The sequence below is a fragment of the Culex quinquefasciatus genome, chromosome 2 (assembly GCF_015732765.1).
Source record: "Culex quinquefasciatus strain JHB chromosome 2, VPISU_Cqui_1.0_pri_paternal, whole genome shotgun sequence".
NCBI classification, from domain to species: Eukaryota; Metazoa; Arthropoda; class Insecta; order Diptera; family Culicidae; genus Culex; species Culex quinquefasciatus.
In genome coordinates, this window is record NC_051862.1 from 42326688 (window position 1) to 42903403 (window position 576716).

A 576716-nucleotide genomic window follows, 5' to 3' on the forward strand; every position below is an offset into this window, starting at 1 on the left:
AAACTTTGTCCTAAGGGGTAACTTTTGTCCCTGATCACGAATCCGATGTCCGTTTTTTGATATCTCGTGACGGAGGGGCGGTACGACCCCTTCCATTTTTGAACATGCGAAAAAAGAGGTGTTTTTCAATAATTTGCAGCCTGAAACGGTGATGAGATAGAAATTTGGTGTTAAAGGGAATTTTATGTAAAATTAGACGCTCGATTTGATGGTGTACTCAAAATTCTGAAAAAACGTATTTTTCATCGAAAAAAACACTAAACAAGTTTTAAAAATTCTCCCATTTTCCGTTACACGACTTTAAAAAATTTTGGAACATGTCATTTTATGGGAAATTTAATGTTTAATTTATCTACATTGACCCAGAAAGGTAATTTTCTCGTTTAGAACAAAATGTTTCATTTTAAAATTTCGTATTTTTTCTAACTTTGCAGGGTTATTTTTTAGAGTGTAACAATGTTCTACAAAGTTGTAGAGCACTGCCGCTCCAATCTAGTCCGTCCCATATGTAAAAAGTGAGTGCTGAGATATTGCCGTGAGAAGCCCAAAAAATGTTTCACCTTTTTTTACATTTCTAATCACAAATTTTTACATACTTTTTCAACAACTATTTCAATATTGGTTCAAAAAGCACCCCTTTCCTAAAATTGATTAAAAAATTTTGAAATTTTAAGGTAAATTTGGTAAATTTTCGTGCTGGGACTGACCTGACTTTATTTATCCATCAATAAAGGCAAGTCTGTCTGTTTATCAAGGTAGGCTTGAACATTCACAACAGAAATTTGCCTGTCATTTGTTGGTTTGTTTTGGTAGTTTTCCAAGTTATTTTTATCAAAGATTTAAAAGTTTGATTGTTTCAAGTTAATTTAATTCGGCAGATGATTTTAGAAAATTTCCTGGCTACAAAAATGTAACCAGCAACGTTGTATTATTTCTTTACCTTTTGTAGCAGAACAAATGAATATTTTATTGCATGTATCAACATCTGGATCCTTGAATTGAGTAACCCAGAATCGTTGAACGGAAGGGGAACCTAATCCAGAACCAGACCATGGATATTCATTCAAGAAGGAATAGTACTGATTTTTCTGAAAATTAGCTCAATGGTATGTCGTTTTTTTTATTACTGTGGTTATCCCAAGCATGAGGAAAAAAATGCAGTTTTCGATAATCGACAAAATTCAAAATATATCGTAAACATGACAACTTTATGTGTTTTGAAGTTCTGCTAGTACTTAAGTACATAGTCTGTATAAAAATAATAATTACACAATTTTTTCTATTGATTTGTGAGACATTTCCATACAAGGAACTGACTTGCCTTTATTTTGCATATGGGACAGCACCAAAGTGATTTTTGTTTTGGAATTTTTAGAACAAACATAACTTTTTTATTAAATAGGCTTAAAGTAGATGTTAAAACAAGACAATTCTTAGGTTTATCTCAAAATCGACAAAAATACATATTGAACGGACTTGCTTCGAGCGGCAGAGCAGACAATAACAAAAATTTTGATTTATAGACATAAGGGGTTCGCTTGTAAACATCACGAGTTATCGCAATTTTACGAAAAAAAGTTTTGAAAAAGTTACTTTTTGCGTTTCTCTTTGTTTCGTCGTCCGTGTTTGTCGCGGGTGACCATTAGGGACATAGGGAAATGAAATGTTCTGGGAGAAATTTCAAACACCCAAAGTCATTCAAAGATAAGGTTGAAAAACTTGTAGTTTTTCTTTGGTGCTGGCACTTTTCTTGTACCGAACTAGCACAAACATAACAAAAACTACCAGATTATTATCAACGACAGTTTTACAATACTTATGATTGTTATAAGTCTCGTTTTTTGCCAAAATTATTTGAAATTAATTCCAACCTTGTTCTTGCATAATCTTGTTGCTCGATTGGAACCCCGATTTGACAGTTCGATTGGAACCCTGAAATGACATTTCGCCTCTCCATATAGGCTCTCTAGTGACCATGAACGGCCATGATCGATGACGACCAACTTTTTCAAAACTTTTTTTTTTTGTAAAATCGCGATAACTCGTGATGTTTATAAGCAAACCCCTTATGTCTATATATCATTTTTTTTGTAATTGTCTGCTCTACAACTTTGTAGAACATTGTTGCACTCTAAAAAATAACCCTGCAAAATTAGAAAAAAACACGAAATTTTAAAATGTTTTTTTTTCTAAATGAAAAAATGACCCTTCTGGGTCAATGTAGATTCGAAAAGTACATTAAATTTCCCATAAAATGACATGTTCCATAATTTTTTACAGTCCAGTAACGGAAAATGGGAGAATTTTTAAAACGTTTTTAGTGTTTTTTCGATGAAAAATACGTTTTTTTCGGAATTCTGAGTACGCCATCAAATCGGGCGTCTAATTTTACATAAAAGTCCCGTTTCAGGCAGCAAATTATTGAAAAACACCTCTTTTTCGCATGTTCAAAAATGGAAGGGGTCGTACCGCCCCTCCGTCACGAGATATCAAAAAACGGACCTCGGATTCGTGATCAGGGATAAAAGTTCCACGCAAATCGAAGAGGGGTCGGGGCAACTGCTGTGTGAGTTGGCGGAGAATTACCCATTTTTATGATGTTTCAATAAATTGCAGTATAATAAATAATAGTTTTCTGTTATTTGTGGCAAAATATATATTTATATTTGTTAATTTTCAAAGAATCAAGTTAAATAAAAAACAGAGATAATAAAACAGAAAGAATGAAACAAAACATTTTCATTCAGCGTGCATTCATTCCGCATGATCCTACCTGGTGCCGGCCTTTCCACCTTTCTACAGGTGAGCAGCACAAACATAAGAAAAAACAACCTGTTGCGTTTGTATGTTTTTTTTTTCTATGCTCGCCTTTATGCTTCCACCAGTAAACCTGTCAGTGCGCGGCTTGTTGTCGTTTGTCATTAAAAACCAAAGCATTTGCGCGACGTCTACCTAGTGGCTTCCATGGCAACCCGTTTCTTAGGAAAGCGGTAAACAGAAATTTTTCACTCTGGCTTCCAGAATTGAATTGAAAGACGGGCGATTTTTTCAACCAAATTTTTGAAGCTGCTGAAAATGGCCGATTCCGAGTAGCTTGACGTAACGGAACCGCTGTGGTGCAGCGTTGGCGCGTGTGGAACAATGAGCGGCGATAAGGTAATTACAGGTTTCCGTTATATTATCCGGTTGAATCGAGGGTTTCTTTTTCGTTTCAGGTTCTCTATCGGAACGAGGAACCGCACGGACAGGGAGATGCGTACTTTCTGTGGCAAACGGGCGGTTCGGCCCAGCTTATGGCCACGACCGGAAGCGATGGAACGGTGGCGATCTCCAATCGGCAGGGACAGCTCATCGAGCGGATTGTGCTTCAAGGGTAAGGCTGGCGGTATCGATCGGTTTTCTTGGCCTTGGGATGGGTAAAGGTTTAGAAGTTGGTGTGAGTCATGGCTTGGAATTGCTTTGGTACTTCTCGGACATGATAGACGTCAGAACAAAATATGGACTAGCTGTATAGCTCTAACGAAACGCGTAAGTTCTACAAGAAGCTCAACAAAATTTATTGTTACAGCCTCTGCGCCGGATTTGCTTGGGATCGAGACGGAGATCTACTTGCTATCATCACCCAAAACTCACCTCAGTTGATTCTATGGGATGCTAACTCCCAGAAGAAGCAAACTGTGGATATTGGTTTGAGGGATCCACCCAGCTGTATCGTTTGGTCCAAACGTGGCATGCTACTTGCTGTGGCCACAGCTAGAGGGAACCTGTCGATCTACAACCACCTGACCACCAAACGTATCCCAATTCTGGGCAAACACACCAAACGCATAACATGCGGAGCCTGGTCAACGGAAAACGTGCTAGCTTTGGGAAGCGAAGACAAGTTCCTCTCGCTGAGCAACGAAGAAGGCGACACGCTGAGGTCGGTCCAGCTGCGGGACAATCCTAGCGATATGCACTTTGCCGAAATGAAAACCGACGAACGAGTTCCGGGCGAGAACACCATCTCGATGATTCTGGGCAAACGGACGCTGTTCCTGTACCACCTGCCCGAGCCGGACTCACCGACGGAGTTGGGCTTTCAACAGCGGTACGGATCGCTGCTGCAGCACAAGTGGTTCGGCGATGGGTACGTACTGCTTGGGTTCAGCCAGGGTCACGTAGTTGCTATTTCGACCCATCCGAAGGAAGTCGGCCAGGAGCTGTGGCAGGTGAAGAATCATCGGGACTCGCTGAACAGTATCGCGGTGTGTAAGGAGCTGGAGCTGATTGCGTCCTGTGGGGATAACAAGTTAGTGTAGTCTTTAAAAATCTACCTTAGTTGTCTAATTGTAACTGTTTTTAGCGTCAAAATTCACTCCATGTCGAATCTGCAAGAAACGGTCAAGATCCTCACATTACACGATCAAGCCGCGATGAAGAACATCGAGTGGAGCTCCGACGGCCAACTACTGGGCGTCACCACTTCGCAAGGCGCTGTCTGCGTGTTCGTTACCAAACTTCACTCCCTGTACGCCGTTTCGCCTCCACGGATCGCTCTGCTCTCGAGCCTTGCCGAAGTGGCCATCCATCACTACGCGCCGGATAAGGTCAAATCAGCGCCGACGATGATCACGCTGGAGATCGAGCCTTCCTTTCTAGCGATCGGACCGTACCATCTGGCTTGCGGCATGAACAACCACGTGTGGTTCTACGATCTGGGACGATCGCTGAACGATAGTCCGCTGCTGCTGGGTGATCGCGAGTACATGTCCGAGATAAAGGAGGTTTCGCTAAGTTCTGAGTACTGTGCGGTTCTGTGTGGCGGTCAGATCATGCTGCATCCGGTAGGTTGATCGGAAGTGGTGATCTTGAACTTGATCTTACGAATTGAACTTTCAGATTGAGTCTTCAAACGAGACTACCCTGAATCGAGAGCCGAAAATTTTCCCAGATGAGATACGTGGCATGGCGGAGTCGGTGATCACGTGTTTGGCGTTGACGAACGACTTTCTTTGCTTCGCTACGGATGTGAGTTCCTAATACAATCAAAGCTATAGCTAACTTACGAAACCCTTTCTCAACAGCTCGGCAACATTGTGCACTTTTCGCTGGAGCGTTGGTCAACGGTAGTTCAGTTTCGGCACCAGGTCGGTATCAAAGCCCTTCACACCGACCTGGATGGCACACGGCTGGTGTTTATCGACGATCACAATCACGGGTACGTGTACATCTCCGCAACGGAGGAAACCATACGGATTCCTGAGTTTCCCAAGCACACGATCGGCGTGCTGTGGGATTACTCGCACCCGACGGTGTTCATCGCGTTCGATCGGACCAGCTGTGTGACGTACACGTTCGTGCGGGCTTCGGTCGAGGGTAAGAAGGTCGACAAGGTCGGCACTACCGTGCTGATCAGCGATCAGATCCCGTTGATGCTGTACGACGGGGATCTTTGTCTGCACGGAAGTGGAGGTCGGTTGACCACGGTCGTGCTGGACACGCACGCGAACAAACCCGGCCGCGATGCGAAGGAACAGCTGGCGGCGGTCGTGCGGATGCGGAAGCACAACGAAGCCTGGGAGCTGTGCAACCTGATCAACGACGAGGAAGAGTGGAAACAGCTGGGACGGTCGGCGATAGCGGATCTGAACATTGGGTTTGGTTGGTAGCAAGTCGCGATAGTTGGTAGATCGAAGCTTAAACCGGTCTTCTTTTCAGCTCTCAAAGTGTTTCGCAACATTGGGGACGTTGCGATGGTTTATGCGCTGGAAGACTTAGTACAAATAGAGGATCTCAACACGCTGGCAGGCTTTTGTGCCCTGCTGCTGAACAAAATCGACGAAGCAAAGACGCTGTTCGCCAAAAGTGGAAGTCCGTTGGAAGCGCTGGAGCTGTGTAGAGATTTGCTACAGTGGGAACAGGCGATGGCGCTGGCAGGTTCACTAGCTCCTGATCAGCTTCCCTTCTTGGCGAGGGAGTATGCTCAGCAGCTGGAGTTTACGTGAGTTTAGCTTCCTTGTCTGCCGTTCTACGCATAATTGTCCCATGTTCAAAAAAGTGCAACTGAGAAAAACGCGATTGAAATTTTTCGACCGATTTCTGTGTTTCTACGCATAATTGTCCCGTGGGTTCCTATTCGCCCTATGTGTCCCTAATCACCCCAGTTAGCAGTTTATCACCCTTATTTGCGATTCTCTTGCTATACAACTGGTAAACAAGACATAATGCTTAGTAAAACTGATGATTCCGTGTAAGAAAATACTTGGTGGGACAATTATGCGTAGAAGTTCAACGATGGGACAAACAGACTTGGTGTTGTTTTTGATGAGTTTCCGAACAAAGTACCAGATTTTATGTGTTTTTCTTAAAGTACACATCAGACTGAACTTAAAAATGGCATAAAGTCAAAATCGTCCAAAACTGACATGGGACAATTATGCGTAGAACGGCAGTGTCTAGCTTGAAGTTTTTTAACGTTTCTGATTTTAGCGGGAATCACGCGGAAGCTCTGATGAACTTCGAACGTGGTCTCAAGAGTGACATTCTGCCGAAATCTGCAGACGGAGTGATCCAGCAGGAACTGCTGACACAACACGTTGTGCTGTGCAAGGCGGGAATCGCTCGGACAAGCGTCAAGTGCGGAGACTATCGGCGAGGTGTTCAGCTTGCGCTGGAGCTGGATGACAAGCAGTTGTTCAACGATTGCGGTGAAGCGCTGATGGCTTCCGGTCATATCAACGAAGCTGCGATACTGCTGGAGAGGGGTGAAAACTGGGACAAGTGCTGCGAGCTGTTCATCCAGCTGAAGCAGTGGAAGAAGGTAGATAACATCTTGCCGAACGTGACTAGTCTGAAGCTGCACGCGGCCTATGCCAAAGCAAAAGAGGCGGAAGGGCACTTTGCGGATGCCATCAACAGTTACCATCTAGCGGGTGATTTGGACAGTGTCGTGCGGATATACCTGGAGTATCTGTCCGATCCGCACAGTGCTTCGGAGATTCTGCTCGAGACACGATCCGTTGAAGGATCCAAAATGCTGTCGAGGTACTTTGAGCAGCACGGTGACTTTGAGTCCGCAATACAATACCTGGTGTTGTGCGGGTCAATCAGTGATGCATTCGCAATTGCTCAAAAGCAGAACAAAATCCGGTATTACGGTGAAGTCCTGGAGCAGAGCTCCAGTGCAAAGCCGAGTGATTATCTGGTGTTGGCAACACACTTTGAAAGCGAAAAGTACACACTTCTTGCAGGGAAATACTACTTCCTTGGGAAAGAATACTCAAAAGCGTTGAAGCATCTTCTGAAAGCATCATCCTTCAGCAACGAAGAAAACATGGCTCTATCGCTGGCGATCGACTGCGTTGCTTCGGCGAACGATGAAAAGCTGTCGAATCAGTTGATCGAATATCTGCTCGGTGAAACCGATGGCGTTCCCAAAGATCCCAAGCTGTTGTTCCGGCTGTACATGGCAAAGCGACAGTTCAAGGAAGCCGCCAAAGCGGCTATGATCATCGCCAACCAGGAACAGATCGCTGGAAACTACCGCAGCGCGCACGATCTGCTGTTCTCGATGTACCAGGAGCTGAAGCGTAACAACCTGACGATAGCGTCGGACATGAAGGCGTCGCTGACGCTGCTGCACCGGTACACGCTGGTAAGAACGCACGTGAAGCGTGGAAATCATCTAGTTGCAGCGAAGCTGCTTCTGGAGGTCGCCAAGAATATCTCCCAGTTTCCGTCACGTGAGTAACTTTTTCAATATTCTAAAAAAAAATCAGCTACAAATCAAGGCACCTTCCAGACGTCGTCCCGATCCTCACCTCAACGGTAATCGAGTGCCACCGGACGGGGCTGCGCAAGTCGGCGTTCGAGTACGCGGTGATGCTGATGCGGTCCGAGTTCCGGAACCAGATCGACGCCAAGTACGCCAAGAAGATCGAGTCGATCGTGCGGAAGGCGCCCCGCGGCGGACTCGAGGACGAGGGCGCGTACGAGACCAGTCCGTGCCCGGTGTGCGAGGCGAACCTGCCCTGTATGGACTTTATCTGCGGCCAGTGCAAGACGACGCTGCCGATCTGTATCGCTACGGTGAGATGGGATGATGTGGACTTTTTGCAGTGTAGAATGATCTTATTTGGTTTGTTTCAGGGTCAACACATCGTGCGAGAGGACGTGGCAGCCTGTCCGGAGTGTGATTTCCCAGCTTTAAAAGTCGAATTTATGAAGTAAGTGTCGGGCTCTCAGCTCAAACAGGTTTGTAGAAATGATGAACTTTCCCTGCAGGATTCTGGAGACCACAGAAAATCAGTGTACCATGTGCGGCGAGGAGATTGAAGCGATGCGGCTGGTGGAGATTGACAACATTCTACCTTACATCGGTACGGGGACGTAAGCGTTTTGGGGAGCGGTCGGCAGAACGTGAGGGCATTCGCTAGCGTACCTTAACTCAAAACCATTCACAAAGTGCTTTAACGTGAGTATCTCATTTTTTTAATAAGTGGATTTATTACAGCGCAGTGTACAGTCGTAATGATGTAGGGATTTGCTTATTTTTGGAAAGATATCACAGCCCTTTTCAAATCAAGCTGCAAGCTTCCGGCAAAGGTCAGCTATCCGGTGAACTCTTCAAATATGGCGGAAAGCAGTTGGCTAGGGCGATCCACTTGGTGATTTCTAAGATCTGGAAGAAGGAAAAACTATCGGATAAGTTGAAGGATGGTGTCGTATGTCCCACTTTCATCATACGGTGGCATTCAACTACCGTGGCATCACGCAAACGGCTGAAACCCTACGCAAGGAGATTCGTGAGCCCCTACCAAGCGAGATTTTTTGGGGAAATTTTTTGGATCAGGCAGCTCCTCGAAAAATGTCGCCCACACCATCTGCCCACACATCACATCTTCATAGACTTCAATACAGCTTACGATACAGTCGACCGCGGACAGCTATGGCAGATTATGCACGAGAACGGATCTCCGGACAAACTGACTCGGTTGAGCATGGCTACCTTGGATCGTGTGATGAGTTTTGTGACAGGCGAATTGGCGGCACCCTTCCCATCGCATCAAGGGTTACAGTAGCGACAACCTGACTACTCTAACCAACACCCACCAAACGCAGAGTTGACGGTTTATCCAATGTGCTATTTAACATCGGCTTTGTCAGAGTTGTACGAAGGACGGGTATTGATACGAGAGGTACGATATGCAACAAGTCAGCTCAACTACTTGCTTATGCCGACGTTCAGAGCCCTAGAGAGTCCGTGAACCTGGAATTGCTGGTGACAGCTGACAACAATACCAGCAATATGACCAGACTCGTATCCACAAAAAACTTGACATTTGACCAAGTGCAACGTCTAATGAAGCTGATTTTGTACAAGACGCTGATTATACCGGTTGTCCTCTATGGTCACTAGACCTGGACGCTGCGGCAAGAGGTCGGACGAGTCCTTGAAGTTTTCGAACGACAGGTGGTAAGAATGATCTTGATTATTAGTTCAACTTGATTAAGACGAAAACAGTTCAAACGCTTCGTGCCGTCACTGTACAAACCAACACACCTCTAGCATTGTTTACGATTTTTAAGCCCGGCTGTAACGACTACAAGCACGCACCGAACGTAAACAACGTGTGATATCGCCAGAGAAGAGAACGCAAGAGAAAGAACCGCACAGGTAAAATCAGCGAGAGAGCGAGCGTGTGGCATTTGTTGCAGCTGTTCCGAACTTGTCGCCGCACTTCCCGTACAGCGTTACTCCTGCTCAATCTCTCGCGAAGCGGCAACGCGACAACACCGTGTACATTATTCCCTCGGAAGCATCAGGCGGAGAAAGAGAGTGCTCAACACTCAGTGCGGTGTAGATCCGACCAGAAGACCATCATTGGAAAAATTTGCACCGAGTCTGACAGGCGGTCGGTCGGAAGGGATAGTTGGAACTGTTTCAACCAAATCGTACAGCTAATAGAGAGGGTCGTTCTGATGGATGTGCAGCAGCAGCAGCAGTAGCAGATGTACGGGCCGGATGTGGAGTTTTGACGGCGCGATACGACAAAGTGCAAGCAATTTTCATAAAGCAAAAGAATAGTGCGTGGGTGGACAAAGAGGAAAAAAGGAGTGGATGGTAGAGTGAAAATTTTCTTCATTGTCGTCGGAAGTAAGTTCTCGGTAGAATAGGTGTGTAGTGAAAGGCGTAGACTACAAAAGCAAGCAGGTTCATAATTATCCAAATATCGATCCTGGCACTTAATCAATATTTAAGCGCCACAACACTGCGAGCATATCCTTGAAGTTGTTGTGCTTTTACGCTTCCTATCTACGCGTTGCGAAAACACTTTAAATGTCATCATCGATAACTGATGTGGAACTAACTCGAGCAAGGATTTACATAATTCCGAATGAAGAAGCAAGCAAGTAGAAGAATAAATTATTGAAGTGCCCGGCTGCAAGGAATCCAACAGCGTAGCTTATCTTATCTTGCCTTCTATTTACTGCAGCTCAACAGTTTCGTCGCGCCATCACTAATAGTGAAATGTGTGTATAGTCATCAGGCTTAGCGTGTGATTCTCCGCCAGAAGATCAATCGATGAACTTCTAATGTGAAAGCTTCGCATCAAATCATCCACAAACGACGTCACCGTAGGCTATAAATAGCTCTAAATTTGCACTCTACTACTTACTAGTGACGGCGACTGCAGCAGTAGTATCAATTATTCATGTGAAAATCCACTGAAGAAAAGATCAACGTACTCGCGCAAAATTTGTGCTGACCTGTGAAGCAATTCCTGCAGCAAATACAGCAGCTGAATCCCTTACCATTTTTTTCGCCAACTTAAGGCCTCAGGTCATTGGCTGGAGTTGTGGTGGGCAAGTAGCTTGCGCACATTTATTTTTCGCGAGTTGGCGAAATTTAATCGAGCGTAAACCAACAACAAATTTGAAGTCGGTATGGCGGCGGTCAGCGGAACGCAGTTTCAGCAGCACATGGAAGACGACGAGGACGATGTAAGTGTACGAAAGTTATCGCTTTATTTCGGGGGTCTGGTTTACGGCGCTCAAATTGCTTATTGAATTACAATTTTGGGCCACAGTGATGCAATGCCGCTTTCGTACGAGAAGCACGTGCACCCCCCGACGATGATGACGACGGGGGTGGATGGCTCGTAAACCAAAACTCCGGACAAAACAAAATCACCTCAAATCGATAGTATGCAAAGAAGGACATGTGTCGACACATGTGGACACACGGGTTTCGGGACGATAACATCGTGCCGGCTATAGGGACGTGGCGTTACATCGTGCTGCCATCTGGGTTTTTTAAGCGCAAGAGTGGAAAAGTGCTGAGTCATCGTCTAAAAATAGACGGCGTCCTATCTCGCCCAGCAAAATGAAGTCGATAAAGTAGTCGGTTTCGATGAGAAAAAGTGGAAAACGTGGTCTAAAAATAGCGACGCCATCCCCCTATTGTCTATGCCTGTCGAGCGAGCTTAAAGCGTTCAAGACAATGATGGACGTGTTTTTGGAGGAGGGCGTAAACTACCCGCCTTCCGTTTTAAGTCGATTTGTGGTGGTGAACACAATTGAAACGTAAGCTTTTTTTGGCGGGGGTCGAATGACCAAAGTTCGTGTACGGTGCGAGGCCGTTTTAACGGTGGGTAATTAAATTTGCTGTACTACAACTGTCTTTTAAGTTGAGTTGTGGGAACGGTGAATACATACTTAATGTGAAAGTTTGTGTGGTTTGGATTCCTTATGGTTTGATGAACAGCCATTTTTTCACTCAGTAAAATTGATTTTTGCATGAACACAACTTGAAAATTTATCTTACTTTTTTCCGCACATATCATTTTAGAAATTTAAGGTTCCGACATGAAATTCAATAAACACGTGGATGTTCCGGGAACGAATTAGCGGGTCTAAATCAGGATCCCAGCAAGCGAAGAATAAGTACAGGGTGACGAGTATCGATAGTTACATTTTTCGGGAACTTTGTACACATAGAGGCAAAAATAAATTGAAAAATAAGAATAAACTGAACATACAGGCCATGGTTTCAACATTTGATGGAATAGGTATATTTGCATGGGGTTATTCTCCTGTCCATGAATCCGAGATTGCTACACTCTAGAAAAACGTGCACAGTTAGAAAAAAAAACACGAATTTTTAAAATGAATAATTTTGTTCTAAATGAAAAAAATATCCTGCTGGGTTATTGCAGATTCGAAAAGTACATTAAATTTCTCATAAAATGACACTATTCATATTTCTTCGATGAAAAATACCTAATTTTGGAATTCAACAACTCTATCAAATCGGGCGTCCAATTTTAAAAGAGCAATTCTCATCGAAATCAGCCGATTTCGACCATTTTTATTTTTTGTATTTTTTTATTTGAATCAAACTTTGTGGGAGCCTTCCCTATGACCAAAGAAGCTATTTTGTGTCATTGGTTCACCCATAGAAGTCTCCATACAATTTTGGCTGCTGTCCATACAAAAATGGTACGTAAATATCCAAACAGCTGTAAATTTTGAGTGAATTTTTTGATCAGCCGAAGACACCAAGGCAAAGTTGTAGGTATTCAAATTATTCGCTCTACAGCATTGCCTTGGCGTTCTCGATTCCTACTCGAAACTAGGTGTCCGAAGGTTTGATTGTTGAGGCAATTGCAAATCTCTTTTTACGCCTAAGCTTCCATCCATCCGGGATTCGAACTGACGACCTTTGGATTGTGAGTCCAACTGCCTACCAGCGACTCCACCGAGGCAGGACCCAGGGAGACGACTCCTACACCTGGACTGAGCTAACGACCCAACCTTTTTCAGGTTAGTCCGGGGCCAATATTTACTTCCCGTCCGACGGAAGGCGTGAAACAAACAGTTTCGTTATTGATCGACGAAACTTTTAGTACGCAAAAAAAATAAAGGTCTTCGCATACATTTTAAAGTTATCGCAGTTTTTTTTTCCGGTGGCGCGTCGAAAAAACACAGAACTTATGTATCCGATAAAAATATTTTCACACATAGGCTCTTTTGTTCCGAGGCCTCCAAAACCGCATTTCAATTTTTCATACGACCTGTTCATATATAAGGCTAGATTTTTCAAACTCCAAACTATTTTTCTCTAAAAGCACAATCGATTAGGGGAAAGTGGGGCAAGTGTAACAAGCTAAGGAAATGCTCGTTATAACCCATTAACAAGTTAAAAAATCTGTCGGATTTAATTATAATGATAATATAATTCATAATATCACTATATTTTGTATGGACATTTTTTTTAACAATTGTTTATCAGTTTTTAAGTACTTTCATGTATTTATTTCCCAATAAAGTATGTTGTTGCAGCAATTCGTATTTTTTTTCCATACTAAAAATCCATATGGTACACTTGCCCCACCTGAACATGATTTTTTAAAAGCTCTCAACAAAAATAACCAAAAGTTAAATCATACTTTATAATAGGTGCAAGTCATTGGTAGGGACACTACTGATCTCGAAAAAATAGTATTTTGATAAAATGAGCCTTAAAAAGAACCCTAAGCCTTATTTTGTACTTTCCAAATATTATAAGAAAACAAAGGTTTTGAAAAATACTTCATTAAATCTTATGCCCCGTGGCGTTATGGTCGTTTTGGCGGTTATGTGGTAGTAGAATCAGCTAATTACATTGCTAGCAACAATTCCTCATACTGGAAATAATGAAAATTGTAAAAATTACGGCCGCACGAGCGATAGTTCCTCTTGCCCCATATGGTCGTCTTGCCCCACCTTCCCCTACCTTTCATTTGCGTCTTAGACAACTAAAATATTGAAAAATGTATTTTTTTGCAAAAATCTAAGAAAATTGCAATTTTTTGGACCACCTTAACACGACGTAGAAATAAGGAGCGTTCTTTTATTACGTAACGCAGTTGGTGGGGGAGGGGCTGTCGGTGTCTGTTACAAAATGTTACAAAAGTTGGGAGAGGGGGGGGGGTGGTAGTGCTGAAAAGAAACGAAAAAAAAAATCATTTATGAATTCAAAAAAATGGGGGGGGGGGGGGGCATTACGTAATGAATGAACGCTCCCATACAAGTCTAATTAGCTCGGCAGAAAAATTTAAGCCCGATTGGAGAACATTTTTTCGAATCATGCTATTTTCGTGGGGAACTGCTGTATACAAGATTTTCTGATCGATTTGGTTTCTTCGGCTAAGTTGTAGGTATTGCTTAGGACGTCTTAGATAAAAAAAATACACTCTTAAAATATGTCCCCATTTTTAATTCGACTTTTCACATAATATTGCTCAATCAAAATAACCATTTGTTATAAACTTTTCGGAAGTCGCGTGTTTTGGTGTTTCTTAAAAGTGCCATTAAAGAAATTTTAAGTTGAAGTATCACAATGTGGAAGAGCAGATGGATGGTTTTCCTATTTGGTTAGCATAAGAGAGCACAGAAACATTGAAGTATTTAAAAAATTAGGAAACATTAACATTGAGTATGACATCTGACCCACGTTCTAAAATTCCGGTTAGTGTTCCCGACAACTATCCGGGTATGATTGATCTCATTCTCGGATATACGTACACATCAGATCACATCTAAACCTATAGGCGAAGGTCGCCTAACCGGTTTAACGTGCTTCAAGTTATTAGAACATTCATCAATGCCCTCTATCCTACAGTACCCGTCTTTGCTGACCCAACCGACGACAAAACTGGGGTGGCGTTTGATTTTGAAGTTGAACGAGAGCCCGAACGAGTTGTAGTTTTTTTTTATTAGCATATCCGTATTCAATAAAAATGAATTCGCTTGACACGAGCATGTGTACAGAGCTGATAAAGTCCACCTCTTACGTAATGCGCGACGTGGAAACATTTGCTGATAAGCTATCCACCATCCACAATCAATGTCTTCCGCTCGTTTTGAATTGTAAAGCAATGGCAGCCATCGCCGCTGCCAACAAAACACAATTAGTATGTTATTTTTATTTTATGACTTATTGATTGTTTTTTATTTTGCATGATCATCGTCCTATCGACAAAGTTCGAACTCATCGCTGGGTGATCTGTTTAATGTTAAATGAGGAAGCAGTTTCAACGCCAGAGTTGCACTTTTGTTGTTGAAAAGGGCGAGGTGTATGACGGGTTAAGTTTAGTGCACGTTGTAGACAAGGTTTATTGTGAACTCCACCCTGTTATTAGTTCGCGGAAATTGTCTGAGAAATTTGCATCCAGCTGGGCAATCTCAACCAAGATTGATTTTTGCAGTCACACGCAGAAAAAAAACAGATCGTCATTTGAGTAATTAGCGTTCAAGGGATGTAATCTACCAACCGCGTAAAACAAACCAAGACAATTGGGGTTAGCCAGCGAGGTTAGATCGATTCTCAATGATTGGCGTCACCAGGCGCGTCGCGACGCTCGTTGCAGCGGAAGATGCGTCCGACGCGTCGGCGCTGTTACGGTTGATGATCTCTGTCCGTGATGGCGTTAAATGCGTTAACCTTTAGCGGTTAACGGTTAAACCTCTACAACCCAAAAAGCGTTGAATGAAGGACTTAAAATTTTAAGTCAATTTTCAATTTGGATGTCTTAGGTATTTGTTTAATGTGACTTTGTCAATGTCTTGAAAAAAGCTATATTTGAGCCTTATATGATCGGAAAAAATATGCTTTTCGGTAAATAATATACTGAAAAACTAAAAGAAGAAATATATAAAACTAAAGCCGTAAAGCTTCTTCTTGACAAAAAAAAAATATAAAAAGATATTTTCATTTCAGGATTAATTCAAACCGTTTTGCGTGTGCCGCACATGATGTACGATGTCCAAAAATTGCTTGCCTGATTTCGGCTGGAGATCAGATGGGGATTTCCAAGCTTTTTGCGTGCGTCAGCGGGAGAGGAGATGACAAACGAGCTGAACTTTCCATTTTGCGCGTTTTTGTTTGTACATTTGAGTCCGACAATGGAACACGGGTCACGTGCTCACTTGTGCATCAAATCTTTATTGACTTGAACCTGTTGCCGCTTGTTTCGATGCCAGACGGTTGACCGGAAATAACATAATAATTTGGTAGAGTTTAGATTGCATTGAATTTCTGAAAATTCACTCAATATTTATTCAAACATAATAATTTATGTCTAAAACCATCAAATTTAATCAAATGTTTAATATTGTGTTCATCAATCTCTAAATCATTGTCTTGCGATACACTCTAGGATCTAGTATTGCTGTTAGGGAAACTCACGTTGAAGATTAATGATTTCAAGTGAGCTATGTCATTGCTAGTTGTATGATACAGGCACGTACCAACCCCCGTTCGGCTAAAACAGTTTGTAGTTTCGATTGATGGCTACTACTTACTTGCTGGCTTGTTTGTCCCACATCGAGTGGTGACATGCTGACGATAGTGTCCCTCACTTGATGGTTTCGCGATATGCTTTCGTTTGTCAACACAATGTGTTTATTGTTTACAAAGTTAAATTGTATGGTGAAGAGTTGTTGAAAGCGTAGTGGATTTCGGTTGAAGTACATTAAACAAAAGTAACTGTTATCTTAAAACTAAAAACGCAATAGATTGTAATTTGTTGAAACAGAATAAAAAAAATGAATTATATTTAATTAATTTCTAATAATAAGATTAATACACACTAGCAAATCTGTAAATTTTAATGTGGTAGTATTTTTTATCTGTTGAAACCATAACACAAATTTGGTGACATTTGTTCAAAAACTAACTGGGACCATTTGACAACCCAAGTAACATTTTTAAACCAACTAGCCACCACCAAGTTTTATTAAAGGTTTATTGTAGCATCTTGATTGCCTAATAGTTTTATTTGGGCATTCACCGCAACCAACAAGCAAGAGCTAATTAATAGGTTCTAACAGGGTTTTATGCCTCGGACATAAAACCGGGTGGAAATAAAAGCCGACTGGCTTTCAATAAGGTTTTATGAAAGTTTTAATAGAGGCTTGAAAACCAGATGGCAATGCCATGCCAAACGGTTTTATCGCATGCTTTGTTAAAACTTAGGGTGTTGTAGCTGTCAAGTGCCAGTAGGCATGTAAAAGCTCACTTAAAACCATAAGCTCCTTAAAGAGCATTTATCGCGGCCAAAAAGCAGTGCATAAATATGGCACTAAACGCGTGCTCTGATTGAATATGATTGACCGCCATCTTGATTGAAAAATAGAAAACTGAAAAATTTGATTTAAATTTGATGGAAACACACATTTATGCTGAATTTCTGGTATGATTTATATAGCGATAGATGTTTGAAAATATTTTGAACATTTTTTCAAAGAATTGCAATAAAATATTTTTAACATTAAACACTGTGATTACAAAATATTGATTTTTGATGAAGCGAGTTGTATTTTTTGGCTTTATCTCCCCTACATTTATCAATAAAATTTCAACCGCAGCTGAATTTGAGCCATCAATTGTGAGAAATAAGCTTTCAAATTATTTGGATTACCTCTAATATCTATTATTTATCATCGCCATTTTTGACAACCATCTCCATAATTTCATTTGGCAAGACGAAGACTTATTTTTGCCAAAATAAAACCTATTTGGCATAAGACGTTTGAAGACGTATGAAATGTCATTTTTCCATAACTCCTGACTAGGTTTTAACAAAGGTTTTATCAAGGCTTTGAGGATGTTGTTAGGATTCAGTTGTAAAGCCTTGAACTCCTATGTAGGTTTTATAAATAGGCCGTAACAACCTTTTGCGGAGGTCCTTTTGGGTTTTAAGTGGGGTTTATCAAGGTTCTGGGGAGTTTGTTACGACTAAGGGGTTTTAATGTTGGTTTTGGCTGATAGGTTTTATAGCGGTTGTGACAGCTTTGATATAGCCTAAAATGTTACTTGGGAATTTCGGATTCAATAAACGGATGCCACGATATCCCATAACTGCGTTGACCAAATCGGCCTAAATTTTGAATTCTTGTAGAAAATTCAGTTCCCTACAACTTTTTGGAGAGTGTCGGAAGATCTGAGATCCAAAAAATTCAAAAAGCACTAGTAACGAAAAAAACATCTTTCAATATTTTTTGTTTTGAATTGTGAATTTCTTATTTTCTTTTCTTGACATAAAATTCCCTTCTCCGTAAACCTCGTTGGATGAATGTAGGACTCGTGCTGAAAAAATCTTCTTTTTGCAACTTGTTCCTAAAACAACTATTTAACACTTTCAGGCCTGATGGGTCATATATGACCCAAAAATTAAAATTTTCAAAACTGGCCTATAATTTTCGTATATTATTTTACATTCGTAAAATTTTCCGATCTTTTCGAAAAAAATATTTTCAAAAATTTAAAATCAAGACTAACATTTCAATCGGGCCAAACATTCAATATTACGCCCATTTGAAATGTTAGTCTTGATTTAATTTTTTTGAAAATATTTTTTTCGAAACGACCGGAAAATTTCACGAATGTTTCATGTTTTAACATTGTAGATCGGACCTATAGTTGCTGAGATATCGACATTAGAAAATGGTGGGTTGTTTGGGTGAGACTTAGAAAACATCAATTTTCCTGTGTTTTAACCTTTGCATGGCAATATCTCAGCAACTAAGGGTCGTATCAACAAAGTCCGAATAAGCAAAATATAGAGAATTTTCTCAGCTTTTCAAAAATATTTTTTTCAATGGTGCGACTATTTTCAAAAAAGTTACCTAAAAATGGTTATAACTTGGAAACGGTGCACTTTATCAAAAATTTACTGAAGTACTTTTTGATTGCAAATTCGATTTTACATCGAAAAATGAAGTTGAAAAATTTTTGCGACCAATATTTTGATTTTTTGAAAAAATCAGTATTGATTCAAAAAATCATAACTCGGTCAAAGATTTTTTGCTCATTCTGAAAATTTCTGAAAAGTTGGCATTTGATGTCCTCTAAAACATATCAAAAAATAAAAAAATTAAAAATGGTGTTTTTTTGCAAATCAAGTTTTAGTGACAAAACGTTAAATTAAAAATCACCAAATTTTTTTTACCGTGTATCATTTTTTTTTCAGTGTAGTCCATGTCCATACCTACAACTTTGCCAAAGACACCAAATCGATCAAAAAATTCCTTCAAAAGATACAGATTTTTCAATTTTCATGCATCATTTTTGTATGGACAGCTGCCAAATTTGTATGGATAATTATATGGACAAACTAATGATGCAAAATGGCTTCTTTGGGCATACCAAAGGCACCAAAAAAGTTTCAGCCGGATTAAAAAATACAAAAAATAAAATTGAAGAAAAAAGACCGATTCCGTAGAGAACTGCTCAAGATGAGTGATTCACTCACAGATTACGACATTTATGGAGATTGAAGCGGCGGGCGAAGCAGCAATGAATGGCCTGCTTCCGGAAACCCGAAGGCGCTTCTTTTGAAGGCAACATGGCCTGAGCAGTACATTGGGCACTTTTTCCGACGTACTCTTGCTTCGTTACTTGCAGATTTAACTATACAAACAACTTTTATTTTTATTTTTTTGAGATTATTGCTTGCTTGTTTCCTCTAATACTGATTTCCACGAACGAAATGGCCTTCTTTTAACTACCAAAAATTGATTTGAAAATCAATACTTTTTAATACCAGTGCTGAAAAGTCTTACTTTTCAGCACTGAAATGGTTGCTGAAAAGTTGAACTTTTCAACACTTTTATCGAAAAGTAACTTTTTTCAACAATGTTTTGTTTTGAACGGTGAATTTACTTAACACATGAAAATTTAACATAAAATTCTATTCAAAAAGCGTTTTTCGGAATTGCAAAAAATTGCAAATAGTAGTTTATGCAACAAGTTGCAAAAAGAGGATTTTTTCAGCACGAGTCGTACATTTATCCAACGAGGTTCACCGAGTTGGATAAATACGAAGAGTGCTGAAAAAATCAAGTTTTGCAACGAGTTCCATACAATTTTTTTTTGCAATTCCAAATAACACACACTGAGCGAAATTTTATTTTTTTGTATCAAAAAAAAAATGTTGAAAAGTGTTACTTTTCGAAACAAGTGCTGAAAAGTTCAACTTTTCAACACGCATTTGAGTGCTGAAAAGTAGAACTTTTCAGCATTTATTTTGAAAAGTTTCGATTCTGTTATTTTTGGTACAGAAAAGTATGCTATTTCGTCGTTCAAGAATGACAGGAAAAGTAAGTAGTTTCACGACGGAACTGCAAAAACTACTATTTGCAATTCCGTCGTGAAGCTACATACTTTTTCTGCCATTCTCGAGCGACAAAACGGCCTACTTGTCTTTACCAAAAAATAACTAAATTCTCGATTAAATTTTCAAAAGGTCCTATCTGCATAGGAAACCCATGAGGGATAGGTTGTTTTGAAAATTTAATCTAGAATTAATAACTTTTTATACCAGTGCTGAAAAGTTTTTTTGCAATTCCGCCGTGAAACTACTTACTTTTCCTATCATTCTTGAACGATGAAAAAGCCTACTTTTCTGTACCAAAAATAACAGAATCGAATAGAAAAACTTTTCAAAATAAATGCTGAAAAGTTGTACTTTTCAGCACTGAAATGGATGCTGAAAAGTTGAACTTTTCAGAACTTGTTTCGAAAAGTAATACTTTTCAACATTATTTTGTTTTAAACGGTTAATTGACAAAATACATGAGCATTTGACTTATAATTCCACTCAAAGGGTGTTTTTCGGAATTGCAAAAAATGTTGTATGGAACTCTCTGCAAAAAATGATTTTTTCAGCACTTGTCATATTTATCCAACTCGGTGAACCTCGTTGGATAAATGTATGACTCGTGCTGAAAAATTCTTCTTTTTGCAACTTGTTGCATAAACTACTATTACTTTAGTTTTGAATGGTGAATCTTCTTAAAACATGTTTGACATAAAATTTGACAAATGAAATCAAAATTCAATTGCAAGTGTTCACTGTGGATGATTGTTTAACTTTTTAGCATTTTCTTAATTTTGATACTTGTCAAAACTTTTTTAGAATTTGACACTCATCTTGTGTCACTTATCTTAATTTTAATTCAAAAGGTGTTTACGGAATTTTTAAAGCACTCATCGTACGGTCAGTGGGGGTGACTATGGGTCAAAAAACGATACACTTCTCGTAATTTCTTAATAACAAAAACAATTTAAATAACATTGAAAATCTTTCAACGTAGATTTGTTCTTAGATAGTTTACTAACTTTTTCCCACAATATGGTGGATTTTGATAAACACTACCTCAAATGCCAATAGTTTTAAAATTGACCCAATCTCACCCCTTAGGGGGGGTGACATTGGGTCAAATGAAACTAAAATGATGCTCAAATACAACGATATGGTAAAAACAAGGCATCCAACAGTGTTTCTTGTTCGAGGGAATCGTATTGACATGCTAAAATGTTTGAAGTGGAGATTTTCAAACATTTGGGTAGTTTTCGAGCAATTCCAACAAAAATATTAGAAAAATGAATTTCGAGAGGTCATTTTTGACAGCTGCCAAAACAACAGGATTTGTTCTAGGAACGAGATTTTTTCAGCGAAGTCATCTTAAGATGTCCCCTACACAACCGTTTTTGAGCAGTTCTCTAGGATTTCGGTCATTCGATTTTTTTTGTATTTTTTAATCCGACTGAAACTTTTTTGGTGCCTTCGGTATGCCCAAAGAAGCCATTTTGCATCATTAGTTTGTCCATATAATTTTCCATACAAATTCGGCAGCTGTCCATACAAAAATGATGTATGAAAATTCAAAAATCTGTATCTTTTGAAGGAATTTTTGATCGATTTGGTGTCTTCGGCAAAGTTGTAGGTATGGATACGGACTACACTGGAAAAAATAATACACGGTAAAAAAATTTGGTGATTTTTATTTAACTTTTATCACTAAAACTTGATTTACAAAAAAACACTATTTTTAATTTTTTTTATTTTTTGATATGTTTTAGAAGGCATAAAATGCCAACTTTTCAGAAATTTCCAGGTTGTGCAAAAAATCACTGACCGAGTTATGAATTTTTTAATCAATACTGATTTTTTCAAAAAATCGAAATTTTGGTCGTAAAAATTTTTCAACTTCATTTTTCGATGTAAAATCAAATTTGCAATCAAAAAGTACTTTACTGAAATTTTGATAAAGTGCACCGTTTTCAAGTTAAAGCCATATTTAAGTGACTTTTTTGAAAATAGTCGCAGTTTTTCATTTTTTTAAATTAGTGCACATGTTTGCCCAGTTTTGAAAAAAATATTTTTGAAAAGCTGAGAAAATTCTCTATATTTTGCTTATTTGGACTTTGTTGATACCAGAGTTCGGAAAACCACTCACACTCACAAATCGAGTAGGCTTCCTCACAGCAAACACTCCCGATACTCACCGTGAGTGTGAGGGCTGAGTAAATTTACTCATATTTGAGTAAAATGAGGGCGTGAGTAGGCCGTTTCCAACAGTTTGTTATTTACAAAATCAATGACCACATCAATCCAAAACCAATTGACTCTATCAATCGGTTGTACATTCGAGGTAGCGTCAATGTCTATTAATCCGAAGGTTATGTGATGGTATTAAAGTGGAAGCAATATTTTTTTGTCTGTCTCGTATTTTTTTTTTTTTCATTGTTTCAAAAGAAACCTTGGATTGTCAAAGTCCAGCGGATAGGCAATTATTTTCATAATTTTAAGATTGGTGACCGGTCGAATCCGTTGTGGATTGACCTACCGCAGGATAAATCGGAGGCCACATACGAGGACAGCTTTTGCGGGTGGATATTGGCAGCCATACCAAAAGAAGATGGCCGTGTTGCTGTGGGTAATGGTCACTCCCTTCGACAGCTGTGCAACTGTGGCCACTCTCGGTCGTTGACAGTTCTACCAATATGTCTTGCCTAAGAACCAGGATACGCCAATGTAGCCTCAGCGGCCGCCGGTGACCCTAGCCTAAAGCTGTCCAAAGCACTAGATCGTCCTTTTTTAGTTTTCAGTGAACCTCCAAGCCAAAGCCACCGGTGGCTACTGCAACTTTTCTGGCATGTCCCGATTCTTAACAAAAACACATTTGTACAAATGTCGACGACCGGAAGTGGCCACTTACCTCAGCAACACGGCCACGGCTCTAAACAACCTCCAACCAATCCGTCGTTAGGACAGCTGGAAGCTGACAACAAACTTTGTGATTAAAAAAAATTAAAGTCGATGAAAAAAAAAAACAGATTAACATCAGGATTTGAACCCCTGCGATAAAAAAACTTCTCATTGATAACACTGCGCCTCTACCAACAGGACTACTTTTTCGCTGATGAGTAAACAAGAAAATTACCGATGTAGAGTTTGACATCTCGAAATTTGTTTTCTAAAATAGCCCTCATGAGCGCTCAAAGCCCTCTTTGTGAGTAAATGAGGAAGGCCCTCACACTCACCGAGAGTGATGAGTAATTTACTCGCAGGTAACTTAGTTTTTCCTCATGGTTGAGTAACTTGTGAGTGAGTTTCCGAACTCTGGTTGATACGACCTTTAGTTGCTGAGATATTGCAATGCAAAGGTTTAAAAACAGGAAAATTGATGTTTTCTAAGTTTCACCCAAACAACCCACCATTTTCTATCGTCAATATCTCAGCAACTAATGGTCCGATTTTCAATGTTAATATATGAAACATTTGTGAAATTTTCCGATCTCTTCGAAAAAATATTTTTGGAATTTTCAAATCAAGACTAACATTTCACAAAGGCCAAACATTCAATATTACGCCCTTTTAAAATGTTTGTCTTGATTTGAAAATTCCAAAAATATTTTTTTCGAAAAGATCGGAAAATTTCACAATTGTTTCATATATTAACATTGAAAATCGGACCATTAGTTGCTGAGATATTGACGATAGAAAATGGTGGGTTGTTTGGGTGAAACTTAGAAAACATCAATTTTCCTGTTTTTAAACCTTTGCATTGCAATATCTCAGCAACTAAAGGTCGTATCAACATAGTCCGAATAAGCAAAATATAGAGAATTTTCTCAGCTTTTCAAAAATATTTTTTTCAAAACTGGGCAAACATGTGCACTAATTTAAAAAAATGAAAAACTGCGACTATTTTCAAAAAAGTCACTTAAATATGGCTATAACTTGAAAACGGTGCACTTTATCAAAATTTTAGTAAAGTACTTTTTGATTGCAAATTTGATTTTACATCGAAAAATGAAGTTGAAAAATTTTACGACCAAAATTTCGATTTTTTGAAAAAATCAGTATTGATTAAAAAATTCATAACTCGGTCAGTGATTTTTTGCACAACCTGGAAATTTCTGAAAAGTTGGCATTTTATGTCTTCTAAAACATATCAAAAAATAAAAAAAATTAAAAATAGTGTTTTTTTGTAAATCAAGTTTTAGTGATAAAAAGTTAAATAAAAAAATCACCAAATTTTTTTTACCGTGTATTATTTTTTTCCAGTGTAGTCCGTATCCATACCTACAACTTTGCCGAAGACACCAAATCGATCAAAAAATTCCTTCAAAAGATACAGATTTTTGAATTTTCATACATCATTTTTGTATGGACAGCTGCCGAATTTGTATGGAAAATTATATGGACAAACTAATGATGCAAAATGGCTTCTTTGGGCATACCGAAGGCACCAAAAAAGTTTCAGCCGGATTAAAAAATACAAAAATTAAAATTGAAGAAAAAAGACCGATTTCGTAGAGAATTGCTCTTTTACAGAATTCAGTTTCATTGAGAAGAACCTGAGAAATGGTAAAACCCGTAAAAATCACTTTGACCCAATGTCACCCCCCTGACCCTATGTCACCCCCATTGATGGTATTTATTTATTTATTGTTTCGGAATTTAACAGAATCAAATCGATAAAAAACTCCTTCTCGAAACATAGATTTTTCATTTTTACACGTCAAATACAAAAATTTCTTGCAATTGATTTGTATTAGCTATTCTATTTTTGAACTTGTAATTATATCAGATGTCTTTCAAAATTATGATAATTTTCTCTTCTAACTTTATATTTTCTCATATCTTTCCAGTTTCAAGATGCTTGCGATACAGAAGGGCCAACGTAAGTACCGAATAATTTGGAAATTGATTGGATTTAATTTAGAACAAAGTAATTTGAGGGCATAGTCAATCCAGAAGATATTAACCCTACTTCGTCGCTTTTTCATGATTTTTCTGCACCTCAAACATTAAACTTTTTGGAAGGTTCTCTATCGCGCTTCGACGGCAGACAGTCAATAAATTTTCAGTTTTATTTCCTTTTCTTTATCTATTTGTATATAACTCACCAGATAGCTAAAGGCAGGATTAATGAAGGTCAACAGTCTTATCAAACGTCGAAATAACGTTACTGTCATGCTTTGATGTTCTGAAATAAAAACCAATATTTCTGGAAAAATTCCAAAGAAAACCTTCAAACGCCTTCACGCACGTCACTGCACCAGGCTCTGGTGGTGTGTTTTCACCGTGCAAGCAATTCAATTCCACATACCCAGCGTGGCTATCTATAATTACGTTTTCGACGACGACGACGATACACGGGGAAAAAATAGAAAACGTGTGAAACACATTCCAAGCTCGTGTCACACTCACCTGGTGGGGTGATATCAGCAGGATGGCATTCCATTTCATCCTGTGCACGTGCGCTGCTCCTCCCTTATACCTGATGGACTCTGGTATGCTTCCAATTAAGGTCAACCGACGAATGATTCCGAGTCCGGGTACCCCAAGGATGTTTGTTTATTAACACACCCACCAACCCAACCAGAAGTTTCGTTCCGAATCCAATATCCACCGCCGGCTGATGGTTATGGACAGCGCGTGCACAAACGGATGCGAATTGCCACTGGATTGACACTTCCTGTTTGTGATGGCTGGCGAAGCACTATTAATTGATTTCCGTTTTCAGCCCGTCCTGTTCGATGGATTTGGAGGCGGCCCTCGCCGAGGCCAAACTGGGGGTGAATTTGTTCTTCAACAACAAATTTACGGAAGCGGAAGCGCTGATGAAGCCATGGTTGGTAGATTCAATCAGTTAAGTAGGTACAGTGCAGACCACTAACCCGTCCCGTTTTTTGCAGGGCAACTTCGAGCATGTACCATTCCGTGGGAAACAGCGTGTTTGCCTATCTGGAAGCCATGCTGACGTTCGAGCAGCAGCACATTGCGGCCGCATCGGACGCCCTGAAGCAGTGTCTGACCGTGTGTGGCCGGTTCCGGAAGAAGAACACCCTCACCGAGACGATCGGCAAGACGTTCAAGAAGGTCAACTACGACCAGTACACGGACGTGGAGGCGCACGCCGAGCTGTGTACGGCCGAGGCGATGCTGCTGAAGGCGTGTAACATTTAATTCCGCGAGAAGAAAAACTCCGCCCAGACCCTAGCGAAGACGCAGAACACGCGAGTTCCCAACTGCTCGAATTCGCTTGATCTGGGCGGGTCGCACTGGTTTGCCTCCCGAAGATGAGACGATGATGATTAGGATGAGATATTATTTCATCAGTTCGATGACGCAAAAAGTGATTTCCGCTGATGAGCCCTTCTATCCCTTTGTCCACCCACCTTTCCTCCTAGCTCCCCGAACCTTAAATAGCCATAAGTCGTTCATATACGCAGCAAGCAAGTCGCAAGTTTAGTTTTACCCCCGATCACCGTCGTCGCGAGTAAGGAGTGTACGAGAAAGTACGAAGAGAAGTGTAAAGTGTTCTAAGCGATAGAGGAAAATCTGGACGATTAATAAGCCAAACGTAAGTTTGTACTCGCTAGGTGTTCGCGATCTAATCCGCTTCCCCACCTCAGGCCCCGAATCGTCCCTGGTTCGCCGCGTGCTACGGCACGGTCAAAAGCGTGATTAAGCCAAAACTATCGTAAGTGATTAAGCGCTAAAACAGTTAAATCGTTTTTAAAGTTGAACCAATCAATTAAATAGGTGCGGACGTCACCATCGCACTGAACCAGCAAGTCGCCGTCGGCGACTTCGCCGCTGTTAGGGCATATCCAAGCAGTAAGTTCACTTAAATAGTAGAATTGATTCGAAATTAACAGTAGACACGACATTAAAGGTTTCGTTATTAGACGGTGATCGAAAGTGAGAAAGATTGTAAAGTTCTCCCCAGAAGCCAACTAAGAAGAAGGTAACTTGCGACCAGGTAGAATTGCGGTTAAGTGCTAAGATAACCCTCTCATTCAAAGGTTGACGTGCGGGGCTCAAAGAGCGCGGCGCGCACGAGCACGTGGCAACGCGATAATTTCGCACCCGGGCTGACTAACCTCGCGCACAGCACGTGCCGGCAAGTACGACTCGTGCCATCAGCTTCCAGCAACCTGACCACGTGTAGCGCTACTAACAGCATCGATTAAGCCCCCCGCGAGGTCAAGGCAATAACGCGTCGTTCACGCGTGCAGCGCCGGTTCCCGTAGGAGTCCACATTGCCGACTCTGAGCCAAAGGGCCACGGCGCACGTGAGTTTTGCTCTCCGTAGGAGGCCGAGCCAAACCCTCTGAGCAAAAGGAAACAACGACTCGCACGAACGGCAACAGCGTTACCCTTAACCACCTCGCCAAGCAACGTCAACGCGCACGATCGAAACGGCCAGACAGCCGCCGGTTTCTCTGCCAGCTGTACGTGAAGTACCATTGGGTCCAGCGCGTCGTCACACGTGCCTGGCGTCAGACCTGTAGGAGTCCACGCCACCGGCTCTCAGTAAAAGGGTCTCGACGCAATTGAGCACATCTCTCCGTAGGGGCCCCTGTCAACCGCCCTGAGCAACTGGAATTTGTAGCTCGCACGACGACAACAGCGCTCGACACATTCACTTCACCCTGAGCGCAACCTTCGGTCCAGTGCCACCCTTTCGTTCCCCAAGTGTCCTGCGTTGAATCCCGTAGGAGTGCATCGTCCGCACCTCCGAGCAATTGGGAGCAGCGCGCCAAGATTCTGCCACCTGTAGGGCCCACCCGCAACCGGGCCCGAGTCATTGGGTAGCAGCGATCGACAAGAACGAAGTACGTGGGTATACAACACGATCGACGGTTCGACTAGGCAGCAGCACAAGCAACACCGCGCTCGACGAGCGCGCCAAACCAGCCCGCCACTCAGGCGTGGGCGTATCAACTAAGCCACGAACGATTCCACGAGCAGCAAACCGTCCACGGGACGGCATTCCGGACCTGCCGGCCAAGCCGGCGAAGGCGGCCCTGCAGAGTACGAGGAGCAGAAGCACCGAACAGCAGAGCGAGAATCAACGCGCGAGCAGCAGCGACCGCCGCAGACCAGCCAGGACACCGACGTAACCTAGGTTACCACCACAAGGTCAGATCTTTCCTTTATGTGTACACATAACTAACCATTCATGCGCATTAGTATTAAGGCCCCTTGTATTTAATAAATAAGCCGGAAGAAAAGTAAGCTCCAAGTCAAGGTGTCCAATTTGTAAGCGTGGACCGAGCTGACTTATGACTATTTCCCTCTCCTAATCTCTTATCCTTTCATGGCAATAAATTAGTATGGACTTAACCACTTGTTTTCGTCAGATCTGAGTTAAATTGAGTTGGATCGCTTCCAGTCCGACCCGCCCTGAGCGAGCTAGTCCGGGCAGGCTTCATCTCGCGACTTCGTACGCGTCCCTGCTAGGGTCGTGTTGGCGCTTAAGCCAAGTGCGTTTCATTCTTACAGTTCGATAAGGGTCGCGGTCAAGCCGGCCTTGTAGCATAATTGTTCCATTCAGTTTCGTATCGTTGGTTTCGTTAGTTTTAATTATCTGGGACAAATCTTGTTACAGGCGATGCTCACCTTCATCGAGGACGAAACGTTGACCAGCCTGATCAAGGGCGGGATGAAGATTCGGAACTGCTTTGCGATGTACAAGTAAGTGGTGGGATGCATTTTTTTGATATTTAGGTTGATGGTTTGTATTGTTTGGTTTCCCATCAAATTTGCGTATCTATACCGAGTTAAAATCAATGTTCAAACGTTTACACAAAAAAATGTGTTTGAAGTTTTTTTGAATTTCAATAAACAAGATGAAATATTTCAAAATGTACCTATTCCAATCTAAAGAAAAACTTTAAAGCGATTTTTTGTTAATATTTGCTTAGAAAATTTTAATGTATTTTATCAATAATTATTTAGTAATGCCAAATCTTAGAGAAAAAAGGCAAATATTTTTTTTAATCAAAAAGATATTAATAAATTTTTACTTTTAAAGCGTCTGAAATATTGGTATTTCTAAGATATTTAATATATTTTGAAATAGTTGTTTAGGAATCATTCAAAAATAAAATACCTATCAATACTTTTGAGAATTTTGATTTGAATAAGGCTGGTACAAATATTTTTAAAAGTTTTTGTCAACCCCCCCCCCCCTCCCCCCCCCCTTCACAATTGGCCCGAAAAATCAGGGGGCAAAAAAATATTTTTACAATAAACTTCAAAATTTCAATGAAAATTCAAGTGCAACCAGCTGAAATCAAATTAAAATACATTCTCCTGCGTTTAAAATAATTTTTAGCATGTTTGGGTTTATTAAAAAAATCTCAAGATTTTTTGAAAATTTTCGATGCAAAATCTTTTTTTTCGATTCAATTTTTGTTTTTGTCAGATCTTAGATTTTTTGAAAACTAATGATTGCAAAACAACTGAACTAGTGTAAAATACATTTTTTGCAATTCCGTCGTGAAACTACTTACTTTTCCTGTCATTCTTGAACGACGAAATAGCCTACTTTTCTGTACCAAAAATAACAGAAGCGAATAGCAACACTTTTCAAAATAAATGCTGAAAAGTTCTACTTTTCAGCACTAAAATGGGTGCTAAAAAGTTGAACTTTTCAGCACTTGTTTCGAAAAGTAACACTTTTCAACATTTTTTTATTTAAACGATTTATTGACAAAATACATGGAAATTCGACTTAAAATTTCACTCAATGGGTGTTTTTCGAAATTGCAAAAAGTGTTGTATGGAACTCGTTGCAAAACTTATGTTTTTCAGCACTCGTCGTATTTATCCAACTCGGTGAACCTCGTTGGATAAATGTACGACTCGTGCTGAAAAAATCCTCTTTTTGCAACTTGTTGCATAAACTACTATTAAAACACCTTTTTCATTGAAATGTGAAGAATATGGCTTGTTATTTAAATTTTTATATTTTTTATCATGTTTAAAAGATATTTTTTAAATATGATTGAGCAAAAAAAAAACTTGAAAATTACTAAAAAGATTGTTTGAACAGGTAAACATTTTGGCCATGCGTCGCCTCTGTATTTGTTTATGGTAAATTTTCTGAAAATTAAGATTTTTTTAAAATATTTTTTAGAACTAGAAAGATGACATTTGAAGTGTAATTCAAAACATCCAAAAATGATAAATGTTACAGTTCTGATGATAGAATTAAAAAAAACTGTATTATTTAGACTAACATTTTTTCAGTTTTTTTTTCACCTGTGCCTGATTTTTTGATGAATAAGAAAGTGCCCGCCACATTTCAGCCAATAAAAAAAAATGATTGGGTTTCATAGATGGGGGGCAAACATTGAAGATTATTGGCACAAATGTTGTGAACCACGTTTTTTTCTAGTTTTTCCTCTCCCCATGTTAAAAATTTTGAAGCTCAGCTACGAAAAAGAAAATTCTAAACGTCCTGGTAGCCATTTTATGCCTTTTAGTAATAATTTACATTATTCTAAACCCTCTACAACCCAACCCCGCCTTAAGGCGGGCTTCGATCTGAAAATTCGCAAAAAAAAAACATTTTTCAACCAATTCTTGATCTTTAAAAAGCATTGGAAAGAAGAACTCTTAACATTTTAGAAAATTCTAAGTTTGGAAGTGGAAGTTGTTTTATGTGACTTTGCCAATGTTTTTAAAAATGTATTTTTTCTGAGGTCAACTTTAGGTGGGCTTCTTACTACTTTTTCCTCTGTAATATTTGAAAATAAATATGCAGTAATTTTTGTAGCGTACCAGACTATGCCTTTAAGCAATTCAAATGATAATGGTTTCGTTCTATAGCAGAAAATGTGAAAACAAGCAAAAAATTGAGAAAGCGACTGTAAAAACATGAAGAAACTAGATTGGCAAAAGGCAAACAAAATAAATGCAATTTAAAATACTAAGTAGAGGGTTAAAAAAACTCAGGTCATATTAAAATACAGTCCAGACTCAATTAACTGAAGCCTCGACTATCCGAAGCCTCAATTACATTTCGGGTAAATTCTTTTTTGTCTCAGGAGAAAACTTGGAATTTGAAAATCGAAGTCATGTCGCGTGAGGACAAATTAAGATAATTTATTTTAAAAAATCAATAAAGTTGAAGCTGTTTGATAATTGGAAAAATAATTGTAGTCTAAAGTTTAGACTCTAAACAGTGTAAAATTGATTGTAGTCAAGTACATTTTCCATACGATTTAGTTGTATGAGGAAAATCACTTTTTTCGTTTTTGATTTTTTTTTTGGCTTATGTATTAGTTTATTTTTACAATTCATGCCAATTTCATAGGATTGTTTGTCAACCTCTATAATTTAGTAAATATGGTTTCACCCCTTTCAGGCCCATATTTTCAAAAAAATATTATTATTTTTCTAATGATCCGAAAATTTTAGGTCAGTTTTTAAAATTTCAATGTTTGGGCCAAAATTAGAATTGAGAGGGTTAAAAAACACTGAAGTTTTGAGTTTTAAAAGCTTTGTGTATGCTCTCCATATAGATGCATTGTGAACGTTACAAGCATAATCATCATGGCTAAGAATTTTAGATACTTGAATCGTACTTTCCGAGATGGGGAAAAGGGTCAAAAAGTTTTCTGACACCTATCTTTTGGCTGAGCTGGACTTTTTTTTATCTTCAAAGGGCTGTACCGTTAGAGTGTTACAAAAATGATTTTTTGATGGCATTCAGGTGCTAGTTCCGAAGCATTTCAAATATGAGCTTCTTAAAAGATTGCGATTTTTTTTTCTAAAATCAATGGCGTGTAGGCCAATCTTTACGCGAATTTTGGTATAATCAGAAAAATCAAAGCATTGCAAATTTGGCTAACGGACATGACTCTTTCTTCCCGCAGGGAATGCCACAACATTCTCACCCAACGCCAGTGGGAGTCGGAGAGCTCGCGGGTGCACTTCGAGAGTGGCGTCAAGATGGGGCTGGGTACGTTCAATCTGATGATCTCACTGCTTCCCGGACGGGTTATTAAACTGCTAGAATTTATTGGATTCTCCGGGAACAAGGTTCGTGTGTAGCATTTAGATTTCTTAGCAAAAGGTTTCAATTTGATTCATTTTCTTTTGACTTTTTAGCAATCAGGCATGCAAGACTTGGTCGCCGGAAGTCAGAGTTTGGGCATCCGGCAGGTGCTGTGCGTGATGACCCTGTTGGGGTACAACCTGATCGTGTGCTACGTGCTGAGTCACAAGGAGGGCGATCTGAACTTTTGCGACGATCTGCTGGCGAAGCAGCTGAAGCAGTACCCGGACGGTGTGTGGTTCCTGTTCTTCAAGGGTCGGCTCGAGTTTATGAAGGGTAATCTGGACGAGGCGTTGATGTGGTACAAAAAGTCCTGGAAATCGCAAAACGTTTGGCCTCAGTTCCATCACCTGTGCTTCTGGGAGTTGCTGTGGGTGAACTGGTGAGAAGGAGATTTAGTTTTTCAATTAGATGAGTTGCACGTGACTAACGACGATTCTTTTTTTTTGGGTTTTTAGCTTGCGGTTAGACTGGCGAGAATCGCTGCTATTTGCCACGTATCTGGTCGAGCACAGCAAGTGGTCACGTACGATCTACACATATCAGAAGGCTTCCATCATGTGCATGATGAAGCGGTCGGACCTGACCTCGACGGAGCTTCGCACGCTGGACGGGCTGATGAAGGAGGTGCCAAAGTACAAGCAACGAATCGCAGGTAAATCACTTCCGATGGAAAAGTTTGCCTGCAAGAAGACGGAACGGTTCTTCGCCCAGCAGTCCTTCCTGTACGTGCCGGCGCTGGAGCTGATGTACCTGTGGAATCTGTTTAAAATTCTCGGCAAACACTTCCCGCTGGCGGACGGCGTGTTCCGGATAGTGGAAGAAAATTTGAACGAGCTGGAAGCGCGACAGCAGAAGAAAGCCAGCAGTCCATTGACGCCGTACGACGTGGACAACAAAGCGTTGCTGTTGCTGCTGAAGGGAGCCATTCTGCGTCAAATGAACAGTCCGCTACAGGCACTCAAGTATGGCGATTTGTTATATAGTTGGTCAAAATACTCAAACTTTCTATATTTTTCCAGATGCCTTGAAACGGTAGTCTCCATGTTCAAAGATCTCAAGGAGGACCTGTACCTGGTTCCCTACGCCATTGTGGAAATCGCACTCATTTACGTGGATCAGGGCAAGAAAGAGCAAGCCATATTAGCCCTGGAAGACGCTAAGTAAGTCCCCCAGCTCACGTCCTGAAGCATTTTCCCCTAATCAGCTGCAACTCTTCTTCCAGGAGAAACTACAGCGGCTACTCGTTGGAATCGCGGCTTCATTTCCGCATCCACACCGCGCTGATTGACTTGAAAGGAAAGAGCTACGAAAACATTCCCGCCGGTGCTGATTAGGAAGGGGGGACAGAGTCACCCCGTTTCTACAAGACCAAAACCATAGTTACGAACAGCTTCTAGTCCACGCGCGTGTGTAGTTAACAGATCGTTGAAATCGTTGAGATGCGGCGCGCACGATTTAGGATCGTTGCATTTAAAAATGACAAAAGATTGTACCGAAAATGGCGGTAAGAACACCCACAGACAGACATCAACGAACTCACTCCTAGAATAATCATCATTGCCGATGGTAAGTTTCGAGCCCCTTGACCTTCATCTGCGTTGTTCCGTGCAATGAGAAGCACTTTCTAGGATACTATTCTAGTTTTAGGTTATTCGTTTATTATTTTCTGGAGGGTTAATTCCAATAAAGAGCACCGTAATATTAAAGTTTCCAACCGGAACGATTTGAGCTGGCCGGGTTTTCGAGTGTGAGTCATTGCGAAAGAAATGTCCCTTGTCGTGGGAGGTTGGTCGCAGACTGGAAATGACTCGAGCGGGTCGCGATGACGTAGGTTGTTGAATGGTTGTTTCTCCATATGGGGGCATGCGCACAGAATGCGCGGGGATACACAAAATAGCACAGATCAAGCTGTCATTCAGAGAAGATGTCACGCGGAGAGGGAACACGAAAAATGTTTGAAGATGAACCCGGTTCTAATGTTTTGTAGGAGTCCTCAAAATGTTGTGCAGAAAATTGATCATCGGAAACCCATGGCGCATAAGATTTTTTTGAAAAAGTACTCTAGAGTTTTTATTGTATATTAACTGCATCCTATTTTTAAAAAAAACTCATGGCCAAGGAATTCTTCACGAAAATTACCGATTTTGTGATATTTATTTTTTGTATTTCTTTTTTATTTGACACAAACTTTCTGGAGACTTTCCTATGATGACCAAAGAAGTCCTGATATTTAAAATTTTCTAAATATTTTTTTCAAGGAAATGACATAATTTCACGAAAAAATCATTCAGAATCGGGTCGTTAGTTCCTGTGAAATCGGCACTTGAAAATCGAGTACTGTTTGGGTGGCACTTAAAAAACTTCAAAGTTATTATTGTTTCTTTAGTGGCTTTATATCAGGAACAAATCTTCAATGTTTCTTATACGATTTTTAAAGAAAATTTACAGGCTTGTCTCATGGACACCATTTATCCTCTTTTGCCTTGGAGAACTTTTTCCAATAGAGAACTATTGCGAGATTCCTAGTCGAAACTAGGTGTCCGAAGGTTCGCCAAACATTTTGACTATTTTTCCCATACAAACTTCAAGCTTTTATTTAGCCTAGTAATGGGTCAATCTTTAATTTTAGGGGGTAACTCCGAGTAAGCCCGGATTTGGCCCACTCTAACCTACGACTTTCCCGAAGACACCAAATCGATCAGAAATTGACTCCCAAATAGAAATAGAAATACCATACCATTGTTGTATTGATAGATGCCAAAATTTGATGGAGATTAGGGTGACAATAAAACAATCGACCTCAGGGATACCCCCTGATTCTATTCGGGCTTTGGCGTCTTCGACAAAGTTTGTGGACATTTCTGCCCGACATCTTTGCCCAACAATTAAATTGTCTAATAATATTGAATTGACTATATTGTGGCACCCCCTACAGTGTGGTGCAGACCCGTAATGATGCTATGTTATGCTATTTTCTGCCCGACATCTTTGCCCAAGACGCCAAGGTCTCTTCTGTCAAAAAATAAAAATTCCAAAGCCTGCTGTGTTTATTTTTGAAAAACAAATTTCATCAAAGCCGTTTGACTGGTTCCTTACCAAATGCGTACTCCACTCTACACAAGAGTATAATTTGATAGCACTTTTCCAAAATAGTTCGTCACTATAACCAATTACAATAAACCAAGGAGTATTCGAGATTACAGACTGGATGGAGAGTAAGTTGGACCTAGACGTACCGTTCAAAGTAGTTGAAACAAATCGCCTAGAGTGGGAGTCAGGAGGGCCAACTATTCCTCCAGGATCGATCATATTTTACACCGATGGATCTAAAATGGGAAACAAAACGGGTGCTGGAATAACTGGTCCTGGACTGAATATTTCAATACCTATGGGACAATGGACAACAGTATTTTTAGCGGAAATATACGCTATTGTGGAATGTACAGCAATCTGTTTAAAACGAAATTACAGATTTGCAAAAATATGTATCTTCTCAGACAGTCAAGCTGCCTTGAATGCATTAAAATCGCCAACATGCCAATCCAGGCTTGTTTGGGAATGTATAACACTTTTGAAACAATTAGCATCCAGAAACCGGGTACATCTGTACTGGGTCCCGGGTCACCGAGGAATAGATGGTAATGAAATAGCAGACCTTTTAGCAAGACGAGGTTCGGACGGGCATTTCATAGGCCCAGAACCATTCTGCGGAGTCTCGAAAAGCACACTTAATATGGAATTCACACAATTGGAGAAAAAGTTGATTCAGTTGAACTGGGTGAAAGCACACGATATGCGTCAGTCGAAAATGTTTATCGTCCCCTCCAAACAAAAATTCGCTCAACTCATGAATATGAATAAAAAATATCTCAGAATATACATCGGTCTCATAACAGGACCAAGGGGTTTCCAGCATCAAGGATTACTGACCAGTCTAAATGGAATTACCAGGATTACTGGCAATATGTCATGAATTACTATGATTTCCCAGAATTACTTGGGATTTCCAGAAATCACTTAGAATTGCTCAAATTAATAAAAAATAACTTGGAATTGCTGCCTAGCTTCCAGCATATTGAGAAAAGTCTTTGGAATTGGATCGAATGACAGTTGTCAAACGCACAAAACCACGTGCTTGTCAATAGTGCACAAAGTTCCCGGGATTTTTATAGGTTGTAGGGGAATTCCCGGAATTAAAAAAAATCCTAATTTGGCCTGGAAATAACATTAGTATTACAATTAATATGTTTAAACTTTTCTAAAATTTTACATAAATTGGTACCATTTTATTTGTTGTCATTTTTGTTTTTTATGCATCTTAAACCAATTTTTGTCATATAGAAATAATAAATAAATAAATATTTATAAAATACTTATTTAATTTGAATTAGAAATGTGGTGCATATAAAATTCAAAGCACAACAGAGAACAGCAAAAATTTGTTTAAGCTATCTTAAAACTGCCATCCTTGTTTAGATTGATATTATTAGTATTGAGTTAATTCTATAAATTCAAAGCTTGAAAAACATAACAAATATAAAGAAAACATAGATTTTATGACTTTTTCAAAATCTTCCCGGGAATATATAAATATTTTTCCCGTTTCTAATCTAATCTAATCTAATAAATGAATATTTTTCCCGTTTTCCGGGAAACCCAAAACCTGGGAAAATTGGACGTCCTGCTTGAAAATCATCGAATAATTGGGTAACATCTGTTTGACAACTGATTTTGACGTTTGAGTGCATTTGAAATTCAAAGCACAACAAAGAACAAAAAAATCTTTAAAACTATCTAAAAGTGCTATTCTATTAATAGTATTGAGCTAAAAGTATGATTTTAAAAACATAACAAATATAAAGAAAACATAGATTTTATGACGTTTTCAAAAATTTCCCGGGAATAAATAATATATTTTTTCCGTTTTCCGGGAAACTTGGACGCCCTACTTGGAAATCGTCGAATAATGGGGTTAATATCATCATCAGTTTGACAACTGATTTTGACGTTGGAGTTGTTTTTCATCCGAATACATTTGAATTAGAGAGCATCCAAATTTGCGGACATTCCAAATCCCCTCTGTACTTCTTACAACCATAAAAGGCATCAAGGAAAAGCAAAATGCATTCTGCCGATTTACTTTAATTGGTGGGAAATACACGAATTACTGAGTAACTATGGAATTACTCGAATTACTACGGAATTACTAGGTAATTCCGGAATTACAGGAACTACTGCAGAATTGCGGAGTAATTCTGGAATTACTGAAATACTTACTCAAAATCTGAATGATTCCGTAATAGCTATAACTTTGGATTCTTACATGAAAATTAATAGGCAATAAATAGAATATCGAAATTATCTTTTTAACAGTTATTTTTCAATATTTTATTATTTTCTGAAGTATGTTTTCACAAAACAAGAATCATGGTTTTACCAGGATTACTGGAATTATTAGGAATTACCAGGATTACTCTGAAATTACTCAGTAAATCTTGAATTACAGAATTACTTGCTCAAATTCCAAGTAATTCCGGATTAGTGACCAGTCTGACACGATGCTGGAAACCCCTTGAACAGGACACTGTCCGTCTAGATATCACCTGAAAAAAATTGGGCTCAGTCCAATTGATATCTGTCGGATTTGTAACTGTGAGACTGAAACATCAAAACATTTGATTTGCGAATACAGCGCTGTTTCTGCAAAAAGAAGACGGATCTTCAATAAGGGCATAATAAGTCCAAATGATGTCTGGCTAGAAAACCCCGGCACAGTAGTTGATTTCATCCTAGAAATCTTGCCAAACTGGGGTACATCGCAGTGTCAGCCAATGACCGTAACCCTAAATGGTAACGTGTCATCCTGAAATTTGCGATAACAAAATGGGTATACCGCAATAGATCAACTCAATGGTCGCAGTGGTTCTAAACCCCAAAAAAAAAACCAATTACATCAAGACGTGCTAATTCTGGAACGTAATCCAATTAATTAAACTTTTGACCAAATTCAAAATATCAAATTACACCGGCATCAACGGCGGTTTTCGATGGCAAAATGTCGCGGCGAAAATTCACGACGCGTCGCGTTGCAGGACTTTCGCTGCGTTGCCCCTGGCAACGGACGCCACGCCGCACATTTGACCAGCCCAAGGGGGGTGGACACTGGAGGTGGCGCGGGAAATTCGCTGCCTTTATAGCACGCGTCGTATCCCTTTGCAAGCGCTGCCAAGAACGCCGCTTGGGCTGTCGTAGCAGTTCGCGGCTTGCTTCCAAAGGGGGTGCATCATTCGGTCGGTCGGTCGGTCGAAGTGTGAAGAAGAAAAAAGTTCACCAGAGCGAAAATGGTGCCCGTTGAAAACAGGATTATCCGCGGCTGTTTGGATTGATTTTTCACCGCGAATCGCAAATGTGACGACTTCGACGACGCCAAAAAGTGCAACGCAACCCATTTTTGGGATAAATTCGGCAGGAAAATCCGGTCGGGGTCCGTATCTGTGGAAACTTCAAAGAGGGTAGGGTTCGATTATGGCGTAATTCGGAAAACGGGCTCGATTTGCAACCCCCTGGACGGAATTTGATGTGAAAGCGGTTAAGTGCCCCGTTTCTAAGATATTTGAGCAGATTTCGTCCATGTTCGGTCTATTTGGACAAATTTTCGCGAGAAAATCCGGAAAATTTTGACATTTTGCGAAAAATCGATAATTTTTTCCATCCCCTTCGCGTGTGTTGGGGTGCGAAATTTTATGGCGCGTCGCTGTGTGTGTGAGGAAAATTTTATAGCACAACCCCTCGGATGTGTGCGTGCCGGCCCTGGTGTTGGTGTGAAAAACGTAAACAAACGCACGTGCTTTTGTTTTGAACCGGCCGGTGGGGTTGCAAATTACGCTAGTGTTGGTGAGGCGCGTGCACGTGCTTCGCGTGGTTTTGTTTTGATCCGGATTTTTTGCCTTCGCGTATGATTCAAGCTTATGTTTTTTCCCCTCGTTGCAGCCCCGCAGCAGGGAGAGTGCGCGCGTTGTGGAATTCCTAAATCACATCACACAACATTTCAGCATAAGTTTTTAAGCAAGCAAAATCATACGTACTGAACGCGCGTCCCTTTTTTAAAGCCGTCGTAGCTTTTAAGCAGAAAACAAAAATCAACTACTAAACCAAACATCAAACATCATGGGCAAGGAATTGCTGAACACGAGCTCGTTCTGCCAGCAGCTGGGCGCGACGTTGGTGCGGAATTTCAAGCTGAAAATCCGCGACTCGCGCAAAACCATCGCCGAGGTGTTTCTTCCGCTTTACACGCTGGGGACGCTGATCGTGCTGAAGATTCTGATCCCGAACCCGAACTTTCCCGCCATAACCGAGCCACGTGGGGCGGCGTCCCTGTTCGAGCACTTTCAGCACTACAAAGCGCACACGATCGCGGTGCTGCCGCAGCCGAACGCGTCGCTGATCACGGAGGTAAGAGATCGATCATTTAATTTTTATTTGATACAGTTTTTTAGTTTATACGAACCGTAAACCGGGGCGACAAAAACATGTTCTGGACTAAGTTTGTGTCACACAATGTTTTTTTTTGCAATTCCGTCGTGAAGCTTCTTACTTTTCCTGTAATTCTTGAGCGACGAAACGGCCTACTTTTATCTACCAAAAATAATGGAAAATTAATTCCTTTCAATACCACTGCTGAAAAGTTCTGCTTTTCAGCACAACTTTTCAGCACTAAAATAGGTGTTGAAAAGTTGAAATTTTCAGCACTAATATCGAAAAGTAACACTTTTCAATATTTTTTTGTTTTGAATGGTGAATTTACCTAACACATGGATGTTTAACAAAAAATTCCATTCAAGAAGCGTTTCTCGAAATTGCAAAAAAATGTTGTAAGCAACTGGTTGCAAAACTTGATTTTTTTCAGCATGAGTCGTAGTTTACCGAGTTGCTAAATTTTCTTGTTAGCCCACTGTGCAATGACCAAAAATGAACGTATACATTTTTCATGATTAGATTATTGTGTTATTTTTGAAAGGACTTAATTAAGGATAATTGAATATGAATGGCAGTATTTTTTGGAAAGTATGAAAAATGCACTAAAACTTGCTGCTAAAAACACTACAATGTGATTGGTCCGAAAAGGTTTTAAAGTGTTATAGTGTGATATGGCAAAAGATTTAAACAATAACTTTTAAAAACCTTTCGCTAAAGTAATAATAAAAAGCATTGTTTATTTCTCAAATTTGTATCTAAGCAATATGATGCTTTATTCTCATGACAAATTGTACAAAAAATGGTTTTATTCGGTCGTTATGGTTCTTTCAGCATTGCTTTGCGGTAATTTTAAAGAAAGCCGGAATTTTAGTAAATTTGGTTCGGAAACTTTTTATAGGAGGTCAAGTATTGGTCAAATTTGTAATTCAAATCTCTCAAAGCATATTCATAAGAAATTTGGTGAATATGTACATTAATCCATCGTTTTAAAGCGACTTTATGACAAAAATCCTGCAAAAGTTGTTCTGGACCCTGAGACAAAATGTCATGGTTCACCCCGAAAAATTCAAGGAAAGAGCCATTCTTTTTGAGACTAACCGATTATTTTTTATCTTTATGTTGTTGTTAATTCATTTAGAGCTGCCAACTTTAACCTTTTTGGTTCATTAGCTTTGAGGGCAGATTTTTGTATAAAACAACAATTTGTTCATAATTTAGGCTGTATCATTTTAATCATTTTTTGAAAATATAAATTGGGAATTTTGAAAACAGAAAACTGTGAAAATGGGAATAAATAAAAACAGTTTTGCCTTCCTCACCTCAATGAGGAAAGGCTATAAAATCACTCGAAAATGAACTTCTTTATTCGTCCTCGTAGACCCACCTTCACGTATACCTATCGACTCAGAATCAAATTCTGAACAAATGTCTGTGCGTGTGTCTGGATGTGAGTCCGTGCACCGAAAAATATGCACACGATTATCTCCGGACTTGCTGAACCGATTTGGACCGTTTTGGTCTCATTAGATCCGTCTTGGGGTCTCACAAGACCCTAGTTAATATTATGAAGTTTAGAAAAGTACTTCAAAAGTTATGCTAAAACAACGATTTTAGCTAAACTTCGGAAGATTGTAAAAAGGGTGTTTTTTGTAAAAAAAACCGTCATGCTATATATTGTTAGAAAAGCATTTGAAAGACCTTTCCAACGCGTTCAAAAGATTGAAGATCTGATAAACCCATCAAAAGTTATGAGCACTTAAGTGTTATTTATACACTTTTTGAGGCCGGATCTCAATTATTTTGATAAAAACTAGTCCGGATCTATCACGCAACCCATCGTTAGATAGGTAATCAAAAAACCTTTCCAACGAGCTCAAAAGATTAAAGATCTGACAACCCTATCAAAAGTTATAAGTACTTTAGTGTTTTGGATACACTTTTTTTGATGCCAGATCTCAGATATTTTGATAAAAATAAATGTTTTTGGGGTTGTGTAGTGTAATCACAATATGAATGCATGGAAGGCACCAACCACCTAAAGGTTGATTAATTAACGTTTTTTTAGGATAGCTCCGTTCAAACAAAAAAATTTCTCTGCGTTTTGTATTTAAAAAATAACTCCGACTATGGCAAATTAAATGGAATGAATAAACCTCTCGCGGGTGAACCACCACGAAATTGTGTTCATTTGTTCATTGAAACCGTTCATCCCATTCACAGAAAAAAATCAATTCTCGTTATCGTGAATTAAGTTCACGAATGTGAGAACTACGAAGGAATTTATTCATGAGTATGGTGCATTTGCACAATAAACGTGAATATATTCCTTCGTGAGAACCACGCATTTGTGAATTTAATTCACGATTACGAGAATTGTTTTTTTTTTCGTGTTGAGTGGCTTTTATTTGCAAATGACCATTGCATCGGTATTCGACCTACTTACGAAAAACCAATATCAAAAATGCTTGAGATTGTTCATCTACTCGTCCTTCAAGTGCCCCAAACTAAAGATACATGACATTTTGTTTCATTTTGGAGAAAAACGAAAACTAGTGTCAGAGGTCACGGTGGCTCTTACGGCTTTTTGGAAACTCACCCGAGATCTCATCGTCATCGAACTTTGGTGGCCGATACGGCAAAGGCGCAGTTCGATATGTTAAAGGACTTGGGTTCGAGTCTCGATATCGGCACATTTTTTGGTTGATGAACTGTTTTGAAAATGAACCCATGAGAATAACGCTCTCGTCAATCTCGGGATTTATCCTCTGTGTTCTTTCACAGTACCTTTATACTACCAGATCGTGTTCTGTATTCTCTCATTTTGCGCTGCCCAACTGTGGGTGTATCATGAAGTACAGTCCAGACTCGATTATCGGGAGTTTTGATTATCCGAAGGTTTGTATGGGACTTCGAATAATCGAATCATGCCAGTAAAAAAATCGTGTTTTTTATTTTGTTTAATTTTGACAAACAAGAAAAAGTTTCATAGCATGTCATTTACAGCCCTGCCTCGATCATTCGAATTGCTCGAACATTTTCACTTAGGATAATCGAACCACGAAAAAAAAAAAATGTTTTGGTTTACTTGAGTTGTTGAGCTCAAATTTGATATGGGTAATTCTCCGCCAACTCACACAGCAGTTGCCCCGACCCCTCTTCGATTTGCGTGAAACTTTGTCTTAAGGGGTAACTTTTGTCCCTGATCACGAATCCGAGGTCCATTTTTTGATATCTCGTGACGGAGGGCGGTACGACCCTTCCATTTGCACATGCGAAAAAGAGGTGTTTTCAACAATTTGCAGCCTGAAACGGTGATGAGATAGAAATTTGGTGTCAAAGGGACTTTTATGTAAATTAGACGCCCGATTTGATGGCGTACTCAGAATTCCGAAAACGTATTTTCATCGAAAAACACTAAAAGTGTTAAAATTCTCCCATTTTCCGTTACTCGACTGTAAAATTTTGGAACATGTCATTTTATGGAAATTTAATGTACTTTTCGAATCTACATTGTCCCAGAAGGGTCATTTTTCATTTAGAACAAAATTTTTCATTTTAAAATTTCGTGTTTTTTCTAACTTTGCAGGGTTATTTTTTAGAGTGTAACAGTGTTCTACAAAGTTGTAGAGCAGACAATTACAAAAATTTTGATATATATACATAAGGGGTTTGCTTATAAACAACACAAGTTATCACGATTTTACGAAAAAAAGTTTCAAAAAAGTTGGTCGTCATCGATCATGGCCGTTCATGGTCACCCGCGACAGACACGGACGACGAAACAAAGAGAAACGCAAAAAGTAACTTTTTCAAAACTTTTTTTCGTAAAATCGCGATAACTTGTGATGTTTATAAGCAAACCCCTTATGTCTATATATCAAAATTTTTGTAATTGTCTGTTCTACAACTTTGTAGAACATTGTTACACTCTAAAAATAACCCTGCAAAGTTAGAAAAACACGAAATTTTAAAATGAAAAATTTTGTTCTAAATGAAAAATGACCCTTCTGGGACAATGTAGATTCGAAAAGTACATTAAATTTCCCATAAAATGACATGTTCCAAAATTTTTTACAGTCGAGTAACGGAAAATGGGAGAATTTTTAAAACTTTTTTAGTGTTTTTTTCGATGAAAAATACGTTTTTTCGGAATTCTGAGTACGCCATCAAATCGGGCGTCTAATTTTACATAAAAGTCCCTTTGACACCAAATTTCTATCTCATCACCGTTTCAGGCTGCAAATTATTGAAAAACACCTCTTTTTTCGCATGTTCAAAAATGGAAGGGGTCGTACCGCCCCTCCGTCACGAGATATCAAAAAACGGACCTCGGATTCGTGATCAGGGACAAAAGTTACCCCTTAGGACAAAGTTTCACGCAAATCGAAGAGGGGTCGGGGCAACTTTTCCCGATTTCGTGTGAGTTGGTAGAGAATTACCCATATCAAAAATCTGAAAATTGGTTATCCAATACCGCGCCATTGGATTTGTTTAAATATGTATTTTGTTATGTAACAGGGTACCACTTAAATTTGACCAATGTGGCTTGTTAAAAATAAGGAAATTGAAAAAATGTCATTCCTTCCAGCAATTCCTCGGCGAGGTGAGCAAACTATGGCTCTCGAACCGGCACCACACCGCCGGCAAGTACCCCATCGAGTGGCAGTTTTACGAGTCCCAGGAGGAGCTGCTGGCCGCGTACTGGCGCGATCCGGACAAGATGCCGCTGGCGCTGATCTTTCACAGCGACGATCCCATGTACGGACCGCTCAAGTACGAAATCCGCACCAATCCGTCGTTCTTCGTGACGCCGGCGACGACGGAGCTGTTCTCGTCGCTGGTCACCTGCAGACAATCAGACAGCTACTGGTCGGCGGTCATTCCGATCGAAACCGGTGACTCGTGTCCGGTCAACCAGTACTACTACTCGGGGTTTATCGCGCTGCAGACGCTGCTCGAGTACACCAAGATAAAGGTGAGTTCGTTTTTCTTTTTTAGGAGGGTTTTAAATTTCTAACGACGATTTTTTCCTTGACAGCTGGTGACGCAAAACGACGATCTACAGATACCTCATATAACGCTAGAAATGTTTCCTAAGGAAGCCTACACGGGAAATTGGATGGTGGCCTTCCGGCTGGTCATTCCAATTTACATGGTGATGGCCTTGTCCCAGTTTATCACATATCTGCTGATACTGATAGTCGGCGAGAAGGAGAACCACATCAAGGAAGGGCTGAAAATTATGGGCTTGCGTGACTCCGTGTTTTGGTAATATATTTATTGGTTTTGGCTGTGGCGTGAGCGAGAAATTTAATTACTTCTCTATTTCCGTTTATTATCTATTTGTCTACTCCAAAAGGTGTGGCTGGTTTATCATTTATGCCGTGTTTGTGACGTTCCTGACGTTCGTGTCCGTGATTTTGCTGTTCTCGCTCGGGGTGTTCCAGCACACCAACTATCTACCGGTGTTCATACTGATCCTGCTGTACAGCTTCTCGGTCATCCTGATTGGGTTCATGATTACGCCGTTCTTTGACAACTCTAGGGTAAGTTGTACTTGGTAAATTTTAAAAGATTTTTTAGATATTTAATTTCTGAGGTTTATCTTTGGTCCCCATTGAGAATAGTTGTCTGGGTATGGTGACAGTAAAAAAAATATTTTTTTTAGAAACGTTACTTTTAAACATTCTTCAAACAAGCATTTTGCACATTGATTTGTTCGTACAATTCTTCATACAAATTTGGAGACTACTCAGCCTCTTCATTGTATTTTATGATTTGGATGAAAACCTTGTCCATCAATACCTTAAGTCCAAATAAGCGATTTTGCATCATTGGTTTCTACATACAAATCTTCATACAAAATTTGAAAAAAAGTGACATAAAAACATATCCAAAACTTGTATTTTGAGAAGGGATTTTCTGATACATTTTGTGCAATAATGAAAATAGTAGGTACGGATAAGGATAGATTAGAAATAAAATATCAAAGTGTTACATACATATACATACATTCGCATAAGCGCTCATTTTTCAATCGACGTTATCTTAAACACTATTGATACGATTTTCAATGTCAGACAATAAAACCTTTGTTAAATGATTTAAAAAAATACATTGTGATTATTTCGAAATCACGATTAAAAAGGGCCCAATAAGACTTTCTTAAAATAGAAAAACTCTTTTTGAAATGTTGTGATTTCGAAATGTTGAGAATATTCTGAAGAAAGAATTTCACAAAGGTTTTATTGTTTGACATTGAAAATTGGATAAAAAATTTCCAAGATATCGTCGATTAAAAAATGAGAGCGAAATTGGGTAGCATTTAGAAGTACAGTCCAGACTAGATTATCCGAAGGCCTTGGCAAAATTTCACTTCGGATAATCGAATCACGAGAATTTTTTTTTTTCGTTGCCTCTTTCGATTGTTGAGCTTTAGTATGACATATGAACTGCTCTAAATTGATTTAGAATTTTTGAATCCAAGATGGTGGTGATGAAATATTGAAAGTATGAATTTTTCAATTTAATATGCAATCAACTATTCAAATTTGATTAAAATGGGTTCGCATAACTCGAATTTTATGTTAAAAGTAATAATCTAAAACAACAAAAAAAAACTTTTTTTTTCTTCTTGATTCGATTATGCGAAGTCCTACACGAACCTTCAAATAATCGAAACCTCGGATAATCGAGGCTTCGCATAATCGAGTCTGGACTGTATATTAGGGCGGGTACGTTTTCCAAAAAATTCTCGGATCAAGTTTTAGTATGGTTCCCCTTGTAGGGCATGCCCATAGGAACTTTCATGCCAAATATCAGCTCATTTGGTTGTAAACTGGCTGCGCGCATCAGGGTTAAAGTTTACATGGGAATTACTATGGGAAATTGGAACTTTTTGTTCAAACGCTCCTACAGGTCTGGGAAAATCACGCGCCAACTTCTGGTATGGTCAGGCCTATGGGGAATGGTCTGGAGAACACTTTTCCCGAAGAGAGCATATGGATTCGTTGTCCCTAGACCTGGCGCATCGGCAAACAATCCGATGTCTCCGGAATCAACGGTTTTCCCTCAAAAAGCATCAAATTTTCCTTAGCATGCTATGAAAGCTCGATGAACACCGCGACGCCATACGTCAGGCAGCTACCACGTGGGTGAGAAACGGCTGGAATATTTAATTGCAAACCTTCTTTTAACTAGAAAGTGATCATTTCGAGTAATCCTGATATTATTTAGTCGAATTCAGAATCTTTGCATAGCAAATTTGTATTTTTTTTGCAAATATTTCAACCACGTGGTAGCTGCCGTGGAGAAGCATCGATTGCATTATTATTACAAAATCATGATGTTATGTTATTTAGAATAGTTCAAATTGTTAAAGGAACATCAAAAATTGTAATTTTATTACTATAAAGAATTTTTCTGAGCCAAAACTTGAGTGTATGCTCTGCCACGTGTTCACCGTCTGACATGGGGCGTCGTAATTTTCAGCTAGCCGTCATAGCATACTAAGGACAATGCGTACATTTGAAGGGTGAATCGTTGATTCTGGAGACACCGGACGTCGATCCAATGCGCACCTTGGGGACAGAATAGACAACCCTAATTCCTTCTGGAATTTGTTCATTGGACCATCCCCTACACACCTGTCTTTATTCCGTGTGAATCCATGTTGTCCCCAGACCTGTAGGAACGATTGATCAAAAAGCATAAAAATCCCATAGTAATTTACATGTAAACTTTGAACCGCTGGGGACAGGCCAATTCTCAACCAAATGGGCTGATATTTGGCATGAGAGTCCCTATGGGTATCCTCTACTAGGGGAACCTCGGTTTGCCTGATTCTGAGAACTTTTTTGTTTGGATGAAACACCCTAGTATATATGTTTCCTTTTTTCATTTCTTGGAAGGTTTTATCTCAGCACCCAAAGGTTGGAAATACTTTTGTTAGTCGCGGGGAGCAGTGGAACATGCGAAATAAAACGCGGCGCACTGGATTAAAACTAAAGTGGACTGTATTTTTCTACTCTCGACTAAATCTAATTTTATTTGTAGCGTAAACGTGTTTTGCCGACTGCTCTGGTCGACGGCTGTGCTGAGAGTGTTGTGTGTGTGGTTACTTCCGCTGTGAGCGGGGTTTTTATGTCGATCAAGTTGGCAGCGACGGGCGACGGCGAGTTTGACAGCTGCTCGTGCGGGGGATAGGACGCCGCACCAACACCGTCCGTTGCGCACAGGGTGACTGCGCGCGAACATCCTCCCGGCCCTTGAGGCGGATGCCTCAATCCATCGGAAGCGGGACCAGCTTGTGCACCGGCCGCTGATACTCCTTCTCTCCTCTGCGCACGGTGACGTTGCGAACGACGCCGTACGGGTCCGGATGTGCTGCGACGATCCTTGCGAGCTCCCAGGCCGCAGGTGGCGTGTTCTCGTTCTTGATCAGGACCAGCTGTCCTGGATCCAGATTCTGCTGCACCGTTTGCCACTTGTTCCGCGGTTGGAGGGTGGCCACATACTCGTCACGCCAGCGTGCCCAGATCTCGTCGACGTGGCGCTGAATCCGTTGCCACTTGTCCAGACGGCCTTCTTTGATGTGGCTGATGTCCGGTTCCGGCAGCAGGTTGAGCGGCTGGTTGATGATAAAGTGGCCCGGCGTGAGGGCTTCGTACGAGTCGGGCGACGCAGAGAGCTGGCACAAGGGACGCGAGTTCAAGCACGCCTCGATCTGCGTCAAGACGGTCGAAAGGTCCTCGTACGTCAGCGCCGTGTTCCCAAGCACCACTCGGAGGTGCTTCTTCATACTCTTCACCGCCGCTTCCCAGATTCCTCCCATGTGGGGGGCGGATGGAGTGATGAACGTCCACTTCACCTTAAGGTCCGACAGGTACTGGTTGACAGTTCTGTTGAACTCAGGTGACTGCAGGTGCTCTCGGATGTGTCGGTCCGCGCCCACGAAGTTGGTTCCGTGGTCGGACCAGATCTCGCTGCTTATCCCACGACGGGGAAACATGCGCTTGAGGGCGGCCAAGAACGCGCTCGTGGACAGGTCGGAGACGGCTTCTAGGTGCACTGCTTTGGTCGCGAGGCAAACGAAGACAGCGACGTAGCCTTTCACTGTCTTGGCCGTCCGAAGGTTGGAGGTGCGGACGAGGATTGGACCCGCGAAGTCCACACCACAGTGCACGAAAGGACGAGCCGGGTTCGTCCGCACGGAAGGCAGGCTTCCCATCAGCTGCGTCGCGGTTTTCGCCTTCATTCTGCAGCAGCGCGTGCAGTTCGCAACGTAGCCACGAACCACCGTTTGGCAGCCAACGATCCAATATCTTTGGTTGAGTGTGGCGATCATCAGAGTTGGCCCTGCGTGCAGGTTGCGAAGGTGGACTTCTGACAGCAGCAGGTTCGTGTACCGGTGCTCTTTTGGGATGATCACAGGATGGCGCACGTCGTACGGCTGGTTGGAGTTCTGGAGTCGGCCACCAACCTGCAGAGTGCCATCTGCGTCGACGAACGGAAACAAAGCCTTGAGCTTGCTGTTGCCTGGAAGCGGTGCGTTCTTGACCAGGCAATCGATTTCCGTCTGGAAGCTGTCGTGTTGAGCCGCTCGCGCCAGTTGCAAGCAAGCGTCGTTGATCTCCATCGGCGTCAGCGGTCCTTCCAGCTTGGGCGCGTTGGTGCGACGAGCCAGAGAGTTGAGCCGCAGACGGTTGATCCAGGACAAGATGCGCCGAATGTGAGCCAGATCCGAGTAGCGGTTGAGCAGGAAAGTCAGCGTTTCGTGGTCGCACCAGGGCGGCGGCACGGCGCTCGCGAACAGGCAGGTGATCGTAGTCCGCATCTCCAGCAGCTCATCCTCTTCGACCTCGCCCGGTGGTTCAATGCGCCAGTAATCCTTGATCTCTTTCAGCCAGCTGGGGCCGTAAAACAGGGGGTGCATCAGCAGCTCAAGCGGCGTGATTCCCCGGGACGCGCAGTCGGCCGGGTTGTTCTTGGACGACACGTGGAGCCAGTGCTTGCGCGGCAGAAACTGCAGAATCTTGGACGTGCGGTTGGCCACAAACGTTTTCCACTTCCTTGGCAGCGACGAGAGCCAGTGTAGCACGATCTGCGAGTCGCTCCACGCCACTAGCTCGACCTCCAAGTGCGTGAACGATTCCAGCACCTTCACGATCAGGTCCACCAGCAACTCGGCCGCCAGCAGCTCCAGGCGTGGCAGGGAGATTTGTTGAATGGGTGCGACTCTGGTTTTGGCGACGACGAGGTTGATTTCGACTGTGCCGTCTTCGGCGACCGTGCGGGCGTAGATCACAGCTGCGTACGCAGCCTCGGAGGCGTCGCAGAACCCGTGGAGTTGCAGCTTCCTCCAGAGTGTGGAATCCAGCGCTTGATCCGAATTCGTCTGAGGTGGTGTAGCGATTCCTTTAGCGCAATCCACTCTCCCAGGATGAAGGCTGGGAGTGGATCGTCCCAACTTAGGTCGTAGAGCCACAGGTGTTGGAAAAGGATCTTCATCCGGATGGTCACAGGTGCGATCCAACCGAATGGGTCGAAGAACTTCGACGAGTCGGACAGAAGCTGGCGCTTGGTGTTGGCACTGTCGATGTCGAAGTTGAGGTCGAAGCTGAACGCGTCCTCCTGGGGGGTCCACTTGATTCCCAGGGCCTTGACGGCGTCTTCTTCTTGGGGTAGCTTGAACGGAATGGACTCTTCTTGTTCTGCACCGCACTCCAGCAGCTGCGGTTCGTTCGAGCTCCACTTTCGCAGGACAAAACCACCACTCTCCAGGACGTGGGTGATTTCGTTGCGCAGGTTCTTGGCGTCGTCGATCGAGTCTGCCCCGGAGAGCAGATCGTCGACGTAGAAGTTCAGAGGGATCCGCTCGGCTGCCAGCGGATGCTGCTCCTTGTTGTCCTCAGCGACCTGCCGCAAGGCCGCCATGGCTTGGTACGCCGCACTCGCTGTTCCGTAGGTGACGGTCAGCAAGCGGTAGTGTTCCAGAGGTTGCTCCGGACTTTCACGCCACACGATTCGCTGGTAATCGGCATCTTCTCTGTCGACGAGCACTTGCCGATACATTTTCTCGACGTCAGCGCAAAAGGCAAACTTGTAGGTGCGCCAGCGGGTGAACACGTTGAAGAGTGGCTCGTTCACGTTCGGCCCCACTAGCAGGCGGTCGTTCAGGGACACCCCGGAAGCAGTCTTGCTCGAGGCGTCGAACACGACGCGGAGTTTCGTCGTCTTGCTGTCCACGCCGTGATGCGGGAGGTAGAACGATTTCTCCGGTGCGACTGCCACCTCGCAAGGCGGCACCTTCCCCATATGTCCGAGCGCCAGGTACTCGGTCATGAACTGCTTGTAGTTCTGTTGTAGCTCACTGTCGAGGCTAAACTTTCGTTCCATGGCCTTGAACCGCCGGATGGCAGCGGTAGCCGATTCGCCGAGCTGCGGCTTGGCACTGTCGAAGGGTAGGCGAACCACGTATCGCCCAGCTTCGTTGCGAGAGAGTGCGGAGTGGAAGTGCTCGGCAGCGCGCTGCTCGTCCGGGGTGTACTGCATGGCTTTGGGCACCTCCTCCACTTCCCAGAACTTCCGTAGAGTCTGGTCCAGGTTCATTGTAGTTGTGAGACCCAACACCGCACGGCCCTCGGCGGCATGCGATGTGTCGAACAGGCCACCGACCAGGTAGCCGAAGATGGAGTTCTGTGCGATGGGCGTACCTCGACCGTCGAACAGCTTGCCCGGTTCAAGGATGGAGAAGAAGACCTCGATTCCCAGCAAGAGGTCGATCTTTCCACGCTGGTTGAAGCTCGGGTCTGCGAGCGGCGCCTCGGCCAAGGCATTCGTGTCGACGTTGAACTGCTGACTCGGCTGATCTGGGACCAGGTTGTTCAGGATGAGTGCATCCACCACGATGACGATACGGTCGTCGAATCGCGATGCGATCTGCAGCGTCACTGCTCCGGTTGTCTTGCTGGGCTTCCCGTCGGTGATGCCGCTCACGAGAATGCTGGCGTTGCGCCGTTCCAGGCCAAGACTTTCGAAGGCTTGTTTGCTGATCAGCGAGTTCATGCAGGCAGAGTCGACCATTGCCCGCACTTCGTGGAAGACGTTGTTTCTCCCCATTACTTTGACGACAGCCGTAGGCAGCAAGCTCATGAAGTTCACTGAACGGCTGGTCTGGAGATCCGTGACATAAGATGCCACCGAATCCGATTGCTTCGTGGCGTCCACCTTCGTAGGTGGCTGCTTCTTCTCAGCTGCTGCTTGCTCGCGGGGCTGGCCGGAGTCCGAGGCAGAGCTGACACCACCCGTGCAGAGCAGGGTGTGGTGCTTCTGTTTGCAGTTCCTACACGATCCTGACGTGCAGCTTTTCACTCCGTGGGTCGACTTGAGGCAATGGAAGCAGAGCTTGGCTCGCTCCACCAACTCTCGTCGATCGCTTGCTGGCAGCTCCCTGAAGCTGGCACACTGGTAGATGGTGTGAGCTTCGGAGCACTTTGGGCAGGTTGGCTGGGTGTTCGCGTGGAAACTCTGGATCGCCTTGGTTGACGGAGCGGTCTTTCGTTGATCCACCTTCCGCTCCTGCTCCTTCTTCGTGCTTTCGTGAACGGACGCCAACTGCTTCTGCTCGTCTATGAACGTCGGCAGTGAGAAGGACGGCAGGCGCACCTCGAGCGGAACTAGGGCTCCGGAACTGTGAGAATCTTCGTTAGAACGGGAACGTGCGTTCGTGCCAACTTGGCCAGCCAGTTGCGACATGGTGCTCTGGGTCTGGGCCTGTGCTTCGAGCAGCAGCTTCATGGTGTTCCGCAGTTCGTCCTTTGTCTCCGCGACGGTCCCTTTGCCGCTTCCTTGAGGGGGCTGCTGTTCCTCCAGCATCTGGATGTAGCGCGCTTTTACTGTATAGTACAGTTCCTCGAATTCCAACCGGTAGTTGAAAATTGAGGTTATTTCACTAATCACTTCCGTCAGTTCTTCCAGATTGCTCTGCACTTTGTCAAACTGGTCACTGAGGTCCGTCAGTTTGCGCAGGCGTTCCTGCAGCTCTCCGATCGGAGGCTTTCTTTGTTCCACTGCACTTATGTTCGACTGCTCCCACTTCACTCGCGAAAAGAGCAAGTCGCGACGCTTTCGAAGCGGTTCCATTTCGCGGTTCACTTTTTATCCGGCTGAGAAGGTCCAATGTTAGTCGCGGGGAGCAGTGGAACATGCGAAATAAAACGCGGCGCACTGGATTAAAACTAAAGTGGACTGTATTTTTCTACTCTCGACTAAATCTAATTTTATTTGTAGCGTAAACGTGTTTTGCCGACTGCTCTGGTCGACGGCTGTGCTGAGAGTGTTGTGTGTGTGGTTACTTCCGCTGTGAGCGGGGTTTTTATGTCGATCAAGTTGGCAGCGACGGGCGACGGCGAGTTTGACAGCTGCTCGTGCGGGGGATAGGACGCCGCACCAACACCGTCCGTTGCGCACAGGGTGACTGCGCGCGAACAACTTTTTTTTAAAGAAATATTGTAGATAACTTTCTGAACTATTTAAAAATATCATGGACATTTTCATGGACATTTTTTTGAATATGAAAAAATACCGGAAAAAATTCTTTTTTAGTTGTTTTGCATTTTTTTTCAAAAAATACTGTTAAAAAATTATAATTTGACAGAAATGTAATCGTCCGTCATGCATGCATGCACTATAATCCACTTAACATAACAAGAAATGAAAAATGAAGGGTGTAAACTTATAAGTTTGACAAAATCGAGCTTTTGTTATAAAAGGTCGAGTAAGAAAGTGATTTTTTCCGCGTTCTTAAACTGTGCCCAAGATACCAAATCGATCAGAAAATCACTTTTCAAGATATAGATGTTCTAATGATATCATAGCAATTTTGTATAGACACTCCCAAGTCCCCCCAAGTCCGTATAGAGAAAACAATGATTCAAAAAAGTTTATTATGACGCAAGAAATCGAAGCATCATCAAAGTCAAAAAGTCATCAAAGCAACAAAACATAAAACAAAATTAAAAATCTAATCTAATCCAATCTAATACAAAAAAAAACTAAATTAAAAATCAACATAAAACTGCGAAAAGCTTGAGAATTGCTAATTTTTGTTTTTGTCCCTCGGCTCTGGCCAATGTAGCAAAGACTTAAATATTTGTACATACCAGCATAATCAGCAGTTATTTATATTCCCCAAAAGAGCACTTAGCTAGCACAATCTTAACTTAGATGCAAGGGTCCTGATTGCTCCAAAAAACTTAATCACTCGCGAGCACAAATCTAGCGCGACGAAAAACTGCTCTGATGTGTTCCTACCGTTGGTCACTCCCTCTCTTTGCTCTTCCTCTCACTACAATCGGGTAGTACAGCGAATGGTTTAGAAATACCGATGTGGTTAAGTCGCTCAAAGCTGACTGAAAATATTTTGCGAACGGCTTTGCTTTGATCATGAATGGAATTGCTTAAAATCAATAATAATAATAATATGTTGCAATTTTGTTTTTTACATGCCAAATTCTTATCGACGGCTATGTATCTGTTGTGGTGCAAGTCAATAGAGCGCCGCGCTAGTATCTTTTAGGCTCTCTCTTCTCTGAGCATATTCGTGTGTGACTCGGAATGAGGGAGGGAGTAGGAAAAGAAATTCGCGAAGTATTTGTTTCGGGACCATCCACAAACTACGTGGACACGAAAGCAAAATACCGAACAGAACCATTCTCTAAAAATTAATCAAATTTGTCTTTTCCAGACCGCCGGCATCCTGGGCAACTTTGCCGTCAACATCATGTCGCTGCTGTACTTCCTGCAGGTGTTCATCGACGACACGCACACGTCGGCCGCCCTGTGGACCGTGTCGCTCATCTCGCCCACCGGGTTCGCCCTCGCGATGGACAAAATCCTGGTGCTGGACATTTCCGGGCAGGGCGTAACGCTGAACAATCTGTGGACGGGACCGGGCATCCCGATCGGTGGCTCGATCCTGATGCTGGTGGTGGACATTTTGCTGTACGCGGCGCTGGCTTTTTACTTTGACTGCGTTATTCCGTCGGACCACGGGACGAAGCAGCGGCCGTGTTTCTGTCTGAGTCGGCACTACTGGTGCGCGAAAAAAGTGCCAAAGGTTCCGCTGCTGAACGGGGAGTCGGCGAATTCGTTTAATAATTTGGACGAGCAGCGGGATGTGGAGCCGGTGTCGCGGGAAATGCGCGGGAAGGAGGCGATCAGGATAGTGGACTTGTACAAGACGTTTCACTCGTGCCGGAAGCCGGCGGTCAATGCGGTGAACGGGATTAATTTGACGATTTATGAGGGGCAGATAACGGCGATTTTGGGGCATAATGGGGCGGGGAAGAGCACGCTGTTTAATATTCTGACGGGGCTGACTTCGCCGACGTCGGGGACGGTGTACATCTTTGGGTATGATATTCGGGATCCGAACGATATGACGATGATCCGGCGGATGACGGGGGTTTGTCCGCAGCACGATATTCTGTTTGAAACGCTGACGCCGAAGGAGCATCTGTACTTTTTCGCGGCTGTTCGTGGAATTGCGCCGAGTTTGATTGATAGTGAGGTGAAGAAGACGTTGAGGGATATTGATTTGTTTGACGCGGCGGAAACGAGGGTGAAGTACTTGAGTGGTGGACAGAAGCGGAAGTTGTCGGTGGGGATTGCAATTATTGGTGATCCGAAGATTATAATCTTGGACGAGCCGACGGCGGGGGTGGATCCGTACTCGCGGCGGCACATGTGGTCGATTCTGCAGAATCGGAAGCATGGGAAGGTGATTTTGCTGACGACCCACTTTATGGACGAGGCGGATATTCTGGCTGAGAGGAAGGCGGTTGTGTCGCGGGGACGGCTGCGGTGTTGTGGATCGTCGCTGTTTTTGAAGAATAAGTTCGGCATTGGGTATCATTTGACGCTGGTGCTGGATACGAATTCCTCGGAGGCTTCAATTACCAAGCTGGTGAACGAGCACGTGCAGAAAGCGGAGAAGGCTCGCCGACACGGGAGAGAGTTGAGTTACATTTTGCCACACGATGCGGTGAATTCGTTTGTGTCACTGTTTGATGATATCGAGCGGGAGATTAAGACGAAGCAGTGGCAGTTGGGCATTTGCTCGTATGGGGTGTCGATGACGACGCTGGAGGAGGTGTTTCTTCATTTGGAAACGCAACGGGAGGAAGAGCAGAAGGTAGAGAATGAAGATGAGGAGGAGCAGGACGCTGGTTATGCTGTAGATAGCTTAAGTCGTAAGGTTATGAAAAATAGAGCGTTACCTAGAAGCTTGTCTCTGCAGGAGAAGAGCAACAGCTATCAATCGTTGAAGAACGATACCAAGAATTTGCTCGACGAGCAGAATGTAGAGAATAAGGGTTCGCTGCCGGGCAACGGGTTGGACTTTGATACAATCATTCCGATTAACGGGTTGAGCGGTGAGGGTGAGGCTACGCAGCGGGACAAGAACCTGACGATCACGACGCCGACCATGAAGCAGCTGCGGAAGAAGCAACACCACGGCAAATCCCGCAACGGGGTCAGCAAGAGCAATAAGAGCATCTACGAGGACACCACACATCACTCGTCGTCGGTTGTGAAACTAAACAGTCAGAACAAGACCAACTGGATGGACCTGGACGACATTGAGCTGCGTCCGTCTTGTTTTAACACTATCATAGCGCTACTCAAGCTAAGAATAACAATACTCTTTCGTGACATTCAGCGTTTATATCTGTTAATCATACTACCGCTAGCATTTACGGCGTTAGGTTTATACTTGAACTCCATACAGGTCATCTCGCCGGTGATGCGTTCAATACTCCTAGATAATACAACGTACGGCAGCAATATTACCAAGATAGCAGTACATGATAGTACCAATAGACTGTTTTCATCGCACGCGGCGTACCATCGGCTTCATCAACAGCAGCAACAATCCTCGCCCTCGCCCATGCTTCTCCATCAGAAGCATCATCAGCATCACCAGGCCAACGCGGAGCAGCATCAGGCTGCCAAAGAATCATCATATCTGTACCATCGTTTCATTGCCGAACTGAAGCAATCGTCGAACGTCACCGAGGAGTACAACGGCAGCTTCGCGGCGCTGCTGGACATTGCCCCGCACATGGCGGCGTTCAACATCAACACTATATCATGGTCAAACGTGTCAATAACTACAATGTACAATGATACCACACAACACAGTCTACCAATACTATTAAATCTTATCAGCAACGCTCTGTTGCGCATGTTTGTCGAGCTGGGACCGCCCCACAGGCCACCGCATCAACCCAGAACCATCAACCTGGAAGAAGCCGGAATGCAGGCGGACGACCCGCTGCCCTTCGACTCGACCTCCTCCAGTTCACCCTCCCTCACATCTGCAGGCCCCATCAGTTCCACCGATTCCATCCTGAACATCGAACTCCGCTCGCACCCCTTCCAACAGACGGCTCAACCCCAGGAGTTCAACATCGGCACCTTCTCGTCCGCGCTCTTTGTGGGAATGATCTTCGTCCTGATTCCCGTGTCCCTGGCCGTCGATATGGTGTACGATCGGGAGATGAAGGCCAAAAATCAGCTGCGCGTCAACGGGCTGTCGTCGGCGCTGTACCTGTCCGCTTACTTCATCGTCCTTTCCGGGCTGATGCTGCTGATCTGCGCCGCGCTGCTTGGGCTGGTGTTCCTGTTTGATATTCCTTCCTTCAGACAGGTGAGCTGCACTTTAAGGAGTCGTAATATTTCAACTAACACCACTGTTTTTTCAGCCCCCCGCCCTAATCACGCTCGGTCTGCTCGTGTTCCTGTACTCGCCGGCGGGCATCCTCTGCTCGACGTGCTTCTCCTACTTCTTCGACCGCACCGACTCGGCCCAGTCGATCCTGCCCAACATTTTAACCTTTGTCGGACTGATCCCTTTTATACTGGTAGTGTTTTTAGATATGCTAGGAATTGGTAAGTTTGTAGTTCAGTCTTCATCAACCACCTAAACAAACCTAACCAAAAACTTCCGCAGAAGTAAAAGCAGCAATCGCCTTACACTACGTCTTTTCGCTGCTCAACCCGATGTACATCCCGTACGCGGCCGTCTACTTTGTGGACCGGGTGTACATCGCGTGCCGGCTAAGCTCGGCGTGCGCGGAGCTGTCGATGGCGCACTACATGACGGAGGAGATGATCGTGATGGCGTGCGGCTGCCTGCTGCACATCCCCATCTGGGCGTTCTGTCTGCGCATCTCGGACGTGATGAAGAGTGGTGGGCGGATGCGGGACATGTTCCACAGGAGAACGGTGAGAGGGGTTGGTTTGAAGATGTGGTAGTGCTTAATGTGGGTTTCGAACGGTTTCAGAACGAAGAAGACGTTATGACTGAAGAGCAGTGTATTGGCGAGTACGAAGATGAGGACGTCCGGAACGAGCGGTCCAAGATATTCCGACTGACGACCCAGGAGCAGCCGGGACAGGCTCAGCCGGTGGTTTTGGTGAAGGTAAGTTGAAGCTCAAGTTAGTTGTAAGATCCAAAATTTTACATTCATTCTTTGAGTTACTCAAATTCTTAAAATTAATTGTATTCCTAAAATTTACAAATCAAAAAATCTTCGGAAATTCCTCAAATTCCTAAAATTCTTTAAAAAAACTCTAACTGCTAAAATTACCAACATTGTTCAAATTAATTAAATTTACTTAAATTAATAATATTACCAAGTCTTTTCTTAAATTAGCTGAATTACCAAAAATATCTCTGTACTTTCACAACAAATTGTGTTTTTCTTATTTTATGCATTCTTATTTTTTTTAATTTTTTTTATTCTTATTTTTTAGATGAAATTATTCTTATTTATGAAATTTTAATATTTTTTAAAATTCAACAAATTCTGAAAATTCCTCTAATTCTTAAAATTATTAAATATCTTTAAATTTATTAATTTTCTAAAAAAAAAAATTCTTAAATTTTTCTAAAATTCTCGATTTTTTCTCAAATTCTTGAAATTTATAAAATTCTTAAAATACTTAAAATAAAAAAAAATCTTGAAATTCTTAAAATTCTTAAAATTCTTAAAATTCTTAAAATACTTAAAATTCATAAAAAAAGTTCCTGAAATTCTTAAAAATCCCAAAATTCCTAAAATTGTTAAAACTCTTAAAATTCATAGAATTCTTTAAATTCTTTAAAAAAATCTTAATATTTTTAAAATTTGTTAAACTCTGGGCATTTTTCAAACTCTTGATTTTTGTAAATTCTAAAAATTCTTGAATTTTTTTAATTTTTAAAATTTTTTGGATTTCTTTTAAAAAATAAATTTAAAAAATAATTCTGAAAATTTGTAAAATTTATGAAATTTATAAAATTTGTAAAATTTATGAAATCTATGAAATTTATAAAATTTATAAAATTTATAAAATTTATAAAATTTATAAAATTTATAAAATTTATAAAATTTATAAAATTTATAAAATTTATAAAATTTATAAAATTTGTAAAATTTATAAAATTTATAAAATTTATAAAATTTATAAAATTTAAAAAATTTATAAAATTTATAAAATTTATAAAATTTCATAAAATTCTTAAAACTACTAAATTTTTAAAATTTATAAAATTTATGAAATTTATGAAATTTATGAAATTTATGAAATTTATGAAATTTATGAAATTTATGAAATTTATGACATTAAAAAAACTAAATTCATGAATTCGTTTAATTTCTCAAAATTTTAGAATTTCTTAAAATTCTTGAATTCTTATAATTCTTGAATTCTTAAAATTCCTGATATTTTAGAATTTTATATTTTTTTTTAATTTAATTTTTTTTTTCAAAATTTTTCAAATTAAAAAAAAAACATAATTTTTTTAAAAGGCTTAAAATTTATGAAATTCTTAGAATAAAAGTTTTTAGAATTTTATAATTTTTTTTAAATTTCTTTAAGTTTAAAAAAAAATTTTTTTCAAAATTCTTCAAATTATAAAAACATATTTTTGTTTAAAAGTCTGAATATTTATGAAATTCTTAGAATAAAAGTTTTTTTTACCTTTTATTAAATTTCTAAAAAATTCTTGAATTCTTATAATTCTTGAATTCTTAAAATTCCTGAAATTTTAGAATTTTATGTTTTTTTTTTAATTTCTTAAAGCTTTAAAAAAACATTTTTTTCAAAATTCTTCAAATTAAAAAAAAACATAATTTTTTAAAAGGCTTAAAATTTATGAAATTCTTAGAATAAAAGTTTTTAGAATTTTATAATTTTTTTTTAATTTCTTAAAGTTTAAAAAAAATATTTTTTTCAAAATTCTTCAAATTAAAAAAAAACATATTTTTTTTTAAGTCTGAATATTTATGAAATTCTTAGAATAAAAGTTTTTTTTTTACCTTTTATTAATTTTCTAAAAAATCTTCCAATTCTTAAAATTCTCAAAAATTTTGATTTTTTAAGTTTTTTAAAATTCTTGAATTTTTTTTTGAAATTCTTGAAATGCTTGAAACTCTTGAAAATCCTAGAATTCCTAAAACTGTGAATCAATTCTGTGTTCAATTCCTAAAATTCATAAGTTTCGTAAAGTTTCTTAAATTGTTCAATTCTTAAACTTCCTTTAATTCTTAAAATCTTTAAATAAAATGTATGTTATTAAATATACAACTGCTTTAAAATTTCTACATCACGTAAATGTTTGAACTAAATTTAAATTATTAGTAAATTTACTTTTGCTTCTAAAAACTCTTAAATGTAATCACTGAAACTTTCTTTGTTTTTTTTAAATTAAAAATGTAAATTCCTAGAAATTATAAAAAAAAAATAAAAAGAAATCCTTAAATTCCCCTGAATTCTTAAAAAAAATTAATAACATCAGTAGAGAGACAACCTCCCAGACCTAATGTCACCCCTACGGACGATATTTTTAAAACACCTAAAATTGCAATAATTAGATAGTAATTCTTACTTCGTTTGGCAGAGTTTACGCAAGGAGTTCTCCCAGGAGTCGCTCTGCGGGAACGGTTCCTGCTGTTGCTGTTCGGACGACGAACCACCGCGCAAGAAGGTGTCCGTGCGAAGTCTTTCGTTTGCGGTAGAATCCGGCGAGGTGCTTGGTCTGCTCGGTCACAACGGTGCCGGCAAGACCACCACCATGAAGATCATGACGGGCGAGACGGCGCCCACGAGGGGGACGGTTCGGGTGGCTGGGCACAGTATTACCATCAACCAGGACGATGCGTTCAAGACGCTCGGCTATTGTCCGCAGCACGACGCCCTGTGGAAGAACATTACGGTGCGGGAACATCTGGAGCTGTACGCGTGCATTCGGGGCGTTACGCGGAAGGATCTGAACCGGCTGGTGACGACCTACCTGACGGGGCTGCACATCACCGAGCATGCCAACAAACAGACCCAGCACTGTTCCGGAGGCACGCGCCGCAAGCTGAGCTACGCCATGGCCATGGTTGGCGCGCCCAAAGTTGTCCTGCTTGACGAACCGTCCACCGGTATGGATCCCAAGTCGAAGCGATTCCTGTGGGACACGATACTGGCCAGCTTCCACGGCAAGCGGTGCGCCATGCTGACGACGCACTCGATGGAGGAAGCGGACGCGCTCTGTTCCCGCGTCGGCATTATGGTGAAGGGCGAGTTGAGGTTGGTATCTAAACAGCATTGGACAAGGACCCTTTTAACACTAATGTTTCTCCGTAGGTGCCTTGGTTCGACGCAACACCTGAAGAACCTGTACGGGGCCGGGTACACGCTCGAGATCAAGCTAAAGCACGTGGAGAGCGTGTACAGTGAGACGCCCGTTGGTGAGTGCGCGCCGGAGAGCAGTAGTCAGGAGCAGCTTCAGCTGCAGGATCACCAGCAGATGGACCAACACCACGCGACGGCGGCGGCCACGTCCGCGTCGACGCCCGTCATCGCCAACTGCATCGACAATCGATCGATGGCGCTGCGCAACTTTGTGACTGACCTGTTCCCGAGTGCCACCCTGGAGGAGAGCTTCGCCGACCGGCTGGTGTACTCGGTGCCCCAGCAGGCGGTCAGCTCGCTGGCGGAGTGCTTCTCCCGGCTCGAGAAAGGTGAGTGGAAGAGAATTCTTTACCAAAATGAACAAAACATGTTTGAACTAGGGATGCGGTTTTTATTTTTCTTATATATTTTTTTATAATAAGATGAAACAAAAAGAAAACAACCAAAATCTTTTTTGGTTCAGCTTTTCAATAATATTTCAAATAAAAAAATCCGTCTATCCCTCGATATTTTCAAAACTAATTAATGGAAAGCAACTGTTCGCCTGTAAAATGCATTTTAAAACACTTTTTTCATCCAAATGTTGAAACCTAGGCTTGTAATTTCATTTTTTATATTTTTAATTTTTTTAAATCCCTTTTATTTCAGTTTCTGCAAAAGTCGGGAATTTGAAAATGGGATTTGAGCGGTCACCCTGTATTTTATTGTAATAATATTTTAAAATCATCTTTAAAATATATATATATATATATATATGTATAAGTAAGATTGATTTTAATTAAAAAATAATCATGAAAAATTTAATACATGAGCAGTTCTCTAGGATTTCGGTCATTCGATTTTTTTGTATTTTTTAATCCGACTGAAACTTTTTTGGTGCCTTCGGTAAGCATAAAGAAGCCATTTTGCATCATTTGTTTGTCCATAAAATTTTTATACAAATTTGGCAGCTGTCCATACAAAATTGATGTATGAAAATTCAAAAATCTGTATCTTTTGAAGGAATTTTTTGATTGATTTGGTGTCTTCGGCAAAGTTGTAGGAATGGATACAGACTACACTGAAAAAAATGATACACTGTAAAAAAAATTTGGGCGTAATATTGAATGTTTGGCCCTTTTGAAATGTTAGTCTTGATTTGAAAATTTTGAAAATATTGTTTTCGAAAAGATCGGAAAATTTCACAAATGTTTCATATATCAACATTGAAAATCGGACCATTACTTGCTGAGATATCGACAATAAAAATGGTGGGTTGTTTGGGTGTGACTTAGAAAACATCAATTTTCCTGTTTTTAAACCTTTGCATTGCAATATCTCAGCAACTAAACTGCCCATGATCGCATAAATGTCCCATATGCATTTTCATCGTTTTTGATTTAATAATGCAGTTTGGTTCAAAATCGTGTGCTCTTTCAGAAAAGCCTATAACATCCAGTACTTTGTTATAGAAATCAGGAGGAAATCCAGTTTTTTCACGAAAACTTTACACGTAGCCTTATGTATGGGACAAACTTCAAAAGCGTTTTTCTCAGCTTGCTGTTTTTGCATATGGGACATTTATGCGAACATGGGCAGTAAAGGTCTTATCAACAAAGTCCGAAAAAGCAAAATATAGAGAATTTTCTCAGCTTTTCAAAAATATTTTTTCCAAAAGTGTGCAAACATGTACACTATTTTAAAAAATGAAAAACTGCGACGATTTTCAAAAAAATTACCTAAAAATGGATTTATCTTGAAAACGGTGCACTTTATCAAAATTTCACTAAAGTACTTTTTGATTGCAAATTTGATTTTACATCGAAAAATGAAGTTGAAATTTTTTTGCGACCAATATTTCGATTTTTTGAAAAAATCAGTATTGATTAAAAAATTCATAACTCGGTCAAAGATTTTTTGCACAACCTGGAAATTTCTGAAAAGTTGGCATTTTATGTCCTCTAAAACATATCAAAAAATAAAAAAAATTATAAATAATGTTTTTTTGCAAATCAAGTTTTAGTGATAAAAAGTTAAATAAAAAAATCACCAAAAATTTTTTACAGTGTATCATTTTTTTCAGTGTAGTCTGTATCCATTCCTACAACATTGCCGAAGACACCAAATCGATCAAAAAATTCCTTCAAAAGATACAGATTTTTGAATTTTCATACATCATTTTTGTATGGACAGCTGCCAAATTTGTATGGAAAATTTTATGGACAAACTAATGATGCAAAATGGCTTCTTTAGGCACACCGAAGGCACCAAAAAAGTTTCAGTCGGATTAAAAAATACAAAAACTAAAATTGAAGAAAAAAGACAGATTTCGTAGAGAACTGCTCACATGTAAACATGTAATCAAACTATTTTATATCAACCAATGCCACAGTGGTCCGAAACCGAAATCTAGCGTGACAAAATTGATAGCGGTCAAACGTTAAGATTTAGAGCTTTGGTGTCTTCGGGATAAATGATCAGGGTCAATAGGGGCATCTTTTGGTATGGTGGCCATTAGGGTGGTCCAAATTTTAGGGTGGTTCAGAATTTTTATTTTGGCGGGATGACGAGATAGCGCTTTGGTGTCTTGAAAAAAGTTGTAGGGAACACCATTCTGAGCAACTTTGCTGAAGAGCGCAAAGCTCTATCTTCAAACGGGAAGTTTCTAGAGCCATTTTTGTAATTTAGGTTGAAGTGTTTAAGAAAAAATGAGTTTTTTGAATTTATCAACTCAGGCTTGTGTCATAGCGAGTTGGTGTCTTCTAATTATTTGTTTAACTTATCAAAACACACAGTTATCTTCCAAGAGAGCGAAAATCTGACCATTTAAACAAAAGTTATAGCCAAAATACGACGAAAAAAAAATTAATTTAATTATTTTGTTGATTTCTGAAATATTTCAGCCAAAACTTGTTTCTTCTTTTACAACCACTAGATCATTTTGAACATTTTTGGACTCTTCTAGACAATTGTAGAGCTTGTCAAAATAAACATTTTTATTCTTGAAAAATTAATTTTGGTCAATTCTATCAAAAGTTATGGGCAAAAAACGATTTAAAAATGCTCATTTTCAAATTGAGATTAAATAAGTTAAACAAAAAAGACCTCCGAGATAATTTCAACAAATGTACTCTAGAATGTGTACTTTCAGTACAGACATGCATCGATAAGTTAAACAAATAATTAGAAGACACCAACTCGCTATGGCACAAGCCTGAGTTGATAAATTCAAAAAAACTCATTTTTTCATAAACACTTCAACCTAAATTACAAAAATTGCTCTAGAAACTTCCCGTTTGAAGATAGAGCTTTGTGCTCTTCAGCAAAGTTGCTCAAAATGGTGTTCCCTACAACTTTTTTCAAGACACCAAAGCGCTATCTCGTCATCCCGCCAAAATAAAAATTCTGAACCACCCTAAAATTTGGACCACCCTAATGTTCACCATACCAAAAGATGCCCCAATTGACCCTGATCATTTGTCCCGAAGACACTAAAGCTCTAAATCTTAACGTGTGGCCGCTATCAATTTTGTCACGCTAGATTTCGGTTTCGGACCACTGTGCAATGTCGAAATGAAACAAGAATTGAACAATAATTTTAACAAAATAAAAAAAAATTAACGATGAACAAGCAAGAGGGCCTTAATTAAAATTAAGTAATGAGATATTATGGTTATTTTTTTTTAATTTATTCATACGAAAAAAATATTTAATATTTCACGAAATGCTGTTGAATTCAACATCATGGCTTGATAGTGTCCAAAATCCACTGCATATAGTGCGCAATCCTGACGAACCTCTCCGGCTTACTACAGTACGAAATCCCCGTCTGAATCCCGTGCGCAATGTACCGATTGCTTGTCTTCTCAACCGCCTGCACCACCGTCCCCGGTTGATAGTCGTTGCATCGCGGACTTCGGCTCGGATCCGCCACGTTCCGCACACACACGATCGCTTCCGTCACGTTCTTCTCCTCCACATCGCCGTACGGATATTGGGTCATTTCTTCCTGACACTCCTGCCGGGGAATCAAATCGAGCATCGCTCGCTGCAGAAACTTGGCATCTTTGCCGGACTCCTTCCAACCGGTCAGGATGTAGCTGGGGTAGATGCGATCGCGCTGTTCCGGACTCGTCGGAAGACACGCCGCCTCGATGTGGTTTCGGCGACCGATGTACGCCGGCACGGACAACCTTGCGAGCACTAGTTGGTCGTTTTTGGTGTGTTCCGATACGGGGATGATTTGAGCGGGGTTGAGACAGAAGTGCGGCTCCTGGTCACGCGGTTCACAGTCCCGGGTCAGGTCGGTTCGGTAGTCTCCGAGCGTTACGGAAACATCGTCGCTGAAGGGGGGGTTGGAAGAAATTTGCTTAAATTTTGCTAGATTAGTTGGAGAAGCGTGTAACTTACTCCCAATCAACGCAGTTTGTCGTCAGCACGTAGTTCTTGTTGATCAGCAGTCCATTGCACGGTACGTATTCGGGATTTTGGAACGGATGCCGCAGCTGAACCATCCACGGATATTGCATAATGATGGGTTTCCTGTCCTCGGCATATCCAAACATGTAGTCATTTTTACCACAATTTTCCTGGTTGATCAGCTGGATGTTGGGATGCGTTTCGATTGGATCCAGTGCAGCATCAGCATCATCTCCATTGGCAGCAGAGGTCACACAAGCTAGACCGACTACCGCAAGACAAATTAGTACCTGATAACGGAGCGGCATTGCAAAGGTGATGCAGTGGTCACGATTGGAACTGAACTGGTGAAGTGAATAAGAGTGCTGCGCGCTTTTGCGGTTGAGATTGTTGTGAAACGAGTCTTGCTTGGGATATTTTGAATAATGGGGAAAGCCTAGATCTTAATCAACACTCGCCGGCGCAGAATTAACCTAGCAGAGTTTTGAAACATTCTTATTTAATAGAAAATACAAATTTTCCTCACCATCATCTTTCTATTCCAGCCAAAACCGAACTCGACATCGAGGAGTACTCGTTCAGCCAGACCACGCTGGAGCAAGTTTTTCTAAAGTTCGCCCACTATGACGAGGAGCCGTCCAGCGCGCAGTAGTGTCCGGCGGCCGGGGCCGGTGCCAGGACCGGGGACCTCGTCGTTGCGCTGGACAGCAAAAACGTACCGGTGACGCGATTATTAAGCACGTGAGAGAGCGAGAGCGGACGAACGGACGAACGAGTGAGAGTGCTTTGTTTGTGTTGTAAATTATATAAAAAAGGTAAAGTAAAATAAAGTGAAACAAAAAAAACTAGGCAAAGTAAGACAGAAAATCAAAAAAAAAGACACCCGTAAGCTAATATCTAAACGCGTAACGTAAGATTTAATTGCAAGCAAATGTAAAATTATTTAATAATTAAATTTAAAGCATCTTACAAAAAGAAAGCGAAAGAGAAGCATACAAAGTAAAGTGCGCCATAGAAGAGAAAGAGAAGGAAACCCAACCCAAAGCTAAAGTAATTAATCCTAATAACTTACTATTAATTATAGACATGAGAAAAATGAAAAAGTGAAATTACAATAAGACAAAAAAACAACCATACAAGAATACAGAAGCCACTCAAACAAAAGCAGAACCAGTGACAAAATACCCACTCAAACAAACAGGAACTACGTAAAAACGAAGCCCAAAATTCCAAAGATACGAAATTATAACAAATTTAGCGCAAAAAAGGAACCCATGATTACACCAACAAAAAAACAAGTTTGGCAAAGGATAAAAACAAAAACAAAAAATTATGAAAATTTGATTTACATCTGTGATTTATTACGATCAGCGAATAAAAAAAAAGATTGCTAAAAATGTGGTAATTTAGATACCCAAAAACCGATAGTTAATTCTGAGAATGGGAGGCAGAAAGACCGGGGGGAAAAAACTTGATACAACTTACAAGAAGAAGGTAAAAGAAGGCAAAAATTGTTCAAAATAAAATTGTGAAATAAAAATAAAAAAAACTCGTTTGTTTGGTTTCTGGAACTTGAAAGAAATGTTCAATTCTGAAGTTTTTTTTTCGAAAAGGACCTATGAGATATTGTCTTTCATATGTTTAAAGGACCTTTTAAAAAACTAGAATTGTTGTTCACCCCTGTTGTTCACCTTAAAATTACCTCTCATACACAATGCCACCCCCTGATTATGGTAGCAAATTTATGGCACCATTTACGGTGTATTTTTCCGAGAACATTACGATTAAAAAATGTTTTTTTTTTTTGCAATTCCGTCGTGAAACTACTTACTTTTCCTGTCATTCTTGAGCGACGAAAAAGCCTACTTTTCTGTACCAAAAATAACAGAATCGAATAGCAACACTTTCACAATAAATGCTGAAAAGTTCTACTTTTCAGCACTGAAATGGGTGCTGAAAAGTTGAACTTTTCAGCACTTGCTTTGAAAAGCAACATTTTTTAGATTTAAACGATTTATTGACAAAATACATGAAAATTTTACTTAAAATTTCACTCAATGGGTGTTTTTCGGAATTGCACAAAATGTTGTATGGAACTCGTAGCAAAACTTGATTTTTTCCTCGTTGGATAAATGTACGACTCGTGCTCAAAAAATCCCATTTTGCAACTTGTTGCCTAAACTACTATTTCAAGCCATTTAAAAATATTTTCGATAAAATTACATGGTAGAGAAAAGTTTTCAATAATAGCGGAGATATGCCTAATTTCGAAAAATTAAAAGGGACTCCCTCAAATACCTGGATTTGATTCGTATCCACGTGATGAACATCGCCTACTGAATTTTTTGGTATAATTCTAACATAAAACTGTGTGATTTATTTATGAGGAAGATGGTTTGAACTTCTAACACAAATTAACTGTGTGGATTTTTTTAAATAATTTTTCATTAAAAAGCTTTACAGCCATCCCACATATTCGGAACAACCCGGAACTCGGAACACTTTTGAGAGAATTTATCAAAAGCATGCCAAATGCATCTTTTCTACCGACCCTACATTTTAGGACCTTCATTTGGACGTTCTCTTGCTATTTTACTAGTAAAAGTAGTGAACAACAAAAAAAAGACATTTCAAGAATTTTTTTATCCAGAGCAGAAAAACATTGCCTCCAAATTGCCAAAGTTTGTTTACATTTGTAAGAAAAAAAGTGTTCCGAATTAATGGATTTCAAGGGTAAATTTTTCTCTTCAAAAAATTATATAAAACGTAAAATTCTTCTATCGGTTGATACTTCAATCGAAATATCACAAGATAAGCTTTCACATGAAGGTTATAGCAAATCATCTTGTTTAATTATCGATTTTTTATGATTTTTTGAACATTGGCTGATCTGCAAACTGTTCCGAATACGTGGGATGACTGTAGGTATATGATTTTTTTTTACCAGATTTTTAATATGTTCAAATTATTGAATTTTGTATGGGAAAAAATCTAAGAGGGGAGGGAGAAGCGGGGTGCCAAAAATTTTCCAAAAATGCTACGTCATTTGTGGATGAGGCCTATTTAATACTTTTCCTAATTTTATTTTTCTTTGTCATTTAATACAGTTTCGATTCATTTTTTTTTTCTATAGGCTTATTTTTACTGCACTACATTAAATTCGTTTCAAAAAGTTACGTTTTTAGATCAACAAAAAATGGAACAAAAATTGGAAAACTTTTACTAAACATAAGGCTTTCTAGGCCCAGTGAAAAAAAAAATAATTTAACTCAAAAATGACGAACTCCTCGTCACAGTGTCCTGATGCAAACAATGCACAGTGGTCCAGATCGCAAAATTAAGTGGAAAATGGATTTTCCGAAAAATGGTGACGTTTTGGAGCTTTGGTGTCTTCAGAAGAGTTGTTGCAAATGGAAAGGGGCAACTTTTGGTTTGGTTCAAAATTAGGGTGGTTCACGATTAGGGTGATTTTGAAAATCTAACTTTTCAGGAATATTTTGGGAATTTTTGTCTTCTAGAAAGTTGATGGGCTTGCCAATCCAAGCAACTTTGTCGAAGACACCAAAATTTATCTCGTAATCTACGCCTTCTATGACCAAATTTATAAAAGCATCTGAGCAAACCTTCAAAAATCAGTTTTGAACGTGGCAATTCAGGGTTAACTTTTAGAAACAAACATTTTCATTTTTGACATGTCAATTTGGACTTAAGGGGTTACAGTTAAGGTAAAGATGCAAATTTAAAACTTAAATATCTCAAATGCAAGCCAAATTTTGAGCACTAGTTGCATTTGAAAGAAGAGATCTAGCATTACAAACGCTGAAAAAATCTCAGGGGTGTTTTTCTTTAAACTTGAGATATCTTCATTTGAAAAAGTCTAATTTTCAAGGGAAAACCATATGGGACCACCCTAACGAAATTCGAAAATTGTCCAAATATATGTTTTTCCATGTAATTTTGCCCGCTAAATCTGAATCTGCCCTCAGAATTGAGCCAAAATGTCAACAAATCGATTTTTGGTCATATTTTGGGTTTAAATGATAATTTTACATGGAAACCCAAAATATGACCAAAAATCGATTTGTTGACATTTTGGCTCAATTCTGAGGGCAGATTCAGATTCAGCGGGCAAAATTACATGGAAAAACATATATTTGGACAATTTTCGAATTTCGTTAGGGTGGTCCCATATGGTTTTCCCTTGAAAATTAGACTTTTTCAAATGAAGATATCTCAAGTTTAAAGAAAAACACCCCTGAGATTTTTTCAGCGTTTGTAGTGCTAGATCTCTTCTTTCAAATGCAACCTAGTGCTTAAAATTTGGCTTGCGCCATTTTGAGATATTTAAGTTTTAAATTTGCATCTTTTTTACCTTAAAATGGCTGTAACTTTTGACCCTTAAGTCCAAATTGACATGTCAAAAATGAAAATGTTTGTTTTGTAGAGCTCTAAAGTGCTCCGAATATCACTTTTCTCTAAAAGTTAACCCTGAATTGCCACGTTCAAAAACTGATTTTTGAAGGTTTGCTCAGATGCTTTTATAAATTTGGTCATAGAAGGCGTAGATTACGAGATAAAATTTTGGTGTCTTCGACAAAGTTGCTTGGATTGGCAAGCCCATCAACTTTTAGAAGACAAAAAATTCCCAAAATATTCCTGAAAAGTTAGATTTTCAAAATCACCCTAATCGTGAACCACCCTAATTTTGAACCAAACCAAAAGTTGCCCCTTTCCATTTGCAACAACTCTTCTGAAGACACCAAAGCTCCAAAACGTCACCATTTTTCGGAAAATCCATTTTCCACTTAATTTTGCGATCTGGACCACTGTGCAATGATCGACCTGTAGCTGTCACAGCCCTGCGAAGTATGTTGTCTGACGTATCGGGCAGCCAGTCAAAAAAACCAGCTAGAAGTCGCCTGACAAAAAACTTTTGCTAGAAAGAGATAGGAAACCTGATGCAAACAAACGTCCAGCTGTCATGTAAACATACTTTGAATGTGTTGGTAAATTTGTGACTAGAAAGCCTTTATAAGGTCTATCGAGAAATTAAAAGTGCAACATGGAGTTAAACTTTCTGTCAAGCTGCTGTGAAGTATTCCATGACAGCTGCGAAAATTTCACTCCATGTTACCGGCTCACATCTCTCTTTTTAATTTCTCGATAGAGTTATCTAAGCCCGCTCTCACGCACACTAGCACACCATTTGATTTGCTGGTCGGTACAAAATTTAACCTCACTTTTTTTCGTGTACGTACACGCAATACATGCGCACGTAGATAACTCTATTCCCGTACTGCAGAATTCTGCAATTCTGCACGAAATCGGCACCAAAGCGTTCTCGTACTTTTCTGCAAGCTCTCTCTTCTCTTTCTTGTTGAAAAGTGACTGCAAGTGATGGATGTTGAGTTGGGTGAAATCAAGCATTTTATTATTAGTTGTAATTTTTTTAGGATTTATTATTACTAAATTGAAGTAGTTTTTTTTAAGGGACTTTTGTATATTTTGAATTGATGGTAGTTTTTCTAATGTCTGTTTTTATTGAGAACGTTTTTTTTTCATGTTAACGATTTCAGGCTTAGTTCATTAATGAAAATGATATTGCGATTTTTTTAGTGTTAATATTTTACCCTGAAAAAAAAAGTTAACTAAAGCCAATATTACAGCACGGCTAATACCCTTACCAAAAATTGTATTCTAAAAACAAATTGCTTTTAAAAACTTTTAAAAGACACATTTCTTTTGTGTTTAATAATTTCAAATAAATATTTGTTTAGGAATAATTTTTTATCTTCAATTCTAGCAAAACAATGCAAAAGGACCGAAGCCGAAGTGTAAACAAAGAGTCTATCCTGCTCGTTCCGAATGTAAACATCAACTGACGTGAGCAGGATAGACTCTTTGTTTACACTTCGGCTTCGGTCCTTTTGCATTGTTTTGCTAGAATTGGGTCCTAAAATTAAGCTTGAATTTGTGATATTATTGTCCACAACGGTAAAGCTTATTTTTCTGAGTACAATGACCATTTGAACGACCGCAAGGGATTTAAAATGGATTTTTCATTCTATTTTCAAAAATCAACTTCACGGCCCTTCTTGACAGAAAAGGTCCTACTTGACAGCTCGTTCCGAGGGGACCATAGTTGATCCATCGAAAAAATGTTGTCTTGTCAATATTTTTTTTGCATTAAAATGATAAAAGTGATCAGAAATGGTTTTTAATCGTGTTTTTTTTTATCTTTGTACAAAAAAAATACACAGGGCTTTACTGTCCCTGATCGCATAAATGTCCCATATGCATTTTCGTCGATTTCGAGTTATTGATGCAGTTTAGTCTAGAGTTTAGTTCAAAATTGTGTGTTCTTTCGAAAGAGCCTATAACATCCAGTACTTTGTCCTAGAAATCTGGAGGAAATCCAGTTTTTTCGCGAAAACTTAACACGTAGCCTTATGTATGGGACAAACTACAAATGCGTTTTTCTCAGCTTTCTGTTTTTTGCATATGGGACATTTATGCGAACATGGGCAGTTTAGTACCCAATTGTTTTTGAATAGACTAAATATGTGTGTTGAAATAATAGGTAAATTTAATTGGCAAATAATATATGGGTCATTCCATCTCAACTGTGCACGAAAAAGTGCAAATTTGAAAATTACCCTCTCCGATCCTGCTCAAATTTGGCAGAGCTGTTGATACTATCAAAACATTGAAGAATCCCGAATTTCATCCGAATCGGACCACCCCCTCCATTTTTGTACCTCCCCAAAAAATTGACTTTTTGGCGATTTTTGACCAAACCTCCTAGTTTCAAACGGCGATAGCTCAGGAACCACAAATCTCAGAAGGTCGGTCTTAGACTCAATTTTGAAGGAAATTGGACGTAGAATCCATTTCCGTGATCAAAATTTTGATTAATTTATTTTTTCTACCTGTATTGCGCAATTGAAAACTTTAAACGGCCGTATCTCAAAACACCCCAACTTATTTTTTTGATTTGACCTCACTATCGTGTTCCCCGGCCAATTTTACATAAGAATCACTTATCGACAGAAATGAATATGTTTCGTTCCAGAGATATCGAATTTTAAAGTTTTGTGTTTTCTAGATTACCTACATCAGCTTCATTCGCCGCATCTGCTAGAAGCACACAGGCGAGCTGATCAATAACTGCTACCTGGTGTTCTGGGAGATGATTAATAGTCAGGACCCGGTGCCTGCAGTTCCCGTTACAGTTTATATGGAATTCCAATAAGAATGTAACAGAAAAATTAGGCTCCGGGTCCAGACTGTTAATTTAATTTATATTTTTATAATTTTACGCAAATATTTATTCAAATGGCTAATAGGGGAAATTCTCGTATGTTTGCCAGGTTAAGTCCTCGCTCCTAGTTTCATCCAATTTGCTCATTTTCACTATTTGAACAACAAAATTTGCAAAACTTTTGATAGAAACTTGCTTGTTCACTTCTCATTGAGCTATTTATCACTCGATTTCAGTTGAAAACGCTTTTAATAAGCTATGGCAACATTAGAGGAACGCTGAAATTAGATGCTGTTCCCCTACCTTGATCAATCTATTTTTGTGAAAGGAATATTTATTGGGTTATTTTGAATGCACCGTTTTTTACGTGTTGCTAACCGTTTTAGAGTACCTTCGAGGCCATGACTAGGGCCTTTGTCATGGGCGGTAACAAAATAGTGCCATTCAGCAAAACCCCAAAACCTGCTTTATTATTATTATTATTATTATTATTATTATTATTATAGTTTATTATTGACACTTTGCCATAATTTGGCAAATCTGATTTATGGTTTAAAAGATTGATCATATTAAATCAATTTTTATATTGTGAGCCAGCTCCATTTGATTAAATGATGATTTTGGTCAAGGTACATTTAATAAAAAAAATCCTTATACGTGAGGACAGCAGCCGTATTGTGTTCCAAGAATCTAAGAATTAAAGAAGAAAAAAAACTGTAGTTTGGACGGTGTCAAAATCATCGCAACTAAATTTGGGGAATTAGCCACTTTGCAGCAGATCAAACTTTGTTATTTTCTTAAATTTTTGGTGGAGTATGAAAAGGATTTCTGGAAGGTATCCAGAAATCCTTTTCATACTCCACTAGAGTACAACGTATAAACAATTTTTTTTTTTCATATGTTTTACTCAATAATGTATCGTGCACTTATTGTTCAGTGTTACTAACAAGATTAATTGCATTTTCCTGCTCGCTTCGTCGGAATCCAATTCTGCCCTTTACTGTGTGTCGTTATTACTCTATCCTATGGGTTAGCACAGAAATTCACTTCATTATTTTCTTTGAGCAGATACACATTCGCGATTAAACTCCAGATTCCTACAGTGTTATACAGTTATTTTTTGCCCAATTTGATAAAGATTATTTATGATGAAATATTATTTCAATAAATGACCAGGTAGCAGTTATTGATCAGCTCGCCTGTGTGCTTCTAGCAGATGCGTCGAATGAAGCTGATGTAGGTAATCTCGAAAACACTAAACTTTAAAATTCGATATCTCTGGAATGAAACATATTCATTTCTGTCGATAAGTGATTCTTATGTAAAATTGGCCGGGAAACACGATGGTGAGGTCAAATAAAAAAAATAAGTTGGGGTGTTTTGAGATACGGCCGTTTAAAGTTTTCAATTGCGCAATACAGGTAGAAAAATAAATTAATCAAAATTTTGATCACGGAAATGGATTCTACGTCCAATTTCCTTCAAAATTGAGTCTAAGACCGACCTTCTGAGATTTGTGGTTCCTGAGCTATCGCCGTTTGAAACTAGGAGGTTTGGTCAAAAATCGCCAAAAAGTCAATTTTTTGGGGAGGTACAAAAATGGAGGGGGTAGTCCGATTTGGATGAAATTCGGGATTCTTGCATGCTTTGATAGTATCAACAGCTCTGCCAAATTTGAGCAGGATCGGAGAGGGTAATTTTCAAATGCTGTTCCGCTTCAGATGGAATGACCCATATTGTACCTTTAACGGTGCAACCAATTTGTATTCTTATATGAACCATACAATTTGATGTAATTTTGTCGAATTCATCTATTTTAAGAAATTTAAATTCTATAATTCTAAAATTCGAAAATTCTTAAATGCCGCCATATTGAATCATAAAAAGAGAGATTGGAAATTTTGAAAAGTTCTTCGGAATATAGAGTACGAACTGTTTTTTTTTATTTACAAAGTTTTAAAATTTTACTTATTTTTGATTTTTTTTAGTTTTTCCAATTATTTTTTGGCTGTAGCTTTTGAATTTTTGGTGTTCTGAATGTGGTGTTCTGAGGATGTTCTTTGCGTTCTATTGAAAACTTTGCAACTTTATTTAAAGTGGTAACCTTCATTTTATTTTAGTGAACTCTTTTGCCACACTTATTTCATTTCTTCTCGACGCTGAACAAAACTTTCGCTGGCATTTGCTGTGCCCTGTTGCGTTGAAGAACGAAATGGAGCATCTTGGGCGTTGCTTGTGTGTGCACAAATCGAGCCAAACATTTCAAATCGGTAGAGTCGTCTACAAATACATGGTCACCGACGTCGTCAATCCAGTACAGATGAGTGTCTCTCCATTTTCTCACTTCCGGGAAACGTAGCTCAGATTTTGAAACTATGCTATAACTAGTTAAGTTACGGATGCCGTGATGCTGTAGCATATGTTCACTATTGCCGTTTTCTTGAACCACTGTGAGTTTTATTATCACAGTGTTGTCGTAATCGTTAACATTCATAGGTTCCATCATTTTTATTGCTCGGCTAAACTAAAAGCACTGACGTAGCAAGACGGCGATAGTGTACTGCTTAGTTGGCGTTTAATTTTACTTTTTTTTAATATTTATTCAGTTTTTCTTTTCCATAAACATTGATTCAAACAATATATTTATGTGACCAGTCACAATTCGTGATTTCACTGCTCAATTGTACACGCTATGCTTTACTTTTTTTTATTAATAAAATAATGTAGCTTTCGTAATTCGGTAAGTTCTTGACTGGCGTTGATGCTTCCAGTAAACGTTCTTCACTTTTTCACATGACACTTCCACTATAAATTAAATTTTTTTAACGAATACTTGGAACACAATCAATTGGAGCCTAACATTTCAAAAGGGCACAAAACTTTTGTAAACAATAATGTATCCCTTTCACTCAAATGACAGTTTGCATAAGGTGTGAGAGGGATACACTCTTGTTTACAAAATTTTGTGCCCTAATGAAATGGAAAGCACGAATTACTAACAACAATGTTGCACAAATTACACACAAAGTATCACCCTTAATTCCGCACGAAATTATCTCCACAAGCGCCAAAACTAAACTGAGCTATCTCCCAGGACAGTCAAGCCCGTCCGTCCCCGGTGGCCACTGGAATCGTCAACTGTCGAGACATTGGGTCAAAAGTGCCTACCGGTGCAGTTGATCCGATCGCGATCCATCGTTCCTTTTCCCTCCAACAAGTGAGACATATTTTATTAGGGTGAAATTTTTTGGGGATCTTTTTTGAAAGTTGACTTCATTAACCATTTATTTTCGATTTACGGAACTTAAAACTTTTTTCGCAATAACATTCTAAATATTTGTTTAGAAAAATAACATCCCGTCAAAATAACAAAAAAAATGCATCACCCTAACGCGGATCACTCGGGGACTTCTCCATTTTCACTGACTGGCGACGAACACGGCTGCGGCATGGCTTCCTGCGATTCCGGCAGGGAACTCGAGGGAATGCGATCGCGATTTCAGCGCCCCGAGGACAAATTGTGCTGAATCGATCAAATGTTGCTGGGCTCAGTTGAAAAAAAAAAACAAATACAAAAAGGCGGGAAGATTATTTTTCCTACAACGGTGACGGTCAAGAATTTATGCTTGCAAAAGCATAATAAACATCAATGTTGGTCTGGGTGGTGATAGCGTTTGGTGCTATATGAAAGTGATCCCTGTAGGAATGAAGGTTTTGTATTGTGTGATGATGTAATTCTTGAAATGTGTTTTAAGGTGAAGCCGTTGATCATTTTCGAAGAAAATTAATCATCATTATAAAAAATTGTGTATTAAATTCAATTTAACGAATTTCAGCACCAAAAGGAATCAGCATGTGCCGGTTGTTGCCTTCTTGAAGCCACTGAAGGAATTTTTGATCTAAATCAATTGTGCTTCAAAATTTATATACTTTTGTGGCACAGTCATTGACGTCCTAGTTGGCAATCATTGATTAATGACGATTTCCATAACTTAACAAGGAATGGGATAATCGTTACCAAAAGGAATCAGCATGTGTAGGGCACTATTCTAAACAACTTGTTGAAGAATTTTTGTCAAAATATTGAAAGCGACGCAAAATTTATATCTTTGAAGGAAAAATCATGACAATGATGGAAGTCTTCACGTTAAGGATATTTGTGTTATGGAGGCAGATGATTTCCGTTTTGAGAAATAAGAGGACACTCTGTCTACTTTTGAGTTTGCCAAAAAATATCAATTCCTTATACCATCTGATCCTAATGTATTACGCAATCTTCACTAAACAGCATAATCCGAAAAAAGTTCTCCGATTGGGCTAAACAGTAGACTGAGGGATCTTTGACTGAAATAATAAGACCCGGTTTTTATGTTTGACTCTTGCTGTATTGCATTGGAAAGGTTGAAATTTTACAAGATTTGGAAAAATATTTTCAAGTTTTAACAATCAATCCAAACATTTGAAAAGGTCGTATTAAATTTAATGGGCTGTTTTTGATGTTATTTCTTTAATTCCCCCGGATTCGTTTCAAAAAATGTTACCAATTGGGTACAAAAGCCCTATGTCAATTTTTATGTACAACGGTAAAAAACACGATCAAAAACCGTTTCTGATCACTTTTTTTAATTTTAATGCAAAAAAAAATATTGACAAGACAACATTTTTTCGATGGATCAACTATGGTCCCTTTGGAACGAGCTGTCAAGTAGGAGCTTTTCTGTCAAGAAGGACCGCGAGGATAATTTTTCAAAATTGATTTAAAAATCCATTTCAAACTCTTTGTGGTCGTACAAAGGGTCATTGTACGCAGAAAAATAAGCTTTATCGCTGTAAACAATAATATCAGCAATCAAAGCTTCATTTTAGGACCCAATTTACAGGAAACCGAGAAACGATTTTTTGAAAATAATAAAAGTATTTTCCAACGGAACGCGAGCAAAAATAGGAAAAAAAAACTTCTAAAATTGAATGACTCGAAATTAGTGTCAAATGTGCGTCCAACCATTTTTACACTTACCTTACCGAGCAATTCCAGCTCAAATCAGGAATTTTTCTGGTTCTTTTGTACCCGACCTTCTCCGATTTCAATGAAACTTTTTAGACATGTTATCCTAGGCCTATATAAGCCATTTTTGTGTATACGGAGCCAGTTGCACTCGATAATGACATTTGAGAAGGGCGTAAGTGTTTTAAATATTTTTGTATTTTGTGAATTAAATTTTGCTGTATCTTTAAGCCGTTACATCGTATCAAAAAGTGGTCAAAGACAAACTTGTAGGAAATTAGATGGGCTTTTTGAAAAAAAAATACACTGAAAGAAAAATACACGCCAATTCAACGAGGTTTTTTAATTTTTAAGTTTAAAAGTTAAATTTTAAGGTGATGTCACGATTTTTTTTCGCTCAAAATTTTTGTGAAAATAGCCTAGAATTTGACAAAAAGACTCACAAAAAAGGTGCAGGTGGTTATGTTACACATGACCAGTATGACAAAGAACTTTGCAAGATGATTGTTGAAATTTTCGATAAGAATGTCCGGTCCAAATTTCCCCATGATTCCCTTATAATTACATAAGACAACTCTTTTGTGAATAGTTTTAAGACATAATATCAACGTCCTATCGAACTAAGGGGACGGAAATTGCAAATGGAGCTGCAATAGAAATCAAGGTGAAATCAATCGACTTTCCCTCACCACTCGAAAGTTATCAAGATGCGGAAATGTTTTTGCAAGGCTGTTGCAATCAATTGGGTCCTAAAATGAAGCTTAGATTGCTGATATTATTGTTCACAGCGATAAAGCTTATTTTTCTGAGTACAATGACCCTTTGTACGACCATAAAGAGCTTAAAATGGATTTTTAAATCAATTTTGAAAAATTAACCTCGCGGTCCTTCTTGACAGAAAAGCTCCTACTTGACAGGTCGTTCCAAGGGGACCATAGTTGATCCATCGAAAAAATGTTGTCTTGTAAAAAAACAATTTGCATTAAAATGAAAAAAGTGATCAGAAATGGTTTTTAATCGTGTTTTTTACCGTTGTACATAAAAATTGGCATAGGGCTTTAGTACCCAATTGGCGGCAGCAAAGTAAATTTCAACAGCAAACATTAAAACTGACCTTTCAAGGGCTCTAATTGAATTCGAAATAGTTATTCTTTATTTCCAGAAACAGAATTTCGCCGCGGCACAATAAAAAGGCAATCGCAGTAATCGATTTATTACTTCCTGCGTAAAATAAGCGATTTATTTTAACTGCGTAACTTCAGATAATGGTCAGATGCATGTGCAGTATCAAAAACCATAAAGTTTGATACCCATATTGCCCTAACTCTTATGGTTCGGCAAATGTCCCCTCATCGGAACATCCGCGGGGCCTCCGGCCACTCCGGATTGTGGCCAATGCTTCCGAAATTTCAAATTTCATGTCCAGTATCAAAAACCATAAAGTTTGATACCCATATTGCCCCAACTCTTTTGGTTCGGGAAATGCCCCCGTTCGGAACATCCGCGGGGCCTCCGGCCACTCCGGATTGCGGTCACGACTGCCGAAATGTTAAATTTCATGTCCAGTATCAAAAACCATAAACTTTATCTCAACCTACAACCAACTTGACCCAAAGTTAACTGGTTCTCAATCAACACGGAGACCCCTTCTTGATGCCGTTAACCGGAGCCTTCCGGGATCAGCAGCTTGACCACATCGGTCCCTAACGTTCTTCCTTGATGGCCTGCAGCGACAATCCGTCTCGTTCCTGCGACGGCCCGAGCCATTTCGGCGACCTCTCCACGTCGTTGACCGGGGGAAATTTCTGCTGTCCCTTCTGATTCTGCAACTGCCACTCGATGTTGACTCCTCGGCTGTCAGAAAATTATGAGCTTGAGTGGAGATGATTTTAGATACATCAATCTCACGTCTCTCGGAGAGGATGATCGGGAAAGGTTTGTTCAACCAATCAGTGTGAAGGAAAAGGAGGGAAGTCTGCGAAGAGGGAAATCGCCACGTAACGATTTCGCTTCGCAAAAATTGGGTTCCGATCTTTTATTCATTCTCTTTACACATACTACACACCACCTAGAGCACCAAACAGTGCGTTGCAAGTGTATTTGTAGCAAGAAAGCGCCATCGACTGTGGATTTGCTCGTGTGTGTGTGTGTGTGTGTGTGTGTGTGTGTGTGTGTGTGTGTGTGTGTGTGTGTGTAGTAAACCACACTAAAATTGTGTTCGCGGAACCACACTAATATCGAAAATCGATTTTCCCCAAGATCGATCGGATGAGCAAACTCGTGAAGGGTAGTTGCACGGCAGAAACCAGGCGCACACAAATGAAGCTCCCCAGCCCGCGTTTGTGTGTATGCGTTGATAATTTGGTGCTCTTTCAAGCCCCAAACTTGCCACTCGATTTCCTTCCGCACACACAAACACTCACTACCGTACCCAACCAGATTTTTAAAGAATACTCTTTCGTGTGAATTGGCCCTGAAAAGGGCCATTTTAACGTCCTATGACGATGATAAAACCATGCGATGATGACACTCCAAGTTGCCGGCAAATTTCCCTCCCGCGCCTGCTCTGCCTCTCTTTCCAATTTTTCAATTCTCTCCTTCCTCTCGGCGGCTCTGCTGTGCTGCTGCTGCTTCTCGATCCTCCTCGTGCAAAGCTTCGGACTCGTTTGAGCTTCAACCGGTGGCACGGCGCTCTTTTATAACCTCGCTTGGCTGTGACGGCTCGACGCTTTCGAAGCAGTGGCAGAGAGCAAAATTTGCTAAGTGCTAGATACTTGAATCTGATTAATGTGTTCGGGAAAGGTTGCGCTCAACCAATCAGCGACCGGGATTTTCCCGGTCTGAATTTTTATTTTTCATCTTAACTTTTGAGTACTTTAACAAAGTTTTATCAACTTTGTGAGGTAGTCTACTTGCAATTTAAGACTTCCCCTTTCGTTTGGTGGATAAAGCATGCAGATTACTTAAATTGGGTGGAAGATATAAGCGTTTAAACGATTACACAAATCGTTACACTTTCGCTTCGCGAAATTTTGGATTGACACCCGTAGACAGTGCCCTTAGGACAAAGTTCTTTGTCAAAAATGTAGGATGGTATGTCTCTCCTAAAAAAATACAAAAATAATTTACTAAAACTATTTTTTTAAGTGGTCTAAACGGTAAAATTTTCAAAAACCGATAGCGGGAATCGATTCCCCAGACAATTTTATATAAAATTCTTCATATCGACCATTGTCCTATGTCCAATCCTTGTGAAGATACAGCGGGTTTAAAAATATTAAAAAAATAGGTTTTTTGGTGGTTTTTGGCAATTTCTATACGACAGACAGACTATTTTTATCGGAAAGCTCGTCTAATTTCCCATAAGTTTGTCTTTGACAGCATTTCAATTGAATGTATGGGCTTACAGATATAAGCATAATTACATTGCTCATAACTGAAAATAGAAATTTTTTTCAGTGTGGTAGAAACCTAGATAGTAAATAAGCTTACGTAAATATTTAAACTAGTCAAATTGAAAAGCTGGTAAAGACAAACTTATGGGAATTTGGACGAGCTTTCCGATAAAAATATTCACGAGACTGAAAAATCAAGTCTGTCATATATAAATTGCCAAAAACTAACAAAAAATCTTTTCAACATTTTTATGTTTAAACCCGCTGTATTTTCACAAAGATTGGACATAGAACGATGGTTAATATGGGGACTTTAATATAAAATTTTCTGGGGAATCGATTCCCGCTATCGGGTTTTGAATTTTTTTTCGTTTTTTACCACTTTAAAAAAACAGTTAAAGTAAATGATTTTTGTATTTTTTTTAGGAGAGACATACCATTCTGCATTTTTTGTGAGTCTTTTTGTCACATTTTAGGCTACTTTCACAAAAAATTTGAGCGAAAAAAAATCGTGACATCACCTTAAAATTTAACTTTGAAACTTAAAAATTGAAAAATCTCGTAGAATTGGCGTGTATTTTTCTTTCAGTGTATTTTTTTCCAAAAAGCCCATCTATAATTTCCTACAAGTTTGTCTTTGACCACTTTTTGATACGATGTAACGGCTTAGAGATACAGCAATATTTAATTTACAAAATACAAAATTATTTAAAACCCATACGCCCTTCTCAAATGTCATTATCGAGTGCAACTGGCTCCATATACACAAAAATGTTCAAGTTTCATTGAAATCGGAGAGGGTCAGGTACAAAAGTACCAGAAAAATTCCTGATTTGAGCTGGAATTGCTCTACCTTAAAACCTCATATTCTGAGTTTTAATTCGTGTTAGAGTCAACCTTATGTGTTTACAAAAGCAGAGAAAAAATGACTTCAAACTTTTAGTTTGACAACTTAAGGAACGACTGATTTATGGACTCTTATTAAATTCTATTGTTATAGCAAAACTTAACTTAAAAGTTGGTGATCCAATTCAATATTTGGTGATAATCTATTATTTATGGTAACACAATTTAGTATTTAGTCAAAAAGATTCTTCAGGAATTAAAAAAAAAACTTGTAAAATTTAAAGATTCAAAAGATAACAAAAGTACCCAATATCCAGTACACTCAACCCCCGGTGGTTGGTCACTTTTTACACGGCGCTCACGCACACTATCAAAACAAACGCTCAGCAGTGTGTGTGAACTCCGTGTAAAAGGGGTGTCAAACTAAAAAGTGACCCCGTTCGTTTGACAAGAGTTGGTGTCAAACCATCGGGGTTTGAGTGTATCAGTACTTTGTTATACAAATCTGGAGAAATTCCAGTTTTTTTTTCGCAAATCTGCTTCCTTTTTGCAAATGGGACATTTATGCGAAAATGGGAAGTTAAGCTCTATGCTTATTGTTAAAAATACAAATTTACAATTAGAAGGCCACGTTGTTTATGCACGCAAGCCCGAAAGGCCGTGATCACTAAAAAAATAGTGAGATTTAAGATTTATTTATTGAAATAGAGTTCTTTACGAATAAACGAATCCTCTTTATAACAAAGCATTTAAGATTTTTTTAGAGAAACTCACAAAAAATCACAGTTTCAATTTTCGATGAGGAAGGTTCTTTCAAATAAACAACACACTGTTTTTTGTTTTATTATTATTTTATTTCATTATTATAATTATAGCATTTTACTTTAATATCATATTGATTCATGCTGAAAATGACGCTTGTGGATTCAAAATTGTTGTTTTTACTGTTCTTTCTTTTTTTACGCGTATGTTTTTTTTCTCATTCCCCTTGTAATTTTGTTGTTCTGCCAAAGGGGGGAAGATGTATGTTTGTGGTTCGGTATGTATGCGTTTTTTTCCGTGTATGTGTGATTGTAGTCTGTCTGTTTTTTTTCTTTTTTTATTTCCTGGAGTACGTTATCATGCTTTCTAAACATGTTTTGCAAACTGTAGTTTCGTTTTGTGAGTTTCTGTCTAAAGGCTTCCATTGCGTTGCATTGTGTGGGCGCGTATGTTTTTTTGTTTGTTTTGTTTTAGTACGTGTTCTGTTTTTCTGAGATTTCAAATCGCAATGACTTCCGTGTGGGGGTTGTTATGCTTGCTGCTTAAAATGTTTTGCTAGACTTCTTTTTTTTTCTCTTTGTGTGTGTGCTTGATTTTAGCGCGGACAGATTTGCTTTATTCGTGTTTGTTTTTTTTTTTGTATTGGTGGCGGCATAATTTGCGTTTGCTCTAATATTTCTTATTCACTTTTTTCATTCAATTTCTTCTTGTCAATAGTAAAATTTCGCTTTCGTTACGCGTTTACGTTTAAATGGCCATCGTAATTTGTCGGTACACTTTTGTTTCATTACATATTTTGTTTTTGTTTGTTTGTTTATATACGACGATGAGATATTTTTGTTTTGCTTTTTTTTTGTAATGCGTTTTTACTTGTTTGGGGGGAAACGTGAGGTGCTTAATAAGTTTACTTGTTTTGTTGTTGTCTAAAATGTATTCGCTTCGGTTATTCTCTTCCCTCGCTTTTTTTATAAGGTGCGTAAACGTATAAAAATATATGTTTATAAATGTTGTTTAATTCACGCATTGCTTTATTCGGTAGTTTTTCAAGGGAAGGGGAATCGGTGTCTTTTTGTCTCTGCAATTTTTTTTCGGTTTTCTCTCATAGTGGTGTATGTGTTTTTTGTATAAAGGAATTTAAACACTAAATATTACAAAAGAACGGGTTTGTGTTATGCAAACAAGGGAAGGGGCGCGAAAATAAAATGTACAACAGTGTTTGTGAGTTACAACTAAGTGTAGAGTATACTTAAACATTGACCTTCCTCCAAACATCTCGCTCATCTTCCTCAGACTGCTTGCTGCAGGTTGGGGATTCGCTCATCTCGTCCACTTATCTGTTGACTTGTTAATTAATGTAATTAATTAAAGACAGAAAGTTTGAAGTGATTCTTTATATAATGCACGTGCGCACGTGAGGGTTAAAACTTGTCGCTCAAAAGGTGCTAAATTTATACAGTTTTCCGTGCCGTTTTAAAATCATCGAAAGAAAAGAGCAAAAAAATAAATCTTACAACCAAGTAAAGTTCTGCTAATCCTCTAAACGAAATGTTTAATGAATATATTCTATACACATTTATCCAAACTAAAAAAAGGAAAGGACACTTAATCAAAAACCAAAGAGGCTTGTTGCTATTACTTCTTACCACCGAACAAAATCATCTTAGCAGGCGACGACGCGAGCTGCGCGCGCGCCTATTTTGAAATCGAATTCTCAAATGGTTCATGTGCCTACTTGGATTGCGAACAGCACTTGAAAGGACGTTTTCGGCGCGCGCGCGCTTTTCGTCTACACTGAAAAAATATTACATCTGGAATTCGCCAACTTTCACCGTCGAATGATTTTTTTCTTTCTTTTTTTTTGGCTAAACGATTTGAGCTTGTTTTTTCTTTACACACTTTTGTCAGCTGATGACGAACCGAATTGGATATTGCACGAAAGTGTTTTTTAAATAGTTTCGATTTTCTCTAAACGTTTGATGGAGTTAAGCATTTTTTTTCGAATGAAACAAGCTTCTTTTTTCTAGTTATAGTTGTTCGGTTCCGTAGGCCAGTTTAAAAAGGTTCCTTTACAAGACGAAACGATCGCGCGCTAGTTGCTGCATCCGCTAACCTTATTCAATTCTAACCTTTAAAATGCTTGTTAGACTGAGTGTGTGTGTGTGGTGTGTGTGGTGCTATTAATCGTGTCTATCTAAATGTATAGTTTTTTCTTTTAGTCTATCCGTCGCTTATTGGCTGTTTAGCCGATTGACCTTTGGGACGGCGCCCACGATGCGGACCCGCTTGCAGTTGGGATTGTGTCCGGTGACGTACTGACCAGCCCCCGCTCCCCCGCCCCCACCATGATGCCCATGCCCATGGTGGTGGTGATGATGAACCCCTCCCCCTCCATGCGGCTGCGAACACCCCCCAACCGAATCGCTAAATTCCGCCGGCGGTGGCAGCACCGCTGCCGCCCCTCCATCCCCCTCGTCCGAATCCGCCTCAATAGGCGGCGGCAACGTGGCCAGCGTGACCGCGTGCCGCTGCTGAATGTTCTGCGCGGCAGCCGCCTTCGCCCGCTGGGCCGCAATCGTGGCCGCCTGCTTCCGCGTCAACGAGTTGTGCCGCTGGAAGCCGGTCGCCGGCGGACTCGGACTCTGGTCGCCATCATCTTCATCACTGCGAACCTCCGGCAGCTGGACCGGCACCTTCGCCGGCGTAATCATCACCGCCATCTTTTTCTGCTCCAGCAGGGCCATCGGTTTGGGCACCTCGTTGCACGTGACCGTCACCTCCTGGTCGCTGCTCACGCCCGAAGAGCTGTTGTCGCCGGCGTCGTCCTGGCGGTCGCGGTCGGCGTTTTCCTGTTGTTGTTGCTGCTGCTGCTGGGCGTTTTGCTGTCGCAGGAAGTCGTTGGGGTAGGACTTGGACGACTTGAGCTTGGTGCGGATCTTCTGGATCTCCTCGACAGAGAAGGAGTGCGGGATCGAGCTGGAGCCGGAACTGCTACCGCTGGAAAAGAAGATAAATGGGACGTATTAATTTAGTGAAAATCCATTCAAGATCTCCAATATAAAATTATAATGTGTTGAAAATCTATAAAAAAAATTCTGCCCCATTTAAAACCCATATTGCAAGGTAATAAAAGTATGAGTAGGGTATTTGTCCCTATTTTGGCCTAGTACCTATTTTGGGTCTACCAAACTTAATTCAACGAAATTGAGCATTTCACCAAATCTGGCAGGGATCTGCCACTTGATAATGATTCGCGCTGTCATTATCTTCATTTTGGTGGGCCAGAATAATTCACTTTTTTCTCTTAAATTAGAAATAATGTAATAAATAAATCACTCTTAACATTTTTCTTAGCAAATTTCCACTTGCCCATTAGGTCAAAAATTTTCACTACTTTTGCTTATCGCTTCTTGGCGCTCAGCGTCAAGGTGTTCATCGCTCAGCACACGAATGAGAGCCGTCCCCCGAATCTCCAACCACCGGCAATATGTTTTTTTTTGGTTGCACAATCCCGTTGCAAAAACAATCACTAAACTGCCACCAAATCAAAATAATAACTGATTAAAGTTTCTCGAAGAGAATGTCTCTATTTTCAGTCCATTTGACACTTCTACAAATTGTGACAGTGTGTGTGCGCTTTTTACAAGTTACAGTATTTCTGGCATATTACGGGCTTGTTGTTTGGCTACGCAACAATTGTTTAATTATGTTTAAAACACGTAAAGAATGATATAAATCATGTCCAAGCTAACTATGTACGTCATGCAAGCGAAATAAATCATTCTAATGGTGATTTGTGGCTTAAAACATCACAATGATTTAGCATATTTGTCAATCGAATTTGTGCGGCTGTACTGTACGAGCTGGGGCTGAACCGTACGTCAAAAAAGGTCGCCACGTGCTTCGAGATTTCAACCAATCAGAAAGTAGGCCGAAAATATGCACAAAGAAGGTCGTATGCTAGGAGCAATATCCCCAAAATGGGGACAAAAAGTGTTTTAGTTTTTCGTGCTTTTACAGCGATATAAGGTTTTTTTTATCAAAATGTTGATAATGTACGAGCTTAAGCATTAAAAAACCAACTTATTCGTGTATAACAAACTATGCAGCCTTTGAGAATACATCAAATTATAAATGCGCTCTGCTAAGTAGGCCCAAAATAGGGACAAATACCCAATTTTAAATGAAAAATAGATTTGAATTTTGTAAAAAATTCAAGGCACAAAACCTAGTTTTGTGTTTATTTAATGTTTTGGTGGCTATAAAACGGAGCCCTTTATCAAAAATTCTGTAAAGTATTTTTGGATTGAACATTAAATTTTACATTAAAAAGTTAGGTAATTTTTTTGTATAAAATTTCGATGTTTTCCGAAAATCAGTATTTTTTCAAAAATTCATAATTTGGCCGCAATTTTTTTGACCATACTTCTCTATGGCTCAAAAGTTGCGGGATTTTGTATCCTAAAACATATAAAAAAATCTCGAAAATAAAAAATGCGTATTTTGGGAAATTATGTTTTTGTAAAAAAAAAGTTAATTAAAAAATCGGCATTTTTTTTTCGTGTACTTTTTTTCAATAGTCCTAAACAATACCTAAAACTTTGCCGAAGACACCAAATTGATCAGAGAATTCGCTTAAATGTTACAGCTGTTTGAATATTTTCGTACCATTTTTGTATGGACAGCTGTCAAAATTGTGTGCAGACTTGTATGGGTGAACCAATGACACAAAATAGTTTCTTTGGTGGTAGGGTAGGCCCCCACCAAGTTTGAGCCAAATCAAAAAATACAAAAAAATAAAAATGTTCGAAATCGGCTGATTTTGTAGGAAATTGCTCAATAAGACATCAAAAATGATTCGATTATCCATAGTTTCGATTTAAAAAAAAGACTGTATGTTTTTGCAATTCTATACTTTTTTTTATTTAGTAAAAATCGATTTAAGATTTGGCTTTATTTTGCACCCATTATGAAATTTGTGAAAATTGCAGTATTTTTATTAATATGGTATTTTGTGAAGCTTTGTGTGTTTCAAACCAAAAGATGATATGTTGTGAAAATCTGTTAAAATATTGCCATCGTTTGACTGGCGCATAAGAAAATTTGAGTATGAGGCAAATTGACTTTGAAATATGTTTGCAACAGCCTTTTTTTAAATTGAAAAGAACTTATTAGCTTTTTCCTACTTTTTAACTTTAAAATCCATTAATCCAACACAAATACAAGTCAAGATTTTAAATTAAATAAAAACATGGAATTGAAAAAAAAAAATAAAACCACACTTAAAAAAATCAAAGCTCTGCGCCATTGCAACCGAATTTAGCTCTTCTCTTGGACGCAAATTTTTGTAATTGAAAAACGCAACTTTTGGTGCTTAAAAAATTATCTGTCATCACTTATTTTTCCGTTTTCGTCATTTTCTCGCGCGTCAAAAACCCCAGTTTTTTTTTATTTTTTGGTCCCGAAATCTCCAAAACCGTGTTTCAAATTTTCATACGACCTTTTAAAATATAAGACTAGATTTTTGAAACTCCAAGTTGTTTTTCTCTGAAAGCTTAATCAATTCAATTAGCTTTCATTTGCGTCTAAGATAGTTAAAATTGCCCGAATGATTATGATTATTTTGAAATGTATGATTTTTGCGCAAATCGATTGAAATGGCAATTTTTCGGACCACCCTAATACGGCGTACACCGAAAAAAATTATGGTAATATTCATCAGGGAATGGTGACAGATTTTGTGTTAAAAAAAAAATGTGTGATGTTACACCAGAACCTGGGAATTTTCATCAGTTTTACAAGGTTCACATTTTTACACATTTTTTAGGTAAAATTACTCAAAAAATATGTAATATTCAATCAACTAAATTTTCAACCTTTCAAAATTCAAATTTTTTTCTGAGTAGGTCACCCTAAGAGCCAAACAAAAAAATACGGATCGAATTATTTCGGCCAAGGAACCCTCAGTCCAACTTTTTTCAAATAATGCTGATTTCGTAAGGAATTGCTGAATAAATCTTTTTTTAAATAATTACTTGAAGTAACCAATTGAAAAAAAAAAATAATGTTGATTTGAAAAAAAGCTATATTCTAAAGTTTGTTCATCAATGTTGAGAAAGGATGGTACACATTTTTATTTGACCTTCTTAAGGAGGTATTAGACTATGACAAACCAACAAACTCGCACTTTTTTTTACAGTTTGCCTGCATTTGTTTGCAGAAATGTTTGCGAGTTTCTCACATTGTCAAACAAGAAAAAGTGCGAATTTGTTTATTTGTTTGTCATAGTCTTAAATCTCCTTTATGGCCAAGTTTTTTTTAGAAATGTTTAGTTTTCCCGTGTTTAGGAGAAATAGCCTGGGAGTGGCTAAAACAATTTCTTGTTTGGGTCCTTGCCATAAGGTACCGTTGCGTCTCCAGCAAAATGTACGGGAAATTATTTTCTATGGACAAGCATGGTACTTTTGCATCAATTTTTATACGGGAATCAATTTTTTTTGTTACGAAAAACGTGGAATCTCTGTATTATGAAACAGAATATTTTCTCTATTTCCCAGCCATTTTGCTAACTTTTGGCAGTCGTGTCACTGCAATGATGTTTTATGAATGTTGTGATACTTTCTGCTCCTAAAATCTGAAAATAATTTTTGCCCTGAATTTTTTTATTCATATTTTCGGATTTTCTCGATATAAAAAATTACCAAATTTTAGCAAAACATTGTAATAGGGCCGAAGCCGAAGTGTAAACAAAGAGTTTATCCTGCTCGTTTCTAATATAAACATTAACTGACGTGAGCAGTTTCACTTCGGCTTCGGCCATTTTACATTATTTTGCTTGAATTATTATACAAATTCTACAAAACTATAAAACAATCTCTTTTTCTCACCTTGTGTTGCTGTTTCCGCTCGTCTCAGCCGCCATACCCGGATTAACGGTTGTCCCTTTCCCTCCGCCGCTATTCGTCGTCCCCGTCGCCCCATCCGCCCCGTTGACCTTCTTCAGGTTCGCCCGCACCATCCGCACCGAGTTGTCCTCTTCGGTGTCCGACTCGTCGCTCAAGCTGTAGTCCGGATCCGGAAGGGGTGGCGCCCCGGGTGGATTTTTGTACTGCTGCTGCTGCTGGGGTTGTGCAGCCTGTTGCATGACCGCGGGTCGGCCCGGTTGGGCGTACGGATTGCTGCCGCCGCCTCCGGAATTGTTGTTGGTGGAGTTGGTGATGGTCGCTGTCGCGGCTCCGCCGCCGCCGCCAATCGTGACCGTTGTGACGTTGATGGCGCTGCCACTGGTCGTCGTGCTCGACGCGGTCGATCGGATTGAGGACGATTTGCGGACCTGTTTGAACGGGGGTTTTGGATAAGTGTGGGTTTTCGGAAGGGGGTATTCGGGGCTTACCTCTGTGGTGGTACTGCTGTTTCCGCTGTTGCTGCTGTTTCCACTACTGCTGCTGCTGGTTGCCGAAGTGACGCTTGTCGTCCGGTAGCCCACGTTCCGGATGTCCTGCGGGGACGCGTACAGTTTGGCGTTCGAGGCCGGCTTGAAGCTGGACATGACTTCGGAGTCGAGCATTTTGGACTGCTGCTGTTTGGCCTTGGCCTGGATGTGCTTCTGAAGCGCGGTGAGACATTCGTACTCGGACCCGCGGGAGATTTCCACCTTGACGACCTGGCCGACGGGCGGTGGCGGTGGCGGATGGTTCGGCGGGGGAAGGTTCAGTCTTTGCAGCGACATATGAAGGCTGTACATGTCGTCTTGAGATCGGTGGCCCTTGTGGCCGACGGTGTTGAACCAGCTGGCCGACGGCGTCAACGTTCCGGCGCTGCTGTTGAGCTCCGAGGCCATCGATCCGGTCGAGATCCCCGCGAGATCCGGCGTGCTGTGGAAGATGCGCTTCAGATCGGCTCCGACCTGCGGAATCGGAATGGGTCGGCCCTTGAGCGTGCCAATCTTGGACGACTTTTTGCGCTTCATTTCGGCCACGCTCGCGTACACGATTGGTCCCTTCTGGGGGGAAGTCGGCGGCGTAGCCGCACCACTATCGAACCCACTCTGGAACCGTGAGCTGGACATCAGCATCGAACATCGATTCGCGTCCACGCCCTGCTGCCGCTGGAACAGCTCCTCCAACTCGGCGGCCGTTATTCGACTAGACGTTGGCCGTGACTTGATGCTCGCCGTCCGCGGTTGCACCGGCGTCCCCGGACCGCCCTGCGTCGGAGTGCTGATCGCCGACTGCGACTGTTGCTGCAGCAACAACTGCTGGTGCAGCGATTCCACCGACGTTGACTTGCCATGGCCCGATCCCATCCCCTCATCATCGTCCTTCTCGCCGCCACCCTCCAACCCGGCGACCATCGATTTGGCACGTGCTCGTCCTACGCTAAGGGTTGTCTTTGGATCTCGCCGCGGTGGCATCGGCGCCGGCATCTTGCAGCCCGCCAAACTCGCCGGCCCCCCGTTCATCCGCCGGGGCAGCGTCGAACACTGGCGAGCTGCCGCGGCCGAGCAGGAAACGGGCGTACTCATGCCGGATCCGCTCGAGTGCTGACTGCCGGTGTCCGCCTGCTGGTGAGTGCTGGACATGGCCGTGGCCGCGTCCAGCATCGAGTTGACCAGATTGTGCGGCAGCGTCACCACCGTCATCGACACGAGCGAGCCCGAGTTGCGGATCAGGTCGACCACGTGCTCGTGCGAGGCACACGTGACGTCTTCGTTGTTGATCTGAGGAAATAAAAAAAAAAAACAATTGTTATATTCAAAACATACAAGTAGTTCTCTAGGCTTTTGCAAATTAATTTTTCTTTGAATTTTTTGATTTGGATACTTTGTCCCTGCATTCCGAAGTTTTTATAAAACCACCACTGAAAACATTAACTTTTTCTTCATTCTCTTCTGGCAGCACTTGCTACTACGGCAGAAAAGATTCAGGGAAGGCGTCGCGACGCTCATGCAATCAAGCAAGCTGATGGTTGCCAGAAGTGCTTGAAGATGTTTTCAGCGGCGGTATTATAAATTCGGTAACATTTTTAATATTTGATGAATCTTTTCGCAATCTTCGGCAAAGTTGTTCCCTGGAACACGGACAATGAGCTCGTGAGTTTTTTTTTTGAAAAAGCAAAAATTGTTAAAGGGCTCAAAACTGGCAAAAACCAAAACGCACCGATTTTACGGGTTAAATCCCATTTAATCTTCAAAGTCAAAGCGCCAGATCTTGTCGAAACCAATAAAGCTTTTTTGATTGGTTTTTGATTTAAAAAAGAAATTCTTGAAAAAAAAGCCCGTCAAAAAAAAATTTTTGAAAAGCATACACAATTTCCTACATTTTTTCTCTTGAACTTTGAACATCGGGCAATTAGTTCCTGAGATACAGCCTCACAAAGAATTCGAATTGATGAAAATTATTTTTTTTCATTTGTCACCTAATTTATTTGTAATTTTTGACAGACAGAATCTCGGAAACTATTTTTCCAGATTTTCAATGTAAAAATTGAAACTCTAGCTAATTTTTTAATCTTGAATGAAATAAGGAAAAATATCTGTATTTAGACCTGTTGCAAATGTTAGGCTTGATTTTAAAATTACAATATTTTTCAAAAAACCGCAATAAAAAACGAAATTGTATACTTAAAAGTAGCTATAATTTGAAAACGATACATTTTACCAAAAAAATGAAAGTACTTTACAGTAATAAATTCTGCTCAAACAAAATACAATGGAAAGTACCGTAAACCGGGGTGACTTTGATAGGATTTCAATTTGTTTTTAGAATATTTTCCAACAGGTAAGGTTTTTCTCAAGATTATTATTTTTAAAACATGTACTGGGGTAGACCACACAAAGTCCATGCACTTTTTCGGAAAAAAAGTTTTTTCAATAATGTTTAGAAAAATAGTTACGTTAAAAATTCTTAGTTTTAATTCCGGGGTGACTTTGATAGTCATAGTTTTTCTTGTTAAAATCATATTTAAGATGTTCAAACTTTATTTGTACGCTAAATGTACCATCACTAAGGTAGCTGATATAGTTTTTAAGAAAAAAAAAAACAATGTTTATATTTAGTTTACTAAGTGTATAAGCTTTTTAGCAAAATACATATAAACTTTAGGTAAAATATTTAAATAGTTGGAATTTTGCCTAAAATTTGTTAAAACTAGTTTTGTTTATAAAATTATCGATTTATATTGCATTATTGCATAATGAATTCGAAGCACGAATCACAAGTTTTCACATTTTACATGAAATTTGTTCAACTGAAATTGCCTATAAATTTGGAGATTTTTTTTAATTGTGTTTCAAAAACACATATTATTTATTATTTACAAACTTTTTTAACCTTCTCCTAGTGGAAAATTGTCCAAAGAATCCGAAAATGCATTCCGTTTTCCGATTAAAAATCATGTTCATTGAGAAAATCATGACACTTTGAGAAGTTTAATATAATGACTTTTATCAACATTTTCTTAACTATAGTTAACTAACTTTTTAAACTTGTCAAAATTTTATGAAAAATTCTTCTTGAGGTACTTTGAACACTTCTCTACCATGGTCAGTATGTTTCTAAGCCATTCCTTGCGTATTTTAATTGTACTCTTCATTTTGCAGAAAAATCGCAAACCTATCAAAGTCACCCCGGCTATCAAAGTCACCCCGTTTTACGGTACTTTTGAACTGAAAATATAATTTGGCGTTAAAAAATTATTTTTTATATTTGTTCAGACCAGATTTTAGGTATTTTCAAATGTTTTCTTCTGAATCTTCAGGTAAGGAAGAAACGTGGGGAACCCCATTTTTCTCCGTATACCTATTTTTTCTGAAAAGTCCTAATCATAACCTACAACTTTGCCGAAGACACCCTATCGATCAGAAAATCTCTTTTCAGGATACAATACATTTGCATATTCATATTTTGTTTGTCAAGCCCCCAAAAGATTGCCAAATCGTTAAGAACAGCTCGCATTTTTATTCTCGATATTTTTTTTTATTTGGATGAAACTTTGTCCATGCATTCCCTGTGTCAAGAAAAGCCTTAATTGCATTAGTTTATTAGCATTGCACATTATTATTGTTTCCATACAAGTCCCCATAGGCTTCATCCATAAAGTACGTCACGCTAAAATCAGTCAAAATTTAGCTCAAAAAGGCCATTCAAAGAACACAAAACTGTTAAAAATTTTGCAACTAAAAATTATGTCACGAAGGAAAAGTTTTCATGCAAAATATATTTTCGAAAAGCTGAGAAAATTTCCTATAAAATTCTTTTTAATTGCTCGGCTGGTTCCCGAGATATAGCCTCTTAATGTGTAAATTTTGTGAAAATGATCTGGCTTCGAAATTTTTAAATCTACTCAGCATTTAAAAATTTCGAAACTAAGTTTGCTAAAAGTTATTCTTGTTTCTAAATGAACCAAATTATTTGTATTGAAAAAGAGCTGACAATTTCATTAAGTTTTAATTTTTAATATTGAAAATCGGACCGTTAGTTCCTGAGATATATCCAGATTTTTAAGCGAAGATGGCGTTACGAATGGTGCACGCCCGAATTGTCAAAATCACGCAGTGATACCAACCTGGGTGGTGGATGAATAGTGGTTCGCAAAACGGCCTCAATTTTGAATTGTCAAAGTGGAACCAATTTACTATTCGCCAAAAGAAGAGAGTATTGTTATCGATCATTAAAAATTGTTTTTTTTTATGAAAAATTTGTGGCTTTTAGGACCTGGAGTTGAAGTCAAGAAATCTTAAGAAAGTTGAAGGCGAGATCGTCATTTTTTATAATTTTGAATGGAAGTTGTTTATGGAGTCGATGCCGTTGTATCCACCCAGAAGCTGTCTTTATTGTTTGATTCCGTTTGAAAACCTGGTTTAGTTAAAATTCTCTCTGCTTGTTGGATCAGCTTCGCTAGAAGTAGCGATGTTTTTTTCGCTGGACCAGGAAGAGCTGCAGGATTCCAAAATCAGTCAGGGAATTTATCTTCGACATCGCAGAATGACACTCTCGTCACAGTTCTTCGTCACCCGTAAAAAAAATCTCTTCTAACCGATCGAAACGCGAAAATTTTCTAGCAAAAAATGTCAAAAACTAGACGAAATAAAACACATACTACTGATTATTAAACAGCTGAATAACCAGCAAGAAAAAAGTCATGCTTGTGCTTGAACAGCCTCCTAATTTGTAGATGTAAACAAAGTGGGATCATTCTAAAATCACGTTACGCATTCTCTCTATTCATCACCCAGCTAAAGCCCTATGCCAATTTTAATGTACAACGGTAAAAAACACGATTAAAAACCATTTCTGATCACTTTTTTTCATTTTAATGCAAAACAATTTTTTTGACTAGACAACATTTTTTCGATGGATCAACTATGGTCCCCTTGGAACGAGCTGTCAAGTAGGAGCTTTTCTGTCAAGAAGGACCGCGAGGTTAATTTTTCAAAATTGATTTAAAAATCCATTTTAAACTCTTTGTGGTCGTACAAAGGGTCATTGTACCGTAAACTGGGGTCAATCGGGACTTATGGGGCGAATTGGGACAGCAGTTTTAACCATGTTGGAGCACAATATTTGGATTTTTCTTTTTGGTTTCGGTTAGAACAGACTCAGGTCAACAAAATGTGTACATCCATTTTCAAATTTTAAAGCTTTAAGTGCTCTAAAAACTGCTGTCCCTATTCAGACTGTAGTCCCGATTCACCCCAGATTACGGTACTCAGAAAAATAAGCTTTATCGCTGTAAACAATAATATCAGCAATCTAAGCTTCATTTTAGTACCCAATTCGGGCGTGCACCATTCGTAACGCCATCTTCGCTTAAAAATCTAGATAGGTGGTCAAAAAACTAGGACTAATCGGGCAAAACTGAGAAAAATATAACTTTTCCTTTTTTTTATTTCACTTAAGTTTTTTTTATTGCAAATTTAATTTTAAATTGAAAAAAGTATACAATTTTAATTTTTTCTTGTTTTTTTAAATCACTTTTTGTCTTTTCAGAAATATTATGAAAAAATGATATTTTATGTCCTCCAATTTGAAATAATAATAGTAATTTTTGAAAATTATTTTTTAAGTAACAAAAAATAATTTTAAAAATCAGCAAAGAAAATTCAAGTGTCATTTTTTTTCGATGTAGCCTCATCCTGAAACTTTTCCAAAGACACCAAATCAATCAAAAAATTCCTTTAAATAAAAGATACAGTTTTTTTTTTAAATTTTCACATAACATTTTTGTAAATTCTTTGTATAAAACTGACATGGGCAAAATGGCTTCTTTGGGCATACGCAAAGAACTACAATTTGGTATGAGTTTAAAGTATTTCAAAATTCTTGTTATTCTTAGCTTTTTAAAAAATTGGATATTGCAACAATTTATGAAAATCAGCAATTTAAAAAAGACAATCAAATCAAAATTTTCTACTCACGGCAAGCAAGAAATCGCCCGGCTTCAGCCCGGCCATGTCGGCCACCCCGCCCGGGTCGACATCGTCCAGATACTGCAGCGCCGGACAGCGCGCCGACGGCTTCAGCTGCATCAACGGGGACGACGCCTTGGCCCCGCGCAGGATAAACCCAAAGCCACGCTTGGCCCGGTGCAGCACCACGGTCCGCGGTTCTCCGGTGGTCCTGAAATTACAAGAATTTTAATGTTGCGTTCTTTTCTTGAAGATTTGGGAATATCTTACGCCTTTTTCGTCCGCGGCGCCGTCTGACTGTTGTACTGCCCCTGCTGCTGCTGCTGTCCATGGCCCTGTCCTTGACCCTGTTCCGAGCCCTCTCCGCTGCCGCCGCCACCGCCCATGTTAATCACGTAATGATGGTGCATTGGCGCCGACGTCGACACGTTGACGATGCTCTTCTGCCGGAACTGGACCTCCTGGACGCAGTGCGCCGGGAAGAACCCGGTCTTGTTGGTCCCACGGACAAAGCCCTCCAGCAGGCCGCAATCCGTCGAGCCGACCACCTCGATCACGTCCCCGGGCTGGATCTGGATGTGGCCGGAAAGGCCCGCCTCGTAGCCCTCCATGCAGACGACGGTGGTGCTCGGGTGGCCAATCGAGCAGGCCGCCGAATCCGAGTTGGTTCCGACGCCGGAAGAGTCGCTGATGATGTCGCTCGTGTCGCCGAGACTTTTGTCTGGAATGAGAATACGGAGCGGGGGAAAGATGGTCAGTTGTTGGATGTAACGTTAATTGATTGCGACGACGACGACGCCCACGTGTTAATTTACTTGTTGGAGAGACATCTTTAATTGGTGGCACGTGTTCAGTGTGAATTTACGATTCAATTATTGGTGCATTTTAAGGTTTTGTTTTGAACTTTGTTAATTTTTTTTTATTTGGATAGATACATTTACATTTATTCCTGCCTTTTTCAATTTCCGTAGTTCAGGAATTTGAGCAATTTTTAATGCACTGTAAGTGCATTCAGTCTACATTATTAATCATCGACGACGACAATTTGAATGCTCACGCACAGCGCCTTCTATGATCGTCATTACGGAGCGATCGTCAGTGAACGCACACGAAGTTGAAACGAACGAAAACCGAGCTCAACACTCAAACAGCCGCCCGACCCGAAGCCACATACTCTTTCTCTCTTGTTTGCTCTTCTGGTGCAGCGGGCTGACAGCAAACATTTGAGCCTGCAGTCATGGGGAAGGTGATCGGAATTTCGGTTCTGGTGAGAGTCAACTGACTGTGTGAGTGACTTTGCGAAGCGCTCATTCTTTCGTCTGTGAACGAACGAATAAAAACCTGTCAAAATCAGTTGGTCGGAGTGAAGGCGCACGAAGCGCTCAGTTGCCATCGTTGCCATTCACTGTGAATTTCGAATGATTACACGTCCTGATGGAGTTCTCCATTTTTGGGGCAATAACTGACAATGATGGTTCAGAGTTCTGAACCCAGAAAAAGTAAATTGGAAAATAAAATAATCACTATATGAGCAATTTTAGCTCAAATCAGGAATTTTTCTGGTACTTTTGTACCCGACCCTCTCCGATTTCAATGAAATTTTGTAGATATGCTATCCTAGGCCTATCGAAAAATTAAAAGTGCAATATGGAGTTAAACTTTCTGTCAAGCTTTTGTGAAGTTTTCTATGTCAGCTGGGAAAGTTTTACTCAGGGGGATGCTAACCGGCGGCCATCTAGGAGGCAGAGATTGATTTGACAACGCACACTGTGTTAACACACACACGCGCACATACGCAGACACGTTGCGCTCGAAAACAAAAACAAATCTTCCTTGCTTTTTCGACTCGTTGTTTAGATTGATTGTTCGGTCGTTTTTAGCTACAATGAAGTGCATCGTACCGTTCTGTACCACGGATTTTCACCAAATTCCCGTAGGAATCACGCAACATTGGTTCCTGTTGACGAAATTCGCCAAGCTCAGTGGTTTGAAGCTATCCTCGCGGCCGAAAACTATCATCCAAACGTCCTATCAGCGGTCAACTTTAAGCGTGATCGAATTTGTTCGAAGCTAACTAACTAAGTTCGAATAACTAACTTTAAACAACTTTTCTTCCAGGAGTTGACAAATCACAAACACAACGCTGATATCGAAGAGTTGTACGAAGAAATGGTGTCGCAGTCGACTTTACTAGCTTCGACTTTCGATGATTTATCCGATCATCAGAGTTGCCGGGACCATGCAGTGCTCGTTGTCGTTACCGAATATTTGCACACACGGATCGGCAGCTACGTCCCTGCAATGATCAAATTCAAGCCCAGCAATCGACCCCAACTGACCAAGCTGATCATCTTCGAAGGACTTTAAGTTCTGTTTTATTTTCGTTGTAACTTTGTTATTAAACACCCAGCTATTAAATGCTTAGTTTTCTTATTTTACTGTCATTAATTAACTTAAAAAACGTTGCTTTTCAAGCAACTCCGAATCATGCCGGATGAGATTTTATTAGTTATGCACTTTGGCCGATGCTTGTCGATGCCGATGGTTTGCTGTCGCTGGCGGCGCTTCTCAAAGTTCCCGGTTCGATCCAGGTCGTCTTCGTCCGAAGTGGACGTTTCTTGTACCATCGACGTGGTTAACGCACATTGCCCTAGTGTGTGACTTTGGCCAGCTCAATCCGGCGCACGTGAGATCCCGGTGAAAGTTCCTCCTGTTTGTTGTCCACTTCGTGAGCTTTCCGTTCTTAGTAACTGCGTAGCAACTTTTCCGGGTCGTCTTCAATTTGCAGCTCTAGAAAAAAAAACGAACATTCCGAATAAGACACCAGGAAATAAATGCACCATTTCTATGGTTGCAATAATCAAACACAACGTACATTTTCCATCGCAGCTTACTTCGCCGCCGGTTTTTTTGTGAGACATTGAAAAGTTCAAAGAAAAATCAGTTCAAACTGTTAAAACACTATTTCATTAGCAGAAATAATCACACTTAACCTTCCTCGAGCGAAATCAAATCACGTTTGTTTTGGTTCCCAAATTGGCTTTGTGTTGGTGTCGTTAATGACAGGTCTTTTGTTTCGGTGCCGAAGTTGACGGCTGTGGAGCCGAAATTGATAATTGATGATGGCTGCGCTGCAATTGCCTGTGTTGAGATACAGATGTCGCCCCCCTGGTTTTACTCCATGTTACCGGCTCACATCTTTAACCAGAGCGTCCAATTTCCCGTTCCGGGAATTCCCGGGATTTCACAAAAAAAAATATTTCCCATAATTCAAGCAAAAGTATAATTTTTTTTAACTTTTTGGCACATTTTTTTAATTTTCATAAAAAAATATGAAAGAACTAGATTTTATTTTATTCAATTCAATTTACTGTTGAATTGTTGAACTTATCAGTTCGTCTGAAATTTTCATGTCAAGGATTTTTAAATAAATCTTGTTTATTTTTTGGGCAACAAAAATTACGATTTTTTGGAATGAAAATATACTGTTATTATACTATATACTGATGTTATATCATTTGAAAATATAGTAGCCCTTCCCGCCAAGATCAAAATTGATATTTGTGTACGTTTTTGTTTACAATGACCACATTAGGTGCAAATTGAATAAAATAGTAGGGGATGATCCAACGCATCTTCTGAAACTTGAATTTAACTAAAACAGTTTATTTTTGGCTGTCGATCCGAAAAAAGAATTGAAAATACGGTGAACACATAAACCCATTTTCTCAGAAAATATCCAAATTTTCAATTATGGGCAGTAGAGCTACCAAGGGCGTAAGAGGTTTAAATATGAAACTAATTAACTAATTAACGGAGTCATTTATTAACGGAGTCATTTATTAGGCTGAATCATACAAAAAATCATGAAAAACTACTTCGTATAATAAGGTACCAAAAAAAAGCAAACCTATTTCAAAAACTTGCACAGAATATTTGAAAACTTTGGGTTGTAATTGCATAAAAATGGCATTTCAAGTGAAAAGGTATATTTTTAGTAAGATTTTCACTAAGATTTTTTCAGGAAAGATATTTGTCATGAAAATCATATTTTCTGCATTATTTTTTCATTTAGACTTAACAATCAATATTATTCTTTGTTATATTCTCTCAAACTGGTCACAGAGACAAATTTGGAAGCAATTTTGTGGTTTTGGAGCATGGGTTAATTTTATTTACTGTCCAAACACTGTGATTTAAAAAATAATATTTCCTATAAAAAAATACTTGTTTGATATTTTGTACGATTGGAAAGACAGCATATTAATTTAGAAAATTTATGTATTTTCATGAAGTTATATATTTTTGTTTACAGTCAAGGTATTAATTGATCCTCTCACTTATTTAGACCATTTAAGTTGGAAATTTACAAAAAAGTGCAAAATATCAATCAGAACCAGGTTCAGCATAATTTTCGATTAATTTAAAATTTCCCGGGAATTCCCGGGATTTCCAGGGAAATTTGTTGAAAATTTCCCGTTTCCCGGGAATTTTGTAATCCCGGGAAATTGGACGCTCTAAGTTTAACGCAAGATGTTGCCTTATTTCCTATTAAATAATGCAAGATTTGTAAAATATTCACCGTTAAGTTGAGAATTCGTTCAGTTCCAATATACACTCAACCCCCGGTGATTGGTCACTTTTTGTACCCCGTTGGTTGGTCAAAGTCAAACCAAAAAGTAACGAACTGTCACTTTTTACACGGCGCTCACGCACACTATCAAAACAAACGTTTGGTAGTGTGTGTGAACTCCGTGTAAAAGGGGTGTCAAACTTAAGTGATCCCGTTCGTTCGACAACAGTTGGTTTTATCTGACCTTTTATAAGAGAACAAGTTTACACAAAATGTCTTTATTATCACATTATATATACTCATACTTATATCGTTAAGGATGTTCTTGGCGTTCTATAGAAAACTTTGCAACTTTATTTAAAATTGCAACCTTCATTTTATTTTGTTTATTTCCTTTAACCATCCTTATCTAATTTCTTCTCTTCGCTGAATAAAACTTTCGCTGGTAGTTGCTGTGCCCTGTTGGGTCGAAGAACAAAATGGAGCATCTTGGGTGCTACAAAGCAAGCCAAATATTTCAAATCGGTGCTGTTTTCTAAAAAAAAATGTGTACCTTCATCGTTGACCCAGTAGAGGCACTTTTCACTCCATTTGTACACCTCTGGGAAACATGACACTGCATTTGAAATTATTCTAGACCAAAAAACGTCTCTCAGTGAGTGATGCTGAAGCATATGCTCACAATTGCCATTTTCATGAACCACTGTGAGCTGTAATACCACATGTTTAGAGTAATCGTCATTTTTTAAAGGTTCCATCATTTTTATTGCTCGGCTAAACTAGGAGTGTGTATTTGGAGTTTAATTCATCTGAATTTTAAGCAACCAGAAATGCGCTAAATTTAGTTCTACCTATTTAGAGCTACCTAATATTAAACCAACGGTGAAAACGTGCTGATTTAAAAATCCTTGGTAGAACTATGATTGGTAGACAAAATGTGCTCATTAAATGAATTTTCTAGATTTTTTTAGAGGTCCTATAAATTATTTTGTTTAATCGAGAAATTAAAAAGAGAGATGTGAGCCGGTAACATGGAGTGAAACTTTCGCAGCTGTCATGGTAAACTTCACAGCAGCTTTGACATAAAGTTTAACTCCATGTTGCACTTTAAATTTCTCGATATGTTGAAGGCCATTTAAAAAAAACTCTGGATTTGAAATCCTTGTTGAAAAAATACCCCCACAGCTCAGCTTCAACATTTATGTTATAAACGATAAAAATAAATTTTAAATTGTCGGAAAAATGCAGCTGCATGATTAAGCTCACGGACAGTCGCAAAAATGAATAGTGAGAACACATAAAAAAATAGCCAATACAGTGAAATATTTTCGCACTCTGCTGGGAAATGAAGGGTTGGGAAGGAATTCTATCGAGAAATTAAAAGTGCAACATGGAGTTAAACTTTCTGTCAAGCTTCTGTGAAGTTTACCATGACAGTTGCGAAAGTTTAACTCCATGTTACCGGCTCACATCTCTCATTTTAATTTCTCGATTGAGGCAATCGTTCAAAGATGCAAAGATCTTTAAATTCTCGTCGATGTGTGTAGGGTATTTTTACCATTAGTGGACCCCCTAGTAGAGCCGAAGCACATTTTTCACAAATTTTCAATATTTTAAGCACTTTTTCATAACCCTTTGTACAAAACAATGAAATCTGAAGTCTTTTGAACAATTTTGACTATTTGTTTCATCAGTTATTTGTTTTTGAGCAGAAAAATAGCCAATTGAAAAAAAAAGTTTTTTTGCCTGTTATGGACCCCCTTTACCTATAGTGGACCCGGGTCTATTTGATGTTTTGATTCACGGAGTAGGTCTAATGTATATCTATACTGAATAAAAGATGGATTTTGCTCACTTTTCATCATAAACAAATATGTTTTGTTAACAAATTTGGCTTTAAACAACAAAAAACCTAACAGACATTTAAACACATTTATTTCCGAAAAAGATCAGAGAAAACGTTTCAAAAACCACTGTAAACATAAAAATAATTAAAAAAAGTAATCTTGATGCAAATTTTTCCATATTAATTACATAATTGGTTGACCGAAACTCAACAATAGATTTGTTTACAGTTGCTGATAAAACCACGCATGTTTATTGAAAAAAAAAATGTTTTGTTATTGATTTATTATTATAAAATATCATTTCAAACTGCAATTATGATGCTTCAGTTAAGAACAATTAACTATAGTTTTGATTAATTATACGGCTTCAGCATTTTTGGTACTTTAAACATGAAAACAGCTATATGTATACTCATAATTGAAAAAAAAAAAATACGTTTAGGTTGATAACAACAAGCATTTATTGTATGTATAAGAGAAACTTTTGCTTCAATACACAGTTTTCATCATTTTTGAAGGTTTAATTAACAGGGGTCCACTTTTGGAAAAGTTTGGATTTTCGTTGTCCTATATTGGACCCCCCTAATTTTTGCTCGAAAATTGCAGTTCTTCGCTTTATTTTAGTAAAGTTCATTAAACTTACATTATTTCGACTAGCTGAAGTTAAATAATCAGTCAAAAAATGATTGGATGGTTAATTCAATCATAAAATAAAAATGCAGTTTTGTTGTGAAATTGCTAGTGGCCATGGCTGATTTCAGATGTCGAACTCAAAACACTTATTTTGGTGAAAAGGACAATTCAATGTTAGTCAACATTGTTCTAAATGATGCTGAACATGCCAAATAAAAGATTTGTAGACAACAACACGCTTGAAATTATGATTTTATTGAATTTTTCATCAAAAACCCTTCAGAGGGTCCACTATAGGAAAGGGGTCCACTAATGGATAACGTACCCTACCTTAAGAACTCGTGATCCCTGCAGCGTCATCATTTATTTACCCCGCCCAGTTAAACGCGAGTATGTAATATGATCGACTTAGACGGACCATCAGCAAAACCGCTACCTACTGAAGAGCGAGGCTTTTCTGTAGCTTTTAACTTGCAACATAATCATTCAGTTTCAAACAGCACTTCTGGACGTTCGATAACTCTCTCTGTCACAGTACATTTCAAAAAGTTCAACTTGCTGGTAGCATAATAACTATGTCGAGAAAGAGTTACGTCATAAAGCTCACTGTGGTTCGACAGAACGATCAGCGATTGCACGCAAATGTTACACTATATCCTTTGATCAATGTGATGAAATACCCTAAAGGACACATTATAAATCATTTTCCGCAATTAACAAACGTGAAATCAAGTGTTTTTTTTTCTACTTGGACGAAGATCAAGGAGCAATTCTCTACGAAATCGGGCTTTTTTCTTCCATTTTTATTTTTTGTATTTTTTAATCCGACTGAAACTTTTTTGGTGCCTTCGGTATGCCCAAAGAAGCCATTTTGCATCATTAGTTTGTCCATATAATTTTCCATACAAATTTGGCAGCTGTCCATACAAAAATAATGTATGAAAATTCCAAAATCTGTATCTTTTGAAGGAATTTTTTGATTTTGATGAATTGGTGTCTTCGGCAAAGTTGTAGGTATGGATACGGACTACACTGGAAAAAAATAATACACGGTAAAAAAAAATGGTGATTTTTTTATTTAACTTTTTATCACTAAAACTTGATTTGCAAAAAAAACACTATTTTTATTTTTTTTTAATTTTTTGATATGTTTTAGAGGACATAAAATGCCAACTTTTCTGAAATTTCCAGGTTGTGCAAAAAATCATTGACCGAGTTATGAATTTTTTAATCAATACTGATTTTTTAAAAAAATCGAAATTTTGGTCACAAAAATTTTTCAACTTCAGTTTTCGATGTAAAATCAAATTTGCAATCAAACAGTACTCTAGTGAAATTTTGATAAAGTGCACCGTTTTCAAGTTAAATCCATTTTTAGGTGACTTTTTTGAAAATAGTCGCAGTTTTTCATTTTTTTAAATTAGTGCACATGTTTGCACACTTTTGGAAAAAATATTTTTGAAAAGCTGAGAAAATTCTCTATATTTTGCTTCTTCGGACTTTGTTGATACGATTTTTAGTTGCTGAGATATTGCAATGCAAAGTTTTAAAAACAGGAAAATTGATGTTTTCTAAGTCTCACCCAAACAGCCCACCATTTTTTAATGTCGATATCTCAGCAACGAATAGTCCGATTTTCAATGTTAATGCATGAAACATTTGTGAATTCAATATTACGCCCTTTTAAAATGTTAGTCTTGGTTTACAAAATTACCTACAATGTTCAATTTGTTAAGGTTCAAGAAAGTGTTGTCAAGAAATGAATTATAATTGATGCCAATAAAGGATTTATTTACGACCGGAAAGTTTTCATTCTACACCATCTGATTCACAATTCTCTGAGATTTCAGTCATTCGATTTTTTTTTGTTTTTTTTTTTTTAATCCGGCTGAAACTTTTTTGGTGCCTTCGGTATGCCCAAAGAAGCCATTTTGCATCATTAGTTTGTCCATATAATTTTCCATACAAATTTGGCAGCTGTCCATACCAAAGTGATATTTGAAAATTCAAAAATCTGTACCAAATGATCGATTTGGTTCACTGAAAAAAAATTATACACGGTGAAACATTTTTTGGTGATTTTTAATTTAACTTTTTGTCACTGAAACTTGATTTGCAAAACAACTCCATTTAAAAAAAAATATGTTAGGACATTAAATGCCAACTTTCCAGAATGTACAAATTTCCAGATCGTGCAAAAAATCTTTGACTGAGTTATGAATTTTTTAATCAATACGGTTTTTTCAAAAAATCGAAATATTGGTCGTCAAAATTTTTCAACTTCATTTTTCGATGTAAAATCAAATTTGCAATCAAAAGTACTTTAGTGAAATGTTGATAAAGTGCACCGTTTTCAAGTTAAAGTAATTTTTAGGTAACTTTTTTGAAAATGGTCGCAGTTATTCATTTTTTTAAATTGGTGCCCATGTTTACCTACTTTTGAAAAAAATATTTTTGAAAGGCTGAGAAAATTCTCTATATTTTGCTTTTTTGAACTTTTTTGATACGACCTTCAGTTGCTGAGATATTAACATGTAAAGATTAAAGAACAGGAAAATTGATGTTTTCTAAGTCTCACCCAAACAACCCACCATTTTCTAATGTAGATATCTCAGCAACTAATGGTCCGATTTTTAATGTTAAAATATGAAACATTTGTGAAATTTTCCGATCTTTTCGAAAACAATATTTTCAGTTTTTTTTAAATCAAGACTTACATTTCAAAAGGGCCAAACATTCAATATTAAGCCCTTTTGCAATGTTAGTGTAGACTAAAAAAAAATATTGTTTTCGAAAAGAAATTCTGAAGTGAGCGAACATGGGCACTAATTTTAAAAAAATGAATAACTGCGACTATTTTCCAAATAGTTACCTAAAAACGGCTATAATTTGAAAGCGGTGCACTTTATCAAAATTTCACTAAAGTACTTTTTGATTGCAAATTCGATTTTAAATCGAAAAATGAAGCTTTTGCGACCAATATTTCAATTTTTTTTTAAATCAGTATTGTTTCAAAAATTCATAACTCAGTCAAAGATTTTTTGCACAACCTGGAAATTTCTGAAAAGTTGGCATTTGATGTTCCCTAAAACATATCAGAAAAAATAGTGTTTTTTTGCAAATCAAGTTTAAGTGACATTAAATCACAATTTTTTTTATACCGTGTATCATTTTTTTTCAGTGTAGTCCTTATTCATACTTACAACTTTGCCGAAGACACACCAAATAGATCAAAAAATTCCTTCAAAAGATACAGATTTGTGAATTTTCATACATCTTTTGTATGGACAGCTGCCAAATTTGTATGGAAAATTATATGGACAAACTAATGATGCAAAATGGCTTCTTTGGGCATACCGAAGGCACGAAAAAAGTTTCAGCCGGATTAAAAAAAAAAAAAAAAAAACGAATGACCGAAATCTCAGAGAATTACCTAACTTTACAAGGAAGGGGAAAATGGTTACCAAAAAGTATCAACACGAGTAGCTATTCTTAACAACTTGTGGAATGAATTCTGTAAAAGTAATGTAAATGTTAAATGTTGCTTTATATTGCCGAATAAAATAAACGTGTCCACAGGCTTTAAAAAATTATTGAAGCCTTCACCCTAAAGTATTTGCTGAACGCGCGCGCCCCAACGGTCATTTCAAACAGTGCGCGAGATGTGAGCCGTGAAGTGAGCACCACCGCTGGTAACAAACCACCCGACCACCCGTGTGTGCGTACAGCGGTACAAAACAGTGTCCCCTTGACGTTTCTCTCTGGCTGGCTGTCATTCGTTCCCAAACAGACGTTCAGTTCAGTCGCGTTCGTGTGTTGTATCGTTGCTGCTGCCGTTTTTCCACGTGGTGCCTCACAAATTCAGTTTTGCCAGCATGAAAACGTAAGTTTTTCGCTTAAAATCAATGATTTCGCCGCTAATTTGAGTACGTTTTCCACAGTGCCGGCTCCAAGGTGCGTCACGCGTCCAAGAAAAACAAAGCTTCGTGGCGCAAAAATGTGGACATTTCCGACGTGGAGGGATTTCTGGAGGAGCAGCGCGAGCACGAACGGATCGCCGGGAATGTGGCGGACCGGTCCGACGCGGAACTGTTTGTGGAGGAGAAGAAGCCACAGAAGGGTGGGCAGCGGAGTAGGAGGGAGTTGAGGAAGCAGCAGTTTGAGGGCAAGCCGAAATTTTGTGCTGCGCTGGAGAACACCTCCAAGGTGGCGGATCCGGTCCTGAAGAGGAACGTAATCACGAACAAGGAGAAGCTGCTGGCGATTGGCAAGAGGAAGAGCAAGGCGGAGGCGGTTTCGGTTGGGGTTAGGAAGAAGAAGGTGGTGAAGGATAAGGTGGTCACGAAGGATTTGTGGGCAGATGAAGATTCCGGGAAGAAACCGATTCGCGCCAGGCCAAATGCCGTTTCGAATGTGGAGTTGCCCCCGGCCGGAGCCAGTTACAACCCATCGATTGACGACTACAATGAGCTCAAGCAGGCAGTGGTGGAATCCGAGAAGAAGCACATCAAACGGGCCCAGCACCTGGACCGGGTCGTGACGGCCAAGTTCGGCAAGAAGCTCACGCCGGAACAGCGCGAAAAGCAACTCTTCGAGGAAATGTCCGAGGGACTGTTTGAAAAGCCCAGCAAAAAGTCATCCTCCAAAAAAGAAGCCGAAGAGGACACCGAAGACTACAAAGCCATCAACGCCCCCGTCCAGAACAAAAAGAAGACCCGTGCCCAGCAGAACAAAAAGTTCCGCGAGGTCGCCAAACGGAACGCCGCCGTCGCCCTCAAGGAGGAACTCAAAAAGCTCGCCGACATCAACCGCCTGCCGGAAATGAACTCCAAGCTGGCGAAAACCGAAAAGAACATCGAAGTGAAGCGCGGTCGCCGCGCCGTTCGCGACGAAGAAAAGAAGCAACTGCCGGGCCGGGTGGCCTACATGCAGTACGAGGCGCCCGAGCCGGACTTTGTCGAACCGACGCAGCTCACCGACAAGCTGCGGACGGTGGCGCCGAACAAGAGTCTGGTCGTGGACCGGTTCAAGAGTCTGCAGAAGCGAGGGCTGATTGCGCCGAAGAAGCACCGCGATGGCATTCTGCGGACGAACCGGTCCACGCTGAAGAAGTGGAAGCGGTACACGCTCAACAGTCACAAGGAGGAGGGGGTGTCGGCGTAAGAAGCGAAGGGGATGAAATTTGTGGAACCATTGCGAGTCAGTGGGGGTGTAATTTTAAAATTTATTATAAAGTAATAAAATATACTAAAATAGAGTAAGAAACCCAATTTTTGTTTTTATTGCGAAAGAAAAATCAAACATTTTTAGAAAAAAATCCGTTTAAAACGAAATTTAGTTGAGTTGAGTTAAATTTGACAAGATCTTTAAAAATCAATAGAAAACATACAAAAATAAGCCTTAAAAATATCATTGGTTTACAACAGGACTTCGTTTTATCTGCTGTGTAAACGCTCTCTTAATAATTCGACCTGTAGCAGATTTTTAAATCTAATCGTCCTATGTAAAGCCAACATTTTTCGCAGGGAAATGTTTTACTGTGACAGATGTTTTTTTTTCAGCATGAAACCAGACTTTTTAAGTACATAAACTTTTTTGTGTTTACTTTCTCAAAATTAAGAGCGAGTTTTTCACCAATGTGTAACAGGTCGTATCGAGGTGCTCCGATTTGGATGAAACTTTCAGCATTTGTTTGTCTATACATGAGATAAACTCATGCCAAATATGAGCCCTCTATGACAAAGGGAAGTAGGGTAAAACGGGCATTGAAATTTGAGGTCCAAAAAACATTTAAAATCTTAAAATTGCTCGCATTTCAGTAAAACTTCATCATTTCCAACTGTCTTAGAAGCATTCGAAAGGTCTTTTAAAGCACTTCAAAATGAGCCATAGACATCCAGGATTCATTTAACTTTTTCTCATAGCTTTTGCAAATTAATGTTAAAAATGGATTTTTTTAAAACCTTAATATCTTTTTGCAACAGCCTCCAACACCCATACTCTTATAGGTCAAAAGTTAGGGAATTTCATGGACTATAAACCTACGGTAATAACTTTTTGGCCAATCGCAGTTTTTCTCATAGTTTTTCGATTTTTCTATAACAAATTTTTTAACAACGTTAGTTTTTGCCCTGTAGGCTTCCATAGCGGAACTTTTTGGTCTCAATTTTGTTATATTTGGAATCCTTGGAAAATTTCACGTTAGTTAGAAGTATTGAAGTTGTAAATTTGGTTTAAAAAGTAATTAAATAAAACATTTTTGAAAAAAAGAAATAGATCTTTTTTACTCTGTGGTTAATACGTCAAATGCTGTATCAAGTACACTCAAACCCCGATGGTTTGACACCATCTATTGTCAAACGAACGGGGTCACTTTTTAGTTTGACACCCCTTTTACACGTATTTCACACACACTACTAAACGTTTGTTTTGGTAGTGTGCGTGATCACCGTGTAAAAAGTGACAGTTCGTCACTTTTTAGTTTGACTTTGACCAACCAACGGGGTACAAACTAAAAAAGTGTCAAACGAAAAAGTGACCAACCACCGGGGGTTGAGTGTAGGCGAAAACCTGTTTTACCCCTAATCCAACAAATTGTTAAAAAATATTTTAATTCATTCTAAATGGCATTTTTTCCAATCAAATTTACAACTCCAATACTTCTAACTAACGTGAAATTTTCCGAGGATTCCAAATATGACAAAATTGAGACCAAAAAGTGTCGCTATGAGAGCCTGCAGGGCAAAAACCAACGTTGTAAAAAAAATTTATAGAAAAATCGAAAAACTATGAGAAAAACTGCGATTGGCCAATAAGTTATTACCGTAGGTTTATAGTCCATGAAATTCCCTAACTTTTGACCTATAAGAGTATGGGTGTTGGAGGCTGTTGCAAAAAGATATTAAGGTTTTAAAAAAATCCATTTTTAACAGTAATTTGCAAAAGCTATGAGAAAAAGTTAAATCAATCCTGGATGTCTATGGCTCATTTTGAAGTGCTTCTAAAGACCTTTCGAATGCTTTTAAGACAGTTGGAAATGATGAAGTTTTACTGAAATGCGAGCAATTTTAAGATTTTAAATGTTTTTTGGACCTCAAACTTTAATACCCGTTTTACCCCACTTCCCTTTGTCGTAGAGGGCTCATATTTGGCATGAGTTCATCTCATGTATAGACAAACAAACGCTGAAAGTTTCATCCAAATCGGAGGACCTCGATACGACCTCTAGAACAAACCGAGCAATATTTACAAATACTGCCTCTTAAGCTTGTTAATTTTGAAATGAGTTACCTACTTGATAGTTTTCCATTATCGCAAATAATTTAATTTATTTATTAAATGAATTTTGATTGTTTGGCAAGTTCAAAAATTCACACCCTAATTTCAGATCACTCAGTTTTCGTTAAATCCGAACCTACCCAGAAATGCGTAAATGGGGCATCTGGCAGATGTGAGTAAATCTCACTTATAGCAGGAGAATTTCAAGAGAATTTAACTAAATTTGAGTGAAATTCGCTCAAATCTGGCAGATGCCTCATTTATTTATTTCTGAGTAGGTTCGGTTTTGACGAAAACTTAGTGATTTTGAACGTGGGTCTAAAATTGATTTAAAATGTGAAGTGAGGAAAATTTTCTTTTTGAAGAACAATTTTTATTTCAAAATCTAGAAGCTATTTTTATTGAAAAGATCAGAAAATTAAAAAAAAACAGTTTAATTTTTCAACATTGACAATCGGAGCAATAGTTTCCGAGATATCGTCAGTTTAAAATTGCAGGTTAATTAGGTGACACTTAGAAAAACTCATTTTCATCGATTCGAATTTTTCGTGAGGCTATTAGCAATTTACAAAGTCTTAAGAGCGAGTCCACGAACAGGGCATACCCCTTTGTATGGGACGTCGTTTGGACCTCACCAATCCGCCTGAAATTGTCAGGGGTTGTTTGTCAAAAGTCTTAAAACGGCTAGAACTCTGGCAAAATTCAATTTAATTTCAAAATTCAAAATGCATCTTAAAGGGCTTAAAAAATGCAACAAAATGCAGGAAGAAGCAACCCAATTGGTTTAATCTAAAGGGAGTTATTGGCATTTTAGTGAAAAAATAGCATAATTTTCAAACTCAAATAAAAAAGTGTTCCATCCAGATATCAACTCAGTTCCACCTGCAGCTTGTAGGGGACATTTGAGACTACCATCTGAGACTAAGACCGCTTTGGGTAATGCAGTTTAACATATTAAATAGACAATTTTACTTTAAAACATGTTTATGCATGTTTCTATTGTGAAATTGTCTCAGGAACACGAATATGATAAAATTATAATCGGAAAATTTGATCTAAGGGGTCTCCCGAGCAATAATTTACAACCAAAAAATTCCCTAAAAGTAAAAGTGTCTATTTAATATGTTAAACTGCATTACCCAAAGCGGTCTCAGTCTCAGATGGTAGTCCCAGATGTCCCCTACAAGCTGCAGGTCGAACCGAGTTGATATCTGGATGGAACACTTTTTTATTTGAGTTTGAAAATTATGCTATTTTTTCACTAAAATGCCAATAACTCCCTTTAGATTAAACCAATTGGGTTGCTTCTTCCTGCATTTTGTTGCATTTTTTAAGCCCTTTAAGATGCTTTTTGAGTTTTGAAATTAAATTGAATGTTGCCAGAGTTCTAGCCGTTTTAAGATTATTGACGTTTTTGAACCTTCAAACTTTGTGTCCCGATTTGCCCCACTTCCCGTTGACCTAGAGTGCTCATATTTTGGCCAGATGCTAGTTTTATATGTACAAACAACCCCTGAAAATTTCAGGCAGGTTGCTGAGGTCGATGCGAGATGGGTATGCTTTGCTCGTGGACTCGCTCTTAAAAAAAATCAGGGATTTTGCTCTGCTTTTTATACAGTCCAGACTCGATTATCAGAAGGCCTTGGCAAAATTTCACTTCGGATAATCGAATCATGGAATTTTTTTTCGTTGTCTTATTTTTAATTGTTGAGATTTGAGTTTAATTGTATGACCCTTAAACTACTCTAAAGTAATTTAGAGATTTTAAATCCAAGATGGCGTCCAAAATAGTGATGATGAAATATTGAAAAAAATTTTTTTTTATTTTATTAGGCACCATTCAAATTTGATTAACGTGGGGTCGCAGAAATCGACTTGTTGTTTAAAGTAAGAAAATATTTTTTTTTCGATTTTTTTGTTCGTGAATCGATTATTCGAAGTCTTATACAAACCTTCGGATAATCAATCTAACTTCGGATAATCGAGTCTGGACTGTATTGTTTTCAGGGATGACTTTCCTTCATTAAATATTTTCCGAAAATTATAACATAAAAGTGACTATAACTCCAAAGCGGTGCACATTATCGAAAATTCGGTATATGTAGTGCTCTTTGATTGCGAATTTGATTTAGCTTTTACAAATATTTTTGACCGCATTTTCTAAATTTTTCAAAACAATTTTTTTTCAAGACTTCGTGACTCTGGAACAAAATTATCAACATCATGCACTATGGCTCAAAAGTTATCTTTTGGAGTCTCGTAAAACATATCGCAAAATTGATTGATTTTCAAAAAAAAAAAAGAGATTGAAGTTGTAAAAGTGTTAACTAACCCTGTTTTTCCCGAACCCACAACTTTGCCAAATACATCAATTTTAGCAGAACTCCGTGCTTTTATAAGATTAAAGTATTTGAATTTAGATAGAAAAACACACATTTTGAACCTTTAAATAAGTTAGGCTTGTTTTTGTGAAATTTTCAAACTATTTTAATTCACAAATTTAAATTCACAGTATTCTCAGCATTTTTCCAAAGATTACAAATATAATGCTAAAAAGCGTTTTTACGGTCAATATTTTGGTCAGACGAGAAGAAGGAAGATATTTGAACACTTTTACATTACGTTTAATCATTTCTTCAAATTATCAAAAAATATCGTTAAAAATTAAAATCAAAACAATAAAAAGCTGAATATGAATTTTTACTTCAAAAACTTAACTTGTTAAACCTCGGGTTAAACTGTATCGGAGCTGTCACACTGGTGGAACAACAGCGAACCGAGCAGAACAAAACGTCGTCGGATTCTTCAATAATAAAAAAAAATGAGGGTAAAGTTTGTCAAAATCAGGTTTATGTGATAATAATTTTTGTGTTTGTGTGATGAAAATTTTTGGAGTATATTAAATGGAAAATAATATTTTTCCAAAAACTCTCCTCGATTTTTTTTGACAATGTTCACTCAAATCTGACAGATGACCTCTACTCATTTTTGAGTATGTTCAGTCTTGACGAAAGCTGAGTGATTTTGAATAAGCGTATAGCAACCCTCATCAAACGTCAAACTCATAGATTCCAGTTATATTTGAAGCCATCGAAAAACAAGCAAAGCAGGTCAAAATGATGGTGTCTTCAAAAAACGTTAAAGACGACGAAGATTACATATTCAAAATAACAGTGATTAAAGATTATAAGACCGATAATCAGACTTGCATTCATATGCACTATATTCGAAGTTTCTGGTACATGGATTATTCCGAAATGAAGGAATTAGTTGTATCAATCGTACCAGAAGTGGGAACCTGGGTCGATCTACGCGTCTACTGGACCGATTACGATGGACATGACATTGAGATCAGGAATACGAAACAGCTTAAGGGTTTAGTTCGCTTGCTGTACAAGGATGCCGCAAACGGAAAGGGCCCAGCGAAGCCGCCAGTTATTTGCTTCCGCCGCATCACTGAAACCAGCCAGCCAAAACCAGCGAAAATTTCCCGACAGGGTTAAGCTTGGAGATCTTGAAAGTGCAACACAACATGTAATCAAAGAGAAATTGATTAAATAAAGCGTAAGAACTGCAAAGAGTTATTGTTTTAAAACTTGAAAAGAAAGTTCCCGATCCAAAGTCTGAATGAAGCAGGTAAACAACTGTCAAAATGTTCGAAAACTTTGTCTCAAGGTAGACCAATATCAGGTAACATCAAATCAGCATTTAAAAACCTTGTTGAAAACGTAAAACCTCAACTCAACGTCGACAACTCCAGACTCAACCAGCACAATGGAACTGCTCAAGGTGTCCCAAAAGTACCACCGGAGCCGCCAGGAGGCCAGCAAGCCCTACGTCCACTCATTGAACGTGACCCTCGTACGGCCGAACCGATCCCACTCCCGGAGCATCGTCCTGTATCCCGGTTCCACGACGACCCGTCTGCTGCCGCAGCAGTTCGAGGCCTCGATTCTGGGCGAAATTGCGGAACGCTTTCCGGAAGTTGAGCGTTACCGCGAACTGCAGCTGTTCTGTTTTGAAGAGGACGGAACTCGGCGGAAGTTGCTGCAGAAGGAGGGGGACGTGGTGGAGTATCTGACCGAGATGATACGCCGGAACGACGTCGGTCATCTGTACGTGGAAGGGATCAAGGAGACGGCGCTCCACTGGAGGCACGTGGTGGGGGCGGTTGCGATCATTGGACTTTTTGGCGGAATTAAGAGCTTTTGTCGGTAGAGGTGTTGATGATACTTCATTTTCAATAAAAATGTTTTGAAAAAGATCTTTTTTTATGATATTTCACCTTGTATTTCACTGTTCCTTAAGTCCTAAAATTTAATTTTGACGAAATCTTTGTGATATTGCATGTACGTGTAGATTGTTTTCGGCAACTGTCAAACGTAAATTTACTGCCATTTTGACAATGCGTGTCGAGGGGCTCGACACTTTTGTCATGAATACTTAATTTGAATGTTGTGTGTTTGCATGTTTTTTTTTTAAATTTGTTTCAGAGTTTGCTGCTATAAAAAAAATCTTTGATCAGAAAATCATATTTTTTCCTTCGGCATGCCACTTCACTTCAAAAAGGGAATAAATTTGTGTAGAGGAAGTGTGTCAAAGTATTCAAAATAATAACATGATTTTGTTAGAGACACATTCACAGCTATGCAGCTTTGTTAGTAGACAGAGAAAATTTAACGAAATAACATCTCATGCACTAGGAAAAATAATTAACTATTATTTTTGACACGATCATAATAAATGCAAAATCTTGCTATAAAATTCACCTGTTTTTCTCTATCATGACAACAAAAAACATAAACAAAAACTTGACTTACCTGTCACGATGCTAATGTCATCCTCGTGGCTCCGGTGGCTGGACGAGCCCTCCGACAGGCTGGAGCTGGCCGAGCTGAACGGATGCTCGGACGGGCAGGGCGACGGCGGACCGCCGTAAATGCGGGACAGCGTCGAGCCCCAGCCGAGGCCGGACCGGCGCCGCGGATTGTACCGGGGTGGACCGCGGAACGGAACTAAAGAAGGGGGGGAGGCATTGTTTTTTTTTACATTTGTTTTGCGTGCCATAATGGCGCGGACCTGTCAATTTCATCATCTCTGCTGTATCATCACAATTTTTATGGCAACAACAAAAAAAAAGGTTGCTCTCGTTATGGTGGTGGAGGTGGTTCAAGCTTGTACGTGACTGCTGTCACTAAAGTGACAGCTGGTGATTTGATGACCCCCCTCGGAAGTATTTTGGGGGGTTCGCCGAAGCGTAATGAAATTGCAAAAGCCCTAAAAACTAGTAATTTTATTTACCAACTGTCATTGCGCGGCGTGTGACACAAACTGTAAACTTTTCGCGCGATTGGCAATAAATATGCGAACTCTATCACTTCTGGCCGACTACTAACCGCTCGATAGTGGGTGTCGATGAAATTTGCAGAGCAGGGTGCGTCGTTAAATGTTTGAATTTCTACCAACGAGTGCGATAAGATACGTGTGGGGGTGAGCTGTGCGGGCTACGGATCGTTGTTGACACCCTTTAAATGTAGGAGAAGGTCCAATTTTCTTGAAATCGTTGGATGGAATTACAAGAATCGTGCTACTGTCAATTTGACAGCTTCGCGTGGGTTAACGAGGGGCGTGACACTTTTAATTTAGATAATTTTAAATTTCAATTTGATGACTCCCACAACAAAAAAAGAATCACTGTGACGAATTCAATCACTGCGAATCTCGATAAGAAAAAAATGGCGTCACGTCACGCAAGTGTACCTCGCGCGGCACGTGTCAAAAGTGACCGTCATCAAAGGAGGCGCCGCGCGCAAGTGCTTGATGTGGTCAAATTCTTTGGCGGTGAGTTTGGCCGCGCGTTATCGTGCTTCATAGCCGCAGTGTGTGTTTATTGCGAAAATTGCGAGATTTATAAGGCTCGATTGGTGACACAAATGAGGGCCTGGAATGTCGATGACGGTTGATTTGTTTACAACTGTGACGCGGGCAAGTCTGAAGTTTGTTGACTTTTGCAAACGCATGTTTGACAACGCTGATAAAGTGACGTTTACCATTTCCAATAAATAAAATTCGCAGACCAAACAATTTCAGCCCATATTGCTCATCCATCGTAGTCATAATAAATCCATTGTTTTTTAAAACGTTTGATAGATACGGTTACCTAATCAATCAAGTGATGCGGATTAAGTCAAATGATTCACAGTGGCCTCCCTCAGCATTATCGGATGTTGATCCTATCCATCAAGTGGGTGGTCAACCGATGACCACTTTTACTTTTTGCTTTTGTAAACAAAGTGTACATTTTTAGGGTGATGTCCAATTTTCGTTTAGGCACGAAATTGAATAGATATTTACGATATTTTAAAACAACAAGATAAATTTATATTTTTTGAATGAAATTATTAAGTCAAAGCATAGCTCAATTAACAAATAATTATCAATCCTGAATCACCCTAACCGCGTCTAGCCCAGAACGATGAAGTTTGCTTTGCTGATCTTGCAGACTTTATTTATAAACTGGATTGCATTATTTACAAAGGGATTATCTAGCGGTGATAGCCTACTTAAACTACTGGATAGCTACTGGAATGTCAAGAGCCTACTTCAATTCAAAAGGGGCTCTAACGAACGGAAGTTGTTTTGTTTAGTTTGTAAATAATTTAGCTGGTCACAAAGACAGTTTGACAGAACTGTGCCATAAAACGCGCCACCATTATGGCAGTTCAAATTTCTTCCTGCACTGAACGAAATCGCAACCTTAAATCAATTCTCGTTCGTCAATGAGCTTTTCCCCTCTCGAAACCAACCACACGCAGTTCTTGGCACGTTTCAAGTTGGTTCCTGTGCAATTTCCGATAAGAAAACCCCCTTTCAACAGGAGAGTGCTCATTATATTTCCTCTCCTGGAGGCATTCCCTAATTAAACATGTATACACTCACGCCTCAAGAGGCACTCTTTTTTCAGTGACAAAAAAGTGCTCCCCTTCTTTTGTTTGGCGTGTTTTTTTTTTCACCACGTACTCCTTTTATTCGCGCAAGTATTGTTTCTTGGAGCGTATGGACGTAGAAAAAAAACCTCTGAAAGGAGCACACAAAAAATAATCCATAAATGGGTCCCGAAGTCTTGAATGGGACACATTCACGGTTGATATTGAGGACGGAATTGTCTGGGACGAGACAAAAGGGTTCGCCGAAGCAGGCAACGCTGCCTGCTGTCAAATTTGATTGAATTTTGAAGTTGTAGAAGAGTTCTTTTAAAGCTTTGAATCAATTTGACGTTTGCAGAAAGTTGCAAATTTAATATAACTGACGTGACCAAGATGAAATATTTGTTAAACTGCTAATTTGCTGACTAGATGGCAGCACTGTAAGCTGTCATAGGTGAATGCGTTTTTGAAAGGGTCTATCAGGATTTTCAAAACTCTAGAATAATTACCTTCCAGTCTGCTTTTTTGTTGGTATCACAAAGTTAATTAAACATTTAAAAACCTACTAAACTAATTTTGCTAGAACGACACAGATATAGAGAGAGAGAGAGCGGCTAGACAAGCAGCTAATGCTCAAAGGATTAACAAAGTCAACAAACATCGATCCATCGAATGAGAGTGTTTTTCTTATAGTGCTGAGTTGTTCGAAAGTGCAAAATGTGTTTTGTATGGGCGTATGTGTTTAAAAAATGTGACTAATTAGCTAACTTTTACGAGAGTGTCTTGAAATTTGCAAATCCGACACAAAACCGCGATTCTATTTCGAGAGTGTTGCAGATGAAAGCAAATGTAAACAAAAAACAAAAATTCTAGTTTTGGAAAGTAAATGAGAGATATTTCAAACCTTTTTGTTATTACTCTTAAAGTATTTTTAAGGCTTTTATCAAAAAATTTAATGTTCTATGAATAACACATAGCTAAAACATTTATAACACGCAAGAAAGAATGTGAAGCAGTCATGGATGTGCGATGAATTTAAAAATGTCGAAATCAAAATAAACGAATGACAGATGTTTTTTTTGACAATATTGAGGTGAATATTCAAACGGTAGTGAGTCTGAAATATTATTCTATGAGTATAAAGAAGTAAATAAACAAACATTAAGGTGAAACGTGATGTCACCAAATTGACAACTTATTTCAACTTGATGATTCTAGAGGTATTTTGTAAAGTTCAAAGCAGGCCTGCAAAATGTTTCCAACCCAGCGTACACATGAAGCAAACCAAAATGTCAGTTCACTGCTAGCATCTGACTGTAAGCCTACTGTGTCCGTTCAACCACTGCCGCCTGACTCGTGCCGGTCGGCTGCTGGAGAATGAGAGACGTGAAAAAAATAGCTACACTCACTCAATTCGTGTCGTATGACTGACTCGTAAAATCCTCTCTAAACACTATTTTGACTATTTTTAAACAATTGAATGGTTCTAGACTGTGCAACACACTTAAAACAACCATAACTTATATTCAAAATTACATTTCCACGTATAAATACCAACTTTTTGTGTAAAAACTTGTTTCTTTATGTGTGTGCGTGCAACGTCGAATGAGCGTTGATCGACTACTGCCTCGCATTGCAGCTGCTCAGTGAGCTAGGGCACTCACGACTGAGTCGGGTTTGTTTATGTCACGGTTTTGCGGTTCAATGAATGGATCTGAAAAAATCGTGTATGCGTCGCTGATTTTCGCGTCAGGACCCCTGACATTTTCAGCTCTGGTTCAAAGAACGTCAAGAATCATAACATTTAGGGTACGTTATCCATTAGTGGACCCCTTTCCTATAGTGGACCCTCTGAAGGGTTTTTGATGAAAAATTCAATAAAATCACAATTCCAAGCGTGTTGTTGTCTACAAATCTTTTAATTGGCATGTTCAGCATCATTTAAAACAATGTTGACTGACATTGAATTGTCCTTTTCACCAAAATAAGTGTTTTTAGTTCGACATCTGAAATCAGCCATGGCCACTAGCATTTTCACAACAAAACTGCATTTATATTTTATGATTGAATTAATCATCCAATCATTTTTGACTTATTATTTAACTTCAGCAAGTCGAAATAATGTAAGTTTAAGTAACTTTACTAAAATAAAACGAAGAACTGCTCATTTTCGAGCAAAAATTAGGGGTCCAATATAGGACAACGAAAATCCAAACTTTGCCAAAAGTGGACCCCTGTTAATTTAACTTACAAAAAAGAAAACTGTGTATTTAAGCAAAAGTTTCTCTTAAACATACAAAGAATGCTTGTTGTAATCAACTTAAACGCATATTTTTCAATTATGAGTATAAATATAGCTGTTTTCATGTTAAAAGTACCAAAAATGCTGAAGCCGTAAAAATTTATAATTAATCAAAACTATAGTTGATTGTACTTAACTGAAGCATCATAAATGCAGTTCGAAATGATATTTTATAATAATAAATCAATAACAACACTTTTTTTAAATAAACATGCGTGATTTTATCAGCAACTGTAAACAAATCTATTATTTAGTTTCGGTCAACCATTTATGTAATTAATATGGAAAAATTTTGCATCAAGATTACTTTTTTTAATTATTTTTATGTTTATAGTGGATTTTGAAACGTTTTCTCTGATCTTTTTCGGAAATAAATGTTTTTAAATGTCTGTTAGGTTTTTTGTTGTTTAAAGCCAAATTTGTTAACAAAACATATTTTTTATAATGAAAAGTGAGCAAAATCCATCCTTTATTCATCATATCTATCATTAGACCTACACCATGCATCAAAACATCAAATATCGGTTAAATTTGGTATAAAAATAACAGTTTGCCTATAGTGGACCCGGGTCCACAATCGGATTATGGACCCGGGTCCACTATAGGAAAAGGGGGTCCATAACAAGGCAAAAACTTTTTTCAAATGGCTATTTTTCTGCTCAAAAACAAATAAATGATGAAACAAATAATCAAAATTGTTCAAAAGACTTCAGATTTCATTGTTTTGTACAAAGGGGTATGAAAAAGTGCTTAAAATATTGAAAATTTGTGAAAAATGTGCTTCGGCTCTACTAGGGGGTCCACTAATGGTTAAAATACCCTAATCTTGTTTTTTTTCATACTTTTTTTGTTTGTGCTGATGATGTGATTGAAATGTGTTTAAGAGTGACATTTGCATGACAGATTGAACAAAACAACATATTTTTAGAGAGAGAGAGAGAGAAACGAGCAATAATTAACGGCACATCTAGTTTCTGGCGCAATAAAAAAAACAAAAAAAATTAAAACGCTAAAATTGATTGCAAATGCATGAAAAGTTTAAAAACAAACATACCCGATTTTTGACGTTTGCCGTAAACGTCAGAAAAAGTTTACGGCAAATTTGAGAAATCGAGTTGCGTTTCTGTGACGATGTTTATGGAGAAATTGCTAAAACATAACCAAGATGATGATAATACAAACATATTCTTTTTTTTTGTTGCCTAAAGATTATGATGATGCGAGCAGGAAGATGATGAGATTGAAATTAAACAGCGAGAAAAACGAGAGCGAAAAATTATTTGCTATTCGAAACAAAAAAGAGTTTGAAAATTTGGAATGAAACACACAAAGAAAAAAAACATGAGTGAGAGAGAATTAAATTTAAACAAGAAGACAAAAAAGTATTATTCATTCCAAAACAGACTACTGCGATTACACACATGTGAATGTGTTGGTGTGTTTACTTTTGTGGTGTGAGAAAACATCACAATTATAAATACCAAAAAGAAAATCGAAGGAAGGAAAAACAATTTTCTCAGCAGCTCATTTTTCGCGCCTACTTTGACAGTTTCCTGGTTGACAGCTATGACTGAACCCGCGGAAGGGGTTAAGGCCCACGGTCAGAGCCTACTACTTACCGATATCTTCGCTCTTGTAGTTCTGGATCATCTCGGCTAGTTCCAAATTGCCGGCAATTACGGCGACCTGTTGTGCGCGTACAAAATTGGCCATCCAAGAAGAAGAGAAAGAAAAGAAGAACCCGACAACGCGGTCAATTAGTGGTGTGTACTTTGTCAATGACGGGTGAAAATGAGAAGAGGAGGTGGGACAGGTGGGACAAAAATGAGGCGAAGGTGGATGCGAAGACAGGTCACAATGTGAAAATGAGCCAAGACAAATTATCAGCGACTAAAAACTGTACACACACGCACACACTCGTTTGGACGTAAAAGAGCGCTCTGGCGAACGCGAACAAGCTCATAACTGTCAATGGAGTGATGAGAGCAGTGTCGCGCCGCTCGCGCGTTAATGACTTCCCAAGTAACCAATCAGCAATAAAAGTAGTAATTGTTCAGCACTAACAGCGCTTTACCTGCAATTAATAACAGCTGAATTGTTTTGGAAATTGCTGGAAAAGCGCTTTTACAGCTGATTTGCAGCTGAGTTTGGACTTTATATTTCTGGTTTAGAGCTAGGCCCCTACTGTTCTTGATCCGGCCCTGCAAAACGTCAAAAAAATATGAGATGCAAAAATGTTGTCATCTCTTTCTCTCTCGTCCTCCTACCCCAGTTCTATTTTCGGTTTGTTTACTTCTTTACCGACACAGCTTGATGGGAGGAAATTGGCTGAGAGGGGGGAACAATTTATTTGATGAAAAGCTTGGTGTTGGAGACTTGATGCCAGGCATGGGTTGTTGATGTTTTTCGTTGATCGAATCATGCACGCTTGCCGTCATGCCTAAATAGGCGGTGGGATTCGGGCGCAGTTTTAGTTGTATATGTAAGTTGCATTTCGTACTGGAATGTGCTAACTTTTTCTCGAGACTAATTAATCATAAAAAGGAAGCCAAACGACGGACTTGGACAGATTCATCAACGGTGTGTTTGCAACCCCGGAACAGCATGACCAACTCTCAACGGAGAAACATTTGAAAGCAATTAAAAAAAAAATTGTGGTTCTTACGGTGGAATCCCAAGCAATTGCCGTTTGCATTTGATACCAAACTGGCCCCCAAAAATGCCAACATCCATCCTCTTAGTCTAAGAAATCTGTCCAGCAGAAGTGATGGTTCCCTTTCTATTGTGCTACACCTTGGTAACACCGCAATTCTCGCCGCAATTTCACCTCATTGAACATAAAATAATCGTGCAAAATATCGGAATTGGATAATCTCAGCTGCGACCGACAGCCGTTCCGTTTTTCCTCAGCTGGTTGATTTTCGTGAGGGATGAGCGAGCCAGAGATATATTGTTTTGGTTTTCATCATTCTTTCTCTTTCACATCTCAACTGTGTTGCCAGTTTAATGGGAAAATATTAGGCAGTGTTGCTGGTAGCAGCATTAAATGAGCTGCATTTCAGCATTTGCTAGAGCAGTTGTTTTAGAGCTGATTTGCTCTAAGGCTAGCTGTTTTAATGCAGATTAGCTGTGGAATGCTGGTTTACAGCCTATTAATGATTTCTTTTAGTGCAGGATGGTTACTTGGGTTCTTTCCGCGACGCAGTTTAAGTTTGTGTCGAGGTAGAAATTGGTAGGGAAAGTTAAGAAAAATATATAATACAAACAGTAAAAACGGCACACACATTTTAATTTTTACACGGTTTATTATTTTCGGGGAGATTTTTTTAAGAGAAAAATGTTCAAGTATTTGTACAAACTGTATTTACTCATTTCTCACAGCTATGTAAATCATTGATAAACATACATTAAAATTTGCCTTCAAATTCGTTTTATTTACAATGGTTAAATTTGCTTGAATAATGTCTAACAAAGTTATGATAAAAAATGGTGTAACTTAAAACCATCAACATTGAATTTATCATTGTGAATCTACACATATTTCCCATCAAATTTAGATAAAATACAACAAATAAGAAAAATAACAAACTAAAACAAAACTCCTTCAAAAAAACATCAACGCTACATTATGTACACATATTTTTCAGTCAAAAATTATTATTATGAATCTTTTGTTGATTTGGTTTTAAGTAAAATGTTACAGGGAGCGTTGTTTTATTTCGTAACGCGAAAATTTTATTAAAAAAAATGTGTAAATTTGGATGGTTTAATATTACACCTTTTATGTTGTAATTTTACATCAATTCAGACTGAAAAAGTAACATTACACCAGAAAAGTGGTAAAAATGAGTGGGTCTAAAATTGGATTTTTTGCGTTACGTAATAAAAGAAAGCTCCCTTAAAGTGCAATCAAATACTAAAATTTGACTAAAATGGGATCGCTGAATTTAATGTCAAAAGAAAAAGCAATAAAAAATTCGAAAAAAAAATCTTTTTTGGTCATGATTCGATTTTCCGAAGTCCCATATAAACCTTCAGATAATCGAATTTTGGATTGTGACGTCATCGGGGGTAGATCGGGACAGCTGTTTTAGCATTGTTACCGCACATTGGTTTTGGATAGAACAGACACAGATTAACAAAAATAGTGCATCGATTTCCAAATTTCACGCTTTTAAGTGCTCTCAAACTTGCTGTCCCTATTCAAACTGTAGTCCCAATTCACCCCGGATTGTGATAAATAAAATGATCCATTCGATTTTCAAAAATAAGCAAAACAAATTGCAAATCAAATAATTAAAATTCAACATCCATATTTTGAGTTATTTAAATGAAAAGAAGTTAGGCCATTACATATTTTGATTCAGGCCGTTACAGATATTTTTTTATTATTTTAAAGAAATTCGGAGATCATTTTTGTGATTGAAAACTATCAAAAAAGCATTTTTAACTTGAAATTAAAGTATATTTAAAATCATTTAATGATAATGATTGATTGCGCACACAAGGTGGAACACAGGCATTTTTTACATGCTGCGCATTAGTTTATTAAACAAATACATTAAATGACTAATTGAAGAAAAAATCCCGAACTCGAAAGTAAAATATTCAAATCAAAATTGCCTGAGATTATGCAATTTACTATTTTCTATATTAATTGATAGAAAAAAGTAATAAAATTGCATAAATCATTTGATAATATTGATAATATTTTGTACTCAATTGATAGAAATACCCAAAATCTTACTTTTAACATTTCACAATAATTTTGGGAATTTATCAAAAATTTTGTTGATATTTTTTCAATTTAGTTTTCTGTTTTCTCCCTTCCCTTAATCCTTACGAGGTTTAATAGAGTATGATTGCGTTAAATATTTTTTTCACAGTATTTATTCGCTTTGTACACTTTTCAATTCTAAAAAAACGATTAAAATTTTCAATAGAATGAAAATCATTTAAACAGTGCATTGTTCTTGGAATTGTAAGTGAATTTTGTTTGAATAACGTAGATATATAAAAAGTTATTACAAATTTTTTCAAGTAAAAAAAATATATTCATCAAACTCCTAAATATTTTTGGCAGGATTATAATTTTAGTCATGTTTTAAGTATTTTTTAACCATTGCATTAACAAAAACACATTAAATTGACAAAAAAAATTATCAATTCAAAATATATACCACAACAACATTTTTTTTATTTTTTACAAATTATCAGCAAGAATCAAAGAAAAAAAAATGCCTGCTTTTTAATATTTGTAAGACAGGAAAAACTCCTTCAAATATTTTACAAAGAAAAGGATATATTTGTTTGAAGGAAAGATTCGCTTTCGAAATATTTTTGAGGCCAGACTTTTTTTTCGTAAAGCTATTTTAGGAATAATTGACGATGGAAAAAAAAATAAAAAAAATGGAAAACTCACAAAAGGTATAAAAATGAAACATTTGCCATTTTTCGACCTTTTTGTCCATTTTCAACTTTTTGTTCTTTCAACCTTTTGCATTTTACACCAGTTCAGTTGTTTTGCAATCATTAGTTTTCAAAAAATGTAAAATTTGACGTAAACAAAAATTTTAGCGAAAAAAAAACTTTTTGCGATAATAAACATCGAAATTAAAAAAAAAAAAAATCAAAAGGTTATTAAATCAACCCAAACATGCTAAAAATGATTCTAAACGCAGGGTAATGCGTTTTAAATTGATTTTAACTGACTGCACTTAAATTTTCATTGAAATATTGAAGATCTCTGAAAAAAAAAAATGCCCCCTGATTTTTCAGGCCAACTTTGAAGGAGAGGGGGGACCAAAAACTTTAAATAAAATTGGTTACAAACAATTATTTGACTTTTACAATTGCAGGGTGATTTTTTTTTCTGCCAAAAAAAATTTAATGTTAAAATGAGTGAAAAGGTATTAAAAACCAATACAAATTATATTCTGTTTTTTTGATTGGTTTGGTTTTAAGAAATATCAACTTGTTTCAAACGAAAATAAATAAAAACACATCAATTAATAATTCATTTTATATTTTTTAAACTTTCTCTGGCCAAATATTGTCAATTTAAAATGATTTTCAGGTCTACCTTTTCAAATAATTGGTTAGATAACTGAACTTTCTAATAACGTTTGCACACCTGGCAATACTGCCATGTGTTACTTTGATAATTTTAGGTTAAAAAACAATATTATTGTGAGAAAGGCTGCATGTTTTTTTAAGTCGATAAATATTAATTATGTATTATAAATTTCTTTTACGTATGATTTTTTTAAGTTTATTGATTTTAATCTCAAAATTTATTAAACACATTTTGACCTGTTGTACACGAAAATGGAAATGGGCCATCCACAAACCACGTAGACATTATTTTGGGGTCTAATTCAAATTATGTGTCCCTCCCCAACTCGTAATTCCAATTGGCATTCTTAAGCTAAACGACATGCGACACCTAGTGTTGAGTAGCAGAACAGAGCGAAGAATGTCGGCTGAAATTTTTGGCCTTTGAGGTTATGTATGCGAATTCTGTTTTGTTAAATTCCAGCGTTCAAAACAACTTTTGAGCAAAAATTCGAGCTGATTCTTTGTTAACTTTTGATGCTCTGTCATTTTAAACAATATTATTTTTTCAAAATTATTTTTTTTTTCAAATTTTTTGTTATTGCGTTAATTTATAGAGGGTAAAAAGTTTACACTCGTACTACTTGAATTTTTTCTCAAAAGTTGTTATAAAAGCTGTAAATTCAATTTTAAGTTTGCATTCCTATGTAACCGAACACCGAAAATTTGAATCGTCATTCTTCGATGCTTTGCGCCATCTGTCGGAATTTTTGAGCTTTTAATCGCGAATTTCATGGTTGTGAATTGTCCTAAATTAATGATTTCAGGGATATTTCTGGAAGATTTAGGAATTTTTGTTTAGTTTGGTCAACAATTCTCCCCTAAGTTAGTCTCGACTCCACTTTAGTTGTTAAATGTTGTTAATTGAACTAAGTCATAGTCATTGTAAGATCCCCTTCTGAAGTCCATATTTTCAGTATAGATTAAACTAACTAAAGAAATTGAATATTATGGTCTCTTAAGTAAGTTTGTTAAAGTCTACGAAATTTTCTGGTGTATTTAATTTTAATTCGAAACTTTAGACGGTTTCTCATGCGTTTATTCTTTTTAGTTATAATGTTAAATTCTAGTTTCTATAGACCCTACTCAAGTCGTCCGGAAATAGTCGGTCAAGTGAGACAAAATTGCTTGTTTTTGTTCATATTGCTCATATTAAACTAAACAGAAAATATGTGGGTAATTTTACCCCAAGAAGATGGCAAAAAGTTTGCAAAAAAGTGTGACACATTCGTTGCAAGTGAATGGGAGCGCAAAATTTGCTGAGGCAACCTAACAATTGCATTGTTTTCACGACAAATGAACTGGAAAATGTGTGAAACTTTGGATAAGGGGGAAGAAAAAGTGAGAAATAAAACATTTTTCATTCGTAAATAAAGAGGTTGGTGGTTGGTGATTTAAAACTAATAACATGAAAATAAATAAATAAATAAATAAGAATGAAGGAAAGGAATACTACCTGGTACGGTGTCTGATTGGCATAGTTTAGTGCGCCCCGGTTGGCACCGCGAAAGAGAAGCATTCTAGCGCAAGCCTCCTGATTGTTAACAGCGCAAACATGCAGCGGCGTATTGCCGGAAGCGTTCTGCCCATCCATATCCGCACCGTAGAACAGCAAGTGCTCTAGGTGATGCACTAACCCGTTCCGACAAGCCTACAAAAATGTTGTTGGTTGTTGTTGTTGTTCCGAAGGTGGGGTGGGGTATTGGAGTGTTTGTGTGTGAAATTGTTTGTGTTTTGCATTGTTTTTTTTTTCGGGCGAATGGTTACAATTTAGGTCAGGTTTTGTTCAGGTTTAGTTTTGTGTGTAATGAGTATATAGTGAAGGAATATAGGTTAAAAAATATTTGGAATTTGGAAGGTTTTTTTTTGTTTGAGGATAGTACAAAAGAGAAAAAGAGAAAAAGAGAAGAGAAAAAAGAGAATCATTAGATCATTTATTACATTTGAGAAGAAAAAACATCGTTCAGATTTTGGTTTCACCGGAAATCTCGCGAGCTGCCAACAGTTAACTGAAAATCTCTTTTTTCCTAAAGGAGAAGAAAGAAAGACTAGAGCAAACTACAATAGTTACTACTCGATTAATACTTCTCCCAAAATAAGAAACCAAGGGACCATCCATAAACCACGTGGACACTTTAGGCGGGGGTATGGCGATTGTCCACGATCCATACAAAAAAGATTTTTTTTTGTATGGACAATTGTCCACGAAGGGGGGGGGGGTAAAAGATTCCCAAAAAAGTGTCCACGTGGTTTATGGATGGTCCCCAACTAAAAATTGACAAACACCCTTCAAACTTCTACAAAAAAAAAAACATTCTAAAAAACTGCTCGCAGCAATCCTTGACACCACTAACCACTACTAAGTTGTCAAACCCCTTACCTGGTGCACCTCCTGCCAGCCCTGGCTGTCTTGGATGCCGAGCGTGGCGTGGTCGTGCAGCAGCGCCTCGCAGATCTTGGGCTCGGTTTTGCGCGTCACCGACAGGTAGACCGGCGTCAGGCCCTTCGTGTCCCGGTAGTTGGGAGAGGCGCCCAGCTCCAGGAGGGTGCTGTGAAGGAAAACAAAAGCAAATTTTAGTACATTACAATTAGATTATAACTTTGTATTAGATTTATATGTTTATTATCAAAATCAAAAAGAGGAAAATTACGTTGGTTTAGCTTCTTAAAGAATTTGTCATACTTTCATCGTATTTTGGAATAAAACTCAATAATATTAGAATTTTAAGAAATCAGCATATCGACGCTGTAGTGCTAACTTGTCACACGTCTCTTTTTGACGTTCCAAGATAAACGCATTTCAATGTTTGACCTAGCGCACACAATGTAAACCATAACAAACACGTTTTGTTTGGTTGACCATTCTGTCCATTGTCCTGAAATTTGGTTGCTGGAGTCCCAAATTATAATTACAAATGTTTACAGTTGTCGAGCTCGTGCTTGGGTCAAACGCGTTCTGACCTGAAATCCCTTTGGCCAATTGTCGCACTTACATCAACGTTCAGGGTGTGTCAAGATAGCACACTTTGATATGAAAAGTGACAACAATCCACGGAGTTTTTTTTTAGTTTTTATTGAATATCTCAGGATTGAAATCGAATTTCGGGGATCTGTGAAGGTCAAAAAGTAAGGCATTGAGAGCTGCACAAAATGGTATTCTTAACTAAATTTGGCCCAAAATGACGTGCAACTGGTTAGCACGACAGCGACGATACAGTTTTTTTTAATTAATTAACGTGTTATTTTAAAGTTTTTTTTTAAATAACTTGTTCCAACTGAAGAGATTTCTTTTGGTTTGCAAAATATTTTCACAAATTTATTAATATTAATTTTTCAAATTTTAATTAAGTTTTGGCCGAGGTCGAGGGAGATAATTTCAAGCCTGATTTTGGAACTTTCAAGTAAAAATTATCACAAAATGCATTCAACATTATCAACATTTTAATTTAATATGTGTATTTTTTAACCTGCTGAAACTTTTTGGGTGCCTTCTGTTTGCCCAAAGAAGCCATTTTGTATCACAATTTTGACTATATCATTTTCAATACAAATTTGGCAGTTGCCCATATAAAAATGGCATGTGAAAATTCAAAAATCTGTAACTTTTAAAGAAATTTTTGATCTTTATCATCGGCAAAGTAGCTAACTATGATTTCGAAAAACTTTTTGATATGTTTTAGGGGGCATAAAATGCCATCATTTCGGAAAATTTGCAAAATTGCGAAAAATCTTTCCTAAAATAATATATTTTTGTTGTAAAAATATTGATTTTTCAAAAAAATCTAAAAAGAGCTTATTTTTGTAATGTGAAATATTGTAAATAATGTAAATTATTGTCAAATAAATATATTAAGTGCACCGTTTTCAAGTTATAGCCGGTAACTTTTTTTAAGTGCGCAGTTTTTTATTTAGAAAAGTGCCCATGTTTGCCTCTCTCTGAAAAAAAAAAAAAAATTATATATTTTCAAAAAGCATTTTCTCAGCTCCATTTTTGCTTTTCTAAATTTTGCTGATATGGCCTTTTGTTGCTGAGATGTAGCCATGCAAGTTAAAAACAGGATAAATGAGATTTTCTCAGTGTTTCCCAATTACCCCTCGTTTTTAGAACTAAAGGTTCAATTTTTAATGTTAAAAAATGTAAATTTTGTAAAATTTTCTGCTCATTTCAATATTTTTTTAAATTTCAAAACTAGCACAACATTTTAAAAATTACAAAATAAGGGTTTAAGCCCTTTCAAAAAGTTATTCTTGATGATAAAATTTTGGATCGTAAGGAAATTTATAGGCAAACATGGGCACTATTCATTAAAAAATGAAAAACTGCGTTTATTCTTTTAAAAAAATCCGGAAAATTGCTCTAACTTTAAAACGGTGCAGCTTTATCAACATTTCACTGAAGCACAAAAAAAAATGAAGTAAAACAGTTTGTTTTATCTTTTGAAACATTTTTTTTGAATACATTTTTTTAACATTCTAAGGCCATCGTAATTTTTTTTTTGAAAATTGGATCGAAACATCGGGTGGCACTTTTTTCCGAAAACTACCAAATTTTAATGAAAATAGAAGACTAATCAACTGAAAACTATCTGAAATGAATTTTTTCTACATTGATAATCTTATCTGGCATGTTTAGGCTCGTTGAAAAATATTTTGGTCCAAGCTTTTTTGCCCTTTCTGGAATTTTCTGAAAAGACGGAATTTTATGTTCATATTAAAAAATAACCAAAAATTATTTTTTTTAAATTGAAATCACAAAAAAATGGTTTTAAAAATCAGCAACACTTTTTTTCCATACATGAGGCCTTTCTTAGGAAAGCTTCCTAGTCAGAAATTTACCAACACATTCAAAGTATGCGGGTTTGTTTACATCAGATGTGCTATCTCTTTCCAACAAAAGTTTTTTTGTCATGCGATTTTTAGCTGTTTTTTGACTGACCGCTCGATATTTCAGCCAACATATTTCGCAGGGACTCTGACAGCTCGAGTTCGATCAGCAGGACACTGTGACGGGGAGTTCGTCATTTTTGAGTTAACCCTCTACAGCCCAATTTTTTTTTTTCGAAAATGTTTATTTTTCCCGTGTTCAGGAGGTCATTTTGAGCAACTTTTGTTCTACGAAAAACTTGACTTCTTTTGTTTTATGTTTTTCTTAGTATTTCAATTTGCATTTATCTTGTTCAGTTTATGTTTGTTTTTGGTAGTGTTTGGCCTATTCTACCACCTAATATAATTACATTTTGCCTATCTAATTTTTTCACGTTTTTATAGTTACTTTTTTCAATTTTTGCATGTTTTTCACATTTTCACCATCATCATTTAAATTGCAAAAAAAGCGTAGAGGCATAGTCTGGGGCACTACAAAAATTACTGCATACTTCTTTTTACTGAAAATATAGGAAATGTTAGTAAAAACACAGCCAAAGTTGACCCCTAAAAAAATACAATTTTAATACTTTGGCAAAGTCACCTAAAGCAAGTCAAACTTTCAACCCATAAATTTTCAAAAATTTCAAGAGTTCTTCTTTCCAATGCTTTTTAAAGATCGAAAATCGGTTGGATTTTTTTGGCGATTTTTTGGCGATTTTTTAGATCGAAGCCCGTCTAAAGGCGGGGTTAGGTTGTAGAGGGTTAAATTATATTTTTTTCACTGATTCTAGAAAGCCTTTACCTGCAACTTTGCTGAAGATTGGCAAATGATTCGATTGTCCATTTTTTTGGAGACCTAATAAAAAATTAGGATAACTGAGTCTGATTATCTAAATTTTGGATAACTAAGTCTGAACTGTAGTTTTAAAAAGCTCAAATAAAATTTTGAAAATTATTACATTTTTTTAAAGATATTTTTGAAGTAATTGAATGACGAAAGCAAGATTGAAAAGAAAAAAAGTTTCTATAAAATTGATTTTCTCTACAACATTAGAGTGAAATTGTATTTTATAATGATATTGAAATTACGATCATTTCATCATTTAAACGTGAATTCAAATAATTTTAATGAGGATTCAATTTTAATTGCCTACTCCATCTCTCCTTTGACAACTGGAACCCATATGCCTAGCCTACTTTGATTAGAATTGGTAATCTCCCGCCACGAGACTCGGTGATATCTTACATCACCTTGACGTGGTGATTTTACACCCTCTCTTTGAGCAGCTCTACATGTAGGTACGCAAACTACACTGGAATAATTAATCGACAATTTATTGAAAACTAACGACGTCGGCTCGACGACTGTGGGGTTTGCTGTTTTGTTTTCGATTTCAAAACAACAACAACAACGAGCCATCAAGGGGGTTGTTGTTGTTGATACTCTACGACGGTGTTCCACCGGGCAAAACATGTCTTGTTCACGTTTTAAGCCCTCTAGCGGACAAGATTTTGAATACATTATAGCGCGAGATCGATCGGAGCAATCGATGAATGAAACTACCCACGTGGAGGGGCATTCTCTCACATGTAAATCGCGAAGCCTACTAAGACTGCGATGGCAAAATAGACCCTTGAGACCATGTGGACCATCAAAGAGGGGTTTAAATTGTGGAACCCCTAATGGTATTCGGAGCAATTATTTATCTAACATTCAAAATGTTAATAAATTCAGTTAGAAAATTCGTGCTGAAGTCAATTTAGACACTTTGCTGCGCAAGTGTGCGAGTGAATGTAGTTGAATGGTCATTGGTCAACTTAGCTTTTTTTCTGTCAACCGAAGGATTTGTGTGTTTTGAGACATACATAAACCGTTATAAAAACACGCTGATTTCGCGCTTTTTATGGCAGGTTGTTGTCGTAGAACGAGTAACCTCTGTGGCGGCGCGACGAGTACATATGAATTCTTTGCCCAGAGCGCGTGGACTCTGATCAGGTTTTGTAGGCGATGAATCTTGGTGGAATTACTTCTCAATTGGAGGAAGTGTTTCATTCATAGAATGAAGGACCTTGGAGTTTAAGTCATCATTGCGACATTCATAAATAGAGCTTTTTTTAAATTCAGGTGTCACAACAAGCCATTTTACATCAGTTAATCATACAAAAGTGAGACTGCTTCCAATCTTCAAAGTAGATCGCTTCCTTCCCTGAAACCAGGAAATTTCCCCCCTCCACAAATATGCAATGCACTCATGAATTCTTCCATCGCCACCTACCTGACCGCCTCCAGACTGTCCCGCTCGACGGCCCGATGCAGCGCGGTCGCCCCGTCCCGTGTCCGGTAGTCGAGCAGCGCCCCGCCGTTGACCAGCGCGATCAGCAGCTTGTTCGGCTTCTTCGTCCCGGTGGCGATTGTGAGCGGCGTCTCGCCCGTCTCCTGGCAGTGGAAGTTCGGGTCGAGGCCCTTGGCGCACATCTTGGCCACCTTCTCCACCTGGCCCCCGTTGATGCACTCCAGGAAGCGCCGCAGGTTGGCCCGGGTGTGCAGCGCCTTCAGCTGGCGCTCGTCCAGGTTCAGCATCTTGTACACGCGCCGTTTGTACTTGAGCTGCAAAAGAATAGAGAGAGAGGAAAAAGTTCATTAGATATGTCGGCGATTGAATTAATTGGGGCCGCGCGTGCCTTCGAAGAGTCGCAGAGTCCGCCACCAATTGCCATATATACAAAGTTGGACCTGGTCATGATCAATGGAGTTGAACTGGACTGGCTGGCTGGCCGGCCGGCCGGCGGTATAGATCAATAAGCTCGTGCGAGCCATTGTGTTTCCTAGCTTTAGAGCTAATGATATGAAATGAAATGTAATTTTAATTTATTTGTTGATTAAACTTAACTTTATTTGTTAAAATCTTACGCTAAAATAAGTACTCAAAACCCGATGGTTTGACACCAACTGTTGTCAAACGAACTGAGTCACTTTTTAGTTTGACACCCCTTTAACACGGAGTTCACACACACTACCAAACGTTTGTTTTGATAGTGTGCGTGAGCACCGTGTAAAAAGTGACAGTTCGTCACTTTTTAATTTGACTTTGACCAGACTGGTGGCAAGCTTGTCAAAAAGTGAACCTCACTTTTGACAGTCCATATAGGGTGAATGCTCCATAAACTGGTTGCACAAAATAGGGTATACAGGCCATTTATAAGTAAATTTGAAAATAAGTTTATTTAATATTTAGGTTTGTAATTTGAAATTGTTATTTATTGTCTAGTTAATTTTTTTTGTTAAGACCGAGCCATGCGGTAAGGCTTCCGCCTCGCAAATGGGAGTTCAGAACCCGGTGCGGACCAACATAGCTGGTGATCGTTTTCCTTCTGGATCCGATTTCTATGTAAAGGAAAGGTAGTTTATCGTCACAAGCTGTACATTATCTTCTTGGAATATTGACATTTAACCTCATTTAACACTAAAATATGTTAATAAAGTTAACATAAAAAAATGTGAACGATTGATTCCGTCCTCAAAAGGCTGGATAATATTTTATTTTTTCTAGTTATTTATGTTTCGACAAAACATATTCAAAATTATTCATCAAAAACACAATTTGCAATATTTTTTCACAAAAAAAAAACTTTTTTTCAATTGCACATTTGCTGGCTCTTTTACCTTATATTTAGCGTCAGAGGGGTAAAGCGACCAAATAGCGGGGTCCACGGTCCAACCAATGTGAGTATCGCGGCCCCTACATACAATTTGACAATCTTGCCATCAGGCTGACTTTGACCAATCAACGGGGTACAAACTAAAAAAGTGTCAAACGAAAAAGTGACCAACCACCGTGGGTTGAGTGTAAACAATTGTTTTAAAAAGCATGAATGTAAAATTTTAAAAGGAATGCTCCAGTTGTTATACTGTACAGTAAGTAAGTAGTAGTAAATCTGTCTCAGTTCCTGAAGGGAACACCCTTGAAGAGTATCGGGGCCGGCATTTACAAAGCGGTTTCACTGGCAGTTTCATTCTCAACTTAATGTTAACATGTTAAGGTTAATGTTAAAATTCCATAGGTCGCCTCCCTAAGGTGTCGTGTAGTGTGACGATACACTACCTTCCCTTTACTAAGCAATCGATTCCAGAAGGGAATAGATCACCAGTTGTGTTGGTCCGAGCCGGGATTTGAACCCCGATCTACCGCTTACGAGGTGGAAGCGTTACCACTGGGCTACGTGGCTCGGTCCATTTTTTGAGTCTTGGAAAAAATTCCCGCGAATCACGAAAAAAATCCTCGTCTTATTTTGGATTTTCAAACTCGAATATGACCACTAAACTACTCTAAAGAGATTAAGAATTTTTAAATCCAAGAAGGCAGTATTTAATAAAATATTGAAAAAAAAAATGCGTTTAGTAAGCTTACAGGCAATCATTCACCCAAATTTTATTAAAATGAGTTCACTGAACTCGAATTCAATGTTTAAACCAAGAAAAAAAAAGAAAACAAATCTTTTTTTGTTCGTAATTCGAATATCTGAAGTCTCAAAAAAACCTTTGGATAATCGAGTCTGGACTGTAATAAATTTGCACACGACTTCCATCATTGTCATATTTTTTGGCTTTGTCGTTCTACAGGTCGTTGATACTTTTGAAAGATTTTCCTATTCCTTGTAAAATGTATAATGCAATTTGAATAGGTTGATTTTGGTTCCCAATTTTATGAATGCAGGATTTTGGAAACGGATTTTTTTTTTCAAATAAAAGTATCTATGGTTTGAAGTTCACAATTTATTTTAAACATTTTGTATTATATTCAAACATTTCTTGTTTGACTATGAAGTCTGTTCTTTTTTTTACAATCAAAACCAATGTTTTGACAATGTCTTGATGTTTGTCCTCCCTTTCTCGATTTCGGTCGGAGTAAAGGAACATAAACGTAAAAAAAACTTGAAAGGTTTTAAAATAAGTGAAATATTGTTTTTTTTTACCCTTGTTTTGATTTTAAAACTTGTAATCTGTTAGACAAAAAGATCAGTATGAATATATGACAAAATGTAGAAAGACATAAGGTTGAATGGACAAAAGGTCGAATGGACAAAAGGTCGAATGGACAAAACGTAAATGGTTGATTTTTTTTTAATATTACAAAAAATAACTTTTGACGTGAGCTCATGCTTGAAAAAAATCGCAAAACTCGAAAAAATATTACGGCAATCAAGAATAGGAATAAAACAATGTTTGAGAGAGGCGTTTTAAAAAATCTGCTCATGTTTGAAAGAATGGGGTAACTCACAATATTGTTACAAAACTAATATTTTTTAGGGAATGGGAAACCTTTAAAAAAATGGTTTGCAATTAATTCTGTTTATTAAAAAAAACATTACTTAATGAATGGATAAACGCCCCTTTTGTCCTTATTTGACTTTATGTTTTTCGACCTTTAGTCGCACATCTGTTTATTTCATTGGCTGTATCTAAGGATCGAAAAAAAAAAACAATCTTATGTGATTTTCGAATATTTACCACAAGATTCTTTGGGCAGTGTTGCCAATATTTCTGAGGAACATCTTTATTGTAAAACGTTGAAAAAAGTGATTTTTTCCTCATTCTAGATTAAAACCAAATCTATAGTCGATTTTCATCAAAACTGTGTGTTGTAAATTACCACATTTAATTGATTTTTAGTTTAAAAGTGACCTTTAGAGAACTTTGAGAGAGGAGATATCAGGTTGTAAAATTGAATAATCTAGGTATGCGGTTTTAAGGGACTGAAGAACTCATTACAATCCGTTGAACCGTAGAAGCTATGATCTAACTTGACTGCCCTCAGTCTTTTTTTTTAAATTAAATGAATTTTTTTTATAAATTTTCAATTGAATTTGGCAGACATTGACAATTATACCCATATATACTGAGAAAAAGAAGTAGAAAGAAAAACAAACCTTAATAGATGTGGTCTGGACACTAAATGTTTTAATTTGGTTCTCAGGTCATTTATTTAAATGTACATTTTTTTCAAGTACAGTCCAGACTCGATTATCCGAAGGCCTTGGCAAAATTTCACTTCGGATAATCGAACCACGAAATTTTTTTTTCGCTGTCTTATTTTTGATTGTTGAATGACCTCTAAACTACTCTTAAGTGATTTAGAATTTTTAAATCCAAGATGAAAAAAATGCATTTTTCAATTTAATACACAACCAACCATTAAAATTTGACTAAAATGGAGTCGCAGAACTAGACTTTGATGTTAAAAGCAAAAAAATAAAAAAAAATCCATAAAAAGAAACTTTTTTGTTAGTGATTCGATTGTCCAAAGTCCTATTCAAAAACTTCGGATAATCGAACTTCGGATAATCGAGGCTTCGGATAATCGAGTCTGGACTGTGTTTAAAAAATACATCAAATTTTCAAATGACATTCGCTCGAATGTTTTCCTAATTCTTGCCAGGTTTAGTATCAAGTTTTTCTATCAAGTTAGAACTTTTATGATATTAAATGGTGAAAAAATATGGCATTGTCTATCTAAAAAAAACTTATGATTATCGTTTATATGGCAATGTGACGTAAGCGCCATTAAGAAGATTTATTGGAAACTATTACATATTAAAAAAAAATATTCTCATGTTTATCATCAGAAATTTGATCAAATTTCACCCATAAGGCGAAACAGATCATTGCACAAATCGAACGATATCTAGATCAAAACGAGTCAAATACACTTCAGTCAGGTTAAACCACTTTTCACTAAAGATGATGATAAATTTGCTCTGCGCAGCGAAATTCCGCATAGTCTCTAGTTTCTCTTGGGTACTAGACAAGGCTTTTGAAGTCGTGATTTGCCTTTCATTCGATCTTAATGATTTTGCACTTGAGCACACAACTCGGTCGGGCCCTTATGAACAACCTGGCTAGCCGACACATCATTTGCTTTCATCAGAAGCGGGGTTTTCTATAGTCTGGATAATAATATCACTGAAGCTCCTAGGGCCTTCATCGAATAAGTGAGCGCCACGGTGTACAAAAGGATAAAATCAGCAGCAGCATGAAGGAGGCACACGAGGTTCATTCACTGGATTTTACCGGCCCTAAATGTGCCCTATATGAGCATGTACCGTTCAGTCGGCAGCAGATCCAAAGAGAGGCTGTGAATCGACCACCAAAGACCGTTTAAAGATAAGCGAAGGCGAAACTCAACGGGACTAAAATTTTGCAACAAGAACAACATTATTCATAAATTTTTGAATGTTTTTAATTTTATTTAACTTACCTCCAAATACCCGACGGGTCCGTTGAACGGATAGTCTCCTAACCGCCGTTCCTCGTCCAGGAACTTGCCAGCTTTCCCGTTGGACGGCGGACAAAACAGTCCATAGTTGAAGCTCTCCTTCAATTCCTGTAAGAAAAAGAAAACAAGAATAGGTTAGAAAAAGTTTTATGATATTTTTAAAACAGATTTTCTGGCAACCCTGCTTCCTAAAGTGACAGTTACGAGGGGGTGGACACTCCATCCATTTGTTTCATTCCAAAATCAGGATTAAGATGAAAATAATCGATTAAAAATCAAGTTGTCACCCTCCCGTCGCTGCGCGACACTTCCCGTCGCGTCGCATGACGTTTTTATTACACCATCTTTCAAGGTTTCTTTTTGCGCTTGGAAGTCAGTGTCGCATTTCGCTGAAAGCAACCACCACCACGTCTCAACAGGATCCGGTAAGCCACCACCCCCGTATGTCGATCGGCGTCTTATTGCTTCATTTTAACACCACCGCTTCGTTAAGGCCCCTTCCCAATAAAATGTTGTAAATAAATCACCAACAGTAGGCGAAGATCCTAACCTACACGCGACAACATCGCCGTTTGACAGCTCACCGTCGTCGGGGCTTGCTTCTTGATTGCACGCGGAAATCGAATTTCTCGACTGACTGCACATCGGGCGCCCCCTCGTTTACGTTTAAAATTTATAATTTGTTACCGGGTGTGACGCCCCTTGCACGCCGGGCGAAATTACGCCGAGATGCAATTTAGAGGTTACCGTAAACGTCAATATTGGTGAAGGAAGCGTCAGCAAAGTGGTTGCCATAATGGCGGTGCTATAAAACAAATTTCTGCTTAAGCAGCTGTCAAAAAGTTACGTTTCAGGCAGAATTTCACAAGATCGTAGCAGAAAATTATAGCCGCGGCTGTGACTAAAGGTAAGGTTACACACACGGTTCCCGGTATGTTTCATGAGCAATCGATTGGTTAAAGTAGATAGCGTCATGCCGAGACAAACACGAGCGTAAAGAATTGGCCATAAAATGTGAGCGCGGCACACGGGCCACAAACCTGTTCGCGGATGGACGTGAAAAATGTGACCCCGGCGTAACTGCAAGGTGTCGGAAATGCCACGTTCCGATTGTTTACATGACTTTATAGCATGTGCTATAAATAGTCGCTTGCGTCACCTTGCACTGTTTACGTGTCATTCTTCTAGCTTTTTTTTTGTTAAATCTGCAGTACCTTCACCCTTTAACCAGTTTTGATTGGCTGTCCGCGGAGTCGCCTACTGTGGTAACACTGAAAAAAACCAATTCTCGAAATCGTGAATAAAATTCACGAATGCGAGAACCACGAAGGAATATATTCACGTTTATAGTGCAAATGCACCATAGTCATGAATAAATTCCTTCGTGGTTCTCAAATTCGTGAACTAAATTCACGATTACGAGAATTGATTTTTTTTCTGTGCAGCTCGCGCGCTGCCGAATATTGACAGATGATGAAAGGAGTGACCGTGAAGAATAGCCGCACCTTTTCGGTGGTTTTGGGTCGCTTTCTTTGTTGACATGGAGGGACAATTTATGCGATATTCTCTGACTCGATAATGACAATGACGTCAAACGGATTAGTCCTAGGTGTATCCGGATTAATTTTAGAGAGAACAATTAGAGCGCGACGATTTTCTATATAGCAGCCGCCATTATGGCACGTAGCGGGACATCTGTCAAATGGGCGCAGTGTTGCGCAACTATTTTAATTGAAATCACCGTCGTCGTAGCAATGACCGTAAGACATAACGATTTCCGCTTGATTGGTTTCCAATTTCTTCGAAAATTGCCCAATACAATAGAAGATTCCAGCACACAAAAAGGCGATTGATTAAAAAACACAGCGAAAAAGCAGGCAATGCCAATTAGTTCGAGGAGGGAGTTCTCTAATTACCGCACAAAGACGCGGGAAAATAAATCGATTCAACAACAGTGAGGCTAGAGAAAACCCTATTATTTGACGCAGAGGACAAAAACGAGACACACAATTTCGACTAATTTTCACGCTCTCTTGTGTAATCGAAAATTTGTATCACTTGAGACAAACTCTGCAGGCAACACAGAAGGCTCTGTGTGACATTGTGTTGTTTAAATGTGTGGGAAGCGGAATGACACTATCGCGATGTAGTCGTACAAAAGTTACAAGTGCGATCGCAAGCCATAAAAAATGTCTTCCTTGTGCCTCGTAAAGAACAACAACAACAACACTGCCAGTGCTGGCAACCCGGTTAACCCGAGCAACATAATCATTGTTTTGCTTTGCCTTTATTTTTCAGTTCGTTGGCACGTCGATGGTCAATAAACTAGGAATTTCAGAAACAGGGCCCATCCCATCGGCTGTTGTCTTGGAGATGGCCGCTCCATGGCCTACTGCGATGCCCTGCCAGAGTGAAGTAACACCGTTTTCAAACTGTCACTCTGCGCGCTCGATTTGTCGTGTTTTTGTTTTGCTTTCATTGTTGTCGTTGAGCGCAAAATTTTCCGAACGGAATTCAATCACGCCGTTGCATGAAAAAAAGGTGAAGCGAAACAATACGGTCAGTCTCCGACACGCATGATTTCACCTTAAAACTGGGCGCTCGGTTATTCTATTGATCGAAAATGGCGCGCGCGGCAGCGGCGGTCTCTGGCGCGAAATGTCACATTGACCAAAGGTTGGTGTGTCAATTTGATGCGGGAATTTCATGGCTCACTGGGTTCTTTTTCACGCGGGTTTGAAAGAATAACTGTGAAACAAAATTGATTTTTGTTCTGCAAAAAAACGATCAAACTGGCAACACTAGCCAACAAAATTGCTCGCAACATTGTTGCATCCTCCCTGGGGCTGCTGGTACAAGCTTAAGTTATGCCGGGGCCCCAACAAACGGGAAAGGTCACCCGAAAGGAAATCCAGTGCAAATCCGGCCCGTCGGCCATGATTTATAGCCGGTCCTGTTTTCTGCTTCCAATTTCTTCGTCTGGCGTGAAGTTGTTGTTGGCCGCTTTTGTTCTTCCGAAACGATGCCGCGGTTGCAACTTTAATCAATGAACTTTTGCGCATCTGAGCGGGGGTATTCTCCTGTCGAAAGTTGGGACTTAGTGTGGGCAGAGAAAGATTAAGGAATTTGCATCTCTTGACACGATTAATTTATTCGATTTTTGTTTTTGAAACATTGTAGGCAAGTTGAATGACCTTTTTCAATTCAAGTAAATATATTTTTTTACATATTGTTGTTATTTTTTAAAATGATGCTTTTCTACACCTCAGAATTGAAGAACCTTGGTTCTGGTGTCGTTATGGCTCATTAAGACTATCTTCCCACATAAAAGCAATTGTTGTTCAAACACCTTGAAACAAAGTATAACAAACTGTTCAAACAGCCACAATTTGTAAACAAGCTAAATGTGTTTTTCTAGCGAATGATGCAAAAAAAAAAACGTCACTAGACAATTCCGCCTTTTGTATTTAATCGGTAATTTCAGGTTTAACGTAACTGACTTGCTGGATGCATAACCTGTTTGAATAATTCTTCCAAGAATAATATCATTTTTTTTATATATTGGTTTAGGCCACAATTTTGTGAGTGTCGTAAACCGAGGTGACATTGATAACTAGAAGATTTTTTATGCCAAAAATCCGTTTTTTCAATTATGAATAGTTTTTAAAGTTAGTTAACTGTAATTATGAAAATATTGTTAGGAAAAGGATAATCTTGATTTAGATGTAATAATTTCTCAATGAAAATGATTTTCTACCCCCAAACGCCTGATCGGAATCTATGAACAATTTTACACTTGTCACAAGCTTTAATTCAGACGGTAATAACAAAATTCAAACCATTTCAATAACAAATACTGTTAAAATAACAGAAAGTATTATCTCGAAAAATCCATTTTGCCTTCCTCACTGAGGTAAGGCTATAATCCTGCTCTAAAAATGAACTTTCTATTAAAAGCACCTAGACCAACCTTCATGTATACATATCTACTCAGAATCGAAAACTGAACAAATGTATGTGTGTGTGTATGTGTGTGTGTATGTGTGTGTGTGTGTATGTATGTATGTGACCAAAATTCTCACTGAGTTTTCTCAGCACTGGCTGAACCGATTTTGATCGAATCAGTTGCATTCGACTTGGTTTAGGGTCCCATACATCGCTACTGAATTGTTTGAAGTTTCGATAAGTAGTTCAAAAGTTATGCATAAAAATGTGTTTTCACAAATACCCGGATCTCAATTATATGCATGTAAACGATGTCCGGATCCATCATCCGACCCATCGTTGATTAGGTAATTTAAAGGCCTTTCCAATGAGTCCAAGACATTGAAGATCTGGCAACCCTGTCTCGAGTTATGACCACTTAAGTGATATTTATGTACTTTTTTTTAAGCCGGATCTCACTTAAATGTATGTAAACTATGTCTGGATCCATCATCCGACCCATCGTTGGTTAGGTAATTGAAAGGCCTTTCCAATGAGTCCAAGACATTGAAGATCTGGCAACCCTGTCTCGAGTTATGACCACATAAGTTATACACTGTGTTCTTTTTTTCTGGATCTAAAAAAATGATGAAACCACTCATATACCCATTTTTGGTAAAAAGTGAGGAAGGCATTAACCACATAGGTGGATTAAGTTAGTTTTTGCATAAGGGTTTAAAAGCAGTTTATTTTATCATAACAAAATTTGTTATTGGTCCGATATTGGTTGAAAACCAAAACAACTTTGGAATAACCTGTTTTGCTATGGAAGAATAACTCCAACTGTTATTGGGATGATCGGATTAGTTGTTAAAATAACAAAAAATAATAACGAAGATTTGTTCGAAGAATAACTAAAAATGTTATTAGTCTGTTATTTCAATAACAATCCAATAACAAAAAAATCATAACGACGCATAACAAAACTTGTTATAAAAAACATAAAATGTTGTTTGTCTTGTATTTTTAAATATCAAAATCTGTTATTCCAAAGTTATTTCCGTCTGCTCGGGTAAACACAGAATTCAAATCTTTTTTAGTACTTATAAACAATTTTGATGGGACATTTTTTTTTAAATAAATGTGGATTTTTTTACCATGCCGTAAAACTGGTTTTGGATGAAGCAAAAGTGGATATATGTTTATGAAAAAAAAATCAATTCAAAATAAATTTTGAGCTAACCTGGAATTTTTTATTTCCCTTTATAATTTTGGTGTTTATGAGTTTTGACTGTTATTTGACTGGCTGTTGCAAATATTTTTAAAGTTTATGTCGCCTTCCCCTTCATAATTCTCCCGAAAAATCAGAGGGAAAACCTAAAAAAATGTATGCAAATAGCAGTTGAAAAACAATCCAAAAAGCAGTTTCTGCATTTATAATGAAGAATCACGATTGCTCCAAAAAGACTCATTAACTCGCGATCAGAAATCGAACGCGACGTCACTTCCACACCAATCGCTACTGGATACTCTCTCTCTCTCTTTGCTCTCCCTCTCACTCCAATCGGGTAGTACAGCGAATGGCTCAGTGAGGCTGGTTGTGCTATGTCGCTCAAACTGTCTCGAAATAGTCAGTGATCGGCTTTGTTTTGATCATTCATTAAACTGTCTCAAAACAATGTTATCAAAAATGTTTTGCAATTTTGTTGAATTAAAAAAACATACTTGACAGCAATTTCCAGCATGCCAGCATTTGCTGTACAAAGTGAGCGCCTCGCTGGTATTTGTTAGATTCTCTCCTCTCTGAACTTACTCGTTTGCGACTCGGGTCAACGGACGGAGTAGGGGAAATTCTCGTATGTTTGGCAGGTTGAGTACTCGCTCCTAACTCTATTCAATTTGGTGATTTCACTATTTAAACAACTTTTTTTTTGTAAAAGTGTTGATAGAAACTTGCTTCCTCACTCACTCACGACCTGTTGAGCTATTTATCACTCGGTTTTAGTTGAAAACGCTTTTTATGAGCTGTAATTGAACGTCAAAGTGCTGATATGGCAACATTACACAGAAAAAAAAAGTTGAATTTTGGAATGTTGAAAATGTGGTAAATTGAATTTTACCTCTTTTTTTGAATAATATTACATAAAAAATGTGTAAAAATGTGAACCTGATGAATACTCATCCAAAACTGATGAAAATTCATCATTTTCTGGGGTGAAATTAATCATTTTTTTTCACACAAATTCTGTCACCATTTCCTGATCAATATTACCATCATTTTTTTTTCTGCTGTTCCCCTAGACAAAGAAATTTATGAAGTATCTTTTTCGCTGAGTGAAGCGACTGAACAAGTCGCTGGCAGCTAGCGAGTCCTGTTCACTCACGAATGGCGTTAGAAAAAAAATTGCGCTAGATGTTTTAAAATGCATTTTTTACCTTCTGGACGAGCACTTACGGGAAAACTGACAATTTCAATCAAAATCTCAGGGTTGATTGAATCTTTCTTGAGATATCACGTTTTTATGTTGGAAAGTCCTGTATAGTTTAGCAAATCTGGAGTTTTTTTTGAAAAGGTCCTATAAACCAAATTTTCATTTTTTGCTTTTTGGGTGTTTTTGAAAATCCCTGACTCAAGGCGGTTTTAAAAACACCCAAAAAGCAAAAAATTAAAATTTGGTTTATAGGACCTTTTCAAAAAAACTCCAGAAATGTTCTATATATCAATCCAATATCAAGAATAGATTGCGTAAGAGCACAGAGGCCTTGATTATTTTTTTTCGAAAGTAAGTAAATGAAACACAGTTTTAATTCCAGAAAAATTAGAATTTATTGAACACCCTAATTGTGAACGACCCTAACTTTCAACCGAGCGAAATGTTGCTCCTCTCCATTTGTAACAAGACACCACTTCAAAACATTACAATTTTTGGGAACATCCATTTTCCACATAATTTTGCGATCAGTGTGATCATTTTAGGCTATTTAAAATTTTCAATGAAGATTTTTGTCTTCCAATTTAAACGGGATTTGTTTACATTGTAAAATAAGCAGTTAAATAATAAAACGTGATTTTATAGCTATTGTAGGTATATATGAATAACAAATATGTTAAACTTTCCATAAATGTTTCATATAAATGTGATTTGTTTACCGTTCTAGACTGAATCCCTTTTCTGACAAAAATGAATTAGAACTCCAACAAAAAAAAAATCCCTGAAACTCCCCGAACCCAAATCCAATTTCCATAAATTTTGCTCTAGCCCTAACTTTGTCATCCCTAAACCTCGTATATATCCTCCCACGACGCAGTTACACGACGCAATACTACCGCCCCAGTTAAGGGACCCCGAAAAGCGAAGTTTAATTATGTAAATTTGTACACAAAAAAAAGAACAAACTTCCCCAGACGAGACACAACACAGTCCCGCCGAGAATTCTGGCCCCCCTCCCGAAAGCTTCCTCAATAAGCGATTATTTTGCCTCGAAAAGCTTCCCGAACCATTACCGCAGGCTTCGGATTATGGCGGAGAGCGGGCAAAATGATTAGTTAGTCGTTTGTTTCTGTGAATTTATTTCGCCATACGGCTGCGAGCGAGTATTTTGCTAGGGATAAGCGCCCGAATTGCTGCAAACAGCTGTTGTTTCGTCGCAGGAAGCTGTCGTTTGCTGCGATTTAAACTTGTTTACGGAGTAACGAATGAAGATTTCGTGTAGTTAAATTTTATTTCTAAAACCGATTATTTCTGTACAGCGGACTAAATATAAATTTAAAGAGATTTTTTCGCCTAAACTTATGCACTTCAGTAGCAGGTTTGTATCTGAGGATTTTCTAAAGTTGCTGTAGTAGTTTTTTGGGCGTTGCATATCCAAACACCAAAAAGGTCGATCCACTTTTGGGTGGGGTCCAAAAAATCCACAAAACTTTTGCAGCTTTTTTGCTGGCATCGATTGTAAAGCTGTTGATGGCGCTGATAGTTGGAGTTAAACTTTGGGTGGAAACAGCTGCTGCCAAAATGGGAGAGAGAAAAAAAAAACAAGAAGAAGTTTTACAAAGTTCGACCGTTCAGGACGTTAATATATTCTGCAAGTCTCGTGATAATGAGCACGGAAAACGCAACCTTTCACCAAAAGCGACTTCAAGTCAGCTAGCAGCTTTGAGTTTAAACCTTAAAAGTTGATGATGATGATGCTCTGGGTGTTCAAAGCGATGGAGAAAGGTTCAGGAGTCACGCAATGATGGTGATGGTGATGAGGAAAAATCAACAACAGCAACAACACAAAAAAGATTTATCACACGAACGTCTTACAAATTGACTTGGAAATGTTGTACTCTTTTCGTGTGTAGACACACTCTCCCCACGAATCGACCCGACCCGGGGGAGAGGTTCGCACGGATTAGTGCGAAATGAGCAATTTTAAGGCTTGTTTTTGATGCTAACGGTACCACCTTTCACGTAACATGTGTGAACAAAATGATTGCCGCTGCTGGGTTGGGATTTGTTGCAGTTGTGTTGCAGTGCAAGCAAAAGAAAATGAGCTTTTCCGCACCAAATGCATCAAACGTGTAATGTGATTAAGGGGTAGCATTTGCTATGCAACATTGCTAGAGTGAGAAAACACTTCAACTTTTGTAATGACTGGTTTTGTTAACATCATGTTGAAAATTAGTAATTTTCAGCTCCGTTAGTTTTTCAGTAATATTAAATTTTCGTCTCATTTGAAATAATTACTTTGATTTTAACATTATTTTTTGGAGGGATCGCAAAATTTTACACATGATTCACAATTTGAAATCGGATTTTTACTTTCTGAGACATCGGTAGTTGAATATTGAGAGCTGTTTAGTTGGCACATAAAAAAATCAACATTATTTTGTGTGTATTTATATTTGAGGGGCTGCATCTAGACAACGTATTTTTCGATTATAATTCGATTTTACTTAGAAAAATATGAAAAAATTGCATTGCATGTCATGGATTCGGCCTATTTTATTGGAGAATTGTACGGATGTTAAATGTTGCATTTCCAACTTTTTGAACCCCCTTGAGGCTGCGAGGGTTCCTTGATTTTTCCTTTCCTCTTTTTTGTCTGATTAAATATTTTTATTACAAACAATATTTTAAGAAAATTTATGAAAAACGCTGCAAATTATTATTATATTTTTAGTCGTATGATTTATAAAATTTGGGGAACTATATTGCAAAAACTTATATTTTTTAAATTAATCAACATTTTTTTTTTCTGTAGAATGACCAATTTTCATTTATTGAAAATCGGACGCATATTTGCTATGCAATCGTCACTTTAAAACAAATTTATAGAAATTTTTCTAATCTTTTCGAAAAAAAAAAATCAGGGTTGGTTAAGCTTGGTCAAGTAAAAAAGTCACGTTATGAACGAAAAAAATATTTTTTAGTAGATATACTCGAAAACGGTGAACGATATTGAAATTTATGTTCATTTTTTATAAAAATAGAGTAATTTTTTTTATACTTTTTGACATATTTTTCAAAAATTATGTTTTTTTTTTTAAATTGGTTACACTGAAAAGCGAATATTGACCAACTGGTGTCATAGCTCAAAAGATGACATTTTTTGCCTTCCTCACCTCACTGAGGCAAGGCTATAAATTCACTCGAAAAATGAACTTTTCAAATACGACTCCTAGATATACCTTCACGTATACCTATCGACTTAGAATCAAATTCTGAACAAATGTCTGTGGGGATGTGTGTAGACATGATTTTTTTTTTTCCACACGATTATTTCAGAACTGGCTGAACCGATTTTGGCCGGATCCGCCTTATTATGTTCGTTTTGAGGTCCCCTAAGACCCTATTAATTTTTATTTTGTTTAGTTAAGTATTTAAAAAGTTATGCCAAGAAAAATATTTTTCTAGATACAAAAAAGGGTGATTTTTTGCCTAACCTCAAAAGGCCGGGTCTTTTTGTTAACGTGCGAGAGTCGCGCCAGATGCGAAACGCCCGGTTGCCACATTGCTTCAAATGAGAGTCTGCATGTTTTCTGGAAAAGTCTGTATCAGGTATATATTTTTTTCATAAACTTATTTTCATTATTACTTTGTAAATGTGAGGAAGGCACCACCAACCAAATGGTGGATTAAGAAACGTTTTAGTGGATATAATCGAAAACGGTGCACGATATCAAAATTTATGTAAAATTCTTTACAATTGTAAATTTGATTTTAATAAAAATAAAGTTTCTTTAGATATTTTGTATAATTTTTTTGAATCATTTTTTTTCAAAAATTTACAACACTGAAAAATACACCTTGAAATATGTAGAATACTTTTCAATTGAAAATTAGATTTTACTAAAAATAAAGGTAAAATTTCTTTAGATATTTTGTTCCATTTTTTTGAATCAGATTTTTTTTTCAAAAATTGATAACACTGAAAAACGCATTTTGAGATTTTCCGAAAATTTGTTTTAGCTAAAAATAAAGTTAAATTTTTTTTAGATGTTTTGTTTCTTTTTTTTCAAATCATGTTTTTTTCAAAAAATGAAAACACTGAAAATACATTTTGAGATTTGCGCTGTCCATAATTTTATGTGAAAAGTCGACAAAAATATCACTTAAGTTTTTTTTTATTTTCAATGTAGGGGAGTTTGGGGTAATATGGACAGTAGTGTACTGTCAGGCAAAAAAAAAGTAAAATTCATGGTTGGTTGAGTGGTTTATGGTTTAGATAAATTTAGAGGGATTTAAAATGTCAAAACACTCAAAAAGGAATGTGAGCAATGAGAACTTTTACAAAACCCCTTTTTTAATTTATTCCAATATTCGAATGGATGAAAATCTGATTACTGCACATTTGGCGTTCAACTAGACTCTTATGTTGATTGCTTTTCATTAATTTCTTTGAGATTTCTAATTTCTGTGCTGGTTTACAAGGTCAATAACATTTAAATTTGAAGGGCTACAGAATGTAAAATTAAAAAAAATGATAGTTTCAGGTTAATGAGTTCTATATAAAGATTTATTTATATAAATATAAACGATACCTTAGTCACTAAAAACTATATTTGTGCCTAAGCCACAATAAATGTTTTATTTTTATTTTTTTTATTCTTTATTATAGAGTTTTTCAGCCGGAGGCTAGTTCGACTCTTTTGGATGATTTGACTTCGTGCTTGAAGTCGACCCTGTTACAATGTTGTTTTTATAAATATTGATTATAGATCGTAGTAAATTTTTGAATTTTTCAAGAATAAATGTTTAAATCATTTCAGAATTAATGATTAAATTATGTATACTACACTGAACTATTTGTTATCTTCCTATTCAATTATAGTTTTATCACAAAATCATTATTTAAACCTTTGATGAAATATTGTGAGCAAACACTTCAAAATATAAAGCAATTACATAACCAGGTTGAAGGATAAAAAACATGCTCAAAAAATCAAATGTTAAACTTATTCTTCAACATGTTTCCAAATTACCCCTCAAAAGGTGTTCATATTACCCCACAAGGTATGTCCATTTTACCCCACAAGGCCTGTCCAAATTACCCCACAAGGCATGTCCAAATTACCCCATAGGGGTGTTCATATTACCCATTAAATGTGAGGAAGGCACCCAATAATGGATTAAGAACCTTTTTTAATATTCAATAGATTATGTTTAAACTTAATGTAGCATTTCTCTTTTTAAGTGCTCTAAGATTTGGTTTAAATGTGTGTTTAAATGAGACGCGGGTTCGATTCCCGCCTTATCCACTGAGCTTCTATCGGATGGTGAAGTAAAACGTCGGTCCCGGTTTCTCCTGTCTCGTCAGAGGCGCTGGAGCAGAAATCCCACGTTAGAGGAGGAAGGTCATGCCCCGGGGGGCGTAGTGCCAATAGTTTCGTTTCGTGTGTTTAAATGTTTAAATTCTATCTTAAAAATTCGGCAAAAAAATATCTTCAAAAAGGATTACAATAATACCTTACATTGTTTTCAAGAAATTTAGGCAATTATTCGGCAGTATGTTTCTCCTTTGAAAATAACATTTACTCAATTTTTATTAATTACGTCCCGAAAAGGTGGTTTAGAAGAGACACGATCTCCCACTATCATTCATCCGCACGAAAATTAATCTAACGAAACCTAATACCTTCCTCACTCCTTCAACACCCACAACTCTCATCCGCTGCGTTGGCTCCTCTTCACCGGCTCTTTCCGCAAACCTCCATATAAAGCCGATGTGATTACTTGCTCTGTGTGTGTGTTTATCTTGCCACTCGGAATCGTAAATAAAACCCCGCAGCTTCCGAGAACCAGTTTCGCAAACGCTGCCAAATTAATAAAATGAAATTCACGTTTTCACGCAAAAACACCGCTCTTTGCCGAGGGGGTTATGAGCGTGGAGTTCAAGTTCCCACATTAAAAGCTGACGACTTCCACGTATGATAATATCGCCACGCACGCCAGCCTTCATCGCTTCGTCATCATCCATATTCATTTATGAGATGGACAGAAGTGAATGACGATAATTCTTTGAGTTTCAAATGGTCCACGCGCGGTGATGACGGCGGGTAGCACCAATTGAAACCGACTCATAACGGCTCAAAACGGCTCATCAGCCATAAGTTCACTCATTATCACCCACTTGAGCTGTGAGCTTCCAGCGATATAGTGGGATCAATTATAGCTAGAATGGTTAGTCTACCGTTAGGGTAGTTCGTCAATAACTGGACGAAGAATGCGAAGTCATTTTTTGAATCACAAAAATCCACTGTCAAACTCAATTCTTTCCTTCTAAATCAAAGACTATACACGGAGAAAAATGACTTCCGAAAATCGTGAACAAACGTCCATGAAATCGGAAACCAGGAAATTTGAACACTTTGTTCGTGTTTTCATGAACACTGGTTCACGATTTTCGTAAGTTATTTTCTCCGTCTGTCACAAAAATGGTTCAAATCAATTTAAGCCCAACTTTGTGTCGAAAATGCACTCACATCTAACAACCAGCTAACGGGTTTAAACGCATCCACTTAACTCGAAACCATACACTTTGTGAAAGCCGCCAAGCCGACCAAAACGACGTCGAGCAGTCTATTTATTATATTGAATGAGATGAGTTTTTAATGGGGCCCAGACCGACTGTGTCCATTTGTTCGGACTGCTAAACCATATGGTTAAGAGCATCAGAGGAAGAAATGCTTTATGTCCAGACGCGGTGCCGCCGCGTATTAGTTAATTGGCGTGTAAACATTTAACGCGTTACGCCGGCGCGCTTTAAAACGCACCTTTTAGTACTAGCGTTTAGTACGGCCGGCAAATCGACGGATGTGCGAAACAACAACAAAAAACGTACGCGCGTACAACATAAGCGCGCGTCTTAACGATTTGTACTACATGCGTTTTTTTCGTTGTTATTTTTGTTGTTGAGGGAAATAGTGAAGGTATCGGCATCGATTCGCACCCTGTTCGGACGAGTTATGAACTGTTGTTTAATGAGGTGAGTTGAAATTGGAGGAAGAACAGATTAGATTCGGTTCCGGGAAGGTTTGAACTTGAACTTCTAGACGATTGAAAGTGGAATTTGTTATTACTACTGATCGAAAATTGGCCACATTTTTAAAGACCTGGGTTTAATCCTAGTCGACCCCGGTTAGCGTTTCTTGAGACGAGAAATATTTGGATTTGCCTTCGGTCAGATGGGGAAGTCAAATCACGCGCGGCCTGAGTCTTGTTAGGTTAGGTCATTAGGTCATTCCGAGTGTAGGAGCCGTTTCCCTAGGACCGAAATTTTGCAATAGAGCAGTTCTCTACGAAATCGGTCTTTTTTCTTCAATTTTAATTTTTGTATTTTTTAATCCGTCTGAAACTTTTTTGGTGCCTTCGGTATGCCCAAAGAAGCCATTTTGCATCATTAGTTTGTCCATATAATTTTCCATACAAATTTGGCAGCTGTCCATACAAAAATGATGTATGAAAATTCAAAAATCTGTATCATTTGAAGGAATTTTTGATCGATTTGGTGTCTTCGGCAAAGTTGTAGGTATGAATACGGACTACACTGCACAGTGGTCCGAAACCGGAATCTAGCGTGACAAAATTGATAGCGGCCACACGTTAAGATTTAGAGCTTTGGTGTCTTCGGGACAAATGATCAGGGTCAATAGGGGCATCTTTTGGTATGGTGGACATAAGGGTGGTCCAAATTTTAGGGTGGTTCAGAATTTTTATTTTGGCGGGATGACGAGATAGCGCTTTGATGTCTTCAGAAAAGTTGTAGGGAACACCATTCTGAGCAACTTTGCTGAAGGGCACAAAGCTCTATCTACAAACGGGAAGTTTCTAGAGCCATTTTTGTTATGTAGGTTTGGGTGTTTATGAAAAAATGAGTTTTTTTGAATTTATCAACTCAGGCTTATGTCGTAGCGAGTTGGCGTCTTCTAGACATTTGAAGAGCTTATCAAAACACACATTTATCTTCCAAGAGAGCGAAAATCGGACCTTTTAAACGAAAGTTATAGCCAAAATACGACGAAAAAGACGCCATTTTGAAATGTGAATAACTCAAAAAGGTGGTGGAGTTTGACCTCGCTCTTAGAAGCATCTGAAAGTACACATTCTAGAGTACATTTGCTGAAAATATCTCGGAGGTCTTTTTTGTTTAACTCATTTAATCTTAATTAGAAAATGAGCATTTTTAATTCTTTTTTTGCCCATAACTTTTGATAGAATTGGCCAAAATTCGTTTTTCAAGAACGAAAATGTTCATTTTGACAAGCTCTACAATTGTCTAGAAGGGCTCAAAAATGTGCAAAATGATCTAGTGGTTGTAAAAGAAGAAACAAGTTTTTACTGAAATATTTCAGGAATCTACAAAATAATTAAATTTATTCCTGAAATATTTGAGCATGAGCATGAGAGATCACCCATGGTTGCCCCTCCGTTGCTGAACAGAACCGTAATATCCTTTCAGCACTACTGATTATAGGCTTCGACGATCTAGTGGTGTTTCCCTTATCAACAGCATGTATGAATGCGCTGAAAAGATAAAACACCATGATTGCTAAAGCTAGATCAGTTGCGAATAGGTAACAGTCATTGGCCACCAACGGCGCCCGCCATGTCAGTTTGTAGACCTCGATTTTAAGGGACGGGAATGTTAGTTAGCGCAGGTTGCTACTAGGGCAGCTGATTTACTCTGTGCTTACACCCCACGAGCGCCAGGAACCTGAAAACTTGTTAGTAGGATAGGGTGTTTGGTCAGGATTCATCATAGAAGATGATGATGCGACCCAAAATCATAGTGTTTGTTGAAAGGTGTTATATATTATTCTCAAGGCAAACACTCGGATGCTGCGGATGAGACATTTCCGTTTATCGGTTGTTAAATTTTAAATGAAATGGTTTAGTCTTAGACAGCCGGCTGTGGAAAGATAGAACCAAAATCATTTGTAATTAATAAATGAAGGATTAAAAAGTGTAATTTTTAGCTTGATATGATTTTATGAGTTTTAAATGATTGATGTTTAGTGAGGTACTGATTAACGGTGCGAACGACGAGTTACGATGTTTATCGAGCTGAAATGGTACGACGACGATCACGAAAATTCTAGCGACCCGACGGAGAGGCATCGCAAATCGAACTAACTCAGCTGTCATCAGGCAGCCTTACCTTCAAACACAGACACGCACGCGAAAAAAAATAAACGAAAAACAAACCACGACGGACGCGAAAAATCTTGCGACCCGACGGAAAGGCATCGCAATTCGGACTCACCAATAGCATTTACCGCAAATCATAACAAAAAATATTTTCTATCCCGACCGGCGCGTTACTCAAATTAACTTCTCTTGGCTTTGCGTATTTGTAATGATATTAACGTGTTATAAAAACTCAAAACCTAGACGAACTCAACCGGCGTCGTGCCTTCCGATCCACGATGATAAAGGAAAGACTGATAGCTAGCGAGTAAAAGGACGAAAAAAATCACGAGCAATTGTTCAAAGTGACCGCGAGGCATCACTGGCAGCAAACGACATGATATTTATAATTTACGCTATTATTTACATATTAGAAAATGAACGGAATATAGCAGTACGATTTCATTCACCCTAACGTAAACACACACACACACACACACACACACACACACACACACACACACACACACACACACACACACACAAACTCACTCTTTGAATCAATAGAATAGATTATATTTGTGTTTGCAAAAAACAATTTATGTTTTCCATTTCTAAAATTTATTCCTGAAATATTTCAGTAAAAACTTGTTTCTTCTTTTACAACCACTAGATCATTTTGCACATTTTTGAGCCCTTCTAGACAATTGTAGAGCTTGTCAAAATGAACATTTTCGTTCTTGAAAAACGAATTTTGGAAAATTCTATCAAAAGTTATGGGCAAAAAACGATTTAAAAATGCTCATTTTCTTATTAAGATTAAATGAGTTAAACAAAAAAGACCTCCGAGATATTTTCAGCAAATATACTCTAAAATGTGTACTTTCAGATGCTTCTAAGAGCGAGGTCAAACTCCACCACCTTTTCGAGTTATTCACATTTCAAAATGGCGTCTTTTTTGTCGTATTTTGGCTATAACTTTCGTTTTAAAGGTCCGATTTTCGCTCTCTTGGAAGATAAATGTGTGTTTTGATAAGCACTTTAAATGTCTAGAAGACACCAACTCACTACGACATAAGCCTGAGTTGATAAATTCAAAAAACTCATTTTTTCATAAACACCCAAACCTAAATAACAAAAATGGCTCTAGAAACTTCCCGTTTGAAGATAGAGCTTTGTGCCCTTGAGCAAAGTTGCTCAGAATGGTGTTCCCTACAAATTTTCTGAAGACACCAAAGCGCTATCTCGTCATCCCGCCAAAATAAAAATTCTGAACCACCCTAAAATTTGGACCACCCTAATGTCCACCATACCAAAAGATGTCCCTATTGACCCTGATCATTTGTCCCGAAGACACCAAAGCTCTAAATCTTAACGTGTGGCCGCTATCAATTTTGTCACGCTAGATTTCGGTTTCGGACCACTGTGCACTGGAAAAAACACGGTAAAAAAAATTGGTGATTTTTTTTATTTAACTTTTTATCACTAAAACTTGATTTGCAAAAAAAAACACTATTTTTATTTTTTTTTATTTTTTGAAATGTTTTAGAGGACATAAAATTCAGAAATTTCCAGGTTGGGCAAAAAATTATTGACCGAGTTATGATTTTTTTTAATCAATACTGATTTTTTCAAAAAATCGTAATTTCGGTCGCAAAAATTTTTCAGCTTTATTTTTCGATGTAAAATCTAATTTGCAATCTTTGCCAAAAACACCAAATCGATCAAACAATTCCTTCAAAAGATACAGGTATTTGAATTTTCATACTACATTTCTGTATGGACAGCTGCCAAATTTGTATGGAAAATTATATGGACAAACTAATGATGCAAAATGGCTTCTTTGGGCATACCGAAGGCACCAAAAAAGTTTCAGTCGGATTAAAAAATACAAAAAAAATCGAATGACCGAAATCCTAGAGAACTGCTCTGGAGCATTTCGATGTACAGTGCCGAATAAAGGAGTTTTTTTTTGTAAATGTTATGTTTTGAATTTAAAATGAGATAAAAAAAGCCATTTTCGATAGCAATTTTCATTTTGCTTCTAAAAATGATTACATTCCAGACTCGATTATCCGAAGGCTTCGGAAAAATTTCACGTTGGATTATCGAACCACAATTTTTTTTAGTTGTCTTATTTTTGAATTTTGAGCTTAAGTATGACCCAAAAACTACTTTAAAGTGATTAAGAATGTTTAAATCCGAGATGGTGGCTAAAATGGCGGTGATGAAATTTTTAAAGAATGCATTAAGTAATTTTGAAGGCACTTAGCAATTCAAATTTTAGTAAATGGGGTCGTAGAGTTCAACTTTTATGTTAAAAATTAAAAAAATAAGACGAAAAATTTGATTTTTGTTCGTGATTATCCGAAGTCCCAAACAAACCTTCGGATAATCAAAACTTCGGATAATCGAGGCTTCGGATAATCGAGTGTGGACTGTATTGAAATTGTGACTGTCAATAATTTGGTATTTCCAAAAAAACATTATTAAAAAATATTATACCTTCAGATATATTTTTAAACCAGATTTTGTACCATCCTAAACTTAGGCGCAAAATATGCAATTTTCAGTTTATTAAAACATATCAAAAAATTTAAAAAAATAGCATTCGAAAGTATTTTTCGCAGAGGTGCCTTTTCTTTATGAAGTTTTTTTTAAATTGGAAAAATCATCATTTTTCGACAAAATACCTTAATTGTCTATGACTCGTAAAAGGTCAAGCTTCGATTGCAAATTTTATTTTGCATCTAAATTGTTTCATTTTGAAAAAAAAAAAAAATGCAATAATTTCGTTTATTCCGAAAAATTATCATTAAAAAAAAATCTCCTGTACCAAATTTGGCATCATTTAAAATTTTAGCGCCAAAGAGGCAACTTTACGCCTCACGAAAAAAAAAAACAACAAAAAAACAAAACATACAAAAATTGAAAAAAAAAAATTTTTGGGAACATTTTAGTGATAAAAAGTAAAAAAAAACTGGACTTGTTTTTTTCTTTGTTTCTATTTTTTCATATTCACATGCTCATTTTGTATGATCAGCCCATTAAATTGTATGGGGCCTTGTATGAAAAACTAATGATGCAAAATATCGTCTTTTGACCCATGAACACAGTTTGATTCAAACGAAAAAATGCAATATTAAAAATCTTGAAAATAATTTAAAATTTCAAGAGAATTACTCAATTACTGGCCAGACTCGAGTATGCGAACATCTCGGACAAAAATCACTTCAGATAATCGAATCTTCGAAAATTTAATCACGAAAAATATGACCCCAAATATACTCCAAAGTAATTTGAATATTTAAAAATCCAAGATGGCAACCGAAACGGCCGTAACGCAATGTTGAAATTAGTAATATTTTTACTCTCAGGCCCTAAATCACTCAAATTTGACTACAATGGGGTCACATAAATCGAATTTTATGTTTAACGGGAGTAAATTAGGAATATGTTTTTTTTATCCATCTAGACTTTGGACAATCTAGACTTCGGATGATGTAGACTTCGGAAAATCGAGTCTGAACTGTATATCAAATCAATGTCACCTGATTTTACTGCTGTTTTAATGAAATTTAGCTTAAGCTATAAAATCAAATAAATCTTAATTACCACTTATAAATTGGATTGAATTCAAATTAATTTGTTGGAGAATTTAAATTTGCTTAATTTTTTTAATATATTTCCTCCTAAATATTGCTTCACTAATAAAAAAAAAACCTAATTGTCTCGAGTTTCCAGCTCCGGTCACTCACCTTCTTTCCATGTGAAACTTTTCATCACCACCCTCAACCAAGTGAGGCACATTTTCCGAACCATTGCATCTTTTCCAAACCCCACACGCATGCAAGATCATCACGAACGAGATTATTATAATATCCATGTTGCACGCAAAACTACTTGCAATTCGTCGCCATTGTGCTAACTTGTCGTACGTGCATTTTGGGCCAAATTGAGTTAAGAACGCCATTTTGTGCAGCTCACAATGCCTCACCTTTTGACCTTCACAGATCCCCAAAATTCGATTTCAATCCTGAGATATTCAACAAAAACCGAAAAAACTCCGTGCATTTTTGTCACTTTACATATGAAAGTAGTTTCAATCTTGTCGTGCTATCTTGTCACTCCATGAAAATTGATGTAAGTGCGACAAAAGGCCAAAGGGATTTCAGGCCAGGAAAGTCAGGATGCGTTTGTCGCACGTACAAGCTAGACTACCGTAAACATTTGTAATTATAACTCGGGACTCCAGCAACCAACTTCAACCAAACTTTGGGACAATGCACAGAATGGTGAGCCAAACAAAACGTGTTTGTTATTGTTTACATTGCGTGCTCTCGTTTTTGAATATTCAAGGTCAAACATTAAAACGCGTTTTTCTCAGAACGTCAAAATGGCGGGTGCGACAAGATAGCACGACGACGTCGAATTGCTTGGCGGTGAGCGTGTGCAAATTGGTTACACAACCTGCAAATTTTGCCTACCCAAACACTGAGTCTGAGCTGATGGATTGGCCTGCATTATTTTGTTAAAGTTTGTTTGCTCCGTTTGTTGCTCCTTTTTATGCGTGTGAGAATGTTTGAAATGTTTTCCCAGCCTCCTTAGGTTTTTGATTATAACCATATTTTTTAAATTTCTTAATTTTTTTTTCAAAATAAAAATTTCTCTACATAAAATCTTAATTTCAAATTTAGCTGATTTAATCCCCTTTCAAAACTTCCTCAAGATTCCCATTGACCATGGGTGAAGTGATATGACCACAAAAATGGTGAGAAAAACAAAAGCAGAAAATTGGATTACTCGATCACGATGATCTCCATTCACGTACACTCCAGTCTCGCATCTTGATCCACTGATTTACTTTCCGCAAGTGCGCGCACTTGAAAACGGAAAAACACACACAAACTCGCCGGAGAGTTGTTTCAATCCATTTGGCAACGAGATTAATTAGGCAAGTCGACGTTGGCGGCACCACTAACGTCATGATTCGAAATCCGGACACTTAGTAGCATATCATTTTTGTTATAGCTGGCAAAAAATCATGTAATAAGTTGGAAATGTAGAAATATCATCAGGATGTAGTATAAACAGTCAGTTTCAAGAAAACGCATGCAAAATATGTCTTTTCTAACAATTTTTCATCACAATTTGAAAATTAAAATGACTTGTTGTGCTTCGAATCCCGGACACTGGTAAAAGCTGATTCGAAATCCGGACACTTTTGCTTCGAATTCCGGACACTCGATTTTACTTAAGAATTGCACAAATTTGGACTGAAATGTTAGTGAGAGGCATTCTCTAGCTCTCAAATAAGCTGTTTACATCAAAACAATCGATGGTTTATATAAAAATTTGCTAGAATTTAAGAAATCAAAACCACACATTTCTGCTGTGCCTTCCCGGTGCTTCGAACGCCTATGAAATGTTTCAAGTGAAATGTTTCGCATTTTTGGTAAATTTACAATTTTATTGTATTTAATTGTTTTGACATTAACTATAGCGTTCAAACAAACTTTATATAAAAGTTGATATTGGAATTCATCAAATCACACAGTTTTGACATTCATAATGCGAACTTATATCCAAATAATTGATAAAACAAGATGAAGTGTCCGGGTTTCGAAGCGTCCGGGAATTCGAATCATGACGTTATTGAGAATAGAGCCTCTCAAATCTTCAGCAAACCTAGGTAGGCTGTGTCTATAAAATTGTGGCGAAATTCGGCAAATTCTCGTCTGCAAGCCGCCACTTGATGCAAGCTTGGATTGCTTGGATCTTGATTTTGGGGTTGAGTTTTGATTGCAAACCATAGTTTTCTGAGCTGAAGAGAGAGAAAAAAAAACCTCACAAAGGTCACGTTCCGCGCAGGTTCTTATGCTTTCGTACCCAAAGGTTGCACATATGGTGTGGTATGGATTGTATGCTAATTGCGAGCCTTTCGTTGAACTCCCGGCTCCCTAGCAGCCGCGGCATTGGTAGGGCCTTACGGCGGTTCAGAGGGTCCACACCGTAGGCCAGAAGTGCAAAAAATAAGTGTGATGTGGTGCTTTGAACTTTGGAATGGATTACCATACGGTGTACGGGGAGAAACTGCAGCACAATTTGAAGGTTATGGGCAGCTTTTGTGAAGGTTTTTTTTTCCTCTGAACTAAGGGAAGGTAATGCAGGTGAAAATATTCATTAAAAAAAAAATTGTTCAGCCTAAAAAATTTACTTAATTGTCCGGTAAATTTTCTCAGGGAATAAAAACAAAAAAAAATATTTCAAAATTAAGAATCAGATTTGAAAAATATTTACAAAAAAAAAAGTTTCCCATTCCCGAATTCCTCTTTTTCTGAAAATACAAATAACAAAATAAAAATGATTAGGTATTCAAATATAGGCCTGTTTCTCCTACGCAAACAAAGCTAGGCACGCACTCTCACGCGGGTTCGATTGCTCCTTCTCAACTTCAGCGAGATCCCCAAGAATTCCAACGGTTATAGGTGCAATAATATACGATCCCCTTGCGAAAGATGACACCGTCCAGATATGCCGTTTTGTCACTCTTGCACCAAATTGGCAGAGCATTGCGGATCGACTTCCGTCTTCAGTGCACACACACTTTCCTGTGGGAACACTGGCCAAGTTCCCACTGCCATTCCGGTGACCGCGCAATCAAGTGCATCCAATTAACCAATAAAAGAAAACAACGGACACGACGACGGTTGGCGGTTTCAATTCAAATACCCGTATGGCACACAACCGCAGAATTGAACCTTCCTTCCGCAATCCACCGACGACGCCAACAATAATTGCGGCCGAAGCGCCAATTAAAGATGCTCGCCACGAGATGGCATTGCTCAATGACAAAGCACTTCTGTGACAGCTGCGCGGCGGTCCTAAACGGCGCAACGACACACATAACGCAATTATTGAGAACCCTGACGCGTTGGTTCCCAGCCGGGCTAATTGTGCGGAATTTTGTAATTTAGCATTTAGCAATCAAAACAAATCCGGATGACAGATTGGTAAATAAAAACTAACTTAATCCACCTATGTGGTTTGTGCCTTCCTCACTTTTTATCAACAATGGGTAATATGAGCGGATTGGACACATATTTCAGCTATTTTTTTAGATTTAAGTGAGATCCGGCATCAAAAAGGTACAAATATATCACTTAAGTGGTCATAACTCGAGACAGGGTTGCCAGATCTTCAATGTTGTGGGCTCGTTGGAAAGGTCTTTCAATTACCTAACCAACGATGGGTCGGATGATGGATCCGGACATCGTTTACATACATTTAAGTGAGATCCGACATCAAAAAAGTACAAATATATCACTTAAGTGGTCATAACTTGAGACAGGGTTGCCAGATCTTTAATGTTGTGGACTCGTTGGAAAGGTTTTTCAATTACCTAACCAACGACGGGTCGGGTGATGGATCCGGACATCGTTTACATACATTTAAGTGAGAACCGGCAGAAAAAAGGACAAATATATCACTTAAGTGGTCATAACTTGAGACAGGGTTGCCAGATCTTCAATGTTGTGGACTCGTTGGAAAGGTCTTTCAATTACCTAACCAACGATGGAACGGATGATGGATCCGGACATCGTTTACATACATTTAAGTGAGAACCGGCAACAAAAAAGTACAAATATATCACTTAAGTGGTCATAACTTGAGACAGGGTTGCCAAATCTTCAATGTTGTGGACTCGTTGGAAAGGTCTTTCAATTACCTAACCAACGTTGGGTTGGATGATGGATCCGGACATCGTTTACATACATTTAACCCTCCTAAGGTCTTAGGGTCTATATGACCCAGACGGCTTATAAAATGTGCTGTATCTTTTATTCATTCTAACTTACAGACTTGAAACTTTCTGACTTTTCCTAACTTTGTAAAATAAACATTTTAAAACCGGAAGCAACCTCCAGCGCCACCTAGAAAGGGCGCTACAAAAAAACTTACGTTAAAGGTCTTAAGGGGTCTATATGACCCCGGAATAAATAATGCTGGCAAAAATCCATTTTGCAACCGATTTTCGTTCTATTGGCCGCAAATGAAAGGTATGGATGTCTAGAAAGGCACCTATGCTACGAGGATCCGATGTGGCCACTTTGGTCCCAATCGGTTTCAAAGGAACAAACTTTCCGGCAAACATGTTTTCATGGGTTTTGTTAGATTTAGGTATGGATTAATGCAAAATTAACTATATTTAATCACTAAAAATAAAAGTCATACTCTCCGGAACAGATTTAATGCCATTTAGAACAGATCTTGCCACTCCGGAACCGGTTCCGGATACCCTGGAAGTGGCCAGATTGCTATTTTTGTAAAAGCGTATCGTGCGACATATCAAACTTCATGAAATTGCAAGCCATGCACACTGGAATCAATAAAAGCCAATTGACCATATCTGGCCACTCCGGAACCGGTTCCGGATACCCTGGAAGAGGCCAAGCTGCTATTTTGGTGAAAGCCTTTCGTGCGGCATATCAAACTTCATGGAATTTCAAGCCATGCACTCTGGAACCAGCAAACAACCGATTGGACCATATTTGACCACTCCGGAACCGGTTCCGGATACCCTGGAAGAGGCCAAACTGCTAATTTGGTAATAGCCTATCGTGCGGCATATCAATCTTCATGGAATTTCAAGCCATGCACTCTGGAACCAGTAAAAAACCTATTGGACCATATCTGACCACTCTGGAACCGGTTCCGGATACCCTGGAAGAGGCCAAACTGCTATTTTGGTGAAAGCCTTTCGTGAGGCATATCAAACTTCATGGAATTTCAAGCCATGCACTCTGGAACCAGTAAATAACCGATTGGACCATATCTGACCACTCCGGAACCGGTTCCGGATACCCTGGAAGAGGCCAAACTGCTAATTTGGTGAAAGCCTTTCGTGCGGCATATCAAACTTCATGGAATTTCAAGCCATGCACTCTGGAACCAGCAAACAACCGATTGGACCATATTTGACCACTCCGGAACCGGTTCCGGATACCCTGGAAGAGGCTAAACTGCTAATTTGGTAATAGCCTATCGTGCGGCATATCAATCTTCATGGAATTTCAAGCCATGCACTCTGAAACCAGTAAACAACCGATTGGACCATATTTGACCACTCCGGAACCGGTTCCGGATACCCTGGAAGAGGCCAAACTGCTATTTTGGTAAAAGCCTTTCGTGCGGCATATCAAACTTCATGGAATTTCAAGCCATGCACTCTGGAACCAGTCAAAAGCCAATTGTACCATATCTGACCACTTCGGAACCTGTTTTGGGTACCCTAGAAATGGTCAATTGGCCATTTGTGTAGAAGCCTACCGGCGGCATATTAGTCATCGTTTTCGGATATATTTTCAAAGAATTTTTTGTTTGACAATATTAGTGGATTTATTGAATTCAGTTTCCCACCTCGTATTTGATTAAAAAAAAAATAGATGAGTTCATACCGTGTTAGTTTAGCTTAGTTATGATTTCACTTTGTACCGAGACAAATCAAAAATAAATATGCGTCGACCTATGCTTCGCAATTCGGGCAAATAATCAAGCTGTGCTTTTTGCAGATGTATGATTCGCATTTGCTGCATTTGGTGTTATGCTTGCTGTCCGACTTAGTGCAAAATAGACAACGTCTGCGTTTCCGGCGGATATCTGCAGGAAGTGGACTTGTTTCGGAAGATTCTGGGCAGTCGTTATCCGTTTGAGGACAACTTGTTCCGGATGGTCCTGGTAGCGTGTCGTCAGAGGAATGTTTCGCCGTCTTGACAATTTCGGCAGCAAACATCGATCTTGGAATCTTTTGCCGAGTTGCGATCAGTGGGTTGACCAAGTTAGTTCCAAGGTATTTTTCCAATTTTGCCCAAAATAATATTTACGCAAAATTCGTGATTAGTGCGCTGACCACGGGGACGTGCTGTCCTGTTTTTGCATGCTCATTTTCATTTCTTTTGTGTCGCTGTTTGTGTGCATGGGGTGATTGGTTATTATAATTAAATAATGGCATCATTAGTGCGGAGTGCATAATTGACAAAGGGAGCGCGTGGTCGTAAAAAATGTTCGGAGTGAAAAGTGATTTTTTTGTGATTATCAAAGCCCTTCCTATATCATCGTTGATCGGAAGGCACGGCGTCGGGTGGATTGTGTTTAAATTTTTCGAATGAGGTTTTAGTTTTTTTTGCGGTGAAAAAGCCATTTCTATATAATGATCGAAAGACGCACTGACAATTTGGATCGTCGAGTTAATAGTGGATCAAAATAACTTTGTGTGAGTGATTTTGTGTGTTAACCAGAAAGACCTTCCCATAGCATCGTTGCTCGGAAGGCTCGCCGACGGGTCTGTTATGAAAGTCCTCCCCATAGCGTCGTAGCTCGGAAGGCATCGAAAAGCCAATAACTTATCCTACTAACCAAAAAAAAAATAATAATAATCACGTGATGCTTGAAGGAGATGCTGTGGATTCAACGGTCTCAAGCGGTATCAACAAGTATATAGCGAAAAACTATGTGCTTGATGAGTCTGCAACTTTAACTATCGGACTAACATTCCTCCCTTTCGTTGAACTGCAGGCTTCTTGGGAGGGCGCCGGTATTGACTAATAAAGTAGAGATCTTCAGAGGTTAAACAGTGAACGGATGGTTGGCTCCCACTGATCATTTTTGATTCATTGTTTAACTTCAGCTGATCTGTCAATAACGGAGTAGCAGCTCATTGGCAGTCAACCATGCTCATGCTCATGCTCAAATAATATTTACGCAAAATTCGATGTGTAAAGCGGAGTGGCTAGATATGGTCCAAATGGGTCAATTGAGTGGCCAGATATGGTCCAATGGGATTTTTCAGATTCCCGAAATAAATAAATCAAAAGGCCATTTGGCCGTGTCAAGAGCACTAACAACCGGTTCCGGAGTGGTCAGATATGGTCCAATCGGTTTTATTTACTGGTTCCAGAGTGCATGGCTTGAAATTCCATGAAGATTGATATGCCGCACGATAGGCTATTACCAAATTAGCAGTTTGGCCCCTTCCAGGGTATCCGGAACCGGTTCCGGAGTGATCAAATATGGTCCAATCGGTTTTTTACTGGTTCCAGAGTGCATGGCTTGAAATTCCATGAAGTTTGATATGCCGCACGAAAGGCTTTCACCAAAATAGCAGTTTGGCCTCTTCCAGGGTATCCGGAACCGGTTCCGGAGTGGCCAGATATGGTCCAATTGGCTTTTACTGATTCCAGTGTGCATGGCTTGCAATTTCATGAAGTTTGATATGTCGCACGATACGCTTTTACAAAAATAGCAATCTGACCACTTCCAGGGTATCCGAAACCGGTTCCGGAGTGGCCAGATCTGTTCCAAATGGCATTGAATCTGTTCCGGAGAGTATGACTTTTATTTTTAGAGATTAAATACAGTTTATTTTGCATTAATCCATACCTAAATCTAACAAAACCTATGAAAACAGGTTTGCCGGAAAGTTTGTTCCTTTGAAACCGATTCCCTGGGACCAAAGTGGCCACATCAGATCCTCGTAGCATAGGTGCCTTTCTAGACATCCATACCTTTCATTTGCAGCCAATAGAACGAAAATCGGTTGCAAAATAGATTTTTGCCAGCATTTTCAATTCCGGGGTCATATAGACCCCTTAAGACCTTAAACGTAAGTTTTTCTTAAGATCCCAGGAAGGTTAAGTGAGATCCGGCATCGAAAAAGTACAAATATATCACTTAAGTGGTCATAACTCGAGACAGGGTTGCCAGATCTTCAATGTTGTGGACTCGTTGGAAAGGTCTCTCAATTACCTAACCAACGTTGGGTTGGATGATGGATCCGGACATCGTTTACATACATTTAAGTGAGATCCGGAAATATGTGAAAACACATTTTTATACATAACTTTTGAACTAGTTATCGAAACTCCAAACAATTCAATAGCGATGTATGGGACCCAACACCAAGTCGAATGCAACTGGTTTGGTCAAAATCGGTTCAGCAAGTGCTGAGAAAACTCAGTGAGAATTTTAGTCACATACATACATACACACACATACACACACACATACACACACACATACACACACACAGACATTTGTTCAGTTTTCGATTCTGAGTCGATATGTATACATGAAGGTGGGTCTACGACGTTTTTATACAAAGTTCATTTTTAGAGCAGGATTATAGCCTTACCTCAGTGAGGAAGGCAAAAAACGCTTTATATTTTGGGAAGGTCAAATTTTTACCAACCATTGATGTTATTTTTTGTAATTGCTGCAATTTGTTTTTGTTTGACAATCAGTCAAATAACAATAATTTTAAACAAATTGACTTTCATAATTTCTCCGTGTTTCAATTTCTCCACGGTGTAAACCTTTGTGAAAGTGACCAATTACCCTTAAATCACCTAAAGTGCCAACAGATGTTACCCATCAGTTCAGTCCGGTCGGGGGAACCAGTGTGAATAAATGGACGAGAGGAACCATCCCAATTATCCCGAAATCCCCAATCTGCTGCAGTTCAGCCGAAATCAATTAAGCTCATGAATGCAAAAATAGTGTTCTATCTCGCTTGGCTGGCACCATCGTCATCACATCATCGGCCAAATTGCTTGCGATTATTATTTTTCAATCGATCGGGCATCAATTTTTCGCGCTCCCAAAATTTGACTCGCCGTCGAAGTCGATTATCCCGCACAACTACACCGAGACCGATGAGATATTAATTTAGCGCGATCGGTTATGCAAAAATGATAATCATAATTGTTTGGTGCAGGCCTGCAAAATGTTTCCAACCCAGCGTACACATGAAGCAACCCAAAATGTCAGTTCTCTGTTAGCATCTGACTGTAAGCCTACTGTGTCCGTTCAGCCACTGCCGCCTGATTCGTGCCGGTCGGCTGCTGGAGAATGAGAGACGTGAAAAAATGAGCTACACTCACTCAATTCGTGTCGTATGACTGACTCGTAAAATCCTCTTTAAAAACTATTTTGACTATTTTTAAACAATTGAATGGTTCTAGGCTGTGCAAAACACTTAAAACAACCATAACTTATATTCAAAATTACATTTCCACGCATAAATACCAACTATTTGTGTAAAAACTTGTTTCTTTATGTGTGTGCGTGCAACGTCGAATGAGCGTTGGTCGACTACTGCCTCGCATTGCAGCTGCTCAGTGAGATAGGGCACTCACGACTGCGTTGGGTTTGTTTATGTCACGGTTTTGCGGTTCAGTGAATGGATCTGAAAAAATCGTGTATGCGTCGCCAATTTTCGCGTCAGGACCCCTGACATTTTCAGCTCTGGTTTGGTGTATTATGGAACTGATTAAATTTTGAATTATGGGAGTTTAGCAACATGGTCAACTCATCAGCACTTCAAAGTGCTTGATTGCATCTTAATAATCTGAATAGTTCGCAACAAGTTTTCTTTACGGCGAAATCTACTATCGAAAATTGGCAAAATATTTATGCATTTATGAAAAAAAAATCCTAAAAATTTACCAATTTGTGATCCAATAATTCAAAATTTGTAAATAGATTAAAAAGACTTTACTTCATACTAGATCACATTCTTAATTTTGTAGCCCTTCTAGGAAATAGCTTGTCAAATTTGTTATCTTTTGTTCTTGAAAAAAGAATTTTGGTAAATTTTATCAAAAGTGATGGTCAAAAAACGATTAAATGAAAAAATGAGTCAAACAAAAAAACCTAGGAGTTATTTTCAGAAAATGTATCTTAGAATGTGTACTTTCAGTTGCTTTCTAAAGCGGGGATCAACGCCACCACCTTATCGACATAATAACATTTCAAAATGGCTTCTTTTTCATCGTATTTTTGCTATAACTTTCGTTTTGAAATACCAATTTTCATTCCTTTAAAATAGAAATGTTTGTTACGATGAGCTTAACAAATGCCTAGAAGATATCAACTAGCACGACGTAAGCCGTAACTTCCTAAACCAAAATCACAAAAATTGTTCTAAAAACATCCCATTTGAAGTTAGGGTTTGTGCCTTTCAACAAAGTTACTCTAAGTGCCGTCCCTTACAGCTTTTCTGAAGAAATCAAAGCGCTATCTTGTCATCCCGAAAAATTTAAAATTCCGAATCTTCCTAAAATGTTGACCACCCTAATGTCCATCATGACAAAAGATGCCCCTATTGACTCTGATCATTCGTTAAGATGACATCAAAGCTCTAAATTTTCAATTCTAGCACGCTATCTATAACGCTAATTTATCAATTTTAGCATAGTAGATTGCGGTTTCGGACCACTGTGCTTGGCAAATGCTGACAAAATTGTCAAAAAGGAGTATAGAAATATATAGAATAATATAATTAAAACTATTATTAACAACATTATACAAGCTACCTAGTATTGTTAAAAATATATTGCCTTTTTATTCAATGAAATGTTAGACAAGATATTTTATTTTAAGTAGAGCGTCCAATTTCCTGGGGTTACAAAATTCCCGGGAAACGGGAAATTTTTTACAAATTTCCCGGGAAATCCCGGGAATTCCCGGGAAATTCAAAATTTAACGAAAATTAATCTAATCCTTTTCCTGATTGAACTTTTGCAACGAAATTGTATAGAACAGAAACTTTAATGGTCAAAATGAGTGTGAGGATCAATTAATGGCTTGACTGCTTGTAAAAAATCATGCAACTTTGAGAAAATATATAAACTTTCTAATTTTTAAATCTTTCAAATCGTCCCAAATGAAAGAAAATATTATTAGCATTTTTGTTGAGAAGGATTTTTTTTAAATCAAAGTGTTTGGACAGTGAAAATCTATGTTAAACAACCATAAAATTGCTTTTAAATTTGTCTCAGTGACCATAAAAAAAAAACAAAAAAAGTCAACTTGTGAATAAATAAATAATCATTGAATTCACCTTAAAAACCTAATTTCTAGCGCTTTTTAACTTGAAACACTATTTTTTAACTTGAAAATTTTATACGAAGTTGTTTTTTAATGGTTTTTCATGGTTTTATGATATGATTTTAGTTATATGTTATTCAGCCTAATAAATCAATAAGATTAATTTTTTTTGAGTATTTAAAAGTGGTTGAAATTCAACGTTATTTTTTCATATATAACCCTCTTACGCCCTTGGTAGCTCACGTGCTTCATACATTTATAACTTCAATCTGTAATTTCTCGAATACTTAGAAACAAATTCTTTTCACACAAACCTTTTTTTAAAATTTAATTATATCAGTTCAATTTCCATCCAACATGTTCAAGGTAAAAAAAAAGTTAAACAAATCTCAATTTTGATCTTGGCCGGAAGATGTAAATATCTTATTTTCAAATGATATTACAGAAAAAAAATCTTAAAAAAGGTTGTCAAAAATAAAATAGTTTATATTCATTCCATAACAGCGTAAATTTTGTTGTCCAAAATATAAGCAAACAATATTCCTAGTGGTGAATGCTTCACAAATAAATATTATCTGAATTAAACCTTGACATGAAATTTACAGACAAGCTAATTAGTCAATATGCACAGTAGATGGAAATAAATAAAATCAAATCAGGTTCTCCAATTATTATTTTTTCCATAATTTCAAAACATTGGTGCCAAAAAGGTAAGAAAATGTATACTTCTGCTTGTATTTCGGGAATTCCCGGGAAATTTACAAATTTCCCGGGAAACGGGAAATATTCCCGGGAAATTTTTTCCCGGGACGGGAAATTGGACGCTCTAATTTTAAGAAATGTTTTTTTAAAGTTTATTTAAAATTTTATTTCAAGTTTTTGTCTAACCCCATTCCAAATTATATATTTAATTTTAAAACGTAGTAAAGTCGATTGTAATCTATTTTGAATATATTGTATAACGTTTATTTGCGTATGTTAATCATCTGAAGGTTTTTACTAATTTTGAATTTTTGGACCACAGATACCACAATATAGGCCTGGAATGTGTAGGTCAAAAACTTCAAATATTTTTTTTTACACCCAAATTTGTTTTTTTTTTGTAAAATATATGTTCCCGATATAATTTCTGTTAAATTCTTCTATCGCTAAAACAATTGTATAAAAAAAATTTAACCAAAATTCTGTTATAAAAGAGCAGTTCTCTACGAAATCGGTCTTTTTTAGAATTTTAATTTTTGTATTTTTTAATCCGACTGCCTTCGGTATGCCCAAAGAAGCCATTTTGCATCATTAGTTTGTCCATATAATTTTCCATACAAATTTGGCAGCTGTCCATACAAAAACGATACATGAAAATTCAAAATTCAGTTTCTTTTGAAGGAATTTTCTGATCGACTTGGTGTCTTCGGTAAAGTTGTAGGTATGGATATGGACTACACTGAAAAAAGTGATGCACGGCAAAAAAAATGGGTGATTTTTTATTTAACTTTGTCACTAAAACTTGCTTTGCAAAAAAAAAAACATTTTTTTTTCATTTTTTGATATGTTTTAGAGGACATCAAATGCTAACTTTTCAGAAATTTCCAGAGTGTGCAAAAAATCTTTGACCGAGTTATGAATTTTTTAATCAATACTGATTTTTTCAAAAAATCGAAATATTGGTCGCAACAATTTTTCAACTTCATTTTTCGATGTAAAATCAAACTTGCAATCAAAAAGCACTGCACCGATTGCACCGCACCGATTTCAAGTTAAGGCCATTTTTAGGTAACTTTTTTCAAAATAGTCGAAGTTTTTTATCTTTTAAAATTAGTGCACAGGTTTGCCCAATTTTGAAAAAATATTTTTGAAAGCTGAGAAAATTCTCTATATTTTGCTTTTTTGAACTTTGCTGATACGACCCTTAGTTGCTGAGATATTGCCATGCAAAGGTTTGAAAACATGAAAATTGATGTTTTCTAAGTCTCAACCAAATAACACAACATTTTCTAACGTCGATATCTCAGCAACTAGGTATTAGTTCGATTTACAATGTTAAAAAATGAAACATTCGTTAAATTTTCTGATCTTTTCGAAAACAATATTTTCAAATTGTTTATATCAAGACTTTTATTTCAAAAGGGCAAATCATTCAATACTAGGCCCTTTTAAAATGTTAGTCTTGGTTTAAAAATTTAAAAAAATATTTTTTTTGAAAAGATTGTAAAATTTTACGAATGTTTCATATTTTAACGATGTAAATCGGACCATTATTTGCTGAGATATCGACATTAGAAAATAGTGGGTTGTTTGGGTGAGACTTAGAAACATCAATTTTCCTGTTTTTAAACCTTTGCATGGCAATATCTCAGCAACTATGGGTCGTATCAACAAAATTCAAAAAAGCAAAATATAGAGAATTTTCTCAGCTTTTCAAAAATATGTTTTTCAAAAGTGGGCAAACATGTGCACCAATTTAAAAAAAATAAAAACTGCAACTCTTTTGAAAAAAGTTACCTAAAAATGGCCTTAACTTGAAAACGGTGCACATTATCAAAATTTTACTTAAGTACTTTTTGATTGCAAATTTGATTTTAAATTTGAAAAAATCTGTATTGATTCAAAAATTCGTAACTCGGTCAGAGATTTTTTGCACAACCTGGAAATTTCTGAAAAGTTGGCATTTGATGTCCTCTAAAACATATAAAAAAAATAGTATTTTTTGCAAATCAAGTTTTAGTAACAAAAAATTAAATAAACCAAATCTTTTTTTACCGTGTAACATTTTTTTTCAGTGTAGTCTATATCGCTACCTACAACTTTGCCGAAGACACCAAATCGATCAAAAAATTCCTTCAACAGATACATATTTTTGAATTTCCATGCATCATTTTTGTATGGACAGCTGCCAAATTTGTAGGTATGAAAAATTATATGGACAAACTAATGACGCAAAATGGCTTCGTTGGACATACTGAAGGCACCAAAAAAGTTTCAACCGGATTAAAAAATACAAAAATTAAAATTAAAGAAAAAAGACCGATTTCGTAGAGAATTGCTCAGCATAGCATAGCATAGCATTCTGTACCACGCTGTAGGGGGTGACAAATCTATATTTCTCCAATTATAAATCCGTCTTAACCCTTTTAGCCCTGAATTATTTCAAAAATGTTTTTGATTGGAAAATGATTCTATGACAATACGAAAATTATAGGCTGGTTGAAAGGGTTAAGAAAAAAAAGAGAAAAAACGACTGAGTTATCGTGAGTTAAGTTCTGTATTGAGAGTTAATGTTAAATATTGGACATATTCTGAATGTTTTAAAATCGTTTCCAGCGTTTTATTTGAAAATGTCCTATACAAATCCGATAGCTTATAGGACATTACATTACATTATATTTTGACTGGATACTTCTTACCAAATACGATGGATAACAAACTGATTTCAAAGTGGCACATACCTGCAAAAGAGACAAGAAAGGAAACCAGGTTAATTTATTTACTTCTTCAAATTCAAATGCTTGTTGACATTTCTCGATTATAGTTCTTGATCAAACACGCACATCTTCACCAAACAACTCGAAAACCTTCACACAGCTGCCGATGCTCAATCATCACAATTTCGAAACCTTTACGATAATTTTCCATACCTTACCCAAATCTGTGCTCACAAGGCAGCAGCAGAAGATGATGTGCTCATCTTCTTCTCATCCCCTCTGGCTTGTGAGAAGAAAACGACGACGACGCAGATTGAAGATGATTGCAAGGTGCAAAAACTTGCGCCCGATTAATTTAACTACCTCGTCAGCAGCAGACTCCGACTCTATCATAGGGGCAGCTACCCAACCAACCAACGACGACTCTCGAGAGTGATGCAGCATGGTCAACAAATGACCACCTTGGGCTACCACCGTCTTGTTTGGTGCTAGGATGGCACGAAATATGGCCTCCAGCCTGTCAAAACTTTTGGGTTTTGGCCTTTTTGACGGCGTGATTAGATGCCGTGGGTCTTCCCTCCTCGAGTAAAGAGCAAAAATTATGACCAGATAATTACACCCCGTGACGACTGTCATGACGACGACGTACGCAAAGTGATGTTTTGGTTATTTTTAACAACGAAGAACCTACTTGGATTTGGATTTTTTTCAAAACGGTGCCAACCTTATAAAAAATGTATGATATTAGTGTTATTTCATTTGCGTGCCATCACGATCATCTCCGCGGACGACGAGTGAGTGCGCCGCGGTGAGAAAAATTCCAATCACTCAATTTCTCACCGTGTCCTCGCTCGAGAGGGCTCACGGCCAGGAAATTGAAGGCCTCGCGGTGGCCCCTCGGGGAAGGGGTTGTTGGCCTAGTGAACTGCAGATGGTCCAAGCCTACTGTGGTGTGATTCTGAGAAGTGGTTGCCTTTGGGGCTCTCAATGAAAGTGAAATGGTGCAATTTCAGTAGCAACAACTGTTGGGTAGAAACTAGACAGAAATGGGAGCAGTTTTGCCCGCGGGTTCGACTATTTTTGTTGGGTTTTTCGATTGTTGACGTGAACTACGTCCTCAAGTTCTGGGTAAAAAATACAGTTTAAATTTTAAAGGCATTGAAGACTCTTTCAGCAGGAAATATTTTAATTTAAAAATAAAAAAAAAGTATTGAATAGCTGATGAAAGCTGAAATTGGTAAATGAAAATTATTCCAAGCTGTAAACTGATATTGTCAACCTAATAAAATATGTACTTGATAAAAAAAAAAGAAAACAACATCGAAGATTGACAGTTTCATACAGACTTTAATCGAAGGTCCATCCACGAAAAAAAACAGTCAAGAGTTAAGTATAGCAGCAATAACATCAAATCAAACACCATAATTAACCCTATTACTTATCGACCGAGAGAAAGTATTCCATGTTCCAGATCCCAACAATCGAGTTTCGCTCCAGCACAAGACACTTATGACAATTATCATTCCGTCAACCCTTCACAAATTGTAGCAGCCCCAACGGCGAGTCCACGCTGGCTCGAAAACGCCCAAAGGAGCAATAAATTTTATCTTTTACCTTTGGCTAGGCTAGACACACCCTTCAAATCGATCGACTCCAGCAACGACCGGTCCCGAGAGTAAAAGTCTTTCCCTTCTCTTGGAGTCGGACAAGGTTTTTTTTGTTCGTCTTGTCGATTTGTCTTTCTTTTGGGGTCCATCCCTCAAACGGAAGAGGGGGGGGGGGGAGGGGAACCCTTTTCCTATGATGTGGCATAATTTGATCGAAGTTCCATAATTGAAACAGGGTTGTTAACTAAACTGTAGAAATAAATAAAAAAATAAAAAATAATTGAGTTTGCGTCGAACCTCTAAGCTGAACACACGTCAAAGCTATGAATTCTATCAAATTCAAACGCAAATCTACAAATAAGTAAATTTTCACATCCCTGATCAAGAAAACCCCAAAAATCCCGCAGTGAAGAGGGCGTTGACAACCTGAACCCAGAGTAAATCGAACTCCAACCGTTGTCGTCGACCAAGCGAGGGGGGGTTGCGCAATTGAATTAACACATCCCGCCGAGGGGTCGGCAGAGAACCCTCGGGGCTGTGGGTGACCGACCCACCGGGGGTCGCTCGATGGAGGACTTTGCTACCGTTGATTGGATCGGATTAATTAGCAGTTGGGTGGAAGATTTAGGGGGTCAAATGGTGATATTTTGGAGGGTTGAGAAGCGGATTTTGAAATGCGTTGATTGTTGAGCAAAGCTTCCGAGATTTGAGCAAATCAGTTCTTTCCTATTCCCAACAACCTTGCGGTACTTTTAGCAATAAATCAGATGATTCAGGAAGCCTACTTTGATCTCTTCCCCTTCGAAATAAAAAAGGTAGCTGAGAGGCACAAAAACATAACCTCACAATCAGTACCTAACCCTTCTCGCATGGTTAAAGCTCATATCTTAAAACTTGCTGCTCAAAAGCTCCCCGGTTGCTTGCATCAACCAATCAATCCCTTCCCAGCTTAACCAACCTCTCCGTGGAGTAAAAATTACCGTCCGTTACGATTACGTAATCTCTGTTTAGCGTGGCATATTCGACAGAGAAGGAGGTTACGAGACACACACGTGGTCGCCGACGATTACCCCGAGGGCGACGATCGGTGCAGACCAACCAACTGGGTACTTTCACTCGCGAGGTCCTTCTGACCTCGTCGGTCCCCGTCCCAGCTGGGAGATTTCGCAGAGACATGCAATGTCTCAATTTGCACCGTGATCTCTTTGATCGATTTGAGACGGACTTCAAGAAAATCCAACTACAACTAGATCGGCACCATGGCATGGCCAACCTGGATCAAATCCTAGGTTAAAAACGTGACGATAGGGTTTGCTCGCCTTCCCGGAGAGTTGAGGAAGAAGGACAACAAAAAATCCTAACCTCAAACGGGGGCGTTTAATCGCGGCGAGAGCAAATTATGACCGTTTAAGACTTCGAGCTCGTCGCCTACGGCCGAATTGAGCGGATTTATTGGCGTGACGAATTGGATATAGAGGTAGAGGCTTGGAAAATGAGAGCAAATCTTGCGCGCGGTGATCTGCGGAAACTGCGCGGTTCGAACGATTCGACGCGGTTATGATTTGGTTGTCTTCGGTTATTAGCGAAATAGTTGTAATGACCCCGCTTGAAGTCTGTATTAGAGTGCGGGTTTGAAGGGATTGTGGTATAAGAAATCAAGGTTAGGGCCTACTTTGAAGTAATGATCGATTGTACTCATTAATATTAGCTGAGGTTTTGTTTTTTGAACAGACTTAAAAAGAAGCAAAACTACCAAAGCCTAGTTCTTGATCACAGTATTGACCACTCAGAGTTACTTGAGAAACGAATGTTCGCAATTCTCTTACTCCTCGAACAACGACTATTTTTTGCATTTTTACACAGTCAGCAAATTTCTAGGACAAAAACCTTTTTGCATCATTAGTTCGTCCATACAAATCTCTATACACTTTTGAAAGCTGTCAATACAAAATGCTATCAAAATATAAAAAAAAAACAATATTTTGAGATAGGCTTTTTTTCGACAAGGTTTGTTATTACACTTTGAAAAACATTTTAATTTTTTATTAAATACACACAAAACTAGCATTTCTTATCAAAATAAGTTTCTTTTTAAAATAACCAAAAATGATTTTTTTTAGAGAAATAACACAAACAGTCAAATTTGCAACCAGCTTTTATTTTGTTAGGAAATATTGAAGAATTCTAATGTTTTCTATATTATTTAAACATAAATTTTAATTTTTAATCAAAAAGAACATAGAATTTTTTGATAAAAAGTATCGCAAAAGTAATTCAGGTGAAACGGGACGCCAGTTCTTGAAAAACTTCTGTGCAACTTTAATAAATTCCTGAACTCGACAGAATCCTTGCTATCTTTATATTTACCATTTGCAACCTACAGAACTTTTTTTTTAAAGATGCGGAATTTTCTTTGAAGGTGCCTTCTCGTATCACCTTAACCTTTTCAGACCTGATGGGTCATACATATGACCCAAAAATCGGAGTTTCCAAAACTGGCCTATAATTTTCGTATATTCATAATAATTATTCATCCATCATTTAATTGAAAATAAAATTTCAAAAAGAATTTAAGCAGGAAAGGGTTAAGGCAAGTAAAATTGCCACAAATTTTGTAATTGAGCAATTCCAGCCCAAAACAGTAATTTTAAGGTACTTTTTTCTCAACCCTCTCCGATTTCAATGAAACTTTGTAGACATGTTATCCTAGGCCATATAAGCCATTTTAGTGTATATGTAGCCAGTTTCACTCGATAATGGCATTTTAGAAGGGCGTAAGTGTTTTAAATATTTTTGTATTTCGTAATTTAAATTTTGCTGTATCTCGAAGCCATCGTGTCAAAAAAGGTCAAAGACTAACTTGTAGGAAATTTGACGGGCTTTTCGGAAAGAATACACTGAAAAAAATAGTCCACTTTTATGAATTTTTTGAAATTTAAGTTTAAATGTCAAATTTTAAGTTGAGCCCAAGATTTTTTTTTGTTAATTTTTTTTTGTGGAAATAGCCTAAGGTGTTACAAAAAGGCTAACGAAAAATGCAGGATGGAGCAACTCTCCAAAAAAAAAGATGCAAAAAACATTTACTGAAACTGTTTTTTTCAAAAGTGCTCTAAACATCAAAATATTCAAAAACCGAACACGAGAGTTGATTCTCTAGACAATTTTACGTAAAAGTCTCCATATTGACCATTGTCCTAAATCCGATCCTTGTAAAGTTACAGCGGTTTTAAAAATAAAAATGTTGAAAAAATAGGTTTTTGATGATTTTTGGCAATTTCTATATGACAGACTTGATTTTTCAGTCTCGAAAATATTTTTACCGGAAATCTCGTCCAATTTCCCATAAGATTGTCTTTAACCACTTTTCAAAACATAAAAAAAAATGTATTTTTCGTGAGTCTTTTTGTAACATTAGGCCATTTTCACAAAAAAAAATTAACGAACAAAAATCGTGGGTTAACCTCAAAATTTGACTCTTAAATTAAAAAATCAAAAAATCTCGTAAAAATTGGGTGTTTTTTCAAAAAAAAAATCGGAAAGCCCATCAAATTTCCTACAAGTTTGTTTTTGACCACTTTTTGATACGATGCAACGACTTTGAGATACAGCAATATTTAAATTACGAAATACAAAAATATTTAAAACATTTATAAATGTCATTATCGAGTGAAACTGGCTCCATATACACATAAATGGCTTATATGGCCTAGGATAACATGTCTATAAAGTTTCATTGAAATCGGAGAGGGTCGAGTACAACCGACTCCCTATTTCACATGGAATTGCTCAATTTATTTTTTATTTTTTTTAGATCTTTTTTTTTCCATTTGGCTGAAAATGAAATAAAACACATGTTTTTAAAACGGAAATTTCTAATTATAATATTTTTGCTCTCTGGTTTTTGGCATATTTTTCAATCTAGGCTTTAAAATTTGTTTTTAAATTTGTGACAGAGTTAAAATTAAAAATATCTTAAATTTTAAAACTCAAGTTTCCAAAAACTGAGTTTAACTACTTTTTATGTTCACATTTATGCTACTGCCACAAATTTGGAAATAATCAATGAATTCATAAATGGTTTTTTCCTCATGTTAAACGTCTTTACCAAAATTTGTCCTTGAAATTCAAAATTTGTAAAATCCTATTGACGTAAAAAAGATATCTAAATAAAAATATTTTTTTTTTAAATCTGAAAATGTACTAAATCAATAAGTTTTGTTCATATAAAATGAGTTTAATAAAAGAAAGTTAATAGAAAAAAAACTGAAAATAAAAAAAGTTTTATTGTTATTTTAGAATTGCAAAAAACTGAACATAAAAAAATTAACCTGAAAATGACACGGAAACGGCGAATTTAAGCGAAGAAAGTGAGAAGTAATTTTTGATTATAGATTACGCATTTCATCTCAAACTAAATTTAAAAAATGAAAAAAATGTTGAATAATTTTCTTTTTAGGAATTTAGTGATAATAAGGCTTATTAAACTTTTACTCAAACATTTTGTACTTCAGCTCTGGTCAATGTTAAATTTTTGTTTTAACTTTTTCCTTTGTTTACAAATTTGTAATAAAGTTAAAAAGCCATTATTTCATTTTAAATGCATAAAAAATAATTTCGGTGTATTCTAAATATTTCTAAATAAAAACTGGATTTATTCCCGTAAAACATTTTTTTTCTAAAGAGTCCTCCCCAGTGCTTGTGATCAGTCGACATTTTTGAGACAGTTGAAACGAGGTCTTTTGTATGCTTTCTCAAGATTAAGATATTCGAATATTCAAACGCCAATTTTATAGTTCTTTCTATAGGTGGTGCTTTCCATGCCAAATACCATAACTCAAGTTCAACGCGTCGTTTTTCAACCCTTTGCTGAAAGCCCTAATGAGTGGCTTCGACGTTTGCGCACCAACATCCAAAAATGGCTTCATTCGAAATGTTTTTCCCCAGCTAGCTGAAGCTGCGTTCGATTGAGCAGTAAAATTAGCATACCTTCAACCCCCGGCTATTGATCCGTTTCGATCTCAGTTTTTACACAAAAACGCCACCGCAAAAAACCCTACAATAAACCACTTCACTGCCCTGCGCGCTCTCGTCAAAAATCGATGCATTTAATGCATAATTTCAGCATCAATTGCCCGTGTGTGCGCCATGTACTGTACACGCCAAATGGATTCTACTCTAACTTCGAACGTCTGGCTAGTTGAGTGGTTGTCTGTTAATTTGAGGAATGTTAATTGGAATACTTTTAGGCAGAAAAAAAATGATGAGTGAGACTTCGCTGAGGTTCGCTGACCGTGCTGAAAATGTCAAACTTTTTCGTTGGGTCGACTCTATTTTCATCGAATCTCGGATGAAAAGCTCGCGATGAATATTCATCGCGCTCGCTCGCGCGCGACAAACTCATTGAATTTCAATCACGGGCGAACGCTCAGTAGGCGTCCCTTGCATGTTGCTGCAGCGATGCACAAGGGAGCGCTACAAATGTTGCGCGCGGAAAGGGAGCGCGCGAAAGTGTTTTATTCATGGCCTGCTTACATAACAATTGGTAACCTACAAAGAAAACGGGGGTTCGGGGGTTCGGTGAACTTGGGGAAGAAATTACGGATTCGGGATCGCTGTAAGTCACGCGAACTTCTTGACTTTCGACCCACATGTTTCGCCGCGGATCGATACGCGTCCGACATTGTTTACTTGTGGTCGGTTTTGTATAGTTGCATTTTCTAGGTTAATTGACAGCGCTCCCAGCGACGAAGGGCGGGGCCAACAAGTGGTTGTCAGCACGGGGCGGGGAACGACAACCGAAACGTCGAGCCGTCTGGCTAGTTAACATTTCGACCGTTGTACATAATTAATTCCATTAATATAGTGGCCCCGTTTGGGTCTCTCGAAGTGAGCCCTGACCTTTGACATAATTAGTATGTCTCCGACTGACATCTGTCGGAAACGATACCCGGTAATGGCCGCCATTCTCGTTTGTCATTGCGATGACACTATCAATTAAGCTGTCAGTTTCGGAACGTCGCCATTATGGCGCAACTGACAGCTCGAAGATTTATGGCAAAATCTTGCAATGTAAACAACCGCCGTCGGCAGTAAATCAGGTACATTCTTAATCCAATCGTAGAAATTCGCCATATTTCACGCCAAATTTGTCAATAATGTTACCAAAATATCCCCTTAAATGGATTTGGTTGTCATCCAAGTACGCCACCGCTCGCATTAGAGTCAGCGCTTCTTTCGGCACAGCTGGATCGATCCGGGCACGGAGAAATTTTTGGAACCGTTCCAAAACATCCGTGTGCACTTACATCGTCCAAGAAGACTCACACACGGGAGAACATTTGCCATTTCCCGGCCCAATCAAAATCACGACCGATGAGACTACCGGCATTTCTACCAGTTTGTCTAGGGTGGTTCCAAATCACGAACGGCAACTCTGCATTCGCTTTGATTAACCGAACGATAACAAAGCGAGCTGTCACTTTGCCATAATGGCTGCCAATTTGCCATAAAAACCCGAAAATGGCTTGCAGAACCTCACTAGCGAGCCAATTGCGAAGTGAAATGGATCCAAATGAACCCGGACCGTCGGAACATTGTACGCCGGTGACATCTGCATCGGTTTGGGAGGAGCAAGGCGGGAGGGAGGGGGAATGCATTTAGATGCAAATGACATTTGGATTGGAGCTGGCTTCCTGAAGTGTACGGTAGGTTAGGTATGTTTGCGCTGTCGGCATGAAATTCAAATGTGGTGCATCAGAACCGTCGTGATGCATGCATAAATTTTGAGCGACCTCTTCCGAGTGAAGGGGAAAGGTAGAAGGTCAAGTGTGGTACTATTTTAAGTTGAAGAAATTGTTATTGTGGCGTTGAAGCTAATTTTAGACGATTTATTGGAACTTCAACTTATCATGTGTGAGAAATTTTGTTGTATGATCGAACTAAGGAGTTTTTTGTTAGTATTTTAGGTATTTTAAGTGTTTTTATTATTTTTGGTATCCTAAATTTGTTTTAAGTGTTTCAAGCATTTTGTGTTTCAAACTTTTAGGTTTTTAATTTTTGTATTTTTGTATTTTTGTATTTTTGTATTTTTGTATTTTTGTGTTTTTATATTTTTGTATTTTTGTATTTTGGTATTTTTGTATTTTTGTATTTTTGTCGTTTTGTATTTTTGTATTTTTGAATTTTTGTATTTTAGTATTTTTGTATTGTTGTTTTTTGCAAATTTTTAATTTGGTTTTTTTTTATATTTTTATATTATGTATTTTTGTATTTTAGTTTTTTGGTATATTTTTAATTTTGTATTTTTGTATTTTGAATTATTAATTGAAAATTGAAAATTGAAAATTGAAATTTGAAAATTGAAAATTGAAAATTGAAAATTGAAAATTGAAAATTGAAAATTGAATGTTGAGAATTGAGAATTGTAATTTATTTAATTTAAAACAAACCTGACATTTTCAAGTGTTTCGAAAACAATCAAGACACCCTTTGACTCCAACAACGTAAAATTACATCAAATTAGGTGACAATCCAAGTAGCTCAACTCCGCCGGAAATCGCAAATCAGCAGCATGGTGCGAAACATGCTGTCTCACACAACTCACAGCATGTCGAAATCTAATGGAACGTCAGTGTCTTGCGAACCTTCGTGGTGAACGGACACTAGAGCTGCTGTATTATTTACTACCTAAGCTCAGAGTTATTTCAAAACAAAATTCACAGTCTTTTTAAAGACTACCTGAGTTATTTTCCAAAATTCTAAACAGTCTTTTCAAGACTAACCCCACCTGAAATTTTGTTGTATTTTACAAACGAAGCCATCTTTTTAAGAGAACTTTGCTTGCAAAATGCGTCAAAACAAAGGTAAACGCAAATCTTCTGAAGATTTGGTCGTTACGTCGGTGAAGCGTTTGAACGCTAAACCGGCTAACGGAAACAGAAAAAGAAAACAGCCTCTTCTGAGATCTGATTCTGATTCTGAATGTGAGGTCAATCCTCCAATTCCATTGACAAACAGTTTCGGTGTTTTATCCGAAACTGATGACAAGGAACCTTCTCCTCGTACTGAGCCTTCTGCCGTCGAGAAACGAGTAAAGGCTCCGCCAATTGTAGTGACTTCCGTCTCCGATTTGGCCAGCTTTCGAACGCAACTGAAGAATTGCAAGGAAACTATCAATTTGAAAGTTTCGTTCCAGCTTGGTCGAAGAGGAGAATGTCGCTTGTTGACGGAATCTTTACAAGATCACCAAACTTTTGTTGGTTATTTGAAAAACCACAAACACAATTTCTACACGTATGAGACCAAGAATGCTCGGCCATTCAAGGCGGTCTTGAAAGGTCTCTCCAACGACTTGTCGGTGGATGAGATCAAAAACGAACTTAAGGTGTTGCTTGGCTTTGCCCCATCCCAAGTAATACCAATGAAGAAAAAATCAAACGGGAATATTTCTCGCTTTGGTTTGACTTCACAATTTTATCTGATTCATTTCAACAGAAATGAAATCAACAATTTGAAACTTTTGGACAAAGTTCAGTTTTTGTTCCATGTACGGGTAAAGTGGGAGCATTTTAAGAAACATGGCGGTAATGGCCAGAATCTGACCCAGTGCCGGCGTTGCCAGGCATTCGGTCACGGTACTGATCATTGCGCCATGGTTCCAAAATGCATGGTTTGCGGGGATTCTTCTCACGACAAGGACAATTGTCCCGTGAAAGAAGTCACCCAATTTAAATGTGCAAATTGTGGTGGAAATCACAAATCAAATTTCTGGGATTGCCCCATCAGAAAAAGGTTTTGGATTCTCGTGCTAAGCATCAGCCGAAATCCAAACCGAAATTTTCTCAAAGTCAGGTTGTACCTGCATCTTTAAATCAAACGTTCGTGCTGTCTCACTCGAACAATTCTAGAAATACCCCTACCGTGGAAAAGTTAGGTAACAACAATGGCATTTCTTATGCTAACGTCGTTTCGGGTTCATCCACGAATTTTAAATCCTCTACCAATCTTTCTGAAATTGGGCAGGTACCTCAAATCTCATTTGAAATTTTTCTGCTGGCAACGCTTTGGGATCTTCTGTTCTCGGCGATGTTACGTTTGAAAAATGACTTTTTGCAAAACTCACTGTTTGGTTTGATTCAAACAATGAGTAATGCTACATCCATGATGGAAGCAATCCAGATTGGATTAAAATTTGCGAATGATGTTGTTCTTACCCTGAAGTTTAATCATGGATCTAAGTAATTCCATCAATATTATGAATTTTAATGCTCGCTCTTTAAAAGCGAAAGAAAATGAATTTTTCAACTTTTACGAGTTCATAACGTGCATGTTGCTGTTATAACCGAAACATTTTTAAAAACTGGCACTTATTTGAAAAGTGATCCAGATTATAAAGTTATAACTAATAACCGAATGAATCGAAATGGCGGTGGAGTTGCAATAGTTATCCACCCTAGTATGACTTATAGCACGTTACGTGACTTTAAGTTAAAAGTTATTGAAAGTTTGGGCATTGTACTTGAAACTTCTTTTGGGAAAATTATGATTGCAGCTGCATATTTGCCATTCCAATGCACTGGGGAAAATAAAAATTATTTCAAAGGGGATTTGAATAAACTTACTCGGCATCAGCGATGGAATAATCATCATCAAAAGAAAATCATTGGATGTTCATCAAGAGAAAAAAATCCGAAGGGAGCATGCTCTCCTCTCTCGCTCACGAAAGATCGGTAAAAAGAATCTAAAAAATCATCATCTTGATTATTCAGCGGAAAATCTTTTTCACTACTACACCTGCAAGTGTAACGTTACACGTCGGAAATTGACCTGTCACATTTTGTAGATGAGCAATGTGTGTAAACACAGTGAAATACATACTTCTAAGTGGTGCTGACCAGGAAATTCATAAAAAATCATCAGCAGATTGAATTTCTGGGAGAAGTTCGGGAGCGATTTTCTTTTACGTGATTTGCCTCCTCTCTCTTTCGTGGGTGAAAAAAGTTCGCAAGCGAAATTGATTATTTTGCGATTATTCCATCCCTGCTCGGCATAGATCTCGATTTTTGATCATCGGTGATTTTAATGCCAAACACCAATCTTGGAATAATTCAAAAGTAAATTCCAATGGTAAAATTCTGTTCAGAGATTGCACTTCTGGTCTTTATTCGGTTTTATACCCGAATGGGCCAACTTGCTTTTCTTCTGTTAGAAATCCATCAACAATTGATTTGGTGTTGACAAATCAAAGTCAGTATTGTGGTCCTTTAGTGACTCATGCTGATTTTGATTCTGATCATCTTCCAGTAACTTTTTCACTTTCTCATGAAGCAGTTACCAGACCCAATAGTTCTGTGTTTAATTACCACAAAGCTAATTGGGACAGGTATCAGCATCATATTGAGAATAATTTAAATCATGATTTTGGTTTAGAAACCAAAGCTGATATTGATTCAGCCTTGGAATCTTTAATTAATGCAATTTTGAATGCTAGGAATATTGCTATTCCTAAAGTCCAAGTCAAATTTGATTCTCCCATTATTGATGACGATCTTCAGCTTCTGATTCGTCTGAAAAATGTTCGCCGAAGACAGTATCAACGTTCTCGTGATCCTGCACTGAAGCGAATTCAAAAAGATTTGCAAAAGGTTATTGACCACAGATTCACTCTCCTGCGAAATGAAAAGTTCGCAAGAGATGTCGAACAAATTAAACCTTATTCCAAACCTTTTTGGAAACTTTCAAAGGTTCTTAAGAAACCTCAAAACCCATCCCTTCTTTAAAAGATGGTGATAATATTCTATTAACTAATGGGGAAAAAGCTCAAAAACTTGCTCAGCAGTTTGAGAGTGCTCATAATTTCAACTTGAATGTTTTGAGTCCTATTGAAAATCAAATTTCAATAGAATTTCAGAATATTGTTGAACAAGAATTTTCATCAGATGAAGTTTTTAATACGGATCTGAATGAAATAAAATCTATTATCAAAAAATTTAAAAATATGAAAGCCCCTGGTGAGGATGGCATTTTTTACATTTTAATTAAAAAATTACCAGAAGCAACTTTAAGTTGCTTGGTCAAAATTTGCAACAAATGTTTTGATTTGGCATATTTTCCCAGTAGTTGGAAAAATGCCAAAGTAATTCCGATTTTGAAACCGGATAAAAATCCTGCTGAAGCCTCAAGCTATCGGCCCATTAGTTTGCTTTCATCTATTAGTAAATTATTCGAAAGAATAATTCTTAATAGAATGATGACCCACATTAATGAAAATTCAATTTTCGCTGATGAGCAGTTTGGATTTCGCTTTGGGCATTCAACTACTCATCAGTTGTTGAGAGTTTCAAATTTAATTCGAAGCAACAAATCTGAGGGCTATTCTACTGGCGCTGCTCTTCTAGACATAGAAAAAGCATTTGACAGTGTTTGGCATAAAGGTTTGATTGCGAAATTGAAAAGGTTTAATTTTCCGATTTATATCGTGAAAATTATTCAAAATTATTTGACGGATCGTACTCTGCAGGTATGTTTTCAGAATAGCAAATCTGATCAACTACCTGTACGTGCCGGCGTCCCTCAAGGAAGCATTTTGGGTCCAATTTTATACAATATTTTTACTTCTGACTTGCCTGATTTGCCCCCAGGATGTCAGAAATCACTTTTTGCTGATGACACAAGCATCTCCGCCAAAGGCAGAAGCCTTCGTGTCATCACAAGAAGATTACAAAAAAGCTTGGATATTTTCAATTCTTATTTGAAAGAATGGAAAATTACTCCAAATGCTACAAAAACTCAACTTATTATTTTCCCTCACAAACCAAGGGCTGATTTTCTTAAACCAAAAAGTCATCACATTATAAAGATGAATGATGTAAATTTAAAGTGGGAGGATCAAGTGAAATATCTTGGACTTGGTTTTGACAAAAACCTTACTTACAAGGATCACGTTGAAAGTATCCAGGTTAAATGTAACAAATATATTAAATGTTTGTATCCACTTATAAACAGGAATTCTAGACTTTGTCTCAAGAATAAACTGTTAATTTATAAACAAATTTTCAGACCTGCCATGCTTTATGCTGTGCCGATCTGGACAAGCTGTTGCTTAACCAGGAAGAAAAAACTTCAGAGGATTCAGAACAAAATTCTGAAAATGATTCTGAAACTTCCTCCCTGGTTCAGCACCAGTGAACTTCATCAATTAGCCGAAGTTGACACTTTGGATGTTATGTCCAATAAGATAATTGATGCATTTCGACAAAAATCATTGCAGTCTTCAGCTGCATTGATCCGCTCATTATATAGTTTATAAGTTAGTTTTAAGGTATCCCTTTTCCCTTTGTACATGTAGGACCTCCTACATTTGAAATCACTGAATAGCGAAAGCTACAATATTTCATGAATAAATGAAAGTTGCTAGTATTTAAAATTGAGGTGAAAAGTCATCGTTTGTGATTGGACACTCAATAATATTTTAACTGAATGAATGTACATGGAAAAGAAATTTGAATAAATATAAATTAAAAAAAAAAAAAATCTAATGGAACGTGCAGGAATAAAAAAAACCGTCTCCAAATTGTCTCATTCTGCCCGCCGCAAACACCTTTCCATTTGACAGCTAGCGACGCAATCAAATCATTATGTCACATGCAATTCACCGGTTGACAGCTTGTGGGGACCCTTAGCGACGACTGTGTTGATATTTTAATTAGACAGCCGCACCGTGTTGCCAAGACGACGCAAAACAAGGCATGAATGGGTTATTGTTGGGGGAGGGTTGTTAACCGGTGGTGTCCACCGGCCTTCCCAAGGTTGATCCAAGTGTGCCCGTTGAAGGGGTGCTAAAACCCATTTTGGTCAACTTTAACCAAGCAGGCTTGGGAAAATTTAGTGGATCGGGCGGGCAGTGAATGTCACATTGTTTACTGCTTGGATAAAGTGTTGTTTAAACGGTGATTGAGGCGAAATGAGGGAGCAAAATAGAAAATAATGAAGCGATTTCGAAAGATAAGTGACTTTTCAACGGTGCTAACAGCTGGGATGAATGAAACACACACATGAAATTGCGTAATCATTGCTATTGACTTTTTTAAAGCTGTCAAATAATCTCTTTAATTTGAAATATCTCAAGAACGATTGATATTACTGTGAGGTTTAGATTGATTCTTCTGTAAAGAAGTACAGTCGACTCTCTGGTTGTCAATATCCAAGGGACCGTCGAGGAAGAGAATCATCAATTTACAGAACGATGCAAAATGAAGACTCGATTGAATATATTTTTTTTAGATACCCAGCTATGAGAGAGAATCATGGCAACGTCCAGCAAACAAAAACAAACTAATGTCAAACACCCTTCAAAGCTTCGTTTCGCCAAGAAAAATGTCTATGCAAGCCATGAGAAAGTGAAATTATTGACAACCGGAAGAGATTTTTAAAGCAAACAGAATCCAAGGGACCGTCGAGGAAGAGATCCTTCAAGCAAGGGAAAATATCGAGGAATGAAGATAATTGAAGCATGCAGATTGAAGGGACTGAAGAATTCATCTATAGATCGAGAATTATTGGTATCGAGAAGATTGACAGCCAGAGAGTCGACTGTATAAGGAATCGAATGACGGAACAAAATTTTAATTTGCTCGGACTTTAAAAAATATTTTTTTAGCGGTAAGCCGACAAATAGTCAAAACTGGCAACACTGACATTTCTAATAAACTAATTCTGAAAAAAAAATCCCCCAATTCAAAGGTTCATCGACACTTGATTCCTCCGGGACAACCGCGCACAAACCGTTGACCGACAAGCTAACAAATCACGACATCTCCCCGGGTCCGCGCGCCCACACGAGACCGCGCGCAAGAATTTCCATTCAGCTAATCATCGCATGATTGATTCCAGCTCCAGATTGACACGTCGTCTGTGACCAACTGGTGACCAACAAGAGTTTTGGGCGGCCGAGACAGTCCGGCAGCTGGCACAGTCCCGGTGGACCAATTTGCGTCATAGCGTGGACCTTTGGATTTGGCAGTCGGTACCGAGAAGAGGGCGTTTTAATCCCTACCTGACGGGCGGATTGACCGGTTGGTACTCCGGGTAACCGTTGGCTGTCGGGGTTTTAAGATCGTGATAGCAACTTTTTTGGACACCTCGAGCCAAGGGTTAGCAATTTCACGTCCCGTGCTCTAATCCACCACGGACTGTGGTGACTGTCACTGGCAATAAATTATTATTCCATCCGAGTCGTTTCGTAATCTAGAACACATATATTTCAGAGCTGGTCTCCATCGAGAGTATTCCGGGGCAACTGTGTTCCCGACACGTCTGCCGTGGCGGCTTCTCGTTTATTATAGATGGTTCAGACATTCTGGGAAGTCGCTAGAGCAAACTTGCCCTGAAGGCCGAGCTGCGCGCTAATGGAATGATTATAGGCTATCTTAACTCTAATGTATTTTAAATTTGATACCATTGCGAATAAAAGTTGATCAATCCTTCAAATTCAGGGAATCAACTTTTGTGCCGTTTGATTTTCGTCTGAATGACTTTTTGCGTAAGTAATCTTCTGTTTTAAAATCATTTTGCTTCAAATTTTTGCGCCTATTAATCGTTTCTGCCGATCAATATTTTCTGCCATTTGGTTTTCTATTATTTGGCATTCAACATCGCTACCATTTAATTTTTATACCGTGTAAGCAATTATCTGATTAGCTTTTGTCTGAAGAAGTTTGCTAGACAATCACGATTTCTTGAAGATTCTGCCCTTTATTCTGCCTGTCGATACAACTTTCTGCCTTTCGATCCAAAAAATCAATCTTTTTTGGATATTTAACTTTTTTGTCGTTCAGTTTTCGGCACAATTTCTGTCTTTCAGTTTTCTGCCTTTTTATTTAGCTACTGTGCTTTTAGGCCGAGTTATCGTTTTCAACATTCGAAATTCTTCCGAATAACTTTTACACCCATTCCAAAATCATTCGAATTTTAAGTTTATTCTATGTTGCATAGTTGCTCTTCCGAATAAATAACCTAACTTATTGCTATTCTGCCTTTCAATATAAGGTATTTTGAGCTTTTTTTCAATTGAAAATTTTCTTTTTATTGAAATTACTTGTTTGTCATGTACCATTCTGCCGAATTTCTGCTTTTCAATTTTCTGCCCTTTTATTTAGCTACCGTTTCTTTCTGCCCATTTATCGTTTTTAACTTTTGAATTTGGGCCAAATAACTTTTTCTGCCGTTTGAATTTGTGGTAGTCAGTTTTCTGCCGATTAAAATTTTCTGCCATTCCGATGTTTGTCATTCGGTATTAAGTAGATTGAATTTCTGTTGCAAAGTTTTTCTGTCGAATATTCAACTGCTTTATTACCATTCTGCCTTTCAATTTTCGGTCTGTTGAGGTTAGCTGCCGATTGACTATTGTTTTTTTTCAAATAACTTTTTTGTCATTTTCAATTGTGGCATTTAGCTTTCTGCCAATTGATATTCTGTGCCACTTGATATTCTGCTGTTCGGTATTCTGAAGATTGACCCAACTTTTCATTTAATTTGCTGATCTTTTCTGAAACTCAAAATGCTGTTGAAACACATTTCCTGCACTTTAATTGACTGAAATTTGTTGACATTGAAACATAGATCTATCGTAGTCTATAGATTGTTTCAATTCGAAGGAAACTGCTTCTTCCTAATTTTCTGCCTTTATATCTTTCAGCATCTCTGAAGATCTAGTACTAGTCGAAAAGATTTATTGCCTCAGTTTCTGCTTTTTTAATCCTTTCTTCCGAATGGCATATTAATTCTATCTGCCATTCTGTTTCTGCCTTTATTTCGGTGTGCTGCCGATTGATTCTGCCTTCCAAATCTTTGCCATTATTTATTTTTTCAGATTTCTTTTCTGCCCTGAAGTAGAATAAATGGTCTTCAGATTTTCCTGTCTTCCAGTTGTCTGCCTACAATCAAATGACAGAGCAGTCGGACATTTGATAACTTTTATGTTTCTCTGCCTCACAATCTTCTGCAAATGCCTTTTGCCGAATGATGAAAGCATGCTGAGATCTGCCATTTAATTTCTAGGCAATTCGTTTGAATGTTTAAACTTTAGGTTTATTTTACGTTAGTGTGCCGATTGATCCAACCCCACCGAAATCTACTATACCTAGTAGTTTTCTGCTTTTCAGCATCTCTGCTTTTAAAATTTTCGGCAGTTTAACTACACTGTTAGATTACTTTTCTGCTGACGAGTTTACGACAGAATACATTTTCTGTCTTAAACTTTTATAATTCTTTTTGTCAAATGATATTTCCTGCCTCAGAAACTCTGCCTCGTTATGGAATTTAATTCTTTTCTTTACACTGCCGGAAACTACACTCGGCATCTTAGCAAATCAATTGTTTGACAGTTTCCAGATAAATTTTCTGTAGTTGAGTTTTATTTGAATAAATTTGATGCCTTCAGATTGTTCTGCCTTTCAGTTTTCTGCCTATTAATGTTGACAGATATTTGATCACCTTTAAATTTGTTTGCTTTTTAGTATTTTGCTTGTTAATTCGTTTTGCCGAATGACACTTTCTGCCACAGAAACTATGCCGAATAGCTCATTCTGCTACCTAGTCTCTGCATATTTTTTCGGTATTCTGCCTGTTGATCAAGTCCCGTCAAAACTGCTATATGTAAAGGTTTTTTGCCGTTCAACATTTTGGCAGTTAAACTACTCTGTCAGATAACATTACTGCCGTAAAGTATCAGGCAGAATAGATTTGGTACCTTCCGATTTTTCTGCCTTTCAGTTTCCTGCAGTTTTGCTGAAAGACGGTTTCGCCTTTTGAATTTGTGCCTATTGGAATTCTGCTGATTTACCCACCCTCGTCCCATTTAACTTTTTATTGTGATAATTTTGTCTCCAATTTTCAAAAGGAAAATGACGTAAAGCGTCAATAATAGAACGATTAAGTGTCAAGACAATGGGATCAACAGTGTCAAAGTCAGCGCGACCATATGGCACTCTAGAAGTCAAAATAACCCAGCAACCAATAATTGCCCGCACCATTATTAACACCACCAAACAATTAAGGAGGGGGAGCCCATTTGCGGATTGTCAACAGCGCACTTCAAAAGCGGATCATGTTTGTTGTTTTTTATGACGCGCACCAAAATAATAAAACAAAGCAGCGCCCGATACCGGTTTTGACAGCACCGAGCTGTCATTATCACCGCGCGCAGAACACACACTACAGCCGATCTAGCGGCAGCCATTAGTGTGGCTGCTCTCCTCCCTCTAAGTCAATCGAGCCGCCAACCATAGTTTTTACGATGATGGTTTAATTGTTTTGCGATGGCTTTAATTGCGCGCGCCTTTATTTGATTAATGTCCTGCAATTAAACTTGTTGACGGCTCGACAAAAAAAAATTGCTAATAGATGTTTCAAATCAGGAAGTTGGCGGCGGCGGCGCGCCTACTTTGACGTTTGGCAGTGTTGTCAGGTTTGCCCTTGGGCAAGGGCGAAATGGTTGTTTCACATGTCATCCTTCGATCATGCAACACGTACCTGGAAATAGAACGAGAAAAGAGAGGAAGGCTCCCATTAGAATCGATGTCGATAAAAGTGGATGCGATGTTATTGTAATGTATTGCATAGCAAATGCGTCCCGGAGGGACGAATGTTTTTCTTGCTGGCAACCCTGACGAGGAGAGCTTCTCTGGGTATCAATAAATCATAAAATCGAAAGCATTACTTATGCATGCGAAATGTTGTTTTTTGGTCGGACAGGCAAGCTTTGTCGATAAATTGGGTAACGAAAATGTTGTTTTTTTTTTTCGTTTGACAGATTGAGATTAGATGGGAGCGCGATACGCCCTTTGCGAAAAGTGAACTTTGACAGTTGGGAAGCAGCGTTGCCGGCAGGTTGTAACATTTTTGAGAAAATCTACAAATTCAATCTTGAAAAGTTTTGAATTTATTCAGAATCTAAAAACAGAGTTAGTCACTGTCAATAAACATGGTTCTCCAGCAGTATCTTAGACATGTTATCTCTTTCTCGAGCCTCTGAAACTGATTTATTATTCATGGTATGGAGTGCAATGCTGCTTCCATTACTTTTCGAGAAGTACTTTTGCCTGACGAGCGATCTGTTTGGAGATTTAGGATTTGAATTGATCTGAATAAAATTGAGATTATTTCCAAATTTCAATCCAAACAAAAAAAAAAAACAAAATCATGACATTTAAGAGCAATTTGAAATTTCTAGATCTGCCAGTCATGCAAATCACCTCCGGAAGCGCAATTTCCCTCAGCTCAGCGCCGGCCAGTACCACATGTGGAGTTTGTTTTGTGTTTAATCAAACACGCTTTAAACCGGGGCAATGTAAGTAGATTCCCGCGGATGATACATGCCCGGCGCTGGTTCAGCAGGTAAAAATTAAACCAGGACGGCCATCACCACTTGACTGTGCAAAATTGATTCCCAGCGTGCTCGTCAGCCGCGACTAACCGCAACTGGAGCTAACCCTCAGCTGCCTGAGTTGGATAATTTTTAAGAAATTGACTTTAACTGAATCGATCTGTCTTCAACTGATTTGTACTGACTCGAACTGACTTGAAATTACTTAAACTGTTTTGAACTGACTCAAACTGTTTTGAACTGACTCGAAATGACTTGAACTGACTCGTATTGACATGAATTGAATTTAACTTATCTGACTTGAACTGACCCAACTGACTCAAAATTACTTGAAGTGACTCAAAATGACTTGAAATGAATCCAAATTACTTAAACTGATAAGTTCTGACTCGAATTGACTGATTTGAACTGACTCGAACCGACTCATTCGAACTGACTTGAACTGACCTAAACTGATTTGAACTGACTCCTACTGACTTTATAACTGACTTATTCAAGTCATTGAACTGCCTCGAAGTTACTCAAAATGATTTAAACAGACTTAAGGTGTTATTTTTTTTTCAAATCAAAATTTCAAAACTCGAGGGTTAATGTCAATATCGCCAAACGCATGACTCCCAGGGCGTCGCCAAGCCACAACATGCAACTAACTATGCAACATAATCGATTATTCCGGTTGTGCGGTTTTCCTGGCGTGACACGATCTGCTGGAAAATGTAAACTTCCGACCAGCAGCGGGAAGCAGCCGGAGAGAGAGATGAAATCGATTTAGCTGCTGATGGGTCTGGCCGGGGAAAAGTCAATTTTGTGGTTTTCCTGGATGAGGGAAGTATCGGTAATTGATCTCAATTTAGGAGGGAAAGAGTGTGGAAGCTGAGTTTTTTGAAGCAATTAAACCTGAATTTGGTAAGAGTTGAACTTACTCTGGGTTTTTTTTTTATCTCAGTTGATTTGACTAGAACTGACCTGAGTTGACTAAAACTGATTTGAACTCATTTGATCTCAAACTGACTTTAACTGACTTGTACTGATTTGAACTGACTTTAACTGACTCAAACTAATTTGAACTGACTCGTACTGACTTTAACTGAAATTTTGAAATGAACTCAAACTGTGCTGAACTGAGTTAAACAGACTAGAATTGACTTGTATTGACTCGAACTGACTTCAACTGACTTGAACTAATTGGAACTCGAAATGACTTAAACAGACTTCAACTGACTCGTATTGATTTGAACTAACTCGAAAAAAATTAAATTGATTTTTACCTATTCTAACTGACTTGAATTTATTTGGACTGACTTGAACTGATTGAAACTGACTTCAACTGACTTGAAGTAATTCAAACTCAAACTGACTTGAACTGACCTCACCAGCCTTGAATTGACTCATTGATTTGAACTAATTCGAACTTAATTGAACTTACTCAAACTGATTTGAACTGACTAACTAATTCGGAATGACTTGAACTGATTTGAATAGACTCGTACTGACTTGAAATGACTTGACCTGACTAGAATGATTTGAACTTACATGAAAAGACTCAAATTTACTTGAAATTCTTTTCAAAATCACTTAAATTGACTTAAACTGACTCGTACTGACGTAAAACGACTTCAACTTGAATAAATTGACATTAACCTTAACAAAATTATCATAATATAGATCAAAACTTGACTTTGACTCATTTCAACTTGACTTTTAACAACTTTCACCATGATCTAACTCCCAATCAATAAAATGCGACAAGTTTTCAAAGCGCAACTGGATTACCAAACAGTCGCGCGTCGCGAGACTTCCCACTTAATCCCCGTCGCTAAACTTGAAATTCAAGCTGCTTTTTCGAATCGTTTTGCATCGCATACGAGATCAACTTTCGTTTCATGGTCAATCGCGGCCTTGATTTGTTCGGCTTTTCTCACGAATTACAACAGAGCGGGAAAATAAAACATAAAAAACGCGACAAATGAGTCGCTCGTAGAGCTTTCGGAAGTCAACGACCGGAACTGACATTTTTTTGTTTGTTGAAAAAGCGGTCGTGGAAGAAAAGGGAAACCTGCTGGGGCTGCGCCAAATGACTCAGAGTCCGGATTGGATTACGCGAGTTTATGACCAGCGCCAAAATTTGAAGGTTAGTGGTCGAGTTTGGGACCGGCGGTTGGGATTTGATGTGGATCGGAATTAATAATTAAGTTTTTTATCGTCTATTGTCAGAGAGATGAATGGAAGATTTTTAAGCATTTGCTGAAATGATTGTAAAATTTGCAGTATTGTGCAAAATCTTTGTAGAGTTTCTTTGTATCTTTTGAGATATTAACAACTAAAGTCATACTTTGTGGCAAATGCAATTTGAAAGGATTAAACTATATGAATCGTGAACTTTCTAATAAACCATTCATGGCAATTCCCACCAACAACTGCAGCAATTTATCAAACAAATTCCCTCCCAGCTCAACTCTGAACCCAATCCAGTTCCGCCCAATTCTTATTGCACGCCCCCGCAATTCACCTCGTCAATAATTGCCCAGCTGCTTGCCGGAGTCCAAACTTGCCCCTGGTACCACCCTCCATCTGGTGCTAAAAGGTGCTTTATTGGTTGGCTGCCCCTCCCGTTTGGAAAACACTACAAAGTATCGCACCAAAACCATGCAATTAGAGAGCAATATCATGGGCTGTAAGAGCCCTTTTCCGGCTGGATTAACCCTCTACTGACGCTTGACTTGACTTCAAGTGTATTGAGTTTTCTAAAATCATTCATTCTTTGCCCACATTCGACATTTAGGCCACTTTCGATCGTTTTGTCCACTTTCGTCATTTTGTTCTTTTTGACAAAAGGACAAAAGGTCCACATTCGATCTTTTGTCCACTTTCGATCTTTTATCCACTTTCGATCTTTTGTCCACTTTCAACCTTTTGTCTATTTTCGTCATCTTGTCCTTTTGACCAGGGCTGGGGAGTCGGAGTCGGTGGAGTCGGGTCTTTTTGGGGACCTGGAGTCGGAGTCGGAGTTGGAGTCGTCAAAACTCGAACACTGGAGTCGGAGTCGGAGCCGGAGTCGGCTAAATTTTATGAGCTGGAGTCGGAGTCGGAGTCGGAGCCGAAGATTTCTGATAACCCGGAGTCGTAGTCGGAGCCGGAGTTATCTTAAGTTCAACAAAAAATATGTTATTGTTCAGTATTTCCTATATAACAGCTTAATTTACAAAACAACTTATATCTTTAATTGATTTATCAGATGCCATTTATGTATTTGAAGCTTTTTATTGTGATTGAAAAGCTCTGATTGTGTTATTACACTATAATCACTAAATGATAACCTCTTACCCAAGTATGTAGTATCATAATTCAAAAAATAATAAAAAAAATATTGGTTATGTAGTCAGACTATATTTATGTCCCCATTCAATTCAAATTTGACCAAATTTCATCCATTTATTTCTGAAAAAAGTACACACATAGTCATCTTTTACCCCGATAGCGAATGTCTTAGAGGTTTTAAGTTAAATCATTTTTTAGGAAAAAATTACGAGGTACATAAAAAGATTATAAAAAATAATCACTGTTTTTGCAGATCGAAAAAGAGTAACTGACAGTTCAACTTTTGTAACAAATAACCAACGATAATAACAATCTCTTAGGCGTCATCCATAAAGTATGTCACGCTCTAGGGGGAGGGGGTCTGAGCAAGTGTGACATTGCGTGTTATAAGTATAGGAAAAGCGTGACAAAGGGGGGGAGGGGGGGTAAATTTTGGCTGATTTTAGCGTGACGTACTTTATGGATGAAGCCTTACTTGGAACTCAACATGCGCATTTTGTTTATAACCGAGTACAAGAAAATCAAAGTGTTGCATTTTAAATAATAAATAAACTAACAAAACATGTCAAAAGAAGTTGCAACAAATTTGAAATAATCATTGATTGTTGATGTTGATGTTGATTTTAGGTAAACTATTTTGATATCGTTGCAAAATATCGTTGAACAAATCTCAAGAATTCAGTACAAAAATGAACTAATAATAAAATGTATAGAACAAAATATAGGATTTTAATTTATTTTTCAAATATTGCGCAATTCTCACTAACTTGGTCTTCGCACTAAATTATTGCTATCGATCGCACTATTGCGACTTGTCAAACTGGCTTGGGAAATTTTAATTTTCTCAAAAAATGATCAAAGAGAGCCGATTTTGCTCACCTGTCAATCGCAATTCTAAAGTGCGAATGTCCAGTTTGGTGGAAACTGCGACTGGAAATGTAAATAAACAACTGCTGGTTGCCTAGTTTTCAGAAATTTTGTTGTCAAAAGTGCGAGAGAAAAGTGCGGGTCAAATCCAAGTTACAGTGCAAGGGTCAATATTATAAATAAAAAAAACAGAATCAAAATATTATCAACTGGTACGAATTTTCTCATACTGTATGTCCCACGCCAATATGACGGAAGGTGATAATCATTGCAAATCAATGTACCTTAAAAAAATGAAATATCTGTGACCTAGAAAATATTTTACTTGTGGATATTTGTTTTTTATTATATTTTAAGTTTTTTCATATATTTTGATGAAGGCGCAAGATCATCCATAAAGCTTCGTTTTAGGTGAAGATTCACAAAGTATCGTGCACCAACTTTTTAAAGTATGTAAATTTTAAAATTAAAATAAATTAAAAATTTTCAGGTTAAAATATTTTCCATGTCACAGATATTTGAAAAGGACATCTTAAGCGTCCTTTCCACGAAGAATTTGCTTAGATACATTGATTTGCAATAATAATCTCCTTCAGCCATGGCGTGATGTCCATGTACGTCTTAACAAAATAAAAAAAAAAAAAACAAAAAAAAATGTTTCGTTTAAAATTGTCATTTAAAAAACAAGGTGCCTGTCACTGTGCTTCTTACAAATGTCAGCCTGAAAGTGAGCAAATTGATTTTTAAAGTTATTCATTCAAAAATAACAATTTAATATTTAAATTTATAAGCTTTGAAAAAAATATTTTCAAATTTGAGGTTAAGCAAGTAAATCCAAATTTACTTACAAAACTGTTCTTCTCAAAATGCCTCTAAAACTGAAGATATTTTTTGATTTCTGTTTCCATAACGTAGGTATAAAACTTGTAACCTAGAAACTTTTTTCCGTTTATTTACTTAATTTTACTTTTACTTAACTTATTTTTCTTGAGAAAACCATGACGCTTAGAGAGTATTTAAATAATCCTATTTATCAATGTTTTAAAAATAATTAATTAATAATAGTTAACTAACTTTCGAAACATTTAAAAACATTTGGAGTCGGATTCGGAGCCAACCATTTGTTGAAAGCTGGAGTCGGAGTCGGAGTCGGCTAGAGTTGGTAGGCCGAAGTCGGAGTCGGAGTCGGAGCCAACCATTTGTTCAAAGCTGGAGCCGGAGTCAGCTAATCTGAGAAAGCCGGAGTCGGATTCGGAGTCGGAGTCGTTTGAAATATGACCCGACTCCGCAGCCCTGCTTTTGACCTTATATCCACTTTCAATCTTTTGTCTATTATTATTATTTTGTCCATTTGACCTATTGTCCACTTACGTCTATTTTCAATCTTTAGTCTTTTGACCTTTTATTTACCTTCGACTTCTGTCCACTTTCAACCATTATTCCGCTTTAGAACTTTTGTCCACTTTCAACCATTATATCACTTTCATGTTTTGTCCACTTTCGTCATTTTGTCCACTTCCAACCTTTAGTCCACTTTTGACCATTTGTCCACTTTAAACTTTTTGTTCACTTTGGTCCTTTTGTCCACTTTGGTCCTTTTGTCCACTTTGGTCTATTTGTACACTTTCATCCTTCTGTTGTTCAACCTTTAGGCCACTTTCGATGTTTTGTCCACTTTCGTCATTTTGTCCATTTCCAACCTTTAGTCCACTTTTGACCTTTTGTCCACTTTCAACTTTTTGTTCACTTTGGTCCTTTTGTCCACTTTGGTCCTTTTGTCTAATTTCGACCTTCTGTCTATTGATCTTTTGTCCACTTTAGACTGTTTGTCCACTTTGGACTTTTTGTCCACTATCAACATTTTGTCCACTTTCAATCTTTAGATCACTCAACCTTTTAACCACTTTCAACATTTTGTTCACTTTGGTCTTTTTGTCCACTTTTTGACATTTTGTTCACTTTGGCCTTTTTCCATTTTTGACCTTTTGTTTTATGACCTTTTGACCACTTTTGACTTTTTGTACGCTTTCAACCTTTAGGCCACTTTTTGTTCACTTTGGTCCTTTTGTCCACTTTGGTCCTTTTTGTATCCACTTTCGACCTTCTGTCTTTTGACCTTTTGTCCACTTTAGACTTTTTGTCCACTTTGGAGATTTTTTCCACTTTGGACTTTTTATCCACTTTCAAAATTTTGTCCAATTTCAATCATTCAACCACTTTCAACGTTTTGTTCACTTTGGTCTATTTGTACACTTTCAACCTTCTGTTTTTCAACCTTTAGGCCACTCTCGACTTTTTGTCCACTTTCGTCATTTTGTCCACTTCCAACCTTTAGTCCACTTTTGACCTTTTGTCCACTTTCAACTTTTTGTTCACTTTGGTCCTTTTGTCCGCTTTGGTCCTTTTGTCCACTTTCGACCTTCTGTATTTTGGCCTTTTGTACACTTAAGACTTTTTGTCCACTTTGGACTTTTTGTCCGCTTTCAATCTTTAGTTCACTCAATCTTTTAACCACTTTCAACATTTTGTTCACTTTGTTTTTTACCTTTTGTCCACTTTTGGCTTTTTGTACACATTTAGGCCACTTTTGACTGTTTGGCCACTTTCAACATTTTGTCCACTTTCAATCTTTTAACCACTTTCAACATTTTTTTACTTAGCTCTTTTTGTCCACATTCGACCTTCTGTTTTTATACCTTTTGTCCACTTTTGACCTTTTGTTCACTTTTGACCATTTGTCCACTTTAGACTTTTTCTCCGCTTTCGAGACTTTTGTCCACTTTTGACCTTTTGTCCACTTTCAATCTATAGTCCACTTTTAACCTTTTAAACACTTTCAAAATTTTGTTCACTTTGGTCCTATTGTCCACTTTCGACCTTCTGTTTTTTACCTTTTGTTCGCTTTTGACTTTTGTACACTTTCAACCTTAAGGTCACTTTCGATGTTTTGTCCACTTTCGTCATTTTGTCCACTTTCAACTTTTGGTCCACTTTTGAGCTTTTGTCCACTTTCAACTTTTTGTCAACTTTCAGCCTTTAATCCACTTTCGACCTTTTGTTCATTTTCAACCTTTATTCCACTTTGGACTGTTAGTCAACATTCGACCTTTTTAAAACACAAAAATCTTGGAAAAAATGTGAACAGTTGAGGGTTAACCCAACTGCCGCGAGGCTTTTCCCGCCATTGAGCGTGAAAACTTACGCGCCAAGCTTGGTAACCCCTTAAGGGGCGTCTCCGTCATCGTTGCTGCTAGGCCCCTGGGCTCTAACACCTACTAATTAGCCATAAATCTTGCTCCAATTGAAGTTTCAGGTAAATCACGACTTTGCACAAGAGTTGCGCGGCCAGGAAACTCACTTACTTTGCCTAATTGAGGGGCGCTAGTTTGCAACTCGGTGGAAGGGGGCACAATCTATCTCGAATCTGAACTTCAACTTAAGAAAACGGTACTAGTTTGTCAGAAAAAAAAGATGCCGGCGCAGAGATTCCCAATTAGGAGAAAGATTGCCATCGAAAAGTGGCCTCGAACGACGACAGCGTAGGACTAGATTCCTGATTTGAATACATGCGTTTGGCCCAGAGTAATGAACGTATGCAAATCGTGCGGACTTGCTTGGAGCCAGATCTGGGAGATGTGGCAGACTGTTAGGACGACTACGAGTACATGAAGTCGAGAAATTTATGCAATAAAACTGTCAAATGGCGGTGGAGAAACGGCTGATTACTGAAATGGAACAAACAAGAGGAGAGTAAATTGGCAAATAGAATTCAGGAAATTTAGTTTGCTGAATGCAATTTGGTTGCTTGATGAAGAGATTGAATTTCTCTAGTGTTCCAGAAAGTATAATTCTAGAATTTAGATTTATAAAAATCATGAATAACTGAATTCGCGATTTTCGAACAACTGTTCTAGATTTCATGGAACTTTGAGTTCCAAAATCGTGATAATTGAGAAATTATGATTAACACTTTTCATGTTTTCATGAATGATGTTCATGTTTTAGTGAACAAAATTCAAGAACTCATGAAAATTTTCATGTTTTCATGAACAGTATTCAAGAATTCATGAAAAATATTCATAATTTTTTGCCACAACAAGAAGAAATTATTTGAGAATTCATATACCTTTGACGCTGTTCACGATTTTATATTTTTTGTGTTTTTTGAACGCTCATGAATCTGTTAAAAGTATTCCTGAATTCATGAATTTTGTTCATGTTTAGAACGAATATTCTTACCGGAATTTCCGGAACAATATTTTATGTTTTCGTTTTCATTTTCAACATTTTATTATGATACTTCCAGAAATTATGTAAATTTCTAGGCATCATCATTTTAATTTGAAACGATAAGGTTAAAAGGAAAATAAGCAATTTCAATTAAAAAAAATATTTGAAATAGAAATAAATTAATTTAGTGGTTTTTCCTTGAAGTAGACTCGTTTTCTACACCCTGTTATATTTGCAGTGTACATAATTCTTTTTTCTTAAAATTATTGTTGAGCAACGAAAATCAGGTAAAAATATTTTGGCAACAGTTAAACTGAAACAAAACAAACTTTTGGGTGAATTAATCACTTTTCAAACACAAATTGAACAATTTTGACCCGATTACACTCCCCTGTCAAAAATGGCACTTCATTCCAACGTTTTTCAGAGTGTGCTGTCAAAACAAACAAGAAGCAGCTGTCGGCAGAGCTGGCGGAAAACTCGTTGAAGGCAAAATGACAAATAGTTTGATGGCTGGTTGGACAAGTGGCACTCTTGCTTGTACGTACCAGCTTAAAGCACTGAAAATCGTAAAACATCTCAAAAGTGGCCGATAAAACGGTGAGCGGGAAATGGCTCCGGGCACTTAACAAAATTTGTGGAGAGGAAAATTTGGGAAAATGTTGGGAGATCGCAGTAAGCTATGGTCGCGTCCGGTTTGTTTGATATTTCGCTCCGCGTTTTTTCGTCTTCTAAGGATTTCCGTCAAATTCTTATCGGCTAGTTCTAGACGAACTTGTGAGTGGCAGTGGACAAGGTAGAGATGGTGGAGGTATCCGGGATTCGCGTTGCGTTGCTGCATGTCCGGGAAGACGTCGCTGACCTGGGATAGAGCCTCAATCGCACAGATGACGTGGAAATCTTGGCTGATTTGATGCGGCTGGATTGGCGGCTCTTAAGAACAGCTGTGTCTTTCGAAGATTTTAAGATTTGCTGATTCTTGGTGAGAGCTTTCCATCATTATTTGCTAAATGATTATATTCCCTTATATCATTATACTATAAATTCAATAGCCCTCCTACCCCTTCCTCACTTTCCCATTCCTTAATTCCATTTTGGCCAATTCCACTTCCCCCTAAAAATATAATTATCTGCCAAATTTACACTAACACACCACACTCAACTGATCCGGAGCGTTTGGTACGGTATGTCCACGCATCCTTCCTCCCCTGTAGATTCTGTGGAATGTGATCCGTTCACAGAATCCTCTCTGCGGTAAACACAACGCAGTAGGGCTGGCCACTTTAATTTTTGTATTACATTTTCGGGTGATCTCGGATGTATTGCAATTATTAATATTGACAAGAAAAGTGCTTGGGGCGTAATCTAATCACAAGACTTTCCAGCATGCTTTCATCGGACTGGCTGCGTTTGTGTTAGATTAGATTAGATTAGATTAGATTAGGAAAATTTGGGAAAATGTTGTGATCGTTGCTTCGTTTACAGGCGTTTTAATTTTTCTCTTTGTTTAATGAGTGGGAAAGAAAGGGAACTTTTTGCCAGATGTTTGGGGAAATTTGTTTTGTAGCGACACAAAGTGGATCAACTTAATTTGCTTATGTAGACTGCGACAATTAAATTTTAATATGTCAAATGTTATTTGAATAAAAAGAAAAAAAAACTTATTAAAGCAGATGATTTTTGATTCCAATTAGTGAAAATTTCAAACTAAACTAAAACGCTATTAGAAATTAATGACCGAATAAATTTTCCAAATCCAATTTGCTTTAATGATGTAACTAAACATCGCCAAAACTCAGCTAATGGGTTTTGCATTCCTTAGCAACCAATATATCAAAAATGTTGAGACTGGTTCAGGTTGATGTTGGTTTTTGTTTTTTTTTTTTTCAACACTCGGGAGCGAAATAGCTCCCTAATCATGGACTTGGCTGCACTATGCAGCCAGTTGTCTATAAAATTTGGTATAAGCTGCACTTGGTGGATTAAGCTATGATGACATATCCCTTGGTTTATTTCGAGCAAATTTTGTACAATCTGTAATTTTTTTTAAAGAATCATTCTGAAATATAATTTTAATTCATTGAGTGGTAGATTTATTTATAGAAAAAAAAGTTTGAGTAAAAGAGTTCAGAACGATTTTTTAACTGGTAAAGTCAAATTCTACTGATATAAAGGAAATAAATCAAAAAGTTAAAGTTTTGACCTTTTCATAATTTTGTCAATGATTAGGATGAAATAAAAAAACTAACTTAATCCACCTATGTGGTTGATGCCTTCCTCACTTTTTACCAAAAATGGGTATATGAGTGGTTTCATCATTTTTTTAGATCCAGAAAAAAAGAACACAATGTATAACTTATGTGGTCATAACTCGAGACAGGGTTGCCAAATCTTCAATGTTTTGGACCCTTTGGAAAGGCCTTTCAATTACCTAACCAACGATGGGTCGGATGATGGATCCGGACATAGTTTACATACATTTAAGTGAGATCCGGCTTCAAAAAAGTACATAAATATCACTTAAGTGGTCATAACTCGAGACAGGGTTCCCAGATCTTCAATGTTTTGGACTCATTGGAAAGGCCTTTCAATTACCTAACCAACGATGGGTCGGATGATGGATCCGGACATAGTTTACATACATTTAAGTGAGATCCGGCTTCAAAAAAGTACATAAATATCACTTAAGTGGTCATAACTCGAGACAGGGTTGCCAGATCTTCAATGTTTTGGACTCATTGGAAAGGCCTTTCAATTACCTAACCAACAATGGGTCGGATGATGGATTCGGATATAGTTTACATACATTTAAGTGAGATCCGGCTTCAAAAAAGTACATAAATATCACTTAAGTGGTCATAACTTGAAACAGGGTTGCCAGATCTTCAATGTTTAGGACTCATTGGAAAGGTCTTTCAATTACCTAATCAACGATGGGTCGGATGATGGATCCGGACATCGTTTACATGCATATAATTGAGATCCGGGTATTTGTCAAAACACATTTTTATACATAACTTTTGAACTACTTATCGAAACTTCAAACAATTCAATAGCGATGTATGGGACCCTAAACCAAGTCGAATGCAACTGGTTCGATCAAAATAGGTTCAGCCAGTGCTGAGAAAACTCAGTGAGAATGTTGGTCACATACATACATACACACACACATACACACACACATACACACACATACACACACACACAAACATTTGTTCAGTTTTCGATTCTGAGTAGATATGTATACATGAAGGTGGGTCTAGGAGCTTTTAATAGAAAGTTCAATTTTAGAGCAGGATTATAGCCTTACCTCAGTGAGGAATGCAAAAGATAGTGTAAAACGGGGTGACATTGATAGGATTTCAATTTATTTTTGGAATATTTCCAACTGGTACAGTTCTTGTCAAGATTATTATTTTTAAAACATGTACTGGGGTAGGCAACACAAGGACCGTGCATCATTTTTGGAAAAAAGTTTTTTCAATAGTGTCTAAACAAATAGTTACAATAAAAATACTTAGTTCGAATTCTAGGGTGACTTTGATAGTTATAGTTTTCTTGTTGAAATCAGATATATGCTAATATAAATTTCAAGGCAATAATCAATGTTTATTATTGGTTAACTCAGGTTATAAGCATTTTAACAAAATGCATTTATATTTTAAATAAAATTGTTAAAAAGACAGAATTTTGCATGAAATTCTTTAAAACTAGCTTTGTTTATAGAATTCCCGATTGATATTGCATTTTAAACTGAATTCGAATCACGAATCATAAGTTTTCACATTTTATATGAAATTTGTTCAACTAAAAATGCCTATAAATCAGGAGATTTTTTGAAATTATGTTTCAACCAGTTATTATTTACAACCTTATTTTACTTTCTCGTAGTGGAAAATTGTCCAAAGAATCCGAAAATGCATTCCGTTTTTCGTTTTGAGATCATGTTCGTTGAGAAAACCGTGACACTTTGAGAAGATTAAAAATTAGATTAAAAACTTTTGAAACTCTTCAAAATTTTATGAAAAGTTCTTCTTGAGGAACTTTGGTCACTTCTCAGTATGATTCCATACCATTCCCTACGTATTTAATTTGTCCTCTTCATTTTGCGGAAAAATCTCAAACCTATTAAAGTCACCCCACCCCGGCCATCATAGTCACCCCGTTTTACGATACCTCTGAAATATTTTATCAATTAAAGCATCTGCATTGTACAAAATAAAATGGAGCCAAATTATACACAAAAACTAATGAGCTTTTTGATTATTAAAATTGTCAACATAGTGATCCGTCAAAAACTTACCAATATTTGAACTCTAACAATCAAAAATTCATGATAGTTTTTTATGTGTTCATGAATCAAATTCAAAAATTAAAGAAAAATATTCATGATGTTTTTTTGCTAATAAAAAAATTAAATGCGAGGTAAATTTTATATAAAACTAATGAGTTTTTGATTTTTAAAATACACAGAAAAAAAAATCATGGTAATATTACATCTGGGAAGGGGTACATCTTTTAGGTCAGAAAAAAGGTGTAATTTTACCTCTGGAAATGTGTAATTTTACCACTTTTCTGGTGTAATGTCACTTTTTCAGTCTAAATTGAGGTAAAATAACATCATAAAAAAGGTAATATTCAACCTTCCAAAATTACAGCTTCCAAATTTACATTATTTTTTTCTGTGTAGACAATACTGTGATCCTACCAAAACCCAAAATTCAACCAAATTTGTTAAGTTTTCAGATGATTTTTTTCTTCATACAATAACATTACATTAAAGTCCTTAACTTGTCCACATTTCTTCATATTTTCAAGCTCTTCGAAATTTTGAAACATTATTTATTCAATGTTGTTAACTATAAGTTTATCGAGAATCGATAACAAAGACTATTTTTAATTATTATTACAATAGTTCATGAGAATCCTCAAAATAAACTTATTCATAACTTCCGGATTTTGTAGTAAGTTTAAAAGTATCTGTATTAAAAATCACAAAACATGTACCTTTTTTTAAAAAAAAAATATATATATATATTATCGTGGGCGTCGATAATTAGAGTTCGCGCCCGCTGAAATGACCGCAAAAAATGGCCGCATGACAGCCGCAGAACAATTTTTTGGCTGTTGTCAAAGATAGCCTTGAGTTTTCAGCTAACTTTTTGGAAAATATTCAAAACAAACCAAGTTGACAGGCAAACCAAAGCTGAATTTCAGTTCAACTTGCTGATTTTTACACCGCGATAGTTCGACGGCCATAACCTCCTGTCAGTCGAAGCGAAGTAAAATCGTGATTTTATCTCGCAATAAACAATACATTGTTTACAATTCGCAGTGGGCTGTCAAACGGAGTGAATTTGCCCAAACGCTAGATTTTTTTGAAAATTCCCTTTAAAAAAAATTAAGTTGAATAACTATATGAGAAAAAAACTTCACAAACAACCAAATTTGAATAAATCAAAATATGCAACAATAAATATAAAAATTACTTGTGACCATTTTTAAATGCTCAAACCTTCGTAATTTGCAAAATGACAAAAACATTAAGTCGGGAATTGAATTATTCGTTGGTTTATTTTTTCTGTACAAAATGCAGAAATATTTCAAAATTAAAAATGACATATCCAAGGTTAGTTTGGTTTAGTATTTAATTACTCTAAAATTTATTTTTTTTAATCGTCAATTGGCTTTTTTTTTAATATTTGGAGTTAAGTTGCAACATACGCTTTTTCAAATGTCGCATTTGTGCTAAAAACAGCATACACTGGAATACATGAATATATGAAATCCTGGTCGCTGATCTCGAATTAGAAGTTTATAATACAACAAATAAAACAGAAATAAAAGAAATTTTCAGCGAAAAAAATAACGCATTTTTACATCACTTGCCATTAAGAACTTATTTTGTTCCCACAACAGCAGAATAAAAATAAACAACACAAAAAATTAAATATTTTGGAAACATGTGGTCAAACGATGTAGAAGTTTTTAGATTTTTTAACAATAAAAGATTTGTGCATTAAATGAAAAAATCACAAAATACCATAATTCTGTGAAAAGTTTTTATAATGCTTGATGTGTAAAAAAGCGGTAATATAGATTTTTCCATTTTTTGAAACCTGATATTCGAAAAAAAAAACTAGATAATACACAGTTTCACTTGATTCGTTAGCATACTAAGGGATACTGTTCCCCAGGATCAAATTCGTCTCGCGACGCCAAACCCCCTTCGTGGCCGTGCAAGCGCAAAAATTGAAACAGAAAACTAATAAATCATTAACGTTTGAGCTGTGGGCACCGACGATGACGACCTAGGAGACTCCACCAAGTGAGTGTCGAAGGTTTCTCTCGCGAGCCAACCAGCTGGTTCGCAAAGTGGCCACCGGAATGTGACGACGAGCTGGGCAGCATGCCATGAGCACGGGGCAACGTGTGTAGAATGCTGAAATCTCAGTTGCTGCCAAGTCTGAGCACACACACACAAGAAGACTAATGAACCCTCGCGCCGCCGGTCACCGCCTGCTACGCTACTGATAAAAGACGTTGAAGAAGACGAAGCAGATGACGAAGATCCCCTGGAACGGATTCCCCGAACTCGGCAGAGTTCAAGCAACTCCCCTAGTTGGCGGTGGCAGGACGATGTCCCTCGAGGGAGTTCGGAACAGGGTGATCTATCGTAAACTTGTTGCGAACTTGAAGATGAGTATTTCTCTGTCAAACCGATATTTTTTTTTGTTTTCAAACATCTTTAAAAATGTTATACCCAAAAAATGTTTTTTTCTTAGAATTATTTTTTGAGGTTTTCCAAAGAATCCTCCAACAAAAGGTGACCAAACCGGTCATTGGCGGCGTCTCGACCTTGGGCCGAGAATCGTCTTCTTCGAGGATGTGCGACACCTGCAATTATCCCGGTTGAGGAGACAGCAGAAAAAAAAGTGTGATGTACGACAACTCCCGGGACATGGGTATAATGATTATCACCAGTGCCATTATCGGAGCCCCGTCTCTCGTTATGGCCGTTCGGAGGAGGTCCAGTTACGGGGGGGCTCGACGACGATTTTGGACGCTGCTGGGAATGGAAGGTCTCTATAACAGTGCCCCGACATGGTGTAGGATTTATTGGGCGAACAAGATCATTAAAAGTTTTTTTTTTTGTGGAAGCGAATAAAGGTTGGAACTTTTTGTCTTGCAAAGGTTGCTTCTGAAAACTTAAACGAATTCCTGGATTTAAAGAAGAATGTTTTCAATTACTATTAAAATTGATTCCTTATTTTAGAAAAACTCAGTTTTGCCTTCAACATAAAATTACATTTTGGAAGGTTGAAAATGGTTTAATATTTCCATTTTTTTAAAGAAATTTTACCTAAAATGATGTGTAAAAAGTAAAATTCAACAGTAATTGATGAAAACACTGATGAACAAAAACTTTAAATTAAATTTGTATCAGCCTTATAAGCAAATGCCTAGATTTTTAATTTTTAGTAGCTCAATTTACCTGTCCTCTTTTTATGTCATAATAATTCAAACTTCATGAAATAGCTGAACATAAAATTTTACCTCGAAAAAATGTTTTTTAATTATGCGTTTTGCATGGCTAATTTTTCATTATTTTTTTATGACATTTAACTTTATTTCAATATTTTTAATGAGGGAGATGAAGTCGTTGAAAAATGTGGTTTAATTAAATTAATTTATAATTAAGTTTACTCTTTTTTTAATTTCGTCGTTTTTTAACTAAAACAAATTTTATTTGAAGTTACTGTATCTCAGCCTTGGTTGATGTCAATATAACAAAATTAAGTATTTATTATAATTGTTTACAGTCGAAAATTTGCCAAAAATCCACAATTCATGAAAAAAAAACTTCATTTCTTAAAGTTTTACTTCTTCAGATCAGCGGCAAAAAAAATTGTGCATAATTTGAAAAAAATAACGTTTTGCAATAGTTCATTATCAACTGTTTATGTTTATTTTTGCCATTTATTTTTTATTTTTTGATTGTGAAAGGGATTCAATGGTTTGGAATAAAATATTTTAATAAATGTTTGAAACTTTTTTGAAAATTTAAAATACGTTAGTTCTAATCGAAAGCTTTCTTTAATCTATTACTTGTTCTTCGTCGACAGTTTTCGAAATATTTATTTATTTTTCGATAATCTTGAGCGCTTTCAATTTTAATCTTTATGAATTAAAAAAAAAAATAATGACGCGTTTATTTCAATTTATTTTTCTTATTAATTTTTAGAAATACCTTTAAAAAAGTTTCAAACTTATACAAACATTTAACTGGGTAAATCTTACTTTAAATATCGAATATCTATCATATTCGATTTTTAAAGTAGGATTTACCGAGTAGAATGTTGAATTAAATTCTCAAAAAATGTCATCCAATCAAATTTTTGGAACGCAGGTTGCATTTATCATATTTGTTATAAATTAAATTTGGCTGTTAGTAATAACTATAAGTTGAAAATATTAAATTTTTAAAACAAAAAAAAATTTCAAGATATAACAAGAAAATATAATTGATACAATTCTTAAATCATTGTGAAAATTGTGAAAAAATGAAACATATTTTATCATGGTTATCAAAATTTTCTCTTCTCTTTCAAAATTCAAAGCAAAGCTTCACAAACTTTTGGTCTGGTAAATTCAATTTTATTCCGCTACTTGCAGAACGCATTCAACCTCCACCACGATTTTTGCCCTTCCAACCGTGACCAAATGTGATTTTTCTTACTTTTTTCACCTCTAGGGAGGGGGGACCAAAGGAGTGTCCCTCCTTCCCAAAAGTTAAAAGAACTGCGTTTCTCCGCAACTTCAAAAGGCTTCATTGCTGTTGATTCTGAGACGGTGAAAATGATTCAATTTCGCCCTCAATTTCAAGGTTCAAGTTCGTGCTCAATGATTTCAGAGATCACATTTGAAAAGGGCTTGTTGAAGAAATCATGATCATTTAGATTTATTTTTAATTTATCTTCATTTGAAAAACTTAAAATCATCGAAGATATTAAAAATTAGTATTGAATCATTAGGAACACAATTTGTTATTTACACATCAATACAAGTTATGATTAAAAAAACAAAGCCTGAAATGCGTTTGAAAGTTTTGTTACAAATCATTTTGAAGCTTCCAACAAACCGTTCGCGTGGGCGTAATTCAATCCACTCCAGGAAACTTCCAACACTTCGTGACTTGTATGCAACAGCTTTGATCCCAGCACAGTTCCTGAACCCTCTACCCCTTCAAGTCTTATATTTCGCCAGCTCCGCTGTGTGAAAACCAATAAAACAATAATTTTCTGCCATTTCCCACTTTTTTTTTGTTCTACACTCAATTTCCGTCCATTTTTTTTTTGCATGCCGCAGTGCAGACACTGACCGCAACACCCAGATGTTTGAAGTTTCAGTTGTCAACAATGAGGCCATAATTTTTTGCGCAGAAGAAAAAAAACCGTTTCCCAACCGGTCAAGAATTTGTCGGTCCGCGGTTCTCACGGCGCAATTTCCTCTCCCAGTGCGGTTTGGGAAATAGAATAAAAAAAAAATCGGAGGGGGTGGGACAAAAAAAATTGCAGACATTGATCTAGCTGGCGGGGTTTCTAAATTCTTTGTATTATCTACCTAGAAGTGTGATGAAATTTTTTAACAAATTATGTTCTACATAAAAAATCAAACTTTTTTTTCAGATTTTAAATGATTTGAAAATACATTTCAGAAATAAAATGAAAATTGTCAGAACCAAGCATTTAAGAAACAGTAAAAAATCAAGAAAAAGAAACTAGCTCAAAAAACGTTACGCACGAGCGCGTCACTAAAGTGCTGAAAAGTGACGAATTTAGCGAGACGATTAGAGCGAACGGGGTTTGAGAAGTGAACGCGAAAAATGAAGCCATAAATTACTGTCATTGCACGGTGGTGCCATAAAAAATGTGCAAAACGGTACGCGGCGGCGGCCTCAAAAACCTCTGTGCCGCTATGCCAATTTAATAATTACGGCTGGTCGCGGTAATCTGCAGTGAGGCGTGAGAATGATGTGATAAGGTTTTAAGAGCCGTCGCTGGAGGTCCTGATCGAAAGCGATAAGATAAATTAGAAGAGAAAATTGATTTTCGACTAATTAAGGGAAAAGCGAACAAAGCTTGAAATTAATACAAAAACATAATTTGTAAAAATGATCATCTTTTAACTTGGCCCAAATGTTCCAATAAAAAAAGTTTTCATGATTACTTCCTCTAAAGACATCAACCAAGGAGGGGCACACAAAATCAATAACAAGAAATTGCCGGCCATAACAATTGCAATTTGTGTTCCCTCTACCGGACTTGTTTATGTGTGTGGTGTGTTTTTCTCTAACTTTATTTTGCTCGTTTCTAGTTCAAGTTGGTCTGTGCAGATCGGATGTGTTTGCCTCTTAACCGTCATATTGTTGCCGCTTTTGGCCTACATTTCTCGGCTGGTGGTTTTGCTTCCCCTTTTCCTCTTCCCCCAGTGAGTCGTTTGTTTCAACGGACAAAACGCTGGGGATGTTCCCGAGTAGAAGAGTTGACCTACATTCGATATGTGATATTTTTTTCAACAAAAATAACAAATTAATATAGGGTAGTTCCAAATGAATACAAATCTTCAGGAGTGTAATTTGTTATCAAGAACATGCATTGTTATTTTTGTCAATAAGAACAAAATTTGTTATCAGTTATCAATAACATTGAAAATTGGCAATATTTTGGTTCAACAACACAACTTGTTATTTAATTATCAATTTATGTTATGTGTCCAACTAATTAACAAATTATGTTACCATCTCAAAACACTCTTGAGTTCGGGTTGGCCTGTTGGTTCTCGCAAGACGATCGAAATCGAATCGCTTCGGGACTCTGCGGAGTTGTTCTCTGCGGTTGTTCGGTGCGGCTTTTCATGGTACAGCATAATTTGAGCAACCAGTTTTTCAGTTTTATTGTATTTTTTCTTCTTCAATTTAAACAAAAATCGGACGGGGAGAAGTGTATCCGATGTGTTTTATTTTAGTTGTTATGTTATTTCTTTTCTCCGTAAAAAATCGCTTATTGAAACAAACGACGGCAATGAAAGCTTCGGGAAAATATCTCAATTAATGGAGTGTGGGTTCTGAGCCGTACTCGGGGAGGCCCCCAAAGTCAAAGTCGTTAGTTGGTTCTAGGTGATTTTAGGGCAATTTCGAGCGCTGAAAATCCAACGCAAGAAGTTCGGCGAGATCGCCTACAAATTTGGAGTTGGCGCGCAGCATGGTGGTTTGAGGTTGGAGGTTTAATTTCCTGAACGAAATTAAAGTTACGGTCTTAGGAAGTTTCGCTGGCTTTGCAATTCGAAAACTTATTTTAAGGCAGTGTTGGTGTTCCGTTTGAAATTTTAGTATGTCAATTAGATTCAACCAAAAAACGAATTCGTTTTGTAATCATAAATATGCTTGTTTTAAGAACAAAATTTGGTATCGGAAAATTATTTTACCTTTAATTTAAAAAAATAACATCGAGTTTAAATGTCAATGCATGTTTTGATAAAGTTATGTTTTGAGAATAAAATTTGTTATGAAAAGATAATTTTATTTTCAAATTACACAGAAAACCACTCACATTCTTCTAATGGAATGGAATTTACGATCTTCAAAAACACAATTTGATATGAAATTACCAATGCATGTTATGATACTCTCACGAAAACAAAAATGTTTCTTACTTAACAAATTTTGTCACACAAAATATCACTCACATTCTTTCAATAGAAAGGTTTATAGGTTCTTTAAAAACACAATTTGATATCAAATTATCAATGTATGTTATGATGCACTGAAAACAACAATATTTCTTAAACATTTTGTCACGAGCAAAACATTCTAATTCTTCCAATAGAAAGGAATGAATGTTTTTCAAAAACACATTTTGATACAAAATTATCAATGCTTGTTAGGACACTCACATGAAAACTTTGATGATTCTTACTTCACAAATTTTGTTACCAAATTAGCACACTCTTTTCGTTTCCTAGCCTAATATCGTAAGAAAATGTTAACAAGTTGACCAGGATAAAAAATATGTTTTAAGGTTTTAACATTACGTGTTTTTGATTCACACAATTATTTTAAAGTTTGACCATGAAATATTCCAAGATTAAATTGAAAGTTATTTATTTTGGCATGTGAAGTCGTTAAATTTGTTGGAAATTTCCATTAAAATATCAATCTTTCTTCCAAGCCAAAATCTAAAGAAAATATATGCCTTCTCAAACAAAATCTTGACTCCCTCCTTGGGGGAACGCACGTCCCACTCCGTGGCTCTTCATTATCACATATTGAAACCATAAATTCGCTACACACCTTCATCAATTTATTCCTCTCAATCCCTCGCTGAACTCACTGTCTGCTGGTCCTGGTCCAGCCATCACGATCGCCATCAATCTCTCTCGCTCGACGGACAAAATACTCAAGAAAAAGAGAAGCGTCCTGTAATAAATCCACTTCTCATTACCGATCCCTCCGACGGAACGTTTTCTTTGGTAAAGACCGAGAAAAGTTAGGGTAAGGACAGCTAATTTCGGTAGTTTGGACAAATGTCATACCGTAGCGCCGCCAAGCGGCCAATCCGAGAACTACCTTTCTTTTTTTGTGTCCCGAAAATTGCTTCGCTAACTCTAACATAACCTCCAACAAAAAAGAACGAGGTTCACGAATTGGTTCCGCCGAAACGCCACACACACATCACTTTGTCCGACATGACCATATCCCCATTGAAAAAAGGTTTCGTTCATTGACCACCCAAAGCGGGATCACTTATTGAGCCCGAAAGAAAGCAAAGCAGAAGAAGAGGTCCAACTCTCCCCTCTTCTACCAGCCTTTCATCCTTTCATTAGTGCGCTAAATCAACACCAATGGTCGGCGCTTCTTTTCGCTTTCATTAGCGCCACGGTTCGTTAGGTTCGCGTACTAATCGCATTCCGATCGAAGATGGCGGCGTCGTCGTCATGGACGTTGTTTACAAGAATACACCGTGTTATTGTGTGTACGTGTGGGGCTAATGAAAACAATGTCGGGCGCGTTACACTTTGTGGCGAGCGCAGCTCCATCTGTTTTGTAAACAAAATCGAAAGTTGCGATAGGTGGCGCTAGTGAACGGAATGGAATCTGTCAAGAGTTTGAAGCAATGTAACAAAATGACGCATCGAATGACAAGGCATGCGCCGTTATTGATCGAAACCCTTCAGAAACGCCCTCTAACCTCTAATGACCTTTTCAGCAAGTTCAACAACACTCAAATCGCCTTAGCAAACCAATTTAAGGGTCATTTCCCTTTTCCCCATCTCGTTATGCTTTACTTTGTTTACCGTACCAGCCCGAAAGCTCCGTCTATTATGCTGTCAGTTTACCCCCGCACAAACATATGTTTCCACCCAAGCTGTGTATTGTCTTGGCCCTCAAGAAAGTGTATTGCACCCGCAGTCGACTTATCGTAACTCATCACCATGGGTACCATATAGTCTTCTTCCTGAATTTACATATCGCCAGCCAAAGCTCACTTTGACAGCAGAAGCGCCTGTGATTGATGGATCATTGTTTGCAAACTGAGTTGGTTTTTTTTTCTAGATCGTTTTTGTTTTTGCTTGATTGATATGGGAAGGTAAAGCGGCCGCACTGATCACTTTCCGGCGCCACCCATCGTGAGCGTCATCATCAATACATCGTGAGGAGGAAATTTGTCATGGCTGTCATAGAATGAGCGGAGTCATTGCGTGACATGCAACAGGTTGAGCGAAAAAAAAATAAACAAGAAAAAGTATTTTAAACATTTCTGGGGTTACAAAATTAAAAACAAAAACTTATTTAAATTCATGATTTTAAATTTTCAGTTTAGGAAATTGTCAAACATAACACATGTTTGATAACATATCAGCAAAATCGGTCTGTGAGTATTAGAAAATTTGTATTTTGAGAAGAGATTTTCGGATCGATTTTGAGTATTTGCCAAAGTTGTAGGTTATGGTTACCCGAGCAGACGGATATAACTTGGGAATAACATTTTTTGAAATTTCAAAATACTTGGCCAATAACATATTGAGCAATTCTCTACGAAATCGGTCTTTTTTCTTCAATTTTAATTTTTGTATTTTTTAATCCGACTGAAACTTTTTTGGTGCCTTCGGTATGCCCAAAGAAGCCATTTTGCATCATTAGTTTGTCCATAAAATTTTCCATACAAATTTGGCAGCTGTCCATACAAAAATGATGTATGAAAATTCAAAAATCTGTATCTTTTGAAGGAATTTTTGATCGATTTGGTGTCTTCGGCAAAGTTGTAGGTATGGATACGGACTACACTGAAAAAATGATACACTGTAAAAAAATTTGGTGATTTTTATTTAACTTTTATTACTAAAACTTGATTTGCAAAAAAACACTATTTTTAATTTTTTTATTTTTGATATGTTTTAGAGGACATAAAATGCCAACTTTTCAGAAATTTCAGGTTGTGCAAAAATCTTTGACCGAGTTATGAATTTTTAATCAATACTATTTTTCAAAAATCGAAAAATTGGTCACAAAAAATTTTGAACTTCATTTTTCGATGTAAAATCAAATTTGCAATCAAAAAGTACTTCAGTAAAATTTTGATAAAGTGCACCGTTTTCAAGTTATAGCCATTTTTAGGTAACTTTTTTGAAAATAATCGCAGTTTTTCATTTTTTAAAATAAGTGCACATGTTTGCACACTTTTGGAAAAAATATTTTTGAAAAGCTGAAAAAATTCTCTATATTTTGCTTCTTGGGACTTTGTTGATACGACCTTTAGTTGCTGAGATATTGCAATGCAAAGGTTTAAAAACAGGAAAATTGATGTTTTCTAAGTCTCACCCTAACAACCCACCATTTTTCAATGTCGATATCTCAGCAAGTAATGGTCCGAATTTCAATGTTGAAATATGAAACATTTGTGAAATTTTCCGATCTTTTCGAAAACAATATTTTCAAAATTTTCAAATCAAGACTAACATTTCAAAAGGGCCAAACATTCAATATTACGCCCTTTACAAATGTTAGTCTTGGTTTAAAAATTTTGAAAATATTATTTTCGAAAAGATCGGAAAATTTCACAAATGTTTCATATATTAACATTGAAAATCGGACCATTACTTCCTGAGATATCGATAATAAAAAATGGAGGGTTGTTTGGGTGAGACTTGGAAAACATCAATTTTTCTGTTTTTAAACCTTTGCATTGCAATATCTCAGCAACTAAAGGTCGTATCAACAAAGTCCCAAGAAGCAAAATATAGAGAATTTTCTCAGCTTTTCAAAAATATTTTTTCCAAAAGTGTGCAAACATGTGCACTTATTTAAAAAAATGAAAAACTGCGATTATTTTCAAAAAAGTTACCTAAAAATGGCTATAACTTGAAAACGGTGCACTTTATCAAAATTTTACTGAAGTACTTTTTGATTGCAAATTTGATTTTACATCGAAAAATGAAGTTCAAAATTTTTTGTGACCAATTTTTCGATTTTTTGAAAAAAATAGTATTGATTAAAAAATTCATAACTCGGTCAAAGATTTTTTGCACAACCTGGAAATTTCTGAAAAGTTGGCATTTTATGTCCTCTAAAACATATCAAAAAATAAAAAAATAAAAATAGTGCATTTTGCAAATCAAGTTTTAGTGATAAAAAGTTAAATAAAAAAATCACCAAATTTTTTTTACAGTGTATCATTTTTTTTCAGTGTAGTCTGTATCCATACCTACAACTTTGCCCAAGACACCAAATCGATCAAAAAATTCCTTCAAAAGATACAGATTTTTGAATTTTCACACATCATTTTTGTATGGACAGCTGCCAAATTTGTATGGAAAATTATATGGACAAACTAATGATGCAAAATGGCTTCTTTGGGCATACCGAAGGCACCAAAAAAGTTTCAGTCGGATTAAAAAATACAAAAAAAATCGAATGACCGAAAACCTAGAGAACTGCTCTATTATGTTATTCATAACAAAATTTGTCTCAGAATTGAGCCAAAGTGTCAAAATATTGATTTGTGGTTATATTTTGTGTTTCGATGAGTTCATATGGTTATTTTACATTTACTTTTTGAATTACTGCTATGATTCTTTGATCTGGATAATTCCGAAATGCTAATAATTTACATGGGAAAAATCTACACTTAGTAGTACATTTTTTCTTCTGGAATTATTTTTTCTATTCCTTAAAACTTAATATTTTTCTCTATGTTGATCATTTAGAGCAATTTAGGAACATCGAAAAACATTATCATCATGCTTACAGTTAACAGTTTGTTAAATGACTACATTCAAATAAAAAATGCCAAACCACCAAACCCATAATTTTCTGAAATAAAAATCTGGTTTTACAATCCAGATGGTTTTTGGCGAATTGAAATCCAATTTAATGTGATTTCAACTAATGTCATTTCTTAGTACTAAACGAATAAGTTTGTTGTTTCAGATTTTGTGCCAAAACCGTCTTTGAAGATTTAAAATCTCTTTTCTTCCAACCAAACGTTCACCCAATGCCACCACACTTTCAAGGTTTCCGGCGGCCTAACTTTCCCCGCTTCTGGCGGTGCTGTGCGTGGACTCTCTTCTAGTAGACAATTACAACGGCGGCCAATAATAACTGCCCATTCTTCGACCATTCATCGTCGTCATGAGCCGCTAATAGTAGGTAGCCATGCCATGCCGTATGTGAGAAGTGAGTGAGTGCGCACTCAATTGCGCGCCCGCGTGGCTAAATTTAATATCCAAGAAACCGCTGACTGACTGACTGACTGACCGAGCGAGCAGAACAAACCGCTTGCTACGACTTACTCGAAATGGGGTGCAATAATTGGTTCAATTTGGTTTCGCCTCTTGGACTTGGAGTTCCGTCGCCCTCTCTGTAATCAGCGGTATTGACCGGCAGCTGGTGGACTCTTGGACTTTTGGAGTTCGATGTCGTGACCGTGACTTGTCCAGTTTAACCCGGAGATTAGTGTCATTTGAAGGTTGGCGGTGCATTTCCCGCAGTTTCTAACCTCAGGTTTTAAAATTTGACACTTGACTTTTTAAGACTTCGCTGAGTTCAAGAATTATTTAGTTAAAAACTAAAAAAAAACAAAGATTTTTGATCACAAAAGCCAAGGGTTAGACTCGTCCACCAGAAGTCGTGTAGCGTGTCCAGCGACACAATTGATTTTTCGATTGGAAATTATAGTGGGCGAAGTTGCCCTGGCTGCCAAAGTCACAGAACCAGACAGAATTACTGCCGACGACGACTGTTGTGTGTTGCGGGATTAGTTGAGCAAATGAGTAGTAGTAGCAAAAGCTGCTGCATGACAGGTGTTTCTGTCTGTCATTCAGGCCTTCGGCCAGGTGTGGGAATTTTGATTGAAGGGAGCGAAATCTTTTAATGCGATTTGCTGGATCCCGAGCTGAGTTGGGGCAGGAGGTGTAATTTGCTGAACCTGAACATGAATGATCGCGCGTTTTACCTTGCAGATGTGGAAGTTGTTGGTTTTTGTTTGCGGATACATACCTGGAAAGAAAAGAAATAATTGCAATTAGAAACTTTTTTTTATTATTGTTGGCCAAAATGCAATGAATTAAAACTATACTTTTCAAGCTATTTACATCAAACAGATTAAATATAGGCGTTGATCCCGATTTAACATTATAAGATTGTAGGTTTACAGAAAAGCCGAGGCCCATCTGGTTTTTACTCTATGTTAAGTTGGGACCGGAAAATGCCCAACGACTTCGGAAATTGGCCAGGTTCTCCGTAATTCTAAAATAATTCCTTTAAATCAGCGCTAGAGCTGTCATCAACCGGAAATTTTTGAAAATCTTTATCTTTTGAAGGAATTTTTCTGATCGATTTGGGATCTTCGGCAAAGTTGTAGCTATTGATGAGAACCATTCAAAAAATAAATTGCTGATTTTTTATTATTTTTTTTCACAGAAATTAAATTTTTCAAAAACATTTTTTTATCATTGCAATTTTTTGATTTATTTTACAGAACAAAAAAAAAACCCACAACTTTTGTGCAATAGAAAAGTATGGTCAAAAACTTTGCCACCGAGTTATGATTGTTGGAAAAAGTGTTATTTGGAAAAATATAACAATTTGACTTCAGCTTTTAATGTAAAATCAAATCTGCTTTGCAGATTTTTGATAAAGTGTTGATAAAGTGCACCGTTTTCAAAAAAAGTTAAAGTGTAATTTAAACTGAAAAATTTCAGTCTTTCGATTATTTAAAAAATCATAATTATGATTGTCCATTCCTGAATATATTTAATTTAAAAATTTGAAAAAGTTCCAATTACATTTCTGATTCCAAAATTTTAAAATATTTTTTTCGAAAGGATCTGAAAATTTCAGGACTATTTGTTTCTTTGATTTCGGTAATATAAAATAAAAGGCTATTTGGATGAGGTTTAACTAACTTCAACTCTCTTAGGCAATTTGATTGAAAAATTTTCTCAACTTTCGCAAAACATATTTTCAGGAATATACCATATTGGAAAACATTTAAAAAATCAAAAGATTGGAAAAAGTTGAAATTAACTTTAGGTGGCTACATCTTGAAAACTGTGCATTCTTGAAAATTTGATTTTTCATTAAAACCTGAAGTCAAAAAAAAATCTATTTTCGCGGCAAATTTTTTGTGCATACTTTTTTATGGCTTAAAAATTTGGGGTTTTTATTCCCTAAAACTTATAAAACATTTTTGGCTTTTTTTTTATTAAATAAGGATGAAGGATTGTTTTTTTTTAATTTGGTAACCAGAAAAATATATAGGATCAAATAAAACGGTAACAAAAATTTCTCTCGCAAAACTTATTTTTTTCAAAGAATGATTTTCACTTAATATAAACAAAGATTTTTTTTTAAATTCCAAACAAATCAAAAAAATATTAAAAAAAATAATAATTTTTAAAAAGAAAATAGTAAAACATTACAAAGAGTTGCAATTATACACTAAAATTAAAATTTTTATTTAGTTTCCAACTGAAACAAGTTTCAAATTTTCATCAAATATTTTATGAAGAATGAAATTAATACAATATTAGAACATGATTGAAAGCTATCTGTTGGAAGCTGTTTGTTTAAAAAATTGAATTACTCTGTTGAAAAAAATATATATCGTTTTTCAAAAATGAAAATAAACATTAAAAATATTTAATTTGGATTCACATTCGGCAAAAAAATAAAAAAAATATGAAAATTGAAATGACAAGCCTTTATTTCAACATTTCAATGGAAAAAGTTTTTCAAAATGCATAATACACCTGCCCAAATATTAAGCAATTATTAGTTTCCAAAATATTTAAGTATTAACGAGATTTTTTTTGTCCGTAAAAAAACTTTTCGCGGTACAGTACATCGGAATTTCACAATATTCTAAATACTTTCATTTGATCCCAAACATGCTTAATATGATTTTAAATTCGGTATTTAACCCAGAAAATGCATTTTAAATTGTCTTCAGTCGATTACACCTATATTTTCATTAAAATGTTGAAGTTTTTTGGAAAAAAAATTTTTTTTTGCACCCTGATTTTTCGGGCCGGTTTGAACTCGGTAATTTTTAACAAATAACATACTTTTAAATTAACAAAAAAATAGAGTGTAATAATTTTTTTGATTCAGATTTCTAGTTCAGTTGTCAAAAAAAAAGTAAGACATGGTTATTAAAAAATCAATATATTATTAAATATCAATAAAGGAGAATGGGCAAATTTGGTCCAAGGATGTACACGAACGGGACCAACTTTTTTCGAAAGATCTCGCCGAGACATGAAAAAAAGTCTTCTGGACCAACTCTCTAAACCCCGGGGTTCAAAAGTTACATGCTGTTGAAGTTTGAGCATTTTGGGTTAAAATGTACAAAAAATCGATTTTTTGCTATTTCTAAAATCATTTATAAAATCTCTGTTTCATTATGGATTTTGATTTTCTTAACTTCATTCGACGCGTATCAGCAAAAACTATGAGTTCTGATATGTCTTAGCATGATTGAAACATGATTTCTCTTGTTTTTATCCGTTTGAACCGTTTGTGCAAGATGCATCCCATAGAAACAAGTCGAAACTTCAAGGTTTTGAAACCGGCTCCGACCCACACTGCTTCAGTGAGTATGGAAGGCTTCAGTGCAATGTTGTAACAACTTATTGGGATGGTCTGAGCCATGGTCATGGTATGGTAGACTACTATGCTGATGTGTTGGAGTGTCCTGGGTTCTCCTAGGACTCTCTGGAGTTAAGATCTGTGGGTCTACTACCGTAACAATCCAAATGTCGACCGGTTTTGACAACGGAACATACCCGCATAGCTTCAGTGAGTGTGGTAGACTACTTTGCTAATGTGTTAGGATGTCCTGGGTCATCCAAGGACTCCCTGGAGTTATGATCTGTAGGTCTACGGCTGTTACAAGGACTCCCTGGAATGGTCCAGAACATCCCAACATAACAGCAATACAGTCTGACATACTCACTGAATCTTTGCGGTTATGATGCGCGGTTAAAAATCATCGACCTTTTTCTTATTACAGTGACCCAAATATCTAAACTCCAGGGAGTCCAAGGATGACCAAAGACATCCCAACACATTAACAAAGCAGTCTCCCATACTGTCTGAAGCTATGCGTGTATGTTCCGGGGTCAAAAACCGTCGACCTCTTGATTGTTACGGCTGTAGCTCCACAGATCATAACTCCAGGGAGTCCTTGGATGACCCAAGACATCCTAACACAGTAGCAAAGTAGTCTACCACACTCACTGAAGCTATGCGGGTATGTTCCGTTGTCAAAACCGGTCGACATTTGGATTGTTATGGTAGTAGACCCACAGATCTTAACTCCAGAGAGTCCTAGGAGAACCCAGGACACTCCAACACATCAGCATAGTAGTCTACCATACTCACTGAAGCCATGCGGGTATGATCCGTGGTCAAAAACCGCCGACATCTTGCTTGTTACGGCGGTAGACTCATCGGTCTTAACTCCAAGGAGTTCTCGGATGACTCAGACCATCTCAATAAGTTGTTACAACATTGCACTGAAGCCTTCCATACTCACTGAAGCAGTGTGGGTCGGAGCCGGTTTCAAAACCTTGAAGTTTCGACTTGTTTCTATGGGATGCCTCTTGCACAAACGGTTCAAACGGATAAAAACAAGAGAAATCATGTTTCAATCATGCTAAGACATATCAGAACTCATAGTTTTTGCTGATACGCGTCGAATGAAGTTAAGAAAATCGAAATCCATAATGAAACAGATATTTTATGAATGATTTTAGAAATAGCAAAAATTCGATATTTTGTACATTTTAACCCAAAATGCTCAAACTTCAACAGCATGTAACTTTTGAACCCCGGGGTTTAGAGAGTTGGTCCAGAAGACTTTTTTTCATGTCTCGGTGAGATCTTTCAAAAAAAGTTGGTCCCGTTCGTGCACATCCTTGGACCAGCTCCCATACAAATTTGCCCATTCTCCTTTATAAAAGTATTTTTTCCTTAATTTTAATGTCTTTTTCTGATCTGTGGTCAAATTCTAAATTTGTAAATAGCCTTCAAGTGCTCTGTTTCATTAAAAATAATCAAATAAACTTTATAAAATGTATTCAAAATTGATTTACGAGTTTTGTTTTAAAAATTATTATTTTCCCAAAAAAATATTTTTTTCCACTGATTTTTATGGGAAATTTTGGCGAGGAGGAAACGAAATCAAGAGAACTTTTTAAAAGATTCCACAAAATTAACATGCCATAAGCTAATTTCCACATTTGATCATAATCCGTATCAACGGCAACCGTTCAAGTGACGTTAAGCGCCAATTAAGCACACGTCGTCTTCAAACCCAGTGAAAAACCAGGCCAAAATTCAACTTCATGCCCAAGGCGCGCTCAAACCGTGCAAAACTCATCACCCAATGATAATGGTGATCGGTGGTCATTAGCATGTGAATTGCAGTAGGCTGCGGCAAACGCCAATAGTTTTCCCTCCGGGGCCAGTGATGCCAGATGATCTTTTTTTCCTTTTTCTGCTTTGAGGTTGCAACAAAAGCAGCAGCGGAGATAAAATTGCCCCTGCTTCTGCGATATTACGACCGATAAGTTGTTATTTTTTATTATATTTCTTCTGCACAAAAAAACAAAAACGCGAGCTTATGGAATGCGCTCTAATTAGATCAGAAAACACACAAATTAGCCTCATTTGAATTTAATCGGCCTGTGGGAGCCACCACGAGCGAAAATTACTTGCGATTGGGTCCGATATCCGAGGACGATGACGTCGTTGACGAGGTGATGCCTGCGTAACACGTGGTAATGTCTGGAATTAAGGTGGTCGAGTTCGATCGGCGAAACCAGATTGTGGGGGCATTGTTTCAGACGAGCAGCAGCAGAAGCAATAAGTGGCTGCCTCTCTCGACAGCTCGACGAAACTGATAGTGATCGATGGATTGTGTGCGTACAATGAGCGTGAGATAATTTTGCAAGAATTGCCGACGAAGAGTTGGTTGTAAAATCAAAGCTGTTTTTTTAAATTTTATTTCAGGATTTGAAAAAAAAATATTCAAATTCTGATCAAAATACAGTCATTAAGCAGCTCAAATCTGAATAAAACAGGATCTCCTCCCCACCATTAAACTAGGTCACCCCAGTCAGTTGAAGTCAAACATCAATCTTTTTGATTGCACTCCACACGATCGTGTATTTCCTCTCGGCGAACTCCACATGTGCCACAAATGCTCGTGCACTGATATCATTCCAAACCCCGCTTGCCTAATTAACCCTGCACGCCACATACTACCTCTCCCCGGTCTGGGAACCATGTCGCGCCTCTGTTTGTTGTTACAGAGCAAAAAAAAACTCAATGTGATCGTCGTCATCTAATGACGATAATTACAGCGCCAGCGGCGGATTCACTCCTTGAAATTGTGCCCGTTTTCACGTGTTCACCCCTCCTTCCCCCCAGAACATCACCAGAGCTGCAAACAAACACAATTGCTGAAGGGTGCTAATTTTCACAAATAGTTTTTGTTACCAGTGACTAGTACTCTCGGCAAAAACAGGAACTAACCCCCGCGTCTCTTCCCGTGACTACCCTTAAGTACCTAGGTGGCAACGGGAATGGGAAGCTGAGTGGCAGTGTTGCCAGTTAGAGGGCGTTGATGGATTACATTGGCTTTGCGCGGATTAGGGAGGTAACCTTTAGCTTGTGCTTCAAAATAGTGTTGAATTAATGTTTGACAATTGTATTATTTTTTTGTACCCTGGTATCTAGAGACAGTTTTAAAGAGGATATTGCCTTTGCAAAAACATTTGAAGATACCATTTTAAATAATTGTTCAAATAATATTATTTATTTAAATAAAAGCAGGATAAATAATAACAATAATATGATTTTATATCTGTTTGGACATAAGTTGTACCCCGAGCAGACGGAAATAACTTGGGAATAACATTTTTTGATATTTGAAAATACTAGGTCAATAACATTTTATGTTATTCATAACATGATTTGTTATTCCCCGTTATGATATTTTTTGTTATTGGATCGTTATTGTAATAACCCAAGTAGCACTCATAACTTGTCGACTGTTGAATAATAGTTAGACAATTGTTTTTGATAAACATACGAGAAAAAATCTGAACATAACTTAAATAACAGTTTGTTTCACTGCTTGTATAACTGACTTGTGTAACTATCGTGTTTTGTGCCACAAAAGTGTTAAAACACAGTCAACTTCACTCTTTTCCAACAAAACACAACATAGGAAAAATTCTCACCTATTTGGAGGGTTCCATCCAATTTGCTGATTTACACTGTTTAAACAACTTATTTTGGAACACCTTCGATAGAAACTTGCTTGCTCACTTCCGTTTGAGGTATTTATCACTTGATTTCAGTCGAAAACGCTTTTTATGAGCTGTAATTAAACGTCAAAATCCTGATATGCCATGATGCTGTTCCCTCATCTGCATTGTTTTCCTCGAAAACAGTTTGTTGAATAAGAATAATATTGCACTGTTTGTTTCACTGCTTATCTAACATTTTCATGTGACGGCATCTTCTGAAAAATGGGCGTGGCCAACCATTCTATAAATAACCTTAGGTTTTCTCGCTTTGTTACACAAATGTTATCGGAGAACAGGTTATATAACTGATATTCAACAAACATATTCAACTTGACATTGCGTGTTGTTAGGTGGTGTAAATTTGTACGTGAGGTATTTAGAGTTTCAATAATGTTTATCTATCGAAGATTGCAATAATTTTAATTGTTGACCGATTATTTAAAAAAATATCGCCGGTAAAAGCTACAAAAAATATCAGCTTACGGAATTCATGATAGAGAAAAAAAAAACAAATTAAAATCACACCAATTTTCAATGTTACTCCGTGGTACGGTAATCGAAATGACAGTTAAAACGGTTTGTTATAACAAAGTTACATAATGGAGTTATAACAACTGACTTGAAACAAACTTATATAACTTTATTTCCAATGACAGCCTTTTCTGGAGTTAAGTTGTATAGCTCACTGCAGTATAACAAAGCTGACAGCAGCCTTCTTATTGACGTTTAGGCCAGCTTGTTTACTATGAAGCCTCGTGGAGAGATGTGGAAGCGCGCCTGGACCTGCCGTGGAGATAACAACAAGTCGTCGAAGTCATCGGATCGAATCTTGGGAAAGACGAAGTTCATAAAAAAAATGAAAATCTAAAAGTTCGCCATGAAGAGGGTTTCACATGAATCACAGTTAGAGAGCGCGAAAATATTATTTTATTTTTTTTCATGCAATTTCAATTTTTTTCCAAACAAATCGGCCAGAAACAAGCGTACCAAAATAGTCAGAGATACTATTCATATTGGCTTCGTCGTTGATTGAAATTCTGATAAGAACTGTTTGTTTACATGTAAGTTGGGTAACGGTTAGACAACTGTTTTCAATCTATCTTTCCTTTTCAGTGTGCGCTTTGATTTGACAGCACAGCCGTTAACCACGCCCCCTTTTTTTCGTTGAATCTCTTGTTAGCTAGCACAGTGTTGTCAGATACATTTGTACAACTTACTCTGATAACTTGCATCTTATTCTGGCAAGTTAAACAACAGAAAAAAGTGCGCTTTTTCCAATGCACAGGAGTTGTAGAACAAGTTGTGGTAACGAGGCCGTTCGGTTATACAACCAGTTGGGAAATACGTTTATCTGACAAAGTGTGTTGCTTGGGAACAGACTAATAACATTTTTAGTTATTTTTCGAACAAATTTTTGCTATTATTTTTTGTTATTTTAACAACTAATCCGATCATCCCAATAACAGTTCGAGGTATTCTTTCATAACAAAAAATGTTATTCCAAAGTTGTTTTGGCTTTCCTCCAATGTCAGACCAATAACAAATTTTGTTATGATAACATTAACTGTTATTAAACCCTTATGCAAAAATGGAGTTTTCAAGAAGATTCCATAACACTCTCTGTTATTTAAACAGTATTTGTTATTGAAATGGCATGAATTTTGTTATTACCGTTTGCCCGGGGTGTTAAAATATTTAAACTATAGTAGAGTAAACTTTATTTTTGTATTGAAACTGTTCTTGAATATGTTCTCTAATTTTTTTTTATGATTTTTTAAAAAGCCGAATTGTATTGAAATATGAAGCATACAGCAATTTTTACGACTTTTTTAAATTTAAAGTGCTGTTTTTTAAATCTGACTGAAACTTTTGGCTGTCTTCGGTGTGCTCAAAGATTACAATATGCCTAATTAGTTTGTCCATATTTTTTCCATACAAATTTGCCAGCTGTGTCCGCACAAAAATGGCATGTAAAAATTCAATAATCTGTATTTTTAAAATATTTATTTTCATCAATTTGGTGTCTACAGCAAGTAGATATAGATAAATATGATGCATGGATAAAATGCCAATTTTTTTTAAATTACTTTTTGTCACTAAATATTTATTTGAAAAAAAAAAAACATTTTTTTTTATTTTTGATCTTCAACTTTTTAGAAAATTTCAGAATGGGCCATTAATCTTTGACTATGTTATGAATATTGAATAAAAAAATCAATGCAATCCAAAAAGTACTCCAGTAAAATTTCGATAAAGTGCAGTGTTTGTATTTTTTAAATACACTTTTTGAAGCTGAGACGATTTTCTACATTTTGTTTTTTTGAACATTTTTGATACTACCTGTGGCAGCTGAAATGTGATCATGCATAGACAGAAAGCCGTAAAAATTTAATTTTCTCAGCGTTGCTTAGTTATCCTTCGATTTTTAGCGAAAAATTCTGCATTTTTCAATAAACATAATTTTGAAATTTCAAAAGGGTTGAAACCACTTATTTTGGACATATTCAAATTTATATTCAAAAAAAACTTATAATGGCAATAATTTAAAAACGATGCACTTTAAAAATTAAGTCAAAAAATGAGTAGGTCTTATCTAGTTTGTTTTGGAAATTTCACTATTATTTTTAAAAACTTAGTCAAACATTTTTGTCAATTTTGGAAAAGATGCATAAAGATCAAAACTTAACAATAGTACATAGGGGAATTATATCCATTTTAATCACTCTAAGCCGATCGACCAATTCTCATCCCTTTTGCCGTTTTCCGCTATTAAATCAACATTTTGAGATGTATCAACAATGGAGAGTTGCTTGCTCACTTTTATTTGAACTATTTATTACTTTGGAACAGTCAAAAACACTATATGAAGCCTTTAATTCATGATCAAAGTGCTGATAGGCCGATAATAGAAATAGGCTGAGAAAGGGTATAGTTCCCCTAAGTGAATTTTTTTCCATGGCATTTTTTTTAATCCTTTGTTGTTCTTATTTTTTTGATCGACCTTCAAACAAAAAGGAATAATAAAATTTATTTACTCAAAAAATAAAAAAGACATAAAACGTTATATTATGAGTCAAGAAATGCATTGTCATTTTTAAAGGGGTTATGTCAATCCAGTTTTTGTAAACACTTGTTGTATATATTTTTTTCAACAAATTTGATGGAAAAAAAATTATTATTAAAAAAGTATAGTTATTTATTAAAAAAATTGAAAAGTTGATTTCTAATAATTACAGAACATTTTAAAACCTATTTTTAATTATAATAAAACCAGACACTTCTAAACTTTAAACAACAAAAAATCTGACCACGGATCAGTAAAAGAGGTAAAACCTGAGGACTTTTTTATATTACATAGTACCTGCTTTTTGATTAACAGTTTTGAAAATCTTTTTATTTTTTTTTCTTGATTTTGAAAAAAATAAAAAAAATGTTGTGGCTTCACAAGTGCTTATCGAAAAGCACAATATTGAAGAAAAAAAACACTTCAAAAAGTTCTACATCTTTGTCAAGTTTTTTTTCATCAGAATTTGCATTTTTATGATTTACTATAGTTTATTAGATGTATAGTATAATTTTGATAACCATTCAAGTTTTTTTTTTCAAAATTGTACATGTTACTGTATTTATAATTCACATTTGTTTGACCAAATCTACAGATTTATTTTTCAAATGAATAAAATTAATTACAAATTTATCAGAAAAATGAAAAAGCAACAAATAAATCTCGAAAATCCAGCCCTTTCAGGCAAATTTCAAAATGTAAAATGACCAATTCTTAGCGAAAATTCACATTTTCAATTAATAATTTTTTAAATGGAAGATTTCATTTCTATTATAATTCAATAATTGTAATGTTCTTTTTCTGCGTTTTTTATTACCTCAAACACCTTTCTTTTTACCGTCACGCAAAGAAATGGCTGGCAAACACTCAAATTTCAACAAAATCGTTCAGTTCAAGAAGCAAAAGATTATTTTTTTATTAGTAATTAGAGCAAAAGATTAAAAAACAAAACTGTAGAGATTTTATCAGTGTGCTTTTGAATGTCCAGATTTACGATGTTGTCTCGTCATTGAAGAGTCGTCACGCAACATTTTCATTTCAGGGGAAGCAAAGGTACAATATTGTTAATTCTACATGACATTTCTATGTTGGAAAATCAATTATCTTTCCAAATATCTAAAAACATTGCGGGTTTTTTTCTTTTTATTGCGCCACCATAGCCAAAACGCTGAAAAAAAAACTTGGGAGTTTTTTAAAAGGAGAAATAAAGAAAAATTTAAAACAAAAAGTTTGAAAACCGAGTGAAGTCAATAAGGCCAAATAAAAAAGTGACCTTAAGTATTCAAAATCACATGATTTAAACTATTTCCATAAATCATATGCAATTTAAAACAAGTTAGAAAAATGCTTTTATGTTTTTATTTAGTTAAAGTTTCCATAGGCGCATGCCTGTCCCACCAGTCTTAATTGTCAAAACTGTCTGCAATGGGGCATTTTTAAGATCGAACTATGTGGAATTTCTTAATTTTATTTCTGAATTTTCAGAATAAACCTCTGTTTATTTTTTTATAAAACAAAATAACAAAAGGAGTAACTTTGTTCGAAAAATCCCAGAAATGGTATAATTTAACATTGGCATTACGTAAAGTTGCATATGATAAATCAAACTTGAAGTTGACAGTCTCATTTTTCATGTATTATTTAAAACATAAATTGCCTTACATTTTTACGTTTAGCATCCATGACGTGCTAGTGGCCACCTTAAGTGCTCAGTGTCTTTTTTCCCTCTCCACCATACGAGATCGTGAGTGCACACATTCCCAGGTCAATTAGTGCGCGGCCACCAACCCTATCCACTCGCGGCCTCGAGATGAGATTTTTTCTCCCCCGTCTGGTTGAAGAGTATCCCTCCCCGCCTAACACACTTGAATAGTTTTAGCTCATCCATACTAACTAATTTGTGCCGAGGGGGGAGGGGGGTGGTCACGATGGACTACGGGGTCCAACACTGATTGAATGCATCCGGTGGCCATTCCCGGTGGATTGACCACTCCAAAAACACACTCTATGGGAAAATGGTTCGGTTCAGTGGAATTCCAGTGTGGGGAGCGTCAGAGACAAGTGGAGTGGATACTTGGACTCGAATCTGTAAACAGTAGGGGAACTGTCAAAACAGCAAAACTAGCGCCACTCCGTGGCAAATAGCTTAGTTGAAAAAATAAGCCATAAAAGATTCAGTGCTGGGAATCGTCACATAACCTAGAAACGTCCACTTGTCTATGGAAATGAATGCATGCCGTGGTCGGCGTCATTGATGGTCCGGTCCGGAATGGATGTTTTTATTTCTCCACTCTCTGGGCCGCATAAAATGACGGTAAATCATGCAAAATGGGCTGACATTGTCGTAGCACTATTTATCCGGTCTAGTGAACATGGGCAGAAGGGGGGGCCACTCTATGGGAAAATTTGTAAAACATGTCTTGTACAGCGCGCGACGATACACAATGTCAATGGTACAAGTTCCGAGAATGACAGCAAAAACAAGCAAGACTTCTAGCACGTGCAGCAAGCGGGATTCTCTCAAGAACAGAGAGCGCGCAAAACAAAAAGCTCGGCTTACCCTGAACCAAAAGGCCACCTTTTTTTTTGGTTGGATGGTCGTTGAGGGATGATAATTATCAAAAAAGACACAGAAAAAGAGTCGAAATTTTTAAGGCAGCAGCCATAGAGGTGATCGTCGTAGCAGGCGTTGAAATTTGATATCCAACGAACAGGTCCAGCGAAGAGCGCAAGGCGCGATGACAGCCCGAGAAGGTTGACACGGGAGGGCAAGGTTGTCGTAGTGAAACAGGTGACATTTTGTGCCGCGATGGTGGTGGTGGTGAGCGAGCGAGTGTCGTTTGAAGGTTGTTTTGGTGTATTTTAGTTGTTGTTGTTGTAAGAAGCCGAAGCAAGGAATGGAAATAAAGATAAAAATAAAAAGAAATAGGTTAATTTGGTTTTATAGCTGTGCTTGTGCGTTTTTGTTGTGACACTGTCACACCACACAGTTTGTGGAGCGAGCAGCCTGGAAGCATGTTCTGCCCTGGTTGGTGAAGGTTGATGGGACTCGGAAAAATCGGTATTGTTTAAAGTGACGACAAGGGTAATGGTTTCCTTGTATTTTAGACAGCACGAGATAAGAATAAATGGAGCTGGTTGGCTGTGGGTAGAACATGAGTGGAAGTTGCGTAAAAAGGAGAAAGTTGATGTGATTAGAAATGTTAGGTACATGAACGTGCTTGAGGTAATTAAAATGAGAGCATTCTTTTCAACGAGCCACGTCTGCTTGAAAGGGACTCACTCATATGTAATTTTATAATAGCTTTTAAAAAATTACAATTATTCATAAAAAATCAATTATTATTATCCAAAACAAAACTTAAAACTAAACTTAATTAAATGCTTAAGAACAGGGCTGCATTTTAATGACTTAAATACGTGCTGATGATTTCGTAAGGTTTCAATTTCCGAATTAATTTTCAAAGAAAAGTGATCAAAAATGAACATCATTAATATCTTTTAGGAACGCAAATCTGCAATGTATTTTTTTAACTTCTTTCATGGATTTTTAGTTGAGTTTACCCGAACAGACGGTAATAACTAAATTCATGCCATTTCAATAACAAATACTGTTAAAATAACAGAAAGTGTTATGGATTCTTCTTGAAAAATAACAACAACAATCCAATAACAAAATAATCATAACGGTAAATAACAAATCTTGTTATAAATAACATAAAATGTTATTGGCCTAGTATTTTTCAATATCAATAAATGTTATTCCCGCGTTATTTCCGTCTGCTCGGGTAGTTAATTTGTTTAATTGGCGTTCCAAAATCTGTATCTTAAAAAGTGATTTTCTGATCGATTTGGTATCTTCGGCAATGATTTAGATTATGATTAGGACTATTCAGAATAATAATGAATACACGGATTTTTTTTATTTTAAAACTCCTCTTTTCATTTGTGATAACAAGGACCAACTTTTCAGCTATTGATCGTAATGGAAGTTTTAAATTCAGCCAAGTTATGATTTTTGAGAAAATAAACTATATTTTGAAAAGTGTTATAGAAATTTTCAAAATTGATTTTCTGATCGGTTTTTTATCTTTGGAATAGATATGGCAAAGTTAAGTTATTATTAGGACTTATCAGAAAAAATGAGCACACGGAAAAAATCCTGTACTTCACTTTTTGTCACAAAATTTCGATTTTGACAAACTCAACGCTCAAGATTTTTTTCATTTTTTTTATATTGGACCAATAGTGCCAACTTTTTAGGTATAGAAAATGATGGAAATTTTTAATTCGGTCAAGTTATGATTTGTCGAATAAAAATTTCTTATTTGAAAAGTTTCGAAAAAATCTTCAAAAGAGATTTTCTGATGGATTTGGAATCTTTAACAAAGTCTAAAGCTGTTATTAGGACTTTTCAGAAAAAAAGAACAGTACCTACCTACACGAAATTTATTTTTAATTAGCTTTTTGACACAAAATCACGATTTTGAAAATCTTAACCCTTTAAGATATTTTTTAATTTTTGATGTGTTTATTTGCAAAAAGTTAAGCTACAAAGAAGGGGTCATTTGATTGCAATCAGGTAAATTATTTTTTTTCCTGATTTTCATTTTATTTATAAAAGTTCTCAGTTATCAAGGGTTAGATCGACAATGTAGATAAGAAAATTGTTGAGAATTTTTCACCAGCTTGAAAATTTTGTTTTCAAAAATGGACTTTCAACATTTTAAAAATTACATTTTTTCGATAAAAAAATACCTTAAAAGGCGAACGAAAATGTCACGTTTTTGAATATTTTAAGAGAAGACAATTTTATAACATAAAAATGGTACAATTTGACAAAAAATCACTAATAAAATTAAAAAAAATGTCCGGCATGCACCAATACCTTAAATTTTTCCAATTTTAGGTTACTAAATTATCAATAAATGACTAAAATTTTTGCAATCTTTTTGAAGCATTTTGTTCGTCTTGTTCCAATCTACAAATAGCTTAAAAAAGATTGTAAAAATATTATATAGTTCAAGAGTAATCGAAGAAATACAAAGCGTAACGCCTGCGCACTATGCGATTTGTATTTAATTAAGAACAAAAACAATCAATTCTGTTTGGGGCATATCCGACCAATCGTTCACAAAATATTTAATATTGAAATCTGTTTGTTTGTACCATCAAAACAGGCAAGAATCTCGATTTTCATAAAAAAACGGACTACCTCTCCTTTTTGAACCCCCCCCCCCCTCCCAATTTGAATGAGCACTTTTTTAACGAGAAAAGTTCACTACTGAAGAATGAAATTTTGCGATGATTCCATCGTTGGCCTCAATGAATGATTGAAAAGTCAACAAAAGCGCTCTTTTTCGCAGTGATTCCAAACAACTCTTCAAACAAATCAAAATTGGGCACGCTCAAACACTCCACAAGGGAAATAAATCATCGCCCAGTCAACAATACCATTGCTTTGCGCTCAAACGTAAACAAAACCCGCCATTTTGATCGATATATTCTCGCGGCTGTCAGTGTTGACCTTTAACGCCCCAAATGTTATTCAAAATCACACACACGTTCGCGCGATGATTATTTCATCGCATCGCGGTTCAATACAAAAAAGTTCGATTGGTCACACACTTCACCGCCCGTATCAAGGCCTACCCAGATCTCAACAATAAACGGTTAGAGGCCTGCTGCTGATTTAAGGGGTGTGCGCGCCGCGCAGATTCCATTGTTCCGCGAAGCCTACTCTGTAACCTCACAAAAACTGGAACAAATTTGCCAACATGGCGACGGCGATCGATGCAGTTTTACGAGAAATGCATTTGATCCAGTTTGACGACCAAGCGGGAACCGGTTGGACCGCCGAATTAGGTTAAGTGCGCGCACTGACCGATCCCGAAAGGGCTTCCCCGCGCTAGGAGGACACAACAATGGTTAGAACCCGAAACCGCAAGAGTTTCCTGAAAGCAGCTATTGAGAGGGTACTTAAAATGAAGGTTGAAGCCGACCGCCGACGGGCCAGGAATTTAAAAGACCTTTCCCGAACCTAACCTAACGGGTTTCGGAGCAGAGTGGCAGCGCGCACGCGGTCCAGGCACGAAAATAACCACAGCAGAAACGATTCTAAGGGTAGGTGGCCCTATATTTGGTCCATTAGGACGAAAATAGGTAGAAAACGGAAATTTGTGTTTCAACTGTTAAAACCTCTGAATCATGACCAAAAACTGACCCACCTACCCTACCTTACGGGAGAAAGGCTTCCCGAAAGTGCGCGCCGTGGAGACTTGCGCGAAACGTGGCGGATGGTGGCGACGAACCAGGCTCTCGTCGTGTGCGCGTTCGCGCTCCAAACGACCAAAACCAATCTAATGATGGCATATGTGACTAATGTGTGCAATGGCGCGAAACCGACCCGAGTGGGCTGTCAGAGTGACGTAACCGACATTTATAAATTCTTTTTTTCTATTTTTTTAATATTTTAGGATTTGTTGCTCTTTTTAGGTAACTTTTTGGAAAATAATCAAGCCCTTTTCAAACCCTCCTCCACCATGTTTGCATGCCCTTTTCTCGCGCATTCTCTCTTCCGCACACGTGTGCTGCTGCTGCTGCATGGTTATAACTGTGATTATGTGATTGGTTAAGAAAGAAGAAAGAGAGAGATAGATAGAAAAGGAAAGAAAGGAATGATCGGCCGGCACGATTTCATCCATGTGAGATCACTTCGGAATCGTCGTCGATCTTGTGGCTTGGTTGGGGGCTCTGGTTAAGGGGAAGACGAATGTGGGTCACTCGCCGCCGCGCTTTGGAACCTTAAGTTGGGATTCCAAGCCGAAGCCATGACACGGTGTGTGTGTGTGTGTGTGTGAGAGTGTGTTTGTGTGACGTGGTAGCCGGGGATAAAAGAAATTACGAAGCGAAGAAAACGCTGAGCGGCTCAAGATGAAGAGAAACTAGTTGAATCATTTAAGAAATTTAGTTCAAATGTTTGCAGCTGTGCACTTTTTTGCAGCAAGGTTTTTGCAAATAAACTAATATAATGAAACAAGTTGCAGTATGAACATCAAGTTTTATGTTTGCAAACCTATCATGAAATCTCAAAAATCTAAAAATTTTCAAAGCTAAGAATTATCAAATTTTGAAATCCTTAGTTCCTAAAATAAAAAAATAAAAATAAATCTTCAAAACTTCATAAGAACTCATATTTTGCATTTTTTTTCGAGATTTTAATTTTGTATTTTTATTTTGGAAAAATAAAAAATAAATTAAATTTCATATTTGATCATCAAAGATTTGCATAATGTCAATGAATTTATGAAAATAATGTCATATTTTTTTACGTCTTCAACAGATCTGTGGTCCCAAAATATTTAGTAAAGTCTAAAAAATTTCAAAGCTTGAAATCATCAAACCACAATTCTTGAAAACCTTAGTTGCTAAAATCATAAATTCTTCAAAATCATCAAAAACTTCAAATCATCAAATCCTATAATCTTTTGAACCACAGATCGGAAAAAAATGCAAAATTTTATTTCTTCACAATTTTTTTAGAAAATATAAAAAAACTATGTGGCAGTGCGTGGCCGAATGGTTACGCTGTCCGCTTTGTAAGCGGATGATTCTGGGTTCGATTCCCATTTGCTGCAACCTTCCATCGGATGAGGAAGTAAAATGTCGGTCCCGGCCTTGGTTGTTGTTAGGCCGTTAAGTCATTCCAGGTGTAGGAGTCGTCTCCATAGGGGGATGGCGTCGCTATTTTTAGACCACATTTTCCACTTTTGCTCATCGAAACCGACTACTTTATCGACTTCATTTTGCTGGGCGAGATAGGACGCCGTCTATTTTTAGACGATGACTCAGCACTTTTACACTCTTGCGCTTAAAAAAAACCAGGTGGCAGCACGATGTAACGCCACGTCCCTATGCCATAAGTACAAACAACACACCAAACTAAGCCTACTCCGGTGGAGTCGCTGGCGGCGGTTGGACTCGCAATCCAAAGGTCGTCAGTTCAAACACTGGGGTGGAAGGTTCCTTGGAGTAAAAAGAGGTTTGGGTGCTCTCCCCATTCAAGCCTTCGGACTCCTAGGTTCGAGCAGAAACTTGCAATAGAGACCACAAAAGACCCGGGGGTCGTTAATGTGCATGGTTTGATTTTGAAAAAAACTATTTAGCGTCTTAAAATTTAGTTTTTTTTTTCGAAATGTTCAATGTTGCATGAAAATTTAGGTTCGGAGGACAAAAAAAAAACCCAATTTCAAATTTCAAGATTTCCAATAAAATTACATAATAACAATTAATATAAGCATTAGCATTAGCTTTTTTGGACAAAATATTAAATCATAAATGAAAATAATTTCTTAATCTTTGACATCTTTAGCCGATCTGTGATCCCAAAATTTAAAATTTGTAAAGACCTTCAAAAGTCTTCCTTTGAATGAAAATACATAAATAAGCATTAAACAATGTTTTCTGAATAGTTTACAATGGATTTTACAAGTTTTTTTTAATGAAAATTTTAATTTTAGTAAATTTATTGTCCCCTCATTTTTAGAGACAATATGATTTGCAAAGACCTGATATAAGTTGAATTTGAATTCGCAAAATAAGTTTTTTTTAAAGTGATTTTTTTGGAAAAAAACGAAATATTTACACATTTAAAAATATCAGAAGTAATTTAACACATTTTTAGATCAAGTGCACCGTTTTTAAGAAATTGATGTTTCTTTTTACCTGAAAAGCTAAGAAAATTTCATGCAATTCCACATATTAATTTTGTTAAGTTTGAAATTTGAAATGATAAAAACTATTAAAAGGTTCAACTTTTGTTCAATAGAGTTTCCACTAACAAGTATTTTTCGAACATTCTAAAATTTTCTTCATTTGCAAACTGGGTGTCAATACGAAAAATGTTGTTAAAAATTCAATGCAAAAGAGTTTTTAGCTCAAAATACCTAATTTTCACAAATTTTTACATGGAGTTTTCGTGTAAAATTCTAAAAAAAGTATTTTTTAAAATACTGAAAATTTTAGTACCTTCAAAAAACGTGCATTTTTTTGAAAATTAGGGAATTTTATACTGAAAAATTCTTTACACTATTTAAATTATGAAAATTATGAAATATATTTGAGCAAAAATTTATTTTTTTTAAATTACCTAATTTTCACAAAATTTTATATGGAGTTTTTGTGTAAAATTCTAAATTTTTCACAAAATACTGTATTTTTTGAAATACTAAAAATTTAAATACCTTCAAAAAATGTGTTATTTTTTGAAAATTAGGGCATTTTATACTGAAAAACTCTTAACTCTTTTTAAATTATGAAAATTATGAAATTGAGCTTGAGTAAAAATTTATCTCTTGAAAATTCCAATTGTTACTCGAGTCAATAGACTAAGGTGGAGTCAATACATTAAGGTGGACCTACGAAGTTTTTTTTTAAATGAAAAGTTGTTTTTGGAGCAGGCTTATAGCCGTACTTTAGTTAAAAAGGAAAATTTATCAGATCTGAAAATTTCATTGCTCTTTCTGTTTCCTAGGATCTTATTACCTTAAGCTGAATTTTGTTTTTTTTTGTTTATCCCGAATTTATTTTTCCATTTTTTTGGCCGGAGATTGCAATGATTAATTTCAAACGCTTCTTTTTATCATTTTTTCTAGGTCACTTTTTTTCTGAAATTCCCAAAATACCCCATCAATTATATAATCGAAAAGCTCTCCCTTATCTCACCCAAAAACGTGTTACTACCTCCCACATTCACATCACATCGCCGAATATTTCCGATAGCGCGCTGCTATCAGAGGTTCCCAGCGCCTGTCAGCGATATTTGTGTCCACAAATGACCATCATTATGTCATTCATTTTCGGATTTCAGACGGCACCGATTTTCCGTCCAAAGCCACCAGCCGGCGATAAGACTTATTTGCCTCTTTCCCACCAATGTACGCCAATATTTGAGGAGTTCGGGGGCTGTTTACTGTAATTTCCATTATCAGTTAATTTTCAGCGCGATAATTACCTTGGCGGCGTCGGTGGCCAATTAATCGGCTGCCACGGACCATGTTCCGCTCGTTTGAAGAGGAAGTTGGTGTTGAATAAAAAAAACAAGCAAACAAGAAGAAAACACAATCAATTGCGGGTGGAAAGCCGACAAAAGCTCACACTTTTTGGTGTGTGAACCGCATTTACGCGGTGTGCAATTGTGGGTACACGCACAATTGATAATGACATTGGTGTGCTGATAACGTCATATTATGAATTGAGTAGTGCAGAGTAGCGTATGCGACATATTTCAAAACTTTAAACTTTTCAAACAGATAAAAAAGTTATATTTTGTTCGATAAAAAATGTGATGGTAGAAGATTACCAGTTTGTTTTATGTCAATTTATGAAAAAAAAAACAGTGAAACTACACAAAACAAGATGTTAATTTACACATGTTTTGACAAGTTTACATATCTGACAAAAAAATTGGCTACAATTTAATGGTACCATATTTTTTTAATGAAACGTATTTTTATACAGAAGTCTTTAACTCTAAACGTAGATTTACATCATTGCAATGCGATTTTAAATGCTAAACTTGTATGTAAATTTACACAAGATTCATGTAAAATTTCGACCCTGTAATACGATAATTTTATCCACAGTTTTAGGTGTTCTTTTTTTTCATCATTTTGGCGATTACGTCACTTTGCACAATTCCTGCAGTACACACAGTGTTGGCCTTGACTTGGTGGTCCACGGTCCATGTGGGTGGTCAATTTGAAGGAAAAAAAAATAACAAGGAAGCTTGTGTTCGTGGAATTGCTCATATCAGGCCGTAAACAGCATGATTAGACGAAATCTGGTAGGATAATGATTTGTTTGTTGGTTCGATTGCTTTGCTTTGCTGGATGTTTCAAATTGGATTAATTGTGTTTTGCTTTTAGAATGGTCTTTTGTGAGCCGTTTTTCAATGTTTTAGATAATATAAGAAATTCGGCGAACTTTGAAAAAAATATTTGAAAAAGAGTAGTTCTCTTGATTTTCGCAAATTACTTCACGATTTTTTAATTTGAATTTTTCGGTTTACATGAAAGTTTGTTCATAAATTCCCAATTTCAACAGAAGCAACTTTGCATCATAAATTTTTCCAAACAAGTCTCCATACAATTTTGCGGGCTGATCATGCAAAATGGTTATTTAAAAAAATGAGATGGGATTTTCTGATTGATTTGGTAAAGTTGTAAATGAGCAATTCTCAACGAAATAGGTTAATTTTGATTTTTGTATTTTTTAATCCGGCTGAAACTTTTTTGGTGCCTTTGGAATGCCCAAAGAAGCCATTTTGCATCATTAATTTGTCCATATAATTTTCCATACAAATTTGGCAGCTTTCCATACAAAAATGATATTTGAAAATTCAAAAATCTGTATCTTTTCGAGGATTTTTTTTTATCGATTTGGTGTCTTCGACGAAGTTGTAGGTATGGCTAAGGACTACACTGAAAAAAAATTATACACGGTAAAAAAATCGATGATTTTTAATTTCACTTTCACATTTCACACTTTTCAGAAATTTCCAAAATGTGCAAAAAATCTTTGACCGAAATATAGGTCGCAAATATGTTTCAACTTCAATTTTCTATGTTAAATCGTATTTGCAATAAAAAAGCACTTTAGTGATATTTTGATAAAGAGCACCGTTTTCGAGTTATAGTCATTCTTAGGTATTTATTTTTTCAAATAGTCACAGTGATTATTTTTTTCCGAAAACAATATTTTATTTTTTTTTAATCAAGACTAACATTTCAAAAGGATGTAATATTAAATGTTTGACCCTTTTGAAATGTTAGTATGTTAGTGAAAAAACAGTATTGATTCAAAAATTTACAACTCGGTCAAAGATTTTTTGCACTTTCTGGAAATTTCTGAAAAGTTGGCATTTAATGTCCCCTGAAAAATATATTAAAAAAATAAAAATAGTGTGTTTTGGCAAATCAAGTTAAAGTGATAAAAAATCACCAAAATTTTTTTTACCTTGTATAATTTTTTTTCAGTGTAGTACTTATCCATACCTACAACTTTGCCGAAGACACCAAATCGATCAAAAAGACATCATTTAAACCGTAGTACATGGTGCATAAATTTGATTAAATAACAAGCCATTAACATTTGAATGAAAAAAGTGTTTTCAAATGCATTTTACATCTGCCCAGTATTGAAAAGATTTTTTTTTCGCAAAAAAAAAAACTTTTTGCGGTGCTGTACATTGGAATTCCACAAAAAATTAAAATATTTTTGATTGAGTCCAAACATGCTTAATATGATTGGAAACGCAGGAAAATTCATATTTATAAACCTTTAAAAAATTCAGCGTGATTTTAAAATTTAGATTTTGATTAAAGATAGTTTTATTTGATAACATTGAAAGCTGAATCAACTGTTCTCAGGATGTCGTCAGTTAAAAATTACAGGTTTATTAGGTTACACTTTTGAAAAAAACCATGTTTATCGATTCGAATTATTTGTGAGGCTGTATGTCACAACTGTCCAAATTCAGAGAGGAATGTGTAGGAAATTATGTCAGCTTTCAAACTCTTCTTTCAGGCATGGTTTTCCTAAAAGAAGTTTTTTTACATGAAGGGTGTAAAAATTTCCGAAAAATAAAACCTTAAAGTGATTAAAACTTCAAAACAGTGCCCTTTATCAAAAATTTAGCTGGTATTTCTTTTCATAGCAAATTTGATTGAACTTTTTAAAATATATTTTTTTGCAATTCCGTCGTGAAACTACTTACTTTTCCTGCCATTCTTGAATGACGAAATAGCCTACTTTTCTGTACCAAAAATAACAGAATCAAATAGCAAAACGAAACGAAACTATTGGCACTACGCCCCCCGGGGCATGGCCTTCCTCTAACGTGGGATTTCTGCTCCAGCGCCTCTGACGAGACAGGAGAAACCGGGACCGACGTTTTACTTCACCATCCGATAGAAGCTCAGTGGATAAGGCGGGAATCGAACCCGCGTCTCATAGCATCATCGGGATCGGCAGCCGAAGCCGCTACCCCTGCGCCACGAGACCCAAATCAAATAGCAACACTTTTCAAATTAATGCTGAAAAGTTCTACTTTTCAGCACTCAAATGGGTGCTGAAAAGTTGAACTTTTCAGCACTTGTTTCGAAAAGTAACACTTTTCAACATTTTTTTGATTTAAACGATTTATTGACAAAACACATGAAAATTTGACATGAAATTTCACTCAGTGTGTGTTTTTTGGAATTGCAAAAAATGTTGTATGGAACTCGTTGCAAAACTTGATTTTTTCAGCACTCTTCGTATTTATCCAACTCGGTGAACCTCGTTGGATAAATGTACAACTCGTGCTGAAAAAATCCTCTTTTTGCAACTTGTTGCATAAACTACTATTTCAACATTTTCTCAGCCATTCAAAAATATTTTTTTCAGAGTTGCTTTTCTTTCAAGCAGTATTTTGAAAATTAAAAAAAACGAAAATAAATAGTGGCTATAACTATAAAATCAATGCAATAAAATGTATAAAGTCAATTAGTTTTTTAAATATGATAACAGTCCAGACTCGATTATCCGAAGGTGTTGGAAACAATTCACTTCGGATAATCGAATCTTCGGATAATCGAATCGCGAAAAAAATATTTTTATTTGCTTATTTTTGAAAGTCGAGCTTAAGTATAATCCCTAAACTACTCTAAAGTTGTTAAGAATTTTTAAACCCAAGATGGCGGTCAAAATGGCGGTGATGGAATATTGAAAAAATGTATTTTGAAATTTAATAGGCAATCAAAAAAATCAAATTGTTCGCTCTACAGCATTGCCTTGGCGTTCTCGATTGCGAGATTCCTACTAGAAACTAAGTGTCCGAAGGCTTGATTGTTGAGGCAATTGCAAACCTCTTTTTACACCTTAGCTTCCATCCACCCCGGGATTCGAACTGACGACCTTTGGATTGTGAGTCCAACTGCCTACCAGCGACTCCACCGAGACAGGACCCAAGGAGACGACTCCTACACCTGGACTGAGCTAACGACCTAACCTTTTAAAGTTAGTCCGGGGCCAACATTTACTTCCAGTCCGACGGAAGGCGTGATCAGACAAATCTCGTCTCGAAAAATGCCACCGGAACCGTCTGGGATCGAACCCAGGCCGACTGGGTGAGGGGCAATCACGCTTACCCCTACACCACGGTCCCGCTCAATAGGCAATCAAATATTCAAATTTGACAAAAATGGAGTCGCAGAACTCGAATTTGATGTTAAAAGTAAGACACGTAAAAAAAAACAGGAAAAAAATCGTTGCTGATTCGATTATCCGAAGTCTCATAAAAATATTTGTTGTGTATAACTTTCAAAACATTTACTCAAACTTTATAATTTTCAATAAAGACTGATGAGACTCCAAATTAGAAAGAATGGAACAAATCCGGCATAAATCCGTTCAGCCAGTTCCGAGATATTTAAGTAACCTTTTTTACAGTTTAAATTTTCTACTGACATCATTTTAACCAATCTTACATTGATCTTGATACTGAACGTCGCGGGAACCTCCCCGTGCACGCTATCAGCGATCTCAAATTAATATTCCTTCTAAAATTAAAATTGATCTAATTGACCAATCTCCCTCGCCGTTTTCAAGTCCCAGCCCCATGACGGCACGCCACTACACACGCTACCCGACACACGTCAAACAATCACTTTTCCGCGAAAAAAGCAGAGAGCAACGAAAAAAAAAACACCCTCCACAGGGAAGTCATTACGCCACCAACCTGGAACCTAGATCGACGCGGGTAGATTCTAGGCAGCAGCGACCACCTTCACGAACGACCTCCGAAATGCTAATGGAATTAATATCTTAATCGCGGGCTTCATTTTCAACTGCTCTACTTTGTTCACAGTCACCCATTTTATGACCTGGTTCGGAGTTGTGGAAGGAACCGTCCCCCTCGCTGTCATAATAGATTAGTGGAGTAGGAGGAACGAGTTTAAAACCCCCTGATCGCTTCAGACTTCTTCGGAAAAAATTGTAGCAAGATAAGCCTGGTGGCCTTGAAAGTTCCTTAAATCAAGGTGGCGAACGTCGCGGTGAAGGTGACTTAATTGTTCCAGTTTTGGACCGCCTTCGAAGTCTGCGATGATGATGATCATCCCTACTCAGTCATACCGACTAAGGAAGTGAAAGGAAGGAGAAGGAATCAGCGAGACATCAAGCGATTCAGAAAACTATCAAAATGATCAAGGTTGTACCGTAAGAACTCGTCAAAAGCAAAACAAGATTTTGGAAGTTCATTCCCACCTTTCTTTCATCATCTTGGCTCCCGATGCCTTCTTAGACCTTGTTTTGACAGTTCCGCTGCGAAGCAGCCGCCACAAGTTGATGTTTTTATAATTTTTATTTCCATTAAATGACGCACTTTAGCCGCCGTCTGGGCTACAGTTCTGCAGGTCTCAACCTTACCCCCCAAACAATGGCTACCTTTCGCTTTTTATTGCCACTGTGACGCCGCCGCTTGACAGCCATAGCGACGGTCTACCCACCTCGCGTTAGAACCGCGCTAAATCAGTGTCAAGTGGTCCAGCGCACTCTTCCCGGTGTGTTGTCCAGGGTCACTTCCGTCACCGAACGCGACGCAACGGTGAATTCAATTACCTCGGGGGTATTCTCGGCAATCGCTACACCATCGTAGTAGGCCCCGCGAAGAGCTGCGGCAATGTTTACAATCCGGTAGATAAGGGTCGACTCACTGTGTCAACGTTGCAAGCGGTGCGAGGTGTTGACAGCGGGTAAACACGGTAATCTGGTAAACGTCCCGAAGAAGTCGGTACGCAACTTGCACGCAATCGCAAATCTAAGATAGTGCTTATTTAGGACTTAAACTGCTTTAAATGAAGATATAGTGCCAATTTACTGCTCTTTTTGAACACGGAACAAGTGATGAGCAGTAGGCGTTGACACTGGATTTCATCAACGCGCAAGCAGCCCGATAAAGCGAAGATTTACAGCTTGAAAGCCCTAAATCATCGACTCGCTTAATGCAGTTGCACAAAGTAGCACTCGGATTAACTCTCCTCTCTAGGCTTGCGGATTACATTGTATCGACTGACTAGAGCTGTCAAGGCGGCGTATATCTGACGACACGTGCAACGCTGCACCCGAGGTTGAAGGGTGCTAAAATGCTGGATTAGGGGGGCGCCGTCGGCGCTGTCGGATTGCGTCGCGGATTATTGGATTTAATCGAGCTCGGCTTATCGCGACAGGTCGCGATGAATCAATCATTGTTGGCGGGGATTTCAGGATTTGTGACCCAAATTACCCAAAATCAATTGTTTTCAATGGCATTAAATAGCACTATATCAGCATTTGTTGACACTTTTACAAACTAGGTTCACGCAGACCTTCACCGGAAACAACCAATCTCACAAAAGGTCTACATCGAATTCCGTGCGACCCTAATCGGTCGTTTGACATTCCACGGCCTGCTTCAGACCATCAGATTTTCAAAGAGTGCTCATAAAGGGCCCTAATCTCAGCGAGCGCCCATGACCTCCACACGGGCGATGAGTTCCCATCATCGCAGCAGCAGGCGACGACGACCCATATTAATTCCCCCGGAATTGTCCATTTCATTGCCTTGAGTGTGTGTGACACTAAACCACTTCAGGTGCCGCCATAATCGTCAAAGTGTCAGCCTGAAGAGGTCCGCAAGAGTGGAGGGAAAGAGAGTGAAAGAGCTGGAGCGATTAGCGGTTTCAAGTGTAAGGTTAAGGAGTAATATTTCAAAATGGTTTAAAAAATCATAAATAATTAAAAAAAGAATCTCAAAACAAATAAAATTGATAAATTTAGAATGAAAAATGCACCAGATTAAAATTATTTTTTCAAACAACGATTAAAAGCTCGTCCACAACAAGTCAAGTGACGGAACAAAAACGACATGTGGCAAAAAGGGGTTGAAGTGCCGGCACCTCCGAGGAGCAACTTTCATTCATCGCGGAGGCCCATGCGTAATGTGCACCACTAGAGGACTGGGGACGACTAGCGACTAGTTTCAGCGTTTGAGAAAAACTGTGAACAGGTCTTCAAAGAAAAAAACATGACCCTGAAACGGTGGCTTTCCTTGGTTGGGAAAGTGTTTCAGGAAGTAGTAAATTTGTAGATCTTCATTTCAATGTCAACAACTATAAAAAAGAATGAAAACTGTAAAGATGTTTGAAAACATTAACTTATTGCAATTTCAGTATAGAGCAATTCCATTTCAATGAAACTTTGTAGACATGTTATCCTAGGCATATATAAGCCATTTTTTTTTATATGGAGCCAGTAACACTCGATAATGACATTTGAGAAGGGTGTAAGTGTTTTCAATATTTTTGTATTTCGTAATAGCCGTGGAATCGAATCAAAAAGTGGTACAAGACAAACGTGTAGGAAATTTGACGGGCACACAAATACACTGAGTGAAAAAAACACTTCACTTTTATGAGATTTTTTGATTTTTAAAATTTTTTTGTTGTTTAAAAGTCCAATTTGAAAATGAGACCAAGATTTTTTTCGTTCAAAATTTTTGTGAAAATAGTCTAAGATGTTACAAAAAGACTCACGACACGAGAAAGTTTTTTTTTTACCACTAAAACACTTACGCCCTTCTCAAATGTCATTATCGAGTGTAACTGGCTCCATATACACAAAAATGGCTTATAAATGCCTAGGATAACATGTCTACAAAGTTTCATTAAAATCGGAGAGGATCGAGAAAAATAAACCTATAAAATTCTTGTTTTGGGCTGGAATTGCTCTATATTTAAAAATGTTTGCGTATAGTTCTATAATATCAATCCAATGCCATTTGGAAAGGCGCAAACCATTAATTACCGACTTTATCAAATGTTAAAGAGAATTGGAATTTTTTATATTCACTTAAAAAATCTACGCTATTTTATTTTATGTGTAGAGAAAACTTTTTTATAAATTTGAAGTAAATTTTCTGAAATTTTCGAATAAATAATTCCAGGTAAAAAGTCACGCTATCATCGAAAAAAAATTGTGTTAAGCACTTTTCGAATGCTTTGCTATGATGTAAAACCATCTAAAAATTGGCAACACAGCCAAACGAGGTTTGATCAACTTGTGCCATAGCTCAATAGATGCAATTTTGCTGTCATACAAAAAATATAAAGATTTTTTTTAGTAAAATTACCATTGCACATTCTAACTTTTCGTGTGAAAAAACGGCGGTTTTGAGATATAAACTAAAAAACAGTTTTTAGTTTGAGAAAATTTCAGATTTCTTCGAAAACATATATTACAAATTTGGGAAGCAAGACTAACTTTTCAAAAGGGTTTTTTTTTTTCAAAATTACGCCTTTAACTTTCAAAATATTACATACCCGAAATTTGGTATGCTTTTCTGTTTTATCTGATTTTTTTAAATACTCAAATTTAAAAAAAAATATTGTTTTGAATACTCAAATTTTCATAATTGGCATAGTATGCATAGAAATAGGTGAAATTTAGCATACATTTTCATTTTATTTGTAAAAATTACATTTTTTATAAAGAATCGCGTTTTTTTGAAAATACTTTTTTTTATAATATGCACACTCAGATTTTTTTACCAAATTCGGCAAAGTTTGCCGAACTTTCAAATGCTAAACAGTTCGGTACACTAAAATTGCGGATTCGGTAAAAACTTACGGAAATTCGGTAATAAAGTTCATTATTCTTCATCGTACAACCGAAATTCTGAATTTTTTTTGATCATTTTAAACTACCGGATTCAGTAAAAAAAATTAAAGAGTGTGGGTACCGTACGAAGCAAAATGTTGCACGCATTCTCACTTATTAAGAGATTTTGTTTAGTAAATTACTCAAATATTAACAACATACCGTTTTTTTCAAAAGTTCTCAAATTTTCATAATTTGCAATATGGGTGACAAACGAAGTAAAATTGTGTATGAATTATCACTTTGTTAGAGTTTTGTATGTCAAATATTAAAATTTTTACTTGATAACGTATTTTTTTCTAAAAATACTGAAATTTCAATGAAAACGTAGTTTTTGAAAAATATGGTTTTGATTGAACAAAAAAAAAACTCTAATTTAGTGAAAATACATTCAAAATTTTGCTTCGTTGATACTCATATTGCAATACATGAAAAATCAAGTTAAAAATAGTATTTTACAAAAAAATGTATTTAATGTGAAAATGCATACAAAATTTCGCATTGTTCAAAACTCATATTTCAAATTATAAAAAAATTGGTATTTTCAAAAAATATGTTTTTTTTTATTTGAGTGTATTATAAAAATGTGATAATTTTTGAATATTTTTACTTTGAAACTTACTACATTATAAAACAATACAATCTTATTGAAAGTATTGGATATTTGAAATAATGTGGTTTGATTAAGTCAATTTTAGAAAGATTTAAAATAATGAGTTATAGTCCGTTATCGTCGATGAGATAACGCCAATAGAATGGAGTAACGATAACGATATCGATAACCATTATTGTTTTTGTTAGACGCTATTATCGACAAAAAAATTATCAACCTTGGTTTTCAGAAATGAACACTCATGGACTGTTCTTAAAAATCTAAAAATTGATTTTTTTAAAGTTAAAATCAAACTTTAAGAGGCCAATGGCGTACTATATCAAAATTATTGTTAAGTACTTAACAGGACTTACTAACTTTTCGGTAGTAGATTTGATTTCAAATTAGAAGCTGATGTCAAATAAAATTACATAAAATTGCAGTAAAAAATAATAGTTGCCCGAAGTCTCAGAGAATTGCTCAGCAGCAACTTGTCATATAAATATGGATATCTCATTTCACGGTTGCCAGATTTTTCAAACAGTTATGACTCATGAGGAAGGTCTTCCAAAAAACTATCTTGTAATGTATATGAAGAGCAAAAGACAGTTTGATTCATTATTTACAGCATCCAACTATCAGAACTAAAATTTTATCAGTTACTCAAGTGCTCCTAACTTTATACAGGGTTGCCAGATCCTAAAAATGTGATACTTATGGATTTTATTTTAGATATTGATGGAGATTTTTAGTTATTGATAATGATTTAACATAAATAATTTAAAAAAAACATTACAAAAGGAATTAATTAGAAATTGGCTTGCAATTAGGTGAGTATCAAACCAAAAAAACAACTAAATTGCGTTCCTACCTTCGGCAGCGATGCCAGACACTGCTGCTTGACGTCCCAGACGACCTTATCGGACGGGAACTGCAAGCACTTGTACACGTTCAGCTCGGGCACGTAGATCCGCACCAGGAGCCACCCGTCCCGCGGTTCGGGTGGCGGCTCGTCGTCGAACACCATCGTATCCATCCGGATTACTTTTAACACTGATTCACTTATTTTTTTTCTAATTTTCTAAAACTAACTTTTTGGCAACACACTTTTTCTTCGAAGGGCTATCTCACCGAAACTCCCTTTTTTCCTGAACAAGAACACACTCACACTTTCGCGGGTGGGGACACTATGGTGGTACCGGGTCTTGGTTCGACATTTATGCTGCCGTTAGGGTGGTTCCACGATTGTCACGAATTATTCCATGTTTTTTGCTGTCGGTGGGATCAGTGCTGGCAGTCTCTGCAAATAGAAAAGAGAGAGAAAAAGACAATGTCGAAATTAATGAGCGTGTCGAATAGAACAAATTAACATAAAATTAGACAAAAAAAAACAGCGTTTTAAATTCTCATTTCGGGACGATTCTTTCTAATTTGCGATGCTCGCGAAGTGGTGGAGGCAAAAATGGAGGTGGTGAGCAAAGGTGATCATCCCCCGGAGATAACGTTCCGTTTCTGGATTTGCGTATTTCACACCTTCGATGGTGGAGGAGGTGGTGGAAGAACAAGGTGTGATGCTGGGAAATCAATTAGTGGAATTCATTACGTAAATGAATCTTTTCGTCGTTTTGTTACGGGTGGGAAATTGGAGTGAAGACGATTTGTTCGAGATGATATCTTCATTTACAGTTCGACAAAATGAGGTTCTATTGAATACTGTGTTTAATTAGTGTTTAGAGATAAGCTCAAAATCGCAGGAATTAAAAATGGAATTCAAATCAAATATTTAAATCTTCAGATATATAACTTGCCACCTTTCCGCTCCAATTAACCGAATCGCTTTCTGCAAAAATGAAAACATCGCAAAATCCCGTACCGCGCACCGGTTTCTGTTTGTTCCTGCCTATATAAGGTGTGAACGATACAATTAGCGCAGACACCAACTCCACCACTTGCCAGGGGCCCCTCAAGGCAAATTAAATGCAAAAGTAATAAAGACAATAATGTGAACGACTAATTTACACCCTCTCTCGCACACCAACGCTATCAAGTGACCTACTGGTTAAACTAGCTTCAAGATCTAGAGTTACTTCAAGAGTCAAACTGAATGATCTGGCCCCCTCCGGATCGATCACAGGTCGTTAATAAATGCAGCTTTTAATAAGCTCACGAGCGATACTGATCTTGTTTTGCTCGCAGCCAATCACCGCATATTTCATGGGAATTTATTCCGGCAGCTTGCAAGCTTGAAGTCGCAGTCGTCGGGACGCATCAAACGCATGCAAAATATTCTAGATGATCTGCGCTAACCCTTGGGTGACCTATCGCGAGTTTTTTCTCTACCGCTCACATGTCTTCGAGATTATTTCTTAATTTTAAGTTTATTTAGTTTTAATTTATACTTCAATTATTGCCCAAAAAAAACGGGCAACGAAAATTAGTGATTAATTTTTATTTCGGTATAGTGCAAAACACATGTGTTTAAAAATCTGCTTTCGTTTGTTTACACTCTAACGAATGGAGCGCAACGCAAAGCCATTTGACTCTCACCACCTCTCTGATTCGCGCAGAGCTCGTGCGTTCAAACTCAAATGATTGCTGTCACCAAGCAGCACAGCAGCACAAGCAAGAAAGAGAGGAGAAAGAAAGACAAAGAGAGCCGTCGTGGCGCGCAACTGCTTGGGTGTCGAGCTCGGCATTCGTTCGTTTCAACTTCGTGTGCGTTCACTGCCGGTCTCTTCGTAATGACGATCATGACAGGGGCGCTCAGTCAGCATTTAACTGACTTTCTTTCAAATTTCGAGCAATCAACGTCACTGTGTGTTTCCCTTTTTAGTGTGCAGCCAGCATGCTTTTATTACAATAGTGAATGCAGTGGTGCCAGTTGCAGTATTTTAAGTTTGCCTTTCTCATACATCTACAATATTTTATGGTTTTCATAAATACATATTTTTTACAAAAACTTCAAAATTTCAATAGAAATTTAAGTGCAATCAGCTGAAATCAGTTAAGAATGCATTTCCCTGCGTTTAGAATCATATTTAAGCATGTTTGGGTTGATTTAAAAATCAACTCAAACATGCTTAAAAAATTTGAAAAAATTTCAATGTTAAGTTTCGCAAAAAGTTTTTTTCAGCTAAAATTTTTATTTCCTTCAAATCTTACATTTTTTGAAAACTAATGATTGCAAAACATCTGAACTGGTGTAAAATACATTTTCAAACACGTTTTGCATCCTAATATATTAGACTATTACTTGTTTTTTTTTCAATTTTTTGCCGAGTTTGTCGCCAACAAGTTTGTGAGTTTGGAAAACTGTCAATCACAAAAAAGCGAGTTTGTTTGTTTGCCATAGTCTAATACCTCCTTCAGACGAAATTGATGGCAAAGTCACATGAATTGAGACAAATCACCAATCCTATAATTTGAAATTTTTTAAAATCATTTGTTTTTTTTTATAGACAAATTGAACAACATTTGAAATTTTACAAAAAATGTGTTTTTTTTTCATTGAACTGAATTGAAAATAAGGATAACAATAAATAAAAAAATATTCGAACAATTTTCGACTAAATTAATGTCAAAGAGCAGTTTTCTGTATTCGTTAAGTTTTGGAGTGATTTTATTTTTTTTTTCATCAGATTAAAACTGAACAACATTTCATTTTGTTTTAAAGAAACAAAAGAAGAAATAATTTTAGTTATCCCTTAGGGTGATTCATAAATGCTAACCTAAAAATAATATCAGTAGCAATATTTAAATTTAAGTTAGTTTTGCAATAAACAAATGGACAATTTTAGAATTATAGTAGAGTTGTTTTTTTTTGTTAAATATTAACGTCCAAATTTCAAATTAAATATTTTTTAATCCATGGGACAAATCAATCAATGTTTTATCCAATTTGAAGTAAACCGAAATCATATTCAAATTGTTACAGTTGTGGGCTGGTACTCTGGTCACAATTTTTTATCGAATTGGTGCTCAGATGTAATAACCTGCATTTTGAGAGAAGATTTTTTTTGATTTATTTGGTTCCTTCGTGAATTTTTCGGGGCACTCTAAAAAATGATCATTTTTGTTAATGTTTTGCCTTCCTCACTGAGGTAAGGCTATAATCCTGCTCTAAAAATGAACTATTTATTAAAAGCACTGGTTGAACCGAATTTGACCAAACCAGTTGCAATCGACTTGGTGTTGGGTCCCATACATCGCTATTGAATTGTTTGAAGTTTCGATAACTAGTTCAAAAGTTATGTATAAAAATGTGTTTTTCAATTAAATGTATGCAAACGATGTCCGGATCCATCATCCGACCCATCGTTGGTTAGGTAATTGAGAGACCTTTCCAGCGAGCTTACAACATTGAAGATTTGGCAACCCTGTCTCGAGTTATGACCACTTAAGTTGTATCTGTGTACTTATCTTTCTGGATCTAAAAAAATAGCTAAAATATGTGTCCAAACCACTCATATTACCAATTGTTGGTAAAAAGTGAGGAAGGCAAAAAAAGGTTCAATTTCCAGATTTGTTTTTCCAATTTAAAAATATTTTTAAGGAAGCAAAAAAAAAAATCAAAAATAACTTCTGGTGCAAAATAAAACTTTTTACCCTCTACAACCCAACCTCGCCTCTAGACGGGCTTCGATTAAAAAAATCGCCAAAATTAAATTTTTCAATCAATTTTTGATCTTGGAAAGAAGAACTCTAAAATTTTTAGAAAATTTTAGGGTTGGAAGTTGATTTAAAAAAAAAATTGACTTGTTTTATGTGACTTTGCCAAAGTTTTGAAAAATATATTTTTTTAACTAAAAATGTTTATATTTTAGCAAAATGTAATGATAGGAGGTTGTAGCAAAGGCCATTTTCTTGGTAATATTTGAAACAAACATAAAAGAAACATGATAAATGCAAATGAAAAAAAACTAAAAATGAAATACGAAAAACATAAAACAAGAGAACTAATGTTTTTTCGTAGAATAAAAGTTGCTCAAAATGACCTCCTAAACACGGGAAAATAAAAAAATCCAAAAAAATTGGGCAGTAGGAGGTTAATATAACAAAAGAAAAAAAAATAACCTGACGTTAAATTTTTAAGCAATTTTAAAAGGATCACCAAACTAGGTGAAAATGGAAAAATTTAACACTTTTGGAGCTTTGGCGTAGTCGGAAGAATTGCTGCAAATAGAAAGAGGCAGCTTTTGGTTTGGTTGAAAAATAGGGTGGTTCACGATAAGAATGATTCAGAAAATCTAACTTTTCTAGGATATTTCGTGATTTTCCATTATCTAGAATGTTATTAGGTATGCCAAACCTAGCAACTTTGTCGAAGATACTAATTAAGGATATTCAGAGCACTTTTAGAGCTCTAGAAAAACATACGTCATTAGCAATCGAAAGGGAGATCCTGCACTATAAACGTTGAAAACATTTCAGCGGTATTTTTATTCAAATTCGAGATATTTGTTTTGGAAACGTCTAATTTTCACATAAAAATTGTATGGGTCACCCTAAAGAAATCGAAAATTGTAAAACTAAATGTGTTTCCCTATAATTTGCCATTAAAATTGTTCCAAGGTGTAATATTGTTTTTTTTTCATATTTTGCGTATCTTTGTGCCTATATGATTATTTTACTAAGATACGACCACGATTTGCATCCAAGCCAAAAGTTTCTCATTTCTTTCTGCTCTCAAACCCTAAGACACCGAATCTCTACAACAAAATTTATTTTTCGGAAAATTACTTAATTTTACTATATTAAAACTTTTATATTTAAATTGTTTAAGGTGAAACGGGACACCACTTAATGGACAACTTTTGTTTAAATTAAATTAATTTCGGCACTCGACAGCTGACCTATTTGGCATCTGCAAAAAAAAAAAGAACTTTGTAAATTGCGTCATTTTTTCTTGAAGGTGCTTCCAAAAACGCGAATCGTAGTGTGAACATGGCGTTGTCGTCCCGTTTCACCTTAAATGAAAATATTGTTATTCATTAAGTGAGACGTTCATGTAATTTTTATACTTGAAAAATAATGGTTTTGCAGAATCAAGAAGAAACATCCAAACACGAATAAATGTCTTAAACTAAATTTAAAATAGTTAAGGGTTAAGGAAAATTACAGTGTTGCGAATAAGTTGATAGTTTTGTGCGTGTGTGTGTGTGCGATCGTCAAAAGTGGCAACCTTCGCACATAATTTTGCTGCTCTGCAAGTCCAGTCAACAAGTTCCGTTGGGGGTAAACAACTTTCAAAACAGTGCGAGCCGCGAGCTTTTGATGCTGCTGACGGGATTTGAGACGTGGCGTCGTCGTGATTCTCACGTTAGGACCCAAAGTTCGCGCCTTTGAGCGACAGGTGAAAAACAATTCAAGGGGGATCTGAACGTGGGGATTTGCTAATTTAATTTGGATTGGATCTTAGATCTTAGTTTTAGTCAAAGTGGGTTGATTTGATTTAAATTTAAAATTTTTCATATTTTTGGTCAAATTCATAAAATTATTAGTGACACCATTAAGCCACAAGCTGAGGAATGCTCCAATCCTTTCATGTAACACATCATTCTTCAGACTCCAGCAAAAGTATGCCAACAATGACGTTGATGGCATAACTTCAATTACTCATAACCACATGTAACGAGGCCCTCCTCTTTCTTTCTTTTTTTCCTTGAATAGCTCAAACTGCCCCCAAAAATGCCAATCTATTCTGCCCCAAGATAGCAGCAGCAACAGCAGCGTGGCTCTCCACCTCAAGTTGTTCACCGTATCATTAGGCTGATCATGGGCTTGATTTCCTTGCCGGCTTTCTTACCGCCAACCGGCCGGTCGGTTGAACATCTCCCATTTATTTACCCACAACTCTTGAGTTTGACCGACTGGTGGCTACTGGAATGCTCACATCACAACACAACAATAAAGGAATAAAAAATGCAAAACATATGAGCAGAAAAGAGCGCCTCCCTATCTGATGATCACTTCTTAATGACCAGTTTTGGGTCACTTTCGGCAAAGAAACAAAAGGTTTATAGATGGGCTGAGCTGAGGGGATCATCAAAATTTTTTATGTTTATTTCTTTTTTATTTTATTTTTTTTTTTTTGCGATGCGATGATGAGTGTTGTCCTACTCTGGAGAAGACGAGAGATTCTGCGCATCTTAAAGCACAACATATTTATAAAAAAATGGTGATGCGTGATGGCACAATCGGCGAAGATGATCGTCATTGGTGGTTATTGTAGTGATGTTCGTTGATGATAATGAATGGTGAGGAATTAATGGTTGTTTAACGTTGTCTTAGCGAGGAGGTCGAATTTGGGTTACTGTCACTTTCTTTCTTGCGTTTAAAGGTGGTAATTTTCTTTAATTTCTGGAATTGTTTGATTTTGCTTGAATTTCTAAAATTTTCTATTTTTTTGGATTTCTTGATTTTGCTTGAATTTTTTGATATTTTTTATTTTTTTTTTTTTATTTTTTTTTTAATTTCTTGAGTTTTTTTTGAGGTCCCTCAGTTTCTTGTATTTCGGAATTTTCTTCAATTTCTGGAATTTCTTGATTTTTGAATTTGTTGAATTTGTTAAATTTTTCTGTTTTCTTGAATTTTCTTAATTTTATGTTTTTCTTTATTTTTTTTAGAATTTATTGAATTCCTGGATTTGTTTTTGAATTTCCAGATTTTTTTGAATTTCTTGATTTTTTTTGATTTTTTTTAGTTTCTTAAATTTCTAGAATTTCGTGAATTTCAGGGTTTTACCTAACTTATTGAATTTCTTGAATTACTTAAATTTCGAGATATTCTTGAATTTCGGGATTTTATTCAACTTCTGGAATTTCTTTTTTGAATTACTCGAATTCCTTAAGTTTTCTAAGTTTCTTGAATTTCTAGAATTTCGTGAATTTCGGGGTTTTATTCAAATTTATTGAACTTCTTGATTTTTTTGAATTTCTGGAGTTTCTTGATTTTTAAATGTTTTATTTTGCATTTCTTATATTTTTTTGAATTTTTTGAATTTTTTAATTTTTTTAATTTCCTTAATTTCATGAATTTTTATAAAATAAATTGAATATTTTGAATTGCTTAAATTTCTTGAATTTCTTGAGTTTGAATTGCTTGAATTACTTGATTTTTTGAATTGCGTGAATTTCTTGAATTTCTTAAATCATTTGAATTTCTTGAATTTCTTGATTTTTTTGTTTTTCTTACATTTCTGAAATTTCTTAAATTACGTGAATTTCTTATTTTTTTTGAATTCTTGATTTTATAGTTCCAAAATTTCTTGAATTTATCAATATTCTTACATTTCTAGAATTTCTTAAATTTCGTAAATTTCTTGTTTTTTTTTTAATTTCTTGATTTTTTTTGTTTTTTTGGGAATTTCTTAAATTTCTAAAATTTCTTATTTTTTAATTTTTTTGAATTGCTCGAATTTCTTGATATTCTCAAATTTCTAAAATTTCTTGAATTTCTTGAATCACTTGAATTTTTCAAATTTCTTGAATTTCTTGAATTTCTTAAATTTCTTGAATTTGTTGAATTTGTTGAATTTCTTGAGTTTCTTGAATTTCTTGAATTTCTTGAATTTCTTGAATTTCTTGAATTTCTTGAATTCATTGAATTTCTTTAATTTCTTGAATTTCTTAAATTTCTTGAATTTCTTGAATTTCTGAAATTTCTTGAATTTCTTGAATTTCTTGAATTTCTTGAATTTCTTGAATTTCTTAAATTTTTTAAATTTCTTGAATTTCTTGAATTTCTTGAATTTCTTGAATTTCTTGAATTTCTTGAATTTCTTGAATTTCTTGAATTTCTTGAATTTCTTGAATTTCTTGAATTTCTTAAATTTCTTGAATTTCTGACATTTCTGGAATTTCTTGAATTTCTTGAATTTCTTATGTTGTTGAATTTCATGAACTTCTTGAGTTTCTTGAATTTCTTAAATTTGATGAATTTCTTGATTTTTTTGATTTTTTTGAATTTCTTGTATTTTTTTTTTTCTTGTATTCAAGACATATTTTATAAATTTCATAAAATTAATAAATTTCATGAATTTCTTTAATTTCTTGAATTCTTCGAATTTCATGATTTTTGTGGAATTTCTTTGGTGTCTTTTCTATATTGAATTTCTTAAATTTCATTAATATTTAGAATTTCTTAAATGAGTTGAATTTCTAAAATTTTTAGAATTTTTGAATTCTTGTATTTTCTGAATTTTTTGAATTTCTTGAATTTCATAAATTTTATAAATTTCATAAATTTCATAAATTTCATAAATTTTATAAATTTCATAAATTTCATGAATTTCATAAATTTCATAAATTTCATAAATTTCATAAATTTCATAAATTTCATAAATTTCAGAAATTTTATAAATTTCATAAATTTCATAAATTTCATAACTTTCATAAATTTCATAAATTCAATAAATTCATAAATTTCAATAAATTCATAAATTTCAATAAATTCATAAATTTCAATAAATTCATAAATTTCAATAAATTCATAAATTTCAATAAATTCATAAATTTCAATAAATTCATAAATTTCAATAAATTCATAAATTTCATGAATTTCTTAAATTTCTCACATTTCATGAATTTTGTGAATTTCTTGAACTTTTTGAATTTCTTGAATTTCTTGAATTTCTTGAATTTCATGAATTTTATGTTTTTTTTCTAGATTTTTTGAATTTGTTGAATATTTTGAATACCTTGAAATTCTAAATTTTCTTGAACCCTGAACATTGAGTTTGAAAATTTTTAATTTTTGAAGTTCTAGAATCTTTATTATTCCTAAATATTTCAAAGTCACTTGTATTTTGAACAACAATTATTGTTGAATTTCTTCATTTATTTTAAAGTTTTTTTAAATAGTCTGTTTTATTTTTATTTTCAAAATGTCTTAAAATTCTGGAATTTCTTTAATATCCGGATATCTTAAGTTTGTTTTTAATTGCTAAATATTCTGTATATTTATTTGTATGCTTTTGATTTTTTTAATTGTCTAGAAATTCTTGATTATCATGATTTTGCAGAATTTAGGATTTTTTTTAATTTCTATTTTTTGCCTCTCCCACTGCAAAAACGAAACTATTGGCACTACGCCCCCCGGGCCATGGCCTTCCTCTAACGTGGGATTTCTGCTCAAGCGCCTCTGACGAGACAGGAGAAACCGGGACCGACGTTTTACTTCACCATCCGATAGAAGCTCAGTGGATAAGGCGGGAATCGAACCCGCGTCTCATAGCATCATCGGGATCGGCAGCCGAAGCCGCTACCCCTGCGCCACGAGACCCACTGCGGTAAGGCTTAAAAAAGTTCTTGGATCACTAAAGTGATATTTATTAAGATTCGGTTACAAAAATCTTATAAATAATTACCTCTTGGGAATTTTTTAATTTCAATTTCAGTACCTTGAATGTAAACAAATGTTTATTAATTTACTAAATTTCTTAAAATCACCCACAACATTTGCAGAATACATCTTATTTTTGTGGTATGTTGCATGAATTACTATTTTGAGGTATTTTTAGCATTCGTGTCGGGACCATCCATAAACCACGTGGACACTTTAGGGGGTTGGTTATGGCGATTGTCCACGATCCATACAAAATTTTTTTGTATGGACAATTGTCCACGAAGGGGGTAAAAGATTCCCAAAAAAGTGTCCACGTGGTTTATGGATGGTCCCGTCAATATAAGACACATTTTGTGAAGAATCTCCATTAACTCAATGCTAAAGTTGGCGAAAAAAAAGATTTGAGCATGAGCATGAGCATTGTTGACAAAGATAGCGAAAAAAAATCATGCAAAAATACCTTTTTAAATTAAACTATTAAAATGGTCCCAAATTCCTCCTTCCAACAACCAGCAACTTTGCATGTCATCTTTTGTTGTTTTATTTTTGCCCAATGTTGTTGCCATTCGTCACCATTTTCGGAGGTCAACCAATTTAGTTTCGCGCCAAAAATGAACGAACAGCAGACTTGTGAAAAAAAGAACCTGTAAGCCAACGTGAAACAATACACACGACGATGAGAGAGAAAAAAAAACTTGTTTTTACCAAATCTGTCCAGATGGTCGTGAAAGTGAGTTTTTTTTTCGTTTTGAGATGCCTTCGGGTTCAATTTGTTTATCTGGTTAAGACACGAGATGATGAGAGATGAGCTGGGGGGATTTCTACTTAAAACTGGCATAATGTGCCGAAATGTGGCCATTTTGCCCAAAGGGGGCAACACACATTTAATTCACGTTGCAACAGAGCGATCTTTTAGGGGAAAATTTGACGTAAAATGACGCATTATAACATGTGCAAACACACAAACGTGAGTTGCTGTCAACAATGTCCGCGACGTGTGTGATTATCTGGCGAAGGTTGATGGACAATTTAACCGTTTTTTTGAAGAGTTGCTTTTGGGCGTTGCGAAAAGGTCATCGTCGATGGAGGTCCCTAATGTCACACTTGTTAAGCGGCACACCCCTGCAGGCTAGAATAACTCACGATCCAAAATTCCACAAAAGTGCAACACGATTCGCCTATGAAGATTTTTTTTATTGACAATCGTAACTCGTAACGTTAAATTTAAAGGCCCCAAACCAGCAATGTCTCCGTTGGTGGTTCACGTCATCCGGTGCAAACAAGCACTAAAAAAAGAAACCTAAAACAAAACAAAATATAAAAAAAATCGCCGACTAGTCGCCCCAACAAGTGAAACCAAAACGATCAACAAATTTAAACGCCATTAAAATTAGCCTGCAGCCTCTGCAGGAGGGGGGTTCGCCGGGGTGGGGATGGACACCCCATTGATCCCTCTCGTTTTCTCAAAAGAGATTATTTTCGAAGTTTTTGTGCCGTTTTCACCCTACCGCGATGTCGGATCGGAAATGAGCGGGAAAACAAGTTATTAAAAAAAATGTATAGAAAGAAAGAAAGAAACGGTTTCGGAAAAGTGACCGATTGACTAAATTTGGGCAAGGTTTCGGATTAATTTTAGATCGCTTTCGGGCACGGGGCGTCAAACATCGGTCGTCGAGTCCCATAGAAGCTGTGAAACGAGTTGTTTTTGGACTGGGTGGTGGTTCATTAATTTTGTCAAGGTAAATCGATTAGACAACTTCAAAGGAAAGCGTATTGAATAAATTTGGAGAAGTGGAAATAAACTTGTTAAGAAAACTAATTTTGAAGAAAAACTTTTCCAACATTGACTTTTCAAGTTATTTTTACTGCTTCATCCATTAAAGTCTCCATACAATTTCGACAGCTGTCCATAAAAAAATGGGAAAAGGTTTTCTTAATTATTGTTTTTATTTCAAGGTTGCTTTTATATCATTAAAGCTTAAAGGGATATTAAATCAAATCAAAAATCAAAATCAAATTATTCGCTCTACAGCATTGCCTTGGCGTTCACGATTTCGAGATTCCCACTCGAAACTACGTGTTCGAAGGTTTGATTGTTGAGGCAATTGAAAACCTCTTTTTACCGGGCCTACATTTATTTCCCTGTCCGACGGAAGGCGTGATCAGACAAACTCGTCTCAAAATTAAAGGGATATTAAGGATATCACATAAAAACTTGATTTGATTGATTTTAAAATTACAGAACACCTTGCACACTTTGTCGAAGAAAACAATTTACGACATGCTGTCCATAAAAAATCTTACACACATCGTAAAACTCTCCAAGGACATCTTTTAATGAAGATGACTTTTACTCACAGTTGCACAGAATGAATTTGACCAGCAACTCTTAAACTTTGTAATTTCCTCGATACAGTGTGTTCAAAAACAGTTGCTCCTACCATTCCCACAAAGCTAATCTTGAACCACGTGAGTTGTGCATTAAATAATGCACGCTCAAAGGGAAAAGTGCATAAATTGCATCATCAAGACTTGAAGAGATGCTGCCTCTGATGATGATGAGGATTTCTCGATGTGTTCGCCCTTTACCACAAGAAGAAAAAAAAACCCAGCAAAAAGGTACAATTTTGTACGGAGATGGTGCGTAAGATATGCATTTTTAACCAAGAAGGTCGTTGTCTCCTCTTGGTTCTTGAGCCAGTGTTGCCTTGGGATCTACGTTGCTGGATGATGATGATTACTTGGCAACGAAAGAAGACACACGCTGATGATGGTGGACGTCCAACGGGGTTTATTTTTAGAACCCGTGACTAAAACCGCTGGGGGGCTGTTGTTGTAGCAGATCTTGCGGTTGGGATAGGTTCTGGATTGCGGACTGCGGCACAGCACGGTAAACCAGATATAACGAGGTCTACAATTATAACCGCAGGAAAGTTCGACGAACGTGGAGAGTTGGCGGTGTGTTGGCGTTTTCGAGACGAACCTACCTAGTGCAGTCTCAGCCAGCGGCCAATCGTGGACATTAATCTTCTCCCCTCAAAAGCGGCACTAATCACTCCACTTTGCTGTAAGAGTTGGCAGCTTGGGGACAAGGAGCGTGATGCAGTCATCGAAGGCATCTTTTTTGCGGAGAGATTCTTTGCGAATATTTTTAACAGATTTAAAATTTCATTCTTTATTTTATTTTTTTAAATTTTACCTTATTTTGAGACTCTATCTTGTAAAAAGTTTTTACTGCAAAGCGGAGGCAGACATGGTGCAAAAAATATTTACCAAATTCGAAGAATTTTATAAACTTTTGGCTGTAGTTAATGGAATCAATAATTTCCTAATTATTTTGTTAATCTTTTTGCTTTTGTCAAATTAAAATTCAGATTGAAATTTACCCCCTGCAACCCAACTTCGATTTAAAAGATCGCAAAAAAAAAAAAACAATTATTCAACAATTTTTATAAAATTTATATTTATAAAATTTTAGGGTCAGAATTTTGACTTTACGTTTCATAGATATGATTTTTTGAGAATAAAAACTGAGTTTTTCGACGCGTCACGCGCAAAAACGGGAAAATGACGAAATTGGCAAAAAATCAACTTTTTCCACTAAAACTGCAATAACTTGAAAATTTCAGCGATGACCTATAGATGTTATGGCACCAATAACGAAAATTTTGATACCCAAACATCTATAGGTCATCGCTGAAATTTTCAAGTTATCACAGTTTTAGTGGAAAAAGTTGATTTTTTGCCGATTTCGTCATTTTCCCGTTTTTGCGCGTGACGCGTCGAAAAACTCAGTTTTTATTGTCAAAAAATCATATCTCTGAAACGTACGATTTGACATCGCCAATTTTTTGATATTTTATGTGAAATTTTCCGAGGAATCCAATAAAAATATTTCCAGACATAGGCTCTTTGGTCCAGACACGGTCAAAACGCCATTTCAAGTTTTCATGCGACTTTTTCAAATGGTAAGCTAGATTTTTGAAACTTCTTACTATTTTTCCCAAATAGCCAAACTCATCACCTTTCTTTTGCGTCTAAGACAGCTAAAATCGGATGAAATGGCGCGGAGATATGATTTTTCGAAAAAAGAGGTTTTTGCAAAAATGACGAAAATGGCCATTTTCCAGGCCACCCTAACACGGCGTAGGTCACCCCAATGGCCAAACAAAAAAATACGGGTCTAGTTATTTTGGCCAAGGAACCCTCAGAAAAATTTTGAGCCTGATCGGAGAACTTTTTTTGTCGGTTTAGGCTCTTTTCAAATGGAATTGCTGTATATTTACACTTAAAATTTTTTGCGTCCGCCTCGGGATTCGAACCGGCGACCTCTGGATCGTGAGTCCAGTGCGCGGTCCGATTGATCCACACAGGCAGACACACTTTACAACTTAACAAGATAATAAAAATAAAAATACTAAAAATGAATCAAGAAAAATATAAAACAAGAGAAGTAAAGTTTGTCGTAGAATAAAAGTTAAAAAAAATCGGGCATTACAGGGTTTGTCCTTTTTTTATAGTTGGCTTGGTCCCAGACCGAAGGATCAAAAAAATAAATATAAAATGAGATAGGTAACTCTTCTGGAACAACCAATGAAAAATTTAGTTTTTTTTTGTGATTTTTAAATTGTGTTCAGATGCACAAATTTTCTAAAATAAATAAATATTTTTCAAAGCCATTATTTAAAAAAAATGACATGCATTTATTTTGTTGAATTTTGGATCTCTTTCTCCAAACATTCACAAAAAGGGAATAAAATAATTGAAATTTTAAACTCTATTATTTGATTGCAAAATGTAAATTTTATCAAAAGCTTTTCAAAAAGGATTTCAGGCAATCTTTTAAAATCACACTTCAATTACGCTAATGTTTCGTTATTTTCAAGAAAATTGTGATAAACCTAAGAGTTATTGTTAATGTTTGCAAAATATTTAATTTTGAAGTAACTTCGATATATTATTTTGATATATTATTTTGCTAGCTTACAACCTTGAAATTTAACCTTGAAATTGTCATGTTTTAATATAATTTGCATTGCATTTTAACGTTATTTATTGCTTTAAATTTGATTCAGAATGTTGACTTAATTATTAAACTGAAAAGGTATAATCATCGATGTTGTAGAGAATCTCAGCTAGGCTAAAACGTCTCATTTCATTCCGACTCAACTTGAGCTCTCCAAACTACACTGATCATCTGAGCTACCTGTCGTCAGGTGGGCAGTTTTGTCTCAACAAAAAAAACCTCGCCCTAGCCTCGGTTTCACTTTCCTCAATCAAAAGTAAATTTGTCAACCCTTCTCCGTTGCAGTTTAGATGATTGAAGGTGCTGGTTAACAAGCAAATTTCCTTCATTTCCGGAGAAATGGCTTGAAAAAAAACCTCGGAGATTTCTCTCTTCGAGTCATTTGTCAAATTGGACAAATGGAAGTAGAAAAACTCTCAGGAGGACATTAGGGGCGGGGGCTCGTTTTAACCTAATTTCACCTTAAGTACCTCTCTATTTTTTTTTGCTTGGAGCTGAAGTTTGTCGCAAACAGGAAAAAAAATCACGTGCACTTCCTGTGAACAAATTAGTACATCGATATTACAGAAGTGAGGTGTGTTCTTGGGAATAGTTCAGGAACGGCGACATAACACCGCACAAGCTGACTAACCTTTCGACTTTTCGGTCATCTATTTTTGAAAGAAAGAAAGCAAGCCAGCTCCATTGAGGTGTGTGTTCAAGTTGAGTGCATTCAGCGCAGCAGTGTTCCAGTCGCTTGCCCACGGCAAAGAACAGCAGAAAAAACGCTCAAGTAGAACAACTGAACTGAGGAATGTCTTCTTCGTCGCAGTAGCTGGACACGGCTGTCGTTAAGGGGAAGCACTACAAAGTCCTACACACCTGGAGGGACAGTTCGCTAACCTCTGAACTCGGTCGTGTCACGTGTGTTACACAATCCGAGTTGTACACAGTGCATTCTTTGACTTTGACTGTCGAGTGAACTTTTGCTGAAAGGAATTGTGTTTGTATGATCGTAAAAAGTTTATGTAATTTTTCTGAATTACATTACATTTTGACCAGTGTTTCTAATTTCTAATCTTATTCAACCTGTCCCTGAAACTCATTCCGGCCAATCAACCAACAAAGACCTAACAAAACCCCAGCCCCCAAACTTTCTCCCAACTCCCCCTTCGCCAGTACCACCAATATCTAAGGCCAAATCCAATTCTTTATGCTTATAGAAGCAAAAAAAAACGCCACTAAAAATTCACTTGCCGCAAAACTCAATGCGGAAAATTAGCTTACATTCATTGGAAAGCGTAACGCCCGTGGAAAAGGGGAGGGGTGCTAGAAAGCCCCCCCGAAGAGATGGTTTCTAAGACGACGACCGGAGAAAGGAAAAATGGGCCAAACAATGACCGTCCGATGGTGTCCAACAAAAGGGCCCCTTAAGGCGCGCACTCACTCGAAGGTGCCATGAAAAGTCTGTTGTTGGCCACGTCCGCCCTTCCTCGAATCAATTTCCAAGAGTACGGGCCACCGGCCGCGGATGGAGGGATACTGAAGGTAGCAATCGACTACGGGAGAGCTTAAAGTGGGGATTTCCGCAGCTAAGCTGGCAGTTAGACGCGGGTTTGACTTTTTTTGAGTTTGAGAGTGTATTTTAGAAAATTTTGAAAAAAGATAAGAACTATTGCTGAAAACTTTTCAGAATTTTTAATCCAAATTTTAAAAGTTAACCAACTTTTGCGCTCACAAATATTTTTAACAAAGATAATATAATAAATATAATATAATAAAATTAAAATTTTGTTAAAAAAAAACTCTAGAAATGTACTACTCGAGCAAGATAACAACTTATTTTATAAATACAAATATTTTTTAATTGGACCATGAAACGTCCCTCTAGGTTTCATGTTGTTTGGATTTATGTGCTTGCCTTTTTCTCAGTAAAGAGATTTATTTGTTAAGAGCTTTGTGCATAGTTCATTGTCATATTGGTTATGTCTGTAACATAACAATCTACAATCTATGGGTCATTCCAGGTCAACTGGGTACACTTTTGGACTCGAACTTCACCGATTTGGACCAAACTTGGAGGAAACGTACGATAGTTAACAGAAATCCAAAGTTTGGTGCTGATTGGACCATCCATCTTTTTATGGCACCGCCCTCTTTTTTGACGATTTTCTAAAAAAAATATCTTTTCTTCATAATTTTGCAACTATTTGAGCAAAATACTTTCTACAGGTTTAAATTTATAGAAAATTGTCCAAGGATAAAAATAAAATTTCAACCCTCAAATGCCCCCTTATATTATATTTTAACGTTTTAAGTATTAAAATTCAGTTTTGACCAATTCCTTATATTTTTTTTATTTTATCAGCATCGTGTTACCCGGACAATTTTACATAATAATCAATGTTAACCTCAAACTAAAATGAACTATTGGCAAGATATAGCGATTTCACTGAAAAAAGTTTGATTTTGCGCAGCACTCGGAGGTACATGATGTACTTTTCAACAAAAAGAAATGAATCCCGTATAGTTCGGTTTTTATATGTGAGAAACTTATTTCGGATTCGATTTCATAGGACCATGTACTTTCAAGTGCTGCGCAATATCAAACTTTTTTCAGTGAAATCGCTGTATCTCGCCAATAGTTCATTTTAGTTTGAGGTTTACATTGATTATTACGTAAAATTTTCCGGGGAACACGATGGTGATAAAATAAAGAAAATAAAAATATAAGAAATTGGTCAAAACTGAATTTTACTACTCAAAACGCTAAGATAATCAAATTCCTTGGACAATTTTCTATAAAATGCCTTCTGTAGAAAGTCTTTTGCTCAAATAGTTGCAAAGTTATGATTAAAAGAAAAAAAAAGTTTTTCAGAAAATCTTCCAAAAATAGGGTGGTGCCAAAAATAGAGGAATGGTTCAATCAGCACCAAACTTGGGATTTCTGTTAACTATCGATAGATGAACGTCCCCTCCAAGTTTGGTCCAAATCGGTGAAGGTCGAGTCCAAAAGTGTACCCAGTTGATCTGGAATGACCCCTATACATTTTTTCAAACTTCGAGGGTCATTATTATTGTCACTCAAAATTACAGCTCGATCAGCTCGATATTTTTTAATGTAATATTTTTGTACCAATTGTTTTCAAGATTAAATGTATTAAAATTTCTTTGTTTAAAATCTTTGAAAAAAAATTATTTTAAAATCTTTCTCAACGTTTGAAAATGCCAACAAAGCGTTTTTATTCTATTCAAAAAGTTACTTTTGCTTAAATAATTTCAAAATAATTTTAAATGAAAAGAACAGAAGATTTCACAAATTTGCCTTATTCAAAATTTTAAATCCAAAGATTATTCCCAACATATGTGATGATGATCATAAAACGAGGGCTAATTGGGTAATACTGAAAAAACCTCATTTTTCCATTTTTATTTTTATTTTTGCAATATTCGAAATACAAAATGTAAGGAATTTGGTCAGCATTTTCATTTAATTTTTCAAAATTCAAATAAATTAAATTTCATTTATAAAACGATATTTTATTTTAATTTGCGTTTATCATAATATGTTATTTAAAAAAAAATACTTGAGAAACTGCAAAACACATAAAAATGCACCAAGTTATAAGGGTAATTCTCCGCCAACTCACACAGCAGTTGCCCCGACCCCTCTTCGATTTGCGTGAAACTTTGTTCTAAGGGGTAACTTTTATCCCTGATCACGAATCCGAGGTCCGTTTTTCGATATTTTGTGACGGAGGGGCGGTACGACCCCTTCCATTTTTGAACATGCGAAAAAAGAGGTGTTTTTCAGTAATTTGCAGCCTGAAACGGTGATGAGATAGAAATTTAGTGCCAAAGAAACTTTTATGTAAAATTAGACGCCCGATTTGATGGCGTACTCAGCATTCCGAAAAAAACGTACTTTTCATCAAAAAACACTGAAAAAGTTTTAAAAATTCTCCCATTTTCCATTAATCGACTGTAAAAATGTTTGGAACATGTAATTTTATGGGAAATTTAATGTTCTTTTCGAATCTACATTGACCCAGAAGGGTCATTTTTTCAATTTAGAACAAAATTTTTTATTTTAAAATTCCGTGTATTCTCTGACTTTGCAGGGTTATTTTTAGAGTGTAACAATAATCTACAGAGTTGTAGAGCAGACAATTACAAAAATTTTGATATATAGACATAAGGGGTTTGCTTATAAACATCACGAGTTATCGCGATTTTACGAAAAAAAAGTTTAGAAAAAGTTGGTCGTCATCGATCATGGCCGTTCATGGTCACCCGCGACAGACACGAAACAAAGAGAAACGCAAAAAGTAACTTTTTTAAAACTTTTTTTTCGTAAATTCGCGATAACTCGTGATGTTAGTAAACAAACCCCTTATGTTTATATATCAATTTTTTGTAATTGTTCGTTCTACAACTTTGTTGAACATTGTTACACTCTAAAGAATAACCCTGCAAAGTTAGAAAAAACACGAAATTTTAAAATGAAAAATTTTGTTCTAAATGAAAAATGACCCTTCTGGGTTAATGTAGATTCGAAAAGTACATTAAATTTCCCATAAAATGACATGCTCCAAAAAAATTTACAATCGAGTAACGGTAAATGGGAGAGTTTTTAAAACTTTTTTAGTGTTTTTTTTCAATGAAAAATACGTTTTTTCGGAATTCTGAGTACGCCATCAAATTGGGCGTCTAATTTTACATAAAAGTCCGTTTGACACCAAATTTCTATCTCATCACCGTTTCAGGCTGCAAATTATTGAAAAACACCTCTTTTTTCGTTCATAAATGGAAGGGGTCGTACCGCCCCTCCGTCACGATATATCAAAAAACGGACCTCGGATTCGTGATCAGGGACAAAAGTTACCCCTTAGGACAAAGTTTCACGCAAATCGAAGAGGGGTCGGGGCAACTTTTCCCGATTTCGTGTGAGTGGGTAGAGAATTACCCATAAATGTTTCCTAATTGATTCAAACATTTTTGTTACCATAAGTTAAACCCAATTGAACTTCGATCAACAAGCAATTTACGACTTAAGCTCATTTCTTAGCATTTTTATGCACCCATTAAACAGCCTCATATTTCTTCAAATCAGACTCACATTTAAACTGCGAGCATTAGCAACAGTGGAGTCTACAAATTTTCCGCAGTTTGCACATAATTCTAAACTTTACCCAACAAGCAGCCGCAGTCACTCACACCGAGTCCACCGAGAGGGGTATTCAAATCCAATCCAGCAGCAGCAGACACTTGTTTTATTACCTGTAATATAAGCAGAGAAAAAAAGAAAAGAAAACCAATTTGAGTAACACAGCGCGTGAGTGAGTATAATTTACGACTGTTTTGGGGAGGGCGCCTGGGTCTCAGTTTCAGAGGCAATATTTCAAAAATATCTACTTCTCTCTCTTTATGAGATTTCGCCCCAGAGAGTTCAATTTCAGCACGTAAACAGATATTATTGAGTAGAGGCGCACGTGGTCGAGCATGCACTAAATGCACTTTTTCCCCACCCCCTTAAGCTGTTCCGACCCCATTCGATTAAGAGTAATTAAAAGCGAATTTAATAATCTCTGCCGCGGCAAAGTTACAGCACCGCGTGAGAAAATGAAAGCAAAAGCGGCGAGCGCTTTTTTCGGGGTGTTAAACTTGGTTTCGATTTCGTTGGAGAAGTGTGGGAGGGGTGGGGTCGTAATCATAACCACCTACAAACGAAAATGAGCGGGTTGATGGGTTGGACGATGGCACGGACAGCAACAAAAAAATACTGGCCAGTGACGATGAATGCATTTTGATGGTCATTAATTTCTTCCTCCAATATGAAGTGTCCGCCGCAGCAGCAGCAGCAATGCAGTTGGGGCAGGGTTGCCAGAAAATGTGAGTGAAATTTTTGGAGAAAAGTACAGAGAAGGAAGATTTGCAACGAGTTTGTAACAAAATGTTCTGCAAACATTTCTGAATTTTCTGAAAACATTCCACACAGAAAAAAATGATGGTAATATTCATCAGGAAATGATGACAGATTTTGTGGCAAAAAAAATGATAAATTTTATCTTTAAAAATGATATTTTCATGTTAATGATTTTTGCAAAACCGTCATCTGGGGCGAATCGGGACTGCAGTTTGAAGCACTTTTAACATCAAATCTGAAAATGGATGTATAAACTTAATGAGCATGAGCATGAGAGACCACCCATGGTTGTCCTTCTCCGTTACTGAACAGAACCGTAATATCCTATCAACACAACCGGTCATACGCTTCAACGATCAAAAATTCCCTTATCAACAGCATGCATGAATGCGCTGAAAAGATAAAACATCACGATCATCAAAACTAGAGCCGTTGCTAATAGGAAACAGTCATTGGCCACCAACGGCGCCCGCCATGTCAGTTTGTAGATCTCGAGGGAACGGGACGGGAATGTTAGTTAGCACAGGCTGCTACCAAGGGTGGGTTCTATACGATATCCACACCCCCGCGTGTGCCGGAAAACTACTTCTACTTGGGATTTTGTTAGTGGGAAAGGGTAATGGCCAGGATTCATCATAGAGGATGATGATGTGGCCCAACAATCAATGAATTTCGTTGAGTGATAGGGTGATGTATTATGTATTCTCAAGGCAAACAATCGGATTATGCGGATGAGACCATTCCCGGTTATTTGGTGTTGAGTTTAGCACAAATGATTTAATCTTAGACAGTTGGCCGTGGAAAGATAGAATCAAAATTGTGTGTAATTAAAAGGTGAAATATTATACTCAGCGTAACACATTTACGTAGAGTTGACCTGAGACTATTTATACTTTTAAGTTTTTATAAGATGAGCGACCAATTAATTACTGATGAGTTATGAGTTATCTGAAGGACTTGAACAATCGCGTTGAAACAATTTTTGTCACCGTGCTTTACGAGCTATAATGCTAAAAGGTGATTTCGCGGGAAACGAAAGGTCAAATATAATTTATATTATGCTAACGCAATTAAGAACGAATCTTCCCATGAAACAATCGCGAATCATAGAACAAAGAAACCCGACTGACTAACGAGAAAAACGATCGCGATATTTGAACTTTACAATCTAACTAAGAAGAAAAAAAGCCACGTCAATAGAAAGGAATAGACAAACAAACAGGTAACCACAAAACGGACTGCCTCGACTGTCATCGTGACAACCAGAGCAAGCCGCACATTCACACACACACACACGCGCGCACTCACCCGACAAACTCACCGTCGACCCGACGGACAGGCATCGCAAAACGGACTCATGGATGTATTAAATTAATGTAATGGGTTTACTCTAACCGAAACCATCCGAAAAAATAAGAGTGCCAATTAATATCATTGCTTTCCAAAATAAAGCCATTTTCAAAATATCATAAAATGTCATTTTTGAAAAAAAAATTCAGAAAGAGCAAACAATCTTTGACCATCTGTCCAATTTTGGTACAATTGATTTTAATTCCCTCTTATTAATTTTTAAGTAGCCGGGGCTGGCCAATTATCACACATACCGTAAACCGGGGTGACTTTGATAGGATTTCAATTTGTTTTTAGAATATTTTCCAACAGGTAAGGTTTTTCTTAAGATTATTATTTTTAAAACATGTACTGGGGTAGACCACACAAAGTCCATGCACTATTTCGGAAAAAAAGTTTTTTCAATAATGTTTAGAAAAATAGTTACGTTAAAAATTCTTAGTTTGAATTCCGGGGTGACTTTGGTAGTCATAGTTTTTCTTGTTAAAATCATATTTAAGATGTTCAAACTTCATTTGTACGTTAAATGTACCATCACTAAAGTAGCTGATATAGTACATATTTAAGAAAAAAAATCAATGTTTATATTTAGTTAACTAACTGTATAAGATTTTAATCAAAATACATATAAATTTTAGGTAAAATTGTTAAAAAGTCTGAATTTTGCCTGAAATTTGTTAAAATTAGTTTTGTTTATAAAATTATCGATTTATATTGCATTTTATACTGAATTCGAAGCACGAATCACAAGTTTTCACATTTTACATGAAATTTGTTCAACTGAAATTGCCTACCAATTTATAGAGTTTTTATAATTGTGTTTCAAAAACACATATCTGGAGTTTTTTTTGAAAAGGTCCTATAAACCAAATTTTCATTTTTTGCTTTTTGGGTGTTTTTGAATACCCCTGACTCAAGGCGGTTCTAAAAACACCCAAAAAGCAAAAATTGAAAATTTGGTTTATAGGACCTTTTCAAAAAAAACTCCAGATATTATTTATTTTTTACAAACTTTTTTAACCTTCTCCTAGTGAAAAATTGTCCAAAGAATCCGAAAATTCATTCCGTTTTCCGATTAAAAATCATGTTCATTGAGAAAATCATGACACTTTGAGAAGTTTAAAATAATGACATTCATCAACATTTTCTTAACTATAGTTAACTAACTTTTTAAACTTGTCAAAATTTTATGAAAAGTTCTTCTTGAGGTACTTGGAACACTTCTCTACCACGGTCAGTATGTTTCTAAACCATTCCTTACGTATTTTAATTGTACTCTTCATTTTGCGGAAAAATCGCAAACCTATCAAAGTCACCCCGGCTATCAAAGCCACCCCGTTTTACGGTACATGACGAAGTCCAGTCTGCAACCCGCTAAGATCACCATCTGACCAAGTTCTTATTTTCTATTAAAATGGCAATTTGAAAAAAAAAAACTTTAAAAGTTCAAACTATTTTTTTACGAAATGTTTTATGTGAAATCAAATTTGCAATCAAAAACTTTTTATCATTATTTTGATGAATGACACCGTTCTAAGTTAAAGCCATTTTTGGGTAACTTTAAAAAAAGTCGAAGTTTTTCAATTTTCAGAAATAGTGTTTTCCACTTAGCCCTCGATTTATGATCACCGACACTTCGGAAACTAACGGTCCGATTTGCAATGTTAAAAATTGAAATTAGAAAAAAAATCTGGTATTTTTTTTTTGAAATTTTAAAATCTGGCTAAACATTTGAAAATGCCAATAATGCGTTTTTATCCCTTTCGAAAAGTTACTATATATTATATAATTTCAAAATAGTTATAATTCAAAAGAACAGAAATTTAAACAAATTTGCCTTTTTCAATATTTAAAATCCAGCAATTATTCCCAGGATATCGATGATCATAAAACGCGGGATAATTGGGCAACAATGAGAAAATCAAATTTTTCATGTTTATTTTTATTTTTGCAGTGTTCGAAAAACAAAATGTAAGTAATTTGGTCAGCATTTTTATTTATTTTTTTCAAAAATTGTCAAATATAGGCATTTTTTGTAAAATTGACAAACTGTGTTTTTTAACCCTTTTCAGGCATTGTAAAAAAAATTGGTTAGTGATGGGAAAATTATTTTTTGGACCATACGAAAATTATGGGCTAGTTTTAAAAATGTTGATTTTTAGGTCATTTATGTATGACCCATCAGGCCTGAAAGGTATAAAAGAAAAAATCTAAAAATTGCTATGACTTCAAACGGTGCATTTTATTTAAAATTTTACCTTTTTCAGGTTAAAAAAAATAAGAGGATAAAAGTTATAAATTACCGAAATAAAAAAAACCAAACAAATTTGTTTTGTGATTTTTTCAGTTTGCTCTCTTTGGATATGAGACATTTTTGCAAGCAGGCATTTGAATCTATTTATTTTGAAAATCAGCAAGGCCTCAACTGTTTAAAACTGTTTAAAATTTATTACTTACAAAGAAAAAAATGACAAAAAATTGGGTTCAGATAAATAATTTGGATTTTAATATTGCCTTAAAATTGTTCAAAAAGTAAATTCAAAATTGATAATATTTTAAACTAATAATGCTTAAAAACTGTTGAAACAATATTTTATATGGAACCACAAGTATGCTGAAAACTTCTAAAAAAAATGCATAACTTAAAAAAAAGATCTTCTGGCACCACTTTCCTTGCTTCTCTGTGCGTCATCGTACCCGACAGCGCCGTGTAGGTGGAGTAGTCAAAAGCTCACCCGCGCCGGCTAAAGTTGGTCAAACCGCGTCGCATCGTGTCAGTCCGTCACCGAGTGCTGCGGCTTATGCTGATGACCTAATTTGGGAGCCGTGGCCACACTTGGAAGATTTATGCAAGTGAGTGGTGCCGGCGAGGTGGCCACCATCATCACCATTTTCTTGGTCCTCTCGGTGTGGTGAGATATTTTTTGTTTCTTAGTTTATACATTTTTTCGGAGAGTTGCGGGTACTTGATTCATTGCACTGTTGGCTGGCTGGTTTGAAGAGTTGTTGTGCAATTTTTTGGAGGACGGACCCGGCATTAAAGGGAGGTGCCATTTAAGGCGGGGAGAGAGAATGTGGCCAGACGAAAATGAGCATTTGTCAGTGTCATAATCAATTTGGGCTGGACGCCGGGAACGAAGAGGAATTCTTGCGATGTAATTTGGTAACGATTCGTTTAATTGCACTGAAGTTTCAAAGTGGGTAATTTGGACATGAAAAATGACTTTTACTTAATGAGAGAGTGCGGAATCATCAATCAAATCAGTCCATGTCAAGTAAAACTCAAATCTGAGTCCAGTTGAAGTCGAATTACAGTCAAGTCTCAAGTCTCAAGTCTCAAGTCTCAAGTCTCAAGTCTCAAGTCTCAAGTCTCAAGTCTCAAGTCTCAAGTCTCAAGTCTCAAGTCTCAAGTCTCAAGACTCAAGTCTCAAGTCTCAAGTCTCAAGTCTCAAGAATCAAGTCTCAAGTCTCAAGTCTCAAGTCTCATGTCTCAAGTCTCGAGTTTCTTGTCTAATGTGTCTCTAGTGTCTCAAATGTCTCAAGTGTCTCAATTTTCTTGTCTTAATTGTCTCAAGTGTCTCAATAGTGTCTCATTAGTGTCTCAAGTCTCAAGTCTCAAGTCTCAAGTCTCATGTCTCAAGTCTCAAGTCTCAAGTCTCAAGTCTCAAGTCTCAAGTCTCAAGTCTCAAGTCACAAGTCTCAAGTCTCAAATCTCAAGTCTCAAATCTCAAGTCTCAAGTCTCAAGTCTCAAGTGTCTAAAGTGTCTCAAGTATCTCAAAAGTCTCAAGTATCTCAAGTGTCTCAAGTGTCTTAAGTGTCTTAAGTGAACCCAAAAAACTCACAACAACAAATTGCCCTGCTAAATTGAAATTGTGTAACCGGCCGTGAGAGGCACGTGGGGGCACCCAAAACAAACGCTAATTTCCATAAAACACGGACGGAATTCGTCCAACGTCCAAGTTGTAACAGAGAGCGAGAGATGCAGCCAACCGTGGCCATGTCAAGTTGCTGTAAGCACACGCAATTATGGTGCCTAAATGGTCGTGAAATTGTTTTCGTTTGTTTACATCGGCATGGGGTAAAAGTCAGAGGTGGAGAAAGGGAGAGGGAGGGTTATCTACGGGTTGATGGTCGCGGAATATCGGCCTAATGAGCAACCAATTTTCTCTCCCTCTCGAGTTTAGTGGTAAATGCGTGCTTTTTCCTTAAGTTTATCTAGCTATTTTGCATTATTTTCCGCTTTTTAGATGTTGTAAAAAGCAAAGAGCATGGGTTTTTGGGTGAAAATCATGTTGTGGTTCCGCGATTTGAGATTGGTTTACAGAAAAAGAAGGAAAACAAAACTTAAATTAAGAGAGAAACTAAAACATTAAGGGTAGACGGGTCATCAGTCCAGTTTTCTAAAGATCATCTTAAAACTAGAAATATTAAATAAAAATAATTTTTAAAATCTCTACATTCGTCCAGTCACCAGTTGTTCTAGATCTTTCAACCTGCTTCTCTCAAAACAATCACTCCACAATCTGATCTCAACCTTGACTAACTTTCAAATTTCAAGCTACCACAAACTGTCTGTTGATACACGGTTGGTTCCTCACCCCCGAACTCAAACTCAACATCTTGCACTCAAATCGATGACTCAGAACGCGTCGCCAGAACGTCAACGAAACAATCACCCACCTGTATAAAGAGAACTTTGTCCGCGAAACTTTTGTGACGAGCGCAAACAAGTGGTCCATTTTTTTGCGGGTTGCCGTCTCACGATCCGTAAAATAAACTCCTCAAACTCGACTCAACTCCATCGCTGTGGAGTTCGAGAACACAGCTCAGCAAGATTTTCAAGTTCTAGGTCGATGCCATCAAACCAGCTATGGTGACTTGGCGAATTGAGGAGAGGAACACGGAAAGAAATGAGTTTTGGATGGCGTGAACATTTGTTCACGTCACGCTTGTCGGGATATCGTGAGTTTTGTTTATATAAAGTATGAAGCAAGTTTTGTTTTTATGAAACTGGAATGTTCATGATTGATTTCAACAATCACTTTATTCTTGTGGAGTCAGGAGCATCTTTACTTCTACATTTTTAATGGTTTTGTTTGAGGCGTTACGCTTTGTCAGGAACATTTGTTCACGACTGAAAGATACGTATGGTAATTATTCACGGTTATAAATTTCAAGCGTTCATTTTTTTTTTCATTTGTAAATCTTCACAACATCAGATCGACATTTTTTTCCGTGCGCACAAGAACAAACACCAGATAGAAGGACTCGCCGGCACGAAGAAGACGAGACGTCGTAACACCTTGGACCAAGAGCGAGGCGCGGCGGTCGTGATCGTGATCTTCGCGCGCGCGAAACTACCTCTATGGCCAGAGGCAACAACGGCTCCGGGATCGATTACCTGGAAACTCGGTACGCTTGGGAATGTTGAACTTGATGTTGTTCTCGCTCTCTTTCTCTCGAGGAAGATGTTGTGACAGTTTGTAGAGTTATAGGCGATCGTAAGAGGTCGTCAGGTTCTCGAAATAAATTGTTAAGGTGCAGACACTCTGCATTGGCAGAGGTCGTTAAGGTGCAAGTCACACACAGTCTTCTCATTCTCATTAGGCCAATTTCATCAACACACTCCATCCAGGTTGATGTATGACTCTATTTGCTAGGGCTTTCACGATCTTTGAACCGAGAGCGGTCTGAAAGACAAAGTCATTTGAAGGTTTAATTCATTCGCCCATAAAAGTGCCATTTCTTTTGCTCGACGACGTCCTTGTTAGCAGTCTCAGCATACACGTGTGACGCAATCGATGGATGACACCCTGGGGACCCATTTTGGAAAGGAGCTGAAAGGGAGGCTGCCGCGCCGTAACTCAATTTGTCTTCACTGTGGAACCGTGCAGTTAGGTAACTTTGAACAACTTTATCATTCTTTTATAAAAAATTTACTTGTTCTTCTACTCTTCAAAAATGTGAAAAGGGTGATTCCGAAGTCATTTTCAACTAAATTTACAATATATTAAACATTAAAAAGTGCTATTTAATTCACTTAAAGGCTAAGGGAAGGGCTTGGCAAATTTTTGTAAAATTGAGATTTTTCGAAGACGACAAGCTTTTTTGGGAAACCAGCCTGACAAATGTTAGCTAGCATTCTAACGCATCAACTGTCTCAATATGAGCTAAATTGGTTCAGTCTAACTTAAGTTAATGTCTTTTTGGTAAGAGAAAAAAAAAATCAAAATCCCTCCCCTCCACAGTCTCGATTTCGAAAACCTCCCTCGCTCAAGAGTTCCGCAAATTTTACCATGCAACGAACAATGCTGCGAGTGGCAAAGTAAAAGTATCATTGCGAACCGTGTGCGTATATGTGTGAGAAGGTCGGGGGAGGAAAATGCAGAGGAAAAACTTTTATTTACGTACGATTAATTATGTTTACTTTGAGGATGCCTCTTTTTTTGCGTCGTCGTCGGCACCGTCATCACCGGAGGGGGTGAATCTTTGCCATCTTCCCACCCCCGCACACAAGACGCATCATGATTCGCGCGCGACAGTCAGAGTAAACAGTCTTCGTTTGGAATAACCTTTGGAAATGGTTAAATTTTTATTTTTTTTTAAATTTATAATTTGTTGGTTTATTGGGTACGACAACTTGTTAGTTTACACTGTTAATCAGGTCAAGGAAGACTTTATGTTAAATATTTATAGTTTTGTTTTTAAACGTATTTCAAACGTAATTTAAAAAATGACTGAATTTCGTTATTGTTTATATTTAAAAAAAATCCTTCAAAAATCATATTTTTCGTTCTCGGACTTTTTGAAAAAAAGCTTCCAGAACCTCCACGAAAGCCACCCAGACTCCCACAGAATAGTGTTGGTTGCGGCGTTGGGTAAACTTACGACGGGGCTTGCGTTGTTTGTGTTTCTCACGGATTCCGAAACGCGATTGCTGAGAGGCTGCTGCGTTGTTGCACTAACAGCATAACGACGGCGAAACGAATCTTTCTTATCGCACTAAAGTGGCACTTTTGGCGTTGTCGTCAGAATTTGGTTGCGAGCTGTTTAATAAAGTTATTGGATTGTTTTGGTGAGCTTTAAACTAGATTTTATGACTCTTTTGTGATTTCGAAAAAAAATAATTCATCCATTCAACAAATAAACATTAAGTTGTAAAAATAATCATGATTAAAAATATTAAAATGTGTAATTTTACATCCAAATGTGAGTAATTCTCTTAAATTACGCATTTTTCCAGATTTTATGTTTTTTAATTTGGATAAAACTTTGTCTATGCATTCCCCATATCAAAAAAGTCATTTTGAATCATTAGAAAAGCAGTTATTTGAGAAAGGATATTCTGATCGATTTGGTGTCTTCAGCTAAGTTGTAGGTTTTATTTAGATCTTTTGAGAAAAAATGGGTTCATCCCATCCTATTAAATCACATTTTTTCATTAAATGTAGAATACCCAAAATTCCATTTTTTATGTTTAAATTAAGTTCATATGTTAAAGGGGAAAAAATGATTGTTTTTGCGCTACAGTACCGGAAATGTGATTTGTAGCAAAAAAAATTTTTTGAGATCAAAAATATATTTAAACAAAATTTACAAGGATGTTAATCGATAACAATATCGTCGATAACATAAGCGTCTAGTAATAACGATGATCGTTATTTTTGTAAAATACTCAGATTTTCACTGAATATCGTATTTTTTGATAATCTAAAATTTTAATAATTTAAATTTAAAATAATAAAATTTTCAATAAAAAGCGTTTTTTTTCAGAAATAAACTCAAATTTGCATAGTTTACAATATGGGTTTGATAGGAAGCGAAATTTTAAATGCATTTTCAGTTTATTATAGTTTTTAGTAAAATACAGATTTTTTTTAAACAACTAAAATATTTATAATATGCAATATGGATTTCAAACGAAGCGAAATTGTAAATGCATTTTCAATTGATTTAGTAACATTCTCAAATTTTCACAATTGCAGTTTTTTTTTTGAAAAACACAATTTTCTATGGTTTAAAACATGGAAACCAGACGAAACGGAACTTTTCGTGTATTATTGTTTTTTTGGTAAAATTCTATGATTTTCACAAATTTTCCAAAAATCCGTTATTTTTTCAAATATTGAATATTTTTGAAAAAATACCGCATTTTTTGAAAATGTTGGTATTTTTCAAAATTTAAGTATTTCACAAATAAAACTTGAATGAGGTGAAAACTCATGCAAAATTTCACTTTGTTTGATTTCCAAATTGTAAATTTTCAAATTCAAATATTTTCGAAAAAATACGGTAATTTGCTCTGATAAAGTGAAAATTCGTACAAAATATTGCTTCGTTTATTATCCATATTTCAAATTATACAAATTTGATTCTTTCGAAAAATATTTTGTTAGTTTGAGTATTTACAAAACTTCCAAATAAAATGAAAATGCATACACAATTTTTCGACTAAAATTAAAACTGCAAATTATGAAAATTTTACTAAAAAAATATGTTTTGTTAATTTTAATATTGGAAACTATTAAATTACGTGAAAATGCATATAAATTTCGCAACGAAAATACAGTATTCTTTTTGCCTTCCTCATTGAGGTAAGGCTATAATCCTGCTCTGAAAATGAACTTTTTATTAAAAGCTCCTAGACCCACCTTCATGTATACATATCGACTCAGAATCGAAAACTGAACAAATGTCTGTGTGTGTGTATGTGTGTGTGTATGTATGTATGTGACCAAAATTCTCACTGAGTTTTCTCAGCACTGGCTGAACCGATTTTGATCGAACCAGTTGCATTCGACTTAGTTTAGGGTCCCATACATCGCTATTGAATTGTTTGAAGTTTCGATAAGTAGTTCAAAAGTTATGTATAAAAATGTGTTTTCACAAATATCCGGATCTCATTTATATGCATGTAAACGATGTCCGGATCCATCATCCGACCCATCGTTGGCTAGGTTATTAAAAGGCCTTTCCAATGAGTCCAAAACATTGAAGATCTGGCAACCCTGTCTCGAGTTATGACCACTTAAGTGATATTTATGTACTTTTTTGAAGCCGGATCTCACTTAAATGTATGTAAACTAAGTCCGGATCCACCATCCGACCCATCGTTGGTTAGGTAATTGAAAGGCCTTTCCAATGAGTCCAAAAAATTGCAGATCTGGCAACCCTGTCTCGAGTTAAGACCACTTAAGTGATATTTATGTACTTTTTTGAAGCCGGATCTCACTTAAATGTATGTAAACTATGTTCGGATTCATCATCCGACCAATCGTTGGTTAGGTAATTAAAAGGCCTTTCCAATGAGTCCAAAACATTGAAGATCTGGCAACCCTGTCTCGAGTTATGACCACTTAAGTGATATTTATGTACTTTTTTGAAGCCGGATCTCACTTAAATGTATGTAAACTAAGTCCGGATCCACCATCCGACCCATCGTTGGTTAGGTAATTGAAAGGCCTTTCCAATGAGTCCAAAAAATTGCAGATCTGGCAACCCTGTCTCGAGTTATGACCACTTAAGTGATATTTATGTACTTTTTTGAAGCCGGATCTCACTTAAATGTATGTAAACTAAGTCCGGATCCACCATCCGACCCATCGTTGGTTAGGTAATTGAAAGGCCTTTCCAATGAGTCCAAAAAATTGCAGATCTGGCAACCCTGTCTCGAGTTAAGACCACTTAAGTGATATTTATGTACTTTTTTGAAGCCGGATCTCACCTAAATGTATGTAAACTATGTCCGGATCCATCATCCAACCCATCGTTGGTTAGGCAATTGAAAGGCCTTTCTAAAGTGCCCAAAACATTGAAGATCTAGCAACCCTGTCTCGAGGTATTACCACATAAGTTATATCTGTGTTTTTTTCTGGATCTAAAAAAAAGCTGAAATGTGTGTCAAAACCACTCATATTACCCATTTTTGGTAAAAAGTGAGGAAGGCATCAACCACATAGGTGGATTAGGTTAGTTTTTTTTAAGTATTTTGACATTGAGGTCGCAAAAATGTTTTTCAAAATCGGTCCAAAAGTTCAGGGGGCAATAATTTTTTTCTCAACAAAACTTAAATATTTAATGGAAATAAAAGTCTGATAATTGAAAGCAATTTGATATGCATTTTATACGTTTAAAATACTATTGAGAATGTCTGGGATCGATCAAACATATATTGTTTATTTTTTTATTCCGGTAGAGTTTTTTACGGCAACAGAATAACTCTCCAATACTAAGATATTTTGAAAACAAATTACTGCAAAACATCTGGATATGTATCACCATTTTAAAACACATTTTTCACTTAAATGTGAACACCATGGCTTGTAATTTCTTTTTTTGTAATATCTTAAAAGCATTAGCAATTTAACATGATTTAATTGGATTTATGAATTTTGGAAAAGATTTAAAAAATGAGTCATCGTCCGTTATCGTCGATTGAGTTATCGTAATAACGATAACGATAGATTATCGTTATCGTAATGACGGTAACGAAAGAAGTATCGATATCGTTATCGAACCTCGTTTTTTATTGTTAGCAACCTGGAAAAATTGAAAAATAATTTTTAGATGCAAAATTTAATATATAATCGAAAATGAATTCTAAAATCTGAAATATTACGTTACGTAACAAAAATCACAATTTACAAATAATCATATCTAAGGTAACAGATTTTGCACCAAATCTAGAGCAAAAATTATTTTTTTTAACCCTAAAAACATATAATTTTGTTCGAAAATTAAAAAAAATATACTGGTTTTGGGTAATCAACTTTAAATGATAAAACGTTTAATAAAAAAAGAAATGGTTTTTTATTCAGTGTACTTTATTCCGCATCATAACCTCCAACTTTGCCAAAAAAGACACAAAATCGATTAAAATATTATTTCTCAAAATACAAACTAATTTGCGAATATTTACATACCTTGTTGTAATAATATAAATTTCAAAAATTTAGCAAAATAGTGTTACTTGAATCCGAGATTACTAACTTTAAAGTTGAAAAAACTTAAATTCTTTTTCCAAATTACGTCATTCACCACGCAAGAGTACCGAACGACATTGCGGCAATCAAACGAGAGATAAAAAAAACATCACGAACGAAAGCACTCGTCACTAAGGCACAATCGCGCGTAGATGCATTCACTCTCCCCGATAGCTTAGTGGGGGCTTCACACATACTGTGCAGATCGTTCCGATATGAAACCGGAGAAGTTTGCAAATTGGCGTGGGATGAGAACCCCGAGCGCATTCATTCATGGCGCAAACAAAAAAACAACTTCTCTGAACTCTCCAATGAGTGCACCGTGAAAAAAATGTACAATTTTTCTTCTACAAGTAATAATATCTTTTTTAAAGTGTTCTTTCACTGTGAAAATTAGACAAAAAAGCGCCAAAACACGCGCGCAAACCGATGAAAACTTTTGCAATTTGAAGCTCACTTGTGTGGAGGATTCCTTCGGGAGGATTCATCCAAACAATATTCAGCGCAGCTCTGAGAGCGGATGGAGGTCGATAAATCTACCTCTTCATAGCAGGACCATAGCTCGACCCTGGAGGTCACTTATGACGGAGGTTATGGCGGTGAAAATTTGTACCACTCGCCTTTGAGGTTAGGAAACTGGGAGGAACTTTTTAAAATGGCGTTTTTTTTATTTTTTTTTCGTTTTTTTTTTCTTTTCGGTAGAATTAGCTAAAAATTTGTTCATGACGTCTGGGTTGCAGAGGGTTAAAGTTCTACTCTCAATTTCAACTTTTGAATATTCATACCGGCATGGTCGGGTTGAGTCCGCAACCGTAAAAAGCTTCTGGATCGACTAAGGAGCTCTCAACTCATGTATGTGTGTGGGATGAAGCTACGTGTTTTTGCATGCATTTATTTCAAGTTCAGCAGTTTCACCAGTTCCAGTTGAGCCCTAGAGGTGGAGAATTGAGCAAAAAGAATCGTCAGCAGCAGCAGCTCCAGAATATCTTGTTACGATTCGTTAAGCATTGATTGCGGTTTTTCTGGAGGTTGAACTGCTGCTGGTTTCAAACTGGTTGGTATTTTATTTCAGAAAATTTTGAAAATTTTAAATTTTTCTGTTGAAATAAATCTTCAATTTTAACTCCAGCAAACTTCCTATCACACAGTTTAAAACTCCTCCACGAATCATACCTAGTGCACCCTGACCCGAGACCGGCCACAGCTAGAAATATTAGCATAAACAAACCTTCGCATTGCACCCGTCAAAATTTTAATTAATCACCCGCGCCCGATGATCACTAATGACGTCTGTTGACGCGCGCTCCACACCCCTGCAGACATAACCTCAACGGAACGTTTCAAAATTCCGCCTGATGGACATCCACCCCCCTCACTCTGGCTCCCCTTTCTAGTCCAAGTTATTAATTAATTTCCATTTAGCCGCCTAATAAAGCCCCCGAGAGTGTATTTTTACCACTCTCGTCGTCGTCAGTCGTTGGGACCTTTTTGACGCCTACACGCACTTTTACACGGCTTTTGGTCACGGCGCGGGACAGGGTGTGGTGTGGCCACTACGCCGCCGCGGACATTATGGGCTCGTGTGCCTCACCAGAGTGCAGCTGAATTTGTGTTGCTTTTGAGGGGTTTGAGTTTTATATTTATGATATCGTGAATAGTTGAATGTGTAGTTCCCGTTAAAAATCTGATGGGGTCGTGACATCGTGAATTTTAAATTCATGACGAGTTACTTATTTTATGGTTTACTTGCCAAATTGAGCTCAATGCTAAGCGATTGTACTTTGTAATTGTACCTGAAATGGAAGAAAAGATATTGTTAAAATAAAACAGTTAAGACAGGAGAAAATGTAAAATGTTTTTAAGATATTTAAATTTGAAGAGAAAAAAAATATTTATTTTGCTGTCCAGCAAAAATTATTGCAAATCAATTGAACTGTTTTTTTTTTATCGTTTCAAATTGAACAAATGCATTTTTCAACAACTTTGACAACAAATATCTCATTGTTCCGATGTGTATCCCTTATTTTAAATTCAAAATCGACTACTTTTTGTTTCCAAAGTTTTCAAAATTGTAGGCTATGATTCAATCACTAGCCACAAACCTAATTTTCTTTTTAAAATGTTTTTCTAGCAAAACTTCAGGGTCTACAATGTTTAAGCCTTTAAGCCAAACTGAAAAACCAAGTCTGTCATGTAGAAAATGCCAAAAACCACCAAAAATCCCATTTTTTTCAACATTTTAATTTTTAAAACTGCTGTATCTTCCCAAGGATTGGACATAGGACAATGGTCAATACGGAGACTTTTATGTAAAATTGTCTGGAGAATCGATTCCCACTACCGGTTTTTAAAAATTTTGACGTTTAGACCACTTTTCAAAAAAACAGTTTTAGTAAATGATTTTTGTATTTTTTTAGGAGAGACATACCATCCTGCATTTTTCGTCAGTCTTTTGGTAACATCTTAGGGTGTTTCCTCAAAAATTTTGAGCGAAAAAAAATCGTTACATCACCTTCAAATTTAACTTTTGAACTTAAAAATTGAAAAATGATATAAAAGTGGCGTGTATTTTTGTTTCAGTGTATTTTTATCAGAAAGCCCGTCCAATTTCCTACAAGTTTGTCTTTGACTATTTTTTGATACGACGCAACGACTTCGAGATACAGTAATTTTTAAATTGCAAAATACTAAAATATTTAAATAGCTTACGCCCTTTTCAAATGTTATTCTCGAGTACTATTGGCTCCATATACACAAAAATGACTTATATAGGCCTAAGATAACATGTCTACAAAGTTTCATTGAAATCGGAGAGGGTTGGGTACAAAAGTACCAGAAAAAATCCTGATTTGAGCTGGAATTGCTCTATGGCGAAATGGCGCAGCTTTTGCGGGAACAAGAGAAAATGAAATTCGATTGTACATTTTTTCAATAATTTTACCAAGGTAATTCAGCGAATTCGATTGCGATTTTTATTTTTCATCGTTGCTTGCGAATCAAAACCCGCTGAATTAAAAAAGATCTACAAATTTGCAAATTTATTTCTAGAAATGTTTCCATCGGCGGATTTTGTAAAAGGGTCTTTTTGAACAAAAAGTCTTATTTTGTTTAAATATCTCAAGATATATTAAAATTATCAAATTTTATTGCATTTGTATATTATTAAATGTTTTTTATTTACAAATATAAAAAAATAACATGCCATGCAAAAATCATTAAAAAATAAAATATAATAATAATGGATGTGCGACAAAAGGTCAGATGCCAAAAGGTCGAAAGACATAAGGTCGAAAGGACATAAAGTAGAAAAAGGACAAAAAGTCAAAACGTCGGAAAGCCAAAGGGTCGAATGTAGAATTTGAATTGAATTGAATATTGGATAAAAAAAAGTCAAATTCCAAAAGGTCGAAAGAGGACAAAATATCGAAAAGACAATGTGGAGTAATGAAACAAAAATAATAATGATGACGTTTTTGTGTCTTTTGTACAAAATCGAATGTCAAAAGGTCGAAAAACATAAGGTCGAATGGACTAAAGCTCGATGGACCATCGATCGAATGTGGAATAATTAAACAAAAAATAATAGTAATAATGTTTTTCTGAATTTTTTATTATGAAATAAATCCATTCAATTATGTGCAGAATTAATCAGACTTCTATAAAAATGTTGTACTATTTATTTCCTTACAAACAAATTCAGAGGTTTTTTTTTGAAAAAAAAATGAAATTGTTTATAGGACACATTCAAAAAACAAGATTTTTTTTTTAGATCTGTGATGTTTTCTATGAGTTGAACTATTCTTGAAGTTTGTAATATTTTGGCAAATTTTTCCATTCTTTCAAAAATGAGCAATTTTTTCCAAAGAATTCCAACTTCTTATATTTTTTGATTTGTTTTTTTTTTTTAATTTTAAAAACAACTTTTTTTTTATTTTTGACTGTTGCAACATTTTTGTAAGTTTTTCTTTTCTTTAAAAAAATAGCAGTTTTTTTCAAAAAGTTCAACTTCTACAAAATTTTTATTCTTTCAAACTGGGACAGTTCTGTTGAAAAATACTTCAATTATATTTTAATAATTTTAATTTCATTTTCAAAAAAACAGCTTTTGAATAGTATTTTTTTTGTCAGTTTTCCATTCTTTCAAACATGAGCCTATTCTTTCAATAGAAAGTTAGGGAGTTTTTTTTCTTTTTTTTTCAAACATTAAAGATCATTAAAAAAAAGTTTGACTGGTTAAATGCTTCAATTTTTATTTTATTTTTAAAAACAAAAAATTCTTGCTCTAAGTAATATTTTCGTACTTTTTTCATTCTTTCAAACAAAAGCTCTAAAAAAATAAAAAAAAATAGTTTAGCTTAAGTTTTAAGACTTTATCTAGTCTGTAATCACATAATTAAATATTTGTAGAAACTTAAATGACAAAAATAAACAAAAACAACACTTTATTACTGGTTTCCTATCGATTGATTTTTCTAAATAAAAAAAATAATTGGGGGAAATAATCGTATGTTTGGCAGGTTAAGCACTCGCTTCTAACTCCATCCAATTTGGTGATTGCACTATTTGAACAACTTATGTTGTAAAAACTGATGATAGCAACTTGCTTGCTCATTGTCAAGTAAAGAAATATCATGATGAAAAAAACTATATATATTTTTAAAATAGGTTTCAATTACTAAGTATTTCAGAAAAACATTTTCAAATGAATTTCATCCATTGTTTTGACAAAAAAAAATTTGCTTACCACAATTTTATGTTTTTTTTTTTTAAATAAAAGTCAACAATCTTTGTAGAAGAAGTATAAACAGCCGCCTCAGTTATTACTCATTTGACGCCAATAATAAAATGGACTTTCTTCTTTTGTAATATAAGCAAGATTTTTTTAAAAGTAGAATAGCAATATGGATGTATAAATTCATTTATGTTATGGAAATGTGGATAAATTTTCTGTACGAAAAAATTAGTAAATTTACAACTTTTTATGGGTGATTGCAATTTTTCTTTCAAATTATAGTTAAATTACACAGAAAAATGGGTAATATTTTACCAATAACCCAAATTCGACCAAATGTTGAATTTCACTGTGCCAGACAGGAAGTTCCAGAATTTTGTTTTAAAAGCTCTAAAGTATTCTCTTTTTTCATGATTTTGGTAATAAGGATTAAATTTCTGAATCATTTTGAGTAGAAGTTTTGAGTGTAATTTGAAAATATTAATTACCTTTTTGGCAGGATTCAGTTCAGAGATTCAATTGAAAACTCTTATCACAAAAAAAATAACAAAAAAATAACATCTCTGCAAACTGTATCTGTCACCCTGCTTCCATCACCAAACAACAGCACCCTCGAAACTTTCATTTTCCCACAACCCGATCAATTGACGGCGGCTTCACCACTTCAATCAACAAAGCAAATTCGCGATTAATCTCGCGCGACCAGTTCCGACCACCACCAACTCCAGGCTAGACCACAAGATCGCGAGCGTCTCATCACGTGTGAGCTTCGTTCGAGTTCATCGACTTACCCCGGAGGGCACACCGACGATAAGCCCAAAGAAGAAGAAGAAGAGGTCGCCAAATTTGAGGTTAATTAACGCTCGCACGAAGGCTTTGTGTCCAGAACTTGGCCTTCCGGGGGCGGCTAATTAAAGAGGGTGCTACTTGGAGATGGCGTGATGAGAAGGGGCCCAAGGGTCAGTCTAGACGCGAGAGCCAAATATTGTCGCGGACAGCAGCAACGGGACAGAATTCAATTAAGGCTCGGCGAAATGAAGAAGATTTTTTGGGGGAGCGGCCCCCGGAAGACCTCCCGCGTATTCCGTACCGTTTCTGGGATTTTTATTTTTCTTTGAATTGAAAAGGTTTTAGGTTAGAGAAGTTCGAATTCAAGTCTCAAATGTCAAGTATCTCAAGTCTCAAGTCTCAAATGTCTCAAGTGTTTCAAGTGTCTCAAGTGTCTCAAGTGTCTCGAAAGTCTCAAGCGTCTCAAGTGTCTCAAGTGTCTCAAGTGTCTCAAGCGTCTCAAGTGTCTCAAGTGTCTCAAGCGTCTCAAGTGTCTTAAGCGTCTCAAGTGTCTCAAGAGTCTCAAGTGTCTCAAAAGTCTCAAGGTATCAAGTGTCTCAAGCGTCTCAAGTGTCTCAAGTGTCACAAGTGTCTCAACTGTCCAAGTGTCTTTCCAGTTTCTCAAGTCAAAGTCAATGTTTCAAGTTTCAAGCTCAAATTTGATTGAGATTCGAGTGATCAGACCTCAAGGTATGCAAAGTAGGTGAATTAATCCCATTATTTTTAATGGATTTCGAGTCAAACTGTCACGAAACAGACCCGCGCTAAACTTCTCAAGTGGGAAGACGAGGATAGGCTCTTGATGGATTCCCAGAAGTGCTCGCGCGCAAGACAGGAACCTTAGAACGCGGCTTCATTTAATGGATCATGGGGCTCGCGCGTCAGGGAGGTGGTATCAAACTCGCAGGTAATTGAAAAATCAGCGAGTGTTCTTCACCTTGTGTGTGTCAGACCAGAGAGATCCCTCATGAATATTGAATTTGCTTCTTCACCTCTCTGGCTGGTGGCGGCAGTCCCGGCCTAATGGATTTCGGGGTGGTTTCGCGATTTCGAAGAAGACCGGTACAAATTTAGAACAGAAAAAAACGATCCAGCTAGAAGAACCAGGAAGTGAACGTGAGTTGTAGAAATTAAATTAGTGATGAATTGTTTGGGGCTACCGAAGAAGTGTCTGAGGTTTGGAGGAGGGTTTGCTCAGACAGGGACAAAATAAAAAGGGGTAGCGAAGTAGCAGCAGCAAAAAAGAGATCCTAACCTCAAACGGAATAAGTAAAGAAGGAGGATGGAACCGTTGCGAAGCTATGATTACCCACCGCTGCCGGCTAGGTCGATTCGATACGGACAAACTTCGCTAAATTCAACTAGTAGTTTACAATGCGAATCAACAGGCATTGTGTAAAAGCATATTAAATTAAGCATATTAAAATCGCCAGCTAAATAAACGATATCACAATTATTGTTTGGAAAATTAGTTTTGCTCTATTTTTATTCTTTTTTGGCAGAGCACTGTCTTAAAGTTCTTGTTTGATAGTCGCATTCCTCCACATATGTTTTGTTATTTTTTTAGAATTAAATTTAATTTAAACAAAATTAGCTTTGGGGTTTTTTCGGTATTTATTGTAAATATTTTTTTCCATGTTATTTTATGAAACTTAAAGTTTTTAACAGTTGCATTTAAATATTGTTTTTTTTTTTATTTATGGACAACAAATTTATTGAAGTAAACTACGGTATTGTGAATTTAAATTAAAATTTAATTTAAAAATTGGAAATCCAAGATTGTGATGATGATACCATTAAAATTTGAATAAAGGGCGCAAAGTTGATGTTAAACTAGGTTAAGCATTTTAAAAAGGCTTAAAATAATGCTTTTAGACATTTTTAAGGTTAGGCTTTATTTGAAAAATTCGAATAGAGATATTTAATGGAGCACAAATTCCACAACTTTTTCATAATTTGTCATATTTTAGTTAAGAAATTGTCAAACTTGACGATACTAAGAAAAACCATTTTTTTTCGCAAAATTTAAACTTTAGATGCTTCGTTTAAGCAAGTTTTTTTTCTAAAATATTTTTGAAATAAAAAAAAAACTTTTTTTCATTTTGTAATTTTTAAAGATCAAAATTGTTCTAAAAATGTTGAATTCCGGTTCCAGTTGTTTCACCACCCTGAACTCTAGTGGAATTTTTATGAAGTATTTTAAAAACGCAAAAAAAAAATAAAAAAGTTGGAAACTGAATTTTGAAACATTGTGTGTTCACAATTTTTTCAAAAATTCTGAACTCTGGTTCCAGATTTTGCACCACCATAAATTCTAGCAAATTTTTAATGAAATATTTTTAAAACGTCAAAAAATTGTCAATTTTTGAAAACTTCAATAAGGGACCATCCACAAACCACGTGGACACTTTTTTGGTAATTTTCAACCCCCCCACCCCGTCGTGGACAATTGTCCATAAAAAAAAACTTTTTTGTATGGGGCGTGAACAATCGTCATACAATTTTTAAAGAAACATTTTTAAGGTCGTTGCAAATATTTTTCAAAGTTTATGTCGCCTCCCCCTTGAAAACTGTTCTGAAAAATCAGGGGGCAAAAAAAAACTTTTCCAAAAAACTTCAAAATTTCCATGAAAATATAAGTCTAATCAACGGAAAATAATCTAAAATGAATTTTCTGCATTGATAATCATATATAGCATGTTTGGGCTTGTTTAAAAATGTTTTGAAATTTTACGAAATCCCACTGTACATCACAGCAAAAATTTTATTTTCCGCAAAAAATAAAATTTTCGTCAATACTTAGATATTTTGGAAACTAATGATGGCAAAACAACTGGACAGGTGTATAATGTATTTTAAAACATTTTTTCATTAAAATGTTGAAACCATTGCTCGTAGTTTCATTTTTTATACTTTTTTATTTTTACCCCCCTCCCTCACGACTTTGGTCAGAGTGGAGGGACATGAACTTCAAAAAATATTTGTAACGGCCTAAAACGCAAAAAAAAATATTTCGAAAACATAAAAATAAATTCTGGTGTTCAATGTGTGTTCAGTATTATTTTGAGAAAAAATCTAAATTCCGACTCTATATTTTACACCACCTTAAATACTAGCGGATTTTTATAAAATATTTTTTAAAGCACCAGAAAATTTACATTTTTTGAAAACTTTTAAAATGAATTTTGAAATTTTATGTATTCGATGATTTTCGAAAATCTTCTTTTTAAAAAAAATCTGAACTCCACCCTTAACTCTAGAGAATTTTTGATTTTTTTTTTTTTAAAGCCGAAATTTTTTTTTCGAAAATGGTAAAAATGAATTCAGATTTTGTGTTTTCGGTATTTTTTGCACAAATTCTGAACTTCCAAATTTTGCACCACACTAAACTTTAGCTAAAAAAAACATTTTTCGAAAACTTAACAAATTATTTAAGGAATTTTGTGTAATTTGTAATTTTCAAGGATCATCATTTTGTTTTCAATAATTCTAAACTCCAGTTGTACCACCTTAAACTTAAACTTTAAAAATTAAAATTGAAATTTTTGCTGTTCGGTAATTTTCAAAGAGCTTCTCTTTTTCTGAAATTCTTAACTCAGGTTCCAGATTTTGCACCACCCTAAACTCTTTGATATTTTTTTTTGAAGGCGAAAAGAACATTTTCAAAAAATGTTAAAAATGAATTTAGATTTTTGTGTTTTCGGTATTTTTTTTTCAAAAAATCTGAAATCCGGTTTCAAATTTTGCACCACTCTAAACTCTAGCTGATTTTTGATAAAATACATTTTTCAAAAAGGCAAAAAACAATTCGGAAACATTAAAAATTATTTAAGAAATTTTATTTGTTCGGTAATTTTCAAAGAACATAATTTTGTTTGTAATAATTCTAAACTCCAGTTCCAGATTTTTCACCACCTTAAACTCTTAGTGGAAGGGTAGCCTTTTGAGTCTAATGAAACATGTGAAAAAATAAAGGTCCGGTTGGGTCGATGTAAATATTTTTGAAAGTTTATATCTCTTAACTCTGAGGGGGAAGCCAAAATAAAAATGAAAAATTGAAAAAGTGTTTAACATGCATTTTACTCCAGCAAGCATAATATATCAAAAATCCCAAGCATCAGCGAAAAAAAATCACGTGGTACTATACTTAAGAATTTTACAAGAAATCAAAATATGTTTAAACGAGCCAACACATGCTTGGTAAGATTAACAACTCAAGGACGTTTTAAACTATTCCAAACAAACAAACTTTTTGACAGTTTGGCAGTTTACCTGCATTTGTTTGCAGAACCGTCAGCCTGCCTACATTTGGCATTGTTTGCGAGTTTGGCAAACTGTCAAACATAAAAAAGTGCGAGTTTGTTTGTTCGCCACAGTCTAATACCTCCTTCAGGAAAACGCTTTTCAAGCTGTTTATCAGACTTCTTTTTCCTTTGAAATTATGATGTTTTTGAAAAACAAATTTTATTTTTAGAGGAGGGAGGATGGAAATAAATTTTGAAAAATATTTGCAACATACTTTTGGGCTTTTAACTTTTAGTAAAAGTCAATTTAAAAAATCGAGTTTGTGTGTACTTTCTCTTGAAAAATACGTATCGTAACCTACACTCAAAATTGGAACTACTCCCGAAACTTTCTAGTATTCACATGTTCATTTTGAATGACTTGCCCTCAACTTGTAAGGAGACGTTCAAGGCTAATGATGCAAAGTGGCTTTTTTTCACAGGGAACGCATTGACAAAGTTTCATCCAAATTTAAAAAGAAATGAAAAAAGTCGATTTTCTGAGGTTTCATAATTGATCCTCTTGAAATGGAGGATTTGTTTAGAAAATAAAACAAAATATAACAAGATAGCTTTGTACAAAATTTTGACGACTAAAATCATTAATTTGTACCAGCTTTATTTCATTGAGTACAAAACGATTCTTCACATCGAAGCACAACCCTTTTTTCTCTTCAATTGACACGGGAAGTGCGCGCAGAGTTGGCAAACGTGACTTGGCGGCTCTTCGGGGCTGCTAGGCTGCTGGGGTCACCCTCCGGAACCCTGCCGGTCAGTAATTTGAACTGCGTGATATTGGGGGTTCGCGGATGGAGGGTAAAAAATTAAACCGATATCATCGGATGCCGGCTGGGCTGATTGGTGGACAATCGTTAATTATGAAACAAAGTCGGTCGATTGGGTTGGATTTTGAGGTTATCGCGAGCTTGTTTGGTGGTTTTATTTCCTGATTGGAACATCATTATTATTTTAGATAATTTGTGTTTACGATTTAGTGCTGATTAAGCGTTGTTTTGAGCGATTCTAGAATCATTCAATCAATTATAAAATATTCACTTATAATGTTTGTTGATGTATTTGATGTTTTACTTGGCAAACAGTATTTCTTTTTAAGAATATTTTTCGTTCTAGATTCTAGCAAATCCTTCTATTTGTCAACACATTAATGCTCAGACACAACTCCCTTAATCGAGGTGTCAAAATCAGCGACGGCCTTTTCATCGCAAAATAAACAGAACCGTTTGCAAAATAACAAGTAAAAAGATCCCACAAAAAGGCTTGACTAAGCAAACAAAACGTTTTCCTTTTTGCCTTGCGGCCAGCAACAGCAGGATACCAAAGCCCATCAGAATTCCATCTCCTTCTTCCGAATCGATTAGTCCCTTTAAAGAAAAAAACGTCCCAAGCAGGTCCTTAACCTCAAACCTTCCAGAGTCCGGGAGGGGTTCCCGAAACGGATTAGTTAGAACAAACTGGTTTCGTTGGCGTGTGGTGCAATAAAACAGCTGAACCATAATTTATGCAGCGAAAAGAAAAATAATGACCCACAACAACCTGGGGTCCCTTGCACTGACTGGGATTGCTGGGCAGACGGTGCAGGGCCCCCCGTCGGCGGCGTTGTCCGGGGAGTTGCCCCTGCTCATATTTGCAGCTGGTTAGACCTGAAAAACAGGCAGTTCTTTCCCGGATTTTACTCAGTTCTTTTGGGCTGCAAATTTACGTTTCATAAATCATGAAACGTCGTTTCTTTCTAACATTAAAGCTGATTGCTTGTTTTACAAAATTTTAGAAACATTTAAACTAGTTCAGCGTTCATGTTAGCATTTATGATTACGGCCACTGCCTTGTTGTTCTCAACCAATTCAACCAAACCAGTTTGTGTTCTTATTTACTGATTCCATCCCAAAAGTACTTCGTTAACATCTTCTACGATTCAACCTTCACCGGAATCCGTTTTCCCCCGAATTGTTTGCGTCCTTATCGCCCAGAATCATAACCAAATTGGCCGATATCATTGAGCTATTTTTCCCAAAATGGTCTCTCCATCCATCTTGTACAGCAATCTTCTCTCCAGACGAAGGCCACGCACCGGCCGGAAGGCTCCACGAAATGTTTTGCTTGATTTTGATTAAATGTCCTCCGGGGGGAAGAAGTAGTCCGGGTCCGACCCCGGAACCTCATGAATATGCAGCACGATTCCGTCCGACTCAATCAGCCATAGTTCTTGGAAGCGGGAGGATGAGTTGACCGGACAGAAGTCTGCAGAGGACATGACGTGGAGCAAAAAAAAAAAAAAAAAGAGGGCGTCATTCGGCGCCCTGGCATGTGTCTGACGTGACTGCAGCAGCACTTCTTCCGGAGGGGGGTCGGTCGGTCAATTTGGCACAATTCCGGAAATTAGTTTTCAACTAGCCGCTGGTCGAAAACCCCTTTTGAGAATCGCAGCTTTCAGCTGGTTTTTTTTTCGCTTCACTGTGATGTCTGCATAGGTCTAGAAAATTGCTCTGAAGAAACAAAAAGGGAGGTCGTCGAGGGCGGAAAAAACAAGAATTAGGTGTAATAAAATTTCTGTTTCTTCCGGTTTTGTTGTTTTCCTTTTTGTTTTTGTTCGGTAATTGAATTCTACTTCTCATGGAGAAAATATTTGATTTTAAGAGTCGGAATTGAGTAGATCTTACAAGGTAGAAAAACACATTTTATCTATGAGGCAGACATTTTTAAACACAGCATTTAGGTAAAATTACATACAGAAATAAGTAAATTAACATCTTTAGTATCCTTTTGGCAGCATTCACCGTTTTGAAACCATTGATAAAAATGCTCATAATCTGACGGAGTTTTAATTAGAATCAATGTGGGTTTTAGGTTACTTTGAAAATAAAAAAAAAAACATTTGAATCGATACTGTTCAATACAAATTATAGACCAAAACCTTAATTGTTATATAATTTGTCAGTTTGAAAGGTCTGCTAAACTCATTAGTGAAAATTCGACAAGTCCAATTGAATGTTGATACGATTTAAAATGTGTTATGAAGTAATCTTAACACTTGTAGCACCAACGGGGTCAAAACTTACGCGAAGCACCAAGGGAGTCAAAAAAGTTGGAAATGCAACTTCAACCAGCTGTATCTCAGTGAAAACTCAACCGATTTGGATGATTCTTGTTGCATTCGATCCGGAAGAATATCAAGAATCACCTCCAACAAAGTAGATCCAAAAAAATGCGTCTACCTTAAGTTATAATAAAAAAGGCATTTCCAACTTTTTTCCAAGGGTTGTATGAGCCGGTGAAAATGCATTTCCAACTTTTTTGACCCCGTTGGGGCTACAAGTGTTAACTGTATCAGATTATTTCATTGAATTAAGGATGAACCTGTTTAAAAATTCGCTTTTCTACATCTTTCGGAAAGATCATTAAATTTCTTCTAACAATTTGGTAACCAGCTTATGTCTTCAATATTTTTATAAGTGATATTTGATTCATCTCCAACCTATAACTCATTTTAAAAATCATGAATTATTGTTTTTTCTAAGTTGACGGGTTTGCACTTTAAATGATTGCAAAAAAAATCTGTTTTATTTTAAAACTACGATTTGCCTATTTTTTCATATGCAGTTTTTCTGTGAATATATTTACAAAAATCTTTTATTTTAAACTTATTCTAGGATTATAAAAATAAATAATTAAAACTCATTAAGGGATAGAGGTGGGCAAAAAAGAGCGACCCGCTCAAAGAGCCAGTTCAATAAAAAGAGCGAGCCAACCATGGCTTACAAAAAAGAAACTCCGGTCTTTTCAAAGTGCCGTTCCAAGATGGAATGTTTGTTAAACTTGTGTCTTTTTTTAAGTTTATAAATATAATTTATTCAATTTCCAACAAATTGTGTATTCAATTTTTTTTTGAGGATTGAACATTTAATTTCAAATATATCAATGCTCATAAATTGTCAAATTATTCAGAATTGTTCCACAGTGTACTTCTTCAAGTAGGGTAGGGTAGTCATCAATGAGACACTTTTGGTTTTTAAACTTCAACGATTTTTGTATTTTTTTCATTAGCATGTTTTAAAGAGCTTTTTGTTGCATTTTCTTTCTTTTAATGTGTTTTCACATTTCTCATCAAAATATGAGATCGATCCGACCTCTACAGCCAGAGTTATTCAACTGTCTCATTGTAGACGCACTTGGCAGGAACAATGAGACAGCTAGGGAACAATGAGACACTCTATGAAAATCAATAGTTTTCTAGTAAAATATCATGTTTTGTATTGTTCCATTGCAGATGATTTGCTTTGAACATTTTCAAGCAATTTTGACAACATGAAACTTCAAATAACAACAGTTATACTAAAAAGTATTTAAATTTTGTAAAATCCATATATTTTACCAAATAACATTATATTTTTGGTTAAATGAAGTTCAAACTCACTAAATATGCCAAAATTTACTTCCAATTCATGTTTCGAAAGCTTTCCATAGATTTTGAAAAGTTTAATGAAGAAAAATCAAAGTGTCTCATTGTTACCCATGGCCTGAAAGGAGTGGGGAACAATGAGACAGCCCTGGATTCTGGGTATATTTTAAATTTTGGCCAAACCTAATGAAAGGACATTGTAGCCCAACTAATGCCCTGTAAAATAACGAAAGAAATTTGGAGAAATATTAGTTTTTGTGTTAATGGCAGTCTATGAGTGAAAATGTAATTTTTAGTCATAATTTACTTTTACACCCCAGAATCAAACATGTATGAAAAATGTTGCAAGAGAGCGTCCATAAACAAAGCCACTATTATGACAGACGTGTATCTAGTAGACACACCTTTCCCCCAAATATGAGCCTGATTGGTTGAAACTACGTCTTGTGAGAGCCATTTTATCATTGTTTCCCGTGTCTCATTGATGACTACTCTACCCTACTTTAGGAAAAAAGGGCATATTAAAGAGGAGTTGTGTTCTAGATTAAATCAGAACGTAGAAAAAAGTTCACAGAATATTTTCTTATAATAAAACATCAGCAATTGATAAATTTTAGCAAAAATAATCGCAATTTCGAAAAAAAAGAGCGAAAGAGCCGCTGAGGTTTTTATTTCAAGCCCGGTTTTCAAATTGTTCAAATTTAATTTCAGGCATGATTACAGTAATTCTGCAACCAAAAATACGAAATATCTAAGATTTCTGAGAAAAAAATTGCTCCGATGTGTAAGCCTGTGGTTTTCATTGAAAAAAAGGAAATACCAGCATTTCATACAAAATTAAGGAAATAAACGTGTATATTATATGAGCAATTCTCTACGAAATCGGTCTTTTTTCTTCAAATTTAATTTTTGTATTTTTCAATCCGACTGAAACTTTTTTGGTGACTTCGGTATGCCCAAAAAAGACATTTTGCATCATTAGTTTGTCCATATAATTTTCCAAACAAATTTGGCGACTGTCCATACAAAAATGATGTATGAAAATTCAAAAATCTGTATCTTTTCAAGGAATTTTTTGATCGATTTGGTGTCTTCGGCAAAGTTGTAGGTATGGATACGAACTACACTGAAAAAAATAATACACGGTAAAAAAAATTTGGTGATTTTTTTTATTTAACGTTTTATCACAAAAACTTGATTTGCAAAAAAACACTATTTTTATTTTTTTTATTTTTTGATATGTTTTAGAGGACATAAAATGCCAACTTTTCGGAAATTTTCAGGTTGTGCAAAAAATCATTGACCGAGTTATGAATTTTTGAATCAATACTGATTTTTTCAAAAAATCGAAATTTTGGTCGCAAAAAATTTTCAACTTCATTTTTCGATGTAAAATCAAATTTGCAATCAAAAAGTACTTCAGTGAAATTTCGATAATGTGCACCGTTTTCAAGTTAAATCCATATTTACGTGACTTTTTTGAAAATAGTCAAAGTTTTTCATTTTTTTTAATTAGTGCACGTGTTTGCCCTCCATTTTTGAAAAGCTGAGAAAATTTTCTATATTTTGCTTATTCGGACTTTGTTGATACGACCTTTAGTTGCTGCGATATTGCAATACAAAGGTTTAAAAACAGGAAAATTGATGTTTTCTAAGTCTCACCCAAACAGCCCACCATTTTTCAATGTCGATATCTCAGCAACTTATGGTCCGATTTTCAATGTTAAAATATCAAATATTTGAGAAATTTTCCGATCCTTTCGAAAACAATATTTTCAAAATTTTCAAATCAAGACTAACATTTTAAAAGGGCGTAATATTGAATGTTTGGTTTAGACTCGATTTTTTTTTGTTTCGCCGTTAGGTTGACGTACGCCGTGCTAGGGTGGTCTCAAACAATGCGATTTGCAAAAATCACATTTTCCAAAAAAAAACTCAAATTTTCCTATTTTTTTATATTTAATGTCAAATTTTCTAAGGAATCCGATAAAAATATGTTCAGACATGCTCTTTGGTCCAGGTACGGTTAAAATGCCATTTTAAGTTTTCATACGACTCTGTCAAATGTTTGGCTGTTTTTATAGCATCTTTCCTTGAAAGGCAAACTAATCACTTTTCATTTGCGTCTTAGGACAGCTTAAATCGGTTGAAATAAAATAAAAATGGCGCGGAATATTGCATTTTTCGGGACCACCCTAACACAGTGTAGTTCACCCTAATGACCAAACAAAAAATACGGATCTAAATATTTTAATCAAAAAAAAAAAAAATTGAGTACGATCGGACAACTTTCAAATGGGTTGCTGTACCATTAAGCTGAATTATTATGAAAATTGAATTTTGATTAGATTATCAATAATTTTGTGAAAATGTTTATAAAGTCTGCATTCATTTGAAATCAACCCTCACAACTCAACCCCGCCTTTAGACGGTCTTCGATATAAAAAAAATCGCTAAAAATCCATTTTTTAACCAATTTTTATCCTTCAAAAGCATTGGAAAGAAGAATTTTTAAAATTTTAGAAAATGTATAGGTTGGAAGTTTTACTTGTTTAATGTGCGCCAATGTTTTTTAAAAATGTCTTTTTTTAGGGTCAACTTTGGCTGCGTTTTTTTTATTAACATTTCCAAGACTTTAAGTAAGTATGCAGTAATTTTTCTATTGCCCCAGACTATGCCTCTACGCATTTATTTACAATTTAATGATAATGGTGCCATTTAATAGCAGAAAATGTTTAAAAATATGCAAAAAATTGAAAAAGTTACTGTAAAAACATGAAAAAATTAGATAGGCAAAATGTAATCATAAGAGGTGGCAGAATAGGCCAAATGCTACCGAAAAGATAAGATAAATGCAAATTAAAATACTAAAAATGAAGCAAGAAAAAGATAAAACAAGAGAAGCAAAGTTTTTCGCAGAACAAAAGTTGCTCAAAATGACCTCCAGGACACGGGAAAAATAAAAATATTCGAGAAAATAATTTGGGCAGTAGGCGGTTAATAAAACAAGAAATGAGATAAGGCACACAAATGACATAGCATTTAAGGGTTGAAAAATGTTTCGTCATTCATGTATGGCACGTAATAACTTTCAGCTTATTCGTTGTACATTGTTTAAAATAAACAGCTTTGGAAATTCAAGAGTGGAACCAAAACAAAAAAATTGTATGATGTTCAAAGTTCAATGCATTTTTTTAAATTTTTTTTGAAAAAAAACCTATCAATTTCTTGACAAAAAATAGCTTTTCCTCAAAGCTTTCTACCTTTATTATCTTCACAAGAAACCCAGCACTTGCACTTGCCAGCATCCATCATCATCACCATGATTTCAGATATTCTTAAAACACAACAACAACAACAACTGCGGTGAAAACAACATCAACAACCGTCATAATTTACAACTTCCCTCCGGCGCGGCAAACCAATTCACTGTACCACCACAGGTTCCAACTCCGTCGCTACTGCGGCTGATGGGGGGACGTTTGCCTCCAGGACCAAACCCAACCCGCATCAAAAACACAAAATTTCCACTTCCTTGTTAGCAATTTGGTAGCAGACAGAAGCTAGAAACAGCAGTTAGAGTTGGTTGAGAGGGGGAATTAGGGTGTTAATAATTTGATTAAATAATCGAGATTGTGCACGCAGCGGTCTTGTAACTATTGTGCAACAAAAAAAGTTGTTGCATAGTGGTTGCAGAAGTTGCACAACTGCTACAGTAGAGGTTTTTTTTTGAAAATGCTTCGTGAAACAATAATGCAACTTTTTGTTGTTTAATAGCTGTTACTGATCAGTGTTTTGCTACTTCTCTAAATATGTTTGTTCGCAAAGGTGTTACAGAGCTTGCTTGTTGCACAGATGTTGCAAAGTCATAATTGTCAGCTTTTAAACATGCACCCTGATTCCCCCTAACTTTTAGTGTCACTTCTGGGGAGGGGTTCCCAACAAAACACTGCTTCTCCCCTCGAGGGGAAAGCGTTCAAGTTTCGTGCAACAAAACTAGGAACGCCGTAGGGAAGCGTTGTGACGACGAGGAGAGCCATTTTTGAATGAAATAATTATGATTTACTCGTGGCGTGGCGTGGGATGCTGCTCGACACAACCTACCATGAGTAGTTTTATGTAAGTCAGCGTTGATGCCCATATGCCACAACTCAGTGTATGAGTTTTAAGGTTAGGGGCGAGGGTGTGAAACTTTCACGGCAGTTTGTTGGCAAATTTATTAACATGTTGCGTGTTACCTAACTTTTTGTCAGGGGGACGCGCCAAATCGAAGGGTGTGGCGCAAATCAATTACTTTCGGAAGGCGAAACGATTAGTTTGAGAAGAAGGGAGGGGGGAGGAGGTTACTGCTTTTAATGTAATAAAAGTGATCCCACCCTAGCTTCGCTGCCATTGATTGCCTCTTACAGAAATGGGCTCTTTTCTGTGACACAAAGCTGGAAGAAAACCGAGCCCCTTCAGCTGAGATTTTATGCATTTTATACGTCCTGATGAATATTGCAAGCCATTCAGCCTCGGCTTGTCGTTGGCGGGATCCTTGATGAAATGGGTTTTATCGACGTCACAACTGGGTCTGAGTGTGGAGCACTTGTGGTGAGGGTTTGTCGGCGGAAATCACTCTTGAGAAGAATAGTTTTATGAAACCACTCAAGTAACATGTTTCACAACAGTTTTAAAAAGTTGCAAAACATCATGAATCACTTGTATAACTTTTTCTAAAACAAATATGCTTTATAATAGTTTGATTAAGTTACAAATCTCTCTATAACTATTATAAAATATTGATGAACCAAAAAGGGTTGCAAAATACAATAATTTATTCATGTTTACATTTAACGGTTGTAAAACAACAAAGTTTTACAAAGGTTTGTTTTTGTTTAAGTTTAAAACCATTGTGAAACATCTTTTGATCAAATCAATATATTCTACACATTTCTATGCCTATGAAAATGAAATCCAGCTCCAAAATTGACGTTTCGCCCCCATATTTCGTTCCTCTCAAGGGTCCACTCTAAATAATTGCCCAAACTGCCACTAAACTATTCGCTCAATCTAAAAATTCTCCAAAACCGTTTCCAGAACATTCTCCGCCAGAATACAAATCGCAAAAACCAATCAATTTTCACACCTCATCAATAGCGCACACACACAGTCCAACAGGCTCAGCCGAAGGGACAATCTGTGTCCTCGGGGGAAAAATAACAATTTGATCCATGCCATGACACTAGAAAATTCCCCCTTAGAAAAAAAGAAATAGCAAAAGAATCCTGCAAAATAATCCATCAGAAAGGCTCGTCGTGAATTTGACGCCCAGGCCTCTCATCTGCCGGAGTCCTCCCCTTGGGGGAAAAGCAAAATAAAAACATTCCGGGCCTCAGCTCGGACGCGGACCACTTGACTTTTGCGGATGATCCTGGGGCGGCCCAGGAGGACGTGCGACCGACCAACGAGGACTTTTGAAGAGTACGCAGACGACGAGTGTCGTCCCGTCATCCAGGTTGATGACCTGGCTGGAATGGGGGAAGGAAGGCACAGTTAAAAATGTTCAATAGCAGACAAAAAAATAAATTTTAATGAAGCATCGAAATTAGTTTCATTACAAAAATAGTAACTTTTCAAAAAGACGAAACCTTCGATGTAAACAAACAGTATATCCCACTTGCTCTAGTGAAAGTTCACGTTGATTAAGGGTGGAATAGGTTGCTTGTTTACCCCGAGAAGACGGAAATATCTTGGGAATAACATTTTTTGATATTTGAAAATACTAGGCCAATAATATTTTATGTTATTTATAACAAGATTTGTTATTCGTCGTTATGATTTTTCTGTTATTGAATTGTTATTGTAATAACAGACTGATAACATTTTTGGTTATTCTTTGAACAAATCATTGTTATTATTTTTTGTTATTTTAAAAACTAATCCGATCATCCTAATAACAGTTGTAGGTACTCTTCCATAACAAAAAATGTTATTCTAACGTTGTTTTGGCTTTCAACCAATATCAGACCAATAACAAATTTTGTTATGATAACATAAACTGTTGTCAAACCCTTATGCAAAAATGGATTTTTCGAGAATATTCCATAACACTTTCTGTTATTTTAACAATATTTGTTATTGAAATTGCATGAATTTTGTTATAATCGTCTGCCCGGGACATCCAAGTTTCTGCCCTATTGAAAATTTACTATTTACTACTTCAATTATATTAAGTTTTTTGAGAGATTTTTTATTAAAAAGTCATTCATAAATAAATAATCTACAAGTAAATGGATTCAAGTCAATAAAACACGTGAACACTGTTTTGGTATTTTTAAAGTAATTACAACAAAAATCAAATGATGACTTGCCAATCTAAGCATGTTCCCAATTTTCCAAGATTTTTAATTTTGCATTCATTGATTTTAATAAAATTGTTACACGTACCGAAAACTTCCTGATTTTTTGTTTTTCTTTTTATCGTTTAAAGTTGAATTCACCAGATACATATTTTTTCATTTACTACAATTTGGAAAAATGTGCAATTGGGAACCAAAAAAAAACAAAAAAAATCACAATATACCGTATTTTTCGAAAATACTACATTTTTTTATTTGCAATGCGGGTATAAACGAAGTGATTTTTGTTTGCATTATTAGAGTTTTTTTGGTGAAATCTTTAATTTTCACAATAAAACCGTATTTTTTCGAAAATAATAAAAAAAAATCATAATTCCTAATAGCAAAAATTGTTATGGATTTTCATAATATGTTTTTTAAAATACGATTGTTGACGAGTATTTTACAAACGCTCCAAAAAACATTAAAATTCGTTTATGAAACTAAAAAAATGCAATCAGAGAGCAAAAAATTGACTAAAATAAAAAAAATATATAGAAAAAGACTTGTTAAACCGATTGAAATCTTTTTAGAATAGATTGTTAATAGCTTATTTACGCATTTTTAATTAAAAAATAACTTTGATTATTATTAATGATTATTTTTTAATTTTGAACCACAGACGGCAAGAGACGTAAGCTGCCCATGTTCGCATAAATGTCCCATATGCAAAAACAGCAAGCTAAGAAAAACGTATTTGAAGTTTGTCCCATACATAAGGCTACGTGTTAAGCTTTCGCGAAAAAACTGGTTTTCCTCTTGATTTCTAGAACAAAGTATTGGATGTTATAGGCTCTTTGGAAAGAGCACACGATTTTGAACCAAACTGCATCATTAACTCAAAAACGATGAAAATGCATATGGGACATTTATGCGATCAGGGGCAGTAAGCATTGCAAAAAATATATCGATTTCGATAATTCTATTGACGATAATCTTATCGCCGATAACGGACGATAACTCATTTTTAACCATGTTTTTATATTCAATTGAATCAAGAATAAGTTTTATTATCAGATTTTTTTAAATACAAAAATTTTCACAAAATACGATATATTGTGAAAATACACAAATTTTCAGAATTTGCAATATGGATTTCAAACGAAGCATGTTTTTTTTTGTAAAATACTAGAATTTTCACAAAATATCACAAAAAAACATTTTTTTCAAATATGCTATATGGGTATTATACGAAGCGACATGTTGTATGCTTCATACATACCTACAAATTGTACATACAAATTATGGAAATTGGAATATTTTATAATTTTTTTTTTGCGTTTTGCAAAACATAAATAGTTAAAAAAGTTCTTATTTATTTAAAAAATTGCTTCGTTTGGCACCTATACTGCGAAATATGAAAATATAAATATTTTCGAGAAATATGGTATTTTGCGAAAATTTGAGTATTTAAACAAAAAAACTGTAATAAAGTGAAAATTCATACCAAATTTCGTGTCGGGTTATACCCTCATTGCAAAATATGAAAATTAGAGTACTTAAGAAAAAATACGGTATTTTATGAAAATGTAAGTATTTCATAAAAAATTGTATTTTATGAAAATATGGGTATTTCATTAAAATACCGCACTTTGTGAAATTTTTTGTATTTTTTTTTTGTAATTGTAATTGTAATTTTATTGAAACGATATCCTGGTAGTTTACACTGTATATCAGGGCAAGGAGGTAATCTGGATCTGAATTAAACTTTAAAAAGTCTGAAAATGCAAAAAAACGTTCAAATTATGAATTTTTTTGTATTTATAATACGGTATTTTGTGAAAATGTTAGATTTAACAAAAAAGTTTAATACAATGAAAATGCATACAAAATTTCACTTTCGTTGATATCCAAGTTGATTTTTTTAAAGTATTTTCGGAAAAAAACGTTTTTTTTTGGGAAAATTTCAGTACTTAAGAAAACTCTTACGAACTAAAAAAGCATACAAAATTTCGCTTCGAATATTTTCCAAAAAATACGGTATTTTGTGCAAATTTGAGTTTTTTCCAAAAAAAAAACCTTCAATATTAAAATATTTTCTTAGTGAAAGCATAAAAAATATACAGGATAATTATATTGTTAACAACGTTGGTTTTCCCTCCTCTGATCAAAGCCTAGGGACCAAAAATTTAAATAAAAATTGGTCGAAATTTAAAATGAAAAAAAAGAAAAAAAATACGTGTTTTAAATCTAGTTGAAATAAGAAAAAAACTATTTTAGAACATGCAGGACAGCGTGGTTTTGTTTAGAACTATGTATTTTTAGAAAATATATTAAGTGGCAATTTACAGCCAGAAAAAAAAATTCAGATCTGGCAACCCTGTCCAAAGCATGTAGTACATAAGTGAAATTGATAAGCTGTGATGATCAATAAAGTGGATGGAAACTAAAATCATCATTCTTTTCATCACCGGACTTATTTTTGAAAGTCCTATCCAACTGGTTGTAAACATTAGAGAACTGGCAACGCTGTCTCTTGATATCACTTCTTAAAAATCATTATGATGTATTTAGTAAACAGCTTAAGCTTAGTTTAAAAATATGTTCATTTGACAACCTTATGCCAATGCAAATTATATTAGAAGTTTTGCTATTTTGTTATTTTTACATCAAATTACGTAAATTGTGATAATACAAAAGTGATTCAATTGTTGACAGCATAAAACAAATTCTGGAATTCGGGGCAATTATGGGGACACTGTTATGAGATACTTCAAATTCCTTTCACGTCTAAAAAAAATTCAAAAAAATGATTTACATTTTTTATCATTTTTTTTTAGAAATGAGCATCGATTCCTGCAAGTTCCTTGAAGAAAATTAGTGAACTTTTTTTTAAAATATATTATATTGATTAACGAAATTGTGATAAATAAAAAAAATGCATAATTTTGTAACAGTGACTCACCCGCCACAATTTGCATTATGACAGAAATAGCGAGTAGGAAAAAAAAAGAAAGGTGGTTTGAGTTTGGCGTTTTGTTTGCACTTGTGATGAATAGCATTTTGAACAAACGGCACGGGTTGAACACTGTAGGCCGAGGAAATTGCTTCGATTTCAGAACGAGGATTTTCACTCAACTTGAAAACTCGTCGAAAACTGTCGAGATAGCTGGAAGAAATAAAGGGACAGCATTTGGTTTGGTTGGTTTGTGATTCTTTGGTACTGTTTTCCAGAGGGAACGCATTTGTTTGGATTTGAAAAGGTTGCTGGTTTGGATTCAGATATTTTTTTCAATCATCATTACCTTAACAAATAGAGAAATAAATACATTCGCAGTTTACTCATGCCGAACATTTACCTGAAAGGAGAGACAAATAAAACAAAATTAAGCTTTGATGAACTGATGTTAATTTGAAAGTAAAACGAATGGAATTTGAACCCAAAATATGAAGTTTTTTTTAGCTTTCAGCTCATTACAAAATTACAAAATTCTAAAAGTTCCAAGTTTAAAAAAAGGCAAAATCTCCAAGTAGAAAACTTATAGAAAACCTGAGTACTTTTTTCCTCCGTGGCTTAAATTTTCACACCCGATACCGTCATTAACGTGCAACACTTTCCAACCCAAAAGGCATCGTTTCCAGTCTGGCACTGATGACTGCAACTAGCACTCCTCTACCAGTCTGCTTTTCCGCAACCCTTTTTCACGCTTTTTTTCCCTGCTCCATTTTCCCTAGTTTTTCCTGTCTACCGTTCAACACTCTGTCGCATTCGGAAAAGCGCTTCCTAGTGGAAAAAAAGTCCCGGTCGTCGTCGGGATACGTGTAATTAGATTTCAGTCTCGAGCGGATATTATTTCAGTCGAGCAAAAGCGGGGAGGTTCCCAACCCTATTTCCCCACTCCCCCACTCACCCGAAAATTCCGCTCCCGGCTCGCATCCTGTTTTTCATTATCATTTTTATCAGTCACATCCTGTCGAAATTGCCATCCGGGGAACGGGCCCCCGGTTCTGAATTTTTGATGACGATTTTTTCTCTTTTTGGGGAGTGTGACCCTATTTCTGAGGCGGGGTGGCAATAGTTAATAAATGTGCCATAAATCTGCCATAAAAAGTGCTTGCGCGTTCCAAAAAGGTTCACTCTTGATTTCGGTCTGGCGAACGCATTGATGCGTTGAGATTTATGGGACACACGAACCCTTGTCATAACTAGGGAGTGAGGTTATGTTGATGGGCCGAATAAACTGGGATTTGGGGGGTTGTCTTAAGATTATGTAGAATTTTGCGATGGTACCTCTTATGAAAGGTTTGTTTCAAGTTTTAAAAATAATTTGTGCGAAATAAAAACTCTTGAAGAAAACTAAGTTAGCAAGTAATAAGTTATTTAGGGACATCCCACATTCCTCATAATTGATTTTTAATTACTAAAACTTTCATGATCTAATGATCCTGGAAAATTCCTTTAAAGCATTTCACCCTAAAAAAAAGTTAAACTACGCCATTTCCAAACAACCCACTCCTTTAAAGAGGAAACGTCAAAATTATGCGTACACGCTCAACGAGAAGAAAAAAACTCCGAATTAAAGCATCAACTTTAGCAAACTCATCCCGAAGGCACGATTGGGGATGATATCGTGGAAAGAAGACCAAAACGCAACGCACACGGTCGTGTCGGTGGTGATGACGACCGAAAGTCTGGCCATGCCATGTTTGATGGTGCCGCCAGAGATCCTGGCCGCCAGCTGCTGTGACTCTCTGTCACAGCCGCCGCTGGCTGGTTGGGGCATTGATTAAAGTTATTTCAAGTCTGCGTGGGTGTGGCCCAGCGATATGGGTGAAAATAGAATTGTGCGTGCAAGGAAAAAACATAATGTTTATGTTGAGTTTTACCATTTTGTTATTGTTTTATATGGTTAAGACTATTACAAATATTTTTGAAATGTTCGATTTCCATAACCTCGAAAATTTCTCAGAAAATTAAATGCAAAAGGAAATTCAAAAAAAAAGCGAGACAAAAATTATTCTTGAAAAAATATTTTCAATGAAAAAACTTGTACATTTTGTATCTGTGACTGAAAGATACCTAGCTACAATACATAGTAGAACGTTTATAATTTTTGAGGCCACAAATTGGACGTTCAACTTTGAGCAAAAAATATGTTCAGGATGGGTAATTCTCTACCAACTCACACGAAATCGGGAAAATTTGCCCCGACCCCTCTTCAATTTGCGTGAAACTGTGTCCTAAGGGGTAACTTTTGTCCCTGATCACGAATCCGAGGTCCGTTTTTTGATATCTCGTGACGGAGGGGCGATACGACCCCTAGGGGCCCCTTCCATTTATGAACATGCGAAAAAAGAGGTGTTTTTCAATAATTTGCAGCCTGAAACGGTGATGAGATAGAAAATTGGTGTCAAAGGGACTTTTATGTAAAATTAGACGCCCAATTTGACGGCGTACTCAGAATTCGGAAAAAACGTATTTTTCATCGAAAAAAACACTAAAAAAGTTTAAAAAATTCTTCCATTTTCCGTTACTCGACTGTAAACAAATTTGGAACATGTCATTTAATGGGAAATTTAATGTATTTTTCGAATCTACATTGACCCAGACGGGTCATTTTTTCATTTAGAACAAAAATTTTCATTTTAAAATTTCGTGTTTTTTCTAACTTTGCAGGGCTATTTTTTAGAGTGTAATAATGTTCTACAAAGTTGTAGAGCAGACAATTACAAAAAAAATATATAGACATAAGGGGTTTGCTTATAAACATCACGAGTTATCGCGATTTTACGAAAAAAAGTTTTGAATGATGAAAAAGTAGAATTTCAGTGTTGAAAAGTAGAACTATTCAGCACTTGTTTTTCTGTTATTTTTGGTGCAGAAAAGTAGGCTGTTTCGTCATTCAAGAATGACAGTAAAAGTAAGTAGTTTTACGACGGAATTGCAAAAAAAAATCAACATTGCCGATGAAACACAATCGATCCGAAAACTTGTTCTCAAGATACTGATTTCTGATATCTTCGAAAGCATAATGTTGTCTACAATTTCGCATTTTTTTAGGGATTTTTAATGTCGTTTTTAGTTTTATTTAGGCGACACATGGTCCCTAATAAATAAAAATTAAATTTAAAGTCTCATTTTAAAAATTTCAATACGGAAAGTATCACAAATGGTTTAAACATCGGAAAGTTATGCTGCTATCCAAAATTTGTTAAAAATCAATTAATTAGTGATTTTTTACCTAAACCTTGACGTTTTACCGAACTTTTTTAAAATTTTCCAAATAAATAAATAAGCGCGAAACGATATATTTTAATATATTTATCCAATTCAAATTAATTATTTAAAATTTTTGAAAATATCTTGTGAAATTGCGTACTCTTTAAAACACATAAATTCTTCAATTAAAAATGAAGCACAACATTTTAAATGTCTGAAAAAAGGATTCTGAACACTAACAAAAAGTTACCTCTGATTCCATTTTTTTTTAAATTTCAAAAAGGTTTCATTTTTTGGTATACAAAATGAAAATTGAAAAAAATATATTTTGAAAATTCAACTTTTAGTGATAAAAATTCAACAAAAACAATTAAGATTCCCGCCCCCCGCGATTTTTCTGAACATAAACTAATATAATTTAATTCTAATCATAAACTGCAACTATGCCAAAAACGCCAAATCGATTAGAAAATCTTTTCTCAAAACACAGGTACATTTTGAAGGGCTGATCAATATTGTAAGGAGCCTTGCATGGAAAAAATAATTATGCAAAAGGAATGGAGTGTATGGTCGAGGTTTCATATAAATTAAATAAAAATACAGAGAAAAAGTAAATTTTCAAAAACGTAAATAATTACTCAGCAGTCAAAATCAGCAAAATATAGGTACAACAATTCCCCAAACCTGAGCTTAATTTTTTTCCATGGAAAAGTTAAATAATCAAAACTTGGAACAGTCTTTTATTTAGTTTTTTTTATATCGTTCGAATAATTCGTTTTTTCAATTAAAAAGTTAAAAAACCAGATCAATGTAATGGAGCACATTAGGGCACGTTATACTATTTAGAAAACAACAGATTATTTTTTAACAAAGCAGAAAAAACAAACAGATGGATCTTACAAGCGCATCGATAAAACATGAGAACTTGAGCTTTCTCTCTTCTAACTGTTGTTTTTTTTCCAATTCAATATCCGGCATCTATTCTTCTCCCTTTCAACACATGTTTCGAACAAACACAGAGCAGCTCCCATCCAGCTCAGTCAGTGTTCAATCGGTTCTCATCCAGTAACACCAATACACAAGACGGTTTCGTAAGACAAGAGTGGGAGAGCGAAAAGAAAAGTACGATAAAAACGGGGAAGAGTTTCGAGGTCATTGCGGTTACATTCTTCCCAAGACTGCTGTTTGCCAAAGTGACCCATTTCCATCACATCACCATACCCTTGATTAAGATTGAATTATGTTAAATTAATAAAAAAGAAAAAAATACTTTCAACTAAGAAAAAAAACCATCAAAAGCGTCTGCAAAATTAATACCATTAAAAAATTACGACCTAAACCGTGTAAATTTACGCCTTTCTCTCTCTTTTTTTTTTGTTTTGGTTTGGGGCCACCTAGAAGTTTGCTGCTCTCTGTCCCAGTTAATTTTAAACGCGTTCTTTTTCCCGTTTCTAACCCAACTCTTTTTTTTTTCGTCGGGTCGTTTTCCCCAGTCGGGGGACGTCCAGAGGCAAATATTTGATCAATATCGGCGTGGACCACCAAAGGACGGGAATCGTTTCGCGGAAAAAGAGCCAGAATAGTCGATTGTTGTTGTTTTTGTTGTTGCTTTCTGCATTTCCCTGCTGTAAACAGTAAACAAACGAACACAATCAAGCGATGTGTGGCAAGTGCGAAAATTCGTTTACTTTTAACCTTCACATGCACACACAAACACACACGCACATGATTCCACTCCCCGAAATGCAAACATTGCGGCGAAAACATCAGAATGGAACAGCATAAAGTTGTAGTGGTGATGATAACAGAGGCACACATGAGACGAATTTTGACGGGGCGAAAAGTTGTGCGTTTGCGCACTAAAGGCGCCCGTTTTGCGAAAAGACGAAACTATTGCCTTTGAGATTGCAAAACAAGAACACACCTCTCTGCCTTCATCTCCTGGTGTAAGCAGGTTGTCTGGATACGATTGATGACAAGAGTTTTTTTTCCAACTTAGGTTTATTGTAATAAAAAATAGATTGAATTAAACTTATTTTTTTATGGAAATTTTGCTGTAATCAATTGTTTATAATCATATTTCGCATTTAACGAATTGATTGAGTTTTTATAAAATTTAAATGTACAGCACCAAAAATACTGTTTGTATAAAATGTAGGCGAACGGCATGTACGGAAATGCAAAAAAAATGTTTTATTTAAACGTTCAAAACATGGCTTGTCGCTTTTTTATATTTTTATTGCTTTCGGCAGAAAAACAAATCTTATCCATGTGAAGTCTTCTTAACAAAATATACCTACACTCTTAAAAAATATTTTTGTTTATTTTTGTAATTCATTATCAACAGGATCAACAGGATGACACTCGATAATGACATTTGAGAAGGGCGTACGTGTTTTCAATATTTTTGTATTTCGTCTGGAGAATCGATTCCCGTATTTGGCTTTTGATAATTTTGACGTTTAGAGCACTTTCCAAAAAAAAAACCTTCAGTAAATGATTTTTATAATTTTTTAACTGAGTTGCTCCATCCCGCATTTTCGTGAGTCCTTTTGTAACATCTTAGGCTATTTTCACAAAAATTTTGAGCAAAAAAATCGTGGGCTCACCTTCAAATTTAACTTTTAAACTTAAAAATCAAAAAAATCTCATAAAAGTGGAGTGTTTTTTTTTCAGTGTAGTTTTTTCGGGAAGCCCGTCAAATTTCCTACAAGTTTGTCTTTGACCATTTTTTGATACGATGCAACGGCTTCGAGATACAGCAATATTTAAATTACGAAATACAAAAATATTGAAAACACGTACGCCCTTCTCAAATGTCATTATCGAGTGTAACTGGCTCCATATACACAAAAATGGCTTATATATGCCTAGGATAACATGTCTACAAAGTTTCATTGACATCGGAGAGGGTCGGGTACAACCGATTCCCTATTTGACATGGAATTGCTCTTTTAAGGAACCAAAAAGTCAACTTTGAGGCTACACAGAGACATTTCTAAAAAGATATTAATTTAAAAAGAAAACTTGATTCTTTATTTTTATTTTAAATCATTTTCAAATGCTTGATCTTTATAGTTTTAAATTTGTGTATTCGCACGATTGGATAGTTTTTTAAAGATTTCATTTTTAATTTTGAGTATCGGAACAATAGTTGCCAAGCAGGCGTCATTTACACATATTAGGCTGAAAAAAAAATAACGAATCTATTAAATGATTTCCAACTTTGTCAAACATATCAAAGCTGTAAAACTCGATCTCCAGAAAAGTCATAAGCAATATTAAAAAGGTCATTTTTGCATGAAATACTTTTTTTCACAAGCTTTAGCCTCGAGTATCAATGGGGTTATCTTAACCAAATAAAAAAAATGGGACAGATGCTTAAATTAATAAAAAAGTATCTGTTGTGGAGCAGGAAGTCATTTTTTCTGAGCACCCTAATGAACATGCAAGCATTTTGTTGTTGTTGTTGTTGTTTTTTTTTTTCATTGAAAACATAAAAAAAAATCAAAAATAAACCTTGTATTACCTTAAACGTGTATGTTTGATTTTGCCCTAAAAAAACATTTATAATTATTTTTCAGAGTGATTTGGATTAGATTAGACATGACTTTTTTAAAAGTGCATTTTTTATCAAATCTGTTTTTAAACTCCACGGTAATCTTGACTTGATTTACAAGCAAAAATGTTAATATTTAAGTTCTATTTAATAGAAATGAATAACAATATTTGTAATCAAACAAACATGATCGCATCGATTGTTGAAAATTTTATTTATTTATTTAAATAGATATCTTATTCAGAAAATTAAAAAAAAACAATCAATATATCAGTTAAATTCTATTTAAACTATGTTTTTTTTTGTTTTCTAAACAATTTTTCCTAATCAGTCAAAACCGGAATTTGCGAAAGCAAAAAGATATTTTTTTTCATGATTAAAATTTCAGTGCAAAAAATATCCCACAATGCTTTGAGTTTGATTACATCTGTTCTGCAGTTAAAAGTTAGTAATTCTAGGGATGATTTTTTTTTATTTTGGTAATTTTTTGATAAGTCAAAAGTATCTCAATACAATTTAAAAAAAAACAAAATTGGACAGCATTTTTTAATAAGGTAACAGTCCATTGCTCAAAAATCACCAAACTTTTGAAGTATTGTAAATGTTTGTCCCAGAAATGGATTCATAAATATGTGCAGGTGATTATGTCATTGACCTGACCAGATTGACAAAGAACATTTCCGAAAGTTTGCTTAAAATGTTATCTGATTTGGCTTATATTTGGTACATATATTTACTTAATTTTGTCAAAAAAATCACAAAAAAATGATGTCACCTTGGTTTTTTTACTAAACTATTTGTCAAAATTCGGATAACGCACGGATAAAGCAACAACTTTGTCAAAGTATATCAACAAAAAACGAAACTGGAGAAATTAGTGTAAATAAATCAATCTATTGTGGCACAGAAAAATTAGAAAAGGGTTAATATTTAAGTATATAGAACAAATTTGGAGTTCTAACAGACAAGGTTGAAATCCGATAAATCTATAGCAGATCGAATTATTTTTTTTTTGCAGATTCAATATATCAATTCTTGGAGCAAAAATAAGCGTAATCATCAGAGGGGAAGTCTCAGGCAGGACACCACCCATCTCGCGTCATCATCATTCATCAAGCTTATGATAGGGAAAGGTTCAGCATCGTCGGAACTCGGAACCTATCCCTTCATAGATAGGGTTATATACCTAGTAGGCGTCTGCAACCCTCAACGTTGGGTGGCGTCAAAACAGCAAAAACCACGACGCTTGAACCTTCAAGTAACAGTAACTAACGCGCGACCTGCGCGACTTTATTTTTCCGGAGCTTGGTGCAGGCATAAATGAACCCCTTTGGAAACAGAGGGGAGAAAGATTGAAGGTTTTTTTTTCTTCCTCCCTGAACTCCGCGTGTTGATTATCGAAAGCCCAGGGTTGAGAGGGAGGTATCACACAAAAACACCGTAATAATAATAGCGCTGTTTATGGGGTTGATAATGACGACGACGGGTGAGGCCGCGAGAACTGGGGGTGGGGGCGGGGGATTATTTGCCATTAACATCCAACTGACTCCGAGGGGAGTCGTCTGTCCAGGATGAACGGGATTTTGCACACCAGAGTGATCTGGATCCCAGGGAGGGAGAAGGTCGAGCTGCAGTTTTGCTTAAAGGGGGGAACTGGGTCGATGTTCTGGGTTACGACTTGTCAAGCGATGGCAAAAAAGTGACTGACGCCATCGAGAGTTGAACCCAGTTCCAATGGGGGAATAAAATCGGACAAAATCGAGGGCATTAAGTAATTGCTGAAAGATACTTCCGGGGATCTTCTCCAATCCACCTACAACAAATCCGAGCCACCTCAAAAGAACTCCACGAGCTCGTTAGCAGTCCCGATTGTTTGTATTGAGTCGCTTCTTCACGTCAAATCTCCCCCGATTGGCCACGATTCATTTGTGAAGAGCGGCCACTTTGCTCCACAGCAATCGAGCGAGATGTGCATCTTTGCGAATGGTATTGTTTAGCTCTTCATCTTTAGCAGCGGATGCTGTGAGTAGAGCGAGGCCATAACTGTACTCTTCCTCTTCTAGTTTCAAGTTCCTGAAGGTTGGACTAGACTCAATGAGGATCAGTGATTGATCCACAGAGTTGGACTTTGTTAGGTAAGGAACCTTTGTCATAAGAGTGGTGTTTTGTATTTTTGTACTTTTGTACTTTTGTATTTTTGTATTTTTGTATTTTTGTATTTTTGTATTTTTGTATTTTTGTATTTTTGTATTTTTGTATTTTTGTATTTTTGTATTTTTGTATTTTTGTATTTTTGTATTTTTGTATTTTTGTATTTTTGTATTTTTGTATTTTTGTATTTTTGTATTTTTGTATTTTTGTATTTTGTATTTTTGTATTTTGTATTTTTATTTTTGTATTTTGTATTTTTGTATTTTTGTATTTTGTATTTTGTATTTTTGTATTTTGTATTTTGTATTTTTGTATTTTGTATTTTTGTATTTTGTATTTTTGTTTTTGTATTTTGTATTTTTGTATTTTGTATTTTGTATTTTGTATTTTTGTATTTTGTATTTGTATTTTTTATTTTTGTATTTTTGTATTTTTTTATTTTTGTATTTTTGTATTTTTGTATTTTGTATTTTTGTATTTTTGTATTTTGTATTTTTGTATTTTTTGTATTTTTTTGTATTTTGTATTTTTGTATTTTTGTATTGTATTTTTGTATTTTGTATTTTTGTATTTTTGTATTTTTGTATTTTTGTATTTTTGTATTTTGTATTTTTGTATTTTTATTTTTGTATTTTTGTATTTTGTATTTTGTATTTTGTATTTTTGTATTTTGTATTTTTGTATTTTTGTATTTTGTATTTTTGTATTTTGTATTTGTATTTTTGTATTTTGTATTTTTTTGTATTTGTATTTTGTATTTTTGTATTTTTGTATTTTGTATTTTGTATTTTGTATTTTTGTATTTTTGTATTTTTGTATTTTTGTATTTTTGTATTTTTGTATTTTGTATTTTTGTATTTTGTATTTTGTATTTTATTTTTGTATTTTGTATTTTTGTATTTTTGTATTTTTGTATTGTTTGTATTTTTGTAGTTTGTATGTATTTTTTATTTTTGTATTTTTGTATATTTTTGTATTTTGTATTTTTGTATTTTTTTGTATTTGTATTTTTGTATATTTGTATATTTGTATATTTTTGTATTTTTGTATTTTTGTATTTTTGTATTTTTGTATTTTTGTATTTTTGTATTTTTGTATTTTTGTATTTTTGTATTTTTGTATTTTTGTATTTTTGTATTTTTGTATTTTTGTATTTTTGTATTTTTATATTTTGCTTTACGTCTCTTTTCAAGGTTTAAAGGTTCCCTAGCCTTAAGGTCTCAATAGAGGACGGACTCCCCTCTGAAGGTTGTACGTAGAATATCGAACAACAAAACCGCTAGAGATGTCAGTGTCTTGCGAACCTTCGTGGTGAACGGACACTAGAGCTGCGGTATTTTTTACTACCTAAGCTCAGAGTTATTTCAAAACAAAATTCACAGTCTTTTTAAAGACTACCTGAGTTATTTTCCAAAATTCTAAACAGTCTTTTCAAGACTAACAACACCTGAAATTTTGTTGTATTTTACAAACGAAGCCATCTTTTTAAGAGAACTTTGCTTACAAAATGCGTCAAAACAAAGGTAAACGCAAATCTTCTGAAGATTTGGTCGTTACGTCGGTGAAGCGTTTGAACGCTAAACCGGCTAACGGAAACAGAAAAGAAAACAGCCTCTTCTGAGGTCTGATTCTGATTCTGAATGTGAGGTTAATCCTCCAATTCCATTGACAAACAGTTTCGGTGTTTTATCCGAAACTGATGACAAGGAACCTTCTCCTCGTACTGAGCCTTCTGCCGTCGAGAAACGAGTAAAGGCTCCGCCAATTGTTGTGACTTCCGTCTCCGATTTGGCCAGCTTTCGAACGCAACTGAAGAATTGCAAGGAAACTTGCAATTTGAAGGTTTCGTTCCAGCTTGGTCGAAGAGGAGAATGTCGCTTGTTGACGGAATCTTTACAAGATCACCAAACTTTTGTTGGTTATTTGAAAAACCACAAACACAATTTCTACACGTATGAGACCAAGAATGCTCGTCCATTCAAGGCGGTCTTGAAAGGTCTCTCCAACGACTTGTCGGTGGATGAGATCAAAAACGAACTTAAGGTGTTGCTTGGCTTTGCCCCATCCCAAGTAATACCAATGAAGAAAAAATCAAACGGGAATATTTCTCGCTTTGGTTTGACTTCACAATTTTATCTGATTCATTTCAACAGAAATGAAATCAATTTGAAACTTTTGGACAAAGTTCAGTTTTTGTTCCATGTACGGGTAAAGTGGGAGCATTTTAAGAAACATGGCGGTAATGGCCAGAATCTGACCCAGTGCCGGCGTTGCCAGGCATTCGGTCACGGTACTGATCATTGCGCCATGGTTCCAAAATGCATGGTTTGCGGGGATTCTTCTCACGACAAGGACAATTGTCCCGTGAAAGAAGTCACCCAATTTAAATGTGCAAATTGTGGTGGAAATCACAAATCAAATTTCTGGGATTGCCCCATCAGAAAAAGGTTTTGGATTCTCGTGCTAAGCATCAGCCGAAATCCAAACCGAAATTTTCTCAAAGTCAGGTTGTACCTGCATCTTTAAATCAAACGTTCGTGCTGTCTCACTCGAACAATTCTAGAAATACCCCTACCGTGGAAAAGTTAGGTAACAACAATGGCATTTCTTATGCTAACGTCGTTTCCGGTTCATCCACGAATTTTAAATCCTCTACCAATCTTTCTGAAATTGGGCAGGTACCTCAAATCTCATTTGAAAATTTTTCTGCTGGCAACGCTTTGGGATCTTCTGATCTCGGCGATGTTACGTTTGAAAAATGACTTTTTGCAAAACTCACTGTTTGGTTTGATTCAAACAATGAGTAATGCTACATCCATGATGGAAGCTATCCAGATTGGATTAAAATTTGCGAATGATGTTGTTCTTACCCTGAAGTTTAATCATGGATCTAAGTAATTCCATCAATATTATGAATTTTAATGCTCGCTCTTTAAAAGCGAAAGAAAATGAATTTTTCAACTTTTTACGAGTTCATAACGTGCATGTTGCTGTTATAACCGAAACATTTTTAAAAACTGGCACTTATTTGAAAAGTGATCCAGATTATAAAGTTATAACTGGGTAATTCTCCGCCAACTCACACAGCAGTTGCCCCGACCCCTCTTCGATTTGCGTGAAACTTTGTCCTAAGGGGTAACTTTTGTCCCTGATCACGAATCCGAGGTCCGTTTTTTGATATCTCGTGACGGAGGGGCGGTACGACCCCTTCCATTTTTGAACATGCGAAAAAGAGGTGTTTTTCAATAATTTGCAGCCTGAAACGGTGATGAGATAGAAATTTGGTGTCAGGAACTTTTGTGTAAAATTAGACGCCCGATTTGATGGCGTACTCAGAATTCCGAATAAACGTATTTTTCATCGAAAAAAACACAAAAAGTTTTAAAAATTCTCCCATTTTCCGTTACTCGACTGTAAAATTTTTGGAACATGTCATTTTATGGGAAATTTAATGTTCTTTTCGAATCTACATTGTCCCAGAAGGGTCATTTTTTCATCTAGAACAAAATTTTCATTTTAAAATTTTTGTTTTTTCTAACTTTGCAGGGTTATTTTTTTAGAGTGTAACAATGTTCTACAGTTGTAGAGCAGACAATTACAAAATTTTGATATACAGACATAAGGGGTTTGCTTATAAACATCGCGAGTTATCGCGATTTTACGAAAAAAAGTTTTGAAAAAGTTGGTCGTCATCGATCATGGCTATTCATGGTCACTCGCGACAGACACGGACGACGAAACAAAGAGAAACGCAAAAAGAAACTTTTTCAAATTTTTTTTTCGTAAAATCGCGATAACTCGTGATGTTTATAAGCAAACCCCTTATGTCTATATATCAAAATTTTTCTAATTGTCTGCTCTACAACTTTGTAGAACATTGTTACACTCTAAAAAATAACCCTGCAAAGTTAGAAAAACACAAATTTTAAAATGAAAAATTTTGTTCTAAATGAAAAAATGACCCTTCTGGGACAATGTAGATTCGAAGTACATTTCCCATAAATGACATGTTCCAAAAATTTTACAGTTGAGTAACGGAAAATGGGAGAATTTTAAAACTTTTAAGTGTTTTTTTATGAAAATACGTTTATTCGTAATTCTGAGTACGCCATCAAATCGGGCGTCTAATTTTACATAAAAGTCCTTTGACACCAAATTTCTATCTCATCACCGTTCCAGGCTGCAAATTGTTGAAAAACACCTCTTTTTCGCATGTTCAAAATGGAAGGGTCGTACCGCCCCTCCGTCACGAGATATCAAAAAACGGACCTCGGATTCGTGATCAGGGACAAAAGTTACCCCTTAGGACAAAGTTTCACGCAAATCGAAGAGGGGTCGGGGCAACTTTTCCCGATTTCGTGTGAGTTGGTAGAGAATTACCCAACTAATAACAGAATGAATCGAAATGGCGGTGGAGTTGCAATAGTTATCCACCGTAGTATGACTTATAGCACGTTACGTGACTTTAAGTTAAAAGTTATTGAAAGTTTGGGCATTGAACTTGAAACTTCTTTTGGGAAAATTATGATTGCAGCTGCATATTTGCCATTCCAATGCACTGGGGAAAATAAAAATTATTTCAAAGGGGATTTGAATAAACTTACTCGGCATAGATCTCGATTTTTGATCATCGGTGATTTTAATGCCAAACACCAATCTTGGAATAATTCAAAAGTAAATTCCAATGGTAAAATTCTGTTCAGAGATTGCACTTCTGGTCTTTATTCGGTTTTATACCCGAATGGGCCAACTTGCTTTTCTTCTGTTAGAAATCCATCAACAATTGATTTGGTGTTGACAAATCAAAGTCAGTATTGTGGTCCTTTAGTGACTCATGCTGATTTTGATTCTGATCATCTTCCAGTAACTTTTTCACTTTCTCATGAAGCAGTTACCAGACCCAATAGTTCTGTGTTTAATTACCACAAAGCTAATTGGGACAGGTATCAGCATCATATTGAGAATAATTTAAATCATGATTTTGTTTTAGAAACCAAAGCTGATATTGATTCAGCCTTGGAATCTTTAACTAATGCAATTTTGGATGCTAGGAATATTGCTATTCCTAAAGTCCAAGTCAAATTTGATTCTCCCATTATTGATGACGATCTTCAGCTTCTGATTCGTCTGAAAAATGTTCGCCGAAGACAGTATCAACGTTCTCGTGATCCTGCACTGAAGCGAATTCAAAAGATTTGCAAAAGGTTATTGACCACAGATTCACTCTCCTGCGAAATGAAAAGTTCGCAAGAGATGTCGAACAAATTAAACCTTATTCCAAACCTTTTTGAAACTTTCAAAGGTTCTTAAGAAACCTCAAAACCCATCCCTTCTTTAAAAGATGGTGATAATATTCTATTAACTAATGGGGAAAAAGCTCAAAACTTGCTCAGCAGTTTGAGAGTGCTCATAATTTCAACTTGAATGTTTTGAGTCCTATTGAAAATCAAATTTCAATAGAATTTCAGAATATTGTTGAACAAGAATTTTCATCAGATGAAGTTTTTAATACGGATCTGAATGAAATAAAATCTATTATCAAAAAATTTAAAAATATGAAAGCCCCTGGTGAGGATGGCATTTTTACATTTTAATTAAAAATTACCAGAAGCAACTTTAAGTTGCTTGGTCAAAATTTTCAACAAATGTAACAGTTTAGGGCGAATCTGCGTTTGGCTATTTTCGCTCAAGTGACAGTTCACGTCAAGTAAAGGGGACAGATGCTTGTTTACAAAAGATTCGCCCTATTGAACTGTTACTGAAATTTTGATTTGGCATATTTTCCCAGTAGTTGGAAAAATGCCAAAGTAATTCCGATTTTGAAACCGGATAAAAATCCTGCTGAAGCCTCAAGCTATCGGCCCATTAGTTTGCTTTCATCTATTAGTAAATTATTCGAAAGAATAATTCTTAATAGAATGATGACGCACATTAATGAAAATTCAATTTTCGCTGATGAGCAGTTTGGATTTCGCCTTGGGCATTCAACTACTCATCAGTTGTTGAGAGTTTCAAATTTAATTCGAAGCAACAAATCTGAGGGCTATTCTACTGGCGCTGCTCTTCTAGACATAGAAAAAGCATTTGACAGTGTTTGGCATAAAGGTTTGATTGCGAAATTGAAAAGGTTTAATTTTCCGATTTATATCGTGAAAATTATTCAAAATTATTTGACGGATCGTACTCTGCAGGTATGTTATCAGAATAGCAAATCTGATCAACTACCTGTACGTGCTGGCGTCCCTCAAGGAAGCATTTTGGGTCCAATTTTATACAATATTTTTACTTCTGACTTGCCTGATTTGCCCCCAGGATGTCAGAAATCACTTTTTGCTGATGACACAAGCATCTCCGCCAAAGGCAGAAGCCTTCGTGTCATCACAAGAAGATTACAAAAAGCTTGGATATTTTCAATTCTTATTTGAAAGAATGGAAAATTACTCCAAATGCTGCAAAACTCAACTTATTATTTTCCCTCACAAACCAAGGGCTGATTTTCTTAAACCAAAAGTCATCACATTATAAAGATGAATGAGGTAAATTTAAAGTGGGAGGATCAAGTGAAATATCTTGGACTTGGTTTTGACAAAAACCTTACTTACAAGGATCACATTGAAAGTATCCAGGTTAAATGTAACAAATATATTAAATGTTTGTATCCACTTATAAACAGGAATTCTAGACTTTGTCTCAAGAATAAACTGTTAATTTATAAACAAATTTTCAGACCTGCCATGCTTTATGCTGTGCCGATCTGGACAAGCTGTTGCTTAACCAGGAAGAAAAAACTTCAGAGGATTCAGAACAAAATTCTGAAAATGATTCTGAAACTTCCTCCCTGGTTCAGCACCAGTGAACTTCATCAATTAGCCGAAGTTGACACTTTGGATGTTATGTCCAATAAGATAATTGATGCATTTCGACAAAAATCATTGCAGTCTTCAGCTGCATTGATCCGCTCTTTATATAGTTTATAAGTTAGTTTTAAGGTATCCCTTTTCCCTTTTGTACATGTAGGACCTCCTACATTTGAAATCACTGAATAGCGAAAGCTACAATATTTCATGAATAAATGAAAGTTGCTAGTATTTAAAATTGAGGTGAAAAGTCATCGTTTGTGATTGGACACTCAATAATATTTTAACTGAATGAATGTACACGGAAAAGAAATTTGAATAAATATAAATTAAAAAAAAAAAAAAAAAAACCGCTAGAGATGGCGATCGCGGAAGAAATTCATAAAAAATATGAGGCCGAAGAGAAGAACTTCCAGCATCTTCAGCAGCAGTTATGAAGTTTGCCGGCCCAAGATGAAGCTGAAGCTGTTGCTGATGATGATGATGAGATGGAGCTATCAAAATGAAAATAATAATTACTTCTGCGCGCTCGAGAACAACTTCTTGGCCTTGGGTCGAACCGAACCGAACTCGAAAGTTGCTGGCTAACCTTCCCCCTGAATAATGCACAAACTATATAGGGGAACTATACCCTTTCTCAGCCTATTTCTATTATCGGCCTATCAGCACTTTGATCATGAATTACAGCTTATAAAAAGTGTTTTTGACTGTTCCAAAGTAATAAATAGCTCAAATAAAAGTGAGCAAGCAACTCTCCATTGTTGAAACATCTGAAAATATTGATTTAATAGCAGAAACGGCAAAAGTGATGAGAATTGGTCGAACGGCTTAGTGTGATTAAAATGGGTATATTTCCCCTACTCAGTACGACTCAGAGGAGAAGAGAGTTTGCTGCTCTTAGGCCTGAATTGGATTCGGCCAAATTTGTTTGCGAGGCAGCTTGTGAGCTGCCTCTTCATGTCTGGTCGGAGTCCGAAGAACCACAGACGATTATGAATATATATTTGTTGTTTTATCATTTATGTACCTTTCATCTTGGCCAGAGAGTCGGCGAGCTCGGACGAGAAGTTCATGGACCAATTTGGTTGTTCCGTAGACGACCAGGTCATGGTCTAGGCAGGAAAAGGCAATGATAGTGCAGAATTTGCTGACTTCTTCTTCTTTTCTGACTAGAAAAGCGCGGAAGATTGAGTTGGGAAACATAACCACACAAATGTGGATGATTTGGTTTGGTAACTTGGTTGGGTTGGTATCCCTTGGCTTGAGGTGTTCATTCATACAGGCTTCTGTAGCAAAAAAAATCAGCACGAGTCATACATATATCCAACAAGGTATACAAAGATATGTGCCAAACTCCAAAGCAATATCGAAAAGTATTAGTTTTCGATACGAGTATAGAAAAGTTGAACTTTTCAGCACTCAAATCACTTTTCAGTACTGTCAGAATTGCAAAGATGTATTTAATCACAATGGAAATTCGAAGTGTAAATTCTTACAAAGTTAAGGGAAAACTACAACCACAATTACTTGTATTTATTCTAAGAGTGTAATATCAGACACACTCCACGGCTTTCCATCGTAGAACCATGGACCTCGAGCAACCGCCACCAAGCCGGTTTACCAGAACAGAACGGAACAAAAACGGCCAACAGCCGAGATAGCAGCGATTGAGACATGGCTGAGTTTCCAAAGTCAGCACTTTTGGCGGGTTTTCTGTGCATGTGTGTGTGTGTGTTTATGTTTGAACAACTTTTCGGCTGTGAAAAGGCTTCTGGCGCCAGCCGGACCGGCCGTGGTCATTTGGATTTTCACTGAATTGGTTGGGCGATTCCGAGTTGATGTGGATATCAAGTTTGTTGAGATCCTAGAATCCCCATAACTTGAAATACTTTTATCATTAAACCATTCAATTACGAAGTACTTTTGAAATTCTGGCACGTTCCAAACACTTGACACATCTCGTAACTAATAATGGTACAATGTGTTGATAACTTGAATGTCCACATCGCACATCGTCCATTGTCGCTGAGCTGTGTTGTAGGCACCTTCGGTAGCTTGTTCTACCGTCCAGATAAAACAAACCCACTCCTCCTCCAGCCATGCCTTCCCGAGGGCGTGTAACAATCCGATTCGTTGTGTGGTTCGTTCTCCGGAGCAGCACGTTTCGCGGGTTCCATGGCGAATGATGTCACCGCTGAAACACCTGTGCTTGTTCTGCGAATAGATAGCCATAGCTCACTCTTTTTACGCCCAGGACAACAGAGGTTCCTCAGTGCAAGCATCCAAGTTACAAACTTCAGGAGCCACGTCGGTACAAATTGTTCAACAAACTCACGATCAGGGCTTCTTCACTTTTGTTCCAACCTGATGGCGAAATAATTAATTTAATCGCTACCTTGGAAGCCTTTCGTCGGGAAAGGACACACGAGCTACGGCATCTCTTGGACGCCGGCCGCCAGATTCTTTCTTTCTCCTTCTGCTGGACCTGTCATCGGGCAGCAGTGGCTGGCCATATTTGGTCCGGAATCAATCTGCTCTCGCGGCAAGTCACGGCACAGAGTGCGAGCGAGCGAAGCGCGAATATCTCCCAGTCGTCAAAGCGGGGCTGACTGTTGATGTGGTTGAGGTGCGAGTGCGAGTAAGAGGAAGAAGGGAAGAGAAATGTGGTGACATTGGTTTACTGTTGGTGTTTTTTAAATCTTAAAGTATATATATTTATACTTAACAGATATTTTCCATTTAGACTCATAGATAAAAATTCAACAAATTAAAATATGTTATTAAACACGGTGTATTTTTCAGACAACATTAAGATGAAAAAAATCGGCAGATCTGATATTTGGCACATGAAAACAGGGCTCTTTGTTGGCGGTGTTCGTCAATTGAATGGGAATTAAATTAGGAAATTTAGGAGAAAGTCAGTTATTCTTATTCTTTATTATAGAGTTTTTTAGACAGAGGCAGGTTCAACCGAGATATTCAATTTATATTTTAATATAGGTGAATTATGTGATAACGAGTCTCTTAATGCACATTCTTCAGAAATTTGACGGATATTGAATCTATCGATTTCCAGCGACTTTTTTGAAGAAAAAACATATAAAATAAAATAAATCGAAAAAAATTGCTTTTGTATCTAAACACAGATTTTTTTTTTGAAAATTCAGCAAAAAAATCAACTGCGAATAAATAATGTAGTACAAGTTTGACAAGACAGTCTTAATAAATTTTCAAAGGGACCATCCATAAACCACGTGGACACTTCAAGGGGGGGGGTATGGCGATTGTCCACGATCCATACAAAAAAGATTTTTTTTGTATGGACAATTGTCCACGAAAGGGGAGGGGGGGGGGGTAACAGATTCCCGAAAAAGTGTCCACGTGGTTTATGGATGGTCCCAAAGTAAGATTGATGTATCAGGTCAGGGTGACCACTCAAATCTCATTTTCAAATTTCCGACTCATCCAGAAACTCAAATAATAGGTATTTCTTATCTGAAGAATGATTTCAAACAAAACACTCTTTAATAAAAATGCTTCATCCATAAAGTACGTCACGCTAAAATCAACCAAAGATAACCCCCCTCCCTCCCTTTGTCACGCTTTTCCTATACTTATAACATGCATTGTCACAATTCCTCAGACGACCCCCCACCTCTAGAGCGTGACATACATTATGGATGACGCCAAAGTCAATATCAACCATCAAAATAAATCTAAATGAATTACATCAAGCTGATCACAATTTTCATAAAAAACAGAAACTTAACAACAAATTTCTAAAAAATACTTCAAAAATTGGAAGCACTCATTGTTTTGATAAGGAGAAGAAACATTTACCTACAATTCAATAATTCAAATGTTTATTTTTAAAATTGCAAACGTTTTTTTAAGTTAGTTAGTTAAGTAGTTTCAACTGGAAATGACAATAAATTTAAGATTACTGAATTTAATATTTTATTCTAAATTTTATGTTATTTTAGATCAAAGAATTTTTTTTTGAATGACTAAAACAATTAGTTAGACAATTTAAATTATTAACCACGAAAAAAACCTTGCCAAACTCAAGTTTGAATCATTTATCAAATATTCAATGAATGCTAATTGACAACATGAAAGAAAATCATAACTTTACACGGACCATGATCGTTAAAAATAGGCTCTATTTTATTTTATATTAGATGTTAGGGGAACAGCGTCTAATTCCTGCGTGCCTGTAATGTTGGCAGGTCAGAACTTTGACATTCAATTAAAGATAATTAAAAGCGTTTTCAACTGAAATCATGGGATAAATAGCTCAATAAGAAGTGAGCAAGCAAGTTTCTATCAAAAGTTATGCAAAATTAGTGGTTTAAATGGTGAAAATCAGCAATTTGGATGGAGTTAGGAGCGAGTGCTTAACCTGCCAAACATACGAGATTTTCCCCTACCTCTTGTTTGATAAACAAAAAATAATTGAAATCGATTGATTAAAAAATACATTTTAAAAATCTGTGTCCAATACTTATTAGGATGTATAATGTCTTAAAAAGCCTTTTCATTCTCAAATATTTCGAAATTGCTAAAGGAACTTTAAACTAAAAGTAAGTAACTAAAAAAGAATTGAAAATTGTACAAAATATTACAAAATAATTTAAAAGTTATAAAATAATTTCCGAACAAGTAGGTAAACCCAACGGTCGCATGATTGTGATGCATGGTGGTAGAAACTATATCAGATTCTGCATGAAATCTGTCCTCATGCATTTTTTGCGATATAGGGGTATGACATTTTTGCCCGTTACCGACAATAATCGACATTACCGACGGCTTTTTGGTTGTATTTCACAAAAAAAAAATCCTTATCAGAACGAGGATTGAACCACCAACTTCTTGATTATTGATCCGACACGCTACCACCGCGCCATGGACGCTTGATGAAATGAGAGTGAAAGAGCATCAACATATTCTTCTCTTTGAAGTGTTGCTCGGGGACGGGCCAGCATTATATGTGTTGGTGAGAACTGCAGATCGCTGTAATGTGTACACGCGGGCAAAAGTGGTCTACGGGCTTGCTGCAAAAAATGTTACAAATTGTGACATTTTCTGCAGCAAATCCAATGTTGCAGATTTTGAGCTATATTTTTCCTTTGGGTGTATGCTTGAGATTCCCGACTTTTTGACAAATTCCCGACTTTTTCTCGATTTTTGGCGGATTTTGACTAATTCCCGACTTTCTCGATTTTCTGACTTGATTTAAAAGATCCACTCTAGATAGTTGGTTTTTGCTCATACCAATTTCTAATGTCAAAAAGTTAAATTTTCTGATATTAACATTATAAATATATTTTTGAATAAAATTTGTAAAATATTTTCTGATCTTCGCGAAAAATATTACAGAAATGGGTCTCGTGGCGCAGGGGTAGCGGCTTCGGCTGCCGATCCCGATGATGCTATGAGACGCGGGTTCGATTCCCGCCTTATCCACTGAGCTTCTATCGGATGGTGAAGTAAAACGTCGGTCCCGGTTTCTCCTGTCTCGTCAGAGGCGCTGGAGCAGAAATCCCACGTTAGAGGAAGGCCATGCCCCGGGGGGCGTAGTGCCAATAGTTTTTTTTTTTTTTTTTTATTACAGAAATGGTGGAAAGTGGTGGTTTTTGACAAAAATCGAAAAATTTTAGGAGGATTATCTACCTAAAAATAACTCTAACTTTATAACGGTACATTTTGTGAAATATTTTGTAAAATTATTTTTGATTGCACATTTGATTTCACATCAAACAATCAATTTATGTTCAATCAGTATTTGACAATTTGTTAAAAAAAATCATAAATTAACTTTTATTTGGCCTAGCAAATTGACATCACTTTGAGCAAGATATTTTTTCGAAGAAATAGCGATGAAAAAATCGAATTTCCTGTCAAAAAACACCACAACACCAAATCGATCAGAAAATGTCTTCTCTAGATATAATCTTCGAATATTTTCTTTCAATTTTCTATTCATACGAAAATGCCAATCAAAATAAATTAATACAAAAATTAAAGCCGTAGAACCGGCTGATTTGTGGATAATTGTTCATATTCATCTAGTAATGAAGTCCCAGAGAATTGCTTTGTTGTCTTGTCTTCAAACTGGCCTGTTGTCTTGAGTTCAAAGTATGTGATTTTTGTGGGACTTTTTCCGTTGAATTTGAATTTAATTCCAGATTAAACAATGGCCACGGTTTTGAGCTTTTGCTCTTTTGTAATATTGATTTATGTTTGAAGTTTTTCAAAATTACTAAGTGCTTTTAGGAAATTTTGCCACCCTTCAAAAATAAACCAATTTCTTAAGATTTGTTGGTAGAAATTTCGGCCGAGGTCTATTTCAATTTCTTTTTTCTTTAGACGAACAATGTTTGATCACGCCTTTCATCGAATGGGGAAGTTAAATGTCGGTCCAGGCCTGAGTGTCAAGTTGAGGTCATTAGGTCATTCCAAGTGTAGGATTCGCTGGTATAGACGAAAAAGTACCAGATCAAACCTGCTTTGTTGAACTCGCTGAACGGCGATTGTATTCACAATCCAAAGATCGTCAGTTCAAGTCCCGGGCTAGAAGCGATCCTTCGAATGTCTAGAGTCAAGTAAGGTTTTTGTTCATTGTTATCTGTTTCTTTTCAACTTCAAGATGATCAGAAATTGCTCAGCTAGAAGGGATTATCAATGTTAGCCGCAACGTCCAACAACTCTTGACGAGTTCATTTCAGTTCTGCTGCTGCCACCGCGACTTGGGGGCTCGAAATTCATCGCGCGTCCAAGTTTAACCAGCCACAATCAGGCCCAGGCCTCTAGGCAGCAACCACAAGTCGCGAGAGTTCGCATGTGTCTGCTTGAAACCTGTTTTCTGAGCGTTTTTTCTTCTCTCCTGCTTGCCGCCCCGAACACTTCTTAGCTCGTTGGCTGGTTCGTTGTCCAGCATCCACGGTCCGGTCGCCGTGTGCATAGCTGTTAAACATCAACCAGCCTTGCCAAGGTAGCAGCTCAGTTGAGTTGAGAGTGTATTTGCTGCAGCCAAGGGTCTCTTTAAAAAAAAAGTGTTTGAAGTCGTGTGTTTATGGGGTCCACGAATACAACCGAGCGATTGAAGTTTGTGGTTTGAAAAGTGTGCGAATTTTCAGCTGCATGTTCTGATTTGGTTGTGTTACAATGAATGTGGAGGAAGTGTTGCCAGCTGTTTAAATTCGTTTAAAGTGGAGACTTAAGTTAACATGAAAGTGGGTCTACGACGTTAAAAAAATTCTTGGGCAGGAATATAACCTTTTCAGTGAAGGAAAAAACAAGGGTTTGTCAGACCTTAAAAATTGTTAGAAATGTTGAGTCATAGCAAAACAGTGTCACAATTCCAATCGATGGAAAATATTGACATTATTTTAAAGCAAATACGGTCCAACAAGTGCGATACGCGGCTCTTCCCAGCCCAAGCCTATCAGTAGAACTTCAAACAAGATATCGTCTGCACCACGTTTACGCCACACGTTGCAAAAGTTCCCAGCAAATGGGTCACAACACAACAATTATAGAGATATCGTCGCAACCGACAAAACTAACCGCAAGTCGTGTCGCATTCCGACGTTTAAAAAAACACAAACTTTTGTTTGGGTTTCCCTCCCTCAAATGTTTGCTCCAATTCTGCGTATTGTTTGTCGCAAAAAAAGAACTGAAACGTGTCATCGTAGAATGACAAATTTCCTAACTAACTGGCCACACTGCGTTCGCTTCCTTGTTTTGAACAAAAAAAAACATGACACCTGTTTGTTGTAACCACCTTGCACCACTTAGTTCAGAACGCACGCTACCGAATCTCACAGGTGTCATTCTGGGGCCCAGTTCCGGTGTGCTCACAGCCACTTTACAACATGCCAAAGTTTGAAGCCGTTTGGCGAAACCATTTCCGAGCTTTGCTCATCGCAAAATGCGAAGTGGTCACGCGAGCTGTCAAATTCTGCCAGTGTTGCCAGTTTAATTTAGCGCGAATTTCGCTGTGTGTCCATACATGTTGGAATGCCGATGACGACGCCGGTTGGGCGGAGGAGGTCAAAAGCTGCTTGCTTATGAGCAGTTCTCTAGGATTTCGGTCATTCGATTTTTTTTGTATTTTTTAATCCGACTGAAACTTTTTTGGTGCCTTCGGTATGCCCAAAGAAGCCATTTTGCATCATTAGTTTGTCCATATAATTTTCCATACAAATTTGGCAGCTGTCCATACAAAAATGATGTATGAAAATTCAAAAATCTGTATCTTTTGAAGGGATTTTTTGATCGATTTGGTGTCTTCGGCAAAGTTGTAGGTATGGATACGGACTACACTGGAAAAAAATAATACACGGTAAAAAAATTTGGTGATTTTTATTTAACTTTTATCACTAAAACTTGATTTACAAAAAACACTATTTTTAATTTTTTATGTTTTAGAGGACATAAAATGCCAACTTTTCAGAAATTTCAGGTTGTGCAAAAATCATTGACCGAGTTATGAATTTTTAATCAATACTGATTTTTCAAAAAATCGAAATTTTGGTCGTAAAATTTTTCAACTTCATTTTCGATGTAAAATTAAATTTGCAATCAAAAGTACTTTAGTGAAATTTTGATAAAGTGCACCGTTTTCAAGTTATAGCCATATTTAAGTGACTTTTTGAAAATAGTCGCAGTTTTTAATTTTTAAAATTAGTGCACATGTTTGCCCAGTTTTGAAAAATATTTTGAAAAGCTGAGAAAATTCTCTATATTTTGCTTATTCGGACTTTGTTGATACGACCTTTAGTTGCTGAGATATTGCAATGCAAAGGTTTAAAAACAGGAAAATTGATGATTTCTAAGTCTCACCCAAACAACCCACCATTTTCTATCGTCAATATCTTAGCAACTAATGGTCCGATTTTCAATGTTAATATATACATTTGTGAAATTTTCCGATCTTTTCGAAAAAATATTTTCAAAATTTTCAAATCAAGACTAACATTTCAAAAGGCCAAACATTCAATATTACGCCCTTTTAAAATGTTAGTCTTGATTTGAAAATTTTGAAAATATTTTTTTCGAAAAGATCGGAAAATTTCACAAATGTTTCATATATTAACATTGAAAATCGGACCATTAGTTGCTGAGATATTGACGATAGAAAATGGTGGGTTGTTTGGGTGTAACTTAGAAAACATCAATTTTCCTGTTTTTAAACCTTTGCATTGCAATATCTCAGCAACTAAAGGTCGTATCAACAAAGTCCGAATAAGCAAAATATAGAGAATTTTCTCAGCTTTTCAAAAATATTTTTTTCAAAACTGGGCAAACATGTGCACTAATTTTAAACAATAAAAAACTGCGACTATTTTCAAAAAAATCACTTAAATATGGCTATAACTTGAAAACGGTGCACTTTATCAAAATTTCACTAAAGTACTTTTTGATTGCAAATTTGATTTTACATCGAAAAATGAAGTTGAAAAATTTTACGACCAAAATTTCGATTTTTGAAAAATCAGTATTGATTAAAAATTCATAACTCGGTCAATGATTTTTTGCACAACCTGGAAATTTCTGAAAAGTTGGCATTTTATGTCCTCTAAAACATATCAAAAAATAAAAAAAATTAAAAATAGTGTTTTTTTGTAAATCAAGTTTTAGTGATAAAAAGTTAAATAAAAAAATCACCAAATTTTTTTTACCGTGTATTATTTTTTTCCAGTGTAGTCCGTATCCATACCTACAACTTTGCCGAAGACACCAAATCGATCAAAATCCCTTCAAAGATACAGATTTTGAATTTTCATACATCATTTTTGTATGGACAGCTGCCAAATTTCTTTGGGCATACCGAAGGCACCAAAAAAGTTTCAGTCGGATTAAAAAATACAAAAATTAAAATTGAAGAAAAAAGACCGATTTCGTAGAGAATTGCTCTTATGCAAATCACGCGTCATGGAGCTCCTCGCTTACGTCTGAAGTCAATTGGGTTGCTCTCTTGAGTTGGGTTGGGTTAAGGACGGGGTAAGTGACCAACCGGATTTGGGTGAGATTCCGTGGGCGGTTCTGGACGATGTGTGACGTCCGGAATTTGTGGAGCCAGAAGCTGACGGGGAATTGAGAGCTATTGTAATCTTGAAGAACTTTTAACATAACCTCAAAATTAGTTTTAAAACTGTCCAAATTTGAGACCACAATCAGAGTGACATTATAAACTAGCTTTGCGACTAACAACACAGTGACAAGCCCCCGTAAGGCCTCAGGGTGCAAACGGCAAGTCTGAAAATGAGCTTGAGACCTCCAAAAAAAATGTCAGCTCAGATAATTTACTACTCTTTGAAATGTCACCGGCTTAATTTTCCGGACGCGTGCAGTAAAGTGTGCGGCAATAATAATAAATGGTGACCTTCGTGGCGTGGTCTCAACTGGGTACACGGAAAAAAAATCAGTTCGCCAAATCGTGAACAGTCATTCACGATTTTGCGAGTTGATTTTTCTCCGTGTACTCTTTAAGTGATGTTTGCGAAAGTTGGCTGAAAAAAGACACTGCAAAAATATTGGAAAAAACATTTGTAAAAAAATACAAAACACAAAAAACAGTTTGTTCAAAAAGCCACAGTTAAAAATACAGCGTTTTGATTACAGAAAGGACAACTGTCAAAAAAGAACAACACTGGAAAAAGTCAGCCCAACAAAAGCACTGCTGATATTGACGCACCGAATAAATTACCATTCTGGAAACCGGCAGCAAAACGAGACAAATAGGAGATGATCAGTCGAAAGAGATAAGTAAACAGTGAGCGCGCGCGGGCAATGAAAACACAAACAAACCAAACCGTCGTCAACGCCGCCGCAAAACCGGACCGGAGGTTGGAGGTTGATTCTGGTGATTTCTGTGAATGAGTCGGGCGACCTGAGAAAGAAAAAAAAAAACCGCGACTGTTCACCCTTGGGTCGTCGAAGGGGTTATCCCTCGATTGTCAAGTTTATGTTTAACAAAAGTTTAAAAATGTTGAACAAAATCAGTTTACTCATTCAAAATTCATTTAAAAATTTAATTTTAATAAATCTAAATTTCTTTTATGTCAATCGAGGGTTAAACACTTCCCCCCATAGCTTGATTGCAGTCTTGTACAAAATAAAATCAACAGTTGGTCTCGGACCTTAAAATTGCATAATCAAAAACCGGCTGTTTTAGTGCAGCACCACACCGTCGCCTTCTTGTAGGTCTGACAACCATCGACCAACATGACAAGAGCCTTCGAATCGGGCTAGCCAAGAGTTGAGTTGGTGCGTGCGGCGAGAGTCTGAGCGTTTCTGAGAACCTGGGAAATACCCCCGGACCGACTAAGCCTGTTGCATTTTGATTGGTTGCTGAACTGACACCGCAGTGTCAGCGAGTTGGAATTTATCGTGTGCGGGAGGTTTGCTTGGTTTGAGTTTACGAAAAACCGTTTGAAGTCTGACAATTCAAGTTGTTTGTTTTTTTAATGTGCAGCTTTTTATGTTACGTAAAATATTTGTATCATTTTCCGCCAACTCAACCCCTTCCTGTTTTGAACATGCGAAAAAAGACGATTTTTTTCAATAATTTGCAGCCTGAAATGATGATGATCTGGAAATTTGGTTGCAACCCGAGCAGACGGAAATAACTTGGGGATAACATTTTTTGATATTTGAAAATACTAGGCCAATAACATTTTATGTTATTTATAACAACCCGAGCAGACGGCAATAACTTGGGAATAACATTTTTTTATATTTGAAAATACTAGGCCAATAACTTTTTATGTTATTTATAACAAGATTTGTTATTCGTTGTTATGGTATTTTTGTTATTGGATTGTTATTGTAATATCAGACTAATAACTTTTTGAGTTATTCTTCGAACAAATCTTTGTTATTATTTTTTGTTATTTTAACAACTAATCCGATCATCCCAATAACAGTTCGAGTTATTATTCCATAACAAAAAATGTTATTCCCAAGTTGTTTTCGCTTTCAATCAATATCAGACCAATAACAAATTTTGTTATGATAACATAAACAGTTATTAAACTCTTATGCAAACATTGATTTTTCAAGAAGATTCCATAACACTTTCTGTTATTTTAACAGTATTTGTTATTGAAATGGCATGAATTATGTTATTGCCGTCTGCCCGGGAAGGGGAACTTTTATGTAAAATAAGACGCCCGATTTGATGGCGTATTCAAAATTCCGAAAAACGTATTTTTCATCGAAAAAAAATACAAAACTAGTTTAAAAATTCTGCCATTTTTCATTTTAAGAAAAAAATGTTGTTCTTTTTGAATCTGCAATATCCCAGATGGGTACTTTTTTCATTTAAAACAATTTTTTCATCTTTTTTTTGTAGGTTAAATTGAAGAGTGTAACAATGTTATACAAAGCTGTAGAGCAGATATTTGGTGTAAAAATCCGGCACTTTTTTCAAGTTCAAACAAAATCGAATATATTTAACAAATTATGATGTAACAAAAAATAAACAAATGAGCCTTTAAAAAATAATGTTAGTTGGTAAACAAATTTTAGAGAAATAAAAAATCATTACAAATATTATAAGACTTGACGTGAACTATCACTTGAGCGAAAGGGATAGACTGCTTGTTTACAAATGCAGATTCGTCCTATTGAAATGTTACTACGGAAATATCCTTTACCTATTCAGATTGCAATCCCGATATTCCCCAGTTGGCGGTATTGACTTAAAGATAATTTGTAAAATATGTTTTATATAAAACATGAAATTCTAAACTTTTCTAAAATTTTACATTGGATGGTATCATTTTCATTGTTTATTTTTTACAGTTTCAATGAAATTTTTAAGCTTTTGTAGTCATTTCATATAAGAAAATAAAAGAAATATATTTATAAGAATTTTAACACTGCAAATTATAAATAATTTGCATCATATTGGATTAAAAATGATGATTGATTAAAAATCCAAAGCACAACAAAGAACAAAAAACTACAATTTAGTTTTTTTTTAAAACTAAATATGTTTTTTTTTTTCTAAACTAACTGCTTTTCTTGTTCAGATTGAAGCATAGATTATAACAAATTAAGCTTGAAAAAGTAGATTTCAAAAAAATCCCGGGATTTAAAAAAATATTTTTTCCATTTCCCGGGAAATTCAAAACCCGGGAAAATTGGACGCTCTAGTCTTAATGATGATTTTTATAATATTTTTGTCAGAAAAAACTGCTCTTTTTTAATGTGATCGGTTTAATAATTGCTGAAAATTCAAAAAATGAGTGTAATTTACAGAAAATAAAAAAAATCCTGTTAATTTTTCTTTCTGGGACTGTTTCTCAGCAACCATAGGTCCAAACTTCAAATTTCTTTGAGAAATAGAGGAAATTTTCTGAACATTCCGAAAAAAAATTGGACGAGGGCAACCATGAGTAAAATCAAACATGAGGTGGAATTGCCTAGAAAACGGATTAATTTATCAATACTTAAAGTTCTTATCGTTTTTAAATCCGATTTTACCAAAAGAATACAGTTAAAACTTGTTTTGGGCATGTTTTAAAAGTATTCAAAAAATCACATTTAATCCCAAAATTGGCAACACTGCTAATAATTTTTGCACCTGCTGGTCTGTAGCACAAAAAAAATGATTCTCTAAAACATATCTTAAAATTAATAATTTTGTAATCCTGAAAATTTACCGACTTGTTGAAAATTATTATGAAAAGATTCATGATATTTATCTTAACTTAAATCGATTCTGAAGCCGAAAATATAGTAAAAAAAAGATAAAGTTTTTTATTGCAGTGTTGAAAATGAAAATTTGTTATACTCGCTTAATTTTTCAAAAAGTACTATGTACGTAGGAAACCCATGGCGCATTGGTTGTTTTGAAAAAGTAATCTAGAATTATTCGATTCCAAGCAAACACAACTGATGTTGTCAAAATAGTTGAATCCTCGATAAACATTGAGATATCGATGCCTGTGTACTCTCTTGTGTTAACCTTATAGAAATCCCAGCAAGCTTAGTAAAAGAGATCACAGAGGCATCGATACAGTGGAAGAAACTAGAAAATATTTATCTTTACATAAATATACAGCCGATTGATGCTAGTTGTCCCTCAGGATGTGACTGTTTTTGCTGTATTACTAAAGCCACCTGACAAAAGACGATTCATTTTTTGTAAGATTTTTTTTTTCGCTTTGTGTTATTCATGTATGTTTTAATTTAATCATGTATTTTGTCTTGTTTGTAGAACCCTTGAAAATGATATTATATTTATCGAAACGTCGGGCATAAAAAACAAAATTTCGTTTTACTTGCTACCGGGACTGATAAGCCGAGAACAAAATTTGAGAATTGATCCACCAGTCGATAGCACTCTTCTGTTATATTTTTTAATTTTTTCTAGTTTAAGTTCAAACAAATATAAACATTTAGTTTATCGCACTTACTCCGGTGTTAGGGCGATACACTAAATATTTGCATTTGTTCAGGGTGGTACAAATTTTAAAGCAAAAAGTATCACAAAATGCTTTATACACTGTAACAGTTATGCTAGTACCAAAAGTTTGCAAAATATCAATGAAGTTATGAACAAAAATCCTGAAGTATGTCTTCTTTAAAAAAAAACATTACAAAATGTATAGTTAAAAGTCAATTTCAGACTTTGTTTTAATAGGTCCTATAAACAAATGTTAACATTGACTTACTTACTTCGATGGAAAACTCAATTTAATAAGGTGTGAGTGGCATAAACTATATGTTTACGTTTGTTTATATGTAGCACCTTTTAAAAAAAAGTCCAGAATTCAACTTTTTCTTTTCAATTCAAATTTGAATTTTCAACACTATTTTTTTGCGCTCTTATTTTAAGGGACATTTTTGAAGGGCCAAAAGCTCAAAATATAATTTGCAAAGGCCTTATAATTTTTGGATAAAAAAAAAGTACGCACATTATCTTCTTTTTGTAATTTTCTAAAACACCAATTTTTTTTCCGTTTCAGATAAATAAATAACTGAATGCGATGCAGTTATCATACGTATTGCTAAAGTTCGACAAATATACCAGAACATTGCAAAACAGTAAATCTGTCAGTCTGAATTGTCACTAACTGTTTGTATGCTAAAAAGTGAAAATCCAGTTTGAAATGTGCTGTGTTTTATATTGATAGTTGATCATAATACTATTATTAAGGGGTTGTTTTATTACAAATATGATTTAAAAACTAATGTATCATAAACAGCATTGGAACCATTTTAAATGGTAAGATAATTTAAAATTCTGATAAATGAAAACTGAATTTAAAAAAATCAAATCTATAACAATTGGGTCCTAAAATGAAGCTTAGATTGCTGATATTATTGTTTACAGCGATAAAGATTATTTTTCTGAGTACAATGACCCTATGTACGACCACGAAGAGTTTAAAATGTATTTTTAAATCAATTTTGAAAAATTAACCTCGTGGTCCTTCTTGACAGAAAAGCTCCTACTTGACAGGTCGTTCCAAGGGGACCATAGTTGATCCATCGAAAAAATGTTGTCTTGTCAAACAAAAATTTTGCATTAAAATGAAAAAAAGTGATCAGAAATGGTTTTTGATCGTGTTTTTTACAGTTGTACATAAAAATTGGCATAGCGCTTTAGTACCCAATTGGCCCAGTAATAAACCCACCGATCCCCACCCTGCCAATGACCTTGGCTTCCAAACCACCCCAGCGCGCAGAGCTGGTAACCGGAGCAGTCCCCTAAAAAAAATCCGCGCCCAAATTTCGCACCTGTTTCAATGTTGAACAACTTTTGTTTCTCTCGTAGCAACCCGTTCCTCCGAACACCTTCTAACTCGTTCCCGGCCTGCTGCTGCTCCGTTTTTGGGTAGGGGAAAGTGGGGCAAGTGTAACAAGCTAAGGAAATGCTCGTTATAACCCATCAAAAACGTTAAAAATCTGTCGGATTTTTTTATAATCATCTTATTCCAGGTCTTGACTAAGACTTTCATAGAAGAAGTTTTAAAAAAATCCTGTTTTTTAATGTAAAAAATTGATTTAAAAAAAAATGATTTTCCGTACGTTCTTCTCAACTAGTGGGGCAAGACGAACAACCCGTTGGGGCAAGAGGAACAATGCATGAAATAACATGTTAATTTGCTAACAATTGAACTGTTATCACTTAGGTACATCAGATTAGAATGTATTTGAAACGTTTATTTAATTTTTAGATTAATTAATAATATTTTACTAAAAATTGATCGTTTATACAAAAACAAATTATTACTTAGATGAAAAAAAGGAAATTTTCATAATATCACTTTATTTTGTACGGATTTTTTTTTTATCAATTGTTTATCAGTTTTTAAGTACTTTTATGTATTTATTTCCCAATAAAATATGATGTTGCAGCAATTTGTATTTTTTCCATAATAAAAATCCATATGGTACACTTGCCCCACCTGGACAAGGTTTTTTAAAAGCTCTCAACAAAAATAGCCAAAAGTTAAATCATACTTTATAATAGGTGCAAGTCATTGGTAGGGACACTATTGATCTCGGAAAAATAGCATTTTGATAAAATGAGCCTTAAATCGAACCCTAAGCCTTATTTTGTACTTTCCAAATATTATAAGAAAACAAAGGTTTTGAAAAAATTTTCATTAAATCTCATGCCCCGTGGCGTTTACGTCGTTTTGACGGTTATGTGGTAGTAGAATCAGCTAATTGCATTGCTAGCAACAATTCCTCATACTGGAAATAATCAAAATTGTAAAAATTACGGCCGTACGAGCGATTGTTCCTCTTGCCCCATATGGTCGTCTTGCCCCACCTTCCCCTAATCCAATTGTTGTCCCGAACTCAGCCTCAGCCGCACGCAACCTTTCAAGTGTTGTTGGGTTGCTGCGATTTTTAACGTTGTTGCGGTTTTTCGGCAAAAGGTTGCTGACGTTTAAAAAAAAACACAATAAAAAGTGAACCGTTTTTTTCTGCTGGCTCTCTTCTTCTCGTTACGGTAGATAACTTCACTTTGCTCACGTTTCACGTGAGATATCGCCAAACATTCACATACACTCACCACACTCACTTGTTTCTTCCTCAATTCACTTCGATTGAGCGTAGAAGGGGCCGTTCAACTGATTTAATCAACTTTGGGCCATAAATCATAGGGGTTGGGGCTCGGTGAATACTTTTTATTTACTTCTTCTCCGCTTTTTTTCGCCGATTCAAACGGCAATTATTTCACCTTAATTGCAGCTTCTTCTTTTTTTTCTCGACAGGGCTGACGTAAAAATTTAACAATTTCACTCTCGTTTGAACCTTTTTCCTCAAATTTGAAAATTCACAAATTATCCAAGGGGGCCACAATCTTCTCGTTACCCAACGCTTACAGCGATTTTTTTTTGTAAAAATCGGTACACGACAAATTTCGATCACACCTTCTTCAGCTGTTGTCAAAAACACTACTCAAAAGGTTTTCCTCCTTGCGGAGACACGAAGCCGACCAAAACATTCGAGTTATTGATTTTTGTTTTCCTCCTCGACACGACACGACGACACAATGTTGGTATTGGTGTGTCGTCTTCGACGGGATTTAAAAACTTTCTTCTTGACGGGTTTTCAATAAAATTGACAGAATTCTTTTCTCGAAAGCTCGTACTTTCTTTTATTCAAAACAAATTCGCCCAATCCACTTGCATCAATTGAATTTCTCTCATTTCAAATTTTCTTCCTTCTAAGGATCTTCTAGGTGGATCACACGCACACACTGCTGTGCACAGCCTGCTGTGTGCGAACACACATGTGCACAAACACGCACACTACACACACCCACGCACGGTGCCGCCGGGTGTGCAAAAACTACACACTCTTGTCATTGTGTCGGGCCGACATTCCGTGCAGCGCAAAGCCTGACGTCGAGGGGCGAGGGTCCCTATCCCTTCATCCTGTCATCCCTCGCCAACAAAAACACCCTCGCGCCGCACACACTAATACAGTCGAACGCGATAGCGATCTCACAAGGCCGTACACGCGCGCGCCTACTTTGATTGTGTGCGGAGAAGCACTGTAAGCAAAACTCGCCGCCGGACGGACGGCACCGCAGCAAAACGAACGCGAAGCCGAAGTGGACCGATCGGAGTATCAACTAGGACTGGCGAAGCGAAGGCGACGACGACAGAGCAGAGCACTTGGCCGCCAGAGCGAGAGGGAGGAAAGACGCTTGCGCGAAACTGATGCTGAGAGAGGGCGAGAGTGTCAGGTGCGAAGAGAGGGAGAGAGTGTGATTATGGGGAGAGAGAATTAGTTAGAACAGGTTTTTGCAGGGTTGGAAGGAATAAATTTGGTATAAATAAAAATTAAGAATCTATATAATTTCAAATATCAACATCTAGATTTTCCTTAAAAGTTCCTATAAATATATGAAACACAATCGCTTATACGACCATTTGAAAAAAAAAAACTAGAAATTATTGTGAAGCATTAGGCCAATAATATTTTCATTAATTTTTTTATCTTCCTCGCCATAGAATTCTACAAACCTAATCTAATCTAATCTAATCAAACACAAGCGCAGCCAGTCCGAAGAAAGCATCCTGGAAGAACATGTGATTAGATTACGCCCCATGTTCTTTCTTGTCAATATTATTGATTGTAGTACATTCGAGCATCCCCGAAACGTATTACACTCATAAAGCGGCCAGGCCTACTGCGTTGCATTAACCGCAGAGGGGATTCTGTGAACGGATCACATTTCACAGAATCTACAGGGGAGGAAGGATGCGTGGACATACCGTACCAAACGCTCCGGATCAGTTTTGACGTGGTGTGTGTTTTGTATGTGCAGTTTTAATAAGTGTCGTGAGATTTTGCAATTTGGTCATATATAGTAAAGGGGAATGGTAGGATAAAGGAATCGGATTAGGATTAAAATAAATCATATAGTGAAAAGTTATATACAATTAAGCATTGAATGTTAAAATAATTCCAGGAAGCTGCAAAATAATTAACTATTAGGGTAATTCTCTACCAACTCACACGAAATCGGGAAAAGTTGCCCCGACCCCTCTTCGATTTGCGTGAAACTTTGTCCTAAGGGGTAACTTTTGTCCCTGATCACGAATCCGAGGTCCGTTTTTTGATATCTCGTGACGGAGGGGCGGTACGACCCTTCCATTTTGAACATGCGAAAAAAGAGGTGTTTTTCAATAATTTGCAGCCTGAAACGGTGATGAGATAGAAATTTGGCATCAAAGGGACTTTTATGTAAAATTAGACGCCCGATTTGATGGCGTACTCAGAATTCCGAAAAAACGTATTTTTCATCGAAAAAAACAATAAAAAAGTTTTAAAAATTCTCCCATTTTCCGTTACTCGACTGTAAAAATTTTGGAACATGTCATTTTATGGGAAATTTAATGTACTTTTCGAATCTACATTGTCCCAGAAGGGTCATTTTTCATTTAGAACAAAATTTTTCATTTTAAAATTTCGTGTTTTTCTAACTTTGCAGGGTTTTTTTAGAGTGTAACAATGTTCTACAAAGTTGTAGAGCAGACAATTACAAAAATTTTGATATATAGACATAAGGGGTTTGCTTAAAACATCACAAGTTATCGCGATTTTACGAAAAAAAGTTTTGAAAAAGTTACTTTTTGCGTTTCTCTTTGTTTCGTCGTCCGTGTCTGTCGCGGGTGACCATGAACGGCCATGATCGATGACGACCAACTTTTTTAAAACTTTTTTTCGTAAAATCGTGATAACTTGTGATGTTTATAAGCAAACCCCTTATGTCTATATATCAAAATTTTTGTAATTGTCTGCTCTACAACTTTGTAGAACATTGTTACACTCTAAAAAATAACCCTGCAAAGTTAGAAAAAACACGAAATTTTAAAATGAAAAATTTTGTTCTAAATGAAAAAATGACCCTTCTGGGACAATGTAGATTCGAAAAGAACATTAAATTTCCCATAACATGACATGTTCCAAAATTTTTTACAGTCGAGTAACGGAAAATGGGAGAATTTTTAAAACTTTTTTAGTGTTTTTTTCGATGAAAAATACGTTTTTTCGGAATTCTGATTACGCCATCAAATCGGGCGTCTAATTTTACATAAAAGTCCCTTTGACACCAAATTTCTATCTCATCACCGTTTCAGGCTGCAAATTATTGAAAAACACCTCTTTTTTCGCATGTGCAAAAATGGAAGGGGTCGTACCGCCCCTCCGTCACGAGATATCAAAAAACGGACCTCGGATTCGTGATCAGGGACAAAAGTTACCCCTTAGGACAAAGTTTCACGCAAATCGAAGAGGGGTCGGGGCAACTGCTGTGTGAGTTGGCGGAGAATTACCCATTATTAAAAGTCAGGTACTCCAGACGGTCCCATTGCTGAAGTTGTAATTTTCATTAGATTATGCAACTTGATCATATTGATATTGAGGAATTGTAGGATAAAGGAAAAGGAGTAGGAGAGGGAATATGAAAATTATAGTAGAAAAATAAATACAAATAGGAAGTAAATTTAGAGTTGATTCCAGGAAGCTGTGAAATAAATAACATTGTTTTAAAGGGCAAAAGGTTAAAATGGTTCCATTGCTGAAATTGTAATTGTCATTAGTTTATGCAATTTGATCGTTTATGGTATCGTCGAGGAAGAGAATCATCAGTTTACAGAACGATGCAAAATGAAGACTCGATTGAAAATATTTTTTTCTTGATACCCAGCTATGGGAGAGAATCATGGCAACGTCCATCAAACAAAAACAAACTAATGTAATACACCCCTCAAAGCTTCGTTTCGCCAAGAAAAATGTCTATGCAAGCCATGAGAAAGTGAAATTATTGATAACCGGAAGAGATTTTTTAAGCAAACAGAATCCAAGGGACCGTCGAGGACAGGGATGCCAGATACACAGATTTGTCTGTGTTTCACAGACATTTGAGCTCGTGTCAGACATTTTTTGAGGTACACAGACTTTTTAAAAACTTCATTAAATTGTTATTTTGTTAAAATATCAATTGAAACTTATTTCGTTAGTCTTCAAATGCATTAAAACACATTTTTTGATAGATTTCTATGACTGTAAATTGATTTATTTGAATTTTAGACAAAGACACAGACATACAAGACTTTTTCACAGACATTTTAAAAAAACATGTGGCATCCCTGGTCGAGGAAGAGATCCTTCAAGCAAGGGAAAATATCGAGGAATGAAGATAATTGAAGTATGCAGATTGAAGGGACTGAAGAATTCATCGATAGATGGAGAATTATTGATATCGAGAAGATCGACAGCCAGAGAGTCGACTGTAATTTAAAACATGTTAAAACATATAAGATCCAGATGGCTCCATTGCCGCCTAAAAAGGGTTAAAAAGTACGGATGGACAATGTATGATAACCGAATTATAAAATTGCTCTCGTGGTAACGTAATCATATTAAACACAGCGCATAATTTTATGTTAACATATGTTGTAAGCAAGCATTTAAACGAAGAAAACTGTCCTATCAACTGGCTACAAAGACTACAACTCAAAATAAGCGAACAAAAGAAAAACGATAAATAGAGTGAGATTTCAGATTGCGCTGTTCCTGTACCCATCGCACTGTCAGCTGTGAGTGCCGCGAGTACCGTTGAGAATTCTGTGAATAGAAGAATGAGTGGAGGACCCACTTAAAGGGACACACACATATTCCCAACCTCAAAAATACACCCTTACCAAAAGTCATGATTTTTTGAGTTCCAAATCCCACTTTTCATACAATTTTTTGAGTTCAGGTACTACAACCATAAAAATGGTTATATGGGTTGAACTGAAAAAAATGTATGAAAAGTGGGATTTGGAACTCAAAAAATCATGACTTTTGGTAAGGGTGTATAAGGGTTTTCAGACAGGTGCCACAGACCGCAACATCAAAACACCGCTCAACATGGAGCGAACTCACCGCGAACTTGGGCTCACCATCACACCGACCAGCTACACCCTTACCAAAAATCAAGACTTTTTGAGTTCCAAATCCCACTTTTCATACGATTTTTTCAGCTCAACCCATGTAACCATTTTTATGGTTGTAGTACCTGAACTCAAAAAATCGTATGAAAAGTGGGATTTGGAACTCAAAAAGTCATGATTTTTGGTAAGGGTGTACGTCGTCAGTGACGCATGACGATGACGACGCTGCAGCACTCATCTCAAAGGCACCGCTTCATGGCCTATCTACAATCACTTAGCTTAGAACATCTAAGTAAAGTAGTTACTTAGGAAAGTCTGCAACTTACGTTCGTCATCCACAATCAACTTAGAAAACTTGCTGGGCTGATATACGTTGCTATGCAGTTGTTTGTTTACCTTTGATATGGAAACGTCAACTTACCGTAGATTTTGAAATTTTCCAAACCAAACGTCAATTTCTAATTTGATTACTTTTCCATTGTAGAAACTCAGATTCATTTCCATTGATTCAAATTCCTAAGCTAAGTTAACCGGCTCCGTGGCTTAATGGTTATGGCTTCTGCCTCACAAGCAGAAGGTTCAGGTATCAAATCCCGGCCGGTACCTTTGAAATTTGGAATCAGGAATTTGAACTTTGAATATGAACAAAAAACGAAAATTGAATCAGGTGGGATTCGAACTCACACCTCTGGATTGGTGGTCTGGGCCGCTAAGCAGTCGGCCATCTGAAGGTTTACACTCTAGCAGTGAATTGATCCGTAGTGTTGAAACATGTGATTTTCTCATATCAAATACGCGCTGATCCCTGATTTGCCTGACGGGATTGGAAGTCTAAATATAGATCGAGTTTCCTTCAGATGCTTACTTCTATGTTTAGGCGGGGCCGAACAATGCCCAGCGACCTCGAAATTGGACCACAAGGAGCTCTGTCATTCTGAAATGGGTCGTTGGAAGCAGCGCGAGGGCTATCACCACCTAATACCCGGGACTGAGATAAGTTGTATCAGCATTCGGCATATACAAAGTCTGATACAAACTATACTTTCCCATAATGTCGCTACCGGTTAGCGGGTATTGGATTGGACCACACACACACACACATTCAAATTCCTAAGCTAAGTGAAATTTTCTAAGCTAAGTGATTGTAGATAGGCCATCACACTCACACGTCTGTCATCGTCGCACCAAAAAAAACACACAACATCACGGGTACTCTTTCTCTCGCAACCCTTCAATATGGGAGAGAGTAAAACTTTTCACACAAAACGAAAAAAAAGTAAATCGCTCGAAAACACACAAAAACCGGCTATTTCACAAAAACTTCACTATTCCCCATTAGCTTCTATTCTTATCTCCCGGATTATTGAAATATCTAGCTTGAAAACTCCCAAAAACAACACAAAAAAGTCAAACTTATTTCCGGTGAAACAAAAACGCGACCGAAGCCAACATGGCCTCCGAACTCCAAGGACCCTGTGTACGACCGTAAAGGATTTTCGATGGATTTTGAATTAATTTAAAATATTAACTTCGCAGCCCTTACTGACTGGAAAGGTCCTGCTTGACAGCTTGTTCCACGGGAACCATAGTTGATCTAACAAAAAAAAAATTGCCTTGTATTTTTTTTTGTTGAAATAAAAACAGATGATCAGAAACAGGTTTCGAGACAAGCGCTCAAAAAGCATGACAGCTCGCTTTGCTTATTGCAAAGTGTAGCGTAAATCGTCGATAACTCACTTTAATAATTTTCCAGGAAAAATAAAAAAAAACATCTTTTAAGTGAAATTAATAAATTTTCTGTAATGTTAAATTTTATCATTTTCTAGATGATTATTCAATACTAAAATTCTACAGTTTTACTTTTGAAAGGTCTAACGAACAGATAAATTCCTGTAACTTAAAGAACCTTAAAAAACTTAAGAATTTTTAAAATATTCTCCCCAAAAGATAGAATAAATTTGATTAAATTGATTTTCAATCATCACTCCATCACTGACATCCCTTTCATCATTCTTTTATCTCGCCGTGCTCCCCATAACCTCGTGAGAGAGCGATCACCTGAGAGCGAGACAGAGCACGAGCGAGAAATTCCACCGTTTTCTCCCCTCTCTCACTCGCACAATCACTGCACTCTTCACGCGCCCACGAGCACCTCTCGCGGTGACACACAGGTGAGTTCGCGTCGCGCGGCGGCTGTCATAAACATTGCTTGTCATTTTTGTGACGTGTGAGTGAGAGAGCCCGCACGAGCGCGAGAGAAGGAGAGGGAGAATTCGCACTATTTTTTTTTTGCGCGACGTCGTAAACGAGTTTGCGCGGCTCCTCGCGGAGCCGTTTCAGCAGGGAGGAATGAATGGATCGGACCTCTTAAGGGTCCTCTAAGTAGGCTTTGAAACGTGTTTTAACAGGCCAACGACGGCGATCCATTTTTCTCTCGATCGTGGATCAGCGGTCTGCTGCTTTTTATGCGACATGTCCCATTATGGATTGTGGGCCTCTCCGTGAGATAGTAGGCCATGCTGGTGAGCGTAATCGCGCAGGTATTTGCGATCATGATCATTTTAAAGCGCAAAACAGGTTTCCGATCACCAACACAGATGGTTTCTGGATTGGCCGAAAATCGCGATCATTCTTTTTCGCTTCGTGTCGCCTACTACGCCACGTCGTGTTGGTCAAACACGAACAAAAAGGAGAACAAAATTCCAGCGATTGTTTCTAGACTGTTTGAGTACAGGTGTGAGAAGGGGGGAAAGAGGGAGTGGGTGAGGAGAAGATCGCGACCTGGCCAACTACGACGATCGCGAGTAATCACGCGAATCTGCATACATTCATGTGAGTAGATCGTTATGTGTGTGAGTGTTTGTTTGTATGAATTTGGGGAAGAAAGAATGCCGCGATAATTTCTCGCTTGGGGCTTGGGAGTGATGAAGAGGGGAAAGAAAGGTAAGAAAGAAGAGAGCGTATGAGAGAGCAAAAAACGTAAACATTCTCTTGGGTTGCTTTTTCTCTTTAGGTTGAAGCTTTTGGAGCGAGCTTTTGAGAGGAATATTGTAGGGGAGGGAGTGGCTCCTATTAAAAACTAGGTAAATGTTCAATTCGAAGAAATAATTTTATTATAACGTTTGTATGATTTTTTGTATTCAAATAAAATATGATAATTATTTTTTAATGAGTAAATTGCTGATTCAGATGTCAACATGCCAACAACACAAAAAAAAAGTTTAGCAAAACATTTTTTCTGCACTCGAATGTTGCACAAAATTTGATATAATTGTTTTTAAAATCAGAAATGTGTTAAAATTGATTCAAGACCGTTGCAAACACAAATTTAAGAATCAGAGATTAAATATTCTCCTAAAAATTATAAATTTAGATTACATTTTCAAAAGGCTCTATCTTCTTAGGAACACATGACTTATAGGTTGTTTTGAAAATTTACTCTAGAATTACCTTATTTCTAATCATTCCAAAACCAAAATCAACAACAAAAGCTAAACAAACGAAGAGAATCTGATGAAAGATGTTGCGGGCTAGTGTAGAGAAGATCATTCTGCCGGAGAACACGATCAATGTGTTTTTTTCCTCTCGTACGTGTGTATTCGTGTGTAAATAGAGAAAAACGATTGCAATCTCGGCTTTGCCCACCTTGCCTTGCCCGGTCATCCCGACGAAGATGAGCTAAAGCAAGACTAAACGCGCAACGGCTGAAAGGGTCAGACTCTGCTCCTCGGGGTTTTCAGGATTGAACAAGTTCAAACAAAAGTCGTACACACAAGAGAACATGCGGAATGGAACAATTTCCAAACATTTCTTTTCTCGTTATTTCGTTTTCTTCGATATAATTGTTTGTGAAATTGGGCTTCTGGAATGCGTTCTGGAAAGGTGGATTGACGGGTGTTTTTATTGAAGATTGGATTGATTTTTTTTCCTTTTAGTGGGAGGTAAATGATGTTGAAATGATATTGTTGTAAACATTTCACGGTTCTAGGATGAATAGAACAATAAGTTTCGCAGTTTTATTAGCTGCTTTTCAAATCAAATCTGGAGTTTTTTTTTGAAAAGGTCCAATAAACCAAATTTTTAGTTTTTGCATTTTTGGCGTTTTTTAATACCCCTGACTCAACACGGTTTCAAAAACACCCCAAAAAGCAAAAACTAAAAATTTGGTTTATTGGTGGTTGGTCACTTTTCGTTTGACACTTTTTTAGTTTGTACTCCGTTGTCAAACGTTGTTGTCAAACCAAAAAGTGACGAACTGTCACTTTGTACATGGCACCCACGCACACTATCACACACTAAACAAACGTTTGGTAGTGTGTGTGAATTACGCTTAAAAGGGGTGTCCAACTAAAAAGTGATCCCGTTCGTTTGACATTAGTTGGTGTCAAACCATCGGGGTTTGAGTATAATTGTTTGCGATATCGATTTTTTTTTGACATAATAATACGGTCTTGTTTTTTTTAATCTTAAATATTCATCCAAAGGTTCAACTTTTTAAAATAAATCCTGCCAAATGTGTGAAAACTTTTCTTCATAGACGAATTAAATTTTCATTTACAAATGCATGAAACAAGCAAATTGCAATTCTTACTTGTTTGACTTAAAAAATAAATAATAAGTAAATAGGAATACGTGCAAAAGTTCCATAGTCTTTTTAAAAAACTCGACTTATGGAAAACTACAAACAAACATCAATCATAAGGAAGCAACCACTTTACAGTGCGAAAAAAAATAAAATAAAAAAATATACCTCAAACATTCTGAGGTCAACGAGCATTTTAATTTCTGGTTTTGCATCCTTTGACGACTCCCCGCTGCCATCGCTGACTTCTCAGAAGATTCATAATGCTCCCCAAATATCTGGCTGCAACCGCCAGAAGAACCTCCCAAAAATGCATCCTGTCAAAAATGGCCAACGATAAAAAAAGTAACGGCCAAACGAGTCCACAATCTCGTCCGGCAATGGGTGTGCAACGGACAACCTTCAAGGCCTCAATCCGTATGATTAATTTCCTTAGTTTTTTGGTTGAGTGGTAGGAACACAGACATCTGGATTATTTAGTTATTTTTGTTTTTTTTTTTCATCACATGGAATCTATAGACAAATTTGAGTTGCTAAATAAAACAAAAATTTCAAAATTTAATTAATTTTTAATTATTCAAATGTCAGTGAAACATTCCAGATTTTTTGTCACCTTGCCCAGCTTTCACCAGACGACCTTCACCACAGTTCGCAAAATTTCAGGTTTACAAATTGATTTTTTAAGAGGTGGCCAGCTTTAAAGGGAAAAACGTGTAATAATAATCTTTCAGGCAAAGAGGAGAACAAAAAACACCCCGAAAAAAGGGTCATGCACCTTCATTCGCAGAAAAAAAAACTGCACGAGAGTGGTTTGCATGGCATGCTTGGGTCGACTTATGTAATTTTATGATAGGTTTTTGTACGATTAAATTTGGAAACATTCAACTTAGCAGAAGGTTTCTCGCTACAAAAATGCCAGTGTTGCCAAAACACCGATTTGTCTAGTCTAAGCCAATTATCATACAAATTTGTAATGAATCTGGCAAATTGCCTGAATATCATTCCCAATCGGACAGGCACCCCCACCGTGCAAAGCCAATCGAAGGGCCTAACCAAAGAGAGCAAAAATGTGAGAAAAAAAACTGAGCCTTAATATAAATAAATATTTATTGGATGTTTTCCACGATTGCCACACACGAGAGTTTCCCTCTCCTCCCCTGACTCGAGCAGCTCCAAGACAAGTCAGGCAATTTTATGGCTGTCAGAAGCCAAACATAACCTCAACTCGAACTGCGAAACTGCCGAAGCATAGAACGGAAGAAACGCAAAACCGATATAATACGAAACTACTAATATGACAAATTTGCGGAATAATTTGATTAATCTGTTTCTATTTGCATTCCAAGAGATCGAGCGGTTCTGAAACTCTGGCTTCTGCTCAGTCACAACACATGAATGGACTGCCTACAACAGCATAAGCAAAAGGTTTGAGGTTAGGTTCTGGTTGGGTTAGAAGCTGGGCGGAAATAAATAAATTCATATAACAGTAGATTTAAATGTCTTCTGATTCTTTTCGGTGGCTGGGGGCCGCTTCTGGCCGAGCCGGAGAAGTGTCACAACATCGATAATCCGAAACCAAATTGGAAACTGTAAACGTGATTTGGTTAAGCTTTGGTGGAGCGGGAATTGATTTCTCAGCATAGGTTGTGGCTTGCCTAATGCTAATTTTTGCGTTCTTCTTTCGAGTTGTTCGAGTTTAATGGCGACAAATCGCTAGAATGGTCGGTATAACATAATTTAGATTGCTTTCCAATGATGTTATAATAAAATTTATTAATTATACTATACATAAAAAATAATGAATTTACAAGGCTTGGTTCTGCTGAATGATATTCATTGATAGATTTTGTATTTAGGGGTTACATAACTTAGAAATATTAAAAAATAATTTTACAGATAATTTAGGCAGTTGCAAATATTTTTTTTAAGTTTATGAACCTTGACTTGGCCAAAGTTGAGAGCGCTGGCCAAAAATATTTTTTTTATACACAAAAAAAAAACAGATTTTTGAGGGTTTGAGGGATGGCAACCTTATTCCGACCAAAGCAAACTGACAACAGTCGACATTAGCACGGTTGTCAAATGAAAGCCCACAACAAAAGCACTAGCTGTCAAATGGTAGCCCATAACAAATCATTGTTTGGGTTTTTGATTTTCAAATTTTCCGCAATTCAAACGATAAATACCTGAAAAAATAAGTGAATTGTGTTGCTGATGGCAAATTCTATCATATCCTTGGAGATTCCATCCCAATATTGGTTGAAAATTCATATCGAAAAAAGTGATTTTTCTGTTTACCTTTTTTGCTTTTTTTCTTTTGGTCGATCAGACAGTGCGCCCGTACACTGTAAATTGGCATTACACATAACACACTTAGTGTTACCAAAGTAATATGAGTAATACTGATTCTGAGTGTTTGTTATCTGAACTTCCAAGATGGCGGCTTCTTCCGCTTCTTCGCTACCCCCAGGTTTGATCAGATGCTATGATCAAAATTCGTTGTAAAAAGCGTAGATTGCAAGATAAAATGTCGGTGTTTTCGACAAATTACTTGGATTGGAACGCCCAACAACTTTCTAGAAAAAGAAAAAAAAACTAAAATATTACTGGAAAGTTAGAATTTTTAAACCACCTAGATTATAAACCACCCTAATACTCAACCAAGCCAAAAGTAGCCCCTTTCCATTTGCAACAACTCTTATTAAAACACCAATCCTCAAACTTCATTTTTTTTCTGAAAAACCGTTTTCCCGTTTATTTTACTTTCTGGACCAATGTGCAAAGTACCGTACATTGGGGTGATATTAATAGGATTTAATTTTTTTCCTTGAAATATTATTTAACAAGTAAGCCTTCTCTCAACATTTATATTTTTTAAACATGTACCAGGATATGCCCCACCTTTTCCATGTAAGTCTATTCAAAAAAGTTTTTTTTCCAGAAGTGCTGTAAAAAATCATTTTGTTGAAATTGTTATTTAAAAAAATCAGCCTGAAAGTGTGCAATTTGAGCATGAGCATGAGCATGAGAGATCACCCATGGTTGCCCCTCCGTTGCTGAACAGAACCGTAATATCCTTTCAGCACTACTGATTATAGGCTTCGACGATCTAGTGGTGTTTCCCTTATCAACAGCATGTATGAATGCGCTGAAAAGATAAAACACCATGATTGCTAAAGCTAGATCAGTTGCGAATAGGTAACAGTCATTGGCCACCAACGGCGCCCGCCATGTCAGTTTGTAGACCTCGATTTTAAGGGACGGGAATGTTAGTTAGCGCAGGTTGCTACTAGGGCAGCTGATTTACTCTGTGCTTACACCCCACGAGCGCCAGGAACCTGAAAACTTGTTAGTAGGATAGGGTGTTTGGTCAGGATTCATCATAGAAGATGATGATGCGACCCAAAATCATAGTGTTTGTTGAACGGTATTTTTGTATTATTCTCAAGGCAAGCAATCGGAGGCTGCGGATGAGACATTTCCCGTTTATCTGTTGTTAAATTTTAAATGAAATGGTCTAGTCTTAGACAGCCGGCTGTGGAAAGATAGAACCAAAATCATTTGTAATTAAAACTGAAGGGTTAAACAGTGTAATTTTTAACTTGAGATGATTTCACGAGTTTTGAATGATTGATGTTTAGTGAGGTACTGATTAACTTTGCGAACGACGAGTTACGATGTATCGAGATGAAATGGTATGATAGGGTTTTGTTGTTGTTGCACATCGACAACGGACGCGAAAAATTTACCGACCCGACGAAAAGGCATCGCAAATCGAACTGACTGTCATCGGGACAGCCAAAGCCAGCCGCACCTTCACACGCACACACGCACGCGAAAAAAAAACGAAAAACACACTGCGACGGACGCGAAAAATTTTGCGACCCAACGAAAAGGCATCGCAAATTGAACTGGCTAACTGTCATCGGGACAGTTAAAGCCAGTCGCACCTCACACGCACACATGCACGCGAAAAAAAACGAAAAACACACTGCGACGGACGCGAAAAATTTTGCGACCCGACGAAAAAGCATCGCAAATCGAACTGGCTAACTGTCATCGGGACAGCCAAAGCCAGCCGCACCTTCACACGCACACACGCACGCGAAAAAAAACGAAAAACACACTGCGACGGACGCGAAAAATTTTGCGACCCAACGAAAAGGCATCGCAAATCGAACTGGCTAACTGTCATCGGGACAGTCAAAGCCAGTCGCACCTCACACGCACACATGCACGCGAAAAAAAAACGAAAAACACACTGCGACGGACGCGAAAAATTTTGCGACCCGACGAAAAAGCATCGCAAATCGAACTGGCTAACTGTCATCGGGACAGCCAAAGCCAGCCGCACCTTCACACGCACACACGCACGCGAAAAAAAAAACGAAAAACACACTGCGACGGACGCGAAAAATTTTGCGACCCAACGAAAAGGCATCGCAAATCGAACTGGCTAACTGTCATCGGGCCATTTTGTTGAAATTGTTATTTAAAAAAATCAGCCTGAAAGTGTGCAATTTGAAATCATTAATTCAAGATGAACATAAGTAGGGTTGTTTAACTATGTTTATTAACTTTTAATAAAATGTATATAAGCCCCCCCTCCCCTTCTAAATCGGTCCTAAAAATCAGGGGGTAAATTTTTTTAAGCTTGAAAATTTTATTGAAAATAGAAGTCTAATCCACTGAAAATAAATTTAAATGCAATTTCCTGCTTTAAAAATCGGCGAAAAAAAACTTCGTCAATACTCAGATATTTGAAAATGATTGCTGAACATCTATGTAGGTGTAAAATGCATTTTAAAACGTTTTTTTCATTGAAATGTTAATACCGTGTCTTGTAATTACAATTTTCAAACCTTTTTTACAACGGCCTGAATTTGATCAAAAATCATTACAAATTGTTTTTTAAATAAATATTTCACAATATATTGCAACCAAAATCAATTTTGTCGCATGAATCAATCATTTTTTAAGTTTACTTTTTCAATGCCGGGTTGCTCTTTTGTACTAAGGTTTCTGGGATACCTATCTATAGATATAACAAGAGAACACACGGGCATTGATTAAAGTTGAACTATTGAAAATGCCTTTAAATCGGAAGGTTTTTTTTGGATTCTGGTTCAAAAACACTTAGATTTTGTAAATAAAGAGCTAATATAAACTGTTCTAAGTGTAAAACTGTCCAAAGAATTCGATGTCCGTTTTCCAGTTCAAACAATTTTGATTGAAATAAAACATGGTCAAACATTGAATATTACGCCCATTTAAAATGCAAGTCTAGACTTAAAAATTTTCAAAATATTTTTTTCGATGAGATCGGAAAATTTCACGAATTTTTCATGTGTTAAAATTGAAAATCGGACCATTAGTTGCTGAGATATCGTCATTAGAAAATGGTGGGTTGTTTTGGTGAGATTTAGAAAACTTCAATTTTCGTGTTTCTTTTTCTTAAAGCGGTTCTATCTCAGTAACCCGAGGTCCAATCTTCAATGTCTCTTAGACAATTTTATAGCAAATTTTCTGAACTTCTCAAAAAAAAAAAATACATTTAGAAATGGTCACTCATGGTCACTATTTTTAAAAATCGAAAAAGCGCAAATATTTCCCTAAAACCAAACTTTCGGTGGCTATATCTTGAAAACGGAGCCCTTTATCAAAAAATCTGTAAAGTACTTTTCGATTGCAAATTCAATTTTGCTTTAAAAAATAATGTCAAACTTGTTTTTGCATGAAACTTCGATTTTTTCCAAAAGTCACTATTTTTCAAAAATTCATAACTCGGCGGCAGATTTTTTGACCATTTATCTCTTTGACTCAAAAGTTGCGGATTTTTGTCCCCTAAAACATATCAAAAAATTATGTTTTTTTTTAAAATGGAAATTTAAGCAAAATCAACTGAAATCCAATTAAAATGCATTCACCTGCGTTTAGATTCATTTTATGCATGTTTGGGAGAATGAAAAAATGTGCAAAAACAACCTAATGAAAAGTTATTGTGAAAGTATGAAACCGATTTAAAATTGTGTAATTTGTTGGTTTATTTGATACGACAACTTGCTAGTTTACACTATTAGGTAATCAGGTCAAGGAAGTCAAAAATCTTTTAAATTTTGTGAATTTTCGATGTACCGCAATTTTTGCTGAAATTTTTGTTTTCGTCAAATGTTACATTTTTTTAAAAATTAATGATAGTATGGACTGTTTCCAACTTTGCTTAGCAAGGGTAAGAAATTGTTTCATATGTTATTTATATATTTTCACCAAATTGATGTTGCTCTTTTAGTGTTTCGTTTCCTAGACCTATCCACTACAAAACCTCGCATAGCTGCGCTGTCTATCTCGTCAATCCAGACCAGATATGTAAACATACTCGTTGCCTAGAACATCGGTCCCGAACAACAACAACGATATGGTCCAGCTGATGCTGGCGGTACACAACTCCAACGTCTCATGGCCAAAGCTGGGTCTAAACTGGCTTAAAGCTATGTCTGGCCGGCGTTATAACGGTCCCCGGATAATCTACATAATTGCAGCGCGCGCCGCGCCGAACTCGGTACCCTTTGGCCACACTCGCGTGCTTCCTCGTGGTCGCAATGCTAGAACATTCCAGGTCTTTCCCAAGTTCTGGAAGATGTCTGCGGGTGTGCGCGCGACTGACTGACACTGGCGACGACCGGCACGAAACGAACGCTGCTGTGATTATGATTTAGACACGCTGCTGCTGCCAGGGCTCTTGGGTGGGAGACCCTTGGTGGAGACTCTGCTTGGGATCTGCTAGAACCGGGAACACCCGACAGGCAACGTTGGGTGGTTATGTTAAAGTGCCCCTCTGCACCGATATGTTCGGTATGTGGAAGAGAGGTCTGTGCTTTCGCCTCGCGGAGAGATGACAGGGTGATGACTAGATTGGATGAAAATATTAATAATGCAATTAAAATTATCAATAACTCAACAGATGAGGTCTAGCAAAAAATAACCAATTCGCTTAGAAATCTAGAGTTTTTTTAAAGGTTTTTTTACTTAGGTGTTTTTGAAATCGCTCACGGCTTTTTTAAAAATATTTTGATAACATATTAAACAAATTTTGTTTATTGGACATTTATAAAAACAAACTCTAGGTTAAAGAGCTTTATTTGGCTACTTGTTTTTAGGTTCCAATATAAATTTATGTCAGACGATTTTTGAGGTAACCATGACAAACATTTCAGAAGGGCTGAATATTCAATACAACGCCCTATTGGATTAAACGCCTTGATTTGAAAATTTTCAAAATATTTGTTTCGAGGAGATCAGACATTTTTACCAATGGTTCATTTTTATTTAATCGAAAATCGAAACATTAGAGATTTGAAAATTGAGTGCGGTTTGGGTGACACCTCAAAGCTTGAAAGCTATCATGATTTTAGAAACCCTAATGACTGAGGTTTAGAATATGAATTTTATGTTTGAACCTGCTTTTTTTTTAAATATTTTTGAAGCAAGCAAATTTGAAAAAAAAATGCTTAAATGCTTAATGTCATAAAAATTTGAGAGCTCGACATTTGGCTGGTTTTTCAAATTTCAGAATATTTTGATGGTTAGAATAAATCGTCGCCATCGTGCTAACTTGTCGTACGTGCATTTTGGGCCAAATTGAGTTAAGAACGCCATTTTGTGCAGCTCACAATGCCTCACCTTTTGACCTTCACAGATCCCCAAAATTCGATTTCAATCCTGAGATATTCAACAAAAACCGAAAAAACTCCGTGCATTTTTGTCACTTTACATATGAAAGTAGTTTCAATCTTGTCGTGCTATCTTGTCACTCCATGAAAAATGATGTACAGTGAGTCAAATATTTGTCCGTACCCCCCCGTACGGGAAATGTTTGTGATATAAAAGTACATAAAATTCGACTAAAGTGCCATGTTTTATACATCAATCGACGCGGCAGAATGTCCTCTTTAAGACACTGTCATTGGATTTGCAAAAAACTTTTTCTTAAAAAATACAAAAATTGTTTACTGAAAAAGTCAAAAATGAGGTCAAATAATTGTCCGTACCCCTAGTAAAAGTACAAAATCTCATCGATTTAAGTGAATTCATTTATGAAATGTTGTTTCAGTGTCAAATACTAGTACCTTTAGCCAGTTTGTGACAACTTTGAACTTCTGATAACTTTGTTTAGTTAATTTATATTAAAAATTGGATTAAATTTAGTTTTTTAAAGTAAAACTTATCAAAACATTAGTTTATAAACAACTATTTTTATAAAATTGCTATTTTGTGTTGTAAGAGTCTCTGTTTAATACAACATGTGTTTTTATTGTTAAGTTATTAATGAAATGTCCTTAGATTTACCAAAAAACATAGCTTAGTCAATAAGAACACAAACAACAAAACAAAACTAACTTTACACCTAAACACAAAAAATCTGTAAAGAAAAACATAAACATTTACCCACTAAACACACCGCGCAAACTGTTATACACAGTTTGACAAACACAAAACACACACGAAACACAACACACACCCGACTTTGTACAAAGACACAAACGTAATAAACAGTTAGCAAGCAAAAGTCGCCGCGTTTGGATCGACAGAAAACAGAAAACAAATAGTTACAGTTTTTAACGCGAAATCCGAAATTTCCGAACAAGTTTATAAAACGACAAAGTTCCAACACGTTGACGAACACAATATCCATGTAAGAGAGGTGGAAAAGGGAAGGAAAACAGTGCATGCAGGTGGAAAATGTGCAAGGAACAAGGAAAAGTTGGAGAAGGAAAAGGCAAGAGGAAAGGGAAAGTGATCTGGACCACTGCACGTTGAACATTATTTGGTCCTTCGACGACCGGATATCGACGAATCCGGTGCCTGCGTGGAGAAACGGGTTCCAGATCAAGTGTCGAGGAAAGCAAATGGTCGACGTGACCATTTTGTACTAAAAGTGCCTTGTCTCCGACCCTAAAGTGCACGGACACTTCTACCTCCAAAAAGTGCATTCTGTGCGTGAGTGTATTTGTGCCATCAGCCCTTCGCAAGTTTTTGCCGTCTCATTTGTGGTTCGTTTACCGTATGCACTTGTGAGAAGGAGCAAAAATCACGTGAACATGGCCGATGTGCTGAAAAAGATGGTGATGATGTTCGCCGAGATGCTTGCTTCTGCAAATCTTCCTTTCCGACAGTGGTCCTCGAACAGCCAAGCTGTGCCCGCTGCGATCCTTTCGGAACTTCACAAGAAAAGCGTAATCCTGAATCTGGACCAAGAGACGTCGGTGACTACGCCTGGATGGGAGACCAACACTGACTTCCTGTCCCAAGAAACAACCGCACTCGCAGCCTGGAATCACGTTCCATCTGGAGACTACCCTGCGGATTTGGAGAGTGCATTGTGGTGGCACGCACCCCAATGGCTCGGAAACAACCAACACTCGTGGCCGCAAACCGGCGAGCTGGTGGAAAGCGCACTGTGGTGGCATGCACCGCAGTGGCTACGAAACGACCAGCACTTGTGGCCACAGATCTACGTTCCCAACGCGAACGTGGAAGAAGAACACCTACGAAAACTCCACGCTGGTCCTGGGCTGATGCTGTCAACCCTCCGACAGCGATTCTGGCCTCTTGGCGGCCGGAACCTGGTGCGCTGCATCGTGCACGTGCCTGCGCTCGAGCAAAATCAATCACGCTGGAACAGAGCAGCCGGTTCGAACGCCGGTGCTTACTCTACCTGGAGTCGAGGGGGGCCTCCTGGCCCACGCTCGGGGGAATCGAGCAGTTCCTGGTTCAACTGTAAAGAGGAACAAGGCCTCGCCGTGTGGGTTCTTGAACCCCACGGCTAGGACTTGGCCCAAGGCAAGTACCCTTTTGTTCCTCCTTTGACAGAAATTCAGCCGTTCATCCTTTTCTAGCGTCACACCAACAACCTGAAGGATGACACGCACCAAACACACCAACCAAGACTGCTGATCAACCCCAGCTGCTCGTTGCAACCTGTAGCAGAAACAAACATTTCATTGGCGGCCGGAATGTTTAATACAACATGTGTTTTTATTGTTAAGTTATTAATGAAATGTCCTTAGATTTACCAAAAAACATAGCTTAGTCAATAAGAACACAAACAACAAAACAAAACTAACTTTACACCTAAACACAAAAAATCTGTAAAGAAAAACATAAACATTTACCCACTAAACACACCGCGCAAACTGTTATACACAGTTTGACAAACACAAAACACACACGAAACACAACACACACCCGACTTTGTACAAAGACACAAACGTAATAAACAGTTAGCAAGCAAAAGTCGCCGCGTTTGGATCGACAGAAAACAGAAAACAAATAGTTACAGTTTTTAACGCGAAATCCGAAATTTCCGAACAAGTTTATAAAACGACAAAGTTCCAACACGTTGACGAACACAATATCCATGTAAGAGAGGTGGAAAAGGGAAGGAAAACAGTGCATGCAGGTGGAAAAGGTGCAAGGAACAAGGAAAAGTTGGAGAAGGAAAAGGCAAGAGGAAAGGGAAAGTGATCTGGACCACTGCACGTTGAACAGTCTCTATTGAACAAGTTTCAACAGTATTTGTTCAAAATATACATTGTTTTCATCTTTTTTATTGACATTTTTCGACCAAAAAAACTGTTTCGGAACAATACCGTTAAACAATCCGGATTGTCCCGGAACCGGTTCAATCCCTAGGAGGGAAATTTTGTGGTGATCAGATAGAGGACAAAAAAACCCACCTCTTGCAATTTGAAGCATCAATTTCGTCCACTACAGCCCGATTACGAGTCCCTAGTCTGAAATTTGAAATTTTGAATTCCCCAAGCAAAACATTCTGACCCAGAACGGTACAGAAATTCTCAGCACGGAAAGTGAAAATTTCAAATTTCAGTCTAGGGACTCGTAATCGAGCTGTAGTGGACGAAATTGATGCTTCAAATTGCAAGAGGTGGGTTTTTGTCCTCTATCTGATCACCAAAATTTCCTCCGAGGGTTGAACCGGTTCCGGGACAATCCGGATTGTTTAACGGTATTGTTCCGAAACAGTTTTTGGTCGAAAAATGTCAATAAAAAGATGAAAACAATGTATATTTTGAACAAATATTGTTGAAACTTGTTCAATAGAGACTCTTACAACACAAAATAGCAATTTTATAAAAATAGTTGTTTATAAACTAATGTTTTGATAAGTTTTACTTTAAAAAACTAAATTTAATCCAATTTTTAATATAAATTAACTAAACAAAGTTATCAGAAGTTCAAAGTTGTCACAAACTGGCTAAAGGTACTAGTATTTGACACTGAAACAACATTTCATAAATGAATTCACTTAAATCGATGAGATTTTGTACTTTTACTAGGGGTACGGACAATTATTTGACCTCATTTTTTGACTTTTTTCAGTAAACAATTTTTGTATTTTTTAAGAAAAAGTTTTTTGCAAATCCAATGACAGTGTCTTAAAGAGGACATTCTGCCGCGTCGATTGATGTATAAAACATGGCACTTTAGTCGAATTTTATGTACTTTTATATCACAAACATTTCCCGTACGGGGGGGTACGGACAAATATTTGACTCACTGTAAGTGCGACAAAAGGCCAAAGGGATTTCAGGCCAGGAAAGTCAGGATGCGTTTGTCACACGTACAAGCTAGACTACCGTAAACATTTGTAATTATAACTCGGGACTCCAGCAACCAACTTCAACCAAACTTCGGGACAATGCACAGAATGGTGAGCCAAACAAAACGTGTTTGTTATTGTTTACATTGCGTGCTCTCGTTTTTGAATATTCAAGGTCAAACATTAAAACGCGTTTTTCTCGGAACGTCAAAATGGCGGGTGCGACAAGATAGCACGACGACGTCGAAATGTTGTTTTTCTTACAAGGTGATGAAACAAGTTTCATTTATATGGAGTTGTTACTAGCAATGTTAAATTTTCATCGATAATGTTCTGAAATAGAAATTGAGCTTATTTTTTTTTTCATTTTATTAATATTTTTTTCATTTTAATAATAGAGCAATTCTCTCAGATTTCGATCATTTGATTTTTTTTTGTATTTTTTAATCCGACTAAAACTTTTTTGGTGCCTTCAGTATGCCCAAAGAAGCCATTTTGCATCATTAGTTTGTCCATATAATTTTCCATACAAATTTGGCAGCTGGCCATACAAAAATGATGTATGAAAATTCAAAAATCTGTATCTTTTGAAGGAATTTTTTGATCGATTTGTTGTCTTCGGCAAAGTTGTTGGTATGGATATGGACTACACTGAAAAAAAAATGATGCGCGGTAAAAAAATTAGGTGATTTTTTATTTTAACTTTCTGTCACTAAAACTTGATTTGCAAAAAAACGCTATTTTTTTTATATGTTTAAGAGGACATCAAATGCCATTTTTTCAGAAATTTCCAGTTTGTGCAAAAAATCTTTGAGCGAGTTTTGAATTTTTGAATCAATACAGATTTTTTCAAAAAATCGAAAAATCGGTCGCAAAAATTTTTCAACTTCATTTTTCGATGTAAAATGAAATTTGTAATCAAAAAGTACTTCAGTGAAATTTGATAAAGTGCCCCGTTATCAAGTTAAATCCATTTTTAGGTGACTTTTTGGAAAATAGTCGCAGTTTTTCATTTTTTTTTAAATAAGTGCACATGTTTGCCCACGTTTGAAAAAATTATTTTTGAAAGGCTGAGAAAAATTGTCTATATTTTGCATTAATGAGTTTTGTTGATACGACCCTTAGTTGCTGAGATATTGCCATGCAAAGGTTTAAAAACAGGAAAATTGATGTTTTCTAAGTCCCACCCAAACAACACACCATTTCCTTATGTCGATATCTCAGCAACTAATGGTCCGATTTTCAATGTTAAAATATAAAACATTCGTGAAATTTTCCGATCTTTTCGAAAAAAATATTTTCAAAATTTTCAAACCAAGAATAACATTTCAAAAGGGCCAAACATTCAATATTACGCCAAAAGTCAATAAGTCACATTCTGTCAAAGAAGGACACGATACTTTTTTTAGCAAAATTAGTTTAATAATCCATTGTAAACTAGTTATCAGCGTGCTGAAATATAAGCTCTACTGTTGTGTGTAATAAAATCAGCAATCTCAACTAAATTTAAAAGAATTATTAAAAATCATAATTTTCATTTTAAAACATTTTACAATCAAATACACAAATTAACTTTTGTTAATAATATGCTTCATCTCTGATTTCAAAGCAATTCACCTTGGTGCAAATTCAACATTTCTAGAGTTATTTTTGAAAAGTTTCTATTAATATATGAAACACAGTTGCTTATTGGACCTTTTCAAAAAAAGCTGTAGATTTAATTTACTTTGAATTTTTATTTTTTTAAGAAAAACATTGAACCCTGAAATTCACAAATTTGGAACACGCAATAAAATTAAAAATTATGAGAAGCACAATGAAATCCTACATTTTGGAAACAACATCTCGCTTTTATTTTTTTAGTTGCACACAGGTGCCGATAGGTGCCGTTAATGCTCATAACTTTGCGAAGATTTTTCCGATTGTGATGATCCCAGAAGCATTTGAAAGGAAAATTATTCAAGTTTTTGAATATGTACTTAATTTATTTAATATTAATATATATTTTATTACTTCCATTTCCACTTCCACTGACGATCCGGATAGTGGCCACCCTGTGGCCAATAAAGGCAAAGAGCCATTTGGTATTCCTAAATAGCTTGCTCATTGAAAAATATGAAGTTCCGGTGATCATGGACTGTTACCTTGTTCCAGTACATATTCAAAAACTAGAATAATTTTCCTTTCAAATGCTTCTTGAATCATCAAAATCGGTAAAATCTTCGCAAAGTTATGAGCGTTTGAATTTTGACAAAACAATTGCCTGTCCCGATCATTTTTTACAACCCCTGTACACTTACGCACCACACCACAACTGATTCGGAGCACGGTATGTCCACGCATTCTCCCTCCCCTGACGCAGTAGGCCTGGTCGTTTTAATTTTGGTAGTACATTTTCGGGGTTACTCGGATGTACTGCAATAGATAACGTTGACAAAAAAGGATTTGGGGCTTCATCTAATCTCAAGTTCTTCTGGGATGCTCTCTTCGGACTTGCTGCGCTTTTGTTTGATTAGAAAGGTTAGATTAGCTTTAAACAAGCACCTAAAATTGGTAAAGACAATATAGCTTAGTAGTCTTTTACAAGATTTTTAAAAAATAACCATATTCCAAGCTTTCAATGTTATATTTTATTCTTATGATTTGTAAGAGAGAGTTGTCAGCCTGTAAAGATTCTTCCCAGATCTTTTCTCAAGAGCGAAAAAAAATCTCTGCTCGAAGAAAGCAAAAGACCTGAAAAGTTTGTGTGTGTGTGTGTGTGTGCACAGAGGGGGTTCATTGAACGTATGTCAAGAAGCGTTTATTTAATTTGCAGTTTCTGCCCTCCGCGAGCACGATAATGGCGGGAAGATTGTTTATCACCTAATCTGGTTATATGCTTTGGCTGGAACTTCCCGAACAACCTCTGCTGATGCTGCGAAAGAACGATCCCCTGGTTGATGGAGGTCCATAATTGGTGGGGCCAGATTTTGACGCCTGAAAAATGTAAAGTAGTAAGTAACAAACTTGAGGCGCGGCAAGATTACCATGCATTCTCTCTTCTCGCCACCATGACAGATGGTTCTGGGCCGTGAAGTTTCAACGCGCTGTTGAAGTAATGTTGATGCACAAAGATATCACACACCGTCCGTACGTACGGGACCTAACGGGATTTGAGGTGGGCTGAGCTGGGCTGAGGATCGTCAGGAGTGGTAGTACACAGACTGATTACTTGATCACTGATTGATTGCTGCCGGAGGCGTTGAGGGGTTAAGGTTGACGGGGTTCGGGGTTCTCGTTGGAATAGCCAAGGGAAGGTACCACTACGTCACATCACATGGGATATCGAAATCTATGGCCACCAAGTGAAAGCGAGGTAGCGGCGTTTCCCCATGACCGAGTTTAGGCACTGGACTGAATGAGTTGAGAAGTATGAATATTTGGAGATCCTGAAACAAATAAAAGAAATTTAATAATTGTTTTGAGTTATTGTTGAATGAAAAATTGTTTAATTCACATATTTGTGCATTGATTAAATAAAACAGTTATACCTATGATAACATGGTTTAAATAATTACTTTGAAATTCTAATAAATGAAGTATCAATATACTTTTTAAATATGTTCCAAATATGCAAATCGGTAAATTTTCCCAGTGTTGGTATGGGTTCACATTTGTTATTAAAATATGGTTCATTCCATGTCAACCGAGAAAACCTTTAGACTCGACCATAATCAATTTGGACAAAAATTGGAAAGATCCTTTATTTGGTGCTGATTATACAATTCCTCTATTTTTGCTCGATTCTGTGTCACGATTGTTTTTCAGTGGTCTAAATAACATGGAAAAATATATAATTGGACAATCTTTGAATTTCATTAGGGTGGTTCCATACACTTTTCCCTTGAAAATTAGACATTATCAATCAAAGGAAAAGTACGCGTGGCCTGCGCTTGTTTGGAATATTTGAGTTTAAATTGCATCTTTTTATCCTAAAAATGGCTGTTAATCTTCACACAAAAAAAAATCAACTCTCGTAACCGTGATTTGTTGGTCTTGAATTTGAGAACCACGACCAAACTTAATCGGTACATTTGCACTTTAAACGTGAATTCATGTGCACAATTCACTTTTCGGAATTTGTCTTTTTTCCGTGTTGACCCTTATATTCAAATCTAGATTTAATTTTTGGAAAGCTTGTGATGTTATTGATTGAGTGAGAAGTTTTCAAAAAACCCAAAAAGCAAAAAATTAAAAGATAACTTTGTTTTTTTTAGATAAAAAAATACTACTTTTTAGCACTGTTTTTTTTCAGACAAAAGTAGGCCATTTCGTTTCTCACTTAGGACAAGAAAAAATGACAGCCTTACAGTGGAATCGCCAAAAAATGATTTTTGAAGATTTTCTCAAATGCTTTCTCTAAGTTATGTCGTAGAAGGCGTGTATTGTGAGATAAAATTTTGGTTTTTTCGGCAAAGTTGCTTGGATTAACATCCGAAGACAAACAAATTCCAAAAATATTTATGCAAAGTTGGAGTTCTGAAAACACTCCAATCGTAAACCACCCTAATATTCGATTAAGCCAAAAGTTGCCCCTTTTCTAAGCTCCAAAACTTCACCATTTTTGGAACTACAATTTTGCTATCTGGACCACTGTGCATTAGGGTGCCCAGGATGTGGGACTTTTTTTTCGAAACCTTGCTCCACATGCTGATTATTTTTTCATGAACAGTTTTAAAACTCGATCCTGAACAGTTATTAGCGATTTAAAAATGACATTTTTGTATGAAAAACCTTTTTTTCAGTATCAATGCACAGTGGTCCAGATTGCAGAATCAAGTTGAAAATGGATATTCCGAAAAATAGTTATGTTTTGGAGCTATTAAAAGGGCTTTATAGAAAATTAGGATGGTTCACGATTTGGGAGATTTTGAAAATCTAACTTTTCAGGAATATTTTTGGGTATTTTTGTGTGCTTAAAAGTTTTTGAGCTCATCAATCCAAGAACCTTGGTCCAAGACACCAACATTTTATCTCGCAATCTACGCCTTCTACGACCATATTTAGAGCAAACCTTGAAAAATCTGTTTTTTGAATGTATAAATTCAGTGTTAAGTTTTAGAGAAAAGTGATGTTAAATGCACATTTAGAGCCATGAAAAACGAACATTTTTATTTTTTGACAGGTCAATTTGGACTGAAGGGTCAAAAGTTACAGACATTTTAAGGTAAAAAAGATGCAAATTTCAAACTCAAATATCTCTAAAAGGCGCTGGCCAATTTTAAACTATAAACTATGAAAAAATCCCAGGAGTATTTTTTTAACCTCAATATGTCTTCATTTGAAAATGTGTAATTTTCAAGGGAAAAGTGTATAGGACCAACCGTATGATTTTCCTTGTAATTTTGGACGCTGAATCTGAAACTGTCCAAATCGATTTTTTACAATTTCCACGTTAAAAAAAAAACTGATTTTTGAAAGTTTGCTCAGATGATTTCTATAATTGCGATATAAAATGTTGGTGTCTTGGACATCTTTCTTTTGGATTGGCGAGCTCAAAAACTTTTTAGAAGACAAACAAAAACTTAAAAAATATTCCTGAAAAGTTAGCCATATGAAAAGTTGACCTTTTGTTTGCTAGTGAAAAATGAAATTTATTTAATAGTTTGTTTGAATTTGAGTCTTTTTATGTCATATTAAAACCAAAATAAAAAAAAATATCACAAAATGTCTGATAATAATTAAAAACCATTTGTTAAAAATTTTCGGAGAAAAAAAAAGCTAGGCAGTAATAGTTTTGTTTCAACATGCGAGATCTCTACTCAAATTAGATTAGTTCCAAGCGACTTAAAAAGCTCACCCTAAACTGGTTCCCGGCTCTAAGATCTCGCAGCAGCCATCGCGCAGCAAGCTCTGACGGACCATAAAAATGCACTAAACAATTTGAACTATGTGCGAATAATTGGCTTACTGCGATGTCGGTTCTCCAGGTAGGTTACCGGCCAGACCAAGTCAAGGGGGGAGGAAAAAACATAACCTAAAAGAAATAAAAAGATTAATGTCCCACCGACAACAACGGCCAAGCCAAGTCCCAGCTCCATTTACATGAAAATAATGTTCTCACCACATGCCACATGCAGCCGGTGGGAATAATGCACCGGTGGAACCGACCTGGGGCGCAAAAGTTGGGGAGAGCCCTGCCGGAGGTTGGGTGGAGCTATGCAGAATTCTTTGGGGGGCCCTAAGTTCTAAAGTGGGGAGCTTTAAGATTTTCTGTGCAATAAAACTACGAAACTAGCGCCACAGGTGGCGCAAAATTGTACTAAATGACATTTAGTGTTTCACAGACAAACTGATATTTAGATATTTTTAATATTGTCATACATTTTGACAATTTGCGAACTGATTGACAGCCAACAGTTCAAACCACCCCAACCAAACCCAGACAAATTGTACCAGCAGCTGTCACTACACACAAGTGAGGGAGGTCAGTTTGCGGGTCGATCGCTGGTTTAAGATATTAGCGACTTTGAGTGGCATGAAGTACTAAACATGTTCTGTCTAAGGTACAAAACCGGCTTTTTTCGTGTACTCCAGGCGGGCAACCACTTTTATGAGCCCGGAAAAAAATGTTTGCGCTAACAACCACAACACAACAGCGCCAGATTAATGATCCCGTATTCTAATTTGTTTTTGTTTTAAGTTGTTCGCGGGTAGACCTTGCCGACTGATACTTAAGGGGGTGGCGAATTATATGGCTATCAAGCGACCGCTTAAACACTAGCTAAAACAGACATTTCGTATTGTTTTTGTACCGGAAAGCATGTTTGATGTCATAATCTTCTCAAGCACCCCCTTGCGGTCAATAGTCGAACCCACCGCGATCCAAGCAACCTGTCGAACGAATCACGATCAATAACCCTCGCGCTTCCTTTCACAAACGGCCTACTAAGCTCGCTCGCTGGTGATCATCTTTTGCCCGGTCACAGCGACTCAAGGACATGAGCCTACTGTGATCCAAGCCGCGCGAAAACGCTACTCGACCGTCACCTTCAGCGGCGGCCAAAAATGGTCGACCGACACGCGGGATTAGCCGCGCACTTCACGGAGATCATCAGACCCCGCGGAGTTTGAAGTGGCTCGCTGCAGTGTGATCTCGAATAATCATCTTCATTGTTTGTGATGTGTGGAGTTCGGAGAACTTGCGAGCACAGATAAGTAGACCACTTCCTTGAGTCTGCACCAAATTAGTTATTTTTGTTCTAAACATTTTTCAAAATGCGTACTACAAACTGACGTCTAATTTGCGCAAAAAAAAACTTTAACAAAAATCCCATCTAACTAGTTTATGTCCGACTAAAGACTTGTCTATCGTCATACTTAAAGTTTGAAGCATGAGAGTTGGGGCATGGTTGGTGGGCAAAAAAGATCAAATCTCTTGAAGCTGTTCCCATCAATTCAAAACCGTCAATCACCTTCCGAAATGGCCGCTCGGCCGCCGCGACTGGTTGAAGTCGTCGACACGATGAGTTCGACACCTTTGTACGGTGGCGCGGGGAGATGATCGGTGTGTTCGGAGCAGAATATTACGAGATGAACTATCTCTGATGGGAGTGAAAAGGAGGAATTTGGCAAGATTGTGTTTAAGAAATTAGAAAATTGATAGCCGAGCAGTTCTCTACGAAATCGGTCTTTTTTCTTAAATTTTAATTTTTGTATTTTTTTATCCGACTGAAACTTTTTTGGTGCCTTCGGTATGCCCAAAGAAGCCACTTTGCATCATTGGTTTGTCCATATAATTTTCCATTTCCATACAAATTTGGCAGCTGGCCATACAAAAATGATGTATGAAAATTCAAAAATCTGTATCTTTTGAAGGAATTTTTTGATCGATTTGGTGTCTTCGGCAAAATTGTAGGTATGGATATGGATCACACTGAAAAAAAATTATACATGGTAAAAAAAAATTGGTGAATTATGAATTTTTTAAACAATACTGATTTTTTCGAAAAATTGGTCGCAAAAATTTTTCAACTTCATTTTTTGATGTAAAATCAAATCAAAAAGTACTGCAGTGAAATTTTGATAAAGTGTACCGTTTTCAAGTTAAATACATTTTTACAGACCTGCATCGGCACTCAATAGCACTTCACCACATTTTGAGATGATTGCCTTCGTAAACCGGCAGAGTGAATCTTTGCTCACTGTGCATCAAACAAGCTTTAGTTCAATGCTTTTGATAATCGTTGTTCACTATGCAGTTTGGATTAGCAAAAAATTAATAGTGATTTGAATATCACAAAAATTTCAAGTGCTAAATGTGCTATTTAGCACTCAAATAGCACTTCATCACTAAAACTAACGAATAAGTGAAGATAAAGGTTTCGGTCGTTCAGAACCTCATAGTGCAATGAAAAAAACATACTTTAGGCACAAAACAAATTGATATGGTGTCTTTTCCAAGCCATGGCCTTAAAAAAACTGTCAAGTGCTATTGAGTGCCGATGCACGTCTGCATTTTTAGGTGACTTTTTTTAAATAGTCGAAGTTTTTAATTTTTTTAAATTAGTGCACATGTTTGCCCACCTTTGAAAACAAATATTTTTGAAAAGCTGAGAAAATTTTCTATATTTTGCATTTTTAAACTTTGTTGATACGACCCTTCGTTGCTGAGATATTGCCATGCAAGTGTTTAAAAACAGGAAAATTGATGTTTTCTAAGTCCCACCCAAACAACACACCATTTTCTAATGTCGATATCTCAACAACTAATGGTCCGATTTACAATGTTAAACTATGAAACAGTCGTGAAATTTTCCGATCTTTTCGAACAAAATATTTTTAATTTTTTTAAACCAAGACTAACATTTTAAAAGGGCGTATATTTTTTATCTTCTTCATACGGCGTTTGGTTGCTGAGATATGTCCATGTAAAAATAAAAATAACTTGAAAAATAAGATTTTCCAGACACGTTTCTTGACATTAATAATAATTGCAGTACATCCGAGAACACCCGAAAATGTATTACAAAAATTAAAGCGGCTAGCCATACTGCGTTTTGTTTACCGCAGAGAGGATTCTGAGAACGGATCAAGTTTTATGTATTTCTTTTTTAGTTATTATTCAGTGTTTTATATAATAAACATCAAGCTGATTTTTATATTTTTTCTGATCATATTAGGCCCCTTTTTTAAGACATTGACAAAGACATATTAAACAACTAAGGCCTCCAAATATAAAATTGACATAAAATTTAAAGTTCTTCTTACAACGCTTTTTGAGTTTTAGAGGGTTAACCGTTAACCGCTAAAGGTTAACGTATTTAACGCCATCACGGATAGAGATCATCAATCGTAACAACGCCGACGCGTCGGACGCATCACATTGCACAGAATCAAAGGGTCTGATTTTCAATGTGAAAAAATCAAAAAAAAAAAAAAATCAAATTTTCTGCTAAATTTGAAGTTTTATAATCAAGAATAATTTTGCGAAGTTTTATAATCAAAAATAACTTTTAGGAAGGTTTTAAAACCCTGATTTTTGATATTTGAAAATTTTGGGATTGATTCTACGTTTGTTGTTTATTACGGTGAAAAATACTAAACACAATTTGTCATATGGTTGAAAATAAATGTACAATATTTTTTTATGAGCAAAATAAATCACAAACATTTATTTTACTGTTAAAAATATGGCAAAATATTATTTAATTTTTTTTTCTATCTGAAATTTTGTAAAAAATGGTAAAAAAAAATTAATAGAAAAATCATTCATTATGCAATGTATAAACGTTTGCAATGAATTTTCCTTTTTTTCAATTTGAATTTATATTTTATTTAAACATTTATTTGTGCCTTCTGATATCAAATGCAAGTTTTTAAGTTGAGGAGAGTGACAAAACTAGAAATAAAAATTGAATTTTTCTTAACTAATTTTGTTCTAACAAAAATATGTTTTGGCTTTAACTGCATTTTTTTTTTTGTTTTACTAAGCAAATTTTGGACATTATCATCTTCTTTTGACTATACCAAATCGCTTGTAATGTTGGAATGAATTGAAAAATATATTTAAAAAAAACTGAAAAACGCGCTTGCATGAAAATGGTTCAAAAGTTAACGAGAACTAATTACTACAACTTTAATTTTTTTAAATGATTTTGCTTGAAAAAAATCCAAGTAAATAACTTTAGGTCAAAAATTTCCGATTTTCGGACAATTTTTTTTTAGAGTCAAAAATGTGAAAAGGGTCATCTGCAATGGGTCCGCGGGCCAGCTGTAATATTACTATGATTTTTGTTACTGTGATATCTTGATGCCTTTGTAAATGTTTTTATTCTCTTTTAGTTGTTGTAAAAAGTGAAATTTTCATTTAAAAAAGTAATAGTAGTTTATGCAACAACTTGCAAAAAGAGGATTTTTTCAGTACGAGTCGTACATTTATCTAACGAGGTTCATCGAATTAGATAAAGGCGACGAGTGATGAAAAATCAAGTTTTGCAACGAGTTCCATACAACATTTTTTGCAATTCCAAAAAAACACACTGAGTGAAATTTTAAGTCAAATTTTCATGTATTTTGTCAATAAATCGTTCAAATCAAAAAATGTTGAAAAGTATAACTTTTCCTGACAAGTGCTGAAAAGTTCAACTTTTCAGCATCCATTTCAGTGCTGAAAAGTAGAACTTTTCAGCATTTGTTTTAAAAGGGTTACTATTCGATTCTGTTATTTTTGGTACAGAAAAGTAGGCTGTTTCGTCGTTCAAGAATGACAGGAAAAGTAAGTAGTTTCACGACAAAATTTCTAAAAGTATATTTCAGAATGTTTTTTAGGTCCAATCGAGAACCAAGTTGCAAATAAGTTGCGATTAATTTTGGAAAAAAATTCCTGGAACTTAAAATCGTTTTTTTAGGAGAACTTAAGAAAGAGAAATCTAAATCTAAAAGTAAAACTTTCTTAAACCAGAAATCAAGAATATATTGGTCTCAAAGTCCTTTAGAAATCCAAATTGGCTGAAAGTCAGCATAGAAAAAAACGATTTGTTGTATTCAGACTTCGTGCAGAAATTTCCAAACACCCCCAAACATTGTTCAGAACATTCCCACCATACTAGGAAACTCCACCACCGCTGCAGCATCAGTTTAGGCAAAAATGCAATTAAGAAACATCTCGCCGAAATGGTAGCAAAATTCATTAACCTACCATTACCATAATGAGATCTTCATCGCGTGATGATCGCGATAGACCCAAGCCATTCCATACGGAGGTAGGGTTAGACAATCTTTCAAGGAAGCAAAGGTTTCCAAGCTATCGCGATCGCGGAGGGTTACTAATTAAAAATCCACACCAATTCAGTGTCAAAAGATGATCTCCAAGCCGTTGAAGTTAGAATTGATGAACTTGCTCAGCTTCACATGAGAGTGCACACAGTGTCAATGCACTTGACATTGTGACCAACCTCATCACAGGTTTTAAGGTTAAACGCACGAGCTCGTCCAATCACAAAAGCGATCAAGTCGAGATAATTGGAAATCGAGGCACACACTTGATTGAACCACGTGGTAATCATCAGTATGCAAAATTAGTTTGCGTCCAATCCAAGCAGCCTGAGATTATGAGAGCCCACTAAACAAACAAACTGAGCCCGTTTAGACGCATTGATTGGGGGGTTGTCCAGGGTTGTTAGTTCGTGCGAGTTACGGTTTTCTTTAGCCAAAAATTTCAAAAGAGCTTTTGCATATATTATGCAAAGCTTGTTTTTGTTTAGGTCTTTTGTTAGTCAAGCGAAACGTTCAACCTTGCTGGCAAATTGAAACAAATAAACTAAAACTAATGATGGGTTGACCCTCGGAACAAAATGAGCGTGTAGGCTTAGCCAATGACAGTTGTAGTTCGTGCTTGAGCCGCTTGGCGGCGCTCTATATTTCAATTTTTCTTGCACATTTCCTGACCACAATAGGCGAAAAATTCACAGCAAAAAGGTGCTGAAGCAATACAAAACCCCACATCTAACCAGTAATATGTCTCCCTCATAATCGCCAACCCGACCAGAACTAACTCTCGGAGACAGCACACCGTCATCGTCACTTCCGACAGGCCACATTTGAGCGGCGGCAAAAGTGTAATGTTGAGTAATGACGCGTTGGACCCCAGAGTTTGAGCTCAATGGAGTTGGGCTCAACGCAAAGTGACTAATGTTCCACCCTGCAGGGCTCTCGTATTTTGCGGTTTTCGTCAAGGAAGTGTCGGAGCCTGTTACGGGGCTGATTTGTGGGATGTACAGAAAAAAAACTTACGGTGAGAAATTAGATTGATTTATTGCGCTCCCGTTTTGTAATTATGGTTGAGGTTATGTAAGTTGAATAATTTTGATTGTAATAGATCTACGTTTTGAATTGATGAAAAACTTCAACGTTAATATTTTAAAAAACTTGACAAGCTAAAACTAACAGAATGACAGAAGCACGTGATGAAATTGTAAATGTTGCTTTAGTTTTTGAAAAAAATACAGACAAATGTGTCCTTGTATCCAACATACGAAACCTTTGGTTCTGATCATCCAAACGGTAAAAACGATTTTTATTTGTATTTTTGAATTTTTGAATTTTTGTATTTTTGTATTTTTGTATTTTTGTATTTTTGTATTTTTGTATTTTTGTATTTTTGTATTTTTGTATTTTTGTATTTTTGTATTTTTGTATTTTTGTATTTTTGTATTTTTGTATTTTTGTATTTTTGTATTTTTGTATTTTTGTATTTTTGTATTTTTGTATTTTTGTATTTTGTATTTTTGTATTTTTGTATTTTTGTATTTTTGTATTTTTGTATTTTTGTATTTTTGTATTTTGTATTTTTGTATTTTTGTATTTTGTATTTTGTATTTTTGTATTTTGTATTTTTGTATTTTTGTATTTTTGTATTTTTGTATTTTTGTATTTTTATTTTTGTATTTTTGTATTTTTGTATTTTGTATTTTTATTTTTTTGTTTTTGTATTTTGTATTTTTGTATTTTTGTATTTTTGTATTTTGTATTTTTGTATTTTTGTATTTTGTATTTTTGTATTTGTATTTTTGTATTTTGTATTTTTGTATTTTGTATTTTTGTATTTTTGTATTTTTGTATTTTGTATTTTGTATTTTTGTATTTTTGTATTTTTGTATTTTGTATTTTGTATTTTTGTATTTTTGTATTTTTGTATTTTTGTATTTTTGTATTTTTGTATTTTTGTATTTTTGTATTTTTGTATTTTTGTATTTTTGTATTTTTGTATTTTTGTATTTTTGTATTTTTGTATTTTTGTATTTTTATATTTTTGTATTCTTGTGCTTAAGGGATACCTCGTCGTGGAGACAAATCTTGTCAAGTCTTGAGTCCACAAGTTGCCTCCAGAAAGATAGTTTACGGAACTAGACTAGTGGGGAAGAATGGTGCAATTTGTGCAAAACTTTCGCTGGAAATTGGATCCGACGGAAGAAAGCAGGGCACACGTTTGCTCTGGAGTCTGCTGCAGTCTTGCACGATGCAGCAGGAAAGAAGTTGGCTCGCGAACACATGAGCTTGACGAAGAACTTTAGGCGAAATGATATACAAACAAAAAAGGGCCAAGAATTGTGCAGGGGGTGAACAAATTGCGACTGTCGTCGAGACTCTTAATTTATTGTTTGCCATTTCCAAACAAATGCAATTTTAAGAATAAGTTCGAGAAAAGGTTGCCAGATAATTTGGGAATAACAGAAGTGTTGTCAGATCTTAGGAATGTTAAACAATTCGAAATTCTAAGGTTGTCACCCAACCAATAATCATGCCATGTTTGCTGGAATTTGCATAATTCCTGCCCAAGTCCCAATCGAACCAGAGCAAACCGTCTCAATTGCCTTCATTACCAGGCGCATTCTCCTCTGCCAGCTGGAGGGGCGGAACCTACCTTCATTAATCACTAAACATATATGCATCTCTCAGCGTGTCAATTCGCAACGACGCCGACGTCATTCATCAAACGGATTACCGCTGGAGTATGGGGCTAGTAATGATGAAATCAAACTCGAGGGGCCCATCACTTGGCGGCAAAACAGCCATATTATTAATCCCATTACCACCGCGCGCATGATTATTATTTATCCCCGTCGTCCATTAGATGGAGTTGCCCGTGACGACTCTTGAGGGTTAGGGAGAGCATTTGTCATACAACTTTGAGATAGACGTTGCATCACCCCTCGTTTGACAGTTGGGTTTGACTGTTTGTTGTCAAATTGATATTTTTGAATTAAAAAATAATTCTTTTTGAATGCAATTTTGACGTAAACTTCAATCAATTTTTTGAAAATTTTAGCATTCTAAAATCTTGAATTCTCTGACAGTCTAGTAAATCATTCTATGAAATCTCCATAGCGGATCTTGAAGATGCACTTGAGGGCGCAGCACTGAGCTGTGTGATCTCGAGCATCATCATCACTCGAGCCACCTCAAAACTGTCCAAGTCCGTCATCGTTGACGGGGAAGAGTCATGGCCGCGTAAAGAGATCCCGTTTTTTTACTTGCGGGATGGTTGAGATTTAACCATATATCTTATCTGGGATGGGATGTTGACATAGAAGCTAAAATTATGGTTTGTTAGCGGGATAGTTTCACATGCTGGTAGCTCATGTGACCTATTTTGAGTTCTAATTAATTCATGGTTTTTATGCACTTGATGAGGTATAATCTAATCCAATTATATTTCGATTTGTTTGCTGAAATTTCAACAAATGTTTTACATTCGATCTTGTTTGAAAATTTCGGACATGGTTTCAAACTAAATTTAAAATATAATCCCTATAATATTACATTTCTCGTTCCTAAAATAATTCACACTAGACTTGTAACCACCGCTCGTGCTCACAATTCTACCTCAAACTCCTTACAGAAATTTTCCTAGTCTAGCCACATCACTGCACCAGTTGAAAGGGCCCTCGAGGAAAATGGTTTTGCCTTTCGCCACTATCCGTGCCAGTACCAGGTTGGTGTGGCAAAAGACGAATGTTCCCGCCATGCCGGAAGGGAAACGACAAATTGAAAAAAGCAGCAGGAAACTGTAACTTAATTGATTTTGGCAAATGCAAATATTACTCTCACTATTCAAACAATTTTGTGTGGAATTTGCTCGGAGCAATTATGCACGCTGGAAATCAATTTGTCAAACTTTATCGTTCTCATTTTTTGAGAAGCCTGGAAGTGTCCAAAATTCAACGATTGCTCAAATGTTGCAGATGGACTAGTAAGATATAATCCGAATCATCGTATTGAGTAAGGATATTTATTGGTGAACATAACTGAGCGACTAAAGCGATAAAAGGATAACTCTCTTAATTGGCTGCGATACTCGGCTGCAAACAGTTTCCCAATCGTCGGAGACGATAAATCCTTATCTCGATAAATTACCCCCCAAGTCCCAAGTCCAGCAAAGCCCAAACAAAATTCACGATGGACTTATTCATAAGGCAATGTGGCGTCCTATGAATGCTACGTGCTCATACTATGACCAAAGACAAATGGATGCGACAACTTTGATCGAACATTTTCTGCTGTAACTATTTAAATATTGCACGTCCACATGTCTCTGACAAACAAAAAAAACGAGCAGCAAACAGAATTATTCTGCTCCTCTGATTATAACCACCCCAAAAGAGAGAGTAACGCCTTCGGAAAATCCCGACACCCGAAATGTTTTCCGCAGCATAAAGCAGCAGCAGCAGCAGCATATTTTCTTTTTCCTTCCCCTTTTCCTGATGGGAATAAGTCCCGACAGAAACTATTTATTTTTGGCACTTTGCCCAAATATCCTGCACACGTACCTCCCTCAGCCCCGGGAGGAAGCGGGAAATTAGTGAGGTTTAAGGGGAAGGGAAGAGGGATTTGTTGGTGGCTACGTGACTTGAAGGGGGTGTCCATAAGTCAATTTAACTTCAATTTTTGTATTGTAATCAAAAATAACTAAATTTCAACCATATTTTTTGTTAAATATTAAACTGTAAGTTTCCCAAAAAACTTTATAAGACCGATTCTTAGCGAAGCTACACCAAAATGTCACTTTTTTCAATTTTCAATGTGATTTTTTATATGAAAAATTTCATTTTAATTATGATCTAATAATTGCAATGTGCTTTAAATGCGTTTTCTTATCTGAAATGCCAAAAATATTGACCAAATAAGGTCTGCAAGTCATTGAATGGGAGAGGAGTTTTTTTCATAAATCTGCTCCTTTCGTTGTCCCGTCACGAAAAGAAATAGCTGGCAAAAACTCAAATTTCAACCAAATCTTTCAGTTCAAGGAGCAAAAGATTCGTTTTTCAATTTGTGATAATGTGTAGAAGAGCAAAAGTTTTAAAAAATCAATCTGGCAAAACTGTGTCGATTTTTTTGGTGTGCCTTTTAAAATTCCAGTTTTACGATGTTGTCCCGTCACGCTACATTTTCATTTCAAGAGAAGCACCGGTATAATATTGTTCATTATGCATGTTATTTCTATGTTGGAAAATCATTTATCTTTTCAAATATGTAATAACATTGGGAGGTTTCTTCTTTAATTGTGCCACTACAGCCAAAATGCTGAAAAAAACTTGGGAATTTTTTGAAAAGGAGCCGAAGAATCGGTCATAACTATTTTTGAAGAGTCAGGTTGACTTCCACTGAATACCTTACCTTAAAAATTTATAAATGTTAATGAACTTATGAATTTTTTATTTCGTCTTTTAACGATCTGTGATCTTCAAATTAAAATTTAAAAATCTGAATGTGCCAAATTTGATAAAACGTCCAGAAACAAACGTTATTCAATGTTTTTTAAACATATAAATCGATTGTCAAATCATTCCCTGAAAAATTAAAATTTCAGCAATTATGTTTTGCTCCCTGATTTTGAGAAAAAAGAATTGAATGAGGGGACACAAAATAAATTCTAATTTGCCCTTTAACAGTTCGAACTCTAAGGTTATGTGTTTTACAACATGACTTGAATAGTATTAATTGATCAAAAATACAATCATCGAATCACAAAAAAGTCGCCTGAAAAAAGGGAAATAGTAAAATTGATGTTTGTTGATTTGTATCCTTTATGGTATGGTATTTGAAGATTTTCGAAAATTTGTAAAGTTGCACAATGAAATGCAATTTTAAATAATTTACTAGCTTTATTTATCTTAATTTCAAATTATTAAACAAATAAGTACATTGTTAATTTTTCTGTTTTTAATTTTTAATTTGTTGATTTAAGTCGCTCTTAAAAGGACAAAATGTAGTTTTTTTTTAAATGAAGGTATTTTTTTTGCCCAACACAACATTGAAAACTTTCGTCATTTAAAACACAAACATAATACATTTCTTTTGATTTTAAGTCACATTTATTTTTTTCTGGTCGTTTTCAGAAATTAGAAAATTTAAAAAAAATTAAAAGATAGACATGATTTAAAAAAATCAAAAAGGTCATTTGACATTTGACTTTTCGACCATTTTTAATTATGTATATCTTCTAAAATTTATTAAAATTTCTAAAATGAACTTGAAAAAAATTGACTTAAACTAAAATAAAATGTTTTTATGTTTGGGTTTTGAGAGTCACATTTCACATTTCGATCTTTTAAAATAATATCTATTTTCAAAAATTTAATATACTATCTAAAAATTGCACATTTTACATTTCGATCTTTATAAATCGTGTCTTTCTTCAATCATTTGTTAAAATTTCTAAAAATGATAATTTTGGATTAAAATTCAAATTGCAGTATAACTTCGATCCAATTAAATTTCTTTCCAAAAATTACAGATTACTTAAAAATTTATGAATTCGATTAATGTTTAAAAAAATAAAAGTAAACGTTTTTGTGGTAAAATGTTTTAGCATGAAAAAACTAATTGTGAAACACCGAAAGTCTGCCTTATAATTTTATGTTTTTGTGTGTCTACTTTGGTGAAGGTGAAAAATGAAATTTATAGTCAATGAAAACCATGACATGATATTTCAATTTAAATATTTATTTGGCAAAAATGAAACCGTATAGAATAAAGTTGCAGGTATCTAGCTTAAAAAATTTAGGCCGATGCAAATATTTTCTAAACTTTATATCCTTTGACTCTGGACAAAATAAAAAAGGGGCCAAAAATCAAAAAAAATAGTTATAGTTGAATTTAAATAACAAGCCATGGTTTTAAACAGTCAATCAAAAAAAAAAAAGTTTTGTAAATGCATGATCCACAAGTATAGTTTAACATTAATTTCAATTTCAAATGAAAAAAAAAATGACAAAACAAAATTTCAGAAAAAAAATATTGAAATTCAAAACAACATTTTTCAACTGGTGCTTATAGTTATTTCAACGTAGGGAAATGCGTTTTGAATTGTTTTTAAGTATTTAACTAGAACAGCAAATATTTGCAACGAATAAGGCCGATGCAAATATTTAAAAAAGTTTTTGTCCCTCGGCCCTGGCCGAGGTGAAGGGGGGGGGGGGGCAAAAATATAAAAAAATATAAAAATTTAAATAACAAGCCATAGTCTTCACATTTAAATGAAAAAAGTGTTTTAAAATGCATTTTACACTAGTTCACTTTTAAAAATATTTGTACCAGCCTAAGTGAAAAACATATTTTAAAATACTCTAATTCGCTGATTAGCTTAAACAATATGTTTCACTTATGGTTTGAGAAAAAACTAGAAATTAAATTTGCCGTGGTCAAATTTAAGTTTATAACAGTGGTTTGAATCTCTCACTGCTTGCTTTTAAAAAACTTGGACATCATCTGCTGAACAAAGGATTTTGTTCGGTATCTGCCAAGCCGAAATTCAGGAAACATTTTTTTTTTGTTTAACAATAAAATACTTACTGTTCGAAAAAGCTTCACAAACAAATCTTGATCATCTAGTAATGAATAAACTACTATGCATATTAGGGTGGGTACGTTTTTCAAAAAGTTCTCGGATCAAGTTTTAGTATGGTTCCCCTTGTAGGGCATGCCCATAGGGACTTTCATGCCAAATATCAGCTCATTTGGTTGTAAACTGGCTGCGCGCATCAGGGTTTAAGTTTACATGGAAATTACTATGGGAAATTGGAACTTTTTGTTCAAACGCTCCTACAGGTCTGGGAAAATCACGCGCCAACTTCTGGTATGGTCAGGCCTATGGGGATTGATCTGAAGAACACTTTTCCCGAAGAGTGCTTATGGATTCGTTGTCCCTAGACCTGGCGCATCGGCAATCAATCCGATGTCTCCGGAATCAACGGTTTTCCCTCAAAAAGCATCATATTTTCCTTAGCATGCTATGAAAGCTTGATGAACACCGCGACGCCATACGTCAGGCAGCTACCACGTGGGTGAGAAACGGCTGGAATTTTTAATTGCAAACCTTCTTTTAACTAGAAAATGATCATTTCGAGTAATCCTGATATTATTTAGTCGAATTCAGAATCTTTGCATAGCAAATTTGTAATTTTTTTGCAAATATTTCAACCACGTGGTAGCTGCCTGACATATGGCGTCGCGGTGTTCATCGAGCTTTCATAGCATGCTAAGGAAAATTCTATGCTTATTGAGGGAAAACCGTTGATTCCGGAGACATCGGATTGTTTGCCGATGCGCCAGGTCTAGGGACAACGAATCCATAAGCTCTCTTCGGGAAAAGTGTTCTTCAGATCATTCCCCATAGGCCTGACCATACCAGAAGTTGGCGCGTGATTTTCCCAGACCTGTAGGAGCGTTTGAATAAAAAGTTCCAATTTCCCATAGTAATTTCCATGTAAACTTAAACCCTGATGCGCGCAGCCAGTTTACAACCAAATGAGCTGATATTTGGCATGAAAGTCCCTATGGGCATGCCCTACAAGGGGAACCATACTAAAACTTGATCCGAGAACTTTTTGAAAAACGTACCCACCCTAATGCATATTATTGTTTCCTCAAATCCAAAATTATTGTGTTGTTTTAAAATTTTAATATGTGAAAACAGTTAGTTTCAAAATCCATTAAAATTTTATGTAATCATTGAAATGAGTGGTAAAGTTTTGCAAGCTAAATAAATTGTTGAATAAATTTATGTAAACAACGTGTTAATGTAAAATTGTCAAATTGAATTAAAATATGGTTCATGCTTGTAAATTATTAAATAAGGAAAAAAATAGTTAAAATCATTTTTTCATTTATTGTGACAGTTTTGAAATTAAATACAATTTATCACTTATCAATATCAAAGTTGCGAAAACTTTTTTTTTAAATTGAAATAAGATCTGAATTTTTTGCCCTTTTCATTTCAGGTTTGAGTTTCGAATGCGTTTTGCGATTTTCAAAATATAAAATTTATATTTAATTTATTTAATGATTTATCTTAATGATTTTAAAGAAATTTTTAAGGGACATCAAAAACTTTGTAAAATATAAATACTACCTCGTTTTGCGGTAGCAGCCCCAGCAAAAGCCATGAATAATTTCCATTGTGATTGAAAAATACGTTATTTTGAAACAACCCCTCACTAACTCTCCAAAGGGGGCCCGTTTACGGTACCGGTGAAATGGCCCACAGCCTCTGAGGTATGGATCAGCCGAATTGGCACGTACACGTGGTTACTTATGTCGCCGAGAAAGGGGCGGAAGGAGAAGAAACGGTCTTCCTCCCGGGAAGGGAAGAAAATTCTGCAAACGATTTTCATTCACACCACATCGCGCACACACACACATCACAACAACATAAACAAACACACGAAACTTTGCTGGTTGCGGCGGATGTAAATATTGATGCCGGTTGGCAGAAAAAAGGGCTCGTCTCTAAGCCTACTAAGGTGCCATCTGCGGTTCGTATTGATTCGCCAAATAAAGGGTCTTCCACCAAATTGAACCGAAAATTCAGGTCAAATCGATATCTTCAATTTGGTGCAAGGCGGGCGATTAACGTCCGACAAAAGTAAGTTATTTAAGGGTAATTTCACCACCCGTTGCACCTTAACGCCACGTGAACCTGTGCGCTTCGCCTTAATCGAACTGTCACGAAAAGTCGTGATCCATTCACGACGCGGCACGGAGGGTGGTAAACATCGGGAGAAATCGCTGCCAGCCACATTTGGAATTGAATTGAATGCAATTGAAAAGTGTGAACGGGGAAAATATGCAAACCTTCAATTATATGGTTTGGTAATTTTTGACGAGTTTGATTGATTAAGGGTTAAAGTGTAACGATGGGAATTTGAGGGGAATGGTTTGCTAATGGAATCATTACTTGAAAAGAGTTTAATGGAGCAGTTTTGGATTAAAGTCTTCGTTTTCATCAAGTTCCAAAAAAAAAAATTAAAAAAAATTAATTGGACCACAATTTGTTCTTTTCATGTTGGTATAAAAAAAGTTAAATAATTTTTTACTGTAATTCTAAATGTTTTTTTTTTACATTTCTCTAGTTAAAATACCCTGACAAAATGCCATCAAGTCTACATTTAATTTTGTCATCTGTCCATACAAAAATGGTTTGTAAATATTCGAAAATCTGTGTTTCAGAATGGATTTCCTGATCGATTTCAGCAAAGATGTAGGTTATTGTCAGGACAATTCCGAGAAGTGTTTAAAAAATACCATTTTTAAAATAAATATTTTTCACAAAAAGTTATGATCCCATTTTTTATATTTATTTATTAAACTAGAAAAAGCTTTTTTGAGAAACAGAGAAATTTGAAAAAAAAAATCTAAAATGAAGAAACAACAAACGATTCACAATTTAGTAAAAATGCTCAAAATGTGTTTCTCCTGTCTCGTCAGAGGCGCTGGAGCAGAAATCCCACGTTAGAGGAAGGCCATGCCCCGGGGGGCGTAGTGCCAATAGTTTCGTTTTAGTTTCGTATTTATCCTGATTTTCTTCAAACCCATTTTTAAAGCAAAATCATTTTTGCAACTTTTCGAAGAACCTGATAAAATCAAGACACCACATCAATATGAACAGCCTTTACAATGATTTTAGAATATTTACTAACAATTTTGAATAGAACTGTCAAAATTAATGCAAAATGCCTTTTTGGTCATGAGGATGCATCCATCAAGTTTCAGTTAAGTAAAAAAAAAATAGGAAGCAAAATTTCATGCAATCAGCCGATTGTGTAGCCAATTGCTTAAAAGCAAATATAAGTATTAATTTGAGTTAACTAATAACAACAGTTAATTAAAATTGCATTTCAGACAAAGGATCGGTAATATAAAAATGCTCACTTTTCAGAAAAATGATACATTTTTCATTTTCAAACCTGCACATTTTGGTTTAAATTTGAATAAAACAAAACAATAGTTAGTTTTAAGTGATAATATCATGACAACTTAAAAACTAACACAATTGATACTTTGTTTTTTTTTTTCAAAATGAAATTCACAAAAAAAAGAACTTCATCTGCCAGAACTTTGACTGTCATTGAACAAAATTAACTAAAAAATGGGAAAAATAGGTTTTATGATACATTCTGAGCTATTATGTCAAAGAATTGTTGCTTTTATTTAAATTAGTTTACTTGACTAAATTAACTTGTTTTTTTTCAAAACCTTTAAGAGTTAAACAAAACATAAACACAATTGCAAAGTCATATCTGGGCTAAAGATTCAAGTTTTGTAGCATTTTTGGAAAAAATGAGATAAACTCACCAAAATCATCAAATGCTCCAAATTCAGAAATTTTCACTTTTTCACAGAACACTTCCACTAGAAATCAACTTTTTTTTAACGAATACTTGGAACACAATCAGTTACCAACAACAATGTTCCACAAATTACACACAAAGTAACACTTTTTATTCCGCACGAAATTATCTCCACAAGCGCCAAAACTAAACTGAGCAGTCCCCCTGGACAGTCAAGCCCGTCCGTCCCCGGTGGCCACCAGAATCGTCAACCGTCGAGACCGTAGCCCAAAAGTGCCTACCGGTGCAGTTAATCCGATCGCGATCCATCGTTCCTTTTCCCTCCAACAAAAGGGACATATTTTATTAGGGTGATCGGTTTAGAGGATCTTTTTGAAAGTTGTCTACTACTACTAAATCAATTCTGATGCGTAGATAGTTGCATTAAAAACCTTTTTTTTCAGAATACTAAAAAAAAACCTGTCACAAAAACCTTAAAAAAATTGCATCACCCTGACACCGATCACTCGGGGACTTCTTCATTCTCACTGGCTGGCGACAAACGCGGCGGCGGCGTGGCTTCCTGCGATTCCGGCAGGCAACTCTATAGGGAATGCGATCGCGATTTGAGCGCCCCGAGGACAAATTGTGCTGAATCGGTCAACTGATGCTCGGCTCAGTTGAAAAACAAATACAAAAAGGCGGGAAGATTATTTTTCCTGCGCTTAAGAATTTATGCTTGCAATAGCATAAACATCAATGTTGGGCTGGGTGGTGATAGTGTTTGCTGCTATAGAAAAGTGATCCCCGTAGGAATGAAGGTTCTGAGCTGAATGATGTAATTGTTTGAGAACTTTTTTTTTCTTTTTGATTAATTGAAATTTTAAAACAGGAATTTTCAGTAAATTCCAACTCAAAGTGAACCTTGTGATTTTCATTTCAGAAGCAGATGTGGTTGGAACCACTCAGACACAGAAGTGGAACAGGTCCAGAAGCGAAGTCCACCACTCGAATGGGTTGAGTCGTTGCAAAGATCTCGTACGTGCGATGGCGGAAGCAACTCCTTAGACGACGAGACGACTCTTGAGCAGGTCCTCCGACTTAAAATGGGAGCACAGAACACAGAAGTTGTGACAAATTAGCTCAACAAGTCGTGACCAAATTCAATTATTTCAGACAATAATGGCACGTTGACAGTTATTTAACGACAAAAGACATAAAGGTGCCAACTTAAGCCTGAAATCTTTCAAAGTCATCGACAGCAGCAGCAGCAATAGCTATCTCATTACCGTCATCTCGTCCGTCGTTAAGCCTTTGAGAGATGTGTTAATTCTCCCGAGAAACCGCCTCGAGAGCCCCATCGTGTTTGCGTTTGCTGAACACTTCTCTGATCCGGACTTGAATCTGCGAGGCAAACAAAATAACCTGAAAAAACGCCTTGCATTATTGTCTCGTCGCTAGCAGAGCGATATATAATAAGCCACTTGTAAATCACACCGCCTAGAGTGCGGAAAAGGCAAAAAACCGAATGGTGATTATAATGGTAGTGACACCCGAAATCATGAAATAAAAAAAAATATCGGCTCTAATTGGACATTGCGGACAAACAAGAACCGGTGGCACTTCCGGTTTGGGTGTGATAATGAAGAAGTTAAACAAAAAACACGAGCTGTTGACGGGAATTGAGCGAGGTGTGAAAGTGAAACTGCGTAAATGAATCTTTAATTAACAAGTTGTTATTTGATTAATTAAAACAATTGATATGTCAACCCTCCGCAATCTTAGAGGCGGGGTGCGGCCTAAATAAAAAATAAAACATGCCAAAATCCATTATTATTTTTTTTTCTCGATTTTTTAGGGTCATTAACCCTCTACTGCCCAAAATTTTTTTTCGAAAATATTTAATTTCCCCGTGTTCAGGAGGTCATTTTGAGCAACTTTTGTTCTACGAAAAACTTTACTTCTCTTGTTTTATGTTTTTCTTGTTTTATTTTTAGTATTTTAATTTGCATTTATCTTGTTTAGTTTATGTTTGTTTTTGGTAGTATTTGGCCTATTCTACCATCTAATATAATTACAATTTGCCTATCTAATTTTTTCAAGTTTTTACAGTCATTTTTTCAATTTTTTGCATGTTTTTCACATTTTCTGCTATAGAATGGCACCATCATCATTTGAATTGCGAAAAAATGCGTAGAGGCATAGTCTGGGACACTACAAAAATTACTGCATACTTCTTTTTACTGAAAGTATAGGAAATGTTAGTAAAAAACACAGCCAAAGTTGACCCCTAAAAAATTACATTTTTAAAAACACTGGCTAAGTCACATAAAACAAATTAAAATCCCAACCCTGAAATTTTCTAAAATTTTAAGAGTTCTTCTTTCCAATGCTTTTTAAAGATCAAAAATCGGTTGGAAAATGGATTTTTGGCGATTTTTTAGATTGAAGCTCGTCTAGAGGCGGGGTTAGGTTGTAGAGGGTTAAAAATGAAATGTAGATATATAAAAAAATACACTTTTCGTAAGGTGCGAACACATTCAATAAAGCCAAAGGCAAAAAAAAACAAGTATAATAATTGAAATTACATTTGAGCTTTTATTATTCTGTTCCAAAGTTTTAAAATCACCAAATTTCCATAATAATAATATTTTAAAAAATCCATTAGCATTAGCAGTCATTTGTTTGCGTGATGGGATAACAAAAGGAGAAGATTGAGCATGAGCATGAGCATGGCTGACTGCCAATGAGCTGCTACTCTGTTATTGACAGATCAGCCAGATCAGTTAAACAATGAATCAAAAATGATCAGTGGGAGCCAACCATCCGTTCACTGTTTAACCTCTGAAGATCCCTACTTTATTAGTCAAAACCGGCGCCCTCCCAAGAAGCCTGCAGTTCAACGAAAGGGAGGAATGTTAGTCCGGTAGTTGAAGTTGCAGACTCATCAAGCACAAAGTTTTTCGCTATATACTTGTTAATACCGCTTGAGACCGTTGAATCCACATCATCTCCTTCAAGCATCACGTGATTAATTTATTTTTTTTGGGTTAGTAGGATAAGGTATTGGCTTTTCGATGCCTCCCGAGCTACGTCGCTATGGAGAGGACTTTCATAACAGACCCGTCGACAAGCCTTCCGAGCAACAATGCTATGGGAAGGTCTTTCTGGTTAACACACAAACTCACTCACACACAGTTATTTTGCTCCACTATTAACTCAACGATCCAAATTGTCAGTGCGTCTTTCTTTCATTATATAGAAATGGCCTTTTCACCGCAAAAAAATAAAACCTTATTCGAAAAATTAAAACACAATCCACCCGACGCCGTGCCTTTCGCTCAACGATGATATAGGAAGGGCTTTGAAAATGACAAAAGAAATCACTTTTCACTCCGAATATTTTTACGACCACGCGCTCCCTTTGCCAATTATGCTCTGATGACACTGCATTTTCGGAGGGTAATCTTCTCCTCACAGCACACAATTCACGACAAAAATGCGAAACAAAAATCACACACACAAAAAATCACTTTTCACTCCAAATATTTTTTACGACCACGCGCTCCTTTTGACAATTATGCACTCATGATGGGATAAGGCAAGAAATTAAACTTATCGATGAACTTCAAGAAGTACAAGTCTCGTTTTTTTTTAAATTATTACAATGTGTAGAAGAGCATTAGTGTGAATAAATAATCAAACTGGCAAGACTGATGCAAATATTTTTGTGTGCTTTTTGAAAGTCCACTTCCACGAAGGTATCCTCTCACGCAACATTGTTATTTCGTGGGAAGCTCAAATACAAAGTTATTCATTTATATGATATTTCTATGTAGAAAAATCAATTGAGCAACTCTCTACCAAATTTTTGATTTGGCTCAAACTTTGTGGGGGCCTTCTTTATGATCAAAGAAGCTATCAGGTGTCATTGGTTCACTTATAGAGCAATTCCAGCTCAAATCAGGATTTTTTCTGGTACTTTTTTACCCGACCCTCTCAATTTTCAATGAAACTTTGTAGACATGTTATCCTAGGCCTATATAAGCCATTTTTGAGTATATGGAGCCAATAGTACTCGAAAACAACATTTGAGAAGGGCGTAAGGTATTTAAATATTTTTGTATTTTGTAATTTAAAAATGTATCTCGAAACCGTTGCGTCGCATCAAAAAGTGGTCCAAGACAAACTTGTAGGAAATTGGACGAGCTTTCTGAAAAAAATACACTGAAACAAAAATACACGCCACATCTATGAGATTTTTTGATTTTTATGTCTCAATCCTAAATTTAAAGGTGATGTCACGATTTTTTTTCGTTCAAAATTTTTGAGGAAATAGCCCAAAACATAATCAAATGATTGAAGAAAAATGCAGGATGGTATGTCTCTCCTAAAAAAAATACAAAAATCTTTTACTTAAACTGTTTTTTTGAAAAGTGGTCTAAACGTCAAAATTTTTGTAAACCGGTAGTGGGAATCGATTCTCCAGACAATTTTACATAAAAGTCTCCATATTGACCATGGTCCTATGTTCAATCCTTGGAAAGATACAGCGGTTTTAAAAATGAAAATGTTGAAAAAACGGGTTTTTTATGGTTTTTGGCAATTTCTATATGACAGACCTGGTTTTTCAGTCTCGTAAATATTTTTACTGGAAAGCTCGTCCAATTTCCCATAAGTTTGCCTTTGACAGCTTTTTGATTTATATCGTTTTAATATTTATGTAATCAAATTTACTATCCTGGTTTCTACCACACTGAAAAAATATTCTATTTTCAGTTATAAGCAATGTAATTAAGCTTATATCTATAAGCCCTTACTTCCAATTGAAATGCTGTCAAAGGCAAACTTATGGGAAATCGGACGAGCTTTCCGGTAAAAATATTTCGAGACTGAAAAACCAAGTCTGTCATATGGAAATTGCCAAAAACCACAAAAAACCCGTTTTTTCAACATTTTCATTTTTAAAACCGCTGTAGCTTCCCAAGGATTAAACATAGGACCATGGTCAATATGGAAACTTTTATGTAAAATTGTCTGGAGAATCGATTCCCACTACCGGTTTACAAAAATGTTGACGTTTAGACAACTCTTCAAAAAAAAAGTTAAAGTAAATGATTTTTTGTATTTTTTAGGAGAGACATATCATTCTGCATTTTTCTTCAGTCTTTTGGTTATATTTTAGGCTATTTCCTCAAAAATTTTGAACGAAAAAAATCGTGACATCACCTTTAAATTTAGGATTGATTCATAAAAATCAAAAAATCTCATAGATGTGGCGTGTATTTTTGTTTCAGTGTATTTTTTTCAGAAAGCCCGTCCAATTTCCTACAAGTTTGTCTTGGACCACTTTTTGATACGACGCAACGGTATCGAGATACAGTAATTTTTAAATTACAAAATACAAAAATATTGAAATACCTTACGCCCTTCTCAAATGTTATTTTCGAGTTCTATTGACTCCATATACACAAAAATGGCTTATATAGGCCTAGGATAATATGTCTACAAAGTTTCATTGAAATCGGAGAGGGTCGGGTACAAAAGTACCAGAAAAATTCCTGATTTGAGCTGGAATTGCTCTATAGTTGCTATAGTTGCACTATAGTTGCTGAGATACAGAGGCTTAATGAAAATGAAACAGGAAAATTGAAGTTTCCCAAGTCTCACCCAAACAAAATAGCAAATTTTCTGAACTTTTTGTAAAAAAAAAAATGAGAAGCCCTTTATCAAAAAATCTCTAGAGTACTTTTCGATTGCAAATTCAATTTTACATAAAAAATTAAGGTCAAAATTTTTTTGGCGTAAAATTTTGATTTTTTTCCAAAAATCACTATTTTTTTCAAGAATTCATAACTTGGCGGCTGATTTTTTGACCATACTTCTCTATGGCTCAGAATTTTCGATTTTTTGTTACCTAAAACATATAAAAAAATCTCGAAAATCAAAATATACGTATTTTAAGAAATTGAGTTTTTGTGAAAAAAATGATCATTAAAAAATTGGCAACATTTTTCCGTGTACCTATTTTTTCTCATTTTCTCAACAAAACATACAACTTTGCCGAAGACTCCGAATTGATCAGAAAATTCACTCAAAAGTGACAGCTGTTTAAATACTTGCGTACCATTTTTGTATGGACAGCAGCCAAAATTGTATGGAGACTTGTATGGGTGAACCAATGACACAAAATAGCTTATTTGGTCATAGGGAAGGCCTTCACAAAGTTTGAGCCAAATCAAAAAATACAGAAAATAAAAATGGTCAAAACCGGCCGATTTTGTAGACAATTGCTCAATTATCTTCCAAATACGAGAAACAATTGTGCCACTACATCCAAAATGTAAAAAAAATCACGTTTTTCTTTATAGGAGTCAAAGAATTAATTATTAGTTTTTCAATACAGTTTTTATTTATCAAACAGCAAATCCATTCCAAATAGTGAACCCGATCCTCTCCGATATTAAATAAATTTTGTAAACAGACTTATATAAGCCATTTTTGTGTATATGGAGACAGTTGCACTCGAGAATTGCATTTGGGAAGGGCGTTAGTTATTTGAATAATTTTGTTTTTTGTAATTTGAATGTTTCTGTATCTCGAAGCAATTGCATCGTGTCAAAAAGTGATCAAAGACAGACATGTAGAAAATTTGACGAGATCTTTGAAAAAATACATTGAAAGAAAAATATACGCAACATCTATAAGATTTTTTTTTTAAAGATCAACAGTCAAATTTGAAAGTGAGCCCACGAGTCTTTTTTAGTTCAAAATTTTTGTGCGAACAGTCTAAGACCAGAACTAAGACTCCAGACAACTATCCTAAAAAAAACAAAAATCATTTACTAAATATTTGTTGTCGAAAAGTAGTTTGAACGTCAAAATTTTCGATTTCCCAGACAATTTTACATGAAAGTCTCCATATTGACCATTGTCCTACATCAAATCCTTGTGAAGATACAGTGGTATTAAAAACAGAAATGTTAAAAAAACAGCGATTTTTGCAATTGTTTGGTGGATTTTTTTGTTTTGAAAATATTTTTACCGGAAAGCTCACCCTATTTCTCAAAAATTTGGCTATGCTGTTCAATTGAAAGTATGGATTTTCAGATACAGTTTAGACTTGATTATACGAAGGCCTTGGCAAAATTTCACTGCGGATAATCGAAACTTCGGAAAATCAAATCACGAAATAACTTTTTTTTTCGTTGTTTTATTTTTGATTGATGAGCTTTCGTATGACCCTCGAACTACTCTAATGTAATTTAGAATTTTTAAATCCAAGATGGTGGCCAAAATGGCGATGATAAAATATTCATAAAATCATTTTTTTATGTTTAAAGCAAGAAAATAAAAAAATACAGAAAACTACTTACTACTACTACTTACTTTTCCTGTCATTCTTGAACGACGAAATAGCCAACTTTTCTGTACCAAAAATAACAGAATCGAATAGCAACACTTTTCAAAATAAATGCTGAAAAGTTCTACTTTTCAGCACTCAAATGCGTGCTGAAAAGTTGAACTTTTCAGCACTTGTTTTGAAAAGTAACACTTTTCAAATTTTTTTTTGATTTATACGATTTATTGACAAAATACACGAAAATTTGACACAAAATTTCACTCAGTATGTGTTTTTTGGAATTGCAAAAAATGTTGTATGGGACTCGTTTTAAAACTAGATTTTTTCAGCACTCTTCGTATTTATCCAACGCGGTGAACCTCGTTGGATAAATGTACGACTCGTGCTGAAAAAATCCTCTTTTTGCAACTTGTTGCATAAACCACTATTTTTATCGTGATTGAATTATCCGAAGTCCCATACACACCTTCGGTAGATCGAACTTCGGAAAATCGAAACTTCGGATAATCTAGGCTTCGAATAATCGAATCTGGACTGTATATCCTTTTGTACATTGCTCTTAACCCTCTACTGCCCAATTTTTTTTCGAAAATATTTATTTTTCCCGTGTTCAGGAGGTCTTTTTGAGCAACTTTTGCTCTACAAAAACTTTGGCTTTTTTCACTTATATGTTCTTTATTATATGTAAAAATATGAGTAGAGTAATTTTTGTATTGTCACTGACTATGCCTCTATTCTTTAACAATTTGAATGATAATGTTAAAAAATGTGAAAAACATGCAAAAAAAAAATACAAATTCTAAAAATGAAACAAGAGACATAAAAGTTTTCTGTAGAACAAAAGTTGCTCAACATGACCTCCTGAACACGGGAAAAAGACAAATTTTCGAAACAAAAATTTTGGCAGTAGAGAGTTAACGAAAGAGTCTGTCCAAATTTCCTTGCTAGTCGGCCGAGACAAGTGTCAAACGGCCACTTAAACGCCATTTTCCTCCCAGCATTCCCCATCCACGGTGGAAAATAAGACAAAGTTTTTTTCCCAGCATCCACAGGCAAAGAGGAAAGAAGTAAAACAAAACAAAAAGATGCAATTTCTGATGGCACTGCGCTGCAGTAGCACCAATATTGTCTTACGTAATTGATTGCATTACACAACAATTAGCGCATCTTTTCTCTCTTTCTCTTTTTTTTTTTGTTGTCGGCCGGCAAAATAAAGACTTTTGTTTTGTTTTTTTGGCGCACACTTTTGAACTACTTTCAGAGTATTTTCCTTCTCTTTCGTCGGAGTTGACGCCGGCAAACACTCTCCGTCCGCGCCAAAGTGGGGCATTAATTATGCTCTGTGTGAGTTATGATTATTTTACGCTGGGAGTGGGAGTGAGAGATAGAGAGAGAGACGGGAATTTGTGTGTCAAGTTTAAGCGAATTAAGTTTGTTTGTAGCTGGAGGGTGAGGAGAAATTGATGGTGGAGACTTGGTGACTTATTTTTTTATGTTTATGGACGAGATGAAACGGGATGCTTCGCGCGAAATTTAATTAGCTGGATAGTGCCGGCGACCAGAGTGGATCCTTCCACCAAAGGTGATGAATGATTTACGGCTTTTCGGGGAAGGTGAATTAATTTTGCAGACTAAACTGGAAAACTGGAAGGGTTGCTTGACTGATCAGCGGCTTTTTTTACGATTTTTCTGGATGATTTCATGAAAAGCAATGTTAAAAATATTTTCCAATTAAAACCCGTTACATTCCAAAAAATAATTGCAATTATTACAAGTTGATAATTCATTTTTCCAATAAATTGTGACTGTAAGATGAATATTGTTAGATTTGTACTTATAAATAAATATAACACTCAGCAAATAGAAACTTGTTGACAACGTGGCGCATTTGAACAGGTGGGTTAAACAATTCACTTCTACAGAAATACAATCTGATGGCCTGAAGTGTTACAAAAACAGTACAAAAGTGAATGTTCTAAATCAGTTGGTTCACTTGAAAGCTCCGTTTCAAGTAGTGAACAAAAATAACACTAAAGTTTTAATTTATCTTCTTGTGCTTCTAGTTCCCGCAACTCCGGCCAAGGAAACTATGTGTTCACCTGGATTCCGAAGGATGTGCTGAATGGAAACCACGAAAGGTGGCAAATAACCAAAAATAAGGATGGATACCACCTCATTAAGAACGTCCAATTTAATCACTGTTTGTACATGATTGGAACAACAGGATGGCTTTGAGCTTGGGAAGAGTGTAACGCACCTCATAACAATTTTATTATCAGAAATGTTGCTTGTTGAATCTTGAATCTTTATTACAATTGCAATGTTTTTTTAAACGTTCCTTTTTAATACAATAATAGTAGTTTATGCAACAAGTTGCAAAAAGGGGATTTTTTCAGCACGAGTCGTACATTTATCCAACGAGGTTCACCGAGTTGGATAAATACGAAGAGTGCTGAAAAAATCAAGTTTTGCAACGAGTTCCATAGAACATTTTTTGCAATTCCAAAAAACACCCATTGAGTGAAATTTTAAGTAAAATTTTCATGTATTTTGTTAATAAATCGTTTAAATAAAAAAAAATGTTGAAAAGTGTTACTTTTCGAAACAAGTGCTGAAAAGTTCAACTTTTCAGCACCCATGTCAGTGCTGAAAAGTAGAACTTTTCAGCATTTATTTTGAAAAGTGTTGCTATTTGATTCTGTTATTTTTGGTACAGAAAAGTAGGCTATTTCGTCGTTCAATAATGACAGGAAAAGTAAGTAGTTTCACGACGGAATTGCAAAAAAAAAAATACACACTTTCTGGAAATGCTTCACGACCTTTAAATTTTATTTTTTTTGATTTGGATGAAACTTTGTTCATGCCCTATGTCCCATACAATTTTGGAGGCGGGTCATTAAAAAATGGGTATGATAGAAATATTCTTGCTCACCACTCATTTTTTATTGCATTTTATTGCTTGATATGAATTGAAAAAGCTGAAAATACATGCCGTTTCCCTATTTTATTAATTTTTGAAATTTTGTATGTGTTTTACGGAGTCAAACAAGAAATCTCTTGCGTGATGGTGCAAAATCAGGTTCTAGAGGCACAGCCATGCCCCGGTTGGGGATTTTTAATTGGGATTTTTTATACATTTCTAATATAATAACATAATTTTTAAAAATACTCAAAATTTTTGTATTTAAAAAAATACTTAAAATTTTAAGTTTTGTAACCCATATTGTGAAATACTTAAATTTTGAGTATTTTTTTCAAAAATACGTAGTTTTGTTAAATTTTTAAATATTTAAAAAAATAATTTGTTATAGCATTCGAAATTTCAAAAAAAAATCCGATCTTTTGACACCCATATTGCTATTGAGTATTTTTTCTAAAATACATTGTTTTGTGAAAATGTCAAGTATTTTCAAAAAAAATTGTTATGACTTTCGAAATATATGAAAAAATCCCAAAAATTGTACAGTCATCCCACATATTCGGAACACCCACAAATTCGGAACACTTTTAAGATAATTTGTCAATAGCATGCCAAAAGTAGCTTTTCTGTCGACCTTACTATTTTTAGAACCTTCATTTGGACATTATCTTGCTATTTCAGTAGTAAAAGTAGTACTTTTTGAACAAAAAACTTCATTCCAAGACTATTTTGTCCAGAGCAGCAAAACACTGCCTCCAAATGGCCTGTTTCATAATTGTGGGATGTTATTGTGCCCCCCACAATTGTGGAACACCTGAATTTAACTGATATTTTCACAAAAAAAGTTATCAAACCATGTATAAAACATCACTAAGCTTGAGTTTCATTGGTTTCAGTGTGTGAAGTCATTATTTGGTAATAAATATGTACTCCTGGAGAGATCCAAAGTTTGTTTACATTCGTAAGAAAAAAGTGTTCCGAATTTGTGGATTTCAAGGGTCAAAGTAATTCTTCAAAAACTTCATATAAAAGTTTAAATTTGCAGATGTTCGATACAGCATTCGAAAGATCGCAAGAAAAGCTTTCAAATGAAGGTAAAAGCGAATCATTAAGTTCAATTATCGATTTGCTATGATTTTTTGAACATTGGCCGATCTGGAAACCGTTCCGAATATGTTGGATGACTGTATATCCATATAATGAAAAACTGAATTTTTGAGTATTTTTTTTTCTCTAAAATATGTAGTTTTGTGAAAAAAATTAATATTTTTCAAACATGTTGTTATAACATCTGAAATGTATAAAAAAATCCGGTCGTTTGACACCTATATTGTAAAAAAGAAAAAAAAAAACTGAAATTTTGAGCATTTTTTCGAAAACACGTAGTTTTGTGAAAATTTTGAAAAATAAACATCCTTTTGTAAAAGACCGAGCTACGTAGCCCAGTGGTAACGCTTCCGCCTCGTAAGCGGTAGATCGGGGTTCAAATCCCGGCTCGTACCAACACAACTGGTGATCTTTTCCCTTCTGGAATCGATTACTTAGTAAAGAGAAGGATTTACTTTACTTATTGTAAAAAACTTAGACATAAACTTTAAAAAAAATATTTGCAACGGCTTTATTACCTTTTTTAATATTTTTATTGTTGAAATCAGAAAGAATTTGAAGCAATAGTTTTCGAGATATCGTCAGTTGAACATACAGGCTTTGGCTTTATCGATTTGAATTCTTTGTGTGATTTTTTCTCAGAAACTTACTACACAATTTTCAAAGTTCTAAAGAGAATTTTTTGTTTGTTAGTTTGTTGATTTTCTCTGGTAGCGTAAGGTTTGCACCTTTTAAATTGCTACTTTCGATTTTGATAGACGTGCATACACAAATTTGATAACCTTAATACTAATGATACTAATAATTGAAATCACTAAAATTAAAAAAAAAAAACTTGAGTCACTTAAGTATTCATTCGCTGGTAAAATCGTCCTTCTCGTTGCTCGTTTTCAGCTTTTCAAACATATTTTTAATAGTTGTATTTTTCTTTCAAATCATAATAATTAAACTAAAAAAAACTAAAATTTATATCTTCAAACTTAGGTAAATTCCATCTTTTTTTTTTTAATTCATATCTCCTGAACGAGATTTTTATCATCACTCACTATGGCTCAGAAGATGTCTTTGCAGTCCCCTAAAATAATAATAAAAAAATATAAAAAATGTACTTTGGAAATTCAACTTTTGGAATGCTTGTAATCATAACTAGGGTTAGTGAAATTTCACGATTTCGCGGGCAGCGTGAAATCCGTGAAATTTGGCTTTTTCCGCGAAATCCCGTGAAATTTTATGTGTATGTGAAACTGTAACGATTTTACTCAAAATGATTTATCAAACTGAAATGAGAATAAAAATAATCTTATGAAATACTGTATAATTAAGCGAATGAATACCCTTGTTTAATTATTAATATAAGGTTAAAGATTTTTGAAGATTTCGAGGACGGCGTGAATGTGAAATTTATCAATTTTCTCAAATATATATTTTGTTTTTCAAAATAACAACATAATAAATATTTCATCCATACATACTATTTAAGTAATTGTTATTAGTTTACAGTTGAAAAGCTTGATATGAACCATTTGAAGAATTGATCAAATTTTTGTTTTTATTTTTGGAAATTAACTAAGTTTAGTAGTTTGTGATTTGTAATTTATTGGAAATGATAGCCTGTTATACAAACAGGTATCAGATTAAGGAAGGACGTTGTGATGGTTACTTTAGGTTAGTTTAGTAATATTTTCATATGCTGTAATAAAAATGTCACTGCTATTTTATTTGAAAGGTATAGTTACATAAGAATTAAAAGAATCAAACTTTGTTTTATTCAAATTAAAATAAAGGGTATTTTTTATCTTAGAAATCAACTTTTAAAAATATTTCAGATTTTTCTGAGTACTGTTAAATTTTAACGATATTTGATTATTTGGGTGGATAACCACCATGAAAATTAAAAAAAAAATGTTTTCATTTTGATTTTTTTTTTCAATTCAAAATGAAAGCAAAAAAATATTTAAGATACAATCAGTTCATTTGCAATTCATAACAGAATTTTGGATTTAATATGAAATTCAGTGAATACTTTTTAGCTTTATTGGTTAAATATAAAAAAACAGTTCAATAAATGAGAATACGCATGCTCTACATTTTGTTTTGATCTTTTAAGAAAATTTGGAGATTTTTTTTTTGTGTCTGGTTCAAATTTATTGAAATTGTTTTTAAGTCAAAATAATATATAATGAAGCATAACAAGCAGTTTCTGCGATTTAAAAATAAGATTTTCAGAGTTATTTTAACATTTTTCACGTTCCGCGAAATTTGCGTGAAATTTGGTGTTTTGAAATTGAGGTCCCCGTGAAATTTGCAATTTTTGAGCGTGAAAAATCACTAAGCCTAATCATAACCTACAACTTTGCCGAAGACACACAATCGATCAGAAAGTCCTTACTCAAGATAGTTTATTTCATACATTTACAAACCCATTTTGAATGACCAGCCTCAAAAATTGTACAGACGCATGTATGGAAAAACTAGGGGAAATATACCCTTTCTAATGAAACACCTATCTTCGTCATTGGGAGCAGGGATGCCACTTTGTTTTTTAAAATGTCTGTAAAAAAAAGTATGTGTATGTCTGTGCATTTTTCTAAAATTAAAATATATCAATTTACAGTCATGGAAATCCATAAAAAAAATGCGTTTGAAGCGTTTGAAGACTAACGAAATAAATTCCGTTTGATTTTTATTTTTAAATATTATTTTAATGAGGTTTTTCAAAAGTCTGTGCACCCCAAAAAATGTCTGGCACAAGCTCAAATGTCTGTGAAACACAGAAAAATCTGTGTATCTGGCATCTTTGATATGGAGAGTTTGATGCTCGATTAAAGCTCCAAAAATACTATTTAACCGCCTCGTGTAAGCACGCAAATGTATGCCATTTACTGGTCAAAAAGATCAAATTTAATGCACTTTTGATCATAATTTCTATTTTGCGAGACCATTTCTCATAATTTTGGTGGCACACACATCCACACGCAAGATCAGAGGTTAACTGCTTAACGAAAGTCGCCATCAATATCTTTTCACTTGCGCTAACGATTTCAATTGTTTCCAACTACCGGCAACATGTTCTTTCGCACATTAGTTAGTCACTCACTTGAAAAGTAATCCCGAAAAATGTAAATAATTAGCAAGCACCATAAAAAAAACAGACGCGCTAAGTCATCTGACTTTTGAATTTTGACTACCCATTCCAATCGAAGGCTGAAGAAAACCGAGCGAGAAGCGAAGGCAAATAAAGAACAAAGGGTGGCCACCAACATGCTGGTGCAGCGCCTGTTGGAGTGAGCAAGTGCTGCCAGGAAACTTTCGCTATGAATGCTACTTTTAATGAGTGTTCGCTTACAATTTCATCAATTTTGGCAGCACTTAGCAGACCCTAAAGAGCGCTGGAAGAAAAAAAGAACTTAGCTGAAAATAGAAAAATGGGCGTGGCCCAATGCACTCAACTGATTAGAATGCATTTTGAGATATTTTTTTAAATGCTTGTAAAAGGTATAGCATAACTTTTAATAAAAGTGAAAATAAACAGAAATGTTCACAAAAAGTTGCTCTACTAGTTGGTGTACTTGGTTTTAGTGAATTTCAAGAAACAATCCAGATTATCCAGCATCATTCAAACACGACTGCTTATTAGGCCTAAAATGGGCATATTTCCCCTAGTGAGGAAAATGACTTCAACCAAATAAAAAAAATACTAAGAAAAGTCGATTTGCGAAACTGGACACATCAGTTGGGTTAAAGATGATTTTCATGTTCATCAGTTCAATATAAACTAACATGTTTTCCTCACTGCAATGCTTCAAATGGAGATCTGTACAAATATAAACATTATCGCGGTAAACACTAGAATTTATTGAATAATATTAGCTAATGAATACCCTGTCTAAATGCGTATCGAACAGATATAAAGTGGAAACGATTCATTCATTTTTATTTTACTTTAAATTCTGATAGTGGGCGAAAATGATCGGTAAAGTAACAGTTTACCTTCTGATACTTTCAATATCTTTAGTTCTAGCACAGATTCCCACGGGATGTGTAACGCTCTATAGTCCTCCAAATAAAAGATATCTCGTCACACCAGACAAGTATGATGACAAACGACGCAATGTGGCAGCGGCATACACGGAGGAACAAGTTGAGAAGTGGATTATCACGTCGGATGGGCCCAATTACAGGATCAAGCATGCTAAACTGCAGGAAGAATTGTACGAGTCGGAATTAAGTTACGGAGGAAATTACGTGTTCACCTGGATACCGAAGGACGTTCTCAGTGGTAATCACGAAAGATGGCAAATAATTAAGAACAAGGAAGGTGATTTTCTCATTAAAAATGTCCAATTTGGCCATTGTTTGTATGTGATTGGGCCACAAGGATTGCTGAGTGCGGATACAGAGTGCAACACAATGTACTACAAATGGATTATTACAAAAGTTAAATGCTGAAACCATAGTAATAAAAATTAACATAAACACTTTCCGCCCCAAAATCAGCATTATTTCACTTATTTTTCATTACACAATCTGCTCGGCACAAAACTTCATCTAGATTGGCTGCAAATCTTTGCACTCTTCGTGGCGTTTGTTGCAGTTTGCTAAATGAACCCATTAAACACGCCAACTTATTCCTTTCTTTTTCTCTGTTGAGTTTAAGATTTTTTCCCCCGGTCTGAGCCCCAACGACGGAGAGTGGGGCGCGATTTATGGTAACCGTTTTTGAGGGCTTGAAATCGGAGACCTTGCCATACCTGGTTCGAGAAACCACTTTCGCCCTTTTTTCCTAGAAAACTCTTTCTTTTAACAGGGGAAGATTGTCATTTGAAATTAGAGATCAGGAAGCTAAGTTAAGTCAAAGGTTTGGACCTGAAGTCAAATCAGGAAGTTATTATAAATACAATTTTAAGGGTCTTGATACACCGTGATTTCAACAGTCTAATTTTAAAAGAAAGGCTTTGCTAAATTTTAAATCATTTGAAAATATGGATGTATCAATATATCGTAATCTGTTTTTTAAGATGAGTAGTTCTCTACGATTTCGCAAGTCGACTATTCTTTATGTTTTTCGATTTGGATAAAACTTTGTCCACTATCTTAAAAACTTTCAATTATTTTCCAACTCTTCACTAGCACGATGCTGATCACAAGCTCTGCCAAATCAAAATCCCCCTTCCTCATACTGAAAGCTTTTATGCGGGTGAGATTAAACATAAAAGCACAAGCATCAGAAAAAAGGTAATTTAGCATCATATTTGAACGTAAAGATAGATGCCGCCAACCGGCAGATCCAGCAGCGCTTGAGACCAAAGAGAAAAGGTGCACAAAAATGCAATAATGGGGCGATGAAAAGACCGACCGACCTGGTCGGGGGCGAAATTAGAACAGAATGCTATTGTCTCTAATCCACGCTCTGCAGAAGCACAAAAAAATGGGGGTTAAAGATGGAGGAAATTTTTTGTTGCCATTTTGCCGATTGTTTACATTTTGCTTCCCCCGCCAGCATCATGTTGCGATAATGGGATCAGATGAGATGGGTTGATACAAGATTATATCTACTGATCATGCAGATATACCATCGGGGGCGTTTTGATCTTTGAAGGTGACCTGGATGGAGAGACTGGGACGGTATTGCTTTGTTATAGTTTTGAGTAAAAATTTAATAATGTTCTTTAACTCAACTATTGTCAGAACAGCACAATCAATTTCCAAAATTATTTGACTTTCTAACCGTGTCGTCAGCCAACTTTTTTCATCCAATTCGCTGAGCTGACCAACCGCCAGAAGTGCACAATATCCTCCGTGGTGCAGTATCAGCAGCATGAACCAGCATCGTCACCACAAAGCGCAGCGTTGCAATAATGGCGATAATGGTGTCATAATCGTGCGCCATGCTGCGTTTTTTTTCTTTTTTCGCGCCAACTTTTTGATTACCACAATGACAGGAATTTTTAACAGCAGAAATATCCCTTGATGAAACTAATCTGTTGACATAAGATTTATTTAGAAATAATTGTAATATTTTTGGTTTTAGTTTTCTTAATAATTTAAAAGAATAATATAAAAATCTTATAAATGCTTTCTCTTTCTATGCCCTATTTTTTTCTAAGCTATAGGATTCTGATTTATTTTGTAAACTGGTTGTATTTTGTTATGTTTCCTTTTTAAACAAAGTGGAAATTATCTTATTCATCAAAGTATCGTTATTTACATTTACAATATTGAATTATAGCTTTTTTGCTTTGTTTTTCTATATGAGGGATTTGTCCAAGTGAGTTCAGCATTAACTTGCATTTTCTTATAAGTCAAACCTTATAATTATTCTCACAATTTAAAAAATAAACTTTTTAAAATCAGCCTTGACATGCACCAACTTGACAAGAACTTATTTGGCCAACGCAGGGATGGTGAATAGGGGAAATATACCCATTTTAAGCCTAAAAAGCGGTCGTGTTTGAAAGATGCTGGATAATCTGGAGTGTTCCTTGAAATTTACTTAAACCAAGTACACCGACGAGTAGAGCAACTTTTTGTGAACATTTCTGTTTATTTTCACTTTTCCTAAAAGTTATTCTATTCCTTTTACAAGCATTTGAAAAAAATATTTCCGAAATGTATTCTAACCAAACGAGAATGCATTAGGCACCGCATATTTTTCTATTTTCAGCTTAGATTTTTTTACTTCCAGCGCTCTTTTGGGTCTGCATAGTGCTGCCAAAATTGATGAAATTTAAGCGAACACTCACACGAAAAGTAGCATTTATGGAGAAAATTTCCTGGCATCACTGGCTCACTCCAACAGGCCCGCTGGTGGTGTTGGTGGCCACCCTTTGTTCTTTATTTGCCTTCGCTCCTCACTCGGTTTTCTTCAGCCTTCGATTGGAATGGGTAGTCAAAATTCAAACGTCAGATGACTTAGCGAGTTTGTTTTTTTGATGGTGCTTGCTAATTATTTACATTTTTCGGGATTATTTTTCAAGTGAGTGACTAACTAATGTGCAAAAGAACGTGTTGCCCAAAGTTGGGGCAGTTTTGTATCGAAAACGCCGTGAAAAAGTAAGAGAAAGTGAAAAGTTGATTTCGGCGATATTAATTAAGCGTTAGAGGGTTTCTTGCGTGTGTCACTGTGTGTGCCAACAAAATGATGAGAAATGGTCTCGCAAAATAGAAATTATTATCAAAAGTGCATTAAATTTGAACTTTTTGGCCAGTAAATAGCAAACATTTGCGTGCATAAATAGTATTTTTGGAGCTTTAATCGATCATCAAACACTCCGCACAGAGAAAAATGATTTTTGAAATTTTGATTGATAATTTTTCTCATTTTTCTTTTCAAACATCTTTCTCGAAGCCAGATTTTGCACCATCTTAAATTACTTTTATAAAAAATTAAGAATTTCGAAAAAAAATTATAAAAAAACAAAAAACATTTTCAAAAATTCGGTCATTTTTCGTTACTGAGCAACTCTCTACGAAATCGGCCGATTTCGACCATTTTTATTTTTTGTATTTTTTTATTTGACTTAAACTTTGTGGGGGCCTTCCCTATGACCAAAAAAGCAATTTTGCGTCATTAGTTCACCCATATAAGTCTCCATACAATTTTGGCTGCTGTCCATACAAAAATGGTATGTAAATATTCAAACAGCTGTAACTTTTGAGTGAATTTTCTGATCAATTTGGTATCTTGGGCAAAGTTGTAGGTATTATTAGGGACATTTGAAAAAAAAAGAGGAACACGGAAAAAAATGCAGATTTTTTATCAACTTTTTTTCACTAAAACTCAATTTTCCAAAATATTTTTTTTTATTTTCGGGATTTTTTTATATGTTTTAGGGGACAAAAATCCGCAACTTTTGAGCCATAGAGAAACATGGTCAAAAAATCTGCCGCCGAGTTATACATTTTTGAAAAAATAGTTATTTTTGGAAAAAATCGAAGTTTTATGCAAAAACAAGTTTGACAATTATTTTTTAATGCAAAATTGAATTTGCAATCGAAAAGTACTTTACAGATTTTTTGATTAAGGGCTCCGTTTTCAAGATATAGCCACCGAAAGTTTGATTTTAACGAAATATTTGCAGTTTTTCAATTTTTTAAAATAGTGACCATAAGTGACCATTTCTAAAAAAAAAATTTTTTTTAAGATGTTCAGAAAATTTGCTATAAAATTGTCAAAGAGACATTGAAGATTGGAACTAAGGTTGCTGAGATAGAGCCGCTTTAAAAAAAAAGAAACACGAAAATTGAAATTTTCTAAATCTCACCAAAATTACCCACCATTTTCTAATGACGATATCTCAGCAACTAAAGGTCCGATTATCAATGTTAAAACATGAAACATTCGTGAAATTTTTTCGATCTTTTCGAAAAAAATATTTTGAAATTTGTTAAATCAAGACTAACATTTTAAAAGGGCCAAACATTGAATATTACGCCCATTTAAAATGCTAGTCTTGATTTAAAAAATTTCAAAATATTTTTTTCGAAAAGATCGGAAAATTTCACGAAAACAATCCCAAACATGCTAGATATGATTATCAATGCAGGAAAATGCATTTTAGTTGGTTTTCAGTTGATTAGACTTCTATTTTCATGGAAATTTAAAGTTTTTTGGAAATTTTGTTTTTATCCCTGATTTTCCAGACCAATTTTGAAGGGGGAGGGGGGGACATAAACTTTGAAAAATATTTGCAATGGCCTAATGGCCTTATAGACATTTTACCACTTTGGTGGCATTCATGTCTCGCAAAATTTGGTGTTTTTTAACTTTGCAGGGTTATTTTTAAGAGTGTCACAATGTTTTAAAAAGTTGTAGAGCAGACAATTACAAAAATGTTGATGTATGAAAATAAGGGATTTGATTGTAATCATCACGAGTTATCGTGATTTATCGAAAAAATAATGTTGCCGTTTTGAAGTCAAGTGTTAGTTCAAAAAGTTTTATAAAATTTAGCATTTTTTGAATGAAATCCTCACATAAATATTTAGATTTTTAATCAATTTAACACTTTTCTTTGCTATCATGTTAGCAAAAATGAAACTTATCATAGCAACCACAGCATCCAGTGACCACACTGGCCTACTCTAAAAGAGCGAATCAAAAGAAAGGATAGAATTCACCGCCAGTAATAACGATAATCACAAATATCTGTGTGGCTCATAACTATATTGCGTCATGAATTGGCGGTTAGTTTGATCAAGATCGCCACAAAACCCCAATGGCTTGCTCACGATATCTTGGACTAAAGTCATATTTCAGTGAGCAATTCCATTCGACGGACAGAGAAAGGAACGGCGAGCAAATCTGGTTATTAAATTGATATAACTTGGTCAGGGCACGAAAATAGCTTTCTTCTAATAAGTAAATTGACTTCGGGACAAATTAACTTCAAATCGACGCTCAAGTGATACTTTGTTGCACAAATCGATGTGACAGCAACGTCGTCGTTGGCGAAGAACTCTCAGAGTGTCTGTGCTGTGTTATCGACACAAAATTTGCAACCAGATGCAAATTCATGTGCATTTGAGGGTAAATTGACTTCGTTTGCACAATAAATAAGAAGTTCAAAAATAAAATCTACAGAAATTTGATATTTTTAATAAAAATTATCACATTGGTTTCAATCAAATTAAAGCAAAAATGTATGAAGTTTAACTAATGTTTCTTCAATTTAAAAAAGTGTCAAATTGCCCCAACCACTTCGACTTTCATTGTCAGCCAAGTATACGTCAGCCAGTCCTCTACACAAATATGAGAGTGTCGTGTCTCGGCTGTGGCATCAGCAAATAATAGGCTAATGAAAAATGCATACTTTTCGAAATGGGAATCCTGGCCAACGTTGCTGCTGCTGCTGCTGCTTCTTCCTCCATCGACGAGGTGCACTATTTTGCACACCATATGTGTGTGTGTGTGAGTGAATGTCAACCTGGATCGAATTTCCCCCCTGCCATGCTTCATTTGGATGGTGTAACTTTTCAGGTGAAAATTGCTGCCAAGTTAATTATTATCCACGCTGGCACAATTCGCGGGAACACGTGGGGGTCGATGTTTGGGATTTTATTTTCAAGGACACGAACATGGTTGTCAGGGCGTCATGGTCGTGCTATTTTGGCATACGTGCCATACGTAAATTGAGTAAGGGAAGCCATGTTTTGCAGATTTATATTTTTCACTTTCTTAGCTTACCAAATGCAAAAAAAAAAATTTAATCTCAAGAAATTCAAAAAATACCGCAAAAATACTCGTCAAACCAGAAGTTGTTTTGATTCTATATGCGATTGTGACAGCATTTATAAGGGAATTTAAGTCAGATTTATGCACGTTTACCTTTTATTTTTTTATTATGAATTTGGAACCCATCAACAAATTTCGTAACTGGCGTTTTACACTGAAATCGAGTAATACATAGCCCATCAGAAAGTGAGTAAAATAAAAGGGTAAGACAGTGTAAATATTCGAAAATCACTTGCAAAAACATTTGTCGATTTTTTATTTAACTTTTTTTTCACAAAAAAATCAAATTCATCAAATTCATGACAGGTTTATAGAGGGTGCCATAATGGTTAATTCAATATTCTTAGACAACTTGATTGTTGCCCGGTACAACCAAAACTCTCTAAGAACGTAAACTTCCACACTGTGCTCCAAGGCTACACCGATACAGTCTAGAGCGTCCAATTTCCCGGGGTTACAAATTTCCCGGGAAACGGGAAATTTTGTACCAATTTCCCGTGAAATTCTAAATTTATTGAAAATTGTTCTAATCTTTGTTCTGAATCATATTTTGAATCAGAGTTGAATAGGACAGCGACTCTAATGGTTAAAATAAGTGTAAAGATCAACTAATTCATGCAACTACAAGAAAATGTCTATATTTTTCTAATTTTATAAGCTCAAATCGTGTAATAAATAAAAAAAAAATCTCTGATATTTTTTGTAGAGAAGATTTTTTTCATCAAAGTTTCTGAACAGTTAGTAAAATGAATCCATACTCCACAATCTTATTTAAAAAAACTTGCCTCTGTGACCAGTTTCAGAGTGTACGGTTTGACACATTATGTTGAATCGAATAAAATCATTCAGAAATTATTTTTTTCATAACAAATAACTTTTCTAAGCCAAGTTATACTGGCTTCAGCTCTTGAACAAAATGGTTGAGCTTTTTAGTTTTTCCTTAAAAATTAAACTTCTCGTGTTTGTTTTACATCAAACAACTCAATATTTTCACATATTAGAAGCATCTTTTTAAACTATGTTTGCATTTTCGGGCACCTCTTAAGGGACCATCCATAAACCACGTGGACACTTTAGGGGGGGGGGGGATATTGCGATTGTCCATGCTCCATACAAAAAAGATTTTTTTTGTATGGACAATTGTCCACGAGGGGGGGGGGGGGGTCGAGATTACCAAAAAAGTGTCCACGTGGTTTATGAATGGTCCCTAAACAATACAAAGAAGTTTTTAAATTATTTTGTAATATTTTTTTTCTACATGGTTTTCAGGTTTATATTTGACTTTTGTTAAATGTTTTTTTTTTTCATAGAACGAAAACATGATATAAATTCTAAGATAAATTGACATCATCCCTCTACCTTTTTTTGTTAAACCTTCTAACACCCATTGTTGCACCAGTGCTCCATAATTCTTTTACTTAAAATTTAAATTTTTTGATCGAATTGAAGTAATTCTTCTTGCAAACGAAACTCAATTTCGCTTTGGTGGTAAAGGGTTTAAATATTTTTTATTCGATATCCAATTATTCTTTAAAAAAATTACCTGAATTGTAATAATTTATTTTCATTAAGCAAGGTTTCTTCATTTTTTTTTTCTATAGCATTTAAAAAAATGGGTCCAAAAAATTAAGAAATTGTATACTTCTGCTTTATTTCGGGAATTCCCGGGAAATTTATAAATTTCCCGGGAAACGGGAAATATTTTTTACGGGAAATCCCGGGAATTCACGGGAATTTTTTTCCCGGGACGGGAAATTGGACGCTCTTATACAGTCCCATGGGGATTTTGGAGGGATTTTTGTTGTTGTTTACTAGTGGCAAAGGTGCGGGGAACCCACGCGGCTTTTAAAAGTAAACTTAATATTTTTGAGAGGCTAGGCAAATTCTCCAAATCCGTATCTTTAATATAGACAAAAAACTGTAACTTTTGAGCCATAGAAAGGTGTTGTCAAAAATGTTGCCACCGAGTTTAAAAAAAAAATTAATGTGTGTTTTGGATAAAATAGAAATTTTTGCCTTCAGTTTTTAATGTAATGTAAATTTGCAATCCAACAGATTTTTTGATAAAATTCGTCGTTTTAAAGAAAGTTTAATTTTAGCTGAAAAATTACGATTTTTAAAAATAGTGACCTAAAATTTTTTTCCGGAAAGTTCAGAAAATTTCCAACAAAATTGTCAAAAGATATATTAAAAATTGGACCTCTAGTTGGTGAAATACAGGGACTAAAAATTGAGAAACAAGAAAATTTAAGCATTAAAAGTCTCATCCAAATGTTCCCACATTTTCTTATGCCAATGTCAATTCAATTCGGTTTTTTTGGTGAATAATCAAGATCGCCCGATGGTTTCCAGGAAATTAAAAAAAATTACAAATATTTCATTACTTTGACGTGTTAAGCAATAAACTCACAATCAAAACTTCAACACATTGTAGAAGAAAAACAAAGAAGGCATGTTAAAGACGTGTTGCTTGAGTTTAACCAACTGGTTGAAAGTATTTCGATGCCGCTGTGCTCTGTTATGCTAACTAGATAGGAAAACCAGCAAGCTTAGTACAAGAGAGCACAGAGGTATCGATTTCATGAATATCATTTGTTATATACCGTAAACCGGGGGGACAACAAACAAATATATAAACTAGTGTTACAAATAAGATTCGTTAATCTTGATTTTAATAATGAAAACAAAGACAACATTCAAAAATGTGATTTTCCGATTTATTTCAATTTATTTATTTTTTTAGTTCAAAATTGTACTGTAATTGTTTTTGATTGCTACTTACTGCCCCTGATCGCATAAATGTCCCATATGCATTTTCATCGCTTTTGAGTTATTGATGCAGTTTAGTTCAAAATCGTGTGCTCTTTCTGAAAAGCCTATAACATCCAGTACTTTGTTCTAAAAATCAGGAGGAAATCCAGTTTTTTCTCGAAAACTTAACACGTGAGCAACTCTCTACGAAATCGGCCGATTTCGACCATTTTTATTTTTTGTAATTTTTAATTGACTCAAACTTTGTGAGGGCCTTCCCTATGACCAAATAAGCTATTTTGCGTCATTGGTTCACCCATACAAGTCTCCATACAATTTTGGCTGCTGTCCATACAAAAATGGTTTGTAAATATTCAAACAGCTGTAACTTTTGAGTGAATTTTCTGATCAATTTGGTGTCTTCGGCAAAGTTGTAGGTATTGTTGAGGACTTTTGAGAAAAAAATAGGTACACGGAAAAAATTTTGGAGATTTTTTTATCAACTTTTTTTTCACTAAAACTCAATTCCCCAAAACACGTATTTTTTGATTTTCGAGATTTTTTGATATGTTTTAGGGGACAAAAATCCGCAACTTTTGAGCCATAGAGAAACATGGTCAAAAAATCTGCCGCCGAGTTATGAATTTTTGAAAAAATAGTGATTTTTGGAAAAAAAATCGAAGCTTTATGCAAAAACAAGTTTGACATTACTTTTTAATTCAAAATTGAATTTGCAATCGAAAAGTACTTTACAGATTTTTTGATAAAGGGCTCCGTTTTCTAGATATAGCCACCGAAAGTTTGATTTTAGCGAAATATTTGCAGTTTTTCAATTTTTAAAAATAGTGACCATGAGTGACCATTTCTAAAAATATTTTTTTTGAAAAGTTCAGAAAATTTGCTATAAAATTGTCTCAGATACATTGAAGATTGGACCTCGGGTTGCTGAGATAGAGCCGCTTTAAGAAAAAGAAAAAGAAACTATTTTTCCTCCTGACTAACATTTTAAAAGGGCCAAATATTGAATATTACGCCCATTTAAAATGCTAGTCTTGATTTAAAAATTTTCAAAATATTTTTTTCGAAAAGATCGGAAAATTTCACGAATGTTTCATGTATTAACATTGAAAATCGGACCATTAATTGCTGAAATATCGTCATTAGAAAATGGTGGGCTGATTGGGTGAGACTTAGAAAACTTCAATTTTCGTGTTTCTTTTTCTTTAAGCCGCTGTATTTCAGCAACCAGAGGTCCAATCTTCAATGTCTCTCAGACAATTTTATAGCAAATTTTCTGAACTTTTCAAAAAAATATTTTTAGAAATGGTCAGTCATGATCACTATTTTTAAAAATTGAAAAACTGCAAATATTTCGCTAAAATCAAACTTTCGGTGGCTATATCTTGAAAACGGAGCCCTTTATCAAAAAATCTGTACAGTACTTTTCGATTGCAAATTCAATTTTGCATTAAAAAGTAATGTCAAACTTGTTTTTGCATAAAACTTCGATTTTTTTTCCAAAAATCACTATTTTTTCAAAAATTTATAACTCGGTGGCAGATTTTTTGACCATGTTTCTCTATGGCTCAAAAGTTGCGGATTTTTGTCCCCTAAAACATATCAAAAATCTCGAAAATAAAAAAATACGTATTTTGGGAAATTGAGTTTTATTGATAAAAAAATCTGCAAATTTTTTTTCCGTGTACCTATTTTTTTCTCAAAAGTCCTCAACAATACCTACAACTTTGCCGAAGACACCAAATTGATCATAAAATTCACTCAAAAGTTACAGCTGTTTGAATATTTACATACCATTTTTGTATGGACAGCAGCCAAAATTGTATGGAGACTTGTATGGGTGAACCAATGACACAAAATAGCATATTTGGTCATAGGGAAGGCCCCCACAAAGTTTGAGCCAAATAAAAAAATACAAATAAAATCCATTTCCGGTTTTGGTAGAGAATTGCTCACGTAGTCTTATGTGTGGGACAAACTTTAAATGCGTTTTTCTCAGGTTACTGTTTTTGCATATGGGACATTTATGCGAACATGGGCAGCTGAGCAACTTGTAATTGGAATCGTGTGGTGTTCGTGGGGGAGATCGGTGGGCTTTAATTAAGATTACATTAATTGTTTTGTGATTTAAAAGCCTTTCCTATATCATCGTTGATCAGAAGGCACGGCGTCGTGTAAACTGTACATAAATTTTTCAAATAATGTATTAAATTTTCACGGTGCAAAAGACATCTCTATAGAATTGTTTATCGAAAGACACGCTGACATTAGGGAATAAAAATTTACTCGCGTTATCATATAAACAGTAAAAATATACTGATGAGTCCAACCCATAGCCTTGGTTGGCACGCGTTCGATTAAAACAACTTTTAAAATAATGAAATGTATATCTTTCCGCAGCCGGCTGCCTAAGATTTTTCAAAAAAATTAACAGATAAACAAATTGCTTATGGTCGCATCACCTACCAAAGTGAATCCTGACCTCATTCCCATCTTACTAACCCCTCAAAACTCATGTGATACTTTGTCGGAGACGCAGCCGATTTAGCGGTCCCATCACTCAAGTATCGCACTAACATTCCCTTCCATTTCCCCGTGTCTTACCACTGGTCGTGGGCGGCGTCGGTATTGATCAGCATTGCGGTATTGATCAGCAATTGCGAAGGGGTTATGATTTGTTCCTACTTTTCATCTGTGGTCCTCGGAGCAATTTTTGGAGGTCCTGGTCAATAACGAAGTAGCAGCTACGGGTAGACACCAATGCTATGCTATGCTATGCTTTGCTACTTGAGCTATTTGTAATTGTTTGTCTACATACTTGTGAGCTCGTTCCAAAGGCTAAATTTTAAATTTCGAGACAACAATAATTGAATTATTCATTTTTTTCCAAATAAATTTTACATTTTTACGAATTTTGTTTTCTTGTGCCATTTTACATTTTTATAAATTTTATAAAATTTATTAATTTAGAACAACAAAATTTCATTTTAAAATTTCGTTTGTTTTTGTGACTTTCCAGGGTTATTATTTAAAAATGTACAAAGTAGTAGAGCAGATAATTACAATAAAAGTCATGTAAGGAGTTTGTTTGTAACCATTACGAGTTATCACGATTCCTTAGGCAAAAATAAGTAACTGTGTCAATTTTGAGCCAAATCGGTTAAGGTTAAAGGGTCGCTTTTTTCGTCTAAAATTGTATGACAAAAATCAGAAAAATGTATGGGAAAAAGCAAAAACTTCAAAATTTCACCAAAAAGTGGCGTTAAATGTGTCGGATCATGTCAAGTGTAGAATTGTTATGTAATATTTTATGACAAACAACTTTGTCGAAGACCGCAAAACGATCCGAGTTAACCATGACGAGTTATTAGCGATTTAAAGAAGATTTTTTTGTATGAATCGATTTTATTTTACCAAATTTAACAATCGAGACAAAATTCCCGGGATTTTTTCCAAAAATAGGAAATCCCGAATCCCGGGATTTTTCATATTTTATCCTAGGAATTCCCGAATTAGGATGTATAAATAGATGAACATTTGAATAATTAATAATCGCATTCAAAATTTGTACTCGACATATATCAGCATTAATTTGGCATGTTATGGAAAATTGTTAAAATTTTAGTTTAGAAATTCAAAAATTTCCCAGCGCTCTAAATATTTTCTATTTTATTTCATATTCTATTTAAAGACTGGGTATTAATTATTCTAAATTTGAAAAAAATATCATATTTAACTATTTTTCATCAAACTACACCGCCTGGGGAAAATCAGGACAATGATAACAAAGTAATACAGCTGCTTGAGCCATTTTTTTTTTGAATTTTTTTTCCCCAGTTGGCAGTAGTAATTAAAAGATAATTTGTAAAATATTTTTTAAATGAAACATAAAATTCTTAATTTATCTAAAATTTTACTTTTACTGGTATCACTTTATTTGGTGTCGCTGCAGTTTTTTAAGTTTAAAGATTTTTTTTAAGATTTTTAAAGTGATGTCAAATATTTAAAAATAAATAAAATGTATTCAAAAGAGACTTATTTAATTTAATTCACGTTGATTTATTTCATATGTTTCATTTAAAATCCAAAGCAAAACAATGAACAAAAATATTATCAATTTTAGATTTTTTTAAAGCTGCACAGAAAAAAATAATGTAAATTTGGAAGCTTTAATTTTGGAAAGTTGAATATTACCTCTTTTATGATGTAATTTTACCTCAATTTAGACTGAAAAAGTGACATTACAACAGAAAAGTGGTAAAATTACACATTTCCAGAGGTAAAATTACACCTTTTTTCTGACATAAAAGATGTACCCCTTCCCAGATGTAATATTACCATGATTTTTTTTTCTGTGTGTCTAAAAACTGCTGTCCTTGTTAAGATTGATGGTAGATTATCACCAACTGATAGTATTGAGCTAATTCTTCGATATTAAGCATAAAAACAACAACATATAAAACAAAAACATTGATTTTGGGACATTTTTAAACATTTCCCGGGATCCCAGGAATTCCCGGGATTCAAAAAATATGTTTCCCGTTTCCCGGGAAATTCAAAACCCAGGAAAATTGGACAACATAATAATGACCCTTAAACCTTAACCAATTTGGCTCAAAATTGAAAATTGGCACAGAATCGAGCCAGGTGGTATACCTGATTACGTTTTTTTTTATTTTTACCATACTGTGCATGTTTCTAAAATATCAATCTTGACAAAAGTATTATTTGAAAAATAAATTTAATTTCTATTAATGTAACCCCAAATGACGGTGCACAAATTCTGTATAAAAGACAGCTTTTGCTTAGTTGCATTCACTTCAAAGTTTCATAAAATGGACATTAAAACGTCACTATGTCTACTCCCAGTGCTGATTTCTCTAGTTTTTGCCGAGGTGCCAACCGGCTGTGTGCACATTAAGAATAGTAAGAAAATTAGTATGAACTTTGTTTTCCTGAAAAGTTCACGTAGCGCTTATGGCAAAAATCACCATGTTGAGTACAGAGGTACTGCGGAAAAATGGATCATCCTCAAGGATGGAGCCCACTACAAAATAAAACATGGTAGGATTGGAGAAGATCTGTACGTACACATAGCAGATAATGGACCATACGTGTTGACCTGGGCACAAAAAACGAAACAAAACAGCCCGGATGCAAAGTGGATCATTTCGGAGGTGGAGGCGGGACAATTTGTTATCAAAAATGTTAAATATGAACGTTGTTTGAATGTTGGAAATATGTTTTGGATTCTTGCGAAGGAAGAATGTAAAGGTTCGGGGTTTTTATGGACACTGACAAAGTGTTGAGCTGTGCATAAATACAACTGAAAATCTCGGTCGACGAAAGACAAACATTTTTATTTTTCACGATTAAAGCCCCAACTGAAAGAAACGTTATAAATAATAAAATGTCAATATTTTTGATTATACCTAAATATTGTTTATTTGCAGTAAATGGTTGTCCTCGATCTTATTAAAAAAATGCTCTCAAGTTCAAAAATTAACAAAAATTAACATTTAATCTTAAGAGCGAGTCCACGAGTCGGGCTTACCCATCTCGCATCGACCTCACCAATCGGCCAGAAATGTGTAATTAAGGAATGTGTTAGCATGTATAACTAACATCTAGGCCAAATATGAGAACTCTAGGTCAAAAGGAAGTGAGGCAAACCGGAACACTAAGTTTAATGGCTTAAAAACATCAAAAATCTTAAAATAGCTAAATAGTCATGCCTCGGTTTAGCGCCGCATATGGGGGATGCAAAACCGAGGTGTGCATAACAGAAGCACAGAGCTTATGGGATTTTTGCTATATGGGATACATTGGTTATAATCAAATGAAAAATCATGCAAATATAAAAAGAATTACTGTTTTAGAATCGGGATGATACCAGCTATACTTGTAGTAACATGAAAATTTTCACAAAAATACGTATTATTCCTGTATTTTCAAAATGCATTTTTTACTTCTAAAAAAAATCCTGAAAATATTTTTTATTGCAATATGGATATCAAATGATCGTGCATTTGTGTACTGAAAACTTTTGCAAAACTGAGTATTTTTGATAAATACTCAACTTACAGTTTTTTACAATATGGGTATCAAATGATCGGCTCTTTTTCATACTTTTCCGAAAGTACGCAAAATATTCACAAAACTACGTATTTTCGAAAAAAAAGACACTCCAAATTTCAGTTGGGTAACAAATGATCGATTTTTTTCAAACATTTCAAATGTAATAACACCATTTTTTGAAAATACTCAAAACTATCACAAACCTACGTATTTTCGAAATAACAACTAAAAATTTCAGGTTTTCACAATATGGGTATCCCACGATCGGATGTTTTCATACATTTCGAATTTAATAACAACCTTTTCTGAAAATACTCAAAATATTTACAAAACTACGTATTTTCGAAAAAAAAAAAACATTCAAAATTTCAGTCAGTTTTGAATGAAATAAATTTTGAAACTTTGAAATTTTGAGTAATTTTTGAAATAGTTTTGTGAATATTTTGAATACTTCAAAAAAATTGTTATGGCTTTCGAAATTTATAAAAATATTTTTATCATTTGATACCTATATTGAGAAAAACTAAAATTTTGTGCATTTTTCGAAAATATGTTGTTTTGTAATTTTTTTTTATTATTTCAAAAATTGTTGTTATTACATTAAATATGTATAAAAATAATTCCAATCATTTGATACCCATGTTGTGAAAAAAATAAATTTTGAGTTTTTTTTTTCAAAAATACTATAGTTTTATGAAAAATTTCAGTATTTAATAAAAAACAAACTTTAGAAATATATGAGAAAATCCAAATCATTTCATACTAGAGCGTCCAATTTCCCGTCCCGGGAAAAAAATTCCCGGGAATTCCCGGGATTTCCCGGAAAAAAATATTTCCCGTTTCCCGGGAAATTTGTAAATTTCCCGGGAATTCCCGAAATACAAGCAGAAGTATACATTTTCCTACCTTTTCGGCACCAATGTTTTGAAATTACACCAAAAATAATAATTGGAGATTTGATTTTTTTTTATTTTCATTTACTGTTCATATTAACTAATCAGCTTGTCTGTAAATCTCATGCCAAGGTTTAATTCAGATAATATTTATTTCTGAAGCATTAACCACTAAGAATATTGTTTGCTTATATGTTGAACAACAAAACTTACGCTGTAATGGAATGAATATGAACTATTTTATTTTTGACAACCTTTTTCAATGTTTTTTTGTAATATCATTTGAAAATAAGATATTTACATCTTCCGGCCAAGATCAACATTGAGATTTGTTTGATTTTTTTACCTTGAACATGTTGGATGGAAATTGAACTGATATAATTAAATTTTTAAAAAAGGTTTGTGTAAGAAAAATTTATTTCTAAGTATTCGAGAAATTACAGATTGAACTAATAAATTTATGAAGCACGTGAGCTACCAAGGGCGTAAGAGGGTCATATATGAAAAAATATTGTTGAATTTCAACCACTTTTAAATGCTCAAAATTATTTTAATCTAATTGATTTATTAGGCTGAATACAAGATAAGAATAATTTTCGTTAAATTTCAAATTTCCCGGGAATTCCCGGGATTTCCCGGGAAATATGTTGAAAATTTCCCGTTTCCCGGGAATTTTGTAACCCCGGGAAATTGGACGCTCTATTTCATACCCATATTGTAATAAACCTAAATTTTGATTTTTTTAAAATACGTAAATTTGCGATTTTTTTAGAATTTTCAAAAAAAACTACATTCGAAATGTATGCAAAAAATCCCGATCATTTGATACCCATATTGCAATAGAGCATTCCTCTCAGATTTTGGTCATTCGATTTTTTTTTGTATTTTTCAATCCGGCTGAAACTTTTTTGGTGCCTTCGGTATGCCCAAAGAAGCCATTTTGCATCATTAGTTTGTCCATATAAATTCCCATACAAATTTGGCAGTTGTCCATACAAAAATGATGTACGAAAATTCAAAAATCTGTATCTTTTGAAGGAATTAATAATAATTAATTGAATTTGAAAACGGTTCACTTTATCAAAATTTCACTTAAGTACTTTTTGATTGCAAATTTAAATTTACATCGAAAAATGTTGGAAAATTTTAGCGAACTTTTTTTCGATTTTTTGAAAAAATCTGTATTGATTCAAAAAATCATTACTCGGTCAAAGATTTTTGCCCATTCTGGAAATTTCTGAAAAGTTGGCATTTGATGTCCTCTAAAACATAAAAAAAATAACAATAGAGTTTTTTTGCAAATCAAGTTTTAGTGACAAAAAGTGTAATAAAAAATCACCAATTTTTTTTTTTTTACCGTGTATCTTTTTTTTTCAGTGTAGTCCATATTCATACCTACAGCTTTGCCGAAGACACCCAATCGATCAAAAAATTCCTTCAAAAGATACTGATTTTTGAATTTTCACATATCATTTTTGTATGGACAGATCTGTATGGAAATTTATATGGACAAACTAATGATGCAACATGGCTTCTTTGGGCATACCGAAGGCACCAAAAAAGTTTCAGTCGGATCAAAAAATACAAAACTTAAAATTCAAAAAAAAAATAGATCGATTTTGTAGAGAACTGCACAGTAACAATAATTTTGAGGATTTTTCGAGAAACATTGCCTTTTTCAAAATACAGGAAAAATACGTATTTTTGTTAAAATTTTCATGTAATAAGTGCAATCGATAGCTGACATCATCAAGCACTGGGCCGTGCTTAACCGAGACAGCTGATCGAATCAAAACCGGGGCAGTGCAAAACCGGAGCATGACTGTAGTCGACCTTCTGGTTGTCAATCTTCTCGATATCAATATTGCTCCATCGGTCAAATGATATTTCAATCCCTTCAGTAGCATGCTTTGATTTCTTTCTTTCTATAATTTAATACCTCTCGTTCTCAATGGTACCTTTAATATCAACACAGAGAGAGTTCACTGTACAGTCGACTCTCTGGTTGTCAATATCCAAGGGAACGATGCCAAATGAAGACTCGATTAAAAATATGATTTTCTTGGTACCCAGCTATGGGAGAGAATCATGGCAACGTCCAGCAAACAAAAACAAACTAATGTCAAACACCCTTCAAAGCTTCGTTTCGCAAAGAAAAATGTCTATGCAAGCCATGAGATAATGACAATATTGACAACCGGACGAGATTTTCAAAGCAAACAAAATCCAAGGGACCGTCGAGGAAGATATCCTTCAAGCAAGGGAAAATATCGAGGAATAAAGACAATTGAAGTATGCAGATTGAAGGGACTGAAGAATTCATCGGTACATGGAGCAATATTGATATCGAGAAGATCGACAGCCAGAGAGTCAACTGTATAACTAAGGCAAAATGCAATATAATTTCCAAATTGATATATCAACTGAAAGGGATTTAAAAATGTTATCAATTAAAGGGAGAAACATCCCAATTGGTTAAATCTTAAAGAAGTTTTCAAGATTTTAGTGAACAAATAGAGCAATTTTTAAACTCAAATAAAAAAATTGTTCCATCCAGATATCAACTCGATACGATACACACTTCGAAAAAAACGTGTAATTTTCGGTCAAATTTGATGCACATAACTGGAGCGTCAAATTAGACGTATAGTTGTGTCAAACAAAACGGAAAATTACACGACCCAAAATTATCCAAGGTCGTGTAAAATTACATTTAACGCATTTTGGTTGAAACGTATTCTAATAGGAATCTTGAAATTCTTATTGGATAAACAAACATGTGTTTACATTATCTAAAATCAGTATTGATTTTTATTGGTGCACATCATAATTGATCATACAATTTTCACTTAATTCGCGAAGTTGTCATTTCTTATCTTTTTTCCTGCGATTTTTCAACTTATTTTGCTGCCTTGTGGTTTTTGTCCACTATCAAGATTTTCTTCCGGCATGCGATTTGTACCGAGGCGGCCACCCCGCCGGAGGTGACACAGCTTGCGCGTGTCGGCTATTAGCCGGTTCGTGGTGGCCTCCAGGGACTGAAATGAGGGATAACCATTGAGTTGAACTTCTTGGAAGATTCAAAAACCACTACCAACACACTTACCACAATAACCTTATGCACCTCGATCGATTTGTACATCAGCGAATGGATGTTCGTGTCCAGCTTCCCAATCTCCTCGATTGTGTCCGCAATGTCCTCGATCATGCTGGTCCTGCCCGGCGAGTTGGCCGAATCGTACCCGCTCCCAATCTTCCGCCTGAACTTCTGCAGCTGCAAACTGTTCAGGATGTTCGACTCGAGCAGCCCAAAGCACTTGTACCGGTCAATCCTAAGGCTCGATTTACTCCGAAAATCTCCCGAACTACTACTCCTGGCTCGCAAGTGAAAGTGATCGTGGCCACCTTCCGCACCGTGGTCACACTCCTTCCCGTGGCATTCGGGTGAACTCCGCGAAATGCACGGGTCGTCGTCGTCGTCATCATCTTCGCTGGGCACGCCGGAATCTCCGCCGGCCCGGTTTGACAGGCCCGGAGCCGTTCCCGCGAGCTGGATTTGGACTTTGGCTGGTGAAAGGCGGCCACCCCGCCGGAGGTGACACAGCTGATGGGAACTCACGATTGCCGCACCAAATGTTTGATCCACTCCGAAACATCGGAACAGCAGCTTAGCGGAGAAGTTTTACTTATCTGGATTTCCGCAACTATGCCGTAACCTAAATAGAACGAAAAGGAGAACGACAAAAAAATGTTTAAAATCTGTCTCACCATATCAAAAATGATTAAACTTACCTCTTTCAATGATTTGATGACAGATTCGGGCCAGAAGAGGTACAGAATTGATAAAATTTACCGAAAAATTCGACTGCAAAAATATCCTTTGCGGCGGCACACATGTTTTTCGTTTTGACGTTTCTCCACTCTGACACGCGTGTAGTGGTCAAGGCGCGTGAAATCGGGTTTCATTTGATGTAATATTCCATCAAACATGATGCTCCAGTTATGTGCATCAGATTAAGCATAAAATTGGGTTATTTATGATGTAATTTTAGGTTTCGCATAATGTCACGGAATGCCAATAGAAATTTTATCAATTTACGTCAAAATAAACATAATTTTACAGCTTAAACACATTTACATGATTTAATAGTAGGTGCAATCAAGGATTACGTTGAATGTAAAATTAATATTTTTTTAGTGTGTATGAAGCTTGTAGGCGACATCTGGAATTGCAATGACATTAAAGTTTTATTCTAGAATTTCGAGATAATTTTTTTTTGAAAATATAATCTGGGGTTTTCGACGCGCCGCGTGCAAAAAAGGGAGAAATGTGTCATAGAACAATACAGAAAATGAATGGTTTCGTAGTGCTCCACCGTATTTATAATTTTTATCCTCAATTTTTATTAAAGCTATTGATTTTCCCCAAATGTCTCAACCATTTTGTGTGTTACACCTCAACGGGTGCAGCTTCCACTGATCCTTATGACCACCGTTACACTCTGCCAAAGCATAGATCCAAGCACTCGCCACCGTGGCATGCAAGCAGTGACCAAATTTAACGTTCTTGATGTAGTAAAATCCCGGCTCACTTTCATAAATGTTCCACGAGGCTCCTCCGTCGGTTATGATCGTCTTTGGCACCCACGTGAACACGTAATTACCGTTCCAACTCTGCTCGGACTCGTACAGATCCTCCTGAAGGGCTGCATGTTTAATCCTGAAGTTGGCCCCATCCTTGCTGATTACCCACTGCTGGGATCTTGTATGGTACGCAACGTGGCGACGATCCGCGTCGTGATAGTTTGGTGAACTAACTAGAAACTTGTCGATGAAACGATCTCGGATTCCCACGCATCCCAGCGGAACTTCAGCTGGAACTATGGGAAGCAACGTCAGAACTAGAAACAATAAAATTTCACTAGTCATTGCTACTGAGTTGTATCTATCGTTACACTCAAATAAATGCAATTTTACTTGAGCTGCTCGTTTTATACTACTCAGAGTATTATTTAAAACCATCTGATTAAATCTCCGTTGCACGTGGTGCTCAGATTCCTTTTACCATTTTAATCGATTAGGGTGTTGCAAAACTGTTTTTTTTTTTGTGAACGCTAATGGAATTTATTCCTCAGGCACTTTAAGCCCAGATATATATTTTTATATAATAATTATTTGTTGATTATTTTTATTTAACTCAACCCCTAATAACAGCTAGCAGTTCTATCAAATTAGTCAGCTCATTTTTCATTAATCTAACCGACACCACAGGGTACACACTAGTGTGGTTCAGGCCCCCTTGGAAATGCAAAAAGTGGTCAAAGACCGTTGCATTGTTGATTTAATCTTTGTTCTATGTCCACTAAAGCTCCCCTGAAATTTCCAGCCAATTTGGTTCAAGTTTGGCCACAGCTCTGGGACATTTAAGTTTGCATGGGATTTTCAACGTTTTACTACGGGAAAAATCATTTTTTAGTTTTTACTGCCTCAACAATCGGTTATCCATTCAAGTAATTAGAACAATATGCGGGGCACGATCTTCAGCAAGTCCAACCAATTCATCTGCTTCGCTGACGACATGGACATTGTTGGCAGAACGTTCAAGGCGGTTGCGGATGCGTACACCGGCTTGAAGCGGGAAGCAGAGAAGGTTGGGCTAAGGGTGAATGTGGCGAAGACAAAGTACCTGCTGGCAGGAGGAACCGAGTCCCTTAGGGCTCGCATTGGACCAAGCGTTACAATCGACGGGGACGAATTCGAGGTGGTAGAGGAGTTTGTGTACCTCGGATCGTTGGTGACGTCGGACAACAGCTGCAGCAGGGAAATTCGGAGACGCATCATCGCTGGAAGTCGTGCTTATTTCGGTCTCCACAAGAGCCTAAGGTCCCGGAAATTCTCCTACATACGAAGTGTTCCATCTACAAGTCGCTGATAAGACCGGTCGTCCTCTACGGGCACGAGACGTGGACAATGCTCGAAGAGGACATACGAGCGCTAAGCGTCTTCGAACGTCGAGTGCTAAGGACCATCTTTGGTGGCGTATATGAGAACGACGGATGGCGGCGGAGAATGAACCACGAACTTGCACAACTCTACAACGAACCAAGCATCCGGAAGGTTGCGAAGGCTGGGCGGTTGCAGTGGGCCGGTCATGTTGCAAGGACGCCGGAACGTATCGAGCAATTGAGCCAACGGAACCAGAAGATCAATCCTGCGAAGTTGGTGTTTGTGTCGGAACCGGTAGGAACAAGACGTAGGGGGGTGCAACGTGCGAGGTGGGTGGACCAAGTGGAGAGCGATCTAGAAAGTGTGGGTGCACCGCGAAATTGGAGACATGCAGCCATGGACCGAGCTTGTTGGCGGAGAATCGTGCAGCAGGCCAAGCTAATGGTGTAGCGCCAATAAAAGTAAAGTAAGTAAGTAAGTAAAATGTATGTAGATTATTGTATGGGGAACAACTTTTCAGAACATCACAGGTTGATCCGAGTAAATCTGGCTTAATTATAAGTGGTTTAAGCTATGGTGTCGTAATTGTTGTTTTTTTTTTTTTGCAAAGGGCCAACACTGGCAATTTTTTTCCTAATTTTCATCTTCAAAAAAGTTATAAAAATTTAAATCTGGGATTTTTATGCTTATATTTTATACAGAAGAAATCGGAAGGAATGGTAGGGGAGCTGGGGGTAAGACGGCCAGGCGGGGTAAGACGGCCACCCCACTGTTTTAATAATTATACTAATGAATATTCCTAAAATGTTCAGCAATACTGTTCCTCATGCTAAATAATGCATATGAGGTCACCTTTGCCAGAAATATTGTTTGAAATAGTATAAAAATAGCTCAAAATAAACAAATAATTTTTGAACTTGAAACTGGATGTAATTTGCATGAATTACAACTTAGGCATTTTTGTCAAATAACAATATGTTTTTCTGTCTTCAAATATTTTTTCATGTTAAATTGAAGTTTTCCCTAGATTATGTCCCTCGAAAAGTTCAAAAATGCGATGAACTGTTTACAAAAATGTTTAAAAAAATAATTTATTTGGGGGCAAGACGGCCACCTCCTCCGGGGGTAAGACGGCCACCCGTAATTTGTAGATTTTATTTGACATAGGTTATATTTTTGACGGTTTTTGACTATTAAGACATATTTGTAGATAAAGGAAAAGCATTTTCAATAAAACTATCCATTTCTAATCAAAATGCTGTTAACTACCGTTTCGACAACATTCCTTACTGTGATATAGCAAAACTCATTGAATAGTATGAAATCCTATCAAACTTTTCATAAAAATCGCTAATTTAATATTGTTTACATAATTTTGATTTACTTATTCTAATCGAAATACACAAACTAATTTTTTTTGTATCAAATTGTGTTTGTTTTGTAGTAAAAAATCAAAGTTTTTCATAAAATGTGGTCGCAATAATATGAAATTCACTGAGCCAAAATATGAAATTTTTTAAACAACATTTTTCTTCACATTTGAAACCTGATTTTTTTCAACCGAAATAGTTATGATGTTCAGAGAAGTCTGTTGAACCAACCATGTAGATGTTTGGGTGGATTTAGCAAAGTTATTGAGTTAATTTATAGCATTGGCCGTCTTACCCCACATGGGTGGCCGTCTTACCCCGCGTAATTCATATATATACGATTTCAATTATTTTTTTAAAATTGCTGAAAAGTATTGAAAATTGGTCTTTAGACCAACTAATTTATGTCATTTCTATAATGGACTAGTAGTAGAACAATATGTACGTAATTTGAGATCAAAATAATCTGTTGTGTAAATTTTATTAGACTTTTCCCTTAGGGTGGCCGTCTTACCCCCATCTCCCCTAACAGGTATGCTACTGCAGACTAATTCTCTGAGATTTCGGTCATTCGATGTTTTTGTATTTTTTAATCCGACTAAAACTTTTTTGGTGCATTCGGTATGCCCAAAGAAGCCATTTTGCATCATTAGTTTGTCCATATAATTTTGCATACAAATTTGGTAGTTGTTTATACAAAAAATTTAAAAATCTGTATCTTTTGAAGAAATGTTTTGGTCGATTTGGTGTCTTCGGCAAAGTTTTAGGTATGGATAAGGACTACACTGAAAAAAATGATACACGGTAAAAAAAAATAATTTAATTTTGATTTTTGTCACCAAACCTTGATATGCAAAAAAACGCATTTTTTATGTTTTAGGGGACATCAAATACCAACTTTTAAGAAATTTCCAGTTTGTGCAAAAATTCTTTAACGGAGTTATGAATTTTTGAATCAATACTGATTTTTGCAAAACATTCAAATATTGGTCGCAAATTTTTTTCAACTTCACTTTTCTATGTAAAATCAAACTTGCAATCAAATAGCATTTTAGTGAAATTTGGATAAGGTGAACCGTTTTCAGGTTAAAGCCATTTTTAGGTAACTTTTTTGAAAGTAGTCAAAGTTCTTCATTTTTTTTGAATAAGTGCACATGATTGCCCATTGAGTATCACATTTTTGAAAAGCTGAAAAAATTCTCTATACTTTACGCATATACTCCCAGAACTGGGCATCGACATATGAGAGGATAAAGAGCACGATTCGATAGTAAAATGGTACTGTGTGCGGCCGGAGAGGATAAATCTCGAAATTACCGAGAGTACTTTACTCATGGGTTCATCTTCAAAAAAAGTTCATCCATCAAAAAATAAAGTACCGGTACGGAGACTCGAACCCAAGACCTTCGGCATATTGTACCGTGCCATTGCCATATGGGCCACCATGATTCGGTGACTAATTGGTGGTTATTTGTCCATATAACCCACTCAATAAGATGAACTGTTCTAATGAACGAATGAACACACGAGAGGACTATACTCACGCAAAATAGCACTTTCCTCACGTTTCTTTTCGGACTATCGGAAGTTTTTTTTTCGCTTTTTTTGCTTTTGTCAAATCTTAATTTTTTGAAAACTAAACTAGTGCCAAATGCATTTTAAAACACTTTTTGTTAAACTTTTGAATTCTTTAAAATTTTTGAAAAAAAATATTGTTTTGCCCTCTGATTTTTCGGACCAATTTTGAGGGGGAGACATAATCTTATGTCTTATGCATAGACAAACAAACTATGAAAATTTCACCAAAATCCGGGCCCTTCGATATGACTGCTTGTACTAAAAAAGAAAAAAATGTCTCCAAATCTTAAGTAACAAAAATAACAACAATAATGCCGCTCAAAGTAACTAGAGCGATTATTCCTCTCTCACTCCTAACTCCACCTCTGCTTCCTTGCCGTCTTCGTTTGTGCCTCGGCCTTATCATTACTCTATTGTGCACACGACGAGATGAGATATAATTTTGTTTACCAACTCGATTGCGTGCACATTTCGCGGCATTTTTCGCGTTCATCCCAAATTGGGCCACTGCAATTTTCCGCCGGCTTTCGGCAAAGTTTAGCTTTTTTTTTTTTTGCTGTTGGGTGGCTTCTTCAACATGGGGAAGTAAGAGAAATGAGAGAAAAAGTTGCATTGCATAGCTTAATCGGCTCAATTCTGGTGATAATCTTCGCTGTTATGAAACTTATTTTTTTTTCTTTTTGTTTGGTTGAGGTCATTTCGGATTTGCTCTCAGAATTGAAAATGGTTGATTTTTTTTTTGTTTTCAATTAAATTATCTATTTTATTCATTCTTTTCCATTGGTCAAATGAAACGTATTTTTTTCTTCATTTTCCACCTTATCATGTTTTACTTAGTCCAAATATGTAAGTAAATGGTTTCTTTTGCAACGATTTTCTTTTCTTTACTTAAAAAATCGCGCTTGCGGCACAGAAACATAAAAATAATAATAATCTGTAAAGAATATGTACACCGGAAAATATAAAAATATATCTTTATGTTCACGTGAAAGCATCTTTCCAAAACGCTCGCTTCTTTCTTACAAAATAAAACGTATTTGTTGTTTAAAAAAAAATAATGATTATCGCAATTAAAAAATCTCTATCAAAAATAGTCCCCGTCCATTTTCTTGTTCGCCTTCAAACGCCATGGCCTTGTGTTTGAAAAAAAAACTGAAGCAATAAAAAAAACTCTGTACAAAATGGGTTAAACACAAATCACATTTTTTTGCATCAAACAAAACTAATCGAATGTTGTTCTCTTTTTTTTCTCTTGTATACATTTTGTTTGTTTTGTTTACCTTTTTGTCGTATGTTTGTTAACCACTACCGTTTGTTTTTCTTTCTCTTTAAATATCATGATAAACCGTGTCATTACTTGTGCAAATGTTGTTCATCGTTTTGTTTTTGTTCAAAATTTTAGTACCAACGTGTTTTCTGCCTTTTCACTACTAATAGTACCATTTTGGTTGTTGTTCTCTACTGATTTGCTGATTCGAATTAGTGGTGATAATAATAATGATGCTGCTGGATGAAGATTTTACTTCTTTTTTTTTCTTTAATGTGTTTAGTAATAAATAGTCACGATTTCCATCGTCGATTCAAATACTTACACAAGTTTCGCCTTGTTTTTAAATGTTGTTTTAATTGCAATTTTGACATTGTTTTTGAAACAATTTGTTCATGAGTAAATTTTGTTTCTGCCTTTTTTCTATACAAATGATTTCATTTTCTACTACGTTACTTCTTGTGTGGATGTGGTTTGAATAAATAGAGTTGATTGATAGCAGTGAAATTGCACTACTTATTGATATCTAGGGTTTTGTTTGGTTTTGATGATCTGAATCAACGGATGCGAGCAGTGAGGAACGATTGAAATTATAAGTTTGAGCCCAAATTAGTTTAGTGATACATTTTTAATACTTTCAAGCAATTCTTTCAACAAAGTTACTAGGGAAAGCTCCCCCCCCCCCCCCGACAAACTGCCCCTGTTCGCATCACTTTCGAGTTATTAATGCAGTTTAGATCAAAATGGCGTGCTCTTTTAGAAAAACCAAAAATATCCTGTACTTTGGTTTAGAAATCTGGAGCCAATCCATTTTTTATCGCGAAACACGTAGCCTTATGTGTGGGCCAAAAAGTAAGCATTGCCTTCATTTTTATTGCTTTTAATCATTTTTATTATTTTATTGTGTATGTTTTTGAGAAATATTGTTATTATTTTTCCTTTAATAACCAAACGAGATGTTGCAATATGGAGTTAAACTTTTTTGAATAAAAAAATAATCATTGCTTGAATTTTCAAGCTCAAATAAAAAAAAATAAAAAAAACATTTGAAGCAGCCCCAATTACGTATGTTCAGAATTTTGGTTAGGGACTTCATTTTCATGACAAAAACCATGAAGTAAACTTGTGAAACTTGTATCACTTTATAGATGAAAAACTGAACGATATTTTCAAACTGATAACAGAGAAATCATTTGCCATTTTTATTGTAATTTTAAGAGAAATTTGAAACAAATCAGTTAAAGAAGGAAATGAATTAGTCTCACACTCCGTTTCCATTATCGAGTTCAGCAGAATTCTGCGTTAATTTTTTTGTCGTTTTTCGTTTTGTTATTCTATTTTTTATGCAAAAGTGTGCTTAAGTTATTTTTCTTTTAATTTTTGATTGTTCAACATTTCAAAAATCAAAAAAAAATGGTAATTTCTGAAACGAAAAAAAAAAAACCTCAAAACTTCATAAAATTTATTAAAAATTTTAAAGCAGAGAAATGAAAACGAAAAAGTATTTTATATTAAACTTAAAAGCAAGAATAGCATTTTTTTTAATTCTTTTTTTTAAATGCAAAAAATTATGAAATAGAATTTTTCATTGAATATTTGTAGCAAATTTTTGATTTCGATAATTTTGTACAGTTTCTGCAAAATCAATCAATTGTGTATGATTTATAAAATTCATGATTATGGCTTTTATGTTTGATAAAAAAATAGTAGTACATGCAACATTTTTTGCAATTCCAAAAAACACACACGGAGTGAAATTTTAAGTCAAATTTTCATGTATTTTGTCAATAAATCGTTTAAATCAAAAAAATGTTGAAAAGTATTACTTTTGAAAACTAGTGCTGAAAAGTTCAACTTTTCAGCATCCATTTCGGTGCTGAAAAGTAGAACTTTTCAGCATTTGTTTTGAAATGTGTTTCTATTCGATTCTGTTATTTTTAGTAGATAAAAGTAGGCTGTTTCGTCACGCGAGAGTGACAGGAAAAGTAGGAAGTTTCAAGACGGAATTGCAAAAAAAAACATGTTTGCAATTCCGTCGTGAAACTTACTTTTCTTGTCATTCTTGAACGACGGAATAGCCTACTTTTCTGTACCAAAAATAACAGAATCGAATAGCAACACTTTTCAAAAAAAAAAAGCTGAAAAGTTCTACTTTTCAGCACTCAAATGAGTGCTGAAAAGTTGAACTTTTCAGCACTTGTTTCGAAAAGTATCAATTTAAAAAAAAATGATTTAAACGATTTATTGACAAAATACACGAAAATTTGACTTAAAATTTCACTCAGTGTGTGTTTTTTGGAATTGCAAAAAATGTTGTATGGAACTCTTTTAAAAACTTGATTTTTTCAGCACTCTTCGTATTTGTACGACTCGTGCTGAAAAAATCCTCTTTTTACAACTTGTACTTGTATTTCGTTTCTCGGGTTTAATTTTTGTTGTGATTAAATTTTCAATTAATAAAACTAAGTTAAAGTGTAAAAAATTGTAAATATTTCAGAAAAATAAAAAAATCAAAATTTCAAAATTTCAAAATGCAAGCAACTTTTGAAAACTTTAAACAAAATATTACTGGATTTTTTTTTTTTAAAGAGCATTTTGGAATGAAAAATGGCCGAGAACAAAAGATCATATTTTGAAACAAAACACACAAAAAAAAAAGATCAATCAATCAAATAAACTTAAACCTAACATCTCCCATTCAAATAAAAACAAAAAAACATCAATTTCATTAAAATGTGTCTAAAAACGAAACTAAGACCAATCTAAAATTAAAAATCAGGAACAATAATGGAACTACTTACTTTTCCTGTCATTCTTGAACGACGAAATAGCCTACTTTTCTGTACCAAAAATAACAGAATCGAATAGCAACACTTTTCAAAATAAATGCTGAAAAGTTCTTCTTTTCAGCACTCAAATGGGTGCTGAAAAGTTGAACTTTTCAGCACTTGTTTCGAAAAGTAACACTTTTCAAAATTTTTTTGATTTAAACGGTTCATTGACAAAATACATGAAAATTTGACATAAAATTTCACTCAGTGTGTGTTTTTTGGAATTGCAAAAAATGATGTATGGAACTCGTTGCAAAACTGGATTTTTTCAGCACTCTTCGTATTTATCCAACTCGGTGAACCTCGTTGGATAAATGTACGACTCGTGCTGAAAAAATCCTCTTTTTGCAACTTGTTGCATAAACTACTATTCTGCAACAAGTTGCGAAAACAAGATTTTTTCAGCACGAGTGCTGAACAAATCTAGTTTTGCAACGCGTTGCTCACTACATTTTTTGCAATTCCGATAAACGCTTTTTGAATGGAATTTTATGTCAAAAAGGGTTTTTAGGAATTTGCAAAAAATTTTGTAAGCAACTCGTTGCAAATCTTGGCAAACCTCGTTGGATAAATGTACGAATCGTGCTGAAAAAATCTTGTTTTCGCAACTTGTTGCATAATAGTAGTTTATGCAACAAGTTGCAAAAAGAGGATTTTTTTCAGCACGAGTCGTACATTTATCCAACGAGGTTCACCGAGTGCTGAATAAATCAAGTTTTGCAACGAGTTCCATACAACATTTTTTGCAATTCCAAAAAACACACACTGAGTAAAATTTTATGTCAAATGTTCATGTATTTTGTCAATAAATCGTTTAAATCAAAAAATGTTACTTTTCGAAACAAGTGCTGAAAAGTTTAACTTTTCAGCACCCATTTGAGTGCTGAAAAGTAGAACTTTTCAGCATTTATTTTGAAAAGTGTAGCTATTCGATTCTGTTATTTTTGGTACAGAAAAGTAGGCTATTTCGTCGTTCAAGAATGACAGGAAAAGTGAGTAGTTTCACGACGGAATTGCAAAAACTACTATTTTGTAATTTTAATCAAAACAGGGCACTTTTGGACATTTTACAACTGTTGAATTTTGGGACCACAGTTTTGGGATCGGGATAAGAGAACCTCTGGGATATAAATAATAAAATACATTTATTGATATTTTGTAAATCTTCGGTAGAAACATAGCTATTATAATATATAAAGCATCTTGTGATATTTTTTTCATACACATTTTGAAAAAATGATCTTGAAATCATTTTTTATTGGATGAATATGAATTTGAATTGAAGTTTCAATAATTAAATTTTTTGTTTCATAAAAAATGCAAAAAATTAGAATCCGTTTTGAAAATTCTTACTTTTTTATCTTCCCGTAGCGCAAAATGGACTACAGTTGTGAATAGTTTATTATGTCACTCATTTTAGTGCGGAAAAGTTTATTTTGTATCGAAAAGTAACACTTTTCGACACTGTTTTGGTTTACTAGAAGACCAAAACAAGGCTTCCAAAATGAAGCTGGAAACAAAAGTCTCACTTGAATACAGTCCATACTCGATTATCCAAAGGTCTTGGCAAAATTTCACTTCGGATAATCGAAAATTGCGTATTTTTGAAAACATAAAACAAATATTGTGTTGTAAATCAGCCAAACAGTGATTTTTTAGACTTCAAACTCATTTTTCAATTGTTCCGTTCTCACACCAACATTACTCCAATTTACTTGTTGGTCAGCTCGCACGTCGTTCATCCCGTCTTTTAGAATATTATTCATATGCGTTCCGAGCTTACTTTACAAGGTTGATTTTCTCACCTTTTGATGGTTTGATTTGATGCTATCCTGCTGTTACGCGGTGCGTCTTCACGGTTTCTGATTTGCTAAACGATTTGATTTTAGTACTGCTTCATTCAGTTTTTTTTTGTTTTACTTACTTATCAGCTAGAGTTTCTTATTTTTTGTCCATGTGTTTTTTTTTATTCATGTATTTAGTTTTTGTTTTATATGTTTTGTATACACAGTTTGTTTCACTATTTAATGCCAACTTTTAGAATGTTTGCTAAAGTAAATGTTTGCGATTCCATTTTGTATTTTGCTTTTTTTCAGTTGATAAATTAAAAATGGCGGTAAAAGGAATGTCGTTTTCCTGCTATTACTTTGTAAACAAAAAATTGTGTCTGTTTTGCTCAATCGGCTACTTACAAACAAAAAATGCTAAAATTAACTTGTTCAAATTAAAACGATAGAGAGTTTAAGTGTGTTTTTCGACAAACGCTTCGCTTTGTTTTATTTTTCTTATTTCTGATTACTTCAATTATAATTTTGTATATAATATAGATGCAAGTTGCATTATTTGTATATTCATTTTCGTAATTATTTGTTCACTTTCGTTTTTCTTTGTGTTTTTTCTTCTTTTATTTATGTAATAAATTAATAGTAACGTACAACGAAAAAATGTTGTTGTTTTCCCCCCTCTCTTTCAAGTTGGTTAAGTTTTGTGTAAAAATTATCCGCTAGGCTTGTTCAACGAGTACCAACTACAATCTACTTTGCAAGAAATACTACCGTTTGTGTTTTATGTACAAAGAAAAGGTTTCTAATAACCTTCCACGATTCCACGATTTTTGATTCGTCTTCTTGTCTGTGTGTCCTCGTATTTTGATTTGCTTCTAATAAATAACGCGTTCGCTCTCTCTCATGAATCTCGCTTCGATCGCAGTGTGCCTTGCACTAGACCAAACTTGCGTGCAAGTTTGCTTGCATTGGAAACGAACCTCTCAGGTGCGTTTTGTCATCTTACCGGGAAAAAAATGTACAAATTAAATGCATGCAAATTCTGGCCTTTGCATCTCTTTACAAAATGTCCTGAATGTTAAAGTTCTCATTGTCCAGCGAGCTGAGCAGATCCTGCGCGTTAAACTGGCTCGGATCGCCCACCGGCAGGTTCTCCAAAAACTCCAAACTAAAGTCCGCGTTCGGCATGACGGAATTGTTGTTGTTGCTGTTGTTACTTCCACCCTGGCCACCACTTCCGGCACCACCCTGCCCGTTAGGACCACCCTGCGGATTGCCACCACCACCACTACTACTGCTATTGTTGTTGTTGTTGTTGCTGCTATTATTGCCCGGATTGCCGGGTCCTCCTCCTCCTCCTCCTCCCCCGCCCGGACCAAGTCCCGGATTCTGGAACGAGTTCATCACAGATTGTTGCTGCTGCTGAAGCGACATGGACTGGCTTTGGCTCATGTGAAGCTGCTGGTTTTGCTGCATCTGCATCTGTCCCATCATGGCCTGCTGCTGCTGCATCATGGACATTTGCTGCATCGGATTTTGGCCGCCCTGGCCCTGGTACATGCCCATCTGGTTCTGCTGCTGCTGCTGTTGGCGCATCATGACCTGCTGCTGCATCTGGAGCTGGGTCAGGCCGCTGCCACCGGGCATTGGGCCGGCGTTGAGGCCGGGACCGCCGTTGGGCATCACCATGCCGCCGCCGCCGGGGCCACCGGGACCTGTGGGTAGAACAATGACATTGTTAAAGATTTTGTTTTGTGAAACTTTTTAATTATTTGAAAAAAAGAGTGTGCGAAGATTCAACGAATTTCCCACAATCCCTATCCCGTTGGCTGCCAGCGAAATTATGAAAAAGTATTACTTTGAAAAGGTCTATAAATAGATTATTTAAACATTTCATGATGCAGATCAAATTTAAAATTTTCACAAAAGTTTGATTTTTTTAAACATAAAAAATCACATTGAAAATATCAGACGAAATAGATAACACATAGAAAAAATCATTTTCATTTATTTGTGAGGTTGTATCTCAGAAACTAACAGAGTCCTAAAGCATTATAAGGCTTTCTAGGCCCAGTGAAAAAATAAAAAAATAAAATTTAACCCAAAAATGACGAACTTCTCGTCACAGTGTCCTGATGCAAACAATGATCGAGCTGTAGCTGTCACAGCCCTGCGAAGTATGTTGGTTGACATATCGGGCAGTCAGTCAAAAAAACCAGCTAGAAGTCGCTTGACAATTTTTTTTGCTAGAAAGAGATAGGAATCCTGATGCAAACAAACGTCCAGCTGTCATGTAAACATACTTTGAATGTGTTGGTAAATTTCTGACTAGAAAGCCTTATGTCAATTTTTATGTACAACGGGTTTTAACGCAAAAAAATACATTATTTATAACATTTTACGATAGATCAACTATGGCCTACTCGGAGAGAACTGACAAGTAGGATTTTTTCTCAAATTCATTTGAAAATCCATTTTACAGCCTTTGCGGTCGAACAAATGGTCGTTTTTAACCATAATATTCCAAATTTATGCTCAGAGAGAATAATGTTGAAATTTTCTCAGTTATTCAATATATATTTTTTTTAAATAGACGGCTTCATGAAGTATTTTTTTAAAGAAAAAATATTTAAACATCCGAATATTATAAACATAGGTGCCAAAGTATTCGAAAATTATAACTTAAAAGTAAATTTAACTCCAAAACGGTGCACTTCATCAAAAATTCTTTAAAGTCGATTGTAAATTTGATGTAGCTTTCAAACATATTTTTAAATTTTTTACCGACATTTTCTTTTTTTCAAAAATCATTTTTTTTTTTTCAAGTATCCATATCTCTGGGGTTTTTCGGAATTCCAAAAAATGTTGTATGGAACTCGTTGCAAAACTTGATTTTTTCAGCACTCGTTAATTTAATGTACGACTGGTGCTGAAAAATCTTCTTTTTGCAACTTGTTGCATAAACATGCATTGTAGCCTAATCACCTACTTTTTTTGCTACTTAAGAGCGAGTCCACGAGCAAAGCATACCCATCTCGCATCGACCTCACCAATCTGCCTGAAATTTTCAGGGGTTGTTTGTACATATAATACTAGCATCTGGCCAAAATATGAGCACTCTAGGTCAACGGGAAGTGGGGCAAATCGGGACACAACGTTTAAAGGTTAAAAAACGTCAAAAATCTATAAAAAGCTATAACTTTGGCAAAATTCAATTAAATTTCAAAATTCAAAATGCATCTGAAAGGGCTTAAAAAATGCAACAAAATGCAGGGTAGAGCATCCCGATTGGTTAAATCTAAAGGGAGTTATTGGCATTTTAGTGAAAAAATAGCATTATTTTCAAACTCAAATAAAAAAGTGTTCCATCCAGATATCAACTCAGTTCAACCTGCAGCTTGTAGGGGACATCTGGGACTACCATCTGAGACTGAGAACGCTTTGGGTAAGGCAGTTTAGCATATTTAATAGACACTTTTACTTTTAGTGAATTTTTTGGTTGTCAATTTTTGCTCGGGAGACCCCTTAGATCCCATTTTCTGGTAATAATTTTATCACATTCGTGTTTCTGAGACAATTTTACAATAGAAACATGCATAGAAACGTTTATTTCCTTCCATTTTAATCTTTTAAAAAATGAAAGTTAAAAAAAATCTTTGATTCTCATTTATTGAAAATCAGGTTCGTTTCCAAGGATACTAGATGACACCAGAAAAAAAGCAGCTTCTTATTTTTTTTAACTTTCATTTTTTAAAAGGTTAAAATGGATGAAAATAAACGTTTTTATGCATGTATCTATTGTGAAATTGTCTCAGGAACACGAATATGATAAAATTATCACCAGAAAATGGAATCTAAGGGGTCTCCCGAGCAAAAATTGACAATCAAAAAATTCACTAAAAGTAAAAGTGTCTATTTAATATGTTAAACTGCCTTACCCAAAGCGTTCTTAGTCTCAGATGGTAGTCCCAGATGTCCCCTACAAGCTGCAGGTCGAACCGAGTTGATATCTGGATGGAACACTTTTTTATTTGAGTTTGAAAATAATGCTATTTTTTCACTAAAATGCCAATAACTCCCTTTAGATTTAACCAATCGGGATGCTCTACCCTGCATTTTGTTGCATTTTTTAAGCCCTTTCAGATGCATTTTTGAATTTTGAAATTTAATTGAATTTTGCCAAAGTTATAGCTTTTTATAGATTTTTGACGTTTTTGAACCTTTAAACGTTGTGTCCCGATTTGCCCCACTTCCCGTTGACCTAGAGTGCTCATATTTTGGCCAGATGCTAGTTTTATATGTACAAACAACCACTGAAAATTTCAGGCAGATTGGTGAGGTCCAAACGACGTCCCATACAAAGGGGTATGCCCTGTTCGTGGACTCGCTCTTAACGAATATAACAGTCACCAAACATTCTAAATCTGGAGTTATTTTTGAAAAGGTCCAATAAACCAAATTTTACTGTTTTAGCTCTTTGGGTGTTTTTGAAACCGCCTTGAGTCAGGGGTATTAAAAAACACCCAAAAAGCAAAAACTGAAAATTTGGTTTATTGGACCTTTTCAAAAAAAACTTCAGAAATCAACACTAAATGAAATATTTTATACAAAACTGCTGAATCATGCTGAGTTGAACACTCTCAACTCAAGTGTGCAAGTCAACAATAATAATATTTTTGTAAATTTTGAAAAGTTTTGTAATTAATAGGGGAAAAATACCCATTTTAAGCTTAATAAGCGGTCATGTTTGAATGATGCTGGATAATCTGGAGTGTTCTTTGAAATTTACCAAAAACCAAGTACACCAACGAGTAGAGAAACTTTTTGTGAACATTTCTGTATATTTTCACATTTATTAAAAGTTATGCTATTCCTTTTACAAGCATTTAAAAAAAACTATTTCCCACATGCATTCTAATCAGTCCATTGCATTACGCCACGCCCATTTTCCTATTTTCAGCTTAGTTCTTTATTCTTCCAGCGCTCTTTGATGAAATATTAAGTGAACTTTCACGAAAAGTAGCATTTATAGAGAAAGTTTCCTGGCATGACTGGCTCACTACAACAGGCGCTGCTGGTGGTGTTCGTGGCCACCCTTTGTTCTTTATTTGCCTCCGCTTCTCGCTCGGGTTTTCTCAGCCTTCGATTAGAATGGATGGTCAAAATTGAAACGTCAAAAGACTTAGCGCGTTTGTTTTTTTGATGGCGCTTGCTAATTATTTACATGTATCGGGATTATTTTTCAAGTGAGTGACTAACTAATGTGCAAAAGAACATATTGCCGGTAGTTGTGGAAACGTTAGCGCAAATGAAAAGATATTGATGGCAGTTAACCTCTCATCTTGCGTGTGGATGTGTGTGCCACCAAAATGATGGGAAATGATCTCGCAAAATAGAAATTATGATCAAAAGTGCATTTAATTTAATCTTTTTGGCCAGTAAATGGCATAAATTTGCGTGCTTACTTGAGCGGTTTATAGCCTAAATAATATTTTTGGAGCTTTAATCGAGCATCAAACCCTTCATATGATGAAGACAGGTGTTTGATTAGAAAGGGTATATTTCCCCTAGTACAGAGATAAGAGAAATATTTCTACTCTCAAAATTGGAAATATATATTTTTTAACATTTTCGCACAATATTCCACTCAAGGTAAATGGAATAAGTCTCAAGTTAAACTCAAATAGAAATACATTTTCAATAGAAATTGAACTCACCCGCACCAAATCCACCTCCCGGCCGCATGCTTCCTCCACCGCCTCCTCCCGCCACAAAGTTCATACTCTGCTGCTGGCTCATCATCATGTGGCGCCACTCTTGCTGCTGCTGCTGCGAACCCATCGGCATTCCCTCCGGTCCCACCTGCACGTTCGGTGGCCGCTGCACCGGTCCCGGTCCCATCGGACCCCCGCCAAAGCCACCGCCCATCCCTCGCGGATGTCCTCCGTGCTGTTGCTGCTGCTGTTGCATGTAGGCCGCGTGTTGCGCCCTCATCATCGGCCCGGAGGGAGGAATCGGTTGCTGGGTTATTCGCCGCATCGCCGCCGGAAACCGACCTCCGGCTGACGCGTGCAGCATCTGCTGTTGGGCCAACATGGCCGCCGTTGGTCCACCATTTGGACCGACTCCCTGTTGTTGCTGGGCCTGCTGTTGAGCCTGCTGCTGCTGCTGGGCCGCTTTGTAATCCGGTGGAGGAGGTCGCCCTCCGACGGCCATCTGTTGCTGCATGGCCTGGGCTCGGATCATCTGCTGTTGCTGCATGTACCGCATGTTCATGGGGCCACCCGGACCCGGTCCAACCGGTCCCATGCTGTTGTGCATCATTTGACCTCCGGGACCGGGGCCGCCACCCATCGTGTTCGAAACCATCGAGCTGAGACCGCTCAAGCCGCCGTTCGGACCCATTCCCATGCCGCCCATGCCGAGCGGAGCGTTCGGATTGGGACCGCCACCGCCGCCCATCGGACCGTGGGGTGGACCCTGCTGCTGTGGACCTCCGGGGCCGTTTGGTCCCGTTGGTTGTTGTTGCGAGGGTTGACTTTGAGGACCGGGGCCGCCGCCACCGCCTCCCTGGGGAGGAACCTGGTTTGGATGGCCGGACGGGACTCCGCCGGGACCGGCACCGGTTTGTTGTTGTTGTTGCTGTTGTCGCTGACGCAACGCTTGCTGCGTGAAGTTGATCGTCTGCGATTGGGACACGGTGTACTGGGATTCCATCGAGGAACCTGGAATGGAAGAGGAAGAATAATTGAATTTATTTAAATTTTTGTTATTTGCATTTTTTATCGTACATTTTTGGACTTTTTTTTGTAAGGTTTATTTCTGTGTGTTTTTTTGAGTGTTCTTTGAGTGTTTTTAATGATCGTTTTGAGTGTTTTTTAGTGTTTTTTCCGAGTGTTTTTTTTTTGTGTCTTTAGTGTTTTTTGAGTATTTTTTGAGTATTTTTTGAGTGTTTTTGAGTGTTTTTTGAGCATTTTTTTGAGTGTTTCTTGAGTGTTTTCCGAGTGTTTTTGAGTGTTTATTTATGGTTTTTTGGGTGTTTTTTGAGTGTTTTTGAATGTTTTTTTTTTTGACTGTTTTTTGAGTGTTTTTTGAGAGTTTTAACGTCTTTTTTAATTGTCTTTTTGAGTGTTTTTTAATGTTTTTTTTTAGTGTTTTTGAAGTGTTTTTTCAAAATGTTTTTTGAGTGTTTTTTGGGTTTTTTTCTGAGTGTTTTTTGATGGTTTTTAGTGTCTTTTTGAGTGTCTTTTTGAATGTTTTTTTGAGTGTTATTTTGAATGTTTTTTGAGTGTTTTGTATGGTTTTTTTAGTGCCTTTTGGAGTGTTTTTTTTTTTGAATGTTTTTTAAGTGTTTTTTTTCTTAGTGTTTTTTGATGGTTTTTAGTGTCTTTTTGAGTGATTTTTTGTGTGCTCTTTGATGGTTTTTTATGTCTTTTTGAGTGTTTTTTGGAGTGTTTTTTAAAGCGTTTCTGAGTGTTTTTGATGGTTTTTAGTGTCTTTTTGAGTGTTTTTTGGAATATTCTTTGAGTTTTTTTGAGCGTTTTTTGAGTGCTTTTTTGAGAGTTTTTTCGAGTGTTTTTTAGTGTTTTTTAACGGTATTTTTGGGTGTCATTTTGAGTTTTTTGAAATGTTTTTTTTTGTGTTTTTGAGTGTTTTTTAAGTGTTGTTTGAGTGTTTTTATGTTCTTTTATTTTTGAGTTTTTTTTTTCTAAAATGTTTTTTTTTGTGTTTTTTGAGTAATTTTAGTGTTTTTTAATGGTTTTTAGCGTCCTTTTGAGTGTTTTTTGAGTATTCTTTGAGTGTTTTTTTAGCGTTATTTGAGTGCTTTTTTGAGTGTTTTTGAGTGTTTTTTTGAGTGCTTTTTGAGTGTCTTTTTGAATGTTTTTTGAGTGTTATTTTGAATGTTTTGGGTGTTTTTTGTGGTTTTTTTTGAGTGCCTTTTTGAGTGTTTTTTGAATGTTTTTTAAGTGTTTTTTTCTGAGTGTTTTTTTTATGGGTTTTGGTGTCTTTTTGAGTGTTTTTTCTTCTGTGTTTTCTGTAATGTTTTTTTTATGTCTTTTTGAATGTTTTTTAAAGTATTTTTTGAGTGTTTTTTGTGTTTTTTTAGTGTTTTTGAGTATTTTTTCAGTATTTTCTGACTGTTAATGTTTTTTTTGAGTGTTTTTTTGAGTGTTTTTTGAGTGTTTTAAATGTTTTTTAAGTGTCTTTTTGAGTGTTTTTTAATGTTTTTTTTAGTGTGTTTTGGAGTGTTTTTTGAGTGTTTTTTTTTGGGTTTTTTTTTCTGAGTGTTTTTTGATGGTTTTTAGTGTCTTTTTGAGTGTCTTTTTGAATGTTTTTTTGAGTGTTATTTTGAATGTTTTTTGAGTGTTTTGTATGTTTTTTTAGCGCCTTTTTGAGTGTTTTCTTTAAAATGATTTTTTAAGTCTTTTTTTTTCTTAGTGTTTTTTGATGGTTTTTAGTGTCTTTTTGAGTGTTTTTTTGGAATATTCTTTGAGTTTTTTGAGCGTTTTTTGAGTGCTTCTTTGAGAGTTTTTTCGAGTGTTTTTTGTGTTTTTAACGGTATTTTTGGGTGTCATTTCGAGTTTTTTCAAATGTTTTTTTTTTGTGTTTTTGAGTGTTTTTTAAGTGTTGATTGAGTGTTTTTATGTTCTTTTATTGTCTTTTCGAGTGTTTTTTGAGTATTTTTTTTCTAAATTGTCTTTTTTTTTGTGTTTTTAAGTGTTTTTTGAGTGTTTTTAGTGATTTTTGATGGTTTTTAGTGTCTTTTTGAGTGTTTTTTGGAGTATTCTTTGAGTGTTTTTTTGAGCGTTATTTGAGTGCTTTTTTGAGTGATTTTTTGAGTGTTTTGAGTGTTTTTTTTTTAGTTCTTTTTGAGTGTCTTTTTGAAAGTTTTTTGAGTGTTATTTTGAATGTTTTGATTGTTTTTTATGGTTTTTTTGAGTGCCTTTTTGAGTGTTTTTTGAATAATTTTTAAGTGTTTTTTTTCTGAGTGTTTTTTGATGGTTTTTAGCTGGGTGCTGAATAGTTGTTCGCAAAACGGCCTCAATTTTGAAGTGTCAAAGTGGAACCAATTTACTGTTCGCTAAAAGTAGAGAGTATTCTTATCGATCAATTTTTTTTTTTAGCATGAATGAAAAAATGTTACTTTTGAGGACCTGTAGTTAAAGTCAAGAAATCTTACGAAAGTGTAAGGCGAGATCGTATTTTTTTAAATTATAAATGGAAGTTGTTTATGAAGACGTTGCAGTTGTCAAGAAGCTGTCTTAAATGTTTGATTCCGTTTGAAACCTACTGGTTTAGTGGAAATGTTCGCTGTTTGTTGGATCAGCTTCGCTATAATTATCGATGTTTTTCGCTGGATCAGGAAGAGCTGCAGGATTCCAAAATCTGTCAGGTAATTTATCTGCGACATCGCAAAATGACACTCTCGTCGCAGTTCTTTGGCACCCGTAAAAAAAGATAAATTTCTTTTGACCGATCGAAACTTGAAAACACACAATTTTCCAGCAAAAAATGTCAAATGTGACAAAATAAAACAAGTAACACAAAACAGCTCATTTACCAGTTAGAAAAAAGTCATGCTTGCTCTTGAACAGCCTCCTACTTTGTAGATGTAAACAATATGGGATCATTCGAAAATAACGTTACGCATTCTCTCTATTCATCACCCAGGTTTTTAGTGTCTTTTTGAGTACTTTTTCTTCTGAGTGTTCTTTAATGTTTTTTTATGTCTTTTTGAGTGTTTTTTTTAAGTATTTTTTGAGTGTTTTTTTTTGTGTTTTTTTGGTGTTTTTTTTAGAGTTTTTGAGTATTTTTTGAGTGTTTTCTGACTGTTTTTGTTGATTGTTTTTGAGTGTTTTTTAAATGTTTTTTGAGTGTTTTTTTTCGGAGAGTTTTTTGTTGGTTTTTAGTGTCTTTTGAGTGTTTTTTTTGGTGTTTTTGAGTGTTTTTTGAGTGATTTTTGAGTGTTTTTAAGTGTTTCTTGTGTGTTTTGGTTTTGGTTTTTCACAATTCGCATTCGCATTCGCATGGAGATGGTGATCTTAGCGGGTTGCAGACTGGATTTCGTCATATATACGTGATGAATAAATTATAGTTATGTGATGATCAAGCTATTGTAAAGCAAATAGCACATTAATTTTCTTTTAAACTAACCCATTTTTGCCAACTCTTCACCACCAACCCCTACAATTATGCACGTAATGACGATGTGCCACTTTTTCAAGTTCTCCCCAATTTCCACTCCTCTTCGCATCCTACCATTTCCATCAGTGAAAATTCTACAACACAACACCATTACTACTAATACCACAACTGCTGATGGCATCCTCTGGTGTGTTTCTCCCCAGTTATCATCCTTTTTTCGTGTCTGAGATTTCTCCCCCCACCCATAGTGAGCGATGGGTTCCGGCGCCTACTGCGCAAGCCCGTTACCCACTCACTCACGAGCGAGAGCGCGCGCGAGGGCATACTTTCAGGGGTATTTTCGGCGAGTGGCTCCCTCTGTTGCACACAGGAGCCCCAAGAGTTGGCACGTTAACACGGAGAATCGGTTCAAATGAAATGATAATAAATTTGGACAACCGAATAAATGAGAGTGGATAAATGCGTGTGGATTTGGGAGGTTTAGTGGGTGGGAGTGGGAGCAGTGTGAGTGGGTGGCTGATGGTATGAAATGTCATGAAGTTGAGTCTTGGCTTGGTTCTGCCTCTTGGAGTAAGTTTCACGGCGGACACGCTGTGGGACACGGTCGGGTGAGTTATGAGGGTTGGAAGGTGGGTGGGCGGTGACATCGGGGAGTTTGGTTTGGGGGAATGGTTGATGGTTTTTGGGACGAAAAACGATGAGGGTTGAAATGAGTTTCCACAGTCCCGAAACGGGACGGGAACTTGAAGTACCCGAAGAAATGCTGCGGCGCTAATGGATTGTTGTAAGGAATATACACAAATGGTGTTATGTTTTTTTTTTCCTGTAAGTTGGGGTGGATATGGACTGTTAGCTTTATGAGTATTGAATTTGATCACTTCTAGGGTCCAAAGCGTTATATTTTCTTAGAAAGGTTATTTAAACCTTAAAAAATATTATCATTTCAGATAATCGAATCTTCGGATTATCAAATCACGAAAAAAAAAATGTTTGTTGTTATATTTTTGATGTTTGAGTTCAAGTATGAACCATAAACTACTCTAAAATGATTTAGAATTTTTAAATCCAAGATGGCGGCTTAAATGGCGCTATTTAATAACGTATTGAAAAAATAAAATGCATTTTTCAATTAAAAAGGAAATCAAATATTCAAATTTGACTTAATTGGGGTCGCAGAACTAAAATTTGATGTTGAAAGTAAGAAATATTTTTGATTAATTCTTCGGTATTTTGCAATCATTAGACGCTTAAACGAATTAATTAATGTCTGAAGCATTTTTTTAACTAATTGCTGAAAAAAATATTGCAAATCCGCAGTCAAAATAGGTTATATCATGGAAACTTTAAATCATTTTAACAATGTCAAATGATTAATATTCAGGAAGCAAAAAAAACCATAATCAGAGTTTACCTTTGAAAAAAAAAACTATAAGGCGAAAAAGAACTTTTACTAAAGAAAATTATTATTTTCCAGGAGGATTTCAAAATTATCTTTTAAAATTTCACTTTTTGGCCTTGCAACAATATCAATAGTTTCGAAGATTTATTCGCGATTTATGATTATTTTAGGAAAAAGATCAACTTTTTCTTTAAATTTGAAAAAAAAATAAGAAGATTAATTAAGACTTTGGAGCAATTCTCTACGAAATCGGTCTTTTTTCTTCAATTTTAATTTTTGTATTTTTTAATCCGGCTGAAACTTTTTTGGTGCCTTCGGTATGCCCAAAGAAGCCATTTTGCATCATTAGTTTGTCCATATAATTTTCCATACAAATTCGGCAGCTGTCCATACAAAAATGATGTATGAAAATTCAAAAATCTGTATCTTTTGAAGGAATTTTTTGATCGATTTGGTGTCTTCGGCAAAGTTGTAGGTATGGATACGGACTACACTGGAAAAAATAATACACGGTAAAAAAATGGTGATTTTTTATTTAACTTTTTATCACTAAAACTTGATTTACAAAAAACACTATTTTTAATTTTTTATTTTTGATATGTTTTAGAAGACATAAAATGCCAACTTTTCAGAAATTTCAGGTTGTGCAAAAATCACTGACCGAGTTATGAATTTTTTAATCAATACTGATTTTTCAAAAATCGAAATTTTGGTCGTAAAATTTTTCAACTTCATTTTCGATGTAAAATCAAATTTGCAATCAAAAAGTACTTTACTAAAATTTTGATAAAGTGCACCGTTTTCAAGTTATAGCCATATTTAAGTGACTTTTTTGAAAATAGTCGCAGTTTTTCATTTTTTTAAATTAGTGCACATGTTTGCCCAGTTTTGAAAAAAATATTTTTGAAAAGCTGAGAAAATTCTCTATATTTTGCTTATTCGGACTATGTTGATACGACCTTTAGTTGCTGAGATATTGCAATGCAAAGGTTTAAAAACAGGAAAATTGATGTTTTCTAAGTTTCACCCAAACAACCCACCATTTTCTATCGTCAATATCTCAGCAACTAATGGTCCGATTTTCAATGTTAATATATGAAACAATTGTGAAATTTTCCGATCTTTTCGAAAAAAATATTTTTGGAATTTTCAAATCAAGACAAACATTTTAAAAGGGCGTAATATTGAATGTTTGGCCTTTGTGAAATGTTGGTCTTGATTTGAAAATTTCAAAAATATTTTTTTCGAAGAGATCGGAAAATTTCACAAATGTTTCATATATTAACATTGAAAATCGGACCATTAGTTGCTGAGATATTGACGATAGAAAATGGTGGGTTGTTTGGGTGAAACTTAGAAAACATCAATTTTCCTGTTTTTAAACCTTTGCATTGCAATATCTCAGCAACTAAAGGTCGTATCAACAAAGTCCAAATAAGCAAAATATAGAGAATTTTCTCAGCTTTTCAAAAATATTTTTTCAAAACTGGGCAAACATGTGCACTAATTTAAAAATGAAAACTGCGACTATTTTCAAAAAGTCACTTAAATATGGCTATAACTTGAAAACGGTGCACTTTATCAAAATTTCAGTAAAGTACTTTTTGATTGCAAATTTGATTTTACATCGAAAAATGAAGTTGAAAATTTTACGACCAAAATTTCGATTTTTGAAAAATCAGTATTGATTAAAAATTCATAACTCGGTCAGTGATTTTGCACAACCTGAAATTTCTGAAAAGTTGGCATTTTATGCCTTCTAAAACATATCAAAAAATAAAAAAATTAAAAATAGTGTTTTTTTGTAAATCAAGTTTTAGTGATAAAAAGTTAAATAAAAAAATCACCATTTTTTTACCGTGTATTATTTTTTTCCAGTGTAGTCCGTATCCATACCTACAACTTTGCCGAAGACACCAAATCGATCAAAAAATTCCTTCAAAAGATACAGATTTTTGAATTTTCATACATCATTTTTGTATGGACAGCTGCCGAATTTGTATGGAAAATTATATGGACAAACTAATGATGCAAAATGGCTTCTTTGGGCATACCGAAGGCACCAAAAAAGTTTCAGTCGGATTAAAAAATACAAAAAAAATCGAATGACCGAAATCCTAGAGAACTGCTCTTTGGACAATTGAGTCTGGATTGAATATTAAAAACATTAACATTTAAGTGGTTCTCGGCGATTTCGTAACTTTTGTTTGGATATTTTGATTTGAGGATTTCTGGGGGGATTTGCTGATCGATTTGAAGTAATTTTTTTTTTCAAAGATAAAAAAAGTGAAAAATAACTTTACTTTTGGTCATTAAAAGTCAAATTCCCAAGAAACGATATTATTTAACCTCTAAAAAATTTGGTTTGTTTTTGGGGACTAAAATGAACACCTTTTGAGCCATAGTGCGTGATGGTGCAAATCTGGTTTTTGAGAAAGTTTTTTTTTAAATCCTGTTTTTTTTTTGGAAAATATAAAAAAACGCGCAAAATATATTAAAAATAATTTTCTAACCCTTTGAAGCCCAAAATGTTGAGAAAATGATTCTAACGACCATACGAAAATTATGGAGATAATAATTGAATAATGCCATCAGAAGTGCGGTGCTTCGGTGGACGTGCAGTCCTGTTTTTTCGTGATAATTTTTGTCTCTTTTGTGTCGCTCTTTGTGTGCATGGGGTGATTGGTTTTATGTGAGTAGGTTTTATGTGATTAGGTTTTATTTTTTATGTTATTTTTTTTCTCTCCATTTCCTCAGTTTGATTTGCGATGCCTTTCCGTCGGGTCGTGTTTTTTTTTCGCGTTCGTCGTCGGTGTGTTTTTCGTTTTTTTTTTCGCGTGCGTGTATGTGTGTAAAAGTGCGGCTGGTTCTGGTTGTCATCGATGACAATTGAGCCAGTCTTATTTGCGATGCCTTTCGGTCGGGTGGCAGGGTTTTTTCGCGTTCGTCGTCGGTGTGCAATAAAAACAAAACCTTATCATACCATTTCAGCTCGATAAACATCGTAACTCGTCGTTCGCTTCGTTAATCAGTACCCCACTAAACATGAATCATGTAAAACTCGTAAAAACATCTCAATTAAAAAGTCAGACTGTTAAATTCTTCATCATTTAATTACAAATAATTTTGGTTCTATCTTTCCACAGCCGGCTGTCTAAGATAAATCCATTTCAATTAAAAGTTAACAGCCGATAAACGGGAAATGACTCATCCGCAGCATCCGATTGCTTGCCTTGAGATTAAAACATAATACCTTTCAACAAACACTATGATTTTGGGTCGCATCATCATCTTCTATGGTGAATCCTGACCAAACACCCTATCCTACTAACAAATTTTCAGGTTCCTGGCGCTTGTGGGGTGTAAGCACAGAGTAAATCAGCTGCCCTAGTAGCAACCTGCGCTAACTAACATTCCCGTCCCTTAAAATCGAGATCTACAAACTGACATGGCGGGCGCCGTTGGTGGCCAATGACTGTTACCTATTCGCAACTGATCTAGCTTTAGCAATCATGGTGTTTTATCTTTTCAGCGCATTCATACATGCTGTTGATAAGGGAAACACCACTAGATCGTCGAAGCATATAATCAGTAGTGCTGAAAGGATATTACGGTTCTGTTCAGCAACGGAGGGGCAACCATGGGTGATCTCTCATGCTCATGCTCATGCTCATGCTAACGACCATACGAAAATTATGGACTAGTTCTGGAATTTTTCATTTTTTTCATCAAGCCTGAAAGGATTGAAGAAAAATCGAATTTGCATTCGAAAAGATTTTCCATATATATATATTTATTTTTTTTTTTTTGATAAAATATATCGTTTTCAAGTTAGTTACTTTTAGGTATTTTCTAATTTTCAATTTCTTTTCATTTTTTTGCATTTCAAAACACTTATTGAAGAAAAAGCGCCCTACAAAAAATATGTTTGAATAAATAAAAACTTCAAAGAAAAAAACGTTTAAAAAATACTATAAGGCCGTTGCAAATATTTTTCAAAGTTTATGTCCCCTCCCCCTTCAAAATTGGTCCAAAAATCAGGGGCAAAAAAATATTTTTTCAAAAAAATATCAAAATTTCAATGGAAATAGAAGTCTAATCAACTGAGAACAATCGAAAATGCCTTTTTCTGCTTTGATACTCATATTTTACATGTTTGGATTTGTTTGAAAATATTTTGAAGTTTCATAAAAATACAATGTACAGCACCGCAAAAAAAATTCTCGCAAAAAAAAAATTTCGTCAGTACTTAGAAATTTTGGAAATCAATGATTGCAAAACAACTGGACAGGTGTATGCTGAATTTTAAAACACTTTTTTATGCAAATGTTGACACCGTGGCTTGTAATTTCAATTTTTACCTTTTTTATTTTTTTTCTTTTATTTGGCTAATTGGCAATAAAAGGCAATGATTACTCAAAATCGATTTTTGTGATGTAAAGTAAATCATAAACTACAACTTTGTCGAAGACACGGAATCGATCAGAAAAGCCATACTCAAGATGCAGATTTTGGAATATTTTCGTTAAACTTTTGTATAAACTTGTATGGAAAAGCAATCGGCATGGACAAAGTTTTTAACAAAAGCAAGATAGAACCATACTTTTTTTTAGGGAAGTTTTAAAGTAATTGCTCCATATTAATGGAATTGTGTTGATTTTCATTAATATTAATTATAGTTGCTCAAACAAAGTCGGAACTTTCAAATTATGCCCAACAAAATAAAAGGAAAAAAACATATATGGGTCATTCCATCTGAAGCAGAACAGCATTTGAAAATTACCCTCTCCGATCCTGCTCAAAGTTGGCAGAGCTGTTGATACTATCAAAACATGCAAGAATCCCGAAGTTCATCCAAATCGGACCACCCCCTCCATTGTTGTACCCTCCCAAAAAATCGACTTTTTGCCGATTTTTGAGCAAAACCCCTATGGGACCATCCATAAACCACGTGGACACTTTTTTGGGAATCTGTCACCCTCCCCCCCTCTCGTGGACAATTGTCCATACAAAAAAAAACTTTTTTGTATGGATCGTGGACAATCGCCATACCCCCCCCCCCAAAGTGTCCACGTGGTTTATGGATGGTCCCTATCTTCAAATGGCGATAACTCAGGAACCACAAATCTTAGAAGGTCGGTCTTAGACTCAATTTTGAAGGAAATTGGACGTAGAATCCATTTCCGTGATCAAATTGTTGATTATTATTTCTACCTGTATTGCGCAATTGAAAACTTTAAACGGCCATATCTCAAAACACCCCAACTTATTTTTTTAATTTGACCTCACCATCGTGTTCCCCGGCCAATTTTACATAAGAATCACTTATCGACAGAAATGAATATGTTTCGTTCCAGAGATATCGAATTTTAAAGTTTAGTGTTTTCGAGAGAAGCTGATGTAGGCTTCATTCGCCGCATCTGCTAGAAGCACACAGGCGGGCTGATCAATAACTGCTACCTGGTAATTTATTAAAATAATATTTCATCATAAATAATCTTAATCTAATTGGCTAATGGGCAAAAATTAACTGTATAACACTGTAGGAAACTGGAGTTTAATCGCGAATGTTTATCTGCTCAAAAAAATAATTAAGTGAATTTCTGTGCTAACCCACAGGACAGAGCAATAACGACAAACAGCAATGGGCAGAATTGGATTCCAACGAAGCGAGCAGGAAAATGCAATTAATCTTGTTAGTAACACTGAACAATTGAGTGAAAAATATGAATTAAAATAAATAAAATTTGTTGATACATTGTACTCTAGTGAAGGACGACCACAAGGAGTAGAAAAAGGATTTTTGGAAAGTATAAAATTGAAAAATGTAAGAAAATCACAAAGTTTGATCTGCTGCAAAGCGGCTAATTCCCCAAATTTAGTTGCGATGATTTTGACACCGTCCGAACAACAGCTTTTTTCCTTCTTTCATTCTTGGATTCTTGGAACACAACACGGCTGCTGTCCTCACGTATAAAGATTTTTTTAAATTAAATGTGCCTTGACCAAAATCATCTTTTAATCAAATGAAGCTGGCTCACAATATAAAAATTGATTTAATATGATCAATCATTTAAACCATAAATCAGATTTGCCAAATTATGGTAAAGTGTCAATAATAAACTATAATAATAACAATAATAAAGCAGGTTTTTGCTGGATGGCACTATTTTGCTACCGCCTATGATAAAGGCCCTAGTCATGGCCTCGGAGGTACTCTAAAACGGTTAGCAACACGTAAAAAAACGGTGCATTCAAAATAACCTAATAAATATTCCTTTCACAAAAATAGATTGAGGGGAAACAGGGGAACAGCAACTAATTCCAGCGTTCATCTAATGTTGCTATATCAGCGCTTTGCATTCAATTAGCTGATTAAAAGCGTTTTCAACTGAAGTCGAGTGATAAAAAGCTTAATAAGAAGTGAACAAGCAAATTTCTATCAAAAGTTTTGCCAAATTTGTTGTTTGAATAGTAAAAATGAGCAAATTAGACAAAACTAGGAGCGAGGACTGAACCTGCCAAACATACGAGAATTTCCCCTATTAGCCATTTGAATAAATATTTGCGTAAAATTATAAAAATATAAATTAAATTAATCATCTCCCAGAACAACAGGTAACAGTTATTGATCAGCCCGCCTGTGTGCTTCTAGCAGATGCGGCGAATGAAGCCTACATCAGCTTCTCTCGAAAACACTAAACTTTAAAATTCGATATCTCTGGAACGAAACATATTCATTTCTGTCGATAAGTGATTTTTATGTAAAATTGGCCGGGGAACACGATGGTGAGGTCAAATTAAAAAAATAAGTTGGGGTGTTTTGAGATATGGCCGTTTAAAGTTTTCAATTGCGCAATACAGGTAGAAATAATAAATTAATCAACAATTTGATCACGGAAATGGATTCTACGTCCAATTTCCTTCAAAATTGAGTCTAAGACTGACCTTCTAAGATTTGTGGTTCCTGATTTATCGCCATTTGAAGATAGTGGTTTTGCTCAAAAATACAAAAATGGAGAGGGTGGTCCGATTTGGATGAAATTCGGGATTCTTGCATGTTTTGATAGTATCAACAGCTCTGCCAACTTTGAGCAGGATCGGAGGGTAATTTTCAAATTTGCACTTTTTTGTGCACAGTTGAGATGGAATGACCCATATAAAAAAATTTAATGATGAAATCATATATTTAAAAAAAATCATAATAAAATATTGTTATTTATTAAGAATAAATTGTATGTTATTTTTGCATTTTAAATGAAACGTACAACTTTTGGGATTTTTTTAATGTGTTATTGATATTTTGAAAAAATGTAACAGTGAAGTAGCTTCATAATGTCTAAAGCATTTTATGAAAACAATAGTTTTTTTTTTTTAATTTATGGATTTGTATGATGTTAAGTTGGAAATATCAAAATTGAAGAAATTTCTTTTATGACAACCCTAGACTAAACATTTTAAATTATCGATTAGCTTCCCCAACCTGCTTCCCATTTTCCCCGGCCTTCAAAAATTCGAAAAGAAAATCCACCCCCAAAAAAAACTTTGTTTTTGTTTACAACTCTCTCGCCCATCATTCTCCGCTCTCTCTCTCTCCCTCTCTCTTACCTTGTGAGTTGGCAGGTGCTTGTTGATTTGGTTGCTGCTGCTGAGGATTGCTTGGATTGTTTGGGCCGCCAGCGCCACCACCTCCGTTCGGATTGTTGTTGCCATTGTTGTTGGCACCACCCTGGTTCGGATTGGGTCCACCCTGGTTGGGCTGCTGCTGCTGCTGCGAGTTGGAACCTCCGTTCGGGGCTTGCTGCGATTGGGGACCACCGGGCTGGGCTTGCTGAGATTGCTGGTTGGCTTGCTGTTGTTGGGCTTGCTGCTGGCTGAAGAAGACACCCTGCTGGGCGGCCACCGAAACGCCGGTCTTGAGGTCACCGCTCAGGTGTAAATGCTGACCGGCGGAAACCTGGAGGGGGAAGGAGGAGGAGAATTTTCATGTTTTAAAAATTGATCAATTCGTATAGAAAGGGACAATAAACGCTTGCATTTTTGCAGTTTAAATACTTTCCCATACTGCAATGTTACAATTCAGAACAAAGAGAGCAATCACAAAAAAGTCGTAAATTGCAATTTGATATTTTTGCATTTTTTTGTTGTTGTTTTTGGTACGATAAACCCATGATGGAAAATTGGGAAAATTGCTTCCCACAATCTGTTTACCTGATTCGAACCAAACGCCTACTTTAATGCTTCGAGTGTGATCGAGTGTGTGTTGGTGTTTGCCCACCACCATGTGTGAGTGCACTCTCGATGAGAGCGATAAAAAGGATAACAAAAAAAAAAAATACAAAACGGTTTTTGTCGTGTTTACAGCAGTGAATCTGATATTACTTAGTTTAGAGTTAGATTTGATAACATTAATTGAAAATTGCCTTCCTGAAAATTTGATTTCCATTACTGCAGCCGAAACTAACAAAGTGTACCAATGTTGATTGTAATGCACACATAAGCCGATTGGCAGACCCAATTCAATTACACTCAATGTTTTGTAAACTCCAGCCGCCCAATAAAACTAATTGAACCCGGCTGATCTTTGACCCGGCAGCTTTATCCCAAACAGCAGCAGGCAGCCAGGCAAATTATTCATAACCATGTATTCTGAACGTTTTTGAGCGTTGCAACCTGCAACTGAATGCAATTTTCATTATATTTGGTTCAAACAATCACACACACACACACAAACTCTCACGTGTGTAGAGCCCAAAAAGCCAGACACTTGTTTATTATGCTCAAATAAGTACGCAAACAATATCGACCCTTCCACCCTGCCTCCTTCTCCTGGATAACCCGTCATTTTTGTGTGCCAACCAATCGGGAAAACTGACACATTTTGCATGCACTTCCGGCTGGATGCACTTCTGCTGCTCCGTTCAGTCACAAACATACATGTACAACCCTTGGAGCTGGGAATGGCCTCTGGTGTTGAGCTGCAATTGTTGGATTTATGAAACGGGGTAGGGAGTTGTCATTCTGACAAAAGTCTCTTTTTTTCACTGGTTAGTTTGTATTCATTTCCCATTGTAAAGATTTCCCAAAACAAACTGTAGCAGTTGAAAATATGAAAGTTGGAACCATCAATGACATTGAATGACAATTTCAATGACATTTCAAAAAAATCAAAACATCCGCCAACTCACACAGCAGTTGCCCCTATGGTTTAGAAATTTGGCGTCTTAGGGACTTTAATGTAAAATTGACGCTCAATTTGATGGCGTACTCAGAATTCCGAGAAAAAAAACATTGAAATTAAAAAAAAAATACAAAAAATGTGTCATTTTTTTGATACTTACACAGCAACAAATCTTGTATATTTGGAAGGTGTAATTTTAGAAGGTTGAATATTACCTCTTTTATGATGTTAAGACTGAAAAAGTGACATTACACCAGAATAGTGGTAAAACCACACCATGATTTTTTACTGCACAACAAAACATTTTTTTTGCACATTTAATTTTGTTCAGGCTGATCAAAACATTTTTAATTTGGTTTTTCCTGATTTCAAAATATCTCCCGATTTTAAAAGTTAATTTTAGATTTTTCTCTACTTTAGATGTAATTTTAGACAAGTTTCTTCCTAAGGAGCAATTTTCTACGAAGTTGGTCTTTTTTATATTTTAATTTTTGTATTTTTAAATCCGTCTGAAACATTTTTGGTGCCCATAGAAGCCATTTTGCATCATTAGTGTGTCCATATAATTTTCCATACAAATTTGACAGCTGACCATACAAAAATGATTTTTGAAAATTAAAAAATCTATTTCGTTTGAAGGATTTTTTTTGATCGATTTGGTGTCTTCGGCAAAGTTGTAGGTATAGATAAGGACTACACAAAAAAATGATACACGTTAAAAATTTGTTTGGTGATTTTAAATTTCACTTTTTGTCAGTAAAACTAGATTTGCAAAAAAAAACATTGTTTTTTTATTTTTTGATGTGTTTGAGGGGACATAAAATGCCAACTTTTCAGAAATTTCCAGAACGGTCAAAAAATCTTTGACTGCTTTGATTTTTGAATCAATACTGATTTTTTCAAAAAAAAATCGAAAAATTTGTTGATGCAAAATCAAACTTGCAAAAAGTACTTTAGTGAAATTTTGATAAAGTGCACCGTTTTTAAGGTATAGCCATTTGTATGTAACTTTTTGGAAAATCGTATCAATTATTCATTTTTTTAATTAACGCCGATGTTTGCCAACAATTGAAAAAGAATATGTTTAAAAAGCTGAGATAATCCTCTATATTTTGCTTTTCTGAAATTTGTTGATACGACCCTTAGATGCTGAGATATTACAATACAGAAATAAAAAAAAACAGGAAAATTGGTGTTTTCTAAGTCTCACCCAAACAACCCATAATTTTCTAATCTTAATATCTCAGCAACTAATGGTTCGATATTCAATGTTAAAATATGAAACATTCGTGGAATTTTCCGATCTTTTCGAAAATCTTGAAGTTTTGAATTTTCAAATAATTGTTATTTTGAATTCCTTAATTCCAGAATTCTAAAATTTCCTAATTTTCTAGTTTGAAATTGAGATTTTTAAACTCTTTACATTTGAAAATGTTAAAAAAAATCAATTTTGAATTTTTTTTAAGGTTTTTTAAATTTGTATTTATTAAATTATTTTTTTTATTATTTCAATTTTAAAATTTTCGAAAATTAATTTTTCTTTTTAAAATTTTTTAACTTAAAATGTTTTTACCTTTGAAACTTCATTTATTGATTTTTTTTATTCCATAATTTCAAAACTTTGCACATTGTATATGCTGAATTCGATAACATTTTGTTTAATTATTATTTTTTTTTAATTCTTAAATTTTATTTTTTTGTTGATATTTAGAATTTTAGAATTTTAGGATTGATTTTATTTTTTTCTGGAGAAAATAATAATATTTAAATATTTCCAGAGTTTTTTTTTTTTTGAAAAGGACCAATAAACTATTGTCTTTCAAATGTTTTTAGGGCCTAATCAAATATAAAAAAAACTCTAGATTTGTGTTTTTTTGATTAATGTGTTTAGGAAATGTAGAAATTCTAGATTTCTAAATCTGGAATTTATATTTTGGAATTCTTTTTTTTTCAATTTAGAGTTTTAAGAATCTTGAATATTTAAATTTCTAAACTTAAAATTTTTAAGAATTTTTAAATGCTTTTTTAAAAATTCAAATATGCATTTTTTTTATTTCTTATTTTTTTTTAATTTTTAAACATCTGAATCTAAAAATGAAAGAATTGAGAAATGCGTAAGAAATAAGATGTATCTTCAATTGAAAAGAGCGGGATAGAGACACTTAGTTTAATTTTTCAACAAAAAGATGTTGGAATTTAAATAAATCTCAGTTTTGTAGGAAAATTGCTTAGTTTTTACGAGATTGCCAACCTGAATCATTTGTTTTTATTATGAAATTTAATGTACTTGTCAAAACTGCTATAACCCAGAAGGGTACTTTTTATTTAGAACAAAATTACCATCATAAAATTTTGTGCTTTATTTTGTACAGAGTAACAAAAACCTAATTTTCGAAGCAAACTAGCGATAACCCGCGGAGAAAAAATTTGTGTGGTTAGTTTTAGTGTTGGTCTCAGAGACAACCAATTTATGAATTTCTTTTAGAACGAATTCTTTTTTTTTAATTGGATATAAATTAACCCTTCTGAAACGCAAATCGACGTCGTCGTGCTATCTTTTCGCACCCGCCATTTCGACGTTCCGAGAAAAACGCGTTTTAATGTTTGACCTTGAATAAACAAAAACGAAAGCACGCAATGTAAACAATAAAAAAAACACGTTTTGTTTGACTGACCATTATGTGCATTGTCCCAAAGTTTGGTTGAAATTGGTTGCAGGAGTCCCGAGTTATAATTACAAATGTTTACGGTAGTCTAACTTGTACGTGCGTCAAACGCGTTCTGACCTGAAATCCCTTTGGCCAGTTGTCGCACTTACATCAATTTTCAGGGAGTGACAAGATAGCACGACAAGACTGAAACTACTTTCATATGTAAAATGACAAAAATGCACGGAGTTTGTTCGGATTTCGTTGAATATCTCAGGATTGAAATCGAATTTTGAGCATCTGTGAAGGTCAAAAGGTGAGGTATTGTGAGCTGCACAAAATGACGTTCTTAACTGAATTTGGCCCAAAATGTACGTACGGCAAGTTAGCACGACGGCAACGAAATGTGTTTGCAAAACTGAATAATTGATGTACTCTCCAGACTCGATAATTCGAAAATATCGCAAAAATTTCAGTGCGGTTAGCTAATCCGATAACGAGGGTTTTTTTTTAACTGTCCCCTTTGGGGTCACCAATCTCAAATATGACCCAAAGTGCTCTACAGTGAACTGAGTAAACGTTTTCTAAGATGGCCAAGATGGAGGTGAATAATTCGAAATTTTCATTTTGACACTCAACTTTCACTAATTTGGGGAAACTGATCTCATTGCCAATGATAATTAAAAAACACCGTGAATTGTAATTAAAGATTACTTAGAATTTTTAAATCCAAGATGGCGGCCAAAATGTCGTTGATGAAATATTCAAAAAATGCATACCTCAATTTAATACGCAACAATCCATTTGACTAAAATGGGGTCGCAGAACTCGAATTTGAGATTAAAAGTAAGAAAATGAGAAATATAAACAAAAAATTTATGTTCGTGATTCGATTATCCGAAGTCCAACGTTTTGTTTCAAAATATAAAAAAAGCTCTATATTGATTAGTAAAAAACATATTTTAGGGAATATAAAATAAGACTTAACCCTGAATCAACAAAAGAACGAACAATTTTGTAAAAATCGTATCGAAATCAAGTAGAAACGTATTTCATTTTTCTTTCTCTTTTCCCTAAAAAAATACAACAAGTAGATACTGAAGAATCCCGATGATGGCAAGTGACGGCGATGGCCATGTCCGTGGCACCCAGGGTCGAAAAAAAAGGAAGGCATAATGGCAAATGACCTAAATTAAAACGGTGTACACGCTGCTGCTGCTTCTTCATTCTTCCTCCGCTGCCTGCAGGGGCAAAAAAGTCCTTCTCCCCAGTTTACACCGAACGCTGTGTGTGCGCTCTCATTTTGTCTGTGTGTCTAGTGTGGCCGTGAGGGAATTTTGATGAAGGTTGTCTTTGTGTAGTTGGAGCTCTGGCCAGTGCAAAAGTGAGTTGAAGTTTGGGGAATGTTTAATAAAATGCAATTTAAGCAGATTTTATAAAATTTACTTCGAAAATAGCTAACTCTGTGTCGATTTAAAATTGAGAAAGTTCAATAACATTACTTTCCATAAAGATCTCTCAGATACCATTGAATTTACAATTTCTTTGTGTTAGAAATTGTTAATTGTTTGGATATTCAGTATCTCATCTCTATACGACAGCACGCATGTTAATAAGTCATATAAATAATGGGTCAGAGGAAGCTGAAGATGTCTTGTTTTGAAAAAAATAGAAAAAGGGTTTATCTACTTCCTTGACAGAATCACAGCAAGCCCACTCTCAAACGACGATACAACGATCCGATCCGATATTAGACGACAGTGTGCCTACTACGACGACACCACGCGAGTTCCTCTCTTTGAACTTTATACTTTCGTTCCGTTTTTCTGTCGTTTGACCAGCGATTTGCGCGCGTTTCCGCCGTTGGCCGGTCGTCGTAGCGCGGCGCACGAGTCTCGTGTGCGCCGGTATCCGAAAAGTACCAGGCAACCAGACCAGGCCGAAGGTGGCAAGCAATCGAGTGCGCCCGTTCTCACTTCGGCTCATGCTCACACTCACCCCGTCATAGCAGGCGAGTGGTGGTGTGTGGAATGTGTGACAAAGCGAAGAGAGGCGGAATCGCGCGGATTTGTCACCACCACACCAAGAGTAAGCAGTTGATGACGATGACGATGGTGTTTGAGATTTTATCTTTGATTCGCGAGGGGTTTGGCGATCGTGGAATAGGGGAAGGTGGGGCAAGACGACCATATGGGGCAAGAGGAACAATCGCTCGTACGGCCGTAATTTTTACAACATTGATTATTTCCAGTATGAGGAATTGTTGCTAGCATTGCAATCAACTGATTCTACTAACACATAACTACCAAACCGACGTAAACGCCACGGGACATAAGATTTAATGAAGTTTTTTTCAAAACCTTTGTTTTCTTATAATATTTGGAAAGTACAAAATAAGGCTTAGGGTTCGTTTTAAGGCTCATTTTATCAAACTGCTATTTTTCCTAGATCAGTAGTGTCCCTACTAATGATTTCCACCTATTATAAAGTATGATTTAACTTTTGGTTATTTTTGTTGAGAGCTTTTAAAAAATCTTGTTCAGGTGGGGCAAGTGTACCATATGGATTTTTAGTATGGAAAAAAATACGAATCGCTGCAACAACATATTTTATTGAGAAATAAATACATAACAGTATTTAAAAACTGATAAACAATTGTAAAAAAAATTGTCCATGCAAAATACAGTGGTATTATGAAAATTTCCTTTTTTTCGTCAAAGCAATATTTTTTTTCGTGAAAACGATCTAATTTTAAGCAAAATATTATTATTTGATCTAAAAATGAAAGGAACGTTTCAAATACATTCTAATCTGATGTATCCAAGTGATAACAGTTCAATTGTTAGCAAATTAACATGTTGTTTCATGCATTGTTCCTCTTGCCCCAACGGGTTGTTCGTCTTGCCCCACTAGTTGAGTAGAACGTACGGAAAATCAATTTTTTTAAAATCAATTTTTTCATTAAAAAACAGGATTTTTTAAAAACTCATTCTATCAAAGTCTTAGTCAAGACCTGGAATAAGATGATTATTAAAGAATCCGACAAATTTTTAACGTTTTTGATGGGTTTTAACGAGCATTTCCTTAGCTTGTTACACTTGCCCCACTTTCCCCTACGTAGCAAATCAAAAATAGAAGCTTTTGATTGTTTTCAAATACATCAGTAACAGAACAATTGTTCAATCGAAATAGTCTCAAAATTGGCCAGCAAATTGAATTATTGAGGAAGAGCAAATACATACACTGAATAAAAATAATAGTACTAAATTCCTAAATTCTAGGAATTTTGGCTCCTTTCCTTATTAAGTAATCCAAAAAACCCGATTACTAAATAAGGAAAAGAGGCGAAATTCCTAGAATAAAGGAATTTGGTACTATTTTTTTATTTCAGTATAAGTTTAAGTTTGACAACGAATCCGGACAAAATAATCTGCTTATTATTAAAATAATGAACGAAGGCCTAGAAAATAAATCTCTCAAAAAAAGTTCCATATTTAACTCTTTAACCTTTAACCCTTTAAAGTCGTAAAAAATCAATTTTTCAATCAATTTTTGTTCTTTAAAAAGCATAGAAGCATGGATAGAAGAGCTTTTAAAATTTAAGAAAATTTGTGGGTTAGAAGGTTGACTTGTTTTATAAAACTCTGCAAATATTTTGTGAAATTGTTTTTTTTTCTGGGGCGATTTTGAATTTGGTTTTGTAAAAATAAGTTTCTGTAAATTTTGTATTGTCTATGCCTCTACACATTTTGCGTATTGACTATGCATGCCTCTAAACATTTAATTAAACAATTTGAATGATAATGGTTTCATTATATAGTATAACATTTGAAAAGCAAGCAAAAAATTGAAAAAGTTGCTGTAAAAACTAGAGATAACGAAAAAGGCAAAAGCTGGGGGCTGAATGCGTAACGTGGTTTTCGAATGCTCCTCACTAATTCAACTGCACTACAGCTGTAAACATTAACAAAGTAGAAGGCTATGTTCAAGCTCAAGCGTAACATATTTTTTGCTGCTGAAGTGACTTGTTTTGAAACATTTTGAAATTGTTGATGTTAGAATTATCGCTTGAAAATTAAGTGCCTCGTGCGTTTTTTGTGCGTGGGCTAAACGATTAGCTGCCAAAAGAGGCCTTTTTAGTTTTCTACGTAACCAAATATTGCGTCAGAGGTGGGTGGAATTTAGTGAACCATAAGAGCAACCAAAAGGATGTCCCGAGATTATGAATCTGTGAAGCGCAGAGGTAATATCGGAGTAAGATTGTTCAATGTTAGCTACGAATTATGCCAATCTCGAATTCAATTCATTCTAAGATTAATTGACTTAGACTTTGATTACAATACTTGCTACTTCTTGGGAGCATTTTGCGAACAGTAAATTGGTTCCACTTTGAAAGTTCTAAATTGAGGCCGCTTTGCGAACCACTATACAGCACCCAGGGCAAAAGGTATAATAAAAAAACATAAACATACTAAAAATTAAGCGAAAAAAAAAGAGAAGTAAAGTTTTTCGTAGCACTAAGTTGCCTAAAATGACCTTCTGAACAAGGTAAAAAAATCGAAAAAAATGAGCATTAAAAGTTAATTTTTCATCGTAATTTAAGGCTGGTACAATTAAAAAAGTATAATTACCGGGCAAGAAAAATATTTTTTCTAAAAACTGCAAAATTTCAATGCAAATTTTAATACAATCAGCTGAAATGAATTCAAATTGCATTCCCCTGCGTCTGGAATCATTTTTAGCATGTTTTGATTTATTTATAAATCTTGAATTTTGGAAAATTTTCGGTTTACAGTCCCGCAAAAGGTTTTTGCCTTCCTCACCTTACTGAGGAAAGGCTATAAAATCACTCGAAAAATGAACTTATTAATTAGACCTCGTAGACCCACCTTCACGTATATATATCGACTCAGAATCATGTTCTGAGAAAATGTCTGTGTGGATGTGTGTAGGTGGGTGGACAAAAAAAAAATGTCACTCGATTATCTCCGGACTGGATGAACGGATTTTGACCGTATTGATCTCATTCGATCCGTCTTGGGGTCCCATAGGTCTCTATTTAAAATCAGCAAGTTTAGTTAAGTACTTCAAAAATTATGCCAAAAAAACGATTTTGGAGAATGTTCGGAAGATTGTAAAAAGGGTGTTTTTTGCAAGAGGTTTTTTTCATGCTATACATTTTCAGAAAGGTATTTAAAAGGCCTTTCCAATGAGCCCAAAATATTGAAGATCTGACAACCCTGTCAAAAGTTATTAGCACTTAAGTGTTATTTATACACTTCTTGGAGGCCGGATCTCAGATATTTCAATACAAATCCCGGGTCCGGGTTCATCATACGACCTGTCGTTAGTTAGATAATCGAAATACCTTTCAAATGAGCTTAAAACATCGAGAATCTGACAACCCTATCAAAAGTTATTAGCACTTAAATGTTATTTATACACTTTTTGGAGGCCGGATCTCATATATTTCGATGAAAATGATGTCCGGGTCCCTTATGCAACCCGTTGTTAGTTAGATAATTAAAATACCTTTCAAATGAGTTTAAAACAAAAAAGATCTGACAACCCTATCAAAAGTTATCGGCACTAAAGTGTTATTTATATACTTTTTGGAGGCCGGATCTCATATATTTCAATAAAAATGATTTCCGGCTCCATCATGCGACCCATCATTAGTTAGATAAACAAAAGACCTTTCAAATGAGCCTAAAACATCGAAGATCTGACAACCCTATGACAAACTCTGTAGGTTTTTTATCAGACCTTGCCGATGAGCCAGAAATATTGAAGGTCTGCGAACCCTATCAAAAGAAATTAGAAATAAAGTTGATTTGTTAAACATGTTAAGGGTAATGTTGCTATTTTTACTGAATGTATTGACTTTATGAATGTGAGGAAGCCATCAACCACCTCTAGATGGATTAAGTAACGTTTTTTTTGTAAATTTTTGTTTTCGTCAAATCTTACATTTTTTAAAGCTAACTACACTCAAACCCCGATGGTTTGACACCAACTGTTGTCGAACGAACGGGGTCATGTTTTAGTTTGACAACCCTTTTACACGGAGTTCACACACACTACCAAACGTTTGTTTTGATAATGTGCGTAAGCGCCGTGTAAAAAGTGACAGTTCGTCACTTTTTAGTTTGACTTTGACCAACCAGCGGGGTCAAACTAGAAAAGTGTCAAACGAAAAAGTGACCAACCACCGAGGGTTGAGTGTATTATAAAACAACTAGTGTAACATGCATTTTAAAACACTTTTTCCATTCAAATGTTGAGACTCTGGCTTGTTATTTTTATATTTTTTACAACTTATATCGTTGTAACATTTAATAAAAAAATGAAAAACTTAAAAAAAAACAAGTTTTTATTCCCTTGACTAAAATGTATTGTTTCATTATTAAACTTATGAAATTAATTATAATTTTATGAAAGGATATTTAAAAATTTCAATTTCCTTCAAACAAGGATGCTTTACAAACTTTTAAATAAATTGCTTTTATTTCGATAAATATCAGATATGTTTTATATTTAAGCTTCTACATTCCAGACTCAATTATCCAAAGTCCTGAAAAAAAAAATGAAAAATTGAATTATTGAGAAAGTGCCTAAGGTTATCTTGCATGCAATCACTAAAGGACTAAAATGAATTTGATGTATAAAATTAGAAAATTTAAAATAAAAGCTTTTTTTCTTGAGATAATCGAGTCTGGACTATACTTCAGTCATTTTTCTAAAATTTGGTGGAAAATAAAGACAAAAATAATAATACAGTCAACACTTGATTATACAAAGTTTGATAATCCGAAGGACTTCACAGTAACTTCGGATAATCAAATCACGACAAAAAATAATGATTGAGTTACTTGTTTTTTTTTCGCATCCCACAAACTGTCGCTGTAGTGCTATCTTTTTTTGCACGTCGATTTGGGCCAAATTGAGGCAAGAAAGCCATTTTATGCAACAGTAAAACAAACGTGCTTTTTTTTAAACATTTTAGGTAGATAGAGATCTTCGACAAAAGCGGATATCAAATTATTCTTGAACATCACCTTAGCTACCGCCACCGAGTGAGCTCCAGATTCTATCGTTTTCAAATTTCACATTCACATTCTGTCCACTTCTGCCCGCCTGGTAGCCGGTGAGGTAACATTCTCACTTGTACTCACCAATACCTGGACTCTGGTGGGGAGACCCTAATTTGGGTTGGTCACCACCATGTGCACTCTTGTAGTGTGTGACGTACGTGTGACAGCCCCGTTAAAGCTCTCAAAGGCAAGCAGAAGGCATCTACCACCCCCTCTCATCAGTTGAGTTTAGTTAAGGTGGGGATTGTGGATTTTGGCAAAATTGGACCGTTTTCCGGAGTTTGCTCAAACGGGCGCTTGGTTGAGAACCGTTGAAAAGCGTGAGTTTATATGTTTGATGAATTTACAAAAAGTAAAATTCTAGAAAATATTGATAAAAGTTAATTTTAAAATAATAAAAAAAACATTTTTTAGGAATTTTTAAAGAAAAATATTTATTTTCAATTAATTTTCCATGCTGGACAAAAAATTGGCCCATTCTCACCCCCTCTGACGGTACCAGGAACCGTTCTAGAGAGGCCAGAAAATCCACCAAAAACCTCTTCGTTTGCAGAGGTACCTCCTCGCGATGGCTGAGTGCCTCATCGGGCAGAAACTTTACCGTCGAAGGTAGGGCGAGAGAACCCAGCGCAAATGTTTCTGTGAGTGTGAGTGTAGAGCTTTTTCACGCAGCACCTGATGTGCGCCGCCAAGCCTTGACGAGTGGTGAACCGCGAATGTCGTCGTCGGTTCCTTCGTTAGTGAGCTTCATTGTGTGTGAGAGTGGGTACTTTGGCGGAAAGAGCAAAACGCTCGTTGCAAAAGCAAAAGTCAATCAATGCAAATTGATGGATGTTCAAACGAAACTTTAAAGAAGGAGGGGACGGAAGGGGGGAAGGTTGGAGGTGAACCACCGAACGAGAAGGGTTTTAAAGGTAGAAAGGTGTTGTGTACTAATTTCATAAATAAAGATCGCTGTTTTTTTATTTTTTATTTTTGTTTTCAAAGTTTTGGGCAAGCTTTGTTTAAAGATTTAATTTCAGTGAAAACTTTGTGATAATTTCAGTGAAAAATTTGTGATCGATTCTGCAGGCAAAAATAGGTCGATTACCAAAATTTTAGCCAAATCCATGCAAAAAAAAAAACCCATCGGTTATAGGTTTTTAGATATTAACACTCAGATTTTAATCGATTTCCGCTGAATGGATTTATATTTTTCATTTAGAATCATCCCCCAAATTTTCAGAACTTTTTGCGAAACTGTGATATTCATTACAGTTAATAAATCAATTATTTTCATTAAAAACATTCCATAGTTTAAAAAAATCAAATACATACAATTTGATTTTACTGTATCTCAGATCATATTTTCTCTTTTAGAAAATTAAAGTTTGGCCACAATTTGGAAAGTGTAAAAAATGTTTGATTTGTAGATATTTTATTTGCAGCTGCAAAACTGTGATTATAGCTTAGATCAGACCTGCCCAACGTCCGTGCCGTGAAGCCATTTTATCCGGCCCGTGACTGCATTTCAAAATAGTTCTATGACCGGCCGGCTGTTCATGAAAAACTCAATGAATAAAGTGTGATCAAATTTTCACATATTACAACAAAACATTTACTTCCTTGCTTTTGGAATAAAATGGTACTAATTCAACGTTTTGTTTCGATTTTTGTTTTTTTAATGTTTATATTTCACATTTGAGCATTTTTCATGTTTAAATTTAACTCTTATCATTTCTGTATTGTTATTTCGAGAATCAATTATTACACTGAAAACACCATTGCCAATTTCGTAAATATGAAAAGTATATAGAGCAATTCTCTACGACATCGGTCTTTTTTCTTCAATTTTAATTTTTGTATTTTTTAATCCGGCTGAAACTTTTTTGGTGCCTTCGGTATGCCCAAAGAAGCCATTTTGCATCATTTGTTTGTCCATATAATTTTCCATACAAATTTGACAGCTGTCCATACAAAAATGATGCATGAAAATTCAAAAATCTGTATCTTTTTAAGAATTTTTTTGATCGATTTGGTGTCTTCGGCAAAGTTGTAGGTATGGATACGGACTACACTGAAAAAAAATGATACGCTGTTAAAAAAAAATCTGGTGGTTTTTTTAATTAACTTTTTATCACTAAAACTTGATTTGCAAAAAAACACTTTTTTTGATTTTTTTCATTTTTTGGTATGTTTAGAGGACATAAAATGCCAACTTTTCTGAAATTTCCAGGTTGTGCAAATCTTTGAATTTTTGAATCAGTACTGATTTTTTCAAAAAATCGAAATATCGGTCTTAAAAATTTTTCAACTTCATTTTTCGATGCAAAATCAAATTTGCAATCAAAAAGTACTTCAGTAAAATTTGAATAATTTTTGAATCAGTACTGATTTTTTCAAAAAATCGAAATATCGGTCTCAAAAAAATTTCAACTTCATTTTTCGATGCAAAATCAAATTTGCAATCAAAAAGTACTTCAGTGAAATTTTGATAATTTTTGAATCAGTACTGATTTTTTCAAAAAATCGAAATATCGGTCTCAAAAATTTTTCAACTTCATTTTTCGATGCAAAATTAAATTTGCAATCAAAAATGATTTTTTGAATTTTTGAATCAGTACTGATTTTTTTTTAAAATCGAAATATCGGTCTCAAAAATTCTTCAACTTCATTTTTCGATGCAAAATAAAATTTGCAATCAAAAAGTACTTCAGTGAAATTTTGATAAAGTGTTCCGTTTTCATGTTCAGGCCATTTTTAGGTAACTTTTTTGAAAATAGTCGCAGTTTTTCATTTTTTTAACTTAGTGCACATGTTTGCCAACTTTGTTGGACTTTGTTGATACGACCTTTAGTTGCAATGCAAAGGTTTAAAACAGGAAAATTGATGTTTGCTAAGTCTCACCCAAACAGCCCACCATTTTTCAATGTCGATATCTCAGCAACTAATAGTCCAATTTTCAATGTTAAAATATGAAACATTTGTGAAATTTTCCGATCTTTTCGGAAACAATATTTTCAAAATTTTCAAAAATTTTTGCGATCAATATTTCGATTTAAAAAAAAAATCAGTATTGATTTTAAAAAAATCATAACTCGGTCAATGATTTTTTGCACAGCCTGGAAATTTTTGAAAAGTTGGCATTTTATGTCCTCTAAAACATATCAAAAATTAAAAAAAATTAAAATAGTGTTTTTTTTGCAAATCAAGTTTTGGTGATAAAAAGATAAATAAAAAAATCACCAAATTTTTTTTACCGTGTATCATTTTTTTCCAGTGTAGTCCGTATCCATACCTACAACTTTGCCGAAGACACCAAATCGATCAAAAAAATTCTTCAAAAGATACAGATTTTTGAATTTTCATACATCATTTTTGTATGGACAGCTGCCAAATTTGTATGGAAAATTATATGTAAAATTGAATTTATTTACCATTTTTACAGTTCTCCGTTTTTCATCATAGCCACTCTTAGCTTAGGTTTTTTAAGCTAAAAATTTTAATATTTTAGAAGTAACGGACTTTGCCCATCACAAAGACAGCTTCGAATAGTTAAGAGAATTTTAAATAGTTTTTTTTTGTCGGACTTCAAAAATTGGACAATCCTAGCAAAGAATAAAAAATGGGAATGGATTATAAATTAATATTTTGTGAAATTTTAATTTTATTTTTATGCTCAAATTTGAAAAAAATAATTGAACAATATTTCAGAACTTTTCAAAGACAAACAAACCACAAGTGCTTTACAAAAAAAATATAAAAAATATATATTAAAAAATATGAATATATAAAATATATAGAAAAACGGACAAACCCTATTCTAAGAAAATTATTTTTTTCTGGTTTTTATGTTACTATTGAAGAAAATTGAACCTTTCGTTTTTAAGTATAGGTCCTTTTCTGCTTCGCCGTTAAAGGACTCCGATCTACAAATTCACAATTTATTTAACTCGTTTGTTTTTTTTAAAGCAATTGAAAGAAGAATGCTCAATTTATTTGGAAAATTTTTGGAATGATGATATACTTTGTTTCATGTGACTTTAAACAAAATTTACACTTTTTGGGGTCCACACTTCGGCTTTTTACAGCTACAAATCACTCTTCCTAATAAAAAAAAAATATTCCTAATTCTTTAAAAAAGCAATTCATATAATTTTGAACTTTCTGGCTACACTTCTGCCACCAACACTCAATATTTTCATGTAACGTCATGATTCGAAATCTGGACACTTAGTAGCATATCATTTTTGTATTAACTGGCAAAAAATCATGTAATAAGTTGGAAATGTATAAATATCATCAGGATGTAGTATAAACAGTCAATTTCAAGAGAAATCATGCAAAATATGTCTTTTCTAACAATTTTTCATTAGAATTTTAAAATTAAAATGACTTGATGTGCTTCGAATCGCGGACACTGAAAGAAGCTGATTCGAAATCCGGACACTTTTGCATCGAATTCCGGACACTCGTTTTTTCTTACGAACTGCACAAATTTGGATTGATATTTAAGTGAGTGGCATTCTTTAGGTCTCAAATTAGCTGGTAACATCAAAACAATTGCAACTTTGTATAGCATTTTACTACAATTTAAAGAAATCTTAACCATAATTTTCTGCTTTGCCTTCCCGGTGCATCGCACGCCTCTGAAATATTTCAGTGAAATGTTTCCCATTTTTGGTAAACTCATTTTTTTTTTTTATTTTATTGAAAGTTAATGTTAGAATTCATCAAATAACACAATTTTGACAATTATTATGCAAACTTATATTCAAATAATTGATAAAACAAGATGAGGTGTCCGGGTTTCGAAGCGTCCGGGAATTCGAATCATGAAGTTATTGAGGTGCAAACGGGTGGGGTGGGTTGTTTCCACCTAATCCAAATTATGATACTGTTATGAAAAAAGGGCAATGCCGAGCAATCGATGTGTTATAATGTGTGCACAAACACACACTAACACGCCGGAACTGACGCTGGCACCGTGCCAGAATCGATTCCCGAACGGGGACAAACCTGGGCTGGAGCGCGGCCAAAAGTGTTCCACCCGCAGGGCAGTGATTTGCGAATCGCTAACGGCCAAAAAGCGATTAGGAAACGCGCCTGGCGGGGGGGGGATTAGAAAGATTTAACGACACTCTCGGAAAATTTGCTTCCGGTGAGAATTATTGGAAACTTTGTTGGGTTTTGGAGGGGAATTTTGTTTTTTTTTGTGGAAAAGTTTTGTTCAAATTTCCCACTTTGAAATCAAATTTAAAAATTTCTCTATTTGAACACTAGTTCAAGCAAATAATTTGCTCCATTTTCGCACAATGCATTTTTCGGACTCTAATCACATGAATATTCATACCAACACGCCTCGTCAGCATTCATTCGTTTGTCATGCCACCCCCTACTTCTCACCCAATTTTACCTCCAGAACATTACGTTTTTCCTCCCACCAAAGTGATGTTCGGTAGGAGGAGGGGGAGGAGCGATAAGCGAAAAGGATTGCTTTAATTAGAAAAGAATTTCGTTCCATAAAACTTTTTTTTCTGCCTCGCACTCACTGTTCTGCTTCATTCTTCTACTGCCCTATTTTTAATTAATTCAACAGCCGGAATGTTTCGATCGTTACGAAATGACTGAAAATTTGGGGTGGATTTAAGATGTGTTAAATCAGGTTGTTAAACAAAAAATTATCATGAAAAAAATTAAAATTTTGCTAATTTATTATCTCTACATTTTTTAAAAATTGAAAATTGAGAATCAACTCAAGAACCAAAAATGTTTTTTTTTGTAGTGATAGAAAATGTTGCACCCGTGGTGAAATCGCTTGCCCACAGCATAAAATAAATTGCAATTGAGGACAAAAGTTTCGGCACTTTATGACTGCGGATTAGTCAGAAAAAGTTTTAGAACTGATCAAAATTTACCTCACAAACAGTAGTAGAAGGGTTCTGCTTACGCAGCACGTCATGTGACTAAGCAATTTTACCTGAAAGGAAAGAGAGAAAAATAAATACAAAAATTAGTATAGTTGATAATACTTTGATGGCTTTATTTTTTCCTAGAAAGTTTAGGTAAGTTAACTAGGGGAACTATACCCTTTCTCAGCCTATTTCTATTATCGGCCTATCAGCACTTTGATCATGAATTACAGCTTTAATAAAGTGTTTTCGATTGTTCCTAAGTAATAAATAGCTCAAATAAAAGTGAGCAAGCAACTCTCCATTGTTGGTGTGCCTGAAAATGCTGATTAAATAGCAGAAAACTGCAAAAGTGATGAGAATTGGTCGAACGGCTTAGACTGATTAAAATGGGTATATTTCCCCTAGTTAAGAAGTAATTGATTTATGGGTCATTCCAGGTCAACTGGGTACCTTTTTAGACTCGACCTTCACCGATTTGGACCAAACTTGGAGGGAACGCTCATCTATCGATAGTTAACAGAAATCCTTGCAGAAATCCCAAGTTTGGTGCTGATTGGACCATCCCTCTATTTTTGGCACCGCCCTCTTTATTGACGAGTTCCTAAAAACTTTTTTTTTCTTTGAATAATAGCTTTGCAACTATTTGAGCAAAAGACTTTCTACAGGTTACATTTTATAGAAAATTTTCCTTAAACGTTTCAAGTATTAAAATTCAGTTTTGATCAATTCATTATATTTTTTATTTTTTTTTATTTTATCATCATCGTTTTCCCCGGGCAATTTTACACAAAAATCAATGTAAACCTCAAACTAAAATAATCTATTGGCGAGAAACAGCGATTTTACTGAAAAAGTTTGATTTTGCGCAGCACTCGGAAGTACAAGGTGTACTTTTCAACAAAAAGGAATGAATCCCGCATATTTCGGTTTTTATATATGTGAGAAACTCATTTCGGATTAGAATTCTTAGGACAGAGTAAAAAAAAAGTAAATCTTTCCCAGTTCCTGAGGGGAACACCCTTGAAGAGTATCGGGGCCGGCATTTACAAAGCGGATTCAGTGGCAGTTTTTTACTCAACTAATGTTAACATGTTTAGGTTAATGTTAACATTCCATAGGTCGCCTCCCTAAGGTGTCGTGATAAGGTCCAGTTTGTGACGATACACTACCTTCCCTTTACTAAGCAATCGAATCCAGAAGGGAAAAGATCACCAGTTGTGTTGGTCCGAGCCGGGTTTTGAACCCCGATCTACCGCTTACGAGGCGGAAGCGTTACCACTAGGCTACGTGGCTCGGTCAGTAGGACAGAGTGCTGCGCAAAATCAACCTTTTTTCAGTACAATCGCTGTTTCTCGCCAATAGTTCATTTTAGTTTGAGGTTTACATTGATTAGTATATAAAATTGTCCGGGGAACACAATGGGGATAAAATAAAATAAATGAATACATAAGGAATTGGTCAAAACTGAATTTTAAAACTTAAAACGTTAAAATATAATATAAAGGGGCATTTGAGGGTTCAAATTTAATTTTTATCAAATTTCTTGAACAATTTTCTATAAAATGCAACCTGTAGAAAGTCTTTTGCATAAATAGTTGCAAAGTTATTATTAAAAGAAAATAAAAGTTTTCAGTTTCAAAATTGGGATTTCTAATAACTATCGATAGACATTATTTATAAATAAAAAATAAAACAAATAATTGCTGACTTTTTAATAATCAACGATGAAAATCTATGAGGGGAAATTATAATAACAAAAAACTCGTGCTGGAAATTCAAAAACTAATAATCTAAAAATCTGGTAGCACTGTTTAGTGATAAAAGAACTTAATTTACAATTAACTTTGCGGTCGGGTATCGTGAATCTCGATGAATATAACTGCCAACGTAGAATTGGTTCAAAAGTCACAAACCTTGACTAGCTGGCAACACTGTCCCGAATTGTCGTAGTTAAAATAAAATGTTTTTTTTTTGCATGAAAATGACTTTTGTGTACGGCTTTCTGAACATCATTGGCAATACATTTCAAAGATCTTTTTGATAAGCTAGTCAGTAAAATCTGGCAACACTGCCTCAAAAAAAATTAACATATATTTCCAGCGGATAAAAGTATCTTTATTGGTACAATAAGAAAATTGTTTGATTCTTGAAGCGCTAAAATTTTACAGAGTAAGTTATCTTCATTTCTAGTTTATGTAAAAATCGTAAAATTGCAAAAAAAGGGTACAGCATAACCATTTTTTTTTATACTTGAGCAATTCTCTACGAAATCGGTCTTTTTTCTTCAATTTTAATTTTTGTATTTATTAATCCGACTGAAACTTTTTTGGTGCCTTCGGTATTCCCAAAGAAGCCATTTTGCATCATTAGTTTGTCCATATAATTTTCCATACAAATTTGGCAGCTGTCCATACAAAATGATGTATGAAAATTCAAAAATCTGTATCTTTTGAAGGAATTTTTTGATCGATTTGGTGTCTTCGGCAAAGTTGTAGGTATGGATACGGACTGCACTGGAATAAAATGATACACGGTAAAAAAAATTGGTGATTTTTTTATTTAACTTTTTATCACTAAAACTCGATTTGCAAAAAAATACTATTTTTAATTTTTTGATATGTTTTAGAGGACATAAGATGCCAACTTTTCAGAAATTTCCAGGTTGTGCAAAAAGTCATTGACCGAGTTATGAATTTTTGAATCAATACTGATTTTTTCAAAAAATCCAAACATTGGTCGCAAAAATTTTTCAACTTCATTTTTGATGTAAAATCAATTTTGCAATCAAAAAGTACTTTAGTGAAATTTTGATAAAAAGCACCGTTTTCAGGTTAAATCCATATTTAGGTAACTTTTTTAAAAATAGTCGCAGTTTTTCATTTTTTAAAATTAGTACACATGTTTGCCTACTTTTGAAAAAAAATATTTTTGAAAAGCTGAGAAAATTCTCTTTATTTTGCTTCTTCGGACTTTGTTGATACGACCTTTAGTTGCTGAGATATTGCAATGCAAAGGTTTAAAAACAGGAAAATTTATGTTTTCTAAGTCTCACCCAAACAGCCCACCATTTTTCAATGTCTATATCTCAGCAACTAATGGTCCGATTTTCAATGTTAATATATGAAACATTTGTATAATTTTCCGATCTTTTCGAAAACAATATTTTCAAAATTTTCAAATCAAGACTAACAATTCAAAAGGGCGTAATATTGAATGTTTAGAGTTAGTTATCTTCATTTCTACTTTATGTAAAAATCGTAAAATTGCAAAAAAAGTGTACAGCATAACCATTTTTTTAGCAGCTGCCAAATTTGTATGGAAAATTATATGGACAAACTAATGATGCAAAATGGCTTCTTTGGGCATACCGAAGGCATCAAAAAAGTTTCAGCCGGATTTAAAAATACAAAAAAATCGAATGACCGAAATCCTAGAGAACTGCTCACTTGTGTTATTATAACAAACATTAGTAATGCAAACGTTGTTTTTCAATTGATATCAGTAATTTATTCCGCTTTTTCAAAATACAACAACATTTCTTTCTCGCTGATAACTTAATCAAATCGATCAAACAGTAACATTTTCCAACCACTATAAAAGACGAGTCCCTTTTCCAAAACAGCCATCAAGTGTACAAAATGACTCCACCGTCGAAACCCGCTCTACTCCTGCTCGGCCTAGGCTGCGCTCTTTTCCTCCTAGGCCAAGTCCAGTCCCGGCCGAACACGTGTAACTGTTACCGCTTTCTGGACGTGCAGTGTGGCACCGATGGGCGCTCCTACCTGAACAAGTGCGTGCTGGCGTGTGCCAAGCCGTACACCGGTGCCACCCTGGAACATCCGGGATACTGCGAGGAAACGACCAACGAGTACGACGTCGTCGGGGAGAACTTTGACCCGGAGCGGATCGGGTGGGGAAAGTAGCGTGAGGGTTTGAGCTTTGTCTACGCAAGGTTTCGTCTTCAAAATTAATGTAAAAATTTTGTATTTGAAATAAACGTATCAGAATGCAAAATATGATGTTACAGTCAAACCTCTTTTTACGCGAATTTTGGCTCTCGCGTAAAAAAAAATCGCGTTAAAAAAGTCCGCGCTATTTTGAATTTTTCGCGTAAAAAGAGTTCGCGCTATTTTGAATAGCTCGCGTAAAAAGAGTTTTCAGTAATTTTTAGTTTTATAAAGTATTATATTTTTTTTAATAATAAAAATGTAATTCCAGGTTATTCCAAATAGCTTCAGTGGTTGGGATGTTCTGGGATATCCAAGAACTTCCGGAAGTAATGAACTTATTATCTACCTGTTCAACAAGGGTCTGTACCAGTGTATCCACCATCGTAATAAGTGCAGGTAGCTCCCGTGACCTACGATGGTTACCTTGTGAACTGTTAGAAAGTCATCTAAGAACTCCCGGAAGTTATGGCCTGGATATCTACCTGATCAACGAGGGTCTATATGACTATATTAACCATCGGTTTAGCTTCAGATAGCTTCAGTGGACCACAATGGACATCCTGTGGCATGTTGGATTGTTTTGGGTCATACAGGAACACCCGGAAGTCCTGGCCTTAATATTTTCCTGATCAACGTATAAATGTCCCATTAGAATTAGCATTCGCATTTGAAGACGAGTTCCTGGATGTCTCAACACAATCTAACATGTCGCAAATTGTCCATCGTGGTCCATTGAAGCTACCTGCAGGTTTACCGATGGATAATATAGCCATATAGACACCCGTTGATCAGTTAGATATCCAGACCATGACTTCCGGGAGTTCATAGATGACCCAAAACAATCCAACATGCCGCAGAGTGTCCATCGTGGACCACTGAAGCTATTTGAAGCTACACCGATGGTTCATATAGCCATACAGACCCACGTTGATTAGGTAGATATCAAGGCCGTGACTTCCGGGAGTTCCTGGATGACCCAAAACAATCCAACATGCCACAGGATGTCCAGCGTGGTCCACTGAAGCTATCTGAAGCTATACCGATGGTTAATTCACCCATATAAACTCCGTTTGATCAGGTAGATATCCAGGCCATGACTTGCGGGAGTTCCTGGATGACCTCGTACATTCCAACAGATCGCAGAGAGTCCATCGTGGCTCACTGAAGCTACCTGAAGCTATATCGATGGTGAATATACCGGTACAAACACCCGTTGAACAAATAGATATTCGTGACTTCCGGATGTTCTTAGTTGTCCAGAACATCCCAATATGATGCAGAGTATCCATAGGTCACCGAAGCTACTGATTGTAAAAACCCTGATTGTGGTCCCCGTTGAACATGAAGATATGACCATAATGGTTAAGACTTCCGACAGTTTAAAATAGGATCGCGTTATTTTGAATTTTTCGCGTAAATTGAGTTCGCGTTATTTTGAATTCTTCGCGTAAAAAAACCGCGTAAAAAAAATTTCGCGCAAAAGGAGGTCGCGTAAAAAGAGGTTTGACTTTACTTCAATTTAAAACTGTTTGAAATAAAGGATAAATTAATAAAATTAGTTACAAATATGTTCAGCCTAGTAATAATTTGGCCTTTTATTAAAATCAATCTCATGAATGCATCACAATTTTCAAAATTCAAAAGCATTTTTAATTATGAAAGGAATTTGAAAAAAATATGTAAAAAGTATTTTGTTTTTCTTAAATCATGGTCGCTCTTGAGGATGGGCTTGGTAGAGAAGTGTTTAAAGCACATAAAGATAAACTTCTCAGCGAATTTTGCAAAGCTTAAAAGTTAGTTAACCAAATATTTTCAAATTCCTTGGCTTTTTAGCAAAAAAATAAAATTCACTAATGATTGCAAATAGTGTGAAATGCATTTTAAAATACTTGCTTTCAAATGCTAACCCTCTACAACCCATCCCAACCTTTACACGGGCTTCGATAAAAAAAGTTTATGGGTTGAAAGTTTTACTAGTTTTATATGACTTTGCCAATGTCGTTTTTTAGCGGTCAACTTTGGCTGAGTTTTTTTATTAACATTTCGTATATTTTAAGTAAACAGAAGTATGCAGTAATTTTTCTAGTGTCCCAGACTATGCCTTTACGAGTTTTTGAACAATTTAAATGATATTGGTGCCATTTTATAGCAGAAAATGTGAAAAACAAGCAAAAAAATGGAAAAAGTGACTGTAAAAACGTGAAAAAATTAGATAGGCAAAATGTTATTATATTAAGTGATAGAATAGGCTAAATACTACCAAAAACAAACAAGATAAATGCAAATTAAAATACAAAAAATGAAACAAGAAAAACATGAAACAAGAGAAGTAAAGTTTTTCGGAGAACAAAACTTGCTCAAAATAACCTCCTGAACAAGGGAAAAATAAAAAATTTCAACAAAAAATTGGGAAATGGAATTCAAAATCGGACTTAATTGAACGCGGCTGGTTCCCTGGTATGAAAAATAGTGTTTTTTAATGTAAAAACTAACTTAATCCACCTATGTGGTTGGAGCCTTCCTCACTCATTACCATCAATGGCTGTACACAAATTTAATCTATTTTTTAGATCTGGATTAAAAAAGAACATCAATATCACTTAAGTGGCCATAACTCGAGACAGGATTGCCAGATGTTCAATGTTATGGACTCGTTGGAAAGGTTTCTCAATTTCCTAACCAACGATGGGTCGGGTGATGGATCCGGACATCGTTTGCATACATTTAATTGAGATCCGGCTTCCAAAAAGTACATAAATATCACTTAAGTGGCCATATCTGGAGACAGGGTTGCCAGATCTTCAATGTTTTGGACTCGATGGAAAGGTCTTTTGATAACCTAACCAACGATGGGTCGGATGGTGGATCCGGACATAGTTTACATACACTTAAGTGAGATCCGGCTTCCAAAAAGTACAAAAATATCACTTAAGTGGCCATATCTGGAGACAGGGTTGCCAGATCTTCAATGTTTTGGACTCGATGGAAAGGTCTTTTGATAACCTAACCAACGATGAGTCGAATGGTGGATCCGGACATAGTTTACATACACTTAAGTAAGATCCGGCTTCCAAAAAGTACAAAAATATCACTTAAGTGGCCATATCTGGAGACAGGGTTGCCAGATCTTCAATGTTTTGGACTCGATGGAAAGGTCTTTTGATAACCTAACCAACGACGGGTTGGATGGTGGATCCGGACATAGTTTACATACACTTAAGTGAGATCCGGCTTCCAAAAAGTACAAAAATATCACTTAAGTGGCCATATCTCGAGACAGGGTTGCCAGATCTTCAATGTTTTGGACTCGATGGAAAGGTCTTTTGATAACCTAACCAACGATGGGTCGAATGGTGGATCCGGACATAGTTTACATACACTTAAGTAAGATCCGGCTTCCAAAAAGTACAAAAATATCACTTAAGTGGCCATATCTGGAGACAGGGTTGCCAGATCTTCAATGTTTTGGACTCGATGGAAAGGTCTTTTGATAACCTAACCAACGACGGGTCGGATGGTGGATCCGGACATAGTTTACATACACTTAAGTGAGATCCGGCTTCCAAAAAGTACAAAAATATCACTTAAGTGGCCATATCTCGAGACAGGGTTGCCAGATCTTCAATGTTTTGGACTCGATGGAAAGGTCTTTTGATAACCTAACCAACGATGGGTCGAATGGTGGATCCGGACATAGTTTACATACACTTAAGTAAGATCCGGCTTCCAAAAAGTACAAAAATATCACTTAAGTGGCCATATCTGGAGACAGGGTTGCCAGATCTTCAATGTTTTGGACTCGATGGAAAGGTCTTTTGATAACCTAACCAACGATGGGTCGGATGGTGGATCCGGACATAGTTTACATACACTTAAGTGAGATCCGGCTTCCAAAAAGTACAAAAATATCACTTAAGTGGCCATATCTGGAGACAGGGTTGCCAGATCTTCAATGTTTTGGACTCGATGGAAAGGTCTTTTGATAACCTAACCAACGATGGGTCGAATGGTGGATCCGGACATAGTTTACATACACTTAAGTAAGATCCGGCTTCCAAAAAGTACAAAAATATCACTTAAGTGGCCATATCTGGAGACAGGGTTGCCAGATCTTCAATGTTTTGGACTCGATGGAAAGGTCTTTTGATAACCTAACCAACGACGGGTCGGATGGTGGATCCGGACATAGTTTACATACACTTAAGTGAGATCCGGCTTCCAAAAAGTACAAAAATATCACTTAAGTGGCCATATCTCGAGACAGGGTTGCCAGATCTTCAATGTTTTGGACTCGATGGAAAGGTCTTTTGATAACCTAACCAACGATGGGTCGAATGGTGGATCCGGACATAGTTTACATACACTTAAGTAAGATCCGGCTTCCAAAAAGTACAAAAATATCACTTAAGTGGCCATATCTGGAGACAGGGTTGCCAGATCTTCAATGTTTTGGACTCGATGGAAAGGTCTTTTGATAACCTAACCAACGATGGGTCGGATGGTGGATCCGGACATAGTTTACATACACTTAAGTGAGATCCGGCTTCCAAAAAGTACAAAAATATCACTTAAGTGGCCATATCTGGAGACAGGGTTGCCAGATCTTCTATGTTTTGGACTCGATGGAAAGGTCTTTTGATAACCTAACCAACGATGGGTCGGATGGTGGATCCGGACATAGTTTACATACATTTAAGTGAGATCCGGATATATGTGAAAACACATTTTTATACATAACTACATAACTTTTGAACAACTTATCGAAACTTCAATCTGTTTAAAACTCGATCTATGGGACCCTAAACCAAGTCGAATGCAACAAGTTCGGGTCAAATCGGTTCAGCCAGTGCCGAGAAACATGAGCTAGTTGTTGGTCACATACATACATACACACACACATACACACAGACATTTGTTCAGTTTTCGATTCTGAGTCGATATGTATACATAAAGGTGGGTCTACGACGTTTTTATACAAAGTTCATTTTTAGAGCAGGATTATAGCCTTACCTCAGTGAGGAAGGCAAAATCCGGAGAATCGATTGGTGATGGTTTCATCCACCGCACGAAACGGCAAAAGGTCTTTTTTTGCCCCGATTCCCCCATTTTTTACATTTTTTCTTGAAAATCGGTCTGTTTTTAGAGCGAAGGCTTCATGCGGCCATCCAAAATATATTTAACTTATGTGAAAATGTCCCAGGAATCCAGTAAAAATAACCACTCCAGTAAAAATAACCAATCAGGGAGCAACAAAAAAATAAATCTAAATTTGAAACGTAAATTCAAATGTTATCAGCTAAAATCAATTTAGAATGTTTTCCTCTGCGTTTAGAATCATTGGGTTTGTTTGAGTTTATTAAAAAGTCATATGAATTTTGGTTATTGACGTAGACTTACGTCTTTGTCGAAGGTACTGGGGTGTCATTCCAAAAAACCCGGGCCGAAGGCCCTGGATTACTGCGTCATCCGTCAAACGCTTATATCTTTCTTCCCTCTAATCGAATCGACACGATTTATGTTCCATTTGATTCGAAAATTATTCAGCAATTTGCTATAAAACTTTCATTGTTGGCAAAATAGTTTAACTATTGAAACTATTGAATAACTATTGAATGTTTTAAAATGTTTTCAAAATGCACAGATTTTGCAAGCAAAATGAGCGCTTCCCACTCACGGACGGGAATGTCAAGTACCTATATTGAGGGGAAAATCATCCGAGCAACGCGACCGAATGTCGGTCGCGAAAAAGGAGGGGAAGTAGCGGGCCGAAAGGCTATATAAGAACGCGCGCCAGAGCCCATTCTATCATTCACGTCTCAGACGTCGGACCGGCAGCTCAGCCCAGAGCAGCAGCAGCAGGAGGGAGGGACCAGAACTGGAAAAGAAGCGCGCATCGCCTTCTCGTCGTCACCGTCAGCCATTTGCCTCTCGATGGCCGGACCGTTTGGATCTTTCGTGGTTGCCATGGTTCGGAGTTGCCTCACTCCCCGTCCCTCGTCCCACCCGGGACGAGGCATCAACGAGATGAGGCGCGCGCCTGCTGCCTTCCGCTGAAGAGCCTCTCGTGGGTCAAGCCGTGGTTGTGAAACAACAACTAGCTCGTCGCATTCGCGGCGAGCGCTTCTGAAAGAATTGCGTCGTGTCCAATTAAAAACTGTTGAAAGAGTTGCCCTCATCCCTCGTTCCACCCGGGACGAGGCAGCGAGCTTATTTCAATTTAAATTTCAGGAACAAATTTTGGTCTTCGGGGGCGACGGAATGCACAGCTTTCTGAGGCTGCTGAGGCTGGTCCATCTCCCATTTACGATCTTATTCCGTTAATGTATTTCAAGTATCTATCTTATTCTTCAAAATTAAGATATGGAAAACTCAATGTCCACATCTCAAAACTTTACGTAGTCTACGCCATTCCGGTTATGTCTGTGACATAACTACTTTGACTTTTTTTTTTATTGTAATGAACAGTACTTCAAAAAGCTATATTTTGATCAAATCTTACGTATTTTATCTAATGGAAGCAAAAGATTTATTTATTTATTTTTTTAAATTTAGTAAACATATACTGTGACTATCAAAAGTACGAATTGAAATTTTGAATTTTCCGCACAATCTTAAGGAACAAACTTTTGATGCTGAATTTCGCTTAAGTGGTCATAACGTTAGGCAGGGTTGCCTGATGTTTATTTTAGGTTATATTTCAAATCTATGCAATGTGACAAAATGTTTACATTTGAAATTTTTTTTCCACATTTATTAAATGTGAACCATTTAACATTAGCTCTACAACAAAATGTCTGAATATTAATTTTTTTGAAAAAGAATTAGTTTGAAAAATAAAAATAAATGGAATAACAAGCCGTAGTCTCAAGATTTGAATGATTTTTTTTAAATGCATTTTACACTAGTTCAGTTGTTTTGCAATTATAAGTTTTCAAAAAAGTAAGATTTGACGAAAACAAAAATTTCAGCCAAAAAAACTGTTTTGCGGTACTGTACACCGACAATTTTCAAAAAATCAAAAAATGTTTGATTAAACCCAAACATACTTAAAATTATTCTAAACGCAGAGGAATGCATTGCACATAATTTTCCATTGAAATTTTTAAGTTATTTGAAAAAAAAATACTTTTCCCATCTTTGGTCTAAGAATTCTAAATTTCTGAAAAATTATATATCGAAAATTACCTTGGCTAGTGCAGCGACCTCAAATTTAAATCATTAAATTTGTCCATTTTTCGAACCTCACCACAGTTCTGACCATGCGCGCTTACGCAAGCATAAATAATTTTACCCGTCGACTCGCGTTGCGCGACAAATAATTAAGCTTATGTACAGGTGTGGATCATGAGTCATCCTCACCTGAAAAGCCCTTTATTAAATTTCGCCAATTGTTAGGCAATCAATAAAATGGTTAAGCTTTCAATTATGAATGTGCGATGTTATTTCACAGGGAAATTGAGGGTGTGGCTTAACCAAATTCATTGGCATGTTTGTTCAATGGAGAATTCGACCTTCTCATTATTGACCAACATTTTTGAGAATGTTTGAGGAACATAATTTTGATATTCCAATAACATAATTTAAAGTTTCACGACAATGGTTCGAACCCATGACTTCCGATTTTGAGGTGTACTCACTACACCATACGGAAAGTCATGAAGAATTGCAGAGGTCTGCACAATTTAATTCATGAGGTTCATCGATGCTTCTCATCGGAACGGACAACTTTTAGTAGAACAAAATTTAGTAGAGTTTTCGGGGACTGACTATAAAAACCCCAAAATTCTTGAGGAGGGCAGTTAGTTCCAGGATTAGTTCCAGTCAGTTCCAGCCAGCTCAACTCCAGTCCAGTTCCAGAAGACGCCCCAGACCAGCCGGACCCGCCAGCAGCCACCAGTAGCAGAGGCCCCAGTCCAGCCGGACTTAGCGGTGGAGGCCGCGGTCCGCCGGGACTTAGCTGTTTGAGAAGTCCGCCGGGACTTAGCCGCCGTGAAGAAGTCGGCCGAGACTTAGCCGCCGTGAAGAGTCCGCCGAGACTTAAAAAGCTGCCGTGAAGAGTCCACCCGGGACTTAGGAGTTCGGGGGTCTGGCATGGCTCGGCGTAGAGGTCTGGAGGACAAGTCTGGCTTCAACATAGAGAACTGGCTCGACGAAAATTTTAATACAAAGTGATGTGATCGTGCGCGTAGAAGTTGAAAGTGTTACCGCAAAAATGTAATCTTCAAAAAGTGTAATATACAGATAAGTGATGTTTACTGATCTGTTTTGACTCTACAAGTAAATATCACAAAAATCCTGAAAGCCTAAACCGCACGGGCCGTTCAGGTGGTGACTAGCGGAAAGCAACGCTGTGTGTGTTTGGACACGCCATTATGATTGGACAAAACCGAGAGTTGAAAATATGACTATGTGTGAAAATTTATGAACAAAATGATTTCGCGAAGTAACAAACAGTTAAAATAGTGTAAAAAAAGTTAAATTGAAGAAAATGTTATGTGAGGAGTTCTAAGATGGAAGCAAATGTGCAGCAGTACGAGATGGAACCAAAACGGGCTCGACCAATGGCAGAAGCATCGAAAATTTCAAAACCGACCAACGATGGACAACACTAGGGATTCAACAATGACGAGATCATCTGGATCAACTGGAGACGAAATTCAGCCGCATCGAACACCCAAGAAGACGACCATGGAAATCTGGCAGTTTAGGGTGAGTAAACAAAAGTTATACCGAAATTGATGTAAATAGTTAAAAACACGCTAAAAAATGGCGAATTTGGAGATGACGGACTTAATACAGCTTATTCCAGAATTTGATGGGTCATTAGACTCACTGGAGCAATTTTTAATGCTAATAGATTATTATGCTGATCAAATTCCTGAAGGCGAAGATCAGAGTAAATTTTTAAATATTGTTTTTATGAAACTAAAATTCAAAGCAGCAGCACGTATTAACCGAATTCGTGCAAACACTTGGGAAGAAACCAAGGCAAATTTAATTAGAGAGTTTGGTATCAAAACTACTTTTGGTAGTATAATTGAACAAATTGAAACTCTGAAACAAGGACGGGATGAAACATTTAAATCATATGCAAGTAGAGTTCTTGACATAAATTACGAAATCATAAAAATTGATCAAAGTTACAATGAAAATTCATTTACAGCTTATAGCTTAAAAAGCCACTTTATAGTTGGAATTATAAATAATGAAATCAAAGAAATTGCCACGAATAACCGTCATATGAAGTTGGAAAATTTGCTAGAATTTTTAGAAAATGAACGAATTGACAGAGAGTCTTTAAGAACTCTCGAACAAAGGTTACTTGCTAGTACTGAAAATTCAAACCTTAATTTTGACAGAAAATTCAGAAATTTCAGGTACAATAAAAATACCAATTTTTATCAAAGAAATAATTATCAAGCTAACAAATTTTATGAATGTTATAAAACGAATACTGCAAAGAGCACTTTAAAACGAACTGATACAAATAGTCGACGCAATAAAAATCAAATTCCAAATAATTTTAAACTGCAATTTAACGAATACATTCCACCACATGAAACATTAAAAATCAATTTCAATAATGATTCAATATTTTATGCAAATATTGCTACCTTGGCAAGGCCAACAAAATTTCACAAATTTATAATTGACTCCGCATCATGTAACAATTTTATAAGATGGGATGTGGTTAGTAATATGCGTTTAACTAACATTGATTTCAACGATAGAATTTCCATTAGAGGGGTTCATGGAATAGCAGAAGATACAGTAGGATCTGTAAATATGATTTTATTAATAGGAAATTCAAAATACGAGGAAAAGTTCTACATTTTGAAGCATTTCGCTGATGATGCAATTCTTGGAGCACATTTTCTAAAGAAATACACCTTATATATTAGTCAAAGTTTCGACAACATAGTTTTACGAACGCCTGACACAAATAATATGCAATATAATAATCATGAAATGACCAATTTATTTAGAATCAATGACATTGAAAATATAAACAAAGTAAATATTGCAGGTATTGAAGCAAATAGTTATGACAATTCTAATACAAATTATGATGAAAAAAATGGAAATAATTATGATAATGACAATGGCTGCAATGGCAGAATCCAACCGTGCATTGAAGAGTTTTATGACGATCAAATTGAAATTGATGAGGATAACCAAGATTACCCAAAAGAGATGAATTTAGAAAACGATCGGGATTATGATGTGATTGAAAACATGAAGCATGAGAAACTTACAGGGAACGAAAGAATGAGAAAAATTTATGAATTGGTTAAAATAGACCACTTGAAAGGTGATATCAATCAAGAAATTAATAATATTTTGAATGATTTTAATGAAATATTTTATTTAGAGGGGGACGAGTTGACTTATACCAATTTAACCATGCACGATATAGAGACAACAACTGAAATTCCAATTAATAAAAGACAATATAGATTTCCTGAAGCTACCAAGAAACACGTAGAAGAACAAGTGGATGAAATGCTAAAATTAGGGATAATACGCCCAAGTAAAAGTCCGTGGAATGCACCGGTATTATGCATTCCAAAGAAAGACTTAGACGCCGAAGGCAACAAGCGCTACAGAATTGTAGTGGATTTTCGAGACCTAAATACCATTACTAAACCATTTGTGTACCCTATACCGCTTATCAGCGAAATTTTGGACAGTATTGGAGAAGCTCGATATTTCTCAACCATTGACTTGAAATCAGGATTTTATCAAATCCCAATTAACCCAAAGGATGCTGCGAAAACCGCTTTTTCAACATTTCTAGGACATTATGAATTTTTAAGAATGCCAATGGGACTGAAAAATAGTCCATCAACATTTCAAAAATTTACATTCACACTTATTTATGAAATACAACCAGTTAATGCGTTTGTATACTTGGATGATATTATTGTATTCGGTAGAACTATCGAAGAACACAATGAAAATTTATATAAAGTTTTGAATGCATTACATGAACATAATTTAAAAGTTGAACCATCAAAATGTAAAATTTTACACAAAGAAGTCAGATATTTGGGTCATATTATTAGTGAAGAAGGTATTCGACCAACTAGTGAAAATATTGATACAATCAAAAACATGAAAAGGCCGCAGACGATTAAAAATGTGAGATCATTTTTGGGAACTGTTAATTTTTATGGAAAATTTATTCCAAACATTGCAGATAAACGTAAGCCACTTAATGCATTATTAAAGAAAAATGCGAAATTTATTTGGACAGAAGAATGTGAAAATGCTTTTGAAGAATTAAAAAACTATTTAATTTCAGAACCAGTTTTAGTTAGACCGAACTATAATGACAAATTTGTTTTGACAACTGATGCTAGCGATTATGCTATCGGAGCAGTTCTTACTAATGAGAAGTCAAATGATCACCCCATCGCTTACGCAAGTCGTGCGCTTATCGGGGCTGAAAGAAATTATTTCACCATTGAGAAGGAACTACTAGCTATTGTTTGGGCAGTAGACCACTTCAAACATTTTATTTATAACCAAGATTTTATCGTTTACACAGATCATAGACCGTTGGTAGCTCTATGGCATTTGAAGGAAACTTCACCAACGTTGACAAAGCTTCGTTTGAAAATCCAAGGCATTGGATGTGAAATTCGTTACAAGCAAGGAAAGGAAAATGTGGTTGCAGATTTTCTCTCACGTTTAAATAATGATGAAGATCATGCAGAGGATAAACAAGCATCAAAATTAGTAGCAATTACAACTCGTCAACAAGCAAAACAAAATAGACAAAATATTTCAGATAATAAAAACTCAACAAATACTCCAAACAGACAGAATTCATCTAGAAACAATACTAATTGGAATAATAATATGAATGGACTTCAAAACATTGACATATATTTAGATAATGACGATGGTAGCAACGATAAAACATTTACCTACAAGGATTTCCAAGATACAGATATCGATTTTAACGTTTTAAAATTTTCTAAAAATATTATACCATTTGAACAAGCCGAAGCTTCATTTATGATATTAAACAGTGTTACGGTACACAAAGAATTGAGTAAATACATTGACCTTCCACATGGTATTAAGGATTACACCAAAGAAAATATATTTGTATTCCCGCAAAAGAAAATTTGGGGTTTAATTTTGAATGGAACATATCGTTCAGCAGTTAAGAATGAAGAATTTTTCGATGGTTTATTTAAAAGCTTTAAAGATTATCCTGATTTTGCTAAAAATGCATCGGTTATACAAATTATTTCTCATAGAATATTTAAAACAGAGTTGGAACTAAACTTATTACGATTTTTTGCAATCAAACTTTCAAAGTCATTTACACTATATGCAACAGAAAATGAACGAATTTATGTAAAGCCAGAAGACAGAGATCAAGTGCTTAAAGATTTTCACGACGCACCGTTGGGTGGTCATGTCGGAGGTAAACGAATGATTAAAAGAATGAGTCCTTTATTTACATGGGAAAATATGCGAAGAGATGTTTTGAATTATGTAAAGCAATGTGATTCTTGTCAAAAGAATAAAATATGGCCAGCAAATAAGATGCCAATGAAAATTACGACAACATCGTATGAACCCTTTGATAAAATTTATATGGATGTGGTCATGTTAGCCATTTCTAATAATGGAAATAATTGTGGACTTGTGATACAAGATGATTTAACAAGATTTTTAATTGTAGCTCCCATGGAAAACCAAGAAAGTACTACTGTTGCTAGAACTTTTGTTGAAAACTTTGTTTGTAAATTTGGTGCTCCTAAAGAAGTTGTAACCGATCGAGGTACAAACTTTGTAAGCAAATTATTGCAACACACATGCAAAATATTACACATTAAAAAGATCGTTACAAGTGCATATCACACGGAGAAAAATGAGTTCTCAAAATCGTGAACAAGCGTTCATGAAATTCGGAACCACGAACAAAGAGTTCAAATTTCATGGTACGTTTTTCAAAGTCGTACCATGAAATTTGAACACTTTGTTCGTGGTTCCGAATTTCATGAACGGTTGTTCATGATTTTGGGAACTCATTTTTCTCCGTGCATCCTCAAGCTAATTTAGTAGAGAGATCAAATAGAGAGTTGAAAGTTTATTTACGAAATTTTATTGGCAAAGATCCACAATGTTGGGATGAATTGATACCATATTTTATGTTTGAATACAATACTACAGAAAATTCATCAACTGGATATTCTCCCTATGAACTTTTGTATGGAAGAAAAGCTACTATACCAAGCACAATTTACAAAATCAATGATTCAGATTTAAATTATGACGACTATATTTGTTCAATGAAAGATATATTCAAGGATGCTCATGAAACTGCTAGAAACAACTTAATATTGTCGAAAGAAAAGAGAAAGGAAATTTATGACAAAAAGACAAATGATTGGGTACCAATGTGGGGAGATAGAGTTTTCGTACAAATGGTACAGACAGGAATTGGTCAAAAGTTACAAAATAAGTGGCGAGGCCCTTATGATATCGTTAAATTTAACAGCGATCAAACGACCACTATTAAAAATGGAAACAAATTTGAAGATGTACATAATAATAGACTAAGAAAATATAATGATTAACATAACACTAAATGATAGTTCTCAATGTACCCGTATTAACATACATTTAACATAATTTAAAATCAAATGCTCTAATACAAGAAAAATATTTTGAAATTACTATTACAGTACAATTAAAAAATAAAATAAAAAATAAGCGATTTATGCAATGAATGACATAGTATCATAAACGATCAATATCTAAAGACTGCAATGAATGAAAATATTTATTTGTAACACACGGGATTATTTTTGTATATTGAAAAAAAATATAATAGAAAACTTATTGAATTGATGTGATTGATAAATAAAAAAAAACGATTGTTATCAAGAGAACTAAATGAATCAAACAAATGTGTTACAAATACCGATTTTTTTTTAAATATAGAAAAATAAACATGAAAAAAGAATATATGATTGATTTGATATGATAAATGAATTAATGTTGAGTTAAACAAAATATGAATGATTATTACCAAAAAAACAAAAAATGCGCAAACAAGAATGTTATGAATTGGAGATGAAAGATAATTTTTAAAAATGATTGAATTGATGAGATTTAAACAAGAAACAGATTAAGAAAAATACCAGTACTGAGTTGATACATATTTTTTTTTTTCAAAAACACGTGAAGCGATTATGATCAAATATAAACATAATAATGAAGCAGTGATGAAACACGTTAAAACAATTAAGAAGCTGTTGGGTTGCAATTTTGGGAATATATTTAATTGAGCTGAAATGGGGTAACAGGGTATAAAAAGAACAATGACGCATTTTTAACTGAGAAAAAAAATATATATCATGACTAAACAATAATGAAATTTCAACGACAAGTAAATGAAAAAAGTATGATTATTATATGTTTCAAAACAACATGTATGCAAGTAAGAGTGTGTGTGAGAATAATTGGACAAGGGAGGTGCACCCCAGAATGAATGTTAGATGTTAATATGTGTTTTATAATTTACTTAACAAAGTATTAAGAATTTATTTTCAGAATGTTATATGCTTATACGAAGGATTTACAGGAAACCAATGGAAGACGATCAAGAAGACAACAATATCAGCAAGGACGCTTGCAAGGACGAATATGAAATTCAGCTCAAGGAAGGGTAAAATTTGTGAGTATATCGTGGGGAATCTAAAAAGATCGAAAAGGACGATTAAAGTTCCGATCTAGGGATACATAAACAGATAAAGCAACGCCAAAGGGATTAAAAAGTAGACAATTATACTCTATGGGGAGAGTTTTTATGTTGAATATAGCTTCAAAACAGTTGTAATCCATGGGGGGATTCAATATGTTAAAAATATTTCAAAACATTTGCACTTTACGGGGATAGTCAAATGATAATTAAAGGGAATGGATAAATAATGCTTCAAGGGAAAATCAAGGGATACATAATGCTTCAAGGGATTTTTAAGGGATAAAATAATGCTTCAAGGGAAAAACACCTTTAAACTGATAAAATTCAGAGGAAAAAAAAAAACAGAACATTATCATTAGACTGAAAAATTGAACCAACAAATTTTCTTGCAAAATCAACATTTTATTGCGAATTGCTCAAATAAACAAATTGACTGAATGAGTGTAACAGATTTGAAAACACTGAATGACATACAGATTTCATAAAAAGTTGGAATAACAGAAAGGATATTTTAACATGCGCAGTTTTGACAAGATGATAGGATGTATAGATCAATGAAAAACTTTATAGAGTAATTTTTTATTCAAGTATAAAAATAATAGTCAATTAGAACTGATTTTTTTAGTATTGAAAATAATAGAACTGATTTCATATAAAAATATCAACAAGATTTATAAGATTGTAAGTAAATTTGATTTTCAATTTTGCACAGAAATTAAATGATAGGTTCCTGAAAATTATAAAATATTGTTCATGCGAAGAAAACAATTAAGACATTTTTGTGGGAGATACAAAAGTAGAAACTGAAGTAAAATATGACAGAGACGGGAGACGAAACACAAGGATGATCGACGCGTTCGTATGCTGAGAGATTCTACGCGTTCGTATGCAGAAGTTTGTGATGGCAAGATGGTGAGTGGCAAAGTCATGCGGGAGGTTGGACAGGTAACGGTGTTGATGTAGTTGTTAAAGGTCATATCAATGAGGATCAAGTCGAATTAAAACGCAATTTTAGTAACGAGACATTCACGTAAAACAAATTACTAAATCGAAATGTGGAATTAAGCGAAGTAAAGAAATGCGAAACATCAATTATGGAACAAAAATGCAAGTTGAGATCATACTGCACGTCTGAAACTATTGAAAAGGAGAAGATCATGATAAACAAATGATAACATCATCCGATGTCATTAATTTACAAAAGCCAAAGTTGCAAATTACACAAAAAGACAATTTTGGACTAACAACATGTCCTAAACATTTGAGAATGTCAAAGATGCAAATCAACTAGAAAAGTCAATTTTGGACAAAAATACTGGATTTACGAACAATTCACAATACTCGGCAAGTAAGAAGTCAATGCACTCTCAAAACTGACCATAGTCAACTCACAGCTGGGTTATGAAGCATAATTCATGATGGAAACGACAATTGCACTAATCGACGAAATTCAACACCTTAGCCTCGAAAACTGATCAATTGACCAAGTCACTGAGGAATGAATAGCCTCACGATAAAGACGATTTTGATGGAAGACGACGACGATAACAACCAGCCGATCAACACAGTTCTACAACAACAACAAATTTTGCTTACAGCGGGAAAAATGCAATGATTTTTTTTAGGAGAGATAATGAAAATTAATTTCAAATGCAAGTTTATTTAGATCAGTTTCAATGAAAATATTTTTACAAGAGAAGTTCAAAACAGTAAATCAAGTAATTTAACAGGACAGAAAATCAAAAGAGTAATGAAAATAATTTTACAGTAGAAAAAATCAAAAGAACAATTATAAAGCAATTTACAAGAAATCACAAGAAGAACCAATTGTAAACCGCGCGATCACTACACCCGACAATATTCTTTCCATAGATGATCATTTCTTTCAGACGATCATCTAGCTGATAAGTGTGGGGGAGATTAACCGAACCATTTTTTTAAATCATTTTTTTATAGCCAGCCATTAAAGTATCTTTTTATGAATTTTTGCAAAGTAATTTTTACACAATTTAAATTATTGACTTTGGGAATATTATTTCAACCTACAAATAACTTTCAATAGATGTTCTTAATCCTTTTCAAGAATACAAACATCTAGCTGGTAAGTGTGGGGAATGCAGCGACCTCAAATTTAAATCATTAAATTTGTCCATTTTTCGAACCTCACCACAGTTCTGACCATGCGCGCTTACGCAAGCATAAATAATTTTACCCGTCGACTCGCGTTGCGCGACAAATAATTAAGCTTATGTACAGGTGTGGATCATGAGTCATCCTCACCTGAAAAGCCCTTTATTAAATTTCGCCAATTGTTAGGCAATCAATAAAATGGTTAAGCTTTCAATTATGAATGTGCGATGTTATTTCACAGGGGAAATTGAGGGTGTGGCTTAACCAAATTCATTGGCATGTTTGTTCAATGGAGAATTCGACCTTCTCATTATTGACCAACATTTTTGAGAATGTTTGAGGAACATAATTTTGATATTCCAATAACATAATTTAAAGTTTCACGACAATGGTTCGAACCCATGACTTCCGATTTTGAGGTGTACTCACTACACCATACGGAAAGTCATGAAGAATTGCAGAGGTCTGCACAATTTAATTCATGAGGTTCATCGATGCTTCTCATCGGAACGGACAACTTTTAGTAGAACAAAATTTAGTAGAGTTTTCGGGGACTGACTATAAAAACCCCAAAATTCTTGAGGAGGGCAGTTAGTTCCAGGATTAGTTCCAGTCAGTTCCAGCCAGCTCAACTCCAGTCCAGTTCCAGAAGACGCCCCAGACCAGCCGGACCCGCCAGCAGCCACCAGTAGCAGAGGCCCCAGTCCAGCCGGACTTAGCGGTGGAGGCCGCGGTCCGCCGGGACTTAGCTGTTTGAGAAGTCCGCCGGGACTTAGCCGCCGTGAAGAAGTCGGCCGAGACTTAGCCGCCGTGAAGAGTCCGCCGAGACTTAAAAAGCTGCCGTGAAGAGTCCACCCGGGACTTAGGAGTTCGGGGGTCTGGCATGGCTCGGCGTAGAGGTCTGGAGGACAAGTCTGGCTTCAACATAGAGAACTGGCTCGACGAAAATTTTAATACAAAGTGATGTGATCGTGCGCGTAGAAGTTGAAAGTGTTACCGCAAAAATGTAATCTTCAAAAAGTGTAATATACAGATAAGTGATGTTTACTGATCTGTTTTGACTCTACAAGTAAATATCACAAAAATCCTGAAAGCCTAAACCGCACGGGCCGTTCACTAGTCTAATGAAACAATCAATAATTTTTCGAATCGTAAGACTCGATAAATATCTGATATTATCGACGAAATCCCGATGTCTATTCCACGTCCACTACTATTTCATGCCATGCAGTATTAGATACAGTACTAATAAGTGGATAAATTTTCGGTAGACTGAACTAATAACCAAAATGGCCCTGCCTCCGGGAGCCAGGGGAGCACCCACCAGTTACGGTTACGGTAATTTCCACAGGCCAGAGTTTATTTTTTATATGAAAATGGAACGAACAATTATCGTGAAATTGGTGGCTGACAATAAACCCGAAATTTTAGTAGCAGTGTGACGAGGGGTCCATCAATGTTTTTTTTTATTTCTAATTTAGGTTTTTTTTATTAAATTAAAATTAGTTATTAAAAATTGTACATAATAGTATAAAAAATAAAGACAAAATAATTCGCTACTATTGGTGGACCCCCCGCGATCGAGAACCACTTTCGTGTGACCTCAGGCCTTAAACAGACACTAATACACAAACACAGCAGACCATCACGTCGCGCATCGGTTCTAGTAGTGTTAAAACAAATTAGCTAAATGAGATATTTGCTCGTGCCGTGGAAAAGCAGCAACAGTGCCACCCTCACCCCCCCCCCCCCCCCTCTTCGATTATTTTCGTGGAGTCATCAACATTAGAGTTGTCGGGCAGGGTTGGCCTCGCCTCTCCCAGTTTACTCAACTTGCAGGATTGATTTGTGGCCAATTTGACACAGGGTTGCAGTTTTGGGGTGATTCAGTAAATTTTTTATTTTGTTTGAAAATTTGAGAAATATTTATTTATTTGGAAGAGTTATAACAAAAATTAGCAATTTCGGTTCAAGTACATATTTTCAAAAAAAACTACAACCCTTTATTCCAAGTGTAGGACAACAAACTCCACAGGCAGACGCAATTAAGTTTCATTGGACTCAAATCACACACAAACTCACCTAATAACATCAAGTGAGTGTGAGAGAGAGTTACTCACACGGGATGAGCTCCAAAATTCGCTCTCACCGTTGAGTTTTCACTCACTCACTTTCAAGAAGTAGAAGAAAATGAGGTGGAAATCGCTCACGGGGGGTGGAAAACCAAACTCATTTTCCCGTGAATTGTGTCCGCTGCTTGTTCCGTTTCGTTCCGAGTCCCCCGACGATGGATATTCTAACGAACTCTGATCGTTACGGTTTGGGGAGGTTTGGTTTGGAAGCAGGGGTTTGGACACCCTGATGGGTGGGTGGTTGATTCAGTGATTAATAATTATTGGAAATGAGAACGCAGCAGAGTAGAGTAGACTGGACACTGTCCAGATTTGAGTTGAGTAAAATTAGCTTGTGGGAAATTCAAAATATCATTATTTGGGGTTTGTAACTATTTTTAAAATTTTTGAATACTCGAAGACATTGTTGGATATTTTTTTTCTTTAGGCTGGTACAAATATTTTTAAAAGTTTTTGTCACCCCCCCCCCCCCCCTTCAAAATTGGCCCGAAAAATCAGGGGGCAAAAAAAATATTTTTACAATAAACTTCAAAATTTCAATGAAAATTCAAGTGCAACCAGCTGAAATCAAATTAAAATACATTCTTCTGCGTTTAAAATCATTTTTAGCATGTTTGGGATTATTAAAAAATCTTAAGATTTTTTGAAAATTTTCGATGCAAAACCTTTTTTTTCGATACAATTTTTGTTTTTGTCAGATCTTAGATTTTTTTGAAAACTAATGATTGCAAAACAACTGAACTAGTGTAAAATGCATTTTAAAACACTTTTTTCATTTAAATGTGAAGACTATGGCTTGTTATTTAAATTTTTATATTTTTTATTTCCCCCTTGACCTTGGCCAGGGCCGAGGGACAAAAACTTTTTTTAATATTTGCATCGGCCTTAAGGTGAAGCCGTTGATCATTTTCGAAGAAATTCGATCATCACTATAAAATATTTTGTATTTAATTCAGTTTAGCGAATTTCAGCACCAAAAGGAATCAGCATGTGCCGGTTGTTGCCTTCTTGAAGCCACTGAAGGAATTTTTGATCTAAATCAATTGTGCTTCAAAATTTATATAATTTTGTGGCACAGTCATTGACGTCCTAGTTGGCAATCATTGATTAATAACGATTTCCATAACTTTACAAGGAATGGGATAATCGTTACCAAAAGGAATCAGCATGTGTAGGGCACTATTATAAACAACTTGTTGAAGGAATTTTGTCAAAATATTGAAAGCGACGCAAAATTTATATCTTTGAACGAAAAATCATGACAATGATGGAAGCCTTCACGTTAAGAATCATTGAAAAATATCTTTTCGATTGGAGGCCTGAGGTATTTATGGAAAATTAAGTTTTTTTTAAACGAAATAGTATATTTTTAATTATGCTTAGGCGGCCGCAAATATTTTTTTTAAGTTTGTGTCCCGCAACTCTGACAATGTTAAAAAACAAATGAAATATCAAATTACAAACCATGGAAATGAGTGTTTTAAAATGCATTCTACACCAGTCTAGTTGTTTTTTAATCATAAGTTCTCAAAATATCAAAGTATGAACGAAATTTCTTGTTCGCGAAGAAACACATCTGAATTTCAGACAAAATTTAAATATTGCATCTTTTGTTTGTCCATATGAATTTCCATACAAATTTGGCAGCTGTCAATACAAAAATGATATATGAAAATTCAAAAATCTGTATCTTTTGATGGAATTTTTTGATGAATTTGGTGTTGTAGGTATGGATAAGGACTACACTGAAAAAAATGATACACGGTAAAAAAAAAATGGGATGAGGATATCAAATGCCAACTTTTCAGAAATTTGCAGGGTGTGCAAACAATCTTTGACCGAGTTATGAATTTTTTAATCAATACTGATTTTTTTCAAAAAATCGGACGCAAAACTTTTTAAACTTCATTTTTTGATTTAAAATCAAATTTGCAATCAAAAAGTACTGAAGTGAAATTTTGATAAAGTTTTCAAGTTAAAGCCATTTTTAGGTAACTTTTTAGAAAATAGTCGCAGTTTTCCATTTTTTAAAACTAGTGCACATGCTTGCCCACTTTTGAAAAAAAAAATATTTTTGAAAAGCTGAGAAAATTCTTTATATTTCGCTATTTTGAACTTTGTTGATCACAGCTCAATCTTTCTCTCTCGGGAAAGACTATCGAGCAGTCGGACCACTTCATGTACATGGGTACCATCTTCGATCAAAAGGGAACATGGGGGAAGCACATTAACTACCTGAAGCAAAAGTGCATGCAAAGAACTAATTTTCTGCGCAGTGTCTCTGGCAACCGGTGGGGTGCTCATCCTTCTGACCTGCTTCGACTGTACAAGACAACGATACTCTCGGTGCTGGAATATGGCAGTTTCTGCTTCCAGTCAGCTGCGAAATCACGCTTGTTGGTTCTCCAGCGGATACAGTACCGAAGTCTTCGCATTGTCTTGGGATGCATGCACTCAACTCACAACATGACCCTCGAGGTCTTGGCTGGAGTATTGCCTCTGCGAACTCGTTACTACGAACTGTCTTACCGGTTCCTGATCCGGTGTGATTACAGGAATAAACTGGTAATTGACAACTTTGAAACGTTGCTGAACCTTCACGTTGAGTCTCGGCGCATGCTTCTATATTATGACTTTATGTCATCGTGGGAGTGGAGCCCGAGCACAACGGTACAGCGCACGCCTCCGTTAACCAGCAGCACCCTGATTGGCTTCGACACGTCCATGAAAGCCGATACTCGCGGTATCCCAAACCATCTTCTGCGGGAGTAGTACCGTCGATCTTCGCATCAAAGTACAACCATGTTCCTCCAAACAACAGATTCTTCACCGATGGCTCCAAGCTCGACGGCTGTACGGGCTTCGGTGTTTATCATGAATCTTATCAGCTGTTCTTTAAGCTGAAGGACCCGAGTTCGGTTTACGTCGCAGAGTTAGTCGCGGTTTACTGCGCACTGCGAGTCATCGAGACCATGCCACCTGACCACTACTTCATCTTCACCGATAGCTTTAGCTCTGTTGAGGCTATCCGGTCTCTGAAGCCGACCAGGGAGTCTGCGTTTTTCCTCACGGAAATACGCAAGACTTTAAACAACCTGGCGGCTCAGTCCTTCAGCATCACGGTGGTGTGGGTCCGCGCTCATTGCTCGATTCCGGGTAATGAGAAAGCGGACTTGCTCGCCAAGAAGGGTGCTGAGAGTGGAGACATTTTGAAAGGCCAATTAGCCTACAAGAATGCTACGGTTTGCCGAGGCAGCGTGCGCTCCTGGATTGGCAAAAACAATGGGACGACGACACCAAGGGACGTTGGATGTATTCCATACGACCTAAGGTGCAAAGAAAAGCCTGGTTCAAGGGAATGGACTTGACGCGTGGATTCATCAGAACGATGTCCCGCCTTATGTCGAACCATTACTCGTCCAAGGCTCATCTTTACCGTATCAACATGAGTGATACGAACTTATGCGACTGTGGGCAGGGTTATCAGGACATCGACCATCTCGTATGGGCGTGTCCAGATCACCAGGCTCACAGAATTAAGTTGAAAGATACCCTCAGGGCCCGAGGAAGACCACCAGAAATCCCGATGCGAGACGCGCTATCTCAACTAGACCTTGATGTTCTCTATCCTATCTATCATTTCCTCTCAGATTCCAAAATATCTATTTAGTTTTCTTCCAGTTAGTTTTCCTTCAGTTAGTTTTCCTTCAGTTAGAATAACTCGCCTTCACACAAAGCCGTCGTTTCTGGTTTGCACCGGATGCAAAGCAAGATCGCCCCAGCAGCTGGACACCGAGTTGCGGCTGAGGACAAAAGCAAAGGCCAGCAGAGCCAACCAAGACCCCTACACAATCCCCCTTCCCATCCCATGCCTTGTCTTTAACATCAATCCCTTCCCTACTAACCCCAAGTAGGCCGCGGGTAATCGGCTCCCCTCCCACTAACATTTACACACAAGATCCTCTGTAATTATTAAGTTTTTTGTAATTACAAAAGCCGACTCGGTCCTAACCAGGTCCCAGTACCGAAAAGGACCTAATAAAAATAATTTTATGAAAAAAAAAAACTTTGTTGATACGACCTCTAGTTGCTGAGATATTGCCATGCAAAGGCTTAAAAAGCAGGAAAATTGATGTTTTTCAAGTCTCACCCAAACAACACACCTTTTTCTAACGTCGATATCTCAGCAACTAATGGTCCGATTTACAATGCTATTGAATAAAACATTCATGACATTTTCTGTTCTTTTTTCGTAAAAAATATTTTTAAAATTTTAAATCAAGACTAACATTTCAAAAGGACCAAATATTGAATATTACGCCCTTTTGAAATGTTAGTCTTGATTTAAAAAATTGAAAAAATTGTTTTCGAAAAGATCGGAAAATTTCACGAATGTTTCATATTTTAACATTGTAAATTGGATCATTAGTTGCTGAGATATCGACGTTAGAAAATTGTTATGGTGTAATGTCAATTTTGACTGAATAGTGACATTACACCATAAAAGTGGTAAAATTACACATTTTGAGAGGTAAAATTACACTTTTTTTGCATAGAAGATATACCGTAAACCGGGGTGACTTTGATAGGATTTCAATTTGTTTTTAGAATATTTTCCAACAGGTAAGGTTTATCTCAAGATTATTATTTTTAAAACATGTACTGGGGTAGACCACACAAAGTCCATGCACTATTTCGGAAAAAAAGTTTTTTCAATAATGTTTAGAAAAAAAGTTACGCTAAAAATTCTCAGTTTAAACTCCGGGGTGAAATCTTAAATCATATTTAAGATGTTCAAACTTTATTTGTACGCTAAATGTACCATCACTAAAGTAGCTGATATAGTTAGTAAGAAAAAAATCAATGTTTATATTAAGTTAACTAAGTTTATAAGCTTTTTAACAAAATACATATAAATTTTAGGTAAAATTGTTAAAAAGTCGGAATTTTGCCTGAAATTTGTTAAAAATAGTTTTGTTTGTAAAATTATCGATTTATATTGCATTTTAAACTGAATTCGAAGCACGAATCACAAGTTTTCACATTTTACATGAAATTTGTTCAACTGAATTTGCCTATAAATTTGGATATTTCTTTTAATTGTGTTTCAAAAACACATATTATTTGTTATTTACAAACTTATTTAACCTTCTCCTAGTGGAAAATTGTCCAAAGAATCCGAAAATGCATTCCGTTTTCCGATTAAAAATCATGTTCATTGAGAAAATCATGACACTTTGAGAAGTTTAAAATAATGACTTTCATCCACATTTTCTCAACTATAGTTAACTAACTTTATAAACTTTTCAAAAATTTATGAAAAGTTCTTCATGAGGTATTTTGAACACTTCTCTACCACGGTCAGTATGTTTCTGAACCATTCCTTACGTATTTTAATTGTACTCTTCATTTTGCGGAAAAATCGCAAACCTATCAAAGTCACCCCGGCTATCAAAGTCACCCCGTTTTACGGTACCATGGCTTTTTTTACTGTTTACTTCATTAGACTAACTTTGTTGACTTAAAAACTTGTTGGTATTGGATCATGGAGGTGACCCAATCTCACCCCCAGACCCAATTTCACCACTGATGACGGTAATATAACCTAAAAAATGTGTAAAAATGTGAACCTGATGAAAAATAATAAGAAACTGATGAAAATTCACCAATTCCTGATGTAAAACTAATGTTTTTTTTTACCCAAATTCTTTTTGCCTTCCTCACCCAATGAGGCAAGGAACATCATTTTGTCTCGACAAAGATTAACACGAACTTTTTACTGAAATATACAACTCATGAGACATTGTTTACTACACCCAACTGGCAGTCGCATGATTGTGATGCATGGCGGCATGAAAGTATATCAGAATCTGCATGAAATCTGTCCTCATGCATTTTTTGCGATATAGGAGTATGACATTTTTGCCCGTTACCGACAATTATCGACATTACCGACGACTTTTGATTGTATTTCACAAAAAACACTTAGCAGAACGAAGATTGAACCACCAACTTCTTGGTTATTGATCCGACACGCTACCACCGCGCCATGGACGCTTGATGAAAAGTGAGTGAAAGAGCACCAACATATGCTTCTCTTTGGAGTGTTGCTCGGGGACGGGCCAGCTTTATATGTGTTGGTGAGAACTGCAGATCGCTGAAATTTTTACACGCGGGCAAAAATGATCTACGGGCTTGCTGCAAAAAATGTTATAAAATATGACATTTTCTGCAGCAAATCCAATGTTGCAGATTTTGAGATATATTTTTCCTTTGGGTGTAGGACTAGGGGGACCGCATGCAATTCCATCGTGCACCTAATGTTGGCATATTAGCACTTTTAAATTCAATTACCTTTCTCCTTTATTTTGGAGAGTTGGTTAAAAAAGAAATGAAAACTGATGTTCTGATAAAAACCAAAATTATAATAAGATAAAAAAAAATTAATTGAATAAAAAATAATAATAAAAAAGTTAAAGAAAAACTCTTAAATCAATTTGTAAATACAACCTAAAATACAACATGAATGTGAGGAAGGCACCAACCACCTTAAGGTGGATTAAGTAAGGTTTTTTTTTGTTTAGAAGCAGCACGGCTGACTGAAGCTTTCCGGTGGAGGGTGCAGTGCCACCCTCAAACTTTATAAAGCTCTTCTATTTTCCGGTTGTCTGGTTGACTTTTGATTCCAAGAGAAGTTCTTTTGTGTACAATCCTTCGGGTGACCGTTCGTTCTCATTTTTGAAAAAAAATCTAGTTTGATGCATTTCATCGTTAAGTAAAATAGTCTAAATAATAGTCTTTGTTTTATTTTCCTCACTAGTTTAGGGGAAAAACGGGTTTCCCTCTTCAGTAAAAGCATTCATCGAATTTATCGGTTTCTTGCCTTCCAATAAATCACGTGTGGGGTTTTCCCTGAAAACGACGCAACCAAACCCACCACTTTTCGTCGTTCAAAAATGTATAGAATATTAGATCAACCAACGAGAACTGTGGGGCTGGGGCAAAAGTAATTTCATCCCGGTAGGATCATATTTTCAAATTATTAATAAATTTTATACACCCCTCGTCGTCATCATCGCTCCTGGCACGACACGTTCTTCCCTCTTTGTCTCTCCGTTTGAGACAGTTCCGTTGGTGAGAGAAAGAAGGAGAGGGGGTTAGGAAAAAAGCTCTTAACCTTATTGAACACGAACGGCGGCGGGGAAGGGAAATGCTTTCCGAAGCAGAACCTTTTTCCGACGTCGTCGACGAAATCATCGCTTCCCTGATTTGGAGTGGCCTACCTTAAATGAGGTTAAATGAAGTTAATTTTGTTCATAATTCTGATGCATAGTTTTATTATTTTAATTTTTTTTTTTGTTTATCTATTTCAATTTGTTATTATTTTCATTTCGCACAAAAAACAAAGACAAATTCGACCAAAATTCCCCCTCTTACCCTCTTAGTTCCAGTTACTAGCCAACCTAGCCTCACCGAAACAGAGAGAGAGAGTGTCTGGTTTGAGGAAAAAGGCATTCGAATTTTACGATTATTACTTATTGCGACCTGACGCGAGCGTCCTAAGTTGGTGAGGTTTTCTTGACTCGTTCACTCTGGTGAAATCCAATTTCCCATTAACGCAACGCAACGTGGGAGGAAGCAACAATGGGGGTTTACAGTAATGTTTTTGGCAATGTTGAGGGAACAATGTTATTATTTGTGTAGAAAAATGGAGAAATGATTTTTTTTTGTATTAGGCACAATTATGACAATTAAGGGAATACTTTTAAAACATGATGTTAGTTTTGCAACTTAGAACACTTGAATTTTAGCGAATGTTTTTTGTAAATATTTAGAATTCTTTTTTAACTAATTTTTTTTTCATTTAATGCAAAATTAAAATGTATTTTAGACTGTTAAAAATCCACATTAAATTTCGAAAATTTATTAAATTTGTGCCTAAAATATGTATGTAAATATTTTCCTTAGTGAATGTTTTAGATATTTTGAAGACTTATGATTACAAACCCACCAGACTGTTGAAAACATGGCACAGAATTATATCACAATAATGTCTTATTTTTTAAAGATACTAAAGAAGAGTTAGTTACAGTTTGAATGATCATTCAACTCTGATGGATTTTATGCTTTCAATAGTTTATCTAGAATTTTATTTGAGAGCATGAGCATGAGCATGAGCATGAGAGACCACCCATGGTTGTCCTTCTCCGTTGCTGAACAGAACCGTAATATCCTTTCAGCACTACTGATCATAGGCTTCGACTATCAAGTGGTATTTCTCTTATCAACAGCATGTATGAATGCGCTGAAAAGATAAAACACCATGATTGCCAAAACAAGATCAGTTGCGAATAGGTAACAGTCATTGGCCACCAACGGCGCCCGCCATGTCAGTTTGTAGATCTCGATTTTAAGGGACGGGAATGTTAGTTAGCGCAGGTTGCTACTAGGGCAGCTGATTTACTCTGTGCTTACACCCCACGAGCGCCAGGAACCTGAAAACTTGTTAGTAGGATAGGGTGTTTGGTCAGGATTCATCATAGAAGATGATGATGCGACCCAAAATCATAGTGTTTGTTGAAAGGTATTATATTTTATTCTCAAGGCAAACAATCGGTTGCTGCAGATGAGACATTTCCCGTTTAACTGTTGTTAAATTGTTAATGAAATGGTTTAATCTTAGACAGCCGGCTGTGGAAAGATACAACCAAATAATATTTATTTATAAAATGAGGTGTTAAACGCCATGCTGCAATGATAGCGTAGTCTGATTTTTAATTATACAATCATTTAATTCAATAGACGCGACGAACTCAATCATCAAGTGCTTTCCGATCTTCTTTCTGTTAGCTAGATAAGGTATTGATTTTCGTTGCCTCTCGAGCTACGATGCTATGGAGAGGGCTTAACACACAAACAACCGACGTCGAGCCCTCCGAGCTACGGAGCTATGGGAAGGTCTTTTCAACACAAAAAAAGAAACTCGCGCACCACACGACGTTCTTGATGAATCAAAATAATTTTGTTACGCGATAAACCTAACGAACTCGGATCGTTTTTATCGAAAACTATATCACAATTCACGACAAAAATGCGAAACAAAAGACACACACAAAAAAAAACACTTTTCACTCCGAATATTTTTTTACGACCACGCGCTCCCTTTGCCAATTATGCACTGATGACGCTGCATTTTCAGAGGGTAATCTTCTTCTCACAGCGCACAAATCACGACAAAAAATGCGAAACAAAAGGCACACACAAAAAAAATAATCACTTTTCACTCCGAATATTTTTTTACGGCCACGTGCTCCCTTTGCCAATTATGCACTGATGACGCTGCATTTTCAGAGGGTCAGTTTATCTAGAATTTTATTTGAGAGTATAGAAAATCCCATAACTATTACTTCAATTTTTTTAAACAATGAAATCTCGGTTTAGTTTTCAAAAAGCCGTAAGAGACGAAATGTTTTTTTCTAAAATTCGTGAGCACATTTTTAATAAAAAGAAATTATTTACAAAAAATATTCACAATATTCAAAAGTGAGTGAACAACATTAAAGAATAAAATGCTCATATTCAAAAAATAAAGAATAAAAAGAAATATTATAAAAACAGCAAACAAAATATTATGAAAATAAATAAAAAAATAAAAATTCAAAAAGTTAGCACTGAAAGTAGACTAAACAATATTGAATAAATATGAATAAAATAAAATAAAAATACATAAACACAAATAAATCGTATTGTGAGAAAATATATTTTCAAATAATATGATTGCATTGAGAATTGGAGAGTTTAATGATTTTCAATAATAAATACTTGTTTTTTCTTAATTTAGCATAATATTCAAATTCAATGACTTATTAAAAAAATGTTTAATTTTATCTTCAAAAAGAAAGCTATAAATTTGCTAAATTTGTTACACCTGAACTCCCAATCTCGTATGGGATTTCCAACATTTCGTGAGCTTAGGAGTTTAGGAGTGTAGGTGTTTTGGTGTTGTATTTGAAACCTAATTATTACTTACAAATTGAGCTGCAAAATTTTCTGATCTTTTGAACAAAAAAAAACTGGTCTGAATAATGAAATAAGAAAAAATATCTATTTTTAGACATTTAAATACGTTAAGTTTGATTTTAAAATCAAGGAATTATTTTTATTGAAAAGATCAGAAAGTATCACATAAAAATGATTCTATACATTAAGTTTCGGAGTAATGTTTAGCTTTAAGATATGGTTATTATTATTTTTTTGTCCAGATTTTTGATATTTCACCTAAAACATGATTTAAAAAATCATATCTACTAAACCAGATTTTGCATAATCTCGCTTTATGGCTCAAAAGATGTCTTTTTTGTTTCCTACAAAATAACAAAAATAAAGTAGTTAAGAGCTAACTTCAAGTAACAAAAAGTATTTTTTTTCCGTTTACCCATTTTTCGGAAAGTCCCAATAATAAGCTACAGTTTACCAGAATTTCATACATTTAAAAATCCATTTTTTATTATAATCCTCTAAAATTGGAAGAGAGAGACGAAAAACGAGAGAAAGAGCACGTTGTCTCGTTCGGGCGGCTGCTTGAGTGGTGCTCACTTTTCGTTCGTTTCGTCTTTGTGTTTACGTTCACCAATTTCGTTTTCGGAAATGATTACTGACAGAGAGTTGTTTCAAACATCGAGCAGTCCCTGACAGATCTCTTTTCAAGCATTGTTCTTGACAATTTCGTAGGTAATTTAAGAAAAGGGATGTTTTATTCTTTTTTGAGGTCTTTTGTCCATAAAAATATTTTTTAAGCTCAAAACAATCTATATAGCTCTTCTCAAAAATGTAAAAAATACGTTAAAAAATAATTTGTAGATAAATAATAGTTAAAAGCTTTTTAAAACAAAAAAAACTATTTTCAGCAATATGTTTTCAGGCCGGATTTTTTAAAAAAATCTAAAATCTTCAGGACACAAATTACAAATATTTTAAGATTTTTTTAAAAATCCGGCCTGAAAAAATATTGCTGAAAATAGTTTTTTTTTTGTTTTAAAAAGCTTTTAACTATTATTTATCTTTGTTTATGTTTAAAAGGTCCTATAAACTGTTGTCTTTCAAATATTTGTAGGACCTACTCAAAAAAAACTCTAGAATTATTCTCCAAAAATTAAAAAAAAAACCAGCAAATCAAACAATGCCACTTTTCCACCTTATTAAATGATTAACCCACTGGTTCAGGCTTGACTTTGGCCCCACAGAGAGCCATATCCCGCCTCCCAAAGTGCATTTGCATAATTGAGCTTTCCAATATCGATCCAGACACGGGGCCAGTGGACAGTGCCTGGGAGCTTCGGCGAATGAAGCCATCCGGGGCTTGTTAATGTTTGTTTGTTGATGGAGCTTTTTTTTTGGTTTGAGTGCAACGGGCGGTTAGGTGTTATTGGGCAGTTTATATTGGAAGTGAGGAGCGTTGTCTAATGGGGTGGGATCTGAAGAGTGTTTAATTGTGTCACTTTGCATCAATCTGAGTGAAAACAATGTGCTCCAAAAATGTTTTAAATAGTTATTTCAAGTAATTGTTAAAACTATTCGATTTTTTTTTAGTTTTCTGAAATTTCCGAAATTATCTCCACCTTCCTGAAATCTGATTCTCGAAGGGGTTCCGGATCGATACGGTTCTGGGTAGAATAATAGCAGAGAGCTTTTGCTTCAACAAGCCAGCCAATCCTCCCAACAGCAGCAGCCGGAGACGTTTTCGCTTATTGGCAAGTGTGCCCACCCGGACCCTCTGGTTGGGCAATAAACATGAAATATAAGGGTCTCGAAACCCATTAAAACTTCCCGCGCGTACTCGACTCATCGTCCCCCTTTTTGCAGCCTCCCAGCCACCTTCCCCCCTGGTTTCTGGCTTTTTACCGTTTCTTTGGGTGACACGGTGGATTTAGAAATTTACAAAGGATTAAAATTTAATGATTAAAAGAACTATTTAATTATAATTGAGTACATTTTTACAATAAAATTGTAAATTTAAATAAATTACAATAAAATTGTAAAAAAATAAATTAATAATTTTAAGATTAAATGTTTTCTCCCAGCAAACCCACCGTGCCCTGCGTGTCACATTCCAGCAACAACAATAACAACAGCAACAACCAGGCGAAACCAGCAAAAGAAGGGGGGCCTATCTGGTAATCCCGAAGAGTATGCTCCCGGATTCTTGTGCGCCTTCTGCTGGTCTGGTAATCAGTTGGCAGGATTTATGTTTGGGGAGCTGCAAAAACTCTCATTTGCGCTCTCCCTCTCCCAGAGGATTGCTGTTCTCTTTGCACAGCCTCTCGGAATTCTTTCCGGCACGACGACGACGACGAGCAAAAGTCTCCCGAGAGTGCTCGGGTGTGTGTGTGTGTGTGCTGGATGGGAGGCTTCTTATCTAGCGTGATTCCTTGGGGAAGAGGCGCGACAATAACGATGATGAAGAAGGTGGTTGTGGGGATGAAGTGTGGCGTTACTTTTGAGGATGGCTTATTGGAAAAATAAATGTACTTGAAACTTGACTTGAAATTTATTTTTTGAATATTTTTTTTTAAATGCTGAGGAAAAATATTGATTTCTGAAGAAACTGGAAATAGACCTTGGGCCGCTGAAAATACTTTTCAAACTTTATGTCGCCCCCCCCTCCCCCTCCAAAATCGATTCAAAAAATCAGGAGGCAAAAAAAAAATATTTCAAAAAACATAAAAATTTTAAAGGAAATCGAAGTCTAACCAACTGAAAACAACTAGAAATGCATTTTCCTGCGTTTAAAACAAAGTTTAAAATCATGTTAAGCATGTCTGGAATCGATAATAATATTTTAAATTTTTGTGAAATTCCGATGTACAGCACAGCAAAAAAAAAATCGGCGAAAAAAAATAACAGCCTTGTTTAATATAAATAAACTAAACTCAACCCCTTGGAGGCCAAAGTCAAACTAAAAAGTGGCGAACTGTCACTTTTTACACGATACTCACACATACATTCAAACCAAACGTTAGGGAGTAAAATGAGCTGAGCAGTTCTCTCAGATTTCGGTCATTCGATGTTTTTTTGTATTTTTTAATCCGACTGAAACTTTTTTGGTGCCTTCGGTATGCCAAAGAAGCCATTTTGCATCATTAGTTTGTTCATATGATTTTCCAAAAATTTGGCAGCTGTCCATACAAAAACGATGTATGAAAATTCAAAAAATTTGTATCATTTGAAGGAAGTTTTTGATCGATTTGGTGTCTTCGGCAAAGTTGTAGGTATGATTAAGGGCTGCACTGAAAAAAATGATACACGGTAAAAAAAATTTGGTGATTTTTAATTTAACTTTTTGTCACTAAAACTGGATTTGCAAAAAAACACATTTTTTTTATTTGTTTTAGGGGACATAAAACGCCAACTTTTCAGAAATTTCCAGGTTGTGCAAAAAATCTTTGACCGAGTATTTTTTTTTTTAATCAACACTGATTTTTTCAAAAAATCGAAATATTGGTCGCAAAATTTTTTCAACTTGATTTTTCGATGAAAAATCAAATTTGCAATTAAAAAGTACTTTAGTGAAATTTTGATAAAGTGCACCGTTTTCAAGTTTTAACCAATTTTAGGTTGCCTTCCTTCGCCCTGCCCAAAACCGGCATACATCAGGTCCATGTCCAGCCCGACGTCGGGATGGTAGCCAAAAAAGAGAACCCCGGGCCGTTGTAGGCCCCGTCCGTCTGTCAGGGTTCTAACCTGCAAATCGAGTCGGCGAAAAACCGAATTGTATGGCGAAGTCAAAGTGAAACACTATAACTCTCATTTGGAGCAGGATCGTGCGATGTAAACAATCTACAGCTATTCCAAGTTCAAAGCTCGTTTCAAACACCAATCGCGTCATACTGAGAACTGGAAAGCCCCCCAGTAGCAATAAAACACGTTTAGTATGCACTTCCTAGCTCTCGTCTCGACGTACTCGCACTCAGTTGAGTTCTACACTTGATCGCGGCCACATCTCCCCGCGCGATGGCTGACGTTCATTATTTGGCGATCTTCGCAGCGCTACTGGCGGCGGGGGTGACCTCTATCGGCGAGACGGACTTTGACGACCGGTCCTGCGGTCGCCAGCTGGCCCCGCTGGAGGGTCTGATCAAGGCCGGCTTCCGATCGCGACCAGGCGAATACCCGTGGCACGTGGCGTTGTTCCACCGGGTGGGGATCAGCGAGGAGTTCGATTACCAGTGCGGAGGCACGCTCGTGCACAAGTTTATCGTGGTGACGGCCGCGCATTGCGTTACGCAGCGATCGAGTCGGAAGCACCGGCCCGTGAGGGATGTGCTGGTCAAGGTGGGGAGGTTCAACATCTCCGAGGAGCACGAGGAGCAGGGACGCGATCACGAGGTGGCCAAGATTGTAACGCACGTCAACTACAAACCGCTGACGTACGAGAACGATATTGCGATCTTGAAGCTGGAGGTGCCGGTGATATTTACGCAGTATGTGCAGCCGGTGTGTCTGTGGAAACGGGACGACGGAGTAGTGCTGCCCAATATTTACGGCCGGGAAGGGACGGTTGTTGGATGGGGACTGACGGACAGCAACAAAACCGCCGCGATCCTGAACCAGGCACGGATGCCGATCGTGAGCACGCACGACTGTTTGGCGAGTGATCGTGACTTCTTTGGGCACCTCATCAACGCCAAGACGTTCTGTGCCGGGTTTCGGAACGGTACTGGAGTGTGCAACGGGGACAGCGGAGGTGGACTGATCATCCAGCATCAAAATCAGTGGTACCTACGGGGAGTAGTGTCCTTTAGCAATACACTGGACTCCGCCGGGATTTGCAACCTGAAGAAGTTTGTCGGCTTCACCGACGCCGGGCTGTACCTGGAGTGGATCTACGAGAATGCTCCGATAAGCAACAACAGCGATCCCATCGAGGGACATCCCAACGTTCGATTGATCAACCAAGGCAACTGTGGCAAGAATGACTTCCTGTTTGGGTACGGCGAGGACAAGAAACCGGTCATCTCACAGTACCCTTGGATCGTGCAAGTTCGACACCCGTTCGCGAGTCACGATTACGTGCAGTGCAACGGGCTGCTGATCAACAAGAACTACATCCTGACAACAACTTGCGTCGATTGGAAGTGAGTATTCCCCAATCCTCAATTTTCTCAACAATCTTTCATCAAATACCCCACACCATCTTCCAGTGACGACGTGTCGGTGACCCTGGGAGACTACAAAACGGGAGAAGTCAAAGACTGCGTGACCAGCCCAATGCCCATCTGTTCGGGGCCCGTCCAGGAGGTCGCCACCTCGGAGTTCTTCCAGAAGGACAAACTGATCCTGGCGCGGCTAGCTTCACCAGCGTACGTCGGCCGGCGGGATCACATCGAAGCCGTCTGTCTGCCAACGAGCGTAGAACAGCGGGAACGGGTCTACCCGCGGTACGTGCTGACCGGGTGGAAGGAGTCCGGCGAGGATTCGCAGTACCTGCAGCGAGCAGTGGTGGATCTGATTCACCACGGACCGTGCCAGCGGGAGCTGGGCCAGAACGTGTCGGAGTCGATCATTTGCGTGCGAAATCGGGAAGATCCGAGCAGGACGTCGGTGAAGTGCAACGATTACATGCAGGGAACGACCATCCAGGCGGTGGAAAAGAAGTCCAACCGGTATTTGGCGTACGGGATTCAGACGGACATATCGTACTGTACGAAGCCGGAGCAGTTTATCAAGATTGTTGATTATATGGAGTGGATTTTGGATAATATGAAGCCTTGATTTAGAGCAGTAAACAGTAGGTGTTCAATGAAAAAAATATAGTAGATTTTCTTAGATTTTTGATATTTTTTATTCTTTTAGTGCTTGATTAAGGTGAAGCCGTTGATCATTTTCGAAGAAATTTGATCATCACTATAGAATATTCTGTATTAAAATCAATTTAACGAATTTCAGCACCAAAAGGAATCAGCATGTGCCGGTTGTTGCCTTCTTGAAGCCACTGAAGGAATTTTTGATCTAAATCAATTGTGCTTCAAAATTTATATAATTTTATGGCACAGTCATTGACGTTCTAGTTGGCAATCATTGATTAATGACGATTTCCATAACTTTACAAGGAATGGTATAATCGTTACCAAAAGGAATCAGCATGTGTAGGGCACTATTCTAAACAACTTGATGAAGAAATTTTGTCAAAATATTGAAAGCGACGCAAAATTTATATCTTTGAACGAAAAATCATGACAATGATGGAAGTCTTCACGTTAAAAGGTCATGAATGCTATCGAAATTTGAAAACTCGTGTAAATATTGTAAATATTGTTAAATCATTTTTTTACCCTTTCCCGCGGGGGTTGATAACCCTATTCCGTCCAAAGCAAACTGACAACATTCGACATTAGCACGGTTGTCAAATGAGAGCCCACAACAAAAACACTAGCTGTCAAATGGTAGCCCATAACAAATCAATGTTTGGGTTTTTGATTTTAATTTTTTTTGCAATTTAAACGATACATTTCAGAAAAAACACGTGAATTGTGATGCTGATGTCAAATTTCTACATATTAGTGGAGATTCCATCCCAATATTGGCTGAAAATTCATATCGAAAAATGTGATTTTCTGTTTACCTTTTTTTGCTTTTTTCTTTTGGCCGATCAAATAGTGCGCCCGTACACCGAGAATCGGCATTACACATTTTCTAGTTTCACGCAGAAAAATGTTTTGTAGAATCAGCCTGTACGAGGTTTGATTCAACAAAATTTTTGTTGAATATAATCAACGCCGATTTTGTGTTGAAACAAACCTTGATTTTCTCAATTCCACAAAAATCTTTTGTTGTTTTGAAAAAGTTACTTGGACATTTAGCGTTGATTCAACAAAAATCCTGATTTTCAAATCAACAAAACGTTTTGTTGATTCAAATATGCCATTTTTCTGCGTGTTGCTTTAACACATTTGCATGGGACTTCGTGTTACCATAGTGTTCTTTCAGACCTTCCATTCGTGACGGTAGTAGCGGCGTGATTTTGCCGTGGAAAAATGGATTCAAATGGATTGCTACGCCGCCACTGCTGTCAAAAAAGGTAAATATTAGGTTTTACGCCGACTCGATTTGGAGGTTAGAAATTTGACAGCTTGGCTGCACTGTTTACATTTTTTGCACGTGTGTCTCTGTAAAAATGTGTGTGCGTGTGTCTCTGTAAAAATGTCGTGACGTCACGCTGTAAAACTTAATCGGATCACTAGACGAAAAGTGAAAAGTTTGTTTATGTCACTGCTTGTAAAGAACAATTGGTTGATGCACGAAGTGATTTGTTTACCTTTATTTGGTGTTCTGCTTGCAAGATATTACAGCAGTTGAACCGATGATGTGAACAATCGAGGTTAGAAAATCTGACAGAAACGAGTGGTTTCTTATTGTTTTTTTTTCTGTTTGAAGCGATTTAGCTTCACTTTTCTGCATAAAATCTCAACAAATATTTTAGAGAATGCTCCACAATTTATAAAACAAATAGGGGAAATTCTCGTATCTTTGGCAGGTTAATCACTCACACCTAATTCCATCCAATTTGCTGATTTTCACTATTTAAACAACTAAATTTGCAAAACTTTTGATATAAACTTGCTTGCTCACTTCTTATTGAGCTATTTATCACTCGATTTCAGTTGAAAACGCTTTTAATTAGCTTTAATTGAATGTCAAAGTTCTTACTTGCCAACATTAGAGGCACGCTGGAATTAGATGCTGTTCCCCTACAAAACCAAAAGAAACTCACCTGTATTCCGTGTCCTCCCGGGCCCTGCTGGCTGATGTGCAGCTGCTGGGTCTGCTTCATCTGGAGCATGGTCGGCGGCGCGTTCGGTACGTTTCCTCCCGTGGGCCCTGCCCCACCACCACCACCACCCCGTCCCGGCGGCACACCGTTACTTCCCGCTCCGTTTCCTCCGCTGCCGGGACCGGTTCCTCCGTTGCCACCGTTGTTGTTACCCCCATTCCCCCCACCTCCCGCACCCGGTCCGGGACCCCGCGGTGGAATGTACCCGGGACCGTGCGGGCTGCCGTGGTTGGGCATTCCCCCGCCGGCGGGCGATCCGTACGGCGAGTATTGCTGCTGCTGCACGGGTTTGCCGAAGCCGGATCCCATCTTCTGGCCACCGGGGATTTGCGGACCGCCCGGTATCCGGTTGAGCTGCGGCTTGAGATCAAAGTCGTTCTGCGGGGAGTAGAGTTCCTGCTTGATGAGGTCAGCCCCCGGGAAGGGCGGCACGTTGCCCTTGTGGAACTGGTTCGGGTTGGGGCCACCCGCGGGGTTGGCCCCCATAAAGTCCTGACCGGCGCTGCTGAACTGGTTGCCGAACTGGTCTGCGTAAGGGGGTCGTTGACCTTGGGGACCTTGCGGTCCTCGCGGTGGGAAACCTACGCCTCCCATGCCGCCCATTGCATTCTTGTGCTGGTGCTGTTCGGCCATGTGCTTCAGGGTTTGTGCCGCCGGGGAGAGTTCCGCCATTGGGCCGTTCTGTGGGTTTCCGTACGGACCCCGTTTCGGGCCCAAACTGGGATCGTTGAACGCATTCGGGAACTGCGGCTGCTGCTGCTGCGTCACGGGACTGCCCCGCTTGATGCCCATGTTGTCCAGCATGCCGCCGACCGGACTCGGGTGTTCCTGCTTGATACAGGTCTCCTGCTTCACCTCGATCTGCTGCTGGGCGTGCAACATTTGCTGCTGCTGCTGCTGGTTCGGTCCCGAGATCGGTGGCTTCTCCTCAAAGTCCAGAAAGTCGGAATGGAAGTCGGACAGGTCGGAGATGAGATCCTTGAAGGTGTCGCTTTCGTCGTTGGTGTCGTCCCCGATGAGATCGGAAAGGCCCGGGAAGTGCCCGTTGGCGGCGGCGTCCTTCTCCAGCGCCGCCGACAGGTCGGCAAACTCGTTCTCCGGCTCCTGCTTAAAGTCCACAATGTGGCCAAGGTCGTGCAGGTGGTGTGGCGAGGGCGCAGGCCCGCCGCCGCCGCCTCCACCCCCACCACTTCCACCGCCGCCATGCTGCTGCTGCTGCTGCTGGGCCGGACTGGGACCCTCGCTCTTGACGGACGCATTCGTGAGGGCTTTTACGGTTACGTTCGTGCTGATCTGCTGCGGTTGCGAGTTGGCCGCCGACGTCGTAAACTCCAGCTGCTGCACGATCTCGACGGAGAACTTGGTAAGGTTTTCCGTAGCACCGCTTCCGCCTCCACCTCCGCCGCCGCCGCCGTTGTGCGCGAGCTTGACCGGCGGTTCGTACGAGTCGGACGGGGAATCGACGTCGTCTGCGGGTCTTTTCAGGAATTTTTGTTGCTGGAAAAGAGGAAAGAGATAGCGGGATTAGTATTTTTTGACAAAATTGCTGTTAAATTGATCAAGTTCTACTAATATTTAATCAGACTCTGTTTAGGTAGTTGATCTCCAAAAACTTCAGGGAGTTCCTTAGATAACTATTGTTGTTAAGATTCACTTCGACCTGGACTTGCGCAGTTCAACCGTTCAACGCATGTTACTGAAGTTATGATCAGTTCAGTAACATTCAAATCAACTTCCTTTGAGTCAGTTCAGCCAGTGACCTGTGGGTATGTATGTTAAAGAGACTCCCACAATATTGAAAATTTGACGACTCAGCAAAGGTACACAGTTAAAAAAAATGGTAATAAGGCTTTCTAGTCAGAAATTTACCAACACATTCAAAGTATGTTTACATGACAGCTGGACGTTTGTTTGCATCAGGTTTCCTATCTCTTTCTAGCAAAATTTTTTTGTCAGGCGACTTCTAGCTGGTTTTTTTGACTGACTGCCCGATATGTCAGCCAACATACTTCGCAGGGCTGGGACAGCTACAGCTCGATCATTGTTTGTATCAGGACACTGTGACGAGGAGTTCGTCATTTTTGAGTTAAATTATATTTTTTTCACTGGGCCTAGAAAGCCTTATAGTACATCATTTATGTTAGAAAAAATGTGAAACTTTACCTCGGAAAATGTGTAATTTTACCACATTTCTGATGTAATGTCACTTTTTCTGTCTAAATGAAGGTGAAATGCATTGAATGAAAATCTCCTCCAATTGAATAGGTTGATCTGCAGATCTACACTTCAGGACCTCCTGGAAGATATGCAGTTGCTGAAACTATAAGTCAGAAACCCAGAATGTGAATCAACGCAAGCTAATGAAGATCTACAGTTGTTCAAAACATCGAAATTTCCTTATGTTGAGTCGGTTGAAGCCTTGGTTGAAGTGAAGATGTGTATTTCAAAAAGATTCAGGGACACCTGAATCAACCAAAACTAGCCAGCGTAGTTCCGCACAACTCACTGAAGTTCCACAACGTCTCAACACATCGAATCTGGACGCCCTGGTTGATGATCCCCCACAACGTTAAGCTTCACCTCACAGAAATTACAAACACCATGCGATGCTGGCAGTTTGCGCGATGAAATGTAAAGTTCATGTTCACTACGATGACCACAAATCTTTAGACATCAAAATTACTTTAATTTCAGTAAAAAACCCAGCAATAAATTTAACCCACATTTTGCGCCTTTTTGTGTCAGCGTGTAGTTGTCACTTGTGCACACTGCTTCAAGTAACATCACAGAGATATTAAAGTACCCGATCTGCAAGTCTGTGATGAAACGAAGACGACTGAACACCACACATAGTCGTTGATGAGCTCGCGAGTTTATGAGTTTTGTTGTTTTGTATTGCGGAGAGATGAAGCGAACAGAACAAAAAACCGGTTGTCCGACAAGGATAGAACGTGAAAAAGTGCTGTCAAATGGGCGGTGAACCTGGCACGCGTCTCGGTGCTCACATTCAGAAGTGTAAACAAATCACCAGGTTGATAAAGCTGTACGGGGAAGCTTGTAATGCTTTTCGTCAAATGCTGTCAGTTGTGCTGTCAGTTCAGCGATTGAATAGGTTTCGTAGCCAAATTGCGAAAATCTTCCATACAATTGCAGTAATGGCATAATTGTCAACCTCAGAAAGCACGCAACTGCCTGATTGACAATGTTTGACGAAATTGCTCAAATCAATTTTGCGAAAAGCTTTATAAAACAAAGAGTCAAGCTGTTGAAGATTTTATTTGAGTGAGATTTCGATAGAAGCGGTACAGACCAGGAATTCGAAGGTTTAAAATGGGATTCATTACAAGAATAACTCTGCTATTGGTTCTTGTCGCTGCGGTAAGTTAAAATTGAGTTTTCACTGTAGCACATATTGCACTAATTTAGCACTAATTCAGCACTGAAAGAAGCCACCTTCAAATTGATGTGGTTTGAAATTGTCTTAGTAAACTTTTCTACTTTCAGTAGAGCTGCGCCCAATAAGCGAAGCTCAGCTTAATTGCATCAACCACAAAATTAGAATAGTTATAATTTTGCCTAAATTTTCTACAACTTCAATGTAGGATTAATTTTCACTTATTATGAACTTGGAAATGCTGTAGGGCTGTGCTTTTTTGGGTAACAGATTGGTAAAATTCATTAGATTATTTTCAACTGGAATTAATAGCACAAATTAGAAAATTTAAAAGATATTCGATCAGCACCAAATAATATTTAAACCCAGACTTCTAAAACGAGAAAATGCTGTAGAGATGTGCTTGTTAAAAAATGTTTTCAACATTCTTTACACTTTATTTACAAGCATTAAGAGCACAAATTAAAGAGATTTAAGAATCACCCAATAAGCACTAAAATCAGCTTGTAAGTTAAAATTGAATGTTGTGCAGCTGCAGCAGAAATACCACTAATTGGCACTAACTGAGCACAAAAAGAGTTTCTTAAAATTTTATTGAAACAGTCTTCTCAGTAATCTCGTAATTTCTGAATAGAGCAATGCCATAGAAAAAAAAACTCAACATAATGGCCCTAAATTTAAAGAAAGATTACACATTATTTGTATAGGTAAAAACCCCTACATAGCTTTAAACAAGGTATTTTGAATATAACTTTTAAAAATAAAAGTTTTTGTAGGGCTGTGACTATTTTGTAAACAATGGGGTAAAATTCTTCAAACTAAATTTGAGAGGAATTAAAAGCACCGGATTCGCAAATTCAACGAGCGTTATTGGCAAAACTAGACTTCAAAAAATGTAAAATGCTGTAGAGCTTTGCTTTTGAAAAATGCAGTCAACATTCTCTTCACTAGTTTTTACATAAATTATGGGCACAAATTAAAGAAACAAATCATTCAATTAGCCCCAAATACGTACAAATACCTGTTGAAAATACAACTTCACAGCATGATAAATAGCACTAACTAGGCGCTTATTGAAAGCTGCTTCAAATTATATTCGATTGAAATTGTCTTCTTAGTACCTTATCTTGTTATATCGGAATAGAGCTGTGCCCAAACCATAATAAATATCAACTCAAATTAACTGACTTTAAATTCATATTTTTGCACAATTTGAACAATTCTGTAAATACGAAAAAAAGTTCCTTGTCTATGAAAAATAAAAGCTGTTGTAGGGCTGTGCCTGTTCCCAAACCAACTTTTCAAACATTCTTCAAACTCAATTTGACAGAAATTAATGGCACAAATTCATAAACTCAACCAGCTCCAAGTAACCACCAAACTCCGCCTTCCAGGTCACCCCCCAAACGATCAAAACGCTCGTGGACGAGTGCAAAAAGTCTGTTCCGATCAGCGCCGAGCTGGAAAAGTCCTTCTTGGAGCTAAAATTCCCACCGGAGGAGAAGACGACGCACTGTCTGTTCAACTGTATCGGTGAAATGCTGCAGCTGTTCGACTCCAAAACGGGGGCCAACCTGAAGAACATTCGGGTGCTGCTGATGGCGCACGAGGAGGACCTGACCGAGGATCACCGCAAGTGCGTGGCCGAGGCGGAGAAGAAGGAGCCGGGCGAGGAGGAGTGCCTGATGGCGTACCGGGTGTACAAGTGCTTCGAGGAGGACTTTGGTGCGGTGATGAAGAAGGAGTTGGAAAAGGCGACGACGACGGAGGAGGGGGAGGAATGAGGGGTGATTTTTTGTTGTTGTAATTTTTTGGATGGTCAATAAAAATCAGCGACTTCAAGATCCTTAGTTCTAAATCAGCACTTGTAGGTTAAGAACCTCAGCAAAGCGCAAGTGCAACTTGCGATAAGAATGTGTTCAAGCAGAACTGTTTCTTTGCACTCTCTATGCTGGGGTTATCAGTGACTATTGCAAAACAAATCAGCTATAAAGGAGCACTCCAAAAAAGTTCTACTCATTTATTAGGGAATATCGAATCAAACATGCTGTCACTTCGCCTAATCGCAGTAGTCGCTGCACTGCTGGTAAGTCAACAACCCTGGTAAACCAGCGTCAATCCAAGTAACCCCTCCTTTCAGGCTCCGGCCGGCGCCAACTCGCTGGAGGAGCAAAAGCAAAAGTACCGCCAGTCGAAGGGAATCTGCGCCAAGTTGTTGCGCGTTCCAGCGGACATATTCGAGCGGTACGACCGGTCGGAGTACGCGGAGAACCACGACACGTACTGCTTCATCCGGTGCGTCGCAATGCTGCACGGTCACTACGACGACGAGCAGGGCCTGCTGGTGGACAACTTGTACGAGGTGGTCAGCTTGGGTAAGAGCAGGGAGGAGTTCACCGAGCTGATGAACGGGTGCCAGGCGGAGAACGGCGAGGAAGATACGAAGTGTTACTGCAGGAAGGCGTTCAAGCCGATGCTGTGTTTTGGGCGGCACTTTAACGAGTGGAGGAAGAAGGTTGCTTCTGATTAAGGTTGATTACTGTGAGGATGCATTCAGAGATTCAATAAAAACAGTTGGTCAGCAGTTAAGCGATAAGAGAGTGTTTCTGTTGCGTAACCAGGTCTTATAAATCCTTGCCCGGAGTAGTTCGGCCAGTCATTCGTGAAGCAGACATGGTGTCCGTAACTATCGCAGTAGCCCTGGTCCTGGTAAGTTCATCAACTCACCCCTTTCAAAACGCCTTCTAAGCGATTCAAACCACCAGACCGTCGCCATCTTGGATGGCGTCGCAGCTGGCGCTCAGCAGTACCAAAAGGACAAGGAAACGTGCGGCAAGTTGCTGCGGGTCCCAGCGGACACCCTGGAGCAGTACCGCCAGTCGGAGTACCCGGAGAACCACGAAACGTTCTGCTACATCCGGTGCATCGGAGTTCTGCAGGGTCACTACGAAGATGGGGAGGGCTTGAAGGTGGACGCCCTGTTCGAGTCGGCCAACCTGGGCAAGAGCAAGGAGGAGTTTACGGAGCTGGTGAACGGCTGTCAGGCGCAGGTCGGGGAAGACGTCGACTGTTACTGCCACAAGGCGTTTATCCCGCTGATGTGCTTCCGCAAGCACTTTCATGAGTGGAAGAAGACGGCGGGAAGTGGGGAGCAGGTGGCTTGATTTGGTGGAATAAATGACGATTTTGATTAAATTTGTGTTTGTTTATCTGTCAGTTCAAAATTTGCCAAAAGAACAATATCACCAGGGATGCCAGATACACAGATTTGTCTGTGTTTCACAGACTTTTGAGCTTGTGCCAGACATTTTTTGAGGTGCACAGACTTTTAAAAAACTTCATTTAATTAATATTTTGTAATCTTTTTTGTCGAAACTTATTTCGTTAGACTTCAAATGCTTAAAAACGCGATTTCTGATAGATTTCAATGACTTTGGATTGATATATTTGAATTTTAGACAAATGCACAGACATACACAGACTTTTTTACAGACATTTAAAAAAACCAAGTGGCATCCCTGAATATCACAATTCTTCAAACTTGTCCTTCACAGTTTGGCAATTGTCGGATGAAATATTTCATCAAACAAATGTTGACAGCACGTGATGACACATTTCACCCATCATCAACGTTCAAAATGGGAAAGCGACTTTTGTGTCAACAGTCAAAACAGCCGCTTCGGTCCGTGATCGTAGCAAGCATTGAATTCTGTCAGAAGGGCTTTTGATAATTTGATTTGGTTAACCGCGGTGGATTTTCTTTTACTCGACATTAGCACGGTTGTCAAATGAGAGCCCACAACAAAAGCACTAACTGTCAAATGGTAGCCCATAACAAATCATTGTTTGGGTTTTTGATTTTCAAATTTCCCGCAATTCAAACGATAAATGTCTGAAAAAACACGTGAATTGTGTTGCTGATGGTAAATTCTATCATATCCTTGGAGATTCCATCCCAATATTGGCTGAAAATTCATATCGAAAAAAGTGATTTTTCTGTTTACCTTTTTTTGCTTTTTTTCTTTGGGTCGATCAAACAGTGCACCCGTACAATCCGATAATAATATTTAATAATATTAATTTATCGCGGACATCAAATGTAAACTGTTTGATCATCAATACGTGGAAAAATCCTAGCATCTGCTTATCGCCAGATGTGCGTTCAAGGTTGAACTACTGAGATTCCAATCTTGAACCATCTTATAAATGCACTACCAATTGTTCAATCGTCGCGCAGTTCAACGGAAGCTTCCCGCAATGAAGTTCTTGGCAGCAACCCTTCTGATCTTCACGGTATCTTCACAGATCTTCCACGCCTCCGGCGCGGACCAGAAACCATACGACAAACAACACTGGGAGCGCACGAACCAGCTGTGTTCCCGCCTCCTGCGGACGCCGCAGGAAGCTCGTGACCTGATTTCGCAGAAAAAGTTCGACGATGACGCCAACGAGGCGATGCACTGCGTGATTCGGTGCACCGGGATCGTGTCCGGTACGTACGACGACGAGCGTGGAACGGTTATGGAGATGATGGAGGTTCAGGCGCAGGGGAAAACGGGCTTCGCGGAGTATAGAAGTGCGGCTGAGGATTGCTACGGGGGATTCGGGCCGGAGGACTACGGTGACGATTGGTGCAAGAAGAGCTATCTGTACTTCAAGTGCGACTGGAAGGCTTGGGTGCAGCATGTGAAGAAGGTGGAATAAAAAGAATCTCATTACCCTGTCCTTATCAAGAACTGTTTTAAATCCGCGACTCAGACGATGACCTCCGTGCATCCGACCCTATAAAGAAGCGCAGCTCTTCCTAGTAATCAGTCCAACGTCAACAGCCCCGCAATGAAGTTCTACGCGATCGCTCTTCTAATCTTTGCCTCTGTAAGTACTGCAAAACCCGAACTCAACCCCACTCTAAGCGACCCCTTTCCGTAGATCATTTCCCTCGCCCTGGGAGCATCGCTCCCTCGCTCCGAGGACGACTGGGTAAAAATCCGCCGGACCTGTTACAACCTGCTGCGCTCCAGTCCGGAAGTGCGCGAACGCGTCGACCGCAAGCAGTACGACGACGAGCCGGAAACGCACTGTCTGATCCGGTGCGGCGGCATCATCTCCGGGCTGTACGACGATGAGACGGGGACAAGCATGGAGGCGGCGGCCGCGCTGGCCAAGGGAAAGCAAGGCTTCGAGGAGTATAGGGCGGCGTTCGAGACGTGTGCGGCCGGCGTTACGCCGGAGGAGTACGGCGACGACTACTGCAAGAAGAGCTTCCGGCTGTTTACGTGCTCGTGGGCGGCCTGGCGGAAGTACATCAAGAAGGTGGAGTGAGGGTTGTGGGAGGTGGATTCTGAAGAATTTATGAAATAAATAGACTACGTGAATGGTTTGTTTATTTGTTGGATTAAGGTCGATTCACACCTCCCGTTGTCCCTTAACGTTGTCATAGAAACAATCCAAAAATTGGCGCTTTTCTTGCAGCAGTCAGACTATTCACAGAATGTGTACACATTTGAGATGGATTAGCTGAATCTCTTTCAATTATTGTTTTTATTAGGTTAAAGGTCCACTCACACTATTCCACATTCATATAATCAAAAAGTTACAAAGGAATACTTTCCGTATTGAGAGGAATAATAAATTAACGTTTAAGATGAAGAATTCTTCGAAGCATCTGAATTTACGGAAATCAAAGAACAACGTCATTGTTGATCATTGTTGATAACAGTAAAACTGAGATTAGTTTATATCAACTACTAGTGTAATGCACAATCAATCGATAGGCTAAGTTTCATTATAAAATGCAGTCCAACCATTACAGACATGATAGTTCAACTGTAAAAGTTCCACGATGAACTTCTCACCGATCACCCTGCTGGCACTTGCCTTGGTAAGTAAATTTTCTACCCTACTTCGAATCCCAACACTCTCAACTTGACTTCGCAGATCATCGCACTCTCCACCGCTACCTCCAAGGAACCAAACTGGGCAGAAATCGCCAACGTTTGCTACAAACTGCTGCGCGCCAGTCCGGAAGCTCGCGCCCGTCACGGCCAGGACCAGTTCAGTCCGGATCCGGAGTCACACTGCATTACCCGGTGCGGCGGCATCATCACCGGGCTGTACGACGACGAGACGGGAATCAGCATGGAGCGGCTGGAGGCTTGGTGGGGCAAAGGGGAAACTGCGGCCGTTTTCCAGGAGTTCAAGCGGCACTATCTGGAGTGCGCTGGGACGATCGTGGCGGACCAGTACGGAGACGACTACTGCAAGAAGAGCTCCAAGCTTTACGAGTGCTTTTTGCAAAGTGGGATCAGCGTAACTTAAGAGTTGAATAAACGGTCTTTTATATCGATCAAATTGAGACATATTTTGTTCAATCAACTGGAATTCGGCAATCATCGGAATTAGAATGAGACTCTTATCAATTTGTTGACTAGACTAGACATCAAAACTATTCTTGAGCTCGTAGTTCAACGGCAAAAGTACCAAGATGAAGTCTTTGCTGGTATTTGCCTTGGCAAGGTTACGAAAATGTTGACTCGGCTGGATTTGTGGGCGTTCGGAGAAGGTATCTAACGTGCGCTGCGAAAATCGAGCCGGTACAGTACGGAGATGATTACTGCAAGAAGAGTTAGCCATGCATCATTTGACCGTCGCGTAACTGGTTCAGTCCAACTGAGTCCTCCGAGCAATGCACTTCTTAACTCTTACCCTGCTGATTGCAGCATCCGTAAGCAAAAAAAAAACCCTTCGAAACAGACTTCCCAAAACCCATCGACTCAATTCCAGCTGTTCGAGCTGTCGAGCCAGCATCCGCTTCCAGACTGGAGCAACGCCATCCAGCTGTGCTACAAACTGCTCCGGATCAGCGCCGAAGCTCGCGAGCGATTCGAGCGGAGCTATGCGGACGATGACCCGAACACTCACTGCATAGTCCGATGCGGGGCGATTCTGCGCGGGATATACGACGACGGGGCGGGAGTTCGGTTGGAGCAGGGCACCGCCCAACGGGGAAGTGACGCTTTCGAGGCGTTGCGGAGTGCGTATGAACAGTGTGCTGCAGCGATCAGGCCGGAGGATTACGGCAGTGACCATTGCAAGAAGGGCTTTCTGCACGTCAAGTGTTATCTGCTGTTTTCGGGGTAGATCGACGGGGGTGACGGAAGTGAGTGCGGAATGGTGCGGGAGGGGCTTAACGTAGGTTGGGTCAGATATTTCCTTAGCTTTGTTGGATCTGGTTGAATCTTGAAGGTCAGAATGAAAATGAAGAATAAATTATTGGCTAGTTTAAAGAAGATCTTTCATTTCTAGTCAATTGATAACATTTTGAGAAAAAAAAACTCTAGCGTAGTTTTCAGGGTTTAGAATCGACAATGAGCTGCAAGTGACGCTAAGATAAGGTGGGATGTCAACCCGTTGCTATTGAGAACCTCTCACCAGGACATGTACTGTGATCGTAGAAAACTTCATTGTAGACTTGCTGGCTTTTAACTGATGGTAAGGTTTGGGGCAAGTTTGGGGTTTGATACGATCTCACATTTTTTTTTATTTTTGCTTTTAAACTTTCATGGAATTCTAGAATCAATGGAATTTATCTCAACAGAGTCAAGGTTATATCAAGGTATACTTCTCGCATTTCCAGTAATTCTCGAATATTTACAAGCAAATAATGGATTTATAGGTAACAAAATGAAATCAAACAGCAACGTCATCAACAACGAATCTCGAAAAACATAGGATCCAAGAAACCTGAAATTAGTTTGTATTAGCATAACCAAACTAGATTTACTATAAAATGCAAGTACAACGTCTATTGGTTAGTTTGTGCATAAGAAATTAAGTCAATCTTAATAAACATTTTTTAAAGCAATTGAGAACAGATACGAATAGTGTGAACGGTCTTTTAAATATTCATTTTCTCATGAAATAATGATACTTTCGAACCTCAATTTGAATAAGATTACTTTTCAAATTTTTAGTGACTCATGATTCTACCAGATTTCATTAGAAAGCCATTCCGTGACCGCCCTTATCAATTTTGCATAAACAGCCAGAACCATTCTCGTAACCGAATCAATTCAAAATCAAATCGATAACCGCTTACTCAATTCTGGAGTTTTTTTTTAAAGGTCCAATAAACCAAATTTCCTGTTTTACTTTTAGGCTGTTTTTGAGTCAGGAGTATTAAAAATAACCTAAAAAGCAAAAACTGAAAATTTGGTTTATTGGACCTTTTCAAAAAAACAAACTCCAGAAATGTTTTCAAGAGGACGTAGCTCGAAATTGTCACTTTAACGTGCAAATCTGGACTTGGATTCCGATTCGGTGGTCAAAACTCAACTCAGATCGCAAAATTTGGTCTCAAAGTCACGAAACGTATTATTTTCCGTACAAATGTGCTGTTGACGGAAGTGGGTACGTACAGGTGCGAAAGGAGCTTAACGGAGGTCGGTTCAGATGTTTCCGTAAGCCATTTGGGGTCGTAACTTTTTCTTCAAGTTACGTTTGATGCTAAATTTATTGAACAAATGGGGAGACAGAGCAGCATCCCTCACTTCTGGTTGAACCGGGTCACTTGATAACCTTTTGACGAAAAACAAACTCTGGACTCAGAATCTTTCTCTAGGTCAGTCCGTAATCAATAGTCGTACGATGAAGTTCTGCGCACCCATTTTACTTGCGATCGCTTTGGTAAGGATCCAGAAACCTTCTGAAAGCACATTTTCAACCATGAACCTTTCCAGATCATACCCAACTCGCTCGCAGACGAGCCAATCTCCAAGGAGCAAAAGGTGAAAATTGCGCAAACTTGCTTCAAGCTGCTGCGCACTTCGGCGGAAGTTCGTGAGCGGTTCTCCAGAATGCAGTTCAGTGACGACGATGGACAGGATATGACCTGTATGATCCGGTGTGGTGGGATTGTGTCCGGAATGTACGACGATGAAGCTGGGTGGAATTTGGATATGGCAGTGAGGCAGGCCCAAGGGAAGACTGGTGTCGAGCAGTACAGGGAAGCGTTTGGAAGATGTGCTGGAGAGGTTCAGCCGGAGCAGTACGGGGAAGATTATTGTAGGAAGAGTTATTTGCAGTTTCGATGTGGAATGAGGGCGTGGAAGGATCATATCAAAGATTAAGGTTTGAATAAAAAATAAAACTTAAATGGTTTGAAAATTTTAGATTTATGTCTTGCTTTTAATTTTAGATTTATGCTAAAAATTGATTTAGAGCACTTTTCGTGTGTGCTCAAACCAAAAACCCAGTGAGAAAAATCGGCTCAAAATATGTCAAATTAGACTTGATTTGTGATAATGAGAAATGTCAAATTTTAAGGATCATTTACACTATTCCGTGTTGAAATTCAACAAAACAAAAACTGCTGCGGATCCACAACTGCACATGCGTCAAAATTTAAAATTTCAAGAATTCAATTAAATCATTATTTGTTAAAATGTTAAAAAAACAAGAACTCAACTGAAGAATTCTTTTTCAAAGTTGTGTTCAAAGAATGCAAAAACTTTAAGAAAAATATGTTTAAAAAATTATTTATTCCAAATAAGGTCAATGAAAAAATTATTTCAAGCTTGAATATTCAATGCATTTTTTTTTTGAATTTGCAGAATTTTCAAAAATTGAATTTACAATTCAGCTAAAATTACATTTTTGAGATTTTAGAAATTTTATAAGCAGTAATTTCAAAGCGAAGCACATCCTAAACAAAAGATTCACAAAAAATAAGTGAAATCAAGTTATGATTATCTTAATAATTTTCATCAAAAGGGCAATTTGAGTATTTAAAAAGAGTTTTGGCGAAATTCCATTCATAGTAGTTTTTTACATTTGTTTTTGATTGTTCCAGAAAATTACAAAGCATTTTACAATGCCTTTGACATTTTCTTGAAACATGTATTGTACTTGGAACTTTTTAAAATTATCCTCACGTTATTTGTTCGACGCTATTTTTAATAAATTTTACGTTTCCTTTCGATAATGTTTGAATAAAGTTATTTATTTCTTTATTTTTTGACAAATATTTTTGAAAATGTTCTTTTTCAACTGCTTAAAAAAAATCAGCTAATTTTTTTTTTGGTGTGTTTGATTTATTGTTTGTTATTAAGCAGGTACACATATTTTTAAAAGTTTTCGCCCCCTCCCTTCCTAAATCGGCGCGTAAAATTAGGAGGCAAAAAATATGAAAAAAAAAAAAAAATCAAAATTTAGTTGTAAATTTAAGTACAACCAGCCAAATTTTTTTTAAGATGCATTCCCCTGCGTTTAGAATCATTTGTAGTATGTTTGAGTTTGCCACAAAAAGTTTTTCACGCTTTTTTTTTGATTTTGTCTGATCCTATTTTTTTTTGCTTTCCTCACTGAGGTAAGGCTATAATCCTGCTCGAAAATTGAACTTTTGAAAAACAGCTCGTAGACCTATATTCATGTATACCTATCGACTCAGAATCAAAAACTGAACAAATGTCTGTGTGTGTGTGTGTGTGTGTGTGTGTATGTGTGTGTGTGTATGTGTGTGTGTGTGTGTATGTATGTATGTGTTCAAAATTCTTGCCAAGTTTTCTCAGCACTGGCTGGACCGATTTTGATCAAACCGGTTGCATTCGACTTGGTTTAGGGTCCCATACATCGCTATTGAATTGTTTGAAGTTTCGATAAGTAGTTCAAAAGTTATATATAAAAATGTATTTTCACATTTATCCGGATCTCACTTATAAGCATGAAAACTATGTCCGGATCCATCATCCAACCCATCGTTGGTTAGGTTATCAAAAAACCTATCCAACGAGTCCAAAACATTGAAGATCTGGCAACCCTGTCTGGAGATATGGCCACTTAAGTAATATTTATGTACTTTTTGGAAGCCGGATCCCACTTAAATGTATGTAAACTATGTCCGGATCAACCATCCGACCCATAGTTGGTTAAGTAATCGAAAAACCTTTCCAACGAGTTCAAAACATTGCAGATCTGGCAACCCTGTCTCGAGATATGTCCACTTAAGTGATATTAATTCCCTTTTTTGAAGCCGGATCCCACTTAAATGTATGTAAAGGATGTCCGGATCCATCATCTGACCCATCGTTGGTTAGGTAATCGAAAAACCTTTCTAACGAGCTCACAACATTGTTGATCTGGCAACCTTGTCTCGAGTTATGATTATTGAAGTTATATGTGTGTTCGTATTTTTCTGGATCTAAAAAAATAGCTGAAATATGTGTCCAAACCACTCATATTACCCATTGTTGGTAAAAAGTGAGGAAGGCATCAACCACGTAGGTGGATTAAGTTAGTTTTAAAATAATGATTGCAAAACAGCTGGACGAGTGTAACATGCTTTTTAAGACACTTTTTTGTTTTAAATGTTAAGACTATGGCTTGTTATTTCTATTCATTTTATTGTAAATTATCAATAATTTAAAAATATTTTCATTATTTCAAATTTAATCTATTCAATTTTGCGGCAAGTAGCTGATATAGATCTTAAGAAAAAAAATCAATGTTTGTATTTAGTTAACTAAGTTTATAAGCTTTTTAACAAATTACATACAAATTTTAGGTTAAATTGTCAGAATTTAGTCTGAAACTTGTTAAAACTAGTTTGGCTTATAAAAATATTGATTTATATTGCATTTTATACTGAATTCGAAGCACGAATGAAAAGTTTTCAGATTTTACATGAAATTTGTTCAACTGAAATTGCCTATTAATTTGGATTTTAATTTAAATTGTGTTTCAAAAACGCATATTATTAATTATTTACAAACTTTTTTAACCTTTTCCTAGTGGAAAATTGTCTAAAAAATTTGATAATGCATTCCGTTTTCCGATTCAAAATCATGTTCATGAATCATGAAAATCACTTTGAGAAGTTTAAAATAATGACTTTCATCAACAAATAACTTAAATAACTTTTTAAACTCTTCAAAATTTTATGAAAAGTTCTTCTTGAGGAACTTTGAACACTTCTCTGCCACGGTCAGTATGATTCTAAACCATTCCGTACGCATTTTAATTAACTTTCAAAGTCACCTCGTTTTACGGTATTTACCACGAAGTCGTGGAATGTTGTTAATCTTATCAGAGATGTTACAAAATCGCAAAAAAACAAACTTTTTTGTTTGCATCCGCGAAAGCGAGAAGAGCCAAATCACGCAAAAGAAAATCGCTCCCAAACTCTTCGAAAAAAATCAACCAGTTGAAGATGTTTTGTGAATCTCATTGATTTTTTGTGTGATTCGATTCTCTTTTAACCAATCGTCGTGCGCGAGAGAGGAGAGCCATGGTTCTTTTCGGGAGGTTTTTTTTTCTCTTGATGAGAGTCAACAGATTTTCTTTTTAAGAAGATTCGTTCATCACTGAGCCCTAGTAATGATCTGATACTTTTTCCTTTTTGTTCGAAAATAAGGCTTGTAAGCTCAGTTTTTTTTTAGTTTTAGAATTATATTTTTTTCTAATTTTCATACTTTTTTAGCCCATATTAAAGTAATCAAGGATCAACAATGGTAAAACAAAAAATGTCTTTGAAAATTTGAAAATATTTTGTCAGAGACAGTCAATATAAACACTATTTAAAAAAATAAACAAACGCTTTTAAAATGACAACAACTTGAAAACAGTTAATTTTAAATAATATAAAGTTTTTCAATGGAAATTAAATTTTTTGGGAAATAAGGTTTTAGCCCCTCAATTTTTTTATGTACTCTGTTGAAAAAAAAAGTTCTAATCACAACCTACAACTTTGATGAAGAAATCAAATCGATCAGAAAATTCAAGATTTTCAAGATATGAATTTTCGAATGTTTTTATAGCAGTTAACATGGAAAAAAATGATGGAAAATGGCTTATTTGGACAAAAGCATTCGATCGACAAAGTTTGTCAAAATAAAAAAAAAAAAAACAAATTAAAAACCGCAAAAAATTGCGAAAAGCTGGAGAAAAGCAAAAATCGCATTAATTAACTTGATTCCTCCGTTTCGACACAATATGACGAGTCAACTGTCTATGAGGTTAAGCAACCTTCTTGTGTGCAGTTCGTTCATGATTTCAAGAATTGCAACCGACAACCAAAATGCAGTCGCCTTTGGAAATAATTTAAGTACAAAACAAATATAAATAACTTGTTGAGTGCTCTGTTTACCTAATCCTTAGAATTTGTTCAAACACCGTATAACATCGCAAAAAATGCTATAAATAACCCCCAAATCTGTCAATCGACCCTCAGTCGTCATGGTGATCCCACAGCTTGCTGTGATCGTTCTAGCTCTTCAGGTATTCCAACAAATCTCTTGTGTTCCAACTCCCAGCCTACTTCAAATCGTTTCTCCAGGCACAGTTGCTCCCAAGCTCCGCCTGGGCCCCGCACTCCCCGGAGCAATTCCGCCGCTTCGAGGAGCTGTGCATGGACCTTGCGGAGGTCCCGGTCCGCCAGCGGGCACTGCTCCGAGAGCACCTCTATCCGGACGAGCACCGGACGCACTGCTTCCACCGGTGCTTGGGCATCGTCAGCGGGCTGTACTCGGACCGGGAGGGGGCCGATTTGGGCCGGGTTTACGCGCAGTTTGGCGGGGGACGGAACGAGACGCGGTTTCGGGACGGCGCGGAACGGTGCTTCCGGTGGATGTTGGCGACGGAGATGGGGGAGGGTGGCAGCGGGATAAGATTGGGGAAGTGCGAACGGCCTTACCGGATGCACCAGTGCTTTGCCAAGGTTTACAGGGAGCAGTTTGAGGGGTTGTGAGACAAATAAAGAAGCAAAAGCTTGATACAATAGTTTCGAAATGGGAACAGCTGATTGCAAATTCTCCTGCTTACTCTGTAGCTGAAGACGGCGACTTCGAGGGACGTCGCCACTCTTCAATCAGATAAAGAGAACGTCGTTTCTACTATCAATTTATTGAATCAACCACCCCGAAGTAGCTGATAAGCAGCGCTGTACCTTCTCTTTTTCGGCAATAAAGCAACATTGTCCGTCGACGGAAGTGCTCATTCCGTCCGAGACCTTCACCGTGGCAACAGTATTCTTAAATTGTGTTCACAAAAAAAGTTATGAATCTTTTCTCCGTACTAGTTATTGTGGGAGCCACCCTAGCGGTGTCCGTTAGCGGTCAACGGCGTTCCGCCGAAGTCGGTAAGGCACCACCATGGGTCAATTTTGAGGTTATGTTAACTCCAATGACCACCTCCGCGCAGGCCCCTACACGGCGCAGTTCTCCGGCTATAAGTACATCCAGCGGGACATCACCAACATGACGACGCAGCTGCTGAGTCAGAACTTTGACTTTCTCTTCCTGGCGGCGGACTTTGACCGGTACCACCGCGATCGGCCCGGCTTCGAGCAGCTCTACCGGGAAATCGCCGACCAAGCTTGGGCCGATGCGATCGCCCTACTCCAATATCAAAGCCGGCGAGGATTTCCGGGTCAGCTGGACGAAAGCTACCTGTTCCGGGTGAACGATCACCCCAGGATGACCGACGAGCTGGGTTCGCTGCAAATGGCGCTGGGCGAGGAGAAGCGCGTTGCCGAGATGGCCCACGCGATTCACCAGAAGGCCTCGGTTGCGGCGGAAGCCGCCAGGGGGTACGATCCGGACGCGGCCCACTTTCTGGATCGGCAGCTGATCAAGCGGAGAAGTGGATCGGTGCGCAAGCTCACCGGGTACATTCACATCGTGAACGGGCTCATTAACCTGGACACGGTCACCCGGGACATGGGACTGCACCTGTTCGATCACAGCTTGAAGACGCTGCAGTAATGTAGACCGCAAAGAGATAAAGCAATAAAACAGTTAATCAGTTGATCGAGCATGAGTTGGTGTCTGGTATCAGAAGGTTGTGAAGAAGCTCACGTCGCGCTTATCGCGCGAGATTCATCGGGAAGGATAGTGTCTGTTGTTGCTGCCGTAGCTGAGTGGATTAGAAAATTGGTGTTGTGCTTAGAGGGTCAATTAACTTATCGGAGATCAATGGATTGAGAGGGTGGTGGCTTGTCTATTTGAATTATCTTTGTGCATGGGTGCAAGTGATATGGCGGATAAGTCACTCGAAGGAAATTGAGATGGTAAAATTAAAAAAAGTGAAGTTCTAAAACCAGAACTTTTCAAAAGTAATGATCTGTTGGACATGAAAAAAATGGAATGAAATGATTTACTTATAATTCAACATTTAAGAATCAAAAAGATTTTTTTAAGTTTTGAAATTCTCTCTCGTGGACATTTGAGTTTAGTTTTTTTTCTAAACGAACACAAACTCAATTTCATTTTCTAAGCTGAAAAGGAATGATTCAGGTCAAGGAGGAATTTACAACTCTCATCTGGGACTGAGAAATATTAAAGAATGTGAGATTTTCGTTTGCCCAAATAGTCAAATAATGGTCGAATGCCTAAAAGTCGAAAGACTTAAGGTTGAATTACAAAATGTTTTTAAAAAACAACAGATCAAATGGTTGAAAAAGGCGAATAGATTTATTTTTTAAAATTGTTTAGGCCATCGCAAATTTTGTCCCAGTTTTTGTCAGAAGTTTCCCGCAAAATCAGGGAGGACAAAAATAATTATAACTGATGAAAATTCTAAATTTTCATAAAAAAAAATGTACAATTCTAGAGTTTATTGTTTTGGTTTGAAAAGATCCAATAAACATATGCAACAAAATGATAGCTTATAGAACATTTAAAAAAGCTCAAGAATTGATTCAAAACTATTTCAGTTCAAATTTGTGCGATTTATAAGTAAAATCGAGTGTCCGGAATTCGAAGCAAAAGTGTCCGGATTTCGAATCAGCTTTTATCAGTGTCCGGGATTCGAAGCACAACAAGCCATTTTTATTTTAAAATTCTGATGAAAAATTGTTAGAATAGAAATATTTTGCATGCATTTTCTTGAAACTGATTGTTTATACTACATCCTCATGATATTTCTACATTTCCAACTTATTAAATGATTTTTTGCCAACTATAACAAAAATGATATGCTACTAAGTGTCCGGATTTCGAATCATAACGTTATTATACATTATATAAATTTTGCCAATTTTCAATTTTGGAACGCTGATTGGAAAGAAATGAAACTTAATTTTATTTAATAGATTCATTAATATTTTGCATATTTTTTAGCGGTACTTCTAGGATTAGTGATTTTTCACGCTCAAAAATTGCAAATTTCACGGGGACCTCAATTTTAGAACACCAAATTTCACGCAAATTTCGCGGAACGTGAAATTAAAAAAAAACTTTGAAAATCTGATTTTAAAATCACAGAAACTATTTTTTAATGTTTCATTATTAATTATTTTTTCATAAACTAAATAAAATCTTCACTAAATTTGTACGTGACACAAAAACTTCTTTTCAAAAAAGTATTCACCTGGTATGAATTTTGAAACAAAATGTAGTACATGCGTATTTTCATTTCTTGAACTGCTTTTCCGACTTTATTAGTAAAAGTTTAATATTTAAATTTTTCATCTCCCATTTCAAAATCAAAATGTTTAATCAATAGGCAAAAATAACATGATTTGTAACGAAATTGAAATTATTATTCAGTAAAAATAGAATAAACATAAAATTAATAAACTATAAAATTTCAGCATTTTAAAGAATATGCAATTCGAGATAATGATGAATTTTGCTTCACAATACTTCCAAGTATTTCTTGACCAAGTTTCAGAAGGTTTGCTGATGTAGTTCTCGGAATATAGCCATTTTAAAATGTGATTTCCGACTTTTTCTAAGAAAATCTATAAAAACTATAAAATTTCAGCACTTTAAAGAATATGCAATTCGAGATAATGATGTCAAGTATCTCTGGGCTAAGTTTCAGAAGGTTTGCTGATGTAGTTCTCGAGATACAGCCATTTTAAAATGTGATTTCCGACTTTTTCTAAGAAAATCTATAAAAACTATAAAATTTCAGCTTTTTAAAGAATATGCAATTCGAGATAATGATGAATTATGCTTCATAAGACTGTCAAGTATCTCTGGGCTAAGTTTCAGAAGGTTTGCTGATGTAGTTCTCGAGATACAGCCATTTTAAAATGTTATTTTCGACTTTTTCTTAGAACATCTATAAAACTATAAAATTTAAACCTTTTTTAAAAATATGCAATTCGAGATAATGATGAATTTTGCTTCATAAGACTGCCAAGTATCTCTGGGCCAAGAAACTCTTAGAAAAAGTCGGAAATAACATTTTAAAATGGTTGTATCTCGAGAACTACATCAGCAAACCTTCTGAAAATTGGCCCAAAGATGATTGACAGTCTTATGAAGCAAAATTCATCATAATCTCGAATTGCATATTCCTTAAAGTGCTGAAATTTTATAGTTTTTATAGATTTTCTTAGAAAAAGTCGGAAATATCATTTTAAAATGGCTGTATCTCGAGAACTACATCAGCAAACCTTCTGAAACTTGGCCCAGAGATACTTGACAGTTATATGAAGCAAAAAACATCATTATCTCGAATTGCATATTCTTTGAAATGCAAAAATTGTATAGATTGTTTTGGTTTTCGTGTTGAATATCGGGTGTAACATCTCATAAGGGCTGTATCTCGAAAACTACATCAGCGAATGTTTTCATTTTTTGCACAGAGGTGCGCTATGGTGTAAGGAATCGATAGAGCCCAAAATCTCGGATTGCATTTTTTTTCATAATAACGGTATTTTGAGCATCGTGAGGATATAACGAAGCAATGGACCAATTTTCATTCAAATATTTTTTTTCAAGATCGTGAAAAAATTGCGAAGAGCTGTACAATTGTTTAGAAGTTATAATCGAACGTCAAACTGCTTATGAGTTATCATTAGAAGCCCCTAGACCCAATGTCATCCTTGATTTTTGCTAGCAAGATCTGTTTTTTAAGTTACTAACGTTCTTTTAAACTCAACTAAACTTACTAAAAGAATCATTTTAAAAAAGTCGAGTTTCAACTTCGAACCTATCAAACTGCACAAGTCAGCACAATCCCTCTCGCATCCCTCATTTTCGTGAGGACACGCGCTCGCTCACTTCTCGCGCTCGCCCATCCATGGACTCCCCTTCGATCCCCAATAACAATAATTAATTCGATATTTACCCAAACGTTCATTAATAACGGCTCTCTGTCTCTCGCGTCGTCTCAGCAAGTGTAAAGGGGGGGAGAAGTTTTATAATGTTATTTATAGACCAGCCGAAGAAAGAATCAGCGAGAGAAAAAAAAAACCGCCCGATGGAAAAACTGTAACAAATCAACACAATATTCGAAACATTCGACGCGCTCGGCGTCGCGTCGCTCACTGCTCACTGCTGCTCCTCACTCGCGGCTCACCCCGATCGAAGTAGCCGACGACGACGGCGGTTTCTCTCGCGCGATCACAGCAATCATATCTGTTTATTTTTACTTCACTTTTTTTTTATTCTTACATTTTCTCCAAGTTTCTCAGTTGGCCAGATTGGGGCCCTCACTCATGTTTTTCACAGTTTCGTTTCCTCCCTCTCTTTTTTCAGTTAATTTTGCCGAAGGTTCTATTGCGCTAGGAGATTTTCGTTTGAGTCTTGTTTTGTTTTTTTTTGCACTTTGGACAGAAATTGGCGCCACCTCACGGTTGTACCTCGTTTGTTCTCACTCGATTCTGCTGGTTATTAAAAGAGTGCCGGCTGGTTTGTTTTGATTTGTAGGATTTTTTTTCTGTGGGGATTTGCTTTTATTAACTGACGGTGGAAGGTGCTTTTGAAGGAAATTTTCCATACGACTCTTTAGTCTTTAGTGAAACTGTTGAATATGGTAATAATTTAGTCTATTTTAAGAACTATCATTAAAATTCAAACAATCCTTTTATTTATTTTATTTGCAACGTTTCAATTTCAAACTGTTGTCTTTTTATATTTTAAATATTTGCAAAACACAGGTTTTAATGCTGTTTTTCACATTTTCACTTTAAAATCCTGAGTCCAAACCACTTTAAGTATTACTCGCTTCACTTTTATCGGTTATTTGCTCTTAAAGACTGAAATAAATGAATATATTTCTGTTGTTTTGAAAACACATGTTTTGTCATTAAAAAAAATAATTTGAAAGATCTGTAGAACGAGCAACGAGTTTTAAACGCTGTTTCGCCTTGAAAGTTTCGTGATTTGAAATTGCATCACAAAAAAAAGTTTTGCTCACCGATTTAACAATCAAATTTTAAAGGGCGGGGCGACATAAACTTTGAAAATGATTTCTATCGGTTTTATTCGATCCAAAACAAGGGATAATCAGCATAAAAATAACTAACCATTATGATAGTAATTACTGGGACTAATGTCACAAATTACTTTTTATTTCCTGAAATTACTTGAAATTACTAAAACTACATGAACTTACACAAAATTTATTAGAATATCTATGTTTTTAAATTGTTTAAATTGTTTTTTTTAAGATCGATATTTTTTTAGTTTGATGAATTAGTTTAAATACCTATTGCAGCCTTAAAAGGCATTAAACATATTTCTAGTGCAATTTAATATAGGTTTTAATAAGTAACCTTATTGTCATTGTGCATGATCTTAAAGATTTACTTAAAAAAATTAATGTTTTCACGGAACAAAATCTGGTCGTTGGATCCGAAAAATATTTGCGACGAATTCGAAAACATTGGAAGTTTCCGAAATCATCGAAAATGTTTGCGATATTGGAAAAAATGTTTTCGATATTGAAGCAAAAAGTTTGCAAAATCGCAAACACCATGCTTGCGGCGCATTTTTTTGCCAAGTCCGCCGCAGCCAATGCGTTACGCTGTCAAGATCAGCTGTTCGCATCTTCCGCAAAAAGTAAACATACAGCAAACCAAACCTGTTTTTATTTCATTTCGTTGAATGTCGCAGCAGGTCCACCTGCTGCTGAGCGGTGTTTTGCACCGGAAACAGTTCCGGAACGGACAAAAGGGTTTGGTTCTCGCGGTGGTGCCAGTGAGAGCCACGGAGGACGCGGACGAGGCCGTGGTCGCGGCAAGCAAAATGAATGGATTCCAGTGCCCAAGCTGGGTCGTCTGGTGCGCGATGGCAAGATCCGCACCCTGGAGGAGATCTACCTGTACTCGCTCCCGATCCTGAGCCGCTCGCTCAAGGACGAATGTGCTGAAGATCATGCCCGTCCAAAAGCAGACTCGAGCCGGTCAGTGTACCCGTTTCAAGGCGTTCGTCGCCATCGGTGACTCCAACGACCACATTTGTCTCGGCGTCAAGTGCAGCAAGGAAGTGGTCACTGCCATCCGCGGTGCCATTATCCTGGCTAAGCTGTCGGTCATGCCAGTTCACCGTGGTTACTGGGGCAACAAGATCGGCAAGCCCCACACCGTGCTCTTCAAGGTCTTCGGCAAGTACGGTTCCGTCCTGGTACGCCTCAATCCGGTTCTCAGTGATACCGGCATTGTGCCGGCCCCGGTCCCGAAGAAGCTGCTCCAGATGACCGGTATCGAGGATTGCGTCGGAGTCACGAAACCAGAAATCCGGGTCACCAGCTACACCAATCTCTCCGGCGGTTCTTCAGCCATGTTACGCTGAAAGTGATTCAAGAAACTGGGATGCCGGTTCCAAATTTCGATCTGAATAGTTCAGTCCGGATAAAAGTAATCAGACTAAGGTTAGTGTCCAATTTTGGCAAAGCTTTCAAACAAAACTCAAAAGCTTCTTTCCAATTCCAGCCGGCGGAACTTGCCACCTCATCTTTACATTTCCGACAATGATTGACACGGATGTCCGGTATCTTTGTGCCTTGCTAAGCGATTCGAGCTTGGCCGGAGCATCGTTGGTGGAGGCCCACAGCCATACTTCAACAGTAGTAGCCATTGCGTACAAAACTACAAAATACGAAAAATATAAAAATACAAAAATACAAAAAGAAAATATAAAATACAAAAATACAAAAATACAAAAGTACAAAAATACAAAAATACAAAAATACAAAAATACAAAAATACAAATATACAAAAGTACAAAAATACAAAAATACAAAAATACAAAAATACAAAAATACAAAAATACAAAAATACAAAAATACAAAAATACAAAAATACAAAAATACAAAAATACAAAAATACAAAAATACAAAAATACAAAAATACAAAAATACAAAAATACAAAAATACAAAAATACAAAAATACAAAAATACAAAAATACCAAAATACAAAAATACCAAAATACAAAAATACAAAAATACAAAAATACAAAAATACAAAAATACAAAAATACAAAAATACAAAAATACAAAAATACAAAAATACAAAAATACAAAAATACAAAAATACAAAAATACAAAAATACAAAAATACAAAAATACAAAAATACAAAAATACAAAAATACAAAAATACAAAAATACAAAATACAAAAATACAAAAATACAAAAATACAAAAATACAAAAATACAAAATACAAAATACAAAATACAAAAATACAAAAATACAAAAATACAAAAATACAAAAATACAAAAATACAAAAATACAAAAATACAAAAATACAAAAATACAAAAATACAAAAATACAAAAATACAAAAATACAAAAATACAAAAATACAAAAATACAAAAATACAACAATACAAAAATACAAAAATACAAAAATACAAAAATACAAAAATACAAAAATACAAAAATACAAAAATACAAAAATACAACAATACAAAAATACTAAAATACAAAAATACAAAAATACAAAAATACAAAAATACAAAAATACAAAAATACAAAAATACAAAAATACAAAAATACAAAAATACAAAATACAAAAATACAAAAATACAAAAATACAAAAATACAAAAATACAAAAATACAAAAATACAAAAATACAAAAATACAAAAATATAAAAATACAAAAATACAAAAATACAAAAATACAAAAATACAAAAATACAAAAATACAAAAATACAAAAATACAAAAATACAAAAATACAAAAATACAAAAATAAAAATACAAAAATACAAAAATACAAAAAACAAAAATACAAAAATACAAAAATACAAAATACAAAAATACCAAAATACCAAAAACAAAAAAAAATTAGAATTTTAAAATTTTAGAATTTTAGAATTTTAGAATTTTAGAATTTTAGAATTTTAGAATTTTAGAATTTTAGAATTTTAGAATTTTAGAATTTTAGAATTTTAGAATTTTAGAATTTTAGAATTTTAGGATTTTAGAATTTTAGAATTTTAGAATTTTAGAATTTTAGAATTTTAGAATTTTAGAATTTTAGAATTTTAGAATTTTAGAATTTTAGAATTTTAGAATTTTAAATTTTAGAATTTTAGAATTTTAGAATTTTAGAATTTTAAATTTTAGAATTTTAGAATTTTAGAATTTTAGAATTTTAGAATTTTGAACCTTAGAATTTTAGAATTTTAGAATTTTAGAATTTTAGAATTTTAGAATTTTAGAACCTTAGAACTTTAGAATTTTAGAATTTTAGAATTTTAGAATTTTAGAATTTTAGAATTTTAGAATTTTAAATTTTAATTTTAGAATTTTAGAATTTTAGAATTTTAGAATTTTAGAATTTTAGAATTTTAGAATTTTAGAATTTTAGAATTTTAGAACTTTAGAACTTAGAATTTTAGAATTTTAGAATTTTAGAATTTTAGAATTTTAGAATTTTAGAATTTTAGAATTTTAGAATTTTAGAATTTTAGAATTTTAGAATTTTAGAATTTTAGAATTTTAGAATTTTAGAATTTTAGAATTTTAGAATTTTAGAATTTTAGAATTTTAGAATTTTAGAATTTTAGAACTTAATTTTAGAATTTTAGAATTTTAAATTTTAGAATTTTAGAATTTTAGAATTTTAGAATTTTAGAATTTTAGAATTTTAGAATTTTAGAATTTTAGAATTTTAGAATTTTAGAATTTTAGAATTTTAGAATTTTAAAATTTTAGAATTTTAGAATTTTAGAATTTTAGAATTTTAGAATTTTAAATTTTAGAATTTTAGAATTTTAAAATTTTAGAATTTTAGAATTTTAGAATTTTAGAATTTTAGAATTTTGAATTTTAGAATTTTAGAATTTTAGAATTTTAGAATTTTAGAACCTTAGAATTTTAGAATTTTAGAATTTAGAATTTTAACCTTTTGAACTTTAGAATTTTAGAATTTTAGAATTTTAGAATTTTAGAATTTTAGAATTTTAGAATTTTAGAATTTTAGAATTTAGAATTTTAGAATTTGAGAATTTTAGAATTTAGAATTTTAGAATTTTAGAATTATAGAGAATTATGAAATAATTAGAATAATAGAGATATTAAGAGAATTTTAGAGATTTTTTAAAATTTAGGGAATTTTAGAGATTTTAGAATTTTAGAGAATTTTAGAGAATTTTAGAGAATTTTAGAGAATTTTAGAGATTTTTAGAGAATTTTAGAGAATTTTAGAGAATTTTAGAGAATTTTTGAGAATTTTTGAGAATTTTTGAGAATTTTAGAGAATTTTAGAGAATTTTTGAGAGTTTTTGAGAATTTTTGAGAATTTTTGAGAATTTTAGAGAATTTTAGAGAATTTTTGAAATTTTTAAAGATTTTTTGATAATTTTTGAGAATTTTACAGAATTTTTGAGAAATTCAAGAATTTTTGATAATTTTGAGAATTTTTAAGTTTTTTTAGAGTTTTAGAAAATTTTAGAGGATTTTAGAGAATTTTAGAGAATTTTACAGAAATTTAGAGAAATTTAGAGATATTTAGAGAATTTTAGAGAATTTTAGAGAAATTTTTAGAATTTTTAAGAATTTTAAGAATTTTTGATAATTTTTAAGAATTTTTGAGAATTTTAGAAGTTATTTGAGAATTTTAGAGAATTTTCAGATATTTTAGATATTTTCGGAGAATTTTAGAGAATTTTTGATAATTTTTGATAAGTTTTGATAATTTTTCATAATTTTTGATAATTTTTGATAATATTTTAGATTTTTTGAGAATTTTAGAGAATTTTTGATGTTTTTTGAGAATTTTAGAGAATTTAGAGAATTTTTGAGAATTTTTGATAATTTTAGAGAAATTTAGAGAATTTTTAACAATTTTTGTTTATTTTTGAGAATTTTTGAGAATTTTAGAAAATTTTAGAGAGTTTTAGAGAAATTCGAGAATTTTAGAGAATTTTAGCAAACTTTATAGAATTTTTGAGAATTTCAGAGATTTTTAGAGAATTTTAGAGAATTTTAGAGAATTTTAGAGAATTTTAGAGAGTGTTATAGAGTTTAAGAGATTTTTAGAGAATTTTAGAGAAATTTAGAAAATTTAGAGAATTTTAGAGAATTTAGAGAATTTTAGAGAATTTTAGAGAATTTTAGAATTTTAGAGAATTTTAGAGAATTTTAGAGAATTTTAGAGAATTTTAGAGAATTTTAGAGAATTTTAGAAAATTTTATTAAATTTAGAGAATTTTAGAGAATTTTTTAGATTTTTTGAATTTTTTTTTATTTTAGAGACTTTTAGAGATTTTAAGAGAATTTTTGAAAATTTAGAGAATTTTAGAAAAATTTAGAGAAATCTAGAGAATTTTAGATAATTTAAGAGAATTTTAGAGAATTTTGGAGAATTTTAGAGAATTTATAAGATTTTTTGATAATTTTTGAGAATTTTTGAAGTTTTTTGAGAATTTTTGAGTATATTAGAAAAATTTTGAATATTTTAGAGAATTTCGGAAAATTTTAGAGAATTTTAGAGAATTTTAGAAAATTTTAGAGAATTTTAGAGAATTTTAGAGAATTTTAAGAGAATTTAAGAGTATTTTATATAATTTGAGAGAATTTTAGAAATATTTAGAGGATTTTAGAGAATTTTTGAGACTTTTTAAGAATTTTTGATAATTTTTAAGAAATTTTGAGAATTTTTGGGCCCGATTCCGTTTTTACAATAAAATTTTTCGAATTTCAGAGTTTTTTTAGTTCTAGAAAAGTCGAGGAATGATAATATTGAAATTTAATTTGGTGTTCTCTTTCGCAGTCGGCTTTCGTACGGCTCGCAGTTGCACCGTGAGTTCGGCAAACACCTTCACAGATCCGACTGCTGGCGGAGATTCTGGGAACTTGTTCCAGGCGGACGGTCTTCTAGTGGAGTCCACTCCGCTCAAGTCGATTCTCGAGGTTAAGGTCGGCGGTCAACCTCCAGGGCTTCTGGCGGTACGCGAATCCGCTCAAGAGACGTGCCAGCTCGTTGCGCGACGCTGGAAATCAGCCAGATTGACGACCCGAGCACGCTGCACCGGTCTCAGCACCTCTATCCGGGTGGCCCCGACGCCGAGTAACATGCTAACGGCGGCACCGACGCCCAGCAGTAACCTGCTGCCCCGCGGACATCCAGGACAACTAGATCAGAATAACCCAAAATTCCGCAGTAAACCACTCAAACAATTGCTTTGATTTTGTTTTGAATTATGAATAAATAAATAAAAACATTAAAACCTTTTCTTGTTCTTTTTATTTCCATCCAAAATTTGAAAAGCAACGGTCAATTCAAAACAGAAAATATTGTAGTGGCTGCGTGCTGCGTACTTTTGGCAGGCATGCGTTACGGCGTTACGTTTGCGATATCGAAAATCGCCGTTTGCGATATTGGAAGCAATGCTTCCTGCTGACGGGTGTAAACGGAGGTTTGCGATTGGTAGAGCAAATCGGAAGCAAAGTTTGCGATTCCGCAAACCGGTTTTTGTTCCGTGTTGCCTTCCTCACTGAGGTAAGCCTATAATCCTGCTCTAAAAATGAACTTTTTATTAAAAGCTCGAAGACCCACCTTCATATATACATATCGACTCAGAATCGAAAACTGAACAAATGTCTGTGTGTGTGTATGTGTGTGTGTGTGTATGTATGTATGTGTTCAAAAATCTTGCCAAGTTTTTCTCAGCACTGGCTGAACCGATTTTGATCGAACCAGTTGCATTCGACTTGGTTTAGGGTCCCATACATCGCTATTGAATTGTTTGAAGTTTCGATAAGTAATTCAAAAGTTATGTATAAAAATGTGTTTTCACATATATCCGGATCTCAATTATATGCATGTAAACGATGTCCAGATCAATCATCCGACCCATCGTTGGTTAGGTAATTGAAAAGCCTTTCCAATGAGTCCAAAACATTGAAGATCTGGCAACCCTGTCTCAAGTTATGACCACTTAAGTGATATTTATGTACTTTTTTGAAGCCGGATCTCGCATAAATGTATGTCAACGATGTTCGAGACCATCATCCGACCCATCATTGGTTAGGTAATCAAGAGACCTTTCCAACGAGTCCACATAATTGAAAATCTGGCAACCCTGTCTCGAGTTATGACCACTCAAGTGATATTTATGTACTTTTTTGAAGCCGGATCTCACTTAAATGTATGTAAACGATGTCCGGAACCATCATCCGACCCATCGTTGGTTAGGTAATCAAGAAACCTTTCCAACGAGTCCATATAATAGAAAATCTGGCAACCCTGTCTCGAGTTATGACAACTTAAGTTATATCTGTGTACTTATTTTTCTGGACCTAAAAAAAAATAGCTGAAATATGTGTCCAAACCACTCATATTACCCATTGTTGGTAAAAAGTGAGGAAGGCATCAACCACACAGGTGGATTAAGTTAGTTTTTTATTATATTTTCAAAAGTTATTCTTTAGACTGAAAGGGTTGATGTTTGTCCTTTTTTATTTTTTTTTTTTTGAAGATACACGACTTTTGCTTCTGAATATAAATTCCGTTCCAAAATATAATGAAAAATCATGAAATTACCAGATCAGATCAGATTAATCGAGAATAACTCAGTTTTTCTAGAGAGCCTAAATTACTTGCTGAAATCCCGAAAAAACAGGATTATTGGCCAAACAGACACGATGCTGAACCCCTTTGGCCCTTAGTTTGTTGATTTAGAAATAAGTGTTTGACATGGATCTAGCCGTTTTTTTAGCTTTTAAAAACCCACTTTTTCGAACAGTCCTTTCCTTCGGATAATCGATTTTTTGTTCTCTTATAGTATGACCCTTAAACTACTCTAAAGTGAAAACATCACGTACTTTTAAAAGACAATAATAGTGTTTTAAAATGCATTTAGTTGTTTTGCAATAAATAATATTCAAAGAATGAAAAAAATGACGAAAACAAAACAATTAGCGAAAAAAATTAAAACATCGAAAATTTTCAAAAAATTAAAAAGATTTTTAAGAGGCAGTATTTGTAAATTCTTCTCGGTTTGCTCTAAACATGCCAAAAGTGATTCTGATCGCAGGGAAACGCATTTTAAATTGATTTCTGCTGATTGTACTTAAATTATTCGGGCCAACTTTGAAGAAGGAGGGGGGTGCAAAAACTTTAAATAAAATTTATACCAGTCTTAGTTGAAAATAATATTTTTTTCAGTGTATTCTACCCAATCATTTATTTATTTGTCATTTAAAAAACAAATTTAAAGTTAAAAATATTGTTTTGATCCCTTGCTATCCCGAGCAGACGGAAATAACTTAAAAAAATAACTTTAATAGTTGAAAATACTAAGCCAATAGAGCAGTTCTCTAGGATTTCGGTCATTCGATTTTTTTTGTATTTTTTAATCCGACTGAAACTTTTTTGGTGCCTTCGGTATGCCCAAAGAAGCCATTTTGCATCATTAGTTTGTCCATATAATTTTCCATACAAATTCGGCAGCTGTCCATACAAAAATGATGTATGAAAATTCAAAATCTGTATCTTTTGAAGGAATTTTTGATCGATTTGGTGTCTTCGGCAAAGTTGTAGGTATGGATACGGACTACACTGGAAAAAAAATACACGGTAAAATTTGGTGATTTTTATTTAACTTTTATCACTAAAACTTGATTTACAAAAAACACTATTTTAATTTTTTTTTTTTTGATATGTTTTAGAAGGCATAAAATGCCAACTTTTCAGAAATTTCCAGGTTGTGCAAAAATCACTGACCGAGTTATGAATTTTAATCAATACTGATTTTTCAAAAATCGAAATTTTGGTCGTAAAATTTTTCAACTTCATTTTTCGATGTAAAATCAAATTTGCAATCAAAAAGTACTTTACTGAAATTTTGATAGTGCACCGTTTTCAAGTTATAGCCATATTTAAGTGACTTTTTGAAAATAGTCGCAGTTTTTCATTTTTAAATTAGTGCACATGTTTGCCCAGTTTTGAAAAATATTTTGAAAAGCTGAGAAAATTCTCTATATTTTGCTTATTTGGACTTTGTTGATACGACCTTTAGTTGCTGAGATATTGCAATGCAAAGGTTTAAAAACAGGAAAATTGATGTTTTCGTGAGCAATTCTCTACCAAAACCGGAAATGGATTTTATTTTATTTTTTGATTTGGCTCAACTTTGTGGGGGCTTCTATGACAAAGAAGCCATTTGCATCATTAGTTTGTCCATATTTTCCACACAAATTTGGCAGCTGTTCATACAAAATGGTACAAATATTCGAATTTGTAACTTTTGAAGGAATTTGATCAATTTTTTTCTTCGGCAAAGTTGCAGGTATTGTTAGGACTATTTAGAAAAATAGGTACACGGAAAATTTCCCGATTTTTTATTAATTTTTCACTAAAACTCAAATTCCAAAATACGTATTTTTGATTTTCGAGATTTTTTTTTAGGACAAAATCCGCAACTTTGAGCTATAGAGAAACATGGTCTGCCGCCGAGTTATGATTTTGAAAAACTGGTGATTTTGAAAAAATCGAAATTTCATACATTTTTACCTCATTTTTATGCAAAATTATTTGCAATCGAAAAGTATTACAGATTTTTGATAAAGGGCTCCGTTTTCAAGATAGCCACCGAAAGTTTGATTTCAGCGAAATATTTGCAGTTTTTCGATTTTAAAATAGTGACCATGAGTGACCATTTATAAATATTTTTTTGAAAGTTCAGAAAATTTGCTATAAAATTGTCTAAGAGACATTGAAGACATTTCTGGTTGCTGAGATACAGCGGCTTAAAGAAACACGAAAATTGAAGTTTTCTAAGTCCACCAAACAGCCCACCATTTAATGACGATATTCAGCACACGGCCCGATGTTAATAAATGAAACATTCGTGAAATTTTCCGATCTTTTCGAAAAAAATATTTTGAAAATTTTTAAACCAAGACTAAAATTTTTAATGGGCATAATATTAAAAGTTTGGCCCTTTTAAAATGTTAGTCTTGATTTAATTTTTTTCAAAATATTTTTTTCGAAAAGATCGGAAAATTTCACGAATGTTTCATGTATTAACATTGAAAATCGGACCATTAATTGCTGAGATATCGTCATTAGAAATGGTGGGCTGTTTGGGTGAGACTTAGAAAACTTCAATTTTCGTGTTTCTTTTTGCCGCTGTATCTCAGCAACCAAAGGTCCAATCTTCAATGTCTCTTAGACAATTTTATAGCAAATTTTCTGAACTTTTCAAAAAAAATATTTATAGAAATGGTCACTCATGGTCACTATTTTTAAAAATCGAAAAACTGCAAATATTTCGCTGAAATCAAACTTTCGGTGGCTATATCTTGAAAACGGAGCCCTTTATCAAAAATCTGTAAAGTACTTTCGATTGCAAATTCAATTTTGCATAAAAATGAGGTAAAAAATTTTATGTATGAAATTTCGATTTTTTCCAAAAATCACCAGTTTTTCAAAAATCATAACTCGGCGGCAGATTTTTTGACCATGTTTCTCTATAGCTCAAAAGTTGCGGATTTTTGTCCCCTAAAACATATCAAAAAATCTCGAAAATCAAAAAATACGTATTTTGGGAATTTGAGTTTTAGTGAAAAAAAAGTTAATAAAAAAATCGGGAAATTTTTTTTTCCGTGTACCTATTTTTTTCTAAATAGTCCTTAACAATACCTACAACTTTGCCGAAGACACCAAATTGATCAAAAAATTCCTTCAAAAGTTACAGATTTTCGAATATTTACGTACCATTTTGTATGAACAGCTGCCAAATTTGTATGGAAATTTATATGGACAAACTAATGATGCAAAATGGCTTTGGTCATAGGAAGGCCCCACAAAGTTTGAGCCAAATCAAAAATACAAAAATAAAAATGATCGAAATCGGCCGGTTTTGTATTGTTGTTCACCAAATACCCACCATTTTTATCGTCAATATCTCAGCAACTAATGGTCCGATTTTCAATGTTAATATATGAAACATTTGTGAAATTTTCCGATCTCTTCGAAAAATATTTTGGAATTTTCAAATCAAGACTAACATTTCACAAAGGCCAAACATTCAATATTACGCCCTTTTAAAATGTTTGTCTTGATTTGAAAATTCCAAAAATATTTTTTCGAAAAGATCGGAAAATTTCACAATTGTTTCATATATTAACATTCAAAATCGGACCATTAGTTGCTGAGATATTGACGATAGAAAATGGTGGGTTGTTTGGGTGAAACTTAGAAAACATCAATTTTCCTGTTTTTAAACCTTGCATTGCAATATCTCAGCAACTAAAGGTCGTATCAACATAGTCCGAATAAGCAAAATATAGAGAATTTTCTCAGCTTTTCAAAATATTTTTTCAAAACTGGGCAAACATGTGCACTAATTTAAAAAAATGAAAAACTGCGACTATTTTCAAAAAAGTCACTTAAATATGGCTATAACTTGAAAACGGTGCACTTTATCAAAATTTTAGTAAAGTACTTTTTGATTGCAAATTTGATTTTACATCGAAAATGAAATTGAAAATTTTTTACGACCAAAATTTCGATTTTTTGAAAAAATCAGTATTGATTAAAAAATTCATAACTCGGTCAGTGATTTTTTGCACAACCTGGAAATTTCTGAAAAGTTGGCATTTTATGTCTTCTAAAACATATCAAAAATAAAAAAATTAAAAATAGTGTTTTTTGTAAATCAAGTTTTAGTGATAAAAGTTAAATAAAAAATCACCAAATTTTTTTACCGTGTATTATTTTTTCCAGTGTAGTCCGTATCCATACCTACAACTTTGCCGAAGACACCAAATCGATCAAAAATTCCTTCAAAAGATACAGATTTTTGAATTTTCATACATCATTTTTGTATGGACAGCTGCCGAATTTGTATGGAAAATTATATGGACAAACTAATGATGCAAAATGGCTTCTTTGGGCATACCGAAGGCACCAAAAAAGTTTCAGCCGGATTAAAAAATACAAAAATTAAAATTGAAGAAAAAAGACCGATTTCGTAGAGAATTGCTCAATAACATTTTATGTTATTTATAACAAGATTTGTTATTTGTCGTAATGATTTTTTGTTATTGGATTGTTATTGTAATAACAGTTTAATAACATTTTGAGTTATTCTTCGAACAAATCTTTGTTAATATTTTTGGTTATTTTAACAACTTATCCGATCATCCAATAACAGTTGGAAGTATTCTTCCATAACAAAAAAAACCGTTATTCCCAAGTTGTTTGGCTTTCAACCAATACGAGACCAATAAAAAAATTTGTGATGATAACATAAACTGTTATTCAACTCTTATGAAAAAATATTTTTTTCAAGAAGAATCCATAACACTTTCTGTAATTTTAACAGTATTTGTTATTGAAATGGCATGAATTCAGTTATTACCTTCTTTTCGGCACAAGATCCTCTGTAATTACTCTTAGCTTTAAGAAATGTTATTACAAAAGCCGACTTGGTCCTAACCAGGTCTCCTAACCAGGGGATTTGAAAAAAATTTGAATAAAATTTGACTTGGCATAACTTTTGATTTAATCAGCAATTTCAATCAGATTGAATTTTTTTCAAATAATTTGCATTTAATAAGAGTTTTTGAATGTTTTTGTTTATCTTGAAAAAGTGGGGTTTAAATATTTTTTGTTGAATTTGGAAGCATTTCTTTCACAAATATTATTTTTTGTATTTTTGATTTGCATGAAGCTTTTTTTAAGCTTTGTTTGTACTATTTCTATGAACCAAGGCTGCATTTCTTTATATTTTTTTTTTCACACAAAAAAAAGGATCCCAAACAGACGGTAATTACTAAATTCATGCCTTTTTAATAACAAATACTGTTAAAATAACAAAAAGTGTTATGGATTCTTCTTGAAAAATCAAAATGTTATTGGGATGATCGGATTAGTTCTTAAAATAACAAAAAATAATAACAAAGATTTGTTCGAAGAATAACTAAAAATGTTATTGGTCTGTTATTTTAATAACAATCCAATAACAAAAAAATCATAACGGAAAATAACCAAATTTGTTATAAATAACATAAATTGTTATTGGCCTAGTATTTTCAAATATCAAAAAATGTCATTCCAAAGTTATTTCCGTCTGCTCGGGATTGCTCAAAATAATCATTTTTAAATTATCTTATTTTTAGCACAAATTAGTCAAAACTTATTTGGCAGTGTTGCCAATTTAAAGAAAAGTCGTGAGTTTTGGAAAACGTGATATGGTCGAAAATAAATGTAGTGGGCCTTTTCAAACGTAATGATTGATTTGAAAACGTTGAACATATTTTTGTTGAATGGTTCGGAAAATTTTACGGTGGGCAGTGGTTTGAAAAATTCAAATTTTAAGGCCACTTGGTTGATGCACGATCTCTTATGTAGAGAGTTTTAGAAAAAAATATTTTTTTTTTCTAGAATTGGCAACACTAACCTGATTTTTTGATCAATGAAAAAGTACACACACAAAGTTTCATCAAAATTTAAAAAAAAATGTAAAATATAATCTTTTCCGAAGTCTTAGAGAATTGCTAAGTTGTTTGGTTTCTATTTTTATTTCCGTTTCATGTTATTAGAAAGTAATGTAGAAAAATATTTGTCAATAATTTGGACTTATAAAAACAAAATGTATCATTAGTTGAAATTTTATATGATCGTAAGGAAAAAAAAGTCAGCACGATGTTTGTTAGCGTACTTATTAAAAATCTTTTTACTAATAAGCACATTTGAAGAAAAAAAAAACAACGAATAATTTATTTCCAGAATAGTTATTATTTCCATAATTAGAGCAATCAAACTGCTATAAAATGCTCCAAATAAATCACTGTTTACAGTTCACTCTCATTCAATCGGTTGGGCATTTCCGTTCACAATCTCCAATCAGGGACAAAAACAAAAACAGAACAGTTCCCGGTTACATGTTCTAAACTACTAAACTCGAGAGTACATCATCAAAACACACACATTCACTCAATCCAACCGCACTAAAAGCGCGCTCGCCGTTTTGTCTCAATTTAGTAAACTAATTCCAGGCGAAGCAAAGCCAGCCACCAACCGGTAGTCGCTAATTAATCAACAGACTAGAGACTAGTAGCGATGCATTCGAGTAGTGTTTCTCCAGAATCACTGTTTAGAACTGTGTGTGTTTGCACGTCGAAAGATGATGATTCGTTGTTGGCCCCCCATAATGTGGGTCAGTTTGGAGATTTGTTTACTGGCGGCACATGATTGATGGCGCTCGATTAAGATTTTCTCACTAGGAAGAGAGTATGTTTTTTTTTGTGCTGCAACTTCCAAATTTAGTCATGCGAGAACGAACAAATTACACGAGAAAATGATTATCTTCAAATATTACGCCTAAAGGTAGGCAAACTTCAAGAGAAGTCAGTTTTAAACGATGAGCAAAATCGAATTTCACTTATTTTGTCCCCCACTAATCGAGCATCAATCACTGCTCAAATCACACTCAATTTGAGCAATCCTGAATCGTTTAGAGCGGAGTAATCCGTCAACCGGTGGTGGCGCCATCTCTGATCCAGCACTTGAACCTGCAAGTGACTTAGAGCCCCCCTTTGTCGCTCTCACTCACTTGACTCACGACAAGATGCATTCCGAGAATGCTTCCCACCTTTACTCGGAAGCCGTCTCCACACAAATTCACAGGAAAAATCTCACAGAAAAACCCCCGAAAACGGGCACCGCGACACCCCTCGAAAAACCGAACCGACACGCGTACTTGTCGAAATCGAACTGATTGCAAAATTTCACGTTCACTGCACTCTGCAGCAAGTGATGATTTTCCCTTCCCTTCGTTCACCCCGAAACGAAATTTTCACTCACTCACGAGCGAAGGTTTTCCACCGCTATGTGGCGAGAACGAGAGAGAGAGAGAGTGAGCGCTCGTTTGTTTGCGTTTCGAGAACGTGCAAGCAATAACAATTCAAATTGATGGCACTTCCTCACTGGAAGCATCGCGAGTGGTTCGCGCGAGCGATTCGTAACTCACTCTCTCGAAACGGAGTAGGCCACACGAAATCTGATCAGAATGATAATCACGTACAAAGTGGCGCGGCGTCGTCGCCGGCTGCGATTGGAATTTTGTGTTTGAAAAAGGAAATAAAAAATAACACAGAGAATGAAGGAGGGGAGCGTCACTCGCGAGTAAGCGTTTGAAGGAAGCGCTCACGAGTGAGTACAACCACTGAAGGAAGGGAAATGGTAAAGAATTACTCGAAGGGGGACGACGACGGAAGACGACAAATTCAGTGTTCAACGAGAAGGAGAGGGTTTCGTCGTGCGCGGCGCAAACGTTCTTGGCAAATTGGATGGTGCAAATTTAATGGTAAGTGATGCTTTTCGCAATTTTCACGGATCATTTCGTGAGGAGGAATTTCGGCCGATGAGTGACGAACGACGTCGACGACGGGTTTGACAACAGGTTAGAGAGTAATGGGAGCATTCAAAATTTTGATAATCTTTTTAATTTATCAGAATTCAATGAAATTAATTTTATAAATTTTATAAATTTTATAAATTTTATAAATTTTATAAATTTTATAAATTTTATAAATTTTATAAATTTTATAAATTTTATAAATTTTATAAATTTTATAAATTTTATAAATTTTAAAAATTTTATTAATTTTATAAATTTTATAAATTTTATAAATTTTATAAATTTTACAAATTTTATAAATTTTAAAAATTTAATAAATTTTTTAAATTTAAATTTTATAAATTAATTATTTAAATTTTATAAATTTTATAAACTTTATAAATTTTAAAAATTTTAAAAATTTCAAAAATTTTAAAAATTTATAAAATTAATAAAATTTATAAAATTTATAAAATTTATAAAATTTAAATAATTAATTTATAAAATTTAAATTTAAAAAATTTATAAAATTTATAAAATTTATAAAATTTATAAAATTTATAAAATTTATAAAATTTATAAAATTTATAAAATTTATAAAATTTATGATATTTATAAAATTTATAAAATTTATAAAATTTATAAAATTTATGAAATTTATAAAATTTATAAAATTTATAAAATTTATAAAATTTATAAAATTTATAAAATTTATAAAATTTATAAAATTTATAAAATTTATAAAATTTATAAAATTTATAAAATTTATAAAATTTATAAAATTTATAAAATTTATAAAATTTATAAAATTTATAAAATTTATAAAATTTATAAAATTTATAAAATTTATAAAATTTATAAAATTTATAAAATTTATAAAATTTATAAAATTTATAAAATTTATAAAATTTATAAAATTTATAAAATTTATAAAATTTATAAAATTTATAAAATTTATAAAATTTATAAAATTTATAAAATTTTATAATAAATTATAAATTTTATAAATTTTATGAAATTTTATGAAATTTTATGAAATTTTATGAAATTTTATGAAATTTTATGAAATTTTATGAAATTTTATGAAATTTTATGAAATTTTATGAAATTTTATGAAATTTTATAAATTTTATGAAATTTTATAAATTTTATAAATTTTATAAATTTTATAAATTTTATAAATTTTATAAAATTTTATAAAATTTTATGAAATTGTATAAAATTGCATTAGAATTTCAAGAAACTTCATTATTTTTTTTATTTTTGATTGAAATTTTCATTTAGTTTGATAAAGTTTATAAAATTAAATGATTTTTATGAAATTTTATGAATTTTCAAAAATTTAGCATACATATTTTTTGAAATTAAATTTAAATTGAAATTTGGCAGAAATATTTTCTAACTGTTGTTAATTTTTGTAACTTCATGTAAGGTAAAATTGAACGACCCATTTTTTTCAAATTTAAAATAATTTCATAAATTTTCTAATTCTTTTCTAACCAGTTTGTGTTTGCAACAAAACATATGGCACATGATATTAAAAACGAAAAAAAAACATTATTCTTTATACAGATACAAAACAAAACATTGGAATAGGACCTAAGCCGAAGTGTAAACAAAGAGTCTTTCCTGCTCACGTCAGTTGATTTTTACGATTGGAACAAGCAGAATAGACTCTTTGTTTACATTTCGGCTTCGGCCCTATTACAATGTTTTGCTAGAGTTATCCAAAAGAATTTATTCAAATTAAAAATCAATTCTTAATGAATTGAACAAAATTGTTATGTAATTTTGAATACCGACAATATTTTGAACTTCGGATGATGTTAATCAGATAAGATTTTTACAACAGATTTTTAAAGATTTTAATAGCTAATGCATTTCCAATGGATAGTCAAATTGTACACAATTGTGAAAGATAAGAGTTAATTAAACATAAAAAATAACATCCTTTTCTTTACTTCTTGTTATTTTCTGTAAATTATGGAAATTTTCTGAGTCCCGGTAAATTCAGTGCTTTGGCATAATGAAAAGAAGCTTTTTATTCTTGTTTTTAATTTTAAGGTTCAACGTAAAAAATTACAGAGCCTATTATTTTTAAGTTTTTAAGTTTTATGCAAAATAAATCAACAGAAATTAAAATTTTCATTATCAAATTGTAAAATTGATTGAAAATTATTCAGAATTCGTTACAAAACGTTTATTAGGTTTATATTTCAATAAAATATATATTCTGAAAAAAAAAATCATTTCGAAAAGCTACTACAGCGACTACAGCAAGTAAACCAACATTTTTGACTTAATCAAATTTTAATAATCAAACATAATTTAAGTGCTCTAATATTTCAAAACGTATTAGCAGGCGTTAAAAATGCTTTCTCATTGTAGCAGTACTTCAAAAACTGACGGAGAACTGAGTGGTGATTATAAATATTTACATTTTTTTGCAGCATCGAAAGGTTTGAACTCTCAACTGACCGAATTTTAACTTAAGAGTTAAATTCTTGAATTTCTTGATAAAAGGTTGTTTGAATGTTACCTAAAATTATGAAAAAATCGATTTAAAAAAATAACCACACTTTAAAACTTCCTCACTCAACATCACCCTTTCGCAACAGATTCCTTCCTTAAACATGCAACAGCAGCAGCAGCCCAGCAACATAATCAAACAGAAGAAAACGGAACGAAGCAAAACACCAAGAGAGAGAAAAAAAACCTCTTTCATATGGGAAATCATTAATCACAGCAAGCCTGCTGAGTGAGTGCGGTCCCCCCAATGCGAGTCGAAGTGAGTGCCAGTCGCCTTCACGGTCGGCGCACAGCAACCGCGTGAGATCCTACACGAGGTGAGAGATTTCTCACTCCCAGGGGGGGTGTTCTCACCACATATGCTGCTTGCAAATATGTAGAGCAACTCTATGAGTGTGAGGCCGAGTGAGAAGCAACACATAATCGATCATCTTGGTGAGAGAGCACGAATCTTGCGCCGGTTACGTTTGAGAGAAGGCAAGTGAATGAGTGAGACAAGACGAAGAGTGCTCATTGTTAATATTCTTAGCGTGATCACAGCACTCGTTGAGTGATAATTCGATGTCAAGTGATGAGCCACACTGAATGAATGTGGGTGGATGGGTGGGAGAGGTGAGTGAATGAGAAACTCCGTACAAATTGAAGGGATTTGGTGGGATGATGACGGGGGGAGTGCGAGTAGAAGGAAAAGAAGCAACATCAACAACGACACTAAGGCATGCAATATGACTATGAAACCGCTATTAGACTATATTGTTTCGGTTTACGCTCGCTCGCTCGCTCTCTCTCTCTCTATCTCTCGTTGTCCGGTTATCTCTCGCTCTCACTCAATACGAAGGCAGTCCATTCCGTAGGTTCCTGGTTCGGTGATTTGCACAGGCCGACCGTGGCGCGAGCCACGGTGGGGGGTCACTCGATGGGTGGACTTTTTTGGGGACGAGGTGGAAAATTAGGGGTGTACTGTTGTTTACTCAACGGATTTGTTTGCAATCAATAGGTCGGGTGATTTGAAACTGATTTGAACATTTATTAGTATGGAGAAGTTCACAAAAAAACACCAGATTAAAAAAAACAATCTTTAATTTCATTTGAAATTTTTAATGTTTATAAATTTACTAAATTTTCAAACGAACAGTTGACTTCACAAGCAGCAAAATAAAATTCTCTATGTATTTCCACAAAATTTGAATTTTTGTTTACAAACCTAGTTTTTTTAAACAAAAATATGTTTAAAAAAAACATAAACTTTTATAGCAATGAGAACTTTGTACAAAATAGCTAAGTTTTCACAAAATATCATCAATATCAAAGTTTTCACAAAATATTAAATAAAATAATAACTAATCACAATATTCATGAGATTTTTTAAAGATGAAGTAATTTTTAGATTTTTTTGAATTTATGCTTACCACTAAATAAAAAAAATATGGCAGTTTAGAATCGATTTCATCAAACTCAAGGCAATCAAAATTTTGCCATTACCATTGTTTGTGCAAGACGGTATTTGTGTCCATCCCCTGTATGTTTACTTCCTTACCACTATTGTACTGACCAGAACAGAACAATAAAGCTTTTGCCTCTTCGCGCGCTGACAACCGTCCGAGACGGTTGGCTCAGCAGTCATCTCAAAGAATTGTTTTATTCAATTAAGAAATTCTACGCGCCTGGACTACAACAACAACAACACAACGTAGGGAATTCGAAGTCAGCCTCTGGCTGAACAACGATATTGGTCAATATTTATTTTTTGAATGACTTTTTCCCAGAACTCTTTAGAGTATTTTGGGAGTCCTATTTTAGCCCTACATCTTTGGATGATCGAGTGTCGACTGTATGTAAAAATCAATGCAAAATATTTATTTAAATGTAGGTGTTTCTTTAAAAAAAACCTCAACGTTGTAAATAACCATGAACAACAAGTCACTATTATTGAAAACTTTGATATTTCAGTATGTTTTGACCGTTGAGATATTATAAAAATAATATTTTCCACACACAAAAAACTTTTTAAAAACGAATTAATTTCGAAATGCAATATTGAAGGCATCATAATCAACAGCATTACATAGAAAAAAATAGTTTTTTTGGTGAGATACAGCGTTTAAAACAAAAGGAAACATTTTTTTTCAATTTGAAGTTTCCTATGCCTCATTCAAACAGCCCCTCATTTTCTACTGCCAAAATGTAAACCACTAATGGTTTAAATTTCAATGTTAAAAATGAAACATTTAATGTTTTTTTGATATTCGGATTTTTTTTAAATTTTAGATGTTTGGCTGTTTAAGTAAGACTTAAAAACTTCATTTAAAAAAAACTGTTTTATTTCTTTTTCTTTAATGCTGTATCTCGGCAACTCTGGATCAGTCTTCAATGTTTCTTCAACTATTTTATGGGAAATTTTCCGAACTCTTTGAAAAAAACTTGTTTCAAGAATAGGACACTAAATTTGAAAATCGAATAAATGATTTTGTTATTTAAAAAATTCAAAGTAAGATTGTATTGCAAATTTATATTGATAACTGAGGTCAAACAAATGATTGGGTATATTTTTTTCACATTTTGTTTTATAAAAAAACGTGGCTCAAAAGTTGTGAATTTTTGTACCATAAAAAAAATTTAAAATTTCCAAAATAACCCTACATGGTTTAAGCAAATAAAAAAAATATTAGAAAAATGCATGAAATCGATCGATTTCGTTGAGAATTGGTTATAAGATTAATAAATTGTCAATTTAAAACAAACTTCATGAATTCATGTACAGTCTTTTAAATGTTTTGCGACAAAACAGACGAAAAGAGTTTTATCAATATTAGTTTTTTCTTACTGACAGTTAAGTCAACTATTGAGTAAACAGTAAAGTTCCACTATTGATTAAATTTAATTTCATAAATTTTGAATCGTTATGCAATTTTTGAAAAGAATAACTTTAGTTGTTACCTATAGTTTAGCAACAAACATGAATCTTGAAAATTATCATATTTTTTTTTAAATTTTTCAATGGAAATTTAAGTGCAATCAGCTGGAATTAATTTAAAATGCTTTCTCCTGAGTTTAGAATACTTTTTAGCATATTTGGGTTAGTTAAACAATCTTTTGATTTTTTGTGAATTTTGGATGTATAGTACCGCAAAGACTTTTTTTTTGCTGAAATTTTCATTTTTGTCAAATCTTCCACATTTTGAAATTAATGATTGCTGAATAACTGAACTAGTATATAATGCATTTTTTCGAATTCTGACTTGCTATTCCAATTTTTATATTGTATTATTTGATCCCCCTTTCCCCCTCCCCTTCCCTTCGACCCCGACCAGAGGTCAAGGGACATTTTAAAAATATTTGTATCGGTCTTTTGTCTTCAAAATTGCCTACTATGCAGTAAAGTTTATTTAAAAAATAAGAAAAACAATCCAAAAATCGAAGTGACTAGGAAATGCTGAAACTAGTCAATAGACAAAAAATAATGATTGGGGGTTGTAAAGTATGAATTATAAAAAATGTATTATGCAAATGAAAATAAAAACAAACTTAAAAATAAATAAAAAAATAATTAACAAAAAAGTTAAGTTTTTCGCAAAGCAAAAGATAAAAAAATACTGAATGATTCAACTTAATCGACGCACCCCTCGTTTTGTTCCATCAATTGCCGATATGGTGCTTGGTCGCTTGTCTTTAGTTGCTACACCCGATGATGCTGCTGGTGGTTGGATGGCATGGAAACAAGTGCTGATCATCACCCAGCACCGACTGACAGTCTCAGAAAGAGAGAAAGAATCAGCGCAAAGAAAAAAGGTACAGCACATATGCATTAAAGCCATTCACCAACTAACAGGCTACACCAGTAACAACAGTAATGCTTAGGAAATGAAAATCTCGAGTAACATTTGAAAATGTTCAAATAGTCAAAAGATTTTAGTTTGTTTTTTTTTCATGAAATCCTTGAAAATTTGTGTTGAAGTCAAACCTGAATTCATACCGTCTAGAAGACATTTTGGAAAGGAACAAATATTTACCTGAAAAGATAAGAGAAAATGAAATTTATTAGATATTTAGTTCAATTTTAAAGTATGTTAATTTAAATACTTAAAAATAACTAGGAAAAAAACAAACAGTGTTCCCATCAGCAAAAACCCTTTTTTTATTCACTCAAGTAACCGTTTGGATGCAGTTTTTGTCGTTCAGCTGGTCCTCGAGCGAGCAACCGCACGGTCCCAGGTGCTTCTTCTTGACGCCCATCCGGCCGGCCTTGCAGTCCACCATGCACGGGTTGGCGTACGTAACGCCGTCGGTGCCGCACGTTGGCAGCACGTAGTTCGAGCACAGGGGACACATCCGGTTCTTCTGGGCCGTCACTTGGTCCGCTAGGAGGGCTATCGTGGTGATGGTGACCAGCGCTAGGAGAGTTGGCTTGGCCATGGCTAAGGGCAGTTTGGTGGGATTTGTGTGAGCAAGTTGGAGCTTTTAATAAAACAACTTGTTTAGTAAATGTGTGACGAATTTGATTTCACACTAATTACGTACAACGATGTGAAGATAAAAAATACTCATTTCGAGGTTTGTTAAACTTTGGCAATTCTCTGTATTACTCTGATCGAAAATAGTGTTTAATACAACCTTCGACCTTTTAATTTCAAACTGTATTGGTTTTATCAGTGAAATCATTGTTTTCTGATTCAATGCTTCTCCAAAACAGTAACGAAAAGTATACAATTTTGATACAAGTGCTGAAAATATGAACTTTTCAGCACTAGTATGGTATAATAAAAGTAAGACTACCTATATCCCTACCGAAAAGTAACTTCTTCAGAGCCAATTTCCCACCAGCAAATGTCACTGCCTTGTTCGCTGCCCTGACCGCACATTTATTAAGGCACACACACGTCCAAAATTACCATTCCTTCCCTTCTTGCCACTCCCTCTCTCCCTCGTATTCCTCTCCCCCTCACCAATCCACCCCCACTTAAGGTAGCCGTTAAGCGGCCAAGAAGCATCTGGACAAAGTCATTATCCGGTTTTGGTCACTCACTTTTAAGGCAAAAAAGACTTCGGACTTGTAGAGTGGTGCGAGTGAGACAGAGAGAGAAAACTGACAGAGAGAGAGGCAAATGTGGGATCAATATGGGGAACCGAAAAACTGACCGACCGGAGAGCGCAGAATCGATTCCTCGTGGCCTGGCCATGTGTGTGTGTGTGTGTGTGCGAGGTGGGAACATTCCCTGAGGAAGCGATGCCATACCATGCCAGGGTGAGAATTGTAGACTAAATCCAGTGTCAAACTCATTGTCACTGGCGAAACCGGATGGCGTTTCGAGTGACCGCTGGCGTTTGCAGAGGGGGATTGTCGGGGATTTGCGGAGGAATTTATTACGGGTCACCGGATTGATGGGAATATGCATAATTTTAAATGTGGAAAGGTTTGAGTTTACGTAAAGTTTATTTTTAATAGAAATTCAAACGATCTAGATAAAATTTGGATTTTTTTTAACTTTTATTAATATTGTTTCTAGCAAAGCAATGAATAGACCAAAGTGAGTTTGTTAACAAACTGTGTATCTTGCTCATGATTTTGATGAAAATCTTTATCTTGAAAAGATTGCTTTGTAACTTATATGCAATAGTTAGATTTTTCAAAAATGGTTATTTTTGCAATTAAAAATATTGATTAAGTGTAACTATTTTCTTCTGAAAAAATTCTGAGCAATATCTACAACTTTGCCGAAGACACTAACTTCGGCAAAGTTGTAGATATTGCTCAGAATTTTTTCAGAAGAAAATAGTTACACTTAATCAATATTTTTAATTGCAAAAAATAACCATTTTTGAAAAATCTAATTTTTACGTAAAAGTTAGAAAGCAAAAAAAATCCTTTTTGACAGTGTAACCAATTTTTCGAAAAAAAAACTTTTTTGATTTTATTTTTAGATGATGGATATATTTTTGATGGCAAAAATGCCACCTTTGGAGCTATGCACGGCGTGTTTTCTAGAACAAACTATTCAGGAAAAAACAGTCATCGCTACTTTCAAATGTGTCTTATAGAAAATTTTCTCAGCTTTCCGATGCTTCTTAGAGCGAAATATTTCATCGAGAAATTTCTAAGATATCTGTATTTTAAGTTTTTCGTTTTAAAATCCTTCATCATTATTGGAAACATAACAAAAAAAGTCAAGGAAACTTGTCAAAATAAGACATTAATCAACTTTGTGCAAGATTGCAAATTGCTAAACACTTTGAAAATTCAGTTTTAACTGAGTTTTGAATATTAGGGATTTATTCAGATATTAGAATCATTAAACCACATTAAAATATTTTTTTTACAGGAATGAATACATCATTACATAATTGTTGTGTACCAATATCAACCGTCTGCTCTGATTTAGCTGCTACAACCGAAGTTTTGCAGGTGTGAGATTGTGAAGGGTAATATTAGAATTTTATGAATAATGATATTTTCTTATGCAAACATGAACCAGGAATCATGGATATAAAACATGATTTAAAATTGATAAATTTCGATAAATTACTGTTGCAAGCTTCAAAAGTCATATTTTTAAGAGTTTAAAATAAAAATAAAATTTTATAAAGAGTTTTACTGTTTAAAATGCATTTATAAGGAACAAAAAAATCTTGTGTTTCAATTCATAATGTTGAAAAAACCTCACAAACACTTTTTTGGTTTGAACAAAAATTAAATATTATTTTGACAAAAAAATAAACAACTATTTCCATTCCGAACTATTTTAACAAAATCAAGGTATTTGTAAAACGTTTTTTAAAAAGATTAAATTTATAAGACTTCTACAATATTCCAGATTCCTTCATACAAAAAAAAAACTACAAAAAAAACATTTCATTCTCATGAATAGCATTTCTCCTGAAACTATCCACAGTAATTTGTAGTTCAATTTCTAGTATATAACATGTTTTGATATCCAGGCAAACTTGTTAAAGATTGGTTAAAGAAATATGAAATATATTTATTCATAAAAATCTAGTAATACCGTTGACCATCTCAAATCTGCAAAAAAATGGTTATTTCGGCCAAATCCAAGCTAACTCTGAGTAGACGGTTGATTTCTGTGCACAAAAATAATGTAATGATCTACGAATTCTTTTTAAAAGTAGATTTTGATACGGTTAAATGTTTTTAATTTCTGAATTAATCTTACATATTCAAAAACTCGATTGAAACTTGATTTTTAAATTATGTAGCGATTTGCAATATACTACAAAGCTGTTTATTTTCTTAGTTTGCACATTTTGATGAGTAAATGAAACATAAAACACATCATTTGACAAGTTTTCTGAACTTTTATTAAATTTTTCTTATAAATAATAAAGGAATTTAAAACAAAAAAAGTTAAAAATTAGATATCTCTGAAATTTCTTGATTAAACATTTCGCTCTAAGAAGCATTGGAAAGCTGAGAAAATTTCCTATAAGAAACATTTGAAAATAGCGATGACTATTTTTTCTCCTTAAGGTTGCCCAGAAATCACGCCGTGTATGGCATTCATTTGATAGTGTTGCCAATTTTTCGAAAAAAAAAAAAACTGAAAAAGGCGAAAATCTATTTAGATTTAATTTTTAGATATAAACTTAAATTTGCAGTCAAAACGTAACTAACATAAAATTTTATATCGATCACCGTTTTCAAGTTATAGACGCTTTCAAAATAAATTTTGAAGTCATGACCAAGCTTGAAGACCTCTGAACATATTTTTTAAAGTTCTAAAAGAAAAGCAAACAGGGAAATTAATTTTTTCTTTCATCACCAAAATAGCCTTGATTTTTAAGTGACGATTACTAGCTGAAAATGCTTCCGATTCTTCATTGTGTTCGAATACAATTTCTAATTTGACATCTTAACTGTTTTTATCACAAATGGTCAATCTCCCCTAACTCCTTATTTATTTTCTTTTTCAAATGTGTTTTAGAGGACCAAAAAGGCAAAAAAATCACAGGATATAAATTGATACTCTTAAAAAATAATAATAATAATATCAGAATCAAAATAAAATTCACGAAGATATTATCCTATAAAAAGTCTTGTTTTTTATTAAATGTTTAAAATGTACCTTAAACTTAAAAAAATCTTCGAACAAACTGATTTTTTTTGACTCTACACTATTTTCGATAAAACACGCCGTTTTCAATTTAAAGTTAGTTTCGGGCTGAAAAAAGTTTACTTTCGATTTTTACTTAAGTATCAACGTTAAAAATAAAAACTAGATAACCATTTTCTTATTTTGCGAATAAAAATATTTTAAATGAATTTTGGATTTTTTAGAATATCTTATTATGAATTTTGAAAAAACAATTCAAAAATCAAAATTTCATAGTCATATGAATAAAATTGTCGTTGTGCAGAAAAAGTTGTTTTTTTATCGTCTGAAACATTAAAATATTTTTTTATTTATTTATTATAACATTAAAATAATAAAAATATGATTTTTGCAGATTTTTCATATTGTAAAAAAACCTTTCTCTAAATGAAGGGAAAATTTTAAGAGTTGTAAAGCAGGCCTGCCCAACGTCCGGCCCAAGGGCCGGATCCGGCCCGTGGAGCCATTTCATCCGGCCCGCGACGGCTTTTTAAAATATTTCTATGCCCGGCCCTTATGACTGTTCATGAAGTAATAAATAAATAAAATTATTGTCCGAATTAAAAAAAAAACAAGCTTGATATCAAATCTTTACATATTATAAGAACATTTTTCATGTTTGAATTAAATTCTTATAATTTTTATATTGATATTTTTTAACTGAAAAAATTGTGCAGGAAAACAAAATTATCCATTTCGTAAAATTGTGAAATTTATGAAAAAACTTGGATTGTTTTCTTAAAATTTGCAAAAAGAGACTTATTGTTATTTCTTTCAGTTTTGACTGTGTTTACTTGAATTTGAAGTTATTTTTTCTATTTTCTTTTTTTTAATAAATAAGTAAGCAAAACTAATGTATTTTTCCAGAACAATTTTTTAGTGAAAATAGATCGCTGGAAATATTTTTAAAATATTGAAAAATGTAATATTCTGAAAATATTTCCAGCGATCTGTTTCTAGTATGAATAATTTGATTTTTAAGCTATTTAAAAAAAAATTTTATTTTTTATTGAAATTTGAATGTTTTTTCCATAAAAAAATATATATATCAAGGTATTTAATTGCAACCGTCAAAAACAATATCTATACAATTTTAAACAAGCAAAAATAAAAATAAGTTGAATAATAGTAGTTTATGCAACAAGTTGCAAAAAAAAAGATTTTTCCAGCACGAGTCATACATTTATCCAACGAGGTTCACCGAGTTGGATAAATATGACACGTGCTGAAAAAATCAATTTTTGCAGAGAGTTCCATACAACATTTTTTGCAATTCCGAAAAACACCCTTTGAGTGGAATTATAAGTCAAATGCTCATGTATTTTGTCAATTAACCGTTTAAAACAAAAAAAAAATATTGAAAAGTATTACTTTTCGAAACAAGTGCTGAAAAGTTCAATTTTTCAGCATCCATTTCGGTGCTGAAAAGTACAACTTTTTAGCATTTATTTTGAAAAGTGTTACTATTCGATTCTGTTATTTTTGGTACAGAAAAGTAGGCTTTTTCATCGTTCAAGAATGACAGGAAAAGTAGGTAGTTTCACGACGGAATTGCAAAAACACATTTTTCAATGTAATCTTTGTTTTTCATTTTTAAAATCAAGGTATGTGAATCATATTTGCATCACTAGTTCTTTTATGTATTTGCTTTAAAAGAACCCAATCAAAAGAAAATTGAAAAAATGTGTTTACTTTTTTCAACTTTTTTCAAATATTAATTCCGGCCCGCCACTGCTTCAGAAAAATCAGATCTGGCCCGCAGGGCCAAAAGGTTGGGCAACCCTGTTGTAAAGACTGTAAAAATATTTTTCGAAATTGTCCTCAGCATAACCGAAAACTTTGCTAAAGACACCGAATCAATCATGATATCATGAATTTTTCACAATTTTGTCAGCTTTATTTAGTCCTCAACTTAGGGACCATCCATAAACCACGTGGACACTTTAGGGGGGTTGGAGGGGTAAGCGATTGTCCACGCTCCGTACAAAAAAGATTTTTTTGTATGGACAATTGTCCACGAAGGGGGAAGGGGAGGGTTGAGATTTCCAAAAAAAAGTGTCCACGTGGTTTATGGATGGTCCCTTAGCCACCGTTCATAATCGGCAATGAATTACAGTGTTTCCAAGAACGTTTGTTTTTTTTTTAGTCTTGCCTTCTCCCCCTCCATCAACTATCAATCCTCGCGATATTGCAACTTTGGGATCAACAGCAGCCAGCAACCAATGTAAAAAAGAAGCGCCAAGAAGTATTCAAATGTATAATCCAACTGTTGCCAACCATAATTACCTCTTTTGTTCCACACACTCTCAAACGAGCGATTCCGCGCTGCAATCGTCGTCGTCGTCGTCGTCGTCGTCGGAGCAGAGGTAAAACACACGAGACGTCGATGGAGCCGCCAAGATCAACAACCTGTGAGATCATGACATGACGACGACGACGATTCGTTATTTGTATCGTCGCCGCACTCATTCTGTGTCAGACGGCTGAGACTTCTGGGAGGGAAATAATGACACCAACAAAGGCAAAGAGTTCGGAAACTGACTCAGAAAAAAAGGGTCACCGATGGCATGTTTAAACAAAATTCGAAAATTTTATGCTAAATCATGTTTTGAAAATGTTTACTTTTTGTTAAAATTCCTTCTAAAATTACTTTTTTTTTTCTTATTTTTCATTTTTTTTACCACTGTCTACAGACAGAAACTTGGACAGAAACATACTTTGGGAGTCATTTTTCGGGCGCGAAAGAAAAATCGTTGAACCTTACTCTCTCTCTCTGTTTCTCCCGGGAGAGTGATGGCAACATTGTGTAAAAGAGTTGCCAAACAGATTCCAAAGCGCTCCACATGGAAGTAATTAGGCTGCTCGAATTGGTAGGATTCTTTGTGGCAGTGTAAACAATGATGCTTGGAAACATATGCCAGCTGATGATTTTTTGAATTGATTTTAACTTGAATCAGAAAAAACATCAAAGCAACCCAATTGACTGTAGGATTTTTCCCAAAGTTGAGTAAGATTTTCAAACAACTGTCGCTATTGAAATGTCAAAATAATTATTATTTTTTCCTTCAGATGCAAATGGACACTGCCAAACTTCTGCTAATAATTTTTGTCATCATGATGATACTGCTATCCATAATAATGGCAATACTGGCATACATCGCGTACAAAAATCCGGAACTCACCCTTGGAGGAGCGTCCAACGAACGAGAGAGACATATGACCAACTATCGTCCATAAGCTAATCATTTAATAAAAAATAAAAAAAAAAAATGTTATGTAAAGACATTTCCTCAGTTCTTTTGTCAGTGTTGGAGAATCTGATAAACAAGAAATATACCGTCATCAGGGGTGACATTGGGTCTTGGGGTGAGATTGTGAAACATTCCAATTCAAATAAAGATATATTTTCAAAATTTTAAAATCTCGATCCAAAAACACTTTTTGTCGACCATATTAAAATATCCAAAAATGAGATTTTTAAAAAAATATCTTTCTGTGCAATTTTTTTTGTAGAAAATCTATTTAAAAAAGTTTATTTTTAAGAGTGATTGTTCAACTATAAAAACAATAACAATAAAAAAAGACATAAGAGGTACCCTCTGATTGGATTTCTTAGGCAAAAATAAGTATCTGTACAAATTTTGAGCCAAATCGGTTAAGATTCAGGGGTCGCTTTTGATCGTTGAAGTTTACATATATGGGGAAATAAATTTAGAATAATAACGGTGCTCAAAATACTGTTATTATGAAAAAATATGCAATCCCAGATTTTGGGGTCTATCGATTCCTTACACCATAGGGCACCACTGTGCAAAAAAATAAAAACATTCGCTGATATTGTTTTCGAAATACAGCCCTTTTAAGATGTTACATCCGATTTTCAATAAGAAAACCAAAATAATCTATACAATTTTAGCATTTCAAAGAATATGCAATTCGAGATAATGATGTTTTTTGCTTCATATGACTGTCAAGTATCTCTGGGCCAAGATTCAGAAATTTGCTGATGTTCCCGAGATACAGCCATTTTAAAATGTTATTTCCGACTTTTCAAAGATAAGTTCTCAAGATATAACCATTTTATAGTGTTATTTCCAGATTTTTCGAAGAAAATCAATATATCGAATTCAATGAGAAGTTTATTTGTTCAGAGCCGATAGGATAGTTTACAGTCGGAAATAACATTTTAAAATGGCTGTTCCGCATATACTCAACCGTCATCAGAAACAAATGGCATAATTATCTCGAACTGCATATTCTTTAAAGTGCTGAAATTGTATCGATTTAATAGATTTTCATAGAAAAATTCGGAAATAGCATTTTAAAATGGCTGTATCTTGAGAACTACATCAGCAAACTTTCTGAAACTTGACCCAGAGATACTTGACAGCAGTGTTGCAAATGAGTGATAAAAAAGCTATCAATAGATTATCTCTGCTCCAAAAATATCTGAGAGTATAGTGGCCGTCACTATAGCTTGTGAGATCTCTTCTTATGCCTCGTGATTCCCAGCGATGTCATTCTCTCTCTATCACTCTTTCCCTTTTCCTCGACTATGCCCTCTCACCGCATAGTCTCTCAATCTCTCCGAAAACTGCAATGAGAGAACGCGAGAAGGCGATTAGGAGCCGACCACGCATGACGTCCCGTTAAACTGCGTTTGCGAAATTGGTTTTGTGGCGGCTTTTGTGGTTAAACGCTGTTGTGGTAGGATGAACGTGGAAGCGGGAATGAGAGAGAAAAGGAAAATGTCAATCGCGAGTGGGTAAACACGAAAACGTGTTCGGCTATGTTCGGCGCTGAGAGTTTCAATGAAGAGAGAAGAGCAGTTATATTTGAGGCATGAATATTCAGGTGGGATAATTGTAGTTGCTGAGAGCTGATATTTTGATATTTTAACAACCCTGCTTGACAGTCATATGAAGCAAAATTCATCATTATATCGAAATGCGTATTCTTTAAAGTACTGTAATTGTATTGATTTTATAGATTATCTTTTAAAAAGTCGGATATAACATTTTAAAATGGCTTATCTCGAGAACAACATCAGCAAACTTTCTGAAACTTGGTCCAGAGATACTTGACAGTCATATGAAGCAAAAAACATCATTGTCTCGAAATGCATATTCTTTAAAGTGCTGCAATTGTATTGATTTTATAGATTTTCTTTGAAAAAGTCGGAAATAACATTTTATAATGGCTTATCTCGAGAACTACATCAGCAAACCTACTGAAACTTGGCCCAGAGATACTTGACAGTCATCTTTATCTTGAATTGCATATTCTTTGAAATGCTAAAAAAGTATAGATTGTTTTGGTTTTCTAATTAAAAGTTGCATATAACATCTTGAAAGGGCTGTATCTCGAAAACTACATCAGCGAATGTTTTTATTTTTTCGCACAGAGGTGCTCATTGTGTTAGGAATCTATAGACCCCAAAATCTCGGATTGCATATTTTTTTTTCATAATAACGGTATTTTGAGCAGTTTTTTTCAGTATTTTTCCACCAGGTGGCGCAGGTCTCGCTTAATTTTGTTCAAGTGTGAGATTCTTGTAGGAAATTCAATTTTCTACAACTTAGTCGATTTTTTTCAAAAAGTAGTTTCTTATGTACGTCTTGTATACCTCTGATATACTTTCAAGTATATAAGCCGATTTCTTTTAATAGCATTGCTAACAACTCATTAGGATCAACACAGATCTTCTTGCACTCTTCGACAAAGTTGTAAGGAATTGAATTTCCTACAAGAGTTTCTAACCAAGCTAATTGCAGTAAACGCAAAAATCAAAGCTTTAGCTAAAATTGTCATAAACCACTTTTTTCTGATACAACATTAATTAAATTAAAAAAAAGGGTTTTTACAAAATTTAAAAATAAAAGAAAACATAGATTCATTTAAATTCCTACTCTTTAAAAATAAATCTAAAACAAGGTTGAAATCAAATTGAGAGCAAATCTTTTTTGTCTTTTAAAAAACATACACATAGTGTTACAGACATGACCAGTTTGACAAAGATAACATTTTCATACTGTTTTTGAAGTTTCAAAAAATAAAAGACTCATAAAAATGCAATAAAACGCTTAAAGATTTAGTAAAATATAAAATAATAGCCTCCATGAAACAACAAAAAACCATTCCCATTTATGCATCATTACCGGTTCTCCACCGGTGGAGGAATGCCACCCAACCGACTTGGGGACGCTTCTGTTGGAGCTCCTGCTGGAATGCCCTGCTGAACCAGGGCTCCAGGGGAGAGCGCGGGCTGGGGGCAGGAGCTCATGCGCACTTGTCCGAACGGATATTAACTTCTCTTTACCAGTCGAGTGTGAGAGATCACAAAAAAGAACCACAGCCAAACGGCCTGGTGTTGAAGCCTTCGAGCGACTTATTTTTTTCAAAATTTTCATTTAAATCAGTTAAAATATATTTTTTTAATTTTAAAGTTTTTTTTTATCAATATAAATAATTAAATTTAACAACCCCATTCCAGAAGTGAAAAGCACCCAACTCTATGCGGCGGCAAAACGAGCGAGGAAGTGACGACCCCATTTCTGCGCTCTCTCACTCCCTCACATTCTCGCTCACTCTCTCACTCACACTACGCTCGGCAAGACAAATGGTGCGCCGTGTTTTAGTTCACACTTTACGTGACTTCATTTCGGAAATGAGATGACCGTCCACCACATTGCCCTTCCTCTCTCTCGCTGTCTCTCTACTCCAGATCTTTCGGGTGGCAATCAAACCGATTGCTCCGCGGATTTTATGGTCCATCTCCGTGGTGATGGTTCTGGTGCGATAACGTGCCCAAGGGGAACATAACTGAGCCGTTTTGAAAGTTTTTTGAAAATGAAAATTAGTGTTTTTGTTTCAATATTTTTGCTAACAATTAATTTTAAACATTAAAAATAGCTACTGATGGCAACACTGCTGTCATAATGAAATTACCAATCAGGAGTTGGCATTGAGTTGACATGATTTTTTTGCATAAAAAAGCAATAGTTTTAAAATAATTTAAAATAATGGCAACACTGCTGTCACATGAAAATTTTGCACTGAAAATATCATAAATCCAAATAAAATCGTCGATGGGACTTTTCCATTTTTTTTTATCAATAACTAAAAGTCAAATCATAAAAAAGTTTATCATGGCAACACTGCTGTCACGTGAAAACAATATCGCCATGTTAAAAATATAAACAACATTATCGCCTTAATTTGGCTGTAAAAAAAATCAGACAATAATTTAATTTAAAGAATCAAAAATAAAAGTTTTGGCAACATTCATTGTTCAAAATTTAAATTGACTTCGTTTGATTATCCTATGATAAATTTAGAAAATAATTTAAAATAAAAAACAAAAACTAAAAATAGCAACACTGCTGTCAATAAGGATTAGTATTGATTGTTATTTAAAAATCAAATTGAAATTATCTATTTGCTTTGTTTTTTTGAATTTCATAATTAAATTAAAAAAAACTCGAATTGATGGCAACACTGACTCAAATAAAGTTGTTCAAAATAATCATTTTATTGCACTCTACACTACTATTCATCAGCATCATCGGACGCCTTCACCACTTCCGGCTTGCCCTTCTTGGGCGCCCTCGTTCCCGTCGGCGGATCCCGCCCGTGCAGGATCTTTCCCCAGTCGGTCGTTCCGTCCGGCTTTGTCGGGAGCGCCTTTTGCGGCTCGTTCGGATCCTTCCCGAGCAGCTGCTCCAGCTCGCTGAGCTGTACCAGGATGCCGGGCGTGTTCAGGTCGATCTCGTCCGCGAGGTTTTCCGGGATTTTACCTAAATTTGGGAGAAAAAAGGTCGAAGACCTTGAGTTGTTAAAAACCATGCCGAACCTACCGTCCTCGGCGGCCTTGTCGATGATCTTCAACATGCTGGCGATCTTGGAGCGGGTATCCTGTACCAACTCCTGCAGCTTCTCGTCTTTGCCTTTAGGAGGAGGTTGCGTGGCGGGTACCCTCGTGGTTAGGCCGAGCTTCTGCTGGTACGATCGTAACGCTTTCGTTACGGCCTGGAGAAGTTTTTTACGGAATGAATTACTGAGAAAGGGTCTTGCGTCAGCTGGAAGAACTGGAACGTCTTGGGCGGTAGGGAGGTTGCTGGGTGTAACTTCAAAATCTAAAGTTTCGGACAGTTCGGTGGTAGCCTCAAGCACTGCAGGTTCTTTAGAGTTGATCGGTGCTGGAACTTCCGGAACCTCGTACTGATTATCTGGAACAGCCGCAAGCGGAAGCTGCTCGATACCCTTAGGAATGTCATACTCATAAGCTGCTGAAGCAGCTGGCGATTCAGCTTTAAGTTTCTCTGCAGATACTTCATTCTTGACCGGACCTTCGTCCACATGATCAGGCTTGTTGGGAATCTCGATCACTACACTATGGGGAGTCACTACTATTTCAGCCTCTTGAAGCTCTTGAGACCCTCCCTCCGGTTTATCAGTAACCACAATCTCTACACTATGGTGTTCGGAACTCTCCACTTTCTTTCCTTCGTCAACATGATCCGGCTTTTCAGGGATGACGATCTCAACGCCATTGGGTTTAACAGTTACTTCAAGTTCAGACGGGTTTTGCTCATCCGGCTTCACGATCTCCACCCCGTCCGGCTTGATGATCACTTCCAGATCTTGCTTGGGACCCTCATCGACACGATCAGGTTTGTCCGGGATCGTGATCTCCACGTCGGATTCGCTTTGCTCAGGAAACCGAACTCCCAGCTGTTGCATGATCGCCGCAACGTCCGCATTGTCGCGAAGCAGCTTCAGGCGACCCGCGGGAAGACTCCGGAGGAGAGCTTCAATTTTTTCGATCTTGCTGGCGATCTCCGGGCGCCACGAAGTGATCTGCCGTAGGAGATCTTCGGGCGCTACGTTGATCGCGTCGACGATGTGGTGGAGCGCATTCAGCAGGTGTTGCTTCACGGTGATTGACTTGTAAGGACCTGGAGGTCCATAGCTTACTGGAAGCGAGTTTCGACTAGTTGAAGGCGGAACCGCTGGTGGAGGACCGTAGCTTACTGGAAACATGTGTTGAGCAGGAAGAGGTGCTCCATACTCCTGTCTGGGAGCCACTGGAGGACGTCCATAGCGGGTCCGAGATCCGATAGCTGCCTCAAGTGATGGAGAAAGTTTTGGTGGTCCATAGCTTATTGGTACTCTCGACTGCTGATATGGAACCGCTGGTGGAGGTCCGTACCGGATTGGTAGAAACGGATTCCTGGAACTCGTCGGAGCACCATATTCTATCCTAGGTAAAGGAGCTCCATTTTTCTGGGTAGGAATCGCTGGTGGCGGTCCATAACTAATTGGTAGAAACGATGGAGCAGGTCGGTAGTAGGGTAGAGGAGCTCCATATTGCTGGGAAGGACGACTCCAAGCAGGTGGCCCGTATTCTTGAACTTTTCCGGGTACTGACTCTTTGGAGTTCGAGGACCCCGGTTCCCCGACGCCAAGATTCTTCAACATTCTGAGCAGCGAACTCAGTGTTTTGGTTCGGGAAGGTTTCTCCGATAGTCCACATGACGCGTAGAGTACTACCAGAACTAAAAGCCACCAATGATTGGCCATGTTGAATTACGTTTGCTGTCCGGTTTGGGACTATTCGTGCACTTTATATCGTTCAGGGTAATTGGTGGTAAATGGACGTTGGGAAATTGATTGGCTCCGTGAAATGTGGGATGACTAATCGGAAGTGATAAGGACTTCAAACGATTCTTAGTAGTTGCTCATTAAAGCGTATTATCCGAGGTAATGAATTCGTATTTAGCAAACGAAACGAAGATCATGCTTTTTCAAATGAGATATTTTGAGTAGTTTACTCGTATTCAGAGAATTTGCACTTGTTTCAATCTTCCAAAATTGCCTGTAAGATCCAAGCTATTAGATTATAATTCAATTTACACTTATCTTCTCAATAAGACTAAATTGATGATTCGGTGGCGTATATTTGCTATTTCTAGAATCTCGAGAGAATAAGTCAGAATTCATCTCCGAATTATCGGATACTAAATCCTGCATCATGGTCGACGAGATTCAGACATGGAGTTCGTACTACTGGTGGCTTTTTTGGAGGATTCCGTTGGTATCCGAATGTAGGGAAAAAACTGTGGATTTGATCAAAAATCCATCTCCGTTTTACCAGATACCTAACCCATGTTTCGTTGAGTCCTTGTTCCAGACATCGATTTGATTTTGTAAATCGCTTTTCAGAAGGATTCCTTGAGTAGCCAAGCGTATGCGCAAGGATTGTGGATTTAGTTATCAAAGGAAGAAGTTAGAATCCATCTCTGGTTTTCCGGATACTAAAACATCAATCATGAATTTTCAAAATTTTATCTAACTTGTGTTATGAATCCCCTAAGGACTTTATCAGTAAAGGTTGCCCCAAAACTTTCAAATGAGTGGATAAGTTAGAATCCATCTCCTTATGTCCAGATACCAACCGTCATCATGATCAAGATATTTAGATTCCAGACAAAGATTTATTACTGCAAATGGATTCTCCAATGGTTTTCTTTAGATTCAACGAGTGCGGACAAGATTTTAAATTTTTAACGATAATTTAGAATCCATCTCCAAATGTCTATTTACTTTAACTTTGATTCTAAATCCTTTATCAAAAATTCTATCGATTCAAGACTTACATATGGAACCACACGGAGATTTTCCTATGGAAATCAAGGGACAAAAATTGTATCACAACAACGTGAGGGGATAATAAAGAATCCATCTCTTCTCCAAATACTTATCATCAAAAATTTATAGACTCCAAGGAAGGATGTTGTGCTGCAATTCAATTTTCCAATGGTTTCCTTCAGTTTACAAGAGAAGGGACAAGGATTGAGTAATTGTGTTTTGGAAGAAGAGGATGAGTCTGAATCCATCTCCACAGTTCTAGAGAATTAATTCTTTAATGCGATTAATTTTTCAAGAATTCGGACTTGAATTTTCCTGTGGCTTGTCTGATGAGGACAGTTTAGGGACACGGATTGTGGATTCCTCTATGAGAATATTACTAAGAATCCATCTCCATTTTTTCAAATCAAGATGATTATTCAAAACTTGGACTTTCAACTAATGGTGGCTTTTCCAAAGGATTTTTTTGATATTCAAATTTTCCCATAAATTCCACATGAGGATTAATGAATCCAACTCCATGTTTCCTTATACTAAACCCTTTATCTCGAGCAAATTCTTTAGTTTCCAGACATAAATTTGCAGATGGCTTTTCCATTTTTTTAGTTTCCAAGTTTAAGGACATGGGTTGTAAAATTTCGTACACAAAGATAATTAAGAACCCATCTCCATTTTTTCAGAATCAAAACCCTTGATCATCTCATGATTGTCGAAATGGAACTGCAGGTGGATTTTCGTAAGATTCCTTTGGTGTTCAAGTTATAAAACGTGGATTGTCCCAAAACATTCAAACGAGAATAAGTTAGAATCCACCTACGAACTTTCTGATACTAGCCTCGTAGTTGCGGTCAAATTCGAACTCCAGACACATAGTAAATGTCGCAGTTAGCTATCGAACACTGGATTTTTGGAGTATCTCAGATTGGGAAAAGTTCTATTAACTTCCTTATTAAAAGAATCGTGTTTCCGGATACTTAATCTTTGCATGCGAGCGATTCCTTGAGATCCCAGTATTTGGGTTGGTACTGAAAGTGTCTTTTCCAAGGGATATTAGAAGTACCAGTTTAAGAAAAAGTATTGAACATTTATTTATGAGCAAAATAGTATGAATCCACCTCCGTACTTCTAGTCACTAAGTCCTAGAACACGATTGATGACTCAAGATTACTGACTCCCATAGTGGAGAAAGTTGTGAACTTTCATATTAAAAGGAATCCATCTCCATATTCCAGATACATGATCTTTGCATGCGATTGATTGTTCCAGATTGGTCCTCGGATTGGGGTACTGTAAATTGCACTTTCAATGGAAAAGGAAATTGGTTGAAAAACTTTCCCATGCTTAAGTGGTTTAGAATCCATCTCTGTACTTCTGAAAACTAAGTCTGAAAACATTATTAATATCTCGAAATTTCTGACTTGGAGAGTTGGTCTTCGAATGGTCTCAAATTGAAAACAAGGACCGTGAAGTTCTAAATGAAGCTGAATCCATCTCCGAAATTCCATAAACTTAATCTTGGCATGCGATCGATTGCTTAAGATTCCAGTCTTTGGGTTGGTACCGTAAATGGCTTTCAAAATGGATGTTTAACTAGTTTTAGAAAATTTGTATGAAGTTCCAGATGAAAGGTTGAGTTAGAATCCATCTCCGTACTTCTGAAAACTTAATTCAAGAACACGAATAATGCCTCAAATTTTTTGACTTTTCGAGTTTCCCAGAGTGGTGAAATCTCCATATTTTCAGATACTTAATGTTTACATTCGATTGAATCCTGAAGATTCTCGACTTTGGGTTGGTACTGTAATTGGCTTTTCCAATGGATTCTTAAGCAGTGGATTCTTAACTAGTTTAAGACAATGAATTGAAAGAGTGGATGAGTAAGAATCCTTCTCCGTACTTGTAGGTACTGAGTCCTTGAACACACTTGATGCTTCAAAATTTAAGACTTTTAGATTGAACTGCAGGTAGCTTTCCAATTGTTTCCTTGAGTATCCAAATGAAAATATTAGCAAGAATCCAGCTCCGTATTTCCAGTCACTACATCCTCGACCATGACTAGAATTCTCCAGGTTCTAGATTTAGATTTGGTACAATACAGGTGGTTGTTGTGATAGATTTCTTGAGTATACCATTGTAGGAACAATGAATGTGGACGTAAAATTGGATAACTTAGAATCCATCTCCGTATGTTTCGGTACAAAGGCCTTATCATCAGTCGAAATTGACACATGATAAAATTGGATTAAGTATTACAGGTGGCCAAATAAAACATCACTTCATTGAAGAGGTTGACCTCAGCACTTGTTCCTTCCCAAATTGACGTTCCAATTCTTCACAACATACTTATACCGAAATATTCATACCTCATCAATCAATCTGTCCACGTTGGGACACATCTTCCGATAATCCTGATAACGAAGATCCGGAATCCTGATATTATATCTCTCACCCCTTGTTCGATCTCCGGACACTACCCCAACAACCACGACAACCAGCACAACCAAAAGCACGGACTTCATCCCGAATCACACTGAAAACCCCTGCGCCAGCTCGCGACGCACCTATTTATGGACTATTCTTAACGACATACTTTCGAGATTAGCAGTTGTTCGCGCGCAACTAATGAAGCAAATCATTGGCCAGGGTGTCGACTCAAGCCGAATCAACTTTATTCAACAAGCTCCCATCCGGCTAACGACCAACGTCTTCTCCCCATCCTTCCGTGACAGTGCGGTACACTCCAGCAGCTGGCGGTTCCCGTACGTCTGGCCATCGCTGCCACACACCGGTTGTTCCAGCACCGGAACGATACAGACGGTGTCGCGGATTGCCCGCTGCGACTGGAGACTCAGCATCTCCAGCAGGCGGTACATCCGGGACAGCTGGTCGGCGACGTCCCGTTCCGAGAGATGGTGGAGGGTTGTGGTGGAGCAGTGGGGCAAGATGAGCAGCAGCAGCAGTGTTGCCAGCGGAGCGATTGACAGATGGTGGGACGGCATTTTGGTGGGGAATGGTCACAAAAAGGTAGAATTGCACCTTTTAAGGTAGATTTGGAGGGTGCAATTAGCCATCAATTAGGGGGTTATTAGCAAAAAAGTGTAAATATTTTGGAGTTTTTAATTGGTCGATCACCCAAGTGTGAAAATTTGATGTTTACCCTAAAACTTACAGGACGCTAAATGGAGGTTAGTTACCCTCCAGAAGTGGAATGCATCGAAACTCACCTGAAAGCAAAGAGAGAGAGAAAATGTGATTAGTTGAAAGCATTTTTGGTAGAAGGAAAATATGTTGAGGGAATGTCCCTATTGATTTAATGAGATTAGAAGAATAACATAGAAGGGAAAATCGAATTTCCCATTTTTTTGAAAGCAATTTGTGCAACCTTAACTTGCTTATCTTCGCAGTTTTACAGGATTCTTCATTATCAGTCAGCAAAGGAGAAAAGTGTGTCACTCAGAGATAATTATGAAGTCTCGGCTAACATTGCAAAAGAGCTCAAATTGTTTTAAAACAAGCCATTTGTTTTTGAAACAATTTCCAATCATTCCATTTTAATTTACTTCTCAAAAAATGGTCAACACAATTTTCCTCTTTTTTCATTTGTTGATGCCACTGTACCATTATGGAGCCAGCGCGAGTTAAATGAGAAAAACTAAATGTTTCCACTAGTAGTTAAATGGAAAGCAATTTTAAGAGGAGCCCGAGCAAGAGGGAGCAAAGCAAAGAAACAACAACAACAAGAAAATGAAACAAGTGAAAAATCACAGGAGAGGGAGGGAGCACGCTGGCTGGTTAGAGTGACAAATAGCGCGGAGTAAATTGGTCAGCCTAACCCTTGATGAGTCAAAAGCTAAAAAACTAAAAGAAAACAAGAAAAAATCACAAAAAATTAACACGCAGAACTTAGCTTCTAAATAACGCCCTTTTGAAATGTTAGTCTCGATTTTAAAAAATTGAAATATTTTTTTTTTTGAAAGGATCCAAACAATTCTGAAAAGTTGGCATTTGATGTCCCCTAAAACATTTTAGAAAAAAAATAATGTTTTTTTGCAAATCAAGTTTAAGTGACAAAAAGTGAAATATAAAAATCACCAAAATGTTAATTACAGTGCATCGTTTTTTCAGTGTAGTCCTTATCCAAACCTACAACTTTGCCGAAGACACTAAATCGATCAAAAAATTCCTTCAAAAGATACATATTTTCGAATTTTCATAAATCATTTTTGTATGGTCAGCTGCCAAATTTGTATGGAAAATTATATGAACAAAAAATGATGCAAAATGACTTCTTTGGGAATACCGAAGGCATCAAAAAAGTTTTAGCCGGATTAAAAAATACAAAAATTAGAATAAAAAAGAGACCAATTTCGTAGAGAAATGCTTTATAATCAAAATAATCTATCAAAATCTGTAAATTACTAAACCAAAATATTGTTTCCTTAATTAATACACAATATCTTTTTGAAAGTTACTACTTGAGCAGTTCTCTAGGATTTCGGTCATTCGATTTTTTTTTGTATTTTTTAATCCGGCTGAAACTTTTTTGGTGCCTTCGGTATGCCCAAAGAAGCCATTTTGCATCATTAGTTTGTCCATATAATTTTCCATACAAATTTGACACTGACAAAAAATGGTACACGGTAAAAAAAATTTGGTGATTTTTTTATTTAACTTTTTATCACTAAAACTTGATTTGCAAAAAAACACTATTTTTGATTTTTTAGAGTTTCAGAGGACATAAAAAGCCAACTTTTCAGAAATTTCCAGGTTGAGCAAAAAATCATTGACCGAGTTATAAATTTTTTTATCAATACTATTTTTTTCAAAAAATCGAAATTTTGGTCGCAAAAATTTTTCAACTTCATTTTTCGATGTAAAATTAAATTTGCAATCAAAAAGTACTTTAGTGAAATTTTGATAAAGTGCACCGTTTTCAAGTTATAGCCATTTTTATGTAACTTTTTTCAAAATAGTCGCAGTTTTTCATTTTTTCAAATTAGTGCACATGTTTGCACACTTTTGAAAAAAATATTTTTGAATAGCTGAGAAAATTCTCTATATTGTGCTTTATCGGACTTTGTTGATACGACCCTTAGTTGCTGAGATATTGCAAAGCAAAGGTTTAAAAACAGGAAAATTGATGTTTTTTAAGTCTCACACAAACAGCCCACCATTTTTCAATGTCGATACCTCAGCAACTAATGGTCCGATTTTCAATGTTATATTATGAAACATTTGTGAAATTTTCCGATCTTTTCGAAAACAATATTTTCAAAATTTTCAAATCAAGACTAACACCTCAAAAAGGCCAAACATTCAATATTTCGCCCTTTTAAAATGTAAGTCTTGGTTTAAAATTTTTGAAAATATTGTTTTCGAAAAGATCGGAAAATTTCACAAATGTTTCATATAGTAACTTTGAAAATCGGACTATTAGTTGCTGAGATATCGACATTGAAAAATGGTGTGTTGTTTGGGTGGGACTTAAAAAACATCAATTTTCCTGTGTTTAAACCTTTGCATTGCAATATCTCAGCAACTAAAGGTCGTATCAACAAAGTCCGATGAAGCAAAATATAGAGAATTTTCTCAGCTTTTCAAAAATATTTTTTTCAAAAGTGGGCAAACATGTGCACTAATTTGAAAAAATGAAAAACTGCGACTATTTTGAAAAAAGTTACATAAAAATGGCTATAACTTGAAAACGGTGCTTTTTATCAAAATTTCACTAAAGTACTTCTTGATTGCAAATTCAATTTTTCATTGAAAAATGAAGTTAAAAAAATTTTGCGACCAAAATTTCGATTTTTTGAAAAAAATCAGCATTAATTAAAAAAATCATAACTCGGTCAATGATTTTTTGCACAACCTGGAAATTTCTAAAAAGTTGGCTTTTTATGTCCTCTAAAACATATCAAAAAATAAAAAAAAATAAAAATAGTGTTTTTTTGCAAATCAAGTTTTAGTGATAAAAAGTTAAATAAAAAAATCACAAAATTTTTTTTACCGTGTACCATTTTTTTTAGTGTAGTCCGTATCCATACCTACAACTTTGCCGAAGACACCAAATCGATCAAAAAATTCCTTCAAAAGATACAGATTTTTGAATTTTCATACATCATTTTTGTATGGACAGCTGCCAAATTTGTATGGAAAGTTATATGGACAAACTAATGATGGAAATTGGCTTCTTTGAGCATACCGATGGCACCAAAAAAGTTTCAGCCGGATTAAAAAATATAAAAATTAAAATTGAAGAAAAAAGACCGATTTCGTAGAGAATTGCTCACTTATTTCATTAAGGTGACTTTAACCAAAATGTTTTTGAAGGAACTTAAAAACAGTAACATTACATACACTTTAACGCAAAAGCATACTTTAGATCCTTACAGTGTAGAGTAATCAAATGTATTTTGGGAATTCAACTTGAAGTAAACTTCTTTAGATTACAAACTTGTCGTTATTTATATTTTCATTTTATTTTTTTTAAGTTTATGTGAGTTTCTGTTAAATATTGATTTGGTATGATTTGTTAGACACTTCTCTTAACATAGATTTTTTAATCATTTTATTATATTTATTTTAACTTTATGAAATTAATGTTTTCGTTTCAGAAGAAACCATGAAATGGATTGAATTTTATTTAGATATATTTAACATTGGTTAGAGTGCCACTTCGAACATCAATTTATGTTTTCAAACAGTTACAGATATCATTGTTTGAATTTGACATTAATTTTTTTCTCTGTAGGATATTTAAAATAAAATAATGCTGCGATAAAATGTCACTTTCATGGGTTTTAACAATTCTCAAAATTAACATTCAATTCATAAGTAGAAACATTTCTTAAAATTATATAAAAATATTTTGATATAAATTCACGCAAAAAAAATCTTGCCAAACAAGAAATTTCTTCTTCGGTTAGACAAATGGAAAAGTTTCTTTGAAGAATGGAAGAATGGACTTTTTTGTTAATTTTTTTTTGGAAATCTTTAACCTCAAAATAAAGATTCTTCAATATACTAAAAGCTTTCGGTACAATTTCACTTAAAATTAAATCCTAGATTCCTGTTAGTTGCAATTCAAAAAGCAAAGCAATCCACTTTAACGACCCCCGGGTCTTTTGTGGGTTCTGTTGCAAGTTTCTACTCATTTCTAGGCGTCCGAAGGTTATGTGTGGTGAGTCACCCAAAACCTCTTTTACGCAAATGGACCGACGTTTTACTTCCCCATCCGATAGAAGGCCAGGAGGATAAGGCGGGAATCGAACCCGCGCCCCATAGCATCTTAGGGATCGGTAGCCGAAGCCGCTAACCACCGCGCCACGAAGCCCTCTGCATTTTAAGGCTAGCTTTAAAAGCTACACAAAGCACGTTTAATTTTCTTGCAAAATGAGAGAAACTGCTAGATTTTTTAATTTATTAAAGTTTATTAGAGAACTCGAAAAAAAATGATAATTTTAACTTTCTTCTCTCTCAAATCCCTACCTCCAAAAAAGCCATTTTATGTTGATGTTCCAAATATTTGAGTATATTCCTAATGCTTGTTTTTAAACTTATAAATGAAATCGAATTTAATTTAAATTTATTTATCAGTTGCAAACCATATATTTTTACACAAAAGTACATATATGATGTCTGCCTTGTCATTCAATACAGAGCAAAATTGCATCATCAAAGTATTTGCCCAAGCTTTTGATTGGCTTACTCTGCAGCTTTCAAAGTTTAGGGCCTCCAAAACTTAATATTAAAGCACCCACAATTGCAGACACTAAGCTTTTTCATGGAATCAGCCCCAAAGCCCCACACAGTGTTTTTTTTTTATTATTATTTCACTCTCACACCCCGCGCCAAAACGACGACGACGGCAACCAAGTAAAAGTTTCCTCCGAAAGCGACACCCGACCAGGGCAGCAGGAATCGTCGGGGCTTCGGTTGATTGTTCGTTTTGTGTGTTGGCTCGAAAGCCTCGGAATTCCCACACACCTACCCTGCTTGTCGTCTTGTTCACTTGTTTAGTTTTGTACACTGTGAAAAAGGTTTCGATGATTAATTGTGTTCTACTAAATAATAAAAATTTCATGAGAATTTTGTTTCAACATTCTGTTTAGCAAAAATATTTAAATTTTCATTTAAATACTCATTTAAATTAATTTAACATGAATATTAGTACATCAAATAGCAAAAATCAGATTTATTTCTGTGCAAACCACGAGTCCGGTGGAGCTTCGTGTGGAAGCGCCACTCTCCTGCTCGGTGGGTTCGTCGTGTGCCCACTCGTGCCAGCAGCCCAGAGTTCTTTGAGAGTCGCGCGCGTGAAAACTAAACACAAACACACGAGAGCTCATTACACACGAGATTAGTAGCAGCAGTATAAAAGCTTATCGGCACCGGCACCAGCAGCGCGAGCCTCCCTCGCCAAACAAAATGAGAGGGAGCAAGAGAGTGGGAGAGAAACGGAACCGATCAAACGAACGAAGCCGAATAAGAAGGTGCTCAAAAGCATCTCATCTCGGAAAGCATTGCATTGTGTGTGGTTCGTGAAAGTGCTGAAGAAAAAGCTTGGCTAGGCAAAACAGAGCTACCAGGAGGTGGTTTGAGATGACCTCCTGCGAGAGTAGGTGGGGGAGAAAGGGGAGAAGCAAGGGGGGGCGGGAGCTTCCAAAGCTGTCCCCGGAAAGTGTGATCATAAGAAGAAATGGGCCTTACTTGATGGAGTAAAAGTAAGCTCTAGCAAATTTGAACCCGGAGAAGGCTTTTTCAGTTTTTCAAAATTAAAGCTTGTTGGGACTTTGTTGCTGTTTTTTAAACAATGAAAAATGCATTTTCCTATTTGTGTTTTATTTTTATTTTTCCCGTGTTCAGGAGGTCATTTTGAGCAACTTGAGCATGAGCATGAGCATGGTTGACTGCCAATGAGCTGCTACTCCGTTATTGACAGATCAGCTGAAGTTAAACAATGAATCAAAAATGATCAGTGGGAGCCAACCATCCGTTCACTGTTTAACCTCTGAAGATCCCTACTTTATTAGTCAATACCGGCGCCCTCCCAAGAAGCCTGCAGTTCAACGAAAGGGAGGAATGTTAGTCCGATAGTTGAAGTTGCAGACTGTTTTTCGCTATATACTTGTTGATACCGCTTGAGACCGTTGAATCCACAGCATCTCCTTCAAGCATCACGTGATTATTATTATTTTTGGTTAGTAGGATAAGGTATTGGCTTTTCGATGCCTCCCGAGCTACGATGCTATGGGGAGGTCTTTCATAACAGGCCTGTCGGCGAGCCTTCCGAGCAACGATGGGAAGGTCTTTTTGGTTAACACACAAAGTCACTCACACACAATTATTTCACTCCACTATTAATTAATCCAAAATGTCAGTGCGTCTTTCGATCATTATATAGAAATGGCTTTTTCACCATAAAAAATAACACCTTATTCAAAAAACTATACACAATTTACCCGACGCCGTGCCTTCCGATCAACGATGATATAGGAAGGGCTTTGAAAATCACAAAACAATTAATTAAGATCACCAAAAACAATCACAAAAACACCAATTACTCAACGAAAATTACGCTTAAGACACAAATAATTCAGTACGTCATGCTATTATTCGATTACCACAATCACTCACCCCATACGAACAGCGACACAAAAGCACACAAAAAAATTAACCTGCATAATCACGACTTCGCGTCCCCCACTCGAACAGCGACACAAAAGAGACGGAAAATAACACGAAAAAACAGGACTGCGCGTCCACACAGGCACCGCACTACTGATCAGGTCATTTTGAGCAACTTTTGTACTACGAAAAACTTTACTTCTCTTTTTTCTTTTCTTTTTTGTTTCATTTTTGGTATTTTTATTTGCATTTATCTTTATTTTTTGTAGTAATTGGCCTATTCTACCACCTCCTATCATTAAATACTGCCTATCTATTTTTTTCATATTTTACAGTCACTTTTTCGATTTTTTGCATATTTTCTGCTATAAAATGGCATTAGTATTATTGAAATTGTAAAAAAATGCGTAGAGCCATATTCTGGGACACTTGAAAAATTACTGCATACTTCTTTTTACTCAAAATATAGGAAATGTTAGTAAAAAACATAGCCAAAGTTGACCCTTAAAAAAATTACATTTTTCAAACATTGACAAAGTCCTATAAAACAAGTAGAACTTCCAACCCATAAATTTTCTAAAATTTTAAGAGTTCTTCTTTCAAAAAATTATCGAAAAATTGATTTTTGCTGATTTTTTAAATCGAAACCCGTATAAAGGCGGGGTTGGTTTGTAGAGGGTTAACTTTTTTAGAATCGGCCTTTGTCCTCACACGGGACTCGTTTAGTGAGTCTTCACCAAAATTTTGTGCCTATTTGGACAACGCAGTGTTGAGATATCGTGGCACCCGTTTTTTGAAACTGCTAACAAATGTATTCATTAGGATGTGACATAAATGACTTGTTGGCGGGCATTCAGAGGTTAGTTCCGGTGGGCATACTGAGCTCAAATCCCAAATATGAGCTTGATTGGACGTAAGAGGAGCTGGCGCTTCGCCCTTTAATTTTAAATTGGATTTAACCCGTTAATTTTTTTTTTTTTTCAAAAATGTCTATTTTTGAGGCATTTTGGCCATCCCAATAAAAATTTAATGGCGGAGCGCTAGCTCCTGTTATGTCCAATCAAGCTCATATTTGGGATTTGGGCTCAGTATGCCCACCGGAACAAACCCATGAATGCCCGCCAACAAGGCAATTTTGTTACACTCTAGTCTTCACAATTATTTCATTAATAGATGAAAATGTATATTTTAATGCCCTGAAAACAAAGTTAAAAAATATTTAGTGTGTACTCATACCAACCCTTCACATTTTTGCCAATTTACTTGTATGTACCCCCTTAAGGTAAATTTTATGTATCTACAAAAATTAAGTGAAAAAATTTAAATATGTGAAAGTTATTGGGAAAAATCACTTTTCGGCCACATTGGCCCCTTACTACTCTAACCCTTAATCCAAGCCGAGCTCCAAAAAAACAACATTTTTAATGGTTAAACTGCCCAGAAATAGATTTTAAATGAATTTAATCAAACTCACTTCATTCTCCTTGAGCATTTGGTTGTTATATTCAATTCAATTCAATTAGTTTTTATTAGTAAATAATCAATTCACAATTTCGTAATTCTTATAACCTAATAGAGTTTTGGAGTACCTTTCAACTATGATTTGTACTATAGTTCATTTTGATGTAATTGGATATTCTAACAATGGATTTGCCAACAGAAGGAAAAATTATTTTAAAAAAACCTTCTAACTTTGCTAAGGAAAAGGATAGAGATAGAAAAGCTTAAAACTAGATCACAGTTTGTTTTTTCTTTTGACGTCGAAAAACTTCGCTGCACAAGGCAGCTTATCCGTTGTAGATATACTTCATCATAAGCTCACTCAGAGCTTGGAATTGTTCTGCCTTGTTCCGGCAGGCACGAATGCGCGTGAGCATCTCTCCAGCAAGAGCGAAAAACTCGGGAAGCGTGAAGAGATCATCTCCGGTAACGTCTGCTTGTCCCGGTGAAGTACCGCTCCCAGAAGCGGCTACTCTAGCGTACGAACCTCCCCAACCGGGAGGAACGCTGGGTTGGTCGGTGGAACCGCTCCGCCGCCAGCTGCTGCAGCGTTCGTGCTCGAAGTCTTTGGAGGTTGGCGGGACGCTGGCGCTTTCTTCTTCTTGTCCTGCTCCTCGAGGTACTTTTTCCGCGCGGCACAGCCACGGAAATTCGCCGTGTGGTTTCCACCACAGTTCGCACACTTGACGCGCGCTTTGTGCTGCTGGGCGTTTTCCCCAGCTGGTCTTTCCGCGGAAGATTGCACCTTTCGGTGAAGTGGGTCTCACCGCACTTAACGCACCGGGGCGGAAGATTACAGTTTCTTGAACCGTGTCCGAATTTTTGACAGCGGTGGCATTGCGCTGCGTCGGTCGGATTCTTCGTGTAGAATCGCCACGTCACGAAGAAGCCGTCCAGTGCTTTGATCTGCCGTAGGTCCTGGATTTTGACCGACCCACGATCGAAGTACAGGAGGTACAATGTGTACGTACCTGTCACCGTTGTCGATTTCGAGAGCACCTTAACCTCTCGAGGCTTAACCTTGACGCCCGACAGGTGTTCTTCCAGGTCGGAGATCGGGCGGTCCGGATATCCCTGAAGGACGATCTTCACTGGGACCTTCTCTGCTGGGTCAAATGTGAAGAATTTGAAGTTTCGCAACTTCAACTTCTTCACTACCAGGTCGAAATTCTGTTTTTATGCGTAATCACTTGCACCGAAGTTTTACTAATTTTAAGACAATATTGGAGTCCCTCAAGCAACTCGTCAACATCGTCCGCCAACGTATCCAAAACAAAAATTGAGGTGGTCGTCGTTCCTTCGGAGAGTTACACTTTTTCTGCTTTCCTTGCTTGCGCGCAAGTTCATCATCGTCATCGTCGTCGCCAGCACTGCTGCTGTCACTGGCGGTGTTGTTTTCTTCTCCACTCAGCATCTCAAATTCGTTGCTGGTGGGAACGTTGGAAGTGGTTGTTGTCGTAGTGCTGGTGGACTGCTGCTGCTGCTGCTAGTCGGAAGTACTTCCGGATGCCCGGGTCGATTGTCTCGTCTGTACTGGGGACTCACGTGGACGGTATGACACGTGTAAAAAAGAAGGATCGGTGACGTCACCGGGCACGCTCCCGTGCGCGATGGCGGTCGATGCGGCGTTGGTATGTTTACCTTTCTGCACTCTGCCGGTAGATGAACTTCGCGGGTTTTTCGAGGCCGCACTCGAACTGCCACGGCCACGGCCGGCCCTTGGCATGCTGGAGCAGCAAACTCGCGGGTAAACACTGTTAATTACGGCGAAAAAATTGAAAAGTTTGAGGAGCTCCGAACAGTTGACTGTTGCTGGCTGGTGTTGCCAGTCCCGATGGGGTTGTTATATTATGGTTATAAATTCCGTAACATTTTTTTATCATCATATAAAACTAATGTTCCCTATTTTCGGCAAAAGCACTATTGGTTTTCGTTAAAAAAGTTTATTTATTTATTTGAAATATATTCAATATAAGCTTCTATTTAAGGTTTAAAATTAAAAATATTTTCAGATATAGAATCTCGTGAACACTTGTTTTTCATTTAAAAACAGAAATTTATTAGCTCAAATCAAATTTTAGGTGGGTATAGGGGAAAGTTGGGCATGTGTAACAAGCTAAGGAAAGGCTCATTATAAGCCATTAAAAACGTTAAAAAATCTGTCGGATTTTTTATAATAATCTTATACCAGGTCTTGACTGAGACTTTGATAGAACAAGTTTTTGAAAAATCCTGTTTTTGATGTAAAAAATGATTTTTAAATTTTTGATTTTCCGTACGTTCTACTCAGCTAGTGGAAGAGGAACCCGTTGTCGGGGCCTTCCATATGACCAAAAAAGCTATTTTGTGTCATTGGTTCACCCATAAATACCAACCAATTATTGCAGTTGTCCATACAAAAATGGTACGAAAATATTGCTAAATCTGTAACTCTTGAAGATATTTTCTGATACATTTTATGTCTTCGGCAAAGTAATGTATGAGGACTGTTCAGAAAAAAATAGGTTCAGGGAAAATTAATCTCGCCGATTTTTAATTACTTTTTTTCACCAGGAAAATTGTTGATTTTTAAGTCTAACCCAAACAACCCTCCATTTTCTAATGTCGATATCTCAGCAA

The 576716-nt window shown here is 36.1% G+C and overlaps 18 protein-coding genes and 1 pseudogene across 40 annotated transcripts in view; 15 read left to right on the forward strand and 4 right to left on the reverse strand.

Moving 5' to 3' along the window:
* The first annotated feature begins 2889 nt into the window (after positions 1–2889).
* LOC6042192 (WD repeat-containing protein 19) lies at positions 2890–8513 on the forward strand. Its single transcript, XM_001851284.2, has 11 exons — positions 2890–3156; positions 3216–3373; positions 3569–4291; positions 4346–4826; positions 4882–5010; positions 5067–5643; positions 5701–5983; positions 6472–7724; positions 7784–8070; positions 8131–8207; positions 8266–8513. The coding sequence occupies exons 1-11, from the start codon at positions 3142–3144 to the stop codon at positions 8372–8374; spliced, it is 4092 nt and encodes a 1363-aa protein (XP_001851336.2). The 5' UTR covers positions 2890–3141; the 3' UTR covers positions 8375–8513.
* Positions 8514–9734: 1221 nt separating this feature from the next.
* Positions 9735–33912, forward strand: LOC6042194 (tetratricopeptide repeat protein 39B). Its single transcript, XM_038253074.1, has 11 exons — positions 9735–10138; positions 10479–10986; positions 24971–25002; positions 25849–25956; positions 26021–26276; positions 28723–28808; positions 32000–32165; positions 32235–32563; positions 32640–33146; positions 33204–33344; positions 33407–33912. The coding sequence occupies exons 2-11, from the start codon at positions 10930–10932 to the stop codon at positions 33516–33518; spliced, it is 1794 nt and encodes a 597-aa protein (XP_038109002.1). The 5' UTR covers positions 9735–10138; positions 10479–10929; the 3' UTR covers positions 33519–33912.
* A 1452-nt stretch (positions 33913–35364) lies between these two features.
* LOC119767205 lies at positions 35365–38117 on the forward strand. The gene is made up of 2 exons (XM_038255251.1): positions 35365–36080; positions 37765–38117. The coding sequence occupies exons 1-2, from the start codon at positions 35393–35395 to the stop codon at positions 38049–38051; spliced, it is 975 nt and encodes a 324-aa protein (XP_038111179.1). The 5' UTR covers positions 35365–35392; the 3' UTR covers positions 38052–38117.
* A 328-nt stretch (positions 38118–38445) lies between these two features.
* Positions 38446–67334, forward strand: LOC6042195 (ATP-binding cassette sub-family A member 5). 3 transcript variants are annotated; one of them, XM_038251350.1, is made up of 12 exons: positions 38446–39078; positions 39175–39639; positions 44252–44638; positions 44702–44931; positions 45023–45209; positions 54410–57376; positions 57432–57618; positions 57680–57954; positions 58014–58151; positions 60614–61290; positions 61348–61724; positions 66339–67334. In XM_038251350.1, the coding sequence occupies exons 2-12, from the start codon at positions 39352–39354 to the stop codon at positions 66443–66445; spliced, it is 5820 nt and encodes a 1939-aa protein (XP_038107278.1). In that variant the 5' UTR covers positions 38446–39078; positions 39175–39351; the 3' UTR covers positions 66446–67334. The 3 variants fall into 3 exon arrangements, with proteins under 3 accessions (XP_038107278.1, XP_038107277.1, XP_038107279.1); XM_038251349.1 differs by having other exon boundaries at positions 38446–38696; XM_038251351.1 differs by having other exon boundaries at positions 38446–38668.
* Positions 65057–66151, reverse strand: LOC119766566 (chymotrypsin-like elastase family member 2A). The gene is made up of 2 exons (XM_038251352.1): positions 65785–66151; positions 65057–65717 (listed from the first exon to the last, which is right to left on the reverse strand). Exons 1-2 carry the CDS (start codon positions 66099–66101, stop codon positions 65117–65119), a joined length of 918 nt encoding a protein of 305 aa, XP_038107280.1. The 5' UTR covers positions 66102–66151; the 3' UTR covers positions 65057–65116.
* A 15798-nt stretch (positions 67335–83132) lies between the features above and the next one.
* On the reverse strand, positions 83133–337911 carry LOC6042198 (SH3 and multiple ankyrin repeat domains protein 1). Of its 14 annotated transcripts, none has more exons than XM_038255166.1 (16): positions 336819–337911; positions 336573–336685; positions 335531–335656; positions 247668–248096; positions 230030–230047; positions 138263–138388; positions 133283–133614; positions 128521–128689; positions 127597–127791; positions 121646–121712; positions 115619–115813; positions 96738–97188; positions 96477–96678; positions 90453–91778; positions 89947–90392; positions 83133–86056 (listed from the first exon to the last, which is right to left on the reverse strand). In XM_038255166.1, the coding sequence occupies exons 4-16, from the start codon at positions 247830–247832 to the stop codon at positions 85291–85293; spliced, it is 4458 nt and encodes a 1485-aa protein (XP_038111094.1). In that variant the 5' UTR covers positions 247833–248096; positions 335531–335656; positions 336573–336685; positions 336819–337911; the 3' UTR covers positions 83133–85290. The 14 variants fall into 14 exon arrangements, with proteins under 14 accessions (XP_038111094.1, XP_038111093.1, XP_038111091.1 ...); XM_038255165.1 differs by adding an exon at positions 267338–267425 and having other exon boundaries at positions 335531–335612; positions 336573–337911; XM_038255163.1 differs by adding an exon at positions 267338–267425 and having other exon boundaries at positions 336573–337911.
* Positions 107298–108785, forward strand: LOC6042197 (ribosome biogenesis protein NOP53). Its single transcript, XM_038255174.1, has 2 exons — positions 107298–107403; positions 107462–108785. The coding sequence occupies exons 1-2, from the start codon at positions 107396–107398 to the stop codon at positions 108681–108683; spliced, it is 1230 nt and encodes a 409-aa protein (XP_038111102.1). The 5' UTR covers positions 107298–107395; the 3' UTR covers positions 108684–108785.
* Positions 337912–426751: 88840 nt separating the features above from the next.
* LOC6043836 (neurogenic protein mastermind) overlaps positions 426752–576716 on the reverse strand; it is a 253670-nt gene continuing 103705 nt past the window's right edge. For 3 of the 8 annotated variants that reach the window (XM_038253534.1, XM_038253533.1, XM_038253535.1), the window contains 4 exons: positions 503707–505263; positions 445785–446133; positions 432349–433356; positions 426752–428346 (listed from right to left, as the gene is read on the reverse strand). In XM_038253534.1, the coding sequence (XP_038109462.1) occupies positions 427691–428346; positions 432349–433356; positions 445785–446133; positions 503707–505263 (3570 nt within the window). In that variant the 3' untranslated portion in view covers positions 426752–427690. Of the gene's footprint in view, positions 428347–432348; positions 433357–445784; positions 446134–503706; positions 505264–525235; positions 525774–540903; positions 541093–576716 lie in introns of those variants that run through there. The other 5 variants (XM_038253539.1, XM_038253538.1, XM_038253536.1 and 2 more) reach the window with 5 other exon arrangements.
* LOC6043837 (polyserase-2) lies at positions 499899–501744 on the forward strand. The gene is made up of 2 exons (XM_001861397.2): positions 499899–501070; positions 501137–501744. Exons 1-2 carry the CDS (start codon positions 499947–499949, stop codon positions 501705–501707), a joined length of 1695 nt encoding a protein of 564 aa, XP_001861432.2. The 5' UTR covers positions 499899–499946; the 3' UTR covers positions 501708–501744.
* Positions 507029–509002, forward strand: LOC6043835. The gene is made up of 2 exons (XM_001861395.2): positions 507029–507144; positions 508555–509002. Exons 1-2 carry the CDS (start codon positions 507097–507099, stop codon positions 508942–508944), a joined length of 438 nt encoding a protein of 145 aa, XP_001861430.2. The 5' UTR covers positions 507029–507096; the 3' UTR covers positions 508945–509002.
* Positions 509098–509756, forward strand: LOC6043834 (general odorant-binding protein 99a). Its single transcript, XM_001861394.2, has 2 exons — positions 509098–509246; positions 509301–509756. Exons 1-2 carry the CDS (start codon positions 509109–509111, stop codon positions 509688–509690), a joined length of 528 nt encoding a protein of 175 aa, XP_001861429.2. The 5' UTR covers positions 509098–509108; the 3' UTR covers positions 509691–509756.
* Positions 511379–511890, forward strand: LOC119766940. The gene has a single exon (XM_038253542.1). It carries the CDS (start codon positions 511418–511420, stop codon positions 511862–511864), a length of 447 nt encoding a protein of 148 aa, XP_038109470.1. The 5' UTR covers positions 511379–511417; the 3' UTR covers positions 511865–511890.
* LOC119766941 lies at positions 511949–512540 on the forward strand. The gene is made up of 2 exons (XM_038253543.1): positions 511949–512035; positions 512090–512540. The coding sequence occupies exons 1-2, from the start codon at positions 511997–511999 to the stop codon at positions 512480–512482; spliced, it is 432 nt and encodes a 143-aa protein (XP_038109471.1). The 5' UTR covers positions 511949–511996; the 3' UTR covers positions 512483–512540.
* On the forward strand, positions 512590–513515 carry LOC119766943. The gene is made up of 2 exons (XM_038253545.1): positions 512590–513041; positions 513098–513515. The coding sequence occupies exons 1-2, from the start codon at positions 513003–513005 to the stop codon at positions 513476–513478; spliced, it is 420 nt and encodes a 139-aa protein (XP_038109473.1). The 5' UTR covers positions 512590–513002; the 3' UTR covers positions 513479–513515.
* Positions 513816–514440, forward strand: LOC119766944. Its single transcript, XM_038253546.1, has 2 exons — positions 513816–513884; positions 513944–514440. The coding sequence occupies exons 1-2, from the start codon at positions 513846–513848 to the stop codon at positions 514298–514300; spliced, it is 396 nt and encodes a 131-aa protein (XP_038109474.1). The 5' UTR covers positions 513816–513845; the 3' UTR covers positions 514301–514440.
* LOC119766942 lies at positions 515771–516330 on the forward strand. Its single transcript, XM_038253544.1, has 2 exons — positions 515771–515845; positions 515899–516330. The coding sequence occupies exons 1-2, from the start codon at positions 515807–515809 to the stop codon at positions 516286–516288; spliced, it is 429 nt and encodes a 142-aa protein (XP_038109472.1). The 5' UTR covers positions 515771–515806; the 3' UTR covers positions 516289–516330.
* LOC6043828 lies at positions 520223–520985 on the forward strand. The gene is made up of 2 exons (XM_001861388.2): positions 520223–520432; positions 520491–520985. The coding sequence occupies exons 1-2, from the start codon at positions 520391–520393 to the stop codon at positions 520899–520901; spliced, it is 453 nt and encodes a 150-aa protein (XP_001861423.2). The 5' UTR covers positions 520223–520390; the 3' UTR covers positions 520902–520985.
* Positions 526866–527978, forward strand: LOC119767217 (annotated as a pseudogene).
* On the reverse strand, positions 559845–561429 carry LOC6043822 (titin). The gene is made up of 2 exons (XM_038253541.1): positions 560177–561429; positions 559845–560116 (listed from the first exon to the last, which is right to left on the reverse strand). The coding sequence occupies exons 1-2, from the start codon at positions 561360–561362 to the stop codon at positions 559869–559871; spliced, it is 1434 nt and encodes a 477-aa protein (XP_038109469.1). The 5' UTR covers positions 561363–561429; the 3' UTR covers positions 559845–559868.

What these genes read in the sequence shown, in the direction of transcription:
- LOC6043835 (XM_001861395.2), top strand. Translation starts at nt 507,097, where the DNA reads ATGGGATTCATTACAAGAATAACTCTGCTATTGGTTCTTGTCGCTGCG. An exon ending in TATTGGTTCTTGTCGCTGCG is followed by an intron (nt 507,145 to 508,554) that starts GTAAGTTAAAAT and finishes TCCGCCTTCCAG; the next exon opens with GTCACCCCCCAAACGATCAA.
- LOC119766941 (XM_038253543.1), top strand. Translation starts at nt 511,997, where the DNA reads ATGAAGTTCTACGCGATCGCTCTTCTAATCTTTGCCTCT. An exon ending in CTCTTCTAATCTTTGCCTCT is followed by an intron (nt 512,036 to 512,089) that starts GTAAGTACTGCA and finishes CCCTTTCCGTAG; the next exon opens with ATCATTTCCCTCGCCCTGGG.
- LOC6042194 (XM_038253074.1), top strand. Translation starts at nt 10,930, where the DNA reads ATGGCGGCGGTCAGCGGAACGCAGTTTCAGCAGCACATGGAAGACGAC. An exon ending in GAGTTGCTGTGGGTGAACTG is followed by an intron (nt 32,564 to 32,639) that starts GTGAGAAGGAGA and finishes TTGGGTTTTTAG; the next exon opens with CTTGCGGTTAGACTGGCGAG. An exon ending in AGTCCGCTACAGGCACTCAA is followed by an intron (nt 33,147 to 33,203) that starts GTATGGCGATTT and finishes ATATTTTTCCAG; the next exon opens with ATGCCTTGAAACGGTAGTCT.
- LOC6043837 (XM_001861397.2), top strand. Translation starts at nt 499,947, where the DNA reads ATGGCTGACGTTCATTATTTGGCGATCTTCGCAGCGCTACTGGCGGCG. An exon ending in ACAACTTGCGTCGATTGGAA is followed by an intron (nt 501,071 to 501,136) that starts GTGAGTATTCCC and finishes ACCATCTTCCAG; the next exon opens with TGACGACGTGTCGGTGACCC.
- LOC6042198 (XM_038255171.1), bottom strand. Translation starts at nt 247,832, where the DNA reads ATGGATACGATGGTGTTCGACGACGAGCCGCCACCCGAACCGCGGGAC. An exon ending in CTACAAGAGCGAAGATATCG is followed by an intron (nt 115,814 to 121,645) that starts GTAAGTAGTAGG and finishes CCCCTTCTTTAG; the next exon opens with TTCCGTTCCGCGGTCCACCC. An exon ending in TGACATTAGCATCGTGACAG is followed by an intron (nt 97,189 to 115,618) that starts GTAAGTCAAGTT and finishes TTCTCATTCCAG; the next exon opens with ACAAAAGTCTCGGCGACACG.
- LOC6042195 (XM_038251350.1), top strand. Translation starts at nt 39,352, where the DNA reads ATGGGCAAGGAATTGCTGAACACGAGCTCGTTCTGCCAGCAGCTGGGC. An exon ending in TTGCGTGACTCCGTGTTTTG is followed by an intron (nt 44,932 to 45,022) that starts GTAATATATTTA and finishes CTACTCCAAAAG; the next exon opens with GTGTGGCTGGTTTATCATTT. An exon ending in TTTAGATATGCTAGGAATTG is followed by an intron (nt 57,619 to 57,679) that starts GTAAGTTTGTAG and finishes AAACTTCCGCAG; the next exon opens with AAGTAAAAGCAGCAATCGCC.
- LOC6043834 (XM_001861394.2), top strand. Translation starts at nt 509,109, where the DNA reads ATGCTGGGGTTATCAGTGACTATTGCAAAACAAATCAGCTATAAAGGA. An exon ending in CAGTAGTCGCTGCACTGCTG is followed by an intron (nt 509,247 to 509,300) that starts GTAAGTCAACAA and finishes CCCTCCTTTCAG; the next exon opens with GCTCCGGCCGGCGCCAACTC.
- LOC119766942 (XM_038253544.1), top strand. Translation starts at nt 515,807, where the DNA reads ATGAAGTTCTGCGCACCCATTTTACTTGCGATCGCTTTG. An exon ending in TTTTACTTGCGATCGCTTTG is followed by an intron (nt 515,846 to 515,898) that starts GTAAGGATCCAG and finishes GAACCTTTCCAG; the next exon opens with ATCATACCCAACTCGCTCGC.
- LOC119767205 (XM_038255251.1), top strand. Translation starts at nt 35,393, where the DNA reads ATGGAGAGTAAGTTGGACCTAGACGTACCGTTCAAAGTAGTTGAAACA. An exon ending in ATACATCGGTCTCATAACAG is followed by an intron (nt 36,081 to 37,764) that starts GACCAAGGGGTT and finishes CCCCTTGAACAG; the next exon opens with GACACTGTCCGTCTAGATAT.
- LOC119766943 (XM_038253545.1), top strand. Translation starts at nt 513,003, where the DNA reads ATGAACTTCTCACCGATCACCCTGCTGGCACTTGCCTTG. An exon ending in CCCTGCTGGCACTTGCCTTG is followed by an intron (nt 513,042 to 513,097) that starts GTAAGTAAATTT and finishes TTGACTTCGCAG; the next exon opens with ATCATCGCACTCTCCACCGC.
- LOC119766940 (XM_038253542.1), top strand. Translation starts at nt 511,418, where the DNA reads ATGAAGTTCTTGGCAGCAACCCTTCTGATCTTCACGGTATCTTCACAG.
- LOC119766944 (XM_038253546.1), top strand. Translation starts at nt 513,846, where the DNA reads ATGCACTTCTTAACTCTTACCCTGCTGATTGCAGCATCC. An exon ending in CCCTGCTGATTGCAGCATCC is followed by an intron (nt 513,885 to 513,943) that starts GTAAGCAAAAAA and finishes ACTCAATTCCAG; the next exon opens with CTGTTCGAGCTGTCGAGCCA.
- LOC6043822 (XM_038253541.1), bottom strand. Translation starts at nt 561,362, where the DNA reads ATGTTTCCAGTAAGCTACGGTCCTCCACCAGCGGTTCCGCCTTCAACT. An exon ending in CGACAAGGCCGCCGAGGACG is followed by an intron (nt 560,117 to 560,176) that starts GTAGGTTCGGCA and finishes TCCCAAATTTAG; the next exon opens with GTAAAATCCCGGAAAACCTC.
- LOC119766566 (XM_038251352.1), bottom strand. Translation starts at nt 66,101, where the DNA reads ATGCCGCTCCGTTATCAGGTACTAATTTGTCTTGCGGTAGTCGGTCTA. An exon ending in ACAAACTGCGTTGATTGGGA is followed by an intron (nt 65,718 to 65,784) that starts GTAAGTTACACG and finishes CCCCCCCTTCAG; the next exon opens with CGACGATGTTTCCGTAACGC.
- LOC6042192 (XM_001851284.2), top strand. An exon ending in GTCAGATCATGCTGCATCCG is followed by an intron (nt 4,827 to 4,881) that starts GTAGGTTGATCG and finishes TTGAACTTTCAG; the next exon opens with ATTGAGTCTTCAAACGAGAC. An exon ending in TTCTTTGCTTCGCTACGGAT is followed by an intron (nt 5,011 to 5,066) that starts GTGAGTTCCTAA and finishes CTTTCTCAACAG; the next exon opens with CTCGGCAACATTGTGCACTT.
- LOC6043828 (XM_001861388.2), top strand. Translation starts at nt 520,391, where the DNA reads ATGGTGATCCCACAGCTTGCTGTGATCGTTCTAGCTCTTCAG. An exon ending in TGATCGTTCTAGCTCTTCAG is followed by an intron (nt 520,433 to 520,490) that starts GTATTCCAACAA and finishes TCGTTTCTCCAG; the next exon opens with GCACAGTTGCTCCCAAGCTC.